The 531,434-nt window shown below is 46.3% G+C and overlaps 12 protein-coding genes, 2 non-coding genes and 2 pseudogenes across 26 annotated transcripts; 9 read left to right on the forward strand and 7 right to left on the reverse strand.

Annotated features, from left to right (window-relative positions):
* Positions 1-483: 483 nt before the first annotated feature.
* CEP95 (centrosomal protein 95) lies at positions 484-51,011 on the reverse strand. 3 transcript variants are annotated; one of them, XM_057716329.1, is made up of 20 exons: positions 50,835-51,011; positions 48,937-49,065; positions 47,712-47,819; positions 45,093-45,203; positions 42,164-42,269; positions 40,655-40,770; positions 29,007-29,138; positions 28,059-28,252; positions 26,392-26,504; positions 25,715-25,844; positions 24,939-25,092; positions 8,691-8,830; positions 7,816-7,905; positions 6,848-6,977; positions 5,910-6,079; positions 5,722-5,796; positions 4,023-4,175; positions 1,442-1,588; positions 1,076-1,147; positions 484-811 (listed from the first exon to the last, which is right to left on the reverse strand). In XM_057716329.1, exons 1-20 carry the CDS (start codon positions 50,851-50,853, stop codon positions 635-637), a joined length of 2,466 nt encoding a protein of 821 aa, XP_057572312.1. In that variant the 5' UTR covers positions 50,854-51,011; the 3' UTR covers positions 484-634. The 3 variants fall into 3 exon arrangements, with proteins under 3 accessions (XP_057572312.1, XP_057572313.1, XP_057572314.1); XM_057716330.1 differs by lacking the exon at positions 29,007-29,138 and having other exon boundaries at positions 50,835-51,009; XM_057716331.1 differs by lacking the exons at positions 40,655-40,770; positions 42,164-42,269 and having other exon boundaries at positions 50,835-51,004.
* A 297-nt stretch (positions 51,012-51,308) lies between these two features.
* On the forward strand, positions 51,309-58,250 carry DDX5 (DEAD-box helicase 5). Its single transcript, XM_057716333.1, has 14 exons — positions 51,309-51,454; positions 51,747-51,925; positions 53,140-53,305; positions 53,595-53,691; positions 53,785-53,918; positions 54,034-54,099; positions 54,341-54,482; positions 54,567-54,727; positions 54,820-54,992; positions 55,330-55,440; positions 55,663-55,724; positions 55,814-55,873; positions 57,121-57,345; positions 57,544-58,250. The coding sequence occupies exons 2-14, from the start codon at positions 51,882-51,884 to the stop codon at positions 57,945-57,947; spliced, it is 1,845 nt and encodes a 614-aa protein (XP_057572316.1). The 5' UTR covers positions 51,309-51,454; positions 51,747-51,881; the 3' UTR covers positions 57,948-58,250.
* Positions 58,251-58,387: 137 nt separating this feature from the next.
* Positions 58,388-98,148, forward strand: POLG2 (DNA polymerase gamma 2, accessory subunit). Of its 2 annotated transcripts, XM_057716335.1 has the most exons (9): positions 58,388-61,362; positions 64,890-65,016; positions 65,125-65,230; positions 66,024-66,197; positions 67,101-67,241; positions 71,932-72,032; positions 73,763-73,880; positions 79,488-79,579; positions 97,992-98,148. In XM_057716335.1, the coding sequence occupies exons 1-9, from the start codon at positions 60,798-60,800 to the stop codon at positions 98,014-98,016; spliced, it is 1,449 nt and encodes a 482-aa protein (XP_057572318.1). In that variant the 5' UTR covers positions 58,388-60,797; the 3' UTR covers positions 98,017-98,148. The 2 variants fall into 2 exon arrangements, with proteins under 2 accessions (XP_057572318.1, XP_057572317.1); XM_057716334.1 differs by lacking the exons at positions 79,488-79,579; positions 97,992-98,148 and adding an exon at positions 69,437-69,517 and having other exon boundaries at positions 73,763-73,966.
* Positions 81,455-106,360, reverse strand: MILR1 (mast cell immunoglobulin like receptor 1). The gene is made up of 9 exons (XM_057716336.1): positions 106,211-106,360; positions 101,466-101,726; positions 96,646-96,930; positions 94,890-95,000; positions 89,516-89,605; positions 88,928-88,984; positions 88,732-88,800; positions 88,237-88,317; positions 81,455-82,349 (listed from the first exon to the last, which is right to left on the reverse strand). Exons 1-8 carry the CDS (start codon positions 106,296-106,298, stop codon positions 88,265-88,267), a joined length of 1,014 nt encoding a protein of 337 aa, XP_057572319.1. The 5' UTR covers positions 106,299-106,360; the 3' UTR covers positions 81,455-82,349; positions 88,237-88,264.
* A 5,657-nt stretch (positions 106,361-112,017) lies between these two features.
* LOC130839614 (60S ribosomal protein L34-like) lies at positions 112,018-112,436 on the forward strand (annotated as a pseudogene).
* Positions 112,437-138,832: 26,396 nt separating this feature from the next.
* On the forward strand, positions 138,833-191,213 carry PECAM1 (platelet and endothelial cell adhesion molecule 1). Its single transcript, XM_057716035.1, has 17 exons — positions 138,833-139,134; positions 139,687-139,850; positions 139,937-139,963; positions 147,503-147,796; positions 150,257-150,562; positions 153,889-154,164; positions 158,617-158,865; positions 160,164-160,439; positions 163,328-163,615; positions 164,232-164,339; positions 165,456-165,483; positions 166,183-166,259; positions 168,579-168,632; positions 169,643-169,705; positions 175,419-175,475; positions 185,228-185,250; positions 190,186-191,213. The coding sequence occupies exons 2-17, from the start codon at positions 139,787-139,789 to the stop codon at positions 190,213-190,215; spliced, it is 2,220 nt and encodes a 739-aa protein (XP_057572018.1). The 5' UTR covers positions 138,833-139,134; positions 139,687-139,786; the 3' UTR covers positions 190,216-191,213.
* Positions 191,214-230,080: 38,867 nt separating this feature from the next.
* LOC130839615 (sterile alpha motif domain-containing protein 1-like) lies at positions 230,081-232,558 on the reverse strand. The gene is made up of 5 exons (XM_057713848.1): positions 232,513-232,558; positions 231,074-231,186; positions 230,826-230,965; positions 230,331-230,735; positions 230,081-230,168 (listed from the first exon to the last, which is right to left on the reverse strand). The coding sequence occupies exons 1-5, from the start codon at positions 232,556-232,558 to the stop codon at positions 230,081-230,083; spliced, it is 792 nt and encodes a 263-aa protein (XP_057569831.1).
* On the forward strand, positions 230,454-335,072 carry TEX2 (testis expressed 2). 4 transcript variants are annotated; one of them, XM_057713901.1, is made up of 13 exons: positions 230,516-230,605; positions 231,110-231,450; positions 273,887-275,549; positions 294,106-294,306; positions 295,276-295,615; positions 296,886-297,133; positions 306,906-307,052; positions 311,775-311,874; positions 321,631-321,763; positions 327,428-327,553; positions 329,188-329,397; positions 331,682-331,802; positions 333,447-335,072. In XM_057713901.1, exons 3-13 carry the CDS (start codon positions 273,912-273,914, stop codon positions 333,567-333,569), a joined length of 3,387 nt encoding a protein of 1,128 aa, XP_057569884.1. In that variant the 5' UTR covers positions 230,516-230,605; positions 231,110-231,450; positions 273,887-273,911; the 3' UTR covers positions 333,570-335,072. The 4 variants fall into 4 exon arrangements, with proteins under 4 accessions (XP_057569883.1, XP_057569886.1, XP_057569884.1 ...); XM_057713900.1 differs by lacking the exon at positions 231,110-231,450 and having other exon boundaries at positions 230,454-230,605; XM_057713902.1 differs by lacking the exons at positions 230,516-230,605; positions 231,110-231,450 and adding an exon at positions 231,515-231,780.
* A 767-nt stretch (positions 335,073-335,839) lies between these two features.
* Positions 335,840-335,973, reverse strand: LOC130841121 (small nucleolar RNA SNORA76). Its single transcript, XR_009050161.1, has one exon. It is a non-coding gene; the product is annotated as a small nucleolar RNA SNORA76 (small nucleolar RNA).
* A 198-nt stretch (positions 335,974-336,171) lies between these two features.
* On the reverse strand, positions 336,172-336,241 carry LOC130841099 (small nucleolar RNA SNORD104). Its single transcript, XR_009050141.1, has one exon. It is a non-coding gene; the product is annotated as a small nucleolar RNA SNORD104 (small nucleolar RNA).
* Positions 336,242-349,513: 13,272 nt separating this feature from the next.
* ERN1 (endoplasmic reticulum to nucleus signaling 1) lies at positions 349,514-433,161 on the forward strand. Of its 6 annotated transcripts, XM_057714646.1 has the most exons (24): positions 349,582-349,681; positions 357,949-358,406; positions 359,020-359,336; positions 374,676-374,796; positions 394,786-394,819; positions 395,844-395,916; positions 399,341-399,413; positions 401,565-401,687; positions 405,246-405,347; positions 406,204-406,465; positions 407,711-407,789; positions 408,879-409,044; positions 412,463-412,581; positions 415,007-415,198; positions 417,240-417,507; positions 418,224-418,314; positions 418,591-418,780; positions 419,570-419,669; positions 419,902-420,101; positions 424,930-425,077; positions 426,124-426,251; positions 427,429-427,552; positions 427,997-428,064; positions 428,563-433,161. In XM_057714646.1, exons 3-24 carry the CDS (start codon positions 359,286-359,288, stop codon positions 428,770-428,772), a joined length of 2,922 nt encoding a protein of 973 aa, XP_057570629.1. In that variant the 5' UTR covers positions 349,582-349,681; positions 357,949-358,406; positions 359,020-359,285; the 3' UTR covers positions 428,773-433,161. The 6 variants fall into 6 exon arrangements, with proteins under 6 accessions (XP_057570633.1, XP_057570632.1, XP_057570629.1 ...); XM_057714647.1 differs by lacking the exons at positions 349,582-349,681; positions 357,949-358,406 and having other exon boundaries at positions 358,933-359,336; XM_057714650.1 differs by lacking the exons at positions 357,949-358,406; positions 359,020-359,336; positions 427,429-427,552 and having other exon boundaries at positions 349,514-349,681; positions 428,563-428,694.
* LOC130840240 (60S ribosomal protein L37a-like) lies at positions 383,756-385,272 on the reverse strand (annotated as a pseudogene).
* Positions 433,162-445,718: 12,557 nt separating the features above from the next.
* Positions 445,719-462,016, forward strand: ICAM2 (intercellular adhesion molecule 2). The gene is made up of 5 exons (XM_057717281.1): positions 445,719-445,829; positions 457,084-457,188; positions 458,898-459,164; positions 460,263-460,583; positions 461,259-462,016. Exons 1-5 carry the CDS (start codon positions 445,823-445,825, stop codon positions 461,444-461,446), a joined length of 888 nt encoding a protein of 295 aa, XP_057573264.1. The 5' UTR covers positions 445,719-445,822; the 3' UTR covers positions 461,447-462,016.
* Positions 462,017-462,227: 211 nt separating this feature from the next.
* On the reverse strand, positions 462,228-465,514 carry PRR29 (proline rich 29). The gene is made up of 7 exons (XM_057713849.1): positions 465,452-465,514; positions 465,080-465,155; positions 464,795-464,901; positions 462,910-463,124; positions 462,674-462,744; positions 462,462-462,486; positions 462,228-462,303 (listed from the first exon to the last, which is right to left on the reverse strand). The coding sequence occupies exons 1-7, from the start codon at positions 465,512-465,514 to the stop codon at positions 462,228-462,230; spliced, it is 633 nt and encodes a 210-aa protein (XP_057569832.1).
* Positions 465,515-488,346: 22,832 nt separating this feature from the next.
* SCN4A (sodium voltage-gated channel alpha subunit 4) lies at positions 488,347-517,114 on the forward strand. The gene is made up of 24 exons (XM_057715223.1): positions 488,347-488,619; positions 488,709-488,826; positions 488,954-489,044; positions 489,328-489,456; positions 489,961-490,052; positions 492,037-492,369; positions 493,152-493,215; positions 493,461-493,602; positions 494,490-494,699; positions 495,332-495,485; positions 497,330-497,568; positions 499,372-499,545; positions 500,420-500,776; positions 505,087-505,575; positions 507,300-507,432; positions 508,123-508,277; positions 508,790-508,963; positions 509,065-509,187; positions 510,471-510,749; positions 511,049-511,102; positions 511,292-511,429; positions 511,968-512,072; positions 512,661-512,931; positions 513,756-517,114. The coding sequence occupies exons 1-24, from the start codon at positions 488,347-488,349 to the stop codon at positions 514,979-514,981; spliced, it is 5,523 nt and encodes a 1,840-aa protein (XP_057571206.1). The 3' UTR covers positions 514,982-517,114.
* Positions 517,115-520,985: 3,871 nt separating this feature from the next.
* Positions 520,986-523,905, forward strand: CD79B (CD79b molecule). 2 transcript variants are annotated; one of them, XM_057716707.1, is made up of 6 exons: positions 520,986-521,052; positions 521,695-521,742; positions 522,747-523,058; positions 523,268-523,386; positions 523,653-523,694; positions 523,807-523,905. In XM_057716707.1, the coding sequence occupies exons 1-6, from the start codon at positions 520,986-520,988 to the stop codon at positions 523,903-523,905; spliced, it is 687 nt and encodes a 228-aa protein (XP_057572690.1). The 2 variants fall into 2 exon arrangements, with proteins under 2 accessions (XP_057572690.1, XP_057572691.1); XM_057716708.1 differs by having other exon boundaries at positions 521,698-521,742.
* The last annotated feature ends 7,529 nt before the right edge of the window (positions 523,906-531,434 follow it).

Consider the following 531,434-nt stretch of genomic DNA (forward strand, 5'->3'; position numbering starts at 1 on the left):
CCCTCCTCTCCAAGAAGGACACCACCCTTCTGAGTGTGTTTTTCTTCTTCATCTGCCTCCAAGCCAGAAATAGGGTTGGTGATCTCTTGCCCACTTCAAGTCCATTGTGCTTCCTTCCCACCTGCAATCACTAGTGCTCTTTTGAGCACCAAGGGCCTTACACCTGTCGCCCCTCCTTACTGATAGAAGCCATAATGCATAAATTCTCATCTTCTAGCCTCCATGTCAAAAAGCTAAACACACTTAACCATCACATCTTTAAGGTTTAACTCTAAGTCCCATCTCTAATCATAAGCCTACATACCCTTCAGCTCTTTTTTGAATTAGCGATCTTTTTTTCTGTTTTTTGGTCCTCAAGTGCTGTTTTTTTTTTTTTTTACTGTTTTTGTTCACCTACAGCAGTAGGCCTCAGGAGCTGGCTGCTCAATTGCTTTCGTGCACCTCTTTTAAAGTTTTAGGTCATAAATTCAAAGCAGTAAACTTGAAAACAATTTTTATTTTAAAAGTTATTTCATACAAAGTATTAGAGTCAATATACGGGTAAGTCACCTAGAAGTGATTCTTCTGGTTTAGATTGTGTACTGGCTCAATTCTAGCTCTGCCCGGGTAAAGTCCACACTGAGGAAGACTGGCCTCATAGGAAGGGATTTTTACTGTACTGAAAGGAAGCGAGATGAAGCCGAGATTTGAAGCGCTCAGCTTCCAATTCCCGGAAGAAAACGTCGTCGTCGTTCTGTGTTATCATGTGCTGCAGCTGTTGAATTTCCTTCTCCATCTTAGATCTCAGCTCCCTCTTCACCTTATATAACATCTAAAAGAGAATTCATGTCATCCCACTATTCACAACATTGATTTTTATTCCCTCTCCACCTTCCTGCTCATCAAGCTTATGCAGTAATTTTAATAATTTTGCAGCAGCTCTTAGAGACCTGGACAGGTAAAGTTAAAATCATAGAATGCATGTTCTGAATCGTAGATTGATCTTATTAGTATCCTCTCCATTCCCCTTAAGTAGAATATAGTTTTCTCTTTCATAAAAATGTAAATAAATGATTTCTATCTTGTTATTTATTACCTGGGCCTGGGATTTCTCTCTGGCCTTGAGCTCTTGACGTTCCTGTGATATGGCTTCTGCCAGCAGTGAAAACTGTTTACAGGGAAAAAAAAACCCAACTCTTATATTTGTCTGTAGTCCAAATATAACAATTCTTGTGTTCACAGGCTTAAAATCTTTATTTTAATGGAAATAGGGCTATGTAGATTCTGTACTATGGTCAAGCACTAGCTTATTTTATCTTAAATTTTACTCAGTCCAACCTGTATAGTAACAGGTTCTGAATTAATATGTGGAGGCTTATTGTTCAGCAGCCTAAGTGGATGTCTCACACCGGATGGTCAGGATTAAACACATCAGAAGGTAAACTAGCAGTGGTGAACCCACCTGGCTTTTATAGTAGTTCTCCATTGAGTCCAGTTCATTCTGGTGCTGTCTCTTTTGTTCATCTCGCTTTTCTTTGGCATAGTTTCTTAGGTCTCGTAATCTTTGCTTTTGAATTTGTAAACCTTCTTCAAACAGTTTTTTAAATATCTGTCAGTTATTTAGTCAGAAAAATAAAGTTATGCTGAATTTTCATGGAGGAAAATATCTTACCCAACTGGAGGTATGTATACTGATTGTATTTCACAAAGATTTTTTTAAAATAGCAGCTTTAGTAAGAGAGAATTCACATACCATAAAATTCACCCTTTTAAGATGTATAGATCAGTAGATTTACTATATTCAGAGTAACCATCACCACTAACTTCAGAACATTTTCTTCACTCCAAAAAGAAATCCCATAACCATCAGCAGCCACTCCCCATTCCCCCTCCCCCTAGCAACCACTACTTTACTTGCTATGCCTATACATGTACCTTTTCTGGACATTTCATAAAAGTGGTATCATATAGTATGTGGACTTTTGTATCTGGCTTCTTTCACTTAGCATAATTTTTCAAGGTTCATCTGTATTACAGCATGAATCAATACTTCTTTTTTTATTACCAAATAATGCTCCACTATATGGATATATCACATTTTATCAATTCACCAACTGATGGACACTGGGGTTGTTTCCTCTTTTTGGCTGTTATAAATAGTGCTGCTGTGAACTTCTGTGTATAGTTACCTAGGAGTAAAAGTGCTGAATCATATGTTTAACTTTTTGAAGAACTGCTGGACTGTATTCCAAAGTGGTTGCACCATTTTATAACCCCACCAGCCCTGCACGTGTGTTGCAACTTCTCTATATCCTTGCACTTTTTAAATTTTAGCCATCTTAGTGGGTAAGAGTTTATCTCACTGTGGTTCTGATTTGTATTTCTCTCATGACTAATGGCGTTCACCATCTTTTCCTGTATCCCAAAGATTCTTTACTGCTTTCAGAAAAGAATTCTCAAGCAGCCACGTATATAGGAAAAGAACCCTAGAGCAGAAATAGATGCTGCCTGTACACTTATGCCTAACTGAGGGCCATGTGGTTATCATCTAACTAGGCCACAGGTAAACAAATTGTTCCAAGGATTCAGATATGCCCACTTGTCCTCCATTGATTAGTAAGAATTCTTGATCAAAGTACAGGCATGCATTCATTAGCCAGCAGTATTACCTTAGTGTCAAGCTACTTAACCTCTAAAAGCCTTAGTAGTATCCTCTAGAAATGAGGATAACAGTATGACCCACTTCAGAGTATTTAGTCCTGTTAAGTATAATTACCTTAATGCTTTACCCTAGAGATGAAATTATATTACTAGTTTGGAATCCCAAGCTTGATTAGGATGAGATAGCAAATACCTTGTGGAAAGATCTCACAGCATATCTGTCCTACATTATTTTCCTGATTTTGAGTGGAATCCAAAGTCATCTAATGAAACCTTAAATTCCTGTCTCTCATGCTCCCAAACCCCTAAAGCAGGCGTCTTAGAGAAGTACTGACACTCAGGAGGTCAGAGGGAATTAAGACCTCATATTAAGATAAAGGCAGTAGAGAAATACAGATGGCCAACTCTGCTAATTATTAGAGAAATGCAAATCAAAACTACAATGAGGTACCATCTCACACCAGTCAAATGACCATCATTAAAAAGTGTACAAATAACAAATGCTGGAGAGGGTGTGGAGAAAAGGAACCCTCCTACACTGTTGGTGGGAATGTAAATTGGTGCAACCACTATGGAAAACAGTATGGAGGGTCCTCAGAAAATGAAAAGTAGAATTACCATATGATCCAGCAATCCCACTCCTGGGCATAAAAGATACATGCACCCCCTATGTTCATAGCAGCAATATTCACAACAGCCAAGATATGGAAACAACCTAAATGTCCACAATAGATGAATGGATAAAGAAGATGTGGTACTTATAGACAATGGAATATTACTCAGTCATAAAAAATAACAAAATAATGCCATTTGCAGCAACATGGATGCAACTAGAGATTATCATACTAAGTCAGTCAGAAAGAGAAAGACAAATACCATATGATATGTGGAATCTAAAATATGACACAAATGAACCTATCTACCAAACAAACAGAATCATGGATATAGAGAACAGGCTGGTGGCTGCCAAGGGAGAGGGTTGGGGGAATGCTTTTATAGGCAAAATGGATAAACAAGAAGGTCCTACTGTATGGTACAGAGAACTATATACAATATCCTGTGATAAACCATAATGAAAAAGAATGTATGTATGTGTATAACTAAATCACTTTGCTGTACAACAGTAATTAGCACAGCACTGTAAATCAACTGTACTTCAATTTAAAAAGATAAGGGCAGTAGAGACTGAGAAGAGACTGGGATGCACTATGGGGTTAATAAAATGAGGTGTGGACAAGTCTGAACTCTAGCCAGCATTTCAGACTTGCATTGCGATTTTGGATTCAAACTGGGACAAGAGTAACAAACAAAGAAGGTGGTCCTAAAAGGTAACAGACAATATTTACCTCCTTCACTGGATTGGATAGAAAAGCCATATTTACCATTTCTTCCCGTGTCCTCATTCTCATCATTTTTGAACGCAACTGAACTCTATAATCATCATAATATTTTCGGGCATGAACTATCTGCTGCCGATTTTCTTTTATCTTCGATTGGGTCAACTTCTGCCTATGAATGCGGTCCTTGAAGTCTTGCTAAGAAAGGGAAGGGAGAAAAGAGGTAAGGACAAGAGGAAGACAGACTCCGATGTTCTCATCTGCCCCACTCCCCACCAGGATGTCTTCAGGCGGTAAGCGGGGTATGTAGGGCCAGTGGCCTGCTGGCCAGGTACAGAGTGTGAAAGCCTGTCGGCCCCCAGAAGCCCTCCAGTCTTTAATAGGTTCATCATCTGAGTCAGAAGAGCCACCCACAGTCCAGTGGTTAGGACTCCACACTCCCACTGCAGTGGGGGGCAACAGTTTGATCCTTGGTCCAGGAACTAATAAGATTCCACATGCCATGCAGGCCCCCGCCCCCCCAAAAGTAGAGCTGCCCCAGTGAGCCCCTACTACTGCAGAGAGCAGCAACGATCCTCGTGGACTGAGAAGCTCATCTCCCTGTTCCACCAAGGGGTCACCTAAGCCATACCCAGATGCCCACTTAAAAGGAGTAGAAAAAAGGCACTCTCAAAGACGTTCAAGGAGAGTTTGATGTTAACAAGAGTGTTAACATCAAACCTGAGGAAATTAGGTGATACCTTAGCAAAGCAGTGAGAATGAAATGAAATCATATACATATAGCCTTCAACTAGGTGTCTAGATACTTGGTTTTCTTTTCTCCCACACCAAAGTCCCACATGCAGTTCCTGATGGCTTCCCCTCCTTTCTCTGGAACTGCTTAAGATTTATAGTTCTCACTGCTTATCTCTATACTCAGTACAACATCATCCTCTGTGTATCATGAAGGGAGGAAGAGACTATGTATGATTCTCAGTCCAAATTATAATGGAGGCATAAACAACCTCAGCTTTCTACCTGGGACCTGAGAAAGAAGGGAGAGGACAAAAATCACTAAGTTATAACCATGTGGTACCTCGAAGGGGCTTGGAGGTAGAGAGAGACCTGGATTAAAATCAACCTTGCTGGGACTTCCTAGGTGGCACAATGGTTAAGAATCTGCCTGCCAATGCAGCGGACACAGGTTCAAGCCCTGCTCTGGAAGATTCCACATGCCATGGAGCAACTAAGCCTGTGCGCCACAACTGTTGAGCCTGTGCTCTAGAGCCCGTGAGCCACAACTTCTGAGCCCATGTGCCTAGGGCCCGTGCTCCACAACAAGAGAAGCCACTACAATGAGGAGCCTGTGCACCACAATGCAGAGTAGCCCCCACTCACAGCAACAAGAGAAAGCCCATGTGCAGCAACAAAGACCCAACGCAGCCAATAAATAAATAAAATAAATTAAAAAAAAAAATCAACCTTGCCCTTGCTGATTATGGTGGGACCCAGGGCAAGTTAACATCTCAAAGCTTCAGGTTTTCCATTTCATAGAAAACATCTCTATTGTTATTATAAAGACTAAATGAAACTGTATATAAAGTACCTAGCACCTTACTCTGTCATCAATTTTAGTTAAAGACCGAAATGCTTCCAGGGTAAGGGCCAGAGGTATGAGTCAGTCGGGATATTGCCCGGCTGGCACAAATAAAAATAATTAATTTACAAATTCAAAATTATTAAACCCAATTTGCTCCTGACATACCAGTCTCTTGTTATGTTCATATTCTTTCTTGATAAGTGCAGTAAGGAGATCGTGCCTTCTCAAGGCTTCTTCTATCTTTAAGTGGGACAGAAGGAAAGGAGGTTAATAATTCTGTTCACTGGATCATCAAGGATAGGCTCTGCCCATTTTTGGTTTATATTCCTGTGCTTAATTGACAGTTATCTTACTTCATCCTGGAGTTTCTTCTTTGATCGATTTTCTCTATATGCATCTTTTTTGAGCTGTTCAACCTGTGCAATTTGCTGTTTCCACATTTTGCTTAGTGTTTGGCCAGAAACATAAAGAAATGGAAACTGCTCCAGCATTAGGGGCAGGAGACTGTGTTCATTCACTTTCACTGCAAGGTTAAAAAAAAAAAGATACTCTTAATCTGAGAAACTTATTGACAAGCTTATAAGAAGAAATCTCATCCCACCTTCCTGGGAGGTCAAAGTTCATCTAAGTGATGTGGTTCTGAGCCTGAAAAGAACAATTCTAAAAGTATGTTATTACTTTTACATTCCTTCTTAGATTGGGATAAGCCAATAGTAAGGATGAAAATAATAAGCTCAACATTCTGATTGATGATGTGCTGGTCTTGTGAAGTCCATCCTCACTGCTCAGCTGATTCAGTGCCTGGGGTAGATGCTCTGTGTGTGGTCAAACTGCCTCCCAGGAGGGCTGAAGAGTCTAAATCTCTGTCTGATGGGATGTAGTTAGAAGGCCAGTGGTCTTTGAAACTGCACCCTGGCGCCAACTGTCAATACAACAGGAGTGGACAGGCCGTCTGCTTGCTTTGGAGCATCCCTTTGGTTCTACCAACTTCCCAGAAACAAAGAAAAGGCAACCAGCAGGAGTGAGCAGAGTAACACTAAAGCTGGAACAGCAGGTTATAGCCACCGCATTCCTTGGGTGCCAATATACTGGTTCAAGAGTTTTAAAGAAATTTGCCTCGTTTAAGAGTTTCATCTCTCCTTACAGAAGTGTAGCATTATGGCAGTGACAGAAGAGGGAACTTTCTCCAGCTAACTGGTAGATGTTAGTTTTCAGTGCTGTGTCCTTGGCATGTAGCACACACTTTCAAAGGATGCCAGTTTTCCATAAAGTACAATTTTGTGGTTCTTACTTGGAACTGCTTTATTTGGCTTTGGCAAGCCACCTCTTGGACTTGGAGTTGTGGTTTTTCTAGAGTAAGTCTTCCAGGGCTGACTACATTTTGGAGTTCCTTTATGAACAGTTTCTCTGTACATTTTTTCCTTAGAAGCAGATATAAAACAACAGAAATGAGAAGTCTACTAACTTTCATATATCATCTTAAATATTACATATTGACAAAAATAGCTAACATAATCCCCAGCCAAACCACCTTACCTCAAATTTCTACAATCCGGTTAGTATTTACCTACTCTAGGTTAAATGCCTCTTTAGTTTCTGGCATCCCTTGGAATTTGAAAAAGCACTGAATCTTCTTCAAGTTTCATAGTTGCCATACTTCCACACCCTAAATACAACTACTACTACTGTTTTGATGTACCTGCTTCTTAGACAACCTTTTCCATGTAGATTTAAAAAGTTCTTAAAACAATGTTTAGTTGTAACCATACTGCATTCTGTATCCTGTTTTGTTCATGAACACTTTATTTAGCATAAGCATTTTCTCCATGCTTTCATTTAGCTTCTGTAACTATTCTTTTGAAAGGCAATGAAAACTTATGCTTTGGGTTTCTTCCAACCAGGCATAGAACAACCATGATTTCCTGTCTTCTCTTACTCTCCCTCTTTAACTTATCAGCCTGAACTATCTTTTAAAGCCTTGGTGAACTGATAAGCAAGAGAAGCCCTTAAAAACTGATGGAAGTGTTAGGCAGGAGGGAAAAATACTAGTGTTTTTGGTACCATGTTTTGCCACATTTTAGCAACTTGGCTATCCTATGAATAAAAGAAAAGCCTACATCATGAAATGAAATTCTGCTTTTTTCTAAGGGGCTAATGATTAAGGTCCTGTTAATTCTTTTTTCCTTTTAAAAAGATCATCTCTGTACTTTAAATTGATCTGATCAAATGGCATTTATTACAGTAGAGACTTTTACCCACTGTTTCCTCCTCGTCATTTATTCCTAGAGGGCCAATATTCTCTTGAACTTTATTTCTTCTTATTTCCTTTTCAAATGCTTCAGTTATTGCCTATAGGGGAAAAGGCCATATGATATTATAGTTATTAAAAACATGAAAATGAAAATGAAGGGAAAAAAATCTACCTAAGATTCTGCCATTCCATTCACTTTTTTAAAGTTCCTTTCAGGCTATATATCATTAAGTATACATTATTTAGCAGATATGTAACTGGGACATAAAACTTTACATAATGTATTTTCTTTCTCACAGTTTTTGTAATTATTTTGATATACCCTTCAGTGGCAGTTACATGTTGAATTGACGTTACATGTAAGACATCTAAATTAGTTTGTGTTCACTATTATAAAACACATTATAGCAACAAGTGTTCTAAATTTATGTTACATTTCAAAATCCCTAGTCCACAGCAGAAAGTCTTCCTTAGTAATCATACATTCTCCTGTTGAACCCTAACAGGAGGGGTCTCATTCCTGTCTTGGGCTTTTTCATCCTCTCTGTAACTCAAATGGCCTGTCACATTTAATCCACCTCAAATTCTCTTCACTTCTAAAGCTCTCTCTGAAAACACCAGTCTACACTGATATACTTTCTTAATCCATTAGAGTACTGGGCTATATCTGATAAGGTTAGTTTTCTTAGAGTTTCATGAGCACAAGTTTTATGTTCCCTTAATGGGGGACATAAAAGCTACGTCACATAACTTTGTCATCCACTCAGCTCAAGAATATGAAATGCATTTTAAGCCTTTATTCAACAGCATGTTCACTGTAGCATTTGGAGGAGGGTAAATGCTAATGCCTGCTGCCCTGTGGCAGTCAAGAGATGGGATATACCTTTGCTTGGAATCGGCGGTTATCTGCTTCTTTTGGCTTTTGCTGCCTTTTTCTCTCCATATGGAACTGTTTGTTTTTGTTAGTTGGAGATGGAGAGAGTGAATGAGATCTGGAGGGTGGCTTCCTACGCATGGCAAGTCCTACAACACAAAAGAGACATGTACCATCAGTTTCTGACAGCCAGAAATGTTAAACTGGCACCAAATAGTTGATTTTTACCAAATCCAAAGACTATGAATGTGTTAAATATACTGTCTCCTATAACTAATTTCTATTTGTTTATATGTTAATCACATCAAGCAAACAGACAAATGCATATAATATATACTCAAAATGTCTCAAAGAAGTACTAAGGTTCTATATTCAATTGATTTGGGGTTGAAAATGGAACAACACATGGAATGCCTGCTGTGCACAAAGGCCTATACTTAGTACTCTTGGTGGTGAAGGGAGAGGAAAAAAAAAAAACCATCTGAGCTGTATGTCTGCTATCCTTTTACCTACCTAGGTCCTGAGCGGGGAGATGTAAGTATATATACATATCTTATCCTTATAAAGCAGAATACTTATATGCAAAAGTTAACATACTTTAGCATTTTTAAGCTGTCCTGTTCTTCCCTACTTAGTGATCTAGCCCTCCTAATTCCATACTGCCTAAGAGATCTAACAAATTACTTCCCTCCACATACCTTTTTCTGTTCCATTGTTTATAGATATGCTTGGATATCAGCTAGTTGTGAAGAGGGGGGCTCCATGCCTTTTTGGAAAAGCAATTAATTCAAAATAGCTCTAAGGTCAAGGAAATTTGTTTGATACCTTTCTAAATAAAATTTTCCAGGGAATTAAAATGTCCACGAGCTTTTATTTTTCTCTTCACTCTCTTAATTCAAATTTTTCAAGTTAATTTAAACTTTTACAAGTAAGACTGACTTGCACAATCTATTTTAAATGATGTTTTAATAACATTTTTGCTATGTCCAAAATGTATTCTTCTTTAGAAACTGAAGATTCAATAAAATTAACATTTTAACTTATAATGTGTTTTCAAAATGGGATACGGTGTACATGTATATAGTAAGGGAAACATGTAGGTTACTAGATGAGGGTTCCTAGAGATTACCTGAGCCAAATTTAAGGGAAGAGAGATGAAATAATCAAGAGAAGGAAAAAGTATTCTTGGAGTAAAATAACAAAAAAACAAACAAAAGCTGAAAATTTAAGGAAGTTTTGGATGAGAGACAGACTGTTTTTAGAGAAACAAGGGATGACCAAAATAGATAAAAGTGAATGGAAAACAGAATTTTAGTTGATGGAAGACAGGATAATTATTTGAACAAGCAGTAGGAAGCATCTGCAAGGATGTGGCAAACCAGAAACTGTCATGCATTGCTGATATGAGTATAAACTGGTGCAATCACTTTGGGAGGGGTTTTTGGCAATGGTGAAAAAGTATAAACCCCTTGATCTAGCAATTTTAGTAGATGTAGCTCCTAGAGAAACTTTTCCACACACTACAGATTCTTCATTGCAGAACTGTTTGCAGTTATGAAATCTGGGAACAATCTATATGTCCTGCAGTAGGGGGAAATATGTATATACATAAATAAAAATACACACTCATGCCAGTGGGGTACGCTGTATGAACTCAGTTACACAGTAGTTAAAATGAATGAACTGAAAGTATCACCATAGATTTCTAAAGCAATGTTAACAGAGAAAAAAGAAAGTTGCAGAATAACATATAGTATCTATGTAAATAAAAAAAAAACTTTAAAACAACAGCATATTTAGACAAGTAACACAATGCTATGAAAGTATAAAGACAGGGATGAGAGGGTTCCAGTTTAAGGTGGCAAAATAGAGGCTCCTAAACTCACCTCCTCCCTCGGACACTAACATCTGTACTGCGTATGGAATAATTCCCTCTGAAAAGGAATCCAGACACTAGCTGAGTGACCCACAGGAGAACCCACATCAAAAAGGGTTGTGGCACACACTCATCTACTAAGAGCCATTAAGAATGAAGGAAGTGGCTTGGACAAACACAAAGATTTGAGAGGCAACCAAGAGCTAGGGATGGCCTGGATGAAGAGTCACAAGAGAGTCATCTCCTACACAGGACTACTTCTTCAAGCCTGGGAGAGTAGCTGTTTTACCTAATGCACAGCAACCAACACAAAGTCAGGAAAATGAAGAAACAAGAATATGTTACAAACAAAAGGACAAGATAAAACTCAAGAAACAGATCTTGATGAAATGGATAAAGGATGTACTTGATAAGAGTTTAAAACAATCGTCATTAAGATGCTCACGGAGGTTAGGAGAACAATGCCTGAACAAAGTGAGAATTTCCACAGACACAGAAAATATAAGAAAGTACCAAACATAAGGAAAAAATTTTTTAAAAATAAAAACACTTTTAAAGGACCAAACAAATCACAGAGCCAAAGAATACAATGATGGAGTTCAACAGCAGACTAGATGAAGCGAGAGAAAGCATCAGCCAGCTTAGGGCGGTGGAATTCATCCAAACAGAAGAGCAAAAAGGAAAAACAATGACAAAAAGCGAAGATGACTTAAGGGATGACATCAAGTGGACCGATATTCACATTTTAGGGGTCCCAGAAGGAGAACAGAGAGAGAAAGGGGCAGAAAGCTTACACAAAGAAATAATGGCTGAAAGCTCCCCTACCTGGGGAAGAAACAGGACATTCAGATCCAAGAAGCTCAGAAACTTTAAGATAAATCCAAAGAGACCCACACTGAGACATATAATTAAACTGTCAAGTTTCAGTTGAGAGACTCTTAAAAGCAGTAAAAGAAAAGCAACTTGTTACATACAAGGAGACCCCTATAGACTATAAGTAGATTTTTCAGCAGAAACTTTGCAGGCTAGGAGAGAACAGCAAAATATATTCAAATTGCTGAAAGAAAAACTGCAACCAAAAATACTCTACCCAGCAAAAGCTATCCTTCAGAACTGAAGGAGAGATAAAGAGCTTTCCAGACATGCAAAAGCTGAATAAATGAGGAGTTCATCAATATTAGAACAGCCTTACAAAAAATTTTAAAGGGATTTTTTTTTTTTTTTTTTTTTTTTGCTGCACTGCACCATGCAATGTGTGGGTTCTCAGTTCCCCAAGCAGGGACTGAACCCAAGCCACAGCAGTGAAAGCCAGGAATTCTAATCACTAGGCCACCAGAGAATTCCCTTAAAGGGACTTTTTCAAGCTGCAATGAAAGGGTGGTAATTAGTGACAGGAAAACATACAGGAACAGGGTAAATCTCACTGGTAAAGGTAAATAAATATTTAAATTCAAAACACTCACGTTACAATGCTGGTAAGTCACATACCAAATCTAATATGAAGGTTAAAGAACAAAAATAGTAAAAATAACTAAGTACAATAATTTGTTAATGTATATACAAGGGAAAAATGTAAAATGTGACATCAAAAACATAAAATGTGAAGGGAGAGTAAAAATGTAGAACTTAAGTTCAAATGCATACTAAAGTTATAAGCTTAAAATATGCTGTTATATATGCTTTTTATATAAGCCTTATGGTAACCACAAAGCAAAAACTTATAACAGATACACAAAACATAAAGAGAAAGAAATCTAAGCTTACAATTAGGGAAAATCCTCAAATCACAAAGGAAGAGAGCAAGAGGACAAGAAAGGAACAAAGGAATTAAAAGCAGCCAGAAAACAATTAAATGGCAACATTAAGACCATATCGGGCTTCCCTGGTGGCGCAGTGGCTAAGAATCCATCTGTCAGTGCAGGGGACATGGGTTTGATCCCTGGGCTGGGAAGATCCCACATGCCATAGAACAACTAAGGCTATGCACCGCAACTACTGAGCCCACACACCTAGAGCCCATGCTCCGTAACAAGAAGCCACTGCAATGGGAAACCTGAGCATCACAATGAAGAGCTCACAACTAGAGAAAGCCTGTGCACAGCAACGAAGATTCAAGCAGCCAAAAATAAAAATAAATAATAAAATAAATCTTAAAAAAAAAAAAAAGACCATATCTATCAGGGATTTCCCCAGTAGTCCAGTGGTTAAGACTTCACCTTCCAATGCAGGGGGTGCAGGTTCCATCCCTAGTTCAGGAGCTAAGACCCCACATGCCTTATGGATAAAATAAAACATAAAACAGAAGCAATACTGTAACAAATTCGATAAAGACTTTAAAAAGAAAAAAAAGACTATCGATCAGTAAATAATTACTTTAAATGTAAATGGACTAAATTCTTCAATCAAAGCACAAGAGTAGCTGAATGGGTTAAAAAAAAACACACCCAACTATGTGCTGCCTACAAGAGACTCACTTCATCTTTAAAGGACACACACAGACTGACAGTGAAGGGATGGAAAAAGAGATTCCATACAAATGGAAACCTAAAGAAAGCTGGTATAGCTATACTTCGAACAGACAAAATAGACTTTTTAAGACAAAGACTATAATAAGAGACAAATAAGATCATTATACAATGATAAAAGTGTCAATTCATAAAGAGTATATAATTCTATGTAAGTTTTTTGCACTTAACATAGGAGCATCTAAATGTATAAAGCAAATATTAACAGACCTAAAAGGAGAAATAATAGTGCAAAAATAGTAGGGGACTTTGATTCCTCACTTTCAACAGTGGATGGATTATGCAGACAGATCAGTAAGGAAATACTGGACTTAAATTCCATGTTAGTCCAAATAACAGATACTTAAAGAAAATTCTATGCTAAAGCAGCAGAATATACATTCTTCTCAAATGCACATGGGACATTCTCTGGGATAAGTCATATGTTAGGCCACAAAACAAGTCTTTGAGAATTTTAGATGACTGAAATCATATCAACCATCTTTTCTGACCATGATAATATGAAACTAGAAATCAATTACAAGAAGAAAATGGGAAATTCACAAATACATGGAGATTAAGCAACATCATACTTCAACCAGTCAGTCAAAGAAATCAAAAGAGAAGTTTTTAAAATCTTGAGAAAAATGAAAATGGAAATACAATATTTCAGAACTTATGCAGCAAAAAGTTATGAGGACATTCATAGCAATAAATGCCTACATTAAAAAACAAAGATATGACACCTAAAGTCAAGCAACAAAACAAGTGGAACTGTATCAAAGTAAGATTCTTCTGAACAGCAAAAGAAATGATCAAAGAAATGAAAAAAAAAAACACCTACAGAATGGAAAAAAAATCTGCAAATCAGGTATGTCATAAAGGGTTACTATACAAAATATATAAAGAATTCATACAACACAATAGCAAAAAAAACCCAAATATTTCAATTTAAAAATGGGTAACGGCTTCCTAGGTGGCGCAATGGTTAAGAATCCGCCTGCCAATGCAGAGGTCATGGGTTCGATCCTAGCTCCAGGAAGATCCCACATGCCACGGAGCAACTAAGCCCGTGTGCCAAAAAAAAAAATAAAATAAAATAAAAATGGGTAAAAGACCTGAAGAGACATTTTTCCAAAGAAGATACACAAATGGCCAATAGGTACATGACAAGGTGCTCAACAGCACTAATCATTAGGAAAATGTAAATTAAAACTAGTGAGATATCACCTCACACCTTGTTAGAATGACTATCATCAAAAAGAGGTAACAAGTGTTGGTAAGGAAGTGGAGTAAAGGAAACCTTTGTGCACTGTTGGTGGGATTTTAAATTGGTACAGCCATTATCGAAAACAATATGGAGGGTTCTCAAATAACTGAAAATAGAATTACCATATGATCCATCAATTTGACCTCTGGGAATATATACAAGGGAAACAAAAACACTATGTTAAAGAGATATTTGTTTCCCCATGTTCATAGCAGCATTATTTACAATAACCAAGATATGGAACAACAAATGTCCACTGACAGATGAATGGATAAAGAAAATGTACTATATACATACAATGGAATATTATTCAGTCATAAAAAAGAAGGAAATTCCACCATTTGTGACAACACAGATGGACCTCGATTCCATTTTGCTAAGTAAAATAAATCAGAAAGACAACACTATATGAAATCACTTGTATATGTAACTGAAAAAAAAAAAGAAACCAAACTCACTTAAATGTAGAAATTAAAAATAAATAAATAACCCTAACTCATATAAAAAGAGATCAGATTTGTGGTTACTAGAGGCAAGGGGTGAGGGGTTGGGGAACTGGTCAAAAGGTACAAAGTTCCAGCTGTAAAATAAGTACTAGGGATGTAATGTACAGCATGATGACTATAGTTAACACTGCTGTAATGGCATAGTTGCAAGTTAAGAAAGTAACATATTAAGAGTTCTCATCACAAGGGAAATTTTTTTTTCTTTTTCTTTTGTATCTATATGAGATAATGGATGTTAACTAATCTTGTGGCAATCATTTCACAATATACGTAAGTTGAGTCATTACACTGTAATATCTTAAACTTACACAGTGCTGTATGTCAATTATATCTTAATAAAACTGGAAAAAAAACTCAATGAAGATCTCAAATGAACAACCTACTTTATACCTCAAGGACCTAGAAAAAGGACAAAGGGCAAAGTTAGTAGAAGGAAGGAAATAACAATTATCAGAGCAGAAATAAATGAAATAAAGTCTAAAAAGACAATAAAAAAGGTCAATGAAACTAGAGTTAGTTTTCTTAAAAGATAAACCAAATAGACAAATTTTTAGATAGACTTAAGAAAAAAAGAGGACTCAAAATTAGAAATGAAAGAGGAGACATTACAACCAACAACACAGAAATAGAAAAGATCATAAGAAAATACTATTACCAATTTTACACCAACAAATCAGGCAACCTAGAAGAAATGGGTAAATTCCTAGAAACATACAATATACCAACAACGAATCACGAAGAAACAGAAATGTGAACAGACCAATTACAAGTAAGAAAATTAAATCAATAATAACCTCCCAACAAATAAAAAGTCAAGGACCAGGCAGAGCCAAGATGGTGAAGTAGAAGGATATGAGCTCCCCTCTTCTGACGAAAACACCAAAATCACAACTCATAGCTGAACAACCATTGACAAAAAAATGCTGGAACCTACCCAAAAAGATACCCTACACAACCAAAGACAAAGAAGAAGCTACAACAAGATGGCTGGATGGGCACAATCATGATAAAATCAAATCCCATACCTGCCAGGTGCGTGACCCACACCTGGAAAATAATTATAGCACAGTAGTTCTCCTACAGGAGTGAAAGTTCTGAGCCCCATGACAGGTATCCAAGCCTGTGGTTTTGGCAACAGGAGGAAGAACCCTCAGACAATCTGCCTTTGAAGGTTTGATCACAGGAATCCCACAGGGCTGGGGGAAACAGAAACTCCACCCTTGGAGGGTGCACACAAGGTCTTGTGTGCACCAGGACCCAGGGAAAAAAGCAGTGACCTCATAAGAGACTGGGCCAGACCTACCTGCTAGTATTAGAGGGTCTCCTGCAAAGGCAGTGGGTGGCCGTGGTTCACTTTGGGGACAAAGACACAGGCAGAGGTAGTTCTGGGAAGTACTTGGTATGAGCCCTCCTAGAGGCTGCCATTTTCTTGCCAGGACCCGGCCCTACCCAAAAGCCTGTGGGCTCCAATGCTGGGATGTCTCAGGCCAAATGGCTGAGAGGGCAGGAACACAGCCCCACTCACCAGCAGGTGGGCTGCTTAAGAGTCTTCCTGAGCACACAGCTGTCCGCTAAACACACCCCTTGCTATGGCCCAGCTGACCAGAGGGACAAGACCCAGCTCCACCCAGCACAGCAGTGAGCCGGAAACAGCCCTTCCCACCAGGAAGTCTACATGAGCCTCTTAGACAGCCTCATCCACCAGGGAGGCAGACAGCAGAAGCAAGAAGAGCTAAAACCCTGCAGCCTGTGGAATGGAAACTGCAATCACAGAAAGTTAGACAAAACGACATGTCAGAGGAATACATCCCAGATGAAGGAACAAAATAAAATCCAAGAAGAACAACTAAGTGAAGTGGATATAAGCAATCTACCTGAAAAAGAATTCAGAGTAATGACAGTGAAGATGATCTAAGATCTCAGAAAAAGAATGGAGGCACAGGTTGAGAAGATACAAGAGATGTTTAACAAAGACCTTAGAAGAACTGAAGAACAAACAGAGAAGAACAATACAATAACTGAAATGAAAAATACACTAGAAGGAATCAATAGCATAATAAGTGAGGCATAAGAACGAATAAGTGAGCTGGAAGACAGAATGGTGGAAATCACTGCCAAGGAACAGAATAATAAAAAAGAATGAAAAGAAATGAGGACAGTCTAAGAGACATCTGGGACAACATTAAATGCACCAACATTTGCATCACAGGGGTCCCAGAAGGAGAAGAGAGAGAGAAAGGACCTGAGAAAATATTTGGAGACATTTCAGCTGAAAACTTCCCTAATGTGAAACTGTCACCCAAGTCCAGGAAGTGCAGAGAGTCCCAAGCAGGATAAACCCAAGGAAGAACATGCCGAGACACATTAAGTAATCAAACTGACAAAAAATAAAGACAAAGAAAAAAATATTAAAAGCAACAAATAACATAAAAAGGAACTCCCATAAGGTTATCAACTGGTTTCTCAGCAGAAACTCTGCAGGCCACAAGGGAGTGGCACGATATATTTAAAGTGATGCAAGGGAAGAACCTACAACCAAGAATACTCTACATAGCAAGGCTCTCATTCAGATTCGATGAGGAAATCAAAAGCTTTACAGACAAGCAAAAGCTAAGAGAATTTAGGACCACCAGACCAGCTTTGCAACAAACGCTAAAGTAAATTCTCTAGGTGGAAAACAAAAGACTACAACTAGAAATAAGAAATATACAAACAGAAAAGCTCACCATTAGGCAAACATTTAGTAAAAGTAGGAAATCATCCACACCCAAATATCATATCAAAACCAGCCAATTGTGAGAAGAGGAGAGCAAAAATGTATGATATTGGAAATGCATTTGAAATTAAAAGACCAGTGACATAACACAATCTTGTTTACATATAGACTGCTGTATCGAAACCTCATGGTAACCACAAACTGAAAATCTACAATAGATACACAAAAAAGAAAAGGAATCCAAACACAACACTAAAGTTAGTCATCAAATCACAAGAGAACAAAAGAGGAAGGTAAGAAAAAAGACCTACAAAAGCAAATCCAAAACAATTAACAAAATGGCAATAAGAACATACATATCAATAATTACCTTAAACATACATGGATTAAGCACTCCAACCAAAAGACATAGACTGGCTGAATGGATACAAAAACAAAACCCATACATATGCTGATTAAGAGACCCACTTCAGATCTAGGGACACATACAGACAAAGTGAGGGGATAGAAAAAGGTATTCCATGCAAATGGAAATCAAAAGGAAGCTGGAATAGCAATACTCATATCAGACAAAACAGACTTTTAAAATAAAGACTGTTATAAGAGACAAAGAAGGACACTACATAATGATCAAGGGATCAATCCAAAAAGAAGATATAACAACTGTACATACCTATGCACCCAATGTAGGAGCACCTCAATATATAAGGCAAATACAGCCATAAAAAGAGAAATCAACAGTAACACAATAGGAAGGGACTTTAACACCCCACTTTCATCAGTGGACAGATTATCCAGACAGAAAATCAATAAGGAAACACAGGCCTTAAAAGACACATTAGACCAGATGGACTTAATGGATATTTACAGAGCATTTCATCCAAAAGCAACAGAATACACATGGAACATTCTCCAGGATTGATTGCATGCTGGATTACAAACCAATTTTGGTAAATTTAAGAAAACTGAAATCATATCAAGCATCTTTTCCAACCACAATGCTGAGATTAGAAATCAACTACAAGAAAAAAATTGTAGAAAACACAAACACGTGGAGGCTAAACAATATGCCTAAACAACCAAAGGATCACTGAAGAAATCAGAGGAAATCAAATAATACCTACAGACAAATGGAAATGAAAGCACGATGACCCAAAGCCCATGGGACTCAGCAAAACAGCTCCAAGAGGGAAGTTTATAGCGATACAATCTTACTTTAGGAAACAAGAAAAATCACAAATAATCAACCTACCCTTACAACTAAAGCAACTATAGAAAGAAGAACAAACAAAACCGAGAGTTTTAGTAAATGGAAAGAAATCACAAAGATCAGAGCAGAAATAAATGAAATGGAAACAAAGAAAACAATAGAAAAGATCAATGAAACTAAAAGCTGGTTCTTTGAAAAGATAAACAAAATTGATAAAACCTTTAACCAGACTCATCAAGAAAAACAGGGACAGAGCTCAAATCAATGAAATTAGAAATGAAAAAAGTTACAACAGACACCACAGAAATAAGAGACTGAAATAAGCAACTGTATGCCAATGAAATGGACAACCTGGAAGAAATGGACAAATTCTTAGAAAGGTACAATCTCCCAAGAATGAACCAGGAAGAAATTCAAAACATGAACCAACCAATCACAAGTAGTGAAATTGAAACTGTGATTTAAAAACTCCCAACAAACAAAAGCCCAGGACCAGATGGCTTCGCAGGTGAATTCTATCAAACATACAGAGAAGAGTTAACACCTATCCTTCTCAAACTATTCCAAAAAAACTGCCGGAGAAGGAACACTCCCAAACTCATTCTATGAGGCCACGATCACCCTGACACCAAAACCAGACAAAGATACCACAGAAAAAAGAAAATTACGGGCCAATATTACTGATGAACATAGACACAAAGATCCTCAATAAAATACTAGCAATCCAAATCCAACGGTACGTTAAAAGGATCATACACCATGATCAAGTGGAATTTATCTCAGGGATGCAAGGATTTTTCAATATCTGCAAATCAATCAGTGTGATACACCACATCAACAAATTGAAGAATAAAAGCCATATTTTCATCTCAATAGATGCATAAAAAGCTTTTGACAAAATTTGATACCCATTTATGATAAAAACTCTCCAGCAAGTGGGCACAGAGGGAACACATCTCAATATGACAAATCTATAGCTAACATCATATTCAACAATGAAAAACTGAAAGCATTCCCTCTAAGATCAGGAAGAAGACAAGGATGTCCACTCTCGCCACTTATATTCAACATGGCCTTGGAAGTCCTAGCCATGGCAATCAGAGAAGAAAGAGAAATAAAAGGAATCCAAACTGGAAAAGAAGTAAAACTGTCACTGTTTACAGATAATATGATACTATACAGAAAAATCCTAAAGATGCTACCAGAAAACTACTATAACTCATCAATGAATTTGGTGAAGTTGCAGGACACAAAATTAATACAAGAAATCTGTTGCACTTCTATACACTAACAAAATCAGGAAAAGAAATTAAGGAAACAATCCCATTTACCACTGCACCAAAAAGAATAAAATACCTAGGAATAAAGCTACCTAAGGAGGTAAAAGACCTGTAAACTCCTAAAACTATAAGATGCTGATAAAGGAAACCAAAGATGACAGAAACAGATGAAAAGATACACCATGTTCTTGGATTGGAATAATCAATATTGTCAAAATGACTATACTGGCCAAAGCAATCTACAGATTCAGTGCAATCCCTACCAAATTACCAATGGCATTTTTCACAGAACTAGAACAAAAAAATCTTAAAATCTGTATGGAGACCCAAAAGACCCTGAATAGCCAAAGCAATCTTGAGAAAGAAAAATGGAGCTGGAGGAATCAGGCTCCCTGACTTCAGACTATACTGTTGATGCAAAGCTACAGTCATCACAACAGAATGGTACTGGCACAAAAACAAGATAGAAAGCCCAGAAATAAACCCATGCACCTATGGTTAATTAACCTACAACAAAGGAGGCAATAATACACAATGGAGGAAAGATAGTCTCTTCATTAAATGGTGCTTGAAAAACTGAATAGCTACATGTAAGAAAATGAAATTAGAACATTCTCTAACACCATATACAAAAATAAACTCAAAATGGCTTAAAGACCTAAATGTAAGACCAAGGGATTTCCCTGGTGGCACAGTGGTTAACAATCCTGCCAATACAGGGCACAAGGGTTCGAGCTCTGGGCTGGGAAGATCCCAAATGCTGTGGAGCAACTAAGCCCGTGTACCACAACTACTGAGCCCACACTCTAGAGCCTATGAGTCACAACTACTGAGCCCTCATGCCACAACTACTGAAGCCCACACACCTAGAGCCTGTGCTCCACAAGAGAAGCCACCACAATGAGAAGCCTGTACACAACTGAGTAGCCCCCACTTGCTGCAACTAGAGAAAGCCCACCCATAGCAAAAGACCCAGTGCAGCCAATAAATAATTAAAAATAAATAAATAAATGTAAGACCAGATACTATCAATATAAAACTCTTACAGGACAACACAGGCAGAACACTCTTTGACACAAATCACAGCAATATCTTTTTCAATCTGTCTCCTAGAGTAATGGAAATAAAAAATATAAACAAATGGGACATAATTAAACTCAAAAGCTTTTGCACAATAAAGGAATCCATACTCAAAACAAAAAGACAATCCACAGAATGTGAGAAAATATTTGCAAACAATACGACCAAAAAGGAATTAATCTCCAAAATTTACAAGCAGCTCATGTGGCTCAATATCAAAAAACAAACAACCCAATCAGAAAATGGGCAGAAGACCTAAACAGACATTTCTCCAAGAAGACATACAAATGGCCAAGAGGCAAATGAAAAGATGCTCAACATCACTAATTATTAGAGAAACGCAAATCAAAACTACAATGAGGTATTACCTCACACCAGTCAGAATGGCCATCATCAAAGTCTACAAACAATAAATGCTGCAGAGGGGGTGGAGAAAAGGGAACCCTCCTACACTGTTGGTGGGAATGTAAAATGATACAACCACTACGGACAACAGTATGGTGGTTCCTTAAGAAACTAAAAAAAAGAGCTACCATATGATCCAGCAATCCCACTCCTGGGCACATATATACAGAGAAAAACAATGATTTGGAAGGATACATGCACCCCAATGTTCACTGCAGTGCCATTTACAATAGCCAAGACATGGAAGCAACCTAAATGTCCACTGACGGATGAATGGATACAGAAGATGTGGTATATGTATATACAATGGAATATCACTCAGCAATAAAAAAAGGATGAAATAATGCCATTTGCAGCAACATGGATGGACCTGGAGATTATCATACTAAATGAAGTAAGTCAGACAGAGAAAGACAAATAGCATACGATATTGCTTATATGTGGAATCTAAACAAAAAAAATACAAATGAACTTATTTATGAAACAGAAGCAGACTCACAGACTTCGAGAATAAACTTATGGTTACCAGGGGGAAGGGCTGGGGGGAGGGACAGGTTGAGAGTTTGGGACTGACATGTACACACTGCTATACTTAAAATACATAACCAACAAGGACCTACTGTATAGGACAGGGAACGCTACTCAATATTCTGTAATAACCTAAAAGGGAAAAGAATTTTAAAAAGAACAGATACATGTATATGTATAACTGAATCACTTTGCTGTGCACCTGGAACTAATACATTGTTAATCAACTATACTCGAATATAAAATAAAAATTAAAAAAAAAAAGTCAAGGAACCAGATGGCTTCACTGGTGACTTCTACCAAACATCTAAAGAATTAAGGGACTTCCCTGGTGATGCAATGGTTAAGACTCCACACTCCCAATGCAGGGGGCCTGGGTTCAATCCCTGGTCAGGGAACCAGATCCCACATGAATGCCGCAACTAAGAGTTTGCCTGCCACAACTAAGACGCAGCCAACCAAATAAATATTAAAAAAAAATTTATATCAATCCTTCTCAAACCTTTCCAAAAAATAAAAGTAACACTTCCAAACTTATTTTACAAGGCCTACATTACCCTAAAACCAAAACCAGACAAGATGCCCCAAAAAAAAGAAAATTACAGACCAATATCCCTGATGAACATACATGCAAAAAGCCTCAGCAAAATAGTAGCAAACGAATTCAACAGTATACTGCAAGTATTATGCACCATGATCAAATGGGATTTATTCTGGAAAAATGCAAGGATAGTTCAACATTCATAAATCTGTCACTGTGATACACCATGTTAACAAAGAATAAAAATCATGTTATCATCTCAATAAACGAAGAAAAAGCATTTAACAAAATTCAACATCTATTCATTATAAAAACTTTCAACAAACTGGATATAGAAGTGTACCTCAGCATAATAAATGCCATATATGACAAGTCCGTAGCTAACATATTCAACAGTGAAAAGCTGAAAGCAGTTCCTCTAAGATCAAGCACAAGACAATGATGTCTGCTATTGCCACTTTTATTCAACATAGTACTAGCAGTCCTAGACAGAGCAATTAGGCAAGAAAAAGAAATAAAACACATTCAGATCAGAAAGGAAGAAGTTTAACTATTTACAGATGACATATTACATATAAAAAACCCTAAAGAAGCCACCAAAACTGTCAGAGCTAATGAATGTAGTAAAATTGCAAGCTAAAATATCAACATACAGTTGTTCAAGGCACCAACCCCACGCAGCCAAAACTCTGAGTATAACTTTACAGTGCTCCATATCCACAGTTCTGCATCAATGAATTCAACTGACATTGACGATGTAGTACTGTAGTACATATTTACTGAAAAAAATCCATGTATAAGTGGACTTGTGCAGTTCAAATCCAAGGGTCAACTGTACAAAAATCAGCTGCAACTCTATACGTTATTAACAAACTATCAGAGAAGTTGGAGTTACTCAGTTCTTCTAGGTCTCTCCCACATATACATGTTACTAAACTTTTGTTTTTCTCCTCTTTAAAAAAATAAAAAGAAATTAAGGAAAAATCCCACTTACAATTGCTTCGGAAAGAATAAAATACCTGGAATAAATTTAACCAAGGAGGTGAAAGACCTGTACACTGAAAGCTGTAAGACACTGATGAAAGAAATTAAAGAAGACACAAATAAATGTAAAGATGTTCTATGTTCATGGATTGGAAGAATTAATATTGTTAAAATGTGCATATTCCCCAAAGTGATCTACAAACTCAATGCAAACCCTATCAAAATTCCAATGGCATTTTTCATAGAAATAGAACAATCATATAATTTGTTTGGAACAATCCTGAGAAAAAAGAACAAAGCTGGAGGCCATCACATTTCCTGATTTCAAACTGTATTACCAAGCTATAGTAATCGAAACAATACGATGTTGACAAAAAAAAAAAAAAAAAAAAAAACAGACACATAGCTTAAGGGAACAGAATAGAGAGCCCAAAAATGAACCCATGAATATACGGTCAATTAATTTATGATAAAGGAGCCAAGAACATACAATGGAGAAAGGATAGCCTCTTTAATAAATGATTTTGGGAAACAGCAAAGACATGCAACCAACAAAGTTTTCAGTCACTGGATAAATGGATAAAGAAAATGTAATATATATACAATGAAATATTATTCTGCCATAAAAAAGAAGGAAATTCTACCTCTTGCACAACATGGATGGCCCTTGAGTGCATTATGCTAAGTGAAATAAGTCAGAGAGAGGAAGACAAATACTTTTTGGTGGTTGCCAGAGGTAGGGGGTATGAGGATGGGTGAAATGTGTGAAGGTGTTCAAAAGGTAGAACTTACAGTTATAAGTTCTCAGAATATAATGTTCAGTATGGTGACTATAATTAACCATACTGCATTGTGTTTTTGAAAGTTGCTAAGAGATTAGATGTTAAAAATTATCATCACATAAAAAAACTGAAAGTATGTAAGGTAACAGATGTTAACTAAACTTACTGTGGTAATCATTTTGCAATATATACATATCAAATCATTATGTTGTACACTTTACATGATACAATGTTATAAGTCAATTACATCTCAATAAAACTGGAAAAAAAAGTTAAAAATAAATAAAAACAGGGATATGAAGAAAAGATACCAACTTTCAGAGAGTAATTTCTCTGAGGAAAAGAAAAAGAATGTGGGGAGGACAGAGGAGATCTTAACTTTCTTAAAAACAAAAGGTGTAAAGCAAATAAAATTGTTAACGTCTGCTACCTCTAGATGGTAAAGATACAGATATTTGATATTATTTTTGATGCTTTCACATATTTCTGAAATATTTAAATAAGAAAGCCAGTCATTAGAGCAGAGTGGCTAAGTAGTTCCTGGGGACGTCCTCAACCTGGCCTGAGATAGGTACCTGGCCTTCGTTTTTTCGGCCCGCACTCCATGATGCTGTCACTATGCTGAGACAGTGTCTCGTCAGTTCCACTTTCCACCTCTTCATTTCCAATATTCTCCTCTTCACAGCCAGTCTTTTCTTTAACTCGATCACCCAGGGCACTTTTTAACATCTATTAAGAAAATTCTTTTTAACATCTTTCATTGATTTCAGCAGAATGCAAGTTGGAAGGATTAGACAGATATAACCTTTAAAAAGATTTTTCTGATAATTAGCACAAGTTTAGACACAAGTTGTTAGATGCATATGCACAATTTCTAAAGGATATATATCAGTGCCAGGGGCTATTCAGCTTCAATAAACTTAAGAGTAAGTCACATAGGGATTTAACATATTTATTTAATGATACTCCCAAACTACAGTATTTTGTGAAAATCAGGGATCCATCTAATTTTATACCAAATGTGTCTTTAGTGACAAAGAGAAACAATAAACATGTATCTAAATAGATATATAGTTTAATATAATCATTTATGCTAAATTATCAATTAAGTTTTCATCAGGATTCGTTAAAAATTTGGATAAATCTGTACCAAATTTGGTTATATCACAAAAGGCTAGGAGATCATTTCTCATTCTATGTCCTACCTCCTTGATTTATGGAACATTTTCACAGTAACTAAGACACAATTAACTTCCTAGTACCTTAGGTTAACTCTCACCTTCAATTGAGAAACCACTTAAATGCTCACCAACTATGGCAATCTCAATACAGATAAAAAAACAAGACTTGCCCAATCTAGTTCAGAGAGGCGCTGAGATAATTTCTCTGATACTGCATGTAATTCTTGTTCTGTTAACCTCTTTTCTGCCCTCTGGGAGAAAGGTGAATCCCAGGATGAGACTGCAGCTCTGTTTTCATATCTGTAATAAAAATGACCTTGTGACACTTAGGTAGACAAGTGTACATTACTTAGTTCAAAACAACTGTAATAGGGACTTTCCTGGTGGCACTGTGGTTAAGAATCCTCTTGCTAATGCATGGGATATGCGTTCGATCCCTGCTCCGGGAAAATCCCACATGCCACGGAGCAACTAAGCTTGTGCGCCACAACTACTGAGCCTGAGCTCTAGAGCACGAGCCACAACTGTTGAGCCCATGTGCCACAACTACTAAAGCCCACATGCTTAGAGTCTGCGTTCTGCAACAAGAGACGCCATTGCAATGAGAAGCCTGCGCACCACAATGAAGAGTAGCCCCTGCTTGCCGCAACTAGAGAAAGCCTGCACACAGCAACAAAGACCCAACACAGCCAATAAATAAATTTATAAAAACAAAACAAAAACTGTAATACATGCTTTACCAAATATTTCATACTGGTCTTCAGAGCAAATCTGGAGAGTATACCCTTAACTCTTCAAATCCATTTGCAGACAGATTGTAAACACTTGAAACCTACAGTAATGTTACCTTTTTCCTTTGGGAAGCTTCCTTGTCCTAGGGCCTTGGACCTGAGCTGGATACATTTCCTGTTTGCTATCTTTAGTTAACTCGGAAGTTAAGGAAACTCTGTTATCTGGTTCCTATTAAAAACAGAGGAGAGTTCATTTTAAAAAGATATAAGAAAGACACAAAAATAAGAACATTTTGGGTGTGATGGGAAGGAAGAACCTGTGACACAAAGCTAGATCCTTTTATTCTCCACTTTTGCTTTTTTAAAAAACACATTTGTCAAAAACATTTCATTGATCTCCAATGCCAAAGGAATGGAGCAGTATCTATAAACTTGTACTCAAAGAAAAAGTATGGCTTGGGATGCCATTCAAATATAAAGGCAAGTGAGATGTTCTCAAATATGAATATTTGGGGGTTACAGCTATACCTGGACAAGGAAAAAAAAAAAAGATCAAATCACAGGTGGAAAGTATTAAAGTCATTATCTTTCACATCAAGAAGCCAACATAAACTGCCCCAAATGGAAACAAAGCCAAAACCTCCAAAATACGAATACAGACTCAACATTTTAAACAATTTATTTCTTAACCTTAGAGGGAATCTCATGGAAAATATTTCCTATGGTGAAGAAACATTTGATGTTTCACAACCTCTTCAATTTCACTTGAGTGTCTTTTTTTTCTAACAAAGTAAAATTAAATACCTTTTAGTAAATAACAACTATAATCACATTTTAAAAAAACTTTAAAAATTGAAGTTAGTGTCCTGTTCAAGAATTATTTCAAAATGAATATTCCCACTTAACTGCCACCCAGGTAAAGAAAAAGAATATTACCAGCAACTCAGAAGCCCTTCCACCACCCCTGCAAGCCACCCCCAAATGTAACCATTTTCCTATGATCCCTTTTTTCTCTTTTTATCCATCCACTCTCCTATCTAAACAGATGCACAGAATGTTTAGAACGATGGTCACCTAATGCTAACTGTACTTTTTTGGCATTGTTTGAATTTTTAATAATGAGAGTGTATCATGTTTGAATTTTTAATAATGAGAGTGTATCATTGTTTATAATTTACCCTTGGCATATGCCTGAGTGTTGTTGCTGCTAAGAAGATAGGACAGGATGACTGTATAAAAAAGGATTTTATTTTCAAAGAAGGAAAGAGTGGAAGCAAATAGGTCAACATGTTAATAGTAGTTCATGCTGGATAATAGGAATACGGATGAAAGATTATTTTTTACACTTTCTTCTATGTTAAAAAATTGCAATTACTTAATTAGACACATACAATATGGGTTCTGAAGCTAGAATGCCTGAATTCTAATCCTAATTCTACAATTGCTATGTGACCTCAGACAAGATTCTTAAACTCTCTATTTCATAGGAAATAAAAATAGTACCTACTCCAGAGCTGTGCTGTAAAGAAGTAATTTATTCAATACCTATAAATTACACAGAACTGTGCCTGGAACAAAATAAACACTCAGTATGTGTTGGCTCTTAGTATTTCACATAGTCATCCTGTCCCTATCTTCCTAGGGTAAGAATATGCAGGTGTATACAGAGGTAAATTTTAAGTACAGTGCTCTGATTAGTGCAGTATCCTTGACTACGATTCTAGTACAGACCTTTTTAAATATATAGACTTTTGTCCAATTGAAAGCAAGCTTTTCCACTTACCACAGAAAGTGCTGTGCCTTTTCCAGTAGAATTCATGGTAGGGGAGCAGTGACTTGAACGCAAGTATTCTTTTCCTATGGGGCAGGGGGCTCGAGGCTCTGAAGAGTGGTAAGGTGGATGTAAAGGAATAGCTGATTGGATAGGCTCCCCTAACTTCCTAGCACTTGGAATCATATCCACAGAAGGAATTTCCGCTGGTTGGACAAATTAAAGTGCACATTAAGATGAACTCTAAGAAATAAATCATTTTATATATATACATACCCTATATAAACATGTTCACACACATTACTGAGAAATATATCTTAAACTTGATTAAAAAAAAAAAAAAGGCATACCAGAAAAACCCAATGAAAATAGGGACTCATCCTCAGTAAACAAGTAGGGACCTAATTAAATCAGGAATAATGTAATTTTAATGTTATTATTGTAAAAATGTTTCCTAAAAAGTTACTTTAAAATAACGAAAAATTACTAAAAACCTAAATGGCTTGAAGAATAGCTATATAAATTATGGTTCATCCACATGTTATTAAAAATAGCCATTAACAATGACTTTATATGATACTAACCATATGAAAATTCTAGAGATAATATGAAATGAGAATATTTTTCAAGTTATTATAATTTGAAGACCTGATATACTAATATATAACTGATATACTAAGGTATCAGACACTCTTATTGTCCTTAAGTCTTTGTTTGAGAGGAGAGGATTTCGATAATAAAATAGCAGATGCAAAACATGACCAAAGACCATCTTAAGAAGAAATCTGAATTCATAATTAATTGCAAACATTTATAAATGAGCTCATGTAAAACTAAAAAGAATCACATTAATTGTAGAGTAACAAAAGTAGAAAGGCCAAAAGCAACATCAACTATCTCAGGAACAACTGTCTCCAACTCACAGCAATGGTCGCAAGAACTCAATGCGTTACTACTCACTGTCTTCAACAAAGGATGTCCTACTCTTGGATAAAAAACTAGATGAGGGAGGGTTCAACACTTCTTCATGTGAGTCAGAACATGGTAGAGCTGAGGCTTTTTTAGACTGCATTTCTTTAGGACCTTGGGCACCTACAAAATATTAAAGTAAAATTTTTTTATTGCTGAGTGTTAGACTAAAAGCTAAGAGTTTAGTACCCAGAGGATAAAAATATCAGGAGTGACATAATCATAGGACTATGCTGGTCTGATTGCTTGAAATACCAATTACTTTTTTTTTTTTTTTTTGGCACACGGGCTTAGTTGCTCCATGGCATGTGGGATCTTCCTGGAGCAGGGACCGAACCTGTGTCCCCTGCATTGGCAGGCAGATTCTTAACCACTGCGCCACCTAGGAAGCCCCCAATTACTTTTAATAACTACCAGATAGCAATATGTAGTTCTGTAGCCCAGAATCATTTATAGAACTTGAAAGCAAAATTTTACACAGTTTCATTCCTTTGCTTTAGAAAAATAGGTGCCAGGGCTGTATTAGAAATGCTGACTGTTGCATGGGTATATCTCTGAGCTAGAGGTCTTCGCTGGTACCATAATCAAAGATTTGTAGGTGAAAGAAACTGTTTTATCTATCTAATTTTCAAATGCTTAATACTTTATATCTGCTCTATAATGATAGAGAGCTATATTAAAAATAGTTCTGAAATTGAGGGAATATCCACTTTGCTCCCTTGGAAATCTACAGTACACAAACTTCTTATAAACAAAATGGATTCATTACTTCCTCTCTCTGAATAACTATCAATCCTTTCTTCAATTTAAAGAAAGACTTTCACCATAAACTTATTACTCACTTCCAAGGTATGAGAATGCACCCTGAAAACTCACTGTTTACGAATATGGTCAACTGATAAAATCACTAAATACAGAAAAATTCACCTTGTACAGATACCCAAATTCACACAATTTATTCCAAAACACTGTATTCTTAAATTTTTGACACTCATCTGATGCCTTTTAAGAATCAGCAAATACATCTTTTTGTGCTCTCCTTTTCCACAATCCAGTGTGATATGGCCATTTTCACATCAAAAAGTTTTAAGTATGTGAATTTCCTTCCATAATTTCGTATTTCACATGAATATCCTCTAAGATATAATGGTCAAAATTCACAACTTGGTCTTCAATTTCATGATACTGGATTTGTCATCAGTACCACAGACTGATTCCCTTTTATCTGGGTCCTTTTTTTCTTCAGCATCTTGAATAACCATTTCATATGCTCTTTCTTTTTGATGGAATTTCTCCTAAAATCTCATGCTTAGCTATCATCTGGAACTTTTAATTTGTCAGACTGAAAGTTACACAAATATCTCTCAACAATCTTCAGATTGTTTTAGAATGTACTGTTTTATCATTGTAGAGATTGTGAACTTTTTTTACTGTAAGCATTAATAATATTTCAATCAGGGAGTTCCCTGGTGGCCTACTGGCTAGGATTCCAGGCTTTCACTGCCATGGCCTGGGTTCAATCCTGGTCAGGGAACTGAGATCCCAAAAGCTGCACGGCATGACCAAAAAAAAAAAAGAAGAAAAAATTCAACTATTAAGTATCTATATAGTAAATATATAACATCTCATTCACCAAAAAAAGGGTTCTCAGTAGAACAAATGAGTGAAGATTGTCAAAAGGTACAAACTTCCAGTTATAAAATAAGTAAGTCACGGGGATGTAATGTACAGTACAGTGACTACATTAATACTGTATTGAGGGTACCCTGCGCACCAGAGGTCTCTCATCCCAGACTCCTCCACAAGGAGTCTTGCTCATGCCACCTATAAAGCAAACCCCAATTCTTGTAGAGGCCTCATTACCCCCTCGCCCACTCAGAGTCACAGAGCAGCAGTGACTGGGCCCCAGGGGCAGGCCAGATTTGCATCATGATGAGATCCTGTTGTATATTCTGTTTACAAGATAGTTAGGAAACAATTTCTCCTTACTTATATAAAAGGTTTAGGGAAGGGAGATGGCCAAGATGGCAGAGTAGAAAGACTCTGAGCTCACCTCCTTTCACAGGCACACCAAAATCAAAACCATATGCAGAACCACCATTGAAGAAAAAGATAGGAACCTACCAAAAAAGATTTTCTACAACTAAAGACATAAAGAAAGAACCATAATGAGATGGCTAGGAGGGGCAGACCTGCAATATAGTCAAGTCCATACCCCAGGTGGGTGACCCACAAACTGGAGAATAAGTACATTGCAGAGGTTCTCCCAAAGGAGTGAGAGGTCTGAGTCCCACAGAGGCTCCCCAGCCTGGGGGTCCTGCACTGGGAAGATGAGCTCCCAGAACATTTGGCTTTGAAGGCCAGGGGAGATTACTTCTGAGAATACCAGAGGGGTGCAGGAAATAGAGATTTCATTCTTAAAGGGCACAAACAAAATCTACTCTGGGACCCAGGACAGAAGCAATAATTTGAGAGGAGCCTAAGCCAAACCTACTTGCTGATCTTAGAGAGTCCTGGAGAGGCAAGAGGAAACTGCAGCTCACCCTGTGAACATTGACACTGGCCGCTGCCATTTTCAGGAGCTCCTTCTACCATGTGGACCCAGGTGCTGGCAAGTGCCACTGTGGAATCCTACCTCTAGCTCATTAGCACCAAGACATGGCCCCAACCCAATAGCCTGTAGGCTGGGACACCTCAGGCCAAGCAACTAACTAGGCAGGGACACAGCCCCACCCATTACCAGACAGGCTGCCTTAAGATCCCATGAACCTACAGACACAGCCTTGGGACACGGACCTACTCACCAGAGGGACCAACACCCAGCTCACCCACCAGTAGGCATGTACCAGTCCCAGAATTCCCTGGGCTCTGGCCTGCCCTCCAGGGAGCCTTCTGTAGCCTCTGGACCAGCTTTTCCCACCAGGGGATAGACATCAGACTCAAGAACACTAGTCCTGCAACTTATGGACCCAGCCTTCCCATCAGAGGCCAGACCCTGAACTGGGAACAGCTGGGCCCCAGCCCTGCCCACTAGCAGGCCAACATAAGCTTCAGGACACCCTGGACCCCATACCCAACTGCGTCAGGAACTGCCCCCACCCAGCAATCTGACACCAGCTCTGGGACCCCTGGGGTCTGCAACCAGACTCCAGGACCTGGCTCTGTCCACCAGTAGGCCAGCATTAACCCAGGACCTGGCTTCACCTACCAGTGGGCAGGCAACAGCCCCGGAGTCCTCTAGACCCTGACTCTGCCCACCACTGAGCCAGCATAAGCCCCAGGGGTCCCTGGGGTTATGCAGTTAGCCACCTCATGACCAGCCAACCAGCAGCTGGCAGCCTCTGCACAAGACAACCAACTGGACTGGGGGCCAACCAAGTGTATGACTGCCCACACAGTCAGCCCATGACAACAGAAAGACCCACACGGTCCTCCAGAGGGGGAACCTCTAGAGCATATAGCTCAGGTGACAAGAGGGAGACATGCTGCTGGGACACATAGGATGTTTCCAACAAAAGACCACTTCTCCAAAGTTGGGAACCATAATCAATGTACCAGATATATAAAACTAAAAACAGCAACTCAGGCAAAATGAGGCAACAGAGGAACATGTTCCAGATAAAGGAACATGATAAAGCCCCACAAGAAGAACTAAGTGAGGCAGAAACAGGCAATCTACCACAGAAGGAGTTCAGAGTAGTGATTGTAAAGATGATCAAAGAACTCAGGAGAAGAATGGATGCACAGAAAGAGAAGCTAGAAGTTTTTAACAAAGAGTTAGAAAATATAAAGAACAACAAAATAGAAACCAAAAATACAATAAGTGAAATAAAAAATACACTAGAAGGAATTAAAAGTAGACTAAATGATACAGAGGAATGGATCTGTGAGCTAGAAGACAGAGTAGTGGACATCACTGACACTGAACAAATTTTAAAAAATGGAAACAAATGAGGACACTTTAAAAGACCTCTAGGATAATATCAGGTGCACTAATATTCGCATTAATGAGGTTCTAGAAAGATAAGGGAGACAGAAAGGAGCTGATAACATATTTGAAGACATAATAGCTGAAAACTTCCCTAACCTGGGAAAGGAAACAAGTCCTTTCCAAGTCCAGGAAGCATAGCGAAGTCCCAGACTACAAGCCACACTAGTTCTAAGGGTAAAAATTAAAGAGAGAATATTAAAACCAACAAGGGAAAAGCAAAAAAATAACATACAAGAAAACTCCCATAAGCCCATCAGCTGACTTTTCAGCAGAAACTCTGCAAGCCAGAAAAGAGTGGCAGGATATATTTAAAGTGATGAAAGGGAAAAACCTACCATCAAGAATACTCTATGCAGCAAGGCTCTCGTTCAGATTTGATGGAGAGATCAAAAGCTTTACAAACAAGCAAAAGCTGAAAGAGTTCAGCATCACCAAACCAACTTTACAACAAATGTTAAAGGAACTTCTCTAAGCAAAGAAAAAAGGCCATAACTAGAAATGTAAAAATTACAAAATGAAAAAGTTCATTGGTAAAGGTAACCATACAGTAAAGGTAGGAAATCATCCACACACAAAGCTAGTAAGGTTAAAAGACAAAAGTGCCAAAATCATTTATATCCACAATAAACAGTTAAGGATACACAAGACAACATGTAAGATATCAAAAACAGTAATCATGAGGGGAGGAGAATACAAATGCAGAGTTGTTAAAATACATTTGAAAGTGAGAGGTCAGCCACTTAAAACAATCATATATATGATTGTTTTACATGTACATACGATTTTATATATATATACACACATATGCACACACAAATGGAAATCAAAAGAAAACCAGGTAGCAATACTCATATCAGACAAAATAGACATCAAAAACTGTTACAAGAGACAAAGGAGAACATTATATAACGATCAAGGGATCAATCCAAGAAGATATAACAATTGTAAATATATATGCACCCAATATACAAGCACCTAAATACATAAAGCAAATATTAGCAGACATAGAGGGAGAAATTGACAGTAACACAGTAATAGTAGGGACTTTAACAGCCCACTTACATCAACAGATAGATCATCCAGACAGAAAATCAATAGGAAAACCCTAGCCTTATTCACAGAAAATCAATAAGGAAACACTAGCCTTAAATGACACATTAGACCAGATGGGCTTAACAGATATCAATACAGAACATTCCATCCAAAAGCAGCAGCATGCACATTCTTTTCAAGTGCACATGGAACATTCTCCAGCATAGATCACAAACTAGGCCACAAACAAGCCTCAGTAAATTTAAGAAAATTGAAATCACATCAAGCATCTTTTCTGACCACAACACTATGGGACCAGAAATAAAGTACAAGAAAGAAACTGCAAAAAACGTGAACACATAGAGGTTAAGCAATATGCTGCTAAACAATCAACGGATTACTGAAGAAATCAAAGAGGAATTTAAAAAATACCTGGAGACAAATGAAAACAAAAACACAGCAATCCAGCAAAAGCAGTTCTAAGAGGGAAGTTAGTGATACAAGCTTACTTCAGGAAACAAGAAAAATCTCAAATAAACAACCTAACCTTACACCTAAAAGAACTAGAAAAAGCACAAACAGGGACTTTCCTGGTGGCCCAGTGGTTGAGACGTCACCTTCCAATGCAGGAGGTGTGGGTTTGATCCCTGGTTGGGGAGCAAAGATCTCACATGCCTCAGGGCCAAAAAACCAAAACATAAAACAGAAACAGTATTGTAATAATTTCAATAAAGACTTTAAAAGAAAAAAGGTCTGCATCAGAAAAAAAAAAAAAAAACCAAAAGAAAAAAAAAAGCATAAACAAAACCAGAAGTTAGTAGAAGAAAGGTCAGAGCAGAAATAGATAAAATAGAGACTAAAAAAACAACAGAAAAGACTGATGAAACTAAGTTGGTTCTTTGAAAAGACAAACAAAATTGATAAACCTTTAGCCAGACTCATAAAGAAAAAAAGAGAGAAGGTCCAAATCAATAAAATCAGAAAGGAAAAAACAGAAGTCACAACCAGCACCAAAGAAATACAAAAGATCATAAGAGATTACTACAAACAACTAGATGCCAACAAAATGGGACAACCTAGAAGAAATGGACAAATTCTTAGAAATGTCCAATCTCCCAAGAGTGAACCAGGAAGAAACAGAAAATATGAACAGACCAACTACCAGTAATGAAAATGAGTAATTAAAAAACTCCCAACAAACAAAAATGCAGGACCAGATGGCTCCACAGGTGAATTCTACCAAACATGCAAATAGGAGTTAACACCTAATCTTCTCAAACTATTTCAAAAAATTGCAGAGGAAGGGACACTTCTGAACTCACTCTATGAGGCCAGCATCACCCTGAAACCAAAAACTGACAAAGATATCATAAAAAAAAAAAAAAATTACAGACCAAAATCACTGGTGAACATAAATGCAAAAATTCTCAATGACATATTAGCAAACCGAATCCAACAATGCATTTAATCCTACACCATGATCAAGTGGGATTTATCCCAGGGATGCAAACATCTTCAATATCTGCAAATCTGTTAATGTGTCACATTAACAAATTGAAGAATAAAAATCATAGGATCATCTCAATAGATGCAGAAAAAGCTTTTGACAAAATTCAATGCCATTTATGATAAAAACTATCCAGAAAGTGGGCATAAAGGCAACATACTCAACATAATAAAGGCCATATATAAGAAACCCACATTTAACATCATACTCAACAGTGAAGCTGAATGCATTTTCTCTAAGGTCAGAAACAAGCCAATGATGCCCACTCTCACCACTTTTATGCAACACAGAATTAGAAGTCCTGGCCACAGTAATCAGACACGAAAAAGAAATAAAAGGAATTCAAATTGGAAAGGAAGAAGTAAAACTGTCACTGTTTACAGGTGACATGATACTATATATAGAAAATCCTAAAGAAGCCACCAGAAAACTACCAGAGCACATCAATGAATTCAGTAAAGTTGCAGGATACAAGATTAATATGAAGAAATTTGTTGCAATTTTATACACTAACAACAAACTATCAGAAAGAGAAATTAAGGAAACAATCCTATTTACCATTGCATCAAAAACAAAAAAACAAAAAACAAAAAACAAACAAACCCAGGAATAAACCTACCTAAGGACGTAAAAGACCTGTACTCAGAAAACTGTAAGACACTGATGAAAGAAGCTGAAGACAACACAGACAGATAAAAAGATACACCATGTTCAAGAACTGGAAGAATTAATATTGTTAAGTTGACCATACTACCCAAGGCAATTTACAGATTCAATGCACTCCCTGCCAAATTACTAATGGCATTTTTCACAGAACTAAAACAATTTTGAAATTTGTATGGAAACACAAAAGACCCTGAACAGTCAATCTTGAGAAAAAACAGAGCTGCAGGAATCATGCTCCCTGACTTCAGATTATACTACAAAGCTACAGTAATCAAAACAGTATGAAACCAGCACAAAGTCAGACACATAAATCAGTGGAACAGAATAGAGAGCCCAGAAATAAACCCACACACTTAAGGTCAATTAATATATGACAAAGGAGGCAAGAATATACAATAGAGAAAAGACTGTCTCTTCAATAAGTGGTGCTGGGAAAACTGTACAGCTACATGAAAAGAATGAAATTAGAACATTTTCTCACACCATATACAAAAATAAATCCAAAATGGATTACAGGTCTAAATGTAAGACTGAAAACCATAAAACTCCTAGAAGAAAACACAGGCAGAACACTCTTTGACATAAACTGTAGCAATATCTTCTTGCATCTGTCTCCTAAAGCAAAGGAAATAAAAGCAAAAATAAACAAACGGGACCTAGACAGACTTAAAAGCTTTTACACAGCAAAGAAAACCACTGACAAAAAGACAGCCTTTAAAATTAGAAAATATTTGCTAATGAGAAGACTGATAAGGGGTTAATATCCAAAATATATAAACAGCTCATATACCTCAACATCAAAAATACAAACAACCCAGTTAAAAAATGGGCAGAAAAATGGTACAAATCAACCGGTTTGCAAGGCAGAAATAGAGACACAGATGTAGAGAACAAACATATGGACACCAAGTGGGGAAAGCGGGGAGGATTGGGGGGGAATGAATTGGGAGATTGGGATACCAAATTGTACACTCTAAATATATGCAGTTTACTGTATGTTAAATGTATCTCAATAAAAGTTCTTAAAAAAAAATGGGCAGAAGACCTGAATAGACATTTTTTCAAAGAAGACATACTGATGGTCAACAGGCACGTGAAGAGATGCTCAATAATGCTAATCATCAGAGAAACGCAAATTAAAACCACAATGAGATATCACCTCACACTAAATGGCTAGCATCAAAAAGACCACAGATACTGAGAAAACCATAATTCAAAAAGATACATGCACCCCAATGTTCACTGCAGCACTATTTACAATAGCCAGGACATGTCCATCAACAGAGGAATGAATAAAGATGATGTGGTGGATATATAAAATAGAATACTACTCAGCTATAAACAATGAAATAATGCCATTTGCAGAGGCGTGGATAGACCTAGAGACTATTATACAGAGTGAAGTCAGAAAGAGAAAAACAAATACCACATAATATCTCTCATATGTGGAATCTGGAAAAATGGTACAGATGAACTTATTTGCAAAGCAGAAACAGAGACACAGATGTAGAAAACAAACTTATGGATACCAAGGTGGGGAAGGGAGGATGGGATGAATTGAGAGATTAGGACTGACAAATATACCCTACTATGTATAAAACAGATAACTAATGAGACCCTGCTGTATAGCACAGGGAACTCTACTGAATGCTCTGTAGGAAATCTAAGTACATATAACTGATTTACTTTGCTGTTATATGTATATATACATATAACTGATTTACTTTGCTGTACAGCAGAAACACATTGTAAAGCAACTATACTCCAATAAAATTTTTTTAATTTAATTAAAAAAGTGTATGCTGACTGAAAAGAGAAAGAAAAAACGAAGGAAAAAAACACATCACAGATAACAAATGTTGGTGAGGATGTGGCAAAAAGGGAAACTTTGTACACTGCTGGTGGGAATGTAAATTGGTGCAGCCACTGTGAAGAACAGTAGGCTGGTCGACATCCAAAGAAGGTGATGTTGTGTATATGGTGGGATTGGAAGGGAGTCTTCTATTATGAGCTCCTTCCAGAAAACCAAATGATTAATTCCAACAAGTACTGCTCCCAATTAGACCAAATGAAAGCAGTACTCGACAAAAAGCATCCAGAATTAGTCGACAGAAAAAGCATAATCTCCATCAGGGTAACGCAAGACCTCATGTTTCTTTGATGACCAGGCAAAAACTGTTACAGTTTGGCTGGGAAGTTCCAATTCATCTGCTGTAGTCACCAGACATTGCACCTTCAGGTTTCCATTTATTTAGGTCTTTACAAAATTCTCCTAATGGAAAAAATTTCAATTACCTGGAAGACTGTAAAAGGCACCTGGAACAATTCTTTGCTCAAAAACAAAAAGATAAAAAGTTTTGGGAAGATGCAATTATGAAGTTTCTGAAAAATGGCAGAAGGTAGTGGAACAAAAGGATGAATATGTTGTTCAATAAAGTTCTTGATGAAAATGAAAAATGTGTCCTTTTTTTTTTTTTTAACTTAAAAACCAAAGGCCAACCCAATATATTTGAAAGTTGCTAACAGAGTAGATCTTAAAAGTTTTCATCACAAGAAAAAAAAAAGTGTAACTTTTTGGTAATGACTGTTAACTAGACATACTGTGGTAATCATTTTGCAATACATACAAATAATGAATCACACTGTACATCTGTATAAGTAATACAATGTTACATGTCAATTATATTGCAATAAAAAAGAAAGATTTATAGTCCTGGAATTAAAGCCTAAATTAGATGCCTAAGAATGTGTATGATGACATTTATCTGATGACTTAAATCCAAATATAAAAGGAAGCTACCATATGACATCAAACCCAAACACCCTCTTAGCCTGGCTTTTCTCTCAACCTTTTCTTTTTTCTTTTAATTACATTAAAATCTGAAAACAAATAATTCAGTTTATAGATATAACTTTTCTACATGGCACTTGCTATCACAGAACACCATTTCTAAAATCACCACCCCTTTCATCTGACTCTCTGCCTTGAAGAAACATTCTTGCATTACTTACACTTGCCTCTGGTCATTCTGCTACTTTGCCCATCCCAGTGGCAAGTACATGTCTTTGGTCTACTGTCTACCTTCCCAGACTTAGGTCCTTTGAACACAATTCCTTGGAATGGAGTGTCTATTCCTTGGAATTAGAGTATTAATGCTGAAAGGGATTTCAAAGATGGTTTAGTTGAATTCTCTAATTTCACACTTGAAGAAGCAGGGGCTCAGAAAAGATAAGGCGCTTGTCCAAAGTCACACAGCCAGTGGCAGAGTCTAGAAGACAACATAGGCCATTTGATTTCCATAATTTAATGTACTTAATTCTACTCCAGCATTCCTGTTTTTCCATTCAAAAAAATTCTTATTGTGGGCCTGATGTTTTGCTAATTTTTGGAATACTAAGATGAATATGAATAATTTTACTAGACATTTCACTTATTTGTCTTATTTATTGACTGCCTCCATAAGTAGAACATTTGTTCCCTGAGGGAAGGGATTTATGTCTGTGTCTGTTTTGTTTACCACTGTATCACCACTGCCTGGCACAGGGAGGGCACTAAATAAATATTTGCTGAATGGATATGAGGTGGCTACTGTCCCTGGAACTCACAGTGTATATAACAGTCAAACTCAAAGTTACTGTGCAATGTGAGAATGGTGTTAGTGAAATAGGGGAGGAGGACCACACTGCAGGAATACAGAGCCTCAGAGGCCAGGCTTTGTATAGAACAGTAAGGAAGAGCATTCCACCAAAAGAAACTATATGATGTTGGGAGTTCCCTGGTTGCCTGGTGGTTAGGATTCCAGGCTTTCACTGCTGTGGTCCAGGTTCAACCCTTGGTTGGGGAACTGAGATTCTGCAAGCTGCATGGCATAGCCAAAAAAAGAAAAGAAAAGAAAAAAACTATATGACACCAAGAGAAGAGCAAGACAGCCAAGATGGGCAGAACAGGAAGTGGGATGGTAGGAGGAGGACAAGGTGAGAGGCTCAAAATGGGCCTGAGAGATATTCAGGTTTACTGTGTATAAGCAGTAGACTGTTAGAAACGTGGCCTGAAGCCTGGGGACAAAAACTGCCATTGGATGTACACACCTGGTTGAAATGATGAAAAAGTGAGTTACCCAGTTCAGGAAACTATATTCTGAGTGTGACCAGACTGTTAAGCTACATCCAGAATTTTCTTCCAAAGGTATCAAGTCCCACATATTACACGACAAACTTGCATCCACCTATCTGCCCATGCGCCTGGGACTCCCACTTGACTCATTTTGGACAACTGTTCATATTTAGTAGGTAATGGTAGTATTCTAGAATTTCAATTCTGATGTACAGTCAGAGCTCTCGCTATTCTTCTCAACCGTTAAACACTCCTAAAGTATAACGATTTACATTTTCATAGTTTTATGCTGAATAACAATAACTGATGTTTAAAGTTTAACTACTCACCATTACTTCTTAGAGAAAAGGTGTGTGCTGTGTCTCCAAGTCTAATTATTTCACCAGTGGATTCTGCTTCATCTCCATCCCAAGAGGGGCCCAATGCATCAGACGAAAGGGAGCACCTGAAAGAGTTTCCTCACTTACCGATGGCCTGGCCTGACCACAAAGAGCCCTTGCTGTGAGGACCCCAAGAGCCGCCTCAAGCAGCCTGCCTATAGATGAGTCACACTGGTCACTGCTATGTGTGGGAAAAAGGGAGACTTTCCCTTCTGCTGCTCATCTGTTTTAACTGATATATGCATGGCGGGAAAAGCTGTGTATAAAGTGTCAAGGATTAAATGTATAGGAAAATACACACAGAGAACAATAAATACTGGTTACCTCAGAGATGTGGAAGTAAAGGGAATCTGGGTAAGATATTAATTTTCTATTAAACATCCTTTGTTTCACTTTTGCACTTTTGTTATTTTTTTAATCTAATACTGAAAAATAAAGTCAAGAAATTTATTTTCTTATGGTCTCCTTTAAGTCACATTTCCCACATTGTACTATATTTAAACAAGAAGGTTTTTGCCTGTGCTTTTCAAACCATGACAAACTCCGTAAGAAAACTGATAATCCGATATTTAAGGGAAAAATCACAGCATCACGTCCAACCTCTACTTAGCAGAAGTACAACCAAACCTGTAACAACATTACATTTTGCCTATGAAAACAGTACAAATTTTAAAATATTGGTTGATAATACTGGTTGATGAGGGTGCAGTAACCCAGCACTTTTATACTGCTGGTGGGTATATAAAGAGTCACAGTCTTTTGGGAAAGTAATCTAGCAACTTTTAATAGCCTAATATCATTCATAGTCTTTGACTCTACCCGTAGCTTAAATATATGTGTGGGAGGAGGGTGGAGAAAGAATCAACAAAAGTATGTATCACATTTAAAAAAATATATAAAAAACACAGGAACAACTACCTCCACTTTAGAGGTGTGGTTTAGTAAATTATGATGCACCCATATGCACAGTATGTTATACAGTGATTAAAAATCAATATAAAGAATTTATCAAGTTATGAAAAGACTTGATGTGTTAAACTTTAAAAGGCAGGAAACAAAATTATACAGACAATATGACTAAATCCCCAAAGGAAAAACACAGTAAAAAAGACTAAATTACAACAAAATGTTAACAAGCAGTTATTTAGTTTTTTTTGCTTTTTAATTCTTCTGTACTTTACAAGTTTTCTGCAAGGAACATACACTACTTTGATGATCAAGGGAAGTGTTTTAAATTAAGTAGATTGTTAATGCTGAGAATCAGGCATTATATATAGCTCAAGGGTCTTAAAACTCCCTCAAGGAGGTTTAAAACATGAGAAGTTAGTAAAATTTTCACATTAGCTTTGTTTTTTTTGTTTTTTTGCTGCCATTCTGGTATACTGTGTGCAATTTTAAATCTTAGTAGACGCAAAAGATTAACTTGTTTTGATTAAATTCACAGACACTGAGTGCTACCTCTCAAAAGAAACTCTTTTCCACGATGATCTGGACTCTTTAGTACTTTCTCGATCTTCCAAAGGGTCTCTTCGATGGGATTCTTTAGAACCCTGTTCAGTTTCACCTGTTTAGAACAGATAAAAGCAATACCAAAAAAATCCCCAAAATAATACAACTATTTCTCTATATAGGATGGGTAGAGGTAAGGACAGTAAAATACCCTCAACCCCTTCCTGGTAAACTGGGCTCTTGTGAAAGTGAAATAAGAACCAAATCATTACTTGCAATGAGCATGCATTACTTGCATAACAAAGAAGCAACACAAGTGTTGCTTTAAAGGCAGGGTCTACAGTTGTATTAGCAATGTTTTATTTTTTAAGCTAGGTGGTAGGTTCATTTATTATTCTTTATACCTCTCTATCTGTGAGGGATGTCTGAGGAAAGATGACTAGGGTGTGGCTTCAGAAAAACATGATTGTGTCAGCCTACCTCAAGCTCCAAAACAAGCATGCCCTAGCCTAAGAGTGAGACCACATCAAAGTGTCGATGAAATTTTCCTTAAGACTATCACCCTTGGGAATTCCCTGGTGGTTGGGTAGTTAAGACTGTGCTTCCACTGCAGGGGACACAAGTTTGATCCCTCCTCAGGGAACTAGGATCCCGCATGCCACACAGTGTGGCCAAGAAAAAAAAAAAAGAGAAAGACTATCAACCTTTTTTCTACCCAACATACTTGAGAAATACACTTTCATCGTGGCAGTAACTCACCGGGGGCATGACTGCAGGAGGTGTGTGGGTGAAATCTCCTACCTCAGACCTACCCCTCTGGATATTCCTGTCCCACTTCTAAAAATTTCCTGTTCAAACATCCACTTTCACTTTTTTCAGTTTCTACAGTCACCAAGCAATATTTTAACACCATTAATCAATACTCATTGTGTATTTACTCTGGGCTAGACTCAGTACCAAACTATTTATGCATATATATTAACCTTCACTACAACCATGAAAGAATTTCAGATGAGAAAAATGAGGCTTAGAGAGCTTCTGTCATATAGTGAGGGATGAAACTTAGTGAGTCAGACAGTGAGGGGCAGCACTGAGCCCACAGTCTGCCTTCAAATCCCTTTATCTTCAGTGGTAAATAATAATGCTAGCTCAGAAAAAACTGCTCTGTACCTGACATGACTAGTGATAATAAAGATTTATTTCCCATCATTAATTGGCATTTTGAAGATTTTGATCAACTCTAGGTAATACTGCTATATAAACTTGGACCTGCAAAGGTGAGAATCAGACTTTAGGAAATATTCTCCAACTACAGTACCATCACATAAGGAGGTGCCATCTGAGCAACTCCCTCCTAGCAGCACTAAGCTCACCATATCCTACTGAACTCTCCTGAGAAGATCTCCAACTCAGCATTTCATTATTACCAGCCTCACAAAGAAGTATCTCTCAGTTCTGTCCTCCTCTCCATCCCACTGCCTATCATCCCTCTCCTACATGCCATCAAGTACTACATCATAAAAACTGCTGTCATTAGAACATTTCAAGTTAATCAGTCTCTTCTAGGTGGTTTTGCTCCTCTTCATCTTGCTGCTAAAATGACTAAAAAGCCACAGAGCATCGACATACCTACTGGTAGCCTTGAATTAGGTGAGTTTACACATGTCATTCACTCCCTCCCAATTCCCCTACAATGTTTTTACTGTATGTATTTATGACAGTCTCCCTGACTTGAGTACAGGTTTCTTTAAGAGCAATAAACATGGCATGCAGTTCTGAATTTTCCCAGAGTACCTAGGTTGATATTTAACATATGTTAAACACTCAAGAGTTTTTTGAAATAAAAAAAAAAAGAAATATACACTATGGCATGCCTTTCAATCTTTCCTTCTAGGCCTCATCTCTATATGCTTTTAAATCTTTTCAGCAACAAGGATAAAAGGTAGAAAACTATTTCTAACTAGAGAATTTAAGAGTAATTTCAGATGTTATATTCACAGCACAGGTCTCACCATCAACAATGTGAGAATTAGGAATGATGAGCCTGCCTCAATTTTTGGTCTTCATTTGTATCAGAATTTACATTAATTGCTATTGCTGCTAAAAACTTGTTTTGGATAACTTTACAATAGTAAACCCATTCTAATATGGGTCACATATTATTCACTGTACATTAATACAGTATTATTTATTGACCAATCTCAAATTGTTAAGAAATATTTGGTTTTTGTTTTTTTTTTTCTTTTCAATGATAAATAACATTGCATGAAGACATTCAAGCACCTAACTTTCCTTTGGATTATTTCCTTAGGACAAATCCTTAGAAGTGGGACTTATGGACAAAGATTATGAACAGCTCTTACACACTAATGATCCAGTTTAAATAACCACAACGACTTTAGAAAATAATACAGCAACAATTGATCTTTATCATTTAAAAACATAATATCAAAATTTCATACAACAAACTGTTACAATCTGGGGAGCTGAGTTACTTGAAGAGTAAAATAAAAAATATTCAGGCTGTCACAAACCTACAGTGTAGGTTGAAGGCTGAAATGTATCAACTCTTCCTGTTGATGCCTCAGCAATATCCAAATTTGTAACAAAAATGGCAGCTCTGACAGGGAATTTTGGAGTAAGGAACTTCATGTAATAATAGCACAATAAGCCATTTTAGACAAATTTAGCTTTCCATTATAGATTAGCTTTAAAGTAATTTAGAAGCAATATCCAAGTTGACAAAGGACATGATGATAGTCTAGGAAAGAGTTTTCAATCACTTGAAACAGTGAGAATTGAAATTTACAATTAAATTTATCAGATATAGCGTATTAGCGATTCTAATTCCTATGGAGAAAAGTAGACAAAAAGATAAAAGACAAAAAGGGACATAAAACAGAATATAAATCAAACCAAATTTTTTTCTTAAACTTACTTTTCTCATGAGATGTTTCACTGATGTGTTCTGTAAGATACTCCAGCAACCCATCAAATATTTCTAGGAGATTCTTAATTGATTCTTTATCTCCTTTCACTATATTTTCTCCTGAACACAGAATACAGAGCTATTAAAAAAAATTAACCAAGAAATTGAAAACCTCATAATTTTGAAATGGATATATCACTGTGAAAATATTTTTCAGGATACAAGGATTATAAATTAATCCAGGAGAAAAAATGACATTATAAATATTAAAAACATTTATTTCCTGATGCTTGATTACAACTGAAGAAAAAAGGGTAGTCCTGAATATTATGGTTGATAGTTCATTGGCATAGTCCTTCATTTACCAGGAAGCAAAATAAGTGGACTTCATCCTATAAGTTGTATACCAAAGTACAAAGCAACTAAGCTGAACTTTAATAGGCTGATTAAAAAAAACTGCAGGAGGGGACACTTTCAGATTATGGAATCCTACTTCTAGATGGTGGTTTGTTCTGAAAACAATAGCAGTAGGATAAGATAAAACAAAACAAAGAAACCTGGGATACTCTCATCATGAACTCCTAATTTTTGAAATTTGCTAACTCCTATTCACTCTGTATAGATTATGCCATTTTTTGATTAAAAACTGACCCTGGGTCCCTGCATATAAAACCCCTTTTAATTTCACCTCATCCCCAACCTTTCCAGCCTTACCTCCCACTATACCCACTTTATACCTAGAAATTATTCTTTAAACAGTCCTTAGCACAGTACCTGGCCCATAATAGACTTTTAATAAATGTTAAGTTGAAATGTTGACAAAAAATGGGCTGGCAAAAGCATGGAAACTTGATATGTTTAATGTCACATAAAATGGACTCCAATCAACATCAGGTATGGATGGAACTTAACTGCTGAGACACTTGGGTTCTCCTTTTGGAGATCAGACCTGGCATGAATTCAAACAAGTATGGGAGAAGCAGAGTAGAAATTCGATATTTGAGATAATCTAGCCATTCATAACCTCAGTCACGATGCAAAACAAACCTAAACCAGAAATTTGCTGTTTTACAACACTAGTAAAGACAGTCAATGTTTGACAGTTTTTTTTCTGTTTAAAACAACTTAACAGAAATCTTGTTTTTAAGCCCTATGTTTTCTGGCTTAAGAAGATACACAAGCATACCCCAAGGACATACCCAAGACATCTGGTTTCCAGGATGGGGAACATACTCTGCCAACCCAGCAACTAAGACAGTCTGCCAGAATGCAGTGCTTCGCGGTGTAGGAGAAACTGCTTTAAACAGCACACAAGGAGTAAAAAGCTGCTTTGCAGTCTACTGGAGGAGGTAAGCAATTTTGCAACTTTCCGTGCGGTGGGTATAAGTTGTCGGGGCAGCTCTGCATCAAAAACTTCCATAAGAAGACACAACCTTGGTATACCGTATGTTTACACAGTAAATACAAACACCAGAAATTACCCTATATGGGTGATAAAGCCATTCCAAATTTCAAAAGAACTGGGAAATCCCAGGGTTATCCCTCAAAATGAATTTTCTCCAAACTAATTTACCACATTTACTCACCTAGAAATGCACTAAAAAACTTAAGACTATTTTTGTAAAAATTTGTTCTTATTAATATCAAAATAAGAGACGTAAATCACTGATCCTGATTAACCTATCTCTTTCAACGACTGTCAGAGTAGCATAAACCTTCGCTTAGTGACTTAAGTATAGATTTAAGTCCCCAAGATTTCCACTGTTCATTAGCTTAAAATAATTTACTGAAATAATCCTCATTTTCTATCTACCAAAAATAGGGATTTACAATTGTATTTGGTATGTTTGGCTTTTGAATACAAGCATGTACACTTTTTTGGAAAAAGGATGAAAAGCAATTTACAGTTTTATTTATTTTGAACAGATAATATACTCACATGGTTCAAAATTCAAAAAGTGCAAAACGTATAAAATGAAAAGTCTCATCCCACCCTTGTCCTGCAGCCCTGTAGTTCCTCTCGTTGGAGGCAATGACTATTACAGGTTTATTGCATATGCTTCTAGAGAGTCCTCTGGCATTCAATCAACTGCATATATTTTCTCCCCACCTTCGTTTTTACAAATAGTAGCATGTTCTGCACATTAGCATTATGACTGCACCACATTTTTCTCATACAATATATATTACAGGTCATTCCACTAATATGGAACACCGTATATACAGAGCATCACCAATTATCTTTCACAGCTGCAGAGTAGTTCCCTACATGGAGCTACCATAATTTATTTAACCTGTCCCTATTAACGGACATTTAAGTGTTTCTAATTTTTAGCTACTACAAACAAGCAGAATGGTAACTTTAAAGTAACAGTAACAACAAAACACACCTCAAACTATCAGGTAAGATTCTTATATCTTAGACCTATCCCAAACTCAGTGTATGACTCTCCTGGAAAAGCTTTTAAGGATGGCTGTCTTAACTACACCAGTGAATTGTCTTGGCTCAGTCTTGCTGTTGAGTCTATTTCATAAGCTTACTCATTTGCTTGAAAAGTATCTAGGATTCTACCCAACAAATTATTTTAGCAAAATGCAAAATTATTTGATGGTTAAGTATATACCAACCTGTTATGTGAGACAAGCTGACCTGCAGGTAATCCAAAGCCAGCGAATCAATTACTGCTTGTACATTGTGAGCTTCATCCTCTTGACTCCTGGGAATAGCTATGAGGTCTGTGGGAAAAAAACTACATAATTTTGCATCTATAAGGGTCCAAGTTTTCATCAACCTGTCTCTGACCAGGCCTCTGAGCGCTGCCCAAACAGAGCAGGCTATAACATACAGATAAAGAGACCCTGAATTCCACATAGTAGAATCTTTGCTGATTGAATATTTATTCACTAAATATGGTTGAATATTTATTCAACCAACATATATACGAACATGCTCTATAATAAGCACCATGATAAAGAAAGTTAAAAAGGTCTCTAAATTCAAGGAGATGCTAATACTCTAACAACGGAGAGAATCCACGAGATGAGACTTTAACCCATAATCACAGGCTGCTTTCCGTGAGAGCAAAAAACCCACAACAGGCGTGAACGTAGGGTTCGTGTATGTCCTGGTAAAGCAGCCTACTGGGAATTATTGGTATAAAGGTTTAAAAGATCAGCATAGACCAGAGTGCAGAAAGATTTTAACAACTTAAATTTGGAGTTTCTCCTCTGGTATTGAGGAAGAAGAATGTCTTGGGAAAGGATGAAAAAAGTATTTTAAAAGACTGGTCTAATAACTACATGCCTCTGAACTCTAAAAAGAGTTGAGACTAGTATCAAAGATACCAGCTGGAGGCCATCTCATTACTCCAAGTGATGAGGGCACTGACTCATGATAATGGAGGGAAGAGAGATTATACAGAGCCTTAGCGCTTAATAGTTATAAACTATACAAAGATACAGAGGCAGCAGAGCAATCTATGGATAAGGACTCTGAGATATTTAACCGGGAACATAGTACAAGCAACAATTCTTATCCATAACATTGGTTAAATACCGGGACTCAACAAGTTTCCAAATACCACTCAATTTTAGAACCTCTGAAGGTACATTTACAGAAAAGTTGTGATTTTCACAGGGCATTATAAATGATTAGACAGTTAATGATCAAGGCAGTTATTACAAGTGGGTCTCCAAAGGTATTCATTAAGGCAATGAATGCTATTATTTAGAAAGAAATAAGATGCAAAGAGGAAACAAGATTTTATATATACTATTGGATCTAACTAAAAAGCACTAAAAATTTCCAACTTAACATATAGACATTGTTACTCCCACTTTTAAGTCACCTTACCTGGCACCTTTTCTCCTAAAATGGATTGGTAAAGAGCAATAAAAACATTAGCATCACAGTCTCCTAGTTCTTGAATCCTCAGGTGTATGTGACATTTCAAGAGAAGATTATTGGCAATGGTTACCCACTCTGTTGGGAAAGGAAGGTTAAAGATCAGTCTTAACTAGTACTAGAAAAAGTCATATACATTCATTTAAAAAACAACCCCCTTGGACTTCCCTGGTGGTGCAGTGGTTAAGAATCTGCCTGCCAATGCAGGGGACACGGGTTCAAGCCCTGCTCTGGGAAGATTCCACAGGCCACGGAGCAACTAAGCCCGTGCGCCACAACTATTGAGCCCATGTGCCGCAACTATTGAGCCCATGCGCCGCAACTATTGAAGTCCACGCGCCTAGGGCCCGTGCTCCCTAACAAGAGAAGCTACTACAAAGAGGAGCCTGCGCACTACAAAGAGTAGCCGCAGCTCACAGCAGCTAGAAAAGGCCCGCGTGCAGCAACAAAGACCCAATGCAGCCAATAAATAAAATAAATTTATAAAAACAAAAAAAAAAACAACCCCATTAAAAGACACTGAATTCTGTTTGCAAAGACCTTCCTAGGCATGACTTTTAAAAAGAGGTATTTAATTTCTTGGGATGACTTCCAAAAAGCTATAATTTCAATGTAGTCAGAACTATGATGCAAATCCAATTCTCACTGTTGCAACCTAAAATTTTAGGTTACTTACCATAGTTCTCATTTTACAAGCCACACACAAGTCTTTTTATTTAAAACACATTTACAAGTAAACAGGAATATTATGTCATATATAAGACAGTTTGTTAATGATAATCTGAGGTTACTAGAAACTAATTAATGGATGTTGCTTCAAATTCCCCATAGCATTAGTCATGTTTTTACCCAATTATCTTGTACAAGTTGGAATTTCTGAGGCCAAACAGGTGGTAATTAACTTAGGCTGTTAAGAACTGGAGTAATGACACCAATACTACTGCATTTGCCAGTTGTATTTTTAATTCTATTTGATGTATACGAAAGGAAACATGGAAAATACATAAAAACGTCTCTAAACTCAGAACTAGCAAGTTACCAATACTGTGGAAGCCTCCTGTGTATCACCCCTCTACTGTTGGGATTAGCAAAATTATTTCAACGATTTCTCGACCAAAGGTAATTTAGGAAGCATGAAACACTAGTTCCCCGAGATAATTGGCGATTATTGGGAAAGTTCTTTTACTCTGTGTGCGTTATCTTCAGTATATTCTAGAAATAAGTGTGTGTATGTGTAAGAGTGTCGTCAGGCACATTACCTCCCTCTCCCCATGACCATTACTCACAGCTGAGCAAACCATGACAACTGGTTTGAACGCTGTCTTGGAGAAAAGAAGGAAAGCGTCCTAGACGACCAAATCAATTCGCTTTTCAAAAGCGGTGCTGGACACACCCGCTTTACTCTAGAAAGCACTGAAAAGTCTGCAGAGGAGCATCAACAGATATTTAGAGTGCCAGTCCTCAAACGTTCAATACGGATGCAGGTATGGCCTCAGTCCCCACAGTGCAAGAGCAGAGGGCACACTTCCCAGAGAAATACCAGCCCCGGGAAAGACACTTTCTGACCGCCCCTCTTGCAGCCAGGGTTCGGGAGTTGCGGCGGGCTTCGCCGCAAGGCCCTTCTCTCCCCGACCCCAAAATCAGGCCCGACACTTCAAAGGGGCCAGGGAGCGGGGCTGAGAGGCCCCACCCAGAGAACCCGCCGACTACCACGGAGTGTCTGTCAGGAGCCCCACCGGCAGCCCAGAGCCGCCCGAGGCCTCTAGATGAGACGGGCAAGGGCGCTCAGGGACTTGGATTGTACGGCTTCAGTCCACACACAACCGGGGCTCTAGCCCGAGACTCACCAGCCTCTGAGCCGGCCATGTCGCGGAGGCAGGGCGCCGCCGGACTCTTAAACGAACGCGCGCGGGACGGTGTCCTGGGAGGGCCGCGCAGCGCAGACGCAGCGCTGACAGGAAGGGGGACTGAGGGAGAGTGCGGGGAAGGTGGAGCGGGAGAGGGAGGGACGTTAAAACGGCTTCTCGCTGCTGATTGGTCACCACGGAAGCACTTCCTTTCTCAGCACGTGCCGAGGCGGTGGTTTGCGGGCTCTAGATACCATTCTCCGCCGGCCAGATCCCGCTAAGGGGTTCTCGGGTGGGTGGGTGGGTTTGACAGCCCAGGTCACCCAGCAGCCCTGGCCGATCTCCCGGGGACATTAGCACAGCACTTCCGGTGAGCCATTCCGTCTTGTACTCCTCCGCCGACGCCAACTGAGAAAGTAGTGCGGCCCGCTCACCCGGTGGGCGGGGCAGCCACGTGACAATGTCAGGCTCCGCCTTCCCGTCCTGGTTGGTTATGGGCGTGAACTCTTTGGAGACGTAAACATTTCCAAGTGGACAGAGTGGGTTGGCCATTTTATTGTCTGGGCTGGACCTGGAAAAGGGCGCGGTGGCTTCCTTGAGGTGTGAAAGACGAGAAAAAGGTGAAGTCAAGAGAGTGTAGGCTGAGGCATCCCAGTGGTGGGTGGCCGGGTCCACCCTTAAAAGGGGCGAAAGACTGGCCACGCTGAGGGAGGGGCCGCGGGGGGAGGGGCGGGAACATGGCGGATTCCGGAACGCCGGCTGGCGTTGCGGCCTCTGCGCCAGGGCGGGGTGATTAGGTCATAGAGCGGCTCCCAGCGTTCCGTGCGGCGGAGGAGGCGGTCCAGGCTATAAAACCGGCTGCCGGGACGCCGCTGGCACCTCATTCATTTCTACCGGTCTCTCGTGGGGCAGCTCCGGCTCCTGTCATCGCCGTCCCTCCGCTGCTGCCGCCCCCGCAAGGCTTCGCCGTCGCCGGAGCTACCTCCAGCGACTCGTCGCACCCGATTCTCTCCGCTTCGCTTCCCGCCAACCGCAACCATTGACGCCATGTCGGGTTATTCGAGTGACCGAGACCGCGGCCGAGATCGAGGGTGAGTGTGGGGACCGACCTGTCAGGCCCGGCGGGTGGGGGTTGGGAGGCCGATGAGGGTTGTGGGGGGCGGGGTGGCGGTGGAAACGTAGCTTGTTCCGCCTATCCTTTGGCCTCCGCTATCGAAAAAGGCTTGCGCCATTTTGATGTTTGTCCAAAACCGGCCGGGAGTTTCTTGCTAACGGCTCTGAAGGTGGCCTTTTGTTTGGGAGTGGGCGTCGCGGCCTCCATGATTTAGCAGCTATTGCGAGAATTTCGAGGAGCGCATTTCGAGGGGAGGGAAGCGCAGCGCTTCGAGGCGAAGTCGCCGCTCTTAGATGCCACCTTTCGGGAGGTGTTTGAGGGCCCTGGGGGTTCTGTGGGTGTTGAGGGGGCCGTCTCCCGAAGCAGTTAATGCGGCGAGGGCGGGAGGGTGGCTGGCGCCGCGGGAATCCGCCATGTGGCCGAGCTGTGGGTAGAAAATGCCGGCGGCGGACATGGCGGCGGCGCCTTTGTTACCCCGCCCGGCGGAGGAGCTCAAAATGGCAGCGTCGAGAAAATGTGGCGCAGAGAGAAATGCGAGACAAAGGGGGAAGCGCCGCCCCAGCGGGAACGCCGCCCGGCCGACTCCGCCCGGGCCGGGACTCCTCCCCCGGTAGTCTTCAGCTCCTCCTCCTCTTTTTCCTTAAGTTATGTAATTTTGCTACCTTGCTTGGGAGCCCTTCTGCGGGATCCCCCCAACTCGATTGGCTTGCATAACTGTCCCCGAGACCTCCCTCCGTGTTCTGCTCTCACTACCTGTGCTGTTCCGTTATTCGTTAAAACCAAAGCTCTTTTGCTAAAGGACAGCTGGTAAATAGCATTGCTGTTAAACGTCTGCTTTCTTTGTTGTTTTTCTTAGACATTGAATTCTTAAGCTCGTAGGAAAGACTAGTAGTCACCAGCTGTTGTCTATCCTTGTAATCTGAACTTCTAGTGCTTGGGCAGCCAGTTTCTGACCTGGTAAATCCCGGGCTGTTGATTTGCCTTCAGTGATGTGGACTTGATACAATGAGAAATGAGAGGGATGCGGTGCAAATTGTGGCTTTTGAAAGCGTGACCATCACTAAGGACTGCGCTGGGTTTTTTATCTCCAGAAGTCTTTCATTGATCTTTAGCCTGTGCTCAGGGGTAGTAAATGAGTCTGTACACGTTTGAAAATGTGAGTAACTTTTTTTTTTTTCTTTTTAATTTTAGATTCGGTGCGCCTCGATTTGGAGGAAGTAGGGCAGGGCCTTTATCTGGAAAGAAGTTTGGAAACCCTGGGGAGAAACTGGTTAAAAAGAAGTGGAATCTTGATGAGCTGCCCAAATTTGAGAAGAATTTTTATCAAGAACACCCTGATTTGGCCAGGCGTACAGCAGTGAGTAATTTCATGTGGCTTCATCAGTGACTTTTCACTGAATCAAAATCTGACTGGAAATTTATGTTTTCCGAGTAAGCAGCTGCGGAAGAGGTGTTGCTCACTTTTGGAAACTGAATGGTTGAGTATAACATAATAGGTGGTTCTTGTACTATTTACAGCTTTTGTATGTGGATCCAAATTTTAAAAGGTTGTGTTAAAGTAGGTAATTATAAATGTAGGGGGTTACATTTTTAGTTAGGGGGAGTTGTCATGAGACTTAACAGGATTTTTATGATTTATTTTGTAGCAAGAGGTAGAGACATATAGAAGAAGCAAGGAAATTACAGTTAGAGGTCACAACTGCCCAAAGCCAGTTCTGAATTTTTATGAAGCAAACTTCCCTGGTAAGTGCTAGTTTTCCCCATCTTTTTTTTTCTTTTTAATTTCTTCTTTTTTGGCGTTACTGATTTTTATGTAATTGCTGTTGATAATTACAGCAAACGTCATGGATGTGATTGCAAGGCAGAACTTTACTGAACCCACAGCTATTCAAGCTCAGGGATGGCCAGTTGCTCTAAGTGGATTGGATATGGTTGGGGTAGCACAAACTGGATCTGGGAAGACGTTGTCTGTAAGTTTGGGAGAACTTTTGAGTTATGTGGTGGGTGCTAGAGAAAATGGGTTGGGAATTAAAAGAAACCAAAAGTATTTTAAGATAACTTATGTTGTTTGCTCCCCCTCAACAGTATTTGCTACCTGCCATCGTCCACATCAATCATCAGCCATTCCTAGAGAGAGGTGATGGGCCTATTGTAAGTGTACATGTGTGTTATTTTAATTTTTGGTTAGAAGAATAGAGATTTGTAGAATACATAGCAAAAAACAATTTGTGGTGCTTTTATGTAGAGATGTTAGTTACTTTACTTAGTTTAGCTAGAGACAAAGCTGCTTTGGATATTGACAAGTCATCTGCTGGTGTGATGCTAGTAAATTAGCACTTTAAAACTAGAATCCAGGACTCTGCTAAAGGTGTTCCACTTTTTCCTTCCCTAGTGCTTGGTGCTGGCACCAACTCGGGAACTGGCCCAACAGGTACAGCAAGTGGCTGCTGAATACTGTAGAGCATGTCGCTTGAAGTCTACTTGCATTTATGGTGGTGCTCCCAAGGGACCACAAATACGTGATTTGGAGAGAGGTATATAACAAAAAAGGTTTTATTTGTCACTGATGGTGCTGAAAGTTCTAGGTGTCATGGTTATATTTGTGTGTTTAATTGAAGGTGTGGAAATCTGTATTGCAACACCTGGAAGACTGATTGACTTTTTAGAATGTGGGAAAACCAATCTAAGAAGAACAACCTACCTTGTCCTTGATGAAGCGGATAGGATGCTTGATATGGGATTCGAACCCCAAATAAGGAAGATTGTGGATCAGATAAGAGTAAGTACCCTTCAAATGTATTATCCCTTCAAACTTAGCTCTGAATTCATTCTTAGAATACAATGCTTTTTTTTAAATCCAAAAATTTTTAGCCCGATAGGCAAACTTTAATGTGGAGTGCTACTTGGCCAAAAGAAGTAAGACAGCTTGCTGAAGATTTCCTGAAAGACTATATTCATATAAACATTGGTGCACTAGAACTGAGTGCAAATCACAACATTCTTCAGATTGTGGATGTGTGTCATGACGTAGAAAAGGATGAAAAGTAAGTCTAACTCTAAAAACCTTACAGATACGCTGCTTCACATGTTTACCTTAAAAGTGACTTTCAGTTGGGTGGAATCTGGATAGTAACTTGAAATTAGTCCATCAGTCATTCTGAAAATTGTTTTGCTTCCTTCATTCAGGTAATTGGCTATCACCATTTTATAGCATTCTTACAGAAAAAAACTTGTCTTATGGTTTATTTAAGGACCAAGGGTAGAACTATTTAAAAGGTTAAGCAGGTGTTTTCAACTGTAGCCATGTGAATTAAAGTTAGTGTTTCACTCATCATAACCATGGACTTCTTTTAGAATTCACCATTTTTTGCTTCTTTCAAGGCTTATTCGTCTAATGGAAGAGATTATGAGTGAGAAGGAGAATAAAACCATTGTTTTTGTTGAAACCAAAAGGAGATGTGATGAACTCACTAGAAAAATGAGGAGAGATGGGTATGTGGGCTTCTTCCATTGAAGCAGATATTTATTAGAGATGAGTTTAAGGGAGGGGCAGACTTTTAATCAGGGGTGATAGGTTTGAGTTTCAAAGATGGTAATAATCTGGTAGTGTAGGTAAGACTATGCATTATTTCATGTGAAATTAAAAATCAGTTAAGCACTTGGTTAAAGTCTGAGGTTTTAAATGCGAGTTTACTAATGCAGTTTTGAATTTAGGTGGCCTGCCATGGGTATCCATGGTGACAAGAGTCAACAGGAACGAGACTGGGTTCTAAATGGTAAGTACTTCAAGTGAAGTTTTTTTTTCTTCCCTCAAAACCTAGAATCCCATTTATATCAGTGTTTACATATGTGCCTTCTTTTGCAGAATTCAAACATGGAAAGGCTCCTATTCTGATTGCTACAGATGTGGCCTCCAGAGGGCTAGGTTAGTACAAACTCGAATTCGTGGCTTGATTTCCCAGAAGATCTCCATATAACTTTTTTAAAGAAAGTTTATTGCTTTCTTTAACCTCTGCATTTTTTCTAAGTTTTTTTCATATAAAGGTGCAGTCTTTGTGGCAAGGCCTAGGCATGACAATCGGAGGACTCGAGGGGGATGGAGGACTAGTGATCGGCTGGCTGCTTCCAGTCGATTAGGTGAAAAGCTGAAAGTGTGCCAGTAATCTTCAAAAGGCAGAACATACCACCTCTGCCCCGTAAACTGTTCTCTCCGGGGGAAAAAAATGGAAGTTATCCTCACAGTTCACTGCCGTGGTATTTCTTCTGTCCCATGCTTTGCATGACTGCCATGGTACAGCATTGTTTCAAACTGTTTACTGTGATCTGTGGGTCTTTGAGTTTCAGTGAGTTTGCTGAAATGTCGAAGAAATATTTCCAAACTTCAATGTTCAATGAAATTTTTGTTCAAGTTTGAAATGGAGAGAGCAGCTTTAAAAGGTACTAAGCCTTTTACAAATTGGTGAGTACTGGCACATAAGATCTAGAGCAGGAGCAACTTCTCACACTTAGTCAGTGGGAAAAGAAAGCAGTGCTTTGAAAGTTCCTCCCTCACCTACACAGTAGTCGTCATGTCGAGACCTGCCAGAGAGAGACACATTCTCAAGTGAATCCTGGCTTCTTGGAAGCGCTTGCCTAGACGAGACACAGTGCATAAAAACAACTTTTGGGGGACAGGTATGTTTTTCTTGCAGCTGCGGTTGTAAGGTCTTGGCAAGACAAGCAGTGTGGCCAGAATTTTGAACTTCTGATAAGTGTGTAATGTAAAGGACCATGTACATTTTTGTTGAAAGGTCCTCAAAATGAGAGCACACGAGGAGGTTGCTGTGAACCTTTAAGTGGCCCTACTGCGCAGAAGCATTCAGATGTCACTTGATGATCTGTAAGGGGACTTGGTAATTTGGGAATGTGTTAGGAAATACACACTTCCTTTTGACAGGTTCCATCATTGGGTGGGTAATGAGGCATACAGATGACGTGTGCTTTTTTTTTTCCCCCACCCCCCTTTCAACCTCAATGGTATTCCTTCAGGGAATGGATAACCATTTTAACTGTATTTTTTGCAGCCCATACCTTCTTGGGAATACAATTGTCTAACTTTTTATTTTTGGTCTGGCTGTTGTGGTGTGCAAAACTCCGTACATTGCTATTTTGCCACACTGCAACACCTTACAGATGTGGAAGATGTGAAATTTGTCATCAATTATGACTACCCTAACTCCTCAGAGGATTATATTCACCGAATTGGAAGAACTGCTCGCAGTACCAAAACAGGCACAGCATACACTTTCTTTACACCTAATAACATAAAGCAAGTGAGCGACCTTATCTCTGTGCTTCGTGAAGCTAATCAAGCAATTAATCCCAAGTTGCTTCAGTTGGTCGAAGACAGAGGTTCAGGTAAGACCAGCCTTTAATAAGAAATGGTGGTTTGGGGGTCACATAACTGTCTACAAAGCCATTTAAATGGGATTGGCAGGTGAATAAAGTCAATGTGAAACAAACTTCAGAAAATACAAATAGAGCTACATAATTCTATTCTGTTAGTAGTGATTTGTGCCATGGAAATAATCAAGTTTGCAATTTTTTTCTTGACAGGTCGTTCCAGGGGTAGAGGAGGCATGAAGGATGACCGTCGGGACAGATACTCTGCGGGCAAAAGGGGTGGATTTAATACATTTAGAGACAGGGAAAATTATGACCGAGGTTACTCTAGTCTACTTAAGAGAGATTTTGGGGCAAAAACTCAGAATGGTGTTTACAGTGCTGCAAATTACACCAATGGGAGCTTTGGAAGTAATTTTGTGTCTGCTGGTATACAGACCAGTTTTAGGACTGGTAATCCAACAGGGACTTACCAGAATGGTTATGATAGCACTCAGCAATATGGGAGTAATGTTGCAAATATGCACAATGGTATGAACCAACAGGCATATGCATATCCTGCTACTGCAGCTGCGCCTATGATTGGTTATCCAATGCCAACAGGATATTCTCAATAAGACTTTAGAAGTATATGTAAATGTCTGTTTTTCATAATTGCTCTTTATATTGTGTGTTATCAAACAAGATAGTTATTTAAGAAACATGGGAAATGCAGAAATGACTGCAGTGCAGCAGTAATTATGGTGCACTTTTTCGCTATTTAAGTTGGATATTTCTCTACATTCCTGAAACAATTTTTAGGTTTTTTTTGTACTAGAAAATGCAGGCAGTGTTTTCACAAAAGTAAATGTACAGTGATTTGAAATACAATAAATGAAGGCAATGCATGGCCTTCCAATAAAAAATATTTGAAGACTGAATTAAGTGGAAATGGTACTTTATTTTACATATATAATGTCATGTAAAACTTGGCTTAGATGGTCTGTTTTTTAATCATAAAAACTAGATTGACTGCTCCTTTCTATAATTTCATTTTGGGAAGTGGGGAGATCAGAAGGCCCTTCTCACAGTGATCTGTTCCTGTCGCAAGGACTAAAATGCAATTGATTTAGATTGATTAACAATTCTAGGGTAAATTGCATAAAGGCTTTCTGTTTGTACCTCCCAACATCAGGTGAGTCATTTAATCCGTTAGAATGGTGAAATGAGATCCTAAAACAAATAGGAAGTAATTAACTGTATAGCCCCACCCTCAAACTGCTTAGTGTGAGAACATGGATGACTTTGTTCCTTTTGCAAAATTTATAACTTCAGAATTTTTCAAGTAATTTCTTTTAAAGAGATATTTGTGCTCTTGGCTGTATTGTGAATTACTGAAATATTGAACAAAGCTGAAGGACTACACCTTTGAAGATGGTTGGCCAAGAGCGAAGTTTGAATTTTTAGTGTTCTCAGTGCAGGCAGCGTAGAGATGCTAGTCTTCACAGGCTTCGTGGGGCTCATAACCATAATCACACTGGGAGTCATGAATGTCCAATAATTCAGGAAACTCAAAATGTAAGGTCTATTCACGTTCACATGAACATGAAAAAAATCCTCAAAATTAATGGTTAACCTAGAGGAAGCCACATTACCAAAAAGCACAGTGACTATGATACAGGTCTTTGGTTACAGCCAACGTGTTTATTGTTAAAAAAAAAAAAAAAGATCCAGTGGGTAGCCTTAGATTTAACTTTGACTCACCAACCTATCTTAATAGTTCATTTCAGTGATGGCTAGAAGTAGGCCTGAATGTCTTCCCAGCAAGGAGAGAAAATGTCTTTATGAGGCTTCATTTAAATTCTGATTATTAAACTGAGGCTTTAATTGGTGTTAATGCCTTATCTCTAAGACATAAGAACTGGAATTTTCCTGGGGCAGGATAAGGAGTGGTACTTTTAGGACTAATACATTGAAAACTGATTCAGCCTCTAGTAACTGAGCAGTTTTCAATAGCATGATTAGTCAAATTCATTATGACTTTTAACTTATAAGAAGCTTTTGGGGTAGGTTGGAGTATTTATTACATATTTTACTGTTTAATGTCTAACGTGGGCCTTTTAATTTGTAAACACTTACTGAAATGATTGTGGGGCTGTGGAAAACATTTACCTTTGAAGTAAGTTTTAAAAGACAGTCCACTTTTTAGCATGTGTGTTGTGTCCAGCCTGTGGTTGTCTTAACTAATAAATGTGATTTTTCTCCCCATTCTCTCTTTTATTTATTTGCGTTTAGGCCTCTTGTGTTTCCTGAGTGTGGAAAACACACATTACTGTTACCCAGCTTTGCAGTTAATATAATTGCTTTCGGGCAATACTGTTTTACTAGCTTTTTTTAAACTCTCACACCTTGTATGAAATGAATTTCTGAACCTGCCCTACACTACCTTACGCTTGATGAATTTTATCTGTTCCCATATTCTGCTAACTCAGTTGCTAAGCTGCTATCCTCTTCATAAACTGTCTCTTCGTGGTAGTCTACTGGAATACAGTAGTTTGTTCCTTCCACCTGGGTTAACCTTCCAAGGTTTCCCTAGCTGTTATAAGGAAAGCTGGAAGTAGAAATCACGGGTTTGGGGATCAACTATCTTGCTCCATCTGGGCTCTAGCACTTTTCCACTATTTGGGCAGTTTTCTTAAGGGCTCCAAGTGTTAAAATGGGGATGTAAAGTCACAAGTCTAATCCTGGATCTTCTGTGAAGCAGGTCTTCACAAGTTACATGTTTTGGAGGGTTTTTAGGTCTTCTGGTAGAACAACTTGAGTGGTTGGTTGACTGTGCTTCCACGTTAACCTGGAGAGTTTAAATGTTGCTGGGCCCTTCTCAGCGGCTTGTTTTTTAAATTTTTCAGGGGAGGCAGGTGCAGCTGGCCCAGGGCTTCCCTGTTAACACCAATTTGTAAAGGCTCACGCGCACTCCCAGAAGAGGGCAGGCAGGATGGCGGCAGCATTTAACTAGGGATGCACGGAAGGCCTGAGTCTCTAAGCTATCATTAAGGACTACAACTTTAAAAATGGGGAACCAAGGTTTATTTTCATAAACAGTTAAGGCGAAGAAGATGTATTTAAGTGATAATTTGCAGAACACCACAAAGTGTTTAGATGTCTCATTTGCAACAAGGGGGGGGGGCGGTAAAGCGGATTCAGTAGCAACAGCGAGAGAGTGAAAAGTAGATGGGAAAGATCTTTATCGGTGTTAACCATTAGAAGGAGCCAAACCTGACAGGTGAGAAGAGACGGGCCCGCGTTATCCTCGATGAGTGGGATACGCCTGCCGGGACGCGGTGACGCACTTCCGTGGGTGGGGCCGGCCGCGCGCACGCTCACTTCCGCCGCGCCGGCGCAGGCGGCACTCCGGGATCTTACGGTTCTAGCAGTTTTCTGGGATCAGCCCGCTGATACGAGACAGTACGGCTTAACTCCCGAGGGCTATGCGCTCTGGTGCAGCCGTTAGGGCCTGCCAGAAAGTCTGCAGGTGCCTGTTGTCTGGGTTTGGGGGTCGAGTAGATGGGAGGCAGCCGGAGAAGTTGATGGAAGGGAGCGGCTCCTCCGTAGGGCCCTTGAGGTCGCACGCAGAGCTGCCCCGGGGGAGCGAGTCAGGAGAAGCCCCGGAGTCTGGCGGTGAGGGGAACGAGGCGCTGCTAGAGATCTGTCAGAAAAGGCGTTTTTTCAGCGGCACCAAGCGACAGCTTAGCCGAGATTCTCTTCTGAGCGGGTGCCACCCCGGCCTTGGCCCCTTGGGTATAGAGTTGCGGAAGAACCTGGCGGCAGAATGGTGGTCCTCGGTGGTGGTGTTCAGGGAGCAGGTCTTCCCGGTAGACGCCCTCCACCAGGAATCAGGCCCTTCGCTGCCCGGGGACAGTGCCTTCAGGTTGGTTTCTGCAGAAACGCTACGCGAAATCTTGCAAGACAAAGAGCTCAGTAAGGAACAGCTAGTAGCATTTCTTGAGACCTTATTAAAAACTTCTGGGAAACTACGGGAGAGCCTTCTTCACGGTATGCTTCACGATTTCCTGCTTCAAAATAGGTGTCGGGGTGGAAACGCAGTCTCGCTCGATTTCCCGAATTGCAGCTGGCCCTTTATTCACGTGGAAAGGAAATTATCTGGTTCTCAGTCTTCTTGAAATAGTTGGGTTTATTGACAGTGTTGCTGCTTTGGAGAAAACAGGTTCATGGGATCGTAACTGTCCCTTAAAGAATCTGGCCCAAGGATAGACTAAGCTCTCAGTTTCACAGGGCAACCCTAGAGTTTTGGAGTTAATTGAGCAGCCCTAGAACTAGGACCTAAATTAAAACGTGTGTTTGAATCATTGGTTCATTGTTACCAAAATATTTATAAATACTCCCATAGTTATTCTTCTTTTTTTTGCACACGATAGACTAATCAAGAGCTCATTTTTCTAGAGCAACAAGAAAATGCCTTCCCCCGATTTTTCTTTCCGAAAATTGATCTACCCAATCTGTAGTTTGAAGAGCCGTAAGTTTTGAATTGGCGGAATCGTAGGACTAATCAAGTTTTATAAGTGATTCTTGAATGAATACACAGAAATTTGTAGGGCACAATATGCCTTTAAAGGTAAATAGCACATGATAGCAGAGATTCTGGGGGAAAAAAATTCAGATTTTTTACAAGACTTGTTGCGACCGCGTCTCATTTTTGCAAAATGCTATCCTTGCCGTTTTTTATTAAGTGGTACTAGGAAGTAATTTAAAATAACCAATGTCCATGGTTCTCTGAAAATTAGTTACCTATATTATGATCTTTTAAAGATGTCCTTAATAAAATAAAGCAAACTTAAACTGGTGAGTAAATGTGACAGTTTTGATTTGTACTACTTTAATTATTCCATGATGATTTTACTTTGGGGTAGTTAAATCACTTGCCCATTACCATGTCCCAAAACACATCAATCTTTTCTTCCCTGTTAGAAAATGAAACGTAGCTCTCTTAGATTCATCAAAGCATTTATTGATGTGCCAGACATTTTCTTGCCTTTAAGGAACTTAAATTTAAATGCACTTATTTGCCAGATTTTTTGGTTATGTAGTGTTTTTAGCTTCTAAGTACCAGTTTGTCATTTCTTTCTATGCCCAGTGCCCTTACCCTCTGTATTTCATGTCTGAACTATTGTGGTAGCCTCTACTTATGAATGGTTTTTAAAACCTCTCAGCCATTATGTGCCCAAATATTGTCACTGCCCCACTCTTTTCTGTCCTTCGGTGATTAGTTACACATATATTAGTCTCCCCCCACCATCTTGTTATCAATGGTCTTGAACACATTAATCACATTTTAAAGTCTATATCTGATAACTCAAATATGTCTGTTTCTAGTATCTGTCTTACTCTAGGCTTTTGGTCATTGGACTTTGATCTTGATTTTCTAGATAATTTGTGTGTTAATTGTGGAGGTAAATTGAGGCTCTGTGTGGTGGTGTTTTCTTCTATCTGGGAGCGTTTACTTTTTCTTTTGGCAGGCAGCTAGGGCATCATCTTAATAAAATCCGGGATTAAATTTTTCACTCCACCTCTGCCCCTAGAGTGTAGCCCTTTGAGTGTCCCTAGTGAAAGGCTGGGATGTTTTCCAAGGCCCCTACTCTTTATGAGCCTGGAACTACAATTTTTGTACTTCCCAGCCCCATATGATGTCAGGAAGCTCTGCTCAACCTTTCAGCTTCTCAGCTCTGCTACTTCAGATTGGAAAAAGCAGCACTAAATGTTGGGTTCATCTCTCTGCTCTTCCTTTCTCTCCAAATCTTGGACCCTCAAGTCCTTTCTGCCTTGATAGCTCTCCTGTGTCTTTAAACAGATTTTTTTTTCCAGTTTCTTGACCAGCTTTTCTTGTTATCAACAAGCTTGTCTACTATTACCAGAAGCGGAAATCTCAAGTCAAGTAACTTTTGAATACTGTGTTGTCATTTAGTGGGATATAATCTAAGTGCATAAACAACTACAAGGAAATCTTGAACTTTTATTTATTCTAAGTCGAAATGTTGGAATTATAATTCTGAAGCTATTTCACGTGTAGGATAAAACAAGTAGACCAATGGATAGATTTATTAGGAACCAAGATTTTCACTGTAAGCGAAAAGATGTAAAAAAAGGCAAGGATAAACTTTGTAATGTTACATTTGAATTGACTATCAGTATGAACTCATGATGTTTTCAAAATACATGTTTCCTAACTCTCTTCATTGAAAGGGCCTAGAAGCGATGACAGTAGCAGTGAGCACACCTAGTACCCAGAATTTGGTTTCTAAAGGAACCAGTGCTTGGAGAAATGGCTCATTCCAGGTCTGAGACAGGGACAGTACAAAGTGACTTTGGGACAGTTTATGGTACCAGAAAGCAAAGAATGACTGGAAGACTAGTGAGTTTATGTTAAAAGGACATAGATGCTGGCTTGAAGGAGACTCCCACTGACTAAGTTTGGGACAAATTGAACACTAAAATACTGATGGTAATGGATCAGAACATGTTAAATAAAATTAAAAATCTAATCCACAGTTTTAATAAAAAACAATAAGTAATTGAGGCTGCTGGTAGAAAGAGGAGTTGAAGAGAGTTTGTTTTTATAGGAGCTATGCAATAAATGTAGAAGGAAAGATAGATTAGAAAAATCACCTTTTTATGATTTTGTAGTCCTCAATGTAATAATTCAAGCAAGGGTTCATCAATGGATTCTAAAATATTGGGTGGAAGATTGTTGAGGAGCAGGATAATACTGGGGAATGGATGTTCACTATCTTAACTAGGTAATCTAATCTGATTTCATTAAAAGTGGGATTATTTGATATTATTTTCCTCCTGTTAGGATGCAATGAGACATACACATCAACTATGTAGTATTTACTCCTATTAAAAATGATTAACCCAAATTAAATCATAAGGAAAAATTGGGACAAATCTAATATGAGAGAATCTATGACTGGCCTGTACTCAAATCAAAAATCAGTGTCATTAGAAGCAAAGTTATTAGAGAGGGAGAAGTCAGGGCAAATGTTCTAGATTCAGAGTGATTTAAGAGACCTAATAAAATGCAGTGCATTAACCTTAATTAGGGAGAAAGAGAACAGCAGTAAATGGCTTTTGGGGTGACAATTGGAGAAAATAGAATATTGAGCATATGTTAGCTGAAATTATGACATGATTAATTTAATGGTATAATGATGGTATACAGTGAATATTTTTAATTTTAGGAGGTGCATGCTGAAATGTTTTGGGGTGAACAAGAAAAAATAAATGTGGCAAACGTTGACAATTGGTGACTCTAGATGAAGAATTTACAGATGTGTATTGTACTGTTCTTTCAACTTTCTTGTAGATTTGAAAATCTTCAAACTAAAAAGCTGGGGGAAACTACCTAAAATTAAGTGTTAATCAATGAAGTTGTGCTTTATTATCTCCATGCTACTTTACTTACTGCTTTGTTAGCATTGTGTTATAAACTTGTCTATAAATTGACCGAAATGATTTGGGTTTATAAAATAGATTTATATAATGATTGATTTATCTTTTGACAGGTGCCTTGGAGCACTATCTTAATTACCTGGATCTGATAAACAAGAGGCTGCCTTTTGGCCTTGCTCAGATTGGAGTGTGTTTTCATCCTGTTTCTGATTGTAAGCAGACACCTGATGGTATTAAAAGGTATACAAGGCAAATGACTTGGCCTTGTATTTAAACAGTCACATTCACTTTGGGATAGATTGTATGATTTTCAAATAAATGATTATCTGATATTTCTGATCTCCAAAGAGTCGGTGAAAAGACTGAAGCTTCACTGGTATGGTTTACTTCAGCAAGAACTGCAAGCCAGTGGCTTGATTTCTGGTTACGTCATCGACTCCTGTGGTGGAGAAAGGTACTACAGTAATTACTCTTAATTTAATAACGAATAGGCACATTGTCTTAGTGTGTCAGAGGTAATACTTCTCTATAATAAATGAAAATTTATTTGATGTAGTTATGTTATATTTATAAGAGCTGTAATAAATTAACAAGTACATTTAAAAAACTCTTTGTTCCATAAAACAAAGTCACTTTAGTAAAGACATTTGTTGATGTCTTGCTCAGAAACTTTTGTTGGTAAGACTTTACATTCAAGGTAAAGTTCAGATCCCTCCCCTGGCATTTCTGACTGGTATAGTGTTTGACCTTTGCCCACTCTTACAGCTTCAGCCTTTGCTCCCAACCTCCATGAACCCTCCATATTAGTCAAATGGTCCTTGTAATTTACAGTCAAATTTCAGTGTAAGCCTAAGAGAAAAGAGCTGAAGTAAGCGTTTTTGTCACCCCATTGTCTTATTTCTCAAACTCTCAAAGTCTCCAAATACCCACCTAAACTAAATGGAATGGTCACAAATACTCAGGCTCTTCACAGAAGGGTGAGAATGGTGAGTGTGTGATACTTTCTTCTTTATCCCACTTAGTTCATGGTTCCTTCACCTCTTGTTAATTGACCACAGCTAGATAGCATCAACAGTTTTTCTCTGTAATCCTTTCAGATTAAAAAACAGTATTTTTAGCAATATATTCACTCATTTAATTAAACTTAGTAATTTTTATTTGGGACTTGACCAGTTTCATTCAGTTGTGGCAGGCAACTTTACTTTTTAATGTTTATTTTAATAAATTAATAAGACAAACTTTTCCAGTTTGCCGTGAGTCCATCTAACTTCAGCAGCAGTGATTGTCAGGATGAAGCAGGCCGAAAAGGAAACAAACTTTACTACAGTTTTCCCTGGGGAAAGGAGCCAATAGAAACCCTGTGGAATCTAGGAGATCATGAACTTTTACACATGTATCCTGAAAATGTGGCTCAATTACACGTATGTTTTACCTTGTGCTCCTATGTATCCTTTACCCAGATTCTCTAACTGTGATCATTTCTGAACCATTTGAGAATAAACTGTAGACGTGGTACCCCAAGACCTCTTAATACTTCAGTGTGCATTTCTCAAATATTATAAGGACTCACCTATATAACCACAGTACAGTCATTATATCAGAAAAGTAATAGTAATCTCCTATTACTATCAAATCCACATAACCCTTCAAATGTAACCAGTTATTCCAGTCTGCCCTTTATAGGTCCAGGATCCAATCTAGGATCCTGTTTCATGTAATTGTCATGTGTCCTTCGTCTCCTTCAAATGAACCATACTTTTTATCTTTCCTTGTCTTTTATGACCTTGACATTTTTGAAGAGTACAGGCCAGTTACTTTGTAAAATGTCCCTTGGTTTGAGTTTCTTTCATGTTGCCTCATGATTTATGTATTTTTGCTAGGAATGCCATAGCAATAGTGCTACCCTCTCCTCAATGCATCATATTAGGAGGCATATGATATCAGTTTGTTACTGGGGATGTTAGCTTTTATCACTTGGGTAAGATGATGCTACCAGGTTTTTCCAATGTAAAGTTGATTAAGTATTTTGTACTTATTAAGTGATCAGTAATTAATAATTCTTTTATGGGCAGATACTTTAAGACTAAATATAAATGACCTGTTTCTTACCAAATTTTGACCTACTGTTTGCTGCATCCGTTGATGATTCTTGCCCAAATCAATTATTACTATGAGGGTTGCCAAATGGTAATTTTTTAGTTAATTTCATCATTCTGTCTAGATTTATTGATTAGTTTGTATTCAGATTCTATAAGTCTAAAGTGTAATTTTAAGAGGTAGTTCTGCTAAATGATGCTTTATTTTTATTTTACTTTTCTGTGAAGGGCCGAGATGGACGGAAAAATGTAGTTCCTTCTGTTTTATCTATAAATGGAGATCTAGACCGAGGCATGCTGGCATACCTCTACGATTCTTTCCAGCTAACAGAGAATCCCTTTACAAGAAAGAAGGATCTTCATAGAAAGGTGCTTTGATATTTCAGAGAGAGACTTGGGAAATTAAAAATATGTTTCTCCCCCCCCCCTTTTATGTTAGTGTACTTGGTTTCTAACATAAACTCTGAATAATAATTTTTTTAGTGCAATTAATTTAAGTATTTGTCAGATTTTTTGTTAGAATCTGGCCACAGGAATAATAAGGAGGTTCTCACAGACTAGAAGAAGGAATCCTTATTGGGTAATCCCAAAGGCATTTCTATTTGATCTTGGGCAGCTAGACAACTGTCTCTGATTCTTAGCCCCTGAGCCTTTTCACTGATGGCTTCTGCTTGTATCAGAAGCTGAGTGTTAAGTAGGAGTAAGACAGACAGACCAGCAAGACTTACAGTATTGACCTCTCTGCTTCTGGTCTGATACCAAGTGGCTGATCACTAGATAACAGGAGCTAGACATGGGTCTGGGTCAAGGGAAAGGCTTATTTTAGGATGTACAGTTTGAGCATTTTTATGGGCTAAAAATCAAGAGACAGGAGGGTTTGAAGTTATAGGAGAGAAATGAAACGCCACTCTAGTGGAGCAAGATTTTGAAAGAAACAGGAAGGATCAAGAACACAAGTTGGGGGGTTTTGTCTTGAAAAAGAGTTATTTTTTGAAACCGCAGAGAGGAAAGAAACAATGGTATAGATATAAATAGGCTACCGGGGCTGGTTAGCCCTTGAAGGAAGTTTTACTCATATCCTTTATTTTCTTGGGGAATTAGAAAGCAAGATTATTTGTTTAAAATGTGGAGGAGTAGGGGTTTAAGTGGTAAGAGTTTAGAATAGTCATATTCCCCTTGAATGTGAAAGGGAGTTTTTCTAAATCAAAAGTTTAACATGATGAGTGCTCAGCTGGGATTAGACACCATGGGTTTGTAGCACCACTCTGCATAGTCAGTGATTTATTATGCAGTGCTCATTTAGCCTGATGTGGCCATGTATAGAATTGTTCTGGGGGGTGGGATTTATAGGGTGGGTATAGCAAACAAACAAGGGGGATCCTTCCTTTCTCTTACATACCCCACATCCAAACCATCAGCAAAACCTCTTTGTCTTCAAAATATATCCTGAATCTGTTTCTTACCACCTCCCCTGCTTGCACTCTGATCTAAGCCACAGTCATCCCCACCTCCCTGCACTGAGTGGCCCTTTTAAAAGGTGCACGTTACTTTCCTTCTCTGCTCTAAACACCCCAGTAAGCTCCTCATCTCACTCAGAGGAAAAGCCAGAGCCCCTAAAATGTTTTACAAAGCGATACCCTTTTTGACCTTCAACTCCTCTCTACCTGAATCAGCCTGCTGCAGCAGCACAGACCTCATTGTTTCTAGAAGATGCCAAGTATGCTCCCAGCTTAGAGTCTTGTCATTAGTTCTCCCCATTGTCTGGTCTTCCTCCAAGTCCACACGTCTTATCCCTCAATCCCCTTTCAAGCCTTTGCTCAAATGTCACCTCAGAGAGGACACTTTCTCTTACCACCTTATTTTTTAATTGTCCCATTGTACTTTGTTTTGGTTTTTTTTTTGCGGCACCGTGCAACATGCCAGATCTTAGTCCCCTGACCAGGGACCTTGCCCCCCTGCAATGGAAGCATGTAGTCCTAACCGCTGGAATGCCAGGAAAGTCCCTCTTACCACCTTATTTAAAATAGCAAACAACCCTCCCTCAGCCCACCCCTTGCCAGCACTTCCTGTCTTTTTTTTTCAGCACTTACCACCTTCAAATATACTTCTTATTTATTTTATTATCTCCTTCTCCCTATTATGAGGGACAGGGATTTTTTTTTGTCCCCACCACCTAGAATTGTTTCTCGTACCAAGTAGCCATTCACACATTTGTTGAATGGCTGAGTTGAATGCATAGAGTGATGCGTTTTGGCAAGAGAAAGCCCAGCGATAAGCCATGTGGCTCATGCTGGGTAGCGAAGGCAGGGATGCCAAGAAGGGGCATTTCAACAGAGAAAATGGAGTTGTCAGAAAATGGGAGACTATGTGAAGTGAACTTATTTCTATAGAAAGCCTGAATGGAGAAGTCTACAGCAGCTGAATATAGATGGCTGATACATCATTACGTGATTTTTTAGGACCTCAGCTAGCTTCCATTTTCACACAGAAAATTTTAACTGCTTAAACAGCTTCATGTTTTTTAGTGCTTGTCCTTCTTACCCCCTCTCTTTAAACTGTTTTAGGTGCTTAAACTTCACCCTTGTTTAGCCCCTATTAAGGTTGCTTTGGATGTGGGAAGAGGCCCAACAGTGGAACTAAGACAGGTGGGTTAAGTAAGTTTTAATGTCATGATTTCAATTATAACTATTCTTCCAAGAAAACTAGTAGTTTGCCATCTGAAATTTTATTTTGATTCATTTTTTTAAAAATTTTAATTAAATAATGAACTGTGGATAAATACTATGGCTAATTACAGATAATTTGAAGTATAGTATATTAAAGAAGCTGAATACAATTCAGTGGGTTTTGCTGTTAATGCCACGCCTAGTCAGTTACATTTTTAAAATTGAGTGTGCATAATTTTAGTAATTAAAATATTTGTACAGATGTCTAGTGAATTATTTCTTACCCTTTTCCCTTTTAATTTAACACTTTTGATACTTGTTGGTATAAGCACAAGTTCTAGGTCTGTAATCTTATTTTATTTTTCTGATCTATCTGGTCAAATTAAATACTCTTAAGAAAAGCCAGGATCCCTTTAGCAGTCATTTCTGTCTGGGTGACTCAGACCCATCCAGGACCTGAGTGAGAACACTGGAAAGATTGACCTGGCTTTCCCAGGCTCTTGTGCGGGGATCTGGCAAGGTAGGGATACTGAGCTCAGGGAAAGGGAAAAGAATGGCTTAATTTCCACATTTCCCCCCAGAATTGCAGGGGGTTCCCCAACACCCTGGTAGGTACCAAGTTCCTAGGTGTTTTTTTGCTTGAAGGACAAAGAAGAACTCTGTTCCCTAGATTTTCATCATTACCATTGCAGGCCTTTGTTTTGTTTTTGTTTATAAGAGTATTAGTAGTATTTTGTGCCTTGGGTATTTTACCAAAAGAATAGTGTCTTATTCTATTTTTAACTTTTCCCCTCAGCAGTATGGCAAAGAGAATCCTTATGTATGTAACTTTGTGGGCTATGGAAGAGGTTTTGTGGGGCATTTCCCCATGTCTTCACCTGAGCTTAATCATGCTTAGAGCTTTTTCTCTGCTTTTCTACTTTCTGTTAGAAAGAGCACATTTTCTGCTGGCAACCACTAACGTACTAAAACTCATATTTATTTTTTTCCCTGTTAATTTCATAGATTTATTAATATCTATACTCTCATCTATCCCCAAAATATCATGTATGTTACACCCGTTTACTTCACTGTGGTCTTTCCCTGGGAACTTGTTAGAAATGCAGATTCTTGCCAGACCTGCTGAATCAGAAACTGGGGGTGAGTCTGTGTTTTGCAAGCCCTCCAGGTGATGCTGGTGCTAAAGTTTGAGAAACAAGCACACGTCCACACCCCTTCCCAGCACCTTCCCCCCTCCCTCCCCCCTGGGGACATTTGGTAATATCTGGGGACTTTTCTGGTTGTTACACGGTGGAGGAGGGTGCTCCAGGCATCTAATGGAGGCCAGGGATGCTGCTAAACATCCTATGTCAGCAGTGCCAATGAGAGAAATCCTGCTTTAGAGTTTTAGTTCTAGATTGTTAAGGGCGTTTTAAATTTTTGTTTCTTTTTTTTTCCTTCACCATTTTCTTTTAGTAGATTTATTTTTTGGCTACGTTGGTTCTTTGATGCTGCACATGGCAAGCGTGGACTACTCTTCATAGTGGTGCATGGGCTGCTCATTGCGATGGCTTCTCCTATTTGCAGAGCACGGGCTGTAGGTGCGCAGGCTTCAGTAGTTGCAGCACACAGGCTCAACAGTTGTGGCTCACAGGCTCTAGAGTGCAGGCTCAATAGTTGTGGTGCACGGGCTTAGTTGCTCTGCGGCATGTGGGATCCTCCCAGAGCAGGGATCAAACCCGTGTCCCCTGCACTGGCAGGTGGGTTCTTAACCACTGCGCCACCTAGGAAGTCTCTGCTTTACCGTTTTTAAGAAGATAGTAAAGTGTACTGTGTCAGTTACTCATTATTACTTCTGTATTTCCAATCAGGCTTTTGTCTCCAGCATTCCACTGAAACTAATCATTCTTTTCTTCTTGAAATGTTTTCTTTAGTTGAATTCAGGAATACCACTCTCCAGGTTTTCTTCATATTTTTCTGGCTCCTTCTCCTTAGTTTCCTTAATGGCTCTTTCCTTCTCTTCCTGACATTGTGTTATATCCCTCAGGCTCAGTTCTCAAGTCTCAGACGGGTTTAGAGTTAACATAGCCCTTCGGACTTAACTGTTTTTTTCTGATAGAATCTGTTTTGCTTTTGTTGTGTTTTGAATGATGATAATAATTCTTATATATGTTATAAAAATTTTAGAGATTTGCATTTAGTATTCAGCTTTACAGTGTTTAAGTCCTTTAGGAGCAGTATACAATTTATAAGTATACAATATATAAAGTTATCAACAATATTACCATGTAATTAAAGGGATTTATGCCCATTTTAAAGATTGAAAAAGATGATTGGTGGTTCCATAAAAATAGACTAATATCTCTAGTTACTTTTCTTTCTTTCATATTTGACATTTTTGTATTTTTCACCAGGTTTGTCAAGGGCTGTTTAATGAATTACTAGAAAATGGGATTTCTGTGTGGCCTGGTTATTTGGAAACTGTGCAGTCCTCATTGGAACAACTTTATTCAAAGTAAGGATTGTCTTTTTTGTTGCTAAAACAAAATGTATTTATTCAGTTTTTGATTATACGATGTTTCTTTACTTTGTAACAAATTTTTTCTAAATATGTATATATAATATAATTTAAAATTATTCCTAACTTTCCTGTTTACAGAACTACATACCCTTAGTTAATTGCTACAGTAAGAAGTAATACTCATCAGGTATATTTAAGCTCATACTATGTGAAACTTCAAGACTAACACCAAGAAGTATGTGTACCTGAGTTTATCAGTTTATCAGGGATGGAATCATGTATATTAGATGCATTTGTTGAATCAAGACTGAGGGAACCTGAGTGGAGTGCCTTTTCCTTGCTGGCCTTGTGGTTCATTCTCAGGCTGAGTGGAAAGTAATTCCATTCCAGAGAACAGAGAACTAGTTTTCTCACTGATCTGCACCTCTGTTTACCCGATTGCCCAAGACTGAAACCTGAATATTGTCCTTCACTCCTCCGTCTTCCTTACTGTCCGCATCCAGTCCATCACTAACTCTTGTCTCCCTCTTAAAAGTATCTCACATCCACATCTCCCCATCTTCACTGCCACTACTCAAGTTAAGATCACCAGTATCTCTTGGCTGGATTATTGAAATAATCTCTTAATTGATCTCCCTGTCTCTAGTCTTACCCCCTGCTATTTTTTAATAAAATAATTCGTTTTTCCCTACTTTGGGTTTATTTTGTTATTTTTTTAGCTTTTTGTGTTGAATACATATCTTTTAGGTGAAAAGTTGTGAAGCTTAGTGTTTTGCTCCTCAGTCTCTAGTAAGTTGTTAAAATATACCTTTCAGATGTTGTCAGAAGAAAAACAGGTTTCTATAAATAAAGCAATTGTTGGTTTTATCATATATAAAATGAAGGGGTGGTACTTGAACTTTCCACTGTTCTCAGGTTCTAAAATCTTAGCTTTTGAGTCATGTGGATAATATCAAGTTACAGTTGTTCTTCACATGTAAAGGCTTTATGTCCCAGGATATTTTTTTTCCTTTGTCCCAGGATATATTTCTCCAGATATTTATTAAGCACCCACTATATTTTATGTACTTTGATACAGCAGTAAACAACACAGAAAAGTATCCTGTTCTTATGACACTTATATTCTAGTGGGATAGAATAGACAATGGACAAGTAAATAGATAAATAAGATACTTTCTGGTGGAGTCCTAAAAGAAAAACAATGAGATAGTGTGACTGGGTAAGCAGAAAGAAGGCCAGTGTGGAATATATTCAGTTATTGCTAAGCTAGGAACTGTAAGTTAGCATACTAAGGTATATATTTAGCATGGTTTTTGGTATAGCTTGTACACTGGATCTTAATATTATACTAGTAGTATAAGAGAGTGTCATCTAAAGTAATTTTCTTGGATTGTATCCGGATACCAAAAGGCCGAGATTATTCTCAGGTTCATCCAAATCACCCCAGATGGTTTGTTGAGGCACCAGTGTTTATTTCTTATATTTTATTTTCTTTTATGACTTTCCAGCTATCACAATAAGTCAGAAACTTTCTGAAAATTTTACTTTGAAAATGATTCAGAACCTTGAAAATAGTATTTTTGGGTTCAGCTCTCAAGCCCTGCCTTTGCGTTTTGTGACTCTTGAAAGTGGCATTGACTCCAGAGTAAGTAAAGCTGGTAATGTGGTGAATTTACAATCTATATTTGTGCTCATGTGTTCTGGTTAACTACTTTTTTCCTTAGATATGATGAAATGAGTATCCTCTTCACAGTGTTGATCACTGAAGCTACTTTGGAGAATGGATTAATACACCTGAGAAGTAGAGACACCACAATGAAGGAAATGATGCATATATCCAAAGTAAAAGACTTTTTAACTAAATATATATCATCAGCTAAGAATGTATAGATTCTAATATTTGTATAATAAATATTCTCCTTTCCTAATTTGGTTGTCTTATTTATCTTAGATTTTTTTAATTTTAATTTTTTTGCCGCCTTTGCACTTAGAAGTGGATTTTTTGATGCTTTTTTTGATTCAGTTTTTACTTATATTTCTTGATGTGTTTTATGGTATCAGAAATATGTTCATCTATAAGAAACTAAAGTACTGCTATACTGGATTAAGCAAATTGGAGGGTTTTTTTCTCATAACAAGAAATCGAAGGGGTGGACTTGTCCAGAGGTGGTGTAATTGTTTCCTCTATAGTAGTTAGAGACCAAGGCTATTGCTGTCTTTCTGCCATCTTTAGTAAATTGGCTTTTATCTTTATACTTGTTTCTTCTTGGTCACAAGGTGGCAGATACATTTCTACCTTCTCAGCCACATCTAGTTTGGAAGAAAGTCAAAGAGATAAGAGCTAGCCAGTCAAGATTCTTCTGTTTTTAATTAGGAAAGTAGAAGCTTTCCCAAACATCCCAATCAGAAGACTTATTTACATTTTATTGTATTTATTAGAACTGAATCACATGGTCATTACTAGGCCATTGTCCAAAGGAATGACAATATCATCATTAATTTGCATCAAACACAATTTATCCCTTGGGGCTACAGTACTATCTTGTCCTCTCTGAAATGGGTTTTATTATCAGAAAATAAGGGGTCTCTGTATATACTGTGAGATATCAAAGATTAACCTAAAACTAAATTTTTAAAAATTAGAACATTTATTGACTTTTGAAAAGCAAGCTAAAATAAATGTTAAATGGCATAATCTAATATTAGTGTATTTCATGTCTGATGCTAATAGAGGTTTTTAAGAAATCTTTAAACTTTTATGTGCTGATTATGTTTGTGTTAACTATGTTGTCATTACCAACCTGACAAAAATTCCAGCTGATAATTTGTGTAAAATGTCTTGAAAGGTTGGCTAACTTGTCTGAGTTGACTTTACTTAGTAGATTTTTATTTTTTGGTTATTATTTTTTGCTCTTGGGGAGAATTTCAAACACAAGCATATGCAGAATAGTATAATCAACGCCATGTACCTATCACTCAGCACCAACAACCATCACCCCGTGACCAGTCTTGCCTAATCCACCCAACACCACCCTTCCATGTTATTTTGAAGCTGATTGCAGTTCATTTGTAAATATTTTAGTTCAGAATCTTTTGTTAAGTTAACCGTTTTCATGCCTGAAAAAATTAACAGTAGATGATATTAAGGAATTATTGAGAATTTCCTTGGGTGTGATAATGGTATTATGGCTTTATTTTTCTTTTTTAAAAGGCCTTATCTGACAGAAACACATACGTAAATATTTTTAAGTAAAAATATATATCTGAGGCTTGTTTCAAAATTTAGTTTTAAAAAAGTGGTAGAATATAGATGAAAAATAAGGGTAGTGCTGAGTTATTCAAGTTGAGTGTTGGGTACATGGGGGTTCATTGTACTGCTTTTTGTGTATGTTTGAAGATTTTAATAATAAAGAGTTTTTAAAAACCAATTCTCTAATATCAGATATCCACTTAGTTTCCAGTTGTTTCATTGTTGGATCAGGATCCAAATAAGACTCATTTATTGAAGTTGGTTGTTAGGTCTCAAGTACTCTTTTTTTTTTTTTTAAGACATTTGAGTTGTTTGTTATGGTATTTTCTACTGTTTGAATTTTGCTTATTGAATCCCCTTGGTGTAGTTTAACCTATTCCTCTCTCTATATTGGAAATTGAATCCAGAGGCTTGATCAACTTCAAGTTCGGGCAGCAATATTATTTTGTAGGCTCCCTTCAGGAAGCAATAAATGTCTAGTTGTTTTCTCTAGCAATCATTGACCAATGCCTAGATCAGTCAGTTCATTAGAGGTGGCAAAATGGTGATATTCTGATTCTATCTTCCTTTTTTTATTAGCTAGAATACTTGTATAAAGAAAAACATCTCCTCTACTATTTGCTTAGGGGTATGGGAATGGTGGGAGAAATGCTGGATTTGTCCTCTTAAAGTTACTATTTTTCATGTACAAATTGTCCTATCTTTGGCCAGTAGGAGCCTCTTCATGTTGGATTCAAGTCCTTTTGACACAACTGTAGTAGTCTTTGATAGCTTCCTTGATATCTAATATCTAATGTAGAGCTTCTATAGTTTAGAGTTTCTCCAAGGAGACCTGGTTCCTTTTATTGGAAAACTAGAGACTATACTCTGGGTGCCAGTGGTGCTCATTATTTTTTATTTATTTATTTATTTTTATTATTTTTTTTGGGGGGGGGTACACCAGGTTCAATCATCTGTTTTTATACACATATCCCCGTATTCCCTCCCTTCCTTGACTCCCCCCACCTCGAGTCCCCCCCACCCTCCCCACCCCAGTCCTCTAAGGCACCTTCCATCCTCGAGTTGGACTCCCTTTGTTATACAACAACTTCCCACTGACTATTTTACAGTTGGTAGTATATATATGTCTGTGCTACTCTCTCGCTTCGTCTCAGTTTCCCCTTCACCCCCCGCCCCCTCCCAAACCTCGAGTTCCCCAATCCATTCTCTGTATCTGCATCCTTGTTCTTGTCACTGAGTTCATCAGTACCATTTTAAGATTCCGTATATGTGAGTTAGCATACAATATTTGTCCTTCTCTTTCTGACTTACTTCACTCTGTGTGACAGACTGTAGTTCTATCCACCTCATTACATATAGCTCCATCTCATCCCTTTTTATAGCTGAGTAATATTCCATTGTATATATATGCCACATCTTCTGTATCCATTCATTTGTTGATGGGCATTTAGGTTGCTTCCATGTCCTGGCTATTGTAAATAGTGCTGCAATAAACATTATGGTACAAGTTTCTTTTGGGATTATGGTTTTCTTTGGGTATATGCCCAGGAGTGGGATGACTGGATCATATGGTAGTTCTATTTGTAGTTTTTTAAGGAACCTCCAAATTGTTTTCCATAGTGGCTGTACCAACTTACAGTCCCACCAACAGTGCAGGAGAGTTCCCTTTTCTCCACACCCTCTCCAACATTTGTTGTTTCCAGATTTTGTGATGATGGCCATTCTGACTGGTGTGAGGTGATACCTCATTGTGGCTTTGACTTGCATTTCTCTGATGATTAGTGATGTTGAGCATCTTTTCATGTGTGTGTTGGCCATCTGTATGTCTTCTTTGGAGAAATGTCTATTTAGGTCTTCTGCCCATTTGTGGATTGGGTTATTTGCCTTTTTGGTATTAAGCTTCATGAGCTGCTTGTATATTTTGGAGGTTAATCCTTTGTCCGTTGTTTCATAGGCAATTATTTTTTCCCATTCTGAGGGTTGCCTTTTAGTCTTGTTTATGGTTTCTTTCGCTGTGCAAAAGCTTTTAAGTTTCATGAGGTCCCATTTGTTTATTCTTGATTTTATTTCCATGATTCTAGGAGGTGGGTCAAAAAGGATCTTGCTTTGATGGATGTCATAGAGTGTTCTGCCTATGTTTTCCTCTAGGAGTTTTATAGTGTCTGGCCTTACATGTAGGTCTTTAATCCATTTGGAGTTTATTTTTGTGTATGGTGTTAGGAAGGGTTCTAATTTCATTCTTTTACATGTTGCTGTCCAATTTTCCCAGCACCACTTATTGAAGAGGCTGTCTTTTTTCCATTGTATACTCGTGCCTCCTTTGTCAAAGATAAGGTGCCCATATGTGTTTGGGCTTACTTCTGAGTTCTCTATTCTATTCCATTGATCTTCCTTTCTATTTTTGTGCCAGTACCATACTGTCTTGATCACTATGGCCTTGTAGTATAGTCTGAAGTCAGGAAGCCTGATTCCACCAACTCCATTTTTCCTTCTCAAGATTGCTTTGGCTATTCGGGGTCTTTTGCATTTCCATACAAATCGTAAGATTTCTTGCTCTAGTTCTGTGAAAAATGCCATTGGTAATTTGATCGGGATTGCATTGAATCTGTAAATTGCTTTGGGTAGTACAGTCATTTTCACGATGTTGATTCTTCCAATCCAGGAACATGGTATGTCCCTCCATCTGTTTGTGTCGTCTTTGATTTCTTTCATCAATGTCTTAAAGTTTTCTGCATACAGATCTTTTGCCTCCTTAGGCAGGTTTATTCCTAGGTATTTTATTATTTTTGTTGCAATGGTGAATGGGAGAGTTTCCTTAATTTCTCTTTCTGCTCTTCTGTTGTTAGTGTATAGGAATGCAAGAGATTTCTGTGCATTAATTTTGTATCCTGCTACTTTACTAAACTCATCAATGAGTGCTAGCAGTTTTCTGGTAGAGTCTTTAGGGTTTTCTATATATAATATCATGTCATCTGCAAAGAGTGACAATTTTACTTCTTCTTTTCCAATTTGTATTCCTTTTATTTCTTTTTCTTCTCTGATTGCTGTGGCTAAAACTTCCAAAACTATGTTGAATAATAGTGGTGAGAGTGGACACCCTTGTCTTTTTCCTGTTCTTAGAGGGAATTCTTCCAGTTTTTCCCTATTGAGAACAATGTTGGCTTTTGGTTTTTCATATATGGCTTTTATTATGTTGAGGTAATTTCCTTCTATGCCCATTTTCTGGAGAGCTTTTATCATAAATAGATGTTGAACTTTGTCAAAAGCTTTTTCTGCATCTATTGAAATGATCATATGGTTTTTATCCTTCAATTTGTTGATATGATGTATCACGTTGATTGATTTGCGTATATTGAAGAATCCTTGCATCCCAGGGATAAACCCCACTTGATCATGGTGTATGATTTTTTGAATGTGCTGTTGGAGTCTGTTAGCTAGTATTTTGTTGAGGATTTTTGCATCTATATTCATCAGTGATATTGGTCTGTAGTTTTCTTTTTTTGTGACATCTTTGCCTGGTGGTGCTCATTATTAGAAGGTGGTCTTTCTTTCTAGGACTTCTTAGTGTTCAGAGCTGGCGTGTGTGTGTGTGTGTGTGTGTGTGTGTGTATTTGGGTATATTTCCCCCAAAATTAAAAAATTCATCACGAATTCACCAATACTTGCAATTCAAATTCAGGACTGCTGTGTGTATGTGTGTGTGTATTAGCTTTACTGAGATATGATTTACATACTGTAAATTTACCTATTTTAAATGTACAAATTATGAGTTCTGACAAATGTATAACCACCACCACAATGACAATATAGAACATTTCCATCACCCCCAAAAGGTCCCCTCATGCCCTGTTAGGACCTGAAGGATGTTACTTTAACCGCTTCTATCACACATCTATATCTCCTCCCACATCAAGAACCCTAATTCTCAAGAATACTGAGAGTGATAAAAATTCTCAAGAAGGCTGAGCTACACAGCTGCTCATGTGGTTTATATCACCTTAACCACAGCCCTGTCAGAACTGCAACCCCAATATTCCCACCAGATATCTGCTTAAAAGTTTAAATTTCACTCTTGCAGTTTCGGGTCCAAAATTGAGCTTTAATATAACTGTGAGAATCTAAGTTCTTAAAATTATTTTTCTGAAGAAAATTTCAGTCCTGCCCACAGGTACCTTTATTGAGGTACTTTGTCTTCTTAGGGGCCTCAGGCTTCACAGGAGGATTGCATTCCTGGTCTCAGGTCAGCTGACTGCACTAACTGGCAGAGTGGAGCGTCTACACTGCAGTCAAGGTAAGTAGGATTTACAGAGGATTATCCAGATCAGAAGTGTCTGACTGGAGTTACACATGAGAATCTCCTGTGGAGCTTTTTAAAGATAAATATATTTGAGCCCTATACCAAACAGACCTACTATTTCTCTTAACGGCGGGGCCCTCATAAGTATATTTTAAAATATTCACCCCTGTAGTAACCACTGTTACATGCATCAGAGAACTGCAGACCTGGTTGGTATTGTGACAGAACTTCCCTCCGACCCAATTGCATTTAATAATTTTTTTTTTTTATCAAATACCCTTCTTAGGTATGACACCACACCAGCATATACTGAAAGATGTTATGAGAAATAGCTCTATGAAACCCCTCATTCAGCCATAAGAATGTTCTTGAGGGCATTTGTTTGCTATGTACACCACGTCTTCCTGTGAGGAAGCCTGGGAGGAATTTCTCTCAGATTTAAATGCCAGGGTTAGTCGTGCTTCTCCTAAAGCCTGGTCTGTTTTATATGTTATATATCAGTTCATGTTGTTTATTCACAAAGGCTTTTTGAACACCCAGGTACCAGGAACTCTAGGTGCTGGGGATGTAATGCTGAACAAAACAGACAAGGCCCTCGTAGGGGAGGGCGGGTGGGGACAGAGTCAGCAAGTAGGTGCGTGGGCAGTTTCAGGTCACCTTGGGTGGCGATAGTGTTGTGAAACAGGACAGGGTGGCGTGCGAGATCATGCCTAGGGTAGTGTGATCAGGGAAGCCTCTGAGGACTGGCCTTCCAGCTGAGATGGAATGAGGTGAAGGAGCCAGCTATGTGAAGATCTGAGGCAGGGCATTCTGGGCAGAAGGGAGCAGCAAGTGCCAAGGCCCTGAGGAGGGAAACGGCATGGAGTGAGCAAGGAACATAAAGCAGCCTAGAGCAGACGGGAGAAGGGAAGAAGATGAGGTCAGAGAGGTGGTCAGGGCCCATGCTGCTTAGAGCCATGGGGGCCACAGGAAGGAGTCTGGAAGCCACTGGGGCAGGAGGGGGCACAGTTTGATCAGAGAAGGGACATACTGTTATTTTGAAAAGATCACTGTGAAGAGTAGAATATTAGAGGAGTAGAAGGACAGTGGGGAGACCTATTAGGAGCTCTGACAATGCCCAGGTGATGGTGGCCAAGACAAGAGAGTAGCAATGCCTTTCCTAGACCTGGCAAGAGGAGCCCCTGCCCTTTAGAGAGTCCTGCTCTGGCCCTTCTCCAGCTGTGCTTTCCCCCCACGTCATGTCTGAGGGGCCAAGGAGATATGCTTGGAGGTCATTGTAATCCTTAGGTGTCTACGTGTCCTAACCTGTAAGTTTATGTCCTACCCGAGATCTCAGTTACTGTCTCTGGTAGTGTGTAATGGAGATGGTCAAAGGCAAGGCAGTAGTCCATGTCCCTCCAGGGCAGTAAAGGAGAAAGAAGGAAACATGAGCTTCAGACATCACTGAACCACTGTTGATCATTCCTCTGGTTCAGTCTCCGCTTTACATCCTTCAGGAGAAGCAGTGCTGAGAGAAGGCAGTCTTCTTAGGTTGTAATCCCCCAGCTCTGGGAGCAGAAGGGACAAATGTTTGAGGGCAGCTGGTCAGAGCACACCTCTCTGTAGCCCCTCATCCCAGCAAGGTTTTTGTGCTGCACTGGTGTCACCTTGCAGATACTGCCTTTTCCCAATTTCATATTGGATTATTGGCCTTTTTCTTAATGATTTGTGAGAGCTCATTATATATTGTAGAACTTCATGCTTTATTGGAGACATAGGTTCAAAATATATCCCCCCCCCCCATTCTTTTGACTTAGTTTAAGATTTTTTAAATGTAATTTTTAAATGTTTCATCTAACTAAATTTAACAGTCATTTATGTCTTCTGGATTGTGAGTCATACCTAGGAAAGTCTTTCCCTATTAAAGATTATTATAAAATTCCTCCTGTTTCCTTCTGGCACTTCCGTGGCTTCATTTTTAGATATTTTAATATTTGAGCTAGCTGAATTAATTTTGTCATAAAGAATGAAGTGGAGTTCTAACTTATTAAATATGGTTCTCAAGTTTTTACAATGTATTGAATATTGTCTCTTCCCCATTGATTTAAAATGCCATATTTTTCATATACTAAACTCCCATATGTATTTAGATCTATATCTGGACTTTCTGTCCTGTTACATTTACATTTTTCTACCTGTCCAGCCACATACTCATACCACACTGTCAAAATCATGGTAATTTTATAATGTTTTCAAACTTTATAGACCTCTTTCTCTCACCTCCCACACGTGCGTGCGCGCACATACACACTTCTGTTTACTCATATGCTTCTTGAATCCTATAGCCTTCCTCTGTATTCAGTTTCCTTCATCATCAAGTACATCGTGCAGCTGAATGTGACTGGGAAACCTCCTTCTCAGTCTTTGTCTTAAAATGTCTTTATTTCCCCCTCGGTCTTGATTGATATTTTGGCTAGTGTGGTAGCTATTTTGATTGGCTCTCTTAAGCCACACCATAGCCCTTCTTCTATTTAGTGGGGTCTGAATCCTGAAAAATTAGTTCCTTTGCTGCCATGGTATGGCTGTGAATATCTTCCACCAGTTAGTTGCATGTACATGGGAAAGTAGAAGGGAAGTGATGGTTTCTGCTGAAAAGCAAATGTCTCCAGTGGCAAAACTCCACACTCCACTGGGCTCCAGTTTCTGGGTGAGGCAGCTGTGGCAGAGGCAACAAGGGTAGCAGTGGCAGCAGTAGTTTTATGGTCTTCCAGATTGTAAGGAAAACCTACAGATAAATTATTAAAATTGAAAAGAGAATTTAGCCAGGTTGCTGGATACAAAGTCAACCAAGAAAAGTGATTGTGTTTCTAAATATCCACAACGTGAAATAAAAATACAATTTGGAACTTCCCTGGTGGAGCAGTGGTTAAGAATCCGCCTGCCAATGCAGGGTACACGGGTTCGATCCCTGGTCCAGGAAGATCCCACATGCCGCTGAGTAACTAAGCCCATGCAACATAACTACTGAGCCCATGCACCTAGAGCCTGTGCTCTACAAGAGAAGCCCCTGCACTGAGAAGCCCGTACACCGCAATGAAGAGTAGCCCCCACTCGCTACAACTAGAGAAAGCCTGCACACAGCAATGAAGACCCAGTGCAGCCCCCCTCCCCCCCCAAAAATACACCTTACCATAGCATCAGAATATCAAGTACTTAGGACTAAATCTAACAAAAGATGTGCAAGATATTTATGCAGAAAATGATAAAACGCTACTGAGAAAACTGAAGAAGACAAACAAATGGTGAGATATTTGTAATTTGGAAAACTCAATATTGTAAAGATGTTAATTCTCCCCAAATTGATCTACAAATTCAATGCAATATTAATCAAAATCCCTATTATGTCTTTTTTTCTTTAAGAAAATAAGCTGACTAAAATATATAGAAATGCAAAAGGTTAAGAATAGCTAAGACATTCTTAAAAGGAACAAGGTGGGAAAATTGCTCTTCCAGTTATAAAGATGTATTTAAAAGCTGAGTACGGCATTAACACAGGAGAGATAAGTAGAACAATGAAACAGAATCCAAAGCCCAGAAAGAAACCCACATGTATATGGACATTTGATTTGTGACAAAGATGACACTGCAGTTTAGTGGGGAGAGGACTGTCCTCTCAGTAGACAACGTTGGAGCAACGGGGTATATCCATGCGGGGGAGGGGAAACAAATATAATGCCAATTTCACGTCACAGAAAATTCCAGGCAGATGTAAACCAAAATATGAGAGTAAACTAAAAAAGCCTTTAGTAGATAGTAGTGTAGGATAATGGTTATATGACCTCAAGTTGAAAAAATATTGATTCATCTGAACACATATTCACAAAAAATCACTGACTGTAAAGGACATGGCAGACACAATAAGTTCTTAAAATTTAATATTCAAAGTTCTTAAAATTTAATATTCATCAAAAGGTACCGTTAAGAGAGTGAACAATCAAGCTATGGAGTGGGAGAATAACTATTAAAAAGTGAGAAAAAGTCAAAACAGCTCAGTAGAAAAACAGCCTAAGTGCCTCAAACAGGTACTTGATTAAAGAAGAAATCCAAATGACCCATGAATATACGTAAAGGTGCCCAACCTTATTAGTCATCGGGGAAGATGTAAATACGAAAATCACAATGAGGGACCTCCCTGCTGGTGCAGTGGTTAAGAATCTGCCTTCCAATGCACCTGCTCTAGAGCCCGCACACTGCAATTATGGAGCCTGCGTGCCACACCTGGAGAGAATCCCGTGTGCCGCAATGAAGAGCCCGTGCTGCAACTAAGACCTGACACAGCCAAATAAATAAATGAATAAAAAAAAAATCACAATGAGATGCCAGTATATACCCACAAGAATGGTTAAACTAAAACGACAGACCGTGCCAGTGTTGGTAAAGATGTAGGGGGACGGGAACATTCACACTGCCAATGGGAATGAAAAGGTGATAGAACTACTTTGGAAAAAAGCATGGCATTATCTACTTGGACTGGAGATAAACATACCTCATGTCCCAGTAATTCCACTCCTATGTATGTTTAACATAATTGCACGCACATGGGAACCAGGAGACATGCACAAGATGTGTAAGGATGGTCATAGCTGCATTGTTTGTAATAGTCCCAAGCTGACAACATCCCAAAGGTCTGTCAGCGAGAGAATAGATAAATTAGAGTGTGTTCAAACAAGGGGATACTGCTGAGCAAGGCGAGCAAGTGAATGACAGCTACATGCAGCAACATGGATAAACCTCTCAAATACAATGTTTAACAAAGAGAGCCAGACACAGAAATAGATGCCATACGATCCCATTTATATTAAATTCCAAAGCAGGCAAAACTAAAGATGGTGCCTAGGAATGCATACTTAGGTGGTAAAACTGCAAAGAAAAGCAAAGATGTGATTCCCATAAAAAGGTATTTAAGTTGGGGAGATGGAGTTGTGTGTGATTAGGAAGAGTCGTGCAGAGGGCTTCCGGGCTGCTGGCAACATTCTGTCACTAGTGTCCACTCGATAGAATTTATTAAACTGTAGCTATATATTTTTATGCATTTTCATACAGTGCGTGCCCTATTTCACAACAACAACAACAAAAAGAATATGTGGATTTGAAAAAGAACTAAAGGGAAACTTCTAGACATGAAAAAAGTGTAACTGTTGACATGAAAGCACAATAGACCCTCTTGCTCTTCCTTTTCCTCTCCTTCCCCTCCTAAACAATTCAGTCCAAAAGCGGTGGGGTGGGGCGCAATGTCTGTGCAGGGGGTAGGTGCAGGCAGCAGCTGCAGAAAGTCAGAGTTGGGTGAGGAGGGAGTTGTGAGGATAAGTACAGAAAACACTTATCCATGCCGGGAACCTGGTATGTGCTCAGCCCACAGCAGTTATTATTATTGTTGTTGTTGTTGTTACAAAGGAAATGTTGAGGGGGGGCAGAGCCCCACCAGTCACATCCTCCGGGCCTCACCTCTGATTTCAGCTGCATCTGAGGCCTCACCCACGTTGTGTGGACAGCTTTCTTGCTTTAAGTGTACAACACATAGCACTCCTTTTCTCCCCAGGGGCTTTCCAGTGCCCTGAGTGAGATACCAATGGAAACCCACTTGGAATGCCCACATTCACAGCTGAGAAGCGGGGGAAGCATCACCTCCTGGGGCAACCCTCAGCCAATGGGGGAAGGAAGCCAATGGATAAATGCTTCTCACGCTCAGTCCTCAAGTGGATGATTCTGAGACATTTTTTCACTCCGCAGACAGTTCCAGTGAGATCAAGCCCCACGTGCCCACAGCAAGGTCCAGCTCAACCTTACACCTTGTTCTGGCTTTTCCTCCAGCCCCTCACGCCTGTTCTCTGGTGTCCCTTCTGTTCCACAGAAGGCCTTTTCTCAGGCTCTGCTTTCAGGGCTAGCTCAGGATAAGACTATCAGAAGGCCCTAGAAAGCAGCCCTGGGAAGCAGAATTCCTCGCAGGATGGATGGCAACAAGAACTCTGTTGCCGATGGTAAGGGGAGTGGTGATAATCCTTACATGCCATCTCTTCACAATCACTAAGACTTTCCCCCAAAGTGGGGACAGGGGCAGAGGTAGATAATAAAGCACTAGGTTATGCAATCGTTCTAGCACTTGAAAGGCATGAGGTACATGGATTGTGGAGTTGGCTGGCTTCTACTAACTGCTTTAGAAGCCTTGCAAGAGAAAATGAGAGGCTGTGGATTCAGGGTGTGCTGTGAAACCCAGGGGCATTCTGGACTTCGCGACCTCAGAAGGTCTTCATAGGGGACTTCCCTGGTGGTCCAGTGGGTAAGACTCCACGCTCCCAATGCAGGGGGCCCAGGTTCGATCTTTGATCAGGGAACTAGATCCGGCATGCATACCACAACTAAAAGCGTGCATGCCACAACTTAGAGACCTCATGCCACAACAAAGATTCCGAGTGCCACAACTAAGACTCAGTGCGGCCAAAACAAACAAAAAGATTAGTATCCAGTCCAGTTACTGGCATGCTCATTAATTTGCGAGCCCCTCCCCACCCCTTGTGTTGGCTTCTTCTCAGTATCACTGGGCCTTCATGTAAACAACCTGCGCCAAGTCCTTGCCTCAGGCCCTGCTTCAGGCAGGAGCTCAGATGAAGACATGAAGAAGCTGATGGTGGCCAAGTCACTAAGTTTATGACCTCAAAGACTTAAAGATTTCGAAGGGGAGCAGCCGATTAGTGTGACTCAGGCTAAGCCTGATCATACTGTGAGGAGCTAGTCATTTTTTTAGTTCTTACTTTGTGCCTGGCCCTGTTCCAAACCTTTTACATCCATCACCTGAGTTAATTCTCATAGCAGCTCGAGGATGTAGGTATTATTTCTCTCTCTCCACCTCCTCCTTCCCCACCCCCCTCAAATGAGGAAACTGAGGCCCCAGGAGTTTATGTAACTTACCCAGAGTCACACAATTAGCACATGACTGAGCCTGGATTCAGCTCAGTCTGACTCCAGAGCCCCCACACTCAGCCTCTGTGATATATTTCTTCCAAATAAAAATATCAACAGAGAAAGGGGAAAATTACGCTCATGAATGCTGCTTTATGGCAGCAAAATCCTCAAATTCATCTGGGCCTGCGTGCACGGTATCCCTTCCTACCCAAAAGATGCACTCCCACAGCCAGTGCTGCTACTGTTCTTTGCTGGGATTTAAGTCCCGGTTCAACCACTTACCAAGCTGAGGATGACCCTGTGAAATTACTTACCCCATCTAAGTCGAAGTTTCCTTACCTGTAAGAGCAAGTTAATAATATTGGCCTTGTAGGTGTTCCGCAGAGTTAGTGTCTAATAGCTGATAGCTATGATTTTTCTAGTCAGAGGCCCATTGTTGGGAACAGTTAAGACTGAGGTTCAGGCAGCCCTCACAGAAGAAGAACAGAGCAGAACGATTTTGGTCAAGTTATTTTGTTTGTCTGGAACCTGAAAAATGCCTCTTGGCTTTACTGGACTTACAACTCCTAGGATGAGAGATTCAAACCAGAAATAATTTTGTCCCCTGATGTGGGCTGAATTGAATGGTAGCTCCCCAAAAAGATAAGTCCTAACTCCTGGAACCTGTGACTATCACCTTATTTGAAAAAGAGTCTTTGCAGATGTAATTAGTAAGTTAAGGACTCAAGATGAAGTCAACCTAGATTATCTGGGTAGTTCCTAAATCTGCTGACCAGTGTCTTTATAAGAGAAAGGCAGAGGGAGAGAAGGCTGCGTGAAGATGAGGCCGAGATTGGAGGGGTGCTGCCACAAGCCAAGAGACACCAGGAGCCACCAGAAGCTGGAAGCAGCAAGTGGAACATCTCCCCCAGAGCCTTTGGAGGGAGCGCAGCCCTCCTGACATCTTGAGTTTGGATTTCTGACCTCTGGGACTATGAGAAAATACATTTCTGTGGTTTTAAGCCACCAGTTTGTGGTAATTTGTTACAGCAGTTCTGGGAAACTAATCCATTTCTCTCCTCTCCCAAGTCAACTCTGGGCTGTCCTCTTAACAGAGAGCTGAAGGGAAACGCAGCACGTAAAGGCACACCTTTGCCATGAGCTAAATCTTGAAGACTGAGAAAGTCCACGGAAATCAATATAAATAATTCTTCAGGCTCCCAAAAGTTTCGAGCGAATTCTAATGGCAGTGGGTAATACATGTGTATTTGCTGAGTAAGCGTGTCTTCCTCCAATGGTGACTGCTGGTGCCATTTTCTTCAGACACCTTTTCAGGGTCACCAGTTTTTGTTTTAGAATTTAGACATGGTTTTTGTGCTGTGTGTTGGCTTCTGAACCTTTAATGGGCATGGGGCTGGGGAGATGACCGTCATAATGCTTCCAGGATGCACTTATGAAGAGCACAGTGGTCGAACAATTATTCCTTATTAAATAATGTGGAAATGCGGGAAATGGCCCGTGCCTAAAAGTAGCAAAAGCATTTAAAAACTGTCACCAGTCAGGATCCCACCAGACAAAACTGTTTGATGACATGATTGGATGTACCTGAAAGGGCCAAAGGAATAGTGTTTAAACATAAAAAAGTCACTTTAGGTAACCAGGTGAAACCTTTTAAAGTGTCAATCAAGTTTGCTTTTTCTTTATGTAAATGAGCTTTATAAAAAGCATCTTACCCTGAGATGTAGTTTCTATCTTTAAATCTCATAAAGCAAGTTCAGAATAGATATATCCAGTTTTACAATCATTGCAGGTTTCTGTAATATGAAAGAGAAAATAATTCAGTAAGCTTAGGATATATATCCATAGAAGCTCATAAAAAAATTCTGTCCTAGTAGCTCGGTGGCCTGACAGAACCAAGTATTAACTGTTTTTTTTTTTTTCCCCTGGACTATATTAAGTGATTTATTCTTGAAAATGTTTTAGAAATGCACCTGCATCCTTCTCTCTGGATTTCTTATATGATACTCTCCCTACCACATCCTTCCCTTCCACCCATCTCCTGATGAAATTTGTTAAGAGCCATGGTACCAATTGCTGTTGGTTTCCTAGGGTGTGCATGTTGCCCCCATTCATCCCATCCTTGGGTTCCTAAAGCCTGGGAGTATGGTGGCCTCACAGAGACCACTGTCCCATTTTGATAGCATCTCTTATCCCAAACTGTGGCTCACCCTGATCTCTTGGTGCCACCTCCTGGAACACGGGGGTGGCATAATGTATCTCCTGGGAGTACTCAGTCCCTGCATAAAAGACAAGAAACAGAGTTACTGGGCCTATAATCCAAATCTCTGACCACTTGAGGGCAGTGGCTTAGCCAGCTACCCTCTCAATGGCATGTCGCCTCTGGACTTTGCAGAGAGTACTTACCATCTTGGGCTTTGGAAACACACTGCATTGGTTCTAAGCCTGGCACAGATTCCTCATCTGTAAAATGGGAATGATATAAATTGGGAGTTAGTAGTGTTTGCACCAGACAGGGCAGGTCAATTGCTTAGCACTGTGCCTGGATCATGGCTGGCCCTCAGTCAACGATGGCTGGGATTATTCTCACTGTTGGCCAAGACCCTAGGTCTATTAGCCATAAAGCAGCAAATGATGCCAGCTTTAAGAAGTGATCATAAAAGAGATCGGAACACAGTGTGGATCAGTCTGAATTGATGGGAAAAAAACTCCAAGATATGTTGTTAAGTGAAAAAAAATCAAGGCACAGAATGGCATAGCTATGACATGCTACCATTGCTACCATTTATTTAGATGCTAACATACACATAGAATGTCTGTGGGAGGATTTAAAAAACTGATTATTGCCCCTGGAAAGTGGGATTGGGCGTCAGGGTGGGAGGGAGACACTATAGTCTGCTTCTTCAGTTTTTTACCCATATGTCTCTACGACCTTAAAAAATTTTAAAGACAAAAACTCAAAACCAACCAAAATCCCAAAGAAAGTTCTCTTACCTGCTTGGTTTTTATAGATATTTGCATATATTCCAACTTCTGTGTGTGTGTTTCCATAGACTCTGGGCGCATTATCTTTCATAGCTTTTCCTACATAAATTGGTGCAGAATCATTAAATTAAACCAATTCAGCCACATTTTTTCTCATCTCCTCCCAAGGAGCAGAATTCCGCAAAGTTCTGAAAGAATGACCTGCTCCAATGGCTTAAATTGTTGTCTATTAAAGGAAAACCATAGACTCAGCAAGGAGTCCATAGCATCTGCTTCTGCAAGCCGGGAGCCCTTCTGATTTATCTTCTCAGCTCTGCAAATAACATCCTTTGCCTATCAGGTTATGCTTGAGATGGCCAGAGACACCTTTTCTTTCCTTTGCTGAAAAAAATAGTCTGTAAAAAGCTTTGTAATATCTGCAAGAGATAGTAAATTACCCAGCTGAGTTCCATTTAGCCCTGGCCAGTACTCAAGAATATTAATTCCACCTCTGTAAGACCCTGGGCTTTTTGTAGGAAGGGGAGACAGGTTTTAAAAATGTATGAGATGCAGTAAATTGCAGAGGGTTGAAATCATATCAAGCATCTTTTCTGACCGTGACAGTATGAGACTAGAAATCACCTACAAGAAAAAACTGCAAAAAATCCGCAAACACATGGAGGCTGAACAATATGCTACCAAACAACCAATGAGTCACTGAAGAAATTAAAGAGGAAATTTAAAAAAATATCTGAAAATAATAAATAAATAAAGTGAAAAAAAAAATATCTGGAGACAAATGAAAATGGAAGCACAACCATCCAAAATCTAAGGGACCCAGTAAAAGCAGTTCTGAGAGAGAAGTTTATTGCAATACAAACCTCAGGAAACACGAAAAATTATAAATAAACAACCTAACTTTACACCTAAAGGAAATAGAAAAAGAAAAAAAGTTAGTAGAAGGAAAGAAATAATAAAGATCAGAGAGGGAATAAGTGAAATAGAGACTAAAAGAAAACAATAGAAAAGATTAATGAAACTAAGAGCTGGTTCTGTGAAAAACCAAACAAAATTGATAAACCTTTAGCTAGATTCATCAAGAAAAAAGGGAGCTCAAATAAGTAAAATCAGGAATGAAAGAAGTTACAACTGACACCACAGAAATACAAAGGGTTGTAAGAGATTACTACGATTATACGCCAATAAAATAGACAACCTAGAAGAAATGGATAAATTCCTAAAATGTACAATCTCCTAAGACTCAATCAGGAAGAAATAGAAAATATGAACAGACCAATTACCATTCAATATGAAATTGAGTCAATAATCAAAAATGCCCAACAAACAAAAGTCCCGGACCAGATGGCTTCACAGGTGAATTCTACAAAATGTTTAAGAGGAAGGGATGCTTCCAAATGCATTCTATGATGCCAGTTTCACCCTAATATCAAAACCAGAAAAAGACACCAGAAAAAAAGAAAATTACAGGCCAATATCACTGATGAACATAGATGCAAAAATCCTCAACAAAATACTTTCAAATCAAATTCAACAATACATTGAAAGGATCATACACCATGATCAAGTGAGATTTATCCTAGAGATACAAGGATGTTTCAATATCTGCAAATCAATCAATGTGATACACCACATTAACAAATTGAATAAAAATCATATGATCATCTTAATAGATGCAGAAAAAACTTTTGACAATATTATTCAACATCCATTTATGATAAAAACTCTCAACAAAGTGGGTATAGAAGGAACATAGCTCAATATAATAAAGACCATATATAACAAGCCTACAGCTAACATTATACTCAGTGATGGAGAGCTGAAAGCATTTCCTCTAAGATCAGGAACAAGACAAGGATACTCATTCTTGCCACTTTTATTCAAAATAGTATTGGGAGTCCTAGCCACAGCAATCAAACAAGAAGAAGAAAAAAAGGAACCCAAACTGGAAAGAAAAAGTAAAACACTGTTTGCAGATGACATGATACTGTATATAGAAAATCCTAAAGATGCCACCAAAGAACTAAAACTATTAGAATGAATAAATGAATTCAGTAAAGTTGCAGGATACAAAATTAATATGCAGAAATCAGTTGCATTTCTATATACCAACAATGAACTACCCAAAAGAGAAAATAAGAAAACAATCTTATTTGTAATTGCACCAAAAAGAATAAAATACCTGGGAATAAATCTAACCAAGGAGGTAAAAAACCTGTACTTGGAAAACTATAAGACACTGATGAAAGAAATTGAAGACGATACAAACAAATGGAAAGATATACCATGCTCACAGACTGAAAGAATTAATATTGTAAATGACTGTACTCCCCAAGGCAATCTACAGGTTCAATGTAATCCCTGTCAAATTACCAATGTGATTTTTCACAGAATTAGGACAAATAATTCTAACATTTGTATGAAAACACAAAAGACCTCTCAAATAGCCAAAACAACCCTAAGAAAGAACAAAGCTGGGGGTACCATGCTCTCTAATTTCAAACCACTACAAAGGTTCAGTAATCAAAACAGTATGGGACTGACACAAAAACAGACACAGAGATCAATGAAATAGACTAGAGAGCCCAGAAATGAACCCACACTTATGTGGTCAATTAATTTACAACAAAGGAGGTAAGAATATACAATTGGGGGGACTTCCCTAGTGGCGCAGTGGTGAAGAATCTGCCTGCCAATGCAGGGCACGCGGATTTGATCCCTAGTCCAGGAAGATCCCCCATGCCGCAGAGCAACTAAGCCCATGCACCACAACTACTGAGCCTGCACTCTACAGCCTGTGTTCCACAACAAGAGAAGCCACTCCAATAAGAAGCCCGTGCACGGCAATGAAGAATAGCCCCCGCTTGCCGCAACTAGAGAAAGCCTCTACACAGCAGTGAAGACCCAAAGCAGCCTAAATAAGTAAATATATATATATAATTAAAATAAAAACAGGCAGAGGAACTGTATAGACATTTTCCAAAGAGAACATACAGGTGACCAACAGGCACATGAAAAGATGCTCAGCACCACTAATCATCAGGGAAAAGCAAATCAAGACCACAATGAGACATCATCTCATACCTCTCAGAATGGCAACTATCAAAAAGGTAACTAACAAGTGTTGGCAAGGATACGAAGTAAGGAAACCCTCCTGCACTATTGGGAATGTAAATTGCTGCAGCCACTAATGAAAACAGTATGGAGGTTTCTCAAAAAATTAAAAATATATTCACAACAGCTAAGCTATAGAAGCAATCTAAGTGTCCATCAATAGATGATGAAGAAGATGTGGTATGTGGTATACACACACACACACACACACACACACACACACACACACAGTGGAATATTACTCAGCCATAAAGAAGAATGAAATCTTGCCACTTATGACAACATAGATGGACCGGAGGGTATTATGCTAAGTGAAACAAGTTGACAAAGAAAGACAAGTACCATATGATTTCACTTGTATGTGGAATCTGAAAAATGAAACAAATGAACAAGCATAACAAGACAAACAGACTTATAGTTACAGAGAACAAACAGGTGGTTGTCAGAGAAGTGGGGGCGGGGGGTGGTGGTGAATGAAATAGGTGAGGGAGATTAAGAGGTACAAACTTGAAGTTACAAAATAAATGAGTCCCAGGGATGAAATGTACAACATGGGAAATACAATCAATAATACTGTAATAGCTTTGTGTGGTGACAGATGGTAACTAGACTAATTGTGGTGGTCATTTTATAATGTATAGAAATTCAGAGCACTGTGTTGTGCACTTGAAACTAACATAGTGCTGTAGGTTAATTATACTTCAATTTTAAAAGTGCTTTACATTACAAAAAACAAAACATTTTTCAAATGTATGAGGTGTATACATTTTGACATCTATTTTCAAATTTCCTGTCAACTGAGTCCCAGACTTCCCTGCATTAGGACTCTCAAGATGGAAGAAGGCCAAGAGCCTAACATACATCACTTGGTTCTCTCCCCAGTTCCGACAGGATCTCCCACGGCCCTATTCTACAGGTCAGAACCCTGAGGCTCAGGCAGGTGAAGGAGCCCACTCAGTGCCCCACGGCTCGATGGCCAGTGCCCGTCCTGAGACGCAAACTGTCTCTTGTGTAAATCTCAATATTCCTCCATAGTCGTGTGCCAAATGGAAAGGCCACTTTGAAATCTTAACTAGAGGTCATAAGACGTGAATTATGAAAAATAGTAAATGGGGCTTAATGAAGCACTTAAGGTGGAGCAGAGAGGAATGAGGCTCTTGTTTGTCTTCATGTACTGAGCTTCCTCCAAGTGGCAGACCCAGTGAGGACGCTGAAAAATACGAAGCAAAGCTCTGGTAATCAAGACCCACTACGTCATTTGCAGGCTTCGTGCAAAATGAAAATGCAGGGCCTCTTGTTTAAAAATTGTTGAGATTTGTACACCCACATTCAAAGCAGCACTACTCACAAGAGCCAAAAGGTGGAAGTAACCCAAGAGTTCATTGACGGATGAATGGATAAACAGTGTGTGTGTGTGTGTGTGTGTGTGTGTGTACATATGTCTGTGTGTGTGTGTGTGTAGATAATGGAATATTATTCAGCTTTTAAAATGAAGGAAAAAAAAATATTTTTGGCCACTGTGTGGCTTGTGGGATCTTTGTTCCCCAACCACAGATCAAATCCGTGCCCCCTGCAGTGGAAGTGCAGAATCTTCACCACTGGACTGCCAGGGAAGTCCCCAAAATGAAGGAAATTCTGATACGTATACAATATGGATGAACCTTGAGGACATCTTGCTAAATGAAATAAGCCAGTTACGAAAAGACAAATACTGTATGATTCCATTTATATGATATTTCTAAAGTAGTCAACTTCATAGACAGAAGGTAGGATGGTGGTTGCCACGGGCTGGGAGGAGAGAGAAATGAATGGGGCGTGAAACAGGGTAGAGAGTTTCAGTTCTGCAAGATGAGAAAGTGGATGGCTGATGACAGGTGCACAGGAATGTGAATGTGCTTAATGCCACTGAGTCTATTGTTATGCATGTTTTACTACAAGTTTTTAAATGATTTTTTAAAAATTAAAATAAAAAAAGTATTACGAATTTCAAGACAGTGACAGCAGAGCATTAAACTGTCTCCTTAGCCCGGGGCCCTGTGTGACGGCACAGGTCACATGCCCACAAAGAAGGCTTTACCAGAGAAAAGAGAACTGTGCTACATGTGAGCTGTTCAGGAAGTCCTTCATTACCTTCTCCTTTCGCATCTTTTCCTTTTCTTTATTTTCTTCGCACCCCATTTCTGATTCCCCTTTCCCTTCCTCCTCTCCCTCTTCTCTACTGTCTGCATCCAAACCCCAGGAAAAACAATGCCAAACCCCCTAAGGAACTTACTTGCTTTGTACTTGGGTAGCATCCAAAATGCCAGAATGGGGATTATGACTATTAGAACCAGTAAGAACCCTGGAAGCAGTAGCTGCAGGCAGAAAGGACAGCTGTCTCCACCTGGAAGAAGACAGCATTCACTGGTCACTGCACAGCCTTCTTTTCCAATGATATTAAATTGTGAAATGTCCTGGAAAGGGCAACTACGACCGTCTCCCCAGTTAACCAGTGTACCATGCACCCCGGGTCCCTGCCCTGCTACTTGAGAGTTAACTTGTTAGTGAAGTTCTTGAAGTCATACCAAGTCCATCTTCCACAAGGGGTCATATACAAGGAAGAAAAAGCATTTAACAGATGGGTTGTTGGCTACATTATTAGGGTCATAAGCCTAAGAACAGCCTGGCCATTTATTGGGCAAAGTCTTTAGTCATATCAGCATGATTTATGTCACTCAAATAGCTGCCACGTATTGAGTATTAACTATATGCAGTGATCGTGTTAAGCACTTTACATGCCTTATGTTATTTATCTCATTGGTATTACTCCCATTTTACAATTAAGTAGAGTAAGACTCAGAGAGGTTAAGTGACTTTTCCTAAGGCCACACAGCTAGTAAATGGAAGGCTGTGATTTGTAGGCAAAAGCCTGACTCTGGAGCCTGACTCCAGCAGGCTGCCTCACTTGTTAGAACTTACTGAACACCCAGGTGTGGGCGCTGATCTTTTGAGGATGAGGCCAAGCGAGGTGTTCAGTGCCCAAGTGTGCCTGTTACCCTTGCTAACCTAACTTTTGTTCTATCCTCCTACCTGGACCAACGTCCCTTCATAAGGCCAGATTTAAATCTAGAATTCTCAGACTCCTCGGAGTTCTGCAATGGAACATGACAGTATGGGGAGAGCCAGCCCCAGCCCTGGCCTGGCTCCCTTTCCACCCAGGCTCTGACCTGCACCATAAGAAGCCTGACATACACGTGCATACCTCCAACCTGCATGGCCAAATGCCATCCCCCGACCCCCCACAAACAGCACCCTTAGCTTGGGTCCAGGAATGCTCACATCCTCACCGTGGTCCAGCCTTGGGAGGAGCTAGGAAAGAGATTTGTGCGGGCCCTGGAAGGTGTGTTCCGATCTGATTGGGTAGGGAACGCAGGTCTAGGAACCAAGAGTGAGGTATAGAAAAGTGGGGATATAGGGTCCGTATAGGGTCCAGGCAGGCACATCCCCATGGCTTATGGTAAGCTTATGGAAAGGCACATGGCTGAGAAGCACCAGAGCAGTGCCTCCCAAAACACAAGGCTGGGACAGGGGCCATTCTTGCCCCAAAGGAAAGGGTGGCGCTGAAAGTCTAGACTCACCAAGCACTAACAGTGGGGCATTAAACAGCCAAGCAGGTGGGTACAGGTGTTAGAAGTGAATTTTAAAAAATGATTTAAGAAAGCAAAAGAAAATCAAGAAACCCAGCAGCTTCAAGAGAGATGTAAATTCTAATGCGATTGCTTAGAACCTGAGCAGTGGCAAGTCAAGGCAGGAAGCAGTGTCAAGTCAGGAAGTCTTACTGTTGATACAAGGCCCCTTCCTGCCCCAGTTTCTAGGCTTTTCTGTGGTTCCTTTATGGCAGAAAGCAACCCCATCAGAGCGTGTGGACCCTACAGAAGGAAATGCATTTGGAAACAGGTGGGCAAAGTGGGAAATGGGTGGGCAGAGGAGTAGCTGCAGCTTCTGGAAGTAAATCCGGATCCTGTTGAAAGAGTTCAGGTTGCCCTTACCTGTTGAGGGTATGGTGACGAGTTGACTGTATTTTGCATGGTCAGGCAATATGTTTTCAGCTTTACATCTAAACTCTTTCCCTTCTCCAGTGTTATTCTTGCTTAAGTTAAATTCAGCAGGCTCCCTTACACTCTTGGTGATAGCTGGTGATATGGCTGTGTTTTTCTCAAAGAAAGTATAATTGATGGGCAGAGAGCCATTGAATGAGATGCAGCGTAGCATTATGTATTGGTCTGTTTTTCTTTGAACAACACTAATGTTCAGCATTGGTGCAGTCACTGGGTCTAGAAAAATGAAAGTGCGCATTAAACGGATAAGCAGTTTGGGTTCACTCACTCAGTCCACAAACATAGATGGAAGCCCTACTCTCTTCCCAGCTATTGAGCTAAGGATGAATGACACCACTCTTGAGAACTCAAGTTGCTCACAAGAGGCTCCATCGGGAAAGATCAGTGGGTATGTGGTTAACCCCATGCCTTGGGGCATGAACCAGGTTCCTAGAAAGCCAAAGGGTGGAGGGCATCTCTCTGCTTTGAGGAGTCAGAGCACAAATTTGCCTTTCATCAGAATTCACAATTTGTTTGCGGTTGATAGTATAACTTTGTCAAAGATCCAGATCCAAGTATGTAGTTGGGAGGTGCTTTTATTCCCAATCCTTAAAAGATTACAGTGTTTCTTTTTTTTTTAATCAAAGAAATCTAAAAAATCATCTTTTATAATTGCATTGTCATTTATAGGATTCAACTGTACAGTTATCTTTCACTTCCTCCCCAAAGCAGGAAGTTACCCTGATAAATAGAGTCAAGGGAAATTCCTGACCAGAAGTGAGTGGGTCTGGTGGGCTCTGTAAGATCACACCCTACTTCGTGGGAGAATCCAGCTATATAATTTATTATGTAATTCATTAATAAAACAGTATTGAAGGGAAAGAAAGAGAATTGTTGAGTACCCATCATGTGTCGGGGTCACTTGATGGATGAACACACGTGATCTTTTTTCACTTCACAGCAAAACTACAAGACAGGCAGCAACGCGCCCACTGCACAGTGGAGCCAACTGTGCTTCAGAGGCAGCTAATAAATGGCAAGCCAGGGCCAACTCCCAAGCATATGCTTTTGTTTTTAATAGTATTGCACCAATTCAACAATTTGGCGCAGAAACAATGAGCTATGTTTCACTGTTAGAGTCTTCTTGCTCCATCCCTCCCCTGAGCAGGAACCCCTGTGGTAGCATCCTTGACGAGTGGCACTCGGTGATGGTGGCCTCAGAGAGCAACTTTGTTTGGGAATAGCATCAATAGGACATTTTCCCTATGGAACTGACATCTACCTCCTATAACTTGCAGGAAGGAGGAATTGAAACATGCCTGAAGAAGCAGAGAGCGTGGACTTCTCTCTGAGATAAGATGATTCAAACTAGAACAAGGGTTGATATCTAAAGTGACTGGAGAGATGTAAACTTCCTTGAGAGTTTGCAAAAGACTGGTAAAGTGCATCCCAACATCACAGTGATCAAGGGAAGGGAGTGGTAACTCTTCAATAAATTAGTTGTATTTTTTTTTTAATTAAAGAAGTCCTTTAAGGCTCATTCAGTTGCCACCTTCCCCATAAAACTTTTCCTTAATCCTCCAGGCAGTTCTCCCTCCTCCTCTGCCTCCTCTAGCATTTGGTCCCATCCTCATAATACTTTTTCTACCTCTCATTACACGACCCACTTGGATGCCTCGTGGTCACTTCAAAGGTAACCTGTTTGAAACTGAACTGTAGTTAACGAATCACTTGGTAGGTAAACATATATTAAAATCCTATTCTTTTTTAAAACGTTTTTATTCATTCAATCATTATTTACTTTATTGTGCTAAGGACAGTTAACATGAGATCTACCTTTTTAACAAATGTTTAAGTGCACAGTACAGCACAGTTAACCACAGCCGCAGTGGTACAGCAGCATCTCTAGAACGTACTCATCTTGCATAACCAGAACTTTATACTCATTGAACAACAACTTCCATTTCTGCTCATCTCAGTAAAAGATACCACTCCTTGTCAGCTGATCACACTAGACATCTGGAAATCATTCTTGATTCCTCCCTCACCTTTACTACCTGTGATCCCAAATCTAATCCATCAGCAAGTCCTGTTGTTTCTTCCTCCAAAATATATTTTGAATCCATCCACTTCTCCCCACGTCCACCATTGTTTGTCTGCTGGATGACTCATAAGCCTCCCAACCAATCCCCAACCTCTACCCTTGCCCTGCTCCACCCAGGAAAAATTAACTTCGAAAATGATAAATTGGGTCACAGGCCTGACTTGGCTCCCCCTTCCTTTCTCACTTGGGGTCACACTCCCCTCATCTGACCTCCAGCCACATCAGTGTCCTCTTAGGTCCTTCCCAACAGCCAAGTTCTTTCCCAAACTGGAGCCTCCGGCACAGGTTACTGTCCCTTGGCTAGAGCCTTCTTTCCCTGTCTCTTCACGTAGCCAATGCTTTCTCATCCTTCAGGGCCCTCCTTAAATGCTGTCACCATAGAAAGGCCTTCCCTAACTACCCTGCCTAAGGAAGTCACTCCCCCACCCCCCAACTTTTCTCCATCACCGCACCAGTTTCTTTTTCTTTATAACAGTCTGCACGGTTTGTGATTGTGAATTTATTTGCTTGGGTACTTGGGTTTTATGCCTCTCCAACTGGACTGTAAGCTCCACCAAGGCAGGAAATAATGTATATCCAGAGCTTGGCACATCGGGGAGATCATTAAATATTTGATGAGTGAATCAATGATTCATGAATCTGTGTTCACGGCTCATATCCCTTACTGAGTTGGGGACAAGATCGTGTCTTAGGCATCATCAAAACCCTGGCAATATCCAACACAATTACTTACATGGGGCTGGCATTCAATAGGTGTTTATTAATCTGACCTAAATGAAGATGATGCAGGTTTTTATAATCTATAAAAAAAAGTTCTACAGGACAGTATAATTACTGTAACACATTGCGGGAAACTTGTGCATTTACTCTGAAGGCAGGATGTGGGAAGATTTTATACATATCTGTGGGACAGAAGCTCAGGAAATGAAGACTTGGGTTTTCTTTAATCAATTGATTTAAGGCTTCAGCCTTGCACAGGAAGCTAGTGGTACACGGGTTCCCTGATACGCATTCTGTTGTTCTTTCTGCAAAACCAGGCTGCCCAGTCCAGCAGGACTCTGACCACCAGAGAATATTTTCAGCCCGGGTACTGCCCTCGTATTATCCACTACATCCCAGATCTTATTTGTATGGTCTTCTTCTTTTTAAATTTCACTTACAATTATGGCTTCCATTGAGTTTGTGCTCAAATTGGTCCTAAGATGGTTGGTTCTAATCCAGAGCCCACGGTGTCCCTTAAAGTCTTATGCGGAAATTTGCATCTGTAGTACATCTCAGGGAAAGTATCCATTGCTATCATTAGTTTGTTAAAATGATTATAACCTAAAAAGCTAGGAACTGTTGACCTAGAGCAGAGGCATCTAACAGAGCTTTCTGTGATGGTGGAAATGTTCTGTGTCTGTGTTGTCTAATACAGCAGCCAGCCATACCTGTGGCTCTTGAGCCCTTGAAATGCGACTAATGAAACTGAGAAACTGAATTTTAAAATTTCATCTAATTTTAATTAACTTGAATTTAAACTTAAATAATGTGTGGCTAGTGGCTGCCATACTGGAGAGCACAGACCCAGAGAATCCTCAAAGATTCGATCAGTAAGTTAGGGGTCCTCTGTTTGGAAGACTCCAGGTACACTTATTACCTGGAAATCCTCTCTCCCTCTCCCAGGAATCCATTATCAAGGTCACCTTCATGGATGAGGCCATTAATGCTAGGTTGTGAAAGGCTCGGGGTGGGGAGATAGGAGAGAAAAATATAAACGTAATAAAATGTGGCTGGGAGTTCCCTGGTTGCATAATGGTTAGCATCCCAGGCTTTCACTGCCGTGGCCTGGGTTCAGTCCCTGGTCAGGGAACTGAGATCCTACAGGTTGCTTGTAGCGGCCCCAACCCCCCCACCCCCACCCCCCAAAAAATGTAGCTGGGCAGGAAGAATGCTGGCCGATGGCCACTGCAATGGGAAGAAAGTGGGAAAAGCCTGGGGCTCTGAAGACCCTTACCACAGTGTCCAACACTGATTCTAAGATGTTTTACTTGAATCTTAAGAGAAAAAGTCTTTTGGGGGAGCAGCACGGGATGAATTGGGAGATAGGGATTGATGTATATACGCTATTGATGCTACGTACAAATAGATAACTAATGAGAAACTACTGTATAGCACAAGGAACTCTACTCGGTGCTCTTTGGTGACCTAAATGAGAAGGAAATCCAAAAAAGAGGGGATATATGTATATGTATAGCTGATTCACTTTGCTATATAGCATAAACTAACACAATATTGTAAAGCGACTATATTCCAATTAAAAAAAAAGTGTGAGAGTGGTGTGGGGGTTAGGGGAATGTAGAGGTCATATTTATATTAAAACAACTTCTACTTTAAAAAAAAGTCTTTTTTTTTGCCTACACAACAAGAATCCTAGAGTAAAGCACCTAGAAAAGACCTCATCAAGTTTCCAAATTGTTGATGTAAGACTTTCTGTCTTGGGCCATCAGCATGTTATAGCCAAACGTCTTTGGAGAGAAAGTGAAATGGAATCACTAAGAAAGAAAGACCCCAGTGACATGCAGTGACAGGCTCCTGAGAGAGTTAACAAGCAGGACAGAGAGCCCGTCACAGAGCAGGAAAGCATCCCCCGATCGCAGGGCCGCTGAGCAACAAGCACTCTACTTACCAGCAAATACGAAGTGGAACTTATGACTATATTGTGAACAGTTAGAAACTTGGGCTTTGCATTTGTAGGGGCCCAAATCACTGGCTTCTGAAATCGTTAGGTTTAAAGTCATGGTTCCATTCTGGACACTCAGGAATTTCTCACCCCGAAACAAAACATAGGTGATCTGTAGTGCCTTGTTCTGGATGAAACAAGATAGAGATACATTCTGACCCCTCTTGACAGCATATGTTTGTGAGTGCAAATTTGGAGAAGGGAATTCTGGAAAACAAAATAACATGAAAGTCCTCATTAACGTCCATCAATAATAACCTGGTGGGGACTTCCCTGGTGGCGCAGTGGTTAAGAATCTGCAATGCAGGGAACGTGGGTTCCATCCCTGGTTCGGGAAGATCCCACATGCTGCGGAGCAACTAAGCCCGTGCGCCACAACTGCTGAGCCTGCGCTCTAGAGCCCGTGAGCCACAACTACTGTAGCCCGTGCGCCTAGAGCCCGTGCTCCGCAACAAGAGAAGCCACTGCAACGAGAAGCCCCCGCTCCTCAACACTGCAAAGAGTAGCCACCGCTCACTGTAACTAGAGAAAGCCCTCACGTAGCAACAAAGACCCAATGCAGCCAAGGATAAAGAAATAATAAAATAAGTAAAAAAAGTAATAACTCAGTGGTTGTCTAGCCACATTTTGTGGGTCAAGGTGGTGGAGACTCTATTCCTGATGAACTTTCCAAAGATGGAGGAGGGGCGTTTCTTGCCTGCAATCCAGGCTGGACAGTATGTCAGGAAGCCTCAGCAGCTACAGAGGCCCCTCCCAGTGAGAGGTGGGTGGCCTTACCAAGCTCTTATGTGTGGGGTAGGAACTGACTGGTCACCAGTACCAGACAAGGCCACTCTATGACCATATTAGATCAAGACAAAGACGAGATGACTCCATAATCAAGTCTGCACAGATGAAGACATGAACATCGTCTGAAACACAAAAATGGCCAAATATCCCTCTAAACTTGACAGTATGATTGACTGTGGCCTCTTTATCAGTCATAGCTTTTGCCTTGCTCTGCTCTTATCTTTTACATAAGAATTATTAAGATGCACAACCATATCATTATTTCCATTTCATGAAAGAATCCAATTCAGAGTGAAGCCTGCCGCCTTGAATCTTCCTCCAAGTTACCTAACGCAAATCTTATTGTAAGACGCCCCCTTACTATTCCTGTGGTATGCATTTCCTCTCAAAACCCAACTTTGTTCAACTACACATGTCCCTGGTGATCTTTGGCTGGAGGACATTAATAGTTTGTATCTCTAAAAGATAAGGACTCTTTGGTAAAAATAACAGTATCATTATCACACCTAAAAATTAACTATTTTAAAAATATCACCAGATATCTAGTTAGTATTCAAATCTCCCCAGTTGTCTGATTTTTCTTCTAGGACCCATAATGGTCTATTGTAGTTAGTTGATATGTTTCTTATGTCTTTTTTCATCTCTAGACCTTTCTGTCTGTCTCCCCTCCCCGTACTTTATTTGTTGAAGATTACAAGTTGTTTGTTCTAAAGTGTTTTCCATGGTCTGGATCTCATTAGTTACATTCCCATGGTGTCCTTTACATGTTCTTCTGTCTCCTGTCCAGAGGCTTGATGAAATTCAAATTAGCTTTTATTTAGCAAGAATGCAGCATAGGGGGTACGGTGTACTTCCATTAGGAGGCACATAATGTCTGATTCTCTCTCTTTTTGTTGGTGAGCAGGCTTTGACGATAATTACCCAGAAAGCATTATTTCATTAGAGGTTGCAAAATGGTGATAAACCAATTCTATTATTCCTTCTTCATTTATTATCTGTAATTATATGAAGAGAAACACCCTTGTCAACTGTTTGGTTACACTGAGGTACAGTTCGTGTAGATAAGGGAGGATAGGGGACTTCCCTTGTGGTCCAGAGGTTAAGAGTCTGTGCTTCCAATGCGGGGGGGTGCGAGTTTGATCCCTGGTCAGGGAACTAAGATCCCACATCCCACAGCCAAAAAAAAAAAAAAAAAAGAAATGGAGGATAATGCTTGGTTCTCTTCTGTTATTGACCAATTCTGAAAATAATGAGTTGGTTTCCTAGCATCTTATCAGTGAGATATTTTTCTTATATTGTTATTATTTTTTTGTTTAAGGATCATTATGAACTCATAGATTTAAACATATTTGATGTGTCTCAACCCATTACAGTTATTTTATTCTTATTGTCTTTTTTGGGGGGGCTATAGGGAGCATCTTCAAACTGCCTTCTGGATCTTTTTGCCACAATCCCAGTAGTCTCTGATAGCTTATGTGTTTGTATTTTATTATTTAAAAATTCCAAGGGAAGAAATAACCGTCATCAGAAAATCTAATGTTAAAAAAAAGATTATAAAAGAATTAAGAGGAATATAGGGAAATGTTTTTTATATCACCTACTTGGAAAAGGTCTTCAAAGTGAGACACACAAAATAGGAGCCATAAAGAAAAGACCAAAAAAAAAAAAAAAAAACTATCCTAAAACTTTAAACTCCTCTATGGCAAAATTAAGACAAGTAAAAGCCTAGAAGAAAATACCTAAAACGAAAACGAAAATAAACAAAAGCATAGGATTCTTTTTATATACATCAACCAAGAGCAAATTAATAAGAAAAACACAAGCAAATAAATGGGCAAATAATATGAATAGGTAATTCCCAAAAGAAGAAATAGTGCTGAGGTCGAGGGATGGCTTGGGTGGAGGAGGGGTTTAGACCCCTCAAAAATGCCAACCACTTCCCTCCTACTCTTTGATCTACACAATTAATATTTTCTCAGCCTTATGTAAGCTCAGCTTCAAGATAAGACCTTGCCTCTCTTTCCAACCAGATAGCCATTCCTTAATGTCCTTTATATGGGCGTGCTGGAGCTGTCACAGTCAACAAACATGAAAAAGAAGCTCAACTTTATGAGTGATGAGGCAACCCTGAATTAAAACAACATGGAGATATTATTTTGTACTCATCAGAGTGACACAAATTAAAACACTGATTGTATCCACTGTTTGAGAGAGGCTGGGAAACTCACACTCACCCATGTGCGTGGTCAGTGTTGGAGACCATGCACTGGTTCAGCATGTTGGGAGGGCAACTTTGCAGTATCTGTAACAATTCAAATGGATGTGCCCTTAGACCCAGCCATTTCACTTCTAGGATTTTGTCCTACATGAGCTCTCACACGCTCATGTGTCCACAAAGCATGTTGTGTACACAGATGTCTACTGCAGTATTGTTTCTTTTACAAAGAAAGAAATGGAACAACCAAGAAGGAGATGGGTCAATAAATTACAGCTGTGGGACTTCCCTGGTGGCGCAGTGGTTAAGTCTCCATGCTCCCAATGCAGGCGGCCCGGGTTCAATCCCTGTTCAGGAAACTAGATCACATGCATGCCACAACTAACAGTTCAAATGCCACAACTAAGGAGCCCGCGAGCTGCAATAGAGACCTGGTGCAACCAAATAAATGAATGAATGAATTAAAAAGATATTTAAAAAATTATTAAAAAAATGAATTATGGCCGAGTCCTATTATGAATTGCCATGCAGCTGATGAAAAGAAAGGAGCTAAATCTGTATCTTCTTCTTATGTCTGGGATATCTTATTAATTTTAAAAAGGACAGGTCACAGAAGAGTTTGCTTACTGTGAAATTGAAATGGAAAGGACTGTTAATAGTGGTTGCTTCTGGAAGTGGAGAGAGAAGCAGGATTGAGGGGATGTAACAGAACTTTCAGATTGTATAGTATAGTAACAACTGCGACCTGAGCCAGCATTAGTTGACGGTTCCCTATACAGTCACCTTTGTGCTCAGGGACGTGGCTTGTCTCAGTCCTCACAACAACTCTCCCAGGGAGGTGCTTTTATTTTCCCTGCTTCACAGAGGATAGAAATTAAGCTTAAAGTGGTTTCCTTGTGTGTGCAGGCTGCCAAGTGGAAAACAGTAGAACCAGGGTTAGGACCACAACAGGCTAGCTCTATGGTGATAAACTCCCTCCCGAGATATATTTTTAGTGTTGCTTGAATTATTTTACAACAATTATGTGTTGATTTTCTAATTAAAAAACAACAGAGGGACTTCCCTGGTGGAGCAGTGGTTAAGAATCTGCCTGCCAATGCAGGGGACACGGGTTCGAGCCCTGGTCTGGGAAGATCCCACATGCCATGGAGCAGCTAAGCCTGAGTGCCACAATCATTGAGCCTGCACTCTAGAGCCTGTGAGCCACAACTGTTGAACCCATGTGCCGCAAATACTGAAGCCTGAGTGCCTAGAGTCAGTGCTCCACAAACAAGCGAAGCCACTGCCATGAGGAGCCCACGCACCACAATGAAGAGTAGCCCCCATGTGCCACAACTAGAGAAAGCCCAGCCCGTGTGCAGCATAGAGGACCCAACACAGCCAATAAATAAATAAATAAATAAATAAATAAATAAATAAATAAATAAAATTTATAACAACAACAGAGAAAGAAAGACCCATTTCATTATAAAAAAAACAACCTCAATATTTTGTCTCTGAGTCTCAGGAAAGATTCTCCCTCCCTAAAATGACTTCATTTTAAACAGTATGCAATGAAATCAACTCTGCTCTTTAGTTGTTCATCAAAAAGCACAGAAAAACCTGTTTGTGAGTGCACGTGATTAAAACTATCTCACCGTTTCAGTGAAAACAGCTTTAGTACAAGAGAGAAGTAAATGAAACTTACCATTTGTTTTTCTCATTCTTTCACAATCCAGTGCAGCCTTTTGAACTGAAAGAGAGAAAAGGAACACGAGAAAACTCTTTTTCCACATGACATTTTGGTTTGGAGACTCACGCTTCAAAATGGTAAGTGGGCCTTGTACGTGACAGAGGGGAAAATGCCCCCCAAAGAACAGTTTGTTCAAATGGCCCCACATTCTCCTAAATGAAATTGGGGAGGAGGGCAAAGGAAGCTTGGTGCCCCCCCCCCGGTTGGTGAGTCACACAGAGAACTTCCTCCTTTTTGACCAAGTTAAAATCAGATTTGCTTGGACAAGCCTGATGTAAGATGTCTGGTTGGTGTGACCCTGTGCTCCTCTGTGAGCTCCTGGGGGCAGAGAGAGATGTGACAGGTTGCCTCTAACTCAGGCTGTCAGGGAAACTGGACAGTGGGGAAAAGAAAAAGTATTGTCTTTGTGAAATCCACCCAGTTGTCTCTTTCTAGATTCGGCCTGTGTCAAAAGGAATTTAGTGGAAGTTTGGTTTAGTCTTGGGAAGCAAAATTGACTGCATAGAGAGACACAGAGAAACATGGCAGCGCGAATGCCTGATTGTGTTAAATGCTGGCTTCTAACCCCTGCTCCAGGCTTACTGGGGATGAAACCTGGGACTCTGAATTTTCACGAGGGCCCCAGCAGTCTCAGAGTCTCTAAATTACAACCCTGCAGTGGCTTGTGATTCACTTCTGCCAGATCCAGAATTCACCTGACTCTGCAAAGTGGATGCAGAAGCGGGTGCATATTTTGCTGTCACCAGCCTGAAGTGGGGAGTGGGAACGGGTGAGGGGCTCCCCAGGGGTGGGAGCTGTGATCGGGCCGTGCCACTTGGGTTACTATTTTGCGGTTTTTTAATTTTAATTATTATATTTAAATGTTTTGGCCGTGCTGTGCAACCTGTGGGATCTTAGTTCCCCCAACCAGGGATTGAGGGGCAATGAAAGCCTCGGCAGTGAAAGCACAGAGTCCTAAACACTGGACCACCGGGGAATTCCTGGGTTACTGGTTCTTGTTGCCACCCAGGGTTGGCCCTGCAGATCTCTTCCATTCCTGGGGAAAGGTGCCCTCTCTGTGGGGGAGACAGAGGTGCAGGTTCTTTCAGAACATCCACCAACCTCCAGCATGAACTCAGTCCGAGTGCTCCTTGCTCAGCTCCGCAGGTCCCAGCCCGTGTTGGTCAGTCATTCCCAACCTCACACCTGGCCACCTCGGGGGTCTGAGCAGAGCCAGGACCTGCTGCTGTCACCCCCACTTCCTCCCTGTCTGGCCACCACTTCTGGAAGCAAATCTTATTTAGCCTTCAGTTCATAAAAGGCCTTTATTTCCTTCTGACAGTAAAAGTTACTTTTCAGGCACCCACTCTTCTAACAAAGATGGCACTCAGTGTTTGACAGTGACTTCATATGGTGATATTGGTGGCAATTTCTTTCACTAAAGGAGAGGTAGGGAAAGAACCCCACAAGTTTAATCTCTGGTGGGACGACCCTCAACGCCAGAATTTCTGCTAAAGGGAATCAGAGGTTTCGTTTTGACGTTTCCCACCAGTGTCTCATCCACCCTGGCCTGAGCAGAGGGTGGAGCTGGATTCCTGAGAACTGTCCTGAGGACAGGGGGTCTTTCAGAAAAGCTGACGTGTCTCGGGCCTTTCTGTGTGTGGAAATTTCAGTTGGGGCAGGAAGCCTGCGGACCGCAGCTTGGACACAAAGATAGCAAAGAAAATTAGAGGAAGTACTACTTAGAGCTGTTAGTAAATGTTGCTAGGAGTACCTTAGTGAGGCCCCCCAAAAGGATCATAATTTGTCAAAGGTTACACATCAAATCAGATGTGAAGTCTCATGTGGAAAAAGAAGTTCATCCATGGATCCGGCACGTTCCTTAGGGCCCAGATCCCGGCGCATCTGCGTTGTCATGGTCCACAGTAATTCACCATATTAATAAGCTTGGTAACAATAAATATAGTCAGACAGCAGTTAGGCTTTCTGTTGTCTAAAAGCTTTACACTGATAATCTCGTTTAATCCTTACAAAACCTCTATGAAGTGTGTGGAGGTATTGTTAAAAATATGTCACAACCAGTAGAGTGATATAAATATATGTCAATGCATGGATCAAATATTTTAAAAGACAAGAGTGAGCCAAAAATTATCTGCACTCTGGCTGTAGGATTTATAGACATTTTAATATAACCGGAGTGTGGATAATTTTTGACTCAACCTCGTATATTCCACTACGCCTAGTTTACCTCTAAATAAACTGTTATATTATACAATGACTCAAGTGATATAAATTTTTGAGCAAATCTCATAATTCCCAAAATGTTGTTGATGTTTAGAAATGGTTGGTATGGTCTTTGGAAACACGGCTTACGTTCCGGGATGATTTGACATGAGGAACTGCCTTGAACTTTTCCAATGAATTCCTTGAAACTGGTGGCCATTGGATAATGTGTATTCTCAATAAAGTAAGAATTTCTCTTCACATCAGTTGTTCCTAGTGTAAAATCCTCAACTCCTGATGAACAATAACGATAAAATTTTAAAATATTCCAGCCCTTATAATGCTGTTTGAAAGTTTTCTATATCCAAAATTTCTATTATCTTATATTTCTAAACCACAAAAAATCATTTAATCCGTTGGTTTAATTTCATTTATCCTTCCACAGAACTTTACAAATACCATTTAGTAGTGTCAGGATTCTATAAATTTAAATGACTTTAGAATTCATTTATTTTCACTTTTGCGCTCAAATAACAAATCCGTTTTTATATAATTATTTTAAAGTATTATATTTTTCTCTTGGAATTGATCATTTTGTTTTGTTACAAGAAGTCATGCCATATTTCTTCATTTGTATAGTATCTTCCATTTCTCTTTCATTTATCAAATTAATTTTGCAAATCTAAAAGTATTAAAATCTCCACATGATAATAAAACTATAGATTTATAATAAAAAAAAAACTCCACATGAAAAGATGCTCAACATCACTAATCAATCAGGGAAATGCAAATCAAAACCACAATAAGATATTACCTCACACCTGTCAGAATGGCTATTACCAAAAAGACAACAAATAACAGGTATTGGCGAGGATGTGGAGAAAAGGGAACCGTCACGCACTGTTGGTGGGAATGTAAACTCCTGTAGCCACTACAGGAATGGAGGTTCCTCAAAAATTAAAACTAGAACTGTCATACAATTTAGCAACTCTTCTTCTGGGTATTTTTCTGAAGAAAACAAAACACTAATTTGAAAAAATACAGGTACCTTTATATTCATTGCAGCATTATTGACAACAGCCAAGCTACAGAAGCAACCTAAATGTCCATTGATAAATGAATGGATAAAGAAGATGTGGTGTATATATACGATGGAATATTACTTAGCCATAAAAAGAATGAAATCTTGCTGTTTGGGAAAACCTATGTGGACCTAGAGGGTATTATGCCAAGTGAATAAGTCAGGCAGAGAAAGACAAATACCCTATGAGTTCACATATAGAATATAATACTACAGGTCAACTATACTTCAACTTAAAAAAAAGTATTAAAATTTCTGTTAGAATATCCCTAATTAACCATAAAACTCCCTAAAATGTTTCCTTTCCCAAAGATTTTACCATTTCCATTAAAATCAACACACAAGGGACTTCTCTGGTGGCACCGTGGTTAAGAATCCACCTGCCAGTGCAGGGGACACAGGTTCAAGCCCTGGGCCAGGAAGATCCCACATGCCGTGGAGCAACTAAGCCCATGTGCCACAACTACTGAGCCTGTGCCCTAGAGCCCATGTGCCACAACTATTGAACCCACATGCCACAATTACTGAAGCCCTTGTGCCTAGAGCCCGTGCTCCACAACTAGAGAAGCCACCACAATGAGAAGCCTGTGCACCACACCAGAGTAGCCCCCACTTTCCACAGCTAGAGAAAGTCCACATGCAGCAACGAAGACCTGACACAGCCAATAAATAAATTTATATTAAAAAAATGAACACGCAAAACTTCATAGTTTCCAAACTGTGCAGCTGTAGCATCACAAGTTCTCCGTAAGATCCAATAGCCTTCCAATTTTCATTATTTCAATTCCCAAGTCTTGAGATATATTACTTAATTCTCTTTGATGTTTATTTGAGGAAAGAAGGTAAATTAAAAGTTTCTCAGGAGACAGCTTCCTCCACAAGAGGGCAGACAGCAGTATCAAGCAGTATCAGCAGTATTTCGTCTTGTGGAACTGAAAACCACAGCCACAGAATGATAGAGAAAATGAAAAAGCAGAGGACTTTGTACCAGATGAAGGGACAGGATAAAATGCCAGAAAAACGACTAAATGAAGAGGAGATAGACATCCTTACAGAAAAAGAATTCAGAATAATGATGGTGAAGATGATCCAGGACTTTGAAAAAAGACTGGATGCAAAGATCAAAAAGTTTACCAAAGACCTACAAGAATTAAAGAGCAAACAAACAGAGATATGCAACACAATAATGGAAATGAAAAATACGTAGGAGGAGCCAATAGCAGATTAACTGAGGCAGAAGGGCAAATAAGTGACCTGGAAGACAGAATGGTGAAAATCACTGATGCAGAATAGAATAAAGAAAAAAGAATGAAAAGAATTGAAGGCAGCCTAAGAGACCTCTGGGACAACGTTAAATGCACCAACATTCGCGTTATAGGGGTCCCGGAAGGAGAAGAGAGAGAGAAAGGACCTGAGAAAATACTGGAAGAGATTATAGTTGAAAACTTCCCTAACATGGGAAAGGAAATAGCTACCCAAGTGCAGGAAGCGCAGAGAGTCCCAGGCAGGATAAACCCAAGGAGAAACACGCCAAGACATATAGTAGTCAAATTGACAAAAATTAAAGACAGAGAAAAGTTATTAAAAGCAACAAGGGAAAAACGACAAATAACATACAAGGGAACCCCCATAAGGTTAACAACTGATTTCTCAGCAGAAACTCTGCAAGCCAGAAGGGAGTGGCATGATATATTTCAAGTGATGAAAGGGAAGAACCTACAACCAAGAATACTCTACCCAGCAAGGATCTCATTCAGATTCAATGGAGAAATCAAAAGCTTTACAGACAAGCAACAGCTAAGAGAATTCAGCACCACCAAACCAGCCCTACAACAAATGCTAAAGGAACTTCTCTAAGCGGGAAACATAAGAGAAGAAAAGGACCTACAAAAACAAAAACAAAACAATGAAGAAAATGGTAATAGAACCATACATATTGATAATAACCTTGAATGTAAATGGACTAAATGCACCAACCAAAAGACACAAACTGGCTGAATGGATACAAAAACAAGACCCATATATATGCTGTCTACAAGAGACCCACTTCAGACCTAGGGACACATACAGACAGAAAGTGAGGGGATGGAAAAAGATATTCCATGCAAATGAAAATCAAAAGAAAGCTGGAGTAGCAATAGTCATCAGATAAAATAGACTTTAAAATAAAAAATGTTATGAGACAAGCAAGGACATTACATAAAGATCAAGGGATCCATCTAAGAAGAGGAGATAACAATTATAAATATATATGCACCCAGTATAGGAGCACCTCAGTACATAAGGCAAATGCTAACAACTATGAAAGAGGAAATGCAAGGCAGAAATAGAGACACAGATGTAGAGAACAAACACATGGACACCAAGTGGGGAAAGCGGGGAGGGTTGGGGGGGAATGAATTGGGAGACTGGGATACCAAATTGTACACTCTAAATATATGCTGTTTTTTGTCTGTTAAATGTATCTCAATAAAAGTACTTAAAAAAAACAAAGTTTGTCAGGCTTCTTCCTGTGCCAGGGACAGTATCTAGAGGCATTCAGAATGGTCCAGTGTTTGACATACCGTCATTCTACAATACAGCCTCCAACAAAACCAGGCTATCCCGAACCCCTGGTAATAGAACTGTTTATCTTTATACCAAGAAGGTTGGTAAAGCACCAAAATTCGCATGTGGTGTGTGCCCAGGCCGACTTCGAGGAGTTTGTGCTGTGAGACCTAGAGTTCTTATGAGGTTGTCTAAAATGAAAAGACATGTCAACCGGGCCCGTGGTGGTTCCACGTGGGCTAAATATGCCCGTGACAGGACCAAATGCACTTTCCTCATTGAGGAGCAGAAAATTGTTTGAAAGGGTTGAAAGCACAAGCACCGAGTCAGAAAGCTAAATTTAAAAAATGAAGCTTTTTTGAGTTTAAAAAAAAAAGTTTGTCAGAAAAATACTGTAAGATTGACATGATTCACATCTTTAATTACATCACCCAGAGGTGACTATGGAGGGTTTGACACCACCTGTTTGAGGACAGGTTGGAGCCTGAGATGGGATTCTTTTTTTTTTCTTTCTTTCTTTTTTTTTTTTTAATATTTATTTATTTATTTGGCTGCGCTGGGCCTTATTTGTGGCATGTGAGATCTTTAGTTGCGGCATACAGGATCTAGTTCCCTGACCAGGGATTAAACCTGGGCCCCCTGCATTGGGAGCACAGAGTCTTAACCACTGGACCACCAGGAAGTCCCTGAGATGGGATTCTTGAGCACGTGATTTACTGAGGGAATGACTGAAGGAGAAGGGAAGGGAACTTGCACGTAGGACAGGACATGGGAAGAAACTCAGCAAAGATGAGGGTTCAGCTGAACTTGACGCACTGCCTGCTCCCATGGGGTGATGTGGGGTGTGAGTTGTGCCATGGTGTTTGGTCCATCTTGTGGCAAGGGAGCTGGGCTTTTACACCCCACCCCCATGCTTCACTCGTGGTCCTGGGCCTGGGGGTTCGGGGGTAGGAATGTGCCTAGAACCACTCAGGCATCTCTGACAAGCTGTCCTCCAGAGAGGATGAGCCACTCTACCCAGCCTGGAGGAGGGGAACGGGGCCTGTCCGACAGCACTTATCCAGAAACAGTTTCTAAAATCTTGGCTGAAACTCTAGATTTCCCAGACTTCCTCTCTACCCTGCTCTGGTACTCCTCTCTGTACAAAACCCAGGAAGGGTTCCATGCCATGAAACATCATGGAAACCATATTCCTCAACATGGACAGTAAAATTTGGATACAGTATTTCACTATATGAAAGAATAGTCCTTCCCCTTTAAGAGATGAACAAACACAAGTAACTGGGACTTCCCTGGTGGCACAGTGGTTAAGAATCTGTCTGCCAATGCAGGGGACATGGGTTTGAGCCCTGGTCTGGGAAGATCCCACATGCCGTGGAACAACTAAGCCCATGCGCCACAACTACTGAGTCTGTGCTCTAGAGCCCGTGAGCCACAACTATTGAGCCCTTGTGCCATAACTACTGAAGCCTGTGTGCCTAGAGCCAGTGCTCTGCAACGAGAAGCCACCACGAGAAGCCCACGCACCACAACCAAGAGTAGCCCCTGCTCTCTGCAACTAGAGAAAGCTCATGTACAGAAACAAAGACCCAACACAGCCAATAAATAATTAAATAAATTTATAAATAAAATAAAATAAAAAAACAACTATTTTTGAAGACAAATTTTACATTTTAATTTAAAAATACATGTTAGGGAAATAGTTTCAAAATTTATTTTCTTGTTTCAGTAGTTATATTTTGCAACAAGCAGGGCCATTAATTTAGGTCAGGATGATACACCCATGCTTTTTTATTCTTTTTAGAAATTCTGTTAATTTCATGTCTAAAAATAATTATTTAAAGCTATACACTAGATTGTATTAAAAATTCTGATAGTAGTTTCTAATATTCTCACTTGCTTTATAGATATAATTTTGATTTTTAAATTTCCAGAATTTTTTATTATTTCAAATACCTATGTGAAACAGATTTAAGGTATTCTTTTCATTATTTTGCTCCCTGGAATTATAGAATTTATTAGAGCAGTGAGCTTTGCCAGAACAAGATTACCATTCTGATGAAATATATTTAGTATTTTCAATTTTTTTACGTAACTTCTGAGCCCCATTTGTTCACAGCACAACTTCTGAGTCCTGTTCATAATTTTTGTTAGAATAATCAGATTGGTTTTCATTCCAGAAATAGAAATCATTTGTTTTATTTTTTACTGCTGCTTATGCAGTGTAAAAAGACAGTCTGGGCTGTTCTGATTTGCACAGATGTTCTGGGCTACAGTTCACTATTCATTTCATTTCTGATTTGTTCCCACCGATTCTGTACTTGGTTGAATAGTGACCCCTAGACTTCATACCCACGCAGAACCTTAGAATGTGAGCTTATTTGAAAATGAGGTCTTTGCAGATGTAATCAGTTAAGATGAAGTCACACTGGTATCCTTATAAGAAGGCAGCTTTGTGATTCCTCGTAGGGGTTAGGGCTGGCAGGGACTCCAGTAACTTCCTCTTGTTCTCCCGTTCCCCTGTATCAAGATGGCTGGGCTGCTGCTGAGGAGGGGTCTCCATCCCTGGACCCTGGAGTGCTACCCCCTCTCAGGGAAAGGGGGTGCTGAGGATTCTGGGAAGGTCCAGTCAGTTCACAGGCCAGTTGCCAGCCTCACCCTTCTTGTCCTGATTCTTCTTGGGACTTGCTCCACCTGCCCACAGCTGTGACTAGTGAGCTTTGGTGTCCATTCCTGGACTGGGCACAGCACCATGTGCGTGGATTCATGAGGGTCTTTTCTACCTGTTGGAGTTTGCTGAGCTCTCATCTAGAGTGTTTCAAGGACCAATGGAAAGGATCTAGCAGTTACTGAACATCTCCTGGCCAGGGGTCAGCCCATCAGATGGGCCAGTTCACTCCATCCTCATAATACCCTGTGAGCTGCTCTGTTTCACAGATGGAAAAGCCGTTCAGGAACAGAACTAGGTCTCCAGCTGTTAGAGGCAGATGTGGGATATTAACCAAGATACCTAACTTCACCGAGCTACGGCCAACTGTCGTTAGAGGACTAAACACCTCTCCCTCTTCCCCTACGTGATCAGTGAGGGGAACACAGGCCCACCCTCCACAGAAAATTCACTTTAGCGTGTGTTTGACCCTTTATATTCTACAACACCAGCTAACATCAGAATTCCTGCATTCGCATCCAGAGCTATATTGTGTAGACCTAGAATCTTCCCTCTAGAGTGACAAGTGTGCAAAGGTAGGCATCCAGGGGCACCTACACAGTTTTGCTTGTAATCATGAAAAATTGCAGACACCTAAATGCTCATCAGTTGGGAACAGGTTGTTTAAATTATAGGATGTTTTTGACATTCTGTTCTTTTGTTAAACAGCTTTCTTGTGATGTAATTCACATACCATAAAATGTAAAGTATACAGTTCAGTGGTTTTTAGTATGTTCACAAAGAGGTGCAACTATAGCCACAGTCTAATTTTAGAACATTTTTATTAACCTGAAAAGAAATCCCATACATGATAAGATATTTTGGCGCCATTAAAATAAATGAGGTAGTTCTCTGTGTATTTAAATTAAAATATATTCATGATGGGCGAAATGTTCAAAAAAGCATGTTGCAGAAAATATATGATATCCCATATATTTATAATATATATTTATAATATATATATATCTATACATGTTTATATGTTTACTCATTCATTCATTCACTGCTTTGTATATGCATTGAGTACTCTGGAGAAAGAAATGGGGAAGTTTTATTTTAAATACCTTTTATGTAGCATTTTTATGGTATATATTTTATACAGTATTTTTACATCAATGCTGTGTTTCTACTGGAAATAATAACCAAGGGTGAAATAAGCAATGGAGGTGTCCAAAGCTGATAAAGAAGTGTTAGAAGAGGTTGGTACAAATTTAAAGGTACAAGAAATGATTTTTTGTGTCTGAGGATGTGCCATTAGATGGCGCCATTGTAAAATTTCTGTAATTTCAAGTGGGCCACGGAAGGAATGGACACACCCATTAAGTTTCTGCCTGTAAAAATATTATTAATTTTGCTTGCTTTTCTTTTGTCACTTGAAAAAGAAAAAAAAACTTAAAGCCCCCTTCAGTAATACCCTATTATTTCAAGCTAATGGGGCTAAATGAAATGAGGTACTTTTTAAAGGGATTTAGTCATTAGATGAAAAATACTGTCAAATGCATGTAAAATGGGCACTTGGGGACAAGTTATGTTTTTCTCAGTCCTGTAAAAATTCACCACTGATACCCTGATTACCAGAAGTGCAAAATGCTGTCTGCTACTTTGGAGTTTTCCATACTGCTGAGCAGGCTGGGATTCCTACTTTTTCTCCATCAACAGCTCCTCCATTATTTCTCTTTCCTAAATCTCATTACTGGGAAGATTTTACCCATAATAGCATTTACTAATTAGTTAAAGGTTTTTCTATTTTGTATTTATGTATGTATATATTTGATCAATTGAAGTTCTTAATAGACAAAGGGACAGCCTTGCTGGGTTGATATAATTTCAGTCAAAAGCTGAAGCAACTTCAACTAGGTGGTAAGAGCAAGGACCCTGGGGCCAGCCCGTGACCACCCTGGCACTGCGGGCAAGTTAATGTAGCTGTACCGACCGCATGGGACTGAGCCACAATGCATGTAAATCGCATGTCGCAGTACAGTAAACAGCAGTTACTATCATCAGCATTTTACTCAGCGTGTGCTGCCGTATCTGCCTGCAGCCACTTGGATTCTCTCTCACTGACCTACCCATCGCTCACCCTGGAACTCACAAGTTGGGCGTTGTTGGTCTGGGTTTACCTCTGAACAGACAGTTACGATGCTCACAAGTGCTTCTCCTCCCTGCTTGAAACACCCCCAGATCGCCCTGTTTATTTTGTCTCTGAGCTAAGTAAGGGGATTTTCAGGTTTACAGGTGTACAAAGCGTCCCTGAAGCATCCACTTTTGGGGGCCAGTTTTCGTGAAATCCTCTGGTACTGAAATGGTACCACGAAAGTAAAGAGCACAGAGTGGAATGTTGATGAGTCCTTTGCATTCAGAAAAGAGTCAGTTTGCAGATCTCAGATGGGGTGAATCTGAAGAGCAAATTACCATCATTTTAACAGTTGGTCAGAATTCGGAACCCGGATTGCTTAGAGCCAGACCTACCAGCAGATGGCTTCGTCTGTATTAGGGACGGGTGCAAGTGTGCCAGTTCTAAAAAGGGAACAGGCTCTTACAGGATCACAAAATGCAATTCTGTAGGCAAACCCCACAGATATAGGAAAGTTCATTTTATTGGAGGAGGAGAAAAAAATTCTCTCCTGTAAGAGGGAGAGAAGAGGAATTGTTCTCATCCTTGATTTAAATGGTATTAGTGTGAGTGGTGTGTGTGTGTGTATGTGTGTGTGTGTGTGTGTGTGTGTGTGTGTGTGTTGGCAGGTAGGTGCATACTGGGCTTACAGTTCTTTAGATGGTGACCTTCTTAAGAGCAGGGACGTGTCATGCTCATTTTTGTTGCCTCCACCCCCACCCGCGCAGCCTGTGCAGTCCATTCAGTGCTCACCCAGCTGATGCGAGTTGAATTGCTAGATAGCAATTAGTGAGGAATGACTTTAGGTGGGGGTGACTTGAGTGTTTGGAGCTCCCAGCGCACGTGGAGTCCTGCTCCGAACTCCCTGGTTTGCCCTACGGTGTTTCCCACCCTGAGGTCCTACCCTCTGCAGGCCCCAAGCCCCAGGAAAACAAAGCTATACTGACTGTTTAGATTTCCTACACTGGTGACTTCTATGGGTTCCTGGGCTGGTGGGTTTTTTGGTGTGTGTGTGTGTGTGTGTGTGTGTGTGTGTGTGTGTTTGGTTTTGCCAAGGTTCAGAGTGGGGAGGGAATAGAGAGGGTATTCAGAAAGGAAAAGTCTACTTTTCTTTAAGCACCAATGTTATTTAAGGCACTGTGTTAAATTTAACAGCTAAGCATAATTTACATGCCATAAAATTCATCCACTATAAGTGTATACTTGAAAGACTTTTAGTTAGGACCTGGCAATCCTAACTGCTAGGATGCCCAGTTAAATTTGAATTTCAGATAGACAACCAACATTTTTTTAGTGTAAGTATGCCCCCATGCAATATTTGGGATACACTTATACTGAGAAGATTATTTGTTGCTATTTGAAATTCAGATTTAACTGAACATCCTATATTTTTATTTGCTAAATTTTAAAACTCTTCATAAATATCTATAGAGTTGTGCAACCATCACCATCATCTGGTTTTAGAACGGTTCCGTCACCCCAGGAGGTCCCTCTTGCCCATTTGCTGTCAATCCCTAATCCCTCCCCAAGTCCCAAGCAACTACTGCTCTGCAGTCCGTCTTTACAGATTTGAGGAAGGCTGGGGTCGGGGAGAGGGTTGTTTTTGTTTTTTGTTTGTTTTGCAAACAGCTTTGCTCTCTCCATTTGGTCCAGGGCTTGGGAGAATGTTCCAGGGTGATTAAAAAGCTGCCTAGTGGCTACAGAGAAAGGCTTCAGCTGTTAACACAATTTAGTTTAAATTCTAAGTATTTTCATGAAGAGTTTGGTTTTATTTTTTCTAAAGGTGAAACCACAGAGAAGACTGGCCACCCTACCTGGGGTTTGGTTTGTCTTGCCGCACACCTCACAGTGTGGTGTGGTAAGTTCTGTGGGACCCAGAAAGCAGGTCTCTGGGGTGCAGTTATGTGGATTATTTGACTCTCTCGGTGTTTACAGACCACCTGGGTAACCCAGCTGTGGTGAAGGCCGAGAGAGCCTCCTGGCCTGCCCCTGAGTGGGGGTGCCTTTCCAGGTCCAGCCAGGGCAGGGCAGGAGGATGGGAGGGTGCTCAGGCAATCCGAGGGGCGATTCAGGGACACCGCACGCTCCGTTGGTCAAATGCTGATACTTGGCTACCTGGGCCCAGTCTTGGAGTGACTTAACTAAATGAAATAGTACATGTGAGGGTGCCTTTCACTGTGCCTGGTGTGTATATGGCAGCTGAAAACAGCCTTCCCTAAATTCAGAGTTCATCTGACACATGTTGCCAAACACCCGCTCAGGGCTAAAAGCATCTCCACCTGAGGGTCTGCACGAACGATGGCCCCTGCCCCTGCCTTAAGACAGGTAATCCTTCAGCAGCCCATGTTGACGGAGCACTAGCTGTGTGCCAGCGTTTTCTAAGTGCTCCGTGTGTGTTAACATCCAATCTTCACAAACGCTGTAAGGCAGGTACTATCATTCTCCCCATCCTGCCTGTGAGGAAGTGGAGGCTCAGAGAGGTTAAGTTCCCCAAGGTTACACAGCTTATCTGGGCCTAGAAGAAACTTTTCTTACTACTTCTCTGTGCTGTCTTACGAAATGATGTGGTAAATTCTGTGGGGGCCCAGAAAGCGAGGTGTGTGAGCCATGGGGAGACCTTCCCAGGTATCTCCCCGGAGGAGTTAGCGGGCCAAAGAACCAGGGAACAGCATTCCAAGCAGTGGGAGCAGCATATGCGAAGACAAGAGGCAAGACAGCGAGACACGATGAAGCGTGACCAACACGGCTTGGGAAAAATATTTCAGAGCATTTCAAAAAACAGGAATTTTCCTTGGGAAAAACAGTCTAATCTTAGCAAGGGAAAGGGTCTCAGCTGAGAGCCCTGAAGACCTTCAGGAGCGACTTGCAGCAAGTGTCTTAACTTGGTGAGTTGTCTCCCGCCCATCTCTCTCCCTCACCAGGCCTGTTCTTCTGCTGTAAAAAGGCTAATAATACCCATATGTGTGTGGCTCACACACCAGAACCCAAAATCCTGTAGGGCTTAATGTAAGATAATGAAATGGAATAACGTGGGTGACATACATCAGGGGCCCCTAACCCCTCCCCACCCTGGGCCACACAGCAGGCGGTGATCAGGCTTCACGCGAACGAAGCTTCATCTGCGGCTCCCCATCGCTCCCCATTGCTCACATTACTGCCTGAACCGCCCCCACCATCCCAGTCCGTGGAAAAATTGTCTTCCACGAAACCGGTCCCTGGTGCCAGAAAAGGTTGGGGACCTCTGACATACATGAAGGAGCTTTATATGGCCACCCAAGTGTGATTTAGTGCTGGTGCCACCAGGTCACCCAGGCAACTGTGCCGGGTGTACACCTTTAAGAGGAGCCCAAACCCCTTCCCTTTGGCTCTCAGCAGCAGAGGGTTTTCCATCTAGCAGGGACCTCCTCTTTCTTCCTCTACCTGTGGTTCTAGAGACTCAGCCTGGAGAGGAGCCAGGCATCTAACTGACTCTAGAGCTGGGATTGTGTTTGCAGGGAACCGGAGGAAAGGAAAAATCCTCTTGCTGACTCTCCCTCTCTGGCTTCCCGGTGATTTATCACTATGGAAACGGAGCTCTTTTTCTCTTTGCTGCCGGCTGGCTGGGGGCACATATTGTTGGCGCGCTTGCTGCACAGATCAGAAGTTCCTTCCTCTTTCCTGTTGCAGAAATGCCACAGTCTCCATCGTTGTCCAAGAACTGCAGCTCACACCTGAAGAGCTCAATCTTGGGAAAAACAATCTCATTTGATTCCCCAGGGGTCGTGGGGGCCTTCTGGGTAATCGGTGGGGGCCTGAAAACAATGCCAGTGTGAGAACAATGCAGCCTCCAGGGCTGAACTGGGGCCCTGCTTTTCCCCTTCCTTCAGCTTTCCTAGCTGCATTTTAAAAATGGATTTACAGGCAGACGCAGGTAGTCCGCATTGTGTGAGGTGGCAGTAAACTCACAGTGCCTTTGTGTGGGCAGAGCCGTCTTTGAGAGCAGGGCAGATGTGATTACAGGCAGGCCTGTGCCCACCCACTGTGGAGACCCCAGGAGAAATCTGCTCTTGGAGGGTAAGACTTGCAGGTGGAGGGCAGATGTGGCTATAGGGGGAGGGAGATGCAGAGGCAGGGCTGAGGGTATTCAGAGACTGCACACCTGTGTCATCATCAGTCACTTCCACGCTCACATGAGTTTCAAGTGCTGTCAGCTGGAGGCCTGGAGAGCTGACTTTGCTGAGGTCGGTCCCGCACTCAGGGCATTCCTTAAAGGCTGGTGCCAGGGGGCCTTCCCTGGCAGCCCAGGGGTTAAGCCTCCACGTTTCTACTGCAGGGGGCACAGGTTCAATCCCTGGTAAGGGAACTAAGATCCAGCAAGCCTTGCAGCACAGCCACTCACACACACACACACACACACACACACACACACACACACACACACACAGCCTGGTACCCTGGGCCTGACATCACACATACTGGGCTAGGTCCTGGGTATGAGGACACATGTGGTGAGCAGGGATCCCAGAGACAGTGAAGGAAACTCCCTGGCCAGGAAGTCCTAAGACAGCACCAGGTCCACTTTGGCTGCACGGGCACATCATGGCCAACCTCAGGGACCTTCTCTGTAAGTTGACCTAAGGAATACCTCTCCTGGCCTCATCCTGTGGGGGAGAAGAAGGGACTAAGGGCACCTCACATTTATCCATTTCACTATTCAGGAGGTCCATCAAGAATAATTGTCTACATGAAACTGGTCTTGGAATCATCCAGGAGGGAAACACTTCGTTAGGAGGAGCCAGTGCCTTTCAGTGCACCTCTAAATAGTTTTCAAACCCCCCCTTACCTCCTCAACCATCCAAGTCTTTCTTAGGTCTTTCCTAGTTCTCAAAATATTCCTGCTCTCTTTCCATCTAGAATGTTCTTTTATTTGGGAGAGGATTTCCAAGTTTCTACCAGATTCTAAGTGTGAAAATTCATGTTTTATTTTTGTCAGTGGAGCTGCCTGAACCCCAGGACCCCAGGGGAGCCTCGGCCTTTAGGGAAAAGCAGATGGTGACAGAGGTAGCCCTGCCACATACCATCAGAGCAGCGCAGCTCACCTCTTCCTCTTGGTATGAGAGAATGAGTCTCTGTGAGGAGGACATTCTAGTTCTCTCTGACTCTCTGCGCACTTGTGGACCAGCGGCAATGAAGGACTTTTGTGCAATGCTCAGCTTCCTCCTCACTGCCCTGAAGGTCTCACTTCCATAAAACCTCCAGAGAACTAGAGGGGCTGCCGTCCAGTAATCCCCTCAACAACACCTGTGTCAGGGAGCATCTGACCAGTGCTTGCATCCTTCAGGAACAGAGAACAGGTCCTTTTTTTATTTTTTAATAGCAATTTTTTTTTTTTGGCCATACTGAGCAGCATGCGGGATCTTAGTTACCCGACCAGGGATTGAACTGATTACCTCTGCAGTGGAAGCACAAGTCTTAACCAGTGGACCGCCAGGGAAGTCCCTAAATAGCAATTTTTATTGAGATAATAGTAGATTCACATGCATTTGTAATAAATAATAGTACACGTTACCCAGGTTTCCACAATGGTAACATTTTACGTTACAGTACAATGTCACAGGACATTGACATTGATACGACCCACCCACAGTATTTAATCTCCCCAGTTTTACTGGCAGTCACTTGTGTCTGAGTGGGTAAAGTTCTAAACAGCTTTATCACCTGTGCAGGTTTATGTATCTGTCACCACAGTCAGCACACAGTTCCCAAGCCACAAGGATCCCATCCCTTTTATAACCACACCCACTTCCTTCCCTGTCTCCATCCCCAACCTCTGGAAACTGCTAATCTGTCCTTCAGTTCTAAACTTTTGTTATTTCAAAAATGTTATGCAAACAGGATCATATTTGGGAGACTGGGTTTTTTCACTCAGCCTGTTGCCCTGGAGATTCATCCACATTGCTGCATGCATCAATAGTTTGCTTCTTTTCATTGCTGAGGAACATTCCGTGGTGTGCGTGTACCACCATTTATTTAACCATTCATTGAAGGACATCTGGACTGATTCCAGTTTTTCGGGAAAGTCGAAATGACAAAGCCACTGTGAACATATTTTTAAAATTTCTCTGGGCATCTGTTCCATTTTTTAAACAGCTCTAATTAAAGAAGCTCCGTGAGGTCTTTGAGAGATCCATTTGAGACCCACATGTGTTCTCACACTCTCGGAGTGAGAAATGCGTATACAGGCTCCTGGTTTGGTCCTGAATCACATGAACCTCAAGTCTGTCCAGAAGCACCATTTCCTGTGCATATTCTCATACTGCAACTTGGCTGCCTTTTTAATTTGGATGTATTCATTTTAATTTTGTTTTATCAGGTAATGAAGCTGTTAAAGAAACAGGAAACATTAAGACAGTTGTATAAAACAAACTGAAAGATTACATCCTAAAATAACCTGGACGAATACATATTTCATATTCTGTGTATTTCAACTTTTCTAGACTTTGACCCCTTCAGTCTTTGTTCTAAGCCAAAGATTTTCTTATTGTGGGGCATTTCAAGAAGCCCTGAAATGTTTTTCTTCCAAAGGCACTGTGCAAGGAGTTCAGGGCTCAGGCCTGGAGTCAGGCAGCCCGCGTTCCAATGGAGTTAAGATCAGCTGTGGGATTAGCAAGTGGACTAACCTCTCCAAGATTCTTGTTTCTCTCTCGTACAACGAAGATAATTCTAACATCAAATCCACAGGATTACATGAGACAATCCATGAGAAGTACTAAGTGCTCAGTACATTTCAGCAGAAACCCCTCTCCAAATCTCTGGAGAACAGTGCTTCAGAACCCTTCCCAGAAGTTTGTTTGAAGGGGGTTGTGAGGGAGAATTATCTCTCACTGCCCAGGGAAAAACTTGCTAGTTCTGTACCCAGTTTATCAAGTCCCCACCACCTCTCCCAAATCATCCAGTCAGTCTCCCTCTGTGGCCCTTGCTCCCTTCGGGCCCCTTTCTTCCTCAGGCAGCTGTTCAGAATTCTGAGCACCTGGGCTGCGTTTTGCTTTCCTTCTTGTTTTTTTCGGTTTCCGTCTCGCTTGCTGTTCGGTTGGTCAGACGGATCCACTCGGGTTTCCACAGAAGGGACACAGGTGCCTTTTCACACCGCCTGGCAAGGTGATGCACAAGTTGCACGAACAGCTTCATGGCTCTTCTTAGCATCGAGCCGGAGCAGGGAGCCCGGCCCACAAGTAACAGAGGCCATTTACTGACCTTCGTGATCTGGACAACTGTCTTCTTTCCATCTCCTTTGTCTCCAGCCCCGGCAATCAACAGGAACACTGCTCTGACTCATGACGTTGGCTTTGACAAATATTTGCCTCCTAGAAGCTTTTTCAGTAAGATGAGAAGACATGCAGTAGCCCGTTTTCCCCTGGACACAGCAGGAGTGGCCTGTGTGGCTGCCAGAGTTCCGCCCAGGGGAGACTTTGCAGCCCTCTGGAAACATCTCCCCCTCTCTCAGCTGTCTTTAAAAACCTTTGCAAAACTTTCCCTCACCTGCTGTGTTACAAAGATCTAACTAAAATAGACCTCACTATCATCATTTCTACCCAAAGTTTTAAAAAAAAGTCCCATTCCTTTTTCACATAAAAACAATGCAATTGAGAAATGCAAATCAAAATTACAATGAGGTATCACCTCAGATTAGAATGGCCATCATTAAAAAATCTACAAACAATAAATGCTGCAGAGGGTGTGGAGAAAAGGGAAACCTCCTGCACTGTTGGTGGCAATGTACATTGGTACAGCCACTATGGAAAAGAGTATGGAGGTTCCTTAAGAAACTAAAAATAGCGCTACAATATGATCCAGCAATCCCACTCCTGAGCATCTATCCAGAGAAAAACATGGTTCAAAAGGATACATGCACCTCAGTGTTCACCGCAGTGCTGTTTGCAATAGCCAAGACATGGAAGTAACCTAAATGTCCATCAGCAAATGAGTGGATAAAGAAGATGTGGTACATATATCAATGGAATATTACTCAGTCATTAAAAAGAATGAAATAATGCCATTTGCAGCAACATGGATGAACGTGGAGATTGTCATCCTAAGTGAAGTTGTCAGACACAGAAAGACAAATATCATATGATATGACTTATATGCAGAATCAAAAAAAATGATACAAATGAACTTATTTACAAAACAGAAACAGACTTACAGACTTAGAGAATGAATTTATGGTTACCAGGAGGGAAGAGTTGGGATGAGGGATAGATTGGGAGTTTGGATTGACATGTACACATTGCTGTATTTAAAGTAGATAACCACTGTATGTCAGTTGTATCCCAATAAACGTTCTTAAAAAAAAACTTTTAATAAAACCGACAAATATGTGTGGTAGTTTAAAAAATAAAAATAAAAAACATAAAATAAATAACCAACAAGGACCTACTGTAAAAAATAAATAAACAAATAAATGCAATGCAGTTATTTAAAGATAATTATCAGATACTCTCCCAAATCTTCCTTCTTGGTCTTAATATTTCCGCTTCCTTCAAATGCTCCTCTTATGATGTGGTTTGATGGCCCAGGCCTTGACATCTTCATCACCTCCCCATATGCTTTTGGGTGTCGCCTCCTGAACTGAGCATGTGTGACAAAATACAGTGAGCCGTCTCCTCCCCTCTTCTGAACCCTTTACTTACATCAGTGCTGCTAACTATGACAATAGCCACACCGCTTTCAAACTCATCAGTCTTTCTGCACGCATTCTACTGTTAAACCATATGTCTGTCGTCTATCATCCTGTGTTTGCCAAGGTCAGCTTTGAGGAACTAAGATCAGGAACTTTAACTTTCTACTCTGTGTCATCATTTGGCCCATTGTGCCCTCCTAGTGACATCCTTTTGACTACCGATCCTGCCCTTTGGTCTCTTACCTATCTGACCCTCCCAGTGTTGTTCCGTTCAGGGATCCAGGCAGCACGCTCTCCATCCCGCCTGTGAGCCAGGAGAGAGAAAAGGAGACAGAACCATGTGATACCCCACTATAGATATCTTTTCGGTTTTGGGGAGTTTTATTTTTTTGGGTTTTTTTAAACATACTTATTTACTTATTTATTTTTGTGTTTGCTGTGCTGGGTCTTCGTTGTAGCACACGGAATCTTCATTGAAGCATGCGGGATCTTTTTTTTTTTTCCAGTTGTGGCATGCAGATTCTTAGTTGCCACATGCATGCAGGATTTAGTTCCCAGACCAGGAATTGAACCCGGGCCCCCTGCATTGGGAGTGCAGAGTCTTACCCAATGGACCACCAGGGAAGTCCCTACAGATGTCTTTGAATTGACCTTGAACAAAACTCTTTGGATCTAATCGTTCCACAAATGACAGGTGCCACACACTTCTCCATGAGGACCCCAGGACACACCTGGTCAGACGTTTTCCTGAAATCAGAAACCCTATACCTGCAGTATTTTACTCATTCAAGAATCTAGTAACTCTGACAACAAAAGAAACCAGGTTAACTTGTCCTGACTTACTTTTGGAAGATCTTTGCTGGTTTCTGGTCATTTCTACCTCCTGCTTGGTAGCTGCAAGTGCCCTCTGCCACCAGAGTTCTGCTCTGATCTGTACCTGCCTATTTGGGTGCTAGGACCCCATTTCAGTCCCTTCACTGAGCATCCCTCTTCCTGTCCACCCCTCCTTCATGACCCAGGCCTCATCTAGCCCTTAATACACAGCCTAATTCCTCCTGGGCATGACCCTCACTTGCAGCCCTGTCAGATCAGGCCTAGACTCCCCATTCTCCACCTTTTTCTAAGTTCCCACCACAGAGGTCTGGGCCCGCTGTGTGTGTGTGTGTGTGTGTGTGTGTGTTTTATGAAGACTTTATTGAGGAACTTCCCTAGTGGTCCAGTGGTTAAGACTCCACATTCCCAATGCAGGGGGCCCGGATTCGACCCCTGGTTAGGGAACTAGATCCCACATGCCGAAACTAATGGGTCCTGCACGGTTGCAAGGAAGATCCTCCACGTGGCAACTGAGACCCGGCGCAGCCAAATAAAGAAATATTTTTAAAAAATAGATGTAGAAAAAAACACTAAAAAAAAAAAAAAGACTTTATTGAAGTTCTGCCCACAATGAGAGCCATAACTCACTAGGAAAAGATTTTAGGGGATGCTTAGACACAACATAGAATTTTTATATACGTAATAAATAATCTTCTGGAGTTTTGCAGAGGATGGATATCAAGGCCCCCGTAACCTGTGGTTTTAGGATTTTCTATCCCCTCCCCACCCCCTTTTTTAAAACTCAGTACATTTTCTGGGTTGCAGGTTAGATATGAGAAGGGGACACCTTTGCCCCCTACACGTCCATCACCTGGAGGTCCAGCCCAGGAATAGCACCAACCTGCTTGGCCCAGAAGGCTGGGGAGGTGAAGGCTCTTAGGCAGGAGCGGTTGTTTCCTTTCAAAGCAGGGAATGGAGGGATCCTCTGAGAACCAAGATGAGAAGGCCCCTGCAACTGCTGGCCTCTGTTTCCTCTGCGGCTGCCCCAGCCAGGTTTCCTGTTAAAACCCAAGGTGACAGATACATGACCGTGGTAAGAAATGAATACGCACTTCTGCTGACCTCATGAAAGCCAGCTGGGCACGGACAAAGCTACACACACACGCTGGACTGAGGACCACTCTGGTCGGTAATGCTTTAAATACTTTAAAGCATTTTTCTTTCTTAAATTCCTAGAGTCTGTGTGCAGACGTGGGCAAGTCAGAGAGAGGTGATAGGAACAGCAGCCATCAGCCAACATTCCTGTCTGCTATCTTCTGTGTTTTCTGCTACTTCCCCTCAATCCCTAATGTTAAAATATTAGAAGGACGGATTTTTAAAGCCCAAAGCTCTAGCTTTAAGAGAACAGGTTGGAGAAACGGCCGCCACCTTTCCCTGAGCCACTAGGTGAGGCCGTGGTACTCATACAGGTCGGAGTCTACGCACGCTGAAGGGGTTCCTGCTGGGAAGTCCCCTGAAGGAGATGACGAGGTGCCATTAAAAATGCCTTTAAATCATAGACACTGGACTTTAAAAGAATCCCTGCATGTACGTAGGATGCACAGCTGTCGAGTCCCACCTGCAAGGAAGGGAAACTGCCCAGACCACCCCCTGGGATTAAAGGGCTCCAGGCTGGGAGCTTGAAGAGACAAGGGGCTCCGGCTGCTCACAGTGTAGTTTCAAGTCATTGAAGACAAATGGTTTTCGAGAGGGCTTCCGGGAGCTTCCAGGGAACCTAATCAGGGTTTGTCAGATTGTTTTTGAGTACATTTCGCATTTGCTCAACAGCCAACTTAAAAACAAACTTCTGAATCAAAACCTGATGATAAGCTGAAAACTGCCTGTACTTTAAACCAAAGTCATTTTTTTTTTTTGTATCTAAAATTCATTTTGCTGATCCTCAGATGAACCATGACCATTTCCCAGATCCTCCTCTAAGAGTTGTTCCTGGCAGGGTAACTTCTCCATGAACTTAGGATAAATCAGTTTGGATTTCCTCTTATTTTAGCAGTTTACTTCATCTTGGGTAGAGGGGACAGAAAGGGGAGGGTAAAGACAAAAAATATTCCATTGTTTATTATTATTTTTATCATTACTGCTGCTAAGGTAATACCAAGAGTAGCCACCATCTAATGGATGTATAGTTTATCATTACTTTTGGAATTTATCAAGACATCTAAGACATCCTCATGAGGAATCCTCCTATCCTCATGGAGAGGGCTGGAGTAAATGGTAGTAGAGTAAAGGGATTTACAGCTTGCAGAACATTTATTTATTTATTTTTTAAATAAATTTATTTTTTTTATTTATTGGCTGTGTTGGGTCTTCGTTGCTGCACACGGGCTTTCTGTAGTTGCTGAGAGCAGGGGCTATTCTTCATTGTGGTGTGCGGGCACCTCATTGCCGTGGCTTCTCTTGTTGCAGAGCATGGGCTCTAGGTGCGTGGGCTTCAGTAGTTGCGGCACATGGGCTCAATAGTTATGGCGCACGGGCTTTGTTGCTCCGTGGCATGTAGAATCTTCCTGGACCAGGGCTCGAACCCGTGTCCCCTGCATTGGCACGTGGATTCTTAACCACTGCGCCACCTAGGAAGTCCACTTGCAGAACATTTATATCAAAAGAATTTTGATTAAGATCAGCCTGGGGCAAGTCTCTGGTAGAATGCCATAGGGCTCTATCTTCATTCTTCTCCTATTGAATATTTCTATTAATGAATTGGATTAGGACTCTAGTGACCTTCTGATAAAGTCTGTGGATGACACAAAACTGGGAGGGACATGTCAGAGGATAGAATCAAAAAGATGGATAAATGCACTGCCCTCGTGGTAGATATCATTACTCACCTTAAACTGGTGAAGTAAACTAAAGAGCAACAGCCAGGGCAGGCCATCTCTCACTCCCAGGAGCCTTTCTCAGCAGCCAGACTGACTCTACTGAATGATCAGTCAGGGCAGCCTCCCCTCCAAACCCCTGGAGGGCAGGGCCAGGCCCTTGGCTTTCCTGGTGCTTAGCCTGCTGCCTGCTAGGCTTGAGAAACGCCATCCGCTCTGCCTGGGCATCCTCACTGTTTCATCCCTATGGGGCCTGGCCTGGAGCAGAATATTCCAGACACCCCTCCCATCTGAGCAGGCCTAGTGCCTTGTTCCCCCTCGTGTCCTTTCCATAACTTGAAACAGCAAAAATCTGGAAATGGATGGCTTCAGCCCCCAAGAGTTCTGGCTTTCTACATGTGACTCCAGTTTAGAAGAAGCATTCCTGACACAGGCTGCTTCCCAGAAGGGGTCCTGAGCAAGGGTTGTCAGTTAAAATACAGGATACCCAGTTACTTTTGAGTTTCTGATAAACAACAAATAATTTTTTAGAACGTCCCATGCAAGATGTGAGACATACCAAAAAGGGACTTGTTGCTTCTGTGAAATTCAAATGTAACTGGCTATCAGGTGGTATTATTTCCTGTCTCTGGCAGCCCTGCCCTGAGCTTACCCAAGGCTGTCAGAAGCGATTACTAGGGGCCTTTTGGGAGGCCTGGCCTGGCCCACTTCCAGGCAAACCCCCTTTCACCTAAGGGGAGAACATAAGTGTGGGCTGAGGCTGCTGCCCACGCGGGCCCCCTGGGGGGTCAGACCTCCCAAACCACCACCCTGGCACTTCCTCCCTCACTCCCGTGGGCGCCTTAGACCCTAGTGGTCTGCGCTGGTCTCCGGCCTGCCCTCTCTTCAGGGCTGAATCTTGCCTCCTGGTGCTAGGGACTGACATTGGCCCTATCTGCCCCTAAGGAGCCTGGCTCAGTGCTGAGGCCGGCCATCTGGAGCTAATTTGACGCCATGGCTTGTGCGTGGCCTCTGTACATGAGGACTGTTTACACCCGGCTGTGCTTTCAGCCCATGCACTCATTGAGCAGAAATTTACGCAGAGCCCACCATATCACAGACATTGTGTTGACTGCAGGGGCACTGGGGTGAGCCCGACAGACCCATTCCTGGGGAGATGCTTCTTGGGGATAAACATGTGGTTACCAGCAGTGCTAGGTGCTGTGAAGGAGCCTGTGCAGAGCTTTGAGAACATGCAACCAGAAGCCTGCTCTGGTCCATCAGGCTCTTTGAGCTGGGACTGGAGAGGAAGAGTTACCTAGATGGGGATGGGGGGTCAGGAAGAGATTTCCAAGCAGGGGAGGAGCCTGGATGCAGGCTGATGGGGCAGGGGCAGGGAGTCTAGTACTTAAAAATATTTATTTATTTACTTATTGGCTGCATTGGGTCTTCGTTGCTGTGCATGGGCTTTAGTTGCAGTGAACGGGGGCTACTCTTCATTGTGGTGCACGGGCTTCTCATTGCGGTGGCTTCTCTTGTTGCAGAGCACATGCTCTAGGTGCGTGGGCTTCAGTAGTTGTGGCTCACAGGCTCTAGAGTGCAGGCTCAGTAGTTTTGGTGCACGGGCTTAGTTGCTCTGAGGCATGTGGGATCTTCCTGGCCCAGGGGTCAAACCCGTGTCCCTGCATTGGCAGGTGGATTCTTAACTACTGCGCCACCAGGAAGTCCAGGACTTGATTCTTTTTATTGCAAATAACAATCTATCCTGTGAATATACCACGTGTTTTTTATCAGTTGGTGGACATTTGAGTTGTTTCTGTTTTTCAGATATTATTCATAATGCGGCTATAAACATTTGTGTACAAGTACTTGTATAGACACATTTTCATTTCTTCTGGATAAATACCTAAGGGTGGAATCACTGCTGGGTCACATTATAACTCTATTTTTGACCTTTTGCGGAACTGCAAGACTATTTTCCAAAGTGGCTGCATCATTGTATAATCCCACCAGTTGCATGAAGGTTCTAGCTTTTCTACATCCTCGTCAACGTTTATCATTGCCTGTCTTTTTAATCATAGCTATCCTAGTAGCTGTGAAGTGAGATTTCATTATGGTTTTGATTTGCAGTTCCCTAATGACTAATAACTTTGCGCATCTTTTCATGTGCTTATTGGCCATCTGTATATCTTCCTTGGAGAAATGTTTATTCAGGTCCTTTACCCGTTTTAATAAATGGTTGTCTTTTTTTGTTGTTGAGTCATAAGAGTTCTTTAAATATTCTGGATCTTTATCAGATATATGATTTCCAAATATTTCCTCCCATTCTGTGGATTGCCTTTCAGTTTCTTGATGGTGTCCTTTGCAACACAAAAGCTTTTAATTTCAATGAAGTCCAATTTATCTATTTTTTTCTTTTGCTGCTTGTGTTTCTGAAAACGGAAAACACAAATACCTATCGAGTGTTTCACTTTAGTGCCTGGGATGTGGTGATGCCCTAGCCCCTCTTTCCAGGCTAGTGCCTGGGCCACTCAGGGCAGACGAGAGCAGACCCCCTTGGCCCCTTGGGCCATTGTGTAGCTGATCTGCTTTTAGGGCCGACTCAGCCATTAGGTCCAGGAGTTACAGTGCCAGGGCTCACGATACTTTTAGGGGCCGGTGAAAAAAAAAATTTTTTTAATCAAAAGAATAAAAAAGAACTTTTAGGTCAAGGAAATGTGTGGGTGTATATATATATATATAATATACATACATATTCATATTCTTGTTTATACCAAGAATATATTATATGTATAATGTATATATTATGTATTATATATTATATTCTTGTTTATATCAAGACAGTTGTAAAAAATAATTGTATTTGGCCAGGCCATTGGCTTGCCGGATCTTAGGTCCCCCATCAGGGATTGAATCCACACCCTCAGCAGTGAAAGCATGGAGTCCTAACCACTGGACCGCCCGGGAATTTCAAAAAAAAAATGATTTTTTTTAATGGAGGAAGGGGCTCATAAAAATGCCCACAGTCATCAATCACAATACAGCCCTGTCTCCTGTCAATGAAATGGAGGGGCCCTCCAGCTGGGGATGGAACAGAACTGACCCCTCCACAGTGTCCCAACCTGCCTCCCTTTTGCCCAGCTGCCCACCTGTGCAAGGGGCCAGACTGGGGCTACAAGGAAAACCCCTGGGTGGGCACTGAATTAGGGGCTTTGAGCTCCTCCCTTTGAGCTCATTAAGACAGTCGATTTGCCAGAACAGCAGTTCAGATGGGGCAACCTGGGGCCCAAAGCAGACCTACGACTATTGTTATTATACTCTTGTTGTTTTTATCGTTACTATGTTCTTATTGTGCTCCTCTGGTTAAATGTGCTTTCAAATGCTAGCTGTCATTTTCTCTTCATAACAAACCCATGAAATGGGTAGAGTGGGTGTATTATTCCTATTTGATAGGTATGGAAAGTGAATCTCAAAACACTGATGCTATTAAGCTGCAGAGTAGGGACCCAGGCTTCTGATCTGTGTGTTAGTACGTGTACATTCTCCCGTTAGGTGCCTTTCAAATCTGGTGAATGGGGGGTTAGTCCCACTTGTAAACTTGCCAAGGTTAATTAATCAGACCTCCCATCACAGGCTGGGCACAGGTCACGGCTGGGGGAAATGGACGATATCTTGTTTCCTATCAGTGTAGTCATGAAATAGACAGGAGGTCGGTTCTGCCTGGTGCCTGTGGCCCTCTGACATGCCTGCCGCCCGCCTCCCTCGCCCTTCCTCCCCTACCCACCCCAGCTTCTCAGAAAAACCACTTCCTGAGGTTTATTCCACCAGGCAGATTTTTCAGGCAGTTAATAGATTGCTGTGCTTTAGATTTGTGACATTCCTGGTTTTTTTTTAACGCAGGTACATTTATTTATTTTGCCTTTTATTAAATGGGGAGACTGTTGGAATATAAAAGAACAATGTATCTACATATCATTAGAAACAAAGGCTTAACATGGATCATGCCAGAGTTAGTTCAATGACCGTTTTAACAACAGAGTGTATACCAAGTGTAAAATAGATAGCCAGTGGGAGGCTGCAGCATAACACAGGGAGATCAACTCAATGATGGGTGATGCCTTAGAGGGCTGGGATAGGGAGGGTGGGAGGGAGTTGCGGGAGGGAGGGGATATGGGGATATATGTATAAATACAGCTGATTCACTTTGTACAGCAAAAACTGGCACAACAGTGTAAAACAATTGTATTCCAATAAAGAGCTTAACAAAACAAACAAACAAACAAACAAAAACCAGAGTGTAACACTCTCCACCAAACAACCAGGATACTGAAGTTCAGATATATCATTTGTTATATGAAAGGTGACATCCCTGGTTTTTGAAGGCAGAAGCACAGCATGTAGAAACCACCTTGTCCTCCTTCCCTTCGGCTGAGAAGAGGGAGAAGAGAGCAGTACTGTGGGAGAAATAGGGTGCTGGGTGAGCTTGTCCTGCCTGGTGAGCACTCCTGGGGTCTCCATCCTTGGCAATGTAGGAGTCATCTGCTTGATTAGTTACCAAGGAGCTAAAATAGTTATGCGGAACCTTTTTTTTTTTTCTTTCTTTCCTGACCAAGAAATCCACTAAGAACCAGAGGAAGGAAGAGGAAGATATACAGGGGCCACACACATAAAAAGCCACTTGATTTCCTATTTTTAAAAAGGTGAAATAGAAAAAAAAATTCCTTTTATACATTTTTAACTTTTAATAATACATTCATATGCTTCAGTTCTTATCTCACAGCCAAGGATAACAGAGGAGGAAGAGATTTCCATGAGAACTGGGAGTGGTTCCCCTGGAACAAGCATGAGAGGTAGACCGATAGACAGAGAGACCCGTGGAGAATGGTGAGGGAGGCAATTCCATGAGGATCCACAAGTCCTGTGAAGGACCAGCCCCATGTTGACTTGGCTCTGGGGCCTCAGCACAGGCTACCCTGCGGTACTGGCTGGGCTGGAGTGGGCCCAGCAATTTTAAATGATTTCCAACAACCTGATACAGTCACATGATCTGTAAACTAAAAAGGACACAAAGGTTTATAATGAAAAATATACTGAAAACTATAAAACATTGGCGAGAGAAAGTAAAGAAAACAAATAGAGAGATATGTCATGTTCATGGGTCAGATACTCAGTACTGTTAAGTCAGCAATTCTCCCCAAATTGATTTGTAGATTCAAATTCAAATCAAAATCTCAAGGCTTTTTTTTTTTGGTTGAAATTGAAAAGTTGACTTTAAAATCATATGGAAAGGAAAGTTTTTTGGACTATTCTAAAATAGTCCAAAAAACTTTGAAAAGGAAGAAAAATGTTTGAGGACTAACACTACCTGACTTCAGAATGTATTTTAAGGCTACAGAAATCAAAACTGTGTGGTACTGCATAAAAGTAAACAAATAGATCAATGGAACAGAATAGAGACTCCAGAATATATATGTCCGCATATATGGACAACTGATTTTCAGCAAAGGTGCAAAGAGAATTCACTGGAGAAAAGACAGTCTTTTCAACAAGTGATGCTAGAAAAATTGGACATCCATACCAAAAAAAAAAAAAAAAAAAAACTTTGATCCACACCTTGCATCATGTACAAAAGTTAACTCAAAATACATAATAGATCAAAATGTCAAAACATAGGGGGAAATTGAGACTTTGGCTTTTGTAGGAAAAGATTTTTTAGATGTGACACCAAAAGAATGATCCATAAAAGGAAAAATTGATAAATTGGACTTGATTCTTTAAAATGTAAAGCTTCTGCTTATCAGAAGACACCATTAAGAAGATTAAAAGGCCACAAACTGGGAGAAAATATCTGTAAATCACATATTTGATAAAGGACTTGTATCCAGAATAAAGAACTCTAAAAGCACAATACTAAGCAAACAAACAACTTAATTGAGCAAAAGATTTTAACAGACCGATTAAATGACAAATGAGCACATAAAAATATGCTGTCATTAGTCTTTAGGAAAATGCAAATTAAAATCATAATAAGAAAGCACTATGCTGCCCACTAGAATGCCTAAAATTGAAAAGATTGACCTGCCAAGTGTTGTTGAGGATGTGGAGCAACTAGAACACTCACACATTGCTGGTGGGAATGTAAAATGGTGCAATCAGTTCGGCAATTTCTTAAAATGCTAAACATACACCTACCATATAGCCTATGCATTCCACTCCTAGGTATTTACTCCACAGACATGAAAGTATGTGTCCAGACAAAAGCTTGCTCATAGCAGCTCTATCTGTATTAGTTGAAAATTGGAAACAACTGTCGACTAAAAAAATGCACAATGTGAGTTGCAAGTTGAGTTTATTTGGGGCAAAATGAGCACTGCAGCCCGGGAAACAGCATCCCAGATAGCTCTGAGAAACTGTTCCAAAAAGGCAGGGGGAAGAATTAATATATATGTAATCTTGGTAAAGGAGAAGTACATGTAATCTTGGTAAAGGAGAAGTACATGCAATCAACACATTTCTTTGTCGGGGGGTTCTGCTAGTCATGAGGAGCAGATGTCACCATGTAGGGATTTAGTGCTTTTCTAGATGTGAGGCGATGCAAGGGTTGGGCTCATAAAATCAGCTCCTGAAAACATCTATCTGAAGACCTATTCCGCCCATTTTCCAAAGCACAGTGCCCAATTCCTGGTCTCCACCCTGAGTTCCCTTCAGGGGATGTGGAAGGTCAGCAGCTGCAGCAGCACACGTGATTTAATCCTTGCAGTAGAGGTAGATGGCAAGTGCCCATGGCAAGTGCCAATTTATAGTTGACACAACCCAAATGTCCGTTAATACGTGAATAAACAAACCCCTATTTTCATGCAATGAAATGTTACTCAGCAATAAAAAGGATGAAGTATTGATTATGCTGATTGAAAGACGATAAACCAAAAAAACAACAAAAACATGCATACTCTGAGTCCACTTACATAAAAATCTAGAAATGCAAACTAAGCCATAGTGGCAGAAAGCAGATCAGTGTTTGCATAGCAGGTGGTAGGTGTGAAGGAATGAAGGGAATAAAGGATTGCAAAGGTGAAACCGTGTAACTCAGATTGGGACTTGAACCCATGGTCTTTTAACTGAGATCACACACCTGGTCTCAGGACTTAATGAAGCTCAGTTTCTTGATGTCTCATTGCAGAAAGAATTCAGTGAGAGACAAAGTGATAGGTAAGAAGTGGATTTATTTAGAGAGAAACACACTCCACAGAGAGCGTGGGGGCCGTCTCAGAAGGTGAGAAGGACACCAGGGGATGGGGAGTTGTCAGTTTTTACAGAGGTGGGTAATTTCATCAGCTAATAAGTGGGAGGAGTATTCCAGCTATTTTGGGGTAGGGGTGGGGATTTCCAGAAATTGGGTCACAGCCAACTTTTTGACCCTTATGGTCAGTCTTGGAACTGTCACGGTGCCTATGGGTGGGTCATTTAGCTGGCCTGATGGGTTACAATGAGCGTGTACTGAGGCTCAAGGTCTAGTAGAAGTCAACTTGTCCGCTATCTTGGACCTATTTGGTTCTAATCAGTTTATGTCGGGTCCTTGAACTATGTCATTCTTTCAAAGGTTGTGCCCTGCTCCCTTCCCTCCTGTTTCAAGGGGGCACAAGGAAACTTTTGGGGGTGATGTATATATTCACTTTCTTAATTATGGTAGCTATGTCACAGGGTACACATATGTCAAAATTTTTCTAATTGAAACTTATTTAGACCACCCCCAGTGGCTTGGGGGATCTTAGTTCCCCTGCCAGGGATTGAACCCAGCCCTCGGCAGTGACAGCTTGGAGTCCTAACCACTGGACCACCAGGGAATTCCCAAATTGTAACTTTTAAATATGTGCAGTTATTGTATGTCAGTTATACCTCAATAAAGCTGTTAAATTTTTCAATTCCTTAAAAATTTAAAAGGTAGTACGAAAATTTTTAAAAAGAGATAAAAACAGTTGCATAACTTAAGAACTAAAAAGTACAAAAAGGTTTACAATGAAAAGTCCCTAGCTGCCCAGTTTCCACCACCCACTACAGATAATAACAATCTTTTGCATTGCTATCAACCTCATATAAGTGAATGTTTACCTTTACTGACAAACAATCAATAGTAAGTAGCAATTCAAACAAAGATTTACATACCCTTAGAGAGTCAGGTAATCCCTAGGAGAGCCTGCTGGTCAATGCCCAGTGCAGTATTGAAAGAACACACTGTAATCTTTTTTGCCTATTTCTAAATTTCAGATACCTTTTCTGGGAGTTGCCTGGCGGTCCAGTGGTTAGGACTCCAAGATTTCACTGCCGAGGGGGTGGATTCAATCCCTTGCCAGGGAACTAAGATTCCCAAAATCTGCACAGCATGGCCAAAAAATAAAAAGTAAAAATTAAAATTAAAAAAATAAATTTCAGGTATTTTTTCTTATCTATGTGTTCATTTCCTTTGCCCATTTTTCTTTTGTTTTGTTGATCTTTTTCTTCTTGATTTTTGAGAGCTTTTTACATATTAGAGAGGTTAACTCTGTCTATGATGTCAGTTGCAAATATTTTTTTCTAGTTTGTAGTTTTTCTCTTGACTGAACTTTTTTTGGGGGTAGGGGGCAAAGCAAAACTTTTATTCATGGAGCATAATTGATCAGTCTTTCACATTATGACTTCTGGATTTTAACTCTTAGTTAAACCAGCGTTCACCCAAGGTCATGAGGAATTCTTTTATGTTTTCTTCTAAAACTTTTATGTTTCATTTGTACCTTCAGGTAGTTGGTCCATTTGGAATTTATTCTGGTGCGTAGTGAAAGTTGCGGGATATAGTTTTTCCACTTTTCTTTTAAAACATTAACATATTTTTGAAATAAAGCTTTATTTTCTCTTGGTATTCTAAAAGTACTAGCATTGTGTATGAAACAATGACTAATTTTTAGAAGTTTACTTTGGCACTTAGGGCCATGGGGTGGGACATTTATCACTATTGCTTGAATGTCGCGTTCAGAAGCAAAAGTTGCTTACTCTATAGTATGTAAAAGTTACCTTTGAAACCAACATTTATTTTATTACTTATGGGGTTTCCTTTTTTTCTTCCTGCCAAATCAAAATATGATAGATGGGTGGGGGTAATTTCCAGTAGGTTGCCAAAGAAGGTAGTTTACGTAGGGAATGGAAAATTTAAAACAAAAACAAAAACAACAAAACAACAAAAGTAAAAAAAAAAAAACACAATAGAAAAAAATTCCTTTATGCATGCGTTGCTCTCTAACAGCTCTTATCAAAATTTCCAGTGAGCTGTAGATCAGAGAGAGAAATTGTTCTCTAGCTGGAAGCCATCACTTCTTGGTACTTGCCCCGAGGCAGAGAAGTCTTTTGTTTGTCTGGTCCCAGTTCAAATCTCACTTAGCTTTACCATGTGACAGTATTCAAGGGTAGCATTTCAGAAAGTAGCACCGTGACCCCAAGGCAATGATAATATAATTCAGACAATGCAGTTAACTTTTCCTCCAGTCAATCATCCATTTCACTAACGTTTTTTTGATCATCTACTAGGTGCCAGGGACTGTCCCTGCTGTCATGGAGCCAGCAGTGCACCTGGGGAAGGGGCGGCCATCGTGGCACACGGTAGAAAGTGTCTGACAGAGGAGGACTAGGGAGATTAGGGGACCCAGAGGAAGGGCAGCTCAGTGTGGGGAAGACAGGGGAGGATGCTGGAGGACTGATGCCTAAACTGAGCTATGATGAATGGGGAGGAATTCGCCAGAAAAGGAGAGGGAAAAGGGTACTCCAGGCAGGGGAAGAGCATTGGCAAAGTCACAGACATGTGATGTGTTCTGGAAACTATAAATTCTAGCCACCGGAATGTAGAGGCAGGGAAGGAAGAGGAGAGAGACCAGGCTGCAGAGGTAAGCGAGGGCGGCATCGTGCAGGACTGGAAACTGACTTTCTCTAGAGGGCAATGGGGAGTCATGACAAGGTCTCCCTGACAAACCTGCAATTTTCGGAAAAAGTCAGCTCTCTCCATGCCCTTGTCAGGAAAGGCAGAAGGTCCAGATTTAGGCTGTGTGGAAAGAGCCCCCTCGGAAGGGCCAGAGAAAAAGCAGAGATTTGCTGAGTGTCCAGGGAGAGATGCCCTTTGGGGGGAGATTGGAGAGAGGGAGGGGCCCTCTCAGGCTGCCATGGGAAAGGGGCCCCCACACCCAGGCGAGACACAAGGAGGGTCCGGAGCGCCGAGGCCAATGTCACTTGTGCCTTTTTTTCCCCCTAAACAAACTGAACAAAGCAGCTGCGCTGGGTGGCCCCTCAGGAAGGCCAGTCATTTCCTGAGGCGGTACGAGGCCGCCCAGGCATTGTTCCTGGTTTCCAGCATGGCCGCCATTACTTGACCAGCCCCAAGGCCGGTCTGTCCGCGGCGCCTGGAGCAGCTCCCACCGTAGCTTCTGCTTTTCACGGGTCAGGTTTCTCATCTGCATCCTCGCGTGGGAAGTACCTTCTGCCTCCGGGACATGGCCCAAAAACAGAACTAACCGCCGAAGCCTTCGCTGTCTGGCTCTCAGGATGCAGCTGGAGTGGACCCAGGGGGCCGCGATGTGGCTCGGAGTCCTGCTGACACTTCTGCTCTGTGAGTTTTCTCTCTCTTCCCACATCACTTAAACATCACGAGAACTGAAGCTCGTGAAATCAACGTATTTCTCCTGTCTTTTCCAGGTTCAAGGCTTGAGGGTCAAGAAAACCGTAAGTTGTGAAGTTCCTACCTGTGACTCTTAAAAACTCCCGTCACATTGCTTGGGTTTAATGGTTTCCACAACCCAGAAACCTATTCGAATGGTCAGCTGAAGTTTATTCCTTTCTGCGTTTTTAGAAGGTTTTAGAACAAAACCCTTATTCTAAGCCAAGTTTCGATCAGCATATTCTAGGGGGGTGATAAGGAAGTGAGTGATTCCATAATTTGTTTTTTGTTGTTCTACCATAAATTTCTTTTTTTCATATTCTACCCTATCCCCAGTTGTAATTTATTCACAAATAATATAATCAATTTCTCAGATTCATGAAGTCAGAACATAGTTTAAATGGTTGTTGTGACTTTTTTTTTCTCCTAAACGACCTGAAACCAATCAGATATCGTTTCCCATCTATCCATGAGGCTACAACAATCTGCAATATTTTGTGCCTGTGCACAGGAAGAGGGGCTTCTGACTGTCTTTGAAATCTGGTCTATCATCCACTTTAGAGCCAATTTTGAATCATTACAATAAGCAGGTTTTCTTTTGCTTCATCTGGGATCGTGAGAAAGGAGGGGACTGGGCTGGGTCTGGGGGCCGAATAGAGGGAGAGCCCACAGAACAGGATCCCCGTGTCAGAGGTCACTTCATTCTGCACAAAAGCAGGCTGACTGGGTTGCAGACAGTTGTACAGCTATTTGTAGATGATGTGTGCGGGGATGCTGGTTTGTGCAGCCAAGGCTTGGAGCAGTAGCTCCACACGGGGAGGGCTCGTGTGGCTACTTAGCAAAGCCGGTCTGGCGGGTCTCCTGTGCATGTCCATGTGCTTCAACGGGTGTTTGATCCCCATGGCAACCCACGGAGGCAGGATGCCATTATCTTCATAATCAACCTAATTGACTGATGATATCTCTGCACCCCAGGGAAACAACTGACTTGTACAAAAAGAGCCGGTTAGCAGGACATCAGCACCAGAACCCCCCCTTCCCAAAACCCGAGTGTCTGGAGCTTGGGGCTGTAGGCCTGACTCAAATCTTTAAAGCCACTGTTACTGTGTCTCTCTGAGCCTTTTTCCCAATCTGTGAAATGAGTGTGATGAGTCAGTGTGAGATGAGGTTAGATAAAGAGGTGACTTGCCCGCCCGGCACGCAGTGATCAGTAAATGGTGGTTTACTGTGGTCCTAGCTCACCATCACCACCGTGCCGCCTGCCCCTCCCTCTCTCTGTCCACTCCAGCCTTATGCCCCTGCTCTAATCCAGACCACACCCTGCCAACACGCACGCCTCTGGGCGTCTGTGTCCCTTGCTCCGGCCTCCTACCCTCCATCCCTACCTGGGCGGAGGTCGCTAGTAAATCACTCCCTGCCCAGGTTTCCTAGAGAAAGGTCTTTGGGGAAGACCTCAGAGCTGCAGGACCCAAAGCTGGGAGGCTCTACCTCCTCAGGTCTCCACCCTGTTTTACGTAAGGTACCTGCGCAAGGTCACCACTGGGTGCTGGCAGAGTGGGGGCTGGGACCCATGTCCCCCACTCTTTAGGCCACCCAGGACCACAGTGCAAGTGCATGCCCTGCCAACCTGCTCCACGTGGCCTGCTCCGCAATAGAGGCGCTCGGTCAGCCCTGGCCTTTCCTCTCCTTTTACCTCGGGCCCCCTTCCAGCCCCAGCTGGCCCGTCTCAGGAGATGACCTCAGCTCCCTCTTCACCTAGAGCACAGTGCTGTCTGGAGGGAACTCCCGCCACTTCCCGCGCTTCCCCGGCTTCAGGCTTATCTGCCTCCCCACCCGTCCTCACGGCTTCCCTCCTGGCTCCAGAGGCCGTGTCTACCCCGTGGCTGGACAGGGCCGGGCTGTCCACCTGGGCTCCGGGCCCATCGCTGGCATCACCCCCTCCCCCAGGATCTCGCGCTGTAATTTATTCAGCCCCTACTCCACTTCTAGCATCTTTCCTTTCAGTTACAAACATGATTGGTAGCTCTCGGTTTTTCAGAAAAAAGAAAAATCACAAACAGCCCACCCTCCCTCCATTTATCTTGTGCTCCCCTATCTATCCACTCTCTTCCTCAGGCAAACTTCTCCAAAGCCTGCTTTCTAATCACTGTCTCTGCTTCCTCACCTCTCTCTCAGGGGCCCTTACCTAGCAGGTCTGGCATTGGCCCCCATGCCTCCCTGCCACTGGAATCCTCTCACTAAGGGATGATGCCAAATGCCATGAACACGCCCACCAGCCCTTAGCCTTTGGGACCCCAGTGTTTGCACAAAGCCTCTTTCTTTGGCCTTGTAGACCCTCTTCTCTGGTGTTCTCCCACCTTTCTGACAAACCCTCCTTTTTTTTCCTCCAGGGAGACTTGGACTTTCCCAGCGTCTCACCCTCTCTGAAGCTCAACCTCCCCCCCCACCCCCTGTGCACCTCCACATGCCCACCCTCTCGTCCACTTAAGCCCTGGCTGCTTCTTTGACCGTCAAGGCCTCCTACGGGGCAAGCGGTTGACATCTCCTCCTAGCTGTCCGCGGGGCGCCTCAAGCCAGCGGCATCCCCATGACTTTGTCCCGCCCTTATCTTTCTCTGGCTTTGTCTCTGACTTCATCTCCTTCAGACCGCAGCACGCATAGGCCCCTGGGCTCCTAATCCAGGAACCTTAATTTCCACTCTTTGCCTCAATCCCCACAGGCAATCAAACAAGTCAAATGCATATAGCAGATATTATTAATGACATTTAGTACATTCATAATGTTGTGCAAACATCACCACTGCCTAGTTCCAGAACATGTTCTTCACCCCGAAAAACAAGTCCTTTGCCTCCACTCGGTACATCCCAAGTCCACCCCTTCCCCTCAGCCCCACTGCGTCTGCCCGAGCACAGGCTGCATCAGCTTTCACCTGAACCGTCCAGGTTGCTACGACCAGTCTCTCCCTCTGGCCCACAGTGATCTTTCTAAAGTTCCAGCATCATCCTGTTACTGCCTGCCCCCTCACCCCCACCCCAAGATCCTCAGGACAGAGCCCAGCTTGTTAGCACAGCGGGTGAGGCCCTCTGTTCTGGCCCCCTAGCCCCTACACTCCGGCTCCTATAACTGCCCGCACCCAGAATGCATTGATCTCTCACGCCCCTGTGCCCTGGCACGTGCCGTTCTGCCCCAAGCATCCCACCACCCCTGCCTGTCCTGGTCCAAGGCTTAGGTCGGGGGTCACTTCCTTCAGACTTTCCTTGGCCTCTCCGGGGCAAGCCTTCGTCCTGGTGCTTACACCATTGTACTCCAGCTATCTGGGTCCCCACCAGCCTGCATGGCCTAGGACAGCAGGGATGCTTTCTTATTCACCTTGTAATCCCAGCACCTTGGAGGTGCCTGAGGTTCAGAGGAGCTGGGTCAGCACACTCCATGCTGAGCCTTGCAGTTCATCCGGGCCTCCGAGCTTTGTGGCTCCCTGTGTTTTCCTGACAATGGTGGGCGGCCCCTCCTCCTCTACCCACTCCCCCCTTTCTTTCTGAGTCATTTCCAGGTTGAGGGTCAAGGGGCTGGCTGAGTCATGATGCCTCATCTTCCCCAGAGCGTCAGCATCCGCTGACCGGTGGCCTGGGGTAGAGGGAAGCAGTCCCTTTGTTTCAGGGTTTGGGGGTTTGGCGCTGTGGTCCCTGGGTGCCTTGTCTGTGCTGTGGAGACTTTGTTACTTTGGATTTTCTCCATCAGCCTTCATCTCTCCAGTTGAAAAAGACCTGGCCTCTTTAGGCTATTCTACAACGCTGTCCTTCCATTACAGTTCTGAACCTTTTGGGTCCTCTCTCCAGAGAAAAGCACACTTGCGTATAGTCAGGTGATTCACGGGCCCGCTAACATCCACCCGTGACCCTCCAGGAGGCCGAGGTTGTAGCAGTCACTCTGTCGTGTAAATAGTAAGACCTACACGCAGGTCTCGCTATTGGCTGTTCCTGGAAAGTTTATTCACAAGGAGGATAATATTTTCCGTATTATCTTAATAATCAGGCAGAGATTTTTGAAGGTTGGGTGGTGTGTTTGCTGTCTCTTGCTCCCTAACAAGTTATCCCCAAACGTAGTGGCTCAAGAGAACAATTTATTATCTCACATGCAGTTTCTGGGGGTCAGGAATCTGGGAATGGCTTAGTTGGGTGGTTCTGACTCAGGGTTTGTCAGGAGATGGCAGGGAAAATGCTGGTCAGGGTTACAGTTATCAGAGGGCTTGTCTGATGCTGGGGAACCTGCACCATGTGGGCCTCTCCATAGGGGCGCTCACGACGTGGCAGCTGGCTTTGCCCACAGTGAGTGATCCCAGAAAAGGAGAGAGTGACCAAGACAAAAGTCATAATGTCTTTTATAAACTAATCTCAAAAATGACCTACTAGCACTTCTGCAGTAGTTTTGGTCATAAGACCAACCCTGGTCTGATGTGGGAGGGGACCACATGCGGGTGTGATAGCGGAAGGCAAGGCTCATTGGGGGCCTTGAAGGCTGGATACTGGAAGGGTGGTGGTGGAGGTGGTGGTCGTGGTGATAAAATCTAGGCTGCTATTCTGTTATATCAAGTCAATGAGCTGGGATTCGTATCTTCAATAATTTTTAAAAATGCTTTTCCTTCTTCTGCCCTGCTTTTTTCTTCTTTCTTTCTTTTTTTTAATTCTTTTGGCTGCGCTGCACAGCGTGTGGGATCTTAGTTCCCTGATGAGGGATCGAACTCGTGCCCCCTGCAGTGGGAGCTCGGAGTCCTAACCCTGGACCGCCAGGGAAGTCCCATGCTGTGGAAGTGTGCAGTTCCTACTGGTGAATCAGCCGAGTTAATTTATTAAGCAGATGTGTGTTAGATTTGCTTAGAGAAACAAGGTGGCGGAAGTGCCTTGTGTTAGTGCATATCATCCTCTCTAAAAAACCACCACCCGATGCTTTAGCCAAGTTTGCTTTAAAATTGTTAAACAGTGGTAGAGCTCGTTAGGGCTGGTCAGTAGGAGACCCAGGCAGGGCTGGCGCTGAGGCCAGAAGGCCTGGAGAAGGGAAGAACTGTGAAATGGTAGACTGTGAGCTCCAGGTGGGCAGAAGCTGTGCCAGGCTCACCCTTCTCTGAACCCCCAGTGCTGGGTGCATGTCTGGCACAGAGACGCCCCCTTCAATGTCTGCTGAATGAATGTGCTAAGGAAGCAGGAAGCAGGTGTCAACCAGTGGCCAGGCATCAGGCATACAGACCTGCCCCTTCAGTGCTCTCAGCCACCTTGGCTCAGTCATTGTTCAAGGTTAAAATACCAGGGAAGGCAAGTATTAGTGTTCCTACTTTATAGGAGGAGAAGTGGTAGCCTGAAACGACTCCCAGCTAATGGCTGTGGGATCAGGGGTTTGGACTGGGCGTGCCTGACTTGCTCTCTTCCTGTACCCAGTTCTGTGTCCCAGTCTGGGGTGCACCAGCCATGGGTGTGCATTTCGTTCAGGGTGATGACAGTAAAGTAGCCCAATACAGTGGCATAACGAACACCAGGGGTCGGAGAAGTTGCTGTAATTCACCTGGGAAATTTAAAAAATGTTGTTTTGTTTTGTTTTGTTTCTGAAAGACAAATGACTAGAAATATGATTTCAAGAAAGAGCTTTAGAGCCCTCAAGACTCTACAGTTGGTTTGTATCTGTGACTGACAGAATCTAGCTAACGTTTTGCAAGCGCTTCATCTGTGCCAGGGACGGTGGGTGCTCCAAGGACTTAAACTCAGGTTCTCATTTACATTTACTGTTATTATGTTCACTGTATGGATAAACAAACCGAGGCCCAGAGAAGCTCAGTAACTTACGGAAAGCCACATGGTTTGTGAGCAGAGATGGATTTGGCCCAGGAAGCCTGACTGTGCACTCATCTTCTGCTCTCTACTGTCTCCTGATAGAATCACTGTGCTAAACAGCATGGCTTGAAATGAAGAAGGAGGCACTGAGGAGCAGGGAGACTTGCCTGTCCTTACCTGGGAAGGGAATGTGTCAATCAATGGGAAACTAAACATGGTTCAAAGAAACTTCAGTTCTGAGAGCTCATCCAGCAGGCTCCTCAGACCAGGAGCTAACAAGGAATAGAGAAGGACAGAAAGGGGAGTTCTAGAGATTAATGCTGTAAGAAATAAATTTATTGACTGAATGATTGACTGCCTGATTGATGTATTTATTGGCTGCACTGGGTCTTCGTTGCTGCTCACCGGCTTTCTCTAGTTGTGGAGAGTGGGGGCTACTGTTTGTTGCAGCGCACAGGCTTCTCACTGCAGTGACTTCTCTTGTTGCGGAGCACAGGCTCTAGGTACATAGGCTTCAGTAGTTGTGGCACGTGGGCTCAGTAGCTGGAGCTCACGGGCTTAGTTGCCCCGCAGCATGTGGGATCTTCCCAGCCCAGGGATTGAACCTGTGTCCCCTGCACTGGCAGGCGGATTCTTAACCACTGAGCCACCAGGGAAGTCCCCAAGAAATAAATTTAAAGAATCACACTGTTTCATCTCATGACTAACCAGATGCTGTTTTTTGTTAAATTAATTGCTCAGAAAAAAAGGCACAAGGATGGACTGTTGTGTTCAGTTGAAAACCTGAGACGTGTTATAGACAAGTTAAATTCTAAGTTGTTCGCAAAAGGTATGACGTTATTAAAAGAGAGAGAAAGAAAGACAATTTTTTTGGCGGTATCTCTGGCCAGCTGCCTGGCTATACCTTTTTTGTTGTTTGTAAAATGATTTGGGACCACTGATAAAAATGATGTATTATTGTCCAGTAGGATAAAATAAAAAAGGAAATCAGAGTGAGAGGAAAACAAAGGCAGTCAAATAAAACCGTGACTCTTTTAGCACAGAAAAATGCATCCCAAAAGTTGCTAGAGGTAAAATTTGGGGGTTATACTTGTACTTCTCAGCGGCCAAAGTGAGAGAGGGTAGCAAGATCTGTGAGAAAAAGTGGTTTCAAGTTCTCACCCATGTGGTGAGGGTTCTGACTTCAACAGTTAGAAAGCACCAGCTGGGCCTGTGCTGCTTAATTTGTCAGGCGGAGGTGGAGGGGTGGAGGGGTGAGGGTGGGGGAGCGCTTCCTGGGCGTGACCATGTGATTTCAGAACCGTGGCAGCCATCATTCATCAAGCAATTCCTGTGTGACAGGCACTGGGTGCTTTCCTGCTCCTCTTCTGTAAGTCCTACAACAACCTACTATGTAGGTATTATAACCCCACTTTATAGATGAGGAAGTTGAGCGCAGAGAGGTTAATCACCCAAGGTCACGCAGGAAGCGCTGAGCCAGGATGCGAACATTCGTCTGCCTGAGTCCTCTGCTCTCTCCAGGGGCCACGATGTGGCAGTCACGGGCTGCATACATCTCATGGACGTGTTTTATTTGTCACGCTCCGGAGGCTGCCACCTTGTCATGGTGGGCATATGAGCAGCTTAGTATCAGCCGCCTCATGCCTGACCCACCACACACAGTCATTACCTGCCGGGGGCCCCTGGACGCTCTATCACATGGATGGATGTGATGATACCAATCTGATGCGGTGATGTTGTTTCTGAGATAACCGGCGTGTCTGCTCTCCTTCCCTTGGCCTTTAGTTTTCACCATCAACAGCATCCACATGCAGATCCTGCCAAACCAGGAGGTGCAGAACGGGGACAACCTGACCCTGCAGTGCATCGTGGATGTCAGCACCACCTCACGTGTCAAGCCTCAGCACCAGGTGCTGTTCTATAAGGATGAAGTGATAATTCACAATGTCTCCTCCCTGGAAAACACAGAGAGTTACGTTATTCCCCAAGCCCGGGTCTATAACGCAGGGACATACAAATGCACCGTGATCCTGAACAACAAGGAGAAAACAACTGATGAGTACCGGGTGTTGGTGAGAGGTGAGTCCCTGGGATGGAACATACCTCGGGCACGTGAAGCCTGAACACACGCAGTACCCAGAATGGTGACTGAATGAGTTGTAACACCAGACCTACCTGCCCATCCATCATCCTTCTCACTCATCTGCCTGACATTTTCCTAACCTGAAAACACAGGCCTGAGACATGCTCCGGATACACCAGCCTTTTCCTCACCTCTGTGCCTTTGCACATGCTATTTTCTCTGCCTGGAACACCCTCTTCATCTCATCTCCTCATGAACTCTCTCTCCTTCAACACTCAACTCAGTGATCTCTTCTCTGGCACTTTCCCAAACAGAATGGATCTCCCCCCAGGGTCCCAGTCCTTACAGCTCTGATGCCCTCTCCACGTTCAATGGCATTTGTATAAAGGTCACGGGGCTGAGTGTTGACACTGGATTCTGCAGTCACTCTGCTTAGATTCCGATCTGGACAAGTCCCTTAACCTCAACCTACGCTTGAAAGTTCTCATCAGTAAAATGAAGATAATAATACTACCCAGCTCAGGATACTACCCTACCCAGAGAGAGTTAAAAGATGCCTGTTGGTAAAGCGCCTAGTGCAGCTTCCAACACGTAATGAGTTTCTCATAAGCGGCATTTACTCTTTCACTCGCTATTGCAACTTTCTCACGTACCTGCCTGCCCTTCTGGACTGTGAGATCCTGAAGGAAGAGGTGGTTTAGTCTATTTTTGCATCTCAAACAGAAAAAGTCTGGCTCATAGTAGGCACTCAATAAATGATTGTGGAATAAACTGAACAGTTGAAAAGAGCAAGTAGAAATAGACAGGAATGGATAAACAAGAGAAATATCATTGTAGGAAATTGGGCTCACAGACTTCCATCCATCTGTTCATTCATTGATTTACTCCCTCAAGAAGCATGTCCCAAGGCTGCAAGTCAGGAAAAAAAAATAGGTGCTAGACATGGAAATGCATCAGACAGGTCCTAGCTCTGGATGCTAGGGAAGAGAGACATTTAAACGAATCGTTGTGTTCCAACAGTCATGTGATCTGAGAGCCTTGGGAGCACAGCGGTGGGAGGAAACAATTCTGCCTAGAGAAGTTAGGGATGGCTTCCTGGAAGAAGGGACACTGAGTCCAGATAGAGAAGATGCTGTAGGAGTTTGCTTGATGGGGAAGTGGGGCAATTCATTCATTCCTTAGCCATTTATCGAGTGCCCACTCTGAGCCGGGCCGAAGACCTGACAGTGAGTTGGACATGACCTCCTCCCTTGGGGAGCTCGTGTGGAGCAGGGGAACACCTTCTCAAACAGCTGCCCCCAGAAGTAGCAGCAGTGGTGAGAACACAGTACAGATCTCCTTCCCAAGAGAACAGCCCTCCATCTCTGACCTGGGTGGGTCAAGAAAGAAGGTTCATGCGTCTTAAATGACTGGGTGAGCTGGCACATCCAGAAAGAGGCATGTTTGGGCACAAGCAAGTCTGTCTGACTCCAAGATGGAGTGTATGATCCCCAGACCATGGGGCCTGGACAGGACATCTAATTGCAGCCAGGGTCTCCCAGCTGCCCCTTGATGTGACCCTCGCTCACCACCCATTGTACTCCCCCCACCCGCCTCTGCTCTGAACGGCCCTCCTGGAAAGCCACACGTATCCCTTGGCACAAGCAGATCTCCATGCACGTGTGCGCCCTGAAACGCCTGTCCTTAGCCCCCATCCCACCTCATCTGTCCAAATAACCCCCTTCCTCCAAGATTCCTCTCAGGCCCTATTCCTTTCTAGGTCCTTCTCTGATCCCCCAGAAAAAGAGGGCCTCCTGCTTTCCTGACTGTTCCGTCACTCAGTGTGTCTGTACACACTCTGATGCTTGGTTATTTTCAGCTTTGCTTTTTGAACTGAGAGGCCACCCCTCCCTTTTCTCCCCCCACCCCTCAACCTCTGGCTCTGGAGTCACACAGACCTGGAGTCGAGTCTCAGCTATGGGGCTTGACAGCTGTGAGCTTTCAGATGAGCCTTGAACCTCTCTGAGTGTCACCTTCTTCATCTGTAAAATGGGTATAATTTTCTCTTTCCTGCCCCCCAAGAGATGTATTATGAGAATTAGAAAACAGGGTCGTGGATATAAAATCAATCCTAGCTTGTGGTTGGCATTCAGTAAACTATAACAACAATCACAATAATATCAATAAACACTGGCTGTTTTGTTTTGGTTTTAACTGTGTCAGTTGGGATGATTTGTCTTCCCAATGGAATTGTAAATATTGAAAGCACCAACTGCATCTTAAACATATTTTATATTTTTCAAAGTGCCTGGTACAGTGCTTGAAACATACATGCTCCATAATTCCCTGGTAGATCGCACCGAGGTTCTGGGAACAAAGCAAAAGAACCCTCAGGTGGGTCAACCACCGCGACTCAGCTGAGGGAGGCTTGTGCCACTGGAGCAAACACACTAATGGGCTTCCTCTTCCCCCCAAAGGCGTGTCTGATCCCAGGGTGACACTGGACAAGAAGGAGGTCATAGAAGGCGGGGTCGTGATGGTCAGCTGTTCTGTCCCAGAGGAAGAGCCTCCCATACATTTCATAATTGAAAAATTCGAACTAAATGTAAAAAGTGTCAAGCAAAAAAGAGAAAAAACGTCTCCAAACCAGAATTTTGTGACGCTGAAATTCACAGTCGAGGAGCAAGACCGTGCTATATGGTTCCAATGTCAAGCTAGGATCGCTTCCGGGATGGAAATGGAGCTCTCTAGAACCATCAGGAGTGAACTGGTCACCGTGAGGGGTCAGAGTCCTACTCTCCTTTTCATCATTCTTTCTGGCTTGCTGGTTCGGTCTGGGGAGAAAGAGCTCAGAATTGGAAAGGGGCTGGGGCCTGCTGGGTGGACTGCTGTCTCAAGACTATATTTTTCAAACTTTTCGACTGTGATGACACAGTTAAAAATGTATACACGTATATATTTCCAAATAACACTTAACCTTAATATATGATGAATTTTGCTCTTTTTCTTTCTCTTCTCTTTCAGTTTTTTTAAAGCACTGGCCTCAACTCCCTGAAATGATGCCTTGTGTGACCTGCAGTTTGGAAACCATAGCTTTAAGCCAATGCGGATCAGACACCAGGAAGTGGGGTCTGAAGGGGATCTGGAGGGAAGGGGGGCCAGGTCCTCAGCCTTTGCCTCCCACATTTTTTTTAAAAATATTTATTTATTTATTTATTTAGACTGCACCAAGTCTTAGTTGCGGCATGCAGGATCTTTTTTTAGTTGCAGCATGCAGATTTTTAGTTGTGGCATTCGAACTCTTAGTTGCCGCATGCTTGCGGGATCTAGTTCCCCGACCAGGGATGGAACCTGGGACCCCTGCACTGGGTGTACAGAGTCGTACCCACTGGACCACCAGGGAAGTCCCTTTGCCTCTCACTTTTTTTTTTTTTTTGGTTGTGCCAGATCTTAACTGTAGCAGGCAGGCTCCTTAGTTGTGGCATGTGAACTCTTAGTTGCGGCATGCACATGGGATCTAGTTCCCTGACCAGGGATCGAACTCAGGCCCCCTGCATTGGGAGGGCAGAGTCTTAACCACTGCACCACCAGGGAAGTCCCTGCCTCCCACATTTGATGAGGGACTCCACTCTTCTCCCCACCCTTCCATCACCAAGACATTGGACAAATAGGAAACAAATGAGGTGACCTGAGAAATGCTCTCAGGAGAGAAAGGCAACAGCAGAGGAGAGCCTGGGTGTGAGTGTCCAGGACAGAGAGAGCTCAGAGCTCTAGGTCAGGCAACCAGCAGCTCCCAGTGACCTGAGAGGGAAGCAGTTGTGAATCAGGGAGGAGTCAGGGGAAGGCACAGTCTACGGCAGACAGCCACAAGTGTATTCAGGACAGGAGCCCTAAAGCTTATCATAAGTGACCCTCTGCTTTTGGTACCTTACTTCACCTCTGCCCTTGTATATACATAATACTTTGTGTGTATATGATATATTTACTGTACAGTGTTATGTATATATAATATATAGTATTATGTATACACAATATGTTCCTAATTATAATACATGATGTAGGTTAAATTTTCAGAAAATATGGTACTATGTAAAATACAAAGTGACAGCTCTTCATAGTAAGTACTGCTACTCAGAGGTAACCCTCGTGTGGTCTTCTAGACTTGTTCTGCTCATTCATCACGCACACGCACAATGTTTGCTTGTCTTTGTTTTTACAAAAAAAAAAAAAAAGGGACCAGTCAAACATTCTGTCTTATAACTTTTTTTTTAAACAATCATAACATATATGGACTTTTGTCCATATCAAGAAATACAGACCTTTATCATTTCAGTGGCAACTCGGAATCCTGTTCTAAGAATGTGCCATGATATATTTGCCTCGTTTTCTATTGATGGACGTTGAGCTATTTTCCCACTTTTTTGCTATGAAGACAATCTTGCTTATACTTATAACCTGTACATACTTATAACTTCTGTACTTGCACAAGTATTTTATTATTATTTATGCATCAAATTGTTGATACAAATGTTTTGTGCGTTTTCAGTATTGAAAGATATCACCCAAGTGCTCCTCCAGATGGATGAACATTTCCATCAGAAGTGTTCATTTTCTCACATCCTTACCAACACAGAATGTTATCAGTGTCTTGTTATTTTTGACAATCTGATTGAGGCGCAGTGATACATCATTGCTGTGATTTGTATTTCTTTGGCCTTTAGTGAGGTTGAGTATGCTTTTTATGTTTATTGGTCTATTACATTCCCCCCCCCCCGCCCCAAACTGCCTATTCATATATACTTTGCCCATATTTACCACTTCTGGTTGATTTGTTTGAGCCCTTTATAAATTAAAGGAATGTGCTCTTTGTCAGGTACTATGCAAATATTTTACTCAGTTTGTCATTTGTCCTATTTTTATTTCCATGAAGAAGCTTTTAATCTTTAATTAACCAAATTTACGCATCTTTTGGGAATTCCTTGGTGGTCTCATGGTTAGGACTCAGTACTTTCACTGCCCTGGGCCCAAGTTCAATCCCTGGTTGGGGAATTAAGATCCTGCAAGCCGCACTGCACAGCCAAGAAAAAAAAATGTACACATCTTTTTTCCTTACAGTATCCAGTTCTGTGATTCACACCTGAAGTTCCTCCACACTCCAAGGTTATTAAAGAAAAAATGCACCAATGTTTTCTTTTACTGTTCCTGTGGTTTAATTTTTTTTCTTCTGCATTTAGATCTCTGGTGCATCTGGAGTTAGATGCCCTCTCTTTTTGACTTTTACTCAGGAAAACAGACTTTTTAAAAATTATAGCTTTTTATTGTGAATTTAAGTGACTTTACAGTAAAAAAAAAAATGAATATTAAAGTATTATATCACTCTGAACTCACTTCTGGCATTTTTTAATATCCTTATCTGCATTTTACATAGTTGTAATCTGTGTATATACTCCCTTACACGCTGCTGTTTTTTTGGTGGGAGCAAAGGCCTGGCCCTACTTTCCTCACCATCCCCTGAAGATCTGACACCCTGATATCTAACCCATATTTTATTTAAAAAGTGTTTTTCAAACTGCATCAGTTATGAAATCAGTTTAGTCTGTCACAACCAGCATGTTTAAAAGAGATAGAATAGACTAGAAATCACTTTTGGGGAGCATACAGTTATTTAAATGTGCATTTCCACGAAGCTGCACTTTGGAAAGTGATGGAATATCTAGGCTGAAATGCCAGAGGTCCATGAAATTGTGCAATAATTACCTAGGAAATCCTTGGTGGGCAGGGGGAAGAGTCTGTTTCTCACTGCTGTGATTATTTCTAAGGTCCTTTGAAGAAGGTTCTGCAGATGAGCTCTAGGGAAGACGGTTTGGCCTTTGGGAAGCTCAAGGAAGTTAGAGAACTGAAGTTAAGAAGGCGGAAGATGCAAGATGAGTGAGAAGGGCAGGAGCATCAGAGCAGCCTAGGCTAAGGTTTTTGAGAGGAAAAGTTGAATTTTTTTTAATTAATAAGGAAAAACTGGCTGGTATGAAAAAGACCAGAATAGGGGAGGAAGTGCCTTTCCCCCTCACCCAGGTTTGAACCTGAGTTCAACCAGCTTGTCCTCTTCTTGTAGAATCCTTCTCTAATCCCAAGTTCCACATCAGCCCCAAGGGAGTGATCATAGAAGGAGACAATCTCAACATCAAATGCACCATCCAGGTGACGCACCTGGCCCAGTCGTTTCCGGAAATCATAATCCAGAAGGACAAGGAGATTGTAGCACACAGCAGGCACGGCAGCGAGGCTGTGTACTCAGTGATGGCCACGGTGGAGCACAACGGCAACTACACGTGCAAAGTGGAAGCCAGCCGCATATCCAAGGTCAGCAGCATCGTGGTCAACATAACAGGTAGGGCCGCTGCTGGAGGGTGTCGTCGGCACAGGGCGGGCTCGAGACGGGCAGTGCCCGCTGACCCTTCTGCTCCAGCCGGTCTGAGTGGATGCGGTCGGGCAGGGCCACGATGCCGGTGGGGAAAAGTCAGTGCAGAGCGAGTGAGTGGCTCGCTGTGATGGTTGAGGGTGCAGGTTGTGGCATCAGATCCCAACCCGGCCACTCGGTGCGTCTGTGACCTGGGGTGAGTTCTTGACCTTCTCCTTGCCACAACTCTGAGATGGGGGTAATGACCAGCCCTGTAGGACTGTTACAAGGACCAAATGACATCACCTGCCATAAACAGCTGCATACAGGGTGAGCACTCAGTGAATGTCACCTGGTGTTTCTATTATTACATCACGTTTTTCTCTCCTCTGCGCCAAATACTATGCTAGATCCCTGTGTCCCTGTTCAGGTCCTGTGACAGCATCAGGAGTGAGAAAACATTACTAAACTCAAAAATAATAGTCACAGTTCCTCTTTGTTGAATACTATATGCCTGGTTTACATACGTGTTCATTTTAGGCTCATAACTGTAGTGTAAAGTAGGTATTATGATGCTGGCTTTACAGATGTGGAAACTGAAGCTGAGAGGTTAGGTCCCTCACCCAACAATTAGAGGGCTGCCAAGTAGCAGAGCAAGAGTCCCCCCCCAGGCCTGTTATATTTCCAAACCCACGTACTTAAAAGTTCCCTTGGACTTTTTCCTCCTTTACCTGGCTTTCCTTTTCAAGAAGTACTCTACCTTGGAAATTCCCTGACAGTCCAGTGGTTAGGACTTGGTGCTTTCACTGCCAGGGCCTGGGTTCGACCCCTAGTTGGGGAACTAAGATTCCACAAGCGACGCTGCCAGGAAAAAAAAAAAGGTATGTTCGCTCTTGCTGTGTATTGTCTGTATTCAGGCACTAGAATGTAAGCTGATGAGGGCGGGAACATGATCTGTGTTACCCAGTGCTGTATCCTTAACCCCTAGAACGGTGCCTGGCACATAGTAAGCATTCAATACATACTTGTCCGGATGAACAGACGAGCATTGGATGACAGTGTTTCAGAGGCAGAGAGTCAGCATTTCTTGGTTCCCAAGTGAAAGTGTTCATTCATTCATCATTTGTTCACTCATTGGCTGAAAGCCTCCTCTGTGTCAGACATAGAGTGTATAGTCACAGTGACAGTCCCCTGTATCACAGGTAGGCTGCCAACTGCCCGACTGGGTGACTGGCATACAATGGGTCCTGCTGGTCTATACCAGGCTGGATGCGGCTAGCAATTTAGTTGATTATTGATGTTGACAAATATTTTGATGGCACATATTTTTCACTGATAAAGTAGAATTATCTCATTAGAGAACAGTATTCAATTCAACATATATTGAGCACCTTCTGTATACTGGGCAACTTTGGGGGGATAGGAAGCTGCCTAAGGCCAGGCTTTGCCTTTGAAGAATTCACAGACATAAATAGATCACGAGAATGCAATGCAATGAACAACTACATTAAAGGGATAGGTGTACCGCTATGGGAGTAGCAGCAGGGACCATGTGACACACACATGGGCCGTTTCACCAGTTAGAGCAGTGCCCCAACCCCTCGGGCCAGCCTACTTTACGGAAACATAAAGCATCATCGGACCTTAAGATACTGTTGTTGTAGCGGATTCCCCACATCCAGAAGTCTGAGTCATGCGGGGTATACAAGTCAATCAGGGGATAAGTCTCCCTGGCCCACGAAAGCACAGTGTTACACGCGGGCTGCCCATCCCACCCCCTCAGCCTGGTGCTCTGTGGTCTTGTTTCATGTAGAGCTACCGGAGCCACGCCAGGGGTGGCAGGCAACACCCCCATGTTCAAGTGCTGCAGGCCCACTTGTGCAGCTGGTTTTCCACTCCCCTATTGCTATCAAGCCTCCCTGTAAGTGGCTCTGTATAGTGATCTTGAAGGCTCACAATAATTTTGTGAACATAAAAACCATTGAATTAGTAATTTGCCTTTGGATTGAAAGTGGTTTTCCTTCAACCCTCACGGTCCACCTTTTCAGACCCAATCTGTCACCAGGTGCTGCCAGGACTCTCAGCTCTGTCCTGTCGTCTTGTCTCTATAGTCATACCCTATCTCTGGCCCTCACGTCAGGACTGTTGCAGGGGTTCCCCAAGCATCTCTGCTCCAGTTCATCCTTCAGCCAACCTGGAGGAAAACCACCTGTTTGACATCATTATTCATGGGCTTCACCTTGACATCTTCACCTTGACTCCACCCCCTTCCAAACATCTCACCCCACTGTGCCTGGAACATCCCTTCCCCTTGGCCACTGGAAAACTTCTGTTGTCTTTAAAGCCCGAGCCCCAAGTCTCCCTCCAGTCTCCCCCAGGCAGAGTCCCATGGTCACACCTCAGTCCCTGTCACACTCTTCCCCTGTCTTCGTGTCAATAGTCACTATAGAGCTTTAGCATCTCTCTCCACCACCCTGGGTGAGCTCTTGAAGGACCAGGTCTGTGGCTCAATTCATCTGACAACCTTGATGCTTAGCTCGGAGCCTGGCACATGGTAGGAACTCAATAAATATTTGTTCAATGAGTGAATAAAAGACCCATCCTTATTACCCTGCATGATGGCCCAGCTGCTCCGTTTATATTACCTCCTTTACAAACAGACATTCGATGACAACATCTCATTCCTAATTCTGAACTGTCTTACACCCACCCCGGCAAGATGTTTTATACTTTTTGCATTTTTGTTTACATATTTTTAACTGTGGAGTCATTGCTGTGGGATTCTTCCTAAGTCATCTTTTTCACGTGTTTTGGTATTTGTCCAATGAGATTGTAAGGCACTTAAGGAGGTCGGTTTCTTTGGTTTCCTTTTCCCTGTTCCTAACCTAGAGCGTTTGATGGTGACCTGAAAAAGAGGTAAGTTGATGTTTATTATGGAAGGAAGGAGGGATGGAACGTGCCTTAATGAATTAATTGGGATATCACCTTACTTGCAGTTTTATTTTATTCCCTGTCGAGGAAACTAGGAAGACACTGGACTGCTTATGATGGAAATGACTTCCGTTTCCATCCATGGAACATCAGTGATGACAGTGACAGTGTTGGTTTTTACTTCCAAACCTCTATGGCAGATAAATTTAGAGCCAAAGGTAGAATTTGATCCCTGACTCCTGGTTGCATTCTCAAACCTCTAAGAAGGTGTCCTAAGAGGAACTTTGAGTCTCAGTCTCTTTCTCAATATGAAGACAGTGTCAAGCATTACTGGCTCCTTCTTCCTTCTGCATCAAGAGTAAAAACCATGAAGTCAGTGTGTATTGATTCTCCACAATGGTTAAGTAGTTAATTAGTAATTTCCTTGTAGCTGAAAATAAAGACATTCACCATAATTATAAAATATTGATATAGTTCAGGTTGAAATACAACCTCAGTCTTTACTACTGTTGACATCCAACCTGCATGTACTGATAACTCCTCACAGAAGCATAGTATATTATAGCTTACAAAGTACTTGACCTTGGGAGGCTTCAGGTGGCATCTTCATTCTTCTCCATGAGAAGTGCTGGAGGGATGGTGGCCAAGCTGCCACTTGTCCCCAACCCCACGTCGCCACTCTGCTTCAAGCCTGGACTACATCCCCTCCTGCTTCCATTCTGGGCCCCTACAATCCCATCCATTCTCCTCCGAGAGATCTCCCTACAACACATCCAATGCCATTCCGCTGACCCAGAGCCTGCATGGTTCCCATTGCCCTGGGGACATAATCCACACTTTTTAATGCGGTTCCCAGGTTCCTTGAAGAGCGACAAGCCTTCTTCTATCCCCACTATGTCCCAGGCTGCCTGAACATTCAGGTGCTTGACCCTCCTGCCAGGCCTTCCATATGCTATTCTCTCTGCCTGTGACACTTTGCATCTTTGCCTGGATAACTTCCTCCAGGAGTTCTTTCCTGATTCTTCAAGCCTAGGTTTGGTGTCCCCTCTATGGGCTCTACTGCAAACACCATCTGAATCACCCACTAGACTTAAGAACTTTGGAGTCAAAGACTGTTTCTTTTCCACTGCTATCTCTCCTATACCGAGCACAGAGATGGCCTGAAATAAATACTTGTGAAAGGAAATGAGTGAGGCGGTGAATAGATGAGTGAATGCCTCAGTCATTACTTGCTGCATTACAAGTTGCAAAATGTTTCTAATTCACCTCTGTGAAATAAATTGGATTAACCAGCGAGGCAAACCTGCCCGTTGGAATCCCAGGCGAATAATGAACCCCGGCTCTTCAATTGCGTGACTGGCAGGTGCATGAGAAGCAAAAGGAAAAACTTTGTACAGGAAGTTGGGAATTGGTTCTATCAAGAGCAGCTGGGCAGAAGGCCTCTCCATACATAGGCTTTGGGGCCGGTACCTAGAAACATCTCACCCCATTCCCACTCACTGTTTTTTGCAGAGCTGTTTTCCAAGCCAAAGCTGGAATCTTCCGCCACACATCTGGACCAGGGGGGAGGCCTGAACCTGTGGTGCTCCATCCCAGGAGCGCCTCCAGCCAACTTCACCATCCAGAAGGAAGGCATGACTGTGTCACAGGTTCAAAATTTCACCAAGATAGCCTCCAAGTGGGACAGCGGGACATACACCTGCGTCGCGGGCATCGACAAGGTGGTCAAGAGAAGCAATGAGGTCCAGATAACTGTGTGTGGTGAGTACCCCCTCGCTGGCTCTGAGAGTCTTGGGACTGAATGGGAGAAAGGGGATTTATCGCCAGGTGCCACTCTCTCCGTTCTGAAGGTGGTTCCAGCAGAGGCAGGGTAAGAACTCGGGGGAAAGAGAGAGGGGGGAAAGAGAGAGGAGCGAAAACGAAAGACTGAACAGCCGCGAGGGGGTGTTTCCGCTCAGCGTACAGGAGACAGGCATCAAGGAAAACGGCGCCGGCAAAAGTCACGTCCGTGGCTCTGTTGTGGCTGCGTGCCGATGACGCGGCCTCTGAATCAGCAAGATTCTGCTGCTGGGACAGGCACCCACCCAAAGTGGCAGGAAGGAAACACTGCTTCGTCAATGCTAACCTTTAAGATCCAAGTTCCCGTTTTTGAGCCCTATCCTGGCTTACCCGAAGGGCTAGGATTCCCCAGTGGGCAGACGTGGGTACTTGGACCACCTAGAGCCGGGCTTCTCAGCCTTCAATGTGCACGCAAAACTCGGTTACAGCACAGGTCAGGATGGGGCCAGGTTTGGCGTCTCTCACCAGCGCCTTGGGGATGCTGGTGCTACTGGGGCCTGGACCACACTGTGAGTAGCGTGGTTTTCAATGGATGTGGGACGCCAGTCAAGCTGTCACTGTCACTGTTCTTATTCAGTCACGATCCTTCAGTTTAGCCTTCAGTTTAAATCCAGCCAAGATTTTAGCCTCAACCGAAGCAGGACTTTAGTGGTCATCTACCTCACAAGGAAATAATGTAAGAGACACATGTGGGTCATTCCATTGCAATTCTTTTTGTAGTCGTGGTTCTTGGGAGGAGGTCATTTCATTTTATTAGCTTTATAAATAAGCTAATTTCTAAATAATGACCTAGTATATTTCTTGTTTCTGAGGCATGAAATTTACTATCAGAAGAGGCTGAGGCACTGAGAATTTGTTTTAAAATATATTCTGTTTGGGTACTTGTATTTTTTAATATTTTTCTTGTGTCTCTTCTCAATATAAAAAAAGATATGAATGTGTGTGTATGTGCACATAAGATATGTGAAAATGTAAGCATATATTTAGGGGGACGTAATGTTTTTCCTGAATTTATGTCATCCTTTTTCATTTATTATTATTCTCTTTCCCTCTCCCTCCTCAAGAATCTTAAAGGAGTCCTCTAAAGGTAGATAAGGCAGGCAGGCATTTTAAATTAGAGTAATGACAGAGAAAGCCGAGCCCAGAGTTTGGAGAAGGAACCCTTTGGGCTGGATGTTTTGCTTCAGATTGTTTCTCTCTCTCTCTCTCTGTCGTTCTAGAAATGCTTTCCAAGCCCAGTATTTTTCATGACTCCAGGTCTGAGGTGATAAAAGGACAGACCATAGAAGTCAGTTGTCAATCCAAAAACGGAACCTCGCCCATTTTTTATGAGCTTTCAAAAGCAAGTAAGACTTGGGCGAGTCAGACCATGAACTCAAATGAGCCCGCAATATTCAAAGATAACCCAACAAAAGACGTAGAATACCACTGCGTTGCGGATAACTGCCATTCCCACACCCAGCTGGTCAGCGAAGTTCTGCAGGTCAAGGTGATAGGTAAGTCGCTGTGCTACGAGAAGAATCTGTGTGGGAGTGGGGCTTTAGTTCACATTTTCAAAGGTTTGGGGTGGACAAGAGAAGTGGGTGGTACTTGTGCAAACTCTATAAACATGACAGGTGGCAAAGCAGGACCAAGGCCCAAGTAAATGGGGCCGGAAAATACCTGGGGGTTATCAGAGTGGCCAGTGTCATATCTTTTCAGAACCTTTCAGGCGAACTGCTGAAACACAAGAGTAAAGTGTCGCAACTTGAGGAAGCACAGAAGTTGTGCTGCTTTGGGGCTCCCTTAGCATTTGCTCCTTTTTGGATGAACAGACAGTCATCTCAGAGGACTGTAGACCAGAGCTCTTTTCCACCGTGGTCCCTTGGCCAGGCACATTCTGTCACGTGCAAATCCACAGTCAGAGCTGCAGGCTCAGTGTCACTAGGACTCTCTTACACAAGAGAAATATACCATTGTCCCGGGTGGGTAGTTTTCCTCCCACCTCTGTCTTGTACCTTTCAGAAGGCCTTAGGGATGTCATTACTTGCGTCTCTGAGATGTTCTGCGTCTTGTTGTAAAAAGCTTAATAAGGCTTCCTCCTCCTCCTTTTTGTTTAGTAACTGTTTATCTGCATGTACCACATGGATATCTTGAGTTGGATAGCGATTCTTCCTACTATTTCGGGGGGCGGGGCACACCAAGAGTCTTGTGGGATCTCAGTTCCCTGACCAAGGGTTGAACCCATGCCCTCTTCAGTGAAAGCCCTGAATCCTAACCACTAGGCCACCAGGGAACTCCCTGATTCCTTCTCTATTAATGTATAGCCTAAGAGGAACAATACTTTTCAAATTCACATCAATATATGTTAAGCCTCTCATGCCATAGGGCATACAAAAAAAGAAGGCATATTCTTTGTTTTCAATGACAGGATGTCCTGATTAAATAGTAAAGAAACATTTTAATATATTTGAATAACAAGTGGAAACAAATATGGAAAAAAACGTTACCAGGCAACACATGATTAATTGTCATGCAAACTCTACTTACAATGATGGTGACAGACATTTAGGGCAAGAAAGACATCATCTAGCTTAAGTAGGAAGAGCTGGGTCAGGAGCCAGGGATCAGAATTTTGGCTGTTGAACATGGAGCGAAAGGGTCTGTAGGAGGAAAATGAATTCTTCCTGGACCTGCTGCGAATGAGGCTGGCAGGGCTCCTAAGTGGAAATGTGCAGGTAAAAGTCAAGACTTGGAATTCAGGGGAGTAACCTGGACTAGAGCTATATATCTAGGCATTAAATGCCATAAATTTATGTGTTAAATTCACAAATAGAAGCTATAATGTAGATGAAATCACCAATGACGAGAATGGAGACAGCAAACTGAGGACTGAATTTTGCAGAAAGTCCACACTTAAGGGATGAAAGGCAGAAAAACTGGTAAATAAAGAGAGAGCAGCAGGCGAGGAGGTGAGAGAATCAGAGTGTGCGGCTTCACAGGAGCCCAGGAAAAGCCAAGTTCCGTGGGAATGGCTGGGTGGCAGGCGAGCGCTGTAGGGATGCCAAGGGTGGGAAGACAGGAAGAGCGTCTACCATGGATTTGACCTGCAGGGAACTCAGGGATGCGTTCGTCGGGGATCAGGTGATCTTTGAGTTTCTTCAAAACCAGCAATATAGTTCAGTTTCAGAAGCAGAGGGAATAGAAGTCAGGTTTCCAGGCTCACAAGAAAGTGGGAAATGAGGACATGAAGGCAATTGGTTTAGATCATTCAAAAGAGGAGGAAAGCAGGACAAGAGCTAGAGAAGGCAATGACTCAGGTTGTTTGCTCATGAGATCTGGAGGTGCCATGCATCTTCGTAAGCGGAGGGAGAGAAATCACAGACACACAGACACACACTCTCTCTCTCTCTCACCTACACACACACACTCTCACACACAGACTCACCCAGAATAGACCCCAACAGAACACATAAGTTAATCGTATAGTTAAGCTGAGTGGTCAGTAATATTTGGGGTGGTACGTGAAGGGAGGTGTCCCTAGCATCTTCTGTCTGATCAATGTGTGTTGGCTGAAAAAACCCAGCTTCTGTTCACCAATGCGGAATAGAAATAGGGAGACAGGGCTTTGGAGGAGTAGAAAGGAATAGCTTTATCACTTTGCCAGGCAAAGGGGGAACACGGTAGGCGAGCGCCTCGAGAACTGTGCCCCCCTCCCTGGGGGATAGGGAGAGGTCTTATCGTCAGGGCTGGTGGTCAGGGGTACTCGATAAGGACCAAGGCAGTAGCAGTCCTGCCTTCTTCGGATGGGTGGGTAGGGAGGCAAGTAGGAGTCCGCATCATCCACCTTCAGGTCCAACTGGTCGGGGGTCTGCATGCCTGCGGGCAGCACACCATCGTTCATCATTAACTTCTTGCATCTGGGGGGGGTTTGAACCTCTGCAAAACAGCTCAAAGCTATCGTTGTGTGTATTGCTGCTGGGGAAGCAGGACCTGCCCCAGGACTGCTCTTGCCTGTTTCTCCCAGGTCTCTCCCATCCCCTCCCTTCTCTGATTAACAACGGCTTGAGTCTGCCCATTGGAACTCAGGGAGGGTGATGGAGGCTGAATGAAGGCTGTTTCCTATAATCAAAGAAATGGGAGACACAGAAAGGCGTTGTGCCCAGAAGCCCCACAGCGCCCTGCACGGTAGCACACGGGAGGACAGGAGGTGTCCATTGCTGCCCTTCTGGGCTAATTGGGGGAGGAACTGTGATGAATGTGCGATAACACAAGTGACCTGAATGAAAGGCAAAGTCCAAGTCCGACTTACAGTCACAGAAGGCTGGCTTTGACCAGTGGCCGTGTCATGTTCCTCCTCTTCCCAACGTCTCTTCTCAGTGCTGATCCCTTTCCTGCTTTCCAGCCCCCGTGGATGAAGTCAAGCTCTTGATCCTGCTGAATGAGGAGGTGGAGTCTGGGAAGCCCATTGCGCTTCGATGCTCCGTGAACGAAGGATCTAGTCCCATCACGTACAAGTTTTACAGAGAAGGGGAGGGCAAACCCTTCTACTATGTCACCTCGAATGAAACCCAGGCCATTTGGCACAAGGGAAAGGCTACCAAAGAGCATGAGGGACAGTATTACTGCACGGCCTCCAACAGAGCCAACCCCTCCCAAAACGTCCTCCGGAGCAACACACTGACAGTCAGAGGTGAGTCGAGGCCTCAGTGGCAAAATGTCATATGAGCTCCAAGGGCAAGGGCAGAGAGCACTTGTCAGAGCAAGTGGGTGGCAGTTCAGTGCATTTTGCTGAGGGTTAAGGGACCAACATCTGCCGGGCTCTTCGGTTGCAGGTAATAAAATCCACTCAAGTGAAGTATAAAAGAGGAATTGATTATGATGAGGAATTAGAAGTATTTCACACAGTCCTAATTACAAAGTCTTGGTGGCGAGACACCAGCTTGGGTCAAATGTCCTCCCACGGACCACCTGTGGTCAAGAGGATGTGGGCCATGCAGAGCAGACAGGGTCAGAGGAGCCCACCTATGTGGGTAGAGGCTGACTTATAGAGAAGGAGGAGGGGTGCGCAGACACCCCAAAAAGAGTGTCCTTCAGCCCTACGGTCCTTTCAGACCATCACTGACTGTCCTTATAGCAGAAACAACCATTTCTGCACCTTCTACAAACACAGAGTCCCTCCGTGAAAGACACCAGTCACAAGGATATAAAAATTGGTCTTATGTGTTGCTTAAGGCTGATATTATTTCTTGCCGGCAGAGGAAAAACTGATATATTTAAATTCTTTTTTTTTTTTTTTGCATTGCCAGTCTATCTTGCCCCCTGGAAGAAAGGACTTATCGCAGTGGTTGTCATTGGAGTGGTCATTGCCGCCTTGATACTTGGGGCTCGATTGTATTTTCTGAAGAAAGCCAAGGGTGAGCACAGTCCTTTCATTCCATTCTGACAGGCTGCCCTGCCGCTCTGCCACGGAACCCGCCACGGACGTGAGGGGCATCAGCCAGACGGGAGGTGGGTGCTCTGCTCCAGTGAGAGCCGAGGACACGTGCCTGACAGCAGCCGCTTCCCTCCTGGGTGTCACCTTGATAACCAAAGGTTTTGGCTTTGGTGGGTGTGGAGCTTCTAACCGCCGCTGGGCTTAGCGAGGCAAAAGTGAAAGCAATGGTTTTCCTAGTTGGGCTCCCCAGAAAGGATGAATTTGGTGGGGACGTTGCATCTGCGTGTGGTCAGCAGTAGCCCTTCGTGTGGATCTGGCCACACCTAGTCCTACAGTTGGTAGAGCTGGGCATGAGTGGAGACACCCCCACACACACACGGCATGCCTCCCAGTTAATCTGCTGGTTGTGCCGTAATTTCTACCCTGAGCATGGGTTTGCCATGCATGGAAGAGAAGCCAGGATTACCCACTGACACTCAGGAATCAGCGTCCACTAAGCAAGCCTCAAGCGAAAGGGCCCAGCACCCATAACGTCTGCCAAAATTGTTTGTGGGGTGTGGCGGGTTCAGTTGGAGCCCCCAGTGCTGCTGCCTGGGACGGGAGGGGACAGGTGGGACGAGGACGGTTTTTTCAAAGCAGGAAAGGGGCAACCAACCCCTCTGGACAAACCCCTTCCTAAGGCTGAATCTGGCCTTGGTCTCAGGTCAGTTTGGAATTAAAAGCACAGGGACTGATTTAGCCTTTACTCTTGGGGATGGTCTTGAAGCAAAGAGATAGAGCCCAATTACGTGGCTCATCTGGTTTCTGTGCTGTTGTCTTCCTGTCCATCACCTTCCACGAAGGGAAGCTGCTCCCAGCTAAAATGTCATATTTCAGGGGAAATGATGTGAAATCTCTCAGTATAAGACCAAGAGAAGACCTGCTTTGCTTATTTGCTTATTTTTCTTTTTTAAAAAGTGCGAATATATTTGGCTTTCTGTTCTGTCTTTTTATGGGCATTCAAAAAAAAGTCAAATATGGTTGAAATGAGTGTTCCCGTCTGATATAGATATGGATTCTTTATACTGACTTTGGTCCTTCTTTTTGTTTTTTAAAGCCAAGCAGATGCCGGTGGAGATGTCCAGGTCAGTGTGCTTGGAAGAGGGACAGCTGTCCTGTGTGTGTGGATAGAATTGTCTGGAGGGGTTCCTGTCATTAGGAAGTTTTCAGTGGTTCTTGGCAAACTCAGAAAAATTAGGACCTTGGGTGTGAGTGGTGTAGGGGTGTGTGTGTGTGTGTGTGTGTGTGTGTGTGTGTGTGTGTGTATGTCTCAGTGGAAGATTGCCAGCTGTCCTTCATGGGAAGGAATGGCTTTATTCTGAGGTCATGTCCTTTCTACACTTTTCCTTATGAAATTATATTGGTAGATGGAATTTAAAATTTTTTTACTTACTTGGCAAAATAGAATTGCCTTAAAAAATGGTTGTACTATTTTTACTGTTCTTGAGATCTAAAATCCCAAAGCACGGAAACTGTCCTTCTGTTCCTGAAGGAAACAATAGCACAGGATGAGCAATCCCCTCCTCACGTGGGATTCACCTGATAAAGGACTCCTCGTGTTCCTGCGCCCTTTGGCCCGGACCCTTATTTCAACAGCAAAAAGGGTTTTGTCAAATAGTCACAGAGCTGAAGAAAGCATTAGTTCCAAATGAGAGAGTAGAATTTTCTTCACTTCAGAAAACTCTTCCTGGTTTTCTCATGCTCTTTCCTCGATTGTTTTGTTGGTTTGGAGTTAGAGCCCAAAAAAATGTTATTTCTTTTGCCTTTTCAAATTTCGATTCAAGGCCAGCAGCACCGCTTCTGAACGCCAACAATGAGAAGACGTTGTCCGATCCCAGTACTGAAGCCAACAGACATTATGGTACCATCATGGTTTCGTGCCGTGGTTACAAGTTTTTCCCAACTTGCTCTACACTCTTCCATCCCTCCGAGAAGCAGAATCTGTGGGAGGTGGGGTGAGGTTGGAAGGGAAACTCTGGCTTCAAGCTGGGGCGCTTAATCTAATCAGTCATTGGGTGGTGAGCTAATAAGCAAAACAAAAACTTAAGAAGCAAGGCAGAACATGGTGCTCTAATTTCACCACCTTCTAAATATCCTGAGGAATGAAAGGTGGAGAGTAATTATAATGCTGTGGACACCCACGTGGGTTCTCTTCAAACACTGGGCACTGTCCAAGTATAATTGTTCTCTGTTTGTAAGAGAGACACCAGCTATCAAAAGAAGGTGTTGGTAAGATATCTTCTCAGATGGAATTGTTTATTGCAAGCACAAGGCAGTCTCATTTCAAACTTGCCACCACGGGAAACTAATTTAAACCAATTTCACTGTTAGTAGAGGCATTAAAAAAATGAAGTGAGACAGTAAAGGAATACCTGGTTATGAGGTTTATTGCAAGCTTGAGAGTCAGCTCAATAGGGTGGGGAGCCGATCCCAGGAGTTCTTCATCCCATTAAGTCTCTGAGAAAATTGTTCAAGCCCTTTATCGGGGATGCTGGCTGTTTTCCAGAGGGGGCCATAATTATGTCACACAACCTTCTGTCCCAGCCAAGTTTGGGAATTGAACACTGATATTCTTTTTTTTTTTTTAATATTTATTTTTATTTATTTATTTGGTTGCACCAGGTCTTAGTTGCACCAGGTGGGCTCCTTAGCTGCAGCATGCATGGGGGATCTAATTCCCTGACCAGGGATCGAACCCAGGCCCCCTGCATGGGGAGCATGGAGTCTTATCCACTGCATCACCAGGGAAGTTCCTGATAATCTTTTTGCTTTTTTAAATTAATTATTTTATTTTATTTTTTGGCTGCATTGGGTCTTCATTGCTGTGCTTGGGCTTTCTCTAGTTGCGGCAAGCAGGGGCTACTCTTTGTTGCAGTACACGGGCTTCTCGTTGCAGTGGCTTTTCTTGTTGCGGAGCATGGACTCTAGGCGCATGGGCTTCAGTAGTTGCAGCTTGTGGGCTCAGTAGTTGTGGTTCATGGGCTCTAGAGCACAGGCTCAGTAGTTGTGGCGCACAGGGTTAGTTGCTCCGCAGTATGTGGGATCTTCCCGGACCAGGGCTCGAACCCGTGTCTCCTGCATTGGCAGGCAAATTCTTAACCACTGCGCCACCAGGGAAGTCCCTGATGTTCTTTTCTAATTCTGTAACAGTGTCGCACAAAATAAGAACTTTTTAGTATACAGCTTTTACAGGGCATGCATTCCTGAGCGATCTTTTGAGAAATGAGCGATTCCTATAGTACTGAATCATAAACTTTTTAAAAAGTAACACAAAACATTTGTCATAATAAAAGCAGTGTGCCAATAAAGAGAAAAGAGCAAATACACCATTTAAGAAACTACATTCAGAAAAATTTGGTGAATATTTAGCAAAAAGTAATCCAGTGCTGTGGAGAAAATACCTCTTTGTGATATCAGCTGGGTTCTGTTTGTCGTTTGTATTATTTATACATAAGAACAAAGACATGATACTTTATATTAAATGTTGATAGACATATTAAAATAGAACTTCCTCCCAAATTTCCAAAATGCAAGAAATACTCCAACGCTTATTATATTTTCTCTGCCTGGATTATTTCAGTTTATAAACATACGAAAATAGTAATTTGTAAATTACACAGTGAAATGGAATGGAAAACCATGTGTTCTTCAGGAATAGTATTTATAATACTTATTAGAATTATTTTTAGTAAAGAACAACTTGATTTAAAAAAAAGAAAAACTTGATAAAAAAGCTCAAAGAAATTTTGCCCCTGCCCAGGTGGCAGGCTAGAGGTATTGCAGCATCTTTAAACCATGTTCTCGTGGATCTGGTTCTCCAGCTGGAGAGGGTTAGTTCACTAGTATCCTTCATGTTTGTGGTCATTGGCTCTTCCAGAATTCAGCTTAATTTCTTCTGAACTTGCTCCCAGTGAAAAATTCTGCATTTTGAACAATTCATAAATAGACGTGTCCCTCCCATGCAATGGTGGACATCACACCAGTTTTAGAAAGTGGCAGTGGGTTGGTTGGGGCCCAGGGCCACCAGGAGGTATCCGGAATCCAGATACACTGCTGGTTGCCAAGTACACTGAGGAATTTGGGCTTGACTCCTTTTGTTAGTGGCACTGAGTTTTTAAAAATTTACATAGAAAACGAGGAATTCCATTGTCACTCATCTTAACTGTTATTTTTCAACTAGGTTACAATGAAGATGTTGGAAACCATGCAATGAAGCCATTAAATGAAAATAAAGGTAACTATCTAATTTCTTAAAAATTAGAAGCCTTTGCATTTATGTAAAAGACTACTAGGAAAAGAACAAAAGCTGTTAAGACCGGTGGGTAGTTTCTCACCCCTCTTAAATGGAAATGGTTATTGCTTTCTCCAAAGACACTATCTAGTGTCTGTTGTTACTGGTCTTAAAAATAAGCAGCAGTGCTATTTTCTTTTCTTTTTTATAGTGTATTTTTCATTTTTTTTTGTGTTTTTTCTCATGTATTTTTCATTTTTATTAAGCATTTAGTAGATACAACATAATATTTATGTTTTGTATAAAATATAAATGATAGCAATTCAAAAAATAACTGCATACTCATCATCCTTAAAAAAAAAATTTCCACTACCTTTAAAGTACCCTGTGTACTTCTCCCCACCCCAGCCTCTTAACATTTTTTTTGCCAGCTTTATTGAGATATACTTGACATATAACATTGTGTAAGTTTAAAGTGTATGATGTGATGATTTGCAGTAATGCTGTATTAAAAAAAAAACCTATGCCTCTACTATCCAAGAGAAGGAAGATCCTCCTGACTTATTCAGTAGCCCACTCTGAATCAGGAAGTTCCATTTTGGGTGTAACTTGATTTTCTGTGCCTATGTCTCATGCCATCTGAGGCTGGGGACCCCATTTCCCATTTCCTGAGATCCTTTCCATCTCGGAGAAAGTGTTCTGTGCCTGTGGCTGTGGAGAAGTCTTCCAGAGTTAACTGTTTTCTGTGTCTACTGAGCTTTACAACCCCTCACACTGTGGTAATCACGGGGCCTGAGCCGGAGGGTCCTTCCACAACCCCGGAGTACAGGCCTCCTCACCACCTCTCCCAGCCTGAGTTTTCTCACCCGCTTAGAATGGAGTTAAGCCTGCGTCCGGCTTCCCCGTTAAAATACAGACTACTTCAGTTGCTTGAATAGAAATCTCTAATGTGGCCTGAGGCCCCCCCAAGGAGACTCTGTCTAACCGCAGGCTGCTGTGGTTCTTTCGAGCAGAGCCTCTGACCTTGGACGTGGAGTACACTGAAGTGGAAGTGACCTCCCCTGAGCCTCACCGAGGTAACACCATCACTCAAGTGGTTTCTGCCACCCTCCCCACCCCCCCGTTTTACTGTCTGCTTGGGTACAGACGCTGGGGTGGGCTGTGCTGTGGCCCAGGGGCATAAGTCTAGTCACCCTCGTCACTCGGAAGGGAGGTGGTCAGCAGACAGACGGGCTGGACATGCCTGAGGCAGGAGCAGTGACCCCTGGCCATGCTTGGAGGTGTAAAATTTCATTGGATAATTATTATTTATCATGCTATTAATGATGGGTGCATTTTATTGAGCAATTACTAAGTGCTAAGAAATGGGTCTGTTGAGAGACGGTTTGCAGGCAGCCTCATTCCTGGGTGTTTGTGCATCCTTCCAGAGGTAGCCCCCTTGCCCCACTCCAGCACGTTCCTTAAAAAGTTGCTTGCGGACTGCGCTTGTGTCAGTGAAATGCATGTTTGAAGGGGAAGCGGGCTTGGCTGTTTAAAAAGACACTTGGGTAAAGGCTTTCGAAAGCACAGAATCGCTCTACGTGTAAACAGCGGCACCATCATTATGCGTCGTTCTGTTTTTATGCGTGTGGTTCTCTTAGGCAGGCTGGTCTGGAGGAGGCCCCTAGTTCTGGTCCTGCGCTGGGGACACTGACTCAGGGTGGGTCAGTCCACAGCAAGCAACAGGACATCAATCTCAGCTGCTTCGGGCACCACACAAAAAAAACAACCATGCACATCCTCCAAAACCTCCTTAGCTCCCCCAGAGGCTGCCACACAAAGGAAGCAGCCACCCGAGCCTTCCTGCCCTGCTGGGAAGCTCGTTAGGGCTGTTGTCCGTGCATCCATCCCCCTTTCCTGCGGAGGCTGAGGCCAAGCTGCGTCCACTCGGCCCGGCAGGCCCAGGGCTACCTCGCAGACCATGCCTGTGTGGCCTCAGCCAGAGCCACATGGTGATGGCGTTCTCTTGTCATGTCTTGCTCAAACTCTGGAAGGAGTTTGGGGTTCCTTCCTTCTTCCCTTGCTTAGCGCAGTTCCAGGTACCATGTCTGCAGACGTGTGCACGGAACCTTCCAGGCAGGGCCGTCCCCCGTAGCCCCTGGGGCTGGGTGCTGCACAACAAGGCCACCGTGCCTAGAGTCTGCATCAGCACGGCCCCTGGAGTTGGTACTGCCCGCTCTGCACCACTACACAGGGCGTCCCAGTCCCAAGTCTAGACTGGGCGGGGGAGGGGTGGGGGCCACGGCCGGCCTGAAGCTCTCTTCCTCTCTATTTCATGATAAAGGGATGCGCTTGTTGAGTTAACAAATTAAAGGCCCATGATGGACCAGCCCCAGGATAAGCAGCAAAGACGCGTATGTGGTCTCCCACTCATGGAGGTATAGCCTCTGAGGGAGTCAGGAAAACAAGGAACCGATGAGCAGACAGTATCAAGTCAGAGTCAGAGCTTGCAGGAAGAGTGGGGTGTGATGAGAAGGCCTGAAAGGTGATGCCTTTACTGGCTGGGTGGTCCCAGAAGGCCTGTCTGAGGGGTGGCATTTGAGCTGGGGCCTGAAGGGCACAGAGAAAGTGGCCCCACCAAGAGGAGGGAGGGCTAGGAGGACCCAGGAAATGTTCGGGGCAGTGGGTGGTGGTTTAGAGCTTGGCTCATTGAAAGACCTGAAAGGAGATCTTTAATGGATCTTAAGTGACTCGTTCAGATCCTTCAATGTCTGCAGAGAGCGCGAGAGGGAGCAGGGGCAGGTGAAGCCGGGAGGACCAGCGGGGGCTAGGGCCTGCAGGGCCACTGGGGCGCGCTTTTTGTTCTCGTCTCCGTGGACTGGGGGGCCTTTGGAAGCCTTTAAGCATTCAAGTGACAGGTTCCAACTCCCTTCTTTAAAAACGGTCCTTGTGGCTGGTATGGAGGACGGATTAAAGGGGACAGAAATGGAAACCAGGCAAGAGGGGCTTAGGATGGAACCAGAGTCTGGCAGTGGACAGATTCTGGATATACTTTAGAAACAGACCGCAGCACTGGATGAAAAATTCACGGCCAGGAGGCAGGAGACACAAGGACCACATGTTTCTTAATGGAGCAACCCCACAGATGGTCGTGATGTCTGCAGTTGGGAGGCACAGGCCCATGGGAAGCCTGGTTCGGTTGGGTTACATGTGAGAGCCCAAGAGGAGACAGCGCAGGGGCCTGGGGCCCAGAACGGAGTCTAGGTGGGCTGTGGCTGGTGGGACTTTAGGCGGCTCCCCGCCAGCCTTCCCTGGTCCAGCCTGAGCCCCTCCATCACTCTGCATCGTGGGCCTTGTCCCGCAGGTGAAAGTTTATTTCCTCCTAAGAGGGCTTCAGGCTTGGAAGGAAAGGGGAACCACAAGAGGGCAGGGCTGAACGGGTGTGGGAAACCCCACTGTCCGCTGCGCCCCGCCAAGCGCTCAAGCAGGCAGTGATGGCCCTGGGCTCTGGCCTCAAGGTTCTAATACCTGTCCCAGGGGGCCAGGCCCCACCCTTGCCCTGCTGCCAGCTGGGCTCAGGCCCTCAGTAACGAGGGCTGTGCGTGAGGCCTGGAAAGCTTTAGACTGAAGGAGACTGAAGCAAGAAGAAGGAAGCAGGGTTTTGTCCCTCTTACATTCCTTTGGGGATGTTTCCACGATAGCAGCGTCTGGTTTTCTTTTTCTGGCTTGAAGGTGGGGAGCAGTTGAAGGTAAAAGAGAACCCCTGGGATTGCAGCTGTGGGATTGTAACCCCTTGGGTCACCTTTCCCCGGTTTGCCCAAAGGAGCTGGAATGAAAGTCACTTGGATGGAAATAGAGAGTTTCTGGAGGATTCAAGTTGTTTTCTGGACCAAGCCTACTTGGCAGCTAAGGGACAGAGGGGGAGAGTGGCCTGGCCCAGGATGCTGTCCCCCTGCCTTCTCGTGGGTGCAGAGTGGGGCATTGCTAGGTGAGGAAAAAACTCTGTGGGTTCAAGGCCAGTGGTGAGTAAACCTGACCTGGTCTTGGCCAACCCAGTCGCTGTCCTCAAGGCCTCCCTCCTCTACAGATGGGACGGAGGAAGGAACGGGGACCACGTCCAGCTCTAACCGTGGCTGGCGGCTGACCAAGTGGTCACTTGCGGGTGGAGGAGGGGTGGGAAGGAACTCGTTAAATCTCCGTTTGCTGCATGTTTGCTCTGAGGCTGATCGCTGGGAAAACCCCATGACGTTGAAGCCATCTCTTTCTCTGTTAACAGAGAAAAACAGAAGCCAAAACAAAGCCCATCCGGAAACATCCCTGACAGCAGAGACAAACAGCCTGCTGGCCTGGTTTAGTCATTAGCAGGCAGCTGCTGCATGGAGCAGTGGGAGGAGGGGCGCTCTCAGTGAGCTGCAACCCCCACGTGCTGGGCAGAGCCAGGAGGGCAGCAGGGGGAACCGCTGGGGCAGCTGCAAATCTGGCAGCTCAGCCAAGAAGTGAAACCACCGGCTGCCCTGGCCGATACACAGAGTATGAGGTGAAAGGGAGTTGAGTGCAGCTTCCTTGGATCCAGAGGGTGTCAGAGTGTCCCCAAGGGCACCAGAGGTCCACCAGCCACCCCTCCTGTGCCCGGGGGCAGTGGAGTTCCCGAGGGTGTCCAGACCCCCAGGCCTGGCTGCCCAGTGCCTTCACTTCATTCCCTCCCCAGCGCCCCCAGCTCCCGTCGTGGAGGAGGAGAAGCTGGCAGGGCCCCCAGTGCCCCTGGTAAGCTGTGTCCTGGAGTGTTTATCACTGCCTAGTTTGCACACCTTCTGCACCTGAAGCTCCCCAAAGCTGGAACCAGGTCCCTGTTCACCTTTTCCTCTTCCGCAGTGCCCGGCACACAGTAGGTGTTAGGACCGTGTTGAATGAGTGACTTGCCCAGACCTGACATTGAGCAGAGAGTCCCTTAGGGATGCGGTAGACGCCCCCAGCAGAAATAGGCTGGAGCTTCCCTTGACACCCCCAGATCTGGTGACACGGAGGGGGCGTGGAGAGTGGTGTGGGCATCTCCACTGTCCTCTCAGAGAAAGGCAGGCATCCCAGCTGGGGATGCTTGGTATCTCAGCCACTCTGCTGAGTACCAACTGCTATTTGGTGCCCTGGGGGAGTCACTACGATGCCTTCTGCAAGGTCCTGGCACCCCAAGTGACCCAAGTTCAGCTGTCGGCCTGAACTGCCAGCCAAGCTTTCTCCCGGCATTCAGGTCGTGACACAGGAACCACCACCAGTTAATGTGTATGAATGACCGTGATTTTAATCCTAAGACCTAAAACCTCAGGGATTGGGCTGATCATGCCAAGACCTTCCTGAAGGTGGGGGCTCTGAGACAGGGACACGTGCAGGGACGTTGACTGTTGTCTTCACTGTCCCATCAAACCTTTATAGGTGCCTCCAGGTAGCCAGGCAAGGTCTGGGATGGGGAGGAGCACAAGACCCAAGGCGCTGCCCTAGAGGAGCATGGAGTCCACCAGGGCAGACGGTCGTGCAGACAAATAGCGTCAGTGTATCGAGGGCAAGTGTCCACAAAGTGCTGTGGGAGCCCACGTAACTGCCCAGGGCACAGGGAAGGAGGGAGTGTGTAAAGGAGTATGTAGGTGTGTGAGGGTATGGGCACCCAAGTGCAGGAGCAAAGCTTGTCCTGGGGCTTGGAGGACGAGGAGGAATGGGGCAAAGCAAAGGGGCCATGCAGGCAGTAGAGGAGTGTGTGCAGGCTCAGGGCATGAGAGAGGGGAGCCTGGCGAGTCTAGGGTATCTCGGTGTAGTTAGAATCCGTGTACGTGCCCCCACCATCTGCCACTGAGGAAAACAACATCCACGTGGCACTGACTGTGGTGGCAGGAAGCATCACCCAGTCTGGGGTTCTGTTTCCCCACCTATAGAGGGAGAATGCTGGCCAAACGGCATCAGGCGCCTTTCTATCAATACAATAAGGTTTCCTGGGGCTTTGTGCAGGTGAGAGGGAAGTGGCGGGTCCCATCCTGAAGGTCTGTGTGTGTGTGTGTGCAGTGCCTGTAGTGTGTGTATGTGTGTGTATACACAACCTGTGCGTGCACATCAACTTAAACAGATGGCCGATAAGCGTTCTTTGTGTCCCAAACCCTTGAGTCTTCTCTGGGTGTAATCCACACCCTAAGTGGGTCATCTTGCCTGCTGTCCAGAAAGGGTCCAGACCAGAGGATCTCAACCCGGTCTGCATATTAGAATCCCCTGGGAAGCTCCTAAAAACCACCGACGCCAGGGCCAACTCCCAGGGCAGTGAGGCCCAGGTTGTTGGCATTTGAAACCAACCAGCCCAGCTGTCTAGAGTTGTAAGCGGGTCCCAGCTGATCTTTAGCGTCACAGATGATGCCCAGGCTCTAACCCGTATACCCAGGGAGACCCTAGCCCAGCCTCCTGGGAGGGGCTGGCAGAGCAGCTGGACATAGGGACACAGCGGCAGAGAAAGAGGAATGGGGCCACTGAGCTGGAGGCTACGGGTCTGTGCTGGGAGTACCTCTACCAGCGGCCCCCCAGGTCCAGGGTCCCACAGTGGCCTGTTGGCCTTGTACTTCCAGGCTGAGAGTGATGCTGGAGAGACCAGGATCTTCTAAAGCTGGGACATGGCCCAGGCTCCCTAGTGACAGGGACCCCGGGGGCTCCTGGAGGTGGGCACTCATGGGGTGGGTAGCGGGCGCAGCCTTGCCTGGGAGCCTCCAGCATTTCCTGCTTCAGCAGTGGGCTGACTCAGCGCCAGAGGCAGCTGTTGACCTGCACTTGGTTCCTTTCCAGGTCTGGGAGCAAAGGGCACAGAGACGGTGTACAGTGAAATCCGGAAAGCGGACCCTGGTGAGTGGGGGCCCGGGGTTGGGGGGAGGGCACTTCCCACAAATCCATCCATGAGGTCCTGAGAGCAGGCAGAGGAAAGGAGGAGCACAGGCGGCCAAAAGGGTGCCAGAGTTGCACCAGAGCTCTTAACCCTCCCTCCCCTACCACCCTTCAAAAGTGGCCACAGGTGACGTGCGCTATTTTAGTCGATGAACACTTATTGAGTGCCAGCTGCATACCAGGCGAACAGAACCTCATACGTTCACACCTAACTAACGGCCAGGTGGATCTGAGCGCATCCTGTTGCCACCATGTGCTCACGAGATGCCCAGCAGCGTTCCGGGCACTCCTGACCCTGAGAGAAGCAGCGTGGCCCTGCCCATTCTCAGGTGCCAGCCAGGGGCCTCGCCTGCTCCTCACACGGGCCCTGGTGCACTGGGGCTCCCGAAGGTCTTAGGCAAAGTCAGTGCTTTGCTTTGAAGATGTTCAGCAGCTTCAGCCTTTCTGCGGCATGCTGACTTTGGGGCAGAGGGTACGGATCTGCTCCCGCTTCCTTTATTTCTGCCCAGACCCCACTTCATTTCCCACCTCCACTGCTTCCTCACGGACTGGGCGGACACGGAACGGGGGACGCGCCCAACGATCTCATTTTTTGTGTAATTATTCCATTTCATTCTCATAAAATGAAATCCACAAAGACCACTTTTATTTTTTTAATCTTTTTTTTTTATTGAAGTCAAGTTGACGTACAATATTCTGTAAGCTTCAGGCGTTCTACACAGTGGTTTGGCATTTGCCTACATTGTGAAAGCATCACCGCAATAAATCCCGTAAGCATCTGTCCCCATACAGAGTCATTACAATATTATTAGCCATATTCCTTATGCTGTGTGTTACATCTCCATGACTTATTTTTTTCATATAACTGTAGGTTCGTTACCTCCTAATTCCCTACACCTATTTCGCCCATCCCGCATCCTCCTCCCTCCTGGCACCAACAGTTTGTTCTCTGTGTCTGTGGGTCTGTTTTCACACAAAGACTACTTTTAAATCCTGAAAATAAGTCACAACCCAAAAGGCATAAACATTCCGGGGAAAAGCGTCACTATGCAGATATCTTGCTTTGTACAACAAACCCCTATTTAAGCAGATTCTTTGAAAGGGAATTATAAGAACAGGCTGGAAAACTTCGATAGAGCCTGGCTACCCCAAGGGTGGTCCACAGACAGGCAGCAATGGTCTCAGGGCCCAGAGCAGACCCACAGAGTCAGAATCTCCAGAATCTGAACTCCAAGGTCCCACGTGTTTCTGATGCTGCCAGTTGCCGAGACCAGCTCGGCGACTCGAGGTGAGTGACGGGTGCCGCAAGCTTAAAGAAAACACAGACACAGATTTAAGAGAAAGATGGGACCGGGGGACTCAAGACCTCTAGGATCAAGAGCCTTGCTGATTGATCCCACGTTGCTTTTATTGAGTTCTTGGCATAGCCTAAGGGTCTAACGCTTCCAGTTTAGTCCCATAAGCAAGGCTATCTTTGAAATAAACACACAAAGGCCTCACATGACTGCGGCAATGATCTTTGTTTCCTGGATTCGATTTGAGCAGGCGTGGATCTGAGCAGGGTGCAGATTTGAGCTGGGCGTGGAGAGCAAAGCAGCCCTGGGGGCAGGAGACCTCTCTCAGAAGGATTAGGGGTCTGTGCCCCACCCCTGTTGGCCCCTCTGCGACTGTGCCTGTCTTAGGTTGTTCCTCCCCTGAGGAATCTTACCCGTCTCTGGCTAACCAGCCATCCTCCAGGGCCAAACAGGGCGATATGAGGTGTGCAAGTGAGAAAGGGGCTGCGCCCCCAGAGAGGGTCGATATTCTGTTTCCACGGTAGCCTATGCCCCCATAGTCTCCACGCCCAGCACCCTTAGCTCCTCCGCTGCTCAAGCAGGACATTCTGCATCCAGTCACTCGGCCCACATACTTTAATTTTTAGTAACATTTACAAGGTTTCAGAAAGACTTCTGAATGTCTTCCCACAGCCAGTATTTGAGAAGCACTGTCTTTCCTGAAGAGCCTATTTGTTATTTGAACTAGGAATCACCCCTTAATTAATTAATCTTTTTAAAAGTGGTATTCTCATGGGCAGAGCAGAAACCCAGCGCCGTGGGGACTTGAAACTGACTGAATGATTTTCAAAAACCATTTCCTGGGGAATTTTTGGCTTCAGTATCTCGTTTTACATTCTCAATCTATTCAGAGCTAACAAAATGCAAATTTAGAAACAGGTTTCCTCTGTTCTTTCAGTGGAACAGAAAGCTGAAGCTCAGATAGGGTAAAGGATGGTCCTGTTGGGTAATTGTGTAAAAATGCCCCCTTTGCTATCCTTGTGGTCCCTGAGATGGTTCACTTTCAGTTGCTTTGGTTATGCAAAAACTCACATTTATTAAGCGCTTACTGTTTGTGCTAAGTGGTCTATATTATATTATCTCTTTCAATGCTCCACAATAAATCCCATTTTTCAGATGAGGATACAGAGATTGTTTTAAGCATAGAGAGCTTAAAACAGTCCCCCAGGGTTAGGGTTAGTCTCTGAGAACTGGCCCACCAGAGCTGGATTCCATGCTCCTGATCGTTAAGCTGCCTTTGGTTTTGGGGAAGGGAAGGTGGTGGAGTGTGGAGGCCACATGGAACCCCGACTACAGGAGGCCTGGGGTCTGCGGCCACCTGAGGCCACCCCTGGAGGCCCCATGTAGCTGGTGAAGACCACGACCAGTGTGAATTCCAAAGGGCTTGTGTTTGGGACCCCACAGATTAGCCTGACATAGGACAGATCAACAAGAAAAAAAGCAGTGAAACTCAGCGGAGCGGGCAAGGGAAGCTCCTGGAAGGCTTCCTTCTGCATCCATTGATTCTCATTTGCCTCTAGCTCAAATAAACCTTATGCCTAAGTGGCATATTCTGGTTTTCTGCTCTCTCAGGGTCCCCAGGCTGGTTCTAGAGGCCTGAGTCCTCCATCCCCAGCTATTGGAAACTGACTGCTCCCTCTGGCCTCGCTCTGGAATAGACCAAAGGCCCCATAGAACCCAGCCCGGGAGGGATTTGAGGTGGCGAAGGGCTCTGTTTTGCTGGGAGACATCTGAGCCCCTGTCCTGATGCTGCTACTTATCAGCTGTGCAACTTTGACCAACATGCCTAACCTCTCTGAGACTCAGTTTCATCAGTTGTTAAACAGAGATGGGATTAAATGAGAAAAGAGGGTGAGACAGCACCAGGGGAGCTGGTGCCGGTTACCCCAAGCACGCCATCAGTGTGTCGTCCCTACCTCATGGTGAGTTCAGTGCCTGACCCAGGGCAAGACTAGAGCCAGCTCTGGACTCCCAGGCCAGGGCACTCCCACTGAGCTATCTGGGCCATCAGGGGTCATTTGGGGCTTGGGTCTCTCTGTAATCTGGTCTCTAACCTGGTAGCCCACTCCCGCCAGGTGGGCAGAGGGAACCCTGGGTCTTGGAGCCAAAATCACATCACTGCTGCAAAAGCCCGTGTCCTGAAAGCTAAGGGAGGTCCTGTTTTTGAGTTTTCTCACTCAGCGGCTGCCTAAGGGGAGAAGGCTGCAGGCCTTGGTTGACTCCTCTTCCCTTCTCTTTCTTTCTTTTCCTCTGTCAGCTGCTGAAAACCATCACAGGGGTGATGGAGGCTCTAATATTATTCCTATCATTCCAGTGGTGGCGGCACAGGGGCTGAGTGCGGGGAGCCTGGCTGCAGAGCAGCGCTCTTCACAAGCCTCACGTTTCCTCTCTGTGTTGCCAGACCAACTGGTTTCCACTTCCGTCTGCCTACTTAGAGCCTGGGTGACCCTGAGCGCTTCACGGAGCCTCTCGGGGCCTCGGGGCCTTCTCTGTGGAACGAGGGGCAGGGCTTCTCCAGGGTGGTTACAAAGCAGGTAGTGTGGCACCACCTCTGGTTCAGTTGGCCTGGAATGAGCTGAGACTTTGCATTTCTAGCAAATTCCCACACGCTGCTGCTGCTGGTCCGGGGGCACGCTTTTAGAACCGTGTTCTCGATGCTCTGACTTGCCTTCTGCGTGTACCACTCTGAGCTCTGCTCTGCGGCTCACTGGAAGCGGTAGAGTCTTTCTTACTCCCCAGCAATCCTGGAGGGATTGCTGCAAACTGGTCGGCAGAGATAACCCAGAAACACTGTGTGTGTGTGTGTGTGTGTGCGTGTGTGTGTGTGCGCGCACACGTGTGTGTGTGTGTGTGTGCGTGTGTGTGTGTGCGCGCGCACGTGTGTGTGTGTGTGTGTGTGTGTGTGTGTGTGTGTGTGTGTGTATGCGTGCGCGCTGAGGGGAAGGTGTGACCCACAATAAAAAGGCCCCGGTGGGGGTGGGTCTCTGGCCGGTCAGTGAGCAGGCTGAACTCCGGGCCAAGTCTTATCTGACTTTCCTTCTTCGTTTTCTGTTCTTCCCCACCTTCGTTTCTCAGTTCCCCATCGTCTTCCGACAAGCAGCACTTCAGGGCTGGCTATTTTGGGAAATGGCTCACAGGGCGTAGTTCTGGCTCTTAGACCCCTTTTTTCCCCGAGTGATACAAAGGAAAACTGCTCCTCTAGATAAGCAAAAGGGCATGGGCAGGCTTGCCTCCAAGGAGCAGCCCAGGTGGGGCTCTGGGTAGGACCAGGGCCCTGGAGAGGGTGTTGGGGGATCTTGTAGGCCTTGGGAGGCACCAGGTCTTTGCAATCTTGGCTTAGGCTCTGAGCTCAGCTTTTTTTTTTTTTTTTTACTAGTAAAATATACATAGCACTTGCCATTTTAACCATTTTTAAGTGTACATTTCAGTAACCCTGAGTTCAATCACATTGTTGTACAATCATCACCACCGTCTCCAGCACCTTTTCATCTTTCCAGACGGATACTCCTTACCCGTTAAACGATGACTCCCCAGGCCCCCCAGCCTCTGGCAATGACCACTGTACTTTGTGTCTCTGTGAATTTGACTACGTTCAGCTGCTTTAATCTGTCAAATCAGGTGGTTGAATGATTGCTCTAAAGTTGCTTTCCAATCATAACATTCAGAGGGTCTCAGTGTCCTGATGTTTGCAAGTGGTGGTCATTTGTCTGTGTCTCAGTCATTGCAGAGCCACGCCCTGGAACATGTCGGAGGGGAGTGGGGATGCAGTCACTTCTAAGAGTCACTCCCCGGGTCCCTTGGAGCCAAGCCTAATTCTTTCTCCACCCTTGACTCCAAGTTTGCCCTTCAGGTCTGAATTAAGTCCTGGGTCTCAGGGGCCACTTTACTGTGTTTCTGCTGCATTCATGTAGGTCAGAGCCCCCCACCCCCACCCCGGGGGGGTTCTTTTTACGGCAAACCTAGTGGAAAACATCCGAAGTAGGAGACCTGGGCTTTGGTCTCCGCTCTGCCCTCATCAGGTTATAAGACTTGGCCCCACCCCTACTTCTCTCTCATAGGGCATTAGTTTCCTCATTAATTCTCGATAAAATGCCCTTGGCCTCAGTGGAGTTGCTGCAGGGGACCCCTCAGTGTTCCTCAGGAATGTGTGTGGCCCTTGAGTGGATGAGGGCTGTGGTGGGGGGGTGGGTTTTATAAAATGAGGAGGAAGGAGGCATCTCCTCCAGCTCAGTGCCTCCCGCTGGGTCTTGACCAAGGTCACGCATGTCTGCTAGTCTATATTTTTCTTCATAGTTGAAAATTTATTGGAAAATTTAAATTCATTATTAATATGTTGTTACAGTGACTCAAGCACAAATGGCATTGTGTTTCCTACTCTTAACTATTCCAACACCTGAAATACTCATTTTTAGGAAAATATAAGTACTAATATAGTAGCATAACTAGAAAAATTTGATATTAAAGCTTATTTTCCCATTGGAGTTACTTTGGCTTTTTTTTTTTTTAACATATAAATGTACCTATTCTTTTTCAAATTCTTTTCCCATTTAGGTTGTTATGTAATATTGATCAGAATTCCCTGTGCTGCTGTTCTATTTTGTTGACATACAGCTGAGCTAACATCTTCCGGTCCCAGCAATTAACTCTTAGTCTGAGGCGAGGAAACTTCTCGATCTTTGAACTTTTTTGTTTTCCATCCATTAGATGATTCTTCACTACATGTTCCCAGCCTATTAGGGAGGGTAGGAGAGGGATTCTCAGAACTAGGAAGACTTTATCAGAAAGAGACCAAATGGAAGTCAGCCTCAGGAGAAGACAGAGCAAGCCCCAGGGACACTGCCAGAACAGGCAGAGAGATTTTTTTTTTTCTCTTTAAGAACTTTCATTGAGATACAATTGACATACAATAAACTGCATATATTTAAAGTGTACAATTCGATATTTTTTTTCTTATTAGTCATGTATATATGGCAATCCCAATCTCCCAATTCACCCCCACCCCCCACCCCGCTCCGCTTTCCCCACTTGCGGCAGAGAAAGATTTTGCTGGTCAGGAAGCTTTGGCTTTCTCATGCATGGAGAAAACGCTGACAATTTCCTCATAATTTCGATCTGCAAGTGTAGCACTTGGGGTTTTTTAAAGTTCTTATTCCCTTTTTGCTTACTTGCCTGTGGTTAGGATTTGTCAGCAATAGTGGCTCTGGTTACGGTTAATGATTTGTTGTATGTTCCTCATTAAGCAGTCATGTGGATGGTCCTAAGAAGTGAGAGTTGAAGGAAAGTGATCCAGTGTGGTACCTTCCGCTCCCAGCGCTTAACTAGAACCAATTCACCCCCAGCCGCTTGGGTTCGAACTTCACGCAGGATCATTTGTTACTCAGCTGAGCTCTCTTGGTTTAGGTGGGGGAGGCGTCTTCCCAGGGTTTGTTCATGGCTTGACGCTCTGGGCTGTGAGCTGACCTGGGGTCAAAAGCCCCCCCCACCCCACCTCTTCCTCCTCTGACTGATGCCGACAAATCCAAGGAAAGGTTTAATTTTTTTCCCTCCCCCTTTTTCTCTCGTGATCTCCTAGTGATGTGAGCTAAAAGAGATAAATGGTAGCTGGGTAGAGAGCCTCTCCGTAAGCTCATGGCTCTCCGGGGCTTACTCAGCTTCTCCCAGCCTAGTTGAGCCTTGGGTGAACTGGAATTCCTGGCTAGACGGCAAAGTTTGTTATCTTCACGCTGATTCAGTGCTTGATGGTTCTACAGCGCTCCAGCTTCTCCTGAAAGTACTTTCTAAAATGGTTTGCTGTTCATCCAAAGCATAACTTATTAACATATATTTACCCCAGTTTTTAAGACAGGAGCATAAAGTGCTTTATTATAATTAATTAGCAACACAGTCAAGTTCTTCCCTATGAAAGAACTCAGATCTAAGGTGAGATTTCTACAGTTTTAGAGCAGTAGTTCTCCATGCAGGAGACATCTGACAATGTTTTGAGACGTTTTTGGTTGTCATGGTGGGGGCGGGGGCAGGGTGGAGAGGTGCTACTGCATCTAATGGGTGGAGACCAGGGGCACCGCTGAACATCTTGCAAGGCACAGGACAAGCCCCATAACAAAGGATTATCCAGCCCAGGATGTCAGTAGTGCCAGGGTTGAGGAACTCCGGTTTGGAGGAATTCGTTTCCTGTGATTCCTCCAGCACGAGAGCTGATTTTCCACCCCAGATACCCTGTGCCACCTTGGAGGTGTCCTGGGCACATCCCACCCGGCAACTCATGGTTCTGGGGAGAGGTGCCGAGTCCTGCTCCAGACACTAACCTGTGTCTTTTGGATAAGGCAGGGCTCACCTCCCTCCCTCAGCCTCCCTCTTCTGCTTTCTCTTTGCCTGGAATTCAACTTCCAGGATACTTCTTAAGGGAGCAGAAATCCAAGTATACCAAGAGTGGCTGGTCATGGAGACAGGACCAAAGAACAGAGGGCTCCTATGCCGTGTCCCATCTCCACCTATCCAGCGAGGCCCAGAGCAAACTAGGCCAGTGGGCACTGCCAACCTGGCCCCAGGGTAGCATCTCCTACCTCAGAGTGCAAGGGGATAAAACTTGCTCCATTAAAAAAAAAAAAAAAAAAAGTGGATACCGTCCACCAGATTCTAGTACCAAGAAGAAACCAAACAACAAGCGTGCATAACTTGGGGCTCCGTCAGGATTACCGGCATACTTGAATTTGAGTATTGTGTGTCCCGATTGCTTTAGGAAACGCAGCCTGAGCCTCTTGCCCTCTTGTGTCCTATTTCAGAGCCCGTGGGGCTTTGGAGGAGTGGGAAACATGGGATCCTCTGGGTCCTCCCAGGTCAGGTTTGGGCTGGGGGTGGGGCGCTGCTCACGGCCTCACTCAATGTGTGGAAGTTTACACAATGGCTCAGCTTCTTGGTCGGGCTGATTCATCCATCTGGCCTTTGACGCCTACCTCTGGCCCAGCCAGGACAGAAGGGGGCCCCTTAGGAACTCCTGGCCCTGTTCCCTCTAGAGGAGACGCACAATGGAGCTGTGATAAGACAGGGTTTGAGGGGGAAGTGGACTGGTGGAAACAGGATATTTTTAAATTAGAGAAAGAAACAGAAGGTTGTGACTCCTGTTGTGACAGTTGGGCCCTAAGACAGCCCAAGATTCAGAAGGCACTGGGCTTGAGCCCCTTGGGCTAGCTCTCACATGAGACTGAGGATTTGGGGGTGGGTGCAGAGTATGGCCCTCCACCACCTTCAAGGACAGCAACCACCCCCCAAGCCCTCATCTCCTCTTGGGCCTCCCCCAGGCTTCTGTGTCTTCAGAGCCGTGTCCATAGTGGGCTATTAGGGGAACGAGCCCCAACGTGTAAGCCCCGCCCCCTTCAGAGACTGCTGGTAGTGGGGCCTGGTCCTGTCCAAGGGGCAAGTCATACCCTTCTCTTTCCTCTTGTAGTGAAAACCATCTCTAACTAATGCAGGTGGTCACTCACCTTCGACACAATGTCTTCTGTTCTCTTGGGCCTTTCTCACCCGCGCTCCTAACTTCTGGACATTTTCAGAACGGCCAGCCTGTCCCGGCACCCTGGCAGGAAGACTGTCCGTGGTCTCTGGACAGTTGGGGTGAGGCTCCCAGGCCCTGCCCTTCGGAGCACTTGGACCACATATGCCGAGGGCGTGGGCCTTGTTTATACTTTCTGCTCCATTGATCCCATTCCTGGGAATTAGACAAACTAGTGTGAAATATGGAAAGAGCTTTATTCCCAACAAGAGTGTCAGCAGCATTATTTAAAACAGCAAAAACTTGGAAAGAACCTAAATTTTTAAAAGTAAGGAACTGGTTAAGTAAACAATTGCGTATCCATTGAAAGATTATTATGCAGTTCCTAACAATTCTGTTTAAGAAGGTACCAGAAATGTTTATAAAATCACATTCTATGAAAAAGAGACTATAAAATGACATAAACTGTATAATTACATCCCCCCCCCCCAAAAAAAAACCCCTACTCTTAGTGGAAAACGACTGGAAGACATTTCAGTCAACAGTGGAACCAGAGATCATTTTTACCTGCTGTCTACTTTTCTGTAATTTTCAGGATCTTTCCCTAAAATAACATGTGTTATTAGTTTTTTAAAAAACTGTCAGATGAGCTGCCTGGGACCTTACATGCTCGTCCCATGGAGCTACAGGGCCCGGGGAAGCTGTCTGTGGGCAAAAGAGGAGCCATAAACCTGGGCGCCCAGTAAGCTTGAGGGCCTGGCACCCTGCACCGCCGCCCCTCCCTCCCTCTTTCCTTCACCGGCTCAGCTCCTGAGATGCTGCGGGGGTGGGGGGCAGCCTAACACGTGCTCTTTGTATTGCTCACCTCCATGTTATCCTTTGTTTTGCAGATTTCGTGGAAAATAGATATTCTGTAAGTACCCATTTCATATGCATTATTTTCTTTTTAAAAACAGTCCACTGAACCGTGAAATGTTTCCAGACTCACCCGGGTTCTGCAGCCCCAGCCATTGCACCCCTGCACTAGCCTCATCTGTTTTAGACCAGGAGCCTGGGCTCCGCCGACTAGCCTGATCCTCAGGCTAGCCAGGTTTTCTATGCCAGTCGTGGTTTTGAAATTCTCTCCCACTGTTTCCATCATTACGTCTCAGGCCACTTGTGCAGGGAGAGCCTGGAAGTCCCCTGCAGGGTTGGGAATCTAGGCCACTTAGCTCTAGGTGAGCAGAGTCCACACTTCGTCTGAATCCAAGTCCTTGGGAAGTGAGGCAGATTCAAGGGGTGTACTTGGAGAAGTGAAGCATCCGACAGTCACCCTCACACACCAGGCCCTCTGCTGCGGGGGACACGCAAGGTCTTTGATCCAGTGAGGGAATCAGATGAGTTAGCTCAGAAAGCAAAGTGATAACAGCTACTCCAGAAACCATGGAAAAAGGGAAGAGAGGTGCTGCACCCAGCCTGGCAGCTGCCTCTTCACTAAGGAGGGGTCATTTGGATGGGCCATGAAAAATGAGCCCCCAGGTAGAAATATCAGCAGGGCAGAGGTGTGAGGGATGGAACAATCTCCAGCAGCTCAGAATGGGAGCAGACGAGGGTGCCAGTGACAAGTGACTGGGAAAGGTAAGTTAGGGCTTGCTTGGGAAGAACTCGAGCACCTCATTATGAAGTGCCCTTCTGTAGGAAACGGGATTTAGGAAGCTGCCACTTGGCAGATGGGAATGTTTAAAAGAAGCGCAGAGGTCCAAGTTCAAGTTTTGCAGAGACCCATCTCCCCCTACCTTCCTACTCCCAACCTTTTTATGAGCTACCCAGCAGCACAGGAGTTAACTAACTGGGCAGCTAACATCTTAAGAAATGAGGGGTTTGTCTCTCAAACTGCTTCTTTAAGGTCTGGGAAGAACTTTCAGCAAGATTGCTGGTAGCCCTTCCAATGGGCCCCCAGCTTCCTTTGTTTTGCCTGAGTCTGAATTCTTGTAAAACAGAGAACTCATTATGCCTTTGACAGACAGGAAGCCGCTGACATTCTTTTTATGGAGGAAGGCTATCGATTTAAGGAAAAGAGGAGTAAAATGAATGTCTTTTTCTAGCCTAAGCCCACCGAGACTCCTGAAATCAGAAACTGTTGCATTGGAAGGAAAGGGGGCCCAATTTATAGATGAGAAAACCGAGGCCTGAACTGGCAGAACAGCTTGGCCAGGATCACCCAGCTTGTTGATAGCAGAGCCAGGACTAGAAACCTAGGTCTCCAGATTCCCCGGCTAGTCTATAACACAAGACTCCCTCCAAGAAGTGATGTCAGTGTCCCAGCCATCATGGCCTTGAGAGAGTAGAAAGTGAGAACTTTGCTCCGTGGGCCTTGTGGGACCCAGATAAAGAAATGTTCTTCTGCTGCAATAATCATGGGTGTGTCCAGCCAAGGCAGGTCTGCTGGACCTGCAGGACCGACTTATTTTGTCTCCAGTCCAGACAGTCTCTCTGGACAAAAGCTCCAAGCTCTAGGACAGACAGAACTTTCCCTTTTCCCAGAAGCTGACCCATGGGCCCAGGAGTCTGCTCGCAGAGTGCTCCCGAGAGGTCACCCACGGCTGGTCCTGCCCCCCGAAATAATAAAGCCTTTTGGCGGGAGCTCAGGGATTCCCAGCCGTTGGGAAAGGCATTTTGAATCTTTAAGCAAATGCGTCTTGTTTATAAAAGAAGCAGGTATAGTTTCCCTAATAATCAGCTGGTGAGGGTCAGGAGAAAATTAATTGAATTGCCCAGCAGGGAGATGGGAGGGGATTTCCTTCCTGAAATCAAACCTGGCGATCATTCCCAGTTGTTTAATGGCTGTTGCTTCTGAAAACATATTGGAGGAAATATCTTAACAATGAGATAACCACTTAGCCAAATACTAATTTAGTATTGTTTGACTGGCTTCAACGGCACACTCTGACTTCATTTTTCCTCTGCCATTTTTGCCTTGTTTATAAATTGTATTTGTGGCTCAGGCAGACAGATAACGTGAACGAGAACACCCTGTACTTAAAGGGGTGAATCTGGACCTGAGTGGGTCTCAGGATCTTGGAACGAACTTGCCTTCTTACTGAAAAAAGGCAGTTCCTAGTTACAACTCACCCCCTTCCTCCCCGGGAGCCCGGAGGCAGCTGGACTGCGATGGGAACAGCCCTGGAGGTGGGATCACGACACCGGGGCATGAGTTCCAGCTCTCCGGCCAAGCCTAAGCTTCCCCATCTGTGAACTGGAGATGCTGATGACAACAGAACAGTAATATCAGTCTATTAAGGAGCGTCTTAAGGGTTAAATGAGAAACGCATGTGCAAAGTACTTTGCAGACTGCAAACTATCATAGAAAAGCTAGATGCTTGTTTCAAAGTGCTTTCCATCTAACACTCCAGCAGCATAGGGGATGGATGGGGAATTTACTTCACTTGGCCCTGAAATGCCCCTGTCACATGAGGGGAATGTAGCAGTTGCTTACCCAAAGCACAGGATTCAGCCCAAGCCACACATTGACTTAGGAAGCAGAGACCTCCCATTAAAACTTGACTTTTCCCTGATAGCTATTTATTAGACATGTCGCTTTGGGCAGATTTCCTAACCTCTCCAGGCCTTGGTTTCCTCATCTGTAAACTGGAGGAAATAGAACCCTCTCACTTGGGTGTTGCAAGCATTAAGCCAGCACCCAGCACAGATCTAGTTCATTGGAAGTGAAGCAGGAAGTAGAGATCCCAGGAGTGTTAGAAGCAAAATGACCTTTGAGAGTGTCCACACCATGTTCTAGCCAGAAGTGGGGCGATTTCTTGGCTGTACTCGGGTGCCTGACAGCTGGCCTCTGATTTAAACACAGACAAGCACACCCTTGGACGTGAGCACGTTAGCCTTTAATTCCAAATCCCCAAGGCCCGGATGACTGTGGTCCAGCCCTTCCCATCTTTGGAGCTGGTCCTGCAGCAGCTCCCCGAGCGCTCACTTCCCCTGGAGGGGAGAGTGGAGGTGTCTGGGGAAGGACTTGGTCTGAGGCCTGCAGAGCGGCTGGACGAGCAGAGGAAATGGAGCTAGAGTAGCTGCCAGGGCTGGCAGGCCTCCAGCCCCAGGGGGCCAGCACAGCTCTCTTGGCCAGCTAGCCTGGGTCTCCTGGCAAAGGAGGGGACAGAGCCTTGACCTTCCAGCGGGAGCCCCATGGACCTGCATCCTGTTCCAAGAGGCTCCTCAGACCCGACAGGATCAGAACAAAACAGAGACCCCATCTCAGCCAACCCTCAGGGAGACGGACAGCCTGGCCATGGGGTTCCCAAGACTCTGGCCAATCCCCACAACTTCTGCTCCTGCCTCCCCCTGAGATCCACCTGCAGCAGAGCACCCTGAGCTCGCGGAGGGCCCACAGCCATGCACTCAGGTGCTGCCTGCTCCTCCAGACTCACTGTTGCCCAGGGCCCCTCTACCCCAGTGTTTCCCAGCATACTCCACTCTTGCCCCTTTACTCTGTCCATTCATCACAATCCATCCCCCCTCGCTGCCCGGCTAGGGTCCTCTCACCACCTCTCAACTCCTGCAGTTTGTCAGGACCTCTGCCACCTTCAACTTCATGGTAACATTGTTTATCAGTGATTGATAGGATATAAAATTCTTGGGGGCAGGCTCTTGGATCCTCAGCAGAAAGAAGAGTGCCTGGGTCAGACGGGGGTCCAGTCACCGACAGGCGTATAGGTGGAGCAGTTAGAGAACCCTGCAAGGTGACATCTGGAGGTTTTTTTTTAAGTTTTCTTTCACTTTTTATTGTGGCAAAATATACAGAACAAGAAACTGCCATCTTCCCCATTTTTCAGTGTACCATTCAGTGGCATGAAGTATATTCTCATTATTGTGCAACCACAGAACTTTTCATCGGCCCAAACAGAAACTCTGCAACTGTGAAGCCCTAACTTCCTATTCCCCCCTCCTCCCAGAATGGCAGCCACCATTCTACTTCCTGTCTCTATGAACTTGGCTCTTCTGGGTACCCCATCTAAGTGGAATCATACAGTATTTGTTCCTTTTTTAAAAAAAAATATTTATTTATTTTTGGCTGCATTGGGTCTTTGTTGCTGTGTGCAGGCTTATCTCTAGTTGCAGCGAGCAGGGGCTACTCTTCATTGTGGTGCATGTGCTCTCGGCACACGGGCTTCAGTAGCTGTGGTGTGTGGGCTCAGTAGCTGTGGCGCACGGGCTTAGTTGCTCCACCGCATGTGGGATCTTCCCGGACCAGGGCTTGAACCCGTGTCCCCTGCGTTGGCCGGCAGATTCTTAACCACTGCGCCACCAGGGAAGCCCATATTTATTCCTTTTGTGTCTAGTTTATTTCACTTAGCATAATGTTTTCAAGTTTATCCATGTTGAAATGACATAGAATTTCATTCCTTTTTGAGGCAGAATCATATAATTTAAAAACATTTCAGTTTGATCATTTGAGTTCAGTCTTTAATTTTTGAAAGTTAAAAACAGACCTAGAGAAAGTTCACTTCATGTGAGAGGTAGAACTGGAGCAAGACGCCAGGTCTCCCTAACTTTCCTAGTCTCCCTCTGTGGGTGCACATGTGCTCGTGCCAGGTGCACAGCGGGTGCCTGATGAAATCGGTTGCTAGCCTGATGTGCAGCGTGCCTGTGGGGAGCAGAGGCTGCAGGCCCTACAGAGCAGGCGTGGAGAGAAGGGGAAAATGAGTGTGGGCAGGAGCTGCCCCCACAGGGTGGGGTATGCCTGTGGAAGACAAATCCTTGGACAAGTGCTATCTGCAGTTTTGCATATCTTTGCACCAGGCCGGTCTTCAATCCTGAAGGGTGTGACCACAGCATGTCTTGTCTCTTGTCGCTGCAGAGAACGGAAGGCTCCCTTGATGGAACTTAGGACTCCGAGGGCACACGCTCCTCCCTGGGAGGACACCCACATTCCTGAGCAGATGATTCCTGTATTCCAAGAGTTTTGTGCACTTATTTATGAAACTGCCCTGCGCCCACTGAACGCAGTAATTCCTCAGGCCGAGTCACCAGTTCTTAAATCCATCTTAACTACATTTATGTTGGGTATAAAGAGCTAACAGAGGGGCTGATTAATTTCCCACACGGCCTGCCTCCCACCATGTTGGAGCATCCTCAGGAGTGGAGAGCAACTGCAGGAGGTTCAGAGTAAACTGGCCATTGGGATCTTTTGAAACTTGAATATTTTGTCTTGTACGGAGATCAAGAACTTTCCCAAGTACCCTCATACACAGAAACCAGTTTCTGTTTTTCAGTCGATTCCTCCTGATGGCCTGGCTTAGGGGCTAGTTTTTCTCTTTGCCTTTGGTCCTTCAAGGGTCTGTGGTTCTTGGGCAGTCCTTGTTCCTTGGAAGTGCACAGCACAGACCAATCAGCTGCACCCTGTCCCCTCTACGACCTCACCTGACACAAGTGGGAAAACAGGGCTGCTTGGGAGCAACCCTTCTGAGATGCCAACGTGAAGACACGGTTCATCCCGGGCAAGGCACCAAACAAAAAATGAAGTTGGACAAATCACAGATGTCCTTAAGCTGGTTTTCGGTCCCCTTGCTTTCTTTTCCTCTACTCTGCTGAAGGCCGAAGAACAGGCAGGTGGTTGCCTCCAGCCAATATTTTTTTTTTTAATAGGAAAATGAAATGCCTATTTTTCTTTCTAATTTTCTCGTTATTTATTCCTTACTAAAGGAATGGTCTCCCAAGGTCTTCAGGTGTTTCTGATGGTGTCCCGAGTGGGTGGACGAGGGGCGGCGGCTGTCCTATGGTGGGGTTGCGCTCGCGAGCCCACCCACCTGAGCCCCTCCCCCACCTCCTCAGCGACACAGTGCAGGGGCCCCGCGGGGTGTTGTATCAAATAAATTCAGTCTTTACTCTTCACAGACCTGTGAGATGTCATCTTCTGAGAGGCCACACGCATATAGAATATCTGTCGTGCCGGGGACGCCTCAGAGCATCCAAGGTCGCAGAGGGAACCAAGCAGGTGCTATTGGCAGGCCAGGGCCTCGGTGGGCTTCCCTGAAGTCAGAGGTAATCTGAGTCTCCAACACGGAGTCATTAGCACCCATCGGCTGGTGCGTCAGCGTTTGCTTCCCAGCCGAAGCCTGCTACGCCGTTGTCAGATTGAGCTAAAAACAGTAACAACCCCCCCCCCCACAAAATAAAGAAAACCAGGAAACCCAGTTACATTTGAATTTCAGATAAACAACAAAAATAATGTTTGAGTATAAGTATGTCCCTTGTAACATCGGGGACATATTTATACTATAAAAGCATTCATTTTTCTGAAATTCAACTTTAGGCATCTTACGTTTTATCTGGTAACCCTACTGGCAAAGCCCCCTCTCCACACCCCACCCCCAAGCCTCAGGACCCACCCTCCCCTGTGGCCTCAGACCAGACCTCCCTGTCCCACAGGCCAGGGTCCCATCGCAGCACCACCCTCTGGGCCTGCAGGCAGAGGAGATCTGGGTGTGTGTCCTGATTGCCAGCTCACAGCTGCAGAAACTTGAAGGCGCCTCTTAGATTCTTCCTGTGAGATGAGGAGGTTAGACTAACAGTTCTTAACATTTGGAGGGTTTAGAGTCCTTTCAAAATATGATGGAAGCTGTGGACACACACACACATGCACACACACAATGTTGTATCACAAAGATATCATACAGTTTCCCAGTTTTCAGGGCCATGGACTCAGGGCAGAGAGAGACAAAGGATTAGACAATCGCTAACAGCCTTCAAACCTGACAGTCGTTGTGTCAGTGATTTGGGGAGCGCCCTGAGACCCCGTGTCGACTCCTCAGTCCCCTGCTGGCACCAGGGCAGGGCCACTTCTGGGGAAGCTGGGGAGACACTGTTCATACTGCTTCTGACTTATTTACAGAGCATAACTGGGTCTTGAGTCTTCCCCTCAGTGTATCCGTCTGAGGAGGTCACCACACACGCAGGGGTCTTTCTTTGGGTATATTTAATGGCTAAAATCTCTCTAAACCCCGGATCCTGGTTCCAACGTCCTAACCCGATGCCGTAACCAAGCATCTAAGCCTGATCTGATCACAGAACGGGAGGGTCCTGGCACCATTTCCAGGGGAGGAAGGATGTTTTCTCCGCTGCGAAACTTGTTAGTTAGAGCTCCCTCTTGTGTCCTCACGTTGTAATTAGATCATTAGAGAAGAGACCACTTAGAAAAGGTGGAGTGGACTTTTTCCCCTCCCCCTGCTGAGGAGCCGCAGACACCCATTTCATGAGCACATGCTGAGGTCTCCACCAGCGGAAATTGATCGGCCGAACTCTCACTCCCTGACATAGACTCAAGATGGGCAAAGTGACCCCAAGGTCAATATTCATTCATTCATTCACGCAGTGGTTTTCTTTCTTTTTTTTTTTTTTAAGAGCATAGGCTCAGTAGTTGTGGTGCACAGGCTTAGTTGCTCCGTGGCATGTGGGATCTTCCTGGAGCAGGGATCGAACCCGTGTTCCCTGCATTGGCAGGCGGATTCTCAACCACTGCGCCACCTAGGAAGCCCGCGCAGTGGTTTTCTACCAGGGCGATTTTACCTCCCAGGGGTCACTGGGCTGTGTCTGGAGACACTTTTATTTGTCACATTTGGGTGGGGGTGCTACGGGCATGTGGTGGGTAGAAGCCAGGGATGCCATTAAATATCCTATAATGCACAGGACAACCCCTACGACGCAACCCCTATGACAAAGAAGTATCAAGTCCCAAATGCCAATAGTGCCAAGGTTGAGAAGCCCTGCATTGAACCAGCCAGTTATTCACGTACTTACTCAGCAAGCTTGTATCCATCCATCATGCTCTGTTTTCCCGACACTTGGGAATAGAAGATTATAAGAATCACGTGGCCCTTGATCTCCTGTACAATCCTGTAGAGATACAGGTGAGTAGAGGGCCAGTTACAACAGTGGACAAAGGCAGTGATGGAGAAATTCAAAGCCAATGGGGGCACAGGGAAGGGGCACCTAACAGACTCCGGGGGGATCAGAGAAAGTGTCCAAGAGGAAGGTGGGTCTAACCAAAGACCTGAGGGCAGGTAGAGGGAAGCAGGTGGAAAAGGCGGGGTGAGGGGCAACGGTCATGACCAACAATGGGGGGACGTGTGCCAGGACCCCAAGGCACGGGAGAGCAAGAGCAGGAACACCTGCCAGCCCTGCGACCCAATCAGTCCTCTTCGAAAAGCCACCACTGTCCCCTGGGAATTGCTGCTGGGACTCCCACTGGCCTGACCCAATCTTTGAGAGTCTTAAGGAGAAAGTCCCCCAAAGCTCCGCCAGAACTCAGCTCCTGAGCACAGCGGTTTTTAAGACTCTCCACCAGTATCATTAGCATGTTGGAGAGAAAACCTTGGCCATAGGTCCGATTCCGCCCTTGCTCACTCACCACCGTGAGGCCCAGGTGAGAAGGTGAACTGGAAGCAGGTGGATGCCCAGCAGAAAAGTCTCCGCAGCTGGGGTCCACGGGAGGGAGGGGCAGGGCATGGTGCCTGCGAACCCCCCGAGAATGGGTGCAAAAAGTTGTGAGGGTACAGGACGTTCTGGGAGAGAGTCCACAGCGTTTATCAGTTTCTCAGAGACGTGATCCAGAAGAGGGTTAAGAACTATGAAATCATTAAAAACTCGTGTTCTCTATATGATTTGATGTCAGTTGAAAACCCAGAAAGAGGTCAATGTATTTCTTATCAAAGGGTCTACTTCATGGACAGTTTTAAGGCCAATCCCCAAGAGGGATTTGGCTTGCCTTGAAAAAGTTGCTCAGAATAAAAGAAATAAATGGGGATTTCAAAATGTGTTTGAAAGAGACAGCCCTCATCTCAAAGGTAATAAGCTATTAGATTGTTCTCGAATGCCAAAGGAATAGGCAGTAAATATTTTGAAAAGCTTCAGAGTCCAAAGTATTTCTAAAGCCTGAATTGTCCCTTCATACGCATTTTCTAATTCAATAAGAGATGAATCTTTATTTCAACATGAACTTAGACAATAGAAGAGAAAGATTATCTCCATGTTCAGAGAGGATGAAAGATGCTGGAAATAAATAAAATTCTTGAAGACAAAGTAAAAGGCAAGTTGGAATGGGAGATTGATTGGCTACCAGCTGACTCCGTGACTTTGGAGATGTCACACATCCTGCAGTTCTTCTCCTGAAAAGGAAGGTGTGTGAGGGTTAGGGTGCAGTGGTTAAGAATCCACCTGCCAATGCAGGGGACACTGGTTCGAGCCCTGGTCCGGGAAGATCCGACATGCTGCGCAGCAACTAAGCCTGCGCGCCTAGAGCCCGCGCTCCGCTAAAAGAGAAGCCACTGCACTGAGAAGCCCACACCCCGCAAGGAAGAGTAGCCCCCACTCACCACAACTAGAGAAAGCCCGTGCTCAGCAACGAAGACCCAACACAACCAAATAAATAAAGTCTTTTAAAAAAAAAGATAGTAAATCACCACAAACTGTGACCCAAAACAACGAAAATTTATCCTTCCACAGTTCTGGAGGCCAGAAGTCTGAAATCAAACTGTGAGCCATGCCAGGATGCCTCCAGAGTCTCTAGGGAAGATTCCTTCCTGGCTTCTTCTAGCTTCCGTGGCGGTTGGCGATCCTTGGTGTCTGTGGCTTGCACTGCACCACTCTAATCCCCCCTCTGTCGTCCCATGGCCTCCCTCCAGATGCGTGAGTGTCTATCTTCACGTGGCCTTCTCATAAGGACACCAGTCATTGGATTTAGGGCCCATTCTCATCCAGTATCACCTCATCTTAACTAATTACATCTGCAAAGACCCTGTTTCCAAAGAAGGTCACGTTGTGAGGTTCCAGGGTAGACGTGAATTTTGGTGGGGGAGGGGGACACAAATGCACTCCAGGCAAAATTGGACAAGACAACCTCATACTCTTGAGGCTCTGACTGTCCATGTGTCTAAGATGCTCATGTAAGCAGAAAAGTACGACAGTGATTTACCTTTAGATAACAATTTTTAAAATTAAAGTAACATTGGTTTATAATATTATAAAAGTTTCATGTGTACAACATATCTCAACTTTTGTACATACTGCAACATACTTACTACCAAAAATTTAGTTTCCAGCCATCACCATATAGTTGACCACATTTACCCATTTCACCCGCCCCCCACACCTCTTCCCCTCTGGAAACCACTACTCTGTTTTTTGTATCTATAACATAATCTTTTTTAAAAAATATTTTATTTATTTGGTTGTGCTGGGTCTTAGTTGCAGCAGGTGGCCTCCTTAGTTGTCGCATTTGAACTCTTAGTTGAGGCATGCATGTGGGATCTAGTTCCTTGAACAGGCACCGAACCCCAGCCCCTGCATTGGGAGCTTGGAGTCTTAACCACTGCACCACCAGGGAAGTCCCTCTGTAACATAATCTTCTGGAGCCTTCTCAATCTGGTGTTCTTTCACTGTGCTCTGTTCTCTTGTGTTTCATGTCTCTGCCTCTGAAAATATTTAGTTTCTTTCTCTAACCTTCTTCCAAGTTCTCCCTGCCTCTCCTCTCTCATCCTTTTTGCTTCCTCTTTCTACTTCTTTTCCTCCTCCAATTCATCTTTTCCCTTTTCTTCCCACCACCCCCAGTTAATTGGCCATAATACAGAATTGAAGTTTATATATCTCTTACATAGATAGATGCGTTTTCTATTCCTAGTTATTTATTTTGAGAGCCAATGCATGGAATATTTTCTATTTTTCTCTCTCTTTAGGAAAAAAAAAATGGCTCCAAAAGCCTGCAAAGTTGTTTTCTATCTATACCTGACCTTTGGTGGATGATTTTTCCAAGGATTTATTGGATTCATTAGGGAAAAGTCCCCAGTTGCTGCCTTATTTCCTCCCAGTCCTGGGATGTGTTGGTTTTCCTGGAACCTCTTGGCACAGAGGGTCTGGTTTCATGCCAGAAACTATTCCATTAGTTTCTGGTACAACCAACACTCCCCTCCTTAGGGCTTGGGTTGTTTGGGCCAGAATTTGCTGATCAACGAAAACTCCCGCTGCTGGGACTTTGAAGAAGCCCAGCCTTGGGTCCTAGGAAAAGGAAAAAGAGTGGATTTCGGTGCCTTCCAAAGTGAGGGCAAAGCTCAAGCCAGGATCTGACATCGTCTCGAGAAGCTCTGTCAACACCACCAGCCGTTCAGTAAAAGTACGTATCCCTGAGGCAAGACAAGTTCGGATTCCAGGTTGCTTCTCTGGCAGGTCAGTTTGAGAAGAACAAGATGGCAGAAGAAAATCTTTGAGGTCTTGATGATTTAGAAACAACCCGGAAGTGTTAGGTACAGGCAGGCTGGTGGTCATTCTAATGTGCCCCAGTCACTGAGATGCAATTTGTTGCTGGTTCCCTCTGGGGTCCCTTGGCCCTGAGTGTCCCTCACCCCAAGGCAGGCTGTAGTCAAGAGGAGCAGAGATGGGGCAGTCCGCAAAGGAGAGTCCCCAAAACTGGGGAGAGGGAGCCGCCCCTAGGATGGAGGTTGGTCCATCACAGGGAAACGTCTGACGGCTCAGGGTGTTCAGGAAGGCCTAGGACTTGCAGCCTTGGCCGAGATCCCCTTGCATCTCATGTGACAGGGAGCCTGGGGGAGCCACCTGTCCTCTAGGGACCTTGGGAGCCTGAATCACAAGGAGCTTGAGCAGTGACCGCCACCAGCATCTCTTCCCTTCCCCTGTTTTCCAGGAAACCACACGATCCTTATGCAACTCTAGGGAGAGAAGGGATTTGTCAATGGAGGCTGATGTTAAATTTCCCAACAGGCTGGCAGAACGGCGGCCCCGGGACAGGCTCTGTGTCATTTAATGATAATAAAGTAATGCGATGTCTGTTTCGCAAACAAGTTTGAGGTTGATCAGTCAGGCCTTCTACACAGAACTTTGCATCGTGCTTTTTGAGGCTGGTGTGCAGGGCCTGAGAGCATAGCTGGTGAGTGAGCCTAGCCAGCCACTCCGTGGATATTTTTGCAAGAAGTACTTTTTCAGTACCTAAGGTGCAGATCCTGTGCTAGGTTCAGAGGATGTATCAGCGATCCAGACAAACATGGTCTCTGGGGCTTGTGATACTTTGCCCACATTTTCGGTCATGTTGGTCTAGGGGGAAAGTTGCTACAATGTCAGATGTTCACAGGAGTTATCCCTTTCCGGTGTTAATGGTCTATTCAGGAAGTGGATCTTCCAACCTGGAGAGCTTGGGAATCATTGCAAAAGGTCTTCAAATGCATGGGGACATATTTTTATCAACTTGCAAATGCAGAAACGACAATAAAGTCCACGTGGCAGTCTTTGCAAATTTTTATATTAAAGAAGAGTCCTTGTACTTGAACAGGTTGAGACCCATTGGTCTACTGTATTCATCTCTGAGTTTGTCAGAGCTCCAATTGCTGTCTTGAGGTGGCATGACTGCCCAGCCCTGGGTCCACATGCAAACATAAGTAGACCTGTGCATGAACACACACACGTGCCTTTGCTCACCCATAGGCACGCATACACGTGCACGGCGCAGTGGAGAACAAAGATGGCCCAGGCCTGCCCTTGAACAGATCCCGTGCCAAAACCAACACAGGTGCTTCTCTCTGTTTTGCGGGAGGTGTTGGCATGTGGGGCTGTGATATTTAAATCAAAAAGTGAAAATCAAGGCAGCGCGACTCCAAACATATCACCTTTACTTATCAGAGTTTATTCAACAAATGATGAGCGCCTGGCTTGTGCAAGGCTCTGCACGTTCCGTGGCTGTGTGGGAGACGCCAAGATAAGCAGACACCTCGAAGAAGCAGGAGCCCACAAATAACCAACACAGACTACAAGCCAGTCATAAGCCAACTCAGCCCTCAAAGATGGAGGCCCTCCCCACAATGGTTTGCACACCACTGGCTCGTTGGCAAACCCAATCGAGTCTCTTCTTTCAAGATGGGAGCAACTGATCCCTGTAGTTGAAGCAGAGGAATCCATGCCGTTCAGGCAAACGTCCAGGGTGTGGTTGGAGTTGCATCCAGCCCCCAGGTGGCTAACACCACTTGACACATTGCAGGTTCAAGTCCTGGGCCCTCTCCTAGCCCAGGGTTGTTGGTGTGGCAGAACTAATGCCAGGTGGAGAAGGAACATTCCATGTGTGTGACACATCTGTGATAGGCAGAGGCACAGATGGTGGGACTCCGTTGAAGACATGGGCCCGATGTGATTTCTATTTAAAATTTACCAGACAGAAAAAAAATGCCTTGAGAAATATCTTAAAATATTCAACAAGAGATTAATATTTATAGAGAACTCCAAAACTCAACAAAAAACCAAACAACCCAATACTAAAATGGACAAAGGGTGTGAATAGATATTTCAAAAAAAGATATACAAATGGCCAAGAAGCAAATGACATGATACGTAACATCACTAATCATTGGGGAAATGCAAATCAAAAGCACGAGATACCACTTCGCATCCATTAGGGTTACTACTATCAAAAAACAGAAAACAGCAGAAGTTGGCGAGGATGTGGAGAAACTGGAACTGCTGTGCACAGTTGGTGGGAATGTAAAATGGTATCGTCACTATGGAAAACAGGATTGCGGTTTCTCAAAAAATTAAAAATAGAATTACCATATAACCCAGCTATTTCACTTCTGAGTATAGACCCAAAAGAATTGAAAGCAGATTTCAAAGAGATATTTGTACACCTATATCCACAGTAGCATTATTCACAATAACTAAAACGTGGAAGCAACGACAGATGAATGGATAACAGAATGTGGTATATCCATACAGTGGAATATAAGCCTTAAAAAGGAAGGAAATTCTGGGACTTCCCGGGTGGCGCAGAGGTTAAGAATCGCCTGCCAATGCAGGGCACATGGGTTCGATTCCTTGTCCAGGAAGATCCCACATGCCATGGAGGAACTAAGCCTGTGCGCCACAACTACTGAGCCTGTGCTATAGAGCCACAAGGGCCACAACTATTGAGCCCTCGTGCCACAGCTACTGAAGCCCGCTCGCCTAGAGCCTGTGCTCCGCAACAAGAGAAGCCACCGCAATGAGAAGCCCGCAAACTGCAATGAAAAGTAGCCCCTGCTCGCCGCAACTAAAGCCCACATCCAGCCACAAAGACCCAATACAGCCAAGAAATAAATAATAATTTAAATAAATAAATGTTAAAAAAAAAAGACAAATAAGGAAATTCTGACACAGGCTACCTTATGGAAGCTCCTCGAAGACATTATGCTCAGTGAAATAAGCCAGTCACGAAAAGACAGATGTGATATGATTCTACTTACATGAGGTACTTAGTCAAAATCACAGAAAGTAGGAGGGTGATTATGGGGGGCCAGATGGGAAGGATTGGGGGTTATCACTTAATGAATATAGAAAGTCAGTTTTACAGACTAGAAAGAGTCACAGAGATGGGTGGTAGTAATGACTAATTGCACAACATCATGAATGTATTTAGTACCACTGAACTATACACTCAAAAGTTGCTAAAATGGTAAATTTTATGTTATATGTATTTTGCCATGAAAAAAAATTTTTTTAATTGCACTGGGCAGAAAAAAATGCCTTGGGACACCTTTTTTTCTCTAGTGAAAAAATATAAAGTGGTTATGTAACACAGAACTCTCCCAATAAAGTACCTTTTGAGAAATTCTTCAGTTTTTACACAGATCTCACGCTAGCAATGAATAGGACAGTACATCAGGGTTTTTTGTCTTTTAACTCTCATAGTTGGAGACAGCTGAACATATACATATCCTTTTGACAGGAGAATTACTACACCCCTACTTTCACAGTCATCGAGAAACATGTAAATGCACAATGAACTTTAAAAAAGTATTTCCACAAAGACCAAGACATACTCATTTGATCAATCTGATCTCAGTGGAACAATCCACCATATATAATGCAATGATGTGCGAACATAAAAAGAGGAAGTATACTGTTGGAAGAGGAAATGGTCCAGCCACTCTTACCCACGTACAGTATGACACTCATCACATTTCTTGTAGTTATTTTTTAGACGCTTATTTCTGTCATTAGACTGTGAATTATTTTAAAGGGGAAATTTTTAAATAATTTTTTTAAAGACAAGGAGTCTATAAGAAAAAAATGTATTATTTATTAAAATACGTTGGCTAGTATTGACTCACAGGATATTCAGAGGCTTTGTAAAAGAACTGGGTTTTGAAAAAGCACCAGCAGAAAACAGATCAATTGTTCCTACTTGATGGTGGAGGACAGCTTCCTGGTGGCTAGAAGAGGTGACTTTATTGGATGCCTATTTCGTTTTTTTTTTCCTCCACCACGTGACTTGTGGGATCTTAGTTCTAGTTCCTCAACCAGGGATCGAACCCATGCCCCTGCATTGGGAGCATGGAGTCCTAATTACTGGACCGCCAGGGAATTCCAGGATGCTTCTTTTGGATACAGAATACAACCTAGCAAATACTTTATGCAACCTGAAACAGAAGGGGCTTCCCCTCCTGTCCTCTCTGCCCTTGAGCTAGCTGGGCCTAAAAAAGAAAAGGATTACATTTACAGTAGAAACTCAATAAGTATCCCCTCCCCCCCCCCCCCCAAATATACGAAAATCCAATCCAGGAATTTGCCTGTGGTTCAGTATTTATCTAAGATCTGAGACAGCAGATATTTGTAAAAGATATTCTTAGACGTGTTTATCTATGTTTTCTTCTAGATTCTCTGATTTTCATCCTTATTTTCAGATAGAGCATCAGAAAAGAATTCACTTGAACCATAAGAGCTATCATGTGATTTAATATCATGCTCTTAGTCTTCCTGGATAAAAGGATCGCATTCTTCAGCGAGGACTTCGGGGTTTTTTGGTAAACATTAGCCAGCTGGGAACCCACTGGATATCACAAAGCTACTCCTGCGCTTGTACTCAGCACCTCCTGAAAGTGCATCCCTGCTGAGTGCTCAAACTTTCTTAGCACAGACAACGAGCACTGTGCAGCCCCACGTGCTTCCCGTCTAACTCAGCTGCCAAAGAATTCAGAGCCAAATTCTGTACCCCATTAGGGTAATTAACTACTGTCAAGGGCCTGTTAAAGTCAACTCCCTCTTCCTGTCAATGATATCGCTTCCATCTTGATTCCTAACTGTTCCATTTTATATGACATTTCATCTTGTCAGCTGCTGCAGATCCTTTTTGGAAAGGGCAAACACGAATAGTAAACATTAAAATGGTAGCTTAAAGTTTACTGATAGAAAACAGCAACAACAACAAACAAAAAAAGACAAAAAAACATTTAACTGATACAAACAAGTCCTGCTTTTAAATTATACTCATTTAGGAACTTCCCTGGTGGTCCAGTGGGTAAGACTACAAGCTCGGCCGGGGTTCAATCCCCGGTCAGGGAACTAGATCCCGCTTGCATGCCGCAGCTAAGATCCCATGTGCCGCAGCTAAGACCCGGTGCAGCCAAAATAAATAAATACGTATTTTTTAAAAACTAAATTATATTCATTTAGATAAACAGGACAATCTCCCTACAGTCTGTGTGAACTTGGGCACGTCTTTATCTTGCCCAAAGACATGGAGCTCATTTCTTCATCAACCAAATGAAGGGGTTGGGCTCTATCATCTCGAAGGTCCCATTAAGGTGCACAAATATTTTCTCATGAACCTACTATGTGCCAGACACAGTTCTGGCACTTGGGGAATATTGATGAAGAAAATAGACAAAGATCCCTGCCCTCATGGAACTTAGATTCTAGCAGGGAGAGACAGAAATGAGCGATTAATATAATAAACATATTATATGGTATGTGAGAAGGTGGTGAGGGCTATAGAAAAAGAGTCGAGGGTAGGTTGAAGAGGAAAGGCAATCAGGGTGGGGGGCAGGGGGCAGGATTCAATAGGGTCATCTGGGCAAGGCTCACCAAGCAGTGAGATGGGGGAAAGACTTGACGGAGCTGAGGGAGTTGGCTAGGCAGAAGGATATCTGGGGGAAGAGAGTGCAGACAGAGAGAACAGCTAGTGCAAAGGCCCTGTGGTACAGAAGCACGGAGGCCAAAGGGCTGGGGGTTGAGGGGGAGGGAGAGAGGGAGGGAATTAGCAGGAGATGAGACCAGCTTCATTGCTGGTTCTGATAGAAAAATAAAAGTTGCCTAATTGAAAATAGATACGTTTCATCATATGCTTGTTCTAACCCTGCTCCTCATGTGTTCCCCAAACCAGCAGCATCACAATCACCCTGCAGCTTGTTAGAAATGCAGAATCCAGCCCCACTGAAGCAGAATCCTGATGAAAAATATTCCCGGGTGGTTATGAATCATATATGGGAAGACATGTTTGAAAGGATGCTATCTTTATAAATATACAGGCATTTTACTTTATTTTACTTTTTATTGAAATATAGTTGATTTACAATGTTGTGTTAGTTTCAAACGTACAGAAAAGTGATTCTGTTTTATATATATACATATATATGTAACACTTTACATATATTATATATATGTTTTAGATTCTCTTCCATTATAGGTTATTACAAGATATTGAGTACAGCTCCCTGTGCTATACAGTAGGTCCTTGTTGGTTATCTATTATACATATATAGTAGTGTGTATATTTTAATCCCAAACTCCTAATTTATCTCTCTTCCCCCGCCTCAAATTTAAACAGCATATACTTTACCAAATAAGAGTCTTGTGTGATTGAGTCAGACCTTAAATTGCCCTTTCACAAGGGCTGTTGAAGGACAAGGGCTACCAAGAGCGCCACCTAGTGGTGGCATACGAAAATTTCCATCTCAGACAAGGATCACGTGGAGAATCCGAGTATCATGTTTAAAGTAATTGTAGTTTTAACACAATTCGTTTGGACTTTTCAAGTATCTCCATGTCCGAAAAGACAAAAAAGGGCTGAGGAACTGCTCTAGACTAAAGGATACTAAAGAGGCTGGACAGCTAAATGCAACACATGATCCTGGATTGGCTCCCAGACCTTTTAACAAAAAGAACTATTCAAGGTCAATATTGGGCCAACTGGGAACATTTGAATATAGAATGTGTATAAGATACTAGGATAGTGTGATAATACGCCGTGGTTATGCAGGATGTCCTCGTTCTTCGTATTTGGAATAAAGTGTCATGATGTCTGTACCTAAATTTCAAACAATTCAGCAAAAATTACAATTAATACACAGAGAGAGAAAGAGAGAAAGCAAATGTACAAAATGTCAACAACTAGTAAATCTTTTTTTTTTTTTTTTGTAAATTTATTTATGTATTTATTGGCTGTATTGGGTCCTCGTTGCTGCGCGTGAGCTTTCTCTATACGCAATGAGCGGGGGGCTACTCTTCATTGCGGTGCCCGGGCTTCTCATTGCAGTGCCCGGGCTTCTCACTGCAGTAGCTTCTCTTGCTGCAGAGCACGGGCACTAGGCGCGTGGGCGTCAGTAGCCGTGGCTCCCGGGCTCTAGAGCACAGGCTCAGTAGTTGTGGCGCACAGGCTTAGCTGCTCTGCAGCATGTGGGATCTTCCCAACTGGGGATCGAAACCCACCCCCACCCTTGTGTCTCCTGCCATTGGCAGGCAAATTCTTAACCACTGCACCACCAGGGAAGTCCCTGACCTGCAGTTGGGGTAACCTTGAATTTCCCACCACAATGGTTATCTCTGTTTCTCTAGCTGATTTCCCTGGAGAGATTGAAGACCAAACCTTCGAGCAGTTGGAAAGCTGAAGTGATGGCGTCCCAAGGAGCAGAAGTGGGAAATCAGCTCAAGCCTGGGTGTCCAGGCCTGGCTGTATCATGGGCTCCATTTTCCATTTCATTTCTTCATTCCGTGTTATTTTAAATTACAAATGTGGTGCATATTTATTGTGGAAAAAATCCAAACAATATAGAAGGATAGAGAGTAAAATATGAAAACTCTTCTTAAAAGCATTTCCCTGCTCCCGTGCACCCTTCCTGGAAATAACCAGAGTGAACAGTTCCTTCCAGGCTCCTTTCTATTTAGTGATAAACCCTGGTTATGCATGTTCCATGAGGGACAAGGTGTGTGTGGTTTTGCCTATTTATCCATGGCATGTGGCATAGAAAAGGTCCTCATTAAATGTTGGTTGAATAAATCGTTTCCTTTCACAGAAACGGGATCATTCTGATCACATATTTTTCTACTGCCTGCTGTTTTCATTTAATAGTAGGTATTTTCCCACTGTCTATACAGGTTTGGTTTTGACTCATTATTTTTAACTGCCTGGTGCAACAGCCTGGTATCCCATAATATGCAAGGACCTTCACTTATTTAATCAGTTGCCCATGAATGGGCTCTTTTTCCCTCATGGCAAACAACTGGGAAAGTCTTTGCAAATAACATCACGCATATGTGTGAATGTTCTCTAGGTAAGATTTCTAGCCTGAGAACTGCCGGTCAGAGGACAGTTAATGTTTGAACGGCTACTGTCTTCCTTTGAACTTGGTCAGGGGCAGTTCCCTCCTCCTGGAATCTTCTTGTTGCTGACTACACTGTAGACGGCAGAGACCCTCCTTGGGCATGGCCAAGGGAGCTGTGGCCTCTTCCATCCTCAGTAGGGACGAGCTGGCCCAGCAGTCCTCTTCCTCTGGTGTAGGTGGGTCCAGACATTGAGAAACTTGGCCCTCGCTTGTCAGAGTTGGATGGAGGCCGAAAGGGAGAAAATGTGAGCTATGAAAGCTAAGAGTGGGCTTGCCTGGTGGCGCAGTGGTTAAGAATCCGCCTGCCAATGCAGAGGACACAGGTTGGAGCCCTGGTCTGGGAAGATCCCGAATGCCAAGAAGCGACTAAGCCCGTGTGCCACAGCTACTGCGCCTGCACTCTAGAGCCCGTGAGCCACAACTACTGAGCCCACGCACTGCACCTACTGAAGCCCATGAGGCTAGAATCTGTGCTCCGCAACGAGAAGCCACCGCAATAAGAAGCCTGCGCACTGTAATGAAAAGTAGCCCCTGCTCTCCACAATTACAGAAAGCCTGTGCACAGCAACGAAGACCCAATGCAGCCAATAAATTAAAAATAAAATAAATAATTAAAAAATTAAAAAAAAAAAAGAAAGAAAGCTAAGAGCCTTGAGCACCATTCTAGGTGGTGGGCAGCCAGCCCCCTGCCCACACAGTGGGTGTGAGCATCTCAGATGAGGTGACCTGCTCATTAGCTGAGACTCTGGGGAGAAGGAAAGTAAAGCCTACATACCTTAACAACAGAAGAGACAGAGACAGAGAGACAGAGAGAGAGACTGAAGCTCTTCTAGGAAAATACACAAGCCGCATAAGCCCAGGAAAACAGATGAAGTGACGGGTGCTCACAGCATTCGTTGGCAAAATTACCAAGCATTCACAAAAAGAAAATAATGACTGTGCGTTCCCAGGCGTGATTAAACAGTAATTACACTTCAAAAGCTCGCTAAATGTCCCTCTTAAAAAAACACCCAGCTAGGCAATTTTTCTTTCACATTTAATAGCAACTATTCTTGAATTCTTTCTTGTCCAAAGTGGCCATAATAACAGAGGCGTGGTGAGACAAGCAGCCTCCCAAGATGCTGGTAGGAGAGGGGAGCAGCACATCTTCCCGAAGAATAACTCCTCCGAGAGCCCAAAAAACCCTCCTGCCCTTGGGCTCAATCATTCCCTTTCTACAACTCTCTCCTAAGGCGATCAGTAGACCCACAGACAAAGATTTACGTAACAAAGATGTTCATCACAGCCTTGTTCGTAGTACAAAAATATTGGAAATCACCTAAGCAGTGACCCTTAATGAGGGATGCGTTTTATCGTTTTAGTTAATTAATTTGTTTGGCCAAGTCGCACGGCTTGCGGGATCTTAGTTGCCCGACCAGGGGTTGAATCCAGGTTCTCGGCAGCGAAAGTGCGGCGTCCTAACCACTGGACCGCCAAGGAATGCCCGAGGGATGTGTTTTAGAATCAACGGGAAGTATATTAAATGCATGTGCACACACACACACTGGGGCAGAAGCTGGGTTGCCCAGCTGCGATTTGAATGTGTCTGGTTTTAACAAGTTCACACGTCACTCTTATGCTAACACCAGTTAGAGAATCATTTGCCCTGATCCCTCTAGGATTATGGGTATTTCTTCTTTAAATGTATATTATACATACATGTATATTTTTTTAGATCTCACACTGGGCATGAACTACTTTTATAATCAGAAAACTATATTAAGAAAGTAGACTAGAGGACAGCTAAGGAAGTTCAGCTGGCAAACACATATTGTGTCCCAGGCCTTGTGCGTGGTGTTAATTCTGAAACAAAGCAAGTACGGTCTGCCCTTCGAGAAGCTCAAGGCAGAAGACAGCCATCAGGAGACAAATGTTCTTTGCAGAGACGTGTTGTACTAGAGGTACATGCTAGGGCTTGTGCAACCAAGGGAATAATCAGCTCTGGTTAGAAGCCTTAGGAAATCACTTCCAGAACAGGAGACATTTCAGCCAGTCCTTGAGGCACATAGAAGAGGGAAGGAGGAGACCATTGCAGGGTCAGGGAGGGAACAGCTCGTGCAAAGGCATGGAGGCATGGACACCCTGGTATGTTTGAGAAAATGTGAACATTGAGGTGTGGTAGGAACAGAAGGTTGACATAAGGTGTAAGAGGAGGTGAAACTGGTGAGGCAGGCAGGTCCAGCCCAGGGGCTTGGGGGACCTGAACTGGAAGGCCAGTGGTTCCCAGACAGAAGGCCAAGGAACACCAGTCCTCCTTCAGACTGTGAGCATCCTTCGGCTGCTCAGTGCAAAGGGTTCCATGGCAAAATGATTTTGGAAAACTCTAGGTTAAAGTCTGTGTGTGTGTGTGTGTGTGTGTGTGTGTGTGTGTGTGTGTTAATTGCAGGACACATCAAAGCCTTTAATATACTAATATGCCAGAGATTCTCTAAGACTGGGCAGCATAGGAAGCAGGTCCCAAATTTACTTAACACAGACAGGCCACCTCTCCCTCACATACATGTTTTATCGCTGTGTGTTTGTTTTTTGTTGTTGTTGTTGTTTTAAAGAAAACTTATTCCATCTTTATTCTATCGTATACAGTGATGTCCTCAGGGCATAGTTCAGGAAGCTCAGCTGTGGTCAGTAGGAAGCCCAGGAGAGAAAGCAGTGACATGGGAAGAGCACAAACTTCGGAGTCCCCAGACCTGGGCTCCACTCCCAGTTCCACTGTTTACCAGTGCAGTGTTCTTCACCAAGTTACAGAAGCAAATGACCTCATTAGTGAAGTGGGATTCATAACTACCTTGTAGGCTTCGGGAGTTACAGGAAAGCACTCCAGCAACGTGGTAGACGCCCAATAGGTTCTGAGTAATTGACAGTCGTGGTGATCACGTTTTCTCCTGTGTTTCCGAAAGATCCCTTGGTTTGGTATCAGCCAAGTTCAGACCTGGAGGCAGGAGACTAAGGAACATGCCCTGCGGCTGTAAGAGGCAGGAAATCATAGGACTGGGTGACGAGCCGGAACGAGAAGGGGAATATCGAGGGCATCCCTGGCTCTAGGACCACTGGGTCTGGGGGCTCGTGGGGCTTTTAACCAGAACAGAAAGTCCAGGCAGAGCAGCATTTTCGGGAAGAAAATTATAAATTGCTTCTATCCCAGACTCTTCTGCATGATTTAAAACTGGCTCTAAAAGCTGCTCCTTGATTTATTTGTTTTTTTAGAACTGTAGACACAATGATTACTCCTGGTTTCAAATTGCATTTCATGTTTTTTCTTTTCCAGACTGAGAAGGTTTTTATTATGTCTTTTCCCCAGCTTATAATAACAAAAGAAAGAAGAATAAATTTTAGGTGGGAAAATTAGTTGCTCAGCGCTTGCCTGAAAATTACCATGTATGCGTGTGTCTAGGTGCTGTCACAGAAGACAGATTCTGTAGTTCCACAGCCGTGGGGTGGGGTGGGAGTGGAAACTCTGCCTTTTGGATGGATGCCAGTGGCACTTCAATGTTTCCACACTGGGAGACAGCAGCACATCCCTGTGAATTCATCCACTGATTATAAAGAACAAATGGTAAAAAGAGGACCATGCCAGACATTTTGCTTAGGCTAAATCTGGTCCTTGTGATCTCCCAGGAAGACAGGGCAAGGCAGCACGGTTTTGTAGGTGAGGATACTGATGCTTAGGGAGGTTAAGTCACATGCCCGAGGTCACACATCTAATGAGGGCACACCTGAGATTCCAGCTCAGGTCCTTCTGCTTCCAAAGTGCAAAGTCCACTATCCCATTTCCACATGTCTCTGGAGGATGCAAATAAAATGCTTCACACAAGCACCTGGTATATAAGAGGCACGCAGTCAAGGTTAGCTGCTCCTGAAACTCAGAGCAGGGTGGCTGCCAGTGGTAGCCCACGTTTGCGCTGAATGTTCTCATTGGCATTTTCCTTAAGCGTCATAGCATTTGCAGCGGGAGGGAAATGTCCTCCTCTACGTAAGTCTGGGAGTTTTACAAGCAAGGAAACCAAAGACTGGGACTTGCCTGGGGTCACACGGTCAGGAGGGCGGCGTGGGACCTGGACTCAGATCTCCTGACTCCGTAGCCTTCCCTCACTTGTGACCCCATCCCTCCAGGGCTGGCGTCTTCAAGTCTCTGTCTATTCTGTCTTCATAACGCCTTCTCGTCTTCATGTCAAATCTCCCTCCACTTCTATCTTATACAGACACTTCTGAATGCCTTTAGGGCCCACCCAGATAAATCAGGATAACCCCCCCATCTCAAGATCCTTAACTTCGCATCGGCAAAGATAATTTTTGCATGTAAGGAACATCCACAGGTCCAGGGATACAAATGTGCATATATTCTGGGGTCATTTTTCAGCACGCCCCAATGGCTAAATAAATTCACTTATCTGCTAACTATCCTCCCAAGGCCCTGGGGATTGAGAGCTGGGACAAGTGTCAGTTACACAGAGAGAGAAAAAAAGGAAGAAAGAGGGAGATGGGGCAGAGGCGCCACTGTCCTCTGCTGCCTGATGTCCATTGTTTTGTACATTTTGTCCAGTTTTTAAGTTGTTTCAGGCTGGTCCCTGTTATTCTGTCTTGGTCAGACATGGAAGTCAGATCTCCTAATTTTAAAATATTCACTTATTCAACAGGTGCACCAGCCACCTGAGTGCATCGGTGAACAAAACAAATGAAAATCTCTGCCCTCTTAGAGCTTACACTCCATGGCAACTGATTGAGAGTATTTCTAATGTTGGGTGAGCCGGCAGAACAAGTTCTCTTGTGGACCATCAGGCTGTGACTCCTCCCTAGCTTTCCCCGCCCCCAAGCTGGCTTGAACTGCAGCTCTGTCCCCTTTCCTCCCTGCCCTCTCCACTCCCAGTGCCCCCCACTCCACAGGTGGTCTCTCTTTTTCTTTCCCAAGATGCTTCATAGAATTCTTCAAACTGCCTTATCTGGGCATGCCTGTGGAAAGCAGCCTGATGATGCCTGCAAAGCCTGCAAAGTGTAATTTACGTTCTTAATTATATCTTTCCAGCATCACGGGAGGAGTTTTCTTCCTTCCTCTCTCCACAGCATCCCACTTGCTCTTTAGTAAATAGATTGAGATCAAACCCGGCCCCTCGCAAGGTCACACAGATAACCAGCCCTAACCAGCATCTGACAGCTAAGACTCGAGGTCTTATTTACAGAAACTGTTACATACGTACCCGCCCACACACACACTTCCCTGCCAGGTTTATCTTTCATAATTCCAATTTAAAGTGGGGAGTCAGGCAAAGCCACATCCATCTTTGTCTGCCATATCACCCGGTGGCACAGACTGGGTAATGACCATGGATGTATATTTAATAACAGCCTGATTGAGATATAATTCACATATGATAAAAGTCATCCTTTTAAAGTGCACAACTCAGGGACTATCCCCGGTGGTGCAGTGGTTAAGACTCCATGCTTCCACTGCAGGGGGCACGGGTTCGATCCCCAGTCAGGGAACTAAGATCCCACATGCATGCCGCACAGTGTGGCCAAAAAATAAAAAATAAAGGAATGAAATTAAAAAAAAAAAAGACTCAAAAAAAACTAAAGTGCACAACTCAGTGATTTTTAGTACAGTCAGAGTTGTGCAACCATCACCACAATCAATTTTGGAATATTTTTATCACCACCCCCCAAAGAAATCCTCATACCCCTTGGCAGTCACTCCCTAACTCCCCTCACTCCCCTGGCCCTAGGAAAATACTGATTTACTTTCTGTCTCTATGGATTTGACTATTCTGGGCAATTCATATAAATGGGATATGACAACATGTGGTCCTCTGTGCCGGGCTTCTTTTACTTAGCATCCTGATTCCAAGGATCACCCTCTTGGAATGTGGATCCGTACTTCATTCCTTTTTGTCACCAAATAATATTCCACTGTATTGATGTACCGCATTTGTTTTATCCATTCATCAGGTGATGGACATTTGGGTTGTTGCCCCTTTTTGGCTATTAGGGATAACGTTGCTATGAACATTTTTATGCATGTCTTTGGGTGGTGGAAGCAAATATTTATCTTCAGTTTCTCCCAGCACTTTGGTTGAGGTTGAGACAAAGTCTGTGAAGGCGGCCACAAAAGCCAGTCCATTTGCTGACGTCTCACTTGGTGGATCCTTCAAGGAGAGGAAGACAGGAGAGCTGACTGCTTCTGAGGACATTCAGCCTCATAAACGAGCATTGAGGACTTTGGGCCAGGCCTCCTCCCTCCTCCTCATCACTCCTTTATTAGCACCTACTCTCTGCCAGACTGCGAGGTCCCTCGAGGGGCTTGGAGGAGCAGAGCTTGAATTCATGACAGTAAGCGCCCTGGTGACTAATAGTTCCAGTCCTGGAACAACAGTAGCCCACCAGAGGGGCACCCGACCCAGTGCTGGGGGATCAGGGAAAGCTTCTTGGAGGAGGTGACTTTCGTTCTTCCCACATCATACTATATACATTTCTAAACATACAGAAAGCCTTCCATGCTTTTCACCTCGGTTTAACAACTGTTAACATCTTGCTATGTTTTCTATTTTTTTCTGAACGCTTTTAAAGTAAATTTCAGATATTGAGGCAGTTCACCTCTATATACTTCAATGCACATTTAAAAACGAGGATACTTTCCTGTGTACAATAGCCTTATCACATCAAACGTGAGACATACTATTTCTTTAATATCATTAATACCCAGTTCATATTCAAATTTTCCTGATTATTCTGAAAACAGGGAATTCCCTTGCAGCCCAGTGGTGAGGACTTGGCGCTTTCACTGTTGTGGCCGGGGTTCAACCCCTGGTCGGGGAGCTAAGATCCTGTAAGCTACTCAGTGCAACAAAATAAATAAATAAAAGAGGATCTAATTAGTGCGGGGGTCCCCGTTAATCTGTGACATGAAGGGAGGCTGAGGAGGCTGTGGACAGAGGCAGCTCCCAGGCAAAGCCTAGGGGGAGTCTGACATGAGCAGAATGTAGGGCCGGGAAGAAAGGGGCTGCTGGTTCTTGCAGTGAGTGGTCCCCCAAAGCTGACTTCCTGATGTGCCCTTGAAAGCTGCCTTCAGCCAGGCGATAGGTCCGTCCATCCATCCTGCTTTGGACATTTCCCCATGATGACTGATTCCTCTCCTGTCACTTCCTCCCAAGACAGAGACCACCCTTCCCCAGGCACCCGAGATGGTGGCGGATCCCAGCTGAGTGACAGCCTGGGGCGCTGCGTTCTCTGCCCCCAGACCCCTAGTCCAACCCTCTCGACCCCAGGACGGGTGGCTGTGGCACCACTGGGTGACTCTACCTGGCCCTGATCGCCAGGTCGAGCATCAGAGAAGGAAATAGTTGTCGTCTCTGTTCTGAGCCCTGTCCTTTGAGAACAGCTCCTGATGTGGGCTGGGAAGTGACCTTTTGAAAGTCAGACCCCATTCCTCTCTCTGAGATGTCACTTCTTTCTCCGTGATGAGCTTCCAATGGAAGCCATTCTTCATCCTGAGCCTTGCTGGCCTTGAGTCCACGTGACAAAACCTATAACCCCTCTTGGATGTGCCAGAGGAACATTTAAACTCAGCCAGCAGAGACGGAGGGGCCGGAGGCAGGGGGGTGGCTTGCCGTCTAGGACTGGCCCCAGCATGGCACTGTGAAGCCCAGGCGTCGGGGTGCGGGGTGGGCAGAGGTCTTCTTAGCTCCTCAGTAAAGCATATTTTCAGGCAGTAATTTAGTTCAGGCCTTACCTTTCCAGAAACTTCTTTAGCAGCTTACTTCATTAGGCTCACTGATCAAGCCCTCAAGAGTCAGATAAATAATTCAGGAGGCCAGTTTTATACCTCATCCATTTATTCATTCATCCAACGCATGTTCATCAGCACATTCTCTTTGCCAGGCATTGTTCTGGGGGCTGGGCATCCAGTGGTGAAAGAGACAAAGTTCCCACCCTCACAGGGCTGATGTCCAGCAAATTCACTTGCAGTTTAATTGGTTACAACCAAGAAACGGAACAGCCAGAGCACTGAGCGCCCATGTCAGCTGACCCATCATGGATAGAGTCCAAACAATGGAGTGGTCCATGGACCTTAATGACCAATTTTGGTCCCTGTATCACCAGAAACTTCTTGAGTGTCTGCAGCGGTGCCCACTTCAGAAAACCCTGTTCTGCATCATCACATAGTGGCCACAGGGCTTTGAGACATGACCATTGTCACCACAAGTGGCCTGGCTTGTTCTAAAACCCCTCCACCCCCACTATGCATCCTTCCTTTCCCCAGGGAGCATCACTTCTGTAGATGATGCAGTCATCCCAGTTCTCAGTGTTCCACCTGGATTCACTCTGGGAGGGTACATGGGGGATGGTTTGAATCTGGTATTTTAACTATACCTCATAGGTTCTTTTTCAAGATTTGAGGGTTGTATCTTTTTTAAAGTATTGTTATTTAAAGATACCCATCTGTAACAAAAAAGAAACAGGCTCACAGATATAGAGAACAAACTAGTGGTTACCAGTGGGGAGGGTGAAGGGGGAGGGGCAAGATAGAGATAGGGGATTAAGAGGCACAAACTATTATGTGTAAAATAAACTACAAGGATATATTGTACAACACAGGGAATGTAGCCAATATTTTATAGTAACTATAAATGGAGCATAACCTTTAAAAATTGTGGAAAAGGATACTCACCTGTATGTAACAGTAATAATAATAGTTAAAATAATCACTACTAGTAATAGCCCTTACAGCTAATAATAGCCCTTGTTAAACATTGTTTTAAGAGCTTTGGGCTTCACATATATAAAATAATTATAATTAAATGTAAATATAAGTATAATTAAATTATTATAATAAATAACTTAATCTTCACTGAACAATAAACCTGTGAGGTAAACACTAACATTATCACCTTCATCTAACAGAGGATGAAACTAAAGTGTAGCAAGATTAAGGGGCAGATCCAGGAGGAAATCTGCCTCCAGAGCCCTGCTCTTAACCATGATGACATACATGTCACTTTTGGATGTTCTTGAGGCAACACCACTGTCGGGAGGAAGTTTTCCAGACTCCATGGGAAGAAGAAGACAGAGACTGGCAATTCTGGAAGGAAGAGCATCTAGAGATTCCCAGGTCCCCAAACCCACTGAGCTTTTGTCAATTACAGATTCCTAGTGCCCCACCCCTCACAGACCTCCTGCGTTAGAATTTCTGGGTGGAAGCAACAAAACTCATTACTTCAAAGTCACCCAAATGGTTTTTTTTTTTTAAGATTTATTTTATTTATTTAATTTTATTTTTGGCTGCATTGGGTCTTCGTTGCAGTGCATGGGTTTCTCATTGCCTGGCTTCTTTTGCTATGGAGCTCAGGCTTCAGTAGTTGCAGCGGATGGTCTCAGTAGTTGTGGCACACGGGCTTAGTTGCTCCGAGGCATGTGGTATCCTCCCAGACCAGGGATGGAACCCGTGTCCCCTGCATTGGCAGGCGGCTTCTTAACCACTGCGCCACCAGGGAAGCCCCTCCGCAAGTGGTTCTGATGCTACTGATCTAGGCACCAGCAACTGGGAACCTCAGGTCTGCTTCCCCTTCCCCCCACCCCACCCCCACCCACTTTACAGGAAGGGAAACAGGTGTGGTGGAGCTGAATGACTTTAACAAGGTCCTACAACTGGTTTAGCTCCTTACAAAACAGACCCGTGGAGAATCTGATGTGGGAGGAGCTATGGCAAACCCAGCTGCTGGTGCCTCTTGGGCTCCCTCCTCTCTCAGGTGAATTTCTGGTGGGCAGATGCTGGCTGGGTCTTCTCTGCACTGGCGGGAAACCCTGGGGTAGGCGGGCTCCTCTCTGAAAGTTGGACACAGTGGAGACAAGTTTCCAGAAAGGCTCAGACGGAACATACAATGGCTCTGAGCTGGGTGAGCTAGATTCATGGAGCAAGGATAATGGGTTGGTTAGTCACATGAAATCCTTGAGCCATATTTCTCACCTAGGAAAATTACACTATGTCCCCAAAATACCTCTGACCCCATGATTGAGCTGGAGCTTGGGTTAGAAGTCTCATGGCACGAGATCTAGTGTGACATTTATGCTACCTATGGAGCTGTCCCATTGTCAGTTTCATTCCTCGTTAGATTTTTTTGTCTAAGAGTAGTTGCTTAGTTTGACCACAAGGCCGTGCTAACAGGCTTGTTGGCCGCTGGTTGGGGCGTGGTAGACCTCTGAGGACTTTAAAACCTTCAGGTTGCTCCTTCCTTAATCAATCGAAGCTTAATTTTTTTCCCCTATTCTGCACTTTACAGTTTTTCTGCGATGAGCTTGCATTGCCTTTACGAAAGCAGAATGACGGAGGGATGAGAATCATCACTCTGATAAACTTGTTATTTGGGTATGTTAACTTTAGATACTTTCTTCACATGGTTGTGGTTATATGGTGGTAAAATTGCTTAACTGTGTTTAAACTTGATATTATAATAATTTTCTGTGTTACTACAAGTTCTATAGAAACACGTTTATTGCTGTACATTATACAGCGATCATATATGGAGAGCTCACTTGGTACCAGGAAAATATTTGCTGAGTGTCTTATGTGTATTTTTATTTACTTCTCATTCCGTGAGGTAGATAATATTATTACCCATACTTGTTTTATTTTTTGGCCGCAGTGCGCAGCACATGGAATCTTAGTTCCCCAGCCAGGGATTGAACCTGTGTCCCCTGCATTGGCAGGCAGATTCTTAACCACTGTGCCACCTACGAGGTCCCTGGCTGCATATTTTATGATACTAAGGAACTATTGTTGATTTTTCTAGGTGAGCTAATGGTATTGTGGCTATGTACTTTTAAAGAGCCTTTCCTACAGATACATAGTAAAGTATTTACAAATGAAATCATATTGTGTAGAATTTACTTTAAAGTAATCCAGTTAAGGGAGGAGTGGGGACTGATGAAAAGATATTAGAAAACTTTTTTAAACTTCTGAGAATCCTCTTCTGAATTATAATCAATGCTCTTATGACAATTTCATGCACACATTTCCCAGCCATCGTTTGGTGCAGGCTTTGTTAAATTTCTGGAACTGTCCAACACTCCCCTTCATGGGGGGGAGCTCACCATTTTATTTTATCTTATTTATTTCATTTTCATGTGTTGATGATTGATAAAGCTGGGTTATGGGTACACAGGTATCAATTATGCCAGTCTCTTCACTTTGTATATGTTTGAAAATTCCTGTGACAAAAAGTTTAAAATATAGCTATAGGGACTTCCCTGGTGGTCCAGTGGTTAAGACTCAGCTTCCACTGCAGGAGGGGACATGGGTTCCATCCCTGGCTGGGAAATTAAGATTCTGTATGCCACGCGGCAGTGGCCAAAAATAAAAATAAAGATAAATATAGCTATAAAAAATCTTGTAATCTGCAAGATAATCTAGCCCCATATTTCCTGTTCTACCTAATTAGTGAGAAAGGCAGAAAAGAAGGGGGTGGCTTTCTAGAATAATTTTGCCCACATCCCTCTACTCATCAAATAAGAGTTAAGGTCTCCCTAAAACCAAAACATATCAACTGATTTTGTTTTGCTAGACTTTATTTTTAACAGGATTATAGAGCTGGAAAGGGTCTTAGAGATCTGATTCTCATTTTTTTTAAACTTCTGAGAATTCTCTTCTGAATTATAATCAATGCTCTTATGACAAATTCATGCACACACTTCCCAGCCTTCAGTTGGTGCAGACTTTGTTAAATTTCTGGAACTTTCCAGCGTTCCCCTGCATGGGGGGGAGGTAACCTCACCATTTTATCTTATTTCATTTTCGGCCCCCCGCAAGGCATGTGAGATCTTAATTCCCTGACCAGGGATCAAACCTGCACCCCCTGCAGTGGAAGTACATAGTCTTAAGCACTGGACCACCAGGGAAGTCCCTCACCCATCATTTTAAATCTAAAAAGCAAAATGTTTTGTTTTATGGACCCAGGTTTTTCTGGAGACTGTCCCCTGGGGGAGGTCATGGCATCAGAAGGAAATAGTTATAATTCTTGTCACTTTGCACTCACACCCCTCATGGCTTTACTCGGATCCCTCCCACCCTTCCACCCTCCCTGCTCTTCCTCCTGTGGGGTGGCACCTTCTATCCACCCTCCTGCGTTCTCTCCCCAGGACACACAGGCCTCACCCAGCCAATGCTGCCAGCAGCCAGGTTTGGGTTGTCACACAGCACTCGCTCTGGGCAGCTGATCCTCAGGCAGGTAAATTCACAGAGGAGGTTGAGGAAAGACTGAGAACAGCCTGATGCCCCCACAGTAGATCTTGGTTTTTCAGTCTTCGAGAGTCCTTAATACAAGGGTGAGTCAAAAATTATCCGCACTCTGGTTAGATTAAAACTTCTGTTGGCCACATTGTCTTAGCGCTTTCCGTTCAGGGCTACTGTCTCTGCAGTCACTGCTGTGCAGGGGTGAACATGTTACATCAGTTCATTTGTAACTGTGGTGCGAGCAAAAATGGATGCCCCACTTGTGATCTGCACGAAAGAAGAGCAGTGTTTAGCGATTCACTTTCTGCGGTCTGAGGGTGTGCACGTCCGCACACTTCTGCCCACACTGCTGACACGCTGCAATAACTTCATTTTTGAGGCGTTAAAGCATCCCCTATAGTCCTGATCTTGCTTTGTCGGACTTTCACCTGTCTGGTCCCCTGAAAGCAGCCCTACGAGGATGAAGTTTCACTTCTGATGAAGTGAAGACAGCCGTGCATTCCATTTGTGGCTCGCAGCTCAGCCTAAAACATTTTTTAATGAGGGAGTACGAAAGCTTTTTGACAGATGGGCAAAGTGTATTGAAAAGCAAGGAGATCACGTCCAAAAATGATGTATTTGTCTTTTTTAAAAGTTAATTAAGGGACCTCCTAGGTGGCACAGTGGTTAGGAGTCCACCCGCCAATGCAGGGGACATGGGTTTGATCCCTGCTCCAGGAAGATCCCACATGCCATGGAGCAACTAAGCCCGTGCGCCATAACTATTGAGTGTGTGCTTTAGAGCCCGTGAGCCATAACTATTGAGCCCATGTGCCACAGCTGCTGAAGCCCATGGGCCTAGAGCCCATGCTCCACAACAAGAGAAGCCACGGCAATGAGGAGACCCCGCTCACCGCAACTAGAGAAAGGCCACATGCAGCAACGAAGAACCAACACAGCCAGTAAATAAATAAATAAATAAATAAATAAATAAATAAATAAATAAATAAATTTACAATAAAACAAAAAGAAAATTCTGCTCACCTGTGCTAATTATAGGGACATATAGAAAATATCTGAGATTAAAAAAAATTAATTAAAATAAATTCTACGGCCAGAGTGCGGATAATTTTTGACTCACCCTCGTATATAGAATCCCCGCTCCTCCAAAAAAAAAAACCCAAAAACAACCTCAGAGATACAAAGAATAGATTGGTGGTTGTCAAAGGCAAAGGTAGGGGTAGGTGAAATGGGTGAAAGGGATCAGAAGGCACAAACTTCCAGTTATAAAATACCCAAGTCCCTGGGATGTAATGTACCGCATGGTGACTGTCGTTCCTAATACTGTACTGTACATTTGAAAGGTACTAGAAGGATAGATCTTAAAAGTTCTCATCACAAGAAGAAAAAGTTTTGTACCAATGTGTGATGATGGATACTCACTAGATTTCTTATGGTGATTGTTTTGTGATATATACAAATATAGAATCATTATGTTGTACACCTGAAACTAATATCATGTCAATTATATCTAGATTTTTAAATAAGGCAAGATGGGAATTCCCTGGCAGTCGAGTGGTTAGGACTCTGTGCTCCCACTGGCGAGGACCCAGGTTCAATCCCTGGTCTGGGAACTAAGATCCCATAAGCCACATAGCACAGACAAAAAAAAAAAGGGCAAGAAAAAAATGAAATAGGTTCTTAGTAAATGTCAGATATCTTCAGCTTTTATTATATGAGTAATTCGAAATATAAATGTTATTAAAAACCCTGGATATTTTTTTTAAGTCTTTAAGAATAAAGCAAAATTTAGCACGCCCTCTCCCCTTTTTTTTCTCCCTGACTTGGCCATAGAAACAGGAATTTCTAGCTATCCTTACATAGTGCATGTTTTAGGAAATAAAATCCTTTAAGGCAGAGGGAGTCCACTCCGTTAAACAAATACCTCAGCGGCAGGATTTTATTAAGTTCAGTGGATATTAGATGTAGAAATTGCAGCCGTCACCCTACCCCCCACCATATATAGGAAGGATTTTTGTCCTTTTCCCCTGGGCTTTGCATTGTCAGGCGGATTCTTAACCACTGCGCCACCTAGGAAGCCCCCCCTGGGCTTTGGAAACTCCGTCCTTAGGATCCAGACTAGAGGGTTTCTGCCTCCCCCCCGCCCCGCCCCCCCAGCCAGTGCTGCTCTATTCCATTGATGGGACTTGCAGTTTGAAGCTTCTGAGGCAGGGAAAGAAATGATGTCGTCACATCACCGTGGAGTGAGACAAGAATTCCAGCTCATTCCGGCGGCTTCTAGTCTAAAAATATCCCAACTCAGCAGGCGGGAACTTTCTTCCTTCTTTCCTTCTGGTAGACAAGGCTGGAAGCAGACAGAACCTTTCCAAGTTCTAGTTGAATAGAGCACGTGTCTGTCAGAGCCAGGTGAAGAGAAGAGCTGAGAGGTGTTCCCCTGGGTTCAATAGGCCAGGGAGGGCCCTTCACTGTCTCTCACTGGACGTCACTCCTTCAGCAACAAGTGTTTATCGAGGGCCTATGATGGGCCTGATCTTGCAGAAAGAAGAAGAGATAAGATCCCATCCCAGGACTTCCCTGATGGCGCAGTGGTTAAGAATCCACCTGCAAATGCAGGGGACATGGGTTTGAGCCCTGGTCTGGGAAGATCCCATATGCCTCGGAGCAACTAAGCCTGTATGCCACAACTACTGAGCTTGTGCTCTAGAGCCTGTGAACCACAACTACTGAGCCCACGTGCTGCAACTACTGAAGCCCTCACACCTAAAGCCCGTGTTCCACAGCAAGTGAAGCCACCGCAATGAGAAGCCCATGCACCGCAACGAAGAGTAGCCTCCCTCGCCACAACTAGAGAAAGCCTGCGTGCAGCAACGAAGACCCAATGCAGCCAGTAAATAAATAAATAAATTAATTTGTTAAAAAAAAAAAAAAATCCCATCCCAGCCCTCCTGGAGCTCACTGTCCAGGGACAGAGATGCTAATAATTACTTGAATCACTCCTTGGATAAGTGTCACAAAGGAGATACTCAGAACCAGAGGGATGTAGGCCACTCTGATTTTCAACCCAAGGCCAAAGGAAATGGGTTGCTAGGGTCACAGGACTTGATTTCATCTTTAGAGAAGGAAGCCTGAGGACTTCCCTGGCGGTCCAGTGGTTAGGACTCCATGCTTTCACTGCCAAGGGCGAGGGTTCAATCCCTGGTTGGGGAACTAAGATCCCACAGGCCATGTGGTGTGGTAAAAAAAAAAAGAAGAGAAAAGAAAAAGAAGAAAGGAGAAGAAAAGGAAGAGTCCAGTAAAAGTGAAGAGGTTTAGTGAAGAAGGAGGTGGATGTTGATGAAAAAGTTGAGATTTGAGATGGATTGATCTTCAGAAAGGGAGGAGAGGGAGGGAGGTGCCACGTTGTTCCTTGGGCACTCTGTCAGCATAAACATTAACCAGAATTATAGCAGATACGTGAATGCTATAGTCAAGCTCTTGAAAAGATCACTGAGATACCATCACAGCTGCAGGGGACCTTGAGCGATGCCAGCCAGACCCCCGGTTGTCACATCCACAGCTGCTGCCCACTTTTGGCACCACCTCCCCCCCGCCCCGAATTCCATCCACAAGAGAGGGCCAAATTTTCTTCCTAGGCATTTTATTTTGGGTCATCCAACTTTCCTCTGTTGCCCAAACACCATTGTTACCGCAGTAATGGAAATCAAGGGGGAGGAAAAACACAGCAATCCTATCACTCTCCCGTTTCAACATGTTAAGTTTTCCACTTCCAGCTCTGTGTAAAAGATGAAGAGAACAGGCTTGTGGGGACATTGTTTGGTGACATCCCAGGGCCTGCCCTGGCCAACCCCTCACTATGACATTTCCTGGCCCGCACGGGCACATTGAGGTCCTGCCTGATGCTAGATCATGTTTGTCTGTTGATGGATTGGATGTGAGCAGGAAAGGATGAAATCCCAGATAACTCACTGTTCTTTTTTTTTTTTTTTTTTAATTTTTATTGGAGTATAGTTGATTTACAATGTTGTGTTAGTTTCTGCTGTGCAGCAAAGTGAATCAGGTACACGTATACATATATCTGCTCATTACAGAGTATTGATTAGAGTTCCCTGTGCTATACAGCAGGTCCTTATTAGCTATCTACGTATTTTATATATAGTAGTGTGTATGTGTCAATCCCAATCTCCCAATTTATCCCCGCCTCCAACTCATTGTTCTGGTTATTCCTGACTCCACCAAGCGAGTGGGTGGGCCAAGATGTGGGTGGGCAGAGGCCAAGAGCTCCTTTTGAAGACTTTTAACATGAGATAATTATCAGGCATCCACAAGAGACGAAGCAGGCAGTCAGGTAAGGCTGGAGCAAAGTGGGAGGCCCTGTGTTTTCTCCATTACTCTGAAAGGTATGAAGACTATAGCATGAGCTGGGCCTGGGGCTGTGACCTGGGGATGTGACATTGACCGTAACTTGCACACAGCAGAGGAAAGCCTTCGGCACTGGACAGCAAGCTCCTGGGTTTTGTCCACTGCTGTGTCTCTAGCACCTTGCCGAGCACCAGGAGACAGTAGATGTTCAATCAGTATTTTCCACCTGGATGGATGAATGACATCATGGTCCCTCCCAGCCTCCGGAAACTGGGTGACTCTCTAAAGCCCGGGACAGATGCCTTCATATCTCAATGAGAGAGGCCTTACTAATTATAAGGATGATGACCATGATTGGGGGATGACTTATAGTCAGGAAGGGCCAGCTGCTCTTCTTAATAATCATTTAAATGGGTCACACGGTGATTGCTCAGAGGGCCGTGAGAGGCACTGTAAGTGTAGGAGGGTGGGAAGTGTGATTGGAAAATGGGGGGGAGGCAATTTCAATTCCACCGGTAAGTGGAATTTGCTTTGGACCTCAGGCTAACTACTTGATTTCTCCAGCCCTTTTAATTTGCATTTTGTTTTCTGGGGTTTCCTTATGGCAGTGATACAGATCTACCACCCTGAATAGCCATAGGCATGGCTAATATGGAACATTAAGGATCCTCTATGGCAAACCAGGGAACCTAGTAAGCCAGAAGCTGAGCACTAGTTCTCAGAAGCAGAGGCTTGGTGCCCACTCTAGGAAACTTAGCAGGGCCCTGGATACTGTGAAAGAGGCCAATCATCTTCTATCCCAAAGACAACGACAGGACTTGGTCTTTGGAGTCTGGCTACCATACGAGGCCAGCCCAAGATTCCAAGAGGTGGAGAAATAAACTCTACCTCTGGATGGGAGGAGTGACCAAAACTTTGTGGCCATCTTTAGTCCCCCAAAGCCAGGCTCTAGGGATTAAGTCAGAAAGGCTTTGCGCTCATAGAGTTTACAATCTAGACCATGGCCTAGGTCCTATAGTCTAGGACTACACAGAAACCTAGTGGCAGAGAACGGATATGTCTGTCATCTTCATGATAACAAACCTGAGGCTCAGAAAAGACCACTAATATGTCTGAAGTCATGTAGTGAGTAAGTAGCAGAGCTGAGATTAATACTCAGATTCTTCTGACCCCCAAGCTAAGCCCTCCTTTCCCTTATCTTGTACTGCTACTAATTATGCTACAGTGTTAACTTTTATAGGGCTTTCTCTAGTTGCCCTGAGGGGGCTACTTTGTTGTGGTGTGCAGGCTTCTCAGTGTGGTGGCTTCTCTTGTTGCAGAGCATGGGCTCTAGGTGTGCAGGCTTCAGTAGTTGTGGCGCACAGGCTTAGTTGCTCCGTGGCATGTGGGATCTTCCCGGACCAGGGATGGAACCTGTGTCCTCTACATTGGCAGGTGAATTCTTAACCACTGCACCACCAAGGAAGTCCCTACAATGTTAACTTTTAAATAGAGGCTACAAAATTTTAGATGATATAAAATAACAAGTGTAATAACAAGTGAAACAAACTATGCTTTAAAAAAGAACAGAAGGTAATATAAACAAAACGTTGACAATTGTTAATAGATGGTGAGAAAATAAGTGAGGTATTTTTTTTCCTTCCTTCTTTCAGGTTCCTGTGTTTTTTTAATACTCTAAACTGAGCTTTGATCACTTTCATGATGGAAAAACCCAAACCATTTCCTGCTGTGATAGATTATACAGGTGCAGCAGGAGAGAGGGGCACTGGGGGGTTGGAAGGGTGGGCTGGCAGGTGGGGGAGGAGCCCTCCACCTGAGGATTTTGGTACCTCCTCTGCTGTGTGGTGTTCATTGTGCCTCTGGTTCTTCTGAAAGGCAGTGGCTGTTAATTAGCTCACCTGTGCAAACAAAGATCCCTCAGCTGAGGTGTAGGAGGAAGAACCTTCTTGGGAAGAAGAGCTGCGTTTCCCACACTCCAGGGGTGGGTGGAGCAAAGGAAACTGGAGGGCTGACGCTCCCCCTGCCTGATGGGATATAGCTATAATACTGTTTTCTGGTCCAAGGTCAAGGTGACTACCTCTCAAATAGGAGTTTTTGTACTGGGGCAACATGAGAGAACATTTGAAATTGATGCTTTCCTGGAAACTCCAAGAAAGTTTCACTGTAGTCACTGTAGATAAAAGCTGTTCAGTTGTTTTTAAAGTATTGGACATTTTTCGTTGCCTGCAACCATGTGATATCTTCTTTCACTTCTATTTTTGAGGCTTAAGCATATCACCCCATTGTCTTCCTGTTTGCATTACACTCCAGGAATTTACCCTAGAGTGAAAAACAGCAGCTTCCATTAATTGGGCACCTATCACATAGAGATGTTACACTCAGCATTTATGCTTATCCTTAATCTTTATGGCAACACACGACGTTGATATCCCCAATTTACAGACAGAGGAAACAGGAGTACGAGGAAGTTCAATATCTTCTCCAAAGTCACATGGCTCAGAAATGACAGAGGCAAAACCTGAACCCATGTCTGAATGACCCCAAAGCCACTAGCCTAACGCTGTTTCCCTGAAGAGAACGTTATAACGACAGCAAAGGACATTTGAAATCCAATATTCCTCCAGCCTAACTTCAGATGGGAAACGTTTTCTTTGGACAATGCAACATTCCTCTCTTTGAAAATGGACTTTGTATCGGAAACCTCTTATGTACCACTGGAGGGCTTCAGCTACTGCTGTAGTGGCCAGTTCTGTGACTGCTCCTACCAGCTTCCAGCAGGTACAATTGGACAGTGTCTTGCCTCTGGCTCACAGCTGGTACCTCAGGCCCCACCCACGGCACCTCTGTTGACACCCACTTGGTGCCAGGCCAGTGCACCCTGGAAGCAGGGCTCAGGCCCCTGTGAAGAGCTTTTCACCACTGGGGACAGAAACCATTGGATACATGTCTTCCCCTCTCTCCCCATCCTAGAAGGTGCTTTTCTTAGGGCTTCTCAGTCTCTCCTAATCAAGCAGCCTGAAGATGGCCATGCCAATAACACATTATCAAATGTCTCTGCCTCCATCCTTGCTTCAGTTCCTGAGCCTCAGGTGTCTTCCCTGGGCTCATGCTCCCAGCAATATATTCACATGTGAGCTTTGTCTCAAGTTCTGCTTTTAGGGGAACCCTGGCCCAAACAGATTCAAACATTTTCTTTGCCTAAGCTGTCACCCAAGTATAGACCATCATCTTCTGAATCACATAGGTGCTGACTAGAGCCGCCACGTGGACGTGGCAAAGGCTCACGATCCCACCCTTTCCGTTTCTAACTAACTCTGTTTAACCACCTGATTGGGAGTGGATGTTTCCCACTGACCTTCAGCTCCTCTATATGTATGTAAACCATATTTTCAAGAATAAAACAAACAAACAACCTTCTCCTATGTTTAAGTGGATGTATATGTCGTTAAAAGGCCAGCTGAGGGACTTCCCTTGTGGTCTAGTGGTTAGGATTCTGGGCTTTCACTGCCGTGGCCTGGGTTCAATCCCCGGTCAGGGAACTGAGATCCTGCAAGCTGTGTGGCCAAAAAAAAAAAAGGCCAGCTGAGCCCTCCCACTTCTGCACTTCTGCTACTTAAGGGAACATAAGAGATGCAGGGCTGGGGCCAGCACCTGTTGACTACACTGTTGACCCTCCACCCCTGGAGTTAAAATTGTGCTCCAGGGTGACTCTGGGCAGGCCAGATGTTGAGTCCCCTGTGCTGCAGTGGAGTAGAGGGCCCGGATGTTGGAAGGCAGCAAGGATGGCACATGATGTCAAAGTTAGAGGGAAAGCAAGGGAGTGGCTGCCTTACGATGGATTCATTCTCTGTGTGGAGCACTGGGGGGGCCCCTGCGAGGCAAGGCAGAACGTCCGCAGAGGAAAGGAGGGAAATGACAGTCTTTCTCCCTAGAAGTCCACTCTGGCTCTGCTCCACATCAGTTAGAAGCCACCATTCTCCCAATGGCCCTCCCTCGGGATGACAGAGCTTTGAGACATTTATATTTAATAACCTCTGGTCTCACAGGCTAATTAGCAAAGTAAATAATCGACATCAGCTGGCCGTTTGCTGCTCCTTGATGGCTGGGAATTACTCACAGGTGCACCAACCCACTGGGCGAGGCATCTCTAAAGCCCCGAAGCCTTCTCTCCAGCATCCCTTCCCACTTCCCACAAATGCTCGTCTCCGTGATGATGGTGGGAGTCTTTCTGTTCATTAACAGGTGGGGGGTTTTTTTGGCCGTGCAGCTTGTGGAATCTTAGTTCCCCGACCAGGGACTGAACCCAGGCACTTGGCAGTGAAAACGCTGAGTCGTAACCACTGGACGACCAGGGAATTTTATTTTAGAAGGAAAACCAGACTAGAGAGAAGGATGCTTTCCCCACCCCCATTATCTTAGATAGTCAGCTCAGTGGTCCTGCAGAGTGAACGGAAAGCATTGGAGGCCACACAGCCTCAGATCATTCTCCATGTGGAACCAGGGGAGGGACAATCCAGGAGTCGAGGGTCTTTAGAAACTCCAACTCTATGGCTGCACCTGACCTTGTCATCACTCAGAATTGTTCTTCTGTTGAAAACTTGCCTAACCCAGCACACTCCAAGTTGACACAAAGTCTGGTTCTTCCCATCTCTCCTGCCCCACGTATTTCCTCTAGTCCAGCCCTCCCACCCCCTTGGATTTCCTTCCATCTCCATCCAACTTAGAACCCGTGATCCATCCCTTCAACCCCGGTTGTTGTCAGTATCCTGCACTATTTTGTGTTTCTCCTATTCCTGACCCTGTAAGTTCTTTTTTTGTTCCTTTAGTATTTATGTATTTATTTAGCTGCACCAGGTCTTAGTTGTGGCATGCGGGATCTTTAGATGCAGCATGTCAACTCATGGTTGCAGCATGCAGGATCTAGTTACCCGACCAGGGATTGAACCCAGGCCCCCTGCGTTGGGAGCGCAGAGCCTTAACTGCTGAACCACCGGGGAAGTCCCGAACCTGTAAATTCTTGACTCTGGATTCTCCACACCTGGGCCTAGCTGCCAAGCCCGACATATCCATCCATCCAACTCCAGCCCTGGGAATGCCTCAAACGCATGGGCCCTTGGGGCGCCCGGAATTCTCCCTCTCAATCTGGCAGCTCCCTCTTTCACTCCTCTCAGTGGCTTTTCCAGCTCTTCACTGTTTCCCCCAAAGCCCCTGTTACCACCTCTCACTCACCCTCAAGAGATGACTTGACTTCACTTCTCAACTTAGACCTAAAATAACAGAAGCCAGCAAGCAGGCATTTCCTCAACTTCCTGCCCTCCGCCTGTGAGTGAATCGGCACCCACACCCATTTTTATCTGCATCCAGCTTAAGTGGAAGAGCAGACCCTCTTCCTTCCCAGAGGCAGCTCCCCTGTCCCTGCCGTGGGCTTCCTCTCCTGCCTGGCCTCTTCATTCTCATCTCTTAGTTCTTCTCCTCAGCCCAGCTCTAGGGAGACTGCATCTCCAGCTCCGCCTGCACTGCGTTTGTCAATGGCTTCAGTAACCTGCTAATTTCCAAATTCTGAGGTATGCTGTGCAGATCTCTCCCACCTTGACCCTTCTGAGGTGTATGTTGCTCCCTCCTTCTCCAATATTCTTTGGTGACAACATCCTTACTTAGGTTTTTTTTTTTTTTTTTAATCGCCTCTGGTTTCTCTTCCTAATAGGCTTCATCTGGTCACCCCTAAAATAGTATTGGGGTTCCCCAGGAATTATAAATGCCTATTCTGTGTCCCATAGCTCCTGTGCTTAACTTTGTGGAAGCCTATAATGGTCTACCAATTTGACAGTCTTTCTCTTCTAGACCTAGTGCTAAAAGTCTATCTTCTTTTCTTTAAATAAATTTATTTTTTTATTGGCTGCGTTGGGTCTTTGTTGCTGCACACGGGCTTTCTCTAGTTGCAATGAGCAGGGGCTACTCTTCATAGTGGTGCATGGGCTCCTCATTGTGGTGGTTTCTCTTGTTGCAGAGCATGGTCTCTAGGCACACGGGCTTCAGTAGTTGCAGCACACAGGTTCAATAGTTGTAGCACACGGGCTTAGTTGTGCTCCGTGGCATGTGGGATCTTCCTGGAGCAGGGATCTAACTCGTGTCCCCTGAATTGGCAGGCGGATTCTTAACCACTGCGCCACCTAGGAAGTCCTAAAAGTCTATCTTATGCACTTTTTTTTTCCTTTCCACAAATACTATCTTCATCTCCATCACCAGTACTCAGCCCACCACCTGGTACTTACTGAGCTCTCATTAATTGCTTGCTAATAGTACAGCTTGTGGCACAATGGGTCCCTAACCTTTTTTTTTTTTAGATGTATAAGTGGATCAACTTTGTTTTTGTGTGGTTCATAACCATTTCTCCCACCAAGAGTGTGATGCAATGTCAAACAATCGAAGTAGGAACTTCCCTGGTGGTCTAGTGGTAAACACTCCATGTTCCCACTGCGGGGGGCACAAGTTTGATCGCTGGTTGGGGAACTAAGCTCCCACATGCTGGGTGGTGAGGCCAAAACAAAAAACAAAAAAGAAAAAGAAATTGAAGTAAAAAAATCTTACAGCCTTTTTGTTTTAAGTTTTATGAGAAAATAAGAGTTATCTTGAAATGCCATGATTGGGAATAATTCAAGTATCCTAGAACCGTAGGCTTAAGCTGAAGCCTGGGTTGAGAGAGAGACTTGGGTGATGGTTGCAGGGAAGGGAGGCAGATGCCAGAGTAATCACTTGGGTTTGAATTTCTATGACTTCTATATCTTCTGTAGGCTGAAAAAATTTAGTTCACTTTGTACATATTGTACCTATAGATCAGCTATTTGGGGGACCAAGTAAGGAGTCTTGTTTGATATCTGAATTTAGCATCACAATCCCTTGCCTTTGTCATTGCTCACTATACTGAATCACAGATGTCAAACTCTAAAAATCACTCTTTTCGTTGGTAAGTTCAAAGTACATATGTATTTATATATATTCTTTATTTGATTTGGTTTTCATGCCAGCTCACGGAGGCAGAATTTATTATCCCATTTTATAGATGAGCACCCAGAGGCTCAAAGGGATTTAATGATATGTCTTGTTCAAGGTCAAACGATGGTAAGTTGGAGCAATGGAACTTAAAACTCCAAGGCAGTGCTGCTATATTATACTGTGAAGATCAGTGATATTTGCTTCTTTTGCCTTTTGAAGTTAGCCATCCTGTTTCTGGCAGCAAGGAAGGGCATTTTGGCAGGCACTGGAGCAGGCAGTTAGGAGGTCATGAATGCTGGCTCTTTCTCGAGCTAGTCTTGTGATCTTGGGCACATTAACAATCCTCTGTGAGCTTCAGTTTCTGCATCTGTAAAATGGAGAGAATAACAACCACACCTACCACACAGGGTTCTTGTAAACTTTCAATGAATTAATATGTACAAAGACCTTGACATAGTGTCTCGCCCAGAGTAACCTCTTAAAGGTAGGAAGTGTTAATATTATGATGTTATTATATGCTTTTTCAAAAAGAAAGGCTTCTTCTAAGTGTTCATGCTAGATCTTATTGGTCTCCCATTTGAGGTCAGGTTGACACTATTAATCTAATATGTATGTAGGTCTTGGCCCCTGCAAGGAGGGGGTGGGGGCACTCTGAGATGCACATTGTCAGCTTCTGGGGACCCTTGCAGTGGTGCAGCTCCAGGCCCCCACCTTCACTCCCCACCCTACCTCCACCCCAGGTGGAGGTTTTAAGATGTGGCCAAGAAGATCTTGGGCCTGTTTCTCTATTGAAAACTGCCTTTGTTGCACATTTCCAGATATTCACAACCGGAACCCTCTCCATTTAAGACAAGAATTCCTCTTCCTTTGGGATGACCAAAGGGAAGCAAATGGTAATCTCAGGCAGTGATATCTGCAACCCAGAGACTTGATCCTGGGGAGGCTTATGAGTGTGTGTCGAGCTGTTCCCGGCAAACACAGCACCCACCAGATATCACAGCAAAACAACAACAGGCATGGTTTCTCTTTGGAGGCAATTTGCTCCTTATAGGAGGGGTCTAGGTGGAAGGGGCTGACTTTCCAATAGATGCCGTGACTTCTGTGTCAGATGTGTGTCTGGGACCCGGGGCTGGGGAGAGGAATGGGTCTGGGAGGGTGGGCAGGGCTTGATGGCTTTGGAACCAAGGTCTAGAAGGGCAAGGTACCCTCCTGGGTTTATGACTGGGCCTGGGGATGGCAAGGAGGAAGGGTGTGTGTGCCATTCAAGTACTTAAGCATTGTCTTACAAGTCAGAGAACAGGACTGGCTTGTTGTTTCATCCCAGCCCAGGGCCCTTCAAACTCAGTTCTCAGCATGACCTACTCAGGGAACTGTTCTGTTTCTCATTTGGCAACCTCCAGCCCAACTAGCAAGCCTCCCAACCGTATTACTGATTTCGAGGATATAAAAAAAAGTTTCTCTTTATTTTTGGCAGTTGAATTTAAATTTCATTGCAATGATGGACTTGAAATACGTGCCTGAGTGTGGCTCTTTGTACCACCTACAGCAGAAATACCGCGGGGCAGGGGCGCTGAAAAATACATACTTTCCCCAGTCCCATTTCAGACACACGGAATGTCTGTTAAAAATGTTTTTAAAAAATCCTCCAGGGTGAGGCTGGGAATGTGTCTTTTTAAGCCAATTTCTGGGACTGGACGGGAACAGATGTGCCCGATTGCCCTCTAAAACCCAAATTTGAGTCAATTTGCCAAGCGGGAGATCCTTGGTTCTCGGAGCCTCAGTTTCTCCTTCTGACAGAGGCAGGGTCTGTCTTCACTTGTTGCTAGGCTGCAGAAAAAGGAAATTAATAAATGCAAAGTGCTGGGGAGAGCGCTGCCGCCGGGCTGGGAGAGAAAAGAAATTCTTACCCTTCCCGCCCCAGACGCTTCCAGGTAACCCCGCCGCCGCCCTTCTCCCCAGCCCGGGAGGGTGGTGGCCCCTTTAACAGACCTGACCAATCGCTCGCCCATTTCCGAGGCCGCTCCTCGGCGCGCTGGTAGGGGCTGGATTGGCCGGGCCTGGCGCGCGGCCTGCTCCGCCCCCGCCGCCCTCTGGTTGGCGGCGGCGGCCGCGGGCGCGGGGAGGGTCCGTCGGCGGGGCGGGGCGGCCGGTGCCCCGGGGGCAGGCGGCAGGACGGCGGCCCAAGCCGGATCCGAGGCGGGAGCCGCGGCGGCCGTGGAGCACCGGCGCCGGCGCAGTACGATGAGGCAGCTAGTGGATCCAGGGTGAGCGCGCCCGGGGCCGGGCGGGGAGGTGGAGGGAGCGCTCGCCGTGGAGGCCGGGGCTGGGGGCGGCTCCGGCCCCTCAGGGTACCGGGTGCGGCGGGGGGCCGGCGGCCGTGGGCGTGGCGGGGAGCTGGGGGTCCAGCGCCCCTGGGCCCCGCTCCGCTGTCACGGTCTGGGCTAAGTTGACAGGGACGCCTCCCCGCGACGCCCCCGGGCGCACCCTTCTTTCCTTCTAGGGCCGTGTGGGGCGGTCTGGGCTTGACCCCGCCGGAGCTGCCGGCCGGTCGGTCCCCGCAGCCTGCGGTCCGCGGGCTCCCGGCTCCGGGCTTGGCCCCGGCCGGGGAGGGCCGTCCACACACACTGAGGGAAAACAGATTGTGATTTTGTGAATGGGGCTCCAGGTTCCTGCCGCCCCCCGCGCTCATGTCGCGAAACGCCTGGAAGTCGAGAACCGCGGTTACTTTTAACGCAGATCTCTCTGCGCCCCGGGTTGTTTTTCTCCAGCTCCTGGAAATCGCGGGTGGCAGTGGGCGGTTTGCCTGCCTTAGACCTGAGGCGGCAGCGTCCCGAAAGCCAGGGATCTGGAAGGTTAACAAGTGACATTGGGCTGAGGCCTAATGCCAGGTGCCCTGCCCCGGAGCGCGGGGTGTGACGGTGGAGGCTGTGCTGCTGGCGCGCACGGGAACGAAGCGGTGGGACCGGAGATGGGCTGAACTGCCGGCTTCGGCTGCACCACACACGCTGCCCAGAATGCAAGGCTGACGCGGGAGTCGGTGCAGGGGAGTTTTCCCCTTCTGAAAATGTTTTTTTTTTTTTTTTCTTTTTGGGTAAAACTTAGCCCCTCGGTGGGTTGATGCTTACTTAAACCATCGGTTGTTATGGTTACAGGGCATCCAGTGTAAGGGCAAAGTCTGTTTCCACCCTCGCTCTTCCTCCAAAGCTATGAAGTACTTTGTCACTACGTCTTAATAGACGCTGCCCAGGGAGGGCATGCTTTTTCCAGAGTTGGAGGAAAAGCGTGGGCTCCGTAAAGGCAGGGTGATGCCATATTTTTGTTTGAAGTTCTCGGTCTTGACACCAGGGATGCTCAGCACAGGAATTGAAAAGAACCAGCCTTTCGCATGTTTTGATGGTTTTCATCAAAGGATTTAAAGGAGTCCTTTCAGGAGCCTGATGTAAGCTGGAAGGGAAACAATGAGTGACTTTTATATGGAAATCAATAAGGAAAAACAGAGGGGCAAATGGTCCTTGAACTCTGGGATAGGGAGTGTTTGCAGAATCTAGGCTTTTGTTTTTTGTTTTCTTTGGGGTTTTTTTTTTTTGGCTCCCTGGCTTGTGGGATCTTAGTTCCGAGACCAGGGATGGAACCAGGGCCCTGGGCAATGAAGGCACAGAGTCCTAACTACTGGACTGCCAGGGAATCTCAAGAACCTAGGTTTGTGGGTTTAGAGCTCGGTGACACAGTGAAGCTTATCTCCTAGGAGGTATTTGAAAGCAGAAGTGCCATTTCTATCAGGTCTTACCCAACCCTTAAATCATTTCAGGATTCTTTCAAATTATTCTAAAAGTTGATGATTGATCTAAACTTATGAAAACCAAGCAGCCTCTTGAGATGATGAGGGTAGAGTGGGGTTTTTGCCATATGGTTTCTTTATCTCACATGGGAGTGTCAGGGAAGGGCTGACACTGTGTGGCTGGCCCCGGGTTGGGGGTGGTGGGCTGTGGGTGAACTTGTCTTGCCAGCACATTTATCTCCAGGAAAGGTGCTGTGCCTGAGAGGAAGGAGATGAACAAACTGATTCAGATCAGATGATGGTGGTAATTGAGACAACTGCCAAGTAACTGGAGGGCTGGACAGAAGAGTGGGAAGAGAAGGTGCAAGGTTTGGTCAGGCTGAGGGGGCTGACCCTTGTTGGGCCTTGTAGGCGGTTTGAAGAGTGAGTAGAATGTCATCATGCGAGAGGATTGGAAACATAGCATTTGCCAAGTGTATCATTTGTGTAATAGAGATTATGGTTTTAGAATGCTTTTGGAAAAGAAGAAGGAAAGATTTTTAGGCTTTTTGGTAGAATAAATGTATAGGTTTTCTTGGAGTTTTGGTCAAAGTGAAATGGCATGTAGTCAAAAAATATTCACTCAACTAATTTTTTTAAAAAGATTTATTTATTATTTTTTTAGCTGTGTTGGGTCTTCGTTGCTGTGTACATGCTTTCTCTAGTTGTGGCGAGTGGGGGCTACTCTTTGTTGTGGTGCATGGGCTTCTCACTGCAGTGGCTTTTCTTGTGGAGCACGGGCTCTAGGCGCATGGACTTCAGTAGTTGTGGCACTCAGGCTCAGTAGTTGTGGTGCACAGGCTTAATTGCTTGACTGCATGTGGATCTTCCCAGAGCAGGCATTGAACGCATGTTCCTGCATTGGCAGGTGGATTCTTAACCACTACACCACCTGGGAAATCCCTCAACTAATTTTTGTTGAGAGTTGGCTATGTGCCAAAACTTTGAGGCATTATGGGTATGCCAGAGGAAGAAAATGGGTCAAGAATTTGTTTCTACATACATGTGATTCACCTTCCCTCCAAGTCAAAGCTCTTAACTTCTGAGGATTTTCTGAAGCTCTTAAAGAAAGAAAGGGGAGAAATGTACAGAATATTACTTAACGTGAGAACAAAACAGAACAATGGGGAAATTCTTCCCACTGTAGATCACTTTTGATATCAAACTGAATTTTCCAAGACTGGTTTTCTGTGTCAGGTTTGGTATCTATTCATTCTCATATCTGTTGACTAGTGTCTTTTGATGATGTTAATTTCTTTCTTTTTCTCCTCTTTCCCTTGTCAGTTCATTTATTCAGAAGTTTGGAAGTTCATCAGCTGTCCCTGTCCTCCAGGTGCTTCCAGTTCATTTTCTTTGCCGGGGTGTTCCTTAGGGTCTGCTTTCTTCTGTCTGATCCTTATTCTCTCCTGAGTGTCTCCCTTAGGAATTGCTGAGGTCACAGGGAATTGTTTGTTCTTTGATTCCATCCCAAAGCAGAAGGTGGCTAGTATAGAAAAGAGCATTTGTTGAATTCCAGCTCTGCCGTGTGCTGCTTTCTCTATTTGTATATATATCCTCTCCCATCTTTGAGCAGACTTCTAAGGGGGATAATGCTGGTAGCTTCAGTTTATGAGAAAGGAAACTGAGGCGCAGAGCAGTTCAGTAAATTGCCCAGGGCGATAAGCTGGTTAGGTGGTGGAACAAGGTGTTTGTTTTTTGTTTGTTTGTTTGTTTGTTCTTGGCTTCACCAGACAGCTTGCAGGATCTTAGTTCCCCCACCAGGGACTGAACCTGCGCCCGCAGCAGTGAAAGTGCAGAGCCCTAACCGCTGGACTGCCAGGGAATTCCCTGGAACAAGCATTTCAGTCTAGGGCTTTCTGATTCCAAATATGCTGTTTCCATCGTGCCACGTTGCTTTTCCTAGAAGAAGAACAGCAATTTATTATAGTCTAGCACAGTGCCTCCTTGGACACATGAAAGGTCAGGTTCAGAGATGTTCAGAGAATTGCCACAGTTAATGTGCTCATGGTGGAACAAGAGCACCCTGTGTCTTGCCTCTCTGCCAGGTGTGTTTTTGGGTAATTCATGTGGCTCTTGGGAAATTTGAATTTACGGCCATGAAAAGGTGACCAGACTTACCAGGTCTGTATCCCAGTGCTTCCACTTATCAGCTCTGTGACCTTGGGCAAATTATTTTCTCTCTCTGTGTACCTCAGTTTCTTTATCTGTAAAGTGGAACAATATTCACATTTCAGCAATGCTAAGACAGTACAATTTGCCTTATCTTAACATTTCTGAAAAGTATCTTATAATCTATGAGGTCTTAGAGTTGTAGTTGGCAGTGACTTCCTTTTTTCATACATAAAATAATGGTGTCTTATAGTCAGTGAGCTCCTAGGTCAGATAAACTGTGGTAGTGCATTCTTTACCGGTGGTTGTGAAGATTACGTGCAGTTGCTCGTGTGCCTGGCACAGTGTGAGTTCACAGTAACAGCTAATGCTGTCGGGTGACAGGACGTATGGTTAACTGGTAGGTGGCTCTGGGGGAAGGCTGGGGAGCATCTCGTAAGTTTTTGCCACTCAGAGCCTAGGCAGGAATTCATGATCTGTGGGCCGGAGGAATGTTTTCCAATTTGCCTAGAGCTCTGTCCTTTGGCTGACTCTTGTCCCCGTGAGAAGCATTAACTCCAGAAGCTAACCAGCCATGGACAGACAGCTCCCTTTGTCCTGCCTATTCATTAAGTTCTTTGTCAACTTCAAATCCCAAGTTAAAAATAACTATCGTTATAAGAAGTTCGGAAACCTAGGCTGAAGTGAATACTCTTACGTGTGAATTTTAAAGCACCTCAAGGTTCTATGCAAGATTCTGTGTTGCCTCTTGCCAGACTCCTTGTAATGCTTAATTGCATTGTGTGAAGTGTCTGTGAGGCATCATTCGTCAGAGGGATGCTAGGAGCTCATGAAAGTACAGAAACCCTGAGTTTCGAGTGAGGTAGAGAGAGCACTGCATTAATTGGTATTAAGAGACCTGTTTCCAGTCTTGGCGGTTTATCCGGTTATTCTGTGTGTCTTGGGCACATCATTTCCCCACTCTGGATCTTGAGGGTCTCTTTTCCAAAATGAGGACTTGATTTCTTAGTCTCCCCCCGCCCCCCGCCACTTCCTCCAATACAGTGTCATAGATTATGCAAGTTTATGAATCGAAGGATCTGAGAAATTAAATGGTTGAAAGGAAGTGACTCCTGAAGTCTCAGGTGGATGTTTGTGCTAGTGCTTTGTAAAGAGAAAACAGTGGGTAGGTGGTAACAATATGAGTAACCATCATTTATGGAGAATTGCTGTGTGCCAGGCACTGCTCCTACTTTTAAACCTCACATCATCCTATAAGTAGTATATACTAATATCAATCTTATTTTAAGATAAGGTAACTGAGGTTCAGAGAAGTTGAGTAACTTGTCCAAGATCACACAGCAAGGACAGGGCTTATAGCTGGGACTAGAACTAAGCTTATGTTGCTCTCCGATATGAGTTTCTGTGGTTGTTTCAGATGGACCCTACCTCATTTTGGGATCTTCTCAAGCCATGCACCCTGGAAATTTTCCAAGTTTAAGAAGTGAAATTTCCCTCTGCTTTGGGGTCATGCATTCCTAGTCTTTTATTGTGTGCTGACCCCTGTTTAAATTCTGAGTTCTCATTCAGAACACCTGCTGTGTATTGGGAGAACTTTGTTAAACCTAAGGATGAACTCTATGGGAGTTACAGAAGTCTTAAGTCCTCTTTGGTTTTTCTTTGGTGAACAAAAGCCACAGGCCAGGTCACTGTAAGTATAGGTGGGACTGTTGAGAGAAGAATCTGACCTTTTCTGTGAGGAAGCTGCAAGGGGGGTGTGGTGGGACGGGGTGGGCTTTGAAACAACCAGGTAACCTTTGTCAGTTGGGTTTGCCAGAAAGATTGGTTTTAAGGGCTTTTCCCCCAAGAAAGTGATTAGAACACACTGAGCCCCTCCCGGGCTTATCCTAACAATTGAGAATGGAACTGGGCAAGAGGAGCCCTCTTCAGTCATCAGCTTATTTAGGATTTGAGATTTAAACCCACCCCTTGGATTGTTCCTGCAAATAACCTTTCAGAATCACAATATGCATTTCATAAGAGTTTCCTTTTGCATTTGTTACTTAAAGCTGACATAAGCTGACCTATTCTCTTACTCAATTTTAAGTCCTTTCTTACAGCTAATGTTGTCTTTTAAGCAGTGTTCCTCAAGATGGTTCTGTTTATCCTTTGGGGCTTGAAATATAAAATTTAAAAATCTTTCCACTGAAAGAACTGACGGAACAGTGATTATCACTCATTAAACAAGTATCTGGGCATCTGCTGGAGCCAGGCATCGTGCTTGGCATTGGAAATCCAGTGGGGAGCAAAACAGATGTGTTCCCTGCCAGCACATTGCACATTATGTAGTCTAGACAATAAACAAGTCAACAGGCGAGTGCATCGTATACGTTAAACTGTGATAAGTGCGAAGTCTCCTTCCTCTGAGGGGCAAGGGAGCCAGCAACTGGGAGTGTTGGGAAGAGCACCTCAAGGGAGGGAGCAGCTGTGTGGCCAGTGTGGCTTCGGGAGGAGGGGATGGAGATGGGAGAGGGAGGTGCATCACAGAGCAGAGGGGAAGGGTTGGGACTCAGAGCCTAACACTGCTTGAGGCTTCTTGGGAATTTCTCATAAGAGTGGGGAACTTGGCCTGAAGGGGATGAGCTTCACTTCTGGGTCTGCATTTCCCATCATTCTGTGTGGGGCGGAAGGTAGGCCTGAAATGGCTCCTGTGCATGTCCACTGGAGTCCCCTGGAGGCAACCTGCTGTGGCTTGGTGTGGGACATCCTGTAACATGCTATCCATCAGCCTGGCACCCGGGCAGCGCCTGCTGGGGAGCCTCTGCAGCAGGTGCAGGGCTCACCTTGAAGTCAGCATGGACCAGACCAGAAGCATTGTTGTTCTGTCTGCAGGCATCTGCTTTAGAGTCAGGATGTGGGAAGTAGATTTTTAACCGTTTTTTCTCATGAGAGGAGGCAGAGGCCAGTGGCCTTATTATCAGGCAGTCAAGCATGACAGCTCCGAGTTGCTGAAAGGAGTACCCACCTGAGGAGACATGGTGTGGTGCCTTCTCACGCCCACCACACCTCGGGATCACACAGGAGGAGAATTTCATAAAACAAGTCACTGGCTTTGTTGTTTCTTGACCTGGCTTGGGAAGTTTGGTAAAATACTGTGAACCCAGCCATATCAAAGTTTATCATTAGCCTACAGACTATTTGTTAGAACTGATTGAATTTGTATATAATTGCATTAGTTTCTTTTTAAAAAAAACTATTATTCTGGAAAAAAAAATTTAAATACACAAAAGTAAAGAATAACATAACGAGCCTCATGTATCTGTCACTCAGTTTCAGTAATTACCAACATTTTGCTAATCTTGTTCCAGGATAGTTTCACATATGAAGCATCGTTGGTGGATTTTCTGTCACAGTATAAATGTATTTTTGGGATATAAAATCACATGGTAGATATCGTCCTAGAGAAAAAAATTCCTGCATGCTGCATCATTACAGGACTGGTGTTAGTTGAAATTCCAAATCTGAAATGAACATTTCTTGCAAGCCCCTTATAGACTTGCTTTTGAAAAGTAGGCACACAATTAGATGACCAATTAATCTATGTATTTACTGAGAACATCAGCTATGTTGGACAATGTGTAGGGTATATATAACAAGGGTAAGATAGTCTGTGTCCACGATGGCTTGTAAAATCATGGTCCCTTTCTTCCTCACAAGGAATCACAAGGTGATTTTCAACATTCCTAGCAAGTAAAATACACACAAAGCCTGAACTATGAAACTAACTAAAAAGCACTATTTTTGGGGTGTATGTTAATTTAAGTTCAATTATATAGCATTCACATAAAATCAAGGAGGACACAGTTAATATGTTGAAAGTCTCCATATGTAAACTTTTGTGTATTTTTTTTTAAGGGGACATTCAAATTAAACAACAAAGAACCCTGTAGCAGCAGCTCTGTGAAACTCTTTCCGTCAGATCCTTCCATAATGTTGGGAACATGCCATATCTGTGCCATCAGTGTGGTGGCCGCTAGCCGCATGTGACTATCAAACACTTGCAGGGGGGCTATTGCAACTGATAAACTGAAGTTTTAATTTTATTTAATTTTAGTTAATGTTCATTTGAATAGCTCCGTGTGGCCATGTTGATGGCTTCATAAACCCTGGAGCTACACCGTCCAATCTCTTTGATAGGATAAAATCCAGCAAAAAAAATGAAAGAGCACAATTCATATGTAGGTCCTAAACCCAGTACATATTAGAGAAAAGGAGTTTGATTACGTAAAAGGAAGAAGTGCCTCTTCGGTTCATTGTCTTCCTGTAAGAGCAAGGTTCTGGCACCTCAGAGACCTGGAGGAGTTAGATTTGATGCAGGATGTCTCCCGGGGCTCAGATCTTAAGAAATAAGGAGTGAATCTCCCGAATGCAAAGTGCTTGTGCTGCTGTTGCATCGTGGAAGGTCTCTAAGAGGTAGACAGGAGTCTGTTGAGTGGCCCCTATGAAGGTTTCTGGAGGTAGGGTGACCTCCGCTTTGGGAGTTGCACTCACTGCCAGGGGGGGTTAGAGGCTCAGAGGAGACATGCCAAGGGCCTGGGCTGTCTCGGTCACCTTTCTGTCCCCAGCACATAGTAGATGCTCAATAAATGTTTCAAAAATGGATGACAGTTTTTAAGACTAGATTTAAGAGCAGATAAGGAGAAGAGCTTTAAATTTGTCTAGAAATTCTGAAAAATAGGTGCCAAAGGAAGTAAGTGTAATACCAGTGAGCTGCAGAGTATATACAGCCAGTATTTTCTGCCGGAGGTAATTGACATTTCACTGCAAATGCAAGCTGGCTCTTATCTCCTCGGTTACCAAGTGCTGTTATTTTCATCTTTTAAACATCTCTTGAATGGTTCTTTTTCTCTTCAGCTTCACTGCCACCACTCTAGTCCAAACGACCATCTTTTGGCTTTGAAGACTGCAGTAGCCGCCGCCTTGCTCTCCCCACAGCTGCTTCCTCTCCTTTCTAATCTCTTCACCCCTCTGCAGCCAGAGTGGTCTCTTAAAAATCCCTAATATGATCATGCCCTGTCCTTGCTCAAAACCCTAGGAAGGCTTCTTGTTGCTCCCGGGATAAGAGCCACATGCTGAACCTGGTCTGAAAAGTGCTGTGTGATCCAGCCGCTCCTGCCGTCTGCTTCAGCCTGGGCCTGTGCCTCTCTCCTCCTGGTTTCGTTTAGTCCAGGCACCCTTCCGTTCCCAGCTGGAAGGGAGCTGGGCCTTTCAGGAACTGAACCACCTTGCTGCTCCCTCTTCAGAAAACAGCTCTGCCCCCTCACCTCGCTCCCCTTTTCTCTCTCGTCCTTTACAGCTCTTCTCACTGTTGCTGTGAGGTATTCCTTTTCCCCTTCTTCTGGGAGGGCAGGGACCTTGTCAATTTCGCTTACTCATATACCCAGTGCTTTGTTCAGTATCTGACCTATTGCACAACCTTCTTAAATGTTTGCTGGGTGAGTGAATGAATGTAAGCACATTAGAAACAAGGGGGAACTTGAAGATGCTCCTCGAAACTTGGGTTTATTGGAAGGATTGAATAATTTTTAGAGTAAAATAACCTGGGAAGGGAAATGTCCAGGGTGGGGGGGGTGGGGGGAGAGTCCATGGAATCTATTGTTGGGGCTGTCCCCTGGGTTTAGCACTGTCTTACAAGAGAAGTATGTCTGTGCCCTTGTCACAGACTTGAAAGGTATTTCAAAGTGTCCCTCTTGCCTGGCTTCCTATCCCAGCCCTCAGGAGGCATCACTTTCACTGAGTGTGTCCTTAGTAGTGCGGGGCTCCAATTTGAGGCCTGAAGGTTGGAGTCTTCCAGATGCAGCCCACAGTCGGGAATGTAGTCGTCTTCCTCTCTTTCTAGAGAGTCAGGATTCTGCCCTCTTCGTATTTGTCTCTTTCCTCCCTCTTAACCAGGGCCCTCACTCCCGTCAACACCCCTGGGCCACGTTCTGCAGGTGTTGGTTAGTAGCCTCTGGCACTACTCCAAAATCATGCCAGGTGGGCCCTAAAAAGAGCTCTTGGTGGCAGTGAGAGGGAATTCGAGTTGTGCCTTGTCGGGGAAGAGACTTTGAGCTAGTGGAAAGGATGGAGGCAGCTGTGTTTAGACCTGATGCTGCAGGTGAGGAGACTTGCCCTCTTCCTGAGCCGACTTCTAGCTGAGGGGAGGGGCCTGCCGGTGCCCGTCAGATCCTCCTGTCATGTGGAGGGTCTTGTAGGAGAAACCTGGGTCTTCACCAGAAACTTTGAATTTCTAAATAGGAAATGGAAGGACTTGGCAGAGACTCTGGTGGTTAAATATCTCCTACAACTTTTGTGATTCTGAAAGAGAAAACTGATATGGGATGTCACTAGCTGGTTTCCTAAGCAATGTGTTTTTTTGTTTTTGGAAGGAAGGGGCTGATTCCCTAGACCAGAGCCTCTGGTAACCAGAGAGGAGGTATTTCCTGACGACCAGAGTGATATGTTTTCTGGGAGACTTGCAAGCCTGGTTAAGAAGGCTTTAAGCTGAATATTAAGGGGACAGAAAAATATCCAGGAAAATTGCAGAACCAGAGACCGTAGAGACCTGTGTGACTTAGCAGCAGTGTGGACACCGACGTGGTGCCCAGGAACTCCAAGTGGGAACTGGTGTCAGAGCTGGTTGAGAATGCCCCTGACGGAGGGTGAGCGGGTGATGCCTGCATGCCCTGGAAACCTTAACAGCACAGCCAGGTAAATGTGACCTGGTGGGAGGGAGGATGAGAATAGAGCAAAGTAGTGTGGGCACACCTGGCTCCAAAAGAAAACCCTATTGGAGATTCAGTGTGTGTGCCTCGGTCATGGAAGGCTGACAGAAAGTGTTTCAAGTATGATGGAAAGAGCAGAGGGCAGGTTATGTCACCATAGGTCTCTGCCTGCTAGACTGAGGGGGCAGTGATGTTTTTTCATAGGCAGATTTTAAAACAGGCTCCCTGGCAGGTGTAGTATACCAAGCAGATGTTTGCATAAGGTGAATTCCATTCAAAGTGGACCATGTGGTAGATTCTGACCCTACCTTACTGATAATTTTACCTCTGAGAGCAGGTAGAGGGAAGTGTGTGTGTGTATGTTTTGGGGGTGGTCCTGTTTGGACCTAGTGATGACAAATAAGGACAAGCCGGTTAACACTGAGGACGGGTAAAGCCGTGCAGAGGACAAGGGGGCCAGTGGCCGCAGCCAGCAGCAGGCCAAGAGCCCGGTTCAGGGGAGCCGGGCTTCACAGCGCCTGCTCTTCACCCTGCAGTCACTGGACCGAGCATCTCCTGCATTGTTTCGTTGCTTCCTTTGATAAAAATGACACACCTGTTCCTCGCCTGAGCTAGCATGGGAGCCATTCTTGTGTCTTCAGTGTCCTGATGCCTGTTAGAAATTGACTCTGGAACACCAGCCCATGGCAGTGACTAATTTGACGTGGCCCCTGCTTGGTTTCCAATCCTACTCACCCCTCCCACAGGGTTAAGAGCAGAAACTCCAGTGCGCTGTGCTAGGAAGTCTGAAGGGAGCTGTCCTCAAGGAAGGTTGAGCTGCTGGCTCTGGCTAAGTTTACAGGCAAGGTCGAAGTGGAAAATAAGTCGAGTAGTAGAAAACCCAGGGGAAAGGAGTTGCTTTTGTTTTAATTTCCCAGGGTAGGCTAATGTCTGTGGGGAGATGATGAGTGGTATTCGATCCTGATAGGGTAGGTTAGTAGTAGTAAAGCGGGAACATTGATTTTTTTTAAGGCTAAAACTCCCAACAGAAATGACCGTTGATCATGCTCCGAGCCAGAGACTGAATGCATTTGCTCGGCCGAGCTTTTGTCTTCAGGCTTGACTGTGATCGAGAGGGGTGTTGGCAGAGGCTTAATAGCCTGCAGGGAATTTTATTTCATGAGGTCTGATTTGTGGCACGAAAATCTCATGGAAGGAATAAACACAATTTGAGTTTCTGAATTAGGTGATAAGAGTTGTTTTGGCAGCAAAGGTAACAAGTACAGGGCCCAGGGTTTTCTAGGGCTGAAGGTCAAGAGGTCCTTCCAAGTATATGAATTTATAATGCCAGAGTGTTGATCTCAAAAATTAAAATATAGGACATGTTTAAAGTATATACATTTTGGACCCACAGCTTAGAAGAAATCTTCCGGAAGTTGCAGACTTAACTATTTTCTAAAACCTCGCTCTCTTGGGGCCTGATAAGAATTTTAGCCCTTTTGTGTTATCTGTCAGAACTGACCTGCTGACTTCCACTTCCCTTCCTGGAAATGCTCTCCTGATCCTCCTGGGCTCCTCCCAAGCGCTGTGGTGGGGTCCCTGGGGCTCTTACCCACCTCCGTGCTGAGTAAGCCCAGCGAGCGGGCACTGTTGATTGGTGAGTGTTGAGTGAGGTGAGTGCTCAGGCTGAGGAAGAAAGGAGTATTTTTTGGCCACATTTTTCGGTTTTAGGAGTTCGTTTATACAGGTGACCAAATTGGTGTCTAAAGTGGGAATGAGAGGTTTTGGTTTCTTGTTTTTGCATCAGTGAGGCAGGGGCAGGTACATGGTTCAGCCTTGTTGGTTCCTTTCCCTGCCTGTGGTTGTAGGGCTTACATCAGTCTCTCTCAGTGGTGCGATGCTGTTGCTGGGGGACTGAGTGGCCCTGCCAGACAAGCAGGAAGCCTGGAAACTGGCTTCAGGACCCCTCATCCAACCACCATGATAATTTCAAGCCAGATCCTTCGAGGCTTAAGAAAGGGCTTGTCGGGGCCTTCCTAGTTGGCGCAGTGCTTGAGAATCCGCCTGCCAATGCAGGGGACACAGGATCGATCCCTGCTCCAGGAAGATCCCACATGCCGCGGAGCAACTAAGCCCGTGCGCCACAACTTTTGAGCCTGCGCTTTAGAGCCTGTGAGCCACAACTGTTGAGCCCATGTGCTGCAACTACTGAAGCCCACGTGCCTAGAGCCTGTGCTCCGCAACAAGAGAAGCCACGGCAATGAGGAGCCCACGCACCACAACAAAGAGTAGCCCCCATTCACCGCAACTAAAGAAAGCCCACGCACAGCAAAAAAGGCCCAATAAATAAAAATAAAATAATAATTAAAAAAAAAGCAAGGGCTTGTCAAATATAGCTTATCCCCATGTTGAGTTAATATAGGCTGGCTTCTCCAGCGATCCCTTGAGCGTTCAGCAGATGACACTGCTCAGAAGACAGTGGCTGTGCTTGGGGACTGTCACTGGGCAGGTCCAGACTCTTGCATTGAGAGTCTTCTGGGAATCTCTTAAAGGAAGTCCTTACCCACTTTGCCATTCCTTTTAAGGGAGGCCTTTGAAGAATCTTAAAGCAGGTATTTGAATAGCATTAAACATGATGAATTTTTAATTATAAAGTGGTGAGTTAGATTCCTTTCTCCCAGGTTAATAGTTTATAAGTCAACGTGCCAGTTTTTCTTTCTTTTTTCACTTAAGTAAGCACTTAAGTATGTTTTGGAATTTTCATTTGTTTTTCAATTTTTTGGTTCCTTGTGGAGTGTCTAGAAAATAGCCAGCTATTTTCCCATTAAGGTCTTGGTTCTAGGAATAAAAATCCTGGTGAAGCTTTGGTAGGCACTAGCTGACTGTCATCCTCCTGCTCCAGGAGGATGACCTGCTCTCTCTCTGCTATCCTACCCAGACTGCCTACAGACCATGCACCCACCACCCAAAGGGGTGTGGATCAAAACGCTACCCCTTTTACTCAAAACAGTGCAGCGAGTTCTTTCAGTCAGGGCTTTTAATTTTGGGTGGGGGAGGGGAGAAGTCTGGAATCTTGTGGGTATTAGTATATGTGCGTTTGGCTGTGGTGACAGTGATGGTGGTGGGGTGGGGGTCTTTGATGTTCATCAGGCTAAGTTGAAGAACTCCAGCTCTAGTTTCTTTGTATGTCTCATCTAAAAAGCTCTGAAGCCAGCTTTTTAGAATGGAGGGACCGATTCCCAGTAGAGAAAGAACGTAGAACAAGGGCTGCAGGGTCCTAGCTGGTGGGAGTCTGTGGGTGCAAACCTGACCTCTCCTCACCAGTCACCATGCCAGGCTCTCTATCCCTGGACCCCTGAGATTCTCTTTCCTCACTGCTGGCCTCTTTTCCCTCCTCAAATCCTTAAGTTTGCCTTTGTGGGAGAGCACTGGATACACTTGTCCTCTGAGCCAGGTATCTTGTACCAGGTATTTTCTCCTTGGTTTCCTTAGTTGGTTTCTTTTGATCAATGCCCAGGTCGGCCCCTGAGTTCTCACAGGGCCTCTCTTTTCATTTTTCTTGGGTTTATCTCTTTTATACCATCTCCTCCTCCTTTTTTTTTTTTTTCCTTAATGCCTTCTAAGTTAATTCATTCCCTCTCGTGGGCGTTTCTGTTAAGTCTGGTAATTCTTGCCTGCTGCCAGAAAGGGAACCCTGAAGTAGAAGAGGACTGGGAGTCTGGTCCGCACAGCCCTGTGACTCTGCCCCTCCCTGGAATGTCTTGGGGTCTCAGCTCACTGTTTCTAGTCTAGAAGTCCAGTGATTTGCTCTTGCAGCCTCTGACTGGTCAGGAACCCACATCTGGCATCACTGTCACTGGCTCCCTTCTTTCCTTGTGGACCTCATGTGTGTCCTATGGTGTGAGCTCTGCTCATGAAAGTAAGATTCTGTTTTACATTCCTTATTCCAGTTTTGCCAGAGGCAGAAAAGACAGAAGGTATTGCTTTCAGAAAGACCATTCTTCCAGGGGCAGGCCAATATTTAAGACAACACTGGTGACAAATGTGCATTATTATAACAGAACCCTGTTAAATTTAAATTACAGTCAAAGATGGTCATCTTCTACCTTTGGTAGTTTGTTTCTGTCCCTCTCTTGAGTTTCTCTCCCAATGTTCTGGGGGCTCAGGGATCTGACCCTGAAAGGGGTTTTGGAGAATGGCCTTTTTCTCTTGCTATTTCTGAGGATTCAGTAGCCCCTTGGCAGCACACCTTCACGTGAAGGTGGGCGTGTGATCCTGGAGGCTCTGCTTAGGAAACCAGATCTCTTAATTGATAGAGCCGCCTCATGAGCTAGTAACACAGGCTGTTGGTAATTACAAAAAACCTACTGTGAAATTCATCTAAAATTAATGAAGAGTCAGCACTGTGGATTTTAAATACAGAGGAAGCTATGGCCTTGGCTTTCAGTTTCCCGAGGGTGGATTACTTCTCTGCAGCCTCTGAGTTTTCAGCTGGCTTTCCGTCTTCCCGTTGGGCCTGCGAACTCCTGTGGGTTTACACCCCTCCTCCTCCAACACAGACCCATTTTAATGGAAAGCTACCAAAAACTGCAGTGCATCCCCAGATCAGTTGTTTGGGATTATCCATTCTACTTTTCTTCTCCATGAACACAGAAGTTAAAGATCTAGTAAATTGAAAGAAAACAGTAAAACGTGTGGAAAACAAAACCTTGGGAGTGAAAACCAGCTAGATGAATAGAACATGTCTGCATTTCCTGACTTCGATTTTTTAAAAAGGAGCACCGTTCAATACTTCGTTTTGTATGTATGTCAGCATGTGAAGGTCTCTAGACCAACGCTTACATATACCATGATAGATGGCTGAGGCGTTTTGAGGCTAAAATCTTTACTGCTTTGGTGACATATACTTTATAGGCATTCCATCCTGCCTTGATTTCATAGAAAGGATCTTCTGGTCTGTATATGCTTTTATGTGACTTGAAAAGGAACTGACTATTCCATTTAAATAGATTTAAATTAGGATAATGGCTTTGAGACATCTCACAATGGTACATTTTCTAGACTCAAGATAGAATTGTCAAATTATAGCAAATAGAATTAGAAATTATTTTGCAGTTTTCTCAGCAGATTGTAATTTCTCCTTCTGTGCATCCAGTCATTCTGGAAATAATAGCGTAAAGGTACCTTTTTCTAAAACTGATTATCTTCCAAATACAATGGAACCTTTTGGTTTAGAAGAAATGGTAAAGGGAGATTGTAGTCCAGGAGAGCGAGCAGAAAATAGTCATTTTCAGCGTTTTATTGTACCTTTGGCCACATTTTTGAAGAAAGACCCAAAATTGCCATATGTGTGAAAGAACATTGGTAACTAGGTAGACTTGAAATGAGAGTGAGATTTTAGAGTAACAGGGTCACTTTCTTCTATGGCTTACCTCTCACAGCGGGTTCAGCAGCTGGGGTTCGTGGATCATCTGTAGAATATTTAATTTATATGATATTTAAATTTCCATGTTAGAAAAGCTCATAGAGAGTAAGTTTGTTAAAACAAACATAAAAAATAATTTTTTTAAATGGGAGGGGGAATGTACATGTATTAATTCTTACAGGATGTTGAAAAATTTTTAATATCTAGGACACAGTGTGCCAAGGGAGCCAGAGACAGAGGGAACAGTGACTTCAGGGTTACATTTTGAAGTAGAAACACACAAAGAAAAAACTTGTCCAAGAGGAAAGTTCTGTAGAGATGTGCCCTGCATCTTGAGTGATGTACTGAAGCATTAAAGACTCAACATTAATTTTGATCTTCCTTAGGAAACTGGATAAAATAATGTGTTTTTGAGAAAAAACAGTTATGAAGTGTCACAGACTTGCAGTGGAAAATGCCAGCATCCAAGAGTCCAAAACGAATTCAAGAATCAGCATCCTAAGTGCAGACCTCGCTGCCTTGCCGTTTTGATCTCAGGGGCTGGCACCCCAGGAATGCTGCACCCACAAAAGGAGTGTGGCAGCTAGAACTCCAGCTTCTGAGTATTCTTCCTGGGAAACTGTTTCACCCAAGACAGTTCCCAACTTGATGGAAACTAGAGGCGGCTCTGAGAAACTTTGGCTTCCTGAAATCATCCAAAGGAAAAAGGTCTGCCACCCCTTAAAAGAGTGGTGTTTTAACTTCATTTGACATACTCTGAACACTGTGAGGTCTCTCTAGAAAACCACTCAGGTATACACAGATCAATTTTGCGTATAGACGTAAGAACCCTTGATTTACAATAACATACAAGTTTTTAGAGAGTATTTTAGAAAGCAGTGTGCTGCCGTGACACCATTTTTCGTTGGAGGGGTCAGGCTTGTGCTTGAAAATGTACCTTGTGAGTTGTTGGACAGTAAGTTTGAGCAGGCTGGAACCTGCAGCCACGCCTCATTCTGAGAAACTCATGTGATCTGAGAGTAGTGCTTTGGAAGGTACAGCTCTTTACTCCCCTCCAGAGCTGGGGCCCAGTGTTTCCCATCAGGGACTTTGGGGGAGAAGGTTCTTTTTGTCTAAGGGCAATTTTATTATGTGGAAAAGCAGTACCAACTCTGCATTTATGTCCCTGGTTATTTATATGTTTTCCGTTGGGGTGAGAAGACTGATATAGCCTTTGACCCAGTAGGTTTTTAGAGCCTGAAGTTAATTTGTTAGGTAAATCACTTGTTATGTTAGTTTTAAAGGAGGCATTGCCTGCTTTTTTATGGCGTAACATGATTTCAGAATTCTCCCATTTGAGAATATATGTTTTTAAGGGAGTGCTTTGAGAAAACTGCAGATATTGGACTTGTGTCCTGCTTTCAGATCCCCCACTGCACTTTCCAGCAGCCCTCCTGTGAGACAAGCTGGGAGTGGGGTGGTTCTGACACAAGGGCCGGCCCTGGAGCCACAGGTCTGGAGTCCTGTTGGTGGCAGCAGCTCTTCGATTTCCACTTCTGAACCCCTGGTGGATGGTGACTTGCAGAGGAGCCTTTATTTATGCCATCAAGGTCTAAGAAGTCACCACCACTCAGGAGTATCCCCCTTTTCCTGAAGGACTCTTGTCTTTGACACAATATCCGAATTAGAATTTCAGTTTCCTAAAAGACATGCATTTTCTGAGCAGAAACAACATTGTGCAGAGTGGTCCTGTGAGAGGAGGGGGACCATAGCTGCAGTCCTCAGTTAGGAAGGCTTGTGTTCCTGAGAAGGGTATTATGGAGTAGAGATGATCTGGGCTTTAAGTTAGATCTCACTTGCTCATGGCAACAGTGTTAGAATATGTTGCATTCAGGAACTAAAACATGATGCCCAAATTCTAAAAATAGACTCAACTGTAAATGATAGATCTGTCTTCTGTGCTATATGGAATTTTCTGAAAAGGACATAAATAGGTTACTTACGTATTACATGCAGTGTTTATTCATTCATTCAACCAATAAATATTTTAAGTGCCTCCTCTGTGCAAAACTGGGGACACAGCAGCAAATAAACTACGTTTCTGCCCACATAGAGATAGATTCTGTGGGGCAAACAAGTAAGTAGCCATATAACACAGTGTTCTGAAAAATAGAGTGAGAGGATAGGGAGACTGTTCTTTTAGGAGAAGGTGGTCAAGAAGTGCTTTCTGAGGAGGATGCATTTGAGATGAGTCCTGCCATTATTTTTACTGCAGCAAATTTGGGTGAATAACAGTTGTCTTTGAGGCCATTGGAATTCAGTGAGACTTCTTTGCAGAGATTTTGACTGATTAATTTGAAGGACCTTTTGAAGCGCCAGGACTTTGGTGTTAGTGACCTTTTGAGAGGATGATCTGGGCTTATCTGGTCTGGTGCCCTCTTTTTCTTACTGTCAGTTTTCCTGCGGCAAGAACAGGAGGAGAGATGAGGTTGCTGCTGGCCTCCTGGCCGAGATTCAAAGCAGACTGAGCATCTCCCTGCTTGCTCTCCAGTTGGCTTTGAGCTCTGCCACTGAGCCTAGCTTTCTGATGTTATGCGTATCTAGCGGTCTTTAAAATGCATGAACCCACTGGTTTATTTTTGTTTTATTGCCCTCGTCTAAGGAGACAGATCCTAAAGTCTGATGTCAAAGAGTGTGTTGCCTATGTTTTCTTCTCGGAGTTTTATGGTTTCAGGTCTTACATTTAAGTCTTTAATCCATTTTGAGCTTATTTTTGTAGATGGTGTAAGAAAATAGTCTAGTTTCATTCTTCTGCATGTAGCTGTCCAGATTTCCCAACACCATTTATTGAAGAGGCTGTCTTTTCCCCATTGTATATTCTTGCCTCATTTGTCATAGGTTAATTGACCATATATGTGTTTATTTCTGAGCTTTCTATTCTGTTCCATTGATCTATATGTCTGTTTTTATGCCAGTACCATACTGTTTTGATTATTATAGTTTTGTAATATACTTGGAAATCAGGGAATGCAGTATCTCCAGCTCTGTTCTTGTCTTTGGCTATTTGGGGTCTTTTGTGGTTCCATACAAATTTTAGGACTTTTTGTTCTAGTTCTGTAAAAAATGCCATTGGTATTTTGACAGGGATTGCAAGAAATCTATAGATTTTGCACAGTAAAGGAAACCATCAGCAAAATGAAAAAGCAGCCTACTAAATGTGAGAAGATATTTGCAAGTGATATATCTGATTAATATCCACATTATAATTTAACTTAATATTAAAAACTAATCTGATTAAAAAATGGGCAGAAGACATAAATAGACATTTCTCCCATGAAGACATACAAATGGCCAACAGACATATGAAAAAATGCTCAATATTACTAATCATCAGGGAAATGCAAATGAAAACCATAATGAAAAATCACCTCACACCTGTCAGAATGACTTACCATCAAAAAGACAACAAATAACAAGTGTTGGCAAAGATGTGGAGAATAGGAAACCCTTGTGCCCTGTTGGTGGGAATGTAAGTTGGTGCAGCCACCATGGAAAACAGTATGGAAGTGTTCCTCAAAAAATTACAAGTAGAACTACATATGATACAGCAATTTTACTTCTGGGTGTTTACCTTAAGAAAACCAAAAACACTAATTCAAAAAGATAATATGCATCCCTATGTTCATTGCAGCATTATTTACAATCACCAAGGTATGGAAACAACCTATGTGTCCATCAATAGATGAATGAATAAAGATGTGTTATGTATATACAATGGAATATTACCCAGCCATAAACAAGGATGAAATCTTGCCATTTGCAACAACATGGGTGGACCTAGAGGGTATTATGCTAAGTGAAATAAGTCAGAGAAAGACAAATACTATATGATCTCACTTTTATGTGGAATCTAAAAAGTCAGTCAAACAAACAAAACAAAACAAATAGATACAGAGAACAAACTAGTGGTTGCCGGAGGGGAAAGGTTGTGGATTTGGCAAAATAGGTGAAGAGGATTAAGTGGTATGAACTTCCAGTTATCAAATAAGTAAGACATGGGAATGTGATACACAACATAAAGAATATAGTCAATAATACTGTAATAATTTTTGATGGTGACAGGTTACTAGACTTATGGTAATCATCTCATAACGTGTTTAAATGTCAAATCACTGTTGTACATCTGAAACTAACGTAATATTGTATGTCAACTATACTAAATTAAAAAAAAAATTCAGAAGTTTTAAAAATAAAGAAAAAATAAAAATAAAATGGATAAACTGACCCTTGACCAGTCGCTCCACGGGGTCTAACAACCTGAATGCTCTCTTTGGAATGCTCACCACATCCAGAGGCCATCTGACCTGAGTGTGGCCCCGAGTCCCAGACACAGGGGGCCTGGGTACAGGGTGGAGTATTGCAGCTGTTGGTCTAAGGCTGTTTTTTTCTGAACATCATTTTTAAGCATTGAGTCACAAAATTATAAAACAATCTTTTAGGAAGCAGCATATTTCCGCCAGTGATGCTACCTCTGTTCAAAACATTTTTTCACACGTGACATGTTAATGAACCCTACAGTTGTTCCTGTTACCCCATAGTCCCAGGGTACATTGATTACCAGTGTTTATATAGGGCCACACTTGAAAGATCCATTGCTATACACCTTCTTTTAGTTCTCCGACATCCTGTTGTTACTGTCGCCACTTGGCAGATGAGGAAACTGACTCTAAACTGGTCAAGGAAGGAAGGGTTCTAGCCATGTGAGGAGAAGCCTGTACAGGAGCTAGTGTAGAATCCCTTTCACCCCCCACACAGATGTGATGAAGTAGACTTTATTTTTCCCAATTTGTAGAAGAAAAACTGAAGCTCAGAAAGATCATGTCAACTTGCCTGAGGTCACACAGCTCGTGAGGGGCCGAGCTAGGGTTTGCACCCAGTCTGTCTGAGTTGGAAACTCATGCTCTTCCCACCCTACCTGGTGCTGGAGGCCACCGGCTCCTTGCTCCCTTCTTCCCTTTGTAACTCCAGCTCCTCCCTTGTCCTCTTCAGTGTTGCCTCAGTCACTTTGCCCAGCATCTGAGCCAGTGGCCCACCTGAGTCTATGCCAGGCAGGGTGTCGTGAGCTAGGCTGTGGGCAGACAGTGTCGCGTTGAGAAGAGCTGCTATCTCAGGTACCTGGAGGGTTAATAGACTTTAAAACATTTGGTAATGAAGGGTTTTATACACACAGATACATACATACATACATGTACATATATATACTTTCATATACACACATACATATGTTGTGTGTGTGTATATATGTGCTTAGGTGTGTGTGTATATATCTATATTTCCATAAAAGAAAGTTAAACTCTATACCACTCTAGCATATCAAACATACATTTACATCTTTAAACATTGTATAATCTGTACTTACTAGTTTGTATTTTTCCTCTCATTTATCATGATTCTATTTGCATGTTGCCCCATTTCTATATAGTGTGCATACTTGCCGTTTGTAAGGACTGTGTAGTATTTCCTGATAGCATGCATACAATCCTTGGTTGACCATTTGAGTTGTTAAGCTTTTGTGGCCTAACAAGGACTTTACCTCATAGCATTATTGCTTTAGGAAGATAAGTTCTGAGTTCGGTTTAAGAATAAGTGGTTTTTGCAAAATTGTTTTATAAGTTAGGGGTGGCTTATTCACCATAGTTACAATGGATTTGGCTGGAAACAGGCAGTAGACATTTGATGGAAAACAAACATTTGTTTTTTTGAGATTTGAGTTTACATTTTGATCCGAATTTTATAAGCAGTCATAACTAAACCTTATGAAGCCTTTTTGGGTGTGATTTATATGTCTTACCAATTAGAACCATTTTAAGAAGCTGAAGCAGAGAGGATTGAATTGACAAAGATAGCTCTTTAAAAATTAAGGTTATCTTGAGGCTAAGAATGTAGTTGCTGAATTGCAGGTGATGATAAAAAACCAAAAAAACCTTTTCAAAATAAACATCCCAATATTTGACCTCTGCAGCCAAGGACTGGCACCAGGGAAATAGCTGCTTCTTCCCTTTCCGGCTCTGGGGCCTTGGTAAAGGGACTTGCCTAGACTTGTTTGACTGCCATTTCTGCCCTTACCAGTTCCAGTGCCTGAGGTAAGGCTCTCAATTTCTCCATCTCACTTTACTTATTTGGAAAATGAGAACACAATTCCTGCCTCATAGGGCCATGAAGATTAAGTGAAGAGTGTCTTGATGTGTCTGAGATATAAATCTTCAGTAAAAGTTAATTCTCTTTTCTTACTCTTAACTCAAAATTTGAGTGAATTATTGCACACTAAATGAGCTGTTCGGATGATCCAAAGTCCCCTCATAGCTCATTTTAGGGAATAGTTATTTTTCCTTCTCCATTTTGAAGTTTCTTGTTTGCTGCCTAGCTTAAATTTGGAGGCCAAAATTTGAAGAATTTTTTGTGTAGAATAGTAAATGGAATTCAATTTCTCTTGAAAAATATATTCCCAAAAGCTGAACTTATGCTGACATTTCTGAGATGGTTTTGTTATATATGTTGCTTGCACGGTATTGTTAGAAGTTCATGACTTCAAGAAAATACTTCATTTTCCAACAAGTTCTCTTTCGACTGGTTTAGGTTATTTGTAAGGAACCATTAGTCTCGCATCTGGGTAGATATGTAATAGTATCAGTTACTGAACCAGAACTTTCAGCATCTTTCTGACATCCACCCTTAGAGGTCTATACGTGTCTGACTTGAAGATGCCCCAAACTGAAGTTACTGCGTTCCCCCTAAACACAGTCCTCCTCTTATTCCCAGACTTGGTGAATGGGGCCACTGACCACTGTCCTTCTTGTGAGCCTAAAGTCTTGTGAGCCCAAAGCCTGAGGCTCGTCCTTAAGAGCGTCTTCCTTCTCACTCTGTTTCCCACCTGCCAAGTCCCATGCGTTTCATCTTCTAACTCTCTCAAGTCCCCCCTTGCGTCTTCGCAGCCACCTCTCTTGTTTGGGCTACCATTGTCTCTCACCTAAAATGCTGTAAGAGTCTAAATGACCTCCCCGAACCCCTTCTTGCCTCTTTTCAGTCTCCTTTCACACTGCAGCCAGCTTTTCAGAATATACATCTCTTCACCTCCTTACCTGCCTCCGGACCACATACAGTAATCGTTCAGTTGTTTCTCATCGCTCTTGGGATAAAGACCAGTTCCTCAACGTGGCCTTCAAAGCCCTGCATGACCAGGTCCCTGTCCACCTCTGCAGTCTCATACACCATAGTCACATCCACGGTGCTCCCTAGGGCTCCTCCATTAGGCCATGCTCCCGCCTCGGGCTCCTTGCTCATGCCATTCTCTTCTCTGAACTGCCCCACGCTACCACCCCTTAGCCAACTCTGACTCACCCTTGAGATGTCAGCCCAATCTCACTTGCCCTAGGGACCCTTCCATGACTGATGCTCAGACTGATCAGCTCTCCCTGCGGGCTGTGATCTGTTGGAGTCCTTCATGTTCCTTCGTAGCTCTTGCATTCTTGCATTGGTTATTTGATTGTCTCTCCCTGCCACCTCTGTAAGCTGCCTGAGGTCTGCTTGAGTACTCTGCTGCTTTGTGAATTGTAAGGCAGGTTACAAAGGGCAAGTACTAAATGCTAAGTCATGGTCTCTGCTCTCAGGGCTTAAATTCCATGTGTCCAACTAGAAAAATTTGGCTTAAATTAAAATGTTTGTGCAAACAGAGCTATAACAGTACATAAACTGTGAAATTAAGAGATCTACAATCAACTCCAAATGCTTGTTTTTTACATACCTAATAAATTGAGAGGCAAATAAGAGTTTGTCTTTAACTAGGTGTTACTTTTTAAGTTAATTTCTGTATGGTAGTACCTTGAGACATTTAAGATGAACATTTTGTGGAGTAGTTTACATTGGGAAAATCTGTGGTAGCAACTGCCTGAGATGGCCAGTATAAAGGGAAGGCAGAGACCTCAGTAAAGTCACCAGGTGGTCAGTGGTGTGGATTGAACATTTGCTATAGATGGAGCCTCATAGGGCACCTAACCTGCTGTAGCCTCTGCTGGTGTCTCAGTGAAGTCCAGCTAATTGTAACCAACTTCCCTAAAGATGGAAATGTGTTCCCATAGCACACAAAAGGGGGTGGTGGTGCAGTATTTGGGGGGTTTATGATTTTAGTACATGCAAGAGAACAGTTACTTATATAGAGCGATGAATTAGAGGGGTGGAATAGGATAGGTAGGGCTGGGGGCTGATGTAGGCCTGCTGGATTGTTCTCTGCTGTAAACTGTCATTTATTATATCATAGGAAGGTCTTCCTACCATGGAGCATATGTCCTTAATGAACTGTTATCCCAAGCAGGCTTTGAGGAACCTATAACAATAGAATAAAGTATTTTATAGCCCATTCTGTGCATTACTGCCGTTTTTTTAAATCTATCTATAATTATCATTTAATAAGAGAAAAAATCCATAGTGAGTTTGAAGTATATAACCTTAGAAAAAAGACATTCCATTAAATTGAATAAATGCAGTTTTATTAAAAATTTACTACAGTATCCTTAGTCTTCTAATTTTGCCTTGTACCGATGACAGCCTTGTTATGCATTGACTTATCTATCTGTGGACCATCACTTAGAAAACATTGGAGTAGATGGCTTTGAAAATTGTTTCAACATTGACATTTTGAAATACTAAACTATGCTGAAAGCCAGTCCATCTCCTTCCTTCTGATGGTGTCATTAGTCCAAATTGTTAGAGGCAAATAGACGTTCTTGAGAATATCCCAGACTGCAGTTTTTTAAAGCACTTTTCAGGCTTTCCTGAGTTGTCTTTAGACATAAGGTCCACCCTGGAATTGATGCTTCCCTGGACAGATAGCGTGAAGGTCTTGGGTTTGGCCTATAGCCAGTGCTCAGTAAATGCTGAATGGATGGAACTCTTTCTTGAAACACAGAGCACCTGTAGAAAGTGTCTGTGACTTGGGATTGATTTGTCTCTGGAAATAGCTGAACGAGGCAGTGTAGTGCAGTTGTGAAGAGCATGGCCTTGGAGCTCTAGCTCTGCTAGTGAGTAGCTTTGTTACCTAAACCACTTTCAGTCTTTTTCTTCACCTGTAAAATGTGGAAATAGTATTACCTACCTCAGAGGATTGTCAGGCTTACATGAGATATTGTTGTGACAGCACTTAGAGCCACGTAAAAGTTAACTGTTGTCATTGATTCAGGTCTGTGTCTCTCTTGGATCTGTAAGGCCCTTGGCCCTCCCTTTCTCCCAGAAATAACTCCTGCTGCTTTTTAGTTGACTGGGGCACATACTGTTCAGTACGTAAATGGTGCTCTTTACCACGGAAATTTAAATGGCTGTGAAAAAGCTTTTGGAGGAAAAAACCCCCTGTATTTTCTTAAGAAGAGGGTAATCATGATACATCTTTATTTAAATAGAATATCAGCCAAACAGATAGGTTCTTTTGAGAACTAGTAGTAATATTACCTTGGTATATTTTACTCCATTGTATCCAGGGGGAGAGAGCAGTATGGTTAATTATAACATTTCCATGCTGTCAGGTGCCCAAACGCCACAGTTGATGAAATGCTGTCCTATTTATTCTTTCTCCCAACAGTCTGAGGGGTGGGTTTCACCATCATGACCCTCATTTGACAGATCAGAAAATGTAGACCCAGTGAGGCTTCTCCTGAACTGGCGCTCTTTCCAGTGAGCCTCAGCTGGCCCAGGCAGCGCACTTTTAGGTGATGACTTATCTGAGTGAGATTTTATTGCACGTGGAGGGCCAGAGAGTTCTGCTCCTATTTTGGCATTTTGCTTTGGCAGAGTGTACTCTCTGAGGACCCACATAAGCTGGAAGAAAAAAGCCAACAACAAACTCAGCACTAATCATCTGGGAAAGGGCAGGACACTGCTGTTAGGCAATTATTGGACCTGTGAATAGAAAAATATCAAGATTACAACTTTACAGCGTTCGATTCTTTGAAACGTCACGTGGAGCCCCAGTACAGCCATCAGGTTTATGGTGCCTCCAGAATTAGATTAGACAGTTTGGTTCCATGCTGTGTACCCGTATTTCTGGTTATGAAATGCTACTTGTGCTTGTTTTCATTGATGGGCTGAGAAACAGCCTTTTCTCTTGTTACTTTGTGCATCCTAGTTTCTTTTTCATTCTACTTGCCTTTTATTTCTGTCTTCTGTCCTGTTTCGGCCTTGAGACAGCAATGAAACAGACTTCCAGAAATGGGCAGCTCTGGAGGCCCTGGCTACAGGGTCTGGGGTGGGGTTAGAGGAGGGTAGGACCAGCCGCAGGGCAGGAGGCCACAACTCAAGGGGCAAACAGTGAAGGCAAGTGGATCAAAGATCAGGAGCAGAACTTGGTGTGATTGTGTCCTGTGCCTGTGGAAGCAGTGGCCCACCTTCGTGTCCTCATTTAAAATATCTGAAGTAATTGATTGGTTAGCCGTGATGGAGATAGGCCTTCCACGTAGATACAGAGGCAGTAGCCTCTTACAAAGCAATTTGCCCCTAAGTTGACGTCTTCTGTGTGGACTGGATTAACTAGTTACTGGTGCCCAGGAATAACTGGTACTGTGTCTCCAGCTGAGTTTGTGGTGAATCCGTCACCCTTTTCCGTGTGTGTGCGTGTGTGTGTGTGTGTGTGTGTGTGTGTGTATTTAAGTAAGTGTGATGCATTCCTGACATTCCAAGTTGATTTAGACCAGTGAGTCTTAACTCCGCTGTAGGTATTTGGGGGGATGGGTGGGTGTGGTGCACGCACATACATAGGGGAATTTTTTCAAATTATCAATATATGCCTTCTAGTCCCTCCTCCTCAGTTGTGATAAGCCCCGAGATGGGCAGGGGTGGCTGTGTCATCTGCGTGCAGATGTTTCCTAGGGTTTTCTGGCACAGCTCCCCTCTGCCAGATCCCAAGATGCATCTGCCCTTTGAGAGCCAGGATTAAGAAGGTGCTTAGGGCTGGGCAATCAGTTATCCCACTGCAGTCTGCTGCGTGGAGCTGACCAAGCCTGATGGTTCCAACCTGTATCTGCACAGGAACCCAGGGGAGCCAGGGGACCGTTTTCAGCATTTCAAGAGGCTTAACAGAAACCATACCTTTACCCAGGATAAAGACACAAAAGCTACCAAAAAATCAAGTTTCCTTGCTTTTGTTGGGAATTGCCAGTCTGCGTGGTTTCATGCTGATTCCAAGTTCTGATTGGCTGTGGATGACATAATAGGAATTTCTGAGACAGGATTGGTCTGACTCTAGACATTGTTACTAGAGCTGGTACCAGGTCTCACTCCCCAAGCTGAACATGCTCAATACCTTTAGAGTGAGATTGACCTTGAATATGAGTGCCCTTGACTATCAAAATTAAGCAACTGATTGTTTCTTGTTTACTTAGCTGTGCTTATCACTATCACACCTGTGGCAGTGATGTGATTTCATAAATGTGGATTGACCAGCTCACTTTGTAAATGTGGATTGTTGGTTAAAATTTGAAATAGAAGAATAATACATAGAATCAGTCAATTACTGTTAAACGTCGTTTGTTAGAATCTTGCAAAACGTGAGGCCAGCCTGGGGAAGAGGCAGAAAAAAAGGTTAGTAAAACTGCAGATCTCATTCAGTGCCCTCATTTAAAAAGTGATCCTTTTAACCAGCTTTGCACTAAAAAGGAAGATAATTTACAGTGAAGCACCACCTGTTAATACTTAGTCTCTGCAGCCTCCTGGGATCCTGTCAACTGTATGTACTGTTTGCGTAATCATCTGTGATGTCTGCACAGCATCCCAAATTCTGCTATTTTGTTTTGTATTATAATGTATGGACCTTCCTGTTTTTCTGCTTTGCCCCCATGTTTGTCTTTCTTAATGGTCACAGCTGCCTGAACTAAACCTGAGGTCAGACAAGACGGTCTAGTTCAAGTGATTTGAGAAGGCAGAGACAAGCTGTCTGTTGGATCCTCAGTACCATGGCTGGTGGGGTCAACTCCGGCCAAGTCTGCATGGGTGAAAAAGAGGTGCCCATGCCTGTGTGGGTGCTGAGAAAAACAGCTTACATATGCTGAGTGTTATTCCTACCCAGCAGCCCCTGTGAGGTAGGCACTGTTATCCCCATTTTATTTATATGTGAGGAAATAGAGGCTTTCTGCAGTGACTTGTCTACAGTCAACACGCCAGTGAGCAGTGGACCTGCGATCCAAAGCTGGGTCTCTTCAGTGTCAGAGTTCTCAACCAGGTTTTTCTGTGCACCATGGGGCCCATCCTGTTCTTAGCTCATTCAGAAAACCAACCACCTTCCACCTTAATCCTCACAACAAATACATTAAAGTTAATGTGTACTAGAGTCAGGGAGGCTTAATACTAAAACAAGATAAAGCAAACGCTGCAGGCAGGCAGGAGCCTGGGAGAAACTCCCATCCACATCAGGGATTTGCTAGTCTTCCTAGGGGCAGAGTGGTGGGAAAGGCCAGCCCACGTTCAGCCTTTCCTTTAGTTCCATCCTTTAGTTGGCTTGAAGTTTCTGAAACTTGAATGGGTACAACAATGACTACATGAAGTCGCCTGAAGCATGTGTACAGTGCTTTGTGGGAGACTCAGGAGATTCTCAGGGGTGATTTTGGTTTTAGACAGCTTTTTTCCCTGACCCTAGGACCTAGTCCCCACTGGGGAGTGGCCACCAAATTCCTTTGTGTGCTAAAATTAGGCCTATCTGTGTACCCTGCTGCATTCCCTGGACACAGTAAAGAATTTCCCATGTTCTCCCTAAGGCCTTTCTCTATGGCGATGCTTAGAAGTCATTGCAGCAGTCTCTCTGCTGCCTGGAGCCATCCCGGAGGGGGCGTTTCCTGTGACTGCTACCTGGGCTCCTGTGTGTCTGGGAGCAGGCAGACCCAATTCCTCTGCACTTTTCCAGGGGCTTGCTTCTGTTGAATGAGAAAATTTCACACATGAATTAAAGCAGACTCACGTCCTTGGGCTGCATTGGAAACTAGAGTTCAGACTCTAGAAGACTGGTTGGGGAAGATGGGTAAAAAGTGTCTGGATTTACCCCCCAGGGCCTTTGGCTTCCTAGTCTTTAGAATTGTCTTTTTCTGGAGTGTGGCCCTCATTCTAGGGTCCTGACATTATCTGTACTCAGAATGTGTTTTTAAGTGTGTTATAGATAGTGGTTCTATGTAGTTGGAAAAGTACACTTGTACCACAGTTATATTGTGGATTGCATGAGTTTTGTGGGCCTAGGAACCTATTTCCCATTTACTTTCCTTCAGGATAAATGGATTTTGAATTTCAGACAGTTGCCTTACTGATGAACTTTTGAAACTCAGTCTACTCTTGGTCAAGGCTTTATGTCCTTTGGTTATTTGTGTGGTATAAATGTTGTAAGAGGTCACCCCAGGGGCTGGAGTTGTCTAGAAGGAAGGCCTGGGGTTCAGTTCAAATGTCACTGCCTGCATGGAGGATGCTAGGATTTGACAAGGCAGAGGACAGAGGGGAAGGCCTTTCCAGTGCAGGGAGTGACATCAGTTGAGCTGGGAAGGAGGATGGTTTTCACATGAGCCAGTAGCTCTTCACAGCTGGCCAGAATATTGGGAACACTTTAGAGTAACTGAAAATGAGGTTGAGTAGATAGAGGGGGTGGAGTTGTATTGGCCCTGAAGGCCGAGGAGATTAGATGAGACACAAGAACATGACAGGTTTTTGAGCAAAATGGTGACATGCCGAGAGTAGTATTTAAAGAAGGCTAGTCTGACAGCAGAATGCCATGTGGGCTGGAGACAAGGGCAAGAGGTGAAGTCAGAAAGAAATGCTGAGGTGTGAGATGTGAGTCGACAGGACTTGGAGAACTAAAGAGTTTTGGAGGATGAAGAGAATATCAGAAGACTCTTTTGGTTGGGGCCTTGGTGGTTGGAAGAGTAGTGGTCCCTTGATGGATGAGAGGGAGTTAGTGGGGTCAGGATGGTGCAGGCAGGAATGAGATGGGTCTATTGGGTTTAGAATTAGACCTCTTTGGACCTGGATAGAGTCTGTGTGTGGGTGGAGAATAGAGAGGAATGGGTAGAAGAATTTCTAGCCAAGGAATGGGAATAGTGATTGGTGTATATAGATGGATATGGGAGACAAGATAGCAACGTATACCACCTTCCTGGTGAATTAGGGGCAAGGCCATGTGCTTAGAGGGAGAAAGGAGGGACACAAAATTGGAGGCCTGGATGAGAGACAAGGCCTGGAATCACACCAGTGGGGGTCTAACTAGGAAGTCAGTGTGCTAATTCAGGACATGGACCAGGTTTGCATGCTACAGCCACGTCCTGGCTGGGGTCTGCAGCAGCCTTCCCCCCCCCCCACCCCCAACCCTCTCTCCCCATACCCTCCCCGGTTGGGATGGAGATCCTTGGCAGTGGGAGTGGCTCAGGCCCGGGTTTGGATGTCTCTCAGGCAGTAGATAGCAGTGCTAATGACTTAGGGTGGTGCAGGTGGTGGTTTGGTCTTGAAAACGAGGCCAGCCCTTCTCTTACTTTGATCTCCTTTCCATTAAAGAAAAAAAAAAAAAAAAACAAAGCCAGGCAGAGTAAGAGGTGGATGGTTTTTTGTGAGAGAGCAGGGAGTTGTGTCCCCGGGGGGCTCTGCAGGGCAGTGTAGAAGTAGGGCTGTGGGAATGTGGAGCTGGTGTGGTGTGAATCCACGAGAGGGTGAAGCCTGGAGGTTGTGCTCGAAGTGATGTTTGTGCGGAGTAAGAACGAAGGAAGCATTGGGGTAGAGAGCCTGTCCTTATCACACCAGAGCAGAGGCAGCCCTCTTGTGGAGCCTGGCAGTTGGTGGGGGGCCGGGATGAGGGATGCGTGAGGAAGCGACTGATATGTGTCGCCTGTTGCCATGGCACGTGCCAGTGCTGGTAACCTGCATCTCATTCGTAGCCGACTAGGCCTGCTCTCCACCTGTAACCAGAGGTAAAGGATATTTCTATAGCTGGGCTAAGCAAGACAAGTCCGGAAGGTCTAGAAGTGTTTGTTAATGTGAGATGAACTGTTAAAATATTATTAGAAAAATATTTTGACTTAATTGCCTTAGGCACATTAGTCAGTTCAAGTGTACTCTGTTCCTTTGCTTGACTTGAGCACTTGCCAAGAATATCTCTGGTGCAGAATGGAAAAGTAGGACTCTAAGTAGGTTCTGTTCCATGGAAATTGAATTATAGACTCAGACTTACAGAATTTAGAGCTTTCTGGAAAATTCCTTGAAGACAATGGAGGACCCCCCACCCCCATTTACGATGAAAGAACCCAAGGTTCAGGGAGGGGAAGGGGGTGAGCCTCGTCACTGTCATTTGAGGGTCTTGGTCCTCCTCAGAGCTCCTGCCCGCACTGCCTCATGGCTTTACTCAGCTTGTGTTTTCAGTGACTGATTCCACCACCAATGGAACAGTTGTCAAAATCTCACACTCAGGTGGGACTTTGGGACCGGGTCATATAATGGGGCTGCTCTCAAAGCCCTTCCCTGTCACAGTCCTCAGGGATGGGGGAAATCTCATGGGGCCTGTGGGCAAGTGGTTCCCTTCAGAGGGAGCCACAGTGTGGACAGATGGCCATCCAGGACCTCTGCCAGGAACCCGGTATCTCCAGACCTTCTTGCAGGTGTTGAACATGGCCTTGGGTTTTTTGCCTCTTTCCCTTTACTCCTGCTCTGTCCTTCACTTGGAATGTACTCTCCACCCTGGGTCTCTGTAGTCATCTTGTCAAATCTCCAAGGGCCAGTGCACACACCGCTTCTGGGAAGCCCTCCTCCATACCCCCTTCTCTCACCTCCTACCCATCACTTCCTTTCTCTCACTCTCACTGTTCTCCCCTACACACACTCATACACTCACACACTCACACAGACTTCTCAAACCTGATTTTTTAAAAAATTGTCTTCTTTGGGCCTTAGATTCCTTACCTGTAAATAAAATTCTGACGTTAAGTATATACTTAAGCAGATTTTACTGCCCTATATCAAGGTCAAGTCAGCTGATGCATGTGAAAAGTATTGTTTCTCACTGAAAAAGAAAGGCTAATTTCTTTTTTCTTCTTTTAGAATTTTTAAAAATTAATTTATTTAATTTATTTTATTGGCTGTGTTGGGTCTTTTTTGCTGTGTGCGGGCTTTCTTTAGTTGCGGTGAATGGGGGCTACTCTTTGTTGTGGTATGCAGGCTCCTCATTGCCGTGGCTTCTCTTGTTGCGGAGCACGGGCCCTAGGCGCATAGGCTTCAGTAGTTGCAGCACGTGGGCTCAATAATTGTGGCTCACAGGCTCTAAAGCGCAGGCTCAGTAGTTGTGGCGCACGGACTTAGTTGCTCTGCAGCATGTGGGATCTTCCTGGAGCAGGGATCGAACCCGTGTCGGCTTCATTGGCAAGTGAATTCTTAACCACCACGCCACCTAGAAAGCCCAAGAAAGGCTAATTTCTTGTTCTTTAAGTTCTCAGAGACTTTTTTCAATTTATGAAGAATTAATCCAAAATACTTTTCACACATGGAGAAGATGAGTGGTTTCAGATATGTAAACTGGGTTTTCTAGTTTACTAGTATGATTTGGAGGGGGGAAATTCAAATGCTTTACTGTTTATTAGAGCTACAAAATATGATTGTCCATGTCTGTCAGTTTTTCCAAAGTTAAAAGTTTGATTCTTGTATAGGGAACAGAGACCATTAGGTGTGTTACATATGTTATTGTTAGTGTTTTCTAAAATGATTTCAGAGAGTAATGCTTTTATGCTGATGGAATGAGAAAGGCGTCCTCAGGAAGTAAAAACCCAGAAACAATAAAGAAAAAGATTGAGAGATTCAACACCTAAAAATATAAAATATTGTATGTTTAAAAAAAAAAAACCCCAACAAAACCCACAGTGTTAAAAAGTCAGAGGTGGGGGGGGACTCGAGGGGCGGGGGGAGTCGAGGGAGGGAGGGAATACGGGGATATGTGTATAAAAACAGATGATTGAACTTGGTGTACCCCCCCCCCCCAAAAAAAAAGTCAGAGATGGGGAAAAATATTTTCAGCACACACAGTAGACAAAATGTTAATTACCCACGATACACAAAGTGAATAAGAAAAACCCTTGGGCAAGAAACACGAATGGCCAGTTAACAGAAGAGAAACAGATGCGGAAAAACATGAAATGATTATCAAAGCATTGAGATGCCTTTTCCCCATCCATCAGATGGGTGATAATCAAAAATCATGTTCAGTCCTGACAAGGGTTCAAGGTGGACACTTTATGATAGACCTGCTCTGTGCATGGGATCTATATAGAAAGCTTTTCAAGACAGCATTTTTTCTAGTGTGAAAACTGGAAAAAACTCAGATTTCTATCAGTTAAAAGAATGATTAAGTGAATGATGGTATATCTGTTTTATGTAAAAAAAGTGTGTGTGCCTGTAGATTTTATATGTATTGGCATAGGAAGGGGTCCAGGAAATAATAAGTGAAAAGCAAACTGCAAAGCAATGTGTATAGTATGATTGCATTTAAGACTAGAAACAAAACAGCTTTGTGTGTTTGTGTGTGTTTATAAATGCATACAGGAGGATAGAGGATACATTCTAAACAGTTGATTTGGGGGAGAGCAGGAGAAAGTTTCACTTTTCCCCTCCATACATCTGCTTTTGAAGTTTTCTACAATTAGCTTGAAATTGTGTGTGTTTTTTTAATTGAAGTGGAAATTTATATATGCTATTCAACCCTGTAATTCCACTTCTAAAAATATTTACTAAAGAAGTAATCATAGAGGCAGTCAAAGGTTATTATAATGTGCTACAGCATTGTTAGTAATAGCAAAAAAGTTGTAGTGTCCTGTGTTGGAATGGTTACAGTATGGAATATCCATTTTATAAAGCTTTGTAAAGTCATGGGTTAAAGAATCTTTATTGACTTGAGGAGATACTTATAAGAACAGTTATAGAAAATGCTTGCTCTGTACCAGGGACCATGCTCAGTGCTTTACATAAATTGTTTTATTTAATCTTCTGAATGGTCTTGCCATTCCCATTTTACAGATGGAGAAATGGAGGCTTGGTTAGGGTAAATTATTTGCCTGAGGGTCAGACTCCTACCAAGTTGGTAGAACTGAAGCCAGAGGCCTTGCTGATACCCAGATACTAGATTACTTTGCTGTGTTATCTTGAGTATAAAAACAGACTACATACATATGTATGGTGTGACTCATTTTATAAAAATGAATTTTTCTGTGTCTTAAGTTTTCTCATGGGAAAGGTGTAGGGGTTGGGCTAGTACAATTTGATATTCTGAAGATAATTATTTTATTTTTAAAATTGACATACATTAACATGTAATTATTTCCCCCAGAGTACAAAAGTATTTGGAAATACTTAAAAAGTAGAAAATAAAAATGACTGATAAGGCTGTTCAATGGCGAAAACTAGCATTAATGCCCCCCAGCCCTTTTTGCCTGGTGTATGTATAGGTATGAACATTATTGAGGTACTTAATAGTTACTGCAGAATTGGCTTCAGAAAAGTTTTTGCTAATTATGTGCCAACATAATAGAGGGTTTGTCTGCAGTAGAGGGTTTGTCTCAGCATGCCCTTGACAGCATCATGTTATATTTTAAAGATGGAATTTGATGATCAACATTGTTTCATTGATTTGTTTCCTAATTCTTTGTTGTATTTAGTCAGTTGAGCTCTTTCATTTGTTATTGGTCATTCGAACTTTTGGGTAGATTGCCTCCTGTTCATGTACTTGGGAAGTTTCTACTGATGATGTCTTCCTAAAGTTGACCGTTGAAAACCTTAAGCAAGACTATTAGAAAGTCTGCATAAGCGGAAGTTTCACTCTGCCTGTTGGAATACGCTTTTTTTGTAACAGGGATGAATTAGTGGTTTGTGGTTAAAACTTGACTTCCTAACCGTGTGGAATTTGACTTTAAAGTTTGACTTTAAGGGACTTCTCTGGCAGTCCAGTGGTTAAGGCTCTGCGCTGTCACTGCAGGGGGTGAGGGTTCAATCCCTGGTCAGGGAACTAAGATCCTACATGCCTTGCAGTGTGGCCAAAAAAAATTAAAAAAAAAAAAAAAAAAAAAAAGAAGTTTGACTTTAAAATTTAAGGAATGATTGGTGAAGTGTACACCACTTATGCAACTTCCTGAGTCTATAATTATTTCAAAATAAAGTTTAAAAAATTCAAGGAGTGGTGAAACTTTGGCTCCCTCCTGTAACTGAGCGTGACAACTGTGACTGGAAGGGCCAGTGGGAGATGAGAGGGGGCAATATATGACAACAGGCCCAAAGCCACACAGTGGTTAGGAAGCTGCTTTTTTGTTGTTGTTTTTAATTTGGAAATAACCTCAAATTTTAAAATGGTTGTGGGAATTCCCTGGCTGTCCAGTAGTTAGGATTCCGAGCTTTCACTGCCAAGGGCCTGAGTTGAACCCCTGGTCAGGGAACTAAGATCCTGCAAGCTGCGAGGCATGGCCCCCCAATAAATAAACAAATAAATGAATAAATGGTTGCAAAAATGAAAACTGAATAAGCAACATCATTTTACTCTTTCTCAGATTCACCCTTTGTTAACTTTTGACCCCATGAGCTTTTGAAATGTGCTATTTTGTGACCACAGCCACTACCCTCTGCTCTTCCTCCTTCCAGATTTTCAGTACCCGTCTCCCAGGTTCCAGGTACTCACTCACCTGAACAAAACTGTTTACACCGAGGTTTCAAACTTCTCAAGAACCTGCAGTGTTTCTGTTTCCTAAGATTTAACTATAAATCCAAACACTTAGCCTTCAGAGGCTTTGACCAATTGATTCCCTGCCTCTAAACTCAGATATTAATCTTCCTCCCGTGCGCCCCCCGGTACAGCCCCTCAGCTGTAGCTAACCTGATCGTTTAGCCTCTTTTGTTTTGTCTTGATTGACTTGTTTCCATCTCAGTGCCTTTCCTCTTGCTGATGTTTCATATCCGCCATGTTATTTTGTTCACACGTCTTCCTCCTAGGTCACATACCTGACTTTTCTGCTTAAAAAAAAAATTCCCCAGACTTTTTTACTAGCACCATCTGATTTGGGCATACCAATCCTGAGTTTTCACTACTTTAGGGTGGTTGTTTTTTTTTGTTTTGTTTTGCTTTGTTTTGAACTTTCATATAGATGTCATCATATGGCATCCATCTCTTGTCTCCGTGAGATCCCCCCACCCTGCCCCCTCCGCGGATGGCATCGGGGTTATCTTTTATAAACCTTTGTAGGCCTTGTGTGGTTGTGCTGAAGGTATGGTCTGGTTTTGAATGAGTTACTGTGAACCGCATTTGGATTTCATTACTAGAACCATCTAGCAGTCCATAAAGCAGAATTCTAATCATGTTGATGCTTTTGAACACCTTTTTCCTTCAGAGATGTAGCCCTCTTCCCAGGTGGGCCTTCCTCATGGCAAGTAAGAGTCCACGCAGTGGCTGCAGAGAGTGAAGCTGTTGTGTACTAGTGGTATCAACCTTGTGTTGTGTTGTTGCTGGGTTGGAAGAGACTTTGAGTGGGGGTCTGGGAACCTAATAACTAATGGGAAAGGAGCTCAGGGTTTCTAACAGTCCAGGTCTAAGTGCAGTGGGAGGGTTGCCTCTGCTGGTAGTAGAGTACTTTCTTTTCTCTTTCTTTTCTCTTTTTAAACGAAACTAAGGCTAGCACTAGTTCATTATCTACAATGTCAATATTGATTTTTATTTGTGAGTTGGAGTATTAACAGATTAGAATGGCTGCTGGCAATTCTCAGCTGCTTCATTGAATTTAAATGAATCAAGGGATGGCTATTAAGATGTACTTGAGATTTTTAGGCTAAATCAGACCTTCCTACTATGGTTATTTTCGACCAGATTCACCGTTTCCTCTGCAGCATCAAGGTGGAAAAAAACGAGTCTCGAGGCCCTTCTCTCCTCTTCATAAAACCAAATCCTATTAAAAATTGCACAAATAAGCGATGTTAAGACATCCTCCGCAATACAATGCAGCTTGACTCTTTTCCTCTGACAAGAGATGCTTTTGAATTAAGACTATTGACTGACACAGCCCATGCTAGCAGATGGTGCCCATACATCATATGTCCAAGTGCAAGCTTGTTCAGAGACAGCAAATATCTAATGGGCCAAATTTTACAAAGATGGAGAATTTTGACAATGATTTTGAAGGAGTGGGGATGCTCCTGAGAAATGCGGAAAGTTCCAAACCAGGCTTGCCTCTTAAGGTGCGGTATTACTGTGCTCTCTGCATCTGGAGAACAAGTTTAATTTTCAATCAGAATTGCTTGCCTCCCTCCTCTTTTTCCTTCCGTCAGCACTTCCTCTAACCTAGTATATGAGTTAGAAATTAATAATGATGTTGACAGTGATGATGATGGCTATATTACTATTTGTCTGTTCTAATGTGGGAAGACCAAGCGGATGAGTTGCTGATAAGTGAGTGGTCTAGAAGGAGCTCTTTTCTCTTTTTATGTCTCTGTAGGACCTTGAGATTGAATTGTTTCAAATACAGCTAGAGGTGGGAAGGGCAGTTATTATTAGAAAATTAGTCCAAAAAACTCACAAAAAACAAACTTATCAGACTCAGAGAGGTTATTATATCTGAGTGAATAAACGCCAACATGGAGTCTTGAAATAGCTCTTCATTTTTCATTGTACAGTCTGATTTTTTTTATAAATTTATTTATTTTATTGGCTGTGTTGGGTCTTTTTTGCTGTGTGCGAGCTTTTTTTTAGTTGCAGTGAGTGGGGGCTACTCTTTGTTGTGGTGCGCGGGCTCCTCATTGCCGTGGCTTCTCTTGTTGTGGAGCATGGGCTCTAGGTGTGTGGGCTTCAGTAGTTGCAGCACGTGGGCTCAATAGTTGTGGCTCATGGGCTCTAAAGCGTAGGCTCAACAGTTGTGGTACATGGGCTTAGTTGCTCCGTGGCATGTGGGATCTTCCTGGAGCAGGGATCGAACCATGTCCCCTGCATTGGCAGGCGGATTCTTAACCACTGCGCCACCTAGGAAGCCCAGTCTGATTTATTGTTGATTGGTTTTTCATGGACTGATTAATGATGACAACCTTTTTGAGTGACTAGAAATATAATAAACTTCATAGATGTTTGGTATTCTAACTCTGACTCCACTGAGGTTGATAGATTCCTGGAGTTCATGATCGGGAGGGCAGTTGGCTACTGGCTTCCTGTTGAGGCCTTTGTTTTTTATGAGTTCAGGTTAGATGGGAGGCGTTGATTTGTTCCTTATTTTTAGCCTGGATAGAATAGAATCCTGCATCAATGCTGGGGAGAGAAACCCTTATTAGAGGCTTTCTCAATCTTAGTGAGAGCTGTTAACATCTTTACAAGGCACAGTAACTTTAGTGGAGAGTTATAGTGAAGACTTTAGTCAAGACCCAGCCCCAGAACAGTTCGAGATCTGCTGCTTCCTGGAAGCATACCTGACTGAAGCTACGGTTCAGAGAACGTTTGGCTCTAAATAGCTCCTCCCTCCCAAAAAAGTATGGGAGCATAGATGAATACATTAACATTTATTATCTTAGAACATAACCACATGGTGGCATGAGCACTAAAGAACAATGTGAGCTTTGTGAATAGAATTGTTTTAGCATGAAAAGTAGTTCAAAATATTATATTATTTCATCGTAAAGTTTTGAATGGTAGAATTTAAAAAGAATATTTTCAATTATCGTAAAGTATACATAACATAAAATTTACCATCCTAACTGTTTTTAAGTGTACAACTCAGTAGTGTTAAGTATATTCACATTGTTATGCAACTGATTTACAGACCTTTTTCATCATACAGAACTCCATATCCATTAAAAAACAACTTCCTATTTCCTGCTCCCCCCCAGCCCCTGGTAACTGCCATCCTACTTTCTGTTTATTTGGATTTGACTACGTTAGGTAGCTCACATAATTGGAATCATACAGCACTTGTCTTTTTGTGACTGGTTTTCTTCACTTAGCTTAATGTCCTTGAAGCTCTCAGATCTAAGTGAGGGCCATTTGCTTCTGGTTCACCTGCTACCAGGTAGATGTAGCCCTTTGGTGTCCCAGCTCGTTGTGGAAGTCTCCCGTTAGGGCTTCACCTCAGCCAGCCCTGAACTGTGATTTCTGCTCAGGAGATCAATAAAATTAAGGTTCCAGTTTGCCAGAATCATCCAGTGTTTTGAGGGCAAGAGCTGTTTCTGTAGGGCTCATCCCTCTGAGGTTTTTCCTTCCTTTTGGCCTGATGGTTCCTTACTCAGTTGCTGAAGCTTCAGTGCTTTTCAAAAAAAATTTTTTAATATTGATTTTGTTGTTCATTGTTTATAGCAGAATGGAGGACCTGATAATGGAGCCTGCTTTCCTAGACATCAGACCTCTGGCTTCAGTTTGTCAATGTTGCTTCTGTCATCCCCATCCATTCTGGGGCTGGATGGGGTTAATCTTTAGCACCACTTTACTGATGACCAAATCAGACCTTTGTTTAAACATATCTTTAGCAGAAAATCATCCTATATGACAACATGAGCTATAGGGCCTCCCCTCACAAGACTCAAAATCATTGTTAAAACCCAAGGTCTTGTGCTGGTGGCTTTGGAAGAGGGAGACCTGTGGGCAAGAAATGACCTTTTTTAACATTTCAGTTCCTGAGGGCTTGAGATAAGGTTGTCCCAATTTTTTTTTTTTTTAAGCCTGGTTATAAATGAGTTGAGATAGTAGAGGGCAGAAGGCTACTTTTTTTATGATACTAGATTGTCAGATGGATAACAAATTCTTATTTCCCAAGCCTGCTGGTCACATGCTAGCTGTTGAGAACCAAGCTTTTAGCTCCTGAGAGAACTGTTCACGCCAGAGCATGGAGAGCGGGTACCAGGGCCGGGACAAGCAGTAATAACAAGCGTGCGTGACACGCTTGAGGAGGCAGATTGCTGTGGTGGCGAAGGCATCAGGACATGAGTGTCAAAAGCCCATGTCTAACCACCTCCCGGTCCCCCCCTCATTCAGTGCTGTGTCCTTGGACCAACCATGTAAAGTTCCTGGGCAACAATCAGGTGCTTTTCCTCTTGACCTCGGCTGTCCTGCAGTGCAGTGACTGTGGGAGGGTCAGGTTCTACTGGCCCTGGCTGCCAGCCATTGAAGGATGGAGAGGAAGGGGGCTTGAAGGTCTCCCCAGGAGGAGGAGGGCGTGGCCACTTGATGGTTTGTCTAGAACCCAAACCATGGACTGTGGTTCCAGGACACACAGTTATCCAGCAGTGTGGGTCCTAGAAGCAGTCTTTGTTTATCTGGTCTAACCCCCTCATTTGCAGATAAGCAAACAGGGCCCTAAGATTTTCTTCTGTTTAAAAAGTAGTAGTGCTGCTCTAGCCTTACGTGGCATGTTTAAGTAAAAATCTAGTGAGGTGGAGCCAGACGTTGGTCAGTGTGGATTTGGGGGAGTTTGCTCTGAACCTCTGAAGCCACTGTCTGAGCCCTGGAGAAAAACATTAGCAGTGGGGAGCCAGACTACCGCCCCCGGCCGGCTCCCTGGCACCAGCTCTCCATTGGGGCCCAGCTCAGGCCCAGTTGGCTGACACAGACCTCTGTGGTTGGGCCACTCAGGATGGCTGTTCTCTTGCTCTCTGTGCATCCCCTGCTGGACCAGTGCCTGCTTCACCTACTCCCTACTCACGTGACTGACCTGCCTACATACCTGCCCCAGGCCCCAGCTAGTGATTGTCGTTATCAAAGGGGCGGTGAGGGGCGTGCCCCACTGCCAGTTTCCGTGGTAACCAGTGAGCAGAGGTGACGTCAGTTCCGCCTATAACTGGCCAGCTCCCTTTAGCCCCCAGGAGCGAAGACTGTTGCCATGTCCTGCCCACTGGCTGCCACACAGGTGGGATATCGCTCCAGAACCTTGCTTCAGACGTGTAAGCACATCAGCCGTTAAACCATTGATGTCTCTGTAGCTGACTTCAGGGTCTTTCCTTGGTCTTGAAGCTGGGCAGGCACAGGGCTGTAGGCCTGCAGGGTGCAGCCCAACAAGACCTTGAGACAGTCTAGTGAGAGATCAGCAGAGGTCCCTTTAACCTGCAAGTCAGGAGGCCTGACTGTGTGTTAGAGGATTGGGCAGGTCGGCCCCAGATGACCCTTCCTGGGCAGGTGCCCGCTCACTGCTCCCTGGGGCCCTGTGTGGCTGCTGAGACCACAGGCTCCTGGATGCACTGCTGTTTGGCCCTGTGGCCCTGCCTCTCTACTCTTGCCTTGCCCCCCCCAGAGGACCGACTCACACTAGTCAGCCCCCTAGTCGTGCTCTGTATTCGTACCAGTGCCCACGGTCACTTTCAGTACCAGTGAAGCAGCCTCAGAGCAGCAGAGCCTTTCAGATCATCCTTTATGTTATTAAAGCAATTTAAATAAAGCTGATTTTTCAGCCTATTGAGAATTATCAAGTACCAAACTTCTTTTTAAATTACCTCTGTGATTTTCTTTTAAAATTACCCTTATAAAAGTAGGCGACAGTTACATGAAAAATGTGTGCTGCGCTTGGTATTTCTCTTCTCACTGACCCAGCAAACCTGTTGGCTTTGAGATAACAGGGAAGGATTGTCTTGAACCCGCAGCTGTGTCATTCTAGCTTGCTGCCAGCTACTGGATTTAAATTGCTTTGTCTGATCGATAGAGATCATTCCCTTTTCTGGGATCCAGCGGGGATAGGAGAGCCTGAGGGTCATGAAGGAGCTTGGGTAAAACTCTGTTGAAAAGTTTTTATGAAAGTAATTTCTCTCAAGTGTTGATGCTGAAAATGTGTAGTTTCAGATGTGTCCTTGTTGTGACTGGGCCCTTGAACTGTAATTCTTGCCATCTCTGGGTTATTTCTTGTTTCTAGGAAATATTTTTTCTTGCCCCCCACCCCCACCCCCAAACACACACACACAGGTTTACCTTTTCTCTTGTTGGTAGTATCATTTGCTAGCATTTTGAACGTGAATATTTGGTGGAAGACTTAAATATAGGAGTTCTTCAAATTAAAGAAACAAGCAAGCAACCTAATGTTGATTGTCTGTGGCAGATTACTTGTGTGAGTGTATCAGATTGGATTGTGTAGTCACCTGTAAACATAAGCATTCCACAGAGTCAGCTGGAAAAGAAGCAAGTATCAGAAGCCCTATTTCCTGGTCCCAAGGCTGCTCTTTCCTCTCTCCCATGATGCCTCTCTCATACTGGTGGTCTTCCCCTGCTCCCCAACACCCACCCTCTGTCCTGGGCGTGGAGAATAGACCCATGTGTCTGGACACCCCATGCCTGTGCTCACCTTCATGCCTTTGTCCCTTCTTTCTGATCACGCCCATTCTGCCACAACCTACCCATCAGTTTAAAAGAGTGATGAGAGTCCCACCTCCCACTCTGCTCTCACCCTCCTCAGCATGCCTGAAGGTCACTTTTCAGGTGCACTTTAGCTCCTTTGACAGAGTGCCTTTCCAGACTGTGGTGTTCATTTCCCTCTTGTAGGACCTGTCATAGTGTCTGATTCCCAGTAAATGGGCCTTATGTGAATGGGGGCGATGCAATGCACTGGATGTCACACGGTGGCCTTGGCTTCTTTTGTTTTGCTGCCCAGCTTTTCAGGTGTCTGTTGTCTCTCCAGCGACTAAGCTCCCGAAGGGCAGAAAGCATAGCCTCCGTGCCTCTCACCCTGGCTCTGAGCAGAGCTCTCCGTTGGTGGTGGGTTGCAGCATTGAGACTTCATTTTCCTGCCCTTTGAATCTTGGATTCAGTTTGAAGTATAAGTTTGCTTTATCTTGGAGCCTTAGCACATGGCCATGTCTTCATGGCTGCCTAAATAAATACTCTGGCCTTAGGGTACCTACCATTTGGGGGATAAAGAAGCTGACAGGTCACAGCAATTAGTTTACATATTTCCCTTGCCGCCCTTGGATGCTTTGCTACTTATTTGCAGTGGCGGGATATATGAGCACTAGTGGGAGACGCAAAATAATTGTTAGGATTGCTGTGAAAATTGCAATGAAGGCAGTAACCCTCCAGGATTTGCTTTTTATAGCTGGAAAACCACTGGTGAAATTTTTGTTCCAAGATCCTCAAAATCACCAGGATGCTGCATTTTATCCTGTTGGACTTCTGAGGTAGTGCTGGTAGCAACTGTTGTGCAGGTCTTTCAAGCCTTGCAACATAGAATTATGGACAAAAATGAACCAGTTAAGAGGGAGGAAACGATTACTTAGATGTTGTGAATGAAGACAGTTTGTGTGGCATTTATAACACTGGTTTGCAGTTTGCTGAAAAAAGAGAATGCCTAACTAGAATTTATCTGATGAAAATTAAACCTTCTCAAGGAAAAACAGTGGCCATCTGCCAAGTAAAAGCATAATAATCACCATTTAGAAGTGAGCTTCATCTGAGCTCCTGTCCACACACGACAGTGTCTCCTGTGGAGAAACTGCTTTCTGACTTCTGGTTTTCTCTCTGTTTTCATAGAGCCTGAGCCCTTGTGAAGTCGGCGATGACAAGTCTGAATGGTCGCCATGCCGAGAAAACCATTGACATGCCAAAACCATCAGCCCCCAGAGTGCACGTGCAGAGGTCCGTGTCCCGAGACACTATCGCCATCCACTTCTCGGCGTCCGGGGAGGAGGAGGAGGAAGAGGAGGAGGAGTTCAGGGAGTACCTGGAGGAGGGGCTGGACGACCAAAGCATTGTGACGGGGCTCGAAGCCAAGGAAGACCTCTATCTTGAATCCCAGGGTGGCCATGACCCCGCTGGCCCTGGCGCCCAGCTCCTCCTGGCAGATGGACTGTGCATGTCCCCTGCCATCTTGCCTGTCTCCGAGAACACTGTAAAGCTGTTGGAGCCCCCTCCTCTGGCAGCGCAAGTATTAAGTACAGTGCCATTGGCTCTGCCGCCAGGGTCATCTTCATCGGGGCCCTTAGCCAGCTCTCCCAGTGTGTCGTCCCTTTCTGAGCAGAAAACCAGTTCTTCCTCCCCGCTGTCCTCGCCTTCCAGGTCTCCCATCCTCTCATCCAGTGCCTCGTCCTCCACCCTTTCCAGCACAAAACCCTTCATGAGCCTCGTGAAGTCCCTGTCGACCGAGGTGGAGCCAAAAGAATCCCCCCACCCCCCACGGCACAGGCACTTGATGAAAACATTAGTCAAGTCTCTGTCCACCGACACCTCCAGGCAGGAGTCAGACAGCGTGTCCTACAAGCCACCCGACTCCAAGCTGAATTTACACCTGTTCAAGCAGTTCACGCAGCCACGAAACACGGGTGGAGATTCTAAAACTGCACCCTCTTCCCCTCTTACGTCGCCTTCCGATACGCGCTCCTTTTTTAAAGTGCCCGAAATGGAGGCTAAAATTGAAGACACTAAGCGACGCCTTTCAGAAGTCATATATGACCCTTTTCAGCTTTTTAGTAAAATTATAGGGGAAGAAAGTGGCAGCCATAGGCCCAAAGCCTTATCTTCAAGTGCTTCAGAGCTCTCCAATCTGTCCAGCCTGAACGGTCACTTGGAAAGCAATAACAACTACAGCATCAAGGAAGAGGAGTGTGACTCCGAGGGGGAGGGCTTGGGGAGTGACCCCAGCGTCCCCAGGAGTGACCACCCACAGTGCTCCGAGGGGCCCACGAGAGAGGCGGAACCGAAGAGCTCCCAGGGGAGCAGTCTGAAGGAGGTAGGCCTGAAGACCAGCTCCCTGGTTCTTGAGAAATGCTCTCTGTCTGCCTTAGTGAGCAAAGAAGAAGATGAGTTTTGCGAACTGTACACTGAGGACTTTGATTTGGAAACGGAGGTGGAGAGTAAAGTTGAGAAGCCCCCAGAAGGCCTTCTCAAGCCAGAGGTGCTGGCGGACGATGGCACGGCTCTGGACAGTGACCACGAGGTGGACTCAGCTGTGCAGCACCTGGAATTGCCAGTGAAGACGCTGGGCTTCTTTGTCATGTGCGTCTATGCATACCTCATCCTCCCCCTCCCCCATTACGTGAGTGGACTCTTTTTGGGCATTGGCCTTGGATTCATGACTGCAGTTTGCATGATTTGGTTTTTTACACCACCAAGTGCTCATAAATATCACAGATTACATACAAACCTACAACACTGGAACCCGAGGTCTCTGGATATCAAAGAACCTGAGATTCTAAAGGTAAGCCCCTCTGCAGCATCCAGCCTCATTTTAGATCTGACTTTATTCTATTAATTCATGGTCACGGGTTTTTGCCCAAGGAGTGTGTTTAAGACTCTGGGATCTGTTCATTCTCCAGGCACCCAAGAGACTTGTTTGGTAAACCTCATTCTAATTCAGGTTTTGCCAGTTCACCATGTAGGTTTTTTTTTGTTTTTTATTTACTTACTTATTTATTTATTTAATTTATTTATTGGCTGTGTTGGGTCTTCGTTGCTGCACATGGGCTTTCTCTAGTTGCTGCGAGTGGGGGCTACTCTTCATTGTGGCTCCTCATTGTACTGGCTTCTCTTGTTGTGGAGCACGAGCCCTAGGCACGTGGGCTTCAGTAGTTGAGGCACATGGGCTCAATAGTTGTGACTCACAGGCTCTAGAGCACAGGCCCAATAGTTGTGGCGCACAGGCTTAGTTGCTTCGTGGCATGTGGAATCTTCCCAGAGCAGGGCTCGAACCCGTGTCCCCTGCATTGGCAGGCGGATTCTTTACCACGGCACCACCTAGGAAGTCCCACCACATAGTTTTTAGGAAGTCCCACCACATAGTTTTTCAAGGATCTCCATGGCTCTGGAAAGTAGCATTTCCATCCAGTTTCAATTTTGGTCTCTCTAAATTTGCCATGGCTTTGCTAGTTGCGGAGGATTCGTTATAGCTGAGTCTGTTAGGATTAAATATTCTTGAGACCCTGCAGCAGGGTTAAATACTCCTGGAATGCAAGAGAAGGGATGGAGGAAGAGAAGCCAGGCACCACTCTTTGCCTTGTGCACAGTGGGGCCTGGGCTCGAGAAGGAGGTGTCACCTTCCCGTGCACATCAGGTCTCAGAATTCGGGCCTGCTGAGGGGTGCCTGAGGCAACCCCCTAGAGTGCAGAAAGAAACTGTTAGAACTTCCTCCGTTGGTATTTACTTCTGCATGTTTAAAAAGTTTCTGGTTGTTGTATATGTTTCACAATATGCACAGCATATAAGTACAGCTGTAGCTTGTATAAGTCTTAAGTCATAGGCACATACACACTTTTTTGTATATATACTTTTTTTTTTTTTTGGCACATGGGCTTAGTTGCTCCGCGGCATGTGGGATCTTCCTGGAGCTGGGATCGAACCCGTGACTTCTGCATTGGCAGGCGGATTCTTAACCGCTGCGCCACCTAGGAAGCCCCTGTATATATACTTTTTAATTTTGGTGAAATGCACCTAACAGAATTTACCATCGTAGCCATTTTCAAGTGTATGGTTCAGCGGTGTCATATTTAATATTTGTTCACATTGTTGTACAGCCATCACCACCATCCATCTTATAAAACTGAAACTCTAAACCCATTAAACAATAACTCCCTATTTTCCCCTCTGCCTAGCTCCTGGTAACCATCATTCTACTTTCGTTTTTTTTTTTTTTTGAATACTCTTTGTATGTCATATTAGTGGAATCATACAGTATTTGTCTTTTTGTGACTGGCTTGTTTCACTTAGAATAATGGCCACTGGGTTCTTCCATGTTGCAGCGTATTGCAGGATTTTCTTCCTTTTTAAGGCTGAATAATATTCTATTGTATGTATATACTTACTACATTTTGCTTATCCATTCATCTGTTGGTGGACACTAGGTTGTTTCCACATTTTTGCTATTGTGAGTAATGCTGCTATGAACGTCTGTGTACAAATAGGTCTTTAAGGCCCTGCTTTCAGTTCTTTGGGGTATGTACCCAGAAGTGAAGTTGCTGGATCATATGGTAGTTCTAGTTTTAATTTTTTGAGGAACTGCCGTACTGTTTTCTACAGTGGCTGTACCATTTTGTATTCCCACCAGTAGTGCACAAGGATTCCAATTTCTCCATATCCTTGCCAACACTTGTTATTTTCTGTGTTTTTTTTGATAATTTTTTGATAATGCAAAGCTTGTTTGGTTTCTCTGTTAATAGGTTTTTCCTCCTGTCTGTTTAAATGAGTGCTCAAAAATGGCACCATGATCTGTATTTATTACAAAACAAAAACAAAAAGAAAAACCCTACAACGAAATAAGGGGAAGAACTCTCAGGATCCAAAATACTGTTTGTGTTGTTTTTAAATTTCATAACCTTTTTTCCTTGTTTTAAAAAAATGCATAATCAATGTTTAAAAAAACAGAAAACACAAAGAAAAAAATACTCTTTGTCACACTAATGGGAGGGAATTATAGTTAATATATAAATATACATATATGTGTATCTATATATTCAGTATATATCCTTGTTTTTTCCTACGTTTCTGCACATGCGAGTACATATATCACACACATTCACACTTATGCACTCTGTTTTGATTTAATGGGATCATATACAGGCATATCTCAGAGATACTGCAAGTTCGATTCCAGACCACCACAAGAAAGCGAAATATTGCAGTAAAGGAGTCACATGCATTTTTGGTTTCCCAGTGCATATAAAAGTTAGGTTTACACTATACTGTCAAGTGTGCAACAGCATTCTATCTAGAAAAACAGTGTACATATCTTAATTTTAAAATACTTCATTGCTACATAACATTGTAAATCAACTATACTTTAATAAAATAAATTTTTTTAAAAAGTTATTGCTAAAAAATGTTAACCATCACCTGGCAATGCAGGATTGCCACAAACCTTCAATTTGTGAAAAACACAATATCTGTGAAGCTCAGTAAAGCAAAGCACAATAAAATGAGGTATGCCTGTGTTTTGCAGTTCAACCTTTTTTTTCACTTGGCAGTATGCTATGAGATTGTTTCTTTTTTAAGAGACGCTGGTGCTGAATCTTGAGGCTGTGACACACTTAAGCTTATCGTTAATATAAGAAGTGGAGCAAAAGTGACTCATTATGCATGGTTGCTAAGCTTTTTCGATAGGGTGGTGCTGTGACTACCTGAATTACATGCTCTGTAAGTAAGTTAGTGCTAACTTTAGCAAAGAAAAATGGCACCTACATTAGCTCCAGTGCCTAATAACTGACTCAGTATTCAGTTTAAACTGATCTGAGCTCTTAATTGTTTTGGGAAGATTTTAATTTTAATCCAGGCAGTCTTTAGTGCTGAGTCCAATTTACTAAGTAGTCTACTGATTAGTCAGGAATTTACTAACTACACAGAGGATGCCAGCCTCAGGGCAGTGTGATTGCTTTGATCTGATCATTGAAACAGTAAAGGCAGCACTAGGATGCTGAGCACTGACAGAGGGCTGAGTGTTGGGTATATTATCTCATTTCATCCTCATCACGCCCTTTTCAGTTAGGTTATGTGCCCATGAGGACATGGAGGCACAGAGAGGGTAGATTACTTGCCCAAGGTCACACATAGCTGGATTAGGGGAGCCATGCAGGACTGACTCTTCTTCCTTCCTTCGCTCCTTTGTTCCTCCCTCCCTCCCTCCCTTCCTCCCTTCCTTCCTTCCTCTCTTCCTTTCTTTCTTTCGAAGGTGTTTTGCCCTTGGTGCCTGGGATAAATATATTTGGATTTTTCTCGTAGAGAACAAATACTTCAGTGCTTTCATGGACTGACACCTGTAATTCAAGCAAACTGTACATTTTAGCCTCAGGTCTTTTGCTTGGTGTGCAGGGCTGTTTTTAGAAGCTTGGCTAAATACATTCTCTATTTTGAAAGGGGACACTACTATGAATTAGAAGGGTAGGATGTGTGTTGCAAGCCAAAGATTTCAAATGCAAATGTTCTTTGGGCTTAAGTTTACTGAGTAGGAGATCATACTCTGGGGAAGCATTTTAAAAAGATGATACTTTAAAACATTTAGCAGTGTTAACATTAAGTTTAGGACACAATGTTGTGATAAGAAAAGGAAAGTATAATAGAGTCTGTGTGAGGTAGGCTAACACTAGCTATTGTAACAAACTAGAAGTTTGTTTCTTGCCCCCTTAACTGTCCAGTATGGGTGTTCCTGGGGGCAGGTGAGTGGGTGGCCATGTTGGTTGAGAGCCCAAATTCCTTCCATCTTGTGACTCAGCAAACTTTTTCTTAAAGGGCTAGGTAGTAAATATTGTAGACTTGTGGGTCTGTTTCTGTTGCAACCCACTCAACTCCTCATTGTAGCAGAAAAGCAGCCATACACAATATGGAAATGGATGGGTGTGTCTGTGTTCCAATAAAACTTTACAGAAACAGGCCTTCTGGCCCAGATTGCTCACCCTTGCTGAAAGTTATTAGAGTTCCTTGCATCCAGCTGGCAGAAGGAGAAAGAGAAAGCAAAGAGAAGGTGTACCTCCTTAAGTGCCTGGGCCCAGAAATGACACACATCACTTCCATTCACATTCCACTGGGGTGAGCTAGTCCCACAGGCCCTCCAAAATGTCAGAGGCCCTGGGAAATCTAGGATTTGGCTGGGCAGCTTCTTCTCAGCAACAGCACAACACTATGGGAAGGGGTGACCAAATTTTGGAGGCACAGCTAGCCTTCTCTGCCTCACTTTCATAGTACTTACAAGAGCCATAGTTACGTGTTTATTGTCCTTTTCCCCCAATTCACCAGAAGCTTCATGAACGCACAGGCCACGGCCATCTTGTTCCCATTGTGTCCTCAGCCTGTGACATGTATTAGGCACGTGCTAAGTAGTTGTTGGATGAATGGATGGGTAGATGGATGGATGAGGTTTTATCAGAAAATTTAGGCAGTAAGGTAGTATCGACCCTATCATTTCCCTGTGAAGTTGCTTTTTTAAAGAAATCCCTGATACTTTTTTCTGGAAAAAAGTTTAGTCAAGATTTGATAGGGGGACTTCCCTGGTGGCACAGTGGTTAAGAATCCACCTGCCAATACAGGGGACACAGGTTCGAGCCCTGGTCCGGGAAGATCCCACATGCCGCGGAGCAACTAAGCCCATGTGCCACAACTGTTGAGCCTGTGCTCTAGAGCCTGCGAACCACAACTACTGAGCCCATGCACTGCAACTGCTGAAGCCTGCGCACCTAGAGCCCATGCTCCACAGCAAGAGAAGCCACTGCATTGAGAAGCCTGAGCACCGCAACAAAGAGTAGCCCCCGCTCGGCACAGTTAGAAAAAGCCCACAGGCATCAATAAAGACCCAACGCAGTCAAAAATAAATAAATCTATAAAATAATAAATAAATCTTAAAAAAAAGAGTTGATAGGAGTGATCTTTTAAGAAAATGAAAAATAATTACACACAATAAAAAGTACAGCTTATGGAGAGTTTTTTCTTTTCCCACAGCAATGGGAAAGCCAAGATGGCCCATCTTTGACAGAATTTGAAACTTGATGTTTGTTGCTTAGAAATCGCCTCGCAGCTGCTCTCCTCTTACCAGTGCTCACACAGCACTGCCCTCCTGAGTTTAGAAGGAGTAAGGAATTAGAAGTGTGTGCCAAGTAGAGCGCTGGAGAAATGGGGATGGTGGCATCTGCTAGATTTCCAGTCTGCCTCCAGATGGTGCAGGAGATGGGCCTTGGTTTCTTTATAAAACAGTTCTTGTGAACCTGTTGCTAGAGGGGGTTGAAAGAGTCACTTTTTGAATATGGCTGATTTAGGGGATTCATCAGCTTGTCTGAGTTATTTTCTGTGCATCTGATGCTGTTTAGTTGGTTTTTATAGAGGACATGATGAAATTCTTGAGGGCAGGTATGGAAAAAAATTCTTAAACATTCACTGATACAGGAGGCTATGAAACCTCATTTTGTGATAAAACTTTCTAGTACAGAGGCCCAGCCCCTTGATCCTGCATACTCCCTGCCCTGCATCTGGAAGCCCACGAACCAGTCAGACGAGGGGAGCTTGGTGCTTGGGACTGTTTTAGGAAACCATGTGGCTTTAAACCTCTGGACCATATAAGTTCCCGGGAAGTCCTTGCAGCCTGGACTGAGAGTCTGGTTTCTTTATTGGCTTCATAAACAATCCAAGGAGCATTGCAGCTTTGTTGTTTTGTTTTGTTTTTTTATGTGCCTTCACATGACAAGGAAAGGGAGGAGAAAAGTAAAGCTTTTCTGTACTTCATCCAGGTGATTTTATTATTCCATCCATACTGCAGACATTTGTATTTAAAAATGACACTGCAGCAGTGATGAGTGTGTGGGATGGTGAGCCAAAAAGACTACTTTGGAGCCAAGCAGTAGCTCTTCTCAAAGACTGGTGTGGCGTTGGTTAGGCCTCATGGTACTCTACCAGCTCCCACACTGAACCCAGCCAATCAGCAGCTCTGCTGTCTGGAATAGAAGCAAAGTCTCTGCAAGACCAAAGAACTGTCACAAAGTCTATAGAGTAACCCTCAGAGCCTTCCCCAAAGCCTGCTTGTTCTTAATGATGGGAATTCATAGCTGATATGAAGCAGCAAACAGGAGAAAAAAGTTGCCACCGGCGTTCATAATAAAGTGACATGTGAACACACGGAAGCCAGGGGAAGACCAAATGTTAGGAGAAGCTAACGGGACTACAGCATGGGGGTCTGGATAAGTTAGCTCCAGGCGAGGCCTTACGTGTGCCTCTGAGTCCAAGGGCATCATTCTGAGCAACACCCCTAGGTGGTAACCTTCCAGGGGTTTTACTGTGAGTGACTCACTGGATACCCTGAACTAGGGGCCCTGGGGAGGGACGGGAGAATGAGGCATTCAGAGTCAGCACATTGCACCTGGGATGTTTGCCTTGCTGAGTGTACTTAAGCAAGTTGGATGCTCTTTCTTCTCCAAGAATGTACTTGTCACATGACCAGGAGTCTGCAGTCAGTCTCCATATCCTCAGGTTCCCCATCCACATACTCAACCAATTATGGATCAAAAATATTTGGAAAACAATTCCAGAAAGTTCCAAAAAGCAAAACTTGAATCTGCCTCATGCTAGTAACTGTTTACATAGCGTATACATTGTGTGAGGTATTATAAGTAATCTAGAGATGACTTAAAGTGTATGGGGTAGGATGTGCATAGGCTATATGCAAATACTACACCATTTTATATAAGGGACTTGAGCATCTGTGGGTTTTGGTATCTGCAGGGGTCTTGGTACCAGGCCCTCTCGGGTGCTAAGGCACGATTGTATTTAATTCAGTGCCATTCTTGCACACTAAGTTTCCTCATGTCTATAATGAGAAGCTTCCTGAAGATTTCAAAAGGTTCTTGGGTTTATGTCTGAGTGTATGACTCATGTAATTGTGAATTATATTCACGAGTAAATTCTTTGTCTTAGACTAATAAACCACCTGCAGAACACAGCAGTAGGGTGTTGGTTTCAGGAGTGATAGATGATCTGTCTCTTTTTGAAAGATATGGCCTAGAAGGCTGATTGATACTACATTTACACCATTGCAAAACTAACAAATTAATTTTGGAGAATCTTTTTTCCTTAGGTGATGTCACGTTTAGATATTTAATAAGAGGGATAGATTTTTATAATAATTGCATTCCCTAAATACAGGCTGTGGTTTTGACATAGAATACTTTTTTAGGGAGAACATTATCAATTTTGAGAAGAAATTCTAACTTGTAAATTTAATCTCAATTTCATGCGATTCTTTCTTTTAAGAAATTAGAGTGAGCAAACCTTAAGGCAAAAACAGCCTCATTACATACAGCCAAAAGAGACTCATTGCATACAGCCAAAAAACTTTGCTCTTTGTTGGTCTCTTAGAATCCTCCATACAGTAAGTACAAGAACTAAAAAAGTATTTCTTTCCATATTGTACTTAACTGAAAATATCCTGCCACTATAATGTGTCACTTAAGTTTTTTTATGTCTGGCATTTATAATCATGGCTATTTCCCAGTGCCCCTTGTTGCTTAGGGAAGTTTGTCAGGTGAGGTGTTTCAGTGCAGACACTCTCACTTAAGAGCAGGTACCCGGGACTTCCCTGGTGGCACAGTGGTTAAGAATCTGCCTGCCAATGCAGGGACATGGATGCAATCCCTAGTCCGGGAAGGTCCCACATGCTGTGGAGCAACTAAGCCCATGTGCCACAACTACTGAGCCTGTGCTCTAGAGCCCTTGAGCCGCAACTATTGAGCCCTCAAGCCACAACTACTGAAGCCCGTGTGCCTAGAGCCTGTGCTGTACAACAAGAGGAGCCACTGCACTGAGAAGCCTGCGCACCGCAAGGAAGAGTAGCCCCCGCTCGCCGCAACTAGAGAAAGCCCACGCACAGCAATGAAGACCCAATGAAGCCAATAAATTAATTAATTAATTAATTAAAAGAAAAAAGAAAAATCAGGTACCCCATGTTTTGAGTTGGTTGGAGAAGCAACCTTGTGGAAATGCTTCCTGAATTACATAGAAACAATGGTAAGAATGTCAGGTGACCCCCAGAATGATTTTTTTCATTTTTTATTTTTTAACATTTTGTTGTAGGAGATTTCAAGTATACACAAAAGTAGAGAGAAAAGTATAATGAATACCCATCTATCCAACACCCAGCTTCAACAATTATCAACATTTTGCCAGTTTTCCTCTTAACCTATTACCTTATGGCATGGCTGAACCGTAATTCTGGTCCACCTGTATGTAACTACAGCTTGTAGCATCGTTTCCTTGGGAAAAGGCATCCTGAAATCCAGCTAGCTCTTGGAGGACCATCCTTTTTGGTTTTGTTCTAGGTGTCATTTATGGAGTAAGGAGGGAGGCTGTGAGCATTGTGGGTCTGAGATTTCTCAAGTCATGTTTTTTTGGAAGAGTAAGGTATTAACCATGAAAAAAAAATTAATGCTAGGTATCTTTTCATTTCTAAATTTTATATGTAACGTATGAGGAAGATACAAAATCCATCAAGGTGGTTCTTACTGTGCAATAATTGGCCTTTTAAGAAGTCTGCCATCCCCCCGAGACAAGGAGAGTGTAAGCAAGATGGCCCCAGGGCATGCGCACGTTGGCGTGTTGCTGCCCCAGCGGCTCTTGTGAACTCTGTTTCATCTTTCAGTGGTCTCCAGAATGGGTTGCTGAAGGCAGATCCAAGAAGAAAAATATTAAAGTTTCTATTTGTATTTAGTTTTACTCTTTTTATCTCTAAGAAAGTAAATAAGCCTTGCTAATATTTAACATACAGATGAGCATCTGGTGACCTTCGGTCGAAATCCTTGGAAATTATCAAGAAGACTATTTGAAATATGGATTTACATCCATTATCATTAACAGTGAGCCTCACCCTGAGTATATATATTGAGCCTTGATGTGTCAGCTGAAGATAGTACAAAGCTGTCAGAAAGGAATAACTAAAAGTTAGTGAAAAGTCTAATTGTTTCATTTTTTGCTCTTTGTTTCTATTTTTTAATTTTTATAAAAGCTGTATTATATTAGAACATGTATATAATTTATAAGTAAATGTACATATTGTGAGTATATACTCAAAAAATTTTAACTGACAGGATGTGTGCTCTAAAGCTGATCTACTTTATTAGCTTGCTAATCTGTTTTATAATTTCAACACTTGTGAATATGGTTTAATGTTTATCGTGTGTTCACATAACTCAGACCTTGATTGTTTCATTGGCTCATCTTATATGATGTTATTTTTCTGTCTGATTTACATGCTTGTTATCTCTACCTCTACCACTCTCTGCCAGTGCGCATACCTGAATGTGCAAGCTGCTGCCCTGAAGGGTAGGAAAAACTAGGAGGAAGGCCATTTTCCCAGGCAGAGACTGTGGCTTTAGCCCTGACTCCAGTGCATCTGGGGACACTGCTGTGAAGGTGACCTTGAAGCAGGCAGTGGAGGATGTGGATAGAGTTGATGCTGGCGCTTCCCTCCCTTAATGGACTCTTTTTTTTTTTTTTTTTTTTTTTAAGATAGCGTCTTCAAGCAGCGTTTATTTTGAATGTTGTCTGTTTGCTTGACGGTATCATTCATAGTGTGAGTTCTATTTCTGTAGGTCTGTGTGTCTTTCATGGGTGAAATCAAATTAGCATCTAAAGTTCTGTAAAGTTTAATAGACTGTTCTTGCCATTTTCCCTAAGTCCATGATCTATAATATTATGTTTTGACTGATGATTCCAGTTCTAAACCATTAATACACCAAAAAAGGGTTTGAGCCTGGCAAAGAGAAAATCCTGCTTATGTTTTAGTTTGGGGGACAAAAGAAAAATAATCACATTTCTGTGTGATTATTCAGAGATGTTTCTCAGCAGCAGGGACCTCAGTCCTGGTTCTTATATTTAGGATTTGCTCCTTCCCTGATAGACTAGATGAAGGAATGATGCAAGGATGTGAGTGACAGGCGGCCTTGAGGCCAGCACAGCCATGTGACAGCAGCGTGTCAGCCCAGGCACCCCGTGCACTGAAGATAGAGAAATCCCCATTGCTTCCTCACGCCAGAGGGCTGGTGCGTTTCTCTGGTCAGGTCAGCATCAAGCTGACAAAGAGAGCATTGGCCTTGACATCCTGATTGGCACTGGAACTGAAAGTGAGCACAAGAGTAGTTCTTCCAGACTTTATTATTTTGCAACAGGTTAATTGTAGCTTTTAATCTTTCCAAGTGTTAAATGAGCCCCTTTATAGATTGTGGTTTCCACTTCAGCCAGGCATGGCTTCTAATTTCAGCGGAGAATTGAAGAGAAACCCCTGACCTTTTACAACTGGGATCACAGGCAGGACCAGTCTATGGGCCAGACAGCTGCAGCCCAGATGACTGTGGTCATTGTCCCCCAGCGGTGGGCACTGTCTCCATGTTGACAGTTCCGGCGTCAGAAAGAAACGAGGCTTGTCTGAGACGCTCTAGTGTGGGTTGAGAGCATCTCTGAGTTCTTTAGTTGTGCTGTTGAAATGGTATGAGTTGCTAACTGTATCTGTACCTCTTTATACCCACCCCCCCGTGTCCCATAACAAAACAAAGTTAGAGAAAGATCTTACTTGGTAAGGAATTCAGGGTGAAGAATTTTAGAACAGCTGAGCAGTGGACAGTTGGTCATTATGTGGGGAACACGATGAAGGCCTTGGAGTTGCTATGCTGCTCATAAGAGTGGATATTTGGCTGCTTGGGTCTGGAAATTCCATGTGCAGCTTAATCCAGGGAGTAGGTCAAGCCCCAGGAAAAAGTTAGCTGATTGGTGGTATCAAAAGGCAGTCAGGGGACGTCTCTGGTGGTCCAATGGTTAAGACTCCATGCTTCCACGGCAGGGGGCACAGGTTCAATCACTGGTTGGGGAACTAAGATCCCATATGCCACGTGGCACAGCCACCAAAAAAAGAAGGGGGCCAGTCAGGGTTTGCACTGGGTAATTGCTTTCTGCAAGGGCAACCTGGATTCGGGTCAGTAGGGGTGCGTTGGGGGCGGAACAGGGAACTCAGGTTCAGGTTGTGCTTGGCCACCTGTTGGCCTAAGTCTCCCCAGTGCCCAGTCTACATGCTGGATGCCTGACAATGTGTGTCAAGTAGCAGCTCTTGGGATTCTCTCAGGGTTTCCTATCAAAGCTTGTAGTGTTCCAGAAAGAGCCCTACGTGGGAGTCAGGACACCTGGGCTCCAGTCACAACACTGCCTTCTCTGCTATAAAGAAGCGGCTACCTCAGTTTCTGTCCTGAAAAGCTTTAGCATTTTTACTCTTCAGTGCCTTTCTGAGGCTGCTTCTTTTCTTATTCTGTGCTCTCTGGTGCAATTATAATTTGGTTTTTCTCTTTGGGAACAGTGACTAAGTCTTCTACTTCAGAGTAAACGCTCCAGCTCCCTGCACTTAGTAGGACCTCAGCTCCTTCCTTTGCGCCTCTCCACCTGCGCAGCCACGGCTATGCCTACGCCTACAGGCTGTGATGAACACACCAGTCTGTCCTACTTACTTGTGCGTTACAGATTTTATTCAATCTTTACAGCCACCCTTTGAATTAGGCTACATTTATGTATTCAGTCCACAAACATTTGTTACAACTGTGATTGTCTTGTGCAGTTTGTAGTTAAGTAAACCAGGTAGTTAGTGATAGGAGCAAGGTAATGGAGCACTGAGCCTAGGTAATCAGGAAAGCTTCCTGGAAGAAACGTCATCTTTGCCATGACTTGAGGGATGACCAGGTGTTAGCTGGGCTAAAGGTGGGGCTGTGCCATGAAGATGGGGTAGGAGCCTGCACCTTGTAGTCAGGCAGACTTCAAGTCCTAGATTTGCCGCTTCACAGACCACTTTTTTTTTTTTAATACCTGTCTAAGCAAATCACTTAAGCTCGCTCACTGCTTTCCTCACCTGCAAATTCTTAGGGAACTGGCAGAAGTAAAGGAGATGGAACTTCCCTGGTGGCACAGCGGTTAAGAATCCGCCTGCCAATGCAGGGGACATGGGTTCGATCCCTGGTCCGGGAGGATCCCGTGTGTCACGGAGCAACTAAGCCCGTGCACCACAGCTACTGAGCCTGCACTCTAGAGCCAGAGAGCCACAACTACTGAGCCTGCGTGCTGCAGCTACTGAAGCCCTTGTGCCTAGAGCCAGTGCTCCGAAACAAGAGAAGCCACTGCAATGAAAAGCCCACACACTGCAACGAAGAGTAGCCCCTGCTTGCTGTAACTAGAGAAAGCCTGTGCGCAGCAATGAAGACCCAACACAGCCAATAAGTAAATAAATAAAAGAAGTAAAGGAGGTAATGCATGTGAGGGCCAGGATCATAATGTGAGCTTAAATGCCAGCTTAACATAACAAATATTAATATTAGTATTTTAAAAATCATATGCATAAGATTTGTTCCTTTTCTGTGTGCAAATTGTGCCTCAGTAAAGCACTGTTAGCATGGAGAAAGTCATTACAGCTTAAGCAGAGTGGGAGGTGGGGGCCAAGGAGGCATGAAGCCGGAAGTAAGGCACGCAGGACCCTTTTACAGGTGAGAAAACCGGGGGTCTGAGGCTAAGCATCACCCAGCCAGGCGGTGGGGGGTCAAGCCAGGATTGGAACCTAGTCAGGCTCGTAGCACTTCTGCTAATGGCTGTGGGTTGGTTTCCGTGCCCGTGTTTGGACCAGCAGCCTTTCATGTAATCAAGCAAGATCAAGGACCTGGACTCACTGAAGCTAACAAACGATTGTTCACAATAGACATGCAGTTCAGATCCTGACTTGTGAGTTGTATTTATTTGGTTTTGGCAGCTGTGGACTTTAGCCTCTGATAGATTTTTAACACAAAGAAAATGGTAGTGCAGGAAGGAGGAAATGGGAAGATAAAAGGGAAGGAGAAACCACAGGTGCCTTTGTGTTTGGAGCACAGCTGCAGGTGATTGTGAAAGGATGGGGGTTGGGAGAAGGAGGTCGAGCCAGCCCCAGTCCTAACTGGAAGAGGGGAGTTTGCAGCCCCTCGGGCTTTCCCAAGGAAAAGCATCTCCTGGATTCTCTTCCTAGGCCTGCCCCTGCCCCTCACCACTGTCTCGTCTAGTGGGGCAGGCAGAGTCCTGTGGTTTTGAGCTGTGGAGGACTTGAAACTCTCCTCCACATTCCTGGGAATCAGGCTGTTCTGGTGTTCCTGCAGCTTGGCCAGTGGTAGAGGGTGACCTGTCCCTGTCAGAGCTGTCAGCAAAGAAGGACAGCCACATATGTCTCAGAACTTTGGCCATGTGGGTGGACATAGGCTATGGCCCAGTGAGAACTCTGTAGAGGGCTCAGGAGGCATCTCAGGCTGCTGGGTCCAGAGCCTGACTTTGTGGCTAAAAACCAGTCCCTGAAGCACTTGGAAATGGTTGCTTTTATCAACCAGTTGTAAGAATTTAATGAGCAACAGAAACTGAGCAGCCATTTGTTAGACCAGCGCGGAGTGATGGCTCTTCACCTGAGCGAGGCTATAAATGGATGAACTGATGCAGGGCTTGGGTCCCAACACGGCTGCATGTATCTTGTCATCTTTTCCACTAAAAATCAAAGGAGTAAGCTAAAAATATTATGTAAGTTTGTTCATAAGTTGAGTACCTTTTAATGGTCTTATAGAACTGTAAGAGTTTTAAAAAACTTTAGACTTTTACCTGGATTACTTTTGTTCTTATTCTTGAATTTTTAATATCCAGTGTTCGCTTTTTAAAGGGTTTTGAATTTCTAAAATAGAATGTTTCAACTGGAGATGACTTAGATTATCTTCTCATTTGATTAAGTAGAGCACCTACTAACACAGCATAAACCTGCATGTTTGAAAGTGTAAGAGGAGAGAGGAGAGTTTTGACCATTCTGGTTGAGCCCAGTGTCTAGGTCTGAAAAGCCAGAACCTAAGAATTGGGTGTGGGATGTCTAATAGAGTACCCACCAGCCACATGTGGCCATTGCGCACTGAAATATAGCTGGTTTGAACTGAGATGTGCTCTAAGTATAAAATACTTACTGGATTTTGAAGACAGTACAAAACAAAGAATGTAAAATCTTAGTAATTTTAATGTTTATTTATTATTTTTAATACATTTATTTATTATTTATTTATTTTATTTTTGGCTGTGGTGGGTCTTTGTTGCCACGCGCGGGCTTTCTCTAGTTGTGGCAAGCAGGGGTTACCCTTTGTCACAGTGCACAGGCTTCTCATTGCAGTGGCTTCTGTTGTTGCTGAGCACAGGCTCTAGGCCCTTGGGCTTCAGTAGTTGCAGCACGTGGGCTCAGTAGTTGTGGCGCACGGGCTTAGTTGCTCCGAGTCATGTGGGATCTTCCTGGAGCAGGGATCGAACCCATGTCCCCTGCAGTGGCAGGTGGATTCTTAACCACTGCACCACCAGGGAAGCCCTTTAATATTTATTACATGTTGAAATAATTTGCATCTATTGGGTTAAATAAAATGCATCGTTAAAATTAATTTCACCTGCTTTTTTCTTTTTTAGCGTGGCTACCAGACAATTTAAAATTACATATTTTCGTGATGCACATTTATGGCTCACGTTATATTTCCATTGGATAGTGAATGCTTCCCTGGATAATTCTGCATTTTCTGACTTAGGAAAGAACAAAATGAAAGCGATTGGAGAGAAATAATCTTTTATTCTTAAATTTCTCTTATTCATAAATCAAATAATCTGTCCAGTCTCAGGAATTTCGAAAGGGGGAAATTCTCTAAAAATTACTCTGTTTCTCAGAGGCTGGTCCTGTTCTTTAAGAATAACTTCATAGTGTAATGCTTGTCTTTTTTTCCCTTCAGCCTTTCCAGTCTGGTGGTGACTGGTTGATAACCGTAATGCTGGGAATTTTGTCCAAAATTTCAGAATCATGTTAGTTCTATTGGCTTTTTTATATGTCTGCTGTAATCTTACATAGCTGGGAACTAATGAAAAATCTTTTATATGGACATATTATTGCAGAAATGTTTGTCATATCAATTATGATTATCGTAATTCAAAAGTCGTTAAATAAGGGTCAGGGATCTCAGCTAAAATGTGATGGACCCACAAATCTATCACACATGTTCTGTATCCTCAGGTAGCCTCTTCTCTAGCCAGGAGATTGTACATTCAGAGTGAAATGACTCAAAAGAGCCATCCCAGGAAGGGGCCATACTGGCTCATAAATGACAATGATAGCAAGTTACTACTTTAATTTCATAGTCATTCCTTGACCATTAGAACTTCTTAAGCACCCTCCCTCCATGGATTCTTCTTGGTTTTAGTAGCATGGCATGTAAACTCAACCTGGCCTTGAGCATGGTTCTAAAGCACCCCAGAACAATTAGATCTGCTTTAAGTTCTCTATTAATCTAGCTGCCTTTAGAACTTTAAGCCTATTAAACCTGTTATATGTAAGAGAGTATTTTCTGCAACCAAATTGGATAAAAAGAAAACTGTGGATTATACGTCAGGAGATCTTTAACAAAAAATGTTTGTGTTTAAAAAGACAAATAAATACATTTATAGAAAACTCTACTCAACAATAGCAGAATGCATATTTTTTATCCATTCCATGTGTTCCATGTACACATTTATGTGTACATGGGACATTCCCCAGGTAGATGGTATTCTGGACCATAAAACAAACCTTAACAAGTTTAAAAGAACTGAAATTTTACAAAGCATGTTCTCTGACTATAATGGAAGTAAACTAGAAATCAATAACAGAAAGATATCTGGAAAAGATATCTGGCAATTAAATAACACACTTCTGATTAGCCCTGGGTCCAAAAATAGTCACAAGGGAAAGTAGAAAATATTTTCAATTGAATGCAGTTGAAAATACAGCAAATCAAAAACTGCTGCTAATGCAGTGCTTAGAGAGAAATTGATAGCATTAAATGATTATATTAGAAAAGAAGAAATGTTACCAATCAGGACTGAAAGAGAGGACATCACTACAGACTCTACAGACATTAAAAGAATAATAGGGAAATATTACAAACAACATGAAGCCCAGAAGCTGGATAACTTAAATGAAACAGACAGATTTCCTTATAAGATAAACTGTCAAAACTCACTCAAGAAGAAATAGGTAACCTGAATAGTCCAATAGTAACTAAAGAAATTGAATTCACAGTTTAAAACCTTTCTACAAAGAAAACTCCAGACCCACATGGCTTCCATGGCAAATTTACCAAACTTTTAAGGAAGAAACAGTAATTGTACACAAACTCTTCCAGAAAATAGAAGGAACAATTCCCAACTCATTTTATGAGGCTAGATAATACCAAAAGGTATTGCAAAAAAAACCTGTAGACCAAATTCCCTCATGCACTTGGACAAATGAACAAAGCTCTAGCAAACCAAATTCAGCAATGTATAAAAAGGATAGTGATAAGTGTTGTGCAGGTAACTGGCTCTCCGGTTGTTGGGGGGAGCCCTCTTTGTACTGATTTCCATGGTGTAAATCTCCCACCATGGCCAATCGCAAGTTACCACCATAAGGTCACTGAACGTGGAGTTGGGAAGAGAAGTGTAGAATCAGCTCTCATGAGCTGGTATAGTCCATTCCAGCTTCAGCACATCATGACCTATGGATAATCTTCCCAAGAATGCAAGCCATTCAGCATTCAAAAATCACTGAATGTACTTCACCATAATAACAGACTCAAGATAAAGAATTGTGAACCAAAAATTGTGCTTAGTTCTATATTTAGCAAAACAAGCCCACCCAAACTGATGCTCTGACAACTCAGTCCACTTCAGGCCTTACTGTGCTCTGTATTACTTGCCGCTTTTTTGCCTCATTGCTTTCATCGTTGCCGTTTCTTTATAAACACCCAAACTACACCCTCTTCCCATGGCCCGTGCTTACTCATCCAACACTTTTTAATAGATGCAGTGACTCATTGGGTGGAGGGAGAGATATTCCTAGCTCATGCAAAAGATCTACTGAGGTGTATAAATTCATATAATTGGCTCATAAATTTCACGCGCGCACACACGTACACACACCCAATGACAAAGAAGTATGTCCATTTTTATTTCCAATAACACACTCAGGATGCTCTTTGTGAGGACTTTTTATTTAGTTGCTCTAGTGGGGTCATAGGATGGTGAAATGAAGACCAATTCTTCTCTACTGTTTTGGGAGTACCCTTGGATCAAGAATGCTGTCTTTTTTAAAATCTTTGTATCAACTCCTGATGCACTAGTTGGCACGTAGAGAGATTCAATGCATGTGTTGATGAATGGATGAATGATATAAAAGAGAATTTTGAGAATCCCTCATTTGCCAAGGCTCTCAATTCAAGAGTTTAGTGAGACTCAAATACTTACTATGGAAATGGCTATTCCTTGAAAAGAATGACAGTCCCAACTCCACTGTAGTGATCTGCAGCATCTGGCTGCTCATTTCAAAGACATTTATAAAATGAGGGGAGTGGGAACATGGTAATTAAAATTCCCTGGAGAACTTCTTTTAAAGAGATCTGGCCCATATCATCTGAAAAAGTACTGTGGGGCTGGCAGAGTGTTAAATGACAAATACTGATTACAGCTAAGAGACTAGCTTTAGCACAATTTTATTGTGTGTAAGGGTTTTGTGTGTTGTTCATACCTTCGATACGTTAGCTCTTTGTACCCATACATCGATTTTTAGACTTATACTAATGGGTGGGGGGAACCTGGAACACAACTTTATTCATTTAAGTTACTAGGTGTCTTTGAATTTTGACATACTGTTGATCATGTCTGTGATGTACTTAACACCTAAGTCTTGATCATCTGCTTTACTATGTGATTTCACTGAGATAGAAATTAGTTAATTCTAATGAGATAGAATTAACTTATATTAAGTGAGTTAATATGGTCTGTGAAATTTCAAAGATTGTTTGCAGGTGGGCTGAGAAGAGGATGTGTCTGATTAATTAAGAAGGCCAGACTGGGTGGGATTACTCGTCCCCGGAGGAGGTCAGGCTGAGAGACTTCTGTTTACATGAACCAAACTTTTGAGTTTCCTGATTTGCTTGTCAGCTTTTAAAAAAAGAAAAAAAAAGAACCTTTAATTATTTAGGAAAATGGACGTTGTCATTCTCCTCCTAAATTCAGGTTTTTAATTATCAAAAATATACCAAATTACTCCTCAGCACCGATTACCATTCAAGCTAAGCAACTTGTCACAGCAACTTCTGGTCATCAATAAGTTAATACTTGTATCATAGTCAAGTTTGGTTTCAGTGTCCTGAATACCAGAGTGGTCATCATTTACATATTGAATCACATGTCTGTTTATTCTGATTTTACTAATAGAAGTTTTTCTCCATCAGGGGTGGATGAATGAGATTTACAACTATGATCCGGAAACTTACCATGCAACTTTGACGCATTCGGTCTTTGTTCGACTTGAGGGTGGGACCTTAAGACTTTCAAAGCCCAATAAAAATATATCCAGGAGGGCAAGCTACAATGAAACAAAGCCAGAGGTCACCTACATCAGCCAGAAAATCTACGACCTCTCAGACAGCAAGGTGAGCCCGACTAATTTTGGAAGCTTAGATGAATGAAAGGCATTTGGAATCTTGGACACTTTACTGTATTTTTTCCCCCTTAAAATGTTGTGTGTTTACAGTATTAGTGTAATTTAGAGCAGTACCACTCAAATGTTAATGTGCATATGAAACACCTGAGCATCTTTTAAAATACATACTCTGATTCAGCAAATATGAATAGGGCCTGAGAGTCTGCATTTTTATGAACTCCCAGGTGATATCTGTGCTGCTGGTCCACGGACCACACTATGAGAAGCAGAGAGATCAAACACTCTTCTGACTTTGAGAGTTAATTTTTTGGGTCAAAGAAAAGCCACACGTGGTGGTGCTAGGCTAATAACTAATGCAGGCTTTGTAAAAGTGAAAATTATGGATATGTAAAATAGCCACATTTTGATAGAAGTATACTTACATTTTGAGAAATGTAAATTATTTGTTATTCCAAAAAGCTATAGGTTCTCTGTTCTTATAACTCTAGTGAGTGATCTTTGAGTTTCTACAAAATGGCAGAATAATTAAGATAGTTTTTAATAAATTCATTCTTAACTTGTAGTTGATAAATGTGAGCTTCCCATCAAGATCTAGGTTGATAAATTCTTTTTTTCCCCCAGCTTAAGTTTGGCCCAGGGTCATTAAACTCAGTTGATCTCCGAACTTAGTTGATGGTAATCCACTAAATAATCATTCTGCTACTGTCACCTGAAAATCATAGATATTTGTAACTCTTGTGAAATTCTTGAGTACCTACTTTTTGGAATTATTTTGAAGAATAAGTCATTTCTAAAAATTCTCGTTTCTATAGTCATGTTATGGACAGGTGGTAATTCTTTCACGTTTATCATTTTAGTCAAAAATACTATGAAGTTTGCATTTGTGCTCTGCACAGTAGTAACGCACAACGTAGCCAATTCTTAATTTAGTGTGTAAATCCTTTCCCTTTCTGTGTAGATTTATCTTGTGCCTAAAAGTTTGGCTCGAAAACGAATCTGGAATAAAAAGTACCCGATTTGTATCGAGCTGGGTCGACAAGATGACTTTATGTCTAAGGCCCAGACTGATAAGGAGACTTCTGAAGAAAAGCTACCTGCCGAGAGGGAGCTGGGAGGCGAGGACCCTAAGAAGCCACCCCACCCTCAGGAGGGAACACGATCTGGCCAGCGAGATCAGATACTCTATCTCTTTGGGAGAACTGGCCGAGAAAAAGAGGAGTGGTTTAGGAGATTTATTCTGGCATCTAAGCTGAAGTCGGAAACCAAGAAGCCACCTGGTGTCTCTGGAAGTAAACCAGGTAATGATGTGTGCTAAACGCTTATGTATTTTTAAAAGGCCTGTAGGAGAATCAAGAGAGAGTCCCAGTTAGGAGAGAAGGAAGCCCGCCCTGAATTGATGGCTGTTTGCCACCTAAGGTATGTTCAGGGATTATTTACCTTCTAGGCTGATCACTGCAGTACTTTGTACTGAATCATTTAACCAGTGGTGGAACCATTTGCAGATTTTTTTGTTTGTTTTTTGGGGTTTTTTTTTTTTGCCTTTGCTGGTTCCTTAAGGATTTTATCAATATTTATATTTATGCATTGTGGCTCCTCTGCGAGAAGGAGCAGCAGGAGAGCCCTGGTTGTGATAAGAAGCCCGGTGAGAAGGCAGCTTATGCTCTCTCAGGCTCCTGGCCTTCAGCATGTTCTCCAAGCCCAGGATCACCATCGACATGCAGAACCCTTGGCCTCTGACCCGCTGCATTTGCGTTAGTCACCACGCACCTCTGCACCTTTCCTATCCCTCTGCCCCATGTACCTTGCTTGGAACATCACTGACTCTCTCACTGTCCTCCAGACATCCTGTGCCCTGTCATTGCTTTTTGTGTATGCTCTTCCCCCACCTCTTAGGCCAGGAAAATGCCAACTGTTTCTTCAAGGGGCAGTCCAGAGGTCACTACCTGTGAAAGTCAGTGCTGGGGGAAGCGCCTCTCAGCTCTCTTGGGCAGAGGGACTCACCCTCTTCTTTCTGCCCTGAAGGTCCTTTAGTCATGCTTCAGTTACAGTGCTTATTACAGAAAATAGTGATTTATTTGCCTAGGTGCCCGAGTTCAAGGTCAGGGATCGTGTATGTCTTATTTTTCTTTTTAACGTGCAGTTGGCCCAGAGAAAGTGCTTGATAAAAAATATGTTGAATGAATGAATGGAAGATGGTGTGTTTGTCCATCCACAGCTTATGGCAATTCCCGTTAGCTTTCTGCCCACTCTATGTGCCCCTTGGGGTGTCGGTCCTTCCTCTGACCCTAAGAGAGCACCAGGAGAGAAGAGTACCAGATATGTTTCATGGCTCCCATTACTCTGAATTGTCTTGAAGAAAAATAAAAACTGTTTAAAAAGTTATCTATCATTACCATGGAAGGTGTCTTGCAGGGTGAGAAATAATCTTGTAAATATATTTTTTTTCAACAATTATTTATATCGTTTTAGCTGCTTTTCAACTGAACCCAGTGGAATTTGCTCTGTGTTCCACTTCCTTTGCTGTCATTTTCTTCACCTGAATTAACAGCCATCACTTCTTTGCTCCAGGGGTTTTGCCCTCACACAGCAGACACAACAGTCCCTCGGGGCACTTGACCCACAGCCGGAGCAGCAGCAAAGGCAGCGTGGAGGAGATCATGTCCCAGCCGAAGCAGAAGGAGCTGGTGGGCAGTGTGCGGCAGAAGATGCTTCTGGACTACAGCGTGTACATGGCCAGGTGTGTCCCCCAGGAAAACCGAAGCCCCCAGAGGAGCCCAGTGCAGAGTGCGGAGAGCAGCCCCACAGCTGGAAAAAAGGTAAAGCTGGCTGCCTGGAGGTGGCTTTTTTGCTCTTAAACTCACTTCTTCATACGTAAGCCCTTTGAGCACCTCTTTGGTACCAGGCCCTGTTCTAGGCACTGGGGACACAGTGCTGAACCAGACAGATGAGGGCCATGCTGTTAGGGAGCTTGAACTCTAGTCAGGGAGACAGCAGGCAGCAAACATCAGGTGCGGATAAGGATTAAAATAAAACCAGAAAAGGGAGGATGGGAAGTGGCGCAAACTGCTGTTTTAGGTTGGTGGTCGAGGAGGGCCTCTTTGAGGACGTGACATTTGGGCACAGAGCTGACCAAAGTGAGGAAGTGAGCCCTGGTGATCTGTGTGGGAGGAGCATTCCAGGTGCAGGCACCAGAAAGTACCAGGGCCCCCAAAGCAGGGATATGGTTGGAGTATTCAGGGAACCTCAGTGGGGTCAGCGTGGGTGACAGTGAGCAAGGGACAGAGGCAGGGCCTCGTCAGATCAGTTCCTCGTCCCATCACATCATGGGAAGCCCTGGGTGGGTTTTGAGCAGGGCTAGTGTTGATCTGATTTGAGTTTAAAAAGACATGTGGGTCTTCACGGAGACTGGAGAAGGGGCAGCAGGAGGAAGAGGGTGGGTAAGTGGCGACTGTGGCAGCGGAGAATGGGACGGAGATCAAGGTGGTCATAGCAGATGGTGAGAAGTGGCAGCCTTTGGGGTGCTGTTGGGGGGTGCTGGCTGGATGTGGGGGTGATTTCCATGTGGGGTGGAGAGAACCAGAGGAGTCAGAGATTACCTCCTGGCTTTTGACCTGAGCAACTGAGTGATCAGTAGGGAAATTCACAGAATTATTAGCGATAGAGATCTAGTTCCTCAATAACTATTATATTCTCAAATTCTCAGACTCCTCAGCTGTGTCCAGGGCTTTTGAAGGTTTACCATAAGCATTATTTGCAAAGTCTAACAAGCTGGACATTGACTCAAGATCACTTGTGATAAGATAAATAACATTAGCTGCCATATGTCAGACTCTGTTAGATACTTAAATAGAATTACTCCTACCCCTTGAACAGTCTCGCAAACCAGGTGGTATTGTCTCCATTTTATAGGTGGAGAAACCAAACATCACAGAAGTTAAATAGCTTAATTTCACAGTTGCTAAGTGATGGAGTGCACAAAACCTGATGTGGGACTGCGAGGCCGTTTGACTCCGGGATGGCTGTCTTGGTAGGTCACTCTCAGACTGTGCTTGACCTGAGGCCTCCAGCCGCTACGCCCACTCAGGTTCTGAGTCACAGCCTCCCGCCTGTGGAGCACAAAGCCTGTTTTTCCCGTGTTCAGTTACTAAAGTGTTTGACTTCTCATAGTGACTGTATTTCTGGGAAGCATTTGGTACCTTCCTCTTTGTGCTTTCAGGCTTTAGTCATTCTGTTGACCCTCAGTGTGGAAGAGGCCCCAGAGCCTTCACCCGGCCTACTTTGTCATGGCCAAAAAGACCATATGTCTTTGCTGGCCTTTGACCCACTGCCTCCACCTCTGACCTAAGTTACCAGCTAGAGTGGGAAGTAGACTTCCCTCTAAGCTAGAGTGGTTAGAAAACTGTTCTAGAAATGTCCTGTTTACCATCAGTGAATCCCACTCCCCCTAATTCCCTTTCTGCCTGGGCTACCAACTGTCTAGATTCTCATCAGACTCAGGAAAATCAGGAGGAAGATTGTGTGATGTAAGAAAATGATCTCATAAATAAATGCTTGCTTTTTAAAAAAGAGCTCTGTAAATTTAGAAAAAAGTTTCAGAACGTCGTTTCCTCAGTATGTGTTACATGTGCTTGTATCATGTGATCACTGGGCTCTGTGGAAGCCCCAGGAGGACCTGGGAAGTCCCGCTGGCGCAGGGCCTAGCCCCTCAACCTTGCGTTGCTGTCATTGGAGTGGGTGGGGGGGTGTCGGTGGTACAAATGTTTCTTCCAGGTACTTAGCACTTACCCCTTTAAGCACCAGAACCTTTTTTTGGTCTTCTAAATGTGATGAATATCTTTAAAAACCACATTACATTTCCTGTCCCCCTTAGGCAGAGCAAGTAGGGATGATTTAATCTTCTCTTGATGATTTAAAGACTCAATACAACACACAGAAATTCAGGCCTGTCCTCCTGCGGGACTGCCGAGGTCAGGCCTTTCACCCCCATCCGAGCCATCGCAGACCACAGACTGCAGCGTTATCTGTCAGTTGTCAGTTGGCTGGTGTTGGTGTGTGTCCTTGCAGCTACCTTTCCTTGAGTGCTTATCCCCATCTCCCACCCCGACTCCTAATTTAATGATTCTAAACTGCACGGGCTAGGAAACCAGAGAGCCAGAATTATGTGAATTCAGGTAACCGTCTTTGAAAGAGGGGCTTTTGGAGGAAGTGCGTGAGCTTTAGTGCTGGGCTGCCACGTCCACTTGGCCTGCCTGAATTACACGTGGGCCATGTCCTGGCTCTCAGGGGTGGTCTGGTAGTAGAGATGGTCGTGAATAAGGTATAAGTGTGTGTTTTAGTTATCAAATTGCTGCATAACAAACAGCCCCAAATGGGGTGGCTTAAAACAATCACAGTGATTTATTTTGTTCACAAATTTGTAATTTGACCAAGTCTAGCAATGAAAACTTCTCTCTGCTCCATGCAGTGTCAGCTGGGGAGGCTGGACTGGGGGCTGGAGGACCTGTTTCCAAGATGGCACTTGCATGGCTGGCAAGTAGATGCTGGATGGTGACTGGGAGCTCAGCTGAGGCTGGGGGCTGAGGGCCTCGGTTCTTTTCCATGTGGCCTGGGCTTCCTTCAGAGTGGTGACTGGGTTCCAAGCACAAGTGTCCCTGCAGAAAGAGCCAGGTGGGCCTTTTATGACCTAATCTCAGAAGTAAAATAATGTCACTTCCTTCCTGTTCTGTTAATCAAAGTAGTAAAAAGCCCTCCTAGCTTTAAGGAGAGAGGCATAGATTCCACCTCTTGCTGAGGGAGTAGCAAATTCTTAGAAGAGCATCTGGGATGGGAAATATCATTGCAGCGTTTTTGAGAAATAAGGTCTACTACAGTATTTATTCTTATACTCTGTTTTATTACTTTTCCTGCTTTCCTTTTCAGTGGAGATCGTTCTTTACTAGTTTTATTTCTCTTTAATTTTGTAATTTGAGCGAACGAGGACCTTCTCCCACCCCCTTTTTGATTTTCTTTTCTCTTCTGTGCCTGTGAAGCACTAACATGGTTCCAGAAACTACAGCTGTACAGAGACATACTCAGAAAAGTGCTGTCTCCCCCACCCTATTCCTTCTACTCATCCATGCCACCCCCACCCCCGCCCCAAGAGTGAACCAGTCTCCTGAGTCTCTGGCTCGTTCTCTCTGGGGTCATTTCCCCTCCTATCTTACTCAAAGGATAGCACACCGTGGATACTCTTTTGCATACTTTTTTCACTTACTAGTACATTCTGGAAATCACTCCACATCAGTTCTTAGGTATCTCCCCTTCCTCTTATTTTTAAACAGCTGCAAAGACTGACTCCATTGTGTGAATATTCCATACTATATTCAGTCTCTTATATGGGCATTTTGGTGGTTTGTAATATTTTGCAATAACAAACAATGCTGCAGTGAACAACTTTGTATATGTGTATTTTTGTGTTGTTGGGGGTATATCTTCAAGGTGAAATCTTACCAGAATGTCAGAATGTAAACTCACATGTAGCTTTGTTAGATATTGCCAAATTCCTCTGCATAAGTGTTGCACCAGTGTTCCTTCCCACCAGTAGTAAGAATGCCTGTTTCCCCACAATTTCGCCAAATGTGAACCTTTTTTGGTATGGTCACTAGTGCTCATCCTTCCTGCCAAAGATGGTCAGGTTATTTCTTTGGGTTCATATTGCCTCTGCTGTCATGAGTCCAAGAGGGACTGAAAGAGCTCAGAGACACAAAGGAACCTTTGACACCTCTTCAAGTTACACTGTTACTTCGTCAGTGTCAGCCACCACCCAGACACTCACCCAGGGTAGCATGGCCCCTCCTCTTCTATACAGGAAGCTTGGGACACAGTTCCAGCCTTTGGTGCACCCTGCTGCTGCCTCTTACAGGCCATGTTCAAAGCATCTCTCACCCTGAGGGCTCCAGGTCTAATGCACCACCTTGCACACACTCGGCCTCCTTTCTCACATGTTGTCCAGTGTAACTGGGTCAGGAGGTGAGTGGGGCCACTGGTGCTCAGGAGGCAAACCAACGTTAAAAACACCCAGTGATATTTAGTAAATACAGACTAGATTTATATTAAACAATGCTAAAACACTTTTGGTAGTTATTCTTAACCATAATAATTAAAAACAAGTTCAGGGAATTCTGAAATCACTTTGGAGCTCAAAATTCGCATTATAAAATACCACTATTTTGGAGGAAGGGCCTGGTTTGCCAGATGTTTAGTGGTTAGTGATCAGTCACTGAGCCCTGACTTGCCCTGTGACCCTGCTTTATCTCACAAACACAGGCTGTGCCAGCCTCTGAAGTCTCCAAACCCCTGTGATCTTAGTGCCATTTTCTCTCTCCTCAGGCAGCTTAACCTCTAGAATAGTGAGGCCATGAGGCTGGCTGAGGAGACTCAGAGCTTGATCATCTTGTTGAGGTAGTCTGTATGGTTTGAGGATAAAATATAAATAGCAATTAAGAAAATAAGGAAACTTTTAAGAAATGTCTAAATGTGGGCTAGTATTAGCCCTAGGGTCAGCACCTCGGAGGGGAGACCCCATGGGCAGCCTGTGGATTTGCTCAGTGGTATGAGGCTGGGGAGGCTGCTAGTTCTTTATGCTGTGAAGCATCCTGCCTGGGAGGGAGGACCATTGGTGAGCAGTGCTGTGCTTGTCCTCCAAGTGTGAGGCTCTGGTGTTCAGATCACATCAGGCACTGCCATGTTTCTTTTCAATGGAAGGTTTTAAGAAATATTTAGAGGTCATGTAGACTGCCGCAGGTTTGGAGAGTCCCGTCTTCATTATTGCTAGTTCCACTAATTACCTTGTTACCTACAAACTGGATCATAAGATACTATGTCCTGTTTGGTGTTATCAGGAGATGAGAACTCTACAAAGCAAATAGTAATCAAACAGAAACCAAGAAGTCTTAATTGGCAGAGTGGTTTCCCAAGGCTTCCCCTTTCCCTCCTCAGAGTCAGCTTTTTAAACATTTAAAAGTAGAATTGCGAAGTGTTTATCATATAATAAGTTATTATATGATAATATAATTAAAAAATATAAAGCCATATATCCAATTTAAAAATAAATTTTAGAAGGGATACAGACAAGAGTGCCAAGTCGGTTCAGTGAGGGAAAGAATAGTCTTTTCAACAAATAGTGCTCGAGCAACTGGACATCCACATGCAAAAGAATGAGGTCAGATCCCTCCCTCACACCGTACACAAAAATTAACTCAAAATGGATCATGGACCTTAACGCAAGAGCTAAATCTATGAAACTCTTAAAATATAGGAGTAAACCTCTGTGATTTGGGGCTAGGTAAAGACTTCTTAGATAAGATACCAAAAGTACCTGCAACCAAAGAAAAAGTAGATAAATTGGACTTCATCAAAATTAGAAACTTTTGTGCTGCAAACAGTACCATCAAGAAAGTGAAGAGATAACCCACAGAGTTTGTAAATCATATGTCTAAAGGTCTTGTACCCAAAATATCATAAGATACTCCTACAACTCAATAATAAAAGGTAAATAACCCAATTAAGAAATGGCCAAAGGATCTGGATAGGTATTTCTCCAAAGAAGATATACAAAGTCATTAGCCATCAGGGAAATGCAAATCAAAACCGTAATGCAATGCTACTTCCAAACCACTAGCATGGCTGGAATAAAAAAAGACAGATAACAATTATTAATGAGGATGGGGAGAAACTGGACCCTTGTACAGTGGGAATGTAAAATGATGCAGCTGCTACAGAAAGCAGTTTGGTGGCTCCTCAGAATGTTAAACACAGAGGTATATGATTTGGCGGTTCCTCTCCTATGCATGTATCCAAGAGAAATGAATGAAAATCTAGGCCCACACGAAAACTTGTACACAACTGTTCACAGCAGTGTTATTCACAATAGCAACAAGTGAAAAACTCAAATATCCATCAGTTGAAGAATAGAGTGTGGTATATGCACATAATAAAATATTATTCTTCACTAAAAAGGAATGATGCACTGATATGTCCTACAGCATGGATGACCTTGAAAACATTATGCTTAGTGCAAGTCAGTCACAAAAGAACACATATTTTATGATTCTGTTTATGTGAAATGTCCAGAATAGGCAAATTCACTGCGACCGATTAGTGGTTGGTTGCCTTGGGCTGGTGGGGATGGAGTTGGGAGGAAATGGGGGGTGACTGCTAGGGGACACAGGATTTCTTTAGAGGTAATGAAGACATTCTAAAATTGATTGTGGTGATGTCTTCACAACTCTGAATATACCAAATACCACTGATTATGCTTTTTAAATGGGTGAATTGTATGGTATGTGAATTATATCTCAATAAATCTGTTTTTAAAAAAGGATATAAAACCATGCTAGTTATATCTATTTTTTAATGTTATGTATTCTTAAAAATATATATACATTGAAAACAGATGGAAAGGAAATATAGTTTAAATGTTTTAAATAATTATATCTGGATAATGGGATGATGGGTGTTTTCTACAGTAAATATGCTTGTTTTTGTCATTGGGGAAACCGCTAACGGGGGAGGGTCTTCCGCTGTCTCTTCTGCTGGACCAGGCAGCCTTTTGTGAAACCCTCGTAGCCCCAGATTGTGTGCGACCAAACCTTAGCAGCAAAGCCACGAAGCTCTCTTTGTCCCCCAAAAGCCGGGCTGATCTCCTGGCTATTTATAATAGGAAAAGTTTATACCACAAAAAGTAAATCTGTTCTACTTTCTTTTTACAGGTTAGTTTTTAATAAAATATCTCCTGAGAGCAACTCAGTTATAATAGTCTGGCTTCAGCTTCGGGCCATTGAACTCTCCAAACTTTTCTGGAAGCCATTTTTAGAAACTTACCCTTTCTAAATGTGCATCTTTAGTTGAAATGGTGAAATGAATCTGCTTCTCACGTTCCTTCCTGCAGCCAAACAGCAGCATTAGGAAATGTATGTACATTTATTGTTTAAGGTCATAAATTTTGTGACTTCCATTGGAAGTGAGTTCTTTCCAGTAGCCTGTTGAATCCAGATTTTGTTCATAAAGCTGCTTTGGTGCGTTTTCAGTGTTCTGCTGCTCATGGACTTTTCTTTGTTCCCAGTTAGTCAGTGGAGAGAAGCCTGCGTTAGAAAAAGGAACAGTTGAAAAGAAAAAAACAACCTGCTTCTCAGTTATTTCAGAAATTTGTTTCCACATCATATGCCTTTGACTTGGACAAAAGTTGTGAAATAGCCTTTGTTTCATGCTATTTTGTGTTAAACCAGTTTCCTGTGAATGACTAGGGTTGTAAGGAAAGGTTAGTAAAGGGTCAGCTCTCCCACATGAGAAGGGAAAGCGTCACCTCGTCTCTTGTGCAGCCTGCAAATCTGAGTGAGACGTGCACTGCCCTGCAGAGGGAGCATCTTGGCACTGCCCGGGTCCCTGGGGGAGGAGGGCATTGTCCCTGGGTGAGTGTTTCCTCAGAAATCTGCATAGATAATCTGATGTGACTCAAAGACAGCAACCTCAGAAAAGCTAGACCAGATCCCGTTGGGGTGGGGGTGCAGATGTTCAGGCAGAGAGAAAAGCGATTCCAAAAAGCCATGTACAGCTTGAGGCATGGCTAAGTGCTTGCTGGGCACAAACTTCCGCTTGACTGTCCAGGAGCTGGTGGTAGAGATGCTTTGGTTAATACCAGAAACCTGTACAGCACGAGAAGAGCACAGAGAGAGTACCCTACAGCCATCACACAAGGCAGCTGGAGCCGTGTCTTCTGAATGCTGTGACCAACATATATTATTTTTTAAACCAGGGTTTAATTTTTTTTAATGAGACTCACTGACATTTATAAGGGAGAACCTTGAAAATACCCCAATTTGAAGGATTCCTAGAACATAGACTATCCCTGCTTATATGCAGTAACATTAGATTGAGAAATGCAGGTGAACCCCTAGGCCCCTAAAGCGAGAGACGGCACAAGCTGTGATGAGAGTAGAGGACTGGCGGGTGCTGGGCTGTCCGCTAAGGCCCCCCAGAAGCTCAGTGACCGGTTCAGCTGGGTCAGACGCTAAGGACTCCAGGCTTCAGAAAATTTACACATAGGTCCTTGCCATAGACCTTTAGGGCACTCACAGGTCATCAGATCTCTAAGTGTCAAATCCACAAGCACCAAGCACTCGTGTACTCTGCCCCTGGCCTAGGATACAGCTTTGTGGGGGCGTAGTCACAGCTGCCGAGGACAGATGTCACCCTGGAACCCGGGGTCAGTGAGGCGTCTGGTGTAGGTGATGGCTGCGGGCAGCTGTGAGGGCAGGGCAGATGCATTTGTATAAACCATAGAGGGAAGAGGAAAGGTGAATAATTCAGATTCCTGCATTTCTAGTTCTTAAGTCTTTGCTTTCCAAGGCGAATCGTTTCTATAAGGCTATCATCTAATTAGAGAGCTCGGCACAAGGACATGTCTGTCCTACCAGAGGTCAGTCACACCCCCCTCCTCCCACAGGACACAGCAGGTGGAGGACAGGGAGGAGGCTGTGTGTCAGGCTGTGCTGATGAATTAGGGGCCTCGGGCAGGGCACTGAACAGTTCCGAGTCTGTTTGCTCCTCCCTAAAATAGAAGTAAAAGTTCTGTCTTCCGGGGTATTGTGAGATGTAAATGAGGGAACCTGAGAAGGAGTCTTATCATAGGGTCTGGCATAGGGTCCATGGACACCACCAGGCATCACCTGCACTACCGCACGGTCCATGGATGTCACAGCTACTTCTCCCTTCTGCTTCACCCCGACCCTGGCTCTCTCCAGGCAAGAATCCATGGTCTAATTCTCAACCTTGGAAATTAGAGGCTCACAGGGTTTGCTCTTTCCCCACCTTGCACATTGGCCGCAACAGATGTTTCAGATGGATTGTATCCAGTGGAGGTGAGGCCCAGGCTGTTTCACTGGACTGAGATGGGCGAGAACAGCTGTAGGAGTTTCGCAGAATTCCTCTCTCTAACCCAGGGCTCTGGGTCTGAACCTCACCTGTTCATTACATCAGTGAGAGAGCTTCTAAAAATCCTCCTACCCACTTAAATTAGTATCTCTGGATACAGGACCCAGACACCAGTATTTATAAGTACCCCCTGCCCCTCGCCCAAGAGGATCATGACCTCACAAGAGTCAGGCTGGATGTGAGTGTCCTGGGCGTTGAGAAACTCTGGCGCTGCCTGGTGAGACCAGCTCAACAGGTACATGTCCTGGGAGCCTTAGCTGGAAGATAGGCAGACGTGTGATCAGCTGGGTCACTGACTCAGAATGTCGGTAGCAAGCTAATTGGGGGTGGGTAGGGTAATATGGCTGAGCTAATTGTATGAAATATTAGCTGGTTCACAAGAAGACTGGTAGAAAAAGAAAACAGACAAAGAGTTTTTATCTGTGATGGTGGCCTTTGTTCCTCTTTTTCTATTCACTGACATAATGTGGGACTTATAATTTATAGGGAAGAAATACGACTTCTGTGGTCGGTCCTCCATCTCTAGAGGGAGGAACCTTCAGTGACTTTATCAAAATAAGCACCTGTCTTGTTCTCCAGTTGCTTTCTAGCTAATTTTGGTCTCTTTTCTTTTGCCAGTTGCCAGAGGCTCCACCCTCTGAGGAGGAAGAACAGGAAGCCTGGGTGAATGCCCTGCTTGGAAGAATGTTTTGGGACTTCTTAGGAGAGAAGTACTGGTCTGATCTGGTGTCAAAGAAAATCCAAATGAAGCTCAGCAAAATAAAGGTATTGTTTTCCACACAAGAGGCTTCCAATTCATCACGTCTTAATTTCTGAAAGTTTCGTACATTATATCATAAGTGAAAAATAATTTGGTTTAAAACATGTAACAAATTGGAGTAGTAAGTTCTTAGCATATAACACAGCTGGGCCTTGACCATATGACTGACCGCATCTGGGGATTTAGTGAATGTTGCTGTTTACTTTTTTCCTTCTGTTGCCCTCACTGTTATTCACTCTAGGTAGTGTTCCAGAATTTGGTTTGGGAAAATGTGTGCTTTTGTAGCTGTTTTGCTGTATAAAATTCTATTATCTTTAAGTTAGTAATGAACTTAAATTGTATGTCCAGAGAGCCCAGCCAGCCTCACAATCTTGGCCACACAGCATGTGCTCTGAGGAAAATGCCAGACTACTTAAGACCTCTTTCCCAACTCCCTCTCAAAGCTGGGAAAGCTACCGTTGCACTCTGAATGTGTCTGCATTTGACCTTTACTCCTGGCCAGATGGTATTTTATTTTGGGCTCTCTCTTTGCTGAAGAAACAGTCCTGGTGCTGGTGTAGGCCCACTTGGAAGTGAGTTTAAACTTCCATGAGTATTCTTCACAATTGCCACTAAGGGACTCATTTAGTACCACCTTTGCCAACCAAGAGACCTTATTTAGGTTACTTAGAAGCAAGCTTTTGATCCAGTGAAGATCTAATGAAGGAAGAGTCACTTTGGTCCCCAGATCTTCAGTGAGAGCTTATACAGCAGCTTAAGTTCGTGGATCTTTCGGGTCCATAGATACCTCTGAGAAACAGAAACATATGGATCCTTTCCCTAGAAAAATGCACTCACTGTGACACAGAATTTTGCCCATGATTTCAGAGAGTTCAAGGACTCCAGGTTAGGAGACTGTGCGCTAAGGTAAATTATGTTAGAAGAAAATGTGGACATGGAGGAGCTTCGATTTGATTCCTGTCGTGCCTTTGGGTCGTAAACAGAGCCTTTCCTGGCTCAGTCAGGCTCCCTCTGCCGCTCCAGCTGCTGTCATCCTTCCCCAGGCCCTGATGAAGAGGAGGGGCTGCCTCCTCAGCTGGAAGAGTGGATTTCGGGGCAGAATTGGGGGCAGGGGGTTGAGAGGGCTCTGTTGACAAGGTGAGCCTGTTTGTGTTCTTCGGGTGAGTTGAGGGTGACCACTCTGCTAGCAGGGTCCGTGGTGGGGGCAGGAAGCCGTGTTTAGAGAGGAGAGGCCAGCAGCCACCCTGGAGCTCACTCAACCTCCTCCTCTTTTTGGAAAATGAGGGAGGGCTTGAGGTCCCGGGTGGAGGCACATGGGTGGGGCTGGTGCTGCTCTTTTCACAGAGACTATTGTGGGCGCTTCCCTGAGCAGGAGGGCTGCAGGTCCTGGCAACACAGCAGGGCACGCCTGAACTCCAGAGGGACACCGCTCTTGCCGTTACACACATTCCAGTACGGACCCGGAGTGGGTATGGGAGGGCTTCTCTCAGGCCCTGGGAGTCCTCGGGGCCTTGCCTCCATCCCGGGTGGAGAACCGTGGGCTCCCTCAACCCAGAGAAGGTCGAGGAAAGTCTTTTATTTTCATCTTCTCCCTTTGCTGACCATGTGGGCTTTTGCAGGGCACACACTTAAACTCCCTTTTGTGTTTTGAGGTCAGAAGTGCTAGGAGGTTAGGATGGAGAAAGAGGCCCCCATCCAGCAGCACCAGCCGTTTGGAGGTGGGGGCTATACTCCCGCCCTTGCGAGCCTCAGCGCCTCCCCCCCTCCCCCCCGACCTGAGCTGCTTCCCGGGGCAGTGCCCTGCAGACCAGAGGGGACCCTGGCAATGGAATAAACAGGAAGGCAGCAGAGTATCACCCACATTCTGAACCTGTCACCACCCCTGCCAAGAGACCCCTTACTATCACCAAATATCCAAATAAAAAAAAAAATCCCTGGGAAGGGCTGTTCCTTAAACCTAGTAGTGAGTATTGGTTAATAGCCAGTCAAGAACCAGAATGGCTGGAGGAGCCTGAGCTGCCCCCAGTGACAGAGAGCTCCCCTGTCTCCTGGACTCCTAGAGGGCTAACATACAGAGAGCTCTTCGCTGGCTGCAGTCTGAGATTGTCAACGTCACCCATGATAATGACTCACGTTGCGGAAGAGCAGCCTGTGTGTCTCTCTGGTACCCAGTGATGGGTTTAAACAAGCTGAGTATACCCCAACAGCAAGTGTACCCTGGGCCTTGGCTGGCTGCTCCGGCACCACGTTGGAGCCCTCAGTAGTTAGGGCCTCCATGCCCGTGTCAGCAAATGCTGCTCTTATTGCAGTGGCTTCTAACTCACCCCCCACCAACCTGGAGAACGCCCAGTCCCCAGCTGGGTTTACCCAGGAGAGTAAAGAACACATAGTGGGTTCTAGTCTCACTGCCATGCCCTTTGGGTGGGAAGAAGAGAGTCTCTGATTGAAAAGAGCAGGAGGGGGAGTGACCTTTCCTTGCAGGGCAGGAAGGAAGCTGCTTTAGGGCCTGGTCCTGAGTTTTGATTCAGGTCAGAGATCTGAGCAAGGAGGGGGTGAGGAGGATGGTTAGAAATGTTGCAGAATCTTGGAGGTGGTGCTCAGGTGAATAAGCAGGAAATGCCCTGCTGATCTCCCCTCCCCATCCTGCTTACTGATAATTAGTGCCCACCCCACCTCTGCCAAGTCTTTCTCAGTCCCCTCTTCCTTCAGTTCCCTCCTTCATCTTAGGTCCTGCCTCAGGCCCTTCCTCTGCCCTCGCGGGGACTCCAGGGAGCAGGATGGGGTGGGGTGGGAGGCTGGATGGGGCGCAAGGAGGGACACCATGTTCTCTGTCTGCATGCAGTCCCCTGGCTCAGTGGTGGCTCCTGTTCCCATAGAAACCCTGTGTGCTGCAGAAACACTGGGCATTAGGATGGCAATAATAGACAAAAAGGACTGGGGCAAGGGTGCAAGATTTGGGCTATGTTTTTGGCCAAGTAGGATTCTGTAGGCTGATCTGGAGGCCAACCACCGCATAACATGGATGCTTTGGGAAAAGGTTTTCCAAATAAAGCAATCATCGATTCAAAACGCACATTTGAATATTGTCACGTTTTGTCCATCTCAGACATCAAACCTCTTTAAATTAACACCTCCATCCCCACAGAAAATCAGAGATGAAATTCGCTGACTGGTGAATCCTAAAAGTGTCTAAGTTTCTCTGCAAAGAGACAGCTGAAGAGGTCCAGCCAAAATAGGCACTAAACGCATGCCTGGCTAGAGGCTCCTCATTTTATGGGAAATGTTCAGCATATGTTCAATTTTTTTTTTTAACTCTTAATTATATTCTAAACTTTACAAAATTATTCTAATGTTCAACTGGAGCAGTACCTATGAGAATAAGAAAATTCTGGGGGAAAGGAGAAGAGAGGGACTGCCAGATTTTAAAATGTATTTTAAAGCCACAGTAACAACAGCACTTTGATACCAGTAGGAAGCAGTGCTCAGTACAGACTCCAGTGCAGTGAGAATCTTGTAAAGGAAGGTGGCTTTGCAGGTCAGTAGAGAAAGATTCAGTTGTTCAAAAAACTAGGTTAAGACACATGGCTAGCCATTGGGGAAAAGATTAAGGGGGATTCCTAATTTATGTCTCACACTAAAATTAGGAATGGACTAAAAATTTTTTTTTAATATACATACACATACCTCAATCCAGATGGAGGAACCATAGGTGAATTAATTCTGTGCTCTTGAGGTGAAGTAGGAATTTCTAAGCATGACACCAGCACTCTCATGTTAGTTCATTTAGAGTAAATTCCTACTGACAGCTGTACTAGTCGGGGTCCCAGTGGGAAACAGGTGGCACATCCAGATGGAGCAGGCGGGGGGAGAGTTTAACACAGGGAGGATTTGCAAAGCTGTGGGCTGATGCAGAGAGCCTGAAAGGCATAGTGCAGCGGTGGGGAGTGGTTACCCAGGGCCGGTGGGGTGGCTGTGTGCGGGCGCTGCCTGTCTGACAGGAGCTGTGGCCTTCAGTTGAGGGAGTGGACAAATGCCGACAGTTCTCTCCATGTACCTCTCTGCCCCCTGCCCACTGGTGTGTCCCACTGGCCAAGCCCGACCAGAGCCAGAGGGCAGGAGAGTCCATTGAGGCAATTCCCGTAGACCAGCCTCCTGGGGTGTATATCTAGCACAGGGTCAAGGGATGTGATTTTTGTTTTTTTCAAGGATTTTAATACATGGTGTGAGTTGGTCTCCAGGAACTGCTGGAGTGATTTCCTAACTCCCTGCTAGTAGTCTAAGAGAGGTCCGTTTTCCCAGATTTTAGCCAACTCTGGGCACTATTAACCTGACCAGCCCGGCTCGTTCTTCGCCACAGTTGGGTCTCTGGCCACACGCCACCCTCAGAGAAGCCTTTGCTGACTCCTTATCCAAAATGGTCCAGCCTCCCTCTGTACCCACCTTATTTTCTCTGTAGCACCAATTGCTCTCTGAAGTTAGATTATTTGTCTACTTATTTATCCGTTTCTGTCTCTTCAGCATAAATCCCATGAGAGCAAGGACGTTGCCTCACTCGTCTACGGCTCTGTCTGTAGTACGATACCTAGAATGTGGTATGTGCTCAGTAAATCTTGGTTAAATAAATGTGTCCCCAAAACCTTGACCATCATTCCCTCCGAGAGTATGTTGACTTCTAACATTTACCAGCTACTAATGTGTCTCCTGCGTTGTCTCCTTCTCTCCTCCAGCTCCCCTACTTCATGAACGAGCTAACTCTGACGGAGCTTGATGTGGGGGTAGCTGTGCCAAAAATCCTTCAGGCCTTCAAACCTTACGTTGATCACCAAGGTAACTCTTAACTGACTCTAGAGAGGAATGGAGCATTTATATGAGTGTTAAAATGTTTCCATCGCTGTAGATAGAATACCAAGGCTTTGTGTTTGGGAGGAGTTGGAGGCGTTTTTAACCATGTTTCATGTAGGGTGTCTTCTGTTCTTAATAGTCACAGCCTTAAACGGACAGGGAGTAGCTCAGGACCCCCCCTCCTAGACCTTCTCGTCTTCTGAATCCTTACAGGTCCTCCTCCAGCCCAAAGATGCCCACATGCTCAGCGGGCCTGAGCTTTTGTGTGGCCCGGCCCTGCATTGGCCACAGCCCTTGCCAGGGTGAGGGGCAGCAGTGGCATTTCAGGCCCGCTCACCCCTCCTGCCTCGAGGGTGCATGTGCCCAGCCCTGAACTCTTACAGGAACTGCTGCTCCTCATAAGTAGCAACATCTTTACCTCCCCCGGACCACTAGGATGCAGGTTCTTTGAGCTTCGTGTTTTAGATTTTTCTTTTCCTTTCCACTCCTAGTAGATGCTCAGTAAGTGTTTGAAAAATGAAGACATGTGGTTAGGCAGTATTTTGAGAGTATGGCTCTCTGCTGGAGGGAAGTTCTCAGACTTGGTTTTTAAGACATGTTACGACCCATTATTTATGCCTACCTGTGTATATGTGCATGTGAGAAGGTGGTTAGAATGTGTGGAGAGTTTAAAGTTATGATGTGAAGATTTATGTGTATTTTGTGGCACCTTGACAGAAAATGTAGTACCTGGGAGTCTGCTGAAAAGAAGAATGAACTAGGTAGGCAAGGGTAGTCCATGAGCAGGAAGGGAAAAATCTCCCTGCCATGGAAGCATTCACCTTTTTTTCTAGAATATCCCTCTCCAGGTGAGCCTCTTTCCACTTAAACTGTATTTATTTTATTCCCCAAAAGGCTCAGGAACAAAGTAAGGGAGAAAATAATTACAGCTTTTCAAGAGAGTGATATTTGTTTTGAAGTAAATGTTTTGTAAAATTTATAGACTATAGCATCTACCTTTGTCTCTGTGTGGCTATTTCAGATGGCTGTTGAACATATTTAGTGAATTCAAATTCTGTGTTGTGTACATTTGATGTAAATACAAAGAGTTTTTTTTATAGCACCACAATTAGCAGCTCTAACAACTCTCTCTAGCATTACTTCAGCTCACAGTGAAGCCCATAATTCCAGGTCTTTAGCATCCTGTCAATTTCAGAGAAAGATAGACCGAGAATTATTTACAAATCCAGAAGTCCACCTAATAGCATATTTAGGCCACCTGTGACCACTTAATCATGTCTATACTTTGATGAATCTGAGTGCTCTTAGGTTTAGTGAATTTCTGGTTCACTCAGAGTAAAACTGGAAGGATTCTTTGCAAATGGTCTCACTAGAGTTCTTTCAACCACGTGTGAAACTTAAAAAGCTGCCTTGGGCTTCCCTGGTGGCAGAGTGGGTAAGAATCCGCCTGCCAGTGCAGGAGGCATGGGTTTTAGCCCTGGGCCAGGAAGATCCCACATGCCGCGGAGCATCTAAGCCTGTGCGCCACAACTACTGAGCCTGCAAGCCACAGTTATCAAGCCCACTTGCTACAACTACTGAAGCCCGTGCACCTAGAGCCTGTGCTCTGCAGCAAGAGAAGCCACTGCAATGAGGAGCCCACACACCACAGCGAAGAGTAGCCCCCACTCACCGCAACTAGAGAAAGCCCATGTGCAGCAATGAAGACCCAATGCAGCCGATAGATAGATAGATAGATAGATAGATAGATAGATAGATAGATAGATGATTGATTGATAGATAGGAAGGAAGGAAGGAAGGAAGAAAGGAGGAAGGAAGGAAGAAGGAAGGAAGGAAGGAAGGAAGGAAGGGAAAGAGAGAGAGAGAGAGAGAGAAAGAAAGAAAGAAAAAGAGAGAAAAAGAAAGAAAGAGAGAAAGAGAGAAAGAAAGAAAGAAAAGAAAGAAAGAAAGAAAAAGAAAGAGAGAGAGAAAGAGAGAAAGAAAGAAAGAAAGAGAGAGAGAAAGAAAGAAAGAAAGAGAAAGAGAGAAAGAAAGAAAGAAAGAGAAAGAGAGAAAGAAAGAGAGAGAGAGAAAGAAAGAAAGAGAAAGAAAGAAAGAGAGAAAGAGAGAGAGAGAAAGAAAGAAAGAAGGAAGGAAGGAAGGAAGGAAGGAAGGAAGGAAGGAAGGAAATAGAAAGCTCTTTATCAATGTGTGTCAGATGCAGAGCTATGATCTTCACCCTGTCAGTGTTCCAAAGCTGCCTGCCTCCCTCTGGCTCTGGTGGGCTCTGCCCTTTGACTCTTTAGGAATTGGCTTGTAACGAGCTGGTAAATGATCAGCTAACATAAACCTCCTGAGAGTCAGGCTTAAAGAAAGTACATAATACGTCTGCATGCTCTGTTTTCTAATGCATTAGCAGTCTCTTATCTCAGGACTGTCCTTTGTTGAATTAGTAGAAATTTCCAGTGAGAGGGGAGCAGGGCCATAGCTGGGCTTTGCAAAGCATCTAAGGAGTGTCCCTGTGGCTGTGAACTCTGCAGCCTCCCAGGGCAGCTTTGTAAGGCCTTGAGTGAAATTCACTAAATGCCTGAGTCTCAAGTCTCTTTCCTGTTCCTTTGGAGCCAGAGCTGCAGCAGGACATTTTATTATACAGATCAAAGCTTTGCCAGTTTTTAATCCATTTGAGGCTTACTTAACTCCTTTCAGGGCAGGTTTTAGAGATCTGCCTGCTTATTTAACAAGGGAGGAAATGTGACTAAAGAAAGGAATGATAAAGACATGAAGCCTGAGGGTTTTAAAAGTTTGATCAAATTATGTTTTTCCAAGTCTGCAAAGAATACATGTGATGGTAAAACAGAAACGAACATGAAGGGACTCCATTACTCTAAGAGAAACCTTTCCTTTGGAGGAAATCAAAGTCAGGAGTGACTTGTTAAAGCTGACTTTGAAAAGCAGAGTTCACCTTCCAGGAAACTTCACCCAGGGTGAAGAAGGCTTCGAGGGGAACCTCCTGGGGGCACGTCAAGGGGATCCCCCACACCCTTTTTTGCTTTGTTTTGTTTCTTAACTTGTGCTTACCTGTTGGAGGCACATGGCTTGGGAAGGATATTCAGGCTGGAGCTGCTGGATTTTGACCTCAGGATGCTCACCTTGAGGCAACACAGAGCGGTGGTCCTGAGCTCCAGTCCTGGGGACGCACCGCTGGATTCATGGCTCCGTGGCCTTGGACAAGCCCTTAACCTCCTTGCCAACACCCCTCTCAAGTGGGGAGGAGACTGACGGCATTTACTTGGTGGCTGAAATGAGTTAATACACGAAAGGCACTCAGAGAGCATCAGGTGCCAGGAAAGCTCTAAGTGTTAACTGTTGTTCTTTTTACCGTAATTATTGTGCCTTCATTGCTGCTGCTCTTGGAGAGTTTAGAATGTGAATGGCTGAGGTGTTCAGTTGGCCCAACCTACAGCTTGAGGCCGGCAGATCCTCCCAGAACAAATGGAAGGAAAAGGCCATTCTCAGCTGTTGTGGCCTTGCCACCAAAAGGACCAGACTCTGTAGAAATCACACTTGTTGGCCACCGCTGGCCTGTCCTAGTTCCAGGATGCACAGCCAGGTTCTAGTGCCCCGAATGAGAGGAAAGGACCACTGTTCCCAGGATGCCTTCACTTCCCACCAGTGGCAGGTGGCCGGAAGGTGGAGAGGATCTGAACCTTGGAAACTGGCTGTGCACCTCCTGTCTCTGACCCCTGCCCACTCCACACACACCTCACTGTGGGGTGGAGGGTGGTCTCCTTCCTTCCCTACAGGCCTCCCCCTCCCACATCTCATCCCCACCCCAGGCTGCTGTCTCCAGGGCCTGTCCTTGGGGGGCCACCAGACCAAGGTCTTTCCCGTTGTTTTATTTAACTCTTTAGGGTAATGTCTGCTCCATTCATTCAACAAATACTCATCGTGGGGAAGACTGTAATACTTAGAAAAGGAAAAAGGAAAACATTACCCATCATCCCAACATTCAGAGATAGCCAGGGTGATCATTCTGCTACATTTGGTACATTCTTGGAACGTTCTCTCCTGATCTTTTTTCTTACAGAGAAAAATTAATTTAAAATGTATAGCTCCTTTTTTAAACCCTTAAAGAAGCAGGCAGGTTGACTGTTTAGACTTGAGAAGGCAATCAGAGGTTCCCTAGCAGGACCCTGCTGTGTTTGGATGCATAAGCCAAAGCCCAGAGAGGGCGTGATGTGCTAGAGGTCACTCAGCAGCCTCGCCTTTCCATGCTGCTCCACGGCTTCTAGGCCAGAGCCAGAGGCGCGCCATGTGCACCGGCTCTGGGCCCGGTCACCTGCGTTTGGGCCCTGCGCCTTCATTATCCAGCAGCAAGGCCTCGGGGAGGTTACTAAGCACTCAACACCTCAGGTTCCTCGTCCGTAGAGGGCTGGTGGCCTTGTTGATCGTGGAGGAGATTAAACACTTCCTATAAGTGCTCAGAGAGCACGTGACACGCAGGAAGCCGTTGTGTTTGCTGCTGCTGCTGCTGCTGCTGCTGGTACAATCTTCCTGAAGGGTTTGGTGGGGACCCTCGTCTGTCGGCCAGGTTTTTTTCTTCCACGTTTGGGACTAGTGATCTCAGAGCTGTGCCTGCAGGGGTGTCGGCAGTGTCCGGATGAGCCAAGGCTATGCACTGTGAATTAATTTGGTCTTCAGGGCTCTTGCTACATGGCTTTCGTTATATCTGCAGATGGTCATTGAGCATCCACCTGGACACAGTGCCATGCAGCACTGGTTTTGCCCTGTTTCAAGATACCCAGTTAACAACCCAAGTTTCCACCCATGGGCTTGGATTCGGAGGAAAGATGACCACGTCCCACAGGAATAGGAAGCTGGTCTGTCTTCAGAGATGCCTGTAGTCGTGACCGGCAGGTCCACCATCTACGTTTGTCTTCTGGACCTTGATCTTTGGTACCTGGTGCCTTTGTTCAGTGCTGGGACTGAAGCTACTCTGCCAGTGGAGTATTGCAGAAAAGTGGAACCAGAGTCAGTCTGTGAGCTGCCTGTTCCTCTGGCTACACCCTCATCAAGAGAGTGGCTGCTCAAGGTTGATCACGGTGACAGGGCCAGACTGTGGGGCTCAGCGCTGAGAAGAATGGCACATATGCTCTCTGACCAGATGCGTGTTGCAGAAATAAAAAATACTTTTTGTGGAAAGGGGAGAAGAATACCCATTTGTGGAATTTGGGTAGAGTAGGGAGGAGAGACTCTGTTTAGGGACTTGTGTTGACCTTGAAAGGCAGAGCTGTTTCCGAGAACAGTTACAGGTAGACAAAACCAAAAATAACATCTGTCCTAAAGGACACATCCAAATGCAAGGAATGATACTAGTTTCCTGTGGTATCCAAGGGAGCAGTATAGCACCAGTCTGTTTGCCAGAAACAAAACAGTCACTGATGTGCTCGTCTAAGAGCTGAATAACTAAACACCTGTTCTTGGTAATATCAGTACATTATGACATCTTCCATTTTAGGAGCTTTTGTTCTTTGGATGCCAAATGTTGGCTTTCAGAGTGAAAATCAGCCATCAATGACAGGAGGAGGGAAGTGGAGGAGAAGGTAACAGAGCCAGGCTCAGTGAGCAAGGCCTTAGAGCAACCTGAGCAACCCCTGCCCCTGTTCCTGTGAGACTGAGGCCTTTTCATTATTTTAATAGTAAACCTGACAGTGAACTGCCGAGGGAAACTACTAGATTTATACGAACACAGTAGGACTGCACCCGAAGCCACGGGGTCTGTTAGATGAACTGCCAGGGAGGATGCAGAAGAACCTCTGCTCTGTTTGTCTCAGGTGACACACACCAGGGCATGTGTATTGTCTCCGGTGGCCTCTGGGTCTGCTCTGCACCAGGTGGCCCAGGCCATCGTTATTCTTCTTCAGGCATAAACTTCCTGAGGGCAGGGCTTCGTCTCAGTGTCTTGAGCGCCGATAGCTTATGTTAAGAACTAAATAAACATTTTGAGGTGGAGCGAGGGGTAACTTTTGCCACAGTCCGAGTAGTGGTGGTGATAGCTGATCCTTCCCCCACAAAGCTGAAGAGAAACAGAAAAACAGCCGTCTGAGCTCCTCAAGTCCTTGTATGAAGAATGACTGAAGTTGGTCATGTGCATTGTCTGTTGTGTTTCCCCTGTTGCCAGTGAAGGGCCAGTTTTATAGGGACTTGTTGGTAATCAGGTGCCACTCTTCGCTACCGGACAGCCTTGCCATGTGAAGACCCCTAGTGAGGTGGACTGAATGTTTGTGTTCCCCCCAAATTCATATGTTAAGGCCCTAACCTGCAGTGTGATGGTGTTTCGAGACAGGGCCTTTGGGGTGATTAGGTTTAGGGGAGCTCACTATGGGATTAGCGCATGCGTGAGAAGAGACCAGCTAGCTTGCTCTCTGCTGGACACAGGAGACGGCGGCTGTCTGCAGGCCAGGAAGAGAGCCCTCACCAGGAATGAATCGGCCAGCACCTTGATCTTGGACTTCCAACCTCCAGAACTGTGCCAATAAATGTCCGTTATTTCAGCCTCGCAGTGTGTGGTATTTTGTTACAGCAGCCCCAGCAGACTAAGACAAGACTCTTTGTGTTCGCGCCCTTTCTGGAGAACCTCTCAGGACTGACTGCCTGACTCCTATTTAAAGACTTAAAAAAATTGTCCTGCTTCTCAACGCCTGGTTTTTGTCCTTGAGCACTACCAAGACCAGATGGTTATAGGAAGCGGCATTTTAAATGAAATGCCTCACAAGGAAGTCTTAACCTTTGTCAAGAGCCCAGAAGAAAAAGCTGTGTCCCCGCACTCACCCAGGTGAGGAACGTGCAGCTCGTTGGGGTAAGGGTGCCCCTCAGGGCACAGTGTGTGTCCCCACTTCACAGTGTTGCTGGTTTCATCCCCAGTGAGAAGACATCCTTTCTAGTAACTGTTGATTTCATCTTTCAGTCCTGCAAGGTAGGAGCTCTTGACTCACCCTTTATGTAACCAGGTGGTCTCAGCTCTGATTTTGTGCACACCAAGGTTTTCTTCAAAGCATGTTTTTCTTTGCACCTAAAGTTAAAATTGTCATCTTAACCCTTATCTGAATGCAAGCATATCATATTAAGATAATATGTTAGAATGTTTGCAGTTTATATTTGTGTTTAAAGGTTCTCAAACCATTCTTGATTCCATATCTTCGCTGAGAATTGGGCTGAGCAAGGCCCTGTGGGTGGGCCTCATGGGACATATACAGTGATGTAAAAAAACAGGCTCCATCCCCTTGCAGTAGTTTGGTCAGATGTCCGCGCCTTGCCCCCTCCCCAGCCTGGACAGGGCTCTCTGGATGCCCAGTGTGGCCTTTTCCACCTGGCCCTGGGGTCTCCTCTGCTCTGGTCCCCTAGGCCATGACAACAGCAGCAAGCTAGGCTGCAGCCCAGAGTCATGGAAGGAAGAAAGTGGGCCGGCGATGGCAGAGAAAGGGAAGAGCCCTGCTATGATGCAGTAGGTGCCGGGCTGTATAAGCAGTGTGGTGTCCCTTGCGCAGATGAGGAGGCCAGTGCCCAGAGGTCAAGAAAATTCCAGGGGAACGCAGGCCCTAGTCCATGTGACTGGGCTTCACATGATCTTCCATGATCCGTCCCTCTTCCTGGCTTCACTCCCAGTAGGAGGGGCCAGACTGCACATCACAGGGTGGAATGTCCCAGTGACTGGCATGTGGGCGAGCTGTTTACCAAAAACCTGTGTCCATATCCCCTCATTTAAAAAACAAACAGAACCTACCAATTTATATTTTAAAATAAATTTATTTATTTATTTGTTGGCTGCATTGGGTCTTCATTGCTCTGTGTAGGACTTTCTCTAGTTGTGATGAGCGGGGGCTACTCTGTTGCAGTGCATGGGCTTCTCATTGCAGTGGCTCCTCTTGTTGCGGAGCACGGGCTCTAGGCAACGTGGGCTCAGTAGTTGTAGCTCGCGGGCTCTAGAGTGCAGGCTCAGTAGTTGCTCCACGGCATGTGGGATGTTCCCGGACCAGGGTTTGACCCATGTCCCCTGCACTGGCAGGCGGATTCTTAACCACTGTGCCACCAGGGAAGTCCAGAACCTTCCAGTTTATAACAAGTAAAATTCTAGTGCCTTTAATATGACAGTCTTCAAAGGCAATACATACTAGTAATATTTATTGGAAACCTGACTAGGGTTTTCAAAAGAAATGATTGTCTGAATACATACAGCAACCAGGTAGTTTGAGTCTGTTGATTCTCAAGTAAAATAAAGCTGGAGATATACAACAAGAAATATCTTCTTTATTGATGTTCCATTTATATTGAATTTAAAATCTATTAATATCAAGCCTTTTGCCCTAATCCCCTTTCTACTGGAAGTGATTAATGACTAAATGTCTTTATTAAAGCAGATGTGCCCTTTATTTCCAGTAACATTGCCTTTGAAGAGCAAGCTAATTAATGATTTTTAAGTGTTTAATGTAAGCAAGAAATAAAGCAGTTTTGTGTATTGCTGCAAAGACATTCACAGCTGATCTGCATATCACTTAATTAAACCTGGTTATTCACAGAAAATAATTATCTTGAATTATGATAGAAAAGAATTTGGTGAAAGCAAAATGGAAATTATTCTGCCTTTACTGAGGAGTTACACCATTAGTGCTTACTGAGGTTAAAAAAGCTTTTATCTGAGGTGGTGGCCAAACAGGGGATAGGTTATTTACTGTAATTGCTTGAAAATGTGGCTCCGTGTGAACAATGGTTTTAGATTAATTTCCTGCTTCCTTTTAGATATTATCATTTGTCTTATAAGGATCTATAAAAATTTATTAACATTTAAACACCCACTTGAAGGACCATGTTTTGATGGGAAGTCCATGAGGCATTACAGAGCTTGGAAAAATCACAGCATAGTCTGTCCCACCTGCTCCATCATAGGATCCTGGGGTAGAAGGTCGTGAGATGACTGAGCCCTGTTTGCATTTTAGACTTCTGGTCTGTGGCCACCTCTGCTGGTGGACCTTCCCAGTGAAATTCCTCAAAGCCAAAAGCCTCTAAGATATGCTCTCGTTGACATGAGTGTCTTTTCTAAGGAATAGGTTTTTAAACTTAGGTACAGAGTGGTTACCCAACTTTATTTAGGTAATCCTGGGGCTTGAACATGAATTCTTTTGTTTCCATTACTGCCGCAATTTCCAGAAAGAAAAGGGTTCTAAAAGGTTTTGTCACCATCCTTATCTTATCATACCAAGCTAAACCTGAACCATTTTCTGTGCCCCTCCCCAAACCCACCCCCGAACAATAGATAATTTTAAGAAAGACAGTGGTTCTCACTTGTATCTTTAAAGACCCCGGCTTGCTGTGAAGTCTTTGCACCTCTCTTCTGCCTCTAACTGGCTAGGAATCCGCAGACCTCCTCCTGACTTTATCTCCTGCTAAGAATGTGCTTCTTACTAAGTGTGAGAGGAACCCAGAGGACGGGAGCTTTCCAGCACTGAAATGTGCGCGGAGCTCACTGTGACCATTTTAATGGATGTTGAAATGCTGGCAACTTGCCAGATGCTTGAACTGTTTTCAGAAGGTTTTGTTTTCACAGTCTCTTCTTGCATCATTGGTAGTACAGGAAATATATAGAGATTTTCAATGTGATACCTACTTAGATACATACTTTAAAACGTAAATTTTAATCTGTCATTTATAGTCAGGTTTTTTGGGGGGTAAAAAAAAAAACCTTCTGTTTTTTCACCATTTCTCCAGGACTCTGGATTGATTTGGAAATGTCCTACAATGGGTCCTTTCTGATGACTCTCGAGACCAAAATGAATTTGACCAAACTAGGTAAAGAGCCTCTTGTTGAAGCCCTGAAGGTTGGAGAAATTGGCAAAGAAGGGTAAGAGGCTATACGAATTTACTAACCCAACCCTGGGGAACCACATTCTCCCTCCAGCCCTTGGGAAGCAGCTTTGATGTGTGGTAGTCCTGATGTCGAGTGTGCTTCCATGTAAGTGCTTCCAGGCTGCGGAGGATTTCAGGGAATAGTTTCCTGGTTTCGTCCCCTGCAGACCACGAGTCCCTGCCTGTGCTCGGTGCTGTAGGCCTCGGTGCTGCCAGTGGGGCACATGGTATTGATCACCCGGAAAGCATCCCTGACTGAGATCAGCAGGGCAGGCTGCACAATAAAGTGCTTCATGAAGAGAAGCATCATCCAGAAAGTTCCTCCTTGAGCTCGCAGCCAGGGCAGCAGTATGTGGGCCAGGCTGAGGTCCTTCAGGGGTCTGTCTGCTTTAATCACAGAGTCAGAATTATTTATAATAGACGATTGATTTTGTAGCCAAGAGGGTGCTCCTAAAGTGTTTTGAGATGCATTTCCCCTAAATAATACAATATTGATTTCTTTAGTAAATATCTCTCTTTGTAGAAGATACTGCATCTGCTGCCGAGTTTGTCTGATTTAGTATTCCCAATTTGTAAGATAGATAATGAAGCTGATGGTTTTCTCTTAGATGCCTAGAATGAATAAGCTGAAACTTCTACAATCCCACACACCTTAAAAATCACTGCTTCAGACTACAAATTTAAGTTATATTATTGTTTTTACCAAGCTAAAAATGCTGGTTGGCATCTGCTTCTCACATCTTTAGCCGCTTTGCATGGAATTAGCAGTATAATGATAGGAAAACGCCACAAGGAGCCACCTTCTCAGCATCCAAATATAAATGTAAGACACAGGCTCTTAGATGTTTGCTTTATGATGCTGACCTAATGCTTGTATTCATACTTGTGGTGAAAGCACAGTAGATGGGGGAGTTGGATCATACGTTTGAGAATGTTCTTTCACTGAGATGATTCTGATTTATCCAGGTGACAATGAAAATGCTCATATTTTAATTATTGGAGACTTTCACCCGCTGTATGCAATCTAACCTGTATTTGTGCTGTTTTCCTTTCACTTTTCTACTGTTGGTTAAAATGTGTTTGGATTCGGCAATCTGTGGATTGTGTTCTCCGGTGAGTGGTATTGATCAGCCCTCCGTGTAGCATTTCATACCCCGTCAGTGCTGAGTCTCGTTTGGTCCCGTGTGACACCACGAGGAAGCTTGTCCTTTCATTACATAAAGGCACTGTTTGTAGACCTGAGGAGATTGAGATCAGGAGCATTTAAGAGGCTTTCCTGGTGGGGAAGGTTGTACAGACTTCCTTGATTTGAATGGCTGGGCTCCTGATCTAGCCCTCTAGTCAGACTCAGCTTCTGTCCCCAGCTGCCCCCGCCCCAGCGCCATGCCCCGCTGAGTGCCATCAGGCCAGCCCCGGGCAGCAGAGTTGCAGAACCAGCTGCCGATAAAACCTGGCATCTTAGGCAAAAGCAGTCTTGAAAATGAGCTTTGACTAACCGGGAGCGGAACAGAGCAGACTTTGGTCAGGAGCATTTGTACAGGCAGCCCTTTCTGGAAACAGCCCTGTGCTGGCCCAGAACTGCTGGGACTCCATTGGAAAGGGCGGTCTTGAGAGCAGGTGGGGCCCCACCACAGCCAGGTCCCTGAGATCCTTGCTACGGAGGCATTCCACGTTCACTGTTTTTCTTGCGGCTCTTTTGGCACAATTTTAAGTTCATAAGCTCAGCTGATCAGAGATGGATGTGTTTGTGAGCAAGCAGTGCTTCTCTGGACTGCATGAAAAAGTCCTCTGCTTTAGAAATAGTGGTATTATATTTAATTTATAATATATATCTCAAGTACCAGTTTTTCCAGCCGAGTCCTATAAAATGTTTTGCTTCTTCCTGTGAGGGTGTTAAATTTTAGGTCGATGTGTAATTGGCTGTCATTTAATTTTAAAAGCAAGGAAAAATACAATTCAAAGCACTTCACTTGGGAGAAAAAGGCCTGGAAAAATGAACCCTTAACCCTTTTGTGCATAAAGGACCCCCTTGGGAATCTGAGAGCTCTGGATCCTTCCCCCAGAAAATGCCTGCACGTGCACCATTTGGCTCACAATTTCTGGGAGCTTTGAGAGCCTCTAAAAAGCCTAATCCCAAAAGTGATTCCAGCATCATTTATCCTCCTCAGTTAGGAGCTATGGAGTCGCCCTGAGGAGAGGCAGAGTCCCTGCACCTGTGGCGGTTACTGAGCATGTGATCTCTGGTTTCCTTGAGGAAGCCTCTCCTAGAGTGGCACCTGTGAAGAGTGGGCCAGCAACAGCCCCTTCCTCCAGGGCCTCCCTTTAGCCTGTGGCCACCTGTTCAGGGCCTCACTTCTGGGCAGGGGCTTGTCCCCCGCTGTCCTGCTCTGGCAAGGCCTCAGCTTGGTCTCGCTGCTTTTGTCCGTCCCCCTTCAAGTGTACAGATGACCGTGCCCATGGGGAGTCCCTGAGGAGACTCTGCTCTGCCCTCGGGAGGTCCCGCTTGCTGTGGAAAGTTTGTCCGCGTCCTCATGTCATCATCCTGAGGCTGGTGGTGAGAAATTGACGCTGTGTCACTTCACTCTAGTGAAGGCCTTTCCCTTGGAAATGTGGATACCCTTTATACTTGCAGACCTTTTTCCTTTAGTCTTTTTATTTCCCGAATAGTCTTGTTACATATCGTAGTTACGGTAGCTTTGGGGCCATAAGGCACTCAAAATGGAATTCAGGTGGTGAGCTGAGCAGTCTGAACTTTAGGAAGTGGCCTGAAGGGGACCTTAGTGGGTCAGGAAGGGAATGTGTCGCACATTGGCTGCTGTTTAAATGAACATTGGGGCAGGTGTTTCCTGGGAGGCCTGTGTGCTGTGTGCTCTACCCCGGCAGCCTGGGCTGCTGTGCGAGTCTCCATATGGGCCAACCTCTGTATCGGGCCGCTAGTCCTTAGTGTACCCGGGTCCACCACCCCGCCCCGAGGCCCTGATGTTCTGGGAGCCCAGTGCTTGTCGCCCACGCCGTGACTCAGTCTGGTTCTGTGGGTGTACGTGCACGTGTGTGTGGCAGATGTATGGGCCTGATTTCTGTTAAAGAAAACAAACTCACTCTCGTGAGCATGGTCCCCCTCTAAGCACTCGCCTCACTGGGCTGTTTCATTATGCACCCTTCACTTTAAGCATTTTTTGGAGCAGCTTTTTAGAGTTGCCTCTGGAGTCTGTGACATTCTTTTAAGTATTCTGAGTGACAACAGATCTCCTACTATCTAGGTGGATAGGATCTTTGAGAAATTGCCAGACATTGTTCAGAGGTGATGGTGATTATGAGACTAAGAAATAAAATGTTTGGTTCAAGACAGAGGATCAGTGATAAAATAATTCACTTTTTCTTATGTGTCTGACTCCAAGCACATTTCCAAAAAGCTTTTTAGCAGAGGTCGTGAAACTGGAATAAGCCCTTTAAGGTAACTCTTGAAAGGATATCACACTCATCTCGAATTCTAAGGTGTGTTTAAAAAAATAGGCTTATCACATTCTAGCACATCTTATATAAGAATGTGCAGGGTGTCTTTCTCTGAAATTCATGCTGAAATTCATCATAAAGTTGAGATCACAAAATGCATGTTCAGTTATAAAACTTGAATATCAGCCAAACGTTTAGTTAGACTTTTAATTAGTAAATATTGGGTGCCACACTGTACAGCTCCCCATGCTGAGAGGAGAGGTACCATTTGGTCACAGTCAGAATTTCCTGTCATCTGATCTGTTTTAACGGATACAGCATTGTCTAAATTATTAACTTCAAGCCACAAAATTTGTCCTGTTCTCTGTCCGGCGGAAGATTGTTTCAGGAACCTGAGAGCTCACTGCAGTGCTCAGCCTTTGTCATCTTGTGCCCTAGGTGTGGAGGCTGCCAGTGGAGACAGGAGGGGGATGGTGGCTCTGCAGGTTTCACTGTGGTCCAGGATACTGAGGCAGCCTTTGTGCTGTGTAGATTGCTTACCTGGCAGTATGAGGTCTGAGCGGGGGACACAGTCATTTTCCTGGGAGAAGTAAGATAGGTTTCTGAGATGGTTTTGTTATCTTTGGGGATTTACCTCCCTGACTTTGTTCATCCCAAGATCCAGTGTAGGCTTTCTTGGGAATCATATTTTACATTTTATATAAAAGAAGAGCTCTGTGAGGGCCACCTAACCCTGAAAAGCACTGATGTGGTTTTGTGACTAGCAGACACACGTGAGCATTTCCTGGACTAGCCAGGCCTCTGATGGAAGGAGGAGGAGTCGGGCGCTACTGTCCCCGTGGTCAGGGACAAGAGGTCTTTGTGTCTGCAGAGGGAGTTTCTTTTTCATGCTATACTCAAGCCTGTTGGCTGAAGTGTTGGCTCTAATGTTTCAGAGCCCGGGTCGCGGAGGATCTGGGTGTCCTGCCAGAGAGGACATTTGTGTGCTCCTCTTACTGCTAGGCTCCTGTTTCAGGGTGGAGATTTCAGTACCCTCCTCCCAGTGCTGGGGCCTCTGCTGAGCCTTCAAGTCCACACTGGCAGGTGTGCTCTGCCTTTGGGTGCCCTTGGCCCTCGTTGGCCAGGAGATGACTGCCCCCGTGGGCTTCTGGTGGCCCAAGGAAAGCATCTGAGGAAAACGCCAAAGGGTTTCACCCACAGGGAGATGGGACCTACGCTGCAGCGTCTTCCCCTGTCCTGGTGATTTTGTCCTTATCAAAAATACAAGGTCTACCCTCTGTTTAGTGACCATTTGGTAGAGAGGACTACTTCGCGTGTTCATTTCATCCCCATTAAGTCTCTGAGCCTTAGAGATGGGCCCTGCTGTCTGCCCGCTGAAGCTAAGCCACTGTCCAGGGAGGGAGCTGCCATTTGTGGGGCCAAAGCTCGGCCAGGAACCCCCCAGGGTCCTCACAGGGGAACCTTGATCACTCGCTGCTGCTGGTGATCCAGCAGCCCCCAGGCCTCTGGAAACTGTGGATCCACCCTTAAAGATATTGAGGGACACTGCTGTCTGGTGAAGTTTTTATTACTTCATTTTAAAAAACTGTTTTAAATTAGTACTTCTCCTTAAAAGTTCCTGAGTTCTCATGTCAGTTGCATCCTCGAGTCCCCTGAGATTTGTACCTCGTGGTTGTTGGCTTTTTCTGTGCCTTCAGGAGCTGGGGCAGGTGTGGGGTAGGATACATAATTTCACTAGGAAGGAGTCTTGAGCCAAACTAACTGGAGGTAACTAAGCCGGAGTCAGGGGACTTGCCTGAATATCCGCGTCATCTGTGAGGTGGTCATGTTGCCAACATGAGCTATCCCCTCACCGCGCAACCATCGTTCTTTCCACTCACCCTCCCATTGGCTACGCTGCACTGTTGACGAGATCACTGCATTTTGTGTGGACTGCATCGCACTCCCCCACCTGTCTCTCTGACGCATGCGCAGAATCCAACTCTTCAGGCCCAAGTCCTCGGCAGTCCAGCGGGGGACTTGGCGCCGAAGGGTCTCCCGGGGGACCGGGCCAATCCGAGGACTCTTGGGTTGGGCCTCTTCTGTCCGGGGTGGCGTGGAGGGGGGGGGTGGTGGAGTGAGGACGGGTAGCAGTGGTGGCGGTGGAGCTCTTCCGAAGCAGAGCCTGGCGCCGGGCCGGCTGCCGCGGTGACTCCGCCCTGATCAGTTGCAGGCCCAGGGCCTTCTGTCTGGCCGACAGCGACGAGGAGTCCTCCAGTGCTGGCTCCTCCGACGAAGACGACGCACCAGAGCCCAGCGCGGGAGACAAACCGCTTCTCCCAGGGGCTGAAGGGTGAGTGGTCCAGCTTGTGGGGTCTTCAGGGGTCAGGGCTGCACGTTGGGAGTGAGCTTTTATTGCCTTTTCCTCTCCGATCTTCCTTCCTCCTTCACTTTGAGTGAATGGTTTTTGCGTTAATAACTCAAAGCCAGTGGCTTAAAATTCCAGGCCCCAAAGCAAAAAGACCCGAATAGCTTTTGTTAATTAAAAGGATCCAAAGCAAAATGGTTTTCTCTGGCCCTAGAATAGATGAGACAATCGAAGGGCGTGTGTATCGCAAGGAGCACAGATTACACAACAGCTCCCCCTGGTGCCGGTAGGGAGCGTTACTTCCCTTCTGACAGGTCACGCTTGACGGTGTTGAGCTTTTAGTTCCTCCACAGCTGAAACATTCAGGTGATTTTTTTCAGTGAATTTTGAAAACGTGGATCACTTAGCTGATATTTTGGATCATGAACTTCATTTGGGGGGCCCCCTTTGCCTGTTACTTGGACTGTTGAATGATCAAAGTGCTTAGGTTGCCTCTCTGTGAGGATCTTTTAATTATTTAAAGTGAGTGAAGAAACTAAAATGATAAACCAGGTGATTCAGAAGTATTTGTAAGAAAACATCAACCTGTTCACTTTTGACCTCCTACAGAAGATGAAAAGAGAATCTAGATGTTTGAGGAGTTGGCACTAGTTTGTGTGCATTATTTAAACTCTCCCCACCTGACCTTCTTAAGAACAGTTGTTTTCCCTACACACATGCACACACTATTCCTGACACTCTGGGACTGTGGGGGATTTTAAGAACCAAACATCCTCTCTTCTTAGGGCAGTGTTAGGTAGAGAGGACCTGATGCAGAAGGTTGCTTTCCTGCCTGCTGGCATATCAACTTGATGTAGCTTTTTTCTTTAGATGCTCCTAAGCCTGTTGACAAGTAGGTGCTGCTCAGAGTTGGTGTGATGCCATCTAAAAGGCAGATGTTTTACTCTTTTGTGGCCCTGTTAATACAGCATGATTTCTTATTTGCTAAATAGAGATGGTGAGATTTCTCTAAGAGGACACTGGATTTATATTCAGTATTTAAAGGTTATAAAGGAGAACAGGTGAGGTGCCTTCCCTGCTTGCACTGTGAGAACTTGGTCTGACTCTCCAATTGTCAAGACTCAGCCTCTGTCTGATGTCTACACCTTGTTTAAAGGAGTAGTTCTCGGAACTTCCCTGGCGGTCCAGTGGTTAAGAATGTGCTTCCACTGCAGGGGGCACGGGTTCAGTCCCTGGTTGGGGAACTAAGATCCTGCATACTGCAAGATGTGGCCAAAAATAAATAAATAAAATTAAAAAAAAAAAACCCCAAAACCCTAGCAGTTCTCACCTGGGGGTTATTTTGCTCCCCCCGGGGACATTTAGCCATGTCCAGAGACATTTTTTATTGTCATGACTTCGGGGGAACATGCTGTTGACATCCAGTAGGCTGAGGCCGGGGTTGCTGCTAAACATCGTGTGCAGGGCAACGTCCGCAACAGAGACTCGCCCATTCCACTGTGTCAGTGGTGCTGCAGTTGAGAAACTCTGGTCTAAAGTCAGGTGAACACAGAGCCACCAAGTTTTTGTTGGTGAAGGAACAAACTATACTAACACCTGCCTGTGTCCCTCATTTAAAGGTATGTTGGAGGTCATCGAACAAGTAAGATTATGAGATTTGTTGATAAAATCACCAAGTCAAAATACTTCCAAAAAGCAACGGAGACAGAGTTCATTAAAAAGAAGATTGAAGAAGTCTCCAATACACCCCTGCTGCTAACTGTAGAAGTACAAGAATGTAGAGGAACCTTGGCGGTCAACATTCCACCTCCCCCAACTGACCGAATATGGTGCGTAGAGGACCCCTCGGGGTCAGCCAGTGATTCCCCTTGTTGCATGACCATAAAAAAATCCCGGCCTGCTGACCCCGACATCATGGAAACTACCTTCTCCTGGGAAGAAGCACTTTCAGACGTTTTTCAGGGAACATTAATGGTAGTTGTAAACCTGATTCTACCTTCTTTTGTGAGTGGTTAATTCACATATAAAGACTCATCTTCATACATTAGGAAGAGTTAAGGTCAACAGCTGAAGTTTATGGGATGAGCTTGTTTCTGTTCTTGGCCTTCCTCCTCTCTCAAGCCAACCCTTTCCACTAGTGAGAACAGCTGTCATTTGTAGAGCTCTTATTCTCTGCCTGGCCTGGGTGTAACAGCTTCACCGGGCCAGTCCTCGCAGCATCCTGTGGAGATAGCGGCATCGTTACACCCCCCTTACAGATGGGGATTCCGCATCCAGCAGAGCCCTGGGTGGTTAGGGAAGACTCTCCCAGGTCAGACCTGGATGTTAAGGAGGCAGGAGCATGTGTGTGTGGTAACTGTGGTAGAAAGTCTACCCAGAGAGTTGTCATTTCAATGAACCAGTGGGTCTTAACCCCACCCGCATATCACAGTCACCTGGATGACTTGTTAAAGCCCAGCCCCCAGGATTCAGGGGTGGTGGACTGAGCCAGGATTGAGAATCACTGAAATAAATTATTCATGAGCCCAACAGAAGAAAATTGCTCTCTATAAATCTCAATTTTAAATTGATATTCCAAGTCCTATAAATGCACATAAGGGTATACAGGGATTGCATAAAGACCTCGTTGTACCATAAGCTACACTCGTATGAAAAAGATAGCTCTGTTGTATTTTAGAGTGAAACCAACATGCTGGTACACATCCTTAGTGTTCAGAAGAGCTTGTAGGAATGATCACAAGAGGATTTTTTAGTTGACTGATCATTTAATGAAGATCATTTAATTTACTGATCATTTATATTCCCAGTAAAAACTTAAAAATACCATTTTAGATTTTATTTTTAAAAAGTAATATTTTCACTGGAAGAAAATGAAAAGAAAAAGAAAAAAGCCTATAATCTTACCATCTAAAAATAACCAGTTAATACCTTACCGTGCAGTTTTCCAAGCCTAACAGAAAAATTTTTTTAATAGTAAGAGTTGATACATTTTTCTTCTTACTTCCAAGCTTTGACTTAGGAGTTACAAATGCCACTACTCACTGGGAGTTAAAATTAGAGACCTCTAGGCTAGTGCCACCCAGTGAGTGCTGGAGTGCTGAGCTGTCTGTTATCGATCCACAAAGATAAGTATAGAGTCTTTAGAAACACTTATAGCAATTTGCCATTTTTATTGTAGAGGCAGACCTCGTCTTACTATGCTTTGCTTTATTGTACTTGCTGATACTCTGTTTTTTACAAATTGAAGGTTTGTGGCAACCCTGTGTTGTCAGATGATGGTGAGTATTTTTTTTAGCAAAGTGTTTTTCAATTGAGATATGTACTTTGTTTTGCACACTTAATAGACTACAGTATAGTGTAAATATAACTTTTATATGCACTGCGAAGCCAAAAATTCACGTGACTCACTTTATTGCAATATTAGCTTTATTGTGATGGTCTGGAACCGAGCCCATGGTATCTCCAAGGTGTGCCTGGATTTTTTAAAACATTGGTCCGTGATGGATTGAAATTTTTAGTTTGCTAGCACACAGTCTCTTGACTGGATACCTTACCAACAGTTCTGAGTGCCAGTCTGCTCCACTGAGAAGAAGCCATAATAATTATGGTGTGGAGTGTGGAATGAAAAAGCACGTCTAGAACATCTCTATTTACGTGTGCATATTAGGAGTGTGGGGAAAATTGATCCCACTTCTCTCTTGGTTATGAGATTCAGAGAGAGACAGTGTCTTTTATTTTCTACTTTATACACTTGTATATTTTGGATTTTGTAACAGACATATAGTACTTTCATAAAAATAGAAACAAAAAAGATCCTTGCCATTTTAGGAAAAACAGCCAGAAACAATGTCCAGGTCATGGACTTGTCCAGTGGCGTCTCCTGGCTTTCTTAGTTTGTCAGAACTATTCTCACATCATCCCACCTCTGGGTCCAGGGACACAGGGAGTTCACGATTCATGCTTGCTGCACTGCAGCATTTCTTAGAAGGGATTTTCAGAAGAGAACATTTAAGTAGTGATAAGGCTTGTGTACCTAAGGAATGTTTGCTCTTGGTACTGTCCACTTCTTTTCTTTGCTTCTAAATGTGGTTATTACTTGTTTTCTTTACAAAGGTATGGTTTCCGGAAGCCACCATATATTGAGCTGAAAGCTCGGCCAAAACTTGGAGAGAGAGAAGTGACTTTAGTTCATGTGACAGACTGGATAGAGAAGAAACTGGAGCAAGAGTTTCAGGTATACCTGCAATGTCATCTAGTGTTTCATGCCGAGTCTAAAAGCTCTGGGTAGAACAGAGGTTCTGAACTTCATGTGGGTCGGGATCCTCCTTGGAAAGTCTGATGAAAGCTGTGGACCCTCATCCCAGGAAAGTACACATATGATCAAATAGGCATAAATTTCAGCTTTAGTTTCAAAACCCCTGAAACTCATCCACAGAACCCTGTTAAGTAGGTTTCAGAGGAAACTCAAAAGGTAGGAGTCAAAGAGCAAAATGACTGTCTTGTACCAGTAGCCCTGGCGAGGATTAAGCCATCCATCCGGGGGGCTATCTTTGGACTTTTTCCCCAGGTGGGGCCTGGAATTGGCCAGCTCGAAGCACCTGGGCCATGGTCAGGGAAGTTGTTCCTGCCCTCGTTGGTGCCCACCTTGCTTGGTTTGTTCATTTCAGCAAACATTCCACGTCTAGCTGCCATCTACCCTACAAGTCCAAAGATGAATCAGGCCTGTCCCTCCCCTGTGGATCTTCTAGGGTAGTCTAGAGACCTTCTGGAGTTGACTAAGCCAGGGCTCATTCTCACCAAGCCTGTCTTATGCATTCTGCCACCAAAGGAAATAGCAGTGTAGCTGAGGCCCCGGAATGAGCTTTTTCTACCCAATTTTTATCAGGTTTTTGAGGCAGTTGTCTTTTAAGCTTTTACGGATTAACACTATTTACTTTGTAATGAATTTCACCTTTTGAAGAAGACCCGTATTATTTTTGCAGTAGTATATTTTGAGTTACTGCCTTTAAAAGTATATTTTTTTGTTATTTAAAAGCTATATAACTAAAAACCAATTTATGGAAAGCTTAATCTTATCTCCAAAAGGAAAAGTACTTTGAACTTAATTAGGGGAAGGACAACCTTATGCCTTCAGTTCTTTTCCTTTTTCTTTATCTCCCTAGATCCTACATTAGGAATTTGGGTGGGTCATCTCTTTTAGGGGTATGGGAGTATAAGGGTCATCTCTTTTAGGGGGCAGACTTTGGTGCATGGTATTTTTGAGGCAAGTTGGGGAGTTGAAGGGTAACTGCTTGCATTCTCCCATGGCCACCTCTTTTTGTCTTTTGCTTTTGGAAGAAAGCATTGCTGAAGTTGAATGCATTGCCAAAGTTCACTTACATAAAATTAGTTTATAAACAGATAGGCAAAGCACCATTAGTCAATCACTGATTACCCTTTGGGTGTTCACTGTAGTAGGATTTCTTTCATATGCAGCTTTAACTGGTTCTCATTTGAAAAAAAAAAATTAGCTTACATTGTTGTTGCTAGGATTTAAGTGGATAAATCACTTGGAATATGTTCTGGATGTAGTAATTTGTAAATACTATGAGCAGCTTACACCAATTCTCTTAATGTTATTTATCAATTCATGAGTAATTTTATCTGTACATGAAATCAAGGGCTGCTTCTGCCCCAAAGCTTATTGGGTTCTCATGTTCACGCACTGGTGTGATTCCTCAGCGCTTTCTAAATATCTTAGAGGAATTAGTTTGGAATGTGTAGGAAAAGTTGTTTCATACGTATTTTAAAAACTTGTCTAAAGCCTACAACTCTAAGAACACAGTAGGGCAACTGAGAAAACAGCATTCCTCCACACGCCTGTTCCTTCTTTCTACAGAAAGTTTTTGTCATGCCAAACATGGACGATGTTTATATCCCCATCATGCACTCAGCCATGGATCCTCGCTCCACTTCCAGCCTCCTGAAAGACACACTTGTGGAGGCTGCTGATCAGCTGTGATGGGTGCAGACCTGGTGTTCCCAGTATTATGAGATCAAGCTCAAGGTGTGGGGTTCTCGGCTGCCATCTGGGCTGTAGCACTGGCCTTTCCTCCGGCCACAGCTTCTGCCCTCTGCCTGCCGGTGCCCATCCCACTGGGAGGTGTCTAGTGACTGGGGTCCAGATTGCCTGCTGCAAAGCTTTGACTCAGCAAAGGAAAACTGGAAGGATGCAGAGATTACAGGTGACTCCCACCACGGCTTTTCTAAGTCTACCGGTTTTTGTGGCAGCAAAAGAGCACATTAAGAGCAAAGCTGCACAACTGGAAGGCTTCCCCTTGCCTCTTCGATGCTCCCAAAGCTTTTCCTCAGGCAGCCAGAGCAGCGGAACATTTTCTCACTTCTACAGTTTGTGATGCAGCCCTCCACACCCAGAGAACGTCAGTGTGGTTACATGTGTGGAGGGTGGGGAGGGAAATTTTGTGAACTATTTCTTTGGTGATAAAGAGAGACGCATAGCAGCTTACTTATTAAATTGTGCGTTTTGGAAGCAAGTAGCCATAGAATATACACTAACACAGTAACAGCTGGGGCAGGAATGGTGGGATTTATGTAAACATTAGGCAAAGCCATGAGATCAAACCATCCCACACCTTTTAGCAACGAGGTACAATCACCTGGTTTCCAACTAATCTCGTGTTTTCCTGAGACATGACCATATGTGAAAATGTCAAACGTAATGACTGGATTGGGGTGGGGCCAGAAAGCCAGAGCCACTGTCCTTCCATCTGGCACTTGCTGCGCGCTCCGAGAAGCTTTAAATAGGCATCTTAAATGCTTTGTTAACCTAACTGGTATGGGATGTTTTGTGGGCAGTTTCCTTTTCTGATGGCCAAAACAGGAGACTACTCTATCATCTTGAGTCGAGATGAAAGTTTGCTCAACATCTAACACTACAGATCTCAAAATTAATGTAACATTTAACGTTGCCAACTTTATTTTGTGCATTTGTGTCAGAATGTTTAGTTTACAAGTTTCGGGGCTCTCTCAAACTGTATAATTTGCTTTGAGAAGTAAACTCAAAAACAATTTTATTGTTTAAAGATGCATTCAACATCAAACTTACCTTGGGTAATTTTTGACAACTTACATTTGTGGATAAAGCTAATAGTGGTTTTCCTAAACAGCAGCAGCACCTTGCCTGAACGACTTTAAAGAAATTAATATATTGAAAACCACATTTGAACCCTCATTTGATTACTTTAATTGCACCATTAAAAACATTTCACTTAAATTATTGGACCATTCCAGTCGGTGTACTGTTCTAATTTCTCATTGTGTAGGCCTGTCAGTCCGCATGTCTTGTTCACTGGTCTTAAAATTTTTGTGCAATAATTAAAGGCGAAGGACTAGATGCACTATTGTGTAGAGATTACACAATTGTACCCTATTGCACTTAATCAGATAGTATGTGGGGATTTACAATCGCTTGCATTGTTTCACAAAATAAATATCTCATGTCAAATACTAGATAAGCATCTAAGTTATTTCTGCTTAACCTTGTTTAGATGATAGGAACAGAATAAACTGGGCCCTCAGCTACCGGTAGTAGCTTTAGTTTCTTGAGTGATCACTGGACTCGTTCTGTTGAGGACCCAAGCTAGACCACAGATACAAGGTAGGCGCTTTAAGTCCTGCTCCTGAGCAAATTTACACCAATTGCCTACTGACCCAGCTAACTTGGGGCCCCCTCCAGTTATTAAGCACCAAAACAGTTAGACGTGGCACTCGTGCATACTTGCTCTCCAGCATGCTGCCTTGTACTCAGAACTGATGCACGTTTCACCTTAGCCCAGGAAAGATCGTCATCACCTAAAATATGGATTACGAAGCAGTGATTGCGCACTGATGCGCCCCGCAATGCACAAAACCTTGTTAACTGTGAGCTGTTCAAGCTGTCTTGGGCATATCCAAATAAACAGTTGACCCCAGCGGCAGCTTCCCTCAGTCCGCTCGCACACCTCAGCCGGACGAGCTGCGCCCACGCAGCTCAAGACCGGGAACCCGTTCGTGTCAAGTACAGCACGATTCTTAAAATGTCCACGGCCACAGCCGGATTCTCATCTCCCCTCCCTGCAGACGCGCTCCGCGCCGCGGTTAAGTGAACCTGCACGTCTCGCTTCTCCCCACGGAGACGACGTACGCGGAAGGCAGAGGGAGAAGCAGAAACCGCAGGACACCCGACGTCTTCCCCAGCCTCCTACACCCCCCACCCCCGGCAGCCCGGTGCCGCCGTGTCGCTTGCGGTTAAAAGGGCCGCCGCCGCAGGGGGCAGACGGCCCCAGTTATGCGCAAGCGCGTGCTCTGGCGCCGCAGCCTGACCCCCGGCGCCACGCGCAGGCGCAGCGGGGGCTCAAAGGCGGCGCGTCGCGACAAACCACCACCACCACAACACTGAGATCAAGCCGCTTTATTGAGGGGACTCGGGGGAGGGTCGCAAGGCCGGGAGGACAATGGGATCCGACGTCCTTCTCCCGGCGGGGGCCTGCAAGAACGAGAGCGCTGGGTGAGGGGGGTGCGGTATACCCGCGAGCTGGTTTCCTACCCGCCGCCTCGGCGGCCCGGCTCAGACTCCGGTTCGCATCACCCGCGTCAGCAGTCTAACACGTGCTTGAATGGGGATGTCATCACTGCAGGCCGCCCACCCTCCACCTAGCTCCCGGGCCCCAAACCTGGGACAGACCCGCCCCAGCCCTGTAAAGGCACAACCTCACCTCCCCGGCTTGGCAGTCGCTGAAAGGCGGAACTATTACCCCGGCTTCTACATAAAGCAGCGGGCCGGAGGTGGTTGGGCGGGCTTTACCGCCATTAACCAATAGCAAGTCAAACTTGCAGTCACGTGCCTGTAAACATGCCTAATGATTGGCCGTGCTCGCTGAGTCCTCCAGAGCTTAGAGTGGCAACCGTAGAGATGGGCGTCAAGGAGAGACTGAGGTTCCGGCAGCGTCCTAAATTCTTTTGATTTCTTTCCACACATAGGTCGCCAGTTTGTGAGTAGTGCGTCTCTCAGTAGTACACAAAACGAAACCTCACAAACAACAGGGCACAAGTAATGCCTAACCTGTTTAATATTCTGTGCCAGGAGCTAGGCTAGGAGCTGAGGTAACAAACTCGTCTTGCCCCCGAATTTAAAGTAACTTGTTTCGGCAGAAAGAGCTTGTTTGAAAATAGACCAATGTGCCACCAGATCTTGACTTTGTGATGAATTCGTCCTGTGACTTTGATCACTTAGCCTCAATTTCTGAAAAATGGGGGGGGGGGGGGAGTGTTGTACAAGGATGAAATAAGTCAGTGCCAATCACCTGGCACATTCTGAGTGGTAAAGACAGATGTTTTTAAAGGACTGGTGTGATGTGGAAGACTTACGGTTTGCAATACTTTAATAAATGCTAAAATGGAGTTATAAACAGCCTACTTTGGAAGCCCAAAGGTGAGAAGGTCTAACGTCGTGAAAGCTGAAAGTACTTCTAAGTATTGTGCTCACACTGTGAGGCAAGCGTATCATTCACAAGTGGAGGGTAATATGTTCCTGCCTTCTGGGTTTGCTTTACTGGGAGAGGGAACAGAAAACACAATGGCACAATATCTGGTTATCTTTACTTCCTTTTTATGTTTTCCTTGGGGATTAACTTAATAAGGAAAGTTTATTGTTTTTTTGGTAATACAGAAAGCATTTCAGTCTGAGTTTGTGGTTGAATTGACCTCTTATTTTCTACATAGTCTTCAGTTAAATTTTAAAACTCCTCTTTGATCCAAAACAATAATTATTTTGGTAAGTGTTTTGTAACCTCTGTATGATGTTAACTTTAAGAAAAACCAGAACACACAATGTAAGAGCTGTGAGTTGAGTTTATTCAGTGTCTCACTGAGGATTATAGCCTAGGAGACAGAGAGCTCTGAGAAACTGTTCCCTAGAGGTAAGGGAAGAGCCAGGATATATATATTTTTTTGCTGGGAAAAAACGTGTAGTTGAACATCAAAGATTACTGCTAATCACAAAGAACAGACATCTCAAGTTAATGATTTTAATGCCTTTCTATGTATGGGAAGATGCAAGAATCTAGGGGTCCTGGAAAATTTTCCTTAGATATGTATCTTAACTATCTAGGGGCTAGTATCCAAAGCTCAGAATGCTTCCTGTTTTTCTCCATCCTGAAATCCCCTCAGGCCCACTGTCAGTGGGTGACTGCGGTGGCTAATGGCTTGATTTCCTCATAGAACTGGAATGGCAGACAACATTTTTTGTTTACGATTTTAAAAAAAATTATTTATTTAGTTATTTATTTGGCTGCGCTGGGTCTTAGTTGCAGCTCACAGGATCTTTAGTTGGGGCATGTGGGATCTTTTTAGTTATGACATACGGGATCTAGTTCCCTGACCAGGGATTGAACCCTGACCCCCTGCATTGGGAGCACAGAGTCTTAACCACAGGACCACCAGGGAAATCCCTACAATGATTATTTTTATTGCTGCTTAAACATTTGTTTTTAAGTCAACATTTATTACACTGTCATGCACTTTCCACATTGGGAAATGAATTAAAGTTTTCTTTGTGGCCTAGAATATGATCTGTTTTTATAAGTGTTCCACAAATTCTTGAAATGGAGATGTTTTCACTATCATGTACAGATATTGACATGAAATATTAATTCAAACTTAGTTGTAATTATATTGTCCAAATCTCTGTGTACTTTATACTTGATTGGAAGTGTATGTCCTCTCATTGATTAATAGTGAAGTGTTAAGGTCATGCTTCAAATACCAGATGCAGGCAAGGACGCAAAACAGCAAGAACTTCTCTTCATTACTGTGTGGGAATGCAAAATAGTACAACCAGTTTTTTTTTTCTCCAAAATTTATTATTTATTTATTTTTTTGGTGGGGATTTGGTGAGGCTGCGTTGGGTCTTTGTTTCTGCGTGGGCTTTCTCTAGTTGTGGCGAGTGGGGTCCACTTTTCCTTGCAGTGTGCAGTCTTCTCATTGTGGTGGCTTCTCTTGTTGCGGAACACGGGCTTTAGGCTCAGGGGCTTCAGTAGCTGTGGCTTGCAGGCTCTAGAGCACAGGCTCAGTAGTTGTGAAGCACAGGCTTTGTTGCTCCATGATCCCTGGTCAAACCTATGTCCCCTGCATTGGCAGGCAGATTCTTAACCACTGTGCCACCAGGGAAGTCCCTACAACTTATTTTCATAATCTCCTAAAACTGCAATCACACAAAGTGCTTCAGTGGGTAAGTGGTAAGTAATTGAGGTACATCCCTACAACTAAATGCTACTTGGCAATAAAATATTGCCAAAAACAGAATGAATTATCAACATATGTCACACTTGGAAGACTCTCATAGGTGTTATGTGGTGGGAAAGGAGCCAGACTCAAAAGATGCTATAATTCCATTTATGTGACTTTCTAGAAAAGACAAGACTATAAGGATGGAGAACAGATCAAAGAACACCCAGCACAATGCCTTTGTGCTACATTTGACTACAAAGGCATTTTTTTTTTTTTGGGGGGGTACAAAGGCATTTTTGAGAGTGATAGATTTTTTTCTGTATCTTGATTGTTGGTGGTAGTTACAAGACTATGCATTTGTCAAAACTCAGAACTGTTCATGCAAAAGATTTAATTTTGCATAAAATTAAAATAAAAAAAATGCTTGTCACTTCCTTGATTATTTCTATTGTTATTTGTTTGTGCATTTTGAGGCTTTGCTGTGTGGCTGATAATATTTCCATCATGGATTACATATATCTGTGTATAAAATAACTCTCTAAGCTATTGATGTCTTTTGCCTTGAGTTCTAATTTATCTTACATTAGCATTATCATATGTAATATATTTACAATAGCCAAGACATGGGAGCAACCCAAGTGCCCATCAACAGACAAATGGTTTAGGAAGCTGTGGTATATATATACAGTGGAATATTAGCCATAAAAAGAATGAAATATTGCCATTTGTGGCAATGTGGATGGACCTAAAGAATATTATGCTTAGTGAAATAAGTCAGACTGAGAAAGACAGCGATTATATGATATCACATATGGGACTCTAAAAATACATATGAATGTATATACAAACAAACAGACTCATAGACAAAGAAAATAAACTTATGGTTACCAAAGGGGAGAGAAACAAATTAGGAGGATAGGATTAACATTTATAAATTTACTATACATAAAGTAGATAAGCAACAAGAATTTTCTGCCTATCACAGGGAATTATATGCAATATCTTGTGATAACCTATAATGGAATATAACCTACAAAAAAAATCCCAGATCATCATGCTGTACACCTGAAGCCAACACAACATTGTCAAGCAACTATACTTCAATTTTTAAAAATTCATTAAAAATTTTGATTTTGAAATATCTCTGCATACAGAGAGTGCATAAAAGTATATGTGTGATTTGGAGATTGTTAATACATTGAGCATTCAGATACTCACCACTTAGTTTAAGAGAAATGACACCATCAATAACTTTGAAGCTCACTTTTAGCCCCTTCTGACTACTTTTCCCTCTCTCCCTCTCAGAGAAAACCATTGTCCTGAATTTTGAGTTTGTCTGGTTTTTGCTTTTTTTTAGACTTCTGCTTCATATATTTGTATATTTCTTAGTTTTGCCTGACTTTGAGCTTTATAGACATAGAATATACTGTATATATTCTTCTGTGACTTGCTCTTTTTATTGCTTAATATTGGTGGCATTCATGTCGTTGTATGTAATGCAATCAGAAATTGTAGTAATGCAACCAGTTTCACTACTGTGTAGCATCCCAGTACACAATTATACTGCAGTTTATACATCTCTCCTCTTTAGGTTAGATGTTTAAAATATCTTCTGGTTTTTAGTATGACAAAGCTACTCTGAATATCCTTGTGTGTGTGCAAAAGGTCTTTTGGGGTATGTACACAGAAGCACAGTTGCTAGGTAGGCACATTTCCAACTTTCCAGATAATAGCAAATTATTTTCCAAAGTGGAGGCTCTAATCTGTACTCCCACATTGGCCTCCACCCCCACCAACTCTTGATTTGGTCAGACTTTTTATATGTTTGCCAACATAGTGAGTGTAAAGTGATGTCTTCAGGGACCTCTCTGGTGGTGCAGTGGTTAAGAATCTGCCTGCCAATGCAGGGAAAACGTTCGAGCCATGGTCTGGGAGGATCCCACATTCTGTGGAGCAACTAAGCCCGTGCGCCACAACTACTGAGCCTGCGCTCTAGAACCTGAGAGCCACAACTATTGAGCCCATGTGCTGCAACTACTGAAGCCCACATGCCTAGAGCCTGTGCTATGCAACAAGAGAAGCCACCGCAATGAGAAGCCGCGCACTGCAATGAAGTAGCCCCCGCTTGCCGCAACCAGAGAAAGCCTGTGTGCAGCAACGAACACCCAATGCAGCCAAGTAAATAAATAAATAAATAAATAATTTCTTAAAAAAATATCTTTAGCATAGGCCATGGGCCAGGTGTAGTCATGTATATTGTTGATTTAGTCCTCTTAGAAATGCTGAGCTAGCATTTTAGTCAGGGCTTATTGGTTGTAAGTGATGGAAACCCAACTCAAACTAGCTGGGATAAATAGGGGAAGGTTTGGTAAAATAGGGAAAGAAGAGCTGTGCAGGCTGACCTCAAGCCAACTAGAATCAGAACTTAAGCTTGTCCAGGGCTCCTTGACTGCATCTATGCTCCTCTTTACTTGTCACCTTTTGTCTTTTGTATTGGCTTTCTTTACAGGGTGGGGGCAGCTCCTAGGCCTCATACCTCCTGGCTTTGCCAGTAGAAAGGAAACGAGTCTCTTTTCATGGCTCTAGTTGGGGCCAGATTGGATATAAGCCAGGGGTCAGGTAAAGGTGGTCAGACGGGTAGCTGTTTTGGTTAACTGTTACTGCATAACAAACCACGCCATAACTTAGTGGTTTAAAACAACAGCCATTTTATTATCTCTCACAGTTCTGTGGGTTAACTAGGCTACCCGAAAACAGGGTTTGCCTGTTGGTGGGTGTCAAGTCAAAAGACGCAACGAACCCAAAGATTGGGAGGAGGAAGGATTGATTACTTACAGCAAGTAAGGAGAATGCTGGGGATATTTCCCAAAGCAGTGTCTCCCAGAACAGCAGAATTGGGGAATTTTAAAGCTAAGGGTATATGCATATTCATGAAGGGGCTGGGGCAGTGTGTGCATATTCATGAAGGGGCTTGAGTAGAGAATTCAGCACAGAATTGGGGCAGAGTTTGAGAGAGTCCAAGTTTTAGTTGATTGAAGTCACAAAGCCAGAAAAGGTCAGCATCTTTCCTTAGGTTCAGACCAACCTGGGGCCTTAGCCATCCTCCACCTGGGTGGGGGCCTTAGTTCTTGTAGAACAACTCAAAGACATACCAGATTATTATGTATATCCCTTGAGGAGGAACTAGTACTCTGTTTTATTGATGAACTATTGTTTCTTGACTGCGTTTCCCTTGTTCCTGCATTCCCTCGCTTTCCTTAAGGTCTTTAATTACTGAGACCTGTTCAAGGGCAGGCATTGTGGCCAGGCTTAGGTCACAAAATAGCTTAAGCCAATAATGGCTTCTCATATCAAGAAGGCCATGCCTGGTTCTCTTTCTCTGGAGACTCCCCCCCACCCCCCGCCCTCTCTGCTTATAGCCTCAGCTTAGAGGGACTTCTCTTCCGTGTGGTGTTGACTGAGGTCACCGTGGGGCTTGATTGGGGTGAGACATACAAAATGGCTCACCGCGATGGCTGGCAGCTGGGAGCTGTTGATTAAAGCAACTCCATTCTCCTCCATGTGGCCTGTGTGTGGCTTGGGCTCCTCCCAGCACGGCAGCTAGATTCTAAGAGGAGCATCCAAGAGCAGGTATTCCAAGAAGAAGGAAACAGACGTTGCCAGACCTCTTAAACTTGGGCTGGGAGGTCTCAGAATGTCACTTCTGGTCAAAGCCAGTCACGGGGCCAGTTCAGATTCAAAAGGAAGGGAAATAGCTCTTCCTTTTGATGGCACGAGCAGCATGGCATGTAGGGAGGGAAAGTATTGTTTAGGGCCATCTTTGCAAACTAGTTACCACAACAGAGTAGAATGACTGGCCTCACCAGGGTAGGGGCCCACTAGGGGAAAGCCAGTACCACCTAGCATATCTGCCCCTCTTGCAAGGCTGGACCTAATTCCTGTACACTTGCTCCCTCTGTGGTCCTGGCAGTGAGAACAGCTGAAACTGAGCATGGGAATTAGGGAAGTGAAGGAATGCAGAAATAAAATCAGTTAAATAAGAAAAGTAATGACAGCAGTTTAGCAATAAAACAGTCCTAGTTCCTCCTCAGGGGAGGTTCGTTAATGACCTGACACGCACATCTTTGAGTTGTTCTGCAGATTAGACCACCTACCCAGAAGGAGGATGTTGACTACAAGCTGAACAAAAGCAGGTAGACCCCAGGCTGGTTGAAACCAGAGGGGTGATGAAGAGTCCTGAAACATCACCCTGTTACCACCAACCAATCAGAAGAAAGTTGTGCATCCTGCAGCCCTCACCCGAAATGTTGCCTTTAAAAACCCTTCCCCGAAAGCCACTGGTGAGTTTGGGCCTTTTGAGCATGAACGGCTGCCGTACTCCTTGTCTGGTATGCTGCAAACAAATGTTGTACTTTCCTTCACCACAGCCTGGTGGCAGTAAATTGGCTTTGCTTCGAGGCGGGCAGGCAAACCCAAGTTCAGTTTGGTAACACAGTCCCTTGAACATGGTAAACATTGATAACTGTTGTTGAATTCCTTCTTCTGAATCTTCTTGTTTGTGTAACTGTACCAGCCAAATGTTTTCCATCCTGCTTTGACAAGGTCTCTTGTATCAGCCCTGGTCCCCACTTCCTTTTCTTGCTCTAGATTAAGACCCAAATAACCCTTGTTAACCGGCTCCTAATGTCTCTCAAATGCCTGTCTCACCCTAACCCTCCCCCTGAAGTGTAACTTCAGTCCTGTCTCACTCTGCTGCCTGCTAAGGAAGCCCAGCCTGACATTAACGCCCCCACCCACCAGCCCACCCTGCCTCATCTCCCACTGCTGCTCTGGGTAGAAGTCAAGCACAAGCTCACTGATGAGTCAACTGGGGCTCCCCTGAAGCCACACAGTCCTTTCCTTTCTCTAGGCTTTTGTTCGGGTCCTCCTTTTCCCCTAGACTATCCTTTCCCCTATCAAATCTGACAAAAGGCCCAGCCCAGATACCACTTCTTCATGAAGTGCTCCATGCATCCTACCCTCTTCCCTCCACCAGAGCCGTCTCTCTCTTGGCCTTGTACATTGGTTCTCTCTGTGCACGTTCCATCACCTTTACCAACTTGCAAACTGTGATATTCCTTCTTGGTACCAATCCTTTGAACTCAGAAACCCTCGATGGTATTTGTTGAAAGAATGAATGAATGAGTGGTAGCCATCCGAGGTCAAAGATGAGGTCATCTGCAAAATGAAGGTGATGAAATTATAGCTAAAGTTTTTTTCTGCTCTAAAATGTGGTTATGTCTGTGAGTGAGCTCTCTTAGAAAGGACAGAGAGAGAATAGGTAAGGTTTATATCTTGAGCCTTAAGAAACACAGTCTGTAAGGAGGAAAAAGAGCAGAGAGACAGGAGGAAAGCCAGAAAATGGTACTATCCAAGGAGGAAAAGTTTAAGAAAAAAGAACTGTTAACTTACCTGAGGGAATTCCCTGGAGGTCCAGTGCTTAGGACTCTACACTCTCACTGCTGAGGGCTTGGGTTCAATTCCTGGTTGGAGAACTAAGATCCCACAAGTCAGGTGGTGAGGCCAAAACAAAAACAAAAACAAAAAACAAAAAACAAAACCATACCTGAACTGAAGAGAGGCCCAGGGTAAAAAAGAGCAGGCCCACTGTGATTTTACAGGAGGAAGAATGTTTATGAGGTGCTTGAGAGAAGTTTCCAGAGCATTCTGTGGAAACAAGCCAGACCCCAGGAGATTAGGAGGGACTAACCAGTGAGGAAGCAGAGGCACTCTGAGAGGATGGCCGTTTCTGCGTTGGCGCTGAGCTGGCCCTTTGAGAATATTAATATGTGATGAACTGGTGCCACTCACTATGGACACTTCACCGTGGTGGCATATGACCTGGCACAGATGGGTGTAAAACACGACAGTTCAGAGGGAAGTGAACAGTTAATCCGTCAGGATTCGTCTGAGCTCCCGCCCAGGGCAAAAAACCCCAGGGGAAAGCTCACTCTTCTCTCGCAGGTGGCTGCTCGGTGCCTTTTGTGAGCTGTTCTCTTGTACAACCAACCCCCCGGGGGAGACCAGGAGGCTCACGTGTCATTGGAGGCAGCGCTCCGTGTCCCCACATATTTGTACAAACTTCTGGTTGTTAATAGTATTCCGGGGACACGGCAGTCTGGGCTCCTGCCTAGCCACATTTACGGGCCACAGAATGGCACCTTGTCGCTGCGCTGGGGGAAGGGCAAGTATAAGAGCCAGCGAGAGTGGACCAGGCTGCAGCATCTGTGGTTGCCGCCACGAACTCCAGAGTTAGGTAGACAGCCGGGTTCTTTTTCTTTTCTTTACTTTTTTCTTTTTTTTACAGCTGAGTTCTAATCCAGGTTGTGCAAGGAATCCCCTGGCCGTATAGTGGTTAGGACTTGGTGGACTTGGTGCTTTCACTGCCTTGGGCCTGGGTTCAATCCCCGATGGGGAACTAAGATCCCACAAGTCACACAGCGTGGCCAAAAAAAAAAAAAAAAAAAAATCCAGGTTGTGCCTCTTATTAGCTACGTGTTACCCACCTGGCTGCTAATCTTTTAAAATTCCAATGTAAAATGGGGCTAAGAATACTACCTCATACAACTGCTGTGCATATAACATGAGCTGGTCTATAAAACATGTGCTTGCACATCTCCAAACAACAGCCAACAGCTAACAAATATTCACCGTGATAAAGAAACAATCGTTTTTTGCAGTACAAAAAAAGTGTACAGTAGATTGGGTTCTGTGGTAAAGAGAAGTTCTTTGGAGTGGGAGTCACAATCTCCTCAAATCCAGTCATCTTAGAACAGGAAGAACCAAAGTTCTATTTACCTAAGAATCAAACTGCTCACAGTGACAGTGGCTTTTTAAAAGTTCCCTTAAAAAATTAGGACATGGGGACTTCCCTGGTGGTGCAGTGGTTAAGAATCCACCTGCCAATGCAGGGGACACAGGTTGGAGCCCTAGTCCAGGAAGATCCCACATGCCATGGAGCAACAAAGCCCATGCACCACAACTACTGAGCCTGTGCTCTAGAGCCCGCCAGCCACAGCTACTGAGCCCGTGTGCCTAGAGCCTGTGCTTCACAACAGGAGAAGCCACTGCAATGAGAAGCCTGTGCACCGCAATGAAGAGTAGCCCCCGCTCGCTGCAACTAGAGAAAGCCCACGCACAGCAACAAAGACCCAAGGCATTAAAAAAAAAAAAGGGGGGGGGGAACACGAGGGGATAGACATGTAGCCTCCTACCAGAGACTCTTGCTTCATTGTTTTCTTTATCCCCTAACTACCCTCTCCCCCCACCAACATGTGTTGTAAATTCAAGTCTATTTGGGAGTAGCGGCAGCACCAAGATCACTTAAAAAAAGTCAAAGTGGATTTATTCTGATAAAGACACTCTTCCTTTGAGATGGTACTGAAACTTTCAACCATAACCTCCCTTTCTGGTTTTACCAGCTTTTCCTTCCAAGTCTCCTTCAAAGGGAACTACTCTCTCAGTAAATAGCTATCTGCAAACCAACCTCATAATCATTTTAAAATGAAATTTCGAAGGATTTCAAACAATTGAGACAGGCACAAATTTTTGAAGGCTGGATCATAGTTTCTTCCACTAGAGGGCGACATTTGCTACAATAAAGAAAAAGGGATTAATGGGCATAGGGATTAACACCGGACATCATGAGTGAGCTGGATTCTAGGATATTGGCTTATCACCTGCGGAAACTGGAAAACACGGTCCCCACCCCACAGGGCTCCACCGCAGGAAGTTCTGAATCAGTAGGGGGAAGAGGGCATAAAAAGGTGTTGGAAATCTATTTTTAAAAAACCTCTCCAAGTTTGGGAAGTACTGATTTAGAGAGAAGTGAAAATAAGATTTTAACTCACTTTCTCCCACCACTCCCTCTTCCCTCCTGACATATTCAGGTCCTGCCTGCTCCAGTCTTTGCTGAACATATATTTTAACCTTGGAAAGAGGGCTTATCTTTACACTAAAACCATGACTGCCTTGTTTAGAGGATGCTATTTAATACAACTTCCAGAAGGGGCATTTACTGACCATTTTCAGGTCTTTTTTTTTTCTTTGTAATTTACTTATTTATTTATTTTTAGGTTGTGTTGGGTCTTTGTTGCTGCGTGCGAGCTTTCTCTAGTTGCGGCAACCAGGGGCTTCTCTTGTTGCAGAGCATGGGCTTTAGGCGCACGAGCTTCATTAGTTGAGGCACGTGAGCTCAGTAGTTGTGGCTCGAAGGCTTAGTTGCTCCGTGGCATGTGGGATCTTCCCAGCCCAGGGATTGAACTCATGTCCCCTGCACTGGCAGATGGATTCTTAACCACTGTACCACCAGGGAAGTCCCATTCAGGTCTTTTCTATGGGCAGGTCCACTTCAAAGGCACCCAACAAAAATATTTCCATTTCTGTCTGTATTTATCAGCAATGCCAGCTTTTGCTTTATCACAAGCAAAACACTGTCTAAAACAATACCTGACTATGGAACAAGATTGTGGGCAGTGTTGCCATAAATAAATCCAGAACTCATCAGTATGAGTTGCCAATCAAATGGAGGTATGCACAAGACATATGAACTGACTAAGCATAAGAATAACCTAACTGGTGCATAAGAAATTCGGAGAACCTATAACAGTGTGGTTATGGCCTGGAGATTTGGTCCAAATGAGTACAAGATAAATATATCTACCTGGCCCAGTCTCCTTGGAATGTGTTTTTTTTTCCTTTATTGGATCTTTAAAACTGATTTATGAGTCAGATCGAGGTAGGCATACTCCTTTGTGTTTTATCTGCTGTACTTACAGGGTCACAGTGACATTTTGAATTGTAAAAGGGCTGCCAGAGTTCCAGCACAGAAAGTTCCCCTGCTAGATTTACTCTATTGGAGAAAAAACACCAGAGAAGGGATGTGAAAGCAGCATTTTCCAATCAAGCTTCTCTTTTAACTCAACCCGGCGGTCTTACAGATCCTGTGGTCAGCTTGCAAGCCGGACAGATAATCATTAAATAGCTCCTCCCACTTTCTGTGGTCTCCTCCCTGGACACACTGGTCAGGAGTGATGGAGCTCACCAATCCCAGACCTCTCCATTTGCATTAAACATGCAGATAACATTTCAGAATGTTTACCCCTTCCACTGTTGCCGAGATCTATCCTACTCTTAAACTGGTGGGCTGGATTCTCCAGCATGGGTAGGGTTTAGTCCCTTGACTGTGATTCAGGCATATGATATTGGGGATGAGGAACTTAGTTGAAGGGATTTGGGTTTACTATGAGCATTTCTGTCTGCTGTAGTGGGACAGCATTGACTTACATGCACCCAGAATAGACATCTGGTCAGTCCCCCATGACTTTTTTTTTTTAATTATTATTTTTTGATTGAAGTATAGTTGATTTACAATGTTGTGTTAGTTTCAGGTGTACAGCAAAGTGATTCTTTCCCAGATTCTTTTCCATTATAGGTGATTACAAGATATTGAATCCAGTCCCCACTACTTCTTTGTTTTCTCTAGCATTGCTTACTCCTTTCCCCCAACCTTGAAAAATCTTAGGCTGTCATACGAGCAAGTCAAGAAAAATTAGAGAAGTTGCTATCCCTTTTTTCTTTTTCTCCTAGAATATGGAAACCTTGCACTCTGAACCTTAGTTTATTCTCTCTGCCCCGAAACTTAGTTTATTCTCTTGTTACAATGTCCACTCTCCCAGCTTCCCTTTCATTGGAGGGCAGCATGGGACACAGTGACCAAACAGCTGCCAGGCTCTTTAAATCAGGTTAATAGCCCACAACCTTCAAACAGACCTTGTATGAGTCCTCAACAAACTCACTCCCTCCAGTGAGTTGTTACACATGTCAAGCTTCACGAGGTCACATCTACAAATGCCACATAAACACACATGACACCAGCAGCCGAAATAGTTTCCTTCTTTGCTTGTAATTTTTGGCAAATGACTTGGCCATGGTTATTCCAAAGGGAACTGGTGACTGTTGGATATGATTTGAGGGGAATTCTTGAGGGCAAACAAAGGGAAGAAAGGGACCTTTGGACTAACCGAGGCGCAGCTGGAAGACCTCAGGGATGCGAACTCGGCGACAGCCGCGCACAGAGCAGAAGCTCGGGGTTTGCAGGAATCTCCTGCCAGCTGCGGACCCTCGCTCCGGAGGTCGCCGACGATCCCACCACGGCGGGAAGACAGAGCGGGGGCTCTGGACGCTCGGCACCGGCTATCTCCTGGCCTTTCCTGATCAAGTCTGAGGCAGTGGGTCCCTCAGCGCGGTCAGTGGGACCGCCTGAGTTAAGGGAATGCGTCCGCCCGGCGGGGTTGCCTGTCTCCCCTTGCCCTGAGACAAGCTCCGCGCCTCGATCACTCAGCGCCCCGAGATCCCCGACGCAGAGGCCTCGCCCTCCTCTCCGGCCGCTGCGGCCACCGGACCCCAAACAAGTCGGAGGCCCAAGCAGCCTTTGGCACCGCCTATAACCCCGCCCCTCCCACGGCAGCCCCGCCCAGACCAGACCCAGTCCCGGGCTCCGCCCAATCCCAGACCCGCCCCTAGGCCGGCCCCGCCTCCGGTCCCGCCCCGACCGGAAGAAGCGCCGGCGCCCGGCACTTATAGGGCAGGGAATGGGGCTGCCGCCACCGCCTAGTCAGTCCTGCGTCCGCCTGAGCCCCGGCCGCCGCCGCTGCGCTGTCGTCGCGGCGCCCCCGCCCCGTCCTCTGCCCGCCCGCCCGCACCGCCCCCCTGGAGCCGGCCGGCCCGGCCAGGAGCCAGGGCCGAGTCCTCGCCATGCCTGCCCGACTGCTGCTGCTGCTGCTGGCGTTGCTGCTGCCCGGCCCCGGGGTGAGTGACCGGGAGGCTCGGGCTGGGGGACAGCGCGAGGCGGGCCGGGGTCCGAGCCGGGAGCGCGGCGGCGGCGGCCTCAGCCTCCTTGCGCCCCCGCGGAGGCGGTGCCGGGCGGGGAGCGGCGGCCTCCTGACCGGCGGGAGTGGTGGCCGCGGCCGGCCCCGCCGAGGCGTCCGCCGCCCAGGGGCCTCACGGGCCAGCGCGGCTGTCACGAGCAGCGCCTCCCGGGCCGCGTGCTCTCCGGCGCAACTTTGTGTCGCCCTGGCGGCAGCTCGGGGTCTCCAGGAGGCTCCGGGCCCTCGGAAGCCCGCGCCACCTGCCGGACCCTTCCCACAGGTGGGCGCCGGCTCGGCCTGGCGGGGCCCGCGGAGGAAGGGCAGAAGGGGCCCTGTGACCGCCGGGAAGGGAGCGTCTGGCGTGGATAACCCTCGCTTGAACTTTCCCAAACGCGAGAACTTTGGGAAACGAGTGCGGCCGGACGCGGGCGAGCGTCCTCGCCCGAGAGCTCGACCCCGCTTCCCTGCAGCGCGGGTTTCTCGGCCCCGGAGGCAGCGGGCTTCCTTTCGGGCAGCAGGACTTCTGCAGGCAGGTCAGGCGGTGGGAGTGGGGCCCTTTTTTGCAAGATCCCATACGGGACAGCGGTGAGGTCGCTTCCGAACTCGGAACGAGAGGCTGTCTCCTCACGGGAGAGCGCCGCGCGGCTGTCCAAACCTTTTTTTCCTCGTTTTCTGGAGGGGAGAGCCTGGTCTACGTTTATTTAACTATTTCAGGCCTGCACTCAGGCTGTGGGCTCGGGCACCACAGCTGGGAGGTGGGAGGACATTTTGTGGACAGACTTGGCTTTTTTTCCCCCCCTTTCTGGTTGGAAGAACCTAAATTAGCGAGTGGTTTTTGTTTTTTTGTTTTGTTTAAAAAAAAAGTACTGTTCAGGATGTGGGTATGGCGCATCGGAGCGGGTTCTGTTTAATGACCTGCACTGTGTACGCTTTAATATGTATCAGCTACCAGGTGTATCAGGGTCCAGGCGGAGACCTGACATGCGTGTCCCTGAGTGCCACAGCATGAACTCTTTGGAGGTGATGCATTTTAGGTAAATAATAGTCCGTGCTCATGGGGCAACAAGAGTTTGGAAACAGCTGAAGTAATACGAGGCCACCTTTTTCAAATTCAGGATTTTTTTTTAAAGGAAAATTTGTACACACTTCACAATAAAACTCATGGAAGTTAAGTTGTCCTTCTAATTGAAGAAGAAAAATCCACTTTCATAACTGGGGTCAGGTTTTGAACTTGAGCATTTCATCTTGGATCGGTTACCTGCTGCCTGGCGTCTGTTCCCAAATAAGAGTGTAAAGAGAATGACCAAAGTGTATGACTTGGAAATCAGCCCTTTCATATCATCAGGGGCTTGTGTGTATGGTTTTCTTTGCCACATCTTTTTGTTTGCTATTCTGTCACTGACTTCTAGTGTTTCAGTTATTGAACAACTTTGGCTAAAGAGCCAGAAATAATTATTTAGCCTTAGTTGGGACTACAGTTTCAGTTCATGTAAATATTTCCAAATTGTGTTTAGAAATCCAAACTTCTCAGAGTTCATGGTAAAAGAGTCCAGACCCTTATCAAAAGGTTATGTTTTAGAGTAACTGCTTTTTAGGGAAAAGGTCAGAATTTCACTCCCAGCATTACCTACCAGTAAAAATTTCAATCCCCAAACATAGTGGGAATTATTATTTTAAAATTCTAAAAGAAACCCATTGCAGAGTTTGCAGTTAAATTAGGCAGCAGTGATGTTGTGCAGCATGTACTGGCTGTAAAATCAGACAGACCTGAGTTTGTTCTGGTGCCTTGGTAGCTGTGTCCTCAGAGTCTTAGAAACTGTGTTTCCTGATCTGTGAAATGGGGACAGCTAACACACTAACATGTGTGAAGGGACCTGGCACATCACAGATAATGTAAATTCACCTTGCCACCCCCCAAAAGGTGTTTTTCACTCTGTCATCATTTTTAAATGTTATACTATGCCTGCACAAGGAATATTTTTTGATGCTGTTTCTTTTTGATTGATGAAGTAACTAGTGCAGTGGAGGCAATATTGCGATTTTCCTTCAGTGTGTGTCTGAGCCAGACATTGACTCATCCACAAGCTGAGACTCTAGGCTCCCGGGTCCAAAATGCAGTGACATCAGTGTTACTAAGCATTCAAGGCTGTCTTTTGTTAATCCAGAAGGTACTTATTCAGTCAGTGAGTTTTTCCCCTCCTTCCTAGACCTGGATCTTGTGCCTAATGTTGGTTTGTGTTGCATCATTGCTGTCACATCATTGCTGCCCTGTGGTCCTCATTGTACGGTGTTTGGGTGTCACTTCTCTCAAGTACCAAAGAGATCTGTGGCATGCGAGGCAGGATACTTTCTTCGGCTATAGGAAAGGCCATTTCTTTCATTCAGCCAATGTTTTGGTTTTAGAGGGGAATAAACAACATCACAGAGAATCATGGATCACTTGTGTACAAAAACATACTGAGACATGAGTCTACACTAGAAATGGCCTTGCTTCTCATTTATTCTGGTAGTTATCACCTGCGTGAATTATCCTCACAGGAGGGAGATAGCAAGTATTTATACCATGGCCACGAGGAGAGTGGGAAAGTCTCATGGAGCTCATCTTCTCAGGACTGCTGATCCTGAAATTAGACTGTAGTTGTGCACACGTGTTTGTTTTGTTTCATTAACTGGTCCGTCCGTGAGGCTCTCCACAGTAATACAGCTTCTAAGAGCACGAGAGAAAATGTGTACGAGAGTGATTCTTGAGAAAGGTCGACAGTAGACTGTATTTCCGAACATAAAACCAGTTAGCTATGTAAAGGTTTCTTCATGTCTGGACAGAGCAGTACCACCTGCCTGGGCCTGGGGGCTGTATTATTTGTCTGCCTCCAGTGGTGACTCCGTTCTTCAGGTTGAATCATTGGATAACTGTTTCATTTTCATTGGAAACCTCTTTGGTTTGGGGAATCCAAAGTAATCTTTAGGTTTAATATTGTGTATGTTTTATAATCATCAAATGTTCTCCCTAAAGAGATGATACAGGGGAGAAAAGCCTATTGTATCATTTTGATGGATTCCATTTTTATTATGCACACAGAACTCGGGGCCTGTAACCTAGCAATGTGATGAGAGTGTGATGCTGCCTTAAAAAACAGGGACAGTGAATCATAGTCTGTGAATAATGAACATGCTGGTTGGCTGTATTTCCCAGGGGCTGGGGATTTTTTTTCTCTCCTATCTTTGCCTTTACCTACATCCCATGTTTGGTTTCAGACTTCACTGCCTCGGAGGAACACATGCTCCGAGATATATTTAAATGAGTGAGTGCACCAGACCACATACGGACTCGAAAAAGTAGAACTTAACAACCCCCACCCCCATACCATACAAAAACAAACAAACGAAAAATCCCAAGGTCCTTGCTTGCATGACTTTTTAGAAAAAAATTTTATTTATTTATTTTTGGCTGTGTTGGCTCTTCCTTACTGCGAGAGGGTTTTCTCTGGCTGTGGTGAGCGGGGGCTGCTCTTCGTTGCGGTGCACGGGCTTCTCATTGTGGTGGCTTCTCTTGTTGTGGAGCATGGGCTCTAAGCACACAGGCTTCAATAGTTGTGGCACTCAGCACAGTAGTTGTGACTCACAGGCTCTAGAGCGCAGGCTTAGTAGTTGTGGCTCGCGGGCTTAGTTGCTCGGAGGCATGTGAGATCTTCATGGACCAGGGATCGAACCTGTGTCCCCCTGCACTGGCAGGTGGATTCTTAACCACTGTGCCACCAGGGAAGTCCTTGCATGACTTTTTAAAATTTTAAGTTGCTTTTACACAGTCTCTGCATCACTTCTGATTATCTTATGATCTTTGTTCATTTACAAACACACAGCAAGTCCAACAGTGTAAAAATATGTTCTGTAGTGTTGTTCAATTTTTTTTTTTCACAGAATGTCTCCTATGACCTGTTAGGAAATGTTCTGAGTGCACCATTGCATTTGGCACTTTTGGTAGCACCTTAATAAACCATCATCCACACAAAGAGCATTTGAGCCTCCTGTGCGCAGCCCCAGTTAGAGACTAAGGTCATAGTTGTGCAGGGTTAGGGACTAGGTTAGGGACTGGGGTCATAACTGAGCAGGGTTAGGGACTAGGGTCGTAGCTGAGCAGGGTTAGGGACTAGGGTCGTAGCTGAGCAGGGTTAGGGACTAGGGTCGTAGCTGAGCATAACAAATCTGCAATTCTGTTACCCAAGCATTACCTCTGTTAACATTTTAACAGCTTTATTGAGCTATAATTCACATATCATACAATTCACCCATTTAAAATAAACAATTCAATGACTTTTAGTATATTCACAGAAGTGTGCAACCATCACCACAATCAATTTTATGATATTTTTGTCATGCCCAAAAGAAACTCCATACCCATGAGCTGTCACTCCCCGTTTCCCACAAACCTCCCAGTCCCTGGTAACCACTGATCTACATTTGTTTCTATAGATTTGCTTATTCTGGACATTACATATAAATGGAATCATACTACACGTGGTCTTTCATGTCTGGCTTCTTTCACTTAGCATAATGTTTTCAAGGTTCATCCATGTTGTAGCATGTATCAGTGCTTTGTTCCTTTTTATTGATGAATAAATATTCCGTTATGTGGATAGACCACATTTTGTTCATCCACTCTTCATTTGATGGACATTTGGGTTTTGGCTATTATGAATAGCCCATTTTGGCTATGATGAATAATGCTGCTGTGAACATTTGGGTACAATTTTTGAATGGTCATGGATTTTCATTTTCTTGGGTATGTACCCAAGACTGGGATTTCTGGGTCATGTGGTAACTCTCTAACCTTTTGAGGAACTAGCAAACTGTCTTCCAAAGCAGCTGCACTATTTTACATCCCCACCTGCAGTTTAGAAGGATCCCAGTTTCTCTACATCCTCACCAACACTTAATATTATGTCTTTTTTTTTATTATAGTCATCCTAGTGAGTATGAAGTTGTAACTCGTTATGGTTTTGGTTTGCATTTCTCTGATGACTAGTCTACTAGTCGTACCTTGATGTGTCCTTCTGGACATTTTTTGCATGCACATATTTGCACAGATAATGTTTTTCTTCCCCAAACTGGAATAGATCATAGATCTTTCTGTGTCAGTAAATTTAATTCTACAACATTATTCTCACTGGCTGCGTAATACTTCTCTGAATGGGTATACCATAATGTGACCATTCAAGCACTTAAATATTGAAGCTGTTTTTAATTTTCATTATTATAAACAATTGTGATAAGCCTTACTGCTAAACTCTCGAGCCCATCTTAACTGCTTAATTATTTCCTTAGGAGAAATTCCTAGAACCGGAATTTGCTGGTCATATGTACTCTTTTACAGCCCCCTCCTCCAGCCCCCCAAGCAATATGAGATGTTTTAAAAAGCACAAAACTAGCCTTAAATTGGTTTCATGATAGCCATTTTAAAGCAAGCTGTTTTCTTTTAGCAGGGTGGATTTTAAGTCTGAAAAATGGAATGTTTAGGTTTTATTTCGCTTATAGTTTGAAGACCTGAATAACTACAGCATTCTTTATTGACATCCTATATACCTAAAAGCTACTGAGAAAAATGTTTTATTCTGATTTGTTAATAGTTTGTTTGCAGGGTCCTTTGGTCTGCAGTGGTTTCAGATCAGCTTTCTAGCAGATGTGGCTCCCATGAGCACCCTGAAATACCTTGGGATAATTCTGAGTTTGGTTTTAAGGGTAGCCCACCCCCTACAGAACAGAAAAAAACATTTTTTTTTTCTTTTTTTTTGCCGTGCTGCACAGCTTGCAGGATCTTATTTCCCTGACTAGGGACTGAACCCAGGGCCACGGCACTGAAAGCTCGGAATCCTAACCACTGGACCGCCAGGGAATTGCCAAGATTCTTTTGATAGTTGGTTATGAGGCCATTTAAAATTTTGACTCAAGGCTGTTTGTAAATCAGAAGTTGATGCATTGTCTGTCTCTTTTGGAGGCCATAGTTCTTAAGACTTATAGCTTGTCCATACAGCTGTTTTTCCTGGGAAAATTAACGAACCACTTGACGATAAAGTGAAGTATCTGTTGGTGTTTGTTTTTCCCAAAAACGTACTGAACTTATTTATCCAAAAAAATGTTGTCTCTTTCAAAATAATAACCTCTTCAGGGTCAATGTTCATGTCAAACAAATCAGTCTTTTTTAACTTTTAAATTTCATTTAATAATTCAACTTTAAAATGAAAAAAGGAGCCCTAAAAAAGCAAATATTTATTCTTAAACCTATTATCTTTACACAACTTTATGTCCCAATTCCTTCCAGCCTCTGCTGAATATAACTTTGATGGGGTCCACACTAAAGTTTTGATCAAAACTGTTATTACTCAGCTTGATTGCACAATTTATCGAGGACACTTGGGTTTTTGGTTATTTCTAAAAACCAATAAGAGACTTTATACTACTTAGAGGACTCCAAAGTATATTCTTTGAAGGTGATTCCCAAAAAATTCCAGACGTACTGGCAGTGGGAGAATGTATGGATAAATGCTTAGCTTCCATCCGAGTATGTTAGATTCCTAGAAGGAATCTTGCTGGTTTAGATCAGTAAGTCTTAATTTTTCCCCCACCGCACACCCACATAACGAATGGGATGCACGACCATCAGTAACAGTGGGAGCAGGTTAGAACCTTCGAGGGTGGTGTTTTCGGGCACGTACCACCCTCACTCAGGCATCACCCTGCCTTCCCAAGTTGAGCAGTCACTGCTCTGCTGTGTTCCCAGAGCAGACAGACGAGGAAGCTGAGGGTAGACAGGGCCAGTGAGCTGTCCGCGGTCATGCGCCAGTGGTGGAACTGAACCTTGAATCTGATCCTCCTGCTTCCCTTTGAAGAGCAGCCTCTGCAGTACTTACGTTCTGGTCTGTCTATTAGAACAAATAAGCCCAGCTGCCCCAGTCACACCTGAGGAGGCAGCCAAACCATGTTGCAGTGGGAGATGGGCTTTAGAGAAGGACCAGGAAGAGAAGAAAGCAGGCTTCCCTGTAAGCTTGGGGAAATGCTCAGACGATGCTCTCGTTCCTCCCAGGAGAGTTGCAGCCTGTTATCCTTTGTTCCAGTTGGAGAAAGATGCAGCTTTGGGATGGAAACGCCGCCTTACCCTGAGCATTTCCATCAGGAATATGGACCGAATCCGGCGATCGGGGAGAATGCAGGTTAAAAGGCCCTTACACCGAATTCTCAGTTTAAGCTCGTTTCTTTGCTTGAGGTCTAATAATATCCAAGCAGGTGCATGTTTTTCAGTAAGACCTTGCCATGAAATGTTTCTGAAATAGCAAAACCGAAAGTTCACGTCTTAGAAGCCTTTAACCAAAGTTGCTCTTCTGTGCTGCAGTCACAGCCTTCGGCAAGGGATCCTGAAAAGATAGAACTCTCTAATGATCAGGCCAGGTCTCAGGTGTTTGGCTTTGCGGAGGCCCCACCTCCCACCAAGTTCTGGCACCAGGAAGTGGGTGTGTGATGACAGGAGAGAGTGTAGCCTTGGCCCTTGGACCACAATGGAGGGACCTTGGTTAGTGCAGGTGGGTCTCAGGAGAGGGTAGTGAGGGAGAGAGAGGGGGCCGGGAAGATGCCCTGCACTTCTCTTGCTGGTTTGTCCTAGAGGGCAGGGACCACGTCTTGCTTATCTTTGCCCCCTCTGTGACATTTAGCGTGCAGTGGGCACTCAGCAAGTATTGATTGAATTTCTCTTTGAGGCGCTTGAAGACCAATAAGACAAGGAGCTCTTTTATCATCAGGCAAAGTGGGCTGTGGATTTGGGGGCGGGGGTGGGATAAGGAGACTGTTGCTTTAGCTGTAATCTGTATTCTTTAATGGGATCTTATCAGTAGCGTTTCTTTCCCCACAATGAGAGGGGTTCCAGGATACTTGCTTGGGTGGACATGACCCCCAGTGTGTGGTGATCACTTGATAGGCTCCTCATATCAGTCATGAGATTAATTTTCCCACCGCCAAACCCCAGGAGATAAATAGTCTGTGATTATTCCAAGTCAGTTTCATTTTTCACTCAGTGTGATGTTTCACTATTAAAAAATGAACCTTGATCCAGGGTTGTCCTCTTCTGTGTTTAACATGATTTCCCTAGTTAGTAGACTAATTCATAATTATAATTCAAGCCCACCCTTTCCTCCAGTGGATTATTTTCCCTCTCTATTTCAGATGAGGGGATCTTTGTTTGTCCAGGCTGCGGGAGTGTTTGTCATGGAAACCGGATTTTTTTCATACATTTTCTGAACAAACAGTGCCATCAGATCCCTCGAACCTGACATTATCATTGATCGCCAGTTGGGTCAGAGGAGTTTGTTGACCACAGTAACTCAGATCTCCTTCCTCTTAAAGCAAATGACGCGTGATTCCTGAGGAGCCTCCGGGAGTGAGAGAAACACCTGTACAGGGGGCCACAGCTGCAACTGGGAATGTGATACTTGAGGCAGTGCCTCTCCACCCTGCTCACTGAGTCACCTGGAGTCACTTAAATACCCTATGCCGAGGCCCCCCCACCTCAGATGAATGAAATCAGAATCTCTAGGAGTGGAGATTGGCATTCTTTCTTTAAAAAAAGAAAATTTTTTTAAAACCCAGGTGACTCTAACATGCAGCCAGGTTGAAGCCATCAGGTAAGTCCTGTTCCTTAGTCTTAGACACAGCCAATGTGTCCACCTGTGCCCCGTGACACCACAGAGCCCTGGACCAGACCAGAGCCAGCTTTGGGCTTGTTTTCTAGGAAAGTTAGGATGGATAACATTCTGCTAGTTCGTGGCAGAACTAGAAATAGAGAACCTACATTGTGTGCTTTCTCGTACACTATGTCGCCCGACTTTTAAAGAGCAAGTCATTCCAAACATGGATATTTTTTCTTTTGAGTATTAACTACTGAATTTGCTTTTTAAAAAATCAGCTTTAGCTGATAACTGGCCTCATATTCAAATACACTTAGTTATCGAATTATAAGATGTTTAGAATTATTTAAAGTTCCACTTATGCTTATTATTATTATTATTTGCCCTCTCCATACATTAAGAGGCCTAAGGAATCCAAACAATACTGTTTTCCAGGTTCCTTCACATACGCTGGTGGGTAAAAACCATCCTTCAAGTTTGGAAAGAGCCTTCTGTAGCCGGAGTGAAGTAGCTAAGGGGAGTGGGTATGGGAGACATTTGTGGAAGGAATAAGTTGGAGAGTTAATGTACAGGAATGAAGCTGGTAAACAAACAGGGACTTTCTCATCAGGGTGAGAATGTGTATGTTGAAGCAGATCGCCGGAGGGCCCAGTTTGTGATGCCCTCCTTCCCGTTTCCGAGTGAGAGCTGGGTATCTGGACATTCACTGGCCTCGCAGCCCGAAGGGTTTTTACCGCAGGCGCACTGTTGAAAAGCCGCACCGCAGAAGGCCCTGCAGGAGATGCCCATCACTGTTTCAACCGCTGCACCTCGGTTGTAACTCAGAGTCCTAAGAGCTGGTGTAGAAACAAGAGGAAACTCACTTCTAAAACTCACATGAACTGGGCTGGACCAAATCTAAACTCTGCTGGAAGCTTGTTGACAAAGGTCCGTAGAATTGGAAGATCATTCTTTGAAGTCAGCCTCTTTTTTTTTTTTTGGCCACCCTGCAAGGCTTGTGGGGGTCTTAGTTCCCCAACCAGGGATCGAACCCAGGCCCTCCACCCCCACAGTGGAGGTGCAGAGTCCTAACCACTGGCCCTTCGGGGAAGTCCCTGAAGTCAGCCTCTGAATGGGGCTCGGCATCTGACCTAACACCTGGGTTGAACCCCGGGCTGGGGGCGACGTTTCCTGTCCAAACTTCACGCGCAAAGGAAATCCCGAGCAGCAGCTCCAGTTCTGCACGCATCAGTAGCTAGATTGGCATCGCGTGTCATTTTAGCTGTTTCGAAAAGTCGTTTATAGGCACAGTCTTCTGTTTTCGTATGTGTTTTGACCCACAGGATAAAAATGTATTCTTTCAGCGAGTGGGAGTTGGGAGGTGAGGGGTTGGGCACTGGGAGACTTTGGACAAATGAGTTATTTCCCCTCTGTTCCTCATCCCTAAAACAGGGCCATGGAACTAGACAGTCTCTTCAGTGAGCCTGTTTCCAAAGGTCTTCGAATTAGGAACCACTTAGGTTAAAGGGACAAGTGCCCTAGCTGTACTGTTTCACATTCCCTCTTAGCTGGGTGGGGGAAGGTGGGGGGGGAGGGGCTGCTCTGCTTTGAGCCTCCCAGCTCCCCAGCTCCTGAATGTAGTGGATCCCATCAGTTCATCCACCAGTTCATCCACTGGATTTATTGAGTACATATTATATGCCAAGCACTGTTTGAGGGGCTTGGGACACATTAATGAGCAAAACAAAGACTCCTGCTCTTGTGAAACTCCCATCTACTTGGTGAAGACAGGCAAGAAACAATAGCACGATAAATACATAAATATAAAGAATGTGGGAAGGTGATAAAATCCTGTGGAGAGAAAGAAAAACGTAGAGCAGAGCAAGGGAGATGGGGGCCTGCAAGTTGCCCTAGCAGTGGGCTGTGGTTTCCCCAGGCTCGGCTTACTGGTCCTGCAGGGCCCAGCAGAAGTGTAGGCCTTCCCTGATCACCGGGCCCTCCCCGCACACCCAGCGGTATCACGTCACTTAGCGTTGGGGTCTCTACCCTCGTTTGTCCTTCGGTTTGTTTCTCATCTAATCTTCAGGAGGACTGGTGTTGACCGCTCGTATGTTTGCAAATCCTGAGCAAAAATGGGGTCTTGAATATAACTGTTGTCAATTTTTAATGATAATATGACAAGAGAAGGTTTAAAAATCTGTCATGGAAACCTGAGAAGCCCCTGTGACTCAGGGAACAGAGCCAGCAATTCTTTGATTTTTGTGATGGTTCTGCTCCCAAGTACACATGTGATGTGTGTGTGTGTGTATACACACATATATATATACACATATATTTTTCTTTTCTTTACAAACAAAATTAAATAGTCTTTATATTGTGGAATATTTATAAGATCTCCAGATAAACTCAAATACTGCAAAAATGGTGTGAAGCCGGGTTTGGGGACTCTGACCTCGAGGACACGACCTCGCTCTGAACGACCCAGCGACCTCATCCAGTCGTTGTGTTAGGGTTCATTTTCCACTTGCTATGGTGTGGTTTTGCAAAGAGGAAAACGGTTTTCTTTACACAGAGAGGTTAAGAACAAGTTTATCTGTAGTTTTGGTACTCGAGCTGGGGACCAAACCACAGTTGCCTCTAAAACCAGCCCTACGTCATCTTTATCTGATGGTTCAGTACTTGGAAGTCTCCGGGGCTTTCGGGGCAGGGGGTGGGGTGTGCGGGGGAGTTCAGTCACTTATCTGATTTGTGGTTTGGAGAAGAACAGAGATCTCCCTTTTGGTTTAGGAGATGGTTGGTCTTAGAGTCTATAGCAAGTATGTGTACTCGCCGCGTACTCAAGAGTCACCCACCTCCTCCCGCATAACGTTAGTCGATTTCTATGGTGTTTCATTTCCCCACCCTGAACCTTAAGTGAATCAGAGTATTACTAATTTCCAGTGTTGCAATAGTTCAAGATAAGTGGAGACACTGGGGTGTTGCAAGACCGGGATTGGGCATTGTGTTCAAAGGCATCAAGACTTCTAAATGCTCTCATTCTTATGTGGGTTTGGGGCATGTTTTGTTTGGTTGGGGGCCAGAGGAATCTACAGTAAGGCCTGAGGAGAGGTGAGGACCTGCTAAACCATGGATCGTCACGCTTCTGAGCTAAAGGGCACATCCAACCCAGTCTTCTTACTTCATAGAATCGGAAACTGATGCCCAGAGAAATTTAATGACTGGCTCAGAGCCCAAACCAGGACTCATATCCCTGTGTCCCGTCTCATCTTCCTTCAGCTTCATTTACCCAAAAAACATCTGTTGAGCACATGCCAGGCTCATGGGGATACCTTGGGGTTTTTTCTTACGTTGGAGTTTTAAGGATGATTAGCAGCCTTTGGAGTTGCATGAACACAGGCCAAGGAGTGAGCAGAAGGCCTGAGCAGGGAAGTGTGTGCTCAGAACCTTAGGGAACTGCTCTGGGCAGGGCCTGGGCGTGCTGCCAGGCCAGCTTCCGGAAGGCCTGCTCACAGCACCTGCCATCTCTTCCCCTGAATTGCACTGTTTCTCTGCTAAGTGGTAAACTCCTTGAAGGCAGGACTCTTATAGGCCTTGAGCCTCCAGTGCCTCCTGCGAAACAGGACCCTACTTTCTGTGTATCTGTAGGAGCAGAGAGTCCAGCTCGGGGGTGGGGTTGAAATAAGTGAACCAGCAAGTAAGTTGGACGTAGAAGTCAGCCAACAGGAAGAAGCGTGAACCAGGGAGTGCCTGGAAGAGATTGATAAATACCACACGTCCCTGCCAACCTACCTGAGTAACGTGAGCCCGTGATCCGGGACTTACCTCCATCTGCAGGGTTAGTGCCCCCTGGATTTCTGCCTCCTGTGGCGAGAATAGCCGTGGGGGTGCCTGCAGGTACTGCAGAGAGGGAGCACCCCAGAGAGGAAGAGGGGAGGAGGGGGCATGCTTCCCTCCTGGGCCTTCCGAGGGGGCTGTGTGATCCAGTGCATGGGGTCTGGACAGAGAAGTCCCTCAGATAAGGGGTCTCGAAAGCCAGAGACCAGGTGTTGGAGGTTGTTCTGTAGGCCACATTTCATCACAAAGACAGTCTTATATATTAAACTCGCCCATGAAGCTTCGGTGTGTTAATGCTCCTGTTCAGGTGTGAACCAGCTAAGCAACACCAGTCTGACGTTGGTGTAAATGAAAACACCAGAAAAGACTCACCTGGGGTGTGAACACAGACAGTTCGGTGTTATCTAACGCTTCACCTTCGAGGAGAGTTTTTCCCTCCGGGTCTGCTCTACACCCACATGAATAGCATGCCCTCCTGCTCTTTCTGTGAGCTGCACAGGAAGCAAATAAAACAGGGATTTTGTGCCTTGTGCCATACAAATACACATTCGGCCTTCTTTTTCCTTTTTTAATTAAAAAACTTTTTTTAAAATTTTTGGCCACATCACGTGGCTTTCGGGATCTTAGTTCCCTGACCAGGGATTGAACCTGTGCCTCCTGCAGTTGAAGCGCGGAGTCCTAACCACTGGACCGCCAGGGAAGTCCCCACACACTCAGCCTTCTATCTGCTTCCCCAGCCCCTCCTTGTCCCATCCCCCCTCTGCTTTCTCTCTCCAGCAGCACTGGCCTGTTAGGTCCTCAAACACGGCAAATTATTTTCAGTCTCAGGGCCTTTGCACAGGCTGTTTGTTCTGCCCAGGACATTCTTCCCGTCCTTCCCCCCTACTTCCTGTAGATCTTACCTCGGATGTTACTCCTTCAGAATAACCTTTGACACTGTGATCCATGTCCCCTCAACACGAGACCAGATCAGCTTCTCCTGTTATGCTCTTATGGTTCCCAGTACGTCTCTTTCATAGCACTTACTGCAATTTGCCATTCTGTTTATGTGACATTTTTACTACTGTGGTCCCTATTGGACTGTAAGCTCCATGAGGGCAGGAATCAGATCACTGCTGTGATTAGATCCTAGGGCCTTACACAGCTCTTGATTAATCAGCATCATAAGAACCAACACTCATGTGATGCTCACTGTACACGGAGAGCTTTTACACATATTAACTCATTGCACATATTAACCCAACACTCCTTTGAAGTTGGTATTATTATTGTCCCCATTTTACAGGTGAGAAAACCAAGGCACAGGGAGGTAAGTGACTGCCCTTCTAGCAGCCACATTATACTGTCCAGGCACTAAAAATGAAGCTTAACAAATATATGTTGAATTAGTTTAGCATCTTCAGAAAATGAGGGCTTCTATGTAAGTGAATTTTCAGGTAATTCAAATACAGTCCTAGAACTTGTAACACAGTACCGTTTGGTGAAAACCTTTTCAGCAGTTATACTTTTCTTCCTTCTTAAACACCACAGGCCAAACATATTTTAACCTTGTCTTAATTATTCTAGAATGTCAGCACCAGCTCTCACACTGTCGCTGTCTGCCCACGAGCGTAAGAGCTGGGGAGCAATTGAGGTCTGGGACAGAGTGGATGATCAGGTTTTGAGTTTTGTTTACTTTCTGATGGTATCTTTGGCTAGAACCAATTTCTTTAATAAAATGATCTTCCCTAATAGTTACGTAACTCTTGTCTTTGACATTCTTAATATTTATTTTGCTTTCCGAGCATTCAAAGGGATATTGCTGTTCCTCAGTTTTCAAAAGAAAAACCAGATTTGGAAGCTTAGCCACCTTGCCCCGCAGTTCAGATGCCCATGGAAGACACTCTTCTGACCTAGAGACGTTGGCAGTGAGGTTGGATGACCTCCAGATGAGGCAGAAGCCTGACGAGGGTGGTGACTTCAGGAGGAGAGGCCGCTGGGAGAATGGAGCCTGTTGGCAGCAGGGCGTGTCCTATTAAAGCCTGTCCCCTCTCCCCTCCTGGCCGTGGACAGCTGTTTTTCCTTTCTTCAGAGGGAGTTCTGTCCTCCTCGGTGTCTGGAAGGGCTTCTTCCTTGAACCCAAAAGCTTGATATTTCCTTGCTGGTAATTCTTTCCTGCTCTCACTTCCCGCCTACCCTTGATGAGCTGGAGGAAGCAGCATCCTTCCATCTCGGCCAGTTTCTCAGTCCTCAGTTTTCACACCACAGCTCCGTAGGTTTGGTTGTGCCAACACAGTCTTCCAAGCAGTTTCTGACACTTTCCTGTCTCTGTCCAGATGTGTGAGAGTTGCACTGAGATGTTTACATTTGCCTCTCAGAGGAGCCTAGAAAATAGAAACCTATGCTGAGATTATGGAAATCCCGTGGCATAAGGTTTTATTTTTTATTATTTATTTATTATTTGTTTCAAAATTTGTTGACTTATAGTTGATTTATGATGTACTAGTTTCTGCTATACAGCAGAGTGATTCAGTTATACATACACACACACACATATATATACATTTCTTTTCATGTTATTTTCCATTATGGTTTATTATAGGGTATTGAATATTGTTCCCTGTGCTATACAGTAGGATCTTGTTCATAAGATTTTCTTTCACATGAAAAAGTCAATATTCAGACTGGTATTTCTTTCCTTTTTTGCGAGCATCTTACTCCTGCTTAGTGAAGCAGTCACGGCTCACTGCATGAAGCTCATTGGTGTATGTGTGTCATTAAAGTGGTCCTCACTGTTCAAAGGAGTTGTCCCGTGCTAATCAGTAGTATGCGTTTCCTTGGCTCTGGCATTAAAAGAATGACTCGCTTCATCAAAGGAATGGCCAGCGGCCACTGTGTCATCATCATCATCATCAAAGAGCACTTTTTTTAAACCATCAGAACTGGGCTGGATAAACGTATTGCAGGAATTTTCTTTTATGGTGGTCAAGGCTGTGACCTTTGACTTTCTATGATGTTATCCCCGCCTACTTAGATCTACAGTGGGATCTCAGGAATTTTTATCCAGAACATTTTTTAAAGACCCCACCCTGTATAATTTGCAGTGGCTTCTGGTACACTGAGTGTCTGTGTAGAATCTACAAATTACAACGATCCTACCCGCATATCAGAGCAGAGTACTGATCTCCATCTGCCCCAGCAGGACAGCGAGGGTTGAGCTTCAGGCCTCAGGTAATTGAAGCTTACGTTTCTCAGAGAACCATGATTTAAAGCAGTGAAATTACAGTGTGATGTAGTGGGCAGAGGACCAGAGGGGAGATGGAGACCTTGGTTCTAGTCCTGGGTCTACAGTTTGCTGCCTGCGGTGCCTTGGGCTAGTCACTTCACCTCTCTGGGCCTTGCCTTTCTCCCCTGTGAACTGAGAGGTTTGGGTGAATGCTCCCCTTCAGTTCTTTTCACCTCCGAAGCAGCATATCCCAGAAGCCATAACAGTCCTTTCTGTTTGATCTGTGTTACATGGAAACGTATGGACTTCAGTGACCATCAGCTGATTGGAGAGGGGAAGGTGGCATGGTGGACTGGGCCAGCAGGGCAGTGGATAATCTTCAGATGTGCTTCAGACTAGGGCAAGTCAGCCTGACCAGGTAGCTCAACCTCAGGCATATTTCATAGTGTTTGACTTCCATCATAAAGCTTGGCAACATCTGGCAAGCATAGGTGGCAATTATGTCATAGAGTTGTTTGTAGGTAATTTTTATTTAACTAGAGCATTTAACCACTTTCTACTTGGCCTCTTCTGTTCCCCACCCCCCCTTCCCCCCGAAAAAAGAAATCTCTCACCAAGTGTAAAGAATAAAATTGACAGTTTCAGATTAGTTGCTATTATCAGGACTGAAAAATTAGGTATCTGAGTCTCTCCCCCCCCCCCCCCCCCCCCGCTGTGGGGTTTTTGTTCAAAGACTACCTAATTAATAGGTTTAATTGCAGATGAATATATGCAGTCAAATGGATCAAATCTGGCTTTTTGTAAGGCTGGTAGTCTCCTTATGAATTTACGGTCTAAGTCAGACCTTTATTTAGTTTGTTTACGACACTGCTCCGTTAAGGTAAGTGAGCCTAATAGGTTTCTCAGTTTTTACAAGGCCTGAATTGCTGCTGTTTATCTTCAGTGAAGACAACAAAATAACAGTGGCAATACGTGCATTCTGAATCTCAACCATGGGGCTTCCCTGGCAGTCCAGTGCTTAAGACTCCATGCTTCCATTGCCAAGGGCACAGGTGCGATCCCTGGTTGGGGAACTAAGATCCCACGTGCCACGTGGTGAGGCCAAAAAAAAAAAATCTCAACCACTAAATGATGGTGAAACCTTGGGTTTTAGTTTTAATATTTATAAAATGCTTGAGGATCCTAGAGATTTGATGCCACCCTAAGAACAAAGGCTCGGTTCCTTGTGGTAAAGAGTTTCCAGTAGCACCTTTCACGCCCGAATATATTTCCTCCTCCCCTCGTGTCAATATAAGTTGATGGCAGAGGGACCGAGAAGGCAAAGGGAACTGCCAGCTGCTTGAACTTAGACGCTTAGCCTGGGGCCTCAGAACCAGTTGGGGAAAGTATCTTAACCTGTTGTGAAATTAGCCTACCTTTCCTCTCAGGACGAAAGCAGACCGTATGAGGAACCTTTTATCAGGTCCATTAAAGGAGTAGGCTAAACCACCAAAGAATTGTGAACTGTCTTGGGTGGTGGTTAATTATACCACACGCAAGAGTTGCCACAAATACTAATTTAACTCTCTCAGTTGCTTAGTTTGGAAACCACACAGTGCTTTTCAGGTAGGCCCTGCCCCTTACTGCATCCCAGCAAGACCCCTGACTCCCATCCAAAGCAAATGGCACGGTTACCTTTATTGACCTAATATCAGGAAACAAAGCAACTGATGGGCTAGGTTAGAAAAGGAACTATGTGGTTGGTGGAGCACTGCTGACCTACACACAGGTAAACAAAACGTAATAGAATTTGGAATGATTTTGTAGTCAGTTGAAATCGTGAAGACATAAACACAAAAGTCTCTTAATATCACCAGTGTTTTAACTCTTTGTAATCTTGAGTCTACTGAGTTGGGATAAACCCAGTGAGGTTTCTGTGGCATTGTGTACAGATGGCTCTATAGAAGTCTCCACATCTGGAGCTGAGTGCTTTACTGTTGGATCAGGTGTGTAAATGAGGTGGGAGGTGGGGAGCAGGGTTTGATGAGAGTAAAAATCGTTGTTGTATCTGTCTGATCAGGCCTTTACCTAAGATAACTTCAAAGGAAGGCCTTTTGGAGCTGCTAGTTTAGCCTGCTCTCCTGATCATTATGAGAATACTCATGTGGGCTTTATTTTTCAACAAGAGAATGTAATGTAGTGGGGGTGTGCTGGCATTTACTGGGCACCGATTTCCATCTTATGCTGCTTTGGTGAATTCCTGGTGGTTTTTTGGTCATCTTTGGGCACAGTCTTCTATCATGCGGCCAAATGGCATTAGAATGACTACTCTGCTTGGTAGTTTTGTGAAGCAACCGGAGTTGCAAATAGCCAGGCTTTGTTGAAGTTTACAGCCTAAAGTAGATAATATGGCTGCTAATAGAATTGTAGACACAGATGTCCTTTTTTTTGAATGTCATTTAGTGCCCACCAAGGGACTATGTTACATAATACTGTTTTGAGGAACTTCGTGCTGAATTACATAAGTTTCCTTTTTTTAAAAAGTTTTGATGAGAAGCCCTATAGGACTAGTATCCGTTATGGCACTCCAGAAAGTGTTTTACCCATATCTCTTAAAATCAGCTCACCCATCCTGTGGCTTTCAGCTGATTACAGCCGGCAGAAGGATCCAGTCTGTTTGCCATTAGCCCTCACCTCTAGTTCTTATCCATCAGAAACTGCCTCCCTCGCCACAGCCACACATGCATACGTGCAGTCTTATTTTCTCTTCCCTTTAAGGGCCTTTGGCGTTGGTACATCCGCCGGCAGAGCGTGCCCTTCTCACCTCCGAGCATTGCTGCTAAGGTTAATAATGATAAGCTCTGATTCCCTAGCACATTCTAATCCACTTGCAGTTTATTATTCTGTACTTGGTGATATGCAATTTTAATTGTTTTCAAAATTTCACGTGTCCTAAGTAGTAAAACAGAATAGCTTGGGAATCTTCCCTATGTAATCCTTCCCTCACTTGCGTACCTGTTTTAAGTCTTACCTGTAATACCGTAATGTGTATTCGTCCACCTACCAAAAGTCACTTTACCTTCGCTTTACCTCTGTGGCCCGCTGTCCAGTGCGTTTGAGCCCTGGCAGGGAGCCCTGCACTGCACAAGGCAGACTGGTTGTTGGTGGCAGGTTGTCGGTTCCAGGCATTTAGGTGCAACACACTATGTTGTGTGAGGATATTCTGCTGGAAACATGCCAATAGCCTTGCTAGACTTATGCAAATATTATATTTTTAGTTTGGAGGAATAGTTTTCTTAACCTTAAGTAAATAAAACTAAAGTGAGGATTACGCAGTAATCCAGTGAACATTGAAGAAAAATTAGTTAAAACAAAAACCACCAACAACCCAAAACCCCAGCCTCTCAGCAAATCCTGGAAATCAGTGTGATACTCCTAAAAGAAAAAAATATATATCATTTTGTTATTAGGTTATTGTATTCTAGTATAATTAGAAATGTTTTGGTCTGTTGGAGTGGGGGTAAGAAGGGGAGAAGCTTCGCAGGAATGATTTTTATTTTAACTATTTTTACTTCTGCTACACTAGCACACTAGCACTACAGGGCTGACATAAATTGAGCTTTTGGAGATGGGCACTTGGGTTAGACCTGATCAGTTTGCACGCCACCTGAGAAGTGTGTGGCTCTCTTGTTCACCGTGGTGGGTCTTCTGTGTGTGTGCACAGCTTTATTTGTGGGGGTAGGACACACTGGTTTGGGAAATAGAAACGATACTGCAATACTCAAATGCAGATCACTTGGGAAAGTTGGGTATGAGACACATGCGTGCCTGGCCCCGCTTCATCCCTCTGACTTCGAGGTGAAAGGTCTGTGCCAAGTTTATTAATCTTTTTTCTGACCCTTGTTACTAGGTAGTCCGTTAACCCGTGGGCTGGTTCTTGAAATACATATCTGAAATGTTAGAACTGTGTTCCTTTGGGAAATGCAGCCTTTTGGAAAACCCTGGTGGGGAGCACGGGGCTGCCCTGTGTTCTGAATCTTAGGGCAGCGTGCTTCCTGCTGTTTTTCCTCGGGGGCCAGAGGGTGGGAGCAGGCACTTCAGTGATAGTCTGGCAGCAGGAACCAAACCCTGGCTTTGCTGGCTCTTCTCCTCCAGCTGCCGGTGAGCCACCTCTGGCCTGACGCATCCCAAGTACTAGTTCAGAAATTGGTGGGTTTGTGTTAGAGGCGGTTTCGTTTTTGTACTACCTAAACACATATCTGTCCCTTGTGTCTGTAGTGCTCTTTACTGAAGACTTGTTCTAAACAAAGCTATTTCAGAATCGTTTGAGAAAAGACTTTTTTCTTACCTGAAATACAAGCAGTCGAGGTAATTAATGCAGGAGCAGCTGACAGCTGAGTTGAGAATATTAGTGAATGAGGCTGTCGACGACTTGCTGCCTTTTAATCGTCTCTGTGTGAGCAGTTGGCAGCTGCTTTCACTCACGGCTTTGTGGGAAAGGCAAAGCAAGTGGTGCATTTTATGAGTGGTGTAGCAGGTGGACTTGCAGAAATCTTGCTTTGTCATCAGAATATTCAACATTAGGATCCAGCCCTGGAATTATGTTTTCACAAATCCAGTCTTGGCTGAGCAGGGCGGCAGTGAGGACTGTTTTTTTACCACGGAATTAATGTAAGTGAAGTAAGCTGATTTTACAGACACCCACTTCCCCAGCATCATCTGGCCCGAATTGCCAGGCTCCGTGGTCCTCAGACTGGGCATCTCCAGAATTGTTATGTCAGGGTCACCTCGTGTGAGAGGGCGTATGTGGCCAGACTTCCATGAGGACCAATTAGCTAATGGATGTCTTGTTTTGGGCTAGAGTAGATGAGCCATCACTGCCTCTACAACGTCACTGCGGTTACTTTTTTAGAAGTCACTGTTAAAACCAGGAGTGTATAACCCACCAGTTTGAAAATTGAGTCAGATTCCAGGTAGGCAGTGTGAAGCAGATCTGCAAGATCAGCCTTTTCTGTCTGCTTTCAGGCTCTCTGGAGACTCTAGGGCCTGCTGCTAACTCATCCATCGCAGGGAAAAGGCAGGACCAACAGGGTGCAGGTGATATGCAAGGTCATTACTGTGAAGCAGTGTTTTTAGATGTTTAGGTACAAATAGCTCTCAGCTGTGCTCAGTATCGCACAAGGCATCTAGAAGCTTATTGACGTCACGTGAGTTACAGCAACTATATCTGAAGGCAAACATTTTCATGCTCTAAAAAACGCCCAGGGGCGGGGGGAAAGGCAGAAATTTTGTGATATTAATTTGCCTCATGAGAGAATAACACTGTTCAAAGTGGCTTGTTCTAATTTGAAACTGTCAGGAGCTTCAAAGAAGAAAAATCTGTCGGGTGTGATAGGGTTTGTAATGTCACTGTGGATGCTGTGATTAATTTAGCACTCTCGGTTGCTAAATTCGACTCCTAGCCAAAGCTGCTCTTTCTGAGATTTTTAGAAGACCATGTTAGTTATGTGATTAGTGTTTTATTTCGAGTCATCAACCAACCATAGACAATTGCTCTTCCTGTGGTTTCCAAGATGCTCAGACAAGGCAGGTGGCTTTTGTTTCCACATTAGTAGTAGAGCAGCGCTGATATGTTTTAGTAAATATTACCCCCTTTTAATATTAATACTGTGATAAGATGTATTTGGGGGCATTTAATTAATTATAGTTGTACTATAGGCTTTAATAACAACAAAACTCTTCTATTCTGGACGCATATTCCCTGACCGGGAGACCTCTGTGTTTAGATCTAAACTTCTGTCCCTTGTTTGGTAGATATCAGTGATCAAAGGTGATCGGGTTGCCTAATATCCTGAGGTGGAAAGTGCTTCTGGAACTTAGGGGCTCGCTGAAGCTCCTTTAAATCCCAGTTTGTCTTCCACCTGCTAACTTGTCCATCTCCTTTGTATTTTATGAAAAATTCATTGCATTATTACATGATCATATTATGCATAATTTTTATTTAAAAAATTTTTTTAAGTCTTTATTGAGTTTGTTACAGTATTGCTTCTGTTTTATGTTGCGGTTTTTTTGATCTTGAGGCATGTGGGACGCTAGGTCCCTGACCAGGGATCAAACCTGCACCCCCTGCGTTGGAAGGTGAAGTCCCAAACACTGGACTGCCAAGGGAAGTTCCCTGAAAATTTTTAAAAATAGAGGAGAAAAAACTATGGCTATAATTTTGCAATATTTTTGCCATCTTTTTTTCTCTATATATATTAAACAGCCGTGTGTGTGTGTGTGTGTTTGTTTAGGACTGTTTCAGTCTCAAGGCACAGAAACCTAGTTCCAACTAGTTTAAGTAAAGAGGGGAATTGATTGCATGGATTAGGTGTCCCTGGGCCCAAGGACAGGAGCTTGGACAGGCCTGAGGAGCCGTGGAGGCCAGGGCCTCTCTTCCAGCCTTTCAGACATGTTTCTTCTAAGTCTTCTTTCTTTTTGTCTTTGTCTTTCTCTCTCTCATCCAGCTTTTTCCACGTGGCAGAAAACATATCCACAGAAATCTCCCAAGTTTAATTTCGTAGTACCTCATCCACCCAGATTGTTCAGCCCCATTCTGGTGTGATTCCCAAGACCTAAAAATGGTTGTTCCTGTGGTAACTATTTGACAGATGGAGGGGATTTCCGCCTGTTGGCCCCCAGATATGCGTACAGCTTCCCTTCTCATTTACTCAGGCTCACGTTGCCCCCACCTAACTTAATCCAGCCGCCCCACATCAAGCTGCAGACCCATCCCCCTTCTCAGTGGGAGGCAGCACCCCCCCCCCCCCCACCCTCGCCCCCGCCAGTCCCATTTAGCTCCAGTCCTCAGCGGTCGTCACAGGGCCACTGTTCTCCAGGCCAGGTGCTCTGGGGGATGTGTGTTCCTCTGCTTCAGGTGTGAGCAAGTCCAGATGAGGCTTGTCACCATCAATACCCCATGGACTAAAATAACTTTAACACCCCCGAAATAGTTGGTGTACAAGACCTTTGAATTCTGCCCAGGGCACACACCACCCTTGGGGCTTCTGTTTCCTGAGTCGGCTTGTACTGAGACTGATTGCCTAGTTGCAAAGGTGGAGTTAGAAGCAGACTCTTCTTCCTCAGCCTTCAGGCTTTACATGGAGAGTAGGCTCAGTGGCAGCGGTGAGGCTTGGTGGTGTTTCCCTCCTTCTGGGTGAGGGGCCCTGGCCCCGGGGAAAGTGGAGGCTGGAACTTCTTCCTCTCCAGGCCAGATAGAGGCAAGAAGTGAGAGGAGGTTCTGGCAGCTGCTTCGCCCCTTTGCCAGGGGGTCTCCACCTTGGAAAAGGAGTGCAGGGACTGGAGTGTTTGTCCTGCCACCTCATGCTGCCCTGGAGAGAGCCGTTGATCAGACTTTCCCTTTTGAGGGATTAACTAGCGTCATCCCGACTTTTACCGAGAGCGACCAGGTATTGTGGGGTCAGGCTACCATGCACAGGTAACCCTCCAGTCTTAATGTTTTATGCTAAAAGCCAACCATACTCCTGTATTTTAAAAATAACATTTGTGCCAAAATTCAAACTGTCACAATATAAGCAAGTTGCATTGGCCTGTTTTTAATTCAAGACCTATAGGAACCAGCTGATTGGTGGGACAGTGTAGTGACAAAGGAAGAGAAAATCTCATTACAGAGTGGCATTGCTGAGTGGACCCAGACTTCAAAAGGGTGTTGTCCTAGGAAACCATACCGGCTATTGCCTGCTTATACGTGGCTCATACAGTCACACATGGCTGTTCCCGTGGAAACCATGTGGGTGAGTGTACAGTTCCTAGCAAAGCTAGAGGATGGGCAGGCCAAAAAAAAACCCCACAAAAACTGTCCAGTATAATTATAACCACAATGTACATTAAATTTTGGATTATATATATATATATACATATATATATATTTTTTACAAATTAATTTATTTATTATTGGGCATTGGGTCTTCATTGCTGTCTTCATTGCTGTGCGCGGGCTTTCTCTAGTGGCAGTGAGCAGGGGCTACTTCATTGCGGTGCACGGACATCTCACTGCTGTGGCTTCTCTTGTTGTGGAGCACGGGATCTAGGCGCACAGGCTCAGTAGTTTTTGGCACGCGAGGTCCAGGGCACAGGCTCAGTGGCTGTGGCTCATGGACTTAGTTGCTCTGTGGCATGTGAACCTGTGTCCCCTGCATTGGCAGGCGGATTCTTAATCACTGCGCCACCAGGGAAGTCCCTGGATTCTATATTTTTCACGTGATAACGTGTATGAGCATTTTTCTATATTATAGATTCTTCCAAGTGCTGTTTTAATAATTACATAATATTCCATTGAGTGTGTCATAATTTGTTTTAGCCATTTAGAAGTTCAGGTCTTTCTCTTTTTTTGTGTGTGTTTATAAATGGGTTGTAATGAGTATCATTGTGCAAAGAGCTTTTTCCATATCTGGAGTTATTTCTGTAGGATGTAGACATAGAACTACAGTATCAAAAATGTGAGTACTTTTATGCTTTCCAGAAAGATTGCACTGACATAATTTTCATTGCCACCAACAATGGATGAGAAAGTGAATTTCACTACCTTTACCTATTTTCTGTAGAATTTTTTTTATTTCATTAAGCATAAAAGGTACATTTTGATATAAATTGTATCTTGATTATAAGATTTGGCTTATGTTTTTTTATACATTTTTTGAGTAACATGTCTCTCAAAATCTTAGTGTTTTATTATTAACTCCTTATAGAATGAAAGCTATTTTTCCTATTTTGCTTTAAACATGTCCCCCTAATTCCTTGCCTTTAAAAATTTTGTAAGTACACGTGGGTGTGTGTGGGTGTGTTGGCATCCTTCTTTATCATGGAGTCTTGCAAGATAACCAGGTTTGAGAAAGTAAAATATAACCAACAGAAGGAAGTCAGAAAGCTGAGCATACTTTCTCCATCTATTTCAGCGCAGGCTGGCCTTGGATTATTTCAGAAGGCCAGGGATTAATCCAGTCCCTGACATGTTAGGTCATAAGCCCGTGTGCAGGAAGGATCGCTGCTCAGATAGAATAAGGCAACCTGGTTCTAGTCCTGGCCCAGCTGTTGTCCAGACACATGCCCTTGATGGGAACTTTGGCTTGTCATCCTTCGTCTCTTCATCTGTAAGGTGGTGGATTTTAGAAAGATAACTTCTGTGGTAAGGGAGGGGCCTGTTTGTGGTTGTACCCGCCCATGGTGAAGAATCATATTGACCACGTAGATCCTTCTACCTCTCATTGCAGATTTTTGGAAGTCCTAGCACTGTGACACTTCCTGAAACCTTGTTGTTTGTGTCAACCCTGGATGGAAGTTTGCACGCCGTCAGCAAGAGGACAGGCTCGATCAAATGGACTTTAAAAGAAGGTAATTTGGATTTGGTCCTGGGGTGACATGGATATTTGCTCAGCTGCTTCCGAGGAAACATTCCAGAAAAGGAGAAAGGCAGTTATACATTATTTGATAAAATGAAAAAGGATAATGGAGTCAAGGAGAAGAGAGGAAGTTGTACTCGAGGGTACGTTTATGGCTTGAATTGTGATTATCTGCTTTGTGCTTCTGTTGAGACAAGCTTTATCTTTTTCATTACTATGTTTGCTTCTATTCAGATTTCATGTTTAAATGGCTCTAGGCTTTCCTATTAATAGTTCCCGCTGGTTGGTCTTTACGAAGACATGCTGCATGAAATTTTTTTTTTGAGTTCTAATGATTAGAATCTTGTAATCATAATTACAAGAAGGTATCTTCTCTAACCTCAGATTACTTATTTGTTTTAATAGAGGCTGAAATAACTGAGGGCTGTAAGCTCTGACATCCATCCAAGTTAGTCACTTTATTGGCTCTTTACGTTGAGGGAAGTAGAAGACAGAGGTTGTTTCTCACGTAATCTACCACGCTTCCTTTTATGATCGTGTCTTCCTGGTGATGGTTGGCAGCGTGGAGTCCCTACAGCTGGGAAATTGTATTCAATTCCCAAAGTAATTTTCCCAGATAAAAGCCAGGCAGACCCCAGGACTGGGGGCTTTCAGAGTCACCTCTATTATTCTGTCCTGTCATAATTCTCCTTTGGCCCTAAATTTGGGTCTGACTGGTATGTTCCCTTCCGTCACTAACCTGTGACTCACTGTTCTCAGAGCACAGCAAGGGTTTTTCCTTCATTAACACAATGTTCCCAAACAATCTTTTAGATGGAAAAATATTGGCGTATATCAGAAGGCCACACCTCATCTTGTCGATTCAGCAGCAAGCCTAGTTACCATCCGTAGATGCTGGCAGCTGGCGGCCGCTCTGCCTTACTGGCTGGGCCTGCTTGGATCAGCAAGGACTTTAAGTGATGGCAAGGACCAGGTCTCTCAGGAGTGAGGGGCCACGAGAAGATGGGAGACCCTGGTTTTGGCAGTGCAATGCAGGCTCCCAGAATATTATCTGTGCTCTTTCTCCTCATATTTAAGCAGAGTTCTTTATATTTCAGAATTTCTGATTTTGTCCAAAGATGAAAATCAACAAGTCACAAAAAGATTGAGATAAACATTTTCACTGTTAGATGTTAGGGCTGGTCCCTCAGTTTCAGTATTCTCAGGCAGGGCATTTTTGCCCCAAACCACTTCATTCTTCTGCTTTGCTTTTCCCTGTGTGTATTGTTTTAAACTGATATCCAAGTCTTAATTTCTGCAAGTAGCCTTTGCTGTATCCTGCAAAACTGTGTCCTGCCTCGTTTGTTACTTAGCCAGACATACCAATCAATCTGTTCTCTCCTGTGACTTAGCGCTTAAAGAATTTGCCTCCTTTTAAATTTAACACACGTTTAGAGAACTTAGTCTGTGAAAGATACTGTATGGGGCACAAAGAAGAAAAAGACAGCCCCTGCCCTCCAGGAGCCCACAGTGGGGAGGGAGAAACGACAAGGACACAGAACTTCAATGGGGAGCAGCCTTGCAGTGGCCACAGAGAGGTGCTACGAACTGCTGTGAGCCAGTGTCCAGCTTGAGGGGCAGGAAGGGCTCCTTGCGCTGGAGCCGAGCTTTGGTGGAAGCACTGAATTTCAGTCGGGAGTGAGGCCTGGAAAGGAACAAAGGAGGCACCAGGTCTGGGGTGTGGGGACTGGTCCTGTTTGGGAGGAGCTTAGGGATGGAGGTGCATGGAGGGAGGCAGAGGGGATGTTGAGCCCCATGGTACCTCTGAGGCATTTGTACTCGAGTAACAGGAAGTTAGGAGCCATTGACTCAGCTGAGAAGGTGAGTGACTCAACAGGTACTCTGCTTCCAGATTAATCCACAGCAGTGCGTGGGACAACTAGAGATGTGAGGCAGACCTGAGAAAGGGGGGCGGGGGAAGGGAAGAGGTGGAAAGGGTGAGAGGCGTGCCAGAATTAGAATCCAGAGAATTTAGCAACTGCTTAGGTAGGCAGAGCAGGGAGGAGTTAAAAGACACTGAAAGGCAGAATTAGAGAAAGCTGATTAAAGCCTAATAATTTTTTTTAATTAATTAATTAATTTTAGTTATTTATTGGCTGCGTTGGGTCTTCATTGCTACACACGGGCTTTCTCTAGTTGCTGCGAGCGGGGGCTACTCTTCATTGTGGTGTGCAGGCTCCTCATTGTAGTGGCTTCTCTTGTGGTGGAGCACGGGCCCTAGGTGCGTGGGCTTCAGTAGTTGCGGCACATGGGCTCAGTAGTTGTGGCTCACGGGCTCTAGAGCACAGGTTTAATAATTGTGGCGCACGGGCTTAGCTGCTCTGTGGCATGTGGAATCCTCCCAGGGCAGGGCTCGAACCCGTGTCCCCTGCATTGGCAGGCAGGTTCTTTACCACTGCGCCACCTAGGAAGTCCAAGGCCTAATAATTTCAAGTAAATGAAATTTCAGTATGTTCCAAGTCTCATTGTTTTTCTGAGAATAAATTGGCTTATTTTAATTAAATTCACCCCTGGGTACCAGTATCCTCTCTCTCTCTCTCTCTTTTTTTTTTTTGGCTGCATTGGGTCTTTGTTGCTGCATGAGGGCTTTCTCTAGTTGCTGTGAGCGGGGGCTACTCTTTGTTGCACTGCTGCTCCGGCTTCTCAGTACAGTGTCTCTCTATTTCTATACAGAGATTAAAGATGGGAACATATAGAGACGCTGAGTTTTCAGTTTAATTTTAATCTTGCAATTATAACTCAAGATTTCAAAATTGGTATTTCTAAACCATTAATACATAAGTAGATCATAAAGGTATCTATCCAGATACTGTTCTAGGGCCTGAGGATACAGCAAAATCCTTGCCCTCCTGGAGCTTTCATTCTATGGGTGAAACGGATGAGGAGGTAAAGTATATACATAGCGGTGGTAAGAGCTATGGAGGAAAAGGAAGCAGGGAAGTGGAATAGGCAGTGCCATGTGGCCGGGCAGGTGGGCAGGGCTGCAATTTAAAACAGGAACACTCCACTGAGAAGGTGCCAAGAACTCCAGGGGGCAGGGGAGTCTTTAGGCACAAGACATGGGTGGGGTGGGGTCAAAGGTGGGTGGTGCTTGGCAGGGAGAGGAAGGGCAGAGCAGTAGGAGCAGCTGAAGTGGACTAAGTAGGGGAGGAGGGAGAGGTGCACAAGAGGAGCTGGGAGGCCAGCAGGTTAGGGATGCAGTGCTCCCTCACTGAATATATATGTTTACATACATATATAATTTTTAAAATTGAAGTGTAGTTGATTTACAATGTTATGTTACAGTAAGTCCCCTACATACAACCTTCAAGTTGCAAACTTTCAAAGACGTGAACGTGCATTCGCATGTCCAGTCACTTAAGTTTCTTCACGTCTGGTGTACATTGTCACGTGCGTGCATCCTCTATAAGTGGCTGTGCTTTTGTGTACTTTGCTGTACAGTACTGTATAGAGTACAGTAGTACAGTATCTTCATCTCAAGCCCAGGATGTCCAGAAGCAGGTGTAAAAGCAGCAGTGATGTAGTTGGTACTACTGTACTTTTCAAGGTACTATATTGTAAGATTAAAAATGTTTTCTTTATTTTTTGTTTGTTTTTTATGTATTATTTGTGTGAAAAGTATTATAAACCTTATTACAGTACAGTACAATATAGCCAGTTGTGTTAGTTGGGTACCTAGGCTAACTTTGTTGGACTTTCAAACAAGTTGGACTTACAAACGCGCTCTCGGAACGGAACTCGTTTGTATGTAGGGGACTTACCGTGTTTCAGGTGTACAACATAGTGGTTCAGTTTCTTTTGGTTGTCCGTTTTAAATATTTATTTATTTATTTGGCTGTGCCGGGTCTTCGTTGCGGTGTGTGGGATCTTTCAGTTGCGGCATGTGGGATCTTTAGTTGCAGCATGTGGGATCTTTAGTTGCTGCACGTGGGATCTAGTTCCCTGACCAGGGATCAAATCCCGGCCCCCTACACTGGGAGCGTGGGGTCTCAGCCACTGACCACCAGGGAAGTCCAGTGGTTCGGTTTTTTTTGCAGATTATATTCCATTATAGGTTATTATAAGATGTTGGGTACCATTCCCTGTGCTGTACATCTGTATGTATCCCTTGTTCCTTATCTATTTTGTGTGTGGTTGGTTAATCCCGTACTCCTAAGCTGTCCCTCCCCTGCCTTCCTCTCCCCTCAGAATATTTATTGTCCCCACCACTGCCTGAAACGCAGTTTATAGACAGTAACCTACACATGCACACGGTTTTAAGAAGAGATCCATTACCCAATTTATAATCTGAAATAATAGGAAAGTAATTTTTAATCACATATATGTAATGTAACATGTGATGGCTCAGACATACGCTGATACATGCTGACACTCCACCCATGATTGAATGCTGTGTCTGCTAATGCAGACCAACAGAAATGCTGCAGACTGGGATGGTGACCGGATTTCCAAGAAGGGGAACAATTCTTTTAACATTCCCAACGAAAGAAGTACATCCTTCCTTGATTGAGACAGTAGTCACATTTTGAGAAGATTCATTGTGTGAAATTGTGCAAAGTAGTGGTTTTGTGCTCTTATGTAAAGCAGTTTAGGTTGTGGGCTCAGATAATTATTAAAGGTTTTTGTCCCATGTGAGAGTCTGGTGGGACATCAGAGCAGCCTGCAGATATGGGGTGATTCTCAGCTCTGCAGGGCGGTCTGGTGCTCCTGGGTGCCTCACCGCCCAGTGCCTACTCATCGCCCGGTCCCTGTGACCACCAGGAAACGCCCTCACAGGTTTCCTGAGCACTGCCTGTTGAGCAGTCCCCTCCCCAAGGAGACCACAGGTATAGGACCTGGTGGCTGGTGTTAAGGATGTTGTTTTTTTCAAAGCCATTGGAGGAATCTGAGCAGAAGTGTGATACGCCCTGGTCTTATGGCCTGAATGTTTGTGTCCTCCCCAAATTGATATCTTCCCCCCTAATGAGATGGTATTTGGAGGTGAAGCCTTTGGGAGGTTACTGAGTTTAGATGGGGTCATGAGGGGGTGCCCCCGTAATGAGATTAATGCCCTTATAAGAAGAGGAAGAGACCAGAGCTCACTCTGTTTCCACCACGTGAGGACACAGTGAGAAGGCAGCTGTCTGCAAGCCAGGAAGGGGACTCTCACCAGGACTCAGCCGTGCTGACACCCTGATCTTGGACTTCTAGCCTCCAGAACTGTGGGAAATAAATGTCTGTTGTTTAAGCCACCCAGGCCATGATGTTTTGTTATGGCAGCCTGGGCTAGGACACCTGGCCTCCACTTCACAGGACCAGCAGGTGCTGTGTTGAGGCTGAACTGACCGGGCCAGGAGGAAGCTACTGCACCAGTCTGGGCGAGGGAGTTTGGGCCTGAGGAGTAGTGGAGGAGTCAAACTCAAATGGAAGAAACTTGCTGATGCAGACAGACACCTTTAAGTGATCAAACTGGGGTTCTATAGAATATAGACCTGTTACTCCATTTCATGGTTTCCTAACTGTTCACTTTTTTTCAGAGGCCAACAGACTGGGAGTATTTTGTTGTTGCTGTTGTTGTTTCTTTGCACAGAGTGGTTTTGGCAGGTGCTTTTGGTCCTCAACCAAACATGTGTCGCTGTTCCCAGAAACGGAGATTTCTCGCACCACAGCAGCAAACTGCACTTAGTACAGAAAACAAGTTTTATTTGTTTTCAGAAACTAATTTGAGTCCTGGCATTTTACCTTAGGTGTGATTGTTCTAAGCTGTGATTTTGTAACTGTGGCAGCACCACTGTCTGTCTCTGCAGATTTCACCAGTGAACATGGCTGAGTGCATTTCATTTCTGCACTCCCAGCTCAAATACAAACTGAGAATGTTGCTGTCATGTTTTGCGTTAGATTTGTTTTACACAGCTTGCCTTGGCTTGGAGATGGTAAAGAACTTTTTCTGGTATTGCCACGGCTGGTTTAGGGCTTCTTACACTTCCCTTGAAATACTAGTTAATGCGATGTTCGACACTCAAAAAATCCTCACCAAGTGGCAGACTAGTCTGTAGCAACCCCACCCTCATTCCCTTCCATCTCCTTTCCAGTAATAGTAGGTGTGGAGGACTGGGTTTTATGTATGTATGTATGTATTCCTCGAGGCAGGCGGCGTCTTACTTCCAAGACCAGGGATCGAACCCATGCCCCCTGCGTTGCGAGCACAGAGTCTTAACCACTGGACCACCAGGGAAGTCCCAGACTGGGTCTAATTTAGAACCGTTCTTTACTAACTATAAAAATATGCTGCTCTCCCAGCCAGACAGGTCTAGACTCCTGAGATGTCCCCAGAGTGGTTAATATTGGAGATTCCTTATGAGGGAAGGATTAAAACAAAATCATTTGAAACTTGAAGAAAATCTTCCCATATGACTTTCTAACCGTGCACCTGTTTTCCTAATTCCTACCTGTGCTGACATTCACGGCGCACGTGGGCTAGAAAAGAGTGATGCTCTGCTTCCTTGGTCACCGTGTCCTGTCACATGGATTCATGAAGGGTCTCCCAAATCTGACTCCTCCTCCCCGTCCCCCTCGCCAGTGGCTGAGCCCCGCTCTCGACATCCGCTTCCTGGATTCACACGACAGCTTCCTGACCGCCATCCCCGCTGCCTGCCTTATGCTCCCGTTCACCGAGCACGTGGCCCTCAGACAAAGCCTCTAAAAAGATTGCTTGGACCATGCTGCGCCCTCTGCTGAAATGCGCTTGGCGTTGTCTGCGGCAGTGTGTGGTCTGCCCACCCTTGTTCCTTGTCCACGAGGAGAGAAGCACAAGCAGTGTGTGGTCTGCCTCATCCATGGTGGGTTGGAATGTTCAACAGCTGGCTCTTCACCACAGTTAGTCTGAGAAGCACTGGACCCCAGGATGAGGTCTGAGCTCCTTAGCACATGTGCAGGGCCCTTCACAGTGGGGCTGTCTCCCACCTCGCCAGCCTCAGCTCCTCGTTGCAGCCAGAGCATCCTCTCCAGGTCTCGGAGACGTCGGGCCTCTGTTTATGCCCCTTCCCCGCCAGCAGCCAACAGCGTTGGGCAGGCCCCTGTTCATCCGTTCCTCCTTTCACAGCTCACCTCCTGGACCCCCGCCTCAGGGTGATGCCTCACTCATCGGGCTCCGGAGGCACTTCGTTGAAGCCTCTCTTCTGGCACTTCCTGCTTGCTGTGAATTTTTGGTTACATTTGTCTTCCTACTGGATTTCTGACTCCTTGAGGGAGGGGTCTCTGGACAGCAAGGGATGCTCAGTAAACTTCTGAGACACCCAACCCTGACTCAGGTCCCAGGGGACCCTGAGAAACAGGTGAGGCTGGGCTTTGTCTCCTTAAGGTGCATCATCATGGAAGTTTCCAGTTCCAACTTCTGATCTTGAGTTTCACGTGGCTTTTTGCGACTTTCTGCAGTTGGTTTTCTCTCCTGTCCTTCAGGCAATGCACACGTTCCCTGAAGAGTCAGAGATCTGTCCTCAGAGATTTGAAGGAAACATGAGAAGTGAGGTTGTGAAAAGAGATGATATTTCATTAGTAGTTCTGATCTGTTTTCTCTTAAGGAATTTTCTAAGCTTAAGATATGCATCACTACCTTTCTCATTGCTTAAGCACAAAAAAAGGTGTTTATTTGTTCTCCATTGTTTTGGAGGACTGAAAATTAAGTTTTTGAGAGAGGCTATGAGAGAGGGCTGTCTTTGCTTTTGAGTCTCTGGAAAAAGTATTTTCTCTCTTTCTCTTTTTTGTTTTACATTTTATCACGAAAGACTCTAAACATATACAAACATAGAGATAATTATATAATGAACCCTCCTGTACCCATCACTCAACTTCAGTAAGCACCAGCTGTTACCCAGTCTCGTGTATCTGTACCCCCATTGAGGTCCCTTCCACGTGCCTGGGATTCGCTTCAGAGTAGTATGTCTCATGCTATGGAGGGGCTCATGAATAGCAGTCATTATCAGCGATTTCCCTGGTGGTGCAGTGGTTAAGAATCTGCCTGCCAATGCAGGGGACACGGGTTCAATCCCTGGTCTGGGAAGATCCCACACGCCTCGGAGCAGCTAAGCCTGTGCACCACAACTACTGAGCCTGTGCTCTAGAGCCTGCGAGCCACAACTACTGAAGCCCACATGCCTAGAGCCCGTGCTCTGCAGCAAGAGAAGCCACCACTATGAGAAGCCCGCCTCCGCTCACCACAGCTAGAGAAAGCCCGCACACAGCAACGAAGACTCAACACAGCCAAAAATAAATAAATAAAAAAATCTTTAAAAAATAAAGGAAAAGGGGGGGAAAAGCAGTCATCGCACACAGTAGAACAGATTTCCGTTCCAGCGGGTATCCTCTGCAGCGTTGCTTGGTATGTATCGGAACTCAGCTGTGAATGTTGACGTGCAGGATGAGAGGCCAGTTTTGGCTGTGACTTGGTTACTGTTCTCTTACTCATCACTGGGGACGAACACTCCCGTCGCTCAAGAATGACTTCTGTGGAGTTAATGACACCCTGAGAGGCACTGGGGCGTAGTCCCAAGCGTTAGATTGTCTTATCCTCGTTCACGATTGGTTATAGCGTGCAGTGTGTGTTTTTAGACCTGAGTTACTTCTGCAAGGTGAGGATGAGTAAGACATAAATTTCGACAGCCTGCAACATGGGTGGTTTTTCAGATTACGTTGGTTTTTCTACAGGATCGCCTTTGTCAAACATGACATTGGGTGACTTGCAGAGGTTACCCTGCGGGAAAACACATGGCATCCTCCCCCAGTTCTGATGAGATTTGGAATTTCACCATGGATTTTAGGAGCTTCTGGTTCGATGTCTACTTTATGTTCTTTCATTTACTTATTTACTCATTCATTTTTGTTACATAAATTAACCCATTTATTATAGGCTAGCAACGTTTCATATGGTGGTGCTTCTACTGGTCCTTCAATTCCTTCAGTCATCTAATGGAGACTTTACTGTGAAGGCAGAAGTGGTGTCGTAGGTCCAGGCACCACCAGCTGCTACCGTTTTCACAGGAACCACAGTGCCAAATGCCCACAGCTCATCTCTTCATGTTGGTTTTGCCACAGAAGGAGCAAGTGTACTTGGTGTGCTGCCTGATTTCAGTGTTCTTCACCATTTTCCTGGGGGAGGCATCATAACAGGTCCCACATTTACCCACAATTCTGACCTTCTTGGTGCCTTTAACCACGTAGCTGCAACCTAGGTGCGAGCCCAGAGAGCTGGATGTCTATTTTAAAATGCTCTCGTCAAGAAAGCTGAACTTTGAGGAACATTTGGTACTTGCCACCCTACAACTTGGACCTAACAACTTTAATGGGAATGTAAGGCACAGGTTACCGCAATTCCTTCCCTCTGGAGGGAGGAAATGAGCTGCCACTGGGGAGAATTATTCCCTAATTGGTTCACTTGAGTGCGTGAACCATATTGGGGAGACTTGTTTTGAGTTAAGGTGGGGGGAGGTGAATGACCTTGTTTCTACCAACAATTTTTTTTTCAATATTTAGGTATTTCTTTGTTTTGGCTGCGTCGGGTCTTAGTTGCGGCACATGGGCTTCCTAGTTGCAGCATGTGGACTGTTAGTTGCTGCGTGCGTGTGGGATCTGGTTCCCCAAGCAGGGATCGAACCCGGGCCCCCTGCATCGGGAGCTCACTGGACCACCAGGGAAATCCCTCTACCAATAATTTTTTTGTTTTTGGCTGCGCACGCGGGCTTTCTCTAGTTGTGGCAAGCAGGGACTACTCTTCATTGCGGTGTGAGGGCTTCTCATTGCAGTGGGTCCTCTCGTTGTGGAGCACAGGCTCTAGGCACATGGGCTTCAGTAGTTGCAGCACGTGGGCTCAGTAGTTGTGGCGCATGGGCTTAGTTGCTCCGTGGCATGTGGGATCTTCCCGGACCAGAGATCAAACCCGTGTCTCCTGTACTGGCAGGTGGATTCTCAACCACTGCGCCACCAGGGAAGTCCCCCAATAATTTTTATAAGAAAACAGTATTAGACCTTTAAGCATTTTCTTGAGGAAGTGGCAGTTTTTTGCATGCAGACTAGCCGATCTAGTTTCACCATCAGCTTGGATTAAAATCTCCATGTCCTCTTTAATTCATCCCTTTCCTCACTTCGTTTTTTTGATCAGGACTGAGTCCTGTTGATATTTTTATTCCCCTCCTGTTTGCTTCCTGACCATCACCCCCACCCCAGACCATCTTACTAGGGTTACGGCCTTGCCTTCCTCACTACCCTGTGTGATTCCTTCTTCTCTTCTCTCTCATTCACTTTGTCCCCTGGTGCCTGCCTGTCTCACCTTCCTTCAGAGACTTGTACCATGTTTCTCTTCTTCTCAGAAGCCTCCAGCTGCTCCCTCCTTCGTGCCCACCACACCACATCCCTAAGTTTTCACCCCATTCTTCTCCATGGTCTCACCGCCTACCATCCAGCCTTCCTTGTTTTGCTCCCAGAAGGAACGAGGCTCTCAAATACTTGGTGCACGGGGAGGCTTATGGGGAGCATGAAGCAGCTGGGATTTCATTCGCAGCCTTTTGGTCCTTTAATACCTTTCAAGAGGGCCAACCCGGAACATTTTCAGTCACTGCTAGAGGTGCACTTAGAATGGTCTGGTTTACAAGATTTCTAGCTGTGTCATGACATCTTACTTGCACCTGGAGAAGCCTTCCAGTCAGAGAGGAAGCTGGTTTTAAATGCCAGATGTGTCAGGCCAGCTGGGTGGTTGTGCTTTAGAAAGAAGGGTGAGGAGGAGCAGGTCAGTAGAGCCAGTACCCATCTAGATTCCACCCGAGAAGTAGTGTGTTCCAGAAATATCGATGCTTATCTGGGGAAGGGAAGAGAATGATCTCACTGGGCCCCTTGAGCTCCAGACAGAGGGGCAACCTGTTCTTGCGGCTTCTGTAATCAAAGCAATCTTACTTCTTCCTACGTGAAAGTAAGTCTGAGAGAGAGAGAGAGAGACCATGGGTCCCAAACTCCAGTTTGAGACAGTTATTTAAATTGTGGTTGACTTCATCAGAAGCATTTTTCTGTGTTTAAGGAAGCCGGAAATTGCGCTGACAGGGTCCTGCATGCTTCTCCCTGGGCTCCTCTTCTCTCTTCCAGCCCTATGACACTGTAGGATCAAGCTGTCAAGCTTTCTACTGCAGCTGAGGGTGGGCAGGAAGAACAGGCCTTTCTTTTCAACCCCCTGGAAAGGTATTCCTTAAATAGCTTCTTTTTTTAGCTTCTCTTCTTAAAATTTTTTTTTCATTTTAGAGAAACTTCAACACACACAAAAGTAAAGGGAATAGTATGAAAGCCTCATGCACCCAGCACCCGGCCTCAGTGATGATCCACACATGACAGCCCCCCTCCCCCTCTCCTCCATCATTTGAAGCAAATACCATATCATTTTTTCCATAAATTTAAGTAAATTTTTTTTTTTGGTCGCGCTGTATGGCTTGCGGAATCTTAGTTTCCTGACTAGGGATCGAACCCTGGCCCTCGGTAGTGAAAGTGCAGAGTCCTAACCACTGGACCGCCAGGGTAGCCCCATAAATTTAAATAATTTTTAAGTGTGAGTGAATAAATAGAGCTACACCTGGGAAGCTCTTTTTGCTTTTATCATGTAGGTTTCTGTGTGGAAAAGTCCTTCTCTAGGATAAACTTAAGTCTGAATGATTATATTCCACATGCGATATTTAATATTTTAAGTTATCGACTTCCTTTTTTCTGCAGATAGCATTACCTGCTAAGTATGAGGGGAGCAAAGACCCGGGCAGCAGCTACACAAGAGTTCATGCTCTGATTATTCACTAAACTGTCATAAGCCCCAGGCACTTTCCTGTGTGTAATTCACAAGAAACAAAATAGATGGTCCCTGCCTTACAAAGTGCTTAAAATTTAGTCCAGCCCCCAGATCTTTGAGAACCAGAGAGGCCACTTGCAATTAAGTTCCTGTTGCCTGAGAAATGTGATAAGTGCATCGTAAGAACGTACCAAGGGAATTCCCTGGCAGTCCAGTGGTTAGGACTCCACACTTCGGCTGCAGAGGGCTCAGGTTCGATCCCTGGTCGGGGAAATAAGATCCCACAAGCCGTGTAGCAGCCAAAAAAAAAAAAAGAACATACCAAGTGCACTGGGCGTTCAGTTTCTGACTTCCTGGAGAAAGGGGCATTTGAAGGACAAGCAGAGGTTGACAGATGGAGTTGGGGCAGGTAGTGGTGAGCACAGAGACCCATGTGAAAGCATGGGCTGAGTCTGGGGAGATGTGATGGAGAAGAGTTGGGCCCAGGATTTGCAGGGCCTTGAATGCTTAAGGCGTGTGGTTCCCCTGTGTGCTGAGGGGCCCTGGGCGCCACAGTAAGCTCTCGAGGCACTGCAGCTAGTTTTAAACTTTCAAGGGAAACACAGCAGTACTCCACAAGTGTCAGCCACCACGCTTGAGGTAGTTAGTACTTTCAGCATCAGATTACGCTACTTTCCTTTCAAGAATGTGTCTTTGTACAGCTGCACTTTGGGCTGTCGCTGTGACACAATTCAAATACCACGTGAAGATGAACGCGGAATGGTAATGAGAGTGGCTGTGTCTAGTGTGAGTGTAAGATTTGGAATATGTGCAGCGTCCAGCAACTACACACATCCCACTAGTGAGTAATTAGGGTTGAGAATGAAATAAACGTTTCTCTTTCAGTTTACGTCTCGTATTATTTTTTTCCACATGGCCTCTAAGTTGCGAGGCCCTAAATACTTAAGTCGTTTGGACCTAACCGCTTAATAAGTGGAACCGTTAGGTATTTCTTTTGGCCTAAGGCCTTGTGAAGAAGTTACCGAGACACTATGGGTGCTGTGAACCAAGAAAGTTTGGGAACCTCTGACCTGAGCCACAGAGATGGAAGGTATTTCGTTGGCAGAGGGGAGCCGTGGTAGGATTTTACGCGGAGGAAAGACGAACAGATTTGCCTTTGTCAGCCCTCGGGCAGTGGCTGGAGTGCATGTTTGAAGGGCAGAGATCTGAGACAGGCAGCTGGTTAGGAGGCTGCCGTGTAGACCTAGTGGGAAGTGGTGACTGCCACAGTTTGGTAAAGGAGAGGAAAAGGAAGATGTTGATTTTTGAGAAAGGTTTAGTAGGTTGAATCTTATAAACCCCAGGCTCTAATTGGATGAGATAGGATTAGAATTAGAGAAGGGGAGAGTCAGGAGAACTCCGAGGTTTCAGACTGTGTGACCAAGCGGAAGCGGGGTCAACGAGCTGATCTGGGGGATGCAAAAGGATGACAGATTCGGGGGCTGGGAGACCACCCCCCCACCATAAGCAGCTGGAATTGGGACTGGGTCAGGGGGCTCCACAGGAGAACGTTGTCAGATGTCACCTAATGAGAAGGATTTGCCGGTGTTGTTAGATTCAGCCACTGGAACTTGATACGGGCGGTTTTGACCTCATCCTGAGGATAGGAGCCAGAGAGCAGTGCGTTGAGAAAGGTACGGAAGGTGAGAGAGTGAACAGAGGGTCCAGAGCGATGGTTTCCCAGTACAGCTCGGCATCAGAATTACCTCACATGGGTTAAAAAACTCAAGTTCCCTGGCCCTACCTACGGAACCAGCTTCCTGGGGGAAAGACCTAGGAATCAACATTTTTAAAACTATAGGCAATTTACACATCGCTGGTGGGAATGTAAAGTCGTACAGCCACTTTGGGGAACTGTTTGAAAGTTTCTTGTCAAGTCATATGAAAACAGTATGACTTAGCTGTTCTACTCCTAGGTATTTCCCCAAGAGAGATGAAAATATAGGTCCAAAGACATGTACACAAGTGTTCATAGCAGCTTTATTCACATTTTTCCAGCCATAAACTAGAAATAACCCAAACATCCCTCAACAGATAAATAATTGGTGGTATGCCCATACAGTGGAGTACTATTCAGCAACAAAAAAGAACAAACTGATACACACAACATGATGGATGAATTTTGGAAATGTGATGCAGAGAGAAAGAAGCCAGACACAAAAGAGAACCTCCTGTATGAATTCCATTTGTCACATTTCAGAACAAACATAACGAATTTATCAGTGGTATCTGGGGTGGGAGTTGGGGATATTGAATCCAAAGGGGTACGAGAAAATGTTTCGGGGTGATGACAGTGTTCTGTATCTTGACTGTGAGGGTAGCTACAGGGATGTGCATGTTTCTCAAGACTCATCGAGGGAATTCCTTGGCGGTCGAGTGGTTAGGACTCTGCGCTGTCATTGCCGAGGGCCCCTCATTTGATCCCTGGTTGGAGAACTAAAATCCCACAAGCTGTGTGGCGCAGCCACACACACAAAAAAGACTCATTGAACTGTACACGTAAAGTGAATGCATTTAGGAGGGACTGGGGAGCAGGTACAAAGGAGGGAAGGGGAGCCCAGAGGTTTGGCGTGTGTGTAGGCAGAGGGGAAGAGTTAGCCAGCAGAACTTGAAGATCCTTGGAGACAGGATACCATCTGGGGGCTCTAGATGTGAGTGTGAAATATCTGTGAACGTGAAGGTGAAGGTGTTGCCCTTTTATAGAGAGGGGAAGGGTGGGGTTGGGCAAACCTGGAGGGTGAGGGGTGGGACGTTTCAGAGAACTCACTCCGTCCCCCTCGCTCCCCCGTGCCACAGAGGGGAGTCCTATATGGAGAGGAAGGGGCCCCCAGGCAAGGAGTGAAGGTCTAAAACACCAGCTGCGAGGAACGGGAACAGAGGCCAACCAGGAAGTAGATAAAGATATCTCCTATGCCAGGGGGCACAGCTGGCCATAGATGTATTCTGGTATCTCCACAAGTGATTATAATGTTTTCTTCGGCAGTGCTCGGAAGCCTGGGTGGAGGAAAGGGGATTGCTGAGTGGATTCTGGGTTGAGGGTGGGTAGAGTGTGGCTGCTGGATTTTAGAAGTGATCAAGGAGGGATATCCAGGCAGGGCCAGAGTGGAAGTAGGAAGGAAACTAACACTTATTGATTGCTCCATTCAGTAAATATACTGAGCACCTCCTGTGCGCCAGGCACTGTTTTAGATGTTGGGGGTATAGCAGATGGCAAGAGATAAACACCAGCCCCCAGGGATCTTATAGTGGCCAGAGTCAGACATTAAAAAAATCAAGTAAATTACGCAGTAGTTCAGAGGTGGTAAGTGTCATGGGGAAAAATTAAGCGGGCAAGAGGGGTAGGGAATCCCCGGGGGAAGGAGGTGGTCATGGAAGACCCCTCTGAGATGGTGATATTTGATCAAAGACCTCGGCACAGGGAACAGTAAGTGCAAAGGCCCTGAGGCAGGGGCAGGCTTGGCAGTATTTGAGGAATGCCCTGTGTTCCAGCATGGCTGGAATAGTGAGAAGGAACTAATGGGAGAGTGCCAGGGTGGATGTGGGAGGGTGGGACTCCATGGGATTTGTAGGCCACTGTGTGGACATTGGCCTCTACTGAGTGAGACGGGACCCGTCAAAAGATTGCGAGTGGCAGAGAAGCATAATCTGATTTATGTCTTTAGAAAGATCACTCTTCTCTATCAAGGCACTGACTTACAGTCTTATTTATTTATTTATTTATTTATTTATTTATTAGTTGCATTGGGTCTTTGTTGCGGTGCATGGGCTTTCTTTAGTTGCAGTGAGCGGGGGCTACTCTTCGTTGTGGTGCGTGGGTTTCTCATTGCAGTAGCTTCTCTTGTGGAGCACAGGCTCTAGGCGTGCGGGCTTCAGTAGTTGTGGCATGTGGGCTCAGTAGTTGCGGCACGTGGGCTCAGTAGTTGTGGCACACAGGCTTAGTTGCTCCACGGCATGTGGGATCTTCCCGGCCCAGGACTTGAACCCGTATCCCCTGCATTGACAGGCGGATTCTTAACCACTGCACCACCAGGGAAGCCCTGACTTAGAGTCTTAACAAATATTTAACCTTATTTAATCCACATAGAGATGCCCCATGAATTTGATGTTATTGTCTCTAGTTCTTTTTTTCTCTTTACTGACAAGGAAATTGAGGCTCAGAGATTAACTAATTTAGCTGGTAACTGGCAGAGCTAGGATTTAAGCCTAGTTTTTCCTGATCCCAAAGGACACATAGACTAGGAAAAGAGGGAACGCTTGATAGACGGGGTTCCAGTGATGCCGAAGGGATGCTGGGAGTAGGAAGCAGAGTGGTGAAACAGCCCATAGAGTTTGGCTTCTGATGGCAGATGCTGGGGGAGAAATGAGTGTCTACAGTGTGTTTTGAAGCTTGCCTGTCTTCTAGGAAGATGGCGTTAACAAAATAGGGTAGTCTAGCCAATCTGGAGAGAAAGGTGGAGGGTGTGATTTGGGCAGGTGGCGGTCGAGGTCCTGGCAGGAGATAGCAGAAATGTCCAGTTGGTCCAGAAAGAAGAGCTCGAGAGGTGGGGACCTAGAATTTCCCCACTGTGGTTCTGGTTGAAGCTACAGAGATGGATGTGCTCTTGGAGAGAACTGAGAGGAGAACCTGGGAAAGTTTCTCCCTTTTGGAGTAAGGAGTGAGGAGGAGAGGGGAGAGGAGCAGGTGGGAGAAGGGGAGAGAGAGATGAGTGAAAAATCCAGCAGTGCAGGGCCACAGAGGCCAGGAGGTGGAGAGACTCAGGAGGGGAGAGACGAAGCCCAGGGCCTGGGGCCACAGGCACATGGGATCGCCCGCAGGATGGTGACCTGGCAGAAAGGGTAGAGCTGTTGGTGCTGATGAACTGAAACCTCAAGGCCCAGAGCTTAAGCAGGGAGCAGGGTCTAGCATGCAGCTGGGGCCCCGTGCAGAGGAAGAAGGTGGGAGGTTTGAGAGAGGATGAATGTGAAAAAGGTATTCTTGGAAAGGTGAAAACTCACTTCTCTTGGAGATAAAGATGTTTACCTCTATTTTGAGTCATTTCTACCTCAGGTTGAAAAGGAGGATTCGCTCAGCACAAAACAGGAGCCATGAGTGTCACCTCACCTCACCCAGGTTTCTCCAAGAGTAGAGGTTGTGCCGTTTCAGGTCTGAGCTGGACCCTCGAGGGGAACCGAGGCCAGTGGCTGCTCCCAGGGGAGCAGTGGGCAGATCTGTTTCTGTCTTAATCTTGGAGACCAAACACTGATTTCAGCTATTTTTTTTTTTTCCTCTTCTGGTATCTTTACCTTTACCTTGAATAACACCCATTTTTAAACTTGTAAAGTAACCTTTTTTTTTTTCCTTCTGAAAGTAAAACAGCTTTGTGAAACGGCTTTTATCCTTATCAGTCTCTGTATAGATAGAGAGGCTTATTTTGTAGCAGTGTTTGTTTATAGCCTTAAGGTTAGGCCACTGGTTCTTTTCATATGGCTGATTTTTTTTTTTTTTTTTAGAGCAAGAATCTTGCATGATTCCAGTTCCATTATTAAATCCAAAACAACTCTTTTTTCACATTAGGCTTTCCTTACACATTTTCAGGCGATGCCCTTTGCTTTTCTTTTGCTGGCTTTTCAAATATTTTTATCTTTTAACCTTTTCTGTTATGGAAAATTTCAAGCATGTATAGAGAGAACAGTAAAAGGACAGGCCAGTGTTGTCAATCCTATCTTTAAACAGTTATCAACAGGTTGCTGCCTGTTTTGTCTTATCTGCCCCTTTCCTGTATGATTTTTTTCCCCTGTAGTATTTGGAAGCAAATCTCAGATTCAAATGATTCTTTAAGAAAAAAAAATGTAAAAAAAGTGAATTTGAAAGGTTGGAAAAAGAAAAAAGAAGAAAAAAAAATGTGCGGAATAGGTCATGGTTACACATTTGCTTGCCCCGTCGGAGCTGTGTTAACAGTTGTGCTGGGACGTGGCCTGCAGCTCTGCAGGTATTTATTCCAGGGGCCCTATGTCATGAGTGAATGAGAAGGCACCCCTGTTAGAGTTCGTGTCCCCTTAAGCCTAGGAAACAACACGGCTCTTCAACACTGGTGTAAGTGTCCACCTGTCCTTCCCTGGCTCCTGCCAGCGGCCTGTGTCTTAACCAGAACCTTTCTGGTGCAGGACACACCTTGGGACCTGAGGCCTCTGTGTCAGGTGAGCAGTGAATAAGCTCAAGAAACCAGGAACATCTGCACTAGAGGACGAGCCCCTGAGAGTGAGCAGACAGTGTCCAGCAAAGATAAGTTCAGGAACAGGAATCGAAAGCCCGTTGGTCTCCAGCTCTTGTTTTGGTGGCTGGCTAGGATGGGGTAGTGTCCTCTTTATCCGTGTTAATCTGCGATACCTTGAAGTGGCTGAAACAAACAAAAACGACACCCTCTTGACTGCTGTGTTTTCTCTGGAACGTGCCTTCTTGCTCTCTCCGGCGTGCACGGCTTCTGGGCGGCGCTGGAGGAACTGGGTTATAATTGCTCCTTGCCTGTTTCAGTAGGGTGAGTGCTGTGTGCCCTCGTTTCCTGTCTCTTGCATCAGTCTGTTTGTGAGAGTGTACCGAGAGGTGATTAATGGGAACGATAAACATGTGCTTACTGACTGAAAGTTCCTCCTGTTCCCTGAAATGCTTTTGGTTTTAATGAATTGTTTGTTTGCTGCCCACAGACCACATGTGGTGTGTGCGCCTCTGTTGTCGTGAATACCGTATGCCTTCATGTCGGAGCCAGGCTCGTAAAGCAAAGTCAACACACGATAAGGCTTAAAAGAGTTTCCTTCATCTGAGAATCCCAGCTGACCCAGGATATTAGATAGCTGACTGTCGCCATAAGCAGAGCCTGTATCCAAAATCACATCACAGGGTTTGCCATCGGCACCCCCAGCTTTGGAGCTGTGGGCAGCATGAGACAGCCCGTGGGGTCTCGCTGGCTGGAAATGCCTCCTTACTGTGCAGTCTCGTGCCTGGGATTTCAGCTCTGTGACAGCCCTGCTTTGTCAGCGGCTCTCACCCCCACCTACCCCGTGGAATCAGGAGCATCCTCTTGATCTGTGCCCAGGAGGATCTAAGGAGGGAGAAATTCTGCCGCTTAGGCTACTGCAAATATTAGAACTGACTTGGAGAAAAAACTTTTTTTTCCTGTTTCAAAAGTAATGCCTACTTTTGTAGAAATTTGAGGAAATATAGAATAGAAAAGGTGGGGGAGTCATTTCTATTTCCAACAAAGATAACTTACAGTTAGCACTTTTTTTTTTTTTTTTTTTGGCCTTTCCATCTAGTTTTTTTTTTTTTTTTAATGCACATTGAAGGTTTTTCTCCTTGGCTGCATTAATACTTTAGGTACAATGTTATCTTTCTCCTGAACATAACAGTGTAAAGATTTATACATTTTTTAAAACTTTATAAGCCCTTTTAGAAGCCTTAATCTTCTACCAAATGGACAGTCCCTAATTTAACCATATCACAGGATAGTTAGGTCATTTGCGATGCTGCTGTGAGGATCTTTATAGAGAAAGCATTGTCTACATTTCGCGTTGTTTCTTAAACTAGATTTTGTAGAAGTGGAATTAATGGATTGAAGGGAATCAAGAAGAATGAACATTTAAAGGCTCTAAAATTGTCGTATTGCTGCCTCAGAGGGGTGTATCTATTTACCATCCAGTCAGATTCTCATCAACAGGAAAATTGCTTCTTAAGCCACAGTTTTGCTTTTCCCAATGGAAATATATCTAGCACCAGGCATATACCAGGCATCTGACCAAGTGACGATACAGGATTTAGAAGTCCTTGACGTGTCAGACAGTGACGCTGTGACCCATTGTCCACTGCGGGTTGTCACCAGTGCTTGCTTCAGTGTCCATCTCCCAAGTCGCAGGCATGTTTCCTAACAGCAGTTCCCTTCTGCTCTCAGCCCTCCAATCTCAGCGACAGTCGTAAGAGCTTACATTTGTGTTTTTGTGTGTGAGTTCTCTAAAGTGCCTTCACATATGTTATCTTGTAGATAAATTTATCGGTCCATCTTGTGAGCTGGTCCTGGGAACTCCAGGAATCTTGATATTTTAGAGTCTGTCTGACAATGCCTTTGTTGTTCTTTTGCACAGATCCAGTCCTGCAGGTTCCAACACACGTGGAAGAGTAAGTTTCCTGATTTACTGCAGCACTGCCCCTTTAATTCATTTTCTGTGTTATTCAATCAGTGTTTATGGAGTTTATGGAGCTAGTTGCTAGGAGTACATGTCTGTATATATTTAAGGTAGAATGCGAGTGACTGAAACACAGGTGCTCTCATGGAAGCCTGTGTCAGGAAGAGGGAAGCCTGTGTCGGGAAGAGGGTGGTCAGTTCCTTGGGGGTTAGCGGTGGGCAGGCAGTGGTAATAAAAAAGGCTTCAGATGCAACGTGAGTTTTAAACTTAAGCTTCCAGAGTCCTCAGGAGGGCCCAGGGACTTTGGATCTCTCCCTCTTCACTGTGCTAAACCATGGAGAAGGAGACATGAACGTGACCTGCTGGAGTAAAAGTTGGATAGCACCTCCAGGAGCCTCAAATGATGCTATAAACTGATTAGAGAAAAGATTCCGCAGGGGGTTTCTGAGTGATGGGTCACAGTTCAGTCATTAGCAGGTTAACTTTATAAAAGAGTACCTGGAACATGCTTCCTGGGAAGCTACTGATGAGACCTTGACCAGGCCCCTGGCAGCTTTCTCCTGTCAAGCTTTCAGAGTCTGCTTTTATTGCCTCCTAAAAATAAGTGTTTGTGGAACACCAAAGGCAGATTTATTCTCCCTGTTTATGTACCATGCCACACTGTTAAATATTAATTGTGGTGAAGTTCTGTGTGCAACTGACTTGGAAACTGGAAAGCAGACGTGCTGGGTCCTTTTCACTTATTTTACCTTCATCCAGGGTGCTTTGACCAAATGATGATTCACTCTTCTGTCGTTTTGTACTGATTTTCCATTGCAGGCTGCTTTTTTTCACTCAAGTATAGTATAGACCACCAGAAGGATATTTTATTATCTGTGGCTAAAATGAAAAAGCAGTGGATGGAATTGTCTTATACACCCCTCCCCCACCACCAATCATGGCTTTGCGTGGCTTTGGTATTATATTCTGTGCCCTGGGCTGTAATCTACCATTGATACTTATTGCTTCATCTCCAGGCCTGCCTTCCTCCCAGATCCCAACGACGGCAGCCTGTATACACTTGGGGGCAAGAATAATGAAGGCCTGACGGTGAGTGTGTTTAGCTGCTTTGTACTCTGGGGGTTCTAGACCACTGACCTTCAACTTAACTGCGCATTGAGATCACCTGAGAGCTTAAAAAAAAAGTCTGGGGATTCTGATTCAGGTGGTTTGGAGTGTGGCCTGAGCATCAGTATCTTTTCACAGCTTCCTCAATGAGCTTTTAAATGTACAGCCCAGGGAATTGCCCCATGGTCCAGTGGTTAGGACTCTGTGTTTTCACTGCCGAGGGCGCAGGTTCAGTCCCTGGTGGGGGGGACCAAGATCCTGAAAGCCGTGAGGCGAGGCCATAAACAAACAAACAAACAGCCCAGAGTTTAGAAACACTGATCTGGACCTGCAAGTTCCTGGGGCTCAGCCAGCACCCTGGAAGGGTGTGATGCTCCTTTAGTACCAGGCCTCACTCCAGCTAGTGACTCTTAATATGGAGGAGGGGTGTAGTTCAAAACACTGTCCACCCCACCCCACCCACGCCCCGCAGCAGACATGCCCTTGGGGATGATATATGATATTCCATTCCATATGATATTCCACTCCCACCTCCATTTTCGAATCTAGACCAGGGGTTCTCAACCTTAGCTCCACATTATAATAATCTGGAGATCTCTAAAAAATACTGTCTAGGTCCTAATCCCAATTGACCTAGATTATCAGGATTTTTGAAAAGCTACCCAGACAAGAGAATTTAGATATGGGCCCACACATATGGTCATCTGGTTTATGACAAAGGTGACAGACACTTCAGTGCTGTGGGGAAGGCTAATCTTTTTGGTAGATAGTATGAGTCCATTGGGGTATCCATGTGGAAGAAAATCTTGACGCCTACCTCACGCCAGACGCACAAAACTCAGTTTCAGATAGACTATGACGTATCTAAATGTGCAATGTAAAACAAAGCTTTAAGAGAAAGGAGTACAGCATTTTCTTCACCATAGAGTAGGTAAAGATTTCTTAAATCAGATACAACAATACAAGACAAAACACTTCACAATAACCATAAAAGAAAAAAATTGCTATATTGGATTTTATTAAAATTAAGATTTTTTCTTCATGAAAAGGCACCATTAAGAGAGGCAGGCCACAATGTATTCGCAATACACACATCCAGCAAAGGTTTCATGTTCAGAATATGTAAAAAGACATATCAAAAAAAGAAAACCCGGTAGAAAAATAGAAAAATGGCAAAAGAGGGTAGGTATCCAGATGGTCAATAAACATATGGAAAGATACTCAGTCATCAGTCATTAGGGAAATGCAAATGAAATGAAAATAAAGAAAACATCACAGTGTCCTACTACTACTCACTCACTAGAATGGCTAAAATGAGAAGAATGGAAAAAGAAAACAGGTGTTGGGAGGTGGTGGAGCAACCAGGACGCTTGTCCACTGCTGGTGGAAGTGCACGTTGGTGTAACCAGTCAGGAAAACTGTTTGGTAGTATCTGCCTCATGACCCAGTAACTCCCTCCCGACTTATATACCCACCAGAAATGTGTGTACATATTCACCAAAGACATGGACCCAAATGTACCACGGCTATTTATAATAACCAAAAAGGGAAAACCACCCAAGTGACATCAGTACTAGACGAGATAAATGAATTATGGAATAGTTATGCAATTCCGTGTCTACGCCAGTGAGAACAGGCAGTCTGTGACTCTGTACAACAACACGGGTGAACATCACCAACAGGAGCTTGCACAAAAGACCAACGAGAAGGGCCACACACTGAACGATTCACTTCTGTAAAGCTTGAAGACAGGAAAAACTAGTCTAGACTGTTTTGAAGTGAGGATAATGATTTATTACCCTGGGTGGGGGGGTTATGATTGGCAGAGAGGGCAAGAAGGGGGCTTGCAGAGTGCTGGAAATGTTCTGCTTCTTCATCGGGAAGCCGGTTGCATGGGTGCATTTTCACTTTGCAAAGTTTAAGTGAGCTGTAATTCCCTCCCAGCTTATATACCCACCAGAAACGTGTGTACATGTACACTTCCATGAGCTCTGGTTCTGCTTTGACAGAAAGTTGTAAAAGCCTCCAAGTGATTCTAAGTGCAGCCAAGGTTGAGAACCACTGGTCTAGACCGTAAGTGTCCTGTGAGTTCTAACTGCAAAATTATGAAGACTTTGTATAAGTCGTCTCAGCAGGCCTCTGGGGTATAGGTGTTATCTCCACAGTAGAGGTATGAAAACTGTGCCCAGAGAGGTAAAGGAATGTGCCCAAGGCCAAAGCGTCAGGTGGCGGGGGTGTTTCAAGAGCCCACCTTCCAAAGGCGGCTCTTGCCACCACCCACAAGCCTCTCTGTGCTGTGGTTTAGCAGCTCCAAGACTGAGCTTCCAGCTTGGGCCTCGAATCAGGAGGCCCAGGGTGGCAGCGCTCAGCAGACACCACCGTGCTCTAGACTGGAAACCTTGCAACAGCTTTCTGATCCTCAGAAACATCTGGCAGAAGCCCAGTCGTTACCGCCTCTCCGTGGCATTTTTCTAAGGCTTAGTTTAAATGTTGGGATGATGGGGAAATCCACCTTATTGGTTATTTAAAGTTCTGTTTACTAAAACTTGAGAGAAATCTTTGCTTTCTTGGAGAGAGAGGTGACAGTGTCGTAGAAGCAGGTACCTGCAGAACAGTTTCAAGAACAGAGATGGTTCCAAAAATAAAGTATTCTGAAACAAACATTAACCAAAAGAACTCGTCAGATGTCAGCTGTAGACTCAGAAGAATCGGTTTTATGATGAAATGCAGTTGAAACATGTAGACTGCTCTGAGTTTCTTTTCCTGGCACCTACCATAACTTCCTTTTAATACCCATTTTCTTCTGTTTTTCAGTAGAGAATTATCTGCTGGACAAAACACCAAAACTTCTTTTCCCACCTCAAACTCCTGTGTTGCCCGCGAAGTAATGACTTCTCCTTTCCCTCGAGGCTTCAGCTGGGCACTGAGGCTGCTTCTCTTCAGAATAGTCTCGTGTGTCTCTCCCACTGAGAGCATTTTCTGTTCAGTCTAGCCAGCTCCAGGACAATTTTCCAAGACAGGACAATTCTCCCTGCCCGCCCCCACTTAGAATTTCAAAGATTGTGTAACTCTCCATATTTGTATGTCTTTTCAGAAAAGGTTTGTGTCATCCCCAGAAGTGCTCTGGACAAGAGACTCTGAGGGGCTTGTCAATTAAAAGAATTTTGTGTTTATAGCTCCCGGGGACCCGGGAGCCGAGGGCTTGTCCAAAGTGGATAGGGGAGCCTGGGGTGCCCCTTCTCCTTGGTTTCCAGTTAGGAAAACTCCCATCTACCATCAACAGTGCTCCTCTCTTTTTAGCAGAATTGGGTAACAGAAACAGACTGTGCAGTGAAATTGTAATAATTGCACAAGACTTGGTTAACTTTTTTTTTCTTTTCCTTTTTTTTTTTTTTTTTTTATAAAGAAACTTCCCTTTACCATCCCGGAATTGGTGCAGGCGTCCCCGTGCCGAAGTTCAGATGGAATTCTCTACATGGGTTAGTGTTCCTGAAACTTTGATCCCTTTTGGAAGTGAACCCCAGAATCTGGGAAAGCGGTGCGTCTGAGAGAGAGGTGTAGGGTCATTCCCCCACCGGCCCTTCAGGGAAAGGTCTTTCCTGCCTTGGCTGTGCTAGTTCACGCCAGGATCAGCTGACCAGTGAAGAAAGGGTTCCCCCCACTTGGGAGCAGACTCGACACCATTAATGTGGTTACTCATTGAACAAGCTTTTAGCTGCTGTGTTGACCTACCCCTGCGATTTACAGATTGCAACATACCCAGGAGCAACTGGATGAAATTTAAAGTGAATACAATTGTCCAAGCCAAGAAAGGGAAGCCAGGCTCTGCCTATTAATTATAGGGCTTTCTAAGTATTTCCTGCTATCAGAATATGGGATAAAAACAGCACTTAACAGCTTGCTCAGATAAGCTGCCTTCATACCTACAGGGGTCACATCTTTCAAAGCATCAGATCAGCTGCTTTTCTTTTACCATGTTGCTGCCAAAATGTCAATAAAAATGCATTTGTAACACAAAGGAGAGCTGTACTTATCTTGAAAGCATAGTGGTAATAATATCCTGTGTTTATAAAGCAGCTTTCTTTCTGAGGAACTGAAAGTGCTTATTGCCTATTCATGCCTAGGGAGCTTTATGTGTGTTTCTGGGCCTCAAGTGCAGGCCCAAGCTGGATTTTAAGTTTTCGTCTAAGGAGACTGGGGCTCTTGCTTCCTTCTACACCTTCAGGATGAGGAAGCCCCCAGCCCGGGCATTCAGAGGAAGTGATCAGCACAGGCTGTCTCTGTCCTCCAGGCCCCTCTGAACATCTCCTCACCGTCGGTGTCACTGTTTTTCATCTGGTCTTCCAGCTCTGACCGGCAGTTCATCACTTAGGGTGCACTTAAAGTTGTGGCAGTGGTTCCATCCATCCATTAAAGTGGTGGCTGGGCTATGCAGGCTGGGGTGGTCCTCAAAGTAACCAGAAGGGTGCCACGCCAGATGGAAAGGGATCCTGGTCACGGCTGTTTGGTGATGTTTTCTCTCTTCAGGTCTTCCTTATGTTGAGATTTGTCGTTGAGAACGGAAAGTTATGATCCACGGACAAGTTTCAGACGTGGACTGGGCACGTATGCTACCTCTGTTAGAACTAAGTGTAGCTTTAGCAAATTCTGATGCCCTGTCATCTTCCTGGCATCTTGGTACTCGCATCCAAGAGTTCCCTTGAAATAGGAAACTTAGCCAATAAGGTAGGAAGAGACAAGGACCAGAGACAAGGCTTGTCCTACGAAGGCTTATCTTACAAAGACAAGCCTTACAAAACAGAAACGTACACATCACGGTGAAGGCGTTGACCTTCAGGTGGGAGCTGTATTTGTCTTGAAATTGTAGTGGTATTAATATCCTGTATTTATAAAACAGCTTTCTTAGGAACTCGCCATTCGTGGGATGCTCTGGTGTATGTAACTGTAGGTACTGATACGTATGCTTAGAGTTTTCTTAATCATGTTGTTTGGCTACGCTGTCCACCTGTTTATACCTTTTAACCAGCTGAAAGGGGGAGGGGTGTAGCATGTGGCTGGGGAGCCACTTACTGGCCTGGGTCATGGCTGAGATAACCTTGGCCTCGTTACCACCAGGTTGCCACCAACGCTACTGCCTGGTCACAGGTACCAGCTAATTAGAGTTATAAACAGTAACTGTAGATCCTCTTTACATGAGCGCTCATTAGTAGGGATGTTGAGATATATGAATGATGGTTGCCAGGGAGATGAACCCCTAGGTACATTTCTGGATTTATATAGATCCTAGTCTATGGGAAAAGGATTGCCTTTACAGGCCAGATTTTTCATATTTAAGGCCACTCATCAGAGCAATAAAAATCCGTGAGTTACTACGTTATTAGGCTTGGAGAAATTTTTATACCACCCTAGGTTATTAAGTTGTTATAAGACCCAGTGGTCCAAGAAGTTTTATTATCTCCACATTACCGTTAACCTTGTCACCCTCAGAGCAACAGAGAAATGTGTTTGGCATCGTAAGAATTTCGGGCCTGTCTCTCAGTGCAGAGAACATCTTGGGCTGCTGGTTGGCAGGGATGTTTTTTTCCATATTGGGCGAGTGTAAACCACAGCGTGTCCTTGTGACCTTGCAGGTAAAAAGCAGGACATTTGGTACGTTGTTGACCTCCTGACCGGGGAGAAGCAGCAGACTTTGTCATCGGCCTTTGCAGATAGTCTCTGCCCATCAACCTCTCTTCTGTATCTTGGGCGAACAGGTAAGAAGGAAGCTTTCATCATGCACAACCTACCTGTTTGCAAACAAGGACCTGAAGTAGCCTCCCCTGTGCCTCCGGGCTTCATTCTCTAGAAGGTGGCCAGAGCAGTCTTGTCCACACACAGATGTAGCATGTCGTCCCCCTTTATAAGACCTCCCCACCCCACCCCCGGTGGCTCCCCAGTGCCCCAGGGTTACAGTCCAAACTGCACCACAGCCCACAAAGCCCCCATGATGCAGCTGCTACTTCGTTCGCCTCCTCCCCTGCTGCCTTTCCCTCACTTAAACAGTTTCCAATCAGGATGCACTACCTGTAGGTCCCAGAATAAGCAGTGCTAATTTTTAAAACTTGGAGTAGTGGGTCCATCTCTACCAGGTCACATGTCTTTGCCTGTCTGGCCAGTGTCCGCTCTTCCTTTCCAGGGCTGCTCAGAAGGCTCTGTCTCTGTAAAGCCGCTCCCCACCTCATGCCCCGCCCTCCACTGCCCGGGGATGCAGCTCTCCATCCTCTGCACACACAGCCACTCACACCGCCCATCGGGGCCCTTTCCAGGCATCAGCAGCGCCCTGATCACCACACCACTTCCCACCTCCTCCCCCTCCAGCCTCCTCCTCAGCACTCCTTGCTGCGTGTTTCTAAATCCTATTTGCGTCTTCTGTCTCCCCTGCTGGACTCTCGGGTTCCTGAGGGCAGGACTTGGTTTTGTTCACCTGCCGAGTCTCCACACCTGGCACACTGCTGACACGTAGCAGGTGCTCAGAGGCTGCAGCGAGTGGGTGGGTGGTGGGTGGCCTTTTCCTCCAGGGATCTGACTCATTTCACGTGTGCAGCCCTTACCTGTACCACTACTCCATAAAAACTGTGGAACAGATAGCTAAAATAGAGCCAAAAGGACAAGTGAGCAAGAAAACATTTAGAATGAAAAAATTACACCAAAACCTAGCATGAATTCATTACAACTGAGCACTGAACTTAGGTCTAAGCATTCAGGTAGCCAAGGCTTTTTAAGAAAAAGAGACAGAACCCTTCTTCAAATGCTGTGGAAAACAGTGCTTTTCTGAAAATGAATGAGGCTAATCTTGGGCCCTAGAGGCTGACTGGGCTCTCCTGTAATCACAGGGGAGGGTCTCTATTAAACTGCAGGACTCTCCACTCATCCCCCCCCTCCCCCCCGTAAATATCAGATATTCCAGCTGCAGTGACCACTTAGGGTTTGTTTGTTTGTTTTTACTGTTTCTATCAAGTAAAGCCTTACAGTGGTTCCACCTTCACCAGGTAGAATTGGGGCGTCTGAGGGAGTTGGGCTGTGCTCTGGCACCGGGTGGAGTGTGCATGGGGGCGTATAATGCGATCTGTTGTTTCCATCATCCGTCTCTGCGTAACAGACCACCCTAACTTAGCGACTTCCGGCCCCAGCATTTTACTGCTCACAATTCCATGGGCTCAGCAGGGATGGGTGGCCCTCACTCCACAGGCTGTTGGCTGGGCTCACTCACGTGTCTGGGGCCTTGGTTTAGCTCCACGCAGAGAGCCTGGACTCCTTTAGGTGGCGGCTGGGTTCTCCTCTTGAGTAAAAGTGGATGTTACAATGCCTCTAAGGCCTGGGCTCAGAAGTCCTGGAATTTCACTTCCACTGAAGTCTGTTGGTCAGTGCAAGTCATGGGGCCAGCCCAGAATCAAGGGGAGGGGGAAGGGACCCAGCCTCTAAGTGGGAAGACTCACACATACGACACAGGGATGGGGAGCATTGGTGGCGGCGGTCTTTTCAGACCTTGCACCACAGTCCTCCCTCTGGTTGCAATAGTTCACAACCCTCCCACATGGAGAATATACTCCCCCCTTCCCAAGACTCCCCAAGTCCAAGACTCCCCAAGTCCAGCCACAGCATGGGTTCAAAACCCAGCGGCTTGTGATCTGCATCAGGTCTGGCAGTGGGCGAGGCTCCTCCTGATCTGGAGACCTGTGAGTTAAAGACACACGTGCCTCCCCTCGCCTCCCCTCGCCTCCCCTCGCCTCCCCTCGCCTCCCCTCCACATACAGTGGTGACACAGATAGGAGAGCTGCAGTAAACGTTCCCATTCAACAGGGGAGGGAAAGGAAGCACGGGGCAGTCACTGGTCCTTAGTGATTCTGGAGGCCGGCCAGACACAGGTTTTCGGGTTCCCCTACCCTGAAGGCAGGGACGTTTCCTGGATCAGGGCCCAGTCTTGGCCTCTGGGATTGGTTCCCCAGTATATTGTTCTCAGCAGCCTGGTCCTTCCCTCCGAGAAGTCCTTTTTTTTTTTTTTTTGGGCACACGGGCTTAGTTGCTCCGCGGCATGTGGGATCTTCCTGGAGCTGGGATCGAACCGTGACCTCTGCATTGGCAGGCGGATTCTTAACCACTGCGCCACCTAGGAAGCCCCAGTCCTTTCTTTCCTTTAGGAAATGGTTAGGGTTTTATAGCTTTCTCAGCCTGTTCCTTGTCCATAGAAAGTTAGGGATAAACAGAACTTTTTTTGTTTTTTTTTTCCCCATTTTTGACTGTCTCTGGTTTTTTTGGTCTGCACTGATATTACTCCTTTAAAAATCTTGTGGGCTTCCCATGTGTCAAATCATAGTCTGCTCCATGAGATGTGAAGCCATATGCACAGATCTCTCCACTCTAAGGCACAGGACAATGCTCTTAGAGTTCTGAGAACCCTCTTACCTGACAGAGGGTCTGTGAAGCACCACCTTAAGTATTTGTGAGGCCTCTAAGAAGGGTCTTACAGCCTCATCTTTGATTTGATCTTGATCCGAAGCCATTTTTACTGGTAGCCCCTGAACTTGACCTTTGCCCTAAGACCATCTCTTACATTGAGAATCTTTTCTAGCGGGAGCGTCAGTCCTGGACCCTCTGTGTTTCCTCGGGATTCAGCTTGAGAACTGAACGGTTTCTTCTTTAGCTTATCTGCCTTGTGTCATTCCATACACAGTTAAGAGAAACCATTTAGCGCCTTCTGCAGCCAGCCTGGAAATCTCCTTAGCCAGACCCACCAGTTCATTAGGTGCTTTCTATTTTCCAAGTTACTGCAAGAAGTCGTCTTACTAACTGTGTCACCACTACCTAACCTGGGTCATCATTTCCAGTTCCAGCAGCAGTTTCCTTGCTGCTCTCCCAGCCCCCTTCTGCCGCCTGGTCCCAAAGCCACTGCCGCATAGTCTAGGTTTTTGATAGGGCACCATCCCCCATCTGGGTACCAATTTCTCATATCAGCTATTGTGATACTGTATAATAAACCACCCAAAAACTTAAGTGGCTTAAAACAACATCGGGACATTGCTCATGATTCTGTGAGTCTTGGGTTCAAGGGCACGGCGTGGGCAGCCTGTCTCTGCACCACGTGCTGTTAGCCGTGTTTGCTGATGCATCAGGGACTTCAGTCCTCCTCCATGTGGCCTGTCTCTCCCCACACAGCGGCATGGACTTTCTTACACATCATTTAGGGAGGATTCGTCTGCTGTAATTTAGATGAGGTCAGTACCTCCACGGGTGCCGTGGCCCCTCCGGGTAACAGGCTGGTGTGTGTTCCCCAGAGTACACCATCACCATGTACGACACCAAAACCCGAGAGCTCCGGTGGAACGCCACCTACTTTGACTACGCGGCCACGCTGCCCGAGGACGACGGGGAATACAGTAAGTCCCCCCAGTGGCTCGGTGAGGTCGGGCAGGTACTTGTGACCTGTGGGGAAATGCTGGCTCCAAAAAACTGGATTTCCTTTTAAGACACTCTTGGTCACCAGGTTCTGGACTTTCCACGGACTTGTAGTAAATACTTCAGCAGTCAGTGTTGAAGGCAGGGGCCTGGGTGAGACGTGCGGAGGGAACCCGGGTAAAATGGTGGCAAGGTTAGCCTGAGAGGAGGGAGGACACACTTTGCTGAGTCCCTCTGTGTCACAGAAGGAATTGACTGCAAGCCCATGGGAAGCAGAAGCAGAATTACACATCGGCTTGCGACATTAACAACACCCTCCCCAACTGTGGCTCGTCCCCAAGTTACGTCTCTAGTAAACGTCCCCCCAACTCAGATGAAGACTAAAAGCCAGTGTTGCCATCTTAACAGTGTTAGCTGAAAGTCTGACAGATCTGTCTGTGGCCACACATGGGCAGTGTCAGTGGTCAGCCCTAACTTTCAGCTTGATCAGTAGTCTGAAATGATGGCTGTAAAATGCTGGATTCATAGGCTCTCCATCACTTCCTTTCTCCTCGGTATTTACTCCCACTAATTGACCCGAATGCTATTACCAAGTGAAGAAAGAACATTACCAGATGAGGGGGTGGCCCTGTCTTAATGTTTATACACCAGGCAGCGCTCAGTGACTTGCTCTCACAGGGCCTGAGTGAGTTCATTCGAGTTGCTTGGGGGCCATCTGAGAACACTCCAGAAGGCTTGTTTCCTCTAGCTGAGGGGCTGCAGCTTGCCAGGGGAGTAGAGGATGTGGTCGCAAGCTGGGGTGAGACGCGACACGCCGTGCTTATCTGATCTGTACAGAAATGTCCCACTTTGTGTCCAATGGCGATGGGCTGGTGGTAACCGTGGACAGTGAATCCGGGGACGTCCTGTGGATCCAGAACTACGCGTCCCCCGTGGTGGCTTTTTACATCTGGCAGCGGGAGGGCCTGCGGAAGGTGATGCACGTCAATGTCGCTGTGGAGACCCTGCGCTACCTGACCTTCATGTCGGGGGAGGTGGGGCGCATCACCAAGTGGAAGTACCCGTTCCCCAAGGAGACGGAGGCCAAGAGCAAGCTGACGTGAGTCGGGGACTCGGGGCGGAAGGGGGCGGCTGTGGCCCTGGCGGCAGCAGCGTGCAGTACTGTGCGCTGGGCACCAGGGCTCGGGGCGGGCATGCCTGAGCTGTGGGGAATATAAAGAGCCAAGAATGGCTTGTTCTGAAACCTCAGAATCTAAGAACTGGGTACCCCTGGGTGCTTCCGATTCTTGACTATTAAATAAATTTAAAATATGGGTGGGGACAGGAAAGAGGCTGCCAGCATAACTATAGCGCAATTGGGATCTGTCTTGGGTGGTGGGAATACGAGAGAAGTATTTAGTTTTTAACTTTCAGTTATTTTCTAAAATTTTATTGTAAGTTGTATTTGCTTTAAAAATCAGGAGAAAAGTGTGAGGGTGTGTGGCTAAGACTCAGCAGGCTCCTGTTCTCCATCCCCACCTGGGAATAGCCTGTAACTCGGTCACTTAGCCTTGCCGAGCCTCGGTTTCCCCTGTTGCCGAGCTGTGAGGATCAAGTGAGCGTGAAATGTTCTCTGAATTTCCAGCACTGTTCAAATGTAAGGTGGTTTGTTGAGAGAGGTTTAGAGAATGGGGTAGGTGACCCACCCCAGACTGGCTGTGGATAGTAACCAGCGGGGTCTGGCTGAGCAGCCGATGACAGCCAGGGACAAAGCCAGAGCCCCTCCCCTCCTCGATGCCCCAGCCAGGGATGGGCCACCCACCGGAAGCCTACCCCGGTTTGGAATTTCCTGCGCATCCCCTTTGCTTCAGGCATCCAGATAAGAGCAGTTGACTTTCTCAGGGATTCTGTAAAATCTCTAGAATTTTTAGGAATCACAAGACGTTATGGTGGGGATTCAGGTGGCACCTCAGTTGTCAAAGCGCGCTTGCCGGTTGAGCCGTCTTGGAGGCTGTGCGGTGGTTGCAAGCCTTCAGTCTCTCCCGGGTGACCGTTGGTCCCTTCTGCGGGCTGTGGTGGGGATGGGCTGGTGCAGCCCTGCCATCTGCAGATGAGGAAACCCCGGCTGGCAGGCAGGTGGCCTGTGCACGCTTCGAAGATATCAGTGACAGTGGGGCCTGCAGTCCGCTCTCCTGGTTCCCAGGGAAGTAACTTGCCTCACACCCCCATGGCTCAGAGAGCTCGGGGCTTAATGTGCTTCCTCCTAGGGGTGGTATTTGGGACTGTAATTCTCTCCAAAAAGCCCCCTTTTGTGGGGTCCTGAAATTAAATGACAGTGGGATGCATGTATCTGTTTGTCTCCTAGGCCCACCCTGTATGTGGGGAAATACTCTACCAGCCTCTACGCGTCCCCCTCAATGGTACACGAGGGGGTTGCTGTTGTGGTAAGTCCACTTTCTGGGGTGGAGGTGGGGGGGCTCACAGATGCAGCTTCCGAAACACTCCCGTTCGATTTTAGCAAAGAATGATTGAATTATATATAATGTCCTGTTAGCGAAGGACGCAAGACACAGATCTTAAATCCTCAAACACAATTTCTATGTGTACCACGTCCTGTCAGCACTTCATGAGGAGAGATGCGTGACTGAAGCAGCCTCCTAGACGCCCAGCTGGGGTTCACGGCCCCCCTCGGGCCAGCCCCGCAGCGCAGTCTGCCACGGCTGGTGTCTCTGGGGCTGCACTGTCCATCTTCTCCCTGCGTTCCAGGAGGGCCCTTGTGCAGGCTGCACCTCACACTTCAGATGCTCTCCTGTCTTCCTTTTCGCTCCTCTAGTCCCGTCCATCCTGTCGTGACCCGTCCAGCCTCTTGGGACCTCGCCATGTTGCCTCAGGCACCCCGTCTCTGAGTGTCTGAGGCATCAACGGGCCCGGCCGCCGTTTTGGTTCTTACGGCGGTGTTTGAACTGTTTGGTTGGCATCTTCCCAGCGAGTTGGTCAGCTGCTCCCGCGATAGGGCAGCGCCTGCCTGGGTGCAGCGGTGCCCGACCCGCGCCGGGCTCGCGGCTGGAGCTTTCCCACCCTGGTCACTTGTATCGTGTGAACTCCTTCACTTATATCTGCTTCTCACAGTAGCCTCTTGAAATTCCACAGACACCCTTCCTGCCCAGTTCCCAGATGTAAGAATTTAAAGAGATGTCCACATTTAAAAAGACATCCAGGGGAATTCCCTGGTGGTCCGGTGGTTAGGACTCCGTGCTTTTACTGCCCTGGGCCTGGGTTCAATCCCTGGTTGGGGAACTGAGATCCCAGAAGCCTTGAGCCATGGCCAAAAAAAAAAAAAAAAAGTCATCCAAATTTTAAAAGGCACCATTGCAGCATCCTCACATCCTGAGGGAGGGGGCTGCTCCCGCCCAGTCTTGGGGCCTCTGAGTCCCACTCTGCCTTCCCTTCCCTGCACTGGGACCACGTGCTTAGGGCAGGGACACTGCTGTCCGCACGGGCGCCCTCAGCCTCACTCCAGTCTGTCTTCACAGCCCCGGGGCAGCACCCTTCCTTTGCTGGAAGGACCCCAGACCGACGGTGTCACCATAGGGGACAAAGGGGAGTGTGTGATCACGCCCAGCACGGACCTGAAGTTCGACCCCGGGCTCAAAGGGAAGAGCAAGCTCAACTACCTGCGCAACTACTGGCTGCTGATTGGTAAGAGCTGCCCCGGGGCCCCGGTGACCCCGTGCTGCCTCCTGGTGGCCAAGAGCCAACACTGCTGCTTACGGTCCTCAGCTCCGCTCTGCGCTCAGTTCATGTCCAAGTTGGTCTTTCAGACCTTGGAATATTTCACCTCCAAGGAAAATAAACAGGCTAGCTGTGTTACCAAGTCAGTTCTCAAAAATCGTTTCACTTATGTTCCAGAACTGCAGTCTGAATAGTGCAGTCTTTGTGCAGGGATCTGTCACGTGTCCCTGACGGACCAGGCATGCAGCATTCTAGAGTATTCCCTTATTCCTCGCAGGGACCCTGTGCAAGGTTGCACCCTCGTTACCCTCATGTAGAGTTAAGGAAACAGGCGGCTTCTGTGGAAGAAGTCACTTGGGAGTGGGTGTGGGCGTGGGCAGGAGGGGCTGGGGAAGGAGAGGGCGGAAGACCCCGGAGGGACCGAGGGTGGAGAAGACGTGGAGGCTGGAGTCGGGTGCAGAAGTCCCGGGTGCGTGGGGCGGTCCCTTTTTCCTTCTCTTCCATTTCTGCCGCCACAGCTGATGGCCCTGGAGTTGGAAGCCCCTGTCCGCCACAGAGATAAGAAGCTGAGGTGACACCCAAAGGCAGTGAGTGTGACAGATGAAGGCAGATTTGACAGGAGCTGGGTCTCTGGCAAGTGTCCCAAGTCATTAGAGCAGGATGGCGTCGTCTTGACCAGATTTGCCCTTCCTGTGTGGCGCCCCCTCCCTGATTCTGCTGCCTCCCAGCCCCAGAGGTGGGAGGGGTGGGGACGCAGCCCCGTGGGGGTCCCGGAGCTTTTGCCTCCCCATCCTCTCTCCCGGTGCTCGTGCTGACTGGGACCACGGCAGAGAGAAGTCCGGCCTGGGGGCGCCAGGAAATGGGTGGGGGGCAGCCTGGGAGACTGCAGGGCCCGGGAGGCAGCCAGGCACTGGCACCTGGACAGGGGTGTGTAACTGGGCGTCCCAGGGAGGAAACTGGATGTCCTGGAGCCCGATCAGTCCCTTCCTAGTCGTCCAGGCCTTGTTGTTCTTTGTTCAACCTGACTCCTTGTAGCCATTTTTCTTCTGGTTATTATTTTTACCAAATAATGGGCAAAGGAGATAACAAGATAATTCTACGCTTTTTTGAACAGAAGTAGTTTGGAAGGCATGCGTGAATGGGCCCAGAGTGTAGGAAAAAAAGGAACTCATGGGCAGAGGCTGTTAAAATAACAGGGCCACTTAGTTTTACATAGCAGTTAAAGGGTACGTTGACTGTCTACCAGTGGTTAAGAAGTGAAAAATTTATTGGAAACCAAGGAAATGTGTGAGACCATAAAAGATCCAGAAGAAAGTCTTCATGGCTCCTTTGCAAAATGATATCCTCTTAAAAGGGAAAGGTCGTCCAAGTAAGAAAACTGAGAAGCCCAACAAAGTGTAAAGAAGTAGTTAGGGGTGCACCCCACAGTTCCAAAGGCCCTTTTCAGAAACTCCAAAGCTGGTCATTTGTAAGTGAAGTAGTAGGACTGCATGACAATCTTTGTGTAGACGGAGGGTCACAAGTGAAAGGATATGCTCGTTTATGTCCACATATGTCCTTTGATTTGCTGTTTGTGGAAGGCATTAAGGATACCCCCACACTCACATTAATCTTGAAAATAAAACAGCTACTCCTGGCTTGAGCGGTGTGGTCTGTGGGTCGCCCCAGAGCAGTGGCCCTAACCTAGGGTTCTCTCCGCTTTACCTGGGAGCTAGACACGCGTGACCCCTGGAGCTCCTGATCCAGGAGGTTCGGGGCAGGGCCTGTGCTTTCGGCCCTGGAGCCTGGACGTAACTGGATGATGACAGATACATCACTAAGACCAGGTTCTGTTTGTACAGAAACATTTCAGGATCTCACAATTATGTTTGTAACACAGCCACTTCAGAGTGCACTCCGTGATACTGCTGAAGACCCCGCTACGGGGGAGGCCTGTGTACAAGAACCACAGGAGGAAGAGGGGACTCGGGCTAATCCCTTCCGACGCAGTCTGTTGGGAGGTGTCCTGCCAAGGGACAGGACTGGGAGCTCTGAGAGCAGTGGACAGGGCGCCACAGTACAGGATAGCGTGTACCCATTGCTCTTAGCACGACGGTCTCCTGTTAGTGAGCCTCAGAGGTACCTGGAGGGACTCCAGATCAGATCCCTGGGCCCCACCGGCAAGTCCGAGTCAGAGGTCTGAAGCCAGTTCAGGAAATCCTGCCGTCTCAGCGTTCTTTGGAAGACAAGGGGAGCTTGGTGGTGGCTCAAAACAAACTTGGGCTTCCCTTGACAAAGAGTGTCGCAGTGTAGATAGAGAACTGACCTAATTTCTCCAGATGAAAAATGTACGTAGCTTAGACTAGTTCTTGTTTGTTTTTGTCTTGGAAATACATACCATACAATCCCTGATAGGTCTGGGAGAACGGAGGACAGATCACAGGGTGAGATTGGAATTGGGGCAAGATCTGATTGCCCTGAGAGACCAGAGAAGAAAGCCGTCAGGGTGCTGAGAGCCCAGCTTGAGAGAGTGACTGGCTCTTCTGGGAGGTGGGTGGAGTTGTTTAACTTCAGAGCTGAAGAGATTGTCCAGCCACATCAAGTCTCATTCCTTATTTTATTCAGCTCTTTCCCTCGTATGGTAATTTGCACACAATAGATGCTCAATAAACGTGTAACAAGGACTTCCCTGGCGGTCCAGTGGTTAAGACTCTGAACTTCCACTGCAGGGGGCACGGGTTCAGCCACTGTTTGGGGAAGTAAGATCCCACATGCCACAAGGCGCAGCCAAAAAACAAAACAAAACGCAAAAAAAAATTTAAAAAAAAAGCTGTAATGAATGCATATTAGGCGGCGTTGAAATAGTTGTGTGGGGAAGAGTGAAGGAACACAGAGGGACCCGGGGCCCCAGTCCATCCAGCAAACGTGCTATCTCCTGAAGAGGGAAGCTCGGGCTTAGGTAGTGGGAGTAGAGCTCCACCTGAGAGATCTAAACACCAGGCTGGGGACTTGGTACCCTTTGTGGAGTGATGTGACGGGGTCAGCGTTGAAGGAAGACCTCCTTGAGCTTTTAGTGACGCTTCCAAGCGTATGGCCTCCATCAGGGATTATCCGCACCAGCCTTGCTCTGAACGTGCCCCGGAGGCACCGACCCCTCTTGCGACAAGGACACCTCTTTGCTCCCTGTTGTGAGGTTCAGAATACTGCACTCACGCCATCGAGGAATAAAAGTTCTGTCCTGATGGAATCCCTCTGGTCACCGCCTCCCACTTCCTCTCACTTTACACACATGAGCTGCTGCATCGTGGGCCCCTCACTGGGTAGCGGCTGTTGCCTGGGCTTAGCATCGAGTGTGACCACCACGTGGGGAAACTGTTCTCTTTAGAGGCTGTGCTTCCTCTCACAGGACACCACGAAACCCCACTGTCTGCGTCTACCAAGATGCTGGAGAGATTCCCCAACAATCTGCCTAAACACCGGGAGAATGTGATTCCTGCCGACTCAGAGAAGAAGAGCTTTGAGGAGGTGAGTGGGGAAGTGGACAGTCAGTCGCCGGCCCCTTGTGTCAGGTGCTGGGGGATAAGGCACTTGTCCTGCCTTTAGAGCCTGCAGTCCACTCAGGAGGCCTGGAATCCACAGCAAACCAAGTGCTGAGGACTGTTGGGGGGGAAGGGGGCTTCTGGGGAGGCCATGGGAGAGGCAGGGGGCATTGGAGGGGAGCACGGCAGAGGTAAAGGCCTGGAGAGGGGCTGACCCTGCACGTCCAGCTCTGGGGCTGAGGAGACAGCCTGACCGCATCCAAGGATGCCCGGTGAGGAGCAGGGGGAGATGGGATCACATGGCTACAGGGGAACCGTGGTCCAAGCTGGGCAGTGAGTGAAGAGCCGATGAAGAGAGCAGGTTGGGAGACTGAAGTTTTCTGAAGCCCAGGCGTGGACTGCTGCAAGTGACCTGCTTTGGCCGCTCAGTGTGTCAGGGACCCAGGGCACCTGCAGAATGGGTGTGGGGTGGTGGGGAGACCCTGGCCCAGGCCACCCTCCTGAGCCGTGGGAGACAGAGTGTGCTGTCAAGGTCTCAGCTAGAGGCAGACAGCCAGCCAGACTAGGATGATTCGAGGGGAGTTTTCATTCACACCGTGGGCAGTCCCAGGGTTCTCTGAGCGTACGTGGGCCTGAAGCCAGTGGGGAGGGAGTGGATCCGGCCCCAGACCAGGAGCCTGGAGCGTCAGGTGAGGCCCTCGGCAGCCCCGCAGAACTTCAGCTCTATCTCATCTGCTGGTGTCTCATGGGAAACCAGGGGGCAGGGAGACCATCGCTCTGCCCACGTGGGCAGCCTTCCGGGGCACAGAGCAGGTGGGGAGGCTGGAGGGTGGCTCTGCAGGAGGGTGGAAGTGGGAGCCCGGGGGATGGGTTGGGGGTCTGACCATCCGGGCTTGCAACTCCGGGAGCCCTGCGGTGGGGGGGCCTGTGACTGAGAAGGGGCTGTGGGCAGTGTAAGAGGAGGAGGGGAGTGGTTGGCTGATGTGGGGGCTGTGGTCGTGTCAGATTCACACCAGAAGCGGGGAGGGTTGGGGGGGACGGAATTGGGAGATTGGGATACCAAATTGTACACTCTAAATATATGCAGTTTATTGTGTGTTAACTGTATCTCAATAAAAGTTCTTTAAAAAAAATTCAGACCAGAGATTTAGATTTTATCCAGAGAGAAAGGGAAAGAAAACCACATGGACGCTGAAGATTCTGGGGTGCGCTGAGTTGCCCCTCATCTCCGGAGGTAGCCAGATTGGAGACAGCATTGGTGCCGTGAAGTCTTGATCTGATTTTGCTCTGATTAAAGCCAAGCATATTTGTTATTAAACACTTAGAAAATAAAAGTGTAAAGAAGAAAATTAAACAATACCCTTCATCTAACACCCAGAGATGGCTGTAGTTGAGATTTTCCTATTTAATCATTTAATCTTGAACAGAGTCCTTTAAAAGTCCATTAAAATACTCTGAGGTGCGTTTATCTGGTAGTAAGACTAACTTTTTAAAACAAACCCACGAGCAGATAAAACCGAATGAGCGTTGTCTCTGGTCACGTGCTTAGGGAACGTTCCTCAGCTGCCACCAGCCACGCCACCCACACCCCGCCACGCACGGGAGGGGTCACAGTGTGGCGGGAGGGAGGGCACTGTGGGTCAGTCTGGGGGGTGAGAGCTCTGGGTGTGTGGGATGCCAAGGAGGCTGTGTGTCCATTTCATCAAACAAATGATCTTGGCACACCTGGAGCAGTAGATGTTCGAGAACAAATCAATGCATTTTCCTTGACATCCTAGAGGTTCTGAGGGGCTTCGGCAGACGCACCACTTTATCTGAGTTGATTTGGGGCTTTAACAAAGGGTTCTGATACTTTTTAAAAACTTTGAAAAAAAGTGGACTGCTTGAATAAATGATTTTGTGTTTGGAGTCGCACTGAAAGTTTACAAGCAACGTAAGAAAGCGGCTTTATTACTTTATAGCTGTGTGTGTGTGCATGTGGTGTGTGTGTATGTGTGGTTTTCCTTTTAATGTGAAATGCTATTACCAGATTGACTACCAGCCTTCTGCCAGACTTGTTACCTATGATTCAGAGTTCCCCCAAACATCACATCATACCATCAAGGGATGTTTTTGCCTTTAATAAGGATTTTCGAAAGAATATAGAATCTGAAGGCACTTTCAAAAATATTTCTCTAAGAACCGTTTTTGAATAACGATACCATCACTGCAATAGTACGTGGCCTCTCAAGGTAGAGGCTTTGAAAAAGGCAGCAGTTACCTGGTTTTGTGGTCTTTGGGTGGGCTTTAAAAAAATCCAGCACATTTCACAGCATAGTCCTTCCTCAAAAATAGCCATTGCCTCTCTTGTTTGGCTAATGTATATCTGGCTAGAAATTTTGCAGTGATGTCGCCACTCTCTCCCATGCAAGGTTATCGACCTGGTTGACCAGACTTCAGAAAACGCACCTACCGCGGTGTCTCCGGACGTGGAAGAGAAGTTCGATCATGCCCCCGCCAAGCCCGAGGCCCCTGTGGACTCCATGCTCAAGGACATGGCCACCATCATCCTGAGCACCTTCCTGCTGGTCGGCTGGGTGGCCTTCATCATCACCTACCCCCTGGTAAAGCTCCGCCCCTTCCCTGTCCCCTCCCACGTGCTTCTGAACCTCAGCCCATTACCTGATGTCAGTGAGGTCCAGACAAAGGCGGCAAACAAACAAACACATTTCTTTTCCGACTTAAAAAGTCAATATTGGCTTATCTTCAAAAACATTGTAGTTAAAGAGACACTCGCTTCTCAGGGAAGGACAGTTTTGTACCTACATTTTATCAGTTTGACTGCAAAAACTAATTTGGACACCTTGCTTGCAGACCATTTTAAATACTTAACTGTATTTTCTTTTTTAAGACCATGCATATAGATGAAAATCTGTCAAACTTTCCTCCCTTAAAAACTGCCTGTTAGGGACTTCCCTGGCAGTCCAGTGGTTAAGACTCAGCCTTCCAGTGCAGGGGTGTGGATTTGATCCCTATTTGGGAAGCTAAGATCCCACATGCCTTGTGAAGCTAAGATCCCACATGCCTGGCAGCCAAAAACCCAAAACATAAAACAGAAGCAATATTGTAGCAACTTAAATAAAGACTTTAAAGATGGTCCACATTAAAAAAAAAAATCTAAAAAAAACCCAAACTGCATGTTAGAGATAACAAATGGAGTGAAAAAGGTGGCATGGTTATTCCTTCAACTTTCTAGTTGGAAATAAGTGGCTAAAATTGTGTAGTTGATCTTTTTAAAAGGAAAAAAATAAATAAAATTATGTAGTTGAGTAGGTTGTGGGTTGGGTAAAATATTCTGAACAAATACTGTGGGGTTTTTTTTTTTTTTGGCCTCGCTCCATGACTTGCGGGATCTTATTCCCTGACCAGGGATTGAACCTGGGGTCCTCAGCAGTGAAAGTGCAGAGTCCTAACAACTGGACCACCAGGGAATTCCCTGAAGGAATATTCTTTTGTTTTTTTCATCAAGATGCTTAGAGCATTCCAAAAGCTCACATCCCCATGGAGGAAGGAGAATGATTGGCCCTTCATGGCACTTTCCATTTGTCAAAATATGTCCACCTACATTGTTTTATTTTTCTTATCTCACCCAGTTCTTATTCCTATCTATTTCCTACCCACAAAGAAAGAAACTAGACTCTGGGAAGTTAAATAATTTTCCCAAGGTAACTCAACTAGTAGATGGAATTTCCAGGATTGCAACCCAAGTTGAAAGAGAGAGAGAGCGAGATCTCTAGAAAACTCCCAGGGGGATGTTGGCTACACACCCGTCCCTGCAGTCTCCTTCCCACGCATGGGGTAGTAGTTAGTAATCACAGGTCACCGCTGCTTCAAACTGATGGAATGTCCAGAATAAAGGGGAGGCGTGTGGGGTGCGGGGAAGGCAGCGTGATGAAGTGGGAGTGGGACCTCGGCCAGGCTCCCCGTGTTTCAGCCCCGCTCTGCCACGTCCCGGCCATGTGGCTGTGGGTGGATGGCCGGGAGGCTCCGAGCCCCAGTGGCGTCCCTGCCTCTGCGCTGCTGGTGACCTGTGTACCCACGTCCGCCAGTTGCACAGCCACGGTACACAGCAAGCCCGGGTCTTCCCTGTGTCCACCATGCTCTCAACCACCTGGTACCCATTCTTCCTGTTTGGTTTCACTCTTGCAACAATTCCCAGACTTTCATGGATTTTTTTTTTTTGGCTATACCACGTGGCGTGGGGGGTGTTAGTTCCCCGATGAGGGGTTGAACCCGTGCCCTTGGCAGTGAAAGTGCAGAGTCCTAACCACTGGACCGCCACAGAACTCCCCTAGAATTGTAGAATTGAATGGAAGCCCCTCCATCTGGCCTAGCCCTCCACCTACTGAGGAATCCCTCCTCCGTGGCCCCTGCCGGGCCCCTCCAGTTGGGGGATAGGTGTACTGGGAAGTCTGACTGGCAGGAAGAGCTCCAGTCTTGACCGGATTCCGCCCCCGCGGGCTTCTCACTGGCCTCGTCCTGCCCCGTGGGGTCACCTCGACTGTGCTCGCTTCCACTGCCACCACAGACAGCCTGTCCTGTCCCTCACGCCTGTTCGCAGGTGCGCACAGCTGCACCAGGCCAGGTGTGTGTTTCTCTCCGCAGAGCATCCGGCAGCAGCGGCAGCTCCAGCACCAGCAGTTCCAGAAGGAACTGGAGAAGATCCAGCTCCTGCAGCAGCAGCAGCTGCCCTTCCACCCCCCTGGAGACGTGGCTCAGGACGTCGAGCTCCTGGACTTGTCCGGCCCGTGCTCGGAGAGCTCGGCCACCAGCAGCCCCAGCACGACCCCCAGAGCCTCCAACCACTCAGTCCACTCCAACGGCTCCGTCTCCAGGGCTGGCGCCAGCCCCTTCCCAGAACAGGACGACGAGGGTAAAGCCAGTTGCCGTTTCAGTGCTGTCTACCCTTCCCAGGGGTCTCCACGGATTACGACGTGCTGTTCCCGAGGCTTCACGGAGGTCTCACCCCCTCCCTCGCACTCTGGGGGCTGGGCTTCTGCCCCATCCCGCAGCCTCTCACCCACAGAGGGCCTCCTGAGGGCCACCAGGGCCCTCCCTTCCTCTTGCTGAGAATCGCTGCTGACCAGAGGTACACTGGCCGTCTGGTTCGAGAGCATCCCCGAGGCCGGCCAGTGGCCACGTGTAAAAGCACAGCTGTTGACCCACTTTCATTCAGGAGGTGGGCTCAGGCCAGCTGTCAGGGCCAGTATTCTTAGGGGATTGACACAGAACCAGTGCAGGAGACCTGAGTCCTGGAGACTCTGCTGCTGGTCTCTCCGTTTCACGGGTCCCCCGTCACTACCTGAGTGTTTTGGATGGAGACCTTTAGGTGGATCTGTAGAGAAGCCCTCTCTTCAGGCTTCCCTCCTCACAGTCATTAATGTAAAGGCAGGAACAGAGGGCAGGGTGGGGGAGGAAGTGGCCCTGGGTGTGACTGGGGAGAGGACCCAGTGGCTCCTGGTTACCGGGTCCCTGGGGCCATAGAGCCTCTGAAATCCTCAACCCTTAACCTGAGCTCAGGAAGCTCATGGCCACTCTAGCCTCAAGGTGGCTTAGGCTGTGTTTATCCTTTTTCCTGTTTTGTCCCAGGTGAGGAAATCAGCATGGTGATGGTTGGAAAAATCTCATTCTGTCCGAAGGACGTCCTCGGCCATGGAGCTGAGGGCACAATTGTGTACCGGTGAGTGGCCTGGAGAGCCCTGAGCCTTCACCACCTCACCTGGGTACTCCCGTCGGCTCCAGGTGCTCAGCGGGGTCCCTGCGGTGACCAGATGGAAGAGTTCCCCTGGGGAAGGAAGAGATGGCCACCATGGGGCCACCAGGTGGTTGGTCAGGGCCCCCTGGGCTGGGAGGCCGTCAAGACGGCCGCTGCATCAGGTGGAAGGGGCCCCATGGGCCCAGGGCTTTGCACAGCCCACTTGCCCCTCCACACCCAACCCCGCTCCTCATCCTGCAGGGGCATGTTTGACAACCGCGACGTGGCCGTCAAGAGGATCCTCCCCGAGTGTTTTAGTTTCGCAGACCGTGAGGTCCAGCTGCTGCGAGAGTCAGATGAGCACCCGAACGTGATCCGTTACTTCTGTACGGAGAGGGACCGGCAGTTCCAGTACATCGCCATCGAGCTGTGTGCGGCCACCCTGCAGGAGGTGGGCGCCCCGGGTCACTGATGGCTCTGCCGGCGCCACCGCAGCCTCCCTCTCCCAGCAGCTCATGCCGGGTTTTAGGGACTGCCAGTTTCTTTATTTTTTAAATTTCTTTTTATTAACTTTATTGAAGTTACAATACAACGTATTCATTTTAAATGTACGGTTTGATACATGCTGACAAGGGTATGTATCCGTTTAACCACAAACAGTGGAAATGTAGATTTCCCTCTCACCAGCTTTGGTTGTGTGGTCCCCTCAGTCCTGGGGGAGTCTGTGGTTGCAGTTGTCACCTCTGTCCCTCTTGGCCCCCAGGAAACCTGGTCAGTCCTTCCTCCCATCGCTGGTCAGGCTGGTGCAGGCTAGGAGGATGCTGGTTGATGACTCGGTCATGAAGGTCATCCCTCCAACCCCTTTTTGCTCAGTTTCCAGGCTGTGAAACTATTTCAGAATCATTTGGCTTCATTGCAGGCTTACCTGTATGAGGCAGTGAACTTGGGTTTCTTACCCTGTCATCATCTCATTATAAAGCTGGAGCTTTGTTTGCTTGTTTAAACCAGCCTATGACTTCAGGAGAAAGTCTGCTGGAAAATACAGATTTGGACAGAGAATATTGTCAGTAAAACTTCCCATTTCTTAAAATATGATCAAAGAAAAAGAACTGACCCAATACCAGATGTTAATTAAAGCAAAAACCTAAAATTGAATCACTTAAAAAAGAGAGAGAAGGTGTGCTGAGGGGCTGAGTCCCGAGGGCCCTGTACAGTGACCCAGTCTTCATGTCTCTTGCAGTATGTGGAACAGAAGGACTTTGCCCACCTCGGCCTGGAGCCCATCACCTTGCTGCAGCAGACCACCTCAGGCCTGGCCCACCTGCACTCCCTCAACATCGGTGAGAGGCCTCCCCTTCCCGGGCAGGGTGACAGCTTGCTCAGGTGGGCCTCGCCTCTGGCGAAGCTCTTTGCTACATCGCCGGTGTCCCAGGTGTCTAAGAACATGAGGACTTACACATTTGAGAAGTAGAACCTTTACAGGCAGCAGCGGATCCATTGGGACTCCGAGGAGGGCTCATCCCCATTGCAGAAGGAAGCCAAGCACTGGACTCACCTGGAGTTTTGTATTAGTTCACAGAGACCTGAAGCCCCACAACATCCTCCTCTCCATGCCCAACGCACACGGCAGGATCAAGGCCATGATCTCCGACTTTGGCCTCTGCAAGAAGCTGGCCGTAGGCAGGCACAGCTTCAGCCGCCGCTCAGGGGTGCCCGGCACAGAAGGCTGGATCGCCCCGGAGATGCTGAGCGAAGACTGCAAGGAGAACCCTGTGAGTAATGTGTGCAGCTCTGTGAAAACTGCAGAACCAGCCTCTCGTACCTTTAGATGTCAGAAGCTCCAGTCCTGCGTTTGGGGCTGGAGTGCTCGCTGCCCGTGAGGGACGTTTCTTTAGCAAAGGGCTTCTCTCCCGGCAGCACACTGCTGGCACTTTAACACTGTCTCCTGTTCAGGTGAATGAAAGGCACACATGTGAGCAGCTGTTTGTTTTTCCCCCTACTCTTCCAATCCTTTCCCCCCCTTATTTTGAGAAACTGTGAAATCAGGACTTGCATAAGGTGAGAAAACTTCCAGTTTTCATTCTTTTTTAAATTTGTTTTTGTTTTTCCAACTTTCTATTTTGAGAATTTTTACACATACAGAAAATTGAGAGCAGTGAATACCTCAGTACCTCTACCCAGATTCAACATTTGTCAATATTTTTCACTTTCTATCTGTTCCTGAAACCATTCGAATATAACTGGCAGGCCTCCCAGCCCTTTACCCTTAAATACTTCAGCACATGTCTCCCAAAGACAAGTACATTCTGCCTCCTAACTACCTCACCACGATCACCTCAACCATTAGTAGTGTCTCCGTGATACCTAGTATTCAATCCATGTTCACGTTTCCCCAGTTGTTCCCTAAGGTCTCTTACAGAGCTGGTTTCTGTAAACCAGGACCCAACCAAGTGTGTTTGTTGCATGGCATTTGATTCTCTCTCCTTTAATCGACACAGTCCTCCCATCTTTTTTGTCCCACAACAGTGGCTCTTTGCGGAGTCTGGTCACTTCTCTGTAGAATGCCCCACTCAGGGTTCACTCTCTCCTTTCCTCTGAGTGGTGTTGAACTTGCCAGTCTGTTCCTTGTATTTCCTGTGAACTAGACTAGGTCTAAAGGCTCGATTAGGTTCAAGGTAAATGTTTTTCGCAAGAACAGTCACAGTTGGGCTGTACTATTACGTACCCCTACTGGTGGTGCCGAGTTGGCCTGCCTGGGCGGGTGGTGACACTGGCACCTCCCCTTTGTTAGGCCTGTGTGGGGCGGTGCTCTGGCAGAGCGTGAGTACCCCGTCCCCATAGTCACCCACCAGTGCTTCAGCACCCACTGGCCATCCGTGCCCGAGTCAGTCCATTCACAGAAATTCTACGTTTGTTAGCTGGCATTTTTCTGTAAAGAAGAGCTTTGTTTATATCCCCTTTCTATTTCTTTTTTTTATCAATTTATTTATTTGTTTTTTGGCTGCACGTGGGCTTTCTCTAGTTGTGGCGAGCAGGGGCTGCTCTTCATTGCGGTGCACGGACTCCTCATTGCAGTGGCTTCTCTTATTGCAGAGCATGGGCTCTAGGTGCATGGGCTTCAGTAGTTGTGGCACACAGGCTCAACAGTTGTGGCACATGGGCTTAGATGGTTCATGGCATGTGGAATCTTCCTGGAGCAGAGCTCGAACGTGGGTCTCCTGCATTGGCAGGTGGATTCTTAACCACTGAGCCACCTAGGAAGTCCCTCCCCTTTCTGTTCCTTTCTTTTTAAAAAAAAATCACTATGGACTCATGGATTTAAAAAAAATAGGAATATCATCCAGTATAGCCCTTATTTGTTTTTGTTTGTTTGAGGTTTTGTTCCTATTCCTTCTGATACTCAAATTGTTCCAGATTTGGCCAACAGGAGCCCCTTCAGCCTGGCTTCTGCATCCTTCTGCTGAGGGCCCAATCGTGTTTGAGCACCTTGCTTTCTAGCAAGACATTGGAGGATTGTCTGGTGCTTCCCTGATCAGACCTGGGTGGGATCAGCCATCCTAAGATAGGTTAACTATAGTAGAGCCCTCTTATCCAGCTCACTGGGGATCAGCAGCTAGTCAGTTAATCCGAAAAGTCAGTTACGATGAAGAATCATAAGAGAATACATATACACCTTAAACATTTTATTTTATTTTATTTTTAATTAATTATTTTTTGGCTGCATTGGGTCTTCATTGCTGTGCATGGGCTTTCTCTAGTTGTGGTGAGCGGAGGCTACTCTTCATTGTGGTGCACAGGCTTCTTATTGCGGTGGCTTCTCTTGTTGCGGAGCACGGGCTCTAGCACACAGACTTCAGTAGTTGTGGGCTGCAGGCTCTAGAGCACAGGCTCAGTAGTTGTGGTGCACAGGCTTAGTTGCTCCATAGCATGTGGGATCTTCCTGGACCAGGGCTCGAACCCAGGTCCCCTGCATTGGCAGGCGGATTCTTAACCACTGTGCCACCAGGGAGGTCCTTAAACATTTAATTTTAACTTAAAGTAAGTATTGTGACTCTTTAAGTAAGAGAAGTCTTTGCTGTAAGACAGGGTCCCTTTTTGACTTTGGGTCCAACTGGATGGAGATGTTCATCTCTTTTGCATAAAGCTCCCTCACTGTGACTTCTAGACGGAGACTCAGACCTTTCAAACACCTCCTGAGCAATTTGAGAGCAGAATCCTAGCTTTCAGCTATTTATGTCCTGTCACTTACAGTCGAGTCTCCCACTTCTAATTCCACAGCAGGTGTTTTTTTTTTTTTGCATATCAACTCTCTTTATTTTTTTTTACTTTTTACTTTTTTTATTTTTTACAATAAACTGCATATTTTTAGAGTGTAAAATTTGGTATCCCAATCTCCCAATTCATTCCCCCCCCAACCCTCCCTGCTTTCCCCACTTGTCCATATGTTTGTTCTCTACATCCGTGTCTCTGCCTTGCAAACCGGTTGGTTTGTACCATTTTTCTATAGTCCGCATATATGTGTTAATATACAATATTTGTTTTTCTCTTTCTGACTCACTTCACTCTGTATGACAGTCTCTAGGTCCATCCATGTCTCTACAAATGTCCCAGTTTCATTGCTTTTTACAGCTGAGTAATAGTCCATTGTATGTATGTACCACATCTTCTTTATCCATTCATCTCTTGATGGACATTTAGGTTGCTTCCATGACCTGGCTATTGTAAATAGTGCTGCAATGAACACTGGAGTGCATGTGTCTTTTTAAATTATGGTGTTCTCTGGGTATATGCCCAGTAGTGGGATTGCTGGGTCATATGGTAGTTCTATTTTTAGTTTTGCAAGGAACCTCCATACTGTTCTCCATAGTGGCTGTATCAATTTACATTCCCACCAGCAGTGCAAGAGCATTCCCTTTTCTCCACACCCTCTCCAGCATTTACTGTTGGTAGATTTTCTGATGATGCCCATTCTAACCGGTGTGAGGTGATACCTCATTGTCGTTTTGATTTGCATTTCTCTAATAATGAGTGATGTTGAGCAGCTTTTCACGTGCCTCTTGGCCATCCGTATGCCTTCTCTGGAGAAATGCCTATTTAGGTCGTCTGCCCATTTTTTGATTGGGTTGTTTGTTTTTTGATATTGAGCTGGGTGAGCTGTTTATATATTTTGGAGATTAATCCTTTGTCTGTTGATGCGTTTGCAAATATTTTCTCCCATTCTGAGGGTTGTCTTTTCGTCTTGCTTATAGTTTCCTTTGCTGTGCAGCAGTTTTTGTAGCAACGCCGTCGTATTGTCTCTCCAAAGATTCAACTTACCTCAGACTTGATGGCCTGTGTATTTTATCAGCTTATGGAGTACTTACACTACAAGGACAAGTGGCAGAAATGAGTTTGGGAAAGGATGTAAAGCCTAGAGATGAGCTCATAGAGTTGGGGGCAGAGGGGCCCAGCACGAAGGGCAGAGTGAGTGGCGACGATGCTGGGGAGTTGGGCAGCACAGGCTGCAGAAAACGGGGAGCGTCGATGATGCGGTCAGTAGGTGAGACGTGGCCGTCAGGTAAGAGCTTTGGTGGTGGTGGACTTGTTCCTCCTGTCCCGAATCTGTCACCCACCTAGGGAACATTCTGGTGAAGTAGAATAAACATGACTGGGCTTGGGAATAAGACCCACATTTTGTCCAGATTTGTCACTATCCAGCAGTGACCCTGGGCTTCTCCTTGAACCTTTCTGTCCGTGTCTTTGTCTGGGATGGTGACATTTGCTCTGTTTACCTCTTGGGGCTCCGGTGAGGCAGGTGACGAGCTCCCAGCTTTCTCTCACTAGAGCCTCACGTCATCGATCGGGTGGAGAATCCGAGAGGGGGGCCTGGCATGAGGGACCCAAGCCATGCTGGGGAGCCACCCCCGTGGTCCTCCCCACGTAGACAAACTAGAAATCACACGTGCACATTTCATCCATGGACACGGAATGGCTTCCCAGGATAAGTGAGATGTGTTATCAGATAACGTCAAAATGACCTCACTGGAAACTTGCCAAATAATCTCTTTCTGGGGCTTTTTTTGAACCAAAAACTCTTTTTATTTCATTTATTAACAGAGTTTTAAGACCTGTCATATGTGTGTCCCTGAGGGTACAACAGGGAAACAAACGCACAAACATCCCAGCCCACAAGGGTTCCGTGCTGGTTGGGTAAAGAATAATTAGCAGTGAGGAGAGAGCGTCCTGTGGGCCGAGCACTGGTTTGAGTCACTGTTTTCACACATTAATGCGTCTAATCTTCACAACAGCCCCACGGGGTCATCCTCATTTCATGGTCACAGATGCTGAGATGCAGAGGTCAGGGGGCTCCCGGGGCCCAGTGGCAGAGTCATCAAGCCTCCCAGGCATTGGTTCCAGAGCCCAGTTCTCCACTGGGACCTCCAGCGCTCGTGTGGCACCTCCAGGGCGCCCAGCTCTGCTCTGAGGCCGTCAGCACCATCCGCCGGTTCTCCCAAGAACCTTCGAGGTGGAAACAGCAGCAGCAACACGCCCTCCTCTGCTGCTGAGCGAGAATGAGAATCTTCCCCTCAAAGGCCTCTGACGCCCCGCGTTTCTTTTCAGACGTACACGGTGGACATCTTCTCTGCGGGCTGTGTCTTTTACTACGTGATATCTGAGGGCAGCCACCCTTTTGGCAAATCCCTGCAGCGGCAGGCCAACATCCTCCTAGGCGCCTACAGTCTCGACTGCCTGCACCCCGACAAGCACGGTGAGCGGGCAGCAGGGCGGGGGGCTCGGGAGCAGCCCCTGTGGGTGGGGGTGGGGCCAGCTCTGCGCCCCCGGAGGCCCTCCTTTCCAGCTGCTCACCCTGTGGGCCTCAGTGAACCGACAACTTGGTCTGGAGCTGGTGGAGGCCTGGGTAGGGTATCCATCCATCCATCTAAAGCCAAGCAGCTCCCGGGTTCCTTCAGGTCACATGATGACCTGTGTGACCTGGGCAAGGCCCCTTTGGGGACCTCTGTTTTCCAGCGTGTGACTCGTGAGGGTTAAATAATCTGAGGTCCCTTCCTGCCCCGACATTCAGGGAGATGGAAAGTCCACGCTCTACAAACTGGGCTCCCGTGTGTGGGTCGGCGGTCAGCGGGTATGGCCTGGGCTGAGGACAGACGGGCTGGGTCCTCGCTCTCCAGGCAAGCGAGTGGCAAGTCTTTCTCCCGACTTCAGGGTTTCCCACATTATAATTGGCCTGTAACGCCCCACTGCTGCCTGTTGAAAAAATTTTAACTATCTTATTGTTTTGCTCATGGGTTAGTTTTCCTTATTCACTGGAGACAAAGCAGATTAGCATAAAGGCCCACAATCCCATCATACAGTGATGAACTGCTCCTAGTACCTTTGTATATATTATTGCCATCATTTATCTAGACTTGTTTGCATATTTTTATAAAAGTGAGGTGAAATGGTGCATAGTGTTTTGCACCACACTCGTTTTTAAACTTCATCCTGACTCTCTCTCCATGTCCATCAGCGTTCAGCCAGTGTGTCATTCTGGTGGCCCAGGGTCCAGTGCGTGAAGGCACCATGGTGTCACCCGAGCCTCTGATATCGAGTATTTCCAGTCACTCCTTTTCACTAACCGTGCGGTGAGGACTCTCCTTATCAGCTGAAGTCTCGTGCGAGCTCTTATGTTATTGGAACGAGTTCCTGTCAGTAGAACCTTGAGTCACGGGACATGCAGACTGTCAAGGTTTGGGTATTTGCTTGTGGATTCAGGCTGGTGGTAACGAGCTGCATGTTTATGTTCCTGCTTTGTAGAAGATGTCATTGCCCGGGAGTTAATAGAGAAGATGATCGCAATGGACCCTCAGAAGCGCCCGTCCGCGAAGCACGTGCTGAAACACCCATTCTTCTGGAGCCTAGAAAAGCAGCTCCAGTTCTTCCAGGTGGAGACATTTGTTTTCTTAATCAAAAATCTTCACTTAAGCTTTCCAGTTTTTTTCCAGAAACTATAGCAAAGGGCGAAGGATAAAACAAACGACCCATAATCCCATAACTGAGCGATAACCATGGTTGACATTTTCACATATGTTCTTCATACAGGCAGACCTGGGAGATCCTGCGGGTTTGGCTCCAGACCAAAAGCGAGTCACACGAACTTTTCCGTTTCCCAGTGTATATAAGAGTTCATGTTTACACTGTACTGTAGTCTAAGTGTGCAATAGCATTATGTCTGACATCAGGTGTCTTTGAGGGACCTCCAAAACTAGCCAGGTCACTTTGATGATGACAAGATGTAGAGCAGGAATGAAGCTCACATGAAGGGACCTTCATCCCACCAGGGTTGGGATGTAAACTCTCAGTATCTCAAAGTCACATGTCTTGTGGACACACCTGGCTTCCTTCCATGTCACTAGCTGTGCCAGCTTTGCGACTCAGCACCGTGTGTCCCCCGTGTACCCAAGTTGACCATCAACCCCACCCCCTGCAAGGCCTTCTTCCCACAGTTGCACGTTAGACAGTCAGCCAGTGTGACTTCATCTTAGTCAAAGAAAGAAGAGACTGTAGGCCCCGTGAGGCTGCTCGGGGGACCTGTGGCACTGGCAGGGCTGGGAGAGGCCGGTGCTCAGGGGCGTCCCTCGGACACGGAGCAGGGTTGGGATCCAGGGCGGGGCCTCTGGAGCCCACACTTTTCTCCTCTGAGAGAAGTCTTGGCTTCATCTGTCTTTCCTAATTGTTTGAATGAGGAGTGACAACCCCCCATCAGTCATGGCTCTGAGCATGTCCAGTTTCAGTGGGTACACAAACGTCACAGGATGCGAATCGAAACGGACCTTTTTATTTGGTTCATCGGTGAATACAGATCGCACACGTGGCCCTGTGTGGCGTTTGGCATGTGTGAAACATGGGTGAGGCGCAGTGGGTCTGTGGTGGAGATGGTCTGTGTGGGCCTCTCCCAAGCGAGTGGCCACCCGGGCCACTTCCACGGAGGAGGTGACGGATGGGGGAGAAGGCAGGACACTCGCTGCCGGGCCCTGGGCTGAGGCGCAGGCAAGGGCGGCCGTCCCGGCTCTCAGCGCCTCCGCACACGGACAGTCACTCGTGGCCCTGTGTCCCTCCCAGGATGTGAGTGACCGGATAGAGAAGGAGGCCCTGGACGGCCCGATAGTGAAGCAGCTGGAACGCGGCGGGCGGGCCGTGGTGAAGATGGACTGGCGGGAGAACATCACCGTCCCCCTGCAGACAGGTGACTGCGGGGCCCCCCCACCCCCGCCCCGGGTCCGTGTTGGCGGAAGTGGTTCAAGTGCAGCCGCTGTTTCTGAGAAGCAGACATGCAAACAGCAACTCCAGGCCGTTTGGGGCTCCAGATACCGCCTCTGCGGCTGAGGCTTCCTGTGGTTTAGGTACAGGTCACACCGTGGCTCTGATGTGTGTCCCAGGGTGGCTCTCAGAGTGACAGGTTAGTGACAGGCGGCCTGCTCTCGGCAGTCCTTGCTGATGCGGGTGTGACGGGAGGTGGAATTCAGACCAACACTGCCGACCTGGGCTTCCGTCTGGGGAAACGCTCCCGTCAGTGACAAGGTGGACTTAGGTCGTGATTTGGTCTGATTGCTTGATCTCCAGGAGCCCCAGGAATTGTTTTCTTTCGAAATCTGTTTGTTACATTGCCTTCCTGGTTTTTTTCCCCTAGATCTGCGTAAATTCAGAACCTATAAAGGTGGCTCCGTCCGAGATCTCCTCCGGGCCATGAGAAATAAGGTGAGGGCTGTGAGCACCCGGCGGGGCGGGGCCATGCGCAGCCCCCTCCTTGCATCCCTTCTCTGCGGGTCCTCCTGCCGCCCTGGCATGAGGCCCTCACAGAGGCCGGGAGGCCTTGGCTGCTCTGGCAGCATTAGGGGCTGCTTCTTCCCCTGAGTGAACTTTCTCTTCAGCGACGTGGAGGCGGGGAGCTGCGCTCTGGGAAGCGGGCCCTCGGGTGCCGCACCCTCTGCTGGCTTGTACGGGGCCTTCTCCCTGCTGGACTGGCGCCTGATAGCGCCCTCTGACGGGGTCCTTACCGCACGGGCCCAGCCCTGCTCTCCCCACGACGGCCTCGCTCAGCGCGGAGGCCTCCCCCGGAGGAGGGGAAGGGGCACGGGGAGAGGATGGGGGGGTTCCTTTATCCAGCCTCACGGTCTGTCTTCCTTGAGCGAGGATCTTGCCCGGGTCCTGCTGGCTGCTCACTGCTGACCGTGCATCCGTGTCCCCCGTCTGCAGAAGCACCACTACCGGGAGCTGCCCGAGGACGTGCGGGAGACGCTGGGCCCTCTCCCCGATGGCTTCGTGAGCTACTTCACCTCGCGCTTCCCCCACCTTCTCTCGCACACCTACCGCGCCATGGAGCTGTGCCGGCGCGAGAGACCTTTCCAGCCCTACTACCACGAGCCCCCCGAGCCCCGGCCCCCAGTGACTCCAGACGCCCTCTGAGCCGGGCGGCCTCCGTGCTGTGCTGGTGGCCCCGCTGGGACTGAGGGCCTGTCTCTGCAAGCCACGGCCTGGTGCCTCCCGCCGAGCAGGGGGACCAGGCTCTGAAGCCAAGTGCCTTGAGCTGGGCGCTCTGCAGCCCGCCCGGGAGGAAGACCCGGGAAGTGGGAGAGGTGACCCCCCTTGCCCCGACCCGCGAGGGAGCTGGGAAGACACTGGCCGTGAGAGTTTGACCGTCGAGGGACGTCTGTGAAGGAGGGCCAGTCCCAGAGGCAGAGAGGAGCGCCCTCCACCTTCTCCTGGATAAACTCACTTCAGAACTTGCATTTCTTTCGAAACGTCCTGTTTGGTGCCATCCTGTAGGAAGAGAGACGAGGGAACCCTCGGTGCTGCCTACGTGCTGAAACCAGGAGCGCCTCTCTCAGACCAGCTAGGCCGAGGTGCACTAAGTGCAGCCCCTGCCAGAGGCAGGGCTCCAGAGGAGAGGGTGCCCGGGAGGAGGACCTTCAGAAGGTGTTGTCCCCGGGATCAGAGGTGCCTCACTGATCACAAACGCGCCTGCAGGTTCCAACGTCACTGAAACCAGTGTTTCCTTGGGGGCAGCGAGAGCCTTGCGGGTGGGGGCGCAGTGTGGGGACAGTCCAGCCCGGCACTCTGCCAGGTGAGGCTGTGTCTGCGGGTCTTCCAGAAACAGAGGATGCTGTGTTCTGGGGCAGCTGCGGCCCAGGGCACCCGTGGCCTGAATGGTGGCCTCTGGTGGATTTGTGCCTTGGGCCACTTGGGGATGTTTTGGAGCATTTAGGGGCAAGTGGTGATAAGTCCTCTGTCCACGAAGGAGAGCAGCGCAGACCCAGGCAGGTACAGACCTTGGGGATCGGAGGGGAGCAGACCAGATGGGACACTCATGGCCACCCAGGGAGAGCCCTGGCCAGCGGGTGGGCGATGAGACTGCTCTGTCCGTGGGGCCCGCAGGATGGGCCGGGCGTGGAGGGCTGAAGCCAGGGTCACCACACACTTCGTGGGCAGGCTTTTATGTTTCTCTTGGCAGATTTTAATAACTTCATATTTTGATCATACTGTAGAATGCTACATTAGCGTGAGCTAAACTTAACTTGTAGCTTACTCATGAGGAAGTAATGCAAGGTATATAATACATCTTCTGTTTTGTAGGGTCCCCAAAGTCCCATCCCCTGCAGAAAGAGTGTTCCTATGTAGAACGCTTTAATGCTGAAGCGTAAAACGTTATAGCAACACCATGTACATGTATGAAACAGCCTCAAAGTAATACTAAAATGTGTCAGTACCATGGGGTTTTCCCCCTAAAATTAATAGAATTTTTAACTTTAGTTTTAGTCAAAAATTCCTCTGTCTTTTCTCTACCAAGAGCCTTAGAGGTTAAATGCAATCAGGGTACCGTTTTCTGTGTGCTTTCTCCAGCTGGGGGAACGGGTCATTGCAGTTCGGTCCTGGTGAACTCAGAGACTCCACTCACGAGGAAGAAAGTTACTATCGAGTTTTACTAACTGACAGAGACATCGCTGTTTCTTCTCCTTGTGGGATGTTTCCTGGTGGTGGATTTGAACGAGGGCCACTCATCAAAAGTACTCATTCTGCCTTCAGAGAATTCAGTTCCCTTCCTTTCCTAATACCTAAAGTCACTTTTTTTCCCCTCCTTTAATATTACCCTACATCTTTAAACCTCATCCGTTACCTCATTTCGACCTGGGAACCCCGGCATCCTTGGTCAGCATCGTGGGGTCCTGTACTCGTGTTTCGCTGTGCCTCTGGACCTGATGGTGAGAGGGTCCGAGGTGGAGAAGGCACCACGCGTGATTTAAAGGACCGTCAGCTTCCTGTGCTGCCAGGGGGGCAGGGGGTGGGGGGCCTACGTTGCCTCATTGTTGCTGCTGAATGTTCTCTCTGGGGAGTGGCCGGGTCATTCCCAGCAGCCCAGGGTTTGTGTCACCTCTCTGGTTTGGCCCAGCTTGCCTCCAGGACAGCCTTTTTTTTTTTTTTTTTAATGCCTTCTCTGCTTGCGATACTAGTTTTTAACCACCCACCTTTCCCAGCCTCATTTATTCAGTGTATTTTATTTGAGCACTTGTTTTATGTATGAGCTGGGCAGAATATCGGGTGCTAGAGACGCAGGTGAACGCAGCAGGCAAAACCTCGGCTTTCACACGAGCCGGTGATCGAGAGACGGCAGGGCGTGCTTATCGGTGCTGTGGAGAAGACGCGGGGTGGGGAGGGGCGTGCATTTGGGGTTTGCACCCATCAGAGCCGGTCAGGTCGCCTTTTCTCCTTCTCTCCATCACCTTTGGGAACCCAGTTGTCACCCGTCAGTCCTCCAGGTGGCCGGAAGAGGTCTCGTGTGGGCTCCTGTCATGAAGACGCCTTGGGCACCATCTGGTTTATCCCATCCTGGTCTCTAGAATTCTAGTTTCCTGTTGTGCTGGGCACAGCGGGACAGTATCTTTCTTTCTCGAAAAGAGGATTCTGCAGCCTGCCACATCCTGCCACCGCTGTTTGATCTTTGGTACGATTCCTGGAAGGCTGTTAGATTTTTTACAAGTACACCTTCTTCATCTTTAAGACAGAATTTTGTCACATTTGTTAGGACACCGTAATCTATTTAAATCTTGTGTTGAACCTCTTGTTGAGTCTGTCTCTGGCACGTCTGCCAGAATTCTCATGTTGCTTCTTGAGTCTTTTTAACTTCAGTTTTTAGAGAGCTCCACCAGGCACCAGAGCGTCTGCACTGTTGGGAATCACTGGTGTTATGTCACTAGACCACCTGGTAGCATCTCCCCTTCACTCACCTCAAGAGTCGTCATAGGCTCTTCCCAGGGACATATCATTCCGACCCATTACGTGTATTTCAGTGGAAGATCCTGAGGTAAGTGGGTCCAGCAAAGTGCCTCCTTCCCACCAACTCGAGAAGAAAGATCCTTATCAGAGTTTGCCCTGATCCTTTGGGGGAGGTTTTGTGTGAATGAGATTCATTTATCTCTGCAGTGAAAGAGATGAACTTGTGGTTGATCTGATCTCGAAGATGGGGGTGGGGGGGCGCGCTTTGGGTTGTAGGGCTTTCTCTTCTTGGCCACTTTCTTCTCTGAAGTTGGACTGTGGCCAGACTTGGATTTCCTGGGGCTGTTCCCATTGTGCATCTCTGTTCATCAGATCCTCAGCCTTGAGGTCCTCCAGGAAGGTGAGCTGGTTCCGTTATCACAGCCTTCTGTGCCAGAAAGGCTGGAAGACAGAGCACAGCACACCTGTAAGGAGTCTCTTACAATTCTCTTTAGCTTTCTCTCTGCTCATGTATCTCCTGAAGTCCCTCTTCTTCATATTTCCCAGTGTCTCTTTTCCTTGGCCACCCTTCACCATCCTGGAGTAGCTGTTTCAGTTGACCGTGGTCTGGCATGTTGGCCTTGCCTGGAAGAAAGTCACCAGGTGTCCCGTACAGATGAGCCAGAATTCTGCCTTCCAGGGTCAGACCGTTATCCTTTAAACCAAAGTGTCTACTCTTCCTATACTTGGTTTTCTTTATGAAACAGTGATTTCCCACGAGTGACTGGTTCTAATTTTTGTATTGGCGTTTAAATCCTCTCTGTATTCACTGGAAAACCACACAGACAGATTCTGCAATGAGCCTCCCCCTGGAGCAGCCTTGACCAACACTTCCAGCCAAAGTCCCCACCCGCTCACCTCACCCCATGCTCTTGAGTGTCCGGCAGGTACAGTGTTCCTTTCCAGTGTCTCAGAAGCTGTGACGGGGGAGTCCCCACTTACCTAGAAAGCATTACCAGTCAACTCTGCAGCATTCTCAGATGCAAACCTTATGTAGTGTTCTTTTTTGCAATGACCTATTTATTTAACCTATTTATATTTATTTAATTTTACTCTGAAGCGTATCCAGTGACAATTGCACTTGCTTAAAGCACATCAGATTTGCTTCGGACCATATCCTTGACCATTTTAAAACTGGAAAAGGAAAAGTTATACTGTATCCTTCCACGGGATGGATGCCTTACAGTAGTTTTGTCATTAAAGGGTGAATAATTTGGTCGGGGTAAAAACTGTTAATTTTTAAGTGATTTAAAAAAAAAATTCTCTGCCTTTTTGTCTCCTCTGTGGACGGTTCACTGTTTAATGGGTGTGTGTCAGTTGTGTGATACAATCCTCTCTGTGGAACCTGAAGTCCTCTTTTTAGCTTTATATTTTATAAACTGCCAGATTGTACAATTTTTACGTGTATTTTTCACGCTTGATGATGTGAAGGTAATTGTCTATGTGAAAGGCCTATTTTTGTACCTCCTGTACAGGTTTTTAATTCTGCTGATTGATAATGGCACCTTATGTCAAGCCAACCACAAATAAAGGCAGTTTTAGATTCGGGAGCCAGCTCCTTCTTCTTAAAGACTTGACCACCACCCTCAGACCAGGGGGTGGTTCTCGGCCGTCTTCCTGGGTAGGGGTCTGGCTGGTGAGGGCCAGCGGCTGGCTCAGCGGGTGGGAGGATGGACAGGAGGGGAGTGTTTGCTTACCTGCTGGTGTTCATGGCAGCGTCGGAGGGCTGGGGAGTCCTCCTTAGTTTCTGTGGGCAAAGCTTCCTTGAAACACTGCAGGAGGTCCCCCAAAGTATTGATTTGGGCTGAATTCCAGGGAGGTGCCAGGTTGGGACAGACATGCCTCCTGGTGAGGCAGAGGGTTTGGGGCAGGTGTAGAGTACATAAGTTATTGGACCAGGAAATCCACAGGGGAGAAACACCAGGGAGGTAACTCAGCCAACACAGCGGTGGGAAAGCCATGACCTGTGGGTGTCAGAAGCACATAAGCCATCCAGCCACATGCCAAGGAGTGAGCTCCGCAGCCAGTCTGGTTGGATTTTAGGATCTTGTTTTCACCGTCTTCTACCCCACCCCCTCTGGTGAAATCAGGGGAGGCTCTGATTTCTCTTGCACCCCCAGGAAGGGGCCGCTCAAGGGAGGACCCCAGGCCCACCCGCCCGCAGACAGCTTAGCAGGGGCTCTGCATGGAGGTTGGCTCCTTCCGCTCTGCCAACCAGCATCCCATCCCCCCACTCCCCACCCCCGCCCCCGCCTAGTGGGCACCAGGAACATCCCTGAGAGCCATGGACACACCCTCTCTCCAAAGCACTGGTCTTTGGATGCAGCCAAATCTAAGGGAGCATGCAGGACCCTGTTGGCACCTGCTCACAGAGACAGCTCTTGGATTCCCCACAGAGTTATTAAGCCAGGGCTGGGGTCGTATCTTGGAGTGGCTGGTAGCATCCTCAGCTGCCTCTGAGAACAGGGAGAGGTGCAGGTCCTCAGGAGGGAGGCCAGCAGGGGGTCAGGCCAGGGCCAGTCTCAGGGCACTGAGGTAAGGTTTGCCACCTTCATGCTGAGTCAGTGTTGGGCTGTGAAGAGGATTTTTTTTTGGAGTGTTTTTGTTATTAAATATATGTGCAGATATATACCCAGCTGTATTCCGTGAGTGAACACACCTATTTGTACTGTATTTCTGTATTTGTCCCATCTCTGTCATGTGTGCTAGACCCATGCCTTAGCTTCGTGAGATCATAACAGCCAACATCACAGCGGACCCTGCCTGCTTGTCCTTCCCGTGGGCCGGGCACTGTGCTGGGGCCTCATTCCTCTCTCCCTGCAGCCCAGTATTTCCCTCAAGGTCAAGGCAATTAAATGAAATTAGAACATTCTTTAACACCACACACAAAAAGAAGCTCAAAATGGATTCAAGACCTAAATGTAAAACAATACAAAACAAACAAACAAACAAACAAACAAAAAGACCTAAATGTAAGGCCAGACACTATAAAACTCGAGGAAAACACAGGCAGAGCACCCTCTGACATAAATCACATCAGTATCTTTTTCGACCCATCTCCCACAGTAATGGAAATAAAACTAAAAATAAACAAATGGGACCTAATTAAACGCAAAAGCTTTTGCACAGCAACGGGTGCCATAAACAAAATGAAAAGACAACCCACAGATTGGGAGAAAATATTTGCAAATGATGCGACCAGCAAGGGATTAGTCTCCAGAATTTACAAACAGCTCATGCGGCTCAATATCATCAAAACAGAGAACACTGAATACCCTTCACTTTGGTGAGAGACTGCCTAGACCCTTTGCCAAAGCCAAAACTCAGGTCATGAGCCCGTGTCTGGGCCAATGGACTGTGGGGCAAAGGAGCAGGGCTGGTGAGACCATGGCAGCCCCTGGGAAACCATGTGGAACGATGGCAGGGGTTCCTGGGGGCAGTTTCCAGAAACAGGAGGGGCAGGGCCAGCAAGACAGCGGCTGTGTAAATAGACGTGGCCTCGGAGAGGGTTGGGAGGTGAGCCCAGTAAGTACTCTTCCCCACCCCCTCCTCCCTGAGCCTCTGCAAACCCACCTTCCCCTTCCCAGCCCGGCTCAGCGATTTGGATGAAGCCACAGAAATACACTCAGCACGTTTGCTTGCAGACAACACAAAGCCGGAAAGAGTCACCAACACGATTCATGACCCAACTGGGATTCCAAAAGCTATCAGGAACCTGGAATGCTGACCCCAAGCAAAGATGATGGGAAGTCTGTCCAACCTTGACACTGATAATGGAGGTGCAGGGAGGGCAGGGCCATGAGGGACCTGGAAACTGTCCAGACATTTTTTTTTTTAAGATTTTTTTTTGGATGTGGACCATTTTTTTTATACACCTTTATTGGAGTATAATTGCTTTACAACGTTGTGTTCATTTCTGCTGTACAGCAAAGTGAATCAGCTGTACGTGTGCATATATCCCCATATCCCCTCCCACTTGAGCCTGCCTCCCACCCTCCCCATCCCACCCCTCTAGGTTGTCACAGAGCACCGAGGTGATCTCCCTGTGCTGTACAGCAGCTTCCCACTGGCCATCTGTTTCACATTCGGTGGTGTACATATGTCAATGCTACTCTCGCACTTACTGGCGTGGACCATTTTTAAAGTCGTCATTGAATTTGTCACAATACGGCTTCTGTTTTGGGGGGGTTGTTTGTTTTATGTTTTGGTTTTTTGGCCCTGAGGCACGTGGAATGTAAGCTCTCCGACCAGGGGTCGAACCCACACCCCCTGCATTGGAAGGTGAAGTCTTAACCTCTGGACTGCCAGGGAAGTCCCTGTCGCAGACATTTTAAGACACAGGAGTTTGGCCTAGAGAGATGTGCGGGGAGCTGGTGGGCGCTTAGATGTCTGTCGCATGAGGAATGGCCTTTGCTGACTTGCTGCAGGGGGTCTAAGCTGGAAGAGGGGGAGCAGGGTCCCCGACAACAGACCCCGGCCCCAGGAGGGAGGGCTGCCTAACAGCTGGAGTCAGTCAGCAGTGAGTAAGTGCTGGGTCTCGGGAGGAATCCAACAGAGGGGAAGGGCCTCGCCCTGAACAGACTAGGGGGAATTTTTCTTTGGGTCAGAGATTGGACTCGGGTCCCTTCCGAATAAGCATCTATGCCTGAGGCCCACCCCTCCGGATGATGAGTTCCAGGAAAAGGGCTGCCCTGTGGGTGTGCAGCACAGGAAGCGGGGAGGGGAGGCGCCCAGAGAGATGGGTTCACCATGGGCTGGGGTGGGGGTGGGGTAGCTGCTCTTGAGGATCCGGCAGGGGCATCTCCCGCTCCAGACACGGCGCACTGACACGCGGCTGGTGCAAGGTGAGCCAACCAAGGGCCACAGCTGACGCGTTGAGGATAATTTTCCAAAGTCTGCAGCTCAGAACACTAATTCTAAGGGAGATTAAATTTAGGAAAAAGGGCTCAATGACCAAACAAGTTCAGGAAATAAAGATTCCCTTTTCACTGCAATACCATTCGGAGGCCTTTCACATGCTAACAGGGTATTCTCCAAGAGGGGCTATACCCTTGTCTCCAATTATTGCCTTTAATTTAAAAAAAAAAGGAGGAGGAGGAGGAGAAGAACGAGGAGGAGGAGTAGAAGGAGGAGGAGGAGGGGGAGGAAGAGGAGGGGAGGGTCAGAAGGTAGGTAATTTACACTCGGCCCCACGGAGTGTGGAGCTGAGGTCTGACCTCCATTCCAGGAGGCTCAGAAGCCCACACCCTTTCCCTCCAGCTGCAGAGGGAAGAAACTGAGGACTCCGGAAGCACAATGATGGAAAACACAATAAAACCACAGCTGTGGCTTGGCAAAGCTGCTTTCCAGCCCGGGAGCCGTGCTTTGTCGCTCCAGGTGGCCGGTGGCTGTCGCAGGGGCTGGGCGGACAGGCAGGGAGTGAGAAAGAGCTGGTTGGAAAGGAAGCCATCTTAGGATTCGCTGTAACCAGAACGACAAAGCCCAGTGCCGTTGTCTGTTCGAACATTTTCAGCTAAGCTGGTGGTTTTCAAACTTTGATGGTATCAGAGCCATGGTCTGAGGAACTTGGTAAACATGCCCAGACCCTATCCTGCTTCAACAAGCCGCGGCCTCTGCTTTCTCTAATCTCCTGGTGATGCCTATTATAGAAAGAAGACAGTCACCATCCACAAGTAATCATCATTAATGCTTTGGTGTGTCTTTCACCTGTTAAAAATGAACGTATATCTGTTTTAAAATTCCAATTTGAATGATATTGGATATACTTTTTTTGGCTGTGTTGGGTCTTTGTTGCTGTGCGAGGGCTTCTCTCTAGTTGTGGCGAGCGGGGGCTATTCTTCGTTACGGTGCGCTGGCTCCTCATTGCAATGGCTTCTCTTGTTGCAGAGCACGGGCTCTAGGCACTCAGGCTTCATTAGTTGCAGCACGTGGGCTCAGTAGTTGTGGCACATGGGCCTTAGAACGCAGGCTCAGTAGTTGTGGCGCCCGGGCTTCGTTGCTCAGCGGTATGTCTTTCCAGACAAGGGATCGAACCTATGTCCCCTGCACTGGCAGGCAGATTCTTAATCACTGTGTCACCAGGGAAGCCCCGGATATGCTTTTAAAAACTCCTGGTTTCCACAAGCCAGTCTCTGGAACTGAGAAATAGCTAGTCATCCAATTTCACGGCGGGGTGAGTTCTCTTACTGCAGCAGGGGTAGAGTGACAGCTCGTCTGGTTTAAAAGAGTGAAGCTGAGTCCTCAGTCAGGGACCCCCCAGGACCCACCCACCCCCAACCTCCTGCTGACTCAGTAGAGTGTGGTCAGTGGAAACCTTTGGGAGGATCTCCGGATGCTTGTTTGCACTGAAGTCTGGGTGCTGGACACAGGGGGAGCCCTTTTACCCTAAAGGCTGTGTGCTTCCCCTAAGAAAAACGTGCTTGTGTATTTTTTAAACAATTGTCTCCCCTCCATTTTCTCTGTTTTTATTTTCTGGAACTTGTATAACAGTAGAATGTTGGAACTCTGGATTTAACCCTCCATGTCACTTATCTTTTATTTCTTATATTCCATTTGTTAATTTTTGTTCCTCTTGGAAATTTTCCTGGCTTTATTTTCCAAGTTTTCTGTAACACTTTTGTTAGTTTCAGCAATCCTTTCTTTTCTTTTCTTTTTTTTTTTTTTAATGGCCCCACAGCTTGCAGGATCTTAGTTCCCTGACCAGGGATTGAACTCGGCCATGGCAGTGAAAGCGTTGAGTCCTAACCACTGGACCACCAGGGAAATCTCACAGCAATCATTTTTAATCTCCAAGGGCCCTTGATCCCTGTCCCTTTCTTATGGGGAAATTAGTATTTGAGGAAACGAATTAGACTTTTTAAAAGTTTTCTTCAGCTCCCTGTATTATCTTTGTAGCCTTTGAGATCATTTTTGTTTATCTTAATCTTTTCCAAGTTGGTGATCCTTGATAGGCTATACACACTTAAAAATGAGGCCATGAAAGCTGATTGAGGCCCATGTTGGTGGGTAGAGCCTGTCAGCTGGTGAGCCCTGTTTTTAGGTAACCATATGAGAACCCTTAAATGCCAGCTTGCAGAGTCTTTGCTCTGGGGTCCTCAGTGTCTTTGAAGAAGAATCTTCTGATTGTTGGCCTCAGGATTGGCTACTACTGTCTGCCTCTCTGCATCAGGAGTAGGGAGGAAGGGTCAAACGTTCTATGAACCAACTTCCAGTTAAAAACAGTTCCCACATCACCCCCAACCTCCACCATCCTTCCCTGAGTCTCCAAGTTGAAGCCTCTCTCTGGTTCTGCTGGGTAGATCTGCCCTCCTCAGCTACATCTCACGCATGTGTAACCATCAGCAGAGGCAACCCTGGCTAGAGCTGCAGCCTGCAGAGGAAACCTTGTCTATTTGGGGGCGGTGGATACTGTGTGGGCACAGCAGGTGCAAAGAGGGGACACTGGGGGTATGGATGGAAAAGTGGTTGGCCTTGGGGTCCAGACTGATGGAGGGGATGGGGATGTGGTCAGAGGAGATTCTGGAGTGAAGACTATGGAAAGGAGCAGTATTGCATGGTGACAAAGTAAGATGTGGCTGCGGGGGTGGGTGGTAGGATGGAGGTAAAGACTTGTAGTTGAGGAACTGGGTGGATGTTGGGACTCAGGTGTACCTGGGCTTTCTGTTAGACATTTGGGTTGTCCAGGGTGGCAGCAGGAGTCAGGGATGGGGGAGGCAGGGAGAGACAGGAAGACAGAGCCAAAGTCCTCCATGAACCCCAGGTGGCAGAATGGCTATGAACTCTAGGTAGGGGGAATGGCCTTGAGATAGGAAGCTGGCATGTGAGGGTGGGCTTGCTTCCAGAACGCTGAAGCCTTGAGGGGCCAGCCAACACCCAATGCCCACCCAGGCCTGAAATACAAGGAAAGCCGGAAGAGGCATCCTTGGGGGACCAGGCTCCAGTCAGGGCAAGAAAAGAGAGGGAGGGTCTGTGCAGAGGTGGAGGATGCGGGCAAATTTCTCTCTAGTAAAACAGGTTTCAGAGGGCAACTGGGGAGACTTTGAGGCAAAGGGAGCAGTGATCTGAAAATGGGTGAAAGCCCAGGAGCTGGTGGGAACCCAGAAGCTTGTACTTCAGGCTGAGGAGGCCCAGGACTCTGCATGTGGGTGGGCTAACTTGCCCTCAGGTTCTGATTGGAACATTATGGGAAGTGGCTCAGAAGCCAGAGGTGACATGTGCCCCAGGTGGTTGCTGGGGCCTTGACTTCGTCAACGACACTTTTATCCACTGACAGAGGATCTGAGGCGGTTCTCTGTTGTGGTGACAGAACCTGACTGTGACTGGGTGGCCTCATTACAGTTGCAGAGTTTTCCCAGAGCTGGGGGAAAGGGAGGTCAGGTTCAAGCCCCTGAACTAGCCCAACAAGGTTCCATTGCTGCTACTGGGCCAGGCCCCGAGGCTGTCACCCCTGGCCCTGGACACATACTCCAATGTTTAAAAACCATAAATACATGGTAGTATCAAGTTGATTTTTTTAATTAAAAACTTTTAACTGAAGTAGAGTTGATTTACAGTATCTTTTTTGTTTCAGGTGTACAGCACACTGATTCAGTTTTATATATGTATGTATATATTCTTATATATATTTATGTAATATACATATATATACACATATATATATTCTTTTTCAGATTCCTTTCCCTAATAGTTTTTTTTTTTTACAAAATATTGAATATAGTTCCCTGTGCTCTAATTGATTTTTTAAAAGTGGTGTTTGACTATGCTCAAATATTTCTTAAGCTAATATTCAGTCCCCAAAACAAAACAGCCTCACAGTAAAAAAAAATAAGAATACATCTCTTGGATTTTTGCCTCTGCTCTAACAAGCCAAGGAGCTGTCTTTGGCATCTTTCCTAAGGAAAGAGTTCAGTTTCCCGTCTGAGTTCCTAGTAAAGCATCTCAGTTTATTCTCCCCCTTAGGAGAGTTAAGGTTAAAGGAAGAAAAGGACAGCTGGCCACCATCCATGCTTTCCAGAGAGAAGTTTCTCTCCCTTCTATGAGAGACCCTCTCAGGCTTGCCCTCCCTCAGCAGTTTGGCTGTTTGGTGTTTATGGATAAACTTGCTGCATCTAGATAGATCACCTCCTTTCAAAACAGTCTCTCAGGATCCCAGCTCATTTCAGACCTACTTGTGATTGTAGAGGAATATCACCTACAGCTGACAGGACACACTTGCTCACTGTGGCCACTAGATGGCGTCCGTGTGCAGGCGCTGTTCCTCCTGGGCCCCCAGTGTCTTGGTTCAGCAGGTCACCTGCCGGGCTACCAGCTCCTCCTCCCCACTCTGCAGGGTGGACTCCTATGAGAGGAGGCTGGGGTCCAAAAGGAAGACCAGAGGGCCTGGCTTCATCAACAACTCAAGTCCTTCATATGCCAGTAAGTTTCTAAGTAATACATATTCACAAACTTTTCTCACTTAGAGAACTAACAACCTGTATAACATAACATCATATGTCAGGCGCCTCCCTCTATGGAGGTAACCTTGGGGTCTGACACTCTGTAGACCCATGTAGTAGTCAAGCCATGTGCTAGGCTGTCCTTGAGCACAGCCTATAAGGATGGAGGAAGGTGCGTCTCCAGGCAGTGGCTGTAACACCCACCACAAACTTGGTGGAGTGCTTACCGTGTACCAGGCTCTGAGTCAATGTTTTGTAAATCAGTATAAAAAGCCTTCCAGGGGCTCCTCTGGTGGTGCAGTGGTTAAGAATCCGCCTGCCAATGCAGGGGACACGGGTTCGATACCTGGTTCGGGAAGATCCCACATGCCGTGGAGCAACTAAGCCTGTGCGCCACAACTACTGAGCCTGTGCTCTAGAGTCCTTGAGTCACAACTACTGAACCCACGTGCTGCAACTACTGAAGGCCATGCGCCTAGAGCCTGAGCTCCACAATAAGAGAAGCCACCGCAATAAGAAGCCCACGCACTACAACAAAGAGTAGTCCTCACTCTCCGCAGCTAGAGAAAGCCCGCACAGCGATGAAGACCCAATGCAGCCAATAAATATAATAAATAAGTATATTTATTTTTTTTAAAGCCTTCGAGGGGGCCTCTGAGGTGGGCTAGAGGGCCTTAGAGCTTAGTTGTGAGATCCCAATGGCCCAAACTTGAATCTCTTGCTGCTGCATGCCTGCTCAATTACCATGCACACTATGCATATGTAATAAGCATGGCCCCATTTTACAGATGAGCAAACTGAAGCTCAGAGAAGTTAAGCAGCTTGCCCAAGTCACACAGCCGGCAATGGGCTGAGCAGAGATTCATGCACAGGTCCTTTTAACTCCACTCTGCCAGGTTGACCCCATAATCTCCGTCATTCAGTTCACAGGCCAGGGAGTCTACAGCCTGTCCTAGAAAGGTCTAGCCTTCCAAGGGCCTGGCCAGCATTTCTACTCCAAATCTCTGGTTTCTACTTGTAGTTGTGATTACCTTGACTTCACTTAAATTGAGAACACCTTCTTATTCTTGCAAAAACAGTGTGGTCCCAGGACCAGAACCATCAGCATCACCTGGGAACTTGTTAGGAATGCAAATTCTCAAGCCTCACCCTGATGAAATGCTCTGGGGGCAGGGCCTTCCAGTGGTGCTGATATAAGTGAAAGTTTGAGAACATTTCCTGTAAAACACGTATCTCATAAAACCAAGCCACTCGCTTGAGTCTAATTAACATTTGTTGTACCTGTTCTTGGTGGTTCAAAGGGGAAGGCACTAGAAACTTAGCAGAGAAGGGTAGGAAATAGACATGAAAAGTTATTTGCTCAGAAGCCACAAAACGGGTAGAGGAGAGGGGAGCGGAGGAGGGGGGTAGTGGCCCCAGTGATGAATCAGAACTGTCTGTGTAGCTTTTTTTTTTTTCTACACCTTGTGGCATGTGGGATCTCAGTTCCCCAGGGATCGAACCCGTGCTCTCTGCATTGGAAGCACAGCGTCTTAACCACTGGACCACCAGGGAAGTCCCTGTGTAGCTTTTAAAGTGGGCACATGAGGTTATAGTTGGATGGTCCTGGAGTGGACCCAGCTCTGCTAAAAGCTGCCTAGGTGGTTCTGCTCTGCCATCAAGAAGGGGACCCCTGCCCCCGTGGAGACAGCTTTGGGGGCTTCACGGCCCGACTTCATCAGGCTTCAGCAGGAGGGGGAGTATAATATAGTTTGTAACGTGGAAGACAACACTTTCCCTTCTGAAGATGGACCCCTTGGTGTTTCCCTCCTGCACACTGACTGGTGGGGATTTGCGAGTGTCTGCTGCGTCCTCGTGTGCCCTCTGTGCCCTCTGCCCTCTAACCCCTGTCATCCCCAACACCAAACTGGCCCACGCCTCCGTGCCTCGGCCCCCGGGTTCCTGTATGAGTTCTCACCCTGGTGTCTGCTCTTCCGCCCTGAGTGCTGGTTGCCAGAACTGTGCACATTGGCCTCACCTGGAGAGCTTAAAAAACCAACATGTACACATACTTATGTCTACACATGTGCATATATACACACGCAATATGCAACTCCTACCATGTACAATATTTGAGACATACTAAAAAGAATATTTCTGAAATTTTTATTTTAACTGCGTGCACTGTATTTTAGGAGAGTCAGAAGTAGTTCTGGTGACTAGGTAGAGACCCCTTGGACAGGGGGGTCAGTGAGATCCACTGGGAGTCTGGGATGAAGCCTATTTCCTGGGCCCCTTCCCTCTCTGTGCCCCCCTCTTCAAAAGCAGGGGCCCCCAAGGGTGGGTTTAGCCAGCAGGGAGGTCTCACAGGCCTCCTCCCCACCCCACCCCCAGCTCCAGGTTATTACAGACCCAGCTCTGATTAGTGGTTATGGGACCTGATGCCAAGTGAGCTGTGGGGGGCCCTGTCAGGGCTCCTGCCACGTGGCCTCAAACATCCACAGTCTCTCCACCATTTCTTTCCACGTGGTTCCCTCTTTATTCCCCTGAACCAAGCAGTGCCCAAGTGCAGCAAGCTGGCTGTCGCTAACAAAACAAAGTCTGAATTATCAAGAAGCAGTGTATCTGGCACAGCCATCTGCAGTGAACTGCGTACACACTTGTATTTATATATTTTTCTCATTGCTATGCAGTTTGGCTTTCAACAACTAAGAATTAGAAAAGCTGTTGTTAAAATGCTGTATTACTTCTTAGAGCTTAAACCACAATACGGTAGAGGTGTTCTCAAATGTTGGTGTCTTCTCTCTCACCCTCTTGTTGTGAAGAACCAGCACCAAATTAAGCCACTGGTGCCAAGGCCAGTCCAGGCAATGTGCAGTTTTGTTCTGGAACATTCCTTTGTTTACTGATGGGGTTCTCTGGCATGATTCATGGTCTCTTACTCTGGTGCACAGGGCAGAAACCAGCTAAAACTGGCATAAGCAAAAAAGGCAAAAGGATTGGCTTGTGAAAACCTGCAGGAATGGACCTCAGGAATGGCTGGAACCAGCAACTGGGCACCATCAGAAAACTCGTTCCTCTACTCTGTGCATTTTGACCTCCTCACCTCCTACAAACTCACCTCCCCTGTGAATGTAGGGCACAGCTTCAGGCAGTGTCTGTCCTCCGACCTCTGAACCAGGAGAAAAAGGCTCTCTTTCCCAACTTGTTTAAAAATAAAAATCATGGGAAGACCTGAAGATTGGGTACCATGATGCTTGGAGAAATCATTTGACCAAGAACAGGAAGACTGGATGAAGTAGGAGGACAGAAGTGCCCCAGAGAACCTGTCAAAAATAGAGAAAGGAGGGCTTCCCCTTTAAAAAAAAAAATACAGGTCCAGACATAATTCCTGGGGAAAAGGGTGAGTGAGACACGTACCCTAATTTGTGTCTACAACAGATGCTATCAAAACTGTAATGTCACAACGGGCCCTCAAAACCTTGCACCGTGATGTCCCCACCCAAACATTCTACGCTGGCTTTGTTTGACCAGCCGTAAGACAGGAAGATCTCTAAAGATCTTCTTTGAAGAAATCAAGGCACAAACATACCAAGAGAGATTGCTTCAAAGCCAGCAGACCTTCAGCGCTTGTGGCCTTGACTGTCCTGTCCATGTTCGTGGCCATGATCTAATTTGTGTTTTTGCTAAGCTGAGAGTTTCAGTGGTAGGTGCTGAGGGGCGAGCCTGTGGGAGCAAAATCTCTGCTTGTGGGTGAGCCCAGCTGGCCGCCCAGCACCCCTCTCTGCTCCCAGGTCTGGTAGTTTCTGTCTGTTAGCACAAAGCAGGGCAGGTTTTGTAAACTGCTAGGCGAGGTGGCGGATGTGAAAAGATCTGAGGACTCTGTAGTTCTTAGTTGTAAGAAGATGTTCTTGGTGGTAAGGCACGTCAAATTCAGGGAAGACCCAGCTTTGCGGTGTTGACAGGCCTCCTGCGGGGTTCAGCAGGCGGCTCATGCTGGAATGTGTCATCCGTCAAAGGCCGCCAGTAGTGCAGAAACTGCACATCAAAAGAGAGACTGGAGAGGGACTTCCTTGGCGGGTCCCATGGTTAAGACTCGGTGCTTTCACTGCCGTGGCCCGGATTCAATCCCTGGTTGGGGACCTAAGATCCTGCAAGCCATGTGGTGCGGCCAAAAGGAAAAAAATAATTAAATGTAGAACTACCATATGATTCATCAATTCCACCTCTGGGTATTTGCCTTAAAGAGTTGAAAGCAGGGACTTGAAGACATGTTTGCATACCCATGATCACAGCCGCATTACCCACAAGAGCCAAGAGGAGAAAGTATCCCAAGTGTCCACTGACCAAGGAGTGAATAAACAAAGTGGGATGAAGAAGGAAGGAAATTCTAACACATGCTAGGGCATGGATAAGCCTTGAGGACATCATGCCAAGTGAAATAAGCCAGTCACGGAAAGACAAAAAATGTCCCATTCCACTCATATGAGGTCTCTAGAGTAGTCAAACTCAGAAACAGAAAACAGAACAGTGGTTGCCAGGAGCTGCAGGGAGGGGGAGCTCGTGTATATACACAGGGTGTATATTTTACCAGACTTTAAAAAAAAGTACTGGACTGAAAGTACGGTTAGCCTGAAGTCAGAGCTGGGATAGGAAGCACGTGACCATGAGAGGGGAGTTGTGTTGAAAGCCTGACTACACTGGCTGAACCAGCACAGCCCCAGCACAAGTGGCGGCGGGAGGCTGGACCCCTGGCCGCCCTCCTTCCCCATCACAGCCGCCTCCTTTGGCTGATGACAGGTAAGGTCACACTCCTTGCTCCTCCTCGCTTCCCTCGTGGCAGAGCGGAAAGGGCTTGGGCTGAACTGCCAATCAAGACTTGAGTTCTCATCCTTTCCCCTTCCTGGCCTCCCATAAGCCCAGGGGCTGGAGATGCACAGACCTCTGGCTGGACGGTCTCTGCGGAGCTCACGTCTGCCAAGCTCACATCTGCCATCTCTCTGAATCCATCCGTCTATTGTGTTTTGGTTGTTTCCTGTTTTTGTCCTTTCTCTTCCTCTCCTGTTCTGTCAACCGCACAACCGACAGAAATATGGGGCTGCCTCCCCGCCGTGGGCCACGTGGGCCGGGGCCACCCGAGAAGTTTCCTTCTAGTTTGCTAAGAGCTTTTATCATGAAATGTTGAATGTCATCATTTTTTCCCCTAGATCTGTTAAGATGATCATATGTTTTTTCTTGTTAAATCTATTCATGTAAGTTTTTAGTTTGGGCTCCTTCAAAAGTAGAGCTTGGAACAAGGACTTTGGTTCAGGTAGATTATTTGAGAGGGAATGGCAGGAAGCAGGGAGTGAAGGAGCAAGGAGGCTGAAACAGGGAAGGAGAAAAAGACAAATAAAGACGCATAATTGCTGTTGCAGCTGGAGACAAAGGAAGTTCAAGTCCGTTGGGACTCCTGATAAGTCTCCCGGATGCTGCCCAGAATTGCCTTCCCCAACAGAAAGAGGCTGGAGCATGTATCCACCAGCTCCTTTTTCACCTGAGGGGTGAAACAGTTTCATTTTAGGGAACTTAACTCTCCCACGCTTGTGGGAAACACTAGCAGTCAGTTAAGTGACTCCTAAAATGTTGAAGAGGAACCCGAGGGCAAAAAGCAAAAAGGAACATGGTACAAGTGATCTCGGAGAGGCAGCAGTGAGCGGTGGCGTGAAGCTCGATCTTAATTCCTTGCCCAGGAACTGAACCTGTGTAGCCTGGATGAAAACCAGGAATCCTAGCCACCAGGGTAGCAGGGGCTCGAGGCTAGGAGCTGTTTTTCGCTGGCTCTCGCGCCCAGTGAAAAATGGATTTCTCGCAGAGGCAAAAGCTGTAAAAGCAGGTACATAGTTTATTATTAGAGACATAGGATAACAACAAGGGAGAGAGCACACAGAGAAACAATATGTTTAGTTAAGACAGAAGCAAGGCAGAGCTGCACAGCCGGAGAGAAAGGGTGCCCCCCCTAATGAAGAGCACGGCAAAGAGGCAGTGAAGTCATTTATACAGGGCAGTTCCTCCTGGGCTTTGTTTACCTTTGGCCAATTATCTGGTTTCTTTTTCCACATCTGACCTGCCCTACGACCCTCCCCATCACGCGTGCACAACTTTTTTCCAAGATGGATTTCAGCCCAGAGGCCTATGGGAAGGCCTTAGCATCACATATTATGGGTTGGTGCCCCCTCATTTTGGCCCCCAGGAAGCCTTTCTGTGCATGTGCAATGCCTCCCTTGCCCCAAGGATGGGGAGTGTATGGCCTCTTGATCTCTTAGCAGGGTGTAGACCCTCTCTGTCTCCACCATAAAAATGTCCAATGTCCGATTACTTGCCCTATTCCTGTTGCTGTTTCTTTTTTTTTTTTTTTTAAGGACTTTTATTGAGATATAATTGATATACAATAAACTGCAAATATCTAAAATGTACAATTTGATATAATTTTTTCCTTATTAGTAATGTATATATGGCAACCCCAATCTCCCAATTTATCCTGCCCAAAGCCCAACCATGCCCCTCACCTCCTTTTCCCCCAGGTGTCCATATGTTTGTTCTCTACATCTGTGTCTCTATTTCTGCTTTGCAAACCAGTTGATCTGTACCATTTTTCTAGATTCCACATATATGCATTAATATATGATATTTGTTTTTCTCTTTCTGACTTACTTCACTCTGTATGACAGTCTCTAGGTCCATTCATGTCTCTAAAAATGTCCCAAGTTCGTTCCTTTTTATGCCTGAGTAATATTCCCTTGTATATATGTACCACATCTTCGTTATTCATTCATCTGTTGATGGACATTTAGATTACTTCCATGACCTGGCTATTGTAAATAGTGCTGCAGTGAACATTGGGATGCATGCGTGTTTTTGAATTATTGTTTTCTCTGGGTACAAGCCCAGTAGTGGGATTGCTGGGTCATATGGTAATTCCATTTTTAGTTTTTTAAGGAACTTCCATACCATTCTCCATAGAGGCTGTATCAATTTACATTCCCACCAGCAATGCAAGAGGATTCCCTTTTCTCCACAACCTCTCCAGCACTTATTGTTTGTAGATTTTCTGATGATGCCCAGTCTAACTGGTGTGATGTGATACCTCATTGTAGTTTTGATTTGCATTTCTCTAATAATTAGTGATGTTGAGCAGCTTTTCATGTGCCTCTTGGCCACCCTTATGTCTTCTTTGGAGAAATGCCTATTTAGGTCTTCTGCCCATTTTTTGATGGGATTGTTTGTTTGTTTTTTTGATATTGAGCTGCATGGACTATTTATATATTTTGGAGATTAATCCTTTGTCTGTTGATTCGTTTGCAAATATTTTCTCCCATTCTGAGGGTTGTCTTTTTGTCTTGTTTATAGTTTTCTTTGCTGTGCAGAAGCTTTTAAGTTTCATTAGGCCCCACTTGTTTATTTTTGTTTTTATTTCCATTACTCTAGGAGGTGGGTCAAAAAAGATCTTGCTGTGATGTATGTCAAAGAGTGTTCTTCCTATGTTTTTCTTTAGGAGTTTTATAGTGTCTGGCCTTACATTTAGGTCTTTAATCCATTTTGAGTTTGTTTTTTGTGTATGGTGTTAGGGAGTGTTCTAATTTCACTCTTTTACATGTAGCTGTCCAGTTTTCCCCTGTTGCTGTTTCTTTCTTTCTTTTTTTTCCTATTTCTTTATTTATGGCTGTCTTGGGTCTTCGTTGCTGTGAGTGCAGGGATTTATCTAGTTGCAGCAAGCAGTGGCTATTCTTCATTGCGGTGTTCGGGCTTCTCATCACGTTGGCTTCTCTTGTTGTGGAGCACGGGCTCTAGGCACACAGGCTTCAGTAGTTGCGGCACATGGGCTCAGTAGTTGTGGCGCAGGGGCTTAGTTGCTCTGAGGCATTTGGGATCTTCCCCGACCAGGGCTCGAACCTGTGTCCCCTGCATTGGCAGGCAGATTCTTAACCACTGTGCCAACCTGTTGCTATTTCTTATATCGAAGTGAAGATATCAACATATAAACAGGAGTCTAGTTATAAATATGTAATCCTAGAGCCTGTTTGTCTCTTGCCTGAGGAAATGTAAACAGGGAGCTGGTAATGAATGTCTGGCCTGGTGCTTATCTTCTTCTCTGCCTCATGAAATGTAAATGGGAGGCCAGTTGTAGATGTTTAGCTTGGGGCCCATCTATCTCCTGCCTCACAAGTTGAGGTGAGACACAGGAGTATAAGGTGAGTCTAAGCTTGCAGGAAATTATCTGCTGTAAATACAGCTGATGTCAGAGGAGGGCAGACATAATGTGACATGGAGCACCAAAGTTTACTAATATCAATAATAATAAATAACATTTGTAGGTTCCTCTTCTATTGTTAGACCACCTTTGCATAGCTAGGCCCAGCTTGGATATGATGCCTAGTATTTTTAATACACTGCTAGGTTTGGTTTGTTTGTATTTTTCTTATTGTTGCATTTATATTCATGAGTGAGATTGGCCTCTAATTTTTCTTTTTCATCCTATTTTTGTCTCATTTTGGTATTAAGGTTACACTGGCCTCATAGAAAGAGTTAGAGCATGTTCCTGCTATTTCCATTCTCAGAAAGAGTTTTTATAAAGTTAGAATTATCTCTACTTAAATTTCTGTAACTATCTAGACTTGGTATTTTCTTTGTGGGAAGATTTTAAATTATGGATTTAATTTCATTAATAGTTGTAGAACCATTCAGGCTTTTTATTTCTTCTTAAATTAAGTTAGGTAAGTTCTATTTTTTTCTAAGATTTGGTCTACTTTATTTCATATTTCTTGGCATAAATTATTTAAAGTCTTTCTAATTTTTATTTTTCAACTTTATTGAAGTATAGTTGATTTACAATGTTGTATTAATAAAATTTTCAATTATGGTAAAATACACATAACAAAATTCACCATTTAACTGATTATGTATGGTTTTAAATGTACAGTTTTAAATATTTTAAAGTTGGTTGTATTATATTCACATTGTTTTGCGACAAATCTCAAAACATTTTTCTTTGCAAAACTGAAACTCTATACCCATTAAACAAACAACTCACCATTTTCCCCTGCCCTCAGCCCCTGGCAACCACTGTTCTACTTTCTGTTTCTATTAATTTGTATAGTCTTCTTCTTTTCTGAATTATAAGATTCGTTATTTTAATTTTTTAAATTGAAGTATAATATACAATATTATGTGATTCAGGTGTTCTACATAGTGGTTTGGCATTTGCATACATTATGAAATCACCACCACGATAAGTCTAGAAACCGTCTGTCCCCATACAGAGTCATTACAGTATTACTGGCCATGTTCCTTATGCTGTGTGCTATATCCCCTGGCTTATTTTATAACTGGAGTTTTGTACCTCTTAATCCCATTCACCTATTTTGTACCCCTTTCAGCCCCTTCCTCTCTGGCAACCACCCATTTGTTCTCTGTATCTGTGAGCCTGTTTTTGTTTGGTTTCATCTGTTTGTTTTGTTTTTATTTGCTGTGCCGTGCAGCTTGCAGGATATTAGTTCCCGGACCAGGGATTGAACTCACGCCCTTGGCAGTGAAAGCTCAGAGTCCTAATCACTGGACTGCCAGGGAACTTCTATTTGTTTTGTTTTTTATTTTTCATTTTTTAATAAATTTATTTATTTATTCATTTATTTATTTATTGGCTATGTTGGGTCTGTTGCTACATGCGGGTTTTCTCTAGTTGCAGTGAGTGAGGCTTACTCTTTGTTGCAGTGCGCAGGCTTCTCATTGCCGTGGCTTCTCTTGTTGCGGAGCACAGGCTCTAGGCACGCGGGCTTCTGCAGTTGTTGGCACATGGGCTCAATAGTTGCGGCTCGCAAGCTCTAGAGCACTGGCTCAGTAGTTGTGGCTCATGGGCTTTGTTGCTCTGTGGCATGAGGGATCTTCCCGGAGCAGGGATGGAAGCCCTGTCCCCTGTATTGGCAGGAGGATTCTTAACCACTGCACCACCAGGGAAGCCCCTGTTTTGTTTTTTAGATTCCACATATAAGTGAAATCGTACGGTATTTGTCTTTTCCTGTCTGACTCATTTCATCCATGTTGCCACTAATGGTAAGATTTCATTTTTTATGGGTGAATAATACTCCGTTGTGTAGATATACCAACCACATCTTTATCCATGCACCTATCAGTGAACTCTTAGGTTGCTTCCACATGTTGGCTATTGTAAATAATGCTGCAGTGAACACTGGTGTGCATATATGACTTCAAATTAGTGTTTTTGTTTTCTTCAGGAGAATACCCAGAAGTGAAATTGTTGGATCATATGGCAGTTCTAATTTTTTGAGGCCCCTCTGTGCTGTTTTCCATAGTGTTTGCACCAATACACAATCCCACCAACAGCACACGAGTTCCCTTTTCTCCACTTCCTCGCCAATGCTTTTTCTTTGTTGCCTTTTTGATGGTTGCCATTCTGACAGGTGTGAGGTGATAGTTCGTTGTGGTTTTGATTTGCATTTCCCTGATGATTAGTGATGTTGAGCAACTTTTCATATGTCTGTTGGCCATCTGCATATCTTCTTTGGAAAAACGTCTCTTCAGGTTCCCTGCCCATTTTTTAAAAATTAATTTATTTGGCTGCCCCAGGTCTTAGCTGCAGCATGAGAACTCTTAGCTGCAGCATGCATGCAGTATCTAGTTCCCTGACCAGGGATCGAACCCAGGCCCCCTGCATTGGGAGCATGGAGTCTTAGCCACTGGACCACCAGGGAAGTCCCCTCTGCCCATTTTTTAATAGGGTCTTTTTTGTGTTGAGTTGTATGATTTTTTGTACATTTTGACTATTAACCCCTAATTGGATATAGCATTTGCAAATATCTTCTCCCATTTAGTAGGTTGCATTTTCGTTTTGTTGATAGTTTCCTTCACTGTGAAAAAGCTTTTTAGTTTGATGTATTTGTTTATTTTTGCTTCCCTTGCCTGAGGAGACATATCCAAAAATTATTGCTAAGACTGATGCCAAAGAGCATGCTGCCTGTGTTTTCTTCTAGAAAATTTTGTTTATTGCGATTTCAAAAATTATTATTACTGGTTCAATTTCATCACTGGTAATAAGTCTGTTCATATTTTCTTTTTCTTCCTGATTCAGTCTTGGGAGATTGAACATTTCTTTTTATTTTTTTCCCCCATTTCTTTCCCAACTTTATTGAGATTTAATTGGCTTAGAACATTGCCTAAATTTAAAATGTACAGCGGGTTGATTTGATATAACTGATTTGATACACCTGATTTGATACATTGCAAAATGATGACCACTATAGCATTAGCTAACACCTCCATCATGTTACAAAATTACCATTTTTGTGTGATGGAAACATACAATATTTACTCTCTTAGCAACTTTCAAGTTGCTGAATATAATATATATGTAATACAGTACCATTAAATATAATCATTCTGCTGTACATTAGACCCCCAGAACTTTTTTTATCTTATAACTGGAAGTTTGCACCCTTTGACCAACATCAGCATCTCTCCCTTTCTTCCACTCCTCAGCCCCCAATAACCACCACTCGACTCTGTTTCTATGAATTTGGCTTTTTTAGATTTCACATATAAGTGTCATCACACAGTTATTTGTCTTTTTCTATGTGACTTATTTCACTTAACATAGTGCCCTCGGGCTTCCTAGGTGGCGCAGTGGTTAAGAATCTGCCTGCCTAATGCAGAGGTCACGGGTTCGATCCCAGCTCCAGGAAGATCCCACGTGCTGCGGAGCAACTAAGGCCGTGTGCCAAAAAAAAAAAAAAAAAAAAAACATAGTGCCCTCGAGGTCCATCCATGTTGCCACAATGGTAGGGTTTCCTTCTTTCTCGTGGCTGAATAATATTCCATTGTATATATACATATATATATATACACATATACATACATATAGATACATATATACCACATCTTCTTTATCCATTCATCTGTTGATAGACATTTAGGTGGTTTCCATATCTTGGCTATTGCAGTAAACATGGAAGTACAGCTATTTCTTTAAGATCCTGATTTCATTTCCTTTGAATAAATACCCAGAAGTAGGATTGCTAAATCATGTGGTGGTACTATTTTTAATGTTTTGAAGAATCTCCATACTGATTTCCATAATGGCTCCACCAGTTTACATTTCCACCAACACTGCACAAGGCTTCCCTTTTCCCCATCACCTTATCTCTTACCTCTTGTCCTTTTGATGATAATCATACTGAGGTAAGATCCTATTGTAGTTTTGATTTGCATTTCCCTGATGATTAGTGATGTTGAGAATTTTTTCCACGTATTTGTTGGCCATTTTTATGTCTTCTTTGAGAAATGTCTATTCAGTTCCTCCACCCATTTTTAAATCAGATTATATGGGATTTTTTGCTGTAGAGTTGTGTGAGTTCTTTATATATGTTGGATATTAACTCCTTATCAGATATATGATTTGCAAATATTTTTCCTTAGTCCACGGGGTGCCTTCTCATTTTGTTGGTTGTCTCTTTTGCCATGCGGAAGCTTTTTACTCTGATGTAGTCCCAGTTGTTTATTTTTGCTTTTGTTACTTGTGCTTTTTCAGTCATATCCAAAACATCATTGCCAAGACCAGTGTCAAAGAACTTTTTCCCTGTGTTCTTTTAGTCATTCCTTAACATAAGGGCCTGAACAAAAGTCAGAACAACAGAAGATGAATGTTCTCCCTGTTTGCCCAACACACACTCATCCCCATACAGTTTTGTTTTTTTTTTTTTTGGCAGGTGGGGGAGATTGAACTTTTCTAAGAATGTATTCATTTCTTCTAGGTTGTCCATTTTATTGGTTTATAATTGTTCACAGTAATCTTTCATGATCTTTTTTATGTCTGTGGTGTTAGTTGTAAATTTCTCTTTTGGTTCTGATGAGTTTGGCTAAAGGTTTAACAATTTTGTTTATCTTTTCAAAGAATCAGCTCTTAGTTTCATTGATCTTTCCTATTGTTTTTTGCTTGTTTGTTTTTAGTCTCTATTTCATTTATTTCTACTCTGATATTTATTATTTCTTACCTTCTACTAAATTTGGGTTTTGTTCTTTTTCTAGTTCCTTTAGGTGTAAAATTAGAGTATTCATTTTGTATAGTCTTCTTTTTAACCTTGTAGTTATGTAGTTATTTTTATTCCTAATAATGTTTACTTGTGCTTTCCTTTTTTAATAAGTAAATTTCCCCAGAGATTTGCCTGTTCTACTAGCTTTTTCAAGGGACTAACTTTTATTGATCCTGTCTACCATATCTTTGTTTTCTATTTTATTGATTTCTGCTCTTTATTATTCTCTTCTGAGTTTACTTTGGGGTTTACTTTGTTGTTCTTTTTTTAACTTCTTGACTTCTTACTTAAGTTGAATACTTATTTCATACACTTTTCTAATACAAGCATTCAAGGCTATGAATTTCCCTTTAAATGCCACTTTTGATGCATCCAATAAATTGTAATCTATGATATTTTTATTGTCACTCAATTCTAAGAATTTTTAAATGTGTCATTTATGATTTTTTTTGACCCATGGATGAGTGTGTTTTTAAATTACCAAATATATAGGTCTTAAAACTTATCTTTTTGATGAATTCCTATTCTCTATAGGTGCAGATCAAGCTTTTACACTGTATGTGTCAGCTTTTCTGTTCATTTACTGTTTTTTTGTCTGTTCCATTATTCATAATAGAGAGAGGTTGTATTAAAATTTCTTGCCATGATGATGGTTTTATCTCTTTGTAGTTCCTTCAAGCTAAGTACCTACAAGTTTAGAACTATTATAACTTCATGATGAATTGATCCTTTAATCTAGGTACTCACTCTATCCCTAATAAATATTTTTGTCTTAAAAGTCCTCTTTGTCTGATATGAATAGACCTTTCCTAGTTTTCTTTTGGTTAGTTTTTGCCTGGTGCATCTTTTTCGATTCTTTGACTTTCAACCATTCCATACTCTTATTCATTAGACATGTTTTGTAAACAATGTGGAACTGGGTTCTGTGTTTAAGTATTTTTAAAATGTAATCCGAGATGAGAATTTAGGCAGGACTGAGGTCATGACTTCTACTAAACCCTGCTGAGAACTGGGTTTAAAAGCCTGCATTTTCAACAACAAGCCATAGTTGACAAGAACCCTAACACAGAAGGTTGACTTCAAGATAGTGTGTTTGAGCTGTCTTGCTTTTTGTTTGTTTGTTTTCAGTAGACTTTTTCTAAAAAAGACTTTTATTTTATTTATTTATTTAGTTTGTTGTTGTTGGCTGCGTTGGGTCTTTGTTGCTGTGTGCGGGCTTTCTCTAGTTGTGGCACTCAGGGGCTATGCTCCATTGCAGTGCACAGGCTTCTCAGTGTGGTGGCTTTGCTTGCTGTGGAGCACAGGCTCTAGGCACATGGGCTTCAGTAGTTGTGGCACACAGGCTCAGTAGTTGTGGTGCACGGGCTTAGTTGCTCCGCGGCATGTGGGATCTTCCTGGAGCAGGGATCGAACCCATGTCCCCTGCACTGGCAGATGGATTCTTAACCACTGTGCCACCAGGGAAGTCCTTACTTTTTTTTTTTTAAAGAGCAGTTTTAGGTTCACAGCAAAACTTAGAGGAAGAGAGAAGTTTCCCACATACCTCCTGTCCCCACGTACATACAGCCTCCCCCATTACCAGCATCCCCTACCAGAGGGCTACATGTGTTATGACTGATAAACCTGCACTGACACAGTATCACTCGAGGTCCGTAGTCTGCATTACAGCTCACCCTTGCTGTTGAACATTCTGTGGGTTTGGACAAATGTATAAGGACACTATGCACCACTGTAGTATCATACAGAGTAATTTTCCTGTCCTGAAAATCCTCTGTGCTCTGCCTCTTCATCCCTCCCTCCCTTTAATCCCTGACAACCCCTGATCATCCAACCAACCACTCATTATTCCTAAATTTTCACCTCAGTTCTATCACCTAATAGCTCTGTGACTTGGGCAAGTTATTAATTCACCTGAGCCCCGATTTCCTCAGATGCGCCATCAAAAGTTGTAGATTTGAGGGCTTCCCTGGTGGCGCAGTGGTTAAGAATCCGCCTGCCAATGCAGGGGACACAGGTTCTATCCCTACTCCAGGAAGATCCCACATGCTGCGGAGCAACTAAGCCCGTGCGCCACAACTACTGAGCCTGCACTTTAGAGCCCGTGAGCCACAACTATGGAGCCCACGTACCAAAACTACTGAAGCCCATGCACCTAGAGCCCGTGCTCCGCAACAAGAGAAGCCATGGCAATGAGGAGCCCGCGCACCACAACAAAGAGAAGCCCCCACTCACCGCAACAAGAGAAAGCCCGTGCGCAGCAACGAAGACCCAACACAGCCAATAAATAAATAAATAAATAATTTTTTTAAAAGTTGTAGATTTGATGTGATAATTAAATGAGATAATGTATTAAAACCTTAACTTAGTCCCTAGCAAAGAATAGGCATCAATTAAATGCTAGTTTCCTTTTCCTTCCTCCTTCTCTGAGTAATCTGAAATCATGTTTAGCTGAGAAAAGAGAGAGGAAAGCACCCGGGGACCGTGTGTATCACCAGAAATCTAAGAGCAGGGGAGGGGAGGGGGCAGAGGAAGAAGGAGAATATCCAGCTACTGCCTCCCAAACCCTAGATCCAATTTGGAAAATCCCTCCCCAGAGGTGACTCCCACAATGTGTCCGTGGGATTTGGGGCTCCCCAGATCTGGGGCTTATAGGCGGCACTGTCCTCGGTGCACACACAGCGCACAGGAATCCTGTGTGCGCACAGGTCACTCACGCACATGTGCTCCCGGCAGTCACCCTGCCCCTGATGGAATCATGCCAAGAGGACTAGGTTATCCCCGGCTTATCAGCTGCCTCTTGGCTTCCTCTGCCGGCCTTATTATAGACCCAGGGCCCTGGGAGCTGGCCTTCCACATGGCCTCCCAAAGACCACTCAGATAATGGAAGGAAATATGGTCATTGGCTCACAGAATGGTGGGGGTTCCGGCTCCAGGCCACCACTCCCTGACCTGTACCCAACATCTCTCTCCAGGCGGTCTTTGGCTGTTCCTTGCAAGCCCGTGGACGCCACTCAAGATGTCCTCTTTTGGTGGCTGGGGACTGCTCGCAGCCTTTCTCGCCCTGTTCTGCTGCCCAGGTGAGCCTGGGGTTCCTGACTGGATGCGTGCCAGCCAGAGGGTGGGTCATCTCTTCCCCTGGCTTCAGGCTGGCGAGGGGGTCCTGGTCCTGAAGTCGCTGAGGCTTTGAACACAGAGGCCGCCCACCATGGGTACAGGATGCTGTGCCAGCCTGGCTTCCCCATGACCCCAGGCAGCTGGTAGGGATCCTGGCCTTTTGGGCACCAGGTTAAATAGACCCCATAGCTTCATGGTGTGTGGATGTGGCAGATTGTGGAGACTAAATGGGGAGGTGAAGGGCGGCTGGGGTTCAAGGGCAGGTGCGGGCATGCCCCAGCTGGTCTTCAGAGGTGGCCCGGGAGACAGCAGAGGGCAGCAGAGGGCATTGCCTTGTGTCGACCATCAGAGGGAAAATGAAGCCCCTTCCAGGGAGGCACAGGGGACCATGAAGGAAAGTGCTGAGCACCCTGTTTTGGACAAAATGCCAGGTGCTTTCATCACGACAACCTTGCAGGAAAGGGATTACTAGCCCATTTGACATATGGGGAAACTGAGGCTCAGAGAGAGAAAGCATTTTGCCCAAGGCCACAGAGCTGGTACCTGGCCAACTCAGGATTCAAATCCAGCTCTCTCTCCCTGCAAAGCCCCTCCCTTGCCCCTCCATTACCTGCCAGAAGCTGAGGGCTAAGTGGGGGTGTGCAGGTGTGTGGGGGCACAGGACACAGGATGGGCCCAGCTGGCTGGGGTCGGGACCTTCTGGTTGTCACTGAGTGGGAGGTGAGCACCGAAGGCCTGAACTACTTCGTGCCTGAAACACTTGGTGGCTCTGCACCGCACACAGGGCTTTGTGCTGAGCAGAGGGAAACATGCGAAACCTGGGCCCTGCCTTCTAGAAGCTCCAAAATGTCCAAGGGAGAGTCAGCGTGAATATGAGTCATTTACAAGGCGGTCCCATTACCTTCCTGACCTCGCCTCCCCCGCCTTCCTCCTCGCTGAGCTCCAGGCATCCTGGTCTCCTCCCCGCCCCGGGTCTCTGGGCTGGTGGTTCCCTCCCCCGCCTGCAGACACCTGCCTGCCAGGCAGCGCCCCCCCACCTCCTTCCTTCTTTGCTCAATTGTCGGTGTTTCTGTGAGGCCTGTGCTGACCCCACTCCCTGTTTCCTTTCCTAGGCATTCGACACCAACTGACAGGCTGGCTAGCTCGCTTGTTTATTACTGTCTATCTCCTTTGCTGCAATGTGAGCTCTGCAAGGGCAGGGTTTGGGCTGCTTTGGTCCCTGATGGATCCCCAGAGCCTAGAACAGGGCCCGGCACACAGTCGGTGCTCAAAAAGGATTTGCAGAAGAAAGGAAAAGAGGGAGGGAAGAGTCGAACCCACAGCCACGGAGGCTCAAAGGACACAGTCCACCTCTGTTTCAGAGAGGCCTTCCTGGAGGAGGGGACATTGGGGCTGGGCCTCGAAGGTCGGATAAGATCCCTCTCTGTGGAGATACAAGATGTGCGTGAGAAAGACTCATCTGGAGGTGATGAGCTGCAGGAAGAGCAACCAGAGGCAGGGAGACAGCTGGGGGAGGGGGCAGCTGCTTTGGTCTAGACCCGAGGTGACAAAGTCTGAACAAGGGGAGAGGAGCAGAGGAGACCCCTGCCCCTTGATCAGACGGCCCGCCACGGGCAGCTCCACTGGGCAGGGCAGTGGCAACATCTGCTGCCCAGTGTCTCTGGTCTTCCAGGGTCTGTTGAGGAGACGTTTGAGGTACACATGTGGCCAGAGCAGCTGATGGTGGCGTCTGGGGAGTCTGCGCTGATTAACTGTAGCACCAGCTGTGCACAGCCGGACAAGGGGGGTCTGGAGACCCCCCTACACAAGACTCTCCTGGAGCAACAGGCTCAGTGGAAGCTGTTTGAGGTCTTCAACGTCTCCCAGGACACGCCTGTCATTTGCTATTTCATCTGCTCCAGGGAGCAGAGGAGCAGGAGTGCCAACATCAGCGTGTTCCGTGAGTTCTGCACCGCGGGGCCCTGTCCCCCAGGCCAGAGCCTGCGTCTACCGCGTGCGCGCAGAGCTGCTCCGCTACTGCTGCTGGGGGCTCGCGTTACCGCCCCCGCTTCCCTGGGCTCCTGGACCCACACTGGCCTCCTTGAGCCTGCCAGCAACCCTGGTTTTGAGGTTTGCTGAGAGGACAATCCAAGCCAGGTTTAGACAAATCTAAAAGTCACTTCCCACACTGTACTACAGTCTCCTCCTAGCTTGGTAGCACCCCCATCACCAGAACACCGCCCATCCCATGACAAGCAGTGTCAGTCCAGGAGGGCTGGCACACTCTCCAGCAGCCCATTCACCTCCCGGAGAGAAGGCTGAGGCATGGTTTTATCTCCCCCTGAGGGCCCTTGGCCAATATGTGACCATCACACACACACCTGCCCACAGGCCACGGAGACCTTGGATAAACTGGGATTCTCTCAACAGCTCAGCACTGAGTATGGCTCCTAACTGTCATCAGTGCATCAAATGAGTAGAAAGATGTCCTAAATCTAATGTATTATCCTGGGGTAATGGGGCAAGGTATTCTAGTTCAAAAAGGAATGCAGGGTACCGCTGAGTTTAAGAGCTAAGGGCTAGAGGTGGCCTGATCCTGAAGAACCAAGGCAGGTCTGACTCTGGCCCCCAGCTCTGAAGGGAGGAATCTCACAATGCGTGGTCCAATTCCAATGAGTACTCCCTTCTAAGTCTCTCAACGTAATTATCCAACTGTTTAATTTTTGAAATCTGTATTTAATTTCTGGAGAGGAAAGAGACAGCTCCCAAACTTTTATATCTTTCTAGTCGACGGTACAGATTCTGGACCTTTTCTTTGTAGACACCAGGCCACCTCCATTCTTGTCCATCCCAAGAATCATCATGTCCATAAAACAACCACCCGGTACATCCTTCACCCTGAACTGCTTCCTCCTTCCTCTCTTTACCCTCTAGGGCAGGCCAGGCCACAGCCCACTTCCTGAGAACACTGTGGTGACAGGGGATGGTCCTGGCTGGGTGGGGCCTGCTGGAACCGCACCCCCATCCTGACCAAACCTCACTTCCTTCCTTCCTGCAGATCCTCCGAAGCTAGTGCTGCTGAAGCTGTGGCCCACTTTAGTGGCCACCGGGGGCTGGTTCACCATCGAGTGCAGGGTGCCCGCTGTGGCACCCCTCGAAAGCCTCACTGTCACCCTGCTCCGTGGTAGCGAGGTTGTGTACAGTCAGACCTTTGTGGGGACAACACGTTCCCCCCAAGAGGCCACGGTCACCCGTAACACCACAGCTCGCAGGGAAGACGGCAGCCACAACTTCTCCTGCCGGGCCGAGATGGACCTGAGCGCTCACGGCGGGGGCCTGGTTCACAGCCTCTCAGACCCCCAGGCCCTCGACGTCTATGGTGAGGGGGTTCCCCCAGAGGAGGGGGACGGCGAGGGGCTTCACGCTCAGCCCCGCAGGGGAGGAACACGCCCCTGCCCCGCTCTCCGCCAGCTCGGGGCCGGCACCCAGGGCCCCCACGCGTGATCCCGAGGGCTCCCTGGTGCTCTCTCCAAGTTCCCAGCTTGGACCCCGGCTCGTTGCTTGGCCGTTAGCAAGCTGGGTGACCTTAACCAGGTCAAGCATCTCTCTCTGGCCTTGGCCCCTCTCTGCAATGACAAGTGTGGCCTGGCTGACCCCTAAGGTCCCCTGGAGCCCCGCTGTTCTGTGACTCTAGATGTTCTCTGTCTTCAGAGAGTTTGGTAGAAGCTCCCTCAGCTCCGCCCAGGGAGGGGCTCGCCCTGGACCATGCCACCGTCCAGGCCATGGTGTCCGGCAACAACGTACTGCTGCCAGGAGAGGCTGGCAGGGGGACATCTGCCCTCACGGTCTCACAGAGGCCCAGCAGGCGGCCTGGACCGTGGCCCACCTTTCCTCTAGTTAATACACCATGTACCACGCATCCCTGCAACACAGAGTGACTGCGGGAGGACGAGGGGTGGGTGGGTGACGGGTGCACCTCTACTCCCCCTTGGGCCGTGGCTCCTGGGACAGGAGGACGTCTAAGACCATTATCCCCCCCCCCACCCCCCCGCAGAGCCTGTGCAAGACAACCAGCTGGTAATTGTCATCACGGTCGTGTCAGCGCTGCTGCTCTTGTTTGTGACATCCGTCCTGCTGTGCTTTGTCTTTGGCCAGAAGTGGCACCAGAGGCGGACAGGTACCTACAGGGTGGCAGATGCTTGGAGGAGGCTGAGACGGGCCCACCGGGCACAGCCCGCGTGAGCGGCATGGCCCCTGCACGGCAGCCCCTGGAGCTCACTGTGGTTCCTTGGGGTGGTGGTCCAGCCCTGGCTGACGGACCGTGACCAGCAGCAGAGGACTTTTGGGACATTTCCTTTACTAGTCTGAATACAAACACCTGGACTTAACCCTGTGCCTCAGCGTCTCCTCCTGGGAAAGGCCAGGGAGGGGAGCCACCAGGCCTGACTGGACTTCTGTCTCCAAAGGTCTCCTCAGCCTGCCTCCTCCGTCTCCTTCCCGGGGCCGTCCAGAGCCCCAGGAGGCCCAGGCCCTGGGGTGCCTCCATGCCGACCAGCCCAGGCACCAGACACCCACCCTCCTCGGAGCCTGAGTGACGCACTCCTCCTGAGGGAGGGTGGGGAGATGCACCCTGGCCCAGGGAGGCAGCGAGACCCTCTGTCCCCACGTGGCCCTCCGGGACTGCAGGCCCTCCCTGCCGGAACAGGGTGTGGCTCTGACCTCTCCTTTCTGCCAGCAGGGCCGGCTTCCAGGGGTAAGAGCTCTGCTCCGGGACCCTCCCGGCCAGGCCGCCCCCACTGCCCTGGGCTTGAGAGAGCCGCGGACAACAAAAGCAGTCCTTGCCTCTCACCTCCTGCTCCATTATTGGGCCAAACCGAGACCCCGCAGCCCTGGCCATGCCAGAGAGGGGTGGGGGGGGGGGGAGGTGGGGGGAGGGGTCTGGTTCCCAGCCTCTGCCAGCCCAGGCAGCAATCGGTGGGACAGGGTTGGGCCTGCATGTGACTTCTGGGGCCTGGACAGTGCTCTAAGGGGCTCTCGTCCCGCAGCAGAGATCAGGCTGGTTCAGGGTCTCCTTGGGGTGGAGAGGGGACTGATTCACCCTGGGGAGAGGGCCTGGTTGGGGTTGAGGGGGTAAGAAGGGCTGCCAGGCGTAGATGCAGGGTTGGAAAAGCACTAGAGTGGCACACAGGGGCTCCAGGACAACGTCCAGCCCCGCGATGAAGCTGGTGTGGGGCCCAGGGCCAGCGTCTGTCCTCACGGTAGGCTCTCGGCGTCATAGTAGTCTGGGGGGAGACAGCACCCTCCCTGCGACTCCCTCCTGCCTCGGTGGACTCCAGAGAGGAAAAGGGAAGGGGACAGGCCAGTTGTCTGCGGCAATGACAGTAGGAGCCCCCCGCAGGGCACATGGCCCTCCTGGCCTTCTGATCCACCCCTAGGCCTGGGCCCCACTGCCCACCCCCTGGTCCCTACCTGAAGCTGGGGGTACATCCACACCCACAGTCCCTGTGGCGCTGGGGGGTGGGGGTGGGGGCACGGCTCTCCTGAGATGGGGAAGAGAAAAGAAAGACCCCCTTCAGAGGCCCCGGGGTGGCCTCCGGGATTTCACCCACAAGTATCCCCAACCCCAACCCTGGCCCCTGGCCAGCTCTTCCAGCCCAACCCCAGAGCAGGGCCCTGGCAGCACCCAGACCCCCAGCCTCACTTACACCCTTCTTTTCCCGGAGGCAGGAGGGCGGTCCTGAATCCTGGCTGTGTCCTGCAAGTGGGGCTGAGGTAGGGGAGGGGGGAGGAGTGGGGCTGTCCAGGAGAGCAGGGGGCCCAGAGCAGGCATCGGGCAGGGCAGGTAGTGGTGGTGGAACACCAAAGGCCCCTCCTCCTCCTCAAACACCTCCTGTGGACCCTCCAGGTAGACCTGGGGATTCTGCAAAAGGGGAGGGGAGATGATACAGCCTCAGGATCTCGCTGCCCCCCGCTCCTCCATTCCTCGAAATTATTTCTCCAGATACCCAGCACAAAATAGCTACTGTTTGTTGAGCATTTACTACACACAAGCAAGGCACTTTGGAGACATTCATTCCTTATTTTGCAGGTGGGAAAATCTGAGGCTCAGAGGTTAAGCAACTTTTCTAAGCGCACCCAGCTAATAAGGCCAAGCAGGGACTGGAGGAGCCCAGGTATGACTCCAGAGCCGGGGCCAGGAGTCCAGCAAGCTGCCCCTGGCCTCCCCCTGTTACAGATTCAGGGTCCTTGGACACCTTAATCAATACAAATTGATAAGAAGCCAGCCGAGGAATTCAGGCTGGGCAAGCACTGGGACTTGTGCCGCACGAGGGAGCGAGAACAAGAAACGGGTGCCCTTGCTCGCTCGCCAAGGAGAGTGGGCTGTTTCCTTAAACGGGGAGAGGAATAGGGGGCCGATTGGTGGGTCGGACTGGAGGGGTGGCTAAGGTGGTCACGGCACCTCTTGGTGGTACTGTGTGCAGGGATCATGGGCGGTATCCTGCTTTCACAGCTCGGAAGTGGCAGTTGATTTATGGCCTTTTTGTATCTGATTGTTCGTAACTGCCTCAACTGCCCAAGGATACAGTTATTTCTAGTCCCTTATAGTTCCTTTGTATTCTGTGGCTCTAGGAGATGTTTGTCCAGGTGCCAGCCCTCCAGTAGAGGGTCCCAGGTCCCAGCCCTTCTCAACCCATAGACTCTGGACCCACTTACGCGCCACAGTTTGAGGTGAAGCGCTCATCCCAAGGGCCCCCTGAGGGCCTGGGGGCTGAAGGGGTGGCAACAGCTCCTCAGGGCCTCCCTCTGCCTGGACGCCTCTGACCAGCCCCTCCTTGAATCCCTCTCCCCCCCGGCCAAGCTGATAGGCATCCTCTCTCCACGCAGCTGCCACTGCTTCACATCTCTCAGGCTGCCCCTCGCTGGCTGAATACGGCTCAGCCTTAGAGCTCCTCCCCCTCTCGTGTACCCATCACCTCCCCGCTACTCCTCCCCCACCCACATACACAGGGTTTCCTCCAATCTGTCTCTGGCTCTGCCCCGGCCCACCCAGATGGTGGACTCACCCCTCACCTCCTCCAAGCATCAGAATCCGACCTGGCTTTCAAGGGCTGCTTCTGAGGCCACCTGCTCCTCCAAGGAGACTTTCCTCATGCCCCAGCCAGGTGGCCCTCACACACTGTGCCAGGCACAGCCAAAGTTGGCTTGTATTCATAGCCATTCATTTACTCAGTCACTTGTTCAACAAATACCAATTGAGCCCCTAATAAGTATCAGGCACCCGGAAGGCCCAGGGTACAATGGTGCCTGCCTTCCTGGGCCTGCAGTCCAGTGGGGGTTGCGCTGCAGGGAAACCTTGAAAACAAGACCTGAGGGGTCTGGATTTGGGGACCCCCTACGTCTACTCCATGAAGGCTGACACAGGGACCTGACACATAGCAGATGCCAAACAGACGTAGCCAGATGGCTGTGGGCTGGCTTCTGGCTCCTCTGTCACCTGGTCCCTTTTCTCGAGGTAGATGCCCACCTCTGGCCCTGCAGGCAGGCAGCCCTGGTAGCCCACCTCCACTCCCCGACCCCCAGCCCACGCACCTGCGGGTGGGACCAGGTGAGCCCCGGGTTGAGCGCCGCCGCCACCTGGCCACTCAGAAGCAGCTGGTGCATCTGGGCGTTCTGCAGCATCATCAGCTCCAGCAAGTCTAGGGGATGGGAGTCCAGCAGGCCCGCGCCAGGCCTCCCCCTGCCCTTGCCCCGACCCCAGGGCCTGTTCCCCAACCCCAGCTCCAGGGGCGTGGGGGAAGGAGGGGTGCAGCGAGGACGCCCAGAGAATGCGCTGGGCACAGTGGGGTACAAAGTGGGGACATTCTGGCGTCTCACCTTCCTTCACGCGGCTCGGCTGCGGGGATGGAGGTGGGATGGCCCACGGGAGGGGCTGCAGAATGGTCACCCAGGGCTGGGAGGAGGGGGAGTCAGTCAGGCTAGGCGTGGAAGGGATGGGGACACCCCCTCGCTCCCCACGCCAAGAGCTGCCTCCCTAACCCCGCAGGAGCGTCTCCCCTCCGCACCCCCACGGCCTCCCGGTTCTCTGTCAAGTCTCTTCCTTCCTGGCTGGGGTCCCTCTCCTCACCACCCCCACTCCTCCAGGGTTCGGACCCTCCAGGGACAGCTCCCCAACTCAGCCCCCACCCCCACCCCGCCCCCAAGGCCTCCCAGGTAAAGGCAGGCTCTACTCCCTGACTCAGCCTTCACCGTCGTCGGGGCTGCAGTCTGTGCTGGGGGATGACCCCAGCTCCCTCCAGTCCCTGAAGCCATGGCCAGCTGCAGCGGATCAGGGTTACCTTGACGACGCTGGGAGACGCCAAAGCCTCCTCCCACGCATGCGCAGATCCCGCCTGCCCGCGGATGCCTGTGGCGTTCGCCCTTTGCCGCCTCCGCCTCTTCTCTCTCCACCTCTAGGGACAAGCGGTCCCGAGGACCCTCAGCCCCCACCCCGAAGGCCCAACTCTCTCCCAGATGTCTACATCCAAACCCCTGCGCCGGGGCTCCATGGGCATCGCGTCTCATCCCTCGCTGCACCTCGCACCCTTGCGCATCCCCGGCGCAGGGCCGGGGGTGCCGTGTTTGTTCAGCGAGTGCGTGAGACGCTGGGGGGAGGGGCGCACCCCATCTTGGACACTTGGTTTTTGGGGCCCAGAACCCAGTTGACTAGGATGGTGGGTTAGGAACAGAGAATTCTGTTGGAGCAGGCTTGGGGGTGGGGGGAGGTGAGTGAGGAGGGCAGAGGGTTTGCTCCCTGTCACTGAATCAGAGGGCCGTCCTGCGGGCCAAGAGTGGTTTCTGGAGCCCACCAAGGAAGGAAACACCAACCAAGTTCACAGAAAACGCTGGCCCTGTCTGCTCCCCTGTTCCTGGTCAAGGAGAGCCACTTCTCCCAAAAGGTGAAAAAGTCAGTGCCCCCGTTATTCTCCCTAATCCTGGAAAAATCACCAAAGCATGCATTCTTTGGACAGGAAGTTATCGAGGTCTTCTTTGCTTAAGAACAGGTGAAGAGAGAGATCTGTTTCGGCAGCTGTGACCATCCTAAGATAGGCCCTGAGCAGCAGCGGAAGAAAATCCAGACAGGAAGCTGGGATTAGCACCCGGAGGTGCCCTTCCCCCACCCTCCACTTCTGTTGGGCTTCCCTTCCCAGTGGTTCTGGTGTCTAGAGCCAGAAAGACCATTGCCACCTTCTCCTTTGTACCTTCGTCCCTGTCTCCAGGAGATGGGGACCGTGGGCAGTGCTTTAGCTGTCACCGTGGGTCTTATGGCCTCAACAGTCAAGCTGAGATCGGGCACTGTGGTCACAGGCCCCCAAGGAGTGGGAAGGACACAGAAGCGCGTCTTTCCATCTCCACCCTCATTCCAGGTAGAGAGATGAAACCCGTCCTTGCGCTCACCATCAGCAAACGTTGACCCAGGGGGTGCCTGTGCGTGCAAGGTGCCCTTCTGAGCACTGTGGACACAGTAGTGTATCCTTGCTGGTTCCAGCATTGCTGGGAAGTGAACACGTACGCATGAAAGGAGAGCAAAGATACAAAACTGTGCAAAGTCACCTGTGAGTGAACTGTATGAGAAGGGATCATGAAAAAGAGAGGACTCAGTCACTGAAGGATGCAGTTCTGAAGGAGTTGGAGACACTTGGGATGGGGCCAAACGGTGTGGGAGGGAGAGGGCAGCCCATGCTGGGGACACAGCCTGAGCAAAGGCACAGAGGCAGGAATGGACAGGGCCTGTAAAGATCCAGTGACTCAGACCGCCTGACTGGGGTAGGGGAGCTGGGCAGAGGGAAGTTTCAGCTGTCCAGGCAGACACAGGTCAGACTCAAAGACCAAATTATAGAAGTGAGGCTTTGCCATGTGGGTAATGGAGAGCTCTTGGTGGGTTTTGAGCAGGAGAGAAATAAGGCGATGACATGTGTGCAGCCATGTTTTAGGAAGATTTATCTTGTTTGTCATATCTTTGTTTACGTCAACCAGAATTAGAACAAATGTCTGATGGGCTGTGTCCTCCCAGTGGAATACTATTCCACCATTGACGATTTTGGTATAGAATATATCTGTTGATGTGGAATGATGTCCTAGAGAGTCAAGCAAAACAATCAGAAAGCACAGTAAGATCTTATTTTTGTTTTAAAAATTATATATATATATATATGTGCGTGTGTGTGTGTGTGTGTGTGTGGAGAAAGAGAAGGAAAGAGGGAGGGAGGGCGACAGGGGCAATTATAGAAAAGCTGTCAGGGCTGCCCACGCCCGCCAGGCTCCCCACTTCTCCACACCCTCACAGTGCTTCCTGGGATCTCCTCCCAAAGAAACCGCTTGCTGCCAAATCCTGTCTCAGGCTCTGCTCTGGGGGGAGTCCAAACTAAGACACCAGCCTCCCACTTTCTCCATGTCTGCTGCCCAGGCTGCTGCGAACTCCCGGGAGAAGCTATTCTAGTAGCTCTCTGATAAATTTGTGTTCAGTGACACAAAATACCGAAGTAGACATTGAAGAATATTCATCTGGGAGTATAATGGCCCATGGATTAAACTGAGGCAAAGCTGGAGGCAAGGAGGCCGAGCAAGGAGGCCGAGCAAGGAGGCCACCTTCATTCCCTGTAAAGGAAGCCCAGAGCAGGCTGGAGGTGGCTGTGGAAAAGAGGCAGGAAGAGGTGATCATTTTAGTGCCTCAGACAAAAGATTGCGTGTTAACGCTACATGATGCTGACTTGTATTTTGCAAGACAGGGCTGAGATAAAAACTATCTGGCTTCTGGTATCCAACTAGGGTTCGTTGTCAAAGGAAACTGAAAAATTTGCCCTTTGAATAATGGGGAAACCACACACATCTGGCAGTGCTATTTTGCTTACAGATCTAACATCAGTACAACTGTGGAGGAGGTGACTTTCTGGCTACTTGCCCTACCATTATTTTCTTTGGGGTGTTGAACACTTCACCTAATCCCTTTCCATTCTTGTCAGTGGGGACTCATTTGCATCTTGCATCAGTTTTTTGTTTGTGTTTTTGTTTTTTTTAATGTCCCAAGACACCGTGTACCAAAGACCCTCCCTGTTGCCTTGGTAAATCTATTCCTGGGAATAAGCTAGGCATGGAAAAAGATTTCTACTCAGATGTGTTCACTGCAGTGTTATTTCTAAGAGTTGAAAGTTGAGCATTACCCAGTGTCCCATAATAGGGAAATGGTTGTGTAAATGGAGGTAATTCACTCCAACGAAAAGTGTGCAGTCATTAAAAACCATGGAACGGGAAAAATGGACTCCCTCTTCTCCTCCTCAGATGGAAATGTAGAGAAAAGGGTCCTTTTGAGAATTCAAGAGGAGGGACTTCCCTGGTGGTCCAGCGGTTAAGACTCTGTGTTCCCACTGCAGGGGCCTGGGTTCGATCCCTGGTCAGGAAACTAAATCCCGCATGCCTCAACTAAAGATCCTGCATGCCGCAATGAAGATCCCACATGCTGCAACTAAGACCTGGCGCAGCCAAATAAATAAATAAATATTTTTTAAAAAAAAGAAAAGAAAGAAAGAAAAAGAATTCAAGCTGAAATGTCTGTGTTTCTTTTCAGTACAGATGGGGAAGTGCCAAGCAGAGAGAGACTGACCCAGTAGCAGGCTCTTTTTTTTTTTTGACCCAGTTCCTAAAAAGGCACAAATTGGACAGACTTAGAATATGAGGGCTGAAGGAGAGGAGCTAAATACAGCTTTGTAGAATTTCATGACTAACTGGATTTGTGGGGAGAAGCCTTGAAATCATAACAATAAAGAAATTCCATTTTTCTGCTCAGAGGCTCTGACAATGCTATTTCTACAAATGATAGGTATTCTTGTAAGATGTGTGTGTGGGGTTTTATCCAAAAGGCCCCTGGTGGTACTTTGGGGACCTATAAACACACAGATCACACCAGTGGGATGCCATGTGATGGGGACCCAGTTTCAAGGTCCCACCCCATCAGAATGGAGCTATGGGATGGAGTCCAGAACCCTCCTGTCCTGGACTCCCTGGAATTGGGGTGCCACTAACCATAGGGGAGCACCTGCTGAAGCTCCCAGAAAGTCACCCTGGACTGAATGAGTCAGGGAAGAAACTGACTGCTCAGGCCAAAGGGTAGGGGCTGGGAGGGGGTATGACTAAGCCAATTCCTGTGGGTCAGGATGAGATTTTCTGAAAGGTGATTCTATTCTGCAGAATTCTTTGGCTTGTGGGTGACTGAAATTCAACCTAAACCAGCTTAAAGAAAAGGGACTTTTTTGGGCTCATGTGATAGGGAAGGACAGTGATGGAGTTGGTTTATAGTTGAACTGACTCAGGTGTCTTCAGGTCTCTCTCTCCATCCTTCTCTCCCTCTCCTTCATCTCCCCCTCTCTGCATGGTGGTCCCTCTTCTTATAGACAGACTCTTTCTCTCATGGGAGACACACCCCAGGCACCTTCAGCTGTACTTCAGTTACTCTAGACAAACTTAGAGAATCCCACAGAGAGAAAGATGATCCTTCTTTTGTATCAATACATATGAATCCCCAGGAAGGACTATGATTGGCCCCACTGAGTCACATATCCAGCTTTTGGACCAACCACTGTGGCCAAGAGGACAGGCCAGGCCTAAGTGACAATGTCCATCTCTGTGGCTGGGGCAAGGTGCCTGTCCTGTAATCAGTAGCCCCACCAGAATCATATATTTGGAATAGGGGAGGAGCGGTTCCCAAAAGCAAAGAGGAATATTGTTATCAAAAGAGAGGTATTCATTCCCCTCAGGCTGGGGAAAAAAGTCGTATTTAACACACAGCTTTTGTTTTCCCATCAGCCCCCTCCCTAATCCAAATGGCACCTTATGCAAATTAGAAAAACTAGCCCCTTCCTCTAGATATTTTGCTACCATCTGCTAGAAAATTATCATCTTAAATATACTAATCTACAATGACGACAAGTGTGATTGGTGCCCAGAATTGTGCAGTGCACCACCCGTACAACTGAACACAGCAGCCCTGCCTCCTCATGTACTATAATTCCCTTTAATAACTTCGATTCCTCACTAAAGAAAGTCTTACTCCATAGAGCTTTGGGCAATGACAAGGCAGTAGCCAAAAGGGCAGAGCCATAATTGGGAATGACAGCTGCCTCCCACTACCTCCCCTCCAGTGCCCACAGACAGGGAGCACTGTGCTATCAAGGGAGCACTGACCAGGAATTCCAGACAGTGGCCAGCAGCAAAGCAAACTGAAGCTGCAGCAGGGCCGGGAGTGATGAGAAGGACCCCAAGGAGCAGCTTTAGGGAGACAACTTAGGAAGGATATGAGGTAAAACCTTTGCTTTTCTCTGAATGCCAGGCAGGGGCCGGCAGACACTGGAGTACATTAGCAATACCACTACAGGAAAATGTCTGTCAGGTCAGCGAGCAAAGCAGGGTAAAGAACCTGGTAGAGAAAACACTAGGGCTCCCACCTTGGTCTAGAAGACACGCCTCTGAGGGTGTGAGTGACTCACTGGGAGGAGCTGTGCGACGTTCGGGCTCAGCAGGAACTTCTCGGACCTCAGCCCGGCCTGGCCCCCACGGAGGGGCTCGACAGTGCTGAGGCTGGGTCCACAGAGAGCCACTGGGCGGAGAGGCGCCGCCGCCCGCTCCCGGGACGGAGGGTGACCGCTCCCCGGGCCTCCCTGGGCCCCTCGTAAAGGTCACTCTAGCCTGGGCTCAGCTCAGACGGAGCTCTGGCTGCCAGAAAAGTCACTGGCGGTGATGGGTCTGGGAGACTCGGGGGAGAAGCTTTGGGAGACAGTTACTCTGGATTCACCCAGGGATTCTCTCCTCTGCCAGGGGCAGGCGCCGCTGAGCGAGCAGAGATGGGTCATTTCTCAGCGCCTCCACTAGGGGTCACCACAGCCCCAGAGTGGGAGGCGGGGGAGGGGGCTAAACCAACCTCGTCCCTCCCCCCACCACACCCCCTCTCCCACCTCGGAGGGACAGATGTCTAGCCAGTGGGGTGGGGGGAGTGGTGGTGGAGAAATGACCCTCAAGACTGCTGTGTGGGCCAGCTAAACAGCTGTGTGCGGGGGAGGGCTGTGTGTGTGAGATGCGGCTGTGGTATATAGGTAGGCATACACTTGATAAAAGTCTAGTGACCAAAGGTACGCATGTGACCCTGTGCACACGTGAACGGAAGCATGTTACACGGGCACACACAGCTGCATGGATATAAGGAACACGCATGAAATGCAAGAACGCGTGGGTGTGACTGTGGTGTGTGTACACACTTGATACCAGTATGGCATCTGGCATTCTCGGCCTCTGTGCTCACCTGGGCAGGAGAGTGCATACGGCCACACGCGTGTAATCATACACACATGTGCACGCGCCTAATGTGTACGTGTGAGCTGCAGGCGTGTGTGTGAATGGGTGTGACAGCAGTGGAAGCGTTTGTGCGACTGTATGAAGGGTGGTTTACGTGTAGGGCTGAGCGTAAGTGTGACAGTGGGGGGGGGACGCAGCCATGAGTGTGTACAGAGCGTGTGAGTGTGTGAGCCAGCGTGTGCCCTGGGAGTGCTTCTGGGAACGAGCGTGAAAGGAGATTCGCGTGTGAGAAGGAGCCTGTGTTCGTCCGTCAAGGGAGGGAGCGAGCCGCGTGTGTGGGCTCAGACGCGTGCCCCGCGTGTGCGTGTGCGTGTGGCCGGGCGCGCGTGCCGAGGGTGTCCCGCTCCGGGTCAGCGGGCCGCGGCCCAGGCGGTCCCAGGCCGAGCCCAGCGCACCCCCGTGCGGGAAGCGCAGCCCAGGCTCCCACCTGAAGACCGGCCCAGTCCTCAGGTTTCACTCATGACCCTGTGACATCAGCGGCAGCAGCTGTCCCCGCCGGCCCGGCCCCCCGGCCGAGTCCCCCGGAGTCCCAGCCCCAGCCTGAGGTGGGCACGCCGCTCCGGGCTCCGCTCCCGGCCCACGGTGAGTACCGCGCCCCGCCGCCCCCTGCCCGGGCCGCGCGCCCCGAGGGCAGGCCACCCCGAGGGGCCGGGCGCCCTGGCCCCCAGCCCAGCCTGGCTCCGAGGAAGCCACCACTGTGCTGCGGGCACCGCTGTCCTCCTGCCCACACCGGGCCCTGCTCCGAGGCTGCCCTGCCCGAGCCCCTTGTGCTGTGGCCCTCGGTCCCCACGCTCGCCTCCCTCTGTCCGTCGGTCACCTGTTCCCTGTGCCCCGGCCTGGCCACCGGCCCTGCCCTCAGCAGGGGTCCTCACCCGGGTCACCCATGGCCCAGGGGTTAAGGCTCGGCTCCGGATGGGGTGACCCCAGGGACAGAGCCCGGGCTGAGTGTCTTCAGGAGAGGAGGGTGGAGGGGCCAAAACAGTGACTCGGCTGGGCCTGTTTGCAGTGGCCCAGAAGGCAGGGGTGTGGGGGGAGGAGAGCAGGAGGCCGGGTGGGGGGTGGCGGGCGGCTCCTTTGCTCTGCTGAAACAGGAATCTGCGAGATGCCAGCAGAGGACACATCTCAGGCTGCGTGGCCGGCCGGGCCCTGCCCTCTGCCCCTGCCTCTCCTCGCCTGGGGCACCCTTGGGGCTCCTTTCCTGGAGGAGCCGAGGCGGAGTGGGGTCAGAGGAGCAGCCCCGCATGGTGGAGAGGGTGTGGGGACACGGAGCCAGGAAATCCGGGGTGAGGGGATGTGCGGCGTGGGCCACCGCACTGAGCGGACTCCGGGGGACTCAGAAGGAGACGCGGGGCCTGGGTGAGGGGCCGGGAGGTGGGGATGGGGTGTGAGGCCAGGACAGAGCGCAGCCCGCCTCCCCGCCCCTCACCGGCAGCATGGTGTGCCGGGGACACTGGGAGGGAGGCGGGCAGCGGCCAGTGGAGAAGGCCACGTGGTCGGAGCAGAGACGGGAGGTAGTTTGGAGGTGCAGAGGCTGGAGGGAGGTGTGCTTTCAGAGCTGCTGCGTGTGCGCGTGTTGGGGGCAGGTTGTTCAAAAGGTTGGGGATGCCCCATCTAGAAGGCCCAGGCAGAGGGCGGGCTGGGGGCTGCTTGAGGCTTTCCAGGAATGCGCTGGTGGCAGAAGGAGGGCCTGAGCCCCTTCCCACGCCAGCCGGTAAAGTACGATGTCCCCCTGCCCCTCACCGCGCTCAGGGCACGCGGGGTCACGGCAGGGGGCCAGGCCATAAGAGAGCTCCTGGCACCCACTGTGGGGAGGCGGCCCTCCAGGTGGAGACTAGGCAGATCCCGCTCCCCCCCACACCGCCTGCCACAGGGGCCCGCCCAGAAATCAGTCACCCCAGAGCCCGGCAAGGTGATAGCCCAAGGGAGCCTTGAAGGCCATTTAATTGAGCCCCTAAGGATGAGCCAGCTCAGGGAGCGTAACTAGACACAAGTTTCAGGCGTCTGGCTAGTCTGGAGAGGGGAGGAGGCTGACAGAGAAGGGGGGAGGCGCCACAGGTAAGCATGGTCCTTACTCACCTGTGACCCGGGCCCCGAGCTAAGGAGACCCCAAGGGTGGCCTTGACTGAACCCAGGCGTACAGGACTGGGGTTGGGGGTGCAGAGGGCTGGTTCTCCCAGGACCCTCCAGATCCTTCCGGGGTCATCCCCAGTCCCCCGCCTGTGGCCAGTGGGGTGGACAGGCGTGGCCATTGCCCTAGTATTTGGAGCCATGTCCCCTGTGCAGGACGATGCAGGGGCCCAGATGTAACCCAAGGGACCACCCCATCGCTATCCCAGTCATCTCTCAAGGGATTGGCTGGGATTTTAGCAGGGTGGGGGAAAGGTACTTAAGCGTCCTTCCTAGGTGGTCCGATCCCAGCCTGGCCTTCCTTGCCATTTCTGGTTGGGGGCCTGCATACCGTGGGGGCTCAGGACCCAGGGTTGCCTCCAGCTCTCAGCTGGCCTGCCCGTCAAGGTCCGCTCAGCCAGCTTCCCCGCCCCGACCCCAGGCCCAGGCCAAGGGGAAGCCCAGAGGCCGATTTTGAAGGCATTGAACTCCCAGTCAGATGTTGGGGGTGGTCCTGACAAAGTCCCTGCCTTTGGGGGCAATTCTGGCCAACCAGAGGAGAGAAAAGTGTAATGGCAGGGACGGGTGGGGTTTAGAGAAGGCTCCCTGGGGAGGCAGAGCCAGAGAGGAGGGAAGGGACTGGGCCTTACAGATAGGAATGGGAAGGCTCTCTCTCTCCAGGTGACAGGAGAGAGATGCACTGAAGAGAAATAAAAACTGAGCCCAGGGGCCTCAGAGAGCAGGCAGAGAGAAGGCAGGGGTAGCAGGAGGTGGCCGTCAACAGCCCCAGTCCAGGTTACACAAACCTCTCCCTTGAGTCCTCTTACCAGGAAGGCTCAGGCTCAGAGGGTCCTGCCACTTACCCAGGGCGCACGGCCCGCGAGGGGCCAGGGCTCTGTCCACAGCGGCCAAGGCGCCCGCTCCCCGGGAAGGAGCTAACACTGGTGCAGGGCTCGGACAGGGCTGGGACGTGGGGCAGAGCTCGCCCCTGAGACCCAGGGGGCAGCGGGTTCCCACAGGCAGCCCCGGGGGTCCCCAGCTCTGCCGAGGCAGGAACAGGCCCGGGCTCCCCAGGGCTCCATCAGAAGGTGCTCATGGGGCGGGGGATTCCCAGGGTCCCTCCAACCTCCACCACCCCTGCCCCAGGCCTTTCATGTATTCTGGCCCCCATTCTGCCTCATCAGCAACAGCTATTTTTGTTCCCTGTAGTTTTCAGTCAACAGCCCTTGGAGGGGGGGATGGGGATCGGGCAGCTGGAGGAGTGGGAGGGGCTTGAGGCGTCCACGGGCGGCAGGGGAGCCGCTGTGCCCCTCAAAGGGTGGGCTGCCCCCGCTTCCTGCAGGCCTCCCTGTCCTCTGCCAGGAGCCCTAGCATAAATGGACAGTGCCAAACCACGGGAGTCAGCAGACCCCGCTCTTTTTGAACTGGTTTATGAAACCATGTGCCTGTCCCACCCCATCCCCACCCCCCATAGGTGCTAGAAGGTCACCGTCCAGTTTAGACTGGGATGATTATATACCTTAGTGGTTCAGAGTCCAGGTCTCTTTCGAAAGGCCCGAGGGCTGGGCTTCCAGCCTCAGTTTACTACATAGATAACAGCTGGCAGCTTCCTCACCGTCTCTGTGCCTCCGTTTCCTCATCTGCCAGATAGAGGGATCACAGCAGGATCACAGGAAGGATTACACGGGCTCAGGACCTGTGAGGTACCCAGGACAGTGCTTGGCAAGTACATAGGTGTTAACTGGTAATTCATTATTACGCTTGTTGCCAGGCTGTGACTCTGAAATAAATGTCTTCCTGTTGGGGGGGTGGTGAGAGAAGGGGAGAAGGATCTGCAAGATGGGGCTGCCCGGCGGGAAGCAGGACAACCCTCTCCGGCTCTGGTACCCTGCATACCTGGGGGGGCGTGGGGTTTTCCTGTCGGGAGATCCTTTTATCATATAGACAGCAGAGCCCTTTTATGAGGGTCTGTGGCTCACAAAAGTTGCCATAGGGCTGTGAAAGTAAAAGGGCAAAGCAGAGCCCCCGGGCTCACATTTTAGTAAGAGCTGCAGGTGACTCTTGTCTTCTTTGGGGCTTGTTAAGTTCTTGATTGGACTAATTTTGGGGAAGGATCTTCCACCAGCATAGCTGGTGAGAAAACTTCCCTGGAGCAATTTCTGGGGTTGAACAAAGTTCTCCGAGTGAGTGGCAAAGCCAAGCTGACTGCAGGGGCAGGACAGCCCACCATCCTTTCTTGGGGATTTCAGGTTATAGGTTTGGGTCCTGCAGGCTCCTCGTCCTAGTGCCTCATCCCACTCCCAGGGCTGGCAGGGGCCTAGGACCTGTGTAAGGAGGGCTCAAAGCCCACCCTAGCCAGATGGTTAGGGGTTGATGGAGGGAATGGGGAGCCAGGTTGGCCCTGGAATTCTCCAGGCTCAGAATCAGTTTGAAACAGTCCTCTTTTTGCACTCTGGGTGGACCCAAGGCAGGAAAAGGCCTGTCAGCCATGGTCTGGGAGTGGGGAGGGTACATGGCAGAGAGAAGCGAACAGAAGCTGGCAGCTCCAGGCGGAGACCGTAGGTGGGAGCAGGCAGGATGAGAGGAGGCAGCCCTGCGTGCAGGGGGTGTGGTGGGCCTAGATATGTGTGTAGGTGAGGCCGTGCACACACAAGTTGGAGGGAGGCATCCATGGCGCCCTAGTCACCATGCTTGGGGCACCTTTGAAAGAGCCGAGCCAGTGGAGAGCAAGAAGCCCCAGGCCTGGGTGGAACTAATCAGCCTCCCCACCCCTTGGAGCAGCTGGGAAATGACTCATAGAAGCAGTGAGTGAGTGAGTGTGTGTGCGTGTGTGTGTGTGAGTAGGAGCAGGCTGCAGAGGGAGCTGGGGGGTATATGAGGGTCGATTGGTGCAAGTGAAAAACCAAACCTTGACAAAAGCTCTTTACCAAACCACAGGTAGGGACCTCTATCCCCACCACACACAACACCCAACACGAGGCCCCAGGAAGCCTGAGCCCGGGGCCTGCCAGACGCCCACCCCAGCCCATGCCTTTCAGGGACTTGGCCCAAGGACTCTGGTCCGTCCTTTGAAGAGGACAGACAGGTGAGGATCAGGCCAGCCCAGGGGGCAACTGGATGGGACCTCAACCTGGGCGTGTCCCGTGCTGGGGGAGGGCAGCCATGCCCAGCCCCGTTCCCCACTGGGCGGGCGAGAGGGAGGCTGAGTCTGTAGCAACAGGCACGGAGACCTGGCGTCAGAGCTGCATTCGAATCCTGGCTCTGCCACTTAGCTGGGACGATGAATGCGAAGCACTTGGAGCAGGGCCTAGCACGCGGTAGACACCAGATGAACGTACGGATGACTGCCCTGCGTCAAGAGATAATTCTTATGCCTCCACATCTCCGGCCCACACACATCTGGATGATAGGTGAATGCGCTGAAGTTTGGGGGCCAGAGGAACCAACCCCCTCCCACCCCAAATAGACTCTTTCTCAAGCTGATGCTGACCGAGGCCTGGAATTCTACATCTTGAGATGAAATAAATTCCTTTGATTGAAGGCTCAGTCTTGGGAGGGGAAACCCACTCTCAGGCCCTTGCTTCTGGAGAGAAAAGGCTTCCAGGGCTGACAGATGAGCTGGGAGGGCTTAGTGGGAAGGGGCACAGTTCACAAGCCCCAACACAGCCCATGTGTGGGTTTTTATTTCATCAGGCCCCCTAGTCGACCAGAAGCACGCTGGGTGGAGGAGAAAAGAGTCATCTTTGCGAGGAGGAGACAGGCTGGGGAAAAACTAGAAGATATTCTTAGAGAGCCTTTGGGGCTTGGCAGAGCCAAAGCTGATTGAGGGGTGAGGGGCTGCTGAAATATCCTGAACAGGAAGCTAAACTTGCCATACAGTAAGTGCAAAATAAATGTGGCCACTACAATCATTCTTTCCCCATAGAGAGGACAAATCATCAGGCTGGTTGAATCAGGCACCTGAAAAAGAGAGGCTTGTTTTGACCCAGTGAGCCCCATCTGGAAATTGCAATCAGCATCAGCCCACCCCTTGCCCAGGGGACCGCTCCCCCACCCCCATGCCGTGTGACCCTGATGGTTTCCAGAGCTCTCAGAGCTCCTGAGTGTCCAGAGGTTTCTGCTCTGGGCTCCAGGCTGCCCTCCAAGACCTCTTGGAGCAGATTTCCTCTGCAGAGAGTGTTAGACCAGTAGGGGAGGGCCACCTGGGGTGACTTCCTCCAGGTCCCTAGCTTGCCAAGACCGAGGCCCTAAGTGTTGTCCGAGAAACAGCACGGCTACCCCCTTCCCATCCCTTCCCCTCAGCCTGCTCCAGTGGAGAAAAAGCTGTGACTTGAGATGTACAACTAGGGGGGATGTGGGGATCCATTTTGGATTCTTGGAGCTGGGCCACAGAGGAAATGCAGGAATTTGGGAAGTAGGCCACCAGGATGCCCGATGTTGTCTTTGGTCAGGACAGAAAAAGTTTGATCTGTTTTCGTCTCTCAGAAGGTTCCGAGTCTGAGCCCTCTCTGCAGGTGAAGCTTGAGGAGGGGCCTCCACTGGCTGGCTGTGGCTCTGGGTAAATGTCTCCTAATCCACAGAGAAACAAAACAGCCTGAGCCTGGACTGCAGCTTTACTGGAGATGAAGGGCATGCTTGGTTGGCAAAAGGGATGGTGACTGGGGCCTGAGCAGGCCAGCAAGATATCCACCACCTCTGCATCCTTGGAGAAGAGCCCTAGAGTGAACGGGAAGGCTGTGAGGTGCAGGTCACATCCATTCTCAATCTTCTGGGAGTTTCTCACAGCAGCTTTTACATCTCAGGCTGGCAGGCCATGGCTGAGGCTCCTGGGGAGAGGGAGGCGAGAGTTTCAGGCCAATGCAGTGCAGCTAGGTGGGTTGATGGACCCTCTTTGAAAGCTTGGTGTCCCAGGAAGAGAAGGTTCTAGAAGCATATAGTAGCTGAAGTGGAGGTAGGGGTGGGGTGGGGTCTGTCCTGAGCCTTGCTTGGCTAATAATTTGGGAGAATCAGGATCACAGACATTCAGCTGTGAGGGATTGGCCTTGAACTGAGAGGGAGAATCAAGATTCAACAAATCTTCACAAAAGACTGCAGGTGAAGAGGTAAAATGAATGAGGGGAGCTTAAGTAGAGGTAGATGGAAAATCCTACACCTGGATTTATATTAACCTTGCATCCTGAAACCTTGCTAATAACCTTAATCATTATTAGTTACAGAGGTTTTTTTGGTCAATACTTTTGGACTTTGTACAGAGACAATCATGTCATGTGTGAACAAAGACAATTTTATTTCTTCTTTCCCAATCAGTATACATTTTATTTCCTTTTCTTGTCTTATTGCATTAGCTAGGACTTCCAGTATGATATTGAAAATGAATACAGAGAGGTGACACCCTTGTCTTGTTTCTGATCTTAGTGGGAAAGTGTCTAGTTTCTCACCATTAAGAACTATGTCGCTGCAGGATTTTTTAAAAAATGTTCTCTATCAGGTTGAGGAAGTTCCCCTCTATTCCTAGTTTGCTGAGAGTTTTTATCCTGAATGGGTGTTGGATTTTGTCAGATTCTTTTTCTGCATTCATTGATATGATCATATGATTTTTCTTCAGCCTGTTGATGTGACAGATTAACATTAATTGATTTTCTAATATTGAACCTGCCATGCATACCTGAGATAAATCCCATTTGGATGTATAGTTCTTTTTCTATACTGTTGGATTTGATTTGCAAATATTTTGTTGAGCTCCACCTGGATTTAAAAGAGAAAAATCAGTTGAACATTTGTAGGATGGGGAAGATCTAATATGGCCACGGCTCATGACAAAAACCTCCAGGGGTATCTGTAAACTCACCTTGTAAGTGGACTGCTGAAAAAGTAAATGCCATCTTGGAATGAATGAATACAATGGGTATGCAGGCCAAGATAAAAAGGCCTCTGTCTGTGGTCAGACTAAATCTGGAATTGGGTGTTCCGATCTGGCAGCCCCACAGAGGGAGACAATACAAGGCTGGACCCGCTCCAGAGAAGAGCTGCCTCGCCCTCCAATGTCCTCCCCTCGGCTCCCTGCCTGTGGACAGCTGGCCCTAGCCTGGCTCCCTGACTCCCAACCCTTCCTTTCTCACCTCTTGCCTCCAGGCCCCCAAGACTTTACCCACCACTTCTGCCCAAACTTCCGTTTTGATGCAGTTTCCGATGGAGCTTCTCACTTACTAAATGGGCCCTGGCTCCCAAGGAGCAAAAAAAAAAAAGCCTTGGCTCAGCCTTTCATTTATCATTCTCTAAAATTATCTTATTTGCTTCCCTATTTATTATCTGCCTCCTCCCTCGGGAATGCACGCTCAGTGAGGACCGGGACTTTGCCACTCCTGTATCCCTGGCTCCCAAAGCAGAGCCCCGCATAGAGTAGATGCTCAAGAAATGTTTATTGAATGAATAGATGTGTGCTATGGGGGGGATCACTACGCCTCTCTGGGCCTCAGTTTCCCCATCTGTAGAAGGAGGGAGTTGGACTCGATCTCTCAAGTCCTCACAAATCTAACCTTTTATTCTCTGTTTTGTTGTTGTTGAAGTCTAGTTGATTTACAATGTTGTGCTAATTTCTGCTGTACAGCAGTGACAGTTACACACATTTATGCATTCCTTTTTTAAAATTCTTTTCCATTATGGTTTATCCCAGGAGATTGGGTACAGTTCCCCATGCTATACAGTAGGACCTTGTTATTCATCCATTCTAAATGTAATAGTTTGGGGACTTCCCTGGTGGTCCCTTGGGTAAGACTCCACGCTCCCAATTCAGGGGACCTGCGTTCAGTCCCTGCTCAGGGAACTACATTCCGTATGCATGCTGCAACTAAGAAGTCCTCATGCTGCAACTAAAAATCCCACATGCAGCAACGAAGATCCCACATGCCATGACCAAGACCTGTCACAGAGTAAATAAATAAATAAATTTTTAAAAATAAAGAAATAAATGTAATAGTTTGCATCTACTACCCCCAAATTCCCAGTCCATCCCTCTCCCTCCTCCCCTCCCCCTTGGCAACCACAAGTCTGTTATCTATGTCTGTGAGTTTCATTTGTGCCATATTTTAGATTCCACGTATGAGTGATATCATATCGTATTTGTCTTTCTGTTTCTGACTTACTTCACTTAGTATGATAATCTCTAGTTGCATCCATGTTGCTGCAAATGACATTATTTCATTCTTTTTACGGCTAAGTAGTATCCTATTGTATATGTGTACCACATCTTCTTTATCCACTCATCTGTCGATGGATGTTTAGATTGTTTTCATGTCTTGGCTATTGTGAATGGTGCTGCTGTGAACATAGGGGTGCATGTATCTCTTTGAATTATAGTTTTGTCTGGATATATGCCCAGGAGTAGGACTGCTGGATCATATGGTAGTTCTATTTTTAATTTTCTGAGGAACCTCCATGCTGTGCTCCATAGTGGCTGCACCAGCTTACACTCCCACCAAGAGTGCAGGCAGGTCCCTTTTCCCCGCACCCTCTCCAGTATTTGTTATCTGTATCTAACATTCTCAGATTCAGTGGGAAGAGGTCCCCCAGGCCCTCAGCCACCACATCTCAGGAGCAGACTGGGGTGCAGGCCGGAGACTGACCTGTGGCTGGTGGAGGGAGGGTTTGAGCTGTCACGTGGCTCTCTTTACTCCAGGTTGTGACTCAAGGGGCCACGTGGAGATCTGCCAGCAAGACACCCAGCCAGTGACATGGGGTATTATCCATGCTTGTCCCTGCCAGAAAGTCACTGTACATGTACCCCAGATGTCCTTTCAGTCTCCACTGGTGCCACCGCAAACGACACAGCTCTATGTTAGACACATTGTAAGGGTGAACCGGAGGCACACACATGCTGGCCAATGTGGCCCCACCCAGACCCACTGGGAGGGGCTCTCCAAAGCTGCAGGATGATATCCAGACTCCTAGACATGGTCTTAAAGGTCCTGGCCTAGCTGCCCAGCCCACCTCCCCCAAACCCCTAAACAGATTCCATGCCCCGCAAAGGCTGACACAGAGCAGTTCCCTGTGTCCTGCCTCTGCCTTTGCTCTGGCTGTTCCCTTTCCCTGGAGTGTCTTTCCCCTCCATTTCCCTGTGCTCATAACTTACTCATCCTTTGAGACCCAACTGAAAAGTCACATCTTTCCTGCCCCCAGCCTAGAAGTCACCACTCATCCACCTGAACTCCCGTAGCACAATCAACTCCCTTCTTTAGGGTGGGCATTGCTTTCTCCTCATATCGTGGCTTCATGTGCTCATGTCCACCTTCTCCCCAACTATCAGCTCTTGGAAGGCAGGATGCCCAGCACATGCATCTTTGTGTCCTACTCAGGGCTGGCTTAGCTTCTGACTTATGAACAGAATGAATAGCTGGGTAGGTGGGTGGATGGATGGATGAATGAATGAATGAATGGATGAAATCTATCAGAAATCATTTTATTCCCAGAAAGATCTATATCAAAGGCCTCAACCACTCACTGAGTGTCTGCTCTGTGCCCAGCACTGGGACTGGCCTCAGTGACCTAGACAGACACAGTTCCTGCTCTCTTGGCATTTCGGTCTAGTGGAGGAGACAGACAAACAAATTAGGCCAATAGACAAGTGATTACAAATTATGATAAATGATGTCAAGGAATATACAGGGGACTATGATAGAGCATTGAGGAGGAGAAATCCCCCTGGAGAAGGGACATTAGAGCCTAGACCTGGGAGTGAGCAGGAACAGCCAGGGGAAGTGGGAGGAGACAAGAGCCCCAAGGAGAGCAAAGTCCCAAAGGCAGGCATGAGTCTGGTGGTCAAGATGCTGGAAGGAGGCCAGGAGGACTGGGGCAGAGTGGGCAGGGAGGACAGATCAGCAAAGGTGAAGAGGTAGATCGGGGCTGGATCACCAGGGCCTTGGAGGCCACTGGAAGAAGTTTGGGTTTTATTCTAAGCACAACAGGATGTTAGTGGAGAAATTTAAGCAGGAGAAACTGTATGATTAGTTTCTTGTTTTTAAAACAGCACCAGCTGCTTTCTGGGACTGGTTTAGAGAGGGCAGGGGCAAACGCAGGTATCTATTGCAAGAAATTTTTGTGAAATGGACCAGGGGAAAAAGGAGAAGTTGGGTGTATTTTGGAGATGGTAATAATAGAACTTTGGACAGGCTGAATGTGGAGGTGAGGGAAAAGGAGAATTCACAAAGACACCTCAGTTGGTTTTTTTTAAAGAAATTTTATTGCGATGTAATTGACATATAATAAACTGCATATATTTAAAATGTACAATTTGATATTTTTTTCTTATTACTAATGTATATATGGCAATCCCAATCTCCCAATTCATCCCATCTCAATCCCCACAAAGACATCTCAGTTTTTTGACTTGAGCAAATTTGGATTTGGCTGGATGGTGGTGCTATTTCCTGGATTGAGGAAGACTATGGGTAAGACGGTGGTCTTAAAGACCCCTGACTTTGAAATTGATATCAGCAATGAGGCCAGTCTTGGGTGGACTGGGTCCTCAAGCTTCATAGTTGGCTGCAACCGTTTATGGGAGCGGAGCCTGCTCTCCGTAATGGTTGTACCAATTTACATTCCCACCAACAGTGTAGGAGGATCCCTTTTTCTCCACACCCTCTCCAACATATATTATTTGTAGACTTTTTGATGATGGCCATTCTGACCAGAGTGAGGTGATACCTCTTTGTAGTTTTGGTTTGCAATTCTCTAATAATTAGTGATGCTGAGCGTCTTTTCATGTGCCTGTTGGCCATCTGTATGTCTTCTTTGGAGAAATGTCTATTCAGATCATCTACCCATTTTTTGATTGGGTTGTTTGTTTTTTGAGAATATATTTCTGTTTTTTTTTAATTTTTCTTTTATTTTGGAGTATAGTTGATTAACAATGTCATGTTAGTTTCAGGTATACAGCAAAGTGATTCAGTTATACATATACATGTATCTATTCTTTTTCAAATTCTTTTCCCATTTAAGTTGTTACATAATATTGAGCAGAGTTCCCTGTGCTATACAGTAGGTCCTTGGCAAATGTTTCCTTCCAGATGCTGTCGGTTGGATGCCTGTTAGCTATGCACACGGTGGGGTCCAGTTGAATATATTGGTCTGGAGTTCAGAGGAGAGGGTTAACGTGCTGCTATAACACTACCTACAAGTCATAGGAATGATGCCACCCAGACCCAGACGGAGCCCTGAGATTGGGGAGATGAAGGACAAACAAAGGACATTGAGAAGGAGCAGCCAGTGAGGCAGGAGGTAAACCATGGGTGAACTCTCATGGAGGCTGAGAGGAGAGTGCCTGTCCAGGAGGGGGCTGCGGCCAAGTGGGTTGAATGTTTCCACGAGGCTGAGGGAGGTGAAGACAGAAACGTGTTCAGCAGACTTGGCAGCAGGGAGGGTGCTAGTGAATTGACAAAAGCCACTTCTGTGGAGTGGGGGAAAGTATGCCAGGTTGGAATGTGTAGGAGAGGGAACAAAAGGTAAGGAAGTAAAGACAGCTGGTGTAGACACTTTCCGAGAAGTCTGTCCGTGAAGAGGAACAGAAAAACAGAGCCAGCGTGAAGGGAGGCATGGGGCCCGGAGGGTGGTTTTTGTCACCGCTGCCATTCTTTTGAAGATGGGCGTGCCTGGTCATAGACATGAAAGGGCTGGTGGTGCGAGGGAGAGAAGATAACTAGAGAAGGAAGTCCTTGGGAAGGCACGCGGGGTCAGGGGTCGGAGCCCGAGTGATAGTCCTGGTCTTGGCTCTTCTTTTATTATTACAGGCCCGAGGAGGATGGGGTGGGCAGTGAGGATAGTTCTGTTGGTCTGTGTGCGACGGATCCAGTTTTCTCAATGACGACTGAGACAAAGTCACCCGCTGGGAGCATCGTGGGCAGGACGGTGGGGGGTGGGGAGGTATTGAGAAAAGAAGAGAAGGCATGAAATAGTTGTTCTCAAAAAGTGGAAAAGCAAGACTCACGGAGAAACCTGCCGTTGGAGGGCGGCACTGAGTGCAAACCCAGAGCTAATAACTACGAAGGCAGCGAGAACCTAGCCGGGTCCTGCCTCGGCCGCAGCGGCGTCCAGCAGCTCCGGGGCTGCCTCAAGAAGAGCACAGCTGGGCCAGGTAGGCTGGGGTTTCCCCAGGGGAGGGGGATGGAAGGAGAGAGAAGGCTGCAGTTAAGGGTATTGTCAAGGGAGGGGTTATGATGACGGATCTTGTAACTGAGGCTAGAAGCGGAGGGAGGTGAAGTCTGAGGAGCTGATGCAGAGGGAGAAATCTCAGGGTCAAGGACTGAAGAAAGAAGAAAGCCAAGGATTACACAACCGGGCACTTGAGCTGAATGGTAGAAGGTGCGGGAGGGGAGTGCTTGAAGGGAAATATCAGAGGAGATCCAGTTTCTGTTTATGGTTTATGTTCAGGGTGGGCTCAACTTAGAAATGGGCTAAGGTAGAAGGGCCCTCTCATTCATTCATTCATTCATTCATTTGGTAACCTTTTACTCAGCATTGGACACATTGGTGGTGCAAAGGACAAATCCACTCAGCCAGGGTGCCCCCGGAAGGCTTCCTGGAGGTGGTGGTTCTTGTGTAGGTTGAGTCTGGAAGGATTAATTAAAGCTCTCCAGGGTCACAAAAAGAAGGAGTGCTCCAGGAGGCAAACAGACCATAAGCAAAGGCTTGGGCTTCGATGGGAAACAGTTTGACCCTTTTGTGAAAATGGAGGTAGCATGGCCAGACGGTTGGTGCAGGTGAGGAAGGGATGGGCGGTGAGGTAGGGATCAGATCATCCAGGGCCTTTGGAGCCATGGGGAGGATGTGGATGCATTACTGAGCCATGGAAAGCCACTGAAGGATTAAGCAGAAGGTGACATGATCAGATTTGTGATTTTAGAAATGAGAATGGTGGGTTGGAGGGGAGTTGGCCAGGAGGTAGGGAGGTAGATGGGAGGCTATTTGAATAGAGCAGGTGAGGGGTGATGGAGCAGCAGTAGCCTGGAGGATGGAGAGACATGTGGGTGCTGGGAGGGAGCCTCAGTGTGGCTTGGGAACTGGCCAGATGTGCCACCAGGATGCTTCCAGCCACCACCAACCAAAACCACTGCCTCAAGTGGGCTAGCCAAGGAGGGCATTTACCCACTCACATAACAAAACATCCGGATGAGAAGTGGCTTCGAGGCTGGTGAAGAGGGCAGGAGGAGAGGAATTTAGGATGAAGTACACATTTCGAAGGGAGAGATGAGGAGTCCATTGGGCTCCAGCTGGGGGACAGCAGGAGGAAGTGCCAGACTGGCTGTGCCACCTGTGGGTCCCATGCCAATGTGCCAGGCACCGATTCAGGGGTGACCCCACCCCAGCCTGTGAGGAGTCTGTGGGAGAGACAGACCACAGATAATCGCACAAGCAGGGCATGAATCACCATTGACCTAAAAGCTGCAAATGCTGTGACTGCACATGAAAGAGAGCTGTGACTTGACCAGTCTGGGGCCATCGGGGAAGTGGGAACAGAAACCACAGAAAGCAGGTGGATGGCAGGTTTTTCCGTGGCAGAGAAGGGCATAGGGAGAGATGCTGTTGTGAAAAGCAACCAGGGCTGCAGATCAGGCCCTGGAGAAGCAGCATCTTCCAGGGGCGGGAAGGAGGAACTCACAGAACAGATGCAGAGAGAGTAGCCAGAGAGGGAGGCCACGCTCTTCTCTCAAGAAGAAAGGCCGTGGCCGTGAGATGCTCGAGGGAGGGTCGGCTGCACAGAAACCACTGGGTCTGAATGCTGGGGCCTCTGGTGACTGGTGAGCGCAGTTTCCATGTGCGCTGGGGCCCAAGCCAGACTATTCATCTCTGGTTTTCTGTGGTCCCACGTGGGCTCCTGTGAAGGAGGGAGGGGGCAGTGTCAGGCCAGAGGATTGTTGCCAAGTGGGGCCCGTGAACTGGGAGGGTGCCCAGCGGCCGTGGTCCCTCCTGGGCCATCTGGCAGGTCAGCGTCTTCTGTTTGGACACGTATGTGGGGCCAGTGATGGGGATGAAGGAGCAAAGCTGTGCGGCAAGTGGTTGGTGCAACTGCGGGGTCAACGTGAGGGGTGGTTTCAGGCTGGGCACACACGCTCATGTGTGTGCGCTCGTGTGTACACGTGTGTCCATGCACACACATTCCCATGCACACGATGGGGCCAATGAGCAGCTGAGGTATAGGGTCAGCAGGAATGAGCAGAGTCATCCCCGTGGAAACACGACTCCCCGGGTGATGGGAGGGAGCAGCTGGGCAGCCAGGCAGGGGGCGTGGCCAGCTCCGCCCAATGGCTCCAGCCGCTCCCTGGGCCGCCCTCCCCACCTGCTGCCCGAGCCAAAGGAAGTGCCCGCGCTGGCCGGGGCACCGCTTGGGCGTCTGGGCCCGCTGTGACAGGGCTGCCGTCCGGTGTAGCCCTGGGTGTCTCTGGGGGTCTGTCCGTGCAGGCCTTGTGATGGCCGTGTGTGACAGGCTGCTGTGGTGTCCCTGCGCCCACCTGCTGACCTGGGCCATTCCCCAGGGCCTGTGCAATGAGTGACCTACCGTCTCGCTTCCACAGGGAACAGGCTCAGGAGGGCCTCTACAGCTCCTGGTGGGGACCCCTCTATTCACCCAGTTCATATGGGGACCACCAGCCAAAAACAGTCCCTGAGCTCTAGCCCTGCCCCCACCATTGAAACTGTCCATCTCCTTGTGCCCAGGACCTTTCCCGTGCGTCCTCCTCGTCCATGTTAGCATCTGCAGGCTCTCCTGACGTGCCCCCCACCCCACACGCAGCATTTTCCCACTCCAGGCCCCCCAGGATCTAACCCATGGGTCCTGGGGAAGGGAGCTGGTGGGACCCTCGGCAGGGCCTGGGAACCTTCCTTCTTCCCTCTCCCCACCCAACATCACTCCTCCCCAACGCTCAGGACAGAGCTCTCCACATTCCCACATCTGCCTTCTCTCTTCTCTCCAGGCCAGATAGGGTGAGTACAGGCAGGTGTACCACACGCGCATGCCCCTGGCAGACATCACTAATCAAGCACAGCAGTCTTTTTGCACTGTGTCTGGCTGCAATCTTGATGGTCTCTGTCCATAACCCCAGGATGAAATCCATTTGCCATTCCTGCTTTAGGCGGACCCCGCCAGGCCCCTCACCTCGGCCCATCCTGGGGGTCTGCCCTCACATGTCACATCTGATTCCTTTCTGCCTTACTGCAGGATAGAGGCCACATGGGCATAGCCAGCTGTGGTTTTCTCTGTCCCCACAGACGGAAGCCACACAGTCCGCAGAACTTGGGCCCAGGAGGTGGCTGAAGGCACTGGGGCATTGGCACCAAGTCCCCAAGGCCGAAGAGGATCTGGCTGGTTTGCTGGCAGTGCAGAGGGCAGCCGACCCCTTGCTGGGGAGAGTGCGGTGCGGGGATCGGGGGGGATGCGCTTGTGTCCAGCCCCCGTGCAGCAGCAGCAGCACCCGGGCCCTGCAGGCACACCCCCCCCGTCCCAACAGGGCCTGCGCGCCGACCCCCCCGCCCTGGCCCCTGGGCAGGCAGGAGGTGAGTAGTGGACAGCAGGCCCAGGGCGGCGTGGCCGCCCCGCATCCCGGGGGCTGCTCGCCGCAGCTGCCCCCGCTGCCTGCCGCCCTGCTGGCCCCTGAGCCCAGGATGCGAGGATGGCCGGCTCACCTGTGCCCACGGTGGTGCCTCTGGGCCCCGAGAGCCTGCGCCCCTTCACCCGGGAGTCCCTGGCGGCCATAGAACGGCGGGTGTTGGAGGAGGAGGCCCGGCAGCAGCGGAACAAACAGATGGAGGTTGAGGAGGACGCGCGGAAGCCGCGCAGCGACCTGGAGGCTGGCAAGAACCTGCCCCTTATCTATGGGGACCCCCCGCCCGAGGTCATCGGCATCCCCCTCGAGGACCTAGATCCCTACTACAGCGACAAGAAGGTCTGGGCCCGGGAGGCTTCCCTCCACCTGTCTGTCCATCGTCTGTCTGTCTGCCTGTCCCAGGCCTCACAGCTCTCTCCCCGCCGCAGACCTTCATCGTGCTCAACAAGGGCAAGTCCATCTTCCGCTTCTCTGCCAGGCCTGCTCTCTACCTGCTGAGCCCCTTCAGCACCGTCAGACGCTGCGCCATCAAGGTGCTCATCCACTCATATCCTGCCCGAGTGGGGCCAGCACAGGGGCGGGGGCGGGCAAAACGGGGTGCTCTGGGCGAGGAGGCCCTCCGTGCACCTCCCCTCCCCACCTGCTCCCTCACTTTCCTTGACCCTCCCCCCAACGCTGTTCAGCATGTTTATCATGATCACCATCCTGACCAACTGCGTGTTCATGACCATGAGTGACCCGCCTCCCTGGTCCAAGCACGTGGAGTAAGTCTCCCCTCCCCCGGCCCCCCGGCCCAGGTGTCTGCGCTCTGGGGATGCCCAGAGTGACATGGCCCTTGTCTTCCAGGGAGACAAGCACTGTCACTGTCACCCCCATCGGCACCTTAAGTCCCTGGAGTGGCACACACCGTGCCACTCAGCAGTGTCCTCAGACCCCTGGGTGGCATATGTCATTTCTGTGCCCTTCCTCTCAGGAGGTCCATCACTGCCACCCACCCCCCGGGCCGGGCGTGACACGGCTGGCCCTGGCCGGCCTTCTCCCCGCCAGGTACACCTTCACAGGGATTTACACCTTTGAGTCCCTCATCAAGATCCTGGCCCGAGGCTTCTGCATCGACGGCTTCACGTTCCTCCGGGACCCCTGGAACTGGCTGGACTTCAGCGTCATCGTGATGGCGTGAGCAGGGCCCCGAGGGCGTCCCGAGGCTGACGAGGGGGAGGGGAGGGCGCCAGGTGGCGGAGGGGGCAGCTGAGTGGGCTGAACCTCACAGGGTGGACTGCAGGTCTGTGGGTCCGGCGTGCAGACAGCGGGCTGCACAAGAGCAGGAGCTGCCATTCCCAGGGTCTGGCTTGGAGGCTGTCCTGGTGCCCCCCCCCCCCACATAGCACACATGACCACACACAGCAGCCCTGGACCCCAGTCCCAAGGCCCCCACCCACTGGGAGAGCTGGGCTACCCTTGCCACCCCCACTCCTCAGCAAAGCTCCTACCCTGTCTTTCCCACCTCTCAGGCCCCGATAGGAAACTTGTGGTGCCTGAACTGTTCCCCCGCATCTCCATGGTAACCCCAACTCCAAGGTGTCCTTGGGAATCTTCATTCTGGGCCTGGAGAAGCTATGACTTCTGCCCTACCACCCGCCCCCAGCTCTGACACAGCCCTCGCCCCAACCCCCCACCCAGGTACCTGACGGAGTTTGTGGACTTGGGCAACATCTCAGCCCTGAGAACCTTCCGGGTGCTGCGGGCCCTGAAAACCATCACGGTCATCCCAGGTACTGGGGAGGAGCAGGGACCCTCTGCCCAGGCCAACAGGCCTACCCCCTCACCCAGGCCTGGAACCAGGCACTCAAGTTCTGTGACCCAGGGTCACAACCCTCCCAGGTGATGTAGGACCCACACCAAAGCCTGGACATAGAGGGGGCCCCGTGGCCAGAGAGGAGAAGGGGCCCCACATAGGAGGATGGGCTTCGAGAGGCAGCATAGCGAAGTGGTTAGAGCACAGATTCTGGACCCAGACTGCCTGGGTCCAGTTCCACCTCCACTGCTTCCTAACTTTGACTGTGGGTGAGCGGCTGCCCTGTCTGCTCCAGTTTCCGTATGTGTAAAATGTGGAAAAGAACAGTACCACTCATCCTGTTGTTTTGAGAATTCGAAGCCTTGACAGCAAAAAGGCACTTAGCACCATGCCTGGCACAGGGTATGTGTCTTAAATAAAATAAGCAGACCAGGCAGAGCAGAGACCTCCCCCTGAGAGAGACACAGAGATTCGGTGATGGAAAGTCCCAGCCCTGAGGGCTCAATGAGGAACGCACCACACACCTACTGAGCAGTGAGGCGGCGGCAATTCCAAAGCAGTGCATAAAGAAGCATGAAATACATAGAATCTGATTCATATGGACCCTCTAAAAAGCATGTGGAGAAACTGGAGAAGGTTCATTAAAGGAGAGAAAGATGATCTGAAGAGGCATGGAGAACTGCCTCTGGGAGGAGGGGAAATTGTGAAGCCTTAGTGCTAGAAAGAACCCTAGTTCTCCTCTAAGAGAGGAGGGTCCAAAGCCCTTGGGAACTGCAGTTGAGGAAGGAGGGATCAGGGTGGGAAGAGCTTACCGAAGGCCACATGGCATGTTGGCCCATGAGTCAAGGCCACGATGCCTTCCCTCTGGTGCCACGCTCCCAGCATCCTCAGAGCTCAGAGGATTTTTATAAGCAGGCTGCTGAGCATCTGTTTTCATACCAGGATAAGAAAAGGAAATAAACTAACATTGAAGTGAGAGACACTCTGATTAGGCCCAAGGAAGAAGTTAAGTTTCTTCTATAAGTGATGGACTCTGAGCCTGGAATTCCATATGATTTGGTTATGGCTTTGCTCCTCCAGAGGGGCAGAATGCAGTGATATTGCAAAGTCAGCCCAGAGCTTCACGAGTGAAGCCTGCTGTTCCTTGGGCGTTAACAGGCATTAACAGAGAAAGGGTTGTGGACTTCCCTGGTGGTGTAGTGGTTAAGAATCCACTTGCCAATGCAGGGGACACGGGTTCGATCCCTGGTCCGGGAGGATCTCATATGCCATGGAGCAACTAAGCCCGTACACCACAACTACTGAGACTATGCTCTACAGCCTGTGCTCTGCAACAAGAGAAGCCACCGGACTGAGAAGCCCACACACAGCAATGAAGACCCAACACAGCCAAAAAAACACACACACAAACAAAAAAAACCACTAATAAAATAAAATTACCAAAAAAAGAGAGAAAGAGTTCTGTGTCAAATAAGTTGAAATGTGGCATTAAAGTTTTTGTGTCTGTAGGACTTTTCCAAGCCTTTGATAGGCTAATCTACATAAGGACCCTCCAAACAGGCGCTACCGAGCTCAGCCTTCTCCAACCATGACTGAACCCCTTTGGTTAAGGGCACAGTTTGCGAGATTAGCGTTCTAAGGAACACACTTTGGGAGTGCTGACTTAGCCACATTTACTCAGCTCCACTGTGTGTCTGGGTGTTGCTCTCTGAGTCGGAAACACCCTGTGAAGTCTTCACAGTCCCTTCTTCTAGTGCCTGAGAGGCTGTGGCCATTCAAGGCTCCAGATGGAGGATGTCATCAGAGAAGCATGGGACTCATTTGGGCAGGCTTTGGGGAGGTAGTGCCCCAAGTACGCCAAAGCGTGAAGGGGATGGAGCAGGCAAAGGCTGGGCGGGGCTGAGTCAGTGAGGTATCCCCAGGCCTGCCTACCCCCACGCACTCCCCCTCTCTGTGCTCAGGGCTGAAGACCATCGTGGGGGCCCTGATCCAGTCAGTGAAAAAGCTGTCCGATGTGATGATCCTCACCGTCTTCTGCCTGAGTGTCTTTGCCCTGGTGGGGCTGCAGCTCTTCATGGGAAACCTGCGGCAGAAGTGCCTGCGCTGGCCTCCGCCCTTCAATGACACCAACACCACGTGGTACGGCAATGACACCTGGTACGGCAATGACACCTGGTACGGCAATGACACCTGGTACGGCAATGACACCTGGTACGGCAATGACACCTGGAACAGCCGGGAGAGCTGGGCCAACAACTATACCTTTGACTGGGACACCTACATCAGTGATGAAGGTAAGACGGAGGGTGGGGAGGCCAGTGGGGGCTTTCCCAGCCCCGATGGCCACGCCTTCTGAGATAAAGAGCATGGGGAAGACCAGAGCGTAAATCCATCACTTACCAGCTCGGGTAACTTCTGACACGTCACTTCATCTCCCCAACCCTCAGAATCTTTACTTAGAAAAGGGAGACAACAATACCTTTCTCAAAGAGTTTATGTGACAACAAATGCCAAATGGCTTTGAAAATCCTACAGCTTTTGCCACACAAAGCAACAATCCATAGTTCCTAACCTACGTACTCCTTGTTCTCCATCACACCACGTGCTTGCCCCCTGGCAGGGCCGCCACCAGGCACCCACATCCTCTTCACATAGCCAGACTTCACAGGCACACACGCACAAGACAGCATTCTCACAAAGCCACCATTACTCCGCACGGTGCCTTCTGGCAGCTTAGAAAATGGTCCCCCTTCTTCACCCTGGCATCCTGGATTCTAGCCCCGTCCCCACCCCTCAGTCAGAGGTCCTGCACAGGTACATGGTAGCCCCATCCACACATGTGCATGTCTCCCTCCGTGCCCGCCGCGGCACCCCACACTAGGCGCTGACAGCAAAATGCATCTACCCAGACACCTCGGGACTTGGAGCTCTCTTCAAAGGAGAGGGAAGGGGCACCCAGGGAGCATCCGTTTGGTGTGTGTGGTCCACACAGATGTGTCCACAGGTGTGCAATGGGTACTGTGCCCACAGTGTCCGTGTGGTGACATGTTTCCTTTGTGGCCTCTGACTCCCAAAGGGAACTTCTATTTCCTGGAGGGCTCCAACGACGCCCTGCTCTGTGGGAACAGCAGTGATGCTGGGTGAGTGACCCTGGAGGTGGGTGGGTGGGAAAAACTGCCCCAGGGTTGTCGGAAGATGGGGGCGTATTAGGGACGAGGACCTGGGGTGGATGGAAATGTAAAGGAAACTCATGGGCAGGGGTGGTACCCTTTCCGGTTTTCAGGATGCAGACAAGACTGAAGACGTTTTTCTCTTGGGGCCCCCCATCTGTCCCCCAGCTGGAACTCTCCTTGCTCCCTAAAGCCCGCCCCCCTCCTATCCCCAGGCACTGTCCCGAGGGTTATGAGTGCATCAAGGCCGGGCGGAACCCCAACTACGGCTACACCAGCTACGACACCTTCAGCTGGGCCTTCCTGGCTCTCTTCCGCCTCATGACACAGGACTATTGGGAGAACCTCTTCCAGCTGGTACAGTGGCCCTCAGCCCTACAGCCACCTCCCTCCATCTCCATGGTCTCCTCGGGGCTTGGCGGGGCCCCTAACAAGGCCGTCCGTTCCATGGGACCCCCGCCATGGCCCTACGTAGGGGTTCTCCGAGCCCTCTGATGCTAGGTACCTGCCCAGATCGGAGCCCCAGCCTTTTCTTCCTTTCCCTCCTTTGCCTTAAGAGCTGAGATCTGAGCCGGGCACAGACTCCCAGGTCTCACAGTAGCCAGTAGGGCAGCTTAGAATCCAACTCAGCCCATTTGCAAGAATTTACCTTCCACTGTTTGCAGGTGAGCAGGCTGAGTCTGGAGCAACAGTGCCTCTGGCCCCTGGTGGTGTTTCAAATATTGATGATGTTAATAATAACAATAATTATAATTATATATTATATATTATAATTATATTATATAAAATATACATTTTATTATAATTATATTATTATAATTATAATAATATAATTAAATTATTAATTATGATAATATATAATAATTATTATTATAATAGCTCCTATTTGCCAAGCTCTTACTAGATGCCAGGCACTATGGGAAATCTAGGATTCAAGCTGACCCCAGAGTCCACATTCACCAATTTTTATCCTGGTTCTCTGATCTCGAGATGTCTGGCTGGGGCCCTCAGGGGTCTCTGAGGCAGGAGACCAGGAAGGTCTGGGTCCCAAGTATATATCTTGAAGTGCCCCAGAACGTGGCTTAGCCTGCCAAGGATGGCCAGACCTTGCCTCAGGCCCTCAAACTGCCAGGCTCTGTGAGGGACCCTCTCTGTATACCTATCTGAGCAATGGGTGTATGGAGAGGGGCCCAGGTGAGCGCAGGCAGTGCCCTGCGACGCTCCCTCTCCCTCCCCACTCCCAGACCCTTCGCGCAGCCGGCAAGACCTACATGATCTTCTTCGTGGTCATCATTTTCCTGGGCTCCTTCTACCTCATCAACCTGATCCTGGCGGTGGTGGCCATGGCATATGCTGAGCAGAACGAGGCCACCTTGGCTGAGGATCAGGAGAAAGAGGAAGAGTTTCAGCAGATGATGGAGAAGTTCAAAAAGCAGCAGGAGGAACTGGAGAAGGTCTGGACTCAGGGAGAGGAGGCTGAGGATCCAGGGATCTCCCTGCCCCTCAGCCTGGGTGGTCCTGGGCAGGCAGGTGGGGAGGGATAGGCGTGGGGTAGGGGCTGCGAGGCAGGGGATAGGGACCAGAAGGCCCAGGCTGGCACTTTGGTGGGGTGGGAGGCATCCAGGCGGTAGAAAGAGTATTTTGCGACTCAGTCAGTGCCTCAGTTTCCCCATATATAACAAGGAATCTGGAGTAGTTAAACCTGATGTTAGCCTTCCAGCTCAAATACCTATGGCTTCATGATTCTTTAGGGGCAGCGTATGGGTCCCGGCTGAGGGAGAGGCAGGTCCTGATGAGGCCCCAGGGAGCAGCTGTGCATTTACCCATCATCTCATGGAGTGCAGGGTCAGTCAGGGCTCCAGAGAGTGAAGGGTCTTCAGGATGTATGTCCTCGGTCACTTTGGTCCCTACTCTGCCACCCCACCACCACCACCAAGGTTGCCACCCCTGCACACAGTAAGCTGGGTACGGGCCAAAAGGTGGGGCCCCCAGCCCGAAGGACTCAGAAAGAAGCTCTGAGAGTCCATTAGTCCATCCCCGTGGCTCAGTGGTGGACTTTATGTCCATCACCCTTGCTGGTCCACAGGCCAAGGCCGCCCAGGCTCTGGAAGGTGGGGAGGTAGTCGGGGACCCAGCCCACAGCAAAGACTGCAACGGCAGCCTGGACACATCGGCGGGGGAGAAGGGGCCCCCGAGGCCGAGCGGCAGCGCTGACAGCGGCATCTCAGATGCTATGGGAGGTGAGAGCCCCGCATCCGCATCCCCATCCTACTCTGCCCATCCTGCCCATCCTGCCCATCACGCCTCTAGGGCCCCTGGCGTGGGGGCAGGGAGGCCTGGCTGGGCCCAGCTTCAGGACAGTAACTTAATATTGGCATCGAAGAAATGGCTGTGGTAAATATAGTCCTGGCTTAACCTGGCCCAATTCTGGCTGCGAAGCCAGGTCGTGGCGGGAACTGGGGGCTTCCGGGAGGCCTTGGGGGCTGCCAAGGCAGTGGGGAAGGACAGGATAATAATACTAACCAGGAAGGCCCAATCTTCCGGAAACTGGAGATCCTGTTTCTCAAATATCTTCTGGGTAAAAGGTAAAGGTCAAAGGTCACTCTGCCCAGATAGTCACAGACTCCCTCAGATCCCCATGCTGCCCCCATGTCTCCAGAGGAGACTAGAATAAGGTAATGAGGAAAGGGCGGAGAGACATGCGGATGGATGGATGGATGGATGGATGGATGGATGGATGGATGGATGGGCTGAAAAATTAATGAATGGGAAGAGACATGAGTATATGGATGGATGACAGGGAGGGAGGGAGGAAGGGAAGAAGGTGGGAGGAGGAGGAAAGGGGGAAACAAGGAAAGGAAGATGCAAGGAAATCTGACAGAGAAGGGAACTGGGTCCCCTCCCCAGGTGTCTTGCCGTCTACCAGGAAGGACCTGAAGGACTCTGCAAACCTCTAGAGGGCCCAGTCCCAGCTGACCTTGTGTGACGGGCATCCAGGTGTCTGTGTGCCCTGCCACAGAATGCCCCAGGGACTGCTGGGCAGAGCAGGCCGAGGAGGTCACTGAACGCTGCCCTTGCTGGGACCATGGTGGGACGTTTGGGGCCTTGGACAGTTTGAGGCACTGCAGTAGCACCCAGGTTGGGGGTGGGCACGTTACCGTCAGACCAGAATCATCAGCCTTTGAGAGGGTCCGTTTGCTAATTCCTGGTGGGGGCTGAGGCTCAGAAGCCCCCACCCCTGGGGTGTCCCAGCCATGCCCTCACACTCAGGTCTCTATGGGGCTGCCTCCGACTCCAGTCCCCTTTCCTCGCCTATGACGTGGGAGCCCTAATATACTTACCCTATCCATTTCTGGTGGGAATTCAATGAGATCGCACCCAGGCTGAGAATTCCCATGGGTGGCAGAGGCCTGGAAGACCAGGAGGAGAAGCAGAGTCACCCATGGGCCTTACAGAGCCCCGGGGGGTTAGAGCCGGAATGGCAAGAACAGGGGATGTTTCCAGAAGGCTACCCTGGTGGGAAAGGAAGGGTGTTTGGGGACAAGTCTGGAGGGGCCGGCAGTGGGAGGGAGCGCCCTCAGGGGGAACCTCGGTCTGCTCCCAAGCGGCGCTGGCAGCAGCAGGTGGAACCGGGACCCACCCTCCTGCAGTGGCCTCCCCCCAGCCTCTTCCTGGGGCCCTCGCGCCCCTTCCCAGCTCACAGCCCTAGGCCATGAGTAGGGGATGGGAGTCACCCCATCCCGTGTGGGCGGGCGCCGGGAAGGCGGAGCTGAAGTAGAGCCCTGGGAGAGGGGCTTGGGGTAAGGCTGCTGAGGGCACGGCTTTCTGAGGATCCGCTAAGGGACAGGGCTTCTGGGCGCGGGGGTTACTGAGGGGTGGGGCCATGTGGGCGGGGTCTAGAGGGTGGGTCTCCAGGGTGACCCACTGAGAGGCGGGGCTTGGAGTAGGCCTCCCTGAGGAGGCGGGGCTTGAGGTGCGGCGCTCTAAGGGGCGGGGTTTAGAGGGTCCGCCCAAAGATCTAAGTGGAGGAAGGCGCGCGTGATGGGGGTTGCTCATCAGGTGTCTGTTTCCACCCTAATCCCAGAGCTGGAAGAGGCCCACCAGAAGTGCCCACCATGGTGGTACAAGTGTTCCCAGAAGGTGCTCATATGGAACTGCTGCACCCCGTGGTTGAAGTTCAAGAAGATCGTGAAGCTGATCGTCATGGACCCCTTCGTGGACTTGGGCATCACCATCTGCATCGTGCTCAACACCCTCTTCATGGCCATGGAGCATTACCCCATGACCGAGCAGTTCGACCGAGTGCTCAACGTGGGCAACCTGGTATGGAGCCGGCCCGGGAGAGGTGGTCCTCCCCGGGCAGGACACGAGAGGGGCCACAGGGCCCGGCGGGCTGTGTGGAAGTACGAGGCCGGCTAGGGGGCTTAAAGAGACAGGCTTCGGGTGTTCTCCCAGCATGTGGGCACATGCGGGCATGCGTCGATGTGCCAGGGAGGTGTATGGGGTGATCCATGGGACGTGGCATTTGGGTTTCAGGGTAGCTGGGGGCAGAGAGAATGGGGATGAGGTGCCTGACCTCTTAAGATCAGGACTCCAGGGGGTCTGGGGTCCAGGCTACGCCCTGGAGGTAGAGATGGGGGAGTGGGAGCATGGAGGTGCGGTGGCTAGATGGCAAGTGTCTCCACTTTCAGAGGTTTCTGTGGGCCTAAGAGGGACCAAGGGGCCTGGAAGTGGGGGGTGCAGAGCCATGGGCACCCAGGCCCAAGAGGCCCCAGCTCACCCTGGAGGCCCCGGCCCTGAGCCCCCCGCCCACTGCCCCTCCTCCCCGTGACCGCGTGGCCGCGTGGCCGGGCACTCCCTCCCCAGCCCTCGCGGCTCCGCTATTGTTGACACGCACTGATCCGCCCGCTTATCCCTGCCCATTAGGAGAATTATCACCTCGTTGCCAGCCCCGGTGGAGCCCGACAAAGGGGAAAAAGCCGCGCCTCCTCCAGTCCGGCCCCACCCTTCCTGGTTCCCTTTGCAGTCTTTGCAGGACAACCCTTGGGCAAGATGGTCCCCCTCCCCCGAGGGCGAGGGGAGCCCAGGGAGAGTCAGATTTGGGGCCTGGGGCAGGACAAGGACAGGGTGGGTGGCCTGGGAGTCAGACCCTGGACTCCCCAGGCTGCCAGGCAGGCATGTCTACCCCGTGGAGATGCCGGAGGCAGCCGTGGCCAGGCTGGGCTGGAGGGGCAAGGGCGTGCTCTGGACCAGCGGTGCAGCTGCTGGGGTGTGCGTATGGGCCCGGCCCGCCGCCCGCCCACCCTCTGCCCACACTCTGCTGCCGTCTGGGCACCTGCTACGGCCAGGGACAGCTCCCGGGTGGGGTTCAGCATATGCCCAGGCAGGCTGTGGCCCCAGGGCAGCTGGTGCCCGGCAGGCGGGGGGCCGTGCCTAGGGAGCTTTTAGGGACTCTGCAGCCCTCAGACTAGTCCAGGGTTGGTGGGGCGGTGGTCAGCTCTGGCTTCTCATGGACCCTCAACTTCATCCTCTTTTGGCCCCTACCTTAGACTTCTGAGTCCACCAAGATATTCTGGGTCCTGGGACCCCCGCCAACCAGGGTAGAGAGGCTGTAGCGTGTAGGGACAGGAAACTGAACTAAGCACCCCAAGACCTGGGTTTGAGACCTGACTCACCCTCATATGGGCAGCGTGACCGAGAGCTTGCTCCTGACCTCTCTAGCCTCAATTTCTCATCTCTGGGATGCGTGTGATCATCCCTCCCAACTGCATAGAGATCAGGATACTGATGAAGTCATAGCGTGAACCACAGGATGCTCTATGAGTGTCGAATATTATTATGACTGGGCTGAGGCCCCAGAAGTTACGTGCCAGGCCCACAGTCACAAGGCCAGGAACGGATGGGCCCCAGTCTCTGAGTGGTACCCACTCTGTGGTGTGGCCATTCCGCTCCTCACTCACTCACATACATACATCTGTGGGCCGTGGGTACCACTCCTTGCCCCCAGGGCTCTGTCACCCGCCCCTTGGGCCCCGCGGGCTCTGCCAGGAAGTGGGAGTGAGGTGGGAGACTCCCGAGGCCCTCTGCCCCTGAGGCGCTGTGACGGGGGCTGCACTCGCCCTGTAGGTCTTCACGGGCATCTTCACGGCAGAGATGGTGCTGAAGCTCATCGCCTTGGACCCCTACGAGTACTTCCAGCAGGGCTGGAACATCTTCGACAGTATCATCGTCACCCTCAGCCTGGTGGAACTGGGCCTGGCCAACGTGCAGGGGCTGTCCGTGCTCCGCTCCTTCCGTCTGGTATGTGAAGCCCCGGGACCCGGGCTGAGGAAGGGTGGGGTGGGGGTGCCCAGAGGACAGGAGGAGAAACCCCCAAGAAGCCAGAGGGCTGGAAGTGAGGCCCCCTCTGCCCTTTGCACACCACTCTGCCTCTCAGAACCTTTCATACTGGAAAACGGGAGAAAGGTACCCTCCCCCATATCACACAGGGCTGCTGGGGGACCAAAATGACAGCCCAGGAGCTGACATTTGGGCTTGACTCCCAAGTGACTTTGGGTGGCAGTGGGGAGGGGACTTTGGCCCATACTGCAGACCTGAAAGCGGAGGCTCAGGAAGCTCGTAGGTAGGGAAGTTAGGACTCTGAATTAGCAACCTTTCCACACCCCAGAGGGACCTCTCATGTATCCACAAAAGTATAGAGAAGGTAAGATACACCACTGTGTTGCTTTCACCTGGCTCCAGTAGCCATCAACATTCTCTAGTTCTTGTTTTATCTGCCCCCCCCCACTTTTTATGGGGGGTGGTATCTTAAAGCACATCCTGAGATTTCATTTCACTTGCAAATACTTTAACCTGTATCTTTGCGAGATAAGGACTCTTTCTTTTGATTGCGGGAAGAGGGTGAGGTGGTAGGATGTGAGCATTCCCAGGTAACAGAGAGGTAAAGGGAGGCCTCGCGTCCCTCAGCAGGGTGGGAGCTGGAGCCATTCAAAGGAGTTCTTCCTGGGAATTCCCTGGCGGTCGGGTGGCGAGGACGCTGCGCGCTCACTGCCGAGGACCTGGGTTCAGTCCCTGGCCGGGGGACTGCTCTTTCCCCTGTCAGGATGGGGCTCCCTCGGGGTCGGACCGGGGGTCCCCGGGCCTCACGGGCCCCCGGCCTCCCCCTGCCCGGCAGCTGCGGGTCTTCAAGCTGGCCAAGTCGTGGCCGACGCTGAACATGCTCATCAAGATCATTGGCAACTCGGTGGGGGCGCTGGGCAACCTGACGCTGGTGCTGGCCATCATCGTGTTCATCTTCGCCGTGGTGGGCATGCAGCTCTTCGGCAAGAGCTACAAGGAGTGCGTGTGCAAGATCGCCGCCGACTGCAGCCTGCCCCGCTGGCACATGCACGACTTCTTCCACTCCTTCCTCATCGTCTTCCGCATCCTGTGCGGGGAGTGGATCGAGACCATGTGGGACTGCATGGAGGTGGCCGGCCAGGCCATGTGCCTCACCGTCTTCCTCATGGTCATGGTCATCGGCAACCTGGTGGTGAGTGAGGCCGGCTGGGTGGGCTCCCCCACCTTTACCCAGGAAGTCCCAGGGTCCGAAGCCTCTCCGTGCTTTTATCGCCTTTAAATCAAGCTGGCGTTGAAAGGCCCGTTTTCTATGAGGTGACACTGTGTGAAATCGCTGAGGAGTGTCTCTACCTCCCCTGACCCCCGAAGGGCGGTTTTGTATGGTTTAAGCCAGTGGCTCTCAAATTTTAACCTGCTTAAGAATCACCTGGCAGTTTCTCAAAACCTAGATTCCTGGCCCCATCGCTCAGAGTCAGATGCGGCAGCTCTGAGCCGGAGTCCAGGAATCTGCATTTCTAATGAGCTCTGGGCGATGTCACTGCCGCTGGTCCAGGGACCACACTGCGAGTGGTACTGTTGAGACTGAGTGTTTTGGGTAAAGTAATAAGTGAAGTCATGCTGACCCACATGCCAGTCCCAGTTCCTTCGCCATCTCTGTGACCTTGAACGAATCACTGCTCTCTGGCCCACTGGGTACCCTAAATTCACGAGGAAGAAAAATGGTAGGCACCTCCGGGGGTGCCGGGAGGACTGACTGTGACCGAAGAAGGCACAGCGTGGGGTTGGTGCCAGGAGCTCCTGGCCCTTTTGTCCTCCTACCCTCTCACCCTCTGTTCCCAGGAAATGGCCCGGGTGTCGGGAGGATCCGGAGATGGCATGGGCCACGTCCATCCTGCCGCTTCCTGTGTGTGGGGCTGGTGCAGGGAAGGAGGTGCAGGGGCCGATGAGAAACGGGGTGTGAGGCTGTGGTCCAGCTGACCAGGATGTCTATGGCTGGGGCTGGGGAAGGCGTCTCTCCTCAACCTGCTGACCCTGCTCCTCCCCTCCTCGGGGTTGGGGCCAGTCCTGCCAGGAGAGCTGTGCCCAGCTGGCCCCGTGGTGGCCGACGCTGCCCTGGGCAACAGGGGGTGGGAAGGCACATGTCCCCACGTTCCGCAAAGGCCTGTGGAGTCCTTGAGCTGCTAGGTCCGCGCTTCTCAGATATGGCTGAGCTCCGGCTCGGGGCAGGGCCAGACTGGTGGTGGGAGGTGTCACCGCGACTGAGGAGGGGACCATGGGATGGGGACAGCTAGACAGCAGAACCCAGGCTGGCTCTTCCTTGAGGGGGTGGGGGTTCTTAGGGAGTGGGGAGAGTGAGGGAAGATGCCCGAGCAGAACTTTGGGGCAGAATTCGGGGTGGGTTGGGGGCAGCAGGCTCTGAGTAGAGGTTTGTGAGGGCAAGTCTAAGGGCCTGGAGGTGACTAAAAGGATCTGTAGGGGGGTTCTGTCTGTGTGTGTGTAAACTCAAAAACATTTCAGGCCCCCACTCTGCCACTTCCTGACTGGGAAATCCTGAGCAAGTTATTTCTCTCTGGCCTCAGTTTTTCTCATCTGGAAAATGGGGATGCTGGGGTGGTGACTTACTCCGTTGGATGGTCGTAAGGATTACATGACACATGTCTAAGTGCTTAGCAAAGCACTTGGCCCATGAGGCCAGGGGAGTCCCAATGTTACAGGCATGGGGGGGAGCAGTGGCAGATTCGGTACCCGCCACCAGCCAGTGTCACACTCCCGGTGTTGGGCTCCTGCCACGGGCCGATTCCTGCTCCAGGGGCTTTATGTGTATTATCCCTAATGCTCTCAACAACCCTGTGCAGCAGGTAATGTTGGCTTCATGTTCTCAGGAGGCACGGCCCAGAACCACACAGCTAGTGTGAAACTGAGCCTGGACTAGAACCTGGGTCTGTGTAACTCCAATAGCAGTAGCATCCATACCAGCAGTAAAGCTACTATGATGACGTTGTATCAGCAGTACCAGCGATGACAGCTGACCTCTATTCATGTTTATTCAACATTCTGAGCACTTTGCAGGTATTAATCTCTTAATGCTGAGTTGCTGTTTTATCTCTATTTTGTAGAGCAAAGGCTAACAGGTTGATGAGCAACCTTTGCAGATTTGAACCCAGTCTGGTCCCAGAGTCCGGAACCACCGCACTGCACTGCCTCTGTGCGTGTCGCACCCACACCCTCCCATCTCACACGCACGCACGCACACACGCACGCGCACACCCCCACCCACCGCTGACAGCCTTCTCTGGCCAAGCTCTGTGGCTCTCCCACTTTGCTCAAAGGGAGCGGAGCTGCCAAGGGAGGTGGCACTGCCAGCTCCTTGGGCACTGTCCCCGCCCACCGTGCTCCCAGCCTCGTGGAAGCAAGCGCCTGCCAGCGGGCACCCTGCCAGGGAGCGTGGGGACCCAGGTCCCCCGCGTCCACAGCAGTCGGGCAGTCCCTTGGGGCTACTGTGAAGAAGAGGAAATGACCAGGCCATAGGGAGCCCACCCCTCAGTGCCCTCCGGAGGAACTTGATGTCCGTCCTCCTTCCCTTCAACCCACCCCCCACGCCTTGCCTGAGGCGGCTATTTCTGTCCCGGGCAGGAGCCGTGTGCAAACCCTGCTGACCCAGAGAGCAGCTAATTCCCATCTCAGATGTGTTTCTGGCAACTGGACACCTCCCCCCGGAGAGGGAGAGAGAGACCAGTAAATTTTGGTGGGGGGCAAAGGCAGAAAAGTAGCTAGAAGGCATGGCAATGCGGACAAATCCCCTCAGTACCTTCTCCCAGAGAGAGAAGATGTGCAGCAAACAATATACATACATTTTAAAGGTATTATGTCAACATGATAATTCAGACAATGACAAAAAGACCTTGGAGGACACTGGTGAAAGCCAGACAGTGAGACGCATGGAGAAGATGGTCAAGGGTGGCAGTCACATGTACGGTTCCCCCTTGGTATCTCAGGCGATTGGTTCCAAGATCCCCTGCAGATACCAAAATCTGAGGATGCTCAAGCCCTATAGAAAATGGTGTAGTACAGTTAACCCTGCTTCCTCATGTCCACTCACACAGCCCCACCCTGAGGCCCCCAGCGTAAGACCTGCCTCTGGCTGACAGGAGCCAGGACCACTCCAGCCAGGCTGCACCTTCCTCCTCACTGCCCTGGAGGATGGGCTGGTGGAAGGCAGGACCATTGCATTGCACAACCTCTGGGGTGGCCATTCACACTGTAGTCTAAATAAATGATGTCCTCAAGTTGTGCAATGACTGGAAACCTGGATTCTAGTTCTGACTGTGCTGCGCGTTCTCAGGCAAGTCACTCCACCTCTCTGGGACTCAGTTTCCTCATTCATAAAATGCCGAGCTGGTCTCAAAGTTAATTGCACTCCTCCCTGTACCTTGTAGAGTCTTCTATTATTGCACACATAACAGCCAACACGTTTTGAGTGCCTACTGTGTGCTCTGCTTGTATTGACCTTGTAATCCTCATAACAATGTGAGGAGGTAGGTACTGGAATCATCGCCATTGTACAGATGAGGAAACTGAGGCACAAAGCAGTGATAAGACTTGCCTCAGGACAAACGGCTAGGAAACGGGGGTTCAAAGCAAGCAGCGTGGTTTCAAAGACTGTGCAGCCCTGTCTCTACTTTGTGCAAACCCACTGCATTGTAATTGTCTGATCAAATGTCTGTCTCTAGGCTGGGAGCAAACTGAGGCCACTTACTTCTGCACTCAGGAGGAGGGGCTCAGTAAATGACCACTGGAAAATAAAGTTAAGGGGAGGAGTAAGATGGAGTGATGGTACCTACCTCGTGGTATTACTGTGAGCATTAGATGAGATGCTGTGTGCAAAGCACTGTCAGCTCTCTGTGAATGGTGACTGTTACAGTAGCATCTTAAGTCCCTCTCAGTGGGGCCAAGATAAGAGAATCAGATGGAACAGGGAACCCCAAGGGAAGAAAAGGGAGTGAACAGCGGTAAGTCAGACACCCCTTCTACAGCAACAGGGGGCAGGCATCTGAGTACCAGGAGCAAGGATCTATTAAAAGTCCTACTTACCAGACAAGGAAAGAAGGCTCAAAAGATTCAGGTTCCCAATAAGTTCTGGAAGCTTGGAGACATGAGCCCTGTTTTTTTTGGGCTCGCGTCCCCTGGCAGTGGAGGTGGAGGACAGAGTCATGGAAAGAGTCCCTGCCACCCCGTGGGCCTTCTCAAACCCTGTCTCTGCCATGGTCAACAGGGTCCTCTCATGTGCCCAAGCCTCAGTTTCCTTATCTGTAAAGTGGGCATGACAATAGCACTCCTCATCTCCTCAAGCAGATGCAAGGGCTCCATTAGGTGATGTCCTCTTAACTGTCCACCATGAGGTAGGTCTGATCTGGAGCCCCGAGGACCCTTGCGCCGGCTCAAGGTGGCACCCTCAGGGGCCCAGAGGCTGAGCTCAGGCTCCCCCTGCCCCCTGCTCCCCAGGTCCTGAATCTCTTCTTGGCCCTGCTGCTCAGCTCCTTCAGCGCCGACAGCCTGGCGGCCTCGGACGAGGACGGCGAGATGAACAACCTGCAGATCGCCATCGCGCGCATCAAGTGGGGCTTCGGCTTCACCAAAGCCTTCCTCGTGGGGCTGCTGCACGGCAAGATCCTGAGCCCCAAGGTTATCATGCTCAGCCTTGGGGGGATTGGCGAGGCCGGCGAGGCCAGCGAGGCTGGGGAAAGTGCCTCCGAGGATGAGAAGAAGGAGCCACCGCCAGAGGAAGATGACAAGGACCTCAAGAAGGACAATCACATCCTGAACCACATGGGCCTGGCTGACGGCCCTCCCTCCAGCATCGAGCTGGATCACCTCAACTTCATCAACAACCCCTACCTGACCATCCACGTGCCCATCGCCTCCGAGGAGTCCGACCTGGAGATGCCCACAGAGGAGGAAACGGACACCTTCTCAGAGCCTGAGGATGGCAAGGTGAGCCCGTTGCAGGGCCCGGATCGAGGGGTCAGGAGTCAGGCAGACACGACTCTACATTTTTGTGTGACCTTGAACATGGCACAAATCCTCTTCAAGCCTCAGTATCTCCATCTGTAAAATGGGGTCATGGTACCTACCTCATGGTATTACAGTGAGCATTAGATGAGATGCTGTGTGCAAAGCACAGTCAGCTCTCTATGAATGGTGACTGTTATTACTGTTATTAACACAATTATTATGGCCTGCCCTGCCTGTCCTAATACCCTACGCCTCTCCCTTCACCCCTGCCTCACAACTCCACCTGGGTCCCCTCTCCCCAACAGGTGGCGCTCTGAGACGGCATGTTCTCACCTGAGGCACCCTAGCTCCAGGGCTGGAACCCAAGGGGCCTCTCTTAATCCCCCCCTGGACTTAAAGCTCCTGCCAAGTCCTTGCCATAGTCATCTGTTTCTGATTCGACCCCACCTGGTGTGGGCCCAAGTGCCAGGTCTGGGCTGGGGACTCTGAGAAGGGTCAGGGGCCCAGTGGGGTTGGGTTCAAGGAGAAATGAGAGCTGGGACGCAGCCTCAGCAGGAGACCCGACCTCCCCGTGCCCCGTGCAGAGGGCCTGCTGCGGGGCTGAGGTGCCCCTCCCCTGCGAGGGTCGGGGAGGCCCTGGCGGTCACCCCAGAAGCTCGGGCAGAGCCCCCTCGCCCACCTTCCAGCTCCGGCAGCGGAAGGACGAGCCCGTAAGCTAGGGCGGGGCCCCCTGCCCACCCCCACCCTATCGGTGTGGGCCCGGCTGGCACCAGAGCCTGAATAAACTTTGCCCTGAAAGCGCTTGACTCCTGATTCCCCCAAATACGTGGCACGCTGACTTACCAGGGAGCCGAGCGCCTGCCAAGCTATAAATACCCTGGAAAACGTGGCACGAACCTCGGTATGAGGAGCAGGGGTGGAGGAGGGCTGCATGGCAGCCGGGGCCAAGGCTCCGGCGGCTCTCGGCGGGGGGCAAGCACGGCTCCTGTGGGGGCTGTGGGAGTTGGGGTGCACAGGCAGGCGTGTGGCTCCGTGGGGGCCCTGCCCGACCCAACGCCCGGTGCCTCGGTTTCCTTTTTTGTCAAATGGGCACGAGACCCTCCCTGGCTTTCTGGCCACTGTTCTGACAGCCACCCCCTGCTCCCCTGGCTACCCTCTCCATCTTCCTCTTCAGGGGCCTCACCCCCAGCCATCAAGGGGGCCACCTGAGGCATGAAGGCTGGGCCAGGAGGCCGGCCTGGAGCGGCACCAGGAGCAGGTGGGGGAGGCCTGGCCAGCCTGGAGCACCAGCCCCCCCACCCCACCCACTCCCATCAGGTCCCCTTGGCCTCAGGCTGGAGCTTTGGCTGCGGAAAAATTTCCATCCTTTCTGGGTTCCTCAGCCAAACAGACCTTGGGGGCACCACATGCCCTTATCTGTGGGCTGTAGTAGCCCCGGCTCTATCCTGACCTCTTCCCTCCCCAGGCCTCATTCCTGTCCCACTCCAAACCCAAGTGTCCCAAAGACAGGACCAGCGCCTGTGGTTCTTCTGCACAGGCCCCGGTACTGGCTGCATAATCCAGGCTTGAATGAATGACTGAGCCTGCCCCACCCCTCTTTCCCTTCTCCCTACTGGTCCCTCCCTTCTGGTCTCCCATCTCAACCTCCTCGGTCCCACTTGGTGGGAGGACCCGGGGGTCACGTGACCCTGTGGCCTCCGCAGAAGCCGCTGCAGCCTCTCGATGGGAACTCCTCCGTCTGCAGCACTGTCGACTACAAGCCCCCGGAGGAGGACCCAGAAGAACAGGCCGAGGAGAACCCCGAGGGGGAGCAGCCGGAGGAGTGCTTCACCGAGGGTGAGGGCCAGCCCGCCTGCGCGCCCCCACCTCTGCTGGGTCCCACCCCTCCCCTCCCACCCAGCAGACCCCGTAAGGAGCAGGCCAGCCCACGGCCTGAGGCGGACAACAGCTCCAGCCGCAGCCCGTCACCTCCTTGGGGACATCTCGGGGACAGGCACATCACCAAAAGCAGGCAGGGCCTTCTTCCTCCGATGCTGCCCTGCTGCACCCCAGGAGAACAGAACCCCGGGAAGGGGTGTCAAAGCTGGGGATGCCTCCTGGCGCCTGACCCCCTGACCCCTGCAGCGTGTGCAGTGGTGACAGGAGCGTCAGCCCACGGGCTGCTGTGCAGAATCCCCACAGAGCCCTGAGTGTGGCCAGCACGAAGCGGGCGCCCAGCTGTGCCTGCTCTGAGCCTGTCCTCCTCCTCCTCCTCGGCTTCGTCTTCCAGAGAGAGGCCGGCCCAGCCCGCAGGAACATCTTTGCGCGGAGGGCCTGGGCTGTGCAGAGGGAAGGCTGCCTGGGCGAGGCGGGGGAGGGTGGGGACAGCTGCCGGCTGCAGGCCCTGCGCTGGTGGCCTGCACCGCGCTGCTCGGGCACGTCTCTGCGTGCGGTCATGGGCGGCATCCTGGGACGGAGGCAGGAGCTGTGCCTCCTAAGGCAGCGCCCAGGCCCGTGACAGGTGCCCCTGCCACCCTCCCACCCCAGCCTGTGTGCAGCGCTTTCCCTGCCTCTACGTGGACATCTCCCAGGGCCGAGGCAAGAAGTGGTGGACCCTCCGCCGGGCCTGCTTCAAGATCGTGGAGCACAACTGGTTCGAGACCTTCATTGTCTTCATGATTCTGCTCAGCAGTGGAGCCTTGGTAGGCGCCGACCTGGGCGGGGGGGTCGGGCACGGGCAGAGGCTGGGGGCCAGGCCGGAAGCAGGCCCTCCCAGGGCGCCCAACTTTCCACACAACCCCAAACCCAGAGAATCCTGAAGAACTCACCAGGGCTTCCAGCACGTGCTGTAGACTGTGCTCATTTCCTTAGAGAGACAGATGAGCTCTGACTCCACGCTCTGTCAGCTCTGGCTGACAGGTCGCGACCAGGGAGCAGGTGGGGAAGGCCCTGGGGCCTTGGGGGTGGGGTGGGGGCAGGATGTGTCACTGTGAACCCCCCCAGCAGGCTAGTGAAGGGCCTGTGGAAGGGGAGCTGAGGGGCTTCTCCCCACTGGGAACGCACGGGACCCCCCCATGACGGGCAGGCGGAGTCTGCCCCTGCCTGGCCCCGGTGCCAGACCCCTGGGAACCAGCAGCATCAGGCAGGTAGGGACGTGGCTGCTGCCCTGGCCCTCCCCCGCGCCCTGGCCACCCTGCCCTGCTGCTGCCCCCAGGCCTTCGAGGACATCCACATCGAGCAGCGGCGAGTCATCCGCACCATCCTGGAGTATGCCGACAAGGTCTTCACCTACATCTTCATCATGGAGATGCTGCTCAAGTGGGTGGCCTACGGCTTCAAGGTGTACTTTACCAACGCCTGGTGCTGGCTCGACTTCCTCATCGTGGACGTGAGGCCCCGCCCCGCCGCGCCCCGCCCCGCCGCCAGATCCGGAGGCGGTCCTTGTGGCCGGGCCGTGCACTCCCTGACCTCCCCGCCCTCCCGTTACAGGTGTCCATCATCAGCCTGGTGGCCAACTGGCTGGGCTACTCGGAGCTGGGACCCATCAAATCCCTGCGGACGCTGAGGGCCCTGCGGCCCCTGAGGGCGCTGTCTAGATTCGAGGGCATGAGGGTGGGTGCCGAGGGGGACTCTGAGTGGGGCTGAGGATTCGGGGAGCAGCCACAGCTTGGAAGGGGGCTGGGGGCGTGTCTGTACTCCAGCCACCACCAGGGGTCCAAGTTTGGGGTTCCCCAGGCACCCTCCCGCACCAGCCCAAGTGCCCGCTCCCGCCCTCGGCCCCCTCCTTCGCTCGTTTCTGCCACCGCTCGGGGGCAGCAGAGGCTGCAGCGGCTCCCAGGAAGAGCCTGCGGGCACCCAGGCAGCAGGAGAGGAAGGACAGCAGGTCTGTGGGTTTATAGGTGTCCCTCCCCAGCCTCAGACTGGGGCCCCCCAGGGCTCCGAGCCTGCCCGCCCTTCCCTCAGGCCCTTGAGGGCGGAAGTGACAGGTAAATACAGGGTTCGGGCAAGACCGATGGGACTTCCCCAGGCACGGGGGCGGGGCGGGGGACTCTGTTAGGAGCAAGACCCACTCTGGAGGCGCACGCTTCCGCGAAGCAGCTGGTTGCAGGTCAGCAGTGCATTCAGCCTGGGGACTCCCTCCTGGTCATGCGAGAGGCCAGCCAGCGCTGGGCCCTCCCAGCCCAGGAGCCGGGACCCCGCTCCACCAGGGGAAAGTGACCTGGCCGTGGCCGCAAGGCTGGTTGGTGTCCCGGCCAGGAATCGAGCTCCCCTGGGCATCACCGGGCTTGTGCCACCCACTGTGTCTGGAGGTCATGAAACGGCTTCTGCTTGAAAACAGATAATTGTCAGGTTCAGTGCAGCCGGAGAGAATGAGGTTGGCCTGGGTGGCTGGGGCTGGCGGGGCCCAGGACTCCGGTCCCAAGGGTCCTGCTGCTTCAAAGACCCTGTTGGCTTCTTTTCTGGGTCTCTTCCTCTAATCCTGCGGGCAGATGAGCAGGGGACCAGGTCACGGGGACTGAGTTTCCTATGGGGGCTGAGGAAAGAGTGTTTGTCTCCTGCCTGGTGACCCGTGGCCGGGCTGCTTCCAGAGAAGCCCAGCCCCCACTCTGGGCTGATGGCTCCAACCAAGCAGAGAGCCCTCTTCAGCCACCGGGCCGGCAACCCCCCAGCCCTACTCCCTGCTTGCCATCCCCCCGCCCCGCGTAAAGCCCCGCAGACTTCTCCCCCAGGCCTGGCTCAGACGGGCCCTCCTCCAGGAAGCCTTCCCTGAGCAACATGGCCCAGCCCTGCGTGGTCCCCTGGTTCGTGTGGGTGGGGAGCCCTCTCGCAGAGGAGACCGGGTGTCACCCCAGCCTGGGAGAGGATCTGGTGGTGACCCCTCCCCCGGCCCCCAGGTGGTGGTGAACGCCCTCCTGGGAGCCATCCCCTCCATCATGAACGTGCTCCTCGTCTGCCTCATCTTCTGGCTCATCTTCAGCATCATGGGCGTCAACCTGTTTGCCGGCAAGTTCTACTACTGCATCAACACCACCACCTCCGAGAGGTTCGACATCTCCGAGGTCAACAACAAGTCCGAGTGCGAGAGCCTGATGCACACAGGCCAGGTCCGCTGGCTCAATGTCAAGGTCAACTACGACAACGTGGGTCTGGGCTACCTCTCCCTCCTGCAGGTGGTGAGTGTGACCCGCCACCCCTGCGTGAGGCTGGGACGGAGGTGCCCCCCCCCCCACATTCTCATTGTGTCTGGGCCCACTGCCGCTCCTTGTTGGGGGGCCGCCCACCCTGCTTCCAGGGCTGTGGGACCCAGAGGTAGTGTCTGTACCTCTCTGGTCTCTATTTGATGCCTACCCAGTGGGGCTCGGGGCAGGCAGCCCCTGGGGAGGACCAGGTCGGGGCAGGGAGGGAAACTCGTGGATGATGGAAGCAGGGGGCAGGCCCCTCCCCTCACACCCAACCACACCTTCTCTCTCAGGCCACCTTCAAGGGCTGGATGGACATCATGTATGCAGCCGTGGACTCCCGGGAGGTGAGTGGGGGTCCCCGAGGTGTGGCTGGTGAGTGAGCCAGGGGAGAGGATTCAGATCCATCCCCACCCCGGGTCACCTTTTCAGGAGCCCCCGAGACCCTGGTGCCTGGGGGTGGATGGGAGCAGGGAGCAGGCAGCTTGTGCCCCCAGCCCACGCAGGCCCCCCATCTCACCCTGTGGCCTCTGCAGAAGGAGGAGCAGCCGCAGTACGAGGTGAACCTCTACATGTACCTCTACTTCGTCATCTTCATCATCTTTGGCTCCTTCTTCACCCTCAACCTCTTCATCGGCGTCATCATCGACAACTTCAACCAGCAGAAGAAGAAGATGAGTATCCAGCCCGACCCCCCCCTCGGGCCTTCCCCTCGCTGGGCTCCCTCCTCCCTCCCTTCGTCCACTCCTTCCTTTATTTTTTCACAAATGCTGCCTCTGCACCTGCTGTGCTCACGCTGGTGGTGTGATTGAGGCAGCAAGCCTGGGCTCAGATCCCACCAGGTGACCTTGAACAAGTGCTGTGGCCTCCGTGAACCTTGGTTTCCTTACGTACAAAATGAGGTTCGCGCCGCCTGCCTGGCCGGCTCATTCTGAGGACCCAAGGAGACATTGATGGAAAGTGCCCCAAAGCAGGCAGTGAGGCCGCGCTGCCCCTTTCCTCTGTTGGTCACCCACTCCCTACCCCTCCCTTCTCTGGACCCCTCAGTCCCCTTTCCTCTTCTTCTCTCAACCCCCCTCTCTGGCCCCTCCCCCTTTCCCACCGGGCCCCCCGATGGGGTGGGGGTGGCTTTAAGGGTGGTGCCTGAGGTAGGGAGGTCCTGGAAGCTGAGAAGGGAGACTCCCCAACCTTACGGGCCCCATCCCACTATACTTTGGAGGGAAAGACATCTTCATGACGGAGGAACAGAAGAAGTACTATAACGCCATGAAAAAGCTTGGCTCCAAGAAGCCTCAGAAGCCAATTCCCCGGCCCCAGGTACCAGTCTTCCAGACCCTCCCCCTGCAGCCTATATGAGACTCCTGCCCCAGGGGGCACAGGGGCGGCGGGAAAAATGCAGCCTGCGCTCTGCCCACCAGGCTGTGTCTCTGGCGTGAGGCTGGGTCCACCTGCCGGGAAGGGCGCCTCTCTGTAACCGTACAGACACTTCATGCACAAGCAGCCGCTGTCTGAGAAACTCCACTCACGCGTTTACCCCTGGCCCAGTCCTGCACATCCCTCAGTGTCCATTCAGCTCTTCAGCTGGTGGCCTCTGGGGCAAGGGCCCCTGGAACGGGAAGAGGATGTCCAGACAGCCCCCCAGCGAGCAATGACTTCAGGAGAAGGATGAGGGGTTGCTGGGGGATCTTGATGGGTGGAAAGGTCCCAGAGCGAGGGAGGATGCCCACGGACCCCGCCCTGCCCTGGCTGACTGCCCCACCAGCCCTGACGCCTCCTCTCCCTCTCCCTCTCTCTCCCTGTCATGCTGTCGTGTCCTCCTGCGTCTCCTGTTGGTCCACCTCCTGCCCTGACCACTGCCCCCCACGGCCCTCCCCCTGCATCCCCGCACTCCCGTCCCGGGTGCAGAACAAGATTCAGGGCATGGTGTACGACCTGGTGACGAAGCAGGCGTTCGACATCACCATCATGATCCTTATCTGCCTCAACATGGTCACCATGATGGTGGAGACGGACGACCAGAGCCAGCTCAAGGTGGACATCCTCTACAACATCAACATGGTCTTCATCATCGTCTTCACGGGCGAGTGTGTGCTCAAGATGCTGGCCCTGCGCCAGTACTACTTCACCATCGGCTGGAACATCTTCGACTTTGTGGTTGTCATCCTGTCCATCGTGGGTGAGCGGGGCCAGCCTGGGCTGAGTCGTTCGGGAAGGTCCGGTGCTCCCATCCTCATGCCACACACACACCTGCTTGTGCACCCACCATGCTCACACACACATACACACACGCGTGTGCACCTGGCATCTACACTTAATGCGCAAAGGCATGTATGGTGGACTCCCGGGCAGCCTGTCACCTGCGCACGCGTGATGACAGCTAAGACACATTGACTTGTCCAGTGGATACACACTCAGGTGCCCACGTGCTTCTGGAAAAACGTAAGAAGATGGTTCTAGTATCCTTACACACAGGAGTGTGTGTGATTATGTTAGTAGAGAGCTATCAGTTATCAATCACTTACTATTTGCCTGACCCTGTGCTGTGCACTTCACAGGCATTAGCTCACTACTTGTTCCTAACAAATGTCCTGAGGCTGGCACTGTTGTCACCTCCATTTTACAGATGAGGAAAATGAGTCACAAACCAGTCAGGCGACAGGCCCACAGTCGCACACCCAGAGCTGTGCTCCCCCGCCCTCTCATCCATGGCATCTGCAAACAGCCTTGGCAATGGGCCCTCCCCTCCCACCATTCGCCTTGGCGCATCCCACCTCCATGCAGCTGTGTCAGGGCAAAGAAGGAGCCCTGGGCCCCAAGACCCCGGGGAGAGCCTACCGGGCCAGGCCGTCTGGGCTGTGCTCTGAGCGGCGAGCCTCTACTGCTCCTTTCTGGGGAAAAGCCCAGCAGGCCGGGCCCCCTGGAGCCACGCGTGCCCCCCTGCCGCTCCCCACCCAGCCGCCCACCCTGAGGGCAGCCGTCCTCACCGCTTCCTCCCCGCAGGCCTCGCGCTCTCCGACCTGATCCAGAAATACTTCGTTTCACCCACGCTTTTCCGCGTCATCCGCCTGGCGCGCATCGGGCGCGTCCTGCGTCTGATCCGCGGGGCCAAGGGCATCCGGACGCTGCTCTTTGCCCTCATGATGTCGCTGCCCGCCCTCTTCAACATCGGCCTCCTCCTCTTCCTGGTCATGTTCATCTACTCCATCTTCGGCATGTCCAACTTCGCCTACGTCAAGAAGGAGTCGGGCATCGACGACATGTTTAACTTTGAGACCTTCGGCAACAGCATCATCTGCCTCTTCGAGATCACCACGTCGGCCGGCTGGGACGGGCTCCTCAACCCCATCCTCAACAGCGGGCCCCCCGACTGTGACCCCACCCTGGAGAACCCAGGCACCAGCGTCAAGGGCGACTGCGGCAACCCCTCCATCGGCATCTGCTTCTTCTGCAGCTACATCATCATCTCCTTCCTCATCGTGGTCAACATGTACATTGCCATCATCCTGGAGAACTTCAATGTGGCCACGGAGGAGAGCAGCGAGCCTCTCGGGGAGGATGACTTCGAGATGTTCTACGAGACGTGGGAGAAGTTTGACCCCGACGCCACGCAGTTCATCGACTACAGCCGCCTCTCCGACTTCGTGGACACCCTGCAGGAGCCGCTGAGGATCGCCAAGCCCAACAAGATCAAGCTCATCACGATGGACCTGCCCATGGTGCCGGGGGACAAGATCCACTGCCTGGACATCCTCTTCGCCCTGACCAAAGAGGTCCTGGGCGACTCTGGGGAGATGGACGCGCTCAAGGAGACCATGGAGGAGAAGTTCATGGCCGCCAACCCCTCCAAGGTCTCCTACGAGCCCATCACCACCACCCTCAAGAGGAAGCACGAGGAAGTGTGCGCCATCAAGATCCAGAGGGCCTACCGCCGGCACCTGCTGCAGCGCTCCCTGAAACAGGCGTCCTACATGTACCGCCACAGCCAGGACGGCAGCGGGGACGGGGCCCCCGAGAAGGAGGGGCTGGTTGCCGACACCATGAGCAAGATGTATGGCCCTGAGAACGGGAACAGCAGTGTGCGGAGCAAGGGGGAGGGGAGGGGCTCGGCAGGGGACCCTGGACCTGCCACGGGGCTCACGTCCATCAGCCCTGCGGACACTGCCCTCCCTCTCGCCCCTCCCCCGGGGCAGACGGTGCGCCCAGGGGTCAAAGAGTCTCTTGTCTAGCAGGCAGCGGTGAGGTGGCCAGCGGGGCCTGGCACAGCCCCAAAGCCCCCCTGCGGTGCCCGCTGCTGAGGGAGCGAGGGCTTCGCATCTGGGACTGATCCAGCTCCCTGTTGGGGCCAGGATTTGGCCGTGCTAGGCTGTCCCCCAGGCCGTGGAAAACAGGGATTGTACCTGAAGGCTCCACTCTGAGCCAGAGGCTGCTGCCTCCTTGGTTGTACCTTCAAGCTGCTCTCACCTCCTCGTGGGCCCTGCTGCCCTCCTCGTGGCCCCAGGGGAGGGCAGGACATCAGAATCTCTGCTCCCTCCTTGGGGAGGAGCTGGCCTGTGATGGAGGGATTGGCTGCCCTCCTGCCACCAGAGTCTTAAGGGCTACTGACCTCTCCCCAGGAAGTGGCTCAGGCGCCCCCACGCTCAGCTCCCTCCAGGACAAGGAAGTCTTAACCTCAGTGAGGGCAGACGCCTGACCCCAGGGCCTGCCAGCCCTCCCCCTCCCCCGACTCTGGAATACAGCTTCACCCGGCCAGCTCAGGAATTCTCTGGAAAAGGGAAACATCACTGGTCCAGAAATGGCTCCACAAACCTGATGGGCCTCTGGATGCTGACACACTGGGCCGGGTTGTGGCCCCGGAAACCCTTCCCCGAGCTGTGCATCGCCCAGGCCCCCGGCTCCCTGGCTGGCCCCTGGGAGAACAGCAGAAGGGAGGACGCGTCTTGGGAATTGTCTTTTTCTAGAAAGCACGGGTGGGTAGCCCAGGTTGGATCCCACCAGTGTATCGCTACACTGGGGGCTTTCTTGGCCTGAGCACCCAGATCTCGAGTGGGGTCGGGGACCCTGGTGCTCAGGAAGAAGACTCCCTTCCCTCCCATCCTCCCTCCCTCCCTCCTCCATCAGCACCACTGGGGCTCCCGGCAGCCTCACCGACCCCAGCGGTCTCCTCCTCATCCCCACCACACCCATCTCTTCCTCCCTCCTCATCCTTTTTCCCCTCCTCAGAGTGATCCTGAGAATGTTCTAGCTGAGCCCATGTTCAAGGTTTCCACACTGAGGGAGGCACTGCTCACCTGGCTCAGGCCCAGCCTTCCAACTTCCTCCCACCTGGGAAGCCGGGCAGCACTTCTGCTGGCACTGCTGACCGTGGCGGTGCCAGGCCTCTGCCGGCTCCCAAGAACAGAGGCTGAGCTTGGAGGAGGGGTGAGACACCGGCTCAGGGGTCGTTGCTAGATTTACTCACCTGTGTGTGTGCCCATGTGTCGGCTTTATGGCTGTGCGTATAGCTGTGTGTGTGTGTGTGTGTGTGTGTGTGTGTGTACCACTATGTCCCTCGGAGCCTGCATTTGCGTGAGTGTATGAGTATATTTGTGTATGTGTGTGTCAGTGTGCCCTGCAGTGTCTGGCTGGTGTGTGTGTGTGTGTGTGTGTGTGTCCTCTGTAGGCCTGTCCGATTGAGTGTCCCTGTGCTGTGAGTGTGTCTGTGAGTGTGAACACATGTGGTAAGGTTTGCACGTTGAGTCCCCTTTTGCCCTAGTTCCTCTTCTTTTTCTTCTTGTTTCTTGTGAACAGTTTGATTAAAACTCAGGAAGCAGCAAAACCTCCAAAACAACATGTGTGTGTGTTTGCGTGTGTGCACACCCACAGGCCAGAGCCTTCCTCTCTGGCTGCCCCGCTTGCCGGCCTCCTTACCGCCCTGCCTGGGCATCCCTCTCTCTCACCCCCGTGAGTCCACTCTTCTGCCTTCCTCCACTCCTTTTCCTCACACCCACCGCCGCCTGGGTCCTCTCTGGAAGGAGGCCCCCGCTCCTTCCGTCTCTTCCTGCAGCAATTCTGGCTCTTTCTGCAGAAGTTCATCCTGCAGGGGTCAGCCTCCTCTCTGACCAGCACCCTGCCCACTGCCTTTCGTGCCTCCTTGGGGCCCGGACTAGTGTGGCTCCAAGAGCCTCAGCCTCTGCCGGACTGGACTTTCCACCGGACGGTGTGCAGACGGCAGAGCCAGCGTGGCTGAGTGGGGTCCAGGCCTCCCCCTGCGTGTGGCCTCCTCCCCTGCAGACCCACACCCATCGCGCCTTGACCGGGTGGGAACAGGCCCAGGCCAGGCCAGCAGACAGGTTCCTTTGTACAGTTCTTATAATAAACCTCCCCGGTGCCTCTGATGTGGGCTTTCTCCTTCTGCGCCTCTGCGTGCGGACGTCGACGGGAGCCAAGGGGAGCAGGAAGGGCTGGCGGGGACTGGAGCCAAGACCTGGGGAGCTGCCAGGGATTGGGGGGACAGGAGGAGGGCCCCAGCTCTGGCTCTGTCTGGCTGTCTGCTGCCCCCTCCAAAAAGAGGCTGGGATTCCAGCCTCACAGCTGGAGTCCAAGAGGCCAGATGAGGTCAGGAGTCAGCACGCCCCTGCCCAGTCCCTTTACAGGCAAGACCACACTGCATCTCCCTGCCCGCGACGGCACCCAGGAAGTAGGTGTTGGGACCCGTGTTCCCAGCCCCTCCTCTCTGGAAGCCCCCATCACTTCTCTGCCCCTCAGAGGCCCTAAGCTGCCTGTGGGTACCTGGTGTGGCCCCTCCCTCTCCTCAGAGCTACAATCCCTCCAGGATGCTGCCTCTGACACCTGACCCCAGAGAACCCAGGGTGCCATGGACCTGTGACAAAGAGTAATCTTATGTGGTGAGCCCAGGCCACAATCCCAGTGGGTGAAATATAATTGTAGATATAATTCTGTTTTCCACAACTTGGTTTCTGACAGCCAGGGCTGCATCCCTCCAAACTAGGAAATCCCTAGTCCCTTTCAGGATGCCTGTATCCCCTTTCTCTGGGTCCCCATGGGGGCTGGGGCCGGACACCCACAGGCCACCCCGACATCCCTCAGCCGTGTCCTCGAGCCCCTTCCTACCCTTTGGTTGTCTTTGCCTGTAGGGGAGGGGTCTGTCATCCCTGCAGGGTTCTCTGAGCCCCACACCGGAGCGCTGACGTCCCTCTGCGGGGCGTGGGGTGGGGGTGGGGGGGTCCTCCTCACTTTAAGTTTCTCCAAACCTCACCCAGGGCCCTCTCTGGCCCCGAGGACAGGCGACCTTGAAGGTGCCCCGGCACACCCTTCCCCTGAGCCTTGAATGGTAGAAGAACAAAGGCAAAATCCTGGGTGAAAAACATACATAACCAAGGTTCCTGTTTCAGAATTAAACCCCTCCTGTTATCAGTGCTACGCACCACCTTCCTGAGGGTGCACCGTGCTTCCAGCTACCTCACCAAGCACTTCAGATACAGGAGTCCCTTCAAGGCTCATGATCGCCTTACAAAGATATTATTACAATTATTTCTATTTTACCCAAATGAGGAAATTTGGTCTCTGAGAGGTTTAGAATGTGTGCTGCTTAACTGGGGTGCAGTTGGCAAGTGAGGCAAGGAAATTCTGCTTTGTGAGAGGCTGCCCCTCCCACTGCAGGGTCTTTGCTGTCCTTGGCCCATGAATGCCAGTGGTGTCCCTTGGTCATTGGACCATAGCAATGTCCCTGAAGCATTTCCCAATGCTCTCGGGGTGGGGCAGGACCACCCTTCGTTGAGAACCACCAGGTAACATGGGGAGGCTTCCTGGCTGGTATACCGTACGGTCAGGATTCAAACCCACATCGTTCTGAGACTGCAGGCTACCCCTGGTAACAAGCCGAGTAGAGTCAGTAAGAGAGGACTGCGGGGAGGACAGAGGTCGAGCCCTTCTTTCCAAACTGAAGTTTGGCCCTCCCCTCCATACTTCCCAGTGTTGCTGGGGGGTCCCTGCCCTTTTGCTTCCCCAAACCCCTGAGCTCCGTGTCCCCTTGCCCTGCAGCCCCTCTCTTATTTTGATACTATCTTCCAGGAAAGGTGGGGTAGGGGCTGTCAGTTGTCGGGGTGTACAGCCCAGGGCAGCCGGCGGCAGAGGCGGGAGTGGGCTTACGGGGCCTCCTGTTCCAGGAGAGAAAAGGCGTCACGAGCCCCGGACAGAGCTTAGTACTGTTGTCACTGGGGAGGGAACAGCATGGCCCCATCTGGGACAAATAACCCTGCAGACGGTGGGGCCCCCACTGCCCCTACCCCTTCCTGAAAACAGATCTCTGTCTGGCATGAATGGGAATGAAGTCCAAAGGACACATCTGCATCTCTGCCCACGAGAGATGCGGATGTGTGTGTGTTTGGAGGGTACCAACTGTGCTCCCAACCTCCACGCCCCCTGGAGTGGCCCTGGACCGCAGGACCAGCTCCCCAGCAGCCCCGCACCACACAGCCTGGCAACACACCCATGTCAGCAGCTCCACGCACACACACATGTGTGCACTTCAAGCATTCTCCGTCTTCCTCCCAACTTTGGGGGACATTAGCCCCAAAGTTAACCAAGGCCTCCATCCCCAGGAGGTATTTTGCTAAATGAAGAGACCCCTGGATTTTCCCCCATTCCTCTGGGGGAGTCTCCAAACACCCCCACCAGCACCAGGGGCCTTTGGTCCCCAAGCTGACCTCAGGTGATGTTTATATTCCTAGGTTGTTTGTTCTGTGAACTGAACATCTGACACCTTTTCAGAGAAATGTTTTTTTCTCATTTGGAACATCTGGAAACAACAAGAACATCTGGGACTGCCGGGGACGCACTGTTCCTTGGATGGAAACTTAGCCCTCCTGTCCCCACTTTCCACAGCTCCAGTCCTGGCCTCTGCTCCTTGGGGGGCGGCGCCCACCTTCCCAGGTGAGGCTTATGTCCAGGACTGAGCAGGCAGTGCCCAGACCTCTGCTTTCCCCACCACCAACCCTGGCCTGGGAGGCAGGTCCATGACTCCCTGAACCCAAACAGACCTGCCAGCAGCACAGGCTGTTTGAAAACTGAAGGTGGTTAGGAGAACATGCAGGCAGAGGACACAGGGTGTGTGTCTTCCTTCCCCTCCAGGGGGTTGGAAGAAGAGAGAGGGGGGCCACGAGAGAGTAAAGAAGCTGCCATAAAACTCAAGAGTGGACTCAGCTGTGGAGCTGAGAGATGCAAGCCTGCCATGTGCAGCTGAGCAGGTTGTGCACTGCACAAGGACACCTCCCCTCAAGCAGCCTAGGGATGAGGGTTGTGTCTGATCCAGAGGCAGGGGCACAAAGTTAAGCTTAGACAAGCTCCTAGACTCTATGGTTTCATCCACCACTCTGCTGACTGGCGAGATAAAGCCAGAGAGCCTTTTCATTTCAGAACCTGAAGCTCCCCCGTACTAGCCTCCTGTCCTCTGCCCAAGACCCCTGGAGCTGTGGATAACACTTCAGTGCCCTGAGAGGCCCCTGATTGTTGAGTGGTGGGTTTTCTCTAAGCCGTCAACACCTAAGTCCACCCTCTTAGGCAGCAAACTGTCCCACCAAGTGAGGGAGGGGGACCTCTCGCCAGGGCCTGGACCAAAGCCCCTCCCAAGCAGCTGCCACTCGTGGCCTGGTCTTGCTCAAGAACCTCTGAGGCTCCCTTCTTCCACAGGGTTAAATCTCCATCAACCCCCAACATGGCCACATGCACTCCAGCTAAGAGGCTGTGCTCTGGGCCCATAGCTGTGCCCAAGCACCCTTGCCCCCTCCTTCCTGGGTGCCCCTCTTCCCGCAGGGTAGAAGCTGGTCCAGGGTGGAGGGGCTAGGATCACATCCATCCACAGGACCTGTGTGTATTCAGCTAAGTGCCTGGGGATCCAGGCTGCCATTAGGGAGGCTGGCAGGCCCCAGGGGATGAGGTGGGGACACAGAGGACGCAGAGGCCCCTGCCTCCCAGGGGCCTCCACCCTGGACCCCAGCTGTAGTGCTCAAGTCGGGGTGACCCTTGAGCCTTAGAGGCACAGCTGACAAAAGGGCCTGCCCTCCCCCAGGGTCCCAAGAGAGCTGGTGCCTCCCCTGGGTCCCAATTTGCATGGCAGGAAGGGGCCTGGTGGGGAAGAGGCGGGGAGGAGACAGGCTGCAGCCCGGGCAGTTACACGTTTCCCCCCGGAGCCTCCGTGGTCACAGGCTTGGGGCAGGAGACGGAGGGGCAAGCATGGCAGGGCCGGCGCTGTCTCCCGGGCTCAGCAACTGGTTGGTGGCATTGCTTCTGCTCCTTTCAGGTACAGCCCGAGCCGGGAGGCCTGCGGGATTCGCTGTTTCCACTGGTTCTGTCTCCCGCTCTCTCCTCCTCCTCCTCCTCCTCCTTCTGTCGCTCACACTTTCTGCCTCCTGTCTCCCTCTGACAGCCCTGGGGACCAGGTCTGGGGGTACCAGCCACGCGGATGGGCTCAGGGCTCTGCGGTCCCAGCCCCTCTCCCGCCTGGAGGGTGTCAGGCTGAGCGGGGCTTGAGGGGTTGGTGGCTCTGACCGCGGAAGAGCTAGGCCCGGGAGGAAGAAAGAAGAGTGTGGTTCACCCCCAGGCTCTGGAGGGCACTGCGTGGGGGAGGCAGCGGAGAGGCTGCCCCCAAGCAGACCTGGGACAGGCCTGTTCTAGAAGTGGTCTCCTGGTCTGGAAGGCAGTCGAGCCCTCCAGCTGTAACGTCCCTTCCCGTCTCAGCCAGGCGCCCGCTCAAGGTCAAAGGCAGGAGCGGGGCTGGGAGTCGGATCTTCTGGTGACCCCACCCAGCTCTAGTCTCTCCAGAGCAGAGCTGGAGATTGCTGAGGGGTCTTGAGGCTGATGTCCTGGGGGAAAGTGGGTCTGGGAATGCAGGGGTGGGGCGGCCAACTCCTAGTGACGGCCCCGCCCACTTCCTCCCGCCCAGCAGGTGAGACGGTGGTCAACACAGCGGCGCTCTCCCGGAATCCCAGAGGTCAGCAATTTCCCCTGTCCCTTCTGGGGACAAGCATGTCTGTGTCCAAAGCTGGTGACTGTCCAGTGGGCTGTCCCACGGTCCCCCCTGTGCCATTGTCCCCCCTGGGTCTCCCCACCCAGGACTCCCGTCCCCAGGCCTCCTTAGGGTCTGTCTCCCTCTGTAAGGCCTGCCTCTGAGGTCCCTCCCATCCCCGCTCCTCCAGCCATCAGCCTCTTTAAACGTTAAGTGCTCCAGCGGCAGCGACAGCGATCGGGGCTGCGCCACACCCGGGGTGGAGGCGGGGCCCGAGGGAACCTCACGGAGGACGCAGGCCCGGTGTGTCTGGCTGGAGAGTTGGGCTCAGCCCCAGCACGAGCCCGTAACTTCAGGGGCCCTGACAGGTCACAGGGGTTCCTAGGGTGCCACTGACTGGGAATCAGGCAGGAGGGAGGCTTTTGGGAGCAGGTGGGCGGAGGGAGCGTGGCAAACTGGGAAAGAAGGTTTAGGAATAAAAAGAGGAGCAGACGGGGAGAAGGAGGTGTCGGAGGAGAGGGGGACAGGGGATTGGTGTGGGGGGCCTTGATGGCCAGGCTAAGGATTTGCAGGGTGCCCCCGAGGATCTGGGGCTGGTGGGGGGGCAGCCCAGGGCAGGGAGAAGTGAGAGCACCAGGCCAGGTGAGAGGCTGTCCTATGGGCCTTCCGGCCTCATGGGGTGAGGCCCGCATCAGGCTGCTGTAAGCGGCCTGGAACGGAATCAGCAGGTTCCAGGCCCTTCTAAAGGAAAAGCAGATGGGGAGGGTGGGCCACCAGGAAGGGGCGGGGTCCGGCCGTCTGGCCTATGGCCTCTCGCGTGGCTCGGTTCCCCCACACCTCTGCCTCAGGACTGTCCCACCCCATGAGAAGCAAGGACAGACCAGGGGGCTGAGCCGGGGGTCCCTGCTGCCCAGGACGGGGGCCCGAGGTCAGGCTGACCGTCGAGAAGACAAGGAGCGGGATTTTGATCCCAGCCTTGGTGCCCACAGGAAGCCCTTGTGCCCGGATCCAGCAGCAACCACGTTTCGTGGCCAAGAAACGGGGCTCCATGGTGGAAATCAGGTGCCACCTGGAGCAGCCGGGCGATGTGACCTGGTTCCAGAAGCAGGAGCCGGACCTGGAGCCCAAGATGGTCAAGGCCGACGAGGGCCGCATCCTTCAGAACCAGAGCAGCTCCGTGGCCACGCTCATCATCCACGGCGTCCAGTTTCAGGACAACGGAGTCTACTTCTGCAAGCAAGAGTGCTCCAGGCAGCCCCCGAGGACAGAGCAGGGCTGCGGCACCGAGCTCCGGGTCTTGGGTGTGTGCGGGGCCCGCGCCCCAGCCGGGGGGGCGGGGGAGCTGCTCACGGAGCCAGCCACGCCTCCCTCCCCAGCCTGCCACCCCTCGGGGGGGCCACGGTGTGGGGGTGGCCGCGGCCCTCCAGCGCCAGGGCGAGCCGCTGCGGAGCAGGTCCTGAGGGCTGCAGGCCCGGAGTGGGGCCCCAGCCTCACCGCCCGCCTCTCCCAGGGTTCAGCACCTTGGCGCAGCTGAAGAGGCGGAACACACTGAAGGATGGCATCATCATGATCCAGACCCTGCTCATCATCCTCTTCATCATCGTGCCCATCTTCCTGCTGCTGGACAAGGTGACCGCGGGCCCGGGGACACGGCCACGGGTGGGCCAGCCATGGGCGGGGTCTCCATGTCCCCAGCCCCAGAGCCCGCCCGTGGACTCACGGATCCAATCTTATCCATCAGCAATTCTCGCAGAGTGCACCTCACCCCTCCGACCCGTGACCCCTGGCCCCTGACCCTTCACCCCAGGCCAATCCCCCCGGCCCTCCCCAGCCTGGCCCAGCAGTGCGCAGGGTGGAGGAGGCTAACACTCTAATCCCCATCCCTCACCCACCAGGATGACAGCAAGGCCGGGATGGAGGAAGATCACACCTATGAGGTAAGGAGCAGGGTGGACCCCACAGTTCCGAGGACCGTGGGGGGCGGTCAGAGGCACTGTCCTTGTGCGGTCGGGGCGTGGCCAAGGCCTGAGCTCCGTTCCGTATCTCCAGGGCCTGGACATCGACCAGACGGCCACTTATGAGGACATAGTGACTCTGCGGACAGGAGAGGTGAAGTGGTCGGTGGGTGAGCACCCGGGCCAGGAGTGAGGGGCTGGCCCTCCCCACGTCCTGGGCACAGCCCACTGGGCCCTCGCGGACTGCTCCAGAGCTGCCCGGCTCCGAGCCCCTCCCCTCTTCCCGGACCCCCTGTCAGCCTCCAAAGCTGGCCCACCCAGTGCGCCTGCCCCTCCGGCACACGGTCCCCATCTCTTGCCGAAGGGACTGGAGTGCAAGGGCCGTAGGGCAGTGATTTGGAGCAGGGAGTTCTCCTCTGGGGCTAGACTGGACCCAGCCTTCTGCAGGTGCTATGCAGGGATGCATCCCCATTCAGGACGGGGAAGGCAGAGACTTATCTGGAACCTGCAAATGGACTCAGAGCAGCCCGGCTTCTGTAGAGCCTGGCAAGGGCCACGGCCCCCCTCTACATGGCCGCAGATGGGCCACGGGGAGCGTCATCCATCCCTCTCCCATTCTCTCCTGCTCTCTCCCGCCCTCCCCGACTCCAGGGGGCTGCTGGCCTTGAGCCCTTTCTCCCATGGAATAAACAATGTGTCTTGTGAAACCACACACAGGCTTGTGACATCTATGGTTGCGGGGTGGGTGAGAGTGTCTGTTTGGGCTCAAATCTTTGGGCACCCGTGGGCCGGTGGGGTGTGAGGAGGGACGGCTGCCATGGGGCTCAGAGCCCTCTCTGGGGCTCACTCACTGCTTCTCTCTGAAGGCCCAGTTGGGATCTGTGGCCACGACCCCCTTTCTTCCCCTGCTCTGACCTAGCAGGGCCCGGAGCAGTGGAGAAGGGCTGAATGGACGGGTGCTTCTTCTCAGCAGTGATGCCTTTACCCTGCGTTCCCTTCAGCCAATAAGCAGCACTTGAGTCCTGCTCTGTAGGGCAGGGGTCTCAGCCCTGGAGAAGCTTGCCCTCCCCCACCCACCTCAATTCTCTTGTTCTTCAAGGCCCTCTGCCTACAGGAAGCCCTCCCAAAGCACCCCAGTCCCTGCCTAATCCCTGTTTGGACCGCGGTCTCCACAGCTCTGGTGTAGCTACTACCTTGTGCTGCCCTGCTGGCCTTGTTCTCCAGTTAAACTAGAAGCTCCCTGAGGGCAGGGTTTCCCACTGCCTCTACCACACACCCCCGGTCCCCCACCAAGCCCGGATTTTTTTTTTTTTTAATTTGACCCAGAGCTATGCAAGAGAGGTTCCTAAAGTGGGAGGCTTTGTGGTGGTGAAGTCTGGGGTAACCCTTCAGACTTGCCCAGCATAAAATCAGAGGCAAAACGGTCCCCAACCTGCCAGCGGCAGGAGTGACTGGGAGCGGGCCAGGGCTGGGAGCTGACGTATGATTAACCTCTGTGCGCAGAGCCAGGCTGAGCACCACTTCCTGTTGACCTTGGGGTGACCCCAGGACCCCTCTTTGCCATTCATGCTCTGGATACAGGTGGGAGAAATCCCTGCCTTCAGGGAACTGCCAGTTTAACTAGAGAACCAAGGCCAGCATGGGGGGACCGGTGAGAGCAGCTCCCCCGGGAATTCCAGGTGGGATAGGTGGCCAAGGCCCCCCCTGCCTGGGGTTTCAGGTCAATCTCTGCATCAACTAGCGGTGGCCACCCGGAGCCAGGCTGGGCCAAGCTGGGGCGGGCCTCCTCCCTCCCTGGTCTCTGGGCTGCCAGAGGAAACTGGCTTGTTTTGGCATCTGCCTCCACTGAGCTGGAGCCCTTCCTCTCCTGCTGCTTTGCATAGTGGCGCTAATTCTGTCCTCGACCTCCACCAGGGACCCTGGGCAGCCGGCTGGGGGTGGGACCGAGTCTTCCCTTCTCCCCCCGAGTAGGGTCTCCCCCCACCTTGGGGCTGCCCTGAATCTGGGGAGGCCTTGGCTTTTTTGAAAGACAACTTAATATCTTTGAATAACTGAGTTTCCCTAATGCTTTGAAGTACTATTGGCAGGCCGGCCTCGTCCACCAGACACCCCAAAGGGCACCGCTTTCATGGTTCCGATGTAGAAGCACGCCCTGGTCTGTTCTTCTGTTTTAGAGGCTTATACTGTGGGTGTCCCCATGTCTGTCTTATGGGTCCCTGGCCCCCAAAACCGACAGGCAGTAGAAACAAAGCTGGGGGATGCTGGTGGGGTGACACATGTCTCAGATCTCAGTTGCTTTATCTACAAAATGGGAATCATAACACTTGTCCAAAGGAAAGGACTTCAACCAGATGCTGGTTTTTAAAAATTTATTCTATGGTAAAATTGACTTCATATTCTTTTCATAAATTTTAGCACATGTACAGATTTGTATAACCAACCACAACCAAGATACAGAATATGATGAACCAGACTCTTACTGGGTCCTCCAAATAATTACATATTGAGCATCTCTTAACTGCCAATACGAGTTTATTGAGAACCTAGATGATCTGGCCCCAGCATAACCCTGGAAGGGGGGTAGCTTCATCTCAATTTGCAAATGAGGAAATCGAGGCTCAGGGAGATGATGACCATAATTGGCCAAAAGTCACACACAGACCTTCTGAATCCAAACTCAGCTTTCTTTCCACTACATCATGCTTTCCTCAAAGGACTTTGCAACTCTGAGGCTTTAAGTCAGAAGAGGAGGAGAGCCATAGGGAGAGAACCCTGGGACAGTTTTGCCATCTCCAAAGGTTTCCCCTTGTTCACAAGTCTCAAAGCCCCAAAGGCCCCACTCCTTCCTAATAGGCCAGGATGTCGAGCCGCTGGACCATCTTCCAGGAGTCCAGCTCCGGGCCCCTGCTGGGCCCTCTTCCTCCCAGAATGCAGCTCCGGCGCCCCTTGGTGGGCACATGCCCCGCTGCCCACTGGGGGAATCCAGCCCAGTCCCCCGGGGCCTGGTGTACGCACAGGCTGGTTCCTCCTCCGTTCTAGCTTGACTTCCGGCCCCCTGGCTGCAGGTGCTGCTAGGCGAGGGGCGCTCGGACCCAAGGGTTTGGGTGTTTTTCCAGCAGAATTGGAGATGAGAGAAAAACAAAACAAAACTCGGAAAGCTGCCGCTATTTGGGTGTCAATGGACCCCCAGCAGGTGTGCAGCCTGGCCGGGTCTCCTGTGAAGGCCCCAAAGGCCATCCAGCACAGGGCGTGGGGGCTGGGGTGGGGTCAGGACTCTGGTCCGTGCGCATGCGCTGCTCTCTGCAGGCAACCTCAGCAGCTGGCTTCAGAGCCCACATCTGTGAAATTTCTGGATTCGCCTCTGATCTCCACGCGGCACCTGGTTGTGGCATCCTTGGGAGCTGCTACTGACTCAGGTACAAACCAAAACCGAAACCAACAAACCTGCCACTTGGGGACACCTCAGTGGCCCTCTCCTACCCCAAAGCCTTTGCTTGGAAACTTAGGTGACTCCACAGAGAACAAAAACTAACAAACCTGAAACCCTGAATTCAGAGTGTTGTTTGTTAAAACACATTTAGACAGATCCTAAAGCACTTTTCAAGTTAAAAAAAAAAAAAAAGACATTATTCTCGCAGCTCTAAGATCACTTTCTCACATGGCAGGAGTGGGCGGACCAGACGCCTCGTGAGGTCCCCATTTGGGGCTCAGGTTCTGCAAGTTGTGGGTCTGCGTGAACATCTGTGTGCTCTCCCTCAGCGTATGCATGCTAACCTGTCTCCTGTTCACATTTAAATATGTTCAGATATGTATAGCCGTGCACTGCAAGATCCCATAGTATCATTTTTTCTGTACTCATTATGCTAAATTCACTCTACTATGAGAGGAACATCAAAACTCAGCGTGGCCTGCCTTGCCATTTCCGGCTGGGGGGGGATATTTGAGTTCCTTCTTGGCGTTGTCCTTTCATCCATTTGATCCACTCAGCAGAGGCTGGTTGTGTACCTGGGCCTGGGATGGTGACAGCAGCCAGGTCCCCTCCACTCCCCAGAGCTCTGCTCTCACCTCTGTATGTTAGCTATTTCTTCCATGGTAGTTTTCACAATGTGAAATTTCTGTGTAAATTTTACCATTCTGTATTTATTTGTTTGCTATTGTCTCTCTTTCCCGTAGACTGTAAACTCCAGCAGAGAAAAGCTCGTGTCCTTTGTTCATCTAGGTGTAATGAACTGGTACGATGGCTGGCATGTGGGAGGTACAGCAACTGCTTATTGAATCGGTTAATGCATGAATGAGAGAATGAGTGAATGAAAGAAGAGATGAAATGCGTGAATCCCGCCTCAGAGACCTTACATTCCTATAAGGCAAATAAAGATTCACAAACAACCGCAGAATAAGGGAGAAGGAGGCAGAGGTTATTTCCGGCTGGCAGCACCAATCAGGAAAGCACCTCAGACTTCCCACAGCTGCTGGACACACCCCAGTACTCATGACTTCTTTTTCAATGGGTCTGACTCCCTGGGGAATAATCCCTCAGGTGGAAATTACTTAGTAGGTCCAGCGATGTAGATTGTTTTGCACGTCTGGATCGCCCACTGTAAACAACATCCTCACCAACCCGCGGGAGTGCCTGCCCCCCCCGTCTCCCCCCTGCCCCCCGAACCCCAGAGCCCTCCAAGCCCTTCCTCCATGCTTGAACCCTCTGGCAAACTCAAGGGTCCGATGAGATAAAGGAAGTGAAAACGTGATGTACACTGAAACGTGCAACACAAATGTGAAAGATGATGCGACTTGGTTCATTAAATCGGGCTACATCAAGTTGTTTTCTTCTGCCGCTTTTCTTGGTGCCTGATGGACCTCACTCTGGGCTGAAGCTCCTTGCATTCAGTTTCCCAGGGTTCACTGAACATATTCCGAGTGGGGACTTGATCCTGTCCTGCTGGCTTTGCACAAAGGATAGTGCTTCCACGCCCAGCAGCGCCACTATCTTTCCTAGATGAGGCTTCTAAAGAGCTCGGCATGGTGGGAAGACTGGGGCCTTGGCCGGCCATCACTTAGGAGCTAAGAGACTCCAGGAAAACTACTTATCTCTTTGAGCCTGAGTGTCCTTGTACGAACGTGCCTCACCCTCCCCACAGCACTCAATACAGAGCCTGGCACATGGAAGACGCTCAGAAATGCTGGTCTCCTTTCCCACCTGCCCTGCAGAAGCCCTTGGGAATCCCCACAAAATATACTCTAAAGATGTTGACCCAATGATTAACGTGGTCATCAGACTCATGCTGGCATCAGTGGAGAAGTGGAGCATGTCCTGGGGGCAATCCCAGCCTCTGGCCTCAAGGAAAGCAGAACAGCGCTAGAAGTGGGAAGCGTGGACCTCAAGTGACCAAGGAGGGGATGGAAAGAGCTGCCCCCACTCCCTCTGCAGCTGTCCCTAAGACCAGGGCAAGTATGACTCTAAATAATGAGATGGCCCCAAACCACATGGACTTGAACTTCAGAGGGGCTCCTGAAGCCTGAAAGATGCCACTTTCAGATCAAGAGTAGATCTGCAAGTTTCCATGATGGGGTACAGAGAACCCCAGAGATGGTCAAATCCAAAAATATGAAGGGCTTCCAAACACACTGAAATTCATGGATTCCAAGATGATGGGGGATTCATCCCGAACCCTTTGGGGATGACCCCGGAGATGTTGATCATGGCATCTCCCCACGGGCCACCACACAGACACCCTTGTCGGGCAGTCTCTGAATCGGGAGAAGCCGGGGATCTGGCCCCAGGTCGTTCTCCAAGAAAGGGTGAGTGACTCCCTAGCACGGGTGGGGAAATCCAAAGTCTAATTCAAAGTTTATTTAGCAATGAATTATGTGTGTCTCCATCACTAAAGATCCTGAAAAAGACCTTTTCTAGACTAGAGAAAAGGATCACAAGTCTCCACGCCCACACCCTCCAGTTCTTCCCTCTTTGGGTCTGATGGCTGCCACCATGGTGATCTTTTATAAAGGTGTATCCCAGGGGTCTCCAGAATCCTGTGGGCCAACCAGAAGTGGGTTGGGGAGAGGAGATGCGTCCCTGCTCTGGCTGGTCCCACCTGTTCTTGGTAGTAAACTGCCTGGCAGGGAGCCTCAGCTACACCTCACTTGTACCCACCTCGTGTGGGTGTCGAACAGTCCCCAACTCGGGCTCCTGTATCCTCACTCCTAGGGGTGGCCTGAGCTTCTCCTGTGGTCCACAGTTCACATACTAGTCCCCCCAGCATTAGCTAGAAGCCCGTCACGAGAGCTTCCACCTCAGTGTCCCTTTCCCCAGGTGACCTAGAAGAAAGAAGTGGTGGAGGAGGCAGAAGGCTGTGTGAGGCTGAGAGACCCTCCTCCACTTCCTGCCCGGCTCCTCCCCTTTGGTGGCACTGGAAGGAGAGGAAAGGGGTGTCCTCACCTTTCCTGTGGCCCCACCTTCCTCACAGCCTGTTTCTTTATTGACACTCCCCTCTGGTCCTCCTACGGTCCTGCCTGGGGACAGTTCCCACAGGTCTCAGTGCCCTCCAGGTAAAGAATCAGGGACACTATTGGGTGATGGTTCAGGAGTGATGGGAAAAAAGAGAGCTCTATATTCTGGTCTTAAAAGGGGGAGGTCACAAGGCACAAGTACTCAAGTACTGGACCCTGGGGACATGACTTATCAACGTTGGTTGGCAACATCGTAACCAACTACCTCTAGAAAAGTCTGCTTGTTTGTTTGTGTCCCCACAGGGTCAAGTGCTAAATGTTCTTAGACTCAGGGGTGGAAGGTTTAAAGGGAGGGCAATGTGTTCTTTCCTGCTCTGGTCCCTGGGGACGATTTGATGCTGGTGACCTCCAGATGCTGAAATAGCCTCCACACTGGGCACCATGAGGTGGGAAGCCTGCAGCCCCAGCCTTCCTGGCCCTGGCCTTGCCCTGCTGTGTGGTCTCTGCCATGCATCCTGCGTCTCTGGGCCAGTCTCACCTGAAAAATGACGTGCAAAAAGCTGACTCTTAAGGGAGAACAAAACGAGGCAAAGAGACTCTTGTGATTAGGGGCAGGATCATTGTGATCAGAGGGATTTAGAAGTTTAAAAAATAGCTGATTCATTTTGCTGTACAGGAGAAACTAACACAACATTTTAAAGCAACTATGCTCCAATAAAAATTAATTTAACAAAATAAATAAGTTAAAAAAACAGAGTGGCGCCCCCACCCAGTCTACTTTGAAGAAAGGGCTTGGGATGCTGCAACATGGGAAGAGCAAGGATTTGGAGATCTGCTGCGTTGGCTGAGGTAGCTCGTGTGAGTAAGCCTCTCTGAGCCTCAGTCTCCTCCTCTGTAAAATGGGGTGATAATACTTGCTTCACAAGATAGTCCTCAGGGTCTAATGTGAGATTACACGGGCATGCTCTTCACAACCTATATTAAACATTAAAAGGAGGAGATGCTCTACACAAATATTAAAAGGAGGAGAAGAAAGACTGGGAGGACACTACAGTGACTGCGGAGGGCATCTTTCAGGGTGCTGTGCCCAGAGCTGCGGTGCTGGGGGCAGGACTGAAGCCCTCAAGGGCTCTTCCAACTTTGAGATTCTCTGACAGTGACAGGGCTACGCAGGAAGCGCTTGTGGGTAGTGTCTGTTCCTGGGATCTCTGCCGCACATCCAGGGAGCAGGGGAGGACAAGTGCCTCAAGTTTTGGTCCTTTGCCCCACCCGCCT

The sequence above is a fragment of the Hippopotamus amphibius genome, chromosome 17 (genome assembly GCF_030028045.1).
Source record: "Hippopotamus amphibius kiboko isolate mHipAmp2 chromosome 17, mHipAmp2.hap2, whole genome shotgun sequence".
NCBI classification, from domain to species: domain Eukaryota; kingdom Metazoa; phylum Chordata; class Mammalia; order Artiodactyla; family Hippopotamidae; genus Hippopotamus; species Hippopotamus amphibius.

Bases quoted from the DNA above. Each gene is read 5' to 3' on its own strand.
- CEP95 (XM_057716329.1), bottom strand. The intron at 26,505-28,058 runs GTAAGTGGAAAA...TGTTTTTAATAG, and splicing joins AAGGCACAGCACTTTCTGTG to GAACCAGATAACAGAGTTTC. The intron at 5,797-5,909 runs GTAAGATAACTG...TCCCACTTAAAG, and splicing joins AGAAGAAACTCCAGGATGAA to ATAGAAGAAGCCTTGAGAAG.
- DDX5 (XM_057716333.1), top strand. From the start codon at position 51,882: ATGTCGGGTTATTCGAGTGACCGAGACCGCGGCCGAGATCGAGG. The intron at 54,993-55,329 runs GTAAGTCTAACT...GCTTCTTTCAAG, and splicing joins GACGTAGAAAAGGATGAAAA to GCTTATTCGTCTAATGGAAG. The intron at 55,441-55,662 runs GTATGTGGGCTT...TTTTGAATTTAG, and splicing joins AGAAAAATGAGGAGAGATGG to GTGGCCTGCCATGGGTATCC.
- POLG2 (XM_057716334.1), top strand. From the start codon at position 60,798: ATGCGCTCTGGTGCAGCCGTTAGGGCCTGCCAGAAAGTCTGCAGGTGC. The intron at 65,017-65,124 runs GTATACAAGGCA...TGATCTCCAAAG, and splicing joins ACACCTGATGGTATTAAAAG to AGTCGGTGAAAAGACTGAAG. The intron at 65,231-66,023 runs GTACTACAGTAA...AAACTTTTCCAG, and splicing joins GACTCCTGTGGTGGAGAAAG to TTTGCCGTGAGTCCATCTAA.
- MILR1 (XM_057716336.1), bottom strand. From the start codon at position 106,298: ATGTGGAAAAAGAGTTTTCTCGTGTTCCTTTTCTCTCTTTCAGTTCAA. The intron at 96,931-101,465 runs GTAAGTAGAGTG...TCATTTTTCTAG, and splicing joins GTTCCACTTCGTATTTGCTG to ACCCAGTGACTGCACCAATG. The intron at 95,001-96,645 runs GTAAGGGCAACC...GTCTTCTTCCAG, and splicing joins CGTCACCATACCCTCAACAG to GTGGAGACAGCTGTCCTTTC.
- PECAM1 (XM_057716035.1), top strand. From the start codon at position 139,787: ATGCAGCTGGAGTGGACCCAGGGGGCCGCGATGTGGCTCGGAGTCCTG. The intron at 147,797-150,256 runs GTGAGTCCCTGG...TTCCCCCCAAAG, and splicing joins GTACCGGGTGTTGGTGAGAG to GCGTGTCTGATCCCAGGGTG. The intron at 168,633-169,642 runs GTAACTATCTAA...TCTTTCGAGCAG, and splicing joins GCCATTAAATGAAAATAAAG to AGCCTCTGACCTTGGACGTG.
- LOC130839615 (XM_057713848.1), bottom strand. From the start codon at position 232,558: ATGACATTCTACTCACTCTTCAAACCGCCTACAAGGCCCAACAAGG. The intron at 231,187-232,512 runs GTCAGCCCCCTC...TTAACCTTCCAG, and splicing joins GCCTACAAGGCCCAACAAGG to ATCCCTGGCTTTCGGGACGC. The intron at 230,169-230,330 runs GTCTGTTAAAGG...CTTTTTCTGCAG, and splicing joins ATGGGCGAGCGATTGGTCAG to CCTAGCAACAAGTGAAGACA.
- TEX2 (XM_057713900.1), top strand. From the start codon at position 273,912: ATGACAAGTCTGAATGGTCGCCATGCCGAGAAAACCATTGACATGCCA. The intron at 297,134-306,905 runs GTAAAGCTGGCT...TTCTTTTGCCAG, and splicing joins GCCCCACAGCTGGAAAAAAG to TTGCCAGAGGCTCCACCCTC. The intron at 327,554-329,187 runs GTGAGTGGTCCA...CCTCATTTAAAG, and splicing joins CTTCTCCCAGGGGCTGAAGG to GTATGTTGGAGGTCATCGAA.
- ERN1 (XM_057714646.1), top strand. From the start codon at position 359,286: ATGAACTGGGCTGGACCAAATCTAAACTCTGCTGGAAGCTTGTTGACA. The intron at 359,337-374,675 runs GTCCGTAGAATT...CTCTCATTGCAG, and splicing joins CTGGAAGCTTGTTGACAAAG to ATTTTTGGAAGTCCTAGCAC. The intron at 406,466-407,710 runs GTGAGTCGGGGA...TTTGTCTCCTAG, and splicing joins GAGGCCAAGAGCAAGCTGAC to GCCCACCCTGTATGTGGGGA.
- ICAM2 (XM_057717281.1), top strand. The intron at 457,189-458,897 runs GTGAGCCTGGGG...CTGGTCTTCCAG, and splicing joins CGCCCTGTTCTGCTGCCCAG to GGTCTGTTGAGGAGACGTTT. The intron at 459,165-460,262 runs GTGAGTTCTGCA...TCCTTCCTGCAG, and splicing joins TGCCAACATCAGCGTGTTCC to ATCCTCCGAAGCTAGTGCTG.
- PRR29 (XM_057713849.1), bottom strand. From the start codon at position 465,514: ATGGCTTCAGGGACTGGAGGGAGCTGGGGTCATCCCCCAGCACAGACT. The intron at 464,902-465,079 runs GTGAGACGCCAG...CCCATCCCCTAG, and splicing joins GCCGAGCCGCGTGAAGGAAG to ACTTGCTGGAGCTGATGATG. The intron at 462,745-462,909 runs GTAAGTGAGGCT...TCCCCATCTCAG, and splicing joins GCCTCCGGGAAAAGAAGGGT to GAGAGCCGTGCCCCCACCCC.
- SCN4A (XM_057715223.1), top strand. From the start codon at position 488,347: ATGGCCGGCTCACCTGTGCCCACGGTGGTGCCTCTGGGCCCCGAGAGC. The intron at 492,370-493,151 runs GTAAGACGGAGG...TGACTCCCAAAG, and splicing joins CACCTACATCAGTGATGAAG to GGAACTTCTATTTCCTGGAG. The intron at 494,700-495,331 runs GTCTGGACTCAG...GCTGGTCCACAG, and splicing joins AGCAGGAGGAACTGGAGAAG to GCCAAGGCCGCCCAGGCTCT.
- CD79B (XM_057716707.1), top strand. From the start codon at position 520,986: ATGGCAGGGCCGGCGCTGTCTCCCGGGCTCAGCAACTGGTTGGTGGCA. The intron at 523,059-523,267 runs GTGTGTGCGGGG...CGCCTCTCCCAG, and splicing joins CACCGAGCTCCGGGTCTTGG to GGTTCAGCACCTTGGCGCAG. The intron at 523,695-523,806 runs GTAAGGAGCAGG...CCGTATCTCCAG, and splicing joins AGGAAGATCACACCTATGAG to GGCCTGGACATCGACCAGAC.